General features: G+C 42.9%; 18 protein-coding genes and 2 long non-coding RNA genes across 41 annotated transcripts in view; 12 read left to right on the top strand and 8 right to left on the bottom strand.

Moving 5' to 3' along the window:
• plxna2 (plexin A2) overlaps window positions 1–133315 on the top strand; it is a 160339-nt gene extending 27024 nt beyond the window's left edge. Inside the window, exons 3-32 of one of the 2 annotated variants that reach the window (XM_046395614.1) lie at window positions 2190–2372; window positions 38390–38524; window positions 59064–59164; window positions 67995–68118; window positions 70478–70631; window positions 73161–73257; window positions 75180–75294; window positions 76378–76578; window positions 77206–77302; window positions 77616–77815; window positions 84604–84755; window positions 88783–88900; window positions 91217–91353; window positions 92930–93097; window positions 94322–94415; window positions 100667–100906; window positions 101362–101505; window positions 102045–102279; window positions 104185–104327; window positions 105655–105923; window positions 113906–113972; window positions 114263–114409; window positions 115171–115330; window positions 117089–117192; window positions 122489–122588; window positions 125196–125386; window positions 125526–125695; window positions 125821–126033; window positions 126327–126477; window positions 129374–133315. In XM_046395614.1, coding sequence (XP_046251570.1) covers window positions 2190–2372; window positions 38390–38524; window positions 59064–59164; window positions 67995–68118; window positions 70478–70631; window positions 73161–73257; window positions 75180–75294; window positions 76378–76578; window positions 77206–77302; window positions 77616–77815; window positions 84604–84755; window positions 88783–88900; window positions 91217–91353; window positions 92930–93097; window positions 94322–94415; window positions 100667–100906; window positions 101362–101505; window positions 102045–102279; window positions 104185–104327; window positions 105655–105923; window positions 113906–113972; window positions 114263–114409; window positions 115171–115330; window positions 117089–117192; window positions 122489–122588; window positions 125196–125386; window positions 125526–125695; window positions 125821–126033; window positions 126327–126477; window positions 129374–129469 — 4506 coding nt within the window. In that variant the 3' untranslated portion in view covers window positions 129470–133315. Of the gene's footprint in view, window positions 1–2189; window positions 2373–38389; window positions 38525–59063; window positions 59165–67994; window positions 68119–70477; window positions 70632–73160; window positions 73258–75179; window positions 75295–76377; window positions 76579–77205; window positions 77303–77615; window positions 77816–84603; window positions 84756–88782; window positions 88901–91216; window positions 91354–92929; window positions 93098–94321; window positions 94416–100666; window positions 100907–101361; window positions 101506–102044; window positions 102280–104184; window positions 104328–105654; window positions 105924–113905; window positions 113973–114262; window positions 114410–115170; window positions 115331–117088; window positions 117193–122488; window positions 122589–125195; window positions 125387–125525; window positions 125696–125820; window positions 126034–126326; window positions 126478–129373 lie in introns of those variants that run through there. The other variant, XM_046395615.1, reaches the window with a different exon arrangement.
• A 9639-nt stretch (window positions 133316–142954) lies between these two features.
• Window positions 142955–162289, top strand: si:dkey-261h17.1. Its single transcript, XM_046397255.1, has 8 exons — window positions 142955–143218; window positions 155078–155137; window positions 155257–155525; window positions 156255–156332; window positions 158143–158254; window positions 158421–158473; window positions 158711–158857; window positions 160453–162289. The coding sequence occupies exons 1-8, from the start codon at window positions 143137–143139 to the stop codon at window positions 160642–160644; spliced, it is 993 nt and encodes a 330-aa protein (XP_046253211.1). The 5' UTR covers window positions 142955–143136; the 3' UTR covers window positions 160645–162289.
• Window positions 162290–168342: 6053 nt separating this feature from the next.
• Window positions 168343–181909, top strand: LOC124062874. Of its 2 annotated transcripts, none has more exons than XR_006844018.1 (5): window positions 168343–169267; window positions 170770–170853; window positions 171646–172645; window positions 177255–177338; window positions 178390–181909. It is a non-coding gene; the product is annotated as an uncharacterized LOC124062874 (long non-coding RNA). The 2 variants fall into 2 exon arrangements; XR_006844017.1 differs by having other exon boundaries at window positions 176548–177338.
• Window positions 178977–188211, bottom strand: LOC124062872 (C4b-binding protein alpha chain-like). 6 transcript variants are annotated; one of them, XM_046395917.1, is made up of 14 exons: window positions 188054–188211; window positions 187089–187185; window positions 186773–186961; window positions 186518–186617; window positions 186288–186361; window positions 186015–186194; window positions 185701–185880; window positions 185174–185353; window positions 184889–185068; window positions 184415–184474; window positions 183424–183465; window positions 182733–182787; window positions 180742–180802; window positions 178977–180116 (listed from the first exon to the last, which is right to left on the bottom strand). In XM_046395917.1, exons 2-14 carry the CDS (start codon window positions 187144–187146, stop codon window positions 180114–180116), a joined length of 1362 nt encoding a protein of 453 aa, XP_046251873.1. In that variant the 5' UTR covers window positions 187147–187185; window positions 188054–188211; the 3' UTR covers window positions 178977–180113. The 6 variants fall into 6 exon arrangements, with proteins under 6 accessions (XP_046251873.1, XP_046251874.1, XP_046251875.1 ...); XM_046395918.1 differs by lacking the exon at window positions 180742–180802; XM_046395916.1 differs by lacking the exon at window positions 178977–180116 and having other exon boundaries at window positions 180241–180802.
• Window positions 188212–189387: 1176 nt separating this feature from the next.
• Window positions 189388–193055, bottom strand: LOC124062873 (polymeric immunoglobulin receptor-like). The gene is made up of 5 exons (XM_046395923.1): window positions 192904–193055; window positions 191304–191636; window positions 190843–191160; window positions 190177–190330; window positions 189388–190095 (listed from the first exon to the last, which is right to left on the bottom strand). The coding sequence occupies exons 1-5, from the start codon at window positions 192935–192937 to the stop codon at window positions 189918–189920; spliced, it is 1017 nt and encodes a 338-aa protein (XP_046251879.1). The 5' UTR covers window positions 192938–193055; the 3' UTR covers window positions 189388–189917.
• Window positions 193056–194197: 1142 nt separating this feature from the next.
• ptpn22 (protein tyrosine phosphatase non-receptor type 22) lies at window positions 194198–206077 on the top strand. 3 transcript variants are annotated; one of them, XR_006844085.1, is made up of 27 exons: window positions 194198–194537; window positions 195876–195984; window positions 196465–196541; window positions 196697–196792; window positions 196985–197023; window positions 197177–197248; window positions 197381–197440; window positions 197697–197839; window positions 199948–200014; window positions 200106–200183; window positions 200375–200464; window positions 200962–201523; window positions 201629–201694; window positions 201824–201901; window positions 202093–202164; window positions 202286–202413; window positions 202889–202916; window positions 203138–203236; window positions 203356–203424; window positions 203514–203650; window positions 203790–203817; window positions 204569–204631; window positions 204913–205004; window positions 205099–205129; window positions 205221–205301; window positions 205390–205560; window positions 205602–206077. XR_006844085.1 is itself a non-coding variant. In XM_046396814.1 (26 exons), exons 1-26 carry the CDS (start codon window positions 194436–194438, stop codon window positions 205449–205451), a joined length of 2529 nt encoding a protein of 842 aa, XP_046252770.1. In that variant the 5' UTR covers window positions 194198–194435; the 3' UTR covers window positions 205452–206077. The 3 variants fall into 3 exon arrangements, 2 of the variants coding, with proteins under 2 accessions (XP_046252770.1, XP_046252771.1); XM_046396814.1 differs by having other exon boundaries at window positions 205390–206077; XM_046396815.1 differs by having other exon boundaries at window positions 194200–194537; window positions 203517–203650; window positions 205390–206077.
• Window positions 206078–206743: 666 nt separating this feature from the next.
• Window positions 206744–212897, bottom strand: LOC124063303 (lysine-specific demethylase 9). The gene is made up of 7 exons (XM_046396816.1): window positions 212270–212897; window positions 211148–211815; window positions 210262–210399; window positions 209129–209271; window positions 208852–209019; window positions 208632–208740; window positions 206744–208527 (listed from the first exon to the last, which is right to left on the bottom strand). The coding sequence occupies exons 1-7, from the start codon at window positions 212835–212837 to the stop codon at window positions 207997–207999; spliced, it is 2325 nt and encodes a 774-aa protein (XP_046252772.1). The 5' UTR covers window positions 212838–212897; the 3' UTR covers window positions 206744–207996.
• Window positions 212898–213694: 797 nt separating this feature from the next.
• On the bottom strand, window positions 213695–310336 carry magi3a (membrane associated guanylate kinase, WW and PDZ domain containing 3a). Of its 3 annotated transcripts, none has more exons than XM_046396811.1 (21): window positions 309067–310336; window positions 251068–251184; window positions 245805–245924; window positions 237375–237581; window positions 235427–235589; window positions 234495–234574; window positions 233738–233795; window positions 231656–231762; window positions 227827–228024; window positions 225685–226317; window positions 223856–223887; window positions 222915–223158; window positions 222499–222593; window positions 222065–222257; window positions 220696–220911; window positions 220342–220527; window positions 220078–220171; window positions 219006–219081; window positions 218677–218814; window positions 218039–218177; window positions 213695–216785 (listed from the first exon to the last, which is right to left on the bottom strand). In XM_046396811.1, exons 1-21 carry the CDS (start codon window positions 309371–309373, stop codon window positions 215776–215778), a joined length of 4413 nt encoding a protein of 1470 aa, XP_046252767.1. In that variant the 5' UTR covers window positions 309374–310336; the 3' UTR covers window positions 213695–215775. The 3 variants fall into 3 exon arrangements, with proteins under 3 accessions (XP_046252767.1, XP_046252768.1, XP_046252769.1); XM_046396812.1 differs by lacking the exon at window positions 309067–310336 and adding an exon at window positions 261443–261917; XM_046396813.1 differs by lacking the exons at window positions 222065–222257; window positions 222499–222593 and adding an exon at window positions 221633–221636 and having other exon boundaries at window positions 220696–220879; window positions 223112–223158.
• Window positions 310337–310840: 504 nt separating this feature from the next.
• On the top strand, window positions 310841–314552 carry si:ch73-206d17.1 (tyrosine-protein kinase STYK1). 4 transcript variants are annotated; one of them, XM_046396819.1, is made up of 10 exons: window positions 310841–311264; window positions 311358–311476; window positions 311554–311697; window positions 311822–312022; window positions 312165–312346; window positions 312599–312682; window positions 312818–313035; window positions 313179–313219; window positions 313393–313489; window positions 313949–314552. In XM_046396819.1, exons 2-10 carry the CDS (start codon window positions 311425–311427, stop codon window positions 314118–314120), a joined length of 1191 nt encoding a protein of 396 aa, XP_046252775.1. In that variant the 5' UTR covers window positions 310841–311264; window positions 311358–311424; the 3' UTR covers window positions 314121–314552. The 4 variants fall into 4 exon arrangements, with proteins under 4 accessions (XP_046252775.1, XP_046252774.1, XP_046252773.1 ...); XM_046396817.1 differs by having other exon boundaries at window positions 310842–311264; window positions 311343–311476; XM_046396820.1 differs by having other exon boundaries at window positions 310846–311264; window positions 311343–311476; window positions 313393–313501; window positions 313949–314066.
• Window positions 314553–317752: 3200 nt separating this feature from the next.
• On the bottom strand, window positions 317753–327991 carry tmem269 (transmembrane protein 269). 3 transcript variants are annotated; one of them, XM_046396613.1, is made up of 8 exons: window positions 327638–327978; window positions 326555–326606; window positions 325494–325543; window positions 323605–323752; window positions 323107–323204; window positions 321812–321955; window positions 321513–321713; window positions 317753–321259 (listed from the first exon to the last, which is right to left on the bottom strand). In XM_046396613.1, exons 4-8 carry the CDS (start codon window positions 323643–323645, stop codon window positions 321150–321152), a joined length of 594 nt encoding a protein of 197 aa, XP_046252569.1. In that variant the 5' UTR covers window positions 323646–323752; window positions 325494–325543; window positions 326555–326606; window positions 327638–327978; the 3' UTR covers window positions 317753–321149. The 3 variants fall into 3 exon arrangements, with proteins under 3 accessions (XP_046252569.1, XP_046252567.1, XP_046252568.1); XM_046396611.1 differs by lacking the exon at window positions 325494–325543 and having other exon boundaries at window positions 327638–327991; XM_046396612.1 differs by having other exon boundaries at window positions 323605–325543.
• Window positions 327992–332266: 4275 nt separating this feature from the next.
• Window positions 332267–337439, top strand: pink1 (PTEN induced kinase 1). Its single transcript, XM_046396205.1, has 8 exons — window positions 332267–332750; window positions 333511–333780; window positions 333886–333989; window positions 334094–334276; window positions 334763–334926; window positions 335021–335148; window positions 335317–335547; window positions 335820–337439. The coding sequence occupies exons 1-8, from the start codon at window positions 332394–332396 to the stop codon at window positions 336135–336137; spliced, it is 1755 nt and encodes a 584-aa protein (XP_046252161.1). The 5' UTR covers window positions 332267–332393; the 3' UTR covers window positions 336138–337439.
• Window positions 337440–337809: 370 nt separating this feature from the next.
• LOC124063012 (tubulin alpha-1B chain) lies at window positions 337810–340554 on the bottom strand. Its single transcript, XM_046396206.1, has 4 exons — window positions 340444–340554; window positions 339297–339519; window positions 339042–339190; window positions 337810–338944 (listed from the first exon to the last, which is right to left on the bottom strand). Exons 1-4 carry the CDS (start codon window positions 340444–340446, stop codon window positions 337964–337966), a joined length of 1356 nt encoding a protein of 451 aa, XP_046252162.1. The 5' UTR covers window positions 340447–340554; the 3' UTR covers window positions 337810–337963.
• Window positions 340555–341343: 789 nt separating this feature from the next.
• On the top strand, window positions 341344–345767 carry agmat (agmatine ureohydrolase (agmatinase)). Its single transcript, XM_046396207.1, has 7 exons — window positions 341344–342171; window positions 343160–343362; window positions 343559–343607; window positions 344117–344312; window positions 344875–345054; window positions 345206–345290; window positions 345375–345767. Exons 1-7 carry the CDS (start codon window positions 341870–341872, stop codon window positions 345446–345448), a joined length of 1089 nt encoding a protein of 362 aa, XP_046252163.1. The 5' UTR covers window positions 341344–341869; the 3' UTR covers window positions 345449–345767.
• A 5595-nt stretch (window positions 345768–351362) lies between these two features.
• hspg2 (heparan sulfate proteoglycan 2) lies at window positions 351363–437184 on the top strand. Of its 4 annotated transcripts, XM_046398136.1 has the most exons (89): window positions 351363–352017; window positions 377873–378002; window positions 378302–378361; window positions 388689–388798; window positions 388976–389034; window positions 389308–389480; window positions 390371–390496; window positions 390634–390837; window positions 390918–391037; window positions 391127–391258; window positions 391628–391772; window positions 392889–393046; window positions 393169–393309; window positions 393445–393608; window positions 393694–393873; window positions 394084–394280; window positions 394414–394561; window positions 395039–395166; window positions 395388–395474; window positions 395748–395806; window positions 396084–396145; window positions 396280–396420; window positions 396625–396798; window positions 397086–397265; window positions 397369–397487; window positions 397607–397718; window positions 398191–398304; window positions 398482–398609; window positions 398800–398886; window positions 403850–403920; window positions 404114–404181; window positions 404263–404403; window positions 405074–405265; window positions 405571–405609; window positions 406055–406162; window positions 406653–406946; window positions 407051–407092; window positions 407922–408005; window positions 409160–409252; window positions 409341–409433; window positions 409644–409874; window positions 409997–410110; window positions 410209–410336; window positions 410795–410881; window positions 411092–411150; window positions 411744–411908; window positions 412016–412126; window positions 412547–412647; window positions 412824–413004; window positions 415428–415487; window positions 417864–417986; window positions 418172–418324; window positions 418459–418619; window positions 418861–418938; window positions 420594–420729; window positions 421061–421212; window positions 421574–421718; window positions 422256–422399; window positions 422807–422941; window positions 423093–423274; window positions 423384–423579; window positions 423734–423913; window positions 424095–424355; window positions 424480–424642; window positions 425283–425380; window positions 425476–425742; window positions 425876–425988; window positions 426139–426286; window positions 426394–426510; window positions 426708–426725; window positions 427949–428033; window positions 428113–428257; window positions 428362–428464; window positions 428562–428671; window positions 428760–428868; window positions 429026–429124; window positions 429219–429440; window positions 429653–429897; window positions 429993–430164; window positions 430255–430377; window positions 430768–430824; window positions 432124–432199; window positions 432298–432376; window positions 432755–432802; window positions 433150–433220; window positions 433320–433403; window positions 433891–433994; window positions 434548–434754; window positions 434788–437184. In XM_046398136.1, exons 1-88 carry the CDS (start codon window positions 351949–351951, stop codon window positions 434718–434720), a joined length of 11244 nt encoding a protein of 3747 aa, XP_046254092.1. In that variant the 5' UTR covers window positions 351363–351948; the 3' UTR covers window positions 434721–434754; window positions 434788–437184. The 4 variants fall into 4 exon arrangements, with proteins under 4 accessions (XP_046254092.1, XP_046254094.1, XP_046254095.1 ...); XM_046398138.1 differs by lacking the exon at window positions 432755–432802 and having other exon boundaries at window positions 434548–437184; XM_046398139.1 differs by lacking the exons at window positions 405571–405609; window positions 406055–406162; window positions 406653–406946; window positions 407051–407092; window positions 407922–408005 and having other exon boundaries at window positions 351366–352017; window positions 434548–437184.
• A 2809-nt stretch (window positions 437185–439993) lies between these two features.
• Window positions 439994–443035, top strand: si:dkey-205h13.2 (cell migration-inducing and hyaluronan-binding protein). The gene is made up of 6 exons (XM_046398169.1): window positions 439994–440293; window positions 440811–440914; window positions 441019–441190; window positions 441919–442022; window positions 442585–442765; window positions 442874–443035. The coding sequence occupies exons 1-6, from the start codon at window positions 440235–440237 to the stop codon at window positions 442995–442997; spliced, it is 744 nt and encodes a 247-aa protein (XP_046254125.1). The 5' UTR covers window positions 439994–440234; the 3' UTR covers window positions 442998–443035.
• Window positions 443036–444558: 1523 nt separating this feature from the next.
• On the top strand, window positions 444559–450517 carry LOC124063848. 2 transcript variants are annotated; one of them, XR_006844162.1, is made up of 4 exons: window positions 444559–444767; window positions 446849–447354; window positions 447752–447812; window positions 449750–450517. It is a non-coding gene; the product is annotated as an uncharacterized LOC124063848 (long non-coding RNA). The 2 variants fall into 2 exon arrangements; XR_006844161.1 differs by having other exon boundaries at window positions 449744–450517.
• Window positions 445330–449180, bottom strand: LOC124063847 (trypsin). Its single transcript, XM_046397921.1, has 5 exons — window positions 448919–449180; window positions 448495–448645; window positions 447650–447788; window positions 447303–447557; window positions 445330–445986 (listed from the first exon to the last, which is right to left on the bottom strand). The coding sequence occupies exons 1-5, from the start codon at window positions 449049–449051 to the stop codon at window positions 445831–445833; spliced, it is 834 nt and encodes a 277-aa protein (XP_046253877.1). The 5' UTR covers window positions 449052–449180; the 3' UTR covers window positions 445330–445830.
• Window positions 450518–451183: 666 nt separating the features above from the next.
• On the top strand, window positions 451184–457170 carry zmp:0000001088 (trypsin). The gene is made up of 5 exons (XM_046398111.1): window positions 451184–452299; window positions 454379–454538; window positions 455599–455740; window positions 455827–456093; window positions 456332–457170. The coding sequence occupies exons 1-5, from the start codon at window positions 452245–452247 to the stop codon at window positions 456500–456502; spliced, it is 795 nt and encodes a 264-aa protein (XP_046254067.1). The 5' UTR covers window positions 451184–452244; the 3' UTR covers window positions 456503–457170.
• Window positions 457171–493269: 36099 nt separating this feature from the next.
• Window positions 493270–495603, bottom strand: fam43b (family with sequence similarity 43 member B). Its single transcript, XM_046398243.1, has one exon. It carries the CDS (start codon window positions 495432–495434, stop codon window positions 494418–494420), a length of 1017 nt encoding a protein of 338 aa, XP_046254199.1. The 5' UTR covers window positions 495435–495603; the 3' UTR covers window positions 493270–494417.
• A 7925-nt stretch (window positions 495604–503528) lies between these two features.
• mul1b (mitochondrial E3 ubiquitin protein ligase 1b) lies at window positions 503529–507354 on the top strand. Of its 2 annotated transcripts, XM_046397624.1 has the most exons (6): window positions 503529–503655; window positions 503760–503847; window positions 504842–504984; window positions 505092–505179; window positions 505321–505441; window positions 505731–507354. In XM_046397624.1, the coding sequence occupies exons 1-6, from the start codon at window positions 503638–503640 to the stop codon at window positions 506458–506460; spliced, it is 1188 nt and encodes a 395-aa protein (XP_046253580.1). In that variant the 5' UTR covers window positions 503529–503637; the 3' UTR covers window positions 506461–507354. The 2 variants fall into 2 exon arrangements, with proteins under 2 accessions (XP_046253580.1, XP_046253581.1); XM_046397625.1 differs by lacking the exon at window positions 503529–503655 and having other exon boundaries at window positions 503760–503873.
• The last annotated feature ends 3879 nt before the right edge of the window (window positions 507355–511233 follow it).

Genomic DNA, 511233 nt, shown 5'->3' with positions numbered 1-511233 from the left:
TTCTTTTTGTATCAGGCTGTCTGTTTCTCTGTCTGACTAACACTATCATTCTGTCTTGCTTTTCGCTCATGCCCCACCAACTAATTAACCACTTGTGAGAGCAAAGCAGAGCTAGCATTGATAACGCAGATATACCATTGGGAGGGAAACTCTGAGAGCAGATATTTTGTCACATCTAATTCATTCTTCAAATCCCCTCACCAAATGGAACAATTTGTGTCATTGTGTATCAAGACAACAGGGTCCACTGTTGAAGAAGTGCAGGATAACGACTGTTTTTCAGCGTAGATTAAATATTATACTGTACTGTGAGTTATTCAATAAGGTTTAATACCAACGGCTTAGAGTCTATTTTTGTCTCTCGTTGGCTCTGCTGAAGATAACCAATATCATTTGTACTGCATGAAACAGACTGAGACATGGCAAATCTAAATTTTTTCATGAGATCTGCGATAAGGTGGGGAAAAAAAATTCAACCCCATAGAGTCCAGGGGGGATTTGGCTTGGCTGCCCAGTCTGCTGAGTGCACATCATCTGAACAATCTAGATGCAATCTGAACCAAGTGTTTTGGAGCCCAACAGACCGTATGCGGAATAGCTGCATGCATTTAAGGGAGGAGCAATTGATAAGCAAAAGTCTGGAACTTCTGGCTGTTTTTCAAAATAGCGAGTTTTCCCATCTGATTCCTTCTGGGCACCCGTCATGTCTATTCTGCGTATCTTTTAAACAAGCCTTTAAGTAGTTGCAAACGTCACTTTTGATGTTATAAGAGAAAAGAATAACGTAAGCTTAACTGATTTTTTTCTAGTTGTAGTAAATACTTCAGTGGAGCACCCCATAGCACTCTGTGCTATTTTGGGCAAATGAAATAAAAGGAAATGCCATAAGGGGGGGGGCATGACTGTAAGAGTGAGGCAATTATTAGCTGCCAGCGTTATTGCTTTTACTCTGTTCATGAAAATTTGCATAGTACTGAAATGTGTACAGCCACGGTGTGTTGTAAGAGGCTGAGCTGAGCTGAGCTGCCACCCAGAGTGAGAAATGTCACTCCACATAGTCTGCTTATACCATTCTGACAGGGACGAAGAATAGAGACAGAGGGGAGACAGGCGAGAGATAGATTTAGTGACAGAAAGAGAATTAATGAGTAAGGGTTGAAGAGAAGGGGGTACATATACAGAGGGATACTAAGATAGAGTTTGTGAGCAAGAGAACACAGTCCTATAGGATCTATATATGGGTGTCAGCCAGCCTGGCAATCTTACTTACTCCACATGGCACTTTGAGGCCACTGCCACTCAGGCTGTCTCAGCTGACCTGGTTCAACACCAGAAGGACCACCTTCACCACCTCTTCCTTTCTAATTCGAAACACACAGAGTTAGTTAACGATGGAGTTAAGTTTTTACTATAAGCAGTTCTTGTGAAATATTTAGAAAAACCCTGTCCAAAGAGCTGAAGTCAAACTTAATGTTATTATTTTCTCACAAATGGGTAAATACTGTTCATTGCAGCCTCTTCCCTTACTAGCATATTTCAGGGTGGCACTGTCATCATGCACTGTGTTTGCTGGTGCACATAGTTATCATGCACCATGTGTCTTCTTGCAGAGGCGTGATGATAGACCAGGGTAATGAGCCACTGTGAGAGCAAGGTGGAGCTCAGTCAGGCACAGCTGAAACATGTCTGCCCAGTGGAAAAGAAAGGAAAACGTTTGTCTGGCTGGAGACTCATCCGCACACCTCCACCTCACTCTGACCTCCCCCTCTCCCTCCCTCTCTCTCTCTGTCTCTCTCTCTCTCTCTCTCTCTCTCTCAGGCTCACATCTCTCACCCCCTCATTTCCGTTTGAGACACTCTCTGACCTTGCCACTATTTCTACAACTTTGACCATGGCTCTCTCCTTCTGTCACCTTCATCTTTCCTCCTTACTGAGCTGTCTTCTTATATAATGCTCTGCGTCTCAGCCTCTCCACCCTCCAAATGTCTTATTCTCCAGGTCTGTCTCTCCTCTGAGGTATTTTTGTCTCTTCCCCTTGTACAGTACAAGTCATGTCAAGGGTTTTTAAGCTGACAGATTTGTCTCATAGTCATGATCGCTTGTAGTTTTTTTAATTTTAATGCTGTTTCAGTTAGAGATTTTGCTTTCATATTTTATGCTATAACTTTAGTTTTCCTCTCTGTCTGTAGCCAGTGCCCATTGACGACTCTTTCTGTGGTCTGGACATCAACCAGCCACTTGGTGGCTCTCAGCTGGTGACTGGTCACACTCTCTACACCGAGACCCGGGACCGCATGACATCTGTCACCTCCTATGTCTACAATGGCTACTGTGTAGCCTTTGTGGGCACCAAGAGCGGGCGTCTAAAGAAGGTAAGAACCATTTCCTTTCTTCTTCCCATGCAGCAGTTAAAGGCATGTTGTTGGAGATTTCTGCTTACTTCATTGCTGCGAGGCATAAAGACTGAGGTTGTCCCTTAGTCCATGAAATTCAGACACTGTGAAGTGGTCCTTTTTCTATGCAGATGGATCACAGTCGCAGGGAAACGTATGTCCTTAATATTTAACGCCTGCTGTCAAAGCGTCGGAGAGAGGTAATGGCGACGGCTAGCTCACTGTAATGGTCATTACCAGTTCCTTGTTAAGTGAACTCCAGTGTTGCAGTGTTGAATAACCTGCTCTGGGCCATTAATTTTAATAGGCACCTTTCTGCCTGTGACCCACTGAGAGGCAAAAGAGAGCGCAGGCCCATGCACTAAACCTCCGGGTCTTGGTTAAAGAACACAAACGGCACAGAGGGTTAAGGCCTGCCCAGCCACAGGAAACAAGCTATTAGCTGAGATTTGTCTCTGACAGGATTGAATGGTGAAAAAAGTGAGTGCTGTGCTCTGGATGATATGAGGAGTAAGACTGTCAGTCAGAAGTGTCTGTGTTTTGCTGATTAATTTAGAACAGCTGTTGCTGACATCACCCCGAACAGCTGCTGCTTAGACCATACAGTATGTCGAATGTTAAAATGTTAATGACATGTCTGTATGTAGATAAAATGTGTTTGTGTGAGTTTATTGTGTCATAATAGTTTTTCTTTTCTTTTACTTGGTTCTTTTAAGACCACGTTTAGACAGCTGATTGAAGGATTCGTCAGTATTTGTTTGCTTCATGAGGGTTCCTGTTTGGGTCAGAGGGCCATAATTGGCTCATACAGTCATACAGTCATTCCCCTTCTAGCAGCTTCAGGAAGCTCATTGAAAGATACTGAAAAGAAAGAGTGTTACTAAAACCAATTTGATAACTAGGCAAGTTCTTTGTTACTTCAGGCCTGGCAAGGCAACACACAGTCTGTTGGCTTGGGTTATTTTGGTCTCCATCTATTCATAATTGAATCAATACACCAATCAAGCTGTGGTGGAGTGAATATTCATTTGATGTAATCCCCTGTTTGAGTTGTTTAATAACTGAGCACCTTTTTCCACTTGGCTAAATTACGTGAGACAGAAAAGATTTTTCCCCCCCTGCTTTGCTGTCTCATGCACATTGTGTTCATCTCCCTGCATCCTTTCACACTCTTGTCTGTAGCTGCAGCCTGCCTTCAATCCTTGCAAAATAGCCTTCCGTGCTGCTATGTGCTTGCTGCTCCACAGAGGGACATGACTGTAACCACAGCAACACTAACAAAGGGGAGGAATTACCCAGGATATGAGGAGGGCACCTAAGAGAATGGATACCACGGTCCGATGGCCACCGAAAAAAAAAAATGTAGAGTGTTCAGCCCCAGAGACTGATCCACATGACAACCAAATAAGGTTGCTGAATACTACTTGCTGCTGACAGATTAACTTTCCTGTAATGAGTACCATCTAATTTGTTGTCATCCTAATTAGCTATCATCCTCTCTTTCTGGGGCAGCCAAGGTGAGAAAATGCAAACATTTTAAAAGGACTCTGAATACCTTGATAATACCCAGCAAGTGATGGGATGGACATTAGCCTTCATGTATTTTGAAGGTATAGGAGAAAGCAACCATCAGCAGAGTCCCTCACAACTGAGCAGTAAACTAAAACTACAGGCTGCAAGATTTCACCCTGTTTTCTGAACTTTTTTTAATCTGATTTGTTTAAAATCACACAATTATACAAGGTGTTGCAACCACTGTGCAAAAAAAAAATGCAGGTTGGTAGCCTACACACTGTAGCACCCTGCACCAGTAGGAAAAAAGAAAGCTTTACTTTAAATAATAACTGATGAATAATCTGTGATGGTTTATGACATCATTGTAGGAAGGTAACTATTCTGCCTGCTGTTGTTGTTAAGGTGTCTGTCTGTGTTTCAGTATGTCTGAAATATGCATGTGTTTACAGTGAGTGTTATCCATTCACTCCCTAAGGTGTCACAGGGAGTGCAGACGGTGACCTGATGAGCCCTGGCTGCAGCTCCTCTGCAGAAGGCTGATAAGCTCCTGCAGTTGTGTGAGACATGTAAACGAGGGTGCTGCAGGCTTCCTTCAGATCTGAGCATGACACAGCTATAGGGTGACAAGATGCTTTGCCGGTGATACAGTTCTGTACCTTTACCTCTTTCATGCAACCAAGAGAGACAGATGGGGAAAGGCAGGGGTGTGGTGTGTTGGGATGCATGTTTAGGGGATGTGAGTGTGAGCCATGATGAGAAGAAATAAGGAAAGGAGTAGTGGAGTAGGCAGAGGTAGAGGAAGAAAGACGAAGGTACTGGTTGGGGGGGGGGAAATGTGAATTTAGTGCCGCCAAAGAAACCAGGGCTGCACCGTTGCCTGTAATTGGATTGGCTCCCTTCCCAAAGAATCCCCTCTCCCTTGCCCTCCATCTCCCGTTTCCCCGTTCAATCCACCTTCTCTTTCCCTCCCCCACCACTCTTCTCTCTCCCTCCCTGCAGACCGTATCCTGTATATGGTGCTGTTTCCTGGGCTTTGCTAGAGCATGGCAAAGCAGGGGGGATAGTGTTGGTGGATACAGCTGCCTGTGGCAGGCTTCTGCAGAGGATTGATTGAGCAAAAGGGGTGAAGAGGGTGGGAGAGTAAGCAGACACTAAGGTGGGGAGAATGCACATGTAGTGGAAACAATAGCACTACAGTGAGTGAGCCTTATACATTATTTTAGCACAGCCAGGCTGTGTACAGCGGAGTGCTGACATTTTAATGTGTAGTGTAGGATCAAACAAACAAATCTATAATTTGTGCAGTACTCTTATTCCCAACCTCGAGTGAAAGCTAGCACTATCAGACAAGAGTTTTGTGATAAATGTGTAGCCCGAGTGTCATGCGGCTTTCAGACTTTTAGCTTGTTGTGGACTTTTGGGTGGCACCCCTGGGGGCGGTGATTGATTGTGGAGGGCAGTAGGTGTTCACCTCAGCAGAAAGCGGTGAGAGGGCAATAGATATCGATATACGTTTTTCTAGGTGCAGTGAAACCATTTCCAGTCAGGACCAAATCTCAACATTTGGTCCTCTCTAAGCTAACATCGGAAGATGTGCCAGTGAACTTGTAGTCCCGCCCATGACTTATTGTTCTTTAAATTCTAGACTTAGATTTACAGCAATACTCGCCAGGTTGTGTATTTTACTCACCAGGCATCATCATCTACGTTATCACTATTATGTACCCGGGGACCAAAGCTCTGCGGGTCAGATTACAGAGATAGATAATCTGCTATGCGGTCTATTCTGGATACACATTACCAAAGAATTGCATCATCTAAATTGGAATTGGCTGTGTGTGGTTCACTTTGTGCTTAAGCGCAGACATTTCCCACATGGGGACTAGGATTGGTGGGAAGCAGCAATGGCATTAAGGAGGAGGGGAGCTGCGGGAGAGCACTGCCTTTGATATAGATGGAGATGGAGGGCATGGCTGCACATGTAAAATTGGATGTTGAGAGACATCCCAGCAATAGATGAATGGGGAGGTTAAAACCAGCTCAGTAGAGGCACATTCAGGATTCCCCTGTTAATCAGAGTCAATTCGCCAACAGTGAGAATGAACATCTTCCATTCCAGTTCTGCCATACAGAGCAGCAGGGGTTAAGAGCTGTTGAACCAGAGACCAAAGAGATATATTCCCAGACGGCATCCTCTCCTGCGTTCTACATTCAACAGAGTTACTTGGGTCTTTATGGGATAATTTGCGAATAATGAATTCAGGTGTGGTATGGGGCTGTTATTCAGGGGTTGAGCTCAGCCCCTGACTTCCAGTGAAGTGAAATCTTAATGCTTCAGCATACCAAGACATTTTGGACAATGCTATGCTTCCAACTTTGTGGCAACAGTTTGTTGAAGGCCCTTTTCTATTCCAGCATGACTGAGCCCCAGTGCACAAAGTACATGTAACTGAGTCATGAAACCTTGACATAAAAATATGCTTTTATTTTCTTTATTTAAACACCAGAAATTATGGTAGTGGATGTGAGTGTTGAATGGAAGTCAGGGGTTGATTAGAGGTGGGTTGTGTCAGCAGTAATCCATGGATGAAGAAAATGTCTTCTGTCTCTTGATCATGTGCTGCTTTCATCCTAAATAATTCTTCTCATCATGCCCTGATTAACAATCAGGAATTGGTTTGGATGATGCCCCTGGCAGCTGAAGGGGACAACTTGAAAGGGTGGTTCAGGTGTTTAACTGGACAAGTCCTGTTGAGCTGGTTAACGTAGCAGAGGGTGCACAGCCGACTCAGCTGGCTTCCAGTTTGGCCTGAATAGCAGCAAGTGTGCTGTGCAGACAGTACTGGAGTGTCGCTGAGGGTAGCAGCTGATCGTAGGGCATAAAGTGTCGGGTACATGAAAGGCTTGTAAATGCAGGCAGCTGCTCCTACAGGGCCCTGGTGCACAAGTGGTCAGCCCCCCTTCCTCCAGCCCCTTTCTCTGCCCTCTGTGTTGTGTTCACCCCCCATGAACCGCGGAGCGTTAGTCCTCGGATTGGTCGCCCTCAGAGGGAATGTGATCTGAGAGCCTTGCCTGTCAACACAGAGGCTGCTCACCCGCTCAACTTGTTCAGGTCCCACTTTGGTGCAACCTGGCTTAGCCTGGCCTGAAATTTTCTGTGGAAGTGAGGGATCAGCAAAGAAGATTTGTTGCCACTCTGGGCTACGTGTTTGCCGGGGCCCACCTGGATTTAACCTGGTAATGGAGGAGGAAATTGGCATGGAGAGGAGGGAGGAAGTGGAAGAGATTGGACAGGTAGACAGAGAGAGGAGGAGGGAGAGAAACTCTAACTCTAATCGAGGGTGATGTCCCTAGCAACAAATGAATGGAAGCCCCTCCTGTTTCCTCTGGGGTACAAATTACTCAGAGAACAGACCTGAGGGGTCCTTTCAATTCCTCTAGACCACACACAGACACACACACACACTCACTATCATGATATATGAATTATGTATATAAACATAAAGCATATTCACTTTATTAACAACTTTCTGTTGTTGGTTACAGTTGGTCATTAATGCTTCCTCACGGGATTGCAAAAAACAGCCATAAAGCAGAAACAATTAATCATTTTAATGGCTATATTAAACACCTCTATTGTTACTGCATGACTTGCATTAACCTTGAGCTGACATGAAAAGAAACACAATTACAAGTGAAAAGCATTGTCACAATTGCCACCAGGTGAAATTTGTTTCCCATCATCATACTCACAAATTGTTATTTCTCTCTGAATGTCTTCTATAATGACCATTGCATCACTTTGTTTCAAACTGAATTGTGTGGTCCAATTAATCCCACACATAAGAAATAATTGCATTCTTTTGTTAAACCATTGCATTTGCCTCATCTGTCTTGTTTATTTAAAATTAAATGAAAACTATACTCTGTACTCCTGTTTATTTAACTAACATTTGGAACTTAGCAAAGTGACAAATTAAAAGTGGCATAGGGATATATGGAGGTTTTTAGTTGAAATGACAGCTGCCGATATGTGTCTATTAGAGCCATCTACAGGACTCTCCCTGTTGGATAGCCTGCTATCTCTTTAATCATGTAAACTAATTAATACAGCATCAATTTGCCCACCGGCAGCAGCTGGGAGCCAAGCTTACCCTGCAGAAAGTGCTGATAAAAAAAAAAACAGTTTCCCTCCAAATACAACCTCCAGCACTTTCTCAAAGAAGCTGAATCAAATGTCCTATAGTAAAACCAGCACTATTTGGAGAGAAGTAAATTGTATTTTCTATCATTACCTTGAGCTCATGGCATCTGTGGATGCCAGCTCACAGAGAGACTGTCAGTCATCCTGACCTCAACAGGATGACCAATAAACGTTATTTTGCAGTTCTGTGAAGTGCTTTATAAAGACATTTTTCTGCTTTGTGGGGAATATCCACTGCTCAGCAGGTGGCCTGAACTCGAATGAGTATCCATGAACAACTTCAGTAGAGCCTGAAGCTTTAAGTCCTCCGTCCGTCTTATCTGTAAAAATGATTTAGAGTAAATTTTATGAAAATCAATTTGGAAGAATGACAGCGTTTCTTTCTTTGAGGCTTTGAGATCATTTGAATAGTATGTATGGGTATGAGTTATGGGTGTTTGGAAGTGGTTGCCATAGGTGTTTAATTACCCTAATCATCTGTAGTAAAGCTAATGACCAGCTTGTTCATTGAGTTGTGGACTGGTAGGATGTCTGTGCGACCTTTTGGAACCTGGCCCCCACTTGACCCCCTCCTGCTCAGTTCTTAACCCTGAGCCAGATGAAGAGGAGGCTAGCGGGCGGCGGCAGCCCCAGGCTTCAAGCGGCCGTCTGTGTCTTTCATGGCTGTCTTTAGAGTACAAGGTTCTCTATCTGCCAGACCCGGTCCATGCCTCTCCACACTCTTCACTGTTAAAAGGCCAGAGGAAGACTGAGAGCCCCTGCCGTTCCTTTCAGCCCAGCCTTATATCTTCTTTTTTTCCTCCCAGTCTCTCTGATTTACTCTCACTCTCTCTCTCTCTCTCTCGCTCTCTCTTTTCATAGCAGTGAGTTAAATGTAGCCTGGTCAGTCAATCGTTTATCCCCTCCCAATTCTTCTGTTTATTTCAGTCTTTCTTTCTGTCTCAGTCTTTTTCTCCTTCTCTTCCTTCCTCAGACTATTACAATGACACAGCCTACCCTGCAGTGATCTCATTAATCACATTCAAACAGCTCTCTGTTGCTTTCTCCCCTTCTATCGCTCTCTCTCTCCATTCTCTTCCTCTAATTGCTTGCTCTTTTCTCTGCCAGTGTCTCGAAGGAAGCGTTTTTCATTATCTAACAACAAGAGACAAACACTCATACAGTGCATACATTTTTACTACAGATGAGTTTTATACATGTAGACTTAATTTAGCTGGAAGATATGCAGTGGTATGCATCCATGTTGATGTAGCCAAATCCCCAAAGGCACAACGACAGAATCACATATGTCCATAAATATGTTCTTCACTACATATTCATTAAATTATCACCTCACAGTTTTTTTTCTTAGCAGGCAACTTGACTTTATTTATTAAATTTGTTTTTGGCAATTTCGCATTTTTTTGTTGGAAACATATTACCCTGTTGAATATGTCCCATAATTGGACTTAACTTCAAGAGTGAGATTAATTAACCCGTGATTAATGATCAGAGGCACTTTTCACCAGAGAGCACGTGTAGAAACACATTGCTGTAATCCAGTTTTATCAGCATATTATCTTGCTGATTGGGCTGCAAATCAAGTTGATGGCAGAATTCATTACTTTGCAGATGAAATTTTGTTCATGTTTGGAAGCACTTCGGGCTTTGAAGGGAAAATAAGAGATAGAACTTGGCTCTGCCTTTCCACTGTTGCTCACATACAGAGTCTGGGAGTCATATATCCCTGTGGCAGTGGATTGTGTGGTTTTTATCAATGTTGGGAGCAGAAGCGTCATTAGGAGTGGGAAGCCACATCAAACGCCCCTGAATACCCAAATCCATGTCTTCCTGGTTAGGCAGAAAGATTAAACAAGCGAAAATAAGGCTGGATTTTCCCAAATGTTTCTCTTAGTAAGAAGTGGCCTTTCCGTTTCTTATGAATGTTGTATTTCTAGCCCATGCCTCCTGGCAATTGAATGTTTAACATGCAATAAAAACACAAGAAGAAAATGTCCAAAACATTATGCAAGGGAGCTGTGTTGGGAGGCAGGGTCTCGCAGTCCATCAATATTCCTGTTTAGTCTGCAGCCAATGTAGGCACCACAGGGAGAACATTTGAAATTCATAGAAATTCTTATCAGTTGTTGCGTCGCTGTTATTGATCTGTTTCTGTGGAAACAGAATAGTACGGGTGTAGGCCTTGTTATTTTTTTTCTTGCCCGAGGTAGAAGTCTCAGAGCTCCAATGGCTTCCAACAGTTCCACCAATCAAAGACAAAATTCTTCTCTCCGTCAGATCAGCTTTAAGTACACAGTGCTTGACTTTTGTCCTCTGAGTTGCCAGCTGGCACGGTATATATTTTTTTCTTTCTCCACTGACCTTGCTGAAGCATGCAGAGAGAAAAGGGACGGACAGAGAACGAGTAAACATCTTTAGCACAGAAAAAAAACACAGAAATAGATTAGCGAGCAACGTCTGTCAAAGTGGATGGCTGGCTCAGAGCCAAGCTTTATTGATTTGCTTTACAAAGCACTTGAATGGGCCAGATAACTGTGATTAGTCAATTCATTAATGCTGGCTCTTAGAGTGGTCCAAAATTAGATAAAAGGGAGGGGGATAGGAAGGACAGAAAGGGAGTGAGAGCAAACTATTACTTTGTAAACTTGCTCAGAAACTCTAGCAGCGGCACACAACAGAGGGAATCTTTTTGAAGTTCCTGATGAGTTTTCCCTATTTTACATGCATCGGATAATGATCATCCTCATTAGAAGCAGTTACAAAATGGAAAAAAAAGAGAAACATGCATTGTTTATGTGTTGGATAGAACGCATAATGATTCTAAATTACTCAAGCAACCAAAACAGCATTTCTCTCATCTACTGTGCAAATGTGTGCTTCCATTTCAAGAGCCTTTTCAAGCGGTACAGTGCCAATAGATCTCTGAAATGAGAATTGTTTTGGCTTTGATGATATACTAAACTGTTGTCTGTGTGAAGGCAAACTGAGTGTGACAGCAACTAATGTTCCTGTCTGATAGGGTGACAGCTTTACTGCTCCTCTGTCTCCTACTTCATACAAGACAGCCGCAGTTATCAGGGCCCTTGGAGTTAAGCTTCTGTGGGTGACAGCGTTGTTTAACGTATTTCTACGATCACACAGCACTCACAGGACGCTTTTATGGGCAAATCATTTCTTTGATATATGCTTTTTGACATTGTACAGTCTTCTGTTATCCTTTATTTTGAATGTTATGAGAATAGGAATTTGGAATAATACTAATATGCCATGTTCCATCTTGTTGTGACATTAAATACCTCGTCTCTCCTGTTTCCCCCTGAGATACTCCTGTTTACCTCTGAAACCTGGATGTTGAATCTCTGACAGACAAGGATTGAGGCAAGCAGGCCCTTGACATTTTCCCTGATTTTCCTCTAGCTGCACGTTCCTTTCTACATTTGTCCATGCATACTCTCTGTCTCCTCTCGCCTTCTCTCATCTCCTCTCCATCTCTTGCACTCTTACCGCAGAGCTGTCAAATAACTCCAGCTAGCCATCAGCCTAATGAACAGTGATACAGTGCTAATAGCATGTGATAATATTTCGAGCCGCTGGTAATCTCCACTCACTCAGCCTTTACCTGCTCCTCATTTCTGCCCCTTTAACACACACACACGCACACACACAGGGCATCTCTTTCTCTTGACAGCTGTATGTCAGGTCTTGGCCTCATGCTGTCATGAAACAGAGCTGTCAGCCCAGACTCCCTCTTAATAGTCCAGCCGTCCGTCGAAGATGGCTGCAGTCTTAATGGGATTGGACATTTCCTTCTGCATTGCTTATAACAGTGTGTGCAATGTGTTGTGTTCACTGGTCAGAGTGTCCACTCAAGCCTCACCTTCTCTTTTAAAGACCTCACTGATGGGTTTTGATGGTATTCATGTAGCACCACTCATGTTTTCAGAAAGAAAAAAAAATCAGCATCCATCTATTTTCCCCTGAATGTCAGTGAGTAAAAGTATGTAGCTCACTTTCAGTATTTTCCTTCCAGAGATTGGGGCCACTATCACTATCTGACTCCCAGAGCAACCGCATAAAGCCCAGTGTCACGACCATGCAATGCCATTACACATCATATACTGACTGGTAACAATGTAAAAGTGACATACAGAGAAATATAGAGTGTGAATGACCACAGACTGCAGATATTGTTTTAGTAGTGATATAGAATAGAGAGAAAGTCCATGTGAAGCATGTGGTATGTCAGAATGTGTGGGGTGGATAGATTATTCTGTTTAATGGGAAAAGAGGAAGAGGGCTAAGTAAGTTACAAGTAAATAACTGAGGCAGAAGGAAAATAGCAAGGGCATGTGTGCGATTGTGAAAAGCACCTGCATCACCAAAAAGCCAATGCCAGGCCACCAAGAGGGCATTAACAAGGTCATGATATCAAAGAGCAGAGCAGGAGCCAGAGGCCTCCTCTAACCACAGGTCAGCTGAGCCACTGCTGTTATTCATTAAACCCTAATGGTTAGCGGTTGGGAAAACATTATCTGAGCCTCTGGTAATGCAACTAAAGGTAGGGGTCAAGGCTGGAGGCAGGGCTGAGGCATCCCCATGCATGGTGACATGGGCGTGCTGTGTCAGATTGGATTAGCAGTCGAGGCGGAGAGGTGATGATTTGGTGGAATCACAGCACAGCGGCAAACCATCAGCGTTTCTCCTTTTTACTCCGCTTAAAAAGGGAGTTAAACATTTCTGTGGGGAGTAACGTGTTATCGTCAGTCATAGTTAAGTGTTTGGGTGTATTTGGCAGCCACAGTTTGGTGCTGCTGGAAGCAGCTGTTGGCTCAGTGGGGTGTATGGATGGAGGAGGTGTGTTGTGTGTTTGTGTGTGCATGTTTGGCCTATATTAGCCGACTGTGATAATGAATTAGAAGGAAAAACAGACAAACTGGTTTTAGGTTAGTCCTGTGTCAGTTAAATTTGAAAAGATCTTGTCTGCATCATTTGCATGTTGCTTCCCTAAGGTATTGCACCGTTAGTGTATAATGAATCTCTCTAAATTTGACATGTGCACACAATGTATGCAGCTGAAGGTTCCCTAACTGTCGGCATGTGCACATGGGGATAACATTCTTTGGTGTGGTGCACATACGAGTTTTACTCCTTTATTTGTATGAGGGAGGTGTGCGAAGCTCCCTTGATCATACATTCAAAAGACAGTATGTGTTTCACAGTATTTCAAGAGTGTTTCATCACGCACAAATGCATGCACACACATGGACATGCACACACTGGGGAGGTGGGGGCGGAGGGGGGGGGGTTGCCTTCCAACTGATTAGGAAACGAGAAACACTTGTGTCATGAGTTTTCACTCTAATAAGCCCAGACTGTTGTGGTTGGGTGAACATTTGGGTATGTTGTGTTTAGACTGCGAACTGGATTGGAGGTGGGGGGGTGGTCGGATCGGAAGGTGTGGTAGATCAGATGACTGTGTCGGCTCGCCTAGATCCTTGGCTGAAAGGGGATAGGACGGTGTTTGGGTTATGCCATGCTGGGAGTGCTGTCCTCTTTAAATAAGACACACTTGAACAAAGTGCAGCTGATCAGATTAGCGTGGCTGATCAGGTTTCTCAGCAGGTTGTTGGCTCCCACTGTCTGAACATCTTGACGAGGAAATACCATTAGTACTAAACATGCTGCAGAGCAAAGGGAGTAGAATGAAGGGATATACCAACACGGTTGTTGTGAAGCTTTAGTTGGAAACGGATGATGATGGAACATGGACTTCACTGAATTCATTTGTGATCACTACAGTCAAAGCTTTTAAGGTGGTAAACTTCCAGCCTTTTGTTCGTTGAGTTTTTCCTTCTTTGCATCTGCAGTCTTTCTCAAGGGCAAAATTATTCTGGAAGCACAGAAAAAAAAATCCTACAATGAAGTAGACCTATGGGACTCATTCTGATACAATGGTAGCAGGATGAATTCGACCATCGAGTTGTGCTGGGTTCTATTGTTAAGTTTGCTATTGTTGGATGAGGAGGAAATTGTTTTTGTTCTTGGGCTCTGATGAATCCACCCATCAAAGACCAGAGATCATTGCAACAACATCAGAGCAGGAGAAAAGCAAGAATATCATCAGAAAAGCAGCATCTGGGTTTGGTTCTCCCTTTTCCTTCTCTTTTGCTGTTCGTCACATTCTCCGCTGCTGTCTACAACTATTCTCTGTATCTCTTCATCTTCTCTTCTTGTGTATCCACTTTTCATCATCTTTTTTCTCTGTTTGTCTCATGCAGTTTTTCTCAAATGCCCATTGCCCTTCTCTCTCTCTCTGTTTCTCATTCTCCGTGGACTTCTCACCCATGATCCATCCAGGCCAAGTCGCAATCCCTTATAAGGCCAGTGGAAGCCCCCATCTGGCCTCTTATTTCCATATCAGATCTGCAGTAACAGACAGGGTTTATACAGGATCAAGCCTGGAATGTGAGGCTGCCTCTCCGTCGGCTGTGCCACAAACCTTGCTTTGCTCTCTGCTCCCTGGCACAAGCCCGATTACACCTCTTCCGTTCTCTCCCCTTCTGCTCCTCTTGCAGCTTTATCTTCTCTCACCTCTATTACCTCACATTTCTCACAATTTCTCCCCGACTCATCCTCTTGTCCTTTTTCTTCATCGTTTGCCGCTTGCTTGTGTGTCTTTCCCTCCTTCCTCCTTTTGTCAGCTGCACCTCTCTTTTCTGTTTCTAACCACCTGAACACCAAACACACACAAATATACTCACACTTCTCTTGTCTTTTGGCAGCATCTTAGCAGAGCACGCACTCATGCTTGGGGACAGAAACACAGCACACTCAGATGGTTGCTCATGCTCTGTTCATAACATATACAGCGATGCAGCCGCAGACAGCCAAACAAAAGACTAAGCCACATCTGAGAGCATGACAAAAAGAGGAACGCAGTAAAGCCATATTGTACAACTCCACAACAAACACTCTTAAAGAGACTCAAAGGACATCTGCAGTTTGTGCTTACGTTACATTTAGACATTTTTTTACGTTACATCTCTCTTTCCTTCGTCATCATTAGATCTCTGTCTTTCTGTCTCTTCCTTTCTATGCCTCATGTCCTCTCTAAACCTGTTCCACATTACAATTTGATGTTTCCACGGGCTTTTTTCCTCCCTGCCAAGCTTTAATATGTAAAGTGTCGACTTTCCTGTGTGTGTGTGTGTGTGGTTTGGTTTGTTGTCGCAGAGAATCTGTTTCTGATTAGGTCCGATCTCACCGAGATTTCCCTTTACTGCAACATTTGGGGCCTTGCTTGGCAGTGGAAGCTTTAGAATGAGTCTCTTCCAAGCCTTAATTGTTTTAAAAGGCTGGCAGACCCGGCTTTCTTTTTGACTGCATTTATGTCTTTTATGTTCTTCTCTCTCTCTCTTTTCTCTCTCGTTCACCTCTACTTCATATCTTTGTTCCTCCTTTCTCTCCCAGGGTCTGACACAAATGGAGGGATGAAGGGATGAGAGGGGATCTCATATAGCCTATAATGCTTATCTCCTCTGGGGCCTGCATAGCTCATTAACCTACGTTAGACTCCACATGCCTCCATTAAAGAGGTACACCTGGCTCCCCAGGGCCCGACAGGGAAATGACAAGTCCAGTTTCCTTTTCCTTCATCAGCATCCTAGATATACACAGGGAGAGGGATCATTACACTGAAGAACTGAACATGCAAGGCTGCCTGGCCTTTGTAGCTACTCTTGCAGCACTTCCTTTATTGTGGCTACAGCGGTTATTGATGCTAATGTTTTGATTTTTCAGTCTTGTCAGCTGTGCTGTAATGTGACATGTATATTCCACACTGAAATAATGACATCCACATTATATACAAGTGGCTTTCCACGAATATCAAGAAGCCCTGCTTTTTTGCTTTAAAGAAAATCAGGGGAAAGAAGTCCTGTGTGAAAACAGCAGAAAGCAACAGCTCCAGCCCTTATACAGCAGCTCTATTCAGCTGGAAAGAGACTGTAAGCTTCTGGTACAGTGGCAAGTCTCAGATTAGTCAAAGGCCTTTTCAGAGCCAGGGCAGCATCAGCTGCATTCAGCGCCACACATTGAAATATATACTGTGAGTAATTGCCAGTGAAAAGCCTAAATCTTATTTGGGCGATGCATCCCAAATCTGTGTTCTGGTCCCCTGGCTGGCTCTGGTTAATCTGCTTGGTGGGGACTTAGCCTGTCTAATGTTCCTCCCATCCACTCTGCAATACAGAGGAATGCAGAGATAAGCGGAATTTTCCTGCCCCATGCCACCTGGCCACAAAACAAATAAATGGTCTCAACCGTTTTCATTATAATGGGAGACTAAAAGATACGCAGATTTCAGATCTTGCTTTCTATCTTTGTTAAATTTTCAGTGACTTCCTGTCCTTTTTTTATTTTTTCTCACCTTTTCCTCTTTCCTCTGTCTGTCATACTCTTTCAGTTTAGTTTTTTTTTTTTCACTCTTCTCCCTGTGTGTGTGTTGATCTCTCAACCATGCATTTCTGGCGCTAAAGCAAGTAAGTTGAACTGCATCACTTTAATGTCAGACTCCATGTTTTCCACTACACTGACCTCTTTGTCTTCTGCTGCCTGCAGTTTCTTCTATCCTCTGCTCTCCCCTTTTCTTTATTCTCCAGTACTCCCACCCAGCGTTATGTGTGTGTATGCGAGTGTGTCTGGCAGACAAGTGGATGTTAGGGAGTTACAGCGACCTGGAACAGTCTGTAGATTCTCTTTTCACCATTTACACATTTTTCTCTCACCCTCCTCTTCACTCAGTGTATTTCTCTTCTGTTGGGTCTGGCAGCTTCTCTCTCTTCAGTCCGTCCGTCTCTTGTGCTAAGAAATATTAGCATAACGTTGCCGTAAGGATCTTCAAACGTCACAATTAATGGGTTTTTAATGGTTCCCCAGGCCTCACCATTATGTGGCTAGCCTAATCCAGTGGGGACCATATGGGCAGCAGCCCGACTCCGTACGCTGGACCCAGAGGTGTATTGAAACCAGTGGGGATGCAGATCCAGAATGTATTTAAATCCAGAGGAGCTCGGGGCTTTATTTAAAACCAAAGAAAGTTTATTTGTTCGAGGCCCTCAGAGATTGGAGCGAGTGCAGGAGGGCTCTCCTTTTACAAAAGATGGATTAATGGTCCGCTTGGATTCAAGGTGTGAATTGTGCAAAATGTGTGCATCTGTGCGTAGACATTCGATGGTTGATTTTTGCCTTTGTTGAAATGCTGTCCTCTCTGTGACTTAGAATTCCAGCCAAGGTGAACATAAAACAAGCATCTAGTAGGCAGTCAAGAGACCACCAACAAGCCTGGCTATTTCATCCATGTGACGTGGTGCTATGGACTGAGTTAAATAAACTTGGCACTTGACAAACTGACAGTGTTGACAAATTTAAACCCTTGAGGATTTACTGTTACATTACTGTTGTGTTTATTGTTTCAAGCATGCAGCTTGCCTTGAAAAAGGTGTTTGTGTTCTAGGTTTATGAGCTGCAGTCTTTAGAGGGATTTACGGGTAGAAATGGACTATAATGTTCATCATCATGTGCTTATTAGTGTATAACCACCAGAAACTAATAATAATTATGTTATTGTTACCTTACAGCGAGTCTACTTTTATATGTGCAGAAGGAATGAGTTCTCTTTCATGGAGTCTGCCAAGTTGCATCTCCTTGATTCTACAGTAGCCCTGAACAAACAAGCCAAACCCTGGCTCTAGAGAGAGGGACACTTTACAAGGAGGATGAGACAAGGGGTATTCATCTGGTTGCAGTTGGTAACCACATTGCTAGATGCCACAAAATGTCACTAACCACTGAACCATTAAAGCAAGTAAATTGGCTTGATTGAGCAAATGCAAATATTTGTTTTACTGTCCATTCGTAGCAAAGCTTTGGACACCTTCAGACTTTGACCTTGTTCCCTCTTAAGAAAACTTGCAGTGATCCAGATTGGAAATCCAATTCTTACAGATGGGCTTGAGCATGAAATTCTAAAGGTTGAACTAAGTAACTGAGCAGCTAACAAGCCAGCAGACCACGGTCAACACCTGAGTGGAAAGCAGCCAGAAAAGCTCTTTACTCATTACACTTCCTGTCAATGGAAAGAAGATTAAAAACGAGTAAAGACTGTGTCTCCTCAGTTCACGCACTTTTTTCTCAACATGATCCACTTAGGCTTTTAATGTAATGCATGTTATATAGAGGGGTTGTGGTGTTACAATGCATATACAGTTCTCTCTCTCTCTCTCTCTCTCTCTCTCTCTCTCTCTCTCTCTCTCTCTCTCTTCCTTTCTTTTTCTCTCTAGCTTTCTCTGTGTGTGAATGCCAGGCTGTACAGTAAACTGCTGATGCAAGCTGTATGAATCCATGTCCAGGTTATGGCCTGTAGCAGTACTGGAGCCTGGGGCCTGCCAGAGGAGAAATGACATTTACTGCCACCTTAACTAGCTCATTAGCCTGCTTCACAGTCCTTCTCTCTATTCACTCCTCAGAGGGTAATGAGTATAGCACTGTTTTACACTTCCAGTTGTTATTCTGTTCATGCCTTTCAACGCTCTCAAGATGGAACCCTAAGATTGTTTTGGGAAATGGCTTCTTATTCTCTTGCTCTCTATGCTGTTTTAGCACAAGTGTTCTCTCAGCCTGTCTTTGAAGAAACAATTGATGAGAGTGTTGAATCTTTATATATACTGTGGTTCATTGTACTCTTGGTGAGATATCGTTGCTACATGCTCACCTACAGTGAGCTCATCTTTTAATCAGGCCTGATCCAAGAGACTGATTGGGCCTATTGTTCAGTGTACAGACTATTGAAATCTGCCTTTCATTCAAACAGACTAACACCCCCCCACGCACACACACACACACACACCTGCGTACACACACCTGGGCACACAGTTACACAAACTCGCATCTTCATTATGCCACTTCTTTGGTTGATTGGAGGGTTGTTGTTGTGCGATGTTGATGTGAGACAGACTCTGCGTAATCTTTCCTCTCCTCTCTAGCTGCCTGACATTTCTCAGTTCTTCATTAGAAAAGGAGGAACTGAAGGAGAGAAGCACAGAGGTAATGGTGGCGAAATGACATGCAGACAGCAAAAAATGTAATTAAAACATCAACATTCAACTTAGAAGCCAGACCTCCCTAACTGTGCTAGCTGCATTTCAGCTCTCTGCTGCTGTTGAATGACATTGGCACCAGCACGATGAGATGTGTTTGCTTAGGAGGCGTGTGAGCACAGTAGCTGTACAGTGTCTCACAGACACACACACACACACACACACATATGAAACAACAGCCAACATGCACAGTCTGTTCAGTCAGGTTAGTGTAATGCCCCAAGCCCAGGCACATCCAGAGCCCTTTGTTCTCACCATGTTTTCTTATTGATAAGGCCTGTGGAGACTTAGAGACAAACAGGAGCAGAGGGATGAGGCTGATCCAAAATAAAGCACACTAGAGGACATTACCAAACGCGACAAAAAGATTTGTAAAAATCTTTCATTGCGACGTCTTCACCTGCTTAATACAGTCAGTTTTCCAGTGGCTCTTGTGTTGGTCAGCACTCCCTGTCTGACTAAAAACTGCCCAAGGCCTGTTCTTACAGTCTGATCCCTCCCATTGTCGACCTTTCACTAATTGCCCATGTGCGAGTATGTGCATGGTTTTATGTGTGTGTGTGTGTGAGAGTGTATATGTGCATGTGTTGCTTCATCACAACCACCATATCCTGTGTTTATACCGCTAATATAGCGGTTTAGGCAGTAGACTGTCTGTGACTCATAATGAGTTATTGTACTGCTCCTAGAAGAACCATTCGGAGGCATGACCGCGGGCAAAGCGCAGAGGCCTCTGTGTGTCTGCACTCTTAACGGGTATCAGACAGCATTACAGGTTCCCACAAGAAGTGGATTAGACAGCACATACTCAGCACCTTAAAGTAAACACTCATTCCCCTCCTATGCGTGTCAACATCAGTCCAGTGTGCTCTGGTTCAGACTTTGTTGAGGATCGCTGGGAATACGGAACGCTCTGGATGGCTTTAAAATCTTATGTGCTGTCAGTTTTGCTTAAGAAGTATTTTAGTCAGTTCTGTTCTTTTGACCCTGCTGTGCAGTAAAGAGAAATGAATCATTGTTGACTCTGCTGTTTTCAATATTTACTGTTAAGAAAGTAATGGAGCGACACTAAAACCTGTTCAGAGACCAGTTGGATGAAGATGTTTCAGCTTCTCTTCTACTTGTGGCACAAGACTATGTTTAGAAAGAGTTGGTTTTGATGCCAAATGAGGTGCCCATTTAGCCAACACCTCACGCTTTACTCAGTTCACTACAAAGACCCACTAAAGAGGAAGTGTCCTCACCATGCAAATATGCCAGCTGTGACCTATCACAGAGTTCCCCTCGTCACCCTCTTCACTCACAGCTGCTGTATTCTACTTTAACTGGTCAAAATCATTGTAGAGTCTCTTTTATGAGCTCTCAAGTCAAAACAAAAACAAAATGACTGCACGCTGTGTCTTTTTTTTCTCACAGTCTTAGTTCATGGCCTCCCCTTCATTATATCAACTGCTTATTTCAGACAGCTTAAGTAAGCTGTCTTCCCCCCCCACACTGCTTTGTTAGCTCTGTGTCTGCTTGTATTTTCAGCCTACCAGTCTGCTTGCTTAATGACAGCCTTGCTTTGACTTTCACTGGGTGTAAGTGATTGCGGGTGTGTGTGTGTGTTTGCTAGCTAGCGTGCGTGCCTGTGTTTACACATTTTTGTGGCATTATGTGACGAAGAGGTCTATTTCAACTTTTGCAGACTTGTTTTGGGGCTCTCATGGGGTTTTGGGGTCCGTGTCGAACCGTACCAAGCTGTGTTAAGGCAGCTCAGTATGGGACTGTCCAAGTGTAGTTAACATGTATGAGAGTGGATTAACATGAAGGCCTCTCTCCTCAGGCACACTTTGTCACAGATCTGTCAGGCCTCTCGGAGACCCCTCACAGCACAGCTCTCATCTGTCAACAGGCGGTACCCTGCTGACACACACTGGAGCAAAGGCATGCATGCACATGCACGTACACAGACATGCAGACATTTTGCTGTAGATTTTGCAGACGTACCGTATAAGCACACATCCACCCACACAAAAAGGATGTAAAGTCAGTAGTACACCCACTGATGGGGCCTCAGGGACAGTTTCTAGAGTGTCTGGAGTTTCCTCATTTCCACAGACAACCAGTTAAGAGTTAACCATAGCATGAAAGTATTGTACTGAGCAGTATTGTAGAATGATCCTAACAAATAGCTTTTGACAAGGTTGGATGTTTGATTATTTAAATAACTTTTAATATGCTTTATCTATATGTCTGTGAGATTATCCAGCAAGAGAAACAGGACTGAATCCAAGACACTACTGAGTACTGAATGGTAACTGTCAGAATAAATTTAGCAGTAATTAGCATTTCCATTTGTTTCAGTTTCCAAAAGAAGGGAATTTTTAAACTGAAAAGTTACACATTTTCCAGTAATGATGTATGAAGTGCCACACACACTCTGTGCATGAACAAATTAGCTGCTTCTCATCTCAAAGATGTAACAGAGATGAGAAAGTCCCATGCTTTAATTAACGTTAATCAGTGCATTCTTATACCTTAGTTACTGTTTGTTGTCTGCTGTATAAAATCTCCAGGGCTTATGAAAGCATTAGAGACAATTTGGTCTCATCTAATCCACTTACTGGATTGTTTGTGTTGTCGTAGTTGAGTAACTCTAAAGAGCCTGCCCAGATACTGGTTGACCAAGCAACCAAATGGAGAGCTAAACAATACAGTGCATCCCATGAAGCAACACGATTCAAGTATAAACCAGGATAGGCTCTTAATGAATAATCACAATGCAGACAGACACAGAAAGGGAGATTAAACATACAGACATACACACATGCGTGCAAGCACTGATGCATTCCACTGTTTAACAATAATAACACATTTTGTGACCTTATAATAATTCTAAACAAGCTCTTTTTTCAATTCATAGTGAGTTCATCTCTTTAGGTTCTGCAGGACTGTGAGGGAGGGGAGGGTCGTGGATGTTTGGAACAAGACGGTCATAAATAATAATGTTATGGATTCCAGAGGTCAGTCAGCCGTCACGCCACATTAAAGGGCAGGTGATTGATTTGACCAAAACATGATCGATAGGTGACCCCTACTGAGACGCTTCACTATACCCGTCTCTGCCTAGGTGTCAATTGTCTGCGTGCGTATGTGTGATTTAGTGTGTCTGTGTGCTGGGTTGCAGGCCAAGCTAGCGGTCATGGCCGCCCAGTCATCCGGGGAACTATGGTAGGCAGCTGTACACCACTGATCTGTCTCCTGCTCAGCAGGGGTTGGATTGGGTTGAGGTAGGCTCAGGGGATCGACAGGAGGAAGGGTGGGTAGGTTAGAGTGGAGGGAGGGAGGGACAGACAGGATCGCTGTCTCTGTCTGTCTGCTGGCTGGAGGCGGCGTGTCAGCTGGGCCTGTTCCCCAGACCCCCACCCCACTACCCCATTTCACCATCCCAGCCTCTCTCCCCAATCAGTGATGGACGGATGGTTTGAGGAAGGAGGAGGCGCACGGCCAGTTAGTTCCGCCCCACAGCGGCCTGCTTTATTGGGCCTTCATTGGGGATTATTGTTATTGAATTATGGAGGCCTCCCTTCAGACCGATCTGTGGCAGGAAGTAGGGCCGGCAGGCCTTCACACAACTGCTCATGTGTGACCCTCTCTCCCGCCCTCCTCACCCGCTACACCCCATTCTCCAATTCTGCTCCAGCCTCATAGCTTCAGCCAGCCCCAGTTAGAATACATGGCGTTTGAATCCCTTACTTGTACAGACACGTGCTGGTCCACACACTCAGACACATTCAGATGGCAAAGAAATGCACCATTTATAGTCATTTGCCTTTCGGCTGGCATTACCCAAGCATTAAGAGTAAGGAAGAATAAATAAATGGAATGTGTGAGGCAGACAAATGAGGTGTATGAAGGGGACTGTATGGGGAGATCTCTGGGTGGGGGGTTTACCATCTTTCCATATCACTGCCTGTCTGTTCACCCCAGTCCATCCTCGTCATTGCCCTCAGGACTCTGCATTCCTCGCACCCATCCCTAAATCCCCCTACTGCTGTCTGGCCTCAACACCCCTCAGCCTGAACCCTCGCACATGTGTTCAGTGGAGAGGCACAGACCAAGACACACCCCAGAGACTGAAAACCATTTATGCATGTATGAACGTTTACACACAAAAGCCGTTGCGCACACACACACACACACTCACACACACACACACACACTCTCGTCATCTGCTCAGCACTAGCTCCATGCCTTTGTAAGGAATTGAGATTATGATTCCCTATTGTGCTGCACCCAGAGGATTACAGTAGGTGATCCTGGCTTTGCAGATGTCTGGAACCTACGTATATACTGTAGATTAGACACTGTCGTTTATATAGTATCACATGACTGGTTGATATCATGAAATTATTATGGCTAGACACCAAACTGAATTCTTTGCAGGGGTGTTTAGCCGATTGGTGTGAGGTAATCTGGTTAAAGACACACTGTCGGCTAAATCTGAAGGATTAACTTTATATCCACCAGGAAAGAGTTCATGACACCATGGCTGCCTCATTAATGTTTCCTCTTGACCCTGCAACACACTTCATTGCCTTTTCACTTGAGATAGCTTATGAAGGGATTTAGTGACCTTTGACCTCAAATGACGCCCCACCACCACCAGCACCATCCCTGAAAGCTTTGCACCTACATGAAAGAACATATGACATCTGCGTCTCTGCATTAACACGCAGGCCTCTCCAATCATGCACATGATCCACCATAGAATTCTAAAAATCCTATTAACAAACCTTTAACCTTTTTCTATTTGCTGTCTAAAGTACACAAACTGAAATGACACGTACTTTACCGTTTACATAGTGAACTGTAAACCCTAACAGAGTTTATTTACCTGGTGCTTAAACTTTTAACTGTTCAGATATCACAGAAACCAGCCTGTTTTGCTAACCCCTCTCAGGTACAGTGGGATATTCTGCACCCAGCCGAAACTGATCCCAACGCTGTTATTTCTGGCCTGTCTAATGTACCACAACTGAGTGTGATGAGTACACCATTCCTCTTGCCATCTGCAGTTTTTCTGTCTCTTTCTTTTCTCTCACACTCCGCACTCGATGGAACAGTGAATCAAGTGCATAACTCATTTTGAATGCCCTATGACCTTCCCTTTTTAACAATCCCTCAGGGAGGGTGTGTGTGCGTGTGTGTGTGTCTGTGCATGTCCCAAGGGGGTATCCTCTGTCTGCCCGCTCTATGACAGAGAAAATACCTCCCTGGGTCTGCCAGAAACCGTTAACAAACCAAACACCCCATTCCTCCTCCCTCCTCCATCCTACTCTTCATTCTCCTCATGGTTACTTCCCACATATGGACACAGTTATTTAGCCCGTTGTTGTAGGCGAACAAAGAGAGTGTAAACAGCGGTCATGAAGGTGGGGGCTGCACTGGAGATGCATTATATCAATGTGCTATGAATCCTTCCCCCAAAGGCCTTTGCTCTTCCCGTACCCTTCTGCCATTGCCTTCAAAGATGGAAAAACAAGCCGCTAGCTTTTGTGTTGACCCAAACATTCATGTGGTTTTTACAGTAAGAAGAACAAGGAGTGTAGACGGGGAGAGAAAGGGGGGAAAGAAAAGAGATGTATTTTTCCAGAAAAAGGCAGAAAGCCCAGTTGTGGGTTAACAGGAAGCCAGAGAGTTATGGGGGATCTGGCCCGAGGTACCCAAACATGGAGCCGTCTGGCCGGAGTCTGTGGTCAGCTAATGAAAAAGACAAAATGGCGAATGCGGGTATTGTTTGATGTGTGTGTAACAGCTTAGTTTCTTTACCTAATTGAACACAAAAAAGGACATTGTACCTGATGTGTCAGCTTAGCTCCTGTTTGCATGGTACATTCAAATCAAGGTATCAATTACACTCAACCTTGAAATTTTAATTTCGAACCGTGAATGTGTGAAAGTAGATGAATATTTTTCCTCTTTGGAGAATGATCTCATTTTAAATCTGGCCAAGTCACGATAGCAAGAGTAAGAGAAAATGGCAGTATACTGTAACATGCTCCCTTTTTTGATTTCACGGGTAGTCTTGTAGGCTTTTTGGCAGAAGATTTTTTGTGTAACAAAACCCTCTACAGCCCCCGCTGCTAATGCTAGACATTACCTCACAAAAGTGGATTTATGCAGAGGAAATAGCTAATCCCTCAGGTAACATGGGCATGAATCAGTCAGGCCAGACAGCAGAAAAGATCCTGCTCCCTCCTCTGGGCTCCAGACACAGCAGAGATAGCCCCTCAGTGCTGTAGCTGTACCGTATATGTGGAGGAGACGGGGAGGAAGAGCTGTCACAACCCTTTATACTTTCACTCTCGCTGTAGCTCAAGGCTAGAGCATATAGTGGTGTGTGAGTGTGGTAGCAATGCTGTTTGAGCTGGAAAGAACAATGGGTGGGAGGTTGTTAGTTTAATTCCTTGCGGTCATATTGGCCTTGCCAGAGAAAGGACAGACACCCATGTACACACACATGGCCATGCACATGTTCAGGCTAACTCACACCCACGTTAAAGTACTGCACGCAGGCTAATACACCGCAAGGTGCAGTAACTGGCAAGTCAGGGACACCTTGCTGCTTTCTGTCTCATTTTGAGATCTTTAGAATATGCACCAATCAAGCACAGCATCAGATTGTGTCTCCTCCCCCGGGGTGTTCTTGCACATCCCCAATTTCTTCACTGCACATACACATACTGGCTGGCTGCTGACCGGCACTAATGCCCTAATGGCGCTGTCCTACATACTTGGTGCGCTAGTGTCTGTTGGCAACCTCACTCACCCACCCTGAGCTGGAGGCGGATGAGGAGGAGAGTGGAACAAGATGGGAGGAGAGGGCTGTCTTTAGGTTGTCATACACACCTCAACTCATTTCCGGAGTTCCTGCTGTAGTTCTCCACAGGAGCAACTTTAAGGCTAGACCACCCATAGAAGAGGTTCTGTTGTCCCACTTTTTATTGCATTCGTCAGAATTTGCACTAGTTGTTGTTGTGTTTTGTCGACACTGTTTCTACAGAACGACTGCGTGCCTCGCATTTCCCAACAATGTGTGGAGTCTGGTGCTTCAAAGAATAGGTTTGAATGTGATATATATCACTGTAATCATTCCTCCTCTCTGCAGTAGCCATGACACTTCCGTAGAGCACCTCAGAAATGCGGAACAAGGAATTCGGTTGTTGTTAACATAGCTGTCAAAAATATGGTGCCCTAAAACACGACGTTACCCTGTTTACAGATTTCACAGAGTCAGAAGGCTTGTATCCATTACTGCTCTTCCTCAGTCCTTGCCCGACTGGCACACAGCACTGTGTGTCTGTCAGTGTTAGTGTCATAGACCGAGATGGTCTGACAGAGCTGGCTGGTCATTGCAGTCCGCACCCTGAGCAGGGGAAGTGCCACTGTCTGTGCTCCTGTTTATCCAGCCATCCCTGAACCCTCCACTGCTCCCCACTCCCTTTGCATATGGAAGAGGGAAGCAGAAGCTTTGCAGCGTGATGGAGGTGTGTATTGACCCAGTAAGGCGATGAGGATGGAATACTAATCGGGTTAATAGAATTAATGGTGCTGTCACCCTTGGCTGGGGAGGAGTGCCAGGCTTCTCTCTGGCTGTGTGCGAGCTGATTGCTTTCTGCTAGCTGTAGCTGTACTCTGGCTCTGATTTGAACTCTATCTCTGACGCTTATTGTTATCTTGTGTCTCGCTACGTTGTAGACTGCCTTCTTCTCTCCTTCCTCTCTGCCTTTCCTCATGCTGTTCTCCACTCATTCTCCAATCAAATAGATAAAAGCTGCTTCAGTAATGCACCTTTTGTCGCAAATGTCCTTTGTTCATTCAGTTATTGATTTTATAAAGTGGTTGTGATCTATAAGTCTTTATATTCCCTGTGTCCTTGCAGGGGCCTGATTTGTGTGTGTATGTATGTGCTTTCTGTGTTTGTGTGTGTGTGTTTACGACTGTGCTCTGGTCCTGAGGCAGGCAGAATGTGTGTAATAATGGAAGGTTGACATTTAAAGCAGTGTATTTAGTGCCACTGAATTAGCATACTTTAACTGGCTGGTCTATTCCTTCTGGATAGAAGCGGGCATTAAATCCTGACGCAAGATTGGTGGGCAATTTTAAAGAGCTTTAGTGAAGATTCATAGACTACAAAATGTGCTGGCATCACACACGCACACACACACACACACACACACACACAGTTCTCCCTACCTTCTCTGTCTCTGTCTCCTTCTTTTTTTCTTACCCTGACCTGAGTCTATTCTGCATACACAGCGTTTTCCTCCCCTGCCGCTCTGGAGCATGTGTATGAGTTATGAGGGGATGAAAGAGGATGAAGGAGTGTGCAAGTGGGTGTGTTCAGGGGGATAAACGAAGATACTCTGTCACCAACACGTCTCTACTGATGAGTATCTCTGATCTGCTGGTCTAAGACGTGGGCCTATTGCTGTCTCGCATGTATAACATGTAAACAGAGATACACACAGCATGCAGAGTATGGAGTCGTTACAGTCCCTGTGTACACAAGCATGGGCCTGTCTGATAATGTGTTTGAGTTGTCATAAATGTGCATAGAAATGTTGAGCCCATAAGTCATTCTTCACCGTGTTTTCTAATTAGCGGACTAATGAATCAAGGCCCGGTTTGCTGCTCTCACTCAGGAACGGATATGCCTGAAAGTCATTAGTTTGTTTTATATGAGCAGACAGCATTACACATGCCTGCTTGGACATACTTTACCAAGAGGAAGTATAAATGTCATCCAGACTATACAAGCCTGGCTGAATTATTTATGTACAGTAAATCTATTTTTTAATTCAGTAAGTGATTTGCTTTCCATGTCTATCACCTACGCAGACATAGAAACATACGAGTCATTGGTTGAATAATTTAGCCACACAGAGACACACACACACACACACCAGAATGTACACACACATCATCATTTATGTGTCTAGTTTTGAACCAATTATACAGTATTGGGGCAGTAAATCAGTGAAAGGCTTACTCGTCTGATTATTGCTTTTCAAACAATGTAAACTGTTGTGTTATGCAGGTAGGTAACCTGCATAACACAACAGTTTACATTAGAAGGCTTGTTCTGATGTAACTCTTCTTTTACAGAGTGGAATGTGAAATATGCAAACATGATGACACTGTATTTCTTTTTTAAGAATTTTCATGTTTTTTGGTGTATGGTCCCTTCCATTACTAACACAGCAGTATGTCAAATAAATTATGTAATTTCAAAATGGGAAATGTGAAGGAAATCCTTCATATAAACAAATTTGTGGGCCACAGTCACAGTGTTGGTGTTGTAACCACACCAAAAAGCTGTTGACCTAGGGAGATAAATTAGGTTTAACTAGAGTCATGACCTGATATATCCTGTTTGTTTCCTGACAAAGTGTTTGCACTGGAATGCTGGTGCTTCCTGGCAAGCTGATGTTATCACGTGTTCTAGCTAGGGAAAACCAACACTGAAACAACCAAAATACCCTTAAAGGACTGAGACTAAAAAACAATCAACACCAGTTCATCCTGAGCCAAACATGGCCTACGTGAGTGATCATCAACTGGCAGCCCATGGGTCTAATCAAGTCCGCCAAAGCCTCCTAACCGGCCCTCTCAATATAAATAAATTCAGAAAATTAAAGCCTTAGAGTTGTTTTTGAGTTTGATACTGATGTAGGCTAATAAAAATCATATTAATTTGTAAGTGGTTAATAATTTTTTTTTAAAGCCTGCCCCCCACACTGTGCGCTTAGAAAAAAATCTGGCCCTTGGACAAATGAAGTTGATGACCCTTGGCCTGAACAGCAGTAATGACATAACATTTTTTATATCTCCAAGTATACACACTGAAACACACACGTATATTCACACAGACACACACACTTTCAGTTGATTCCCTGCTGATCTCCTGCCCAAGGGGAGAGCGGTTACCATGGCAACCCTTGTCCAGCAGAGGGGTTTTGGCCTGCTTTTCTTGTGAGCATGTTGAATGGGGTCAGACAATCCACCCCCCCCCCCCATCACCCAACTCATCAGTAGCATCACTGTCTCCCTGCAAAGGACTGATTGAATAACCCCTGTCCCCCATAGTTCCTCCCACTTTCTTATCCCTCTTCCCCCTCCCATATCGTTTCTGTTGGCCCACAGAGGTTAAAGGTTCACAGCGTGGTGTCCATCTCACCCCTTGTCTCTTTGTGGAAACCTGCAAGTGAAGCTCCAATTATCCGATGGCTGCTGGGAAACTGGTAGCTTAGAAGTAATAGGAGGTGAAAGGTTGTGACATCTGTCCCTGGACCCATATGTATGGGGCTACATGAGGAATGGGTTGGTTTCATGGTATCGGTGTGATGTCATGCAAAGGAGAGATAGGCCTGATCACCTGACCACCTATAGGCCTACTGTTGGCATTAATAAATGTCAGCTTTGGTACTTGTTCTGATTGATTGAGCTCAGGATGTGTTTGTGCGATAAACACCTGGGAACACGAGAAAAGTCTTGTGGTACAAATCTCGTGTGTACGTGATGAGGAGCGGCAATGCGGATTTTATGGATTTAAGAATCCGAAGGAATGAGAAAAGCTTTTATGATAACTAAATTTATGTAAAATCTAAGGAGTAATATCTCAGAGTAGGCTGCTCATAAGCACAATGCAAAAAACTCAAAGGCAAAGGCTTATTGACTGATCAAAGACGGCACCAAAAACAAACAGAAATATGGATCTTGCTGATTGTCACTAAAACATTATCCTGCTCCAGGGTATAATAATATTTTTTCTTTTCTCTCTCTTCTCTCAATATATCAGTCTTTCTGTATTTTATATGCTTGCAGCTGTTTATCTCTCCTGATTCCACCTCAGCATTTCTCTCTTTCTTTATGTCCTTCGCTTCTCCCGAGACCCCTTCAGGGTCGCGTCTCATTACATGCCACATGCTTAAGCGTAATAGGTCCAACACATGTCATAGAGGACCCACATTAATGTGGTCTTGATGAAGACTTCATTGCGTGTCAAAGCCTCACAGCGATATAATGCATTCATCAATAGCCTGCTCACTCACCACTAGCAAATACATCTCAGTAATATCAAGAACAGCAGGAAACATATAGGGAGGTTATTAAAGCTCACACATTACTAGTGTAAAAAAGGTGGGCTTGATTGAAGTGCTTTTATATTCTCATTTGCTGTGCGAATCCCGCTGGCTATAATTTACCAGTATCTCACTTCTACCTGCCAATCTTGTCCCACATTTAAATCTCACAAATCCTGCGGGAGAAATCGAAACAATTTCAGCTAATTTGCCCCTCACCTGAACCTTTACTGAGCTACATTTTTGATTCACATATCTTAGTGATCTACTTTGAAGTGTGCCAAGAGAGAAAACAGCAGGTGTGATGTTTTTCTTCTGGTTCAGACTGTTTGACACTCCTGTAATAACTTTTTTCTAACCATCAGTGCATTGGCTCTGCGTACTGCTTGTGATAGTTGTGTGACTGCTTTGTCCCTTATTTACTCACATGAAATAAGTATCGCTTTTCTTTCTTCCTTCAACACATTAGTCTTCACGCTTTGAAACATAATTTTCCCTGGAGAGAAAGCTCCATTATTAGAAGTCAGGCTTTTTGTTAAGAAGTATTTGTTGCTGGTTACATTCAGTTGTTAAATATAACATCGAGAGCATGCATGCGAGCTTGTGGGCTTGTGTAATATTGTTTAAGCATGTGGTTTATCTTGGTATCATATTGTGCAGTGTGTGCATTAAACTCCCCTTTACAATTTTCATTCCTACTTTTCAACACAAATCTCCCCATCTCTCTCTCTGTTAGTGTTCCTCTCTCTGTCTGTTTATTCAGTTTGGTTAGTCAATAAGGAAAACTTACTGGAGTGTTAGCTGTTCAGTTTGTGTATACAAACCATCTTTCTGTCATTGTTCGAGTGCAGAAGCAGTGGCTTCTCTGCACTGGTGGCCAACCCCATTTTTGAGGGCTAAGCAGAAAATCCCTCCTACCACATCCCTCCGTTTTTGCTCTCTCTGAACCTTCTTGGCCTGCATCCATCACCAGCATGCTGGCCCCTGTTCAGTGTTTTAATGTGGAGCTAAATATAGGCTTCGCATTGTGCTGCTGTGCTTAATATGTGTGTTTGGGCTGATTAGAACTGAGGCCTGATCTCATCCTGCCGCAGACCCCTAATGCATGCCGCGGTCTCTGGCTTCTATTTGGACTCGGGGGCAAACACGGGAAAGTGCTGATATAATCATATTTAGGGTTGTGAGTTATGTGAACAAGAGATGGCAATATTACAGAGCTAAAATGGAATTGAATGAGTCTTGGATAGGGCTATTACAGGGACGGCTGTTGTAAGATTGGCCATTAAGACTCGCTGGGAATTGGTTTAATAGGATGTTTGCTTTCGATATTCACTGACAGTCAATACCGATTTAAAAAAAAATAAAATAAAAAAGGTCATTTGAATGGCTATCGTGTGATTTGTCAGGTACAGTATCTTGTGTGTCTGCCCATTCAGATGAGGAGAGATGTTTAGCAGGGGAGTGTTTGTACATAAAGGGGTAAGGCAAGTCGATAGGCTTTATTGTTACCTGCCCAAAAATATGAAGTAATTGCCCCCTTCTGTTCTTGTGACTAATTGCTATTTTAGGAGATATTGTGTCAGCAATTGAGCACGTTAGGGAGAGAGTTGAGTCTTTCTCATGCTCATCCATCCCCAGGTAGTCTGTTTCACCTCTTACTCGCTCACCTTTCCTCCAATCTCTCCATCTGTCCATTTTCTCTTCCCCTCCCTTCTTTGTCCTCTCCCTGTCTGTCCACGTGTTCCTCTCTTCCGTCTGTCTCCGCAGAGAGACTTCTCTGGCCTCAGTCTGCCCAATGGGAAGAGACACATAGAGCATATAGGCAAGCAGGCCAACATACGCCTGATGGGAGCTTATATTGTAAAAGAGAAAAAGGAACAAAAGAGACAGCGTTGCTGGGCTGCTGGGAGCCATCACACACACATTCACACAGCGCATTTCTATATGCCGCTCGCTCCTGACTCCAGAATTCTTCAGCCTGACACTGGTGATGGATTAGATGAGTTATCGAGGCGGAGAGCGGCTCCATGTTTTCTCCCAGTCTTCCGGGAAAGAGGGACAGAGACACACATACACACAGACAGCCGTATAGCCTACACCCTCTGCACCTGAAGTTAAGAAATACAATAGCAGTCTGCTACATTTCAAGCCAGGTTTTCAGGACAGATACGCGAATAGATGGAGATCGTGAGTCTGGTTTGTACACAGTGTTCTGCCAGTTGTTGAATACAGCTAGTTTATTTGTAGCTACATTCATGTGTGTGTGAGAGCTTGCTCATTTATGTTTCTGCATGAGCCATGCACTTGTGTGTATGGGTGTACATTCAAGTGCATGTGACTCTGTTCTCTTGTTAAAGCTGGATTTGTGAGTCTCACTGGTAACTGACTTCCAGTTTGCTGGTGATGAATCCCCTCCTTCCCAGGCTGACTCACACTACCAGTCCACTCACCATGATACGGCCTCAGCTCACACCCTGGGGGAACTGATTCATCCGAGGCTGGGCATTTTACATCCATCTTCTTGGGACTTGACAATGGATCTGTCAGTACACCTCATAGCCCAGTGTCATCATGTGTTGTGTAGCAATCACACTCACATGTACACAAACACTGTAACACACAGCAAGAAGATGTGTCGGAATCCAGCTGGGGCCTTAGTGTCTGGGTTTCCATGCTATTGTGTTTATATTGTTTTCCTCTGGGTGCACTGCTTTCTTCACTAAAAGACATGTCGCCTGCCTTTTCCCCTATCAGCTGCAGCTGAGTGGTAAACATAAGCGAATGTTTAGTGTGGAAGGGTTAAAAGCAAAGGACAAATTATAAGCATGTGGGAAAATGTCTTTTTCTTCCTCAAAGTTGTGTTTGCAATGGAAAACCGATGGGGTGAGAGCACCTTGCTGTCAAAAGAGCCTTTCAAATCACGGTTGCCTCCTGACAAGCTTCACTGGCTCTTAAAATGCTGTCAGCAGTCTGTCACCTGTCATCTGGGCCAAGGTAGCAACCATCAAATTCAAGGCCATTTACTGAGGCTAAGATTGGTCCCATTAGACATATTGGATTTGATCGGATGAGGTCTCTCATGCTCAAGTCAAGTCATCTTTTTTTTATATAGCACAAAATCAGAAAATCTCAGTGCCTCAGGGGAACGTCACAATCTGTACAGTATATGACACCACCACCCTTTCTTTGGATCCCGATTCAAGTAAGGAACCCTCGTCAGATCCCTCTGACCTGCGTCTTTTTCTGTCGACGTGACCTGACTTGACTGAAAGCTCTCCCTTTCCTCAGCATAGCCTCCTCGCCGCCGTTGTCTCTGTAAGGGGTCATTGCACCGAGACAGATCGAGAGCGTGTATGTGGTGGTGTAATCCAGTGTGTGGGATCAGCCAGATAAAGGTAATGCCTATCACTTCCGCATCCAAGACTGTTGAACTGGATTAGTGTAGATGCAGGAGATAGCTGCCGGATAGGTTACTTAGGAAGTTTACAACTTTTACTCTCCTCTCTCTCTCTCTCTCTTTCTCTTTCTCTCTCCCTCACTCCCTCACTCTCTCTCTCTCTGTCTCTCTTTGAGCACAATATCATTCTGTGTTTCTCCCAATATACTATTCTGGTACAGGGTGTAGGTGGAAGACCTACAATTTGGCTTAATCCTGCCCTGGTACAAGGTGTTAGTGTGGAGTGTGCTGTACGCCTTGGTTTGGTAAAGGTCCTCATGCGTGGGTTGCAATCTGCTCTGCCAGCTGAAATATGGTGGTGAAATAATGTACACCCTCACATGGATCTGTATTGGTGTTGGCAGCCACCTGTAAACATGTGCATCCTGTTTCAGAAATGCTAACCTCCCTCAAGGCAAAGGTTAGAAAATAGCTTTTTTTCCCCCTAAAATCTGAAAAGAAAGCAGCTTTCAGGTAATAGTTAGCAGCTGTGGCCATTAAACGAGAAACATTCTTTAAAAATTGAGTGGCGAATGTTGAACAAACACTGTAAAATAGGAGACCAAATGAGTAAATCATCCCTTACAGTGTTTTGTTTTTAAAATGTGTTTATATTAGGATACATTTCGCTTTAAAGCTAAATTTAAACAGTCTCATTTTATGTCTGAGCTTGTATACAGTGTAGGATTGTGTATTTTGGAAACAGGTCATTTTGGCATTTTGCATTTGTTGCATAACAGTGTCTATAAGAGGACCTGCAGTTTTGGCTTTTCCATTTTCTTCTGTCGCTAAGCAGCAGCATCCACAATGCACTGCAAAAACACATTTGATGCACTTTTACCCAGGATTTATTCAACACTTTTCACTCAGCAAATTGCTTCACACAGACTCACACGGTTGGCCATCCAGGGTCTGGCACTGTGTTCAAAACCAGTGAGACTGAGGCAGAGAAAGAGGGAGAAGGGCAATTTGAATTGGAGTTTGGTCAATCTTCAAACGTTTTTTCCAGGGTGCTTACATGGTCTGATCAAAAGCATCCCGCTGGCACAGGCCCTTGTAGCCACAAGGGGAGGCCTCTGATGCCGCTGCCATGGCTTCCCTGCTGGCCAAACCCCACACTTATCAGCCGTTTATGTCTGATCGGTGCTGTGACATAAAGTTTGCACGTACAAACAAAAGTTCCTTTTTTAATCCCCCCATGAGTGGTAAAATTTTAATATTCTGTACATTGTTTACAGGGAGGCTCCTGCAGTCGTGACTGTCACAAAACATTGACAGCAATTTGGTTTTCAGTACCAAAAAAACCCCAATAGTATCAAAAGTACCAATAAAAATGCTCCTCTCCTCCATTAGCTGGCTGATGTGCCCTTGAGCAAGGCAGTAAACTCGCAGTTTGCTCCCCGGGCACTTGATAGTGGCAGCCCACTGCTCCTGTGTGTTTCACTGCATGTTATTTTGCTGGGTGTTGAATGTGTGTTCAACTAAGGATGGGTTAAATGCAGAGGACACATTCAGTGTGTGTACGTAGATATACATACATATATATATATATATATATATATATAGTTACTGCCTTTAAAGCGATTCTTAATTCTTAAAAAATTTAATTCTAGCTTTTGAAATGTACATGTATTGAGAAATGAATAACAATAATTAAGGTGTCGTCTCACCGACTGTGTCACGGGGAGAATTTGAAACTACTGACTCGTTCATTACAGTACTACAGCTAGGGAAATGTAGCCCAAACTTATTTTTAAGTGGTTCAGATTTCGAAAACTAAAAATGGCAACTCTGCACGCGCTCCAGGATTCAGGATTTATAACTAGCTGATTAAGAAGTTCTCCTACTCAGTGATGTCTGGGGACCTTTATTTCTGTCCTTGCTTCTCTGGGCGCCTTTCACAATGGTTCTGTCTGTGTCTGTTTGAGTGTGTTTTATACTGTGTTTCATACTTCTGACAATTTTTCTCTGATATTCAAGACAGCGCTGTTTTCTGTTTTCACAAATATTAAACACACAGGCCAAGGTGCCCCTGGGGGTACATGGAGAATGTTTTTCACCACTCTCATCTGTCTTCACCTTTTTTTCTCCCTTCCTTGCTTTACTCAGTTGCAGCTCCCAGACACTGGTGATAGAGAGAGGCTAGTTAATGACTGTGGTGTTGAAATGGGGGACCATGCTAGACCAGGCCAAACCAAGGGCAGCTCTCTGGGGAACCAGAGGTTGTCTCTGTGGATGGGCAGGAATATTGTCAGAGGGGTTTGAGGGTATGAATCCAACCTGTTAGCAGCCTTCTCACCCAGCCTGATAAATAATGCAGGGCCAAATGGGGCAGAGAGGAGATAGTTTAAGCACCTGAGAGAGCAGGCGAAAGTAAAGTGATGCTCAGGAAATGAATGTTTTGGGCCTGAGAGTCGCTTACTCAGGTGGCACAATGGCAGTGTGGGAGTGTGTGGTAAACAGATGGAGTTTTTGACAGAATTATTTTTGGTCCAGTAGGCCCTGGTTTCCCCATTCACTTGCTCATTTTCCTCTGTTTCTCTGTTGACCACCCAGATGTGAGCCTGCCCTACAAAGTAGTTCACATTCAACTAACCACCCCCATACACACACACACACGCATAAAGTTGTGGGTGCATGTTTGTGTCTGCGTATGTGTGAATGTAACACAAGATACAAGATTTACAGCTACTAGAGAAAAGCCGCTCCTTAATGTGAAAAGCAACTGGATGTGGGTAGGTTGGTGTGTACATGGTGGGTGGTGTCGGTGCTTCTGGAGTGCTTGAGTGTGTGACCATAAGCCTAAGCTGTTGGAGAAAACAATGTACATACAAAACAAGCAGAGACTTAGAAACAGAAGGTATTTGTGACTGGGAAAAAGGAGGGTCATTCATTCTTTATCTCTCTGTAAACACCTCCTGGTTAAATGCATTTGCTCAGCAGGACGGTTGTCTGTTAAGTCATTTCCAGATCTGGTATGTTAGTGCTTTTGTTTTAGCGTGTAACAAAGTGTCATACCCCTGCCTAGAGAGTAGAGGTTTTGTTCTGGACACGCTCCAAGACAGCTGTGTGTCTGAGTATGTGTTTCTGGCTAAATGTGAGTTTAAAGGCCCCTGGACAGTGGTGAGAGACTGTGTGATAGCGATCTGATTCAGATGAACTGCAGGCGTGCAGGGGGAAGGTCGGGTTATCTTGCGATCCCTAGTGGCTGCCTGCTAGGACACATATCACAGCATGACAGACTGCTCTTACGGGTGCACGCACACACACACACACACACTCACACTGAGACAGTAGTGAACAGGACAGCGCTGCTCTGGCCATGCGCCGACATGCTTTATGGATGAGCATATTTGCTGAGGTCTCCCTCTGCACTGCCGTGTCAGTAACCAGATGAAGACTGGCACGGCCCCCACATCCTGCCTTTCTCCGCCTACATATGGTTTTCACATATGTCTTCTTTTCGATGTTTGGATTAGCCTGCCAAGGTCAGACGTAGGTCAGCCGTGGAAGGCTCAACCACTTTGAGCCTTGGCCCCGAACTGTGCCGCCTGCTGTCGTGTACTCGGCTAACCCTCAAGATTTGAAGGCAAAGCTCTGGGGGCTTTGTGTGAACTTACACCGCGTTGCTTTTCCTCTGCCATCCAGCAGTTTGACACACATTCATACAAACTTGCACATCCAAAAAAGCCTGCGTGAGTGCACACACATTTGCTCACACACCCTCCCACTTGATCTTCTTTTGACAGACATATGACCTTGACTTTCCCCTCTGTGGTGTTTTCTAGAGTCTGGCTGCTCTTTGGTGCTGTCACCATCTGAATAGATAGATGAATGTTTGGGTGGAGGAAAGCAGGCGGAGATGGACAGATGATAGAGCCATCAGCTTTCATGGGTGGAGGAGGGCCTGTTGACATGTGACATCACAGAAACATCTCTCACGCTCAGCATCAGGAACCCTCTAGATTTACTGCTCTGGTTTATATATTTGGCCAGCAGAATCTGATGCATAAAGGACAAACAGGGCTGGCAGTGGCCGACTTGGGTCAGAGAGGGTCACGTACCTCATATAACTCATTAAAATGCTGTTTTTGTAGTTAGGTGGTCTTGGCCTCAAGTTCAAAGCTTTACTGAGGGAATACATCATTCATCATGCGAACAAGGAAAAGGAAAACAGAGCTAAGGTTTCACAAAGGTCTCATAATATCAGCTAATAATTCTTAACAGTTGTTGTAACCCCACGCTACATGAAATCACAGGGCGCTGACATCAAGCTCATACCGTGAACTAATGCAACTGTCACACATTTATATGAAAGTATTTGAAAGTGAGTTTATCATCTCTCTGCTGTTTCAGTCTATCACAATCCGAGCAGCTCTCATCTCCACCTACCTGAATCTCCAAGTAGCTAAATGATAACGATGGATTGTTTTGCAAAATATTATTTGACCCGCGTCTGTCATCTCTGTCAATCACTCTTTGTCTGTTTTCCCACTCCTGCTGTCAGTCTGATATAAATAGCAAGCACTGACCTGTTTGTGTTTTGTGTTTCTCAGATTCGTGTCGATGGCCCTCCTCACGGCGGTGTCCAGTATGAGACAATATCGGTCATCAAGGACGGCAGCCCTATCCTGCGAGACATGGCCTTTTCTCTTGACCGCAACTACCTCTACGTCATGTCTGAGAGACAGGTGGGTGTTGGAAAGATTATACTAATTATACAAGAGCCCTCATGCCGGAGAATGGATGGTTTAAGTGTGCGTTTGTGTGTGTGCATACGCTTAAATGTCAGGAAAAGAGTGTGAATGCGTGTGTGATCCAGCAGGACCCAAGATGGCCCACCTCTCAAGATCACCAGCACCACCACCCTCTGTTAGCTATAAATAACCTGGGTGGCACAGCAGGGGACATTGTGACAGTGTTTGATAATGAAGGAGAACAATGAGGGCAGGGAGAAAAGGAAAGAAATAGAGAGACAAGATAAAGACAAAGTAGAATGAGAGAAAGAGAGAGAGAAAGATGAAGGGCACTTGCCAGCTGGCCGCCTGAGCAAAAGGATGTGCGGAAGAGTGATGAGGGAAAGAGGGACAGCTGGAGGAGCGTATGACTTAGAGTAAAGGGCGACACTGAGAGAAAAAGAGAGACAGAGTGCAAGGTCATCTTTTCACACGTCTAATGAAGTGACACAGCATTGTGGGGCGGCGAGGAAGCAGCCGATAGCCATCAGTGCAACTGATATACTAAGTAGGCAAAGGAGGCGAGGGAAGACAAGGGCAGAAGGGGACACAAGGACACACCAGAGGTGAGAGGAGAGGAAAGCATGGCAGGATGGAAAAGAGATGAAAAGAGGAGGAGAAGTGATGGGAGGAGAGGAGAAGAGAAGAGTGGCAGCACAGCAACCCAAGAGACAGACGACGTGCGAGGCTGTCAGTGTGAAGTGATAGATTGCCATCCTCTCTCCTTATCTCTGCTTTTAACACACTCAACAACTGGCTGGCCAGAGCTTACAGGTTAGAGACAGTGGATGTGGTGTTAAGGAGTTATTGAGACAATAGTGAGTATTGCTGGGGGGGGTTTATTGAAAAGATTTAGTTTACACTTGCCTACTGTGAGAATAAAAATACGCTATTACAATATTGCATATACAATAATAATATAAAATACACTATTACCGGTGATAGCTTATATACCTTAGATATCTGAACAAATGATAAATTAAATCTCATATTTCTCTTCTATTAATGTTTATACACTACATTCACCCAAATATTTCTATGGATATGAAATTCAGATCTGCTTCATTCATGCACAAGCACAATATATGCATATGTCTGACAACAAACAAGGCATGACATAGATTCTACAAGGAAAGTCAAGTTTGTACTGAGTCTAAATTCTGTTTCCCATATTTACTGAATCCTTTATTCCCACTTATTCTGCAGATGAAACAAGCTTTTGATGTTGAGTTCATAACTGCTAGTCATCTGAATGAGAAGTGATGTTGGTGAATATTATTAGTATTCAGCTTGTAGACTCTTCTGTTCCACTCTCCAGGGGTTGGGCAGGATCGAAGCAGCAAGACACACGCACACACATGCACACTGAAATGCTTTCAGCTGCTTTGGGGATGTTACCTCGCTTGTTCAAGGATACCACTCGATAGTCACACCTGACACAGTAACTGGATTGGGATTTAGTTTGCCACACACTCATTCAGCCTTTTCCATAAAGGGGCAAATTTAACAGAAGCCGCATGTATTTTATATGTGATTTGGGACAGTTAAACCAACATTTAATTGTTTTTACAACAACTCTCAAACAAAGCTGTAACCCAGAATGTCATTCATTTTACTGCCCAATGTCTCGTGTAAAACATACAGCATTCAGACCAGCCCTTTTGCACTCATTCAGTGGAAAAGATCTGTTTGACCTTTATTTCATCCATAGCCTAAATGCCACCTTGAGCTACACTTGAAGTCAGACATCCAGGACATCATGTGATCTGTCTTGTCTGAGCTCCACTTGTTCCCATGTGTCGGGCTGATGCCGTTTGAGGCCAAGCGCATGATGGGAGACCATAAGAACAAAGGCGGGATGATATCAAACAGAAACCAGGGCAGATTTGGCTCCAGTTGCTTTTCCTTCTCTGAATAACAAAGAGGCACTCTGTGTTTGGCACAGTGGGAAAGAGAGAATACAGAGAGAGAGAGACCAAGGGAGAGACAGACACTGAATGAGAGAGCAGGAGGGGAAGACAGAAATCAGGAGAGAGAGAGACAGAGTAATATTTGCTCAGCGAGGCCATGCTCCACAATCTGGGCTCTCGCTCTCTCCAGTCCTCACACCTGTCTGTGTGTGTTGTGGCGAAGCCGTGAATCGTGGGATGTGCGAGGCCTTTGTAAACACAAACATGCAGACAGGCACCCACAGGGACACACACTCACACACACACTCGCAAAGCACATGCTCCCTCAGTTTTCATTTGCATAGGTACCGACATAATGCACTGGCTCTTGCAATCACGTATACACTCATGCACAAAAAAACTATAATTACAGACACTTCCAAGCACCAGTCTCCCCATTCGGTATTCAAATGGAATCTCCATAAGGCTTTCGGAGGCTTTTCATCTAGCCTTTTTCTCTCACTCGCATATAGATTACACCTACTGCATATGTATAGAAATTCTTCAGCCTCAGACTCTTATACATTCACTGCCTACCACAAGTTATGTTTCAGTGTGTCAAAGAACTTTCCGCTCATTCTTTCTCTCACACTCTAATTTGTTTCTTTCTCACACTCCCACTCACCCCCAAACATATTTAATAGCTCCCTGTTTCATATTCGATCCATGGTGCTGCCACATTAAACTGTGCTTTTGTTTTGTTGATGTAATGACAATAGCATCCACCATATTAATGATGTGGTGAGATTGACCCAGTGCGAGGCAGCGCAGTGGAACTGATGAAAAAACCTGGCTCACTGACTTTCTCTTCTCCAGGAGCAGCGTGTGTGTGTGTGTGTGTGTCTGTCTGTCTGTGTCTGTGTGTGTGTGTGCCTAACTGTGGGGTGCTGCATCATTACTGACAGCTCTGAAATACATAGCAGGACGTTTTCATCTTAAGATTTATCTTCACACGTCCTCTGAAACATGCTTGTTGCATCATCTCTTGATTCTCTTGGGACACTTTGAGCTTTGTGTCTTCCAACTGTCCTTAAGTGTCCCGTGAATCTGCAGATCCATTGCGTGGATTTCTGCCAGGTCACATGCCTGAGTCATGTTGTGTGTGTGTATGTGTGTGTGACTGCTTCTATATTTAAACCAATAATCCAGCGATTTGGTACTTGGCTGGGTAGCAATGCCGGCGGCAAACGCAGTGATGGAGAGAAAAAGGTCATAGCTGTTTTGGGAGTTTCAGTCGAGCTGCCTCCTAGACACGTCCTCGACTTTTTCCTTCTTCTTTTTTTCCCTGTCGTTTCCTCTTCTGTCCGCATCTTATGAAATGCCCTCTGAAATGTCTTACGTTCCTGAAACACCTCACCGTATTTAATATTGCATCAAAAGCAGTAGGTTTCAAACTGAATACCTCATCTTCCTCTGCTGTAACCAAGCATTTGTGGTATGTAATAGAGAACATCTGCCTAAGTTGTAACGCACAGGGGCTTTAACCTTTATCTATAAGTCCTGCTTTGCATACAGTCAGATACAGTGTGGCTACAGTTTGACAATTGCAGAGGAGGCTCTAATGAAACAGGTAGAAAGAGTATTCATGTGTGAATGGCAGCTGGAGCAGAGCTTAACCACCGGTGCTTCTGCCAGCGCATGCAAATTCAGTGCACTGGATCTGCATGAGTGTTGGCCTCATCTCCACCGGCTGGAGCCTGTGTCGTCCTCTGCCTCTTTCTCTTGTTTCTTTTTTGTCTGGATGTGAATGCCTGAGAATGCAAAGGGGCCTCGCTTGTTTCTGTTAGCACTCTGACCAGTCCCATATGTGTGTACGTTTGTGTGTGCTGCACTGCGCTTCGGGAGTTGAAGCCAACAGGGGGACATACAGGCATGCCTGACACTCTGGCCCACATGAGGCCTTAAGCGGCATTCGTTCCCTTTGTTGCTAGTTTATCAACACAATGCAGCTCACTGGGATAAATGGCGACAACTACTCCAGTATCGAATGGGGTCTTTTGGGGCCTGGATTATCAACATTTTTATGAGGTCTTTTCATTCCCTTTGTGGTGTATTGTACTGTTATGGCCGCTGGCACCCAGCAGTAGCACTCATCACACACGGTTGAGATTCAGTGACTGCATTATGTCGGTTGCTTTGGTCAGCGGCCAGTACGCAGAGCCCAGGCTATAATGTATTATTCATGGGGAGCAATCAAGATTTAACATCTGAAAGGGTTTTGAAGTGATACCTGTGGCGTGGCCTTAGTTCAGCCTGAAAAGGTTTTTGAAAACACCTAAAAAAAAAAAAAAAAAAAGCTCAGAGAAACCACAAAAAATAAAAGTGTTACCTTTTTATCTTGCCTTAATTAAATCCCAAGAAAAGAGGCAGGTGTTGACTTTGTAACGGAGCTCAATGGTTTTTATAATGTTTTATGGCTGTGGTGCACAAGAGTACATAATAGACCTTAACAGACTTAATAATGTTCTCAGTGAAATAGTGGCCCTCTAATTGCCAGCTCTTTATAAGGATGAGTGTGAAATTCTTACTAGCATGACCAACTGAGGGATACTGAGCTGGCTTGTAAAACAGACTCGTCTTTCATGGACAGACACACACACATACATACACACAGTCCTCCCCCTATAGAGGCGTTCAGCCATGTGCTGCTGTCACTCTCCAATACACTCTTGGCTCTTTAGCAAACATTAAACCCCCTCAGCCTCCAAACCTCATACGCCGTCCTTCCTCCCTCACCCAGCTCCATGTATGGAACGGCAACATTACAGCTCACAGATTATCACAAAAGAAAAGAAGACTTCTTTTTTTTTTCAAGCCTAGCAATTTCTTCCAGGTGCTCAGCTGTGAAATTTGAAATGCATGCATGGATTCTTTCCTCTTTTTTTAAAAACCTTTTTTTTTTGGGATGAGGCCTCCTCTCAACCTGTTATCCCTCAAAGCACCCACAGCCTCCATCCCCCTAGAGTTTTCTGGTTATCCTCCCTTCTTATCCCCCAGAACCTTTGTTTGGCTGGTGTGGTTAGATTGGGAGGAAATGGGTTCAGTGGTTATCAAGACAGGAGGAAATAGGATTCATTCACACCTCGTCCAGGCTTAGATTAGCTGATGTGCTACTGGCTCATCATTATGCAGGACTGGTGTGTATGACACGCTGATTTTATGTGTTAATGGGCATGGAACACATTATGGATTAAAGCCAGGCCTTCCACTGCGCACTATAGGTGTCACAGCTTGTACAGACTCAAAAAAGCGACTAGCAGCAGTGTTTGTGGAAAGCCTTTTGTTTCCCGGTTTCGCTGTTTACACCCTCCACAACAAGCAGATTGGACTGGCTCATGTCCAGGCCACTCATTCAGACACTTATCATATGGCAACAAAAACGCATTTGAAGAGTATCGTGATAATGAAAGAAGCCTCAAGTTTCATTAGTTAAACTTTAGAATAACATAATAATAACAGACAATAGAATAACACAATGTAAATATTTAACTCTGCAAGCATGACTTGGTTTGGATCCAAACTTAACAAAGACATGTTAGGACTCAGACTATATTTTGTGATAAAAAAAGAAGACAAAAGAGTATCTAGACTAAATATATTTACACGCAATTTTGTAAAAGTGTTTTATCTGACTTCATGAAACAATAGTTGTTAGCTTGCCTTGAACTTCATTTTTCCTTACAGCCCAACCATCTATTTCAGACCCTATCTGAATATGCCTGCATCCTTTTCTCACTGAAGAGGAACAATACTGTGGTAAAGAGGAAAGAAGTCTAGCAAAGGTTCAGGCTAAAACGAATGGACACACACTAGGACAAACAAAGTCAAAAAGGCACAGGGACAAAAGATTAGCGCTTTGTGTCTCATTCTCCTGAGCCCCTCCTTGGTTTCCACTGTTTGTTAATCTGCTTTCAGGCCCAAGTAGTGAAGGGGTTTCCAGTGACTGCCACTACCTCACTACCTCAGGGTCCTCTGGCCCTGCATTAGCCCTATGGTAGTCTGGTTAGCCTGCAGCTGCTAGGGAATGAACAAGACCAGGGGTTTGACCGTTGACCCTGATCTCTGAGGTTTTTTTTTTTTTTTTTACCAATCTGTCCATCAGTGACACTCGGACAAAGAGTCCCAATAACTCGTCTACCCTCTGCTGCAGCGCAGAGGACAATCAAGAGGCAGCTTTCACATCAAGAGAGCAATCAGTGGAATGTGCAGAATTCTTTTAGCAAGTCTGTAAAGCCAGACAGTTTCCTCACTCTCTCTTAAGTTTTTTTTCCCCACAATCCATTTTTTACATACAACTTAGATTCAAAAAGCGTAATGCTGAATATTCTCTTCTCTTACCTCTGAATGCGAAATGCGAGGGGAAAAAAGAGATGTCTTTCTCTTCTAAGTTCCTGAATGTTCCCTAATTCCCCCGTTGTATTCATGATTGAGTTTTGTGCCATTTGAATGTGAGTTAAGAAAGATATATTGTATCTAACTCAGACCTTCGATTGAGGTCAAATTAGGTTTGTTGCAACTGACAACACAGGAAGTGCAGTATTTGTCAGGCAACCACAAAGTCTGCACCAGTGTTTATAGGAGAGAAGTGACCTGAACAAAGGTTCTCCATCATGCATGGGAAAACTGTAATGCTATGGCCCACACATCTGCATCCCATTCCATCCTCATCTGGGTTGATCAGTCATTGGCCACAGCTTGGTAGAATCTATCTATTTTTCGACAGACTGCCACAACAGACAAACATCTCAGGCACAGTCTGATATCAGTCAGACAACAGACACTGGCCTTGATAGATTGGCCGTCATGTTTTATCTGGGATGTAAGCACGACAGCAGGGTCAGTTTGGCTGCCATAGGGTTGAGGGCCAGCAAATCAATCGCACAGCCGCTTCCCTGCCTAGGTGTTCTGCAGATGGAAAGGAGGGGCTGGAGCTGCAGCTTGGAACCTTGGGCTTAGATTTTGTGCTGTTTGCTTGACAGCTTCACTTTATATTGACACCAGGACAAATTAGGATAAATTCTCCTGTCAATACACACATCCAATGTTATTGATGATGCCATTTAGCTTTTCATTCTGAAGACACCACTTTCATCCCTGACCCAGTTGTCAAGCTCCCTTAATCTTGAGCTTTGTGTGTGTGTATCTTGCAGTATCCTTGTGCAGTTTGAAGTTAATTATCTAGCCTAAGCACATGTTGCTATGCTTGATGGTGATTTCCTTAAATTTATAGTTTCAGTGTCTTTAGTAGTTTTTCTTGCATTTATTTATTTGTTGTTTTAACCCCCCTATTTTCTGTCCATTTCTTCATTTGTTGCTTCTCATATTTCTCACTCTGTTGTCATTCCAGTCCACCACATGTTTTATTTTTCAGTCCGTTTGTATCACGTCACTTTCGCTGCTTAATGAAAAGTTAGGTGGTTTGAGCTACTTTTTCAAAAACTGATACTTCTTTCCACAGTAGTTAATATCTCAATGTTGTGTGAGTCCTGCCTCAGTCAGACTGTTGGATGTTTTTTGTGGGATGTGTTACTTTCACTTTTCACTAACTTTTATCCAAAGTGACTTACAATAAAGGCTTAATGTGTTTGGTGTGATATATGGGAACTTTATAGGTTCCTGTGCTGTCTCCCAGCTTTGTGAGGTCAGGGGTTGTGGGACGTTCAAGAGGTGACTGAGTCTGTTCATCAACTCAGAAGGGGTCACTCAGCAGGTCATTCAGAGACACCCGTTCACTAAATCATGTTTTTATAGCACCCATCTGCTTGACCACTGCTCGTCAGCTATTTCTTTATCATGATGACCGATATGAGTATCCTTCCCCCTTTCGGCTATGTTCTAGCAATGTTTTACATGTCTGAATGCCAAGCTCTGTTTGCTCCCTCTGCGCTCGCCCACCTAACAAAGGCACCTCATTTGCATGAGTCCCTGAGCAGGCATTGTTAATTGACTTAAGCCAGGATTAGTGTTAATCAGGTTTTGTGCCCTGGAACCATTGGCCAATCCTAACCTCATTATTTGATAGCAGCACACGTCCTGTCAGCCTCCATCAAGCTGTTAATTAATAGAAGTCTGTGCACCCAGGTCCCAGCCCGAACCCTCCTAACTCCCATTTCCCAACCCATCCCCCCTTAGCCCTCTCCTACCTTCACACCCTTGTCCCTTGCTACCTCAACAGAGGTCACTACATAGTAGTGTGCCGTACAAGCTGTGAATTCAATGAATAGGCCAGCAGACTGTGTTAGCAGGCCATGCAGCTGTCAGTAAACGTGTGGTGTGTAGCCTAACGTTCGCTTCAGGTGAAATGGTCTCAAAATAGACTCAACAGTGTCAAGTCCAGTATGAACGGATTTCTAGACCCGCATGTTTGTGTCTCGCTTTAAGATCATGTGTGTGTCAGCACATCCCTCCACACCAGCTAAAAAAAATTCGCAACTGCCCCCCCACACACACAGGAGTCTCTCACTGGCCCCCTGACATAATGTGAGATAATGAGGAAAAGGATACCTGATCCTTAGACTGTGTGACACCTCTGTCTCTGTCTGTCTGCAGTCTCCCAGTGTATACCATTAGCCAGCTGACTGTTGCCCCCCCCCCCCCCCCCCCCCCAAAAGAAAAAATCCATTTATTTTGCTTGCCTTCTGCACTTTTGCCACGTTGTTGAACCGTGATTGATTCTTGGAAAATTGCATGTTTGAGTGGCAGAGTGTGTGTGGGGGACACGAAGCAGTGTTTTATGTAGACAGCTAATTATAAATATTATATTTAGAAGTAAACTTATAGATGTGGTCTAAGTACCTTGAGTAGCAAACCAGTACTTGAACTTCAGAGCCTTTTGTGATCTAGAAGCAGTGCTTTACATCTCTGACTAAGCTCCAGTTTCCTATTTGCTTTGATATTGTCTTCCTCTGTTTCTAATGGAGTTTTTCCTTCCTGTCTTCTATACAGGGGTGAATGTATGTGTGTTCTTTTGAGTGGGTGTGAGTGTGGGGTTTTTGGTTTTTTTGGGGTTTTTTTTTTTTTTTTCACACTCGTGTGTAGCATTTGCTTGTGTGCATGCACACTTTGCCACTTTGTGAATGTGAGCCAAAGGAACAGTCCAGGAGCCATCCTGCCAGAATAATCAGCTCTATAATTAAGAGCTGTGAGTATGTCAACTGCCTTCATATGACCCCCCCTTCTCTCTTTCTGTCTCTTTCGCTCTTACTGTCTGTCTGTCTCTATAATGGCACAGCATTTGTCTGTTTCTTCCCTGTGTCTATGCAGAATGCTCATGACATTTATTGTGAAACTAATGGCAGTGCTTCACTCCTCCTAATTGTAGGCTTTAATTGCAATAATTATTTACAAGCCTAATTAGAGCCTAGAGAGTGTCAGGGAGAAACAGAACTGCTGGTTGAAGGAATCACGACAGGGTTTGTCAGGAGCCAGGCGAAGAGTAAAGTGAATAGAGTGGCAGTGTTTCGTCTATAATTGGGGGAGGCCATGTCTGCACTTCTGAATGCCTCTCTCGCTTTTTTGCCGTCTCTTTTTTTGCATTTGTTGATTTCCTTCCTCCTTAGCACTGAGATGGGGCTGCAATCACCAAGTGAAGTAGTCTAGTCGTTTTTTAGCCCACACAACAGTGGATGGCAGCAGGATCAGTATCTGTGGCACCATGGCACTGTGGCAAAGGTGTTTATGTGGAGTTCTCGGGCTGACTCTGTCGACTGATCTTTCCTGTCTGAGAGGGGCTGACAGTTCACTTCACTCCTCCACCAGCTGCCTTTAATAGGAGTCAATAAGTGTGTCTGTGTGTGTACAGGTACACGAATACATGTACCTTATGTGTGTTTGTCACTGAGTACATTGTTGGCTCTGTGTGTTCTGACCAGGCCTTGGTTCATTTGCTGCAGTTTGGCAGACCCTCAGGAAGTCTTTTGTGTGTGTGTGTGTGTGTGTGTGTGTGTGTATTTTACTGAGTGTTGTGGTTGTGCTGCCAGGTCTGCAATATGCTTTTTGCTTTTTGTCTGTCCTTCATGAGACCAGCCTTGGTAAACAGGCTACAGCAGGAGAGCTGCTGCTTTTGATGGGCTACCCATGGCAGCTCAGTCCTGTCTTCCTCTCTCTCTCCAGTTCCTGGGGTTGTGCAACACATTCCCCGATTTCCCCCACTTCGTTCCCCCCTTTCTCTTCTTCCCTTTTCTTCTCTCCTGTCAGTGTAGCGTCCGATGGGAGGACTCAATCCCACAATGCCATTCTCCTCTCCCCTGCGGCTCACTTTGACAAAGCTGTCAGCCTGAGCCCCAGTGATGGATGTAGTATTGTACAGTGTGTGTGTGTGTCTGCATCTGTGTATGTGTGTGTTGATGTGTTCCTGCATATATGAATGCGTTTGTTGATTGTAAAATAAGTCCAGTATCCCATTGTGGACTCTTTCTGGGCAGAAGAATTATATTTATATACACAGACATCTTTAAATTGCACCGTACACAGTTTATCATTCACAGATCCGAGTAAAGATTTGAAGAGTTTATGTAGTCTGTGTTTTTAGTAAGGAGTAAATGATAACATTCACATAAGTCCACTTAAAATGATGAGCAAAGCAGTCCTCAATTGTGCAAGAACACACACACACACACACACTCTCACTCTCCTCACAGACAAACATTTATTCATGTCTGCTGGTACATATGCAGACACACATTTGGCTAAAGGAAGAAGATGAATGTGCAGGAATGGATAGCATATCTCTAATGCAATATTTGAGGAAAAATATTAGAACAAGCACAGGCTAGATAAGGCCAGTGGTTTAAACAGTGTGTCTACTGACAGCCTGTTGGAATATTACCCTTCTTACTGACTTGTAAATCGCATATTTGGAGCCAGAAGGATCACATGGTGGTAATAGATAGGGCCACGAAGTGAAGGGTGGAGCTACATTTGGGGATTTAGGATGGAAAAACCGCACAACAGATTTTGGTGGTGGACAAATGCTGTTACCTACACTGTGAATGGAGGCAGCATCCAGAGCTGTTTGAAGCTCGTACGTGCAACCAAAAAAAACCACAGTGTCCCTCAGAGGCAAAGCGCTTTATTTATTTCACATTCTTCCAAAAGCAACTGGGGAGCAGTTAATTTGGCTGCACACAAGCAGCTGTCTGGGAGTCGTGGGATGAGAGAAAGAAGGAGACAGAGGGTGGAGAGAGAAGAGAGACGAAGAGAGTGAGACACAAAGGCAGTTTGGGCTCATTATGTTGATTTTTTTCCTCTTCTGCCAAACAAAAACACCCAAGCACTTTTAGACACACCACTGGAGATCAGTCACTGCTTTCTTTCTCCCCCTCACCCCGCAGAGTTTCTTTATAAGCAAATCTAATATTTCCCTCTTCACTGCAGCGGTGTGTTTGCCCATAGCCTCTGTCACTATATATTGCTTTTGAGATCAAATTAGATTAAATCATAGGCACTATTACAGGGTCTGAGGAGTTCTTTCAGCCTCAGTCATACTTGTAGACTCTCATTAATGCATCATGACTAAAGCTCAGGTCAGGAGAATTTTGTATGTGATACACATACAAACATGCACAGCACACATGTGCATACATGCATGCATTCTTGCAAACATGTCCATCTCACACACAGACACACACACACATATATAGGCGCTAACACCCAGTTTGGGATTAGATGACGTGTCCCTCACCACCTGAGCCTGGTTATCAGTGCCCCTCCTCCCTGTCTGTCGCTCCTCATGCACACAGACTAACATTCATCTAGGCTCAAACACACATGCAAATAAACACACACACACGCACAAGCAACAGCCATGAGAGCAGTGGGGTGTAACCAAACCCTTCATTTGTATGTACATCATGTACACTGGGGGAGACGCTGAGACAAAGAGAACAAACATGCTCAGGCACACACTCTTACACACACATGCTCACAAAAAAAACCCTTACACACTCAGACATGCACTATGGTGTCCCTCTGTGATCAGAATTCATTTCTGTCCGCCTTCCCCTCCAAATCAATACCCTCATTGGTCGACAGACAGCTGTAAGTGTGCCAGGGAGGCTCCCCGAACACACGCACGCACACACACACTCATGCCTGTTGATGTGTGATGGCCTCTGCTGCTTCCTTATTAACTCCTCACATGCTGACTGAAGCATACACCTCATTACTGGCTGCATTGACAGTCTGGGATCCCGCTGAGAGACACACAGACACATCGGACTAAGACAGACAGGCTGGAGATACATGGAAAGACAAAGAGGTTACAGTGAGAGGACAGACAATAAGAAGGTGGGCAAAAACAAGTTAAGACAAGTAGATTGACAGACAAGAAAATCAGTCAAAAAAGGATCAGCTGAATGGACACAGAACAGCAAAGACCTAAATAAATACATACAGTAATGAGTGAGAAAGCTATGTAGACAGACTTCATGAGCTTTATGACACTGCCATAGACGTGGAGTGAGCTAGAGATGCACAGAGACTGCAAAAGACAAGAAGGCATTAACAATAACAGGTTGCTAATGTAGTCTGAAGGTATCACTCATATTAAAACACACTCACTTATGTGAATTCCATACATACATTCATGTCCCTCAAGTGATGGTGAAGCACACTCAACCTCCATCCTTTCACTACTTAAGCCTTTTGACCAGAAGTGACTAAATATCTTCCAATGTACTGCTAATGTTAATGAGTCCTATTAGGCTTTGAAGTATACCATTAGCATTAGTGCCCAGTTTGTTATGATGTCTGATTGTGGCTGAGGCAGGTCGTCAGGTATGAATTCATCTCCACAGAAAAATCCTTCATTAGACAACCCGTATAATACATGGCACATACGCGCAATACTAACATACGCAGGCATGCAAAAGGTTTTTATTTACAGTCTTAAGCATTGTCAGTTGAGATGTTGCTAAAATAATGTTAAAATTCACCACACTGTGTGTCATGGTGGTATGTCAGTGTGTCACTTCTTTTAGCTGTCTTATGCACTCACTCATGCGTGCACATTTACAGAACACTCTTAGTCACTTTCCCAGCTCTCCTTTTCCATCTCTTAAATGTCAGTGTGGGCCTTTAAACCAGCTGCCAGCGAGCAAGAAGGGTACAGGGGAGCTGAGAGTTCAAAGTGGTCAGGCAGCATGGATGTAATTTCTTCCTTTTAGCCTCCTGACTGAATTACTGAGCAAAGAGGCCACCGCAAAGGAGTGTGAACACGCAGAGGAGGGAGTTCAGGAGGGGGGGTAGGGGATGAGATGGGCCGATAAGTGAAAAAGAAAGGCGAGAAAGGTCCAGTGAAAGAGCCATGGACTCTCAGATCATATCACCAGTATCCATCTTAACATCTTTACCTTGTATAAGAGGGTGCACACGAGATCTGGAAGGGAGTGAAGGCTGCAGAGGTATCATTAGCTGTGCTTGTGCTATTAAGTCATGCATAAGAAAAGTATGAATGAATGAATGTTGTATTTTGCTGAGGTTTGTAGATGAATTAGAATTAATGTTGGTTAAAATGTAGTCATGGACTGACAAAGAGAAATACATCTGATAATCAAAAATCTTTTCATGCTTTTCTTTTTTTTATGAATGTCATTTTTTGATGTAAGTTATTGAATAGTTTTGGGAGCATTTTAAAGCTGTCAGCAGTAAGAGATTCAATGTTCCGCAGTATATACTAGAGCCCTGTCGAAGCACATACACATACAATCAAAACACGCACAAACACACCCGTTTTTTGGTCTAACCTATTCCCTTCCTATCCGTGCCCAAAAAGAGTATTGAAGCCATACATAATTGATACACTCCTAGCTGTATTGACTGGTTGGATTTTTCATCCTCCTCACTGGTCGATTCCTTCACTCCATTATTTCTATGCTTGCAGTCCCTCCGCTGCCTCACATCCCCCTGTGACTCCTCCCTCTAGTCCGTTACTCTGTAATACTTAAACACACACACAAACACAATTTATGAGACAGTCCCAACTCCCTCCTCCACCTTCCTTATTGCTCACTGCACCGCTTTGTCTTTAATCCCCACAGCTGGCCATCAGTCTGGGGGAAACATGCTGAAATTCAATCCCATGTTTGTATGCAGCATGTGTGTGTGTGTGTGTGGGTGTGTGTGTGTGTGTTCTGTGTCTAAATGCATGTCCAAGAGAGGAGGGATTTTAATCTGTTATCTGTGTTGGATCTTTTGTATGTGGCTTCCTGGTAAGTAGCACATCACTTGAAATCAGTAGAGGAAGAGCTTAGCCTGAGCAACGAAACAGACAAACATGAGTGTTAACCACAGACGCACGTGGAGACAGATAGTCCTTATGAGAGGCCATGTCTTTAGCACACGATTTCCGCCACAGACGCCACGACAATAGATGTCCTTCACAAGAAATGCCATAAAAAAAACATTAAACTGTATTATTACCACTTCAAATATATAGTTATAGTCACTGGGTCAGCATTGACACATAATGACCACTCAGCTCTGGAGTTGAAACTGCGGTCAGAAGGCACATGCTTGACCTGCTCCTCCCCTTCTCTCCTGCCTGGCGGTTTTTCTCCTACCAGTCTGTTACTTCTGATGAGCTGCCAGGGCTACCAGAGCTGCCCAGGACTGAGGGGGTATGGGCTGGGGTGTGGGTGGGACTTAAATCCCTGAAAAGGGGTGGAGGTGGTGTCGTTGGTGGGCGACCAATGCTTTTTGGCGTGGAGATTAGGAAGCAGCAGTTGTGCTTGATCAAACTGTGATAACTTGATATCCACCGTAGCCTCAATTGACTGAGCGTTAGTGTAGCTGTGGGTCTACACCCAACCAGCCCACCCACCCACCCTTTAGCCTTGTGGTGCTACAGTGTCTTGATGTTTTCTATTGACCCAAATCTAGCAGCTCAGGCCAAATCCAATAAATAAAATGTGCGTGTGTGCGCCCGTTCCTCTCTGTATTTTGTCTTTGAGTGGATGAATAGGCAGAGAGAAATAAGGAAAGGATGGGCTGAGAGAGCTGGCTGTGACAATAAAGGTTAAAAGCTCCCGTTTTTACACCAAATCATTTCTCCCTCCCAGGTTTTAGCCTCTTCAAATCAATGAGTAATATCTATTCTGAATGCTATCTCCTCTTCTTTAAAATCATTTATTTAGGAAACCACAGCCTGTAAAAGAATATGACCTTCAGAAAAAGCCCTAACACACATTGGTACTGTATTTCCTATTGAATTCTCCTGACTTCCATTTGTCCAGAACCTCCTCCTGTATTAGTACTGCAGACAGTTCTTTAATAAATGTACAGTAAATAGAGGAAAATCAATATTGTGCATTTCTACCCAAAACTTGTTTCTCTCAAACATCTTGTCAGTGAGCCCTCTGACATCTGTATCAAGAACAACAACAAAACAAGAATTTCAAAAACAGCTCCTCACGGCGTGGAACGCAGCAGCAGATAGCAGCAGTTCGTCTCCAGGGGATAAAGGTTGTAGTTTTTTTCTGTGCGCATGATGAGGAGGGTTTTTATGTGAAGCCATTATGTGCACATGGGGCTGTAATTAATTACTTTTACACATTTGCTCTTGGAATGTGGCTTTTAAGCCGCCACCAAAGGTTCCAGCTGTTGTGGTGTCTTTGCACTGTCAGCTCAAGGCCTCCGAGGGATCAACACCTGCACACCCCCAGCAGCCCCTGTTAGGTTCTTAATCAAGCAGGGTGTAATTGGTGTGAGTCCTGAGGCCTGATAATCCTCGGACCAGCCGCAACACTTCGACAGGACCCCGTCACCTCTCGTCCCAGGGCCAACCAGCCATAGGATGGACATTGATGACTGGGTTGAACCACTGACTGACCCCAGTCTTGTGGTAGTAGGCTCATAAAAATCTGGTTAAAAAACTGGTTAAATAGAGTCACAGGGGTAAGATAGTAATTGCTTTCAATGCAGAGTTCAGTGTTTTTGTTGCTGTGAAAGAATGCAATTCTCAGTGGGTGGATGTCAACAAGCTGGATGAGGTGACAGATTTGTTTGTCTCTGTTTGGAGGCTACAGTGGAGGGAGTTTGTGAGTTGAAGAAAAGAGGAGAGAGCAAGAAAGAGACAAGAAGCCTTTGGCCACTGTCCTTAGGAAGAGTCTCAGCGCGAATCCTAGAGTGGATGAAAGAGCGGCCGTCCAGGGAAACAACTCCGCCGTCCATGTGTAGTTAGCTTGGACACGAGAAACACTGGCTGCAGGGTCACTGTGGGACTCAGAGTCTCAGGGGCATGGAGATTTAATTGGTTTTTATTCATTCAGCAGCAAGTATTTGCTCTGCTTTTGTGCCTTTGTCATTAGACCTGCTCAAACACACACACACACACACTCACAGATCCCTTCCATGCTTTCCTCCTCCTCTCCCTCTCTCTCTCTCTCTCTTTCTGCTGGAATGGGTATTGTGTTCATGATCGATGTGCCTCGTTCCAGTGACGTGGTAGTCTGGCTAACTTTCATTAAAAATGGATACGGTGTCGGGGAGTCGCCTGTGTGTGTGTGTGCGTGTGTCTATACATGTTGAAATGGAGATATTGGTGGCAGGAAGTCCCAGAGGTGCCAGCTGTTTACCGTACAGTGCTGAAGGTTTGAATGGTTGGGGAAGGGGGGGCGGTGGTGCTTGGATGTGGGGGAGTTCCTAAGGTCAGAGTCAGGCCTGTTGCCTTAGCAACAGCTTGCAAAATCGCTTCCTCTGCATTACTGGTGATGGTGGGATTTTTCTCTTTTTGTTGCTTTTTCTCTCGCTCAGTGTGGCGAGGCACATCTGGCACCGCAGAGACTAGGTCTCATCAGAGCACAAAGCAATGGGCCATTTCCACCCTTCTCTGTCCTCCTTTGTCCCGTTTCTTTGCAGTCTTTCTTTTTCTTTTTTTCTTCTCTTGTCGTGCCACTGTGCCCCCATCCATCACAGACCGGGGCAGTAAGCACGGCTATGTGTTAATGCAGCAGGGCAGAGGAGCTGAAATGGAGTCACTGTTCACAGGTGGCCAGAAATAACGGTGTGAAATATGTACAGTGAAAATGTAATCCTCTGGCCTTTTATTCTTTATATGCTAGAAAGGCAGCAACACGTTATGTTATGCAATGCCCACACCTCTCGATCTCTGCGACAATACTGTCACCTCTCTGGTTTTTGATGTTGAAGCTGTTGTTCTCAGCTTCAACAAAAATAAGCTAAATGCATTATTTATAACAAATACACAATGAAAGCTCTCATGTTGTTGGCAGCAAGAGGTGTCCGTTTGAATTTAGAAGACTTCATTACACAAAAAAATCATGTTAGGTTACATGAAAAAAAGAAGGCTTTTTTCTCTCAGACAACACCTGTTGTTTAGTGGATAAGAATTGTGTCTTTTTTGCTTACAAATCTTGCCCGGTGATACATTAAGTCTGCGTTACTAGAGCCAGAATCCTTAGCTGTGGGTTTCAGTAACAGACTGCAGACCACATTAGTGGAGGTTTGGCAATAATAATGGAGGCTGAAACCTATTCAGCATGAGCCTTTGAAAGGGAGGAAACTGTTGTTTTAACCCGCGGCTGTCATTCACTCAGGTCGCTCCAGTATGCACTGCCACTGTAGCCCCTCTGGTTGAATAACCCCCCGCTAAGGTCATCTGAAGTGGGAATTTTATTAGCATTCATTTGCCGCAGCACCTCTCGCTGGCATCGCTCAGTCCAACTCAGGTCAGTTGTGGCTATGAATGTGTTCTTGGGAAACGGAGACAGAGAGCAGAGAAAGTTGGGGGCTCTATCAGATCGCATGCAGCGCTCCTTTGTCTTCCCTGAAAACACAGGAACAGCAATCTGCACATCCGTTACGGCGCTGTGCGTGTGTGTGTGCGCACACACGCACACACACACACACAGTGGGAGAAGGGGCTTCATTGTGCAGCCCTGCTGTGTTGAGTGACTGTAGCGTGTGCTGGGCAACAGCTGCTGTGATTCCCCCCCCACAACCCTCCCTCACCCCACACCCTCCCCTCACCTCCACTACTGGCCCATGCTGCTCTAAACATCAATACACACACACACACACACACAGTATATACAGCACAGAGATAAACACACTTTCTGTCCTACTCTGCGCTTTTTCAGTTTCTTCGTGTTTTTGCTCGCCTGTTTACCTCACCCTCCTTCTTCCATATTACCCCCCCCCCCCACACACACACACCTTTTTTGTGTTTCAGGCTGTATCAGCTGGCAGCGGGCTGTGTCTGCCTGTCTTCAGACACCGCTCCATAAGGGACACCCCAGCCTCCCTCCCCCACTACTCCCTGACTCCCCCCACCCCTTGCTGACAGCTGTCTCCACACTGTAACCCTTTCATGGAGCTGGGTCTCTGTGAAAGTTACACTATAAAGTTTCACCAGTCTTGCACATGTTTTGAGAAGGATCTGATGGGCTTTTTTGGGGTGAAGAGGGATTCTGAGATACATACACAGTCTAACTGCTTCCCCAGCCAAGTTTCGCTCCTGGTGGGCTTGTTTGTCATCGGTTGCAGCTTCTGCTGCTGATGTGACCCCGTCTGCAGCTCATTACAGCATGCCACCTGTTTGTCCCGAAGCTAAGCAAGACACACACACACACACACACACAAATAGAGTTTGTTGAGGTGACAGGGGGTTAATCTAACACGAGTGTCCATGGCGGAGCTGCCACACGGCTCAGAGACTGTCAACGTCCCACCGTGTCAATGGCTTTCTTTGTCCCCCTGGGCCCGTCTTTCTGTTGCCGCAGGGTTTGGGACGGAGCAGACAGGTGGAGGGTTATTGGGCTTTTTGAGGAGTGAAGACAAAACAAAGAAAAAAGATATATGGGCTGGAACTCATATAGCTCAGAGCTTTTCACAGCAGCTGACAGTTTCGGAGGCTCCAACTTGTTACACATTTCGCTGTCAGCCATTTTTTTTTTAATTTGATACACTGTAATAAGAGAAAAGCCTTTGATGGACACCCAGCTGTTATCTCTTCCTAGCTGACAGTTCATTCCAGACCACGGTGCTAACAGCAATTAATATCACCCAGTTGTGGGCGATTTGCACAGGGTTCGAAAAACACTTAAATGGTGTTATTTGCACCTTTCGTTCGCTCCCCCACATTTTGCAGAGGAGCCACTTATGAGGCATTGATCTGAGCCCGAGGTTTGGAGTCGAGCAGGGAACACACTGTCGGAGTCTGCTGTCATTATCCAACAAGGCAATTGCCAGGAAATTGAAAGACAGACAGGACTGAAAATTAATCTGTGCCAGACTCTGAAATGCACTTTTTCAGTGTGCCTCTGTTCATCTACCCAGCAGCAGTGTTGTTTGTGTTGTGTAATGTGGCAGTGTGTGTACGTTTACTCCTGCTGACACGGTGAGATGCAGGTGTGAGCGTGGCCACCTCGTGGGACACTTTAAGACACACACACACACACACGTTGACCTCCACACTGCACAGACCTCTAGGCTGCACAAACAGACTGAAGGCCATGTGGTCGTGCAGATCTTTGTCTGGCAGACAGACGGACAGACACAGACACGGTCTAACTGAGGACACATCCTCGATTCTTATGCTTCTCTAGTGTGTTCTGTTCACACATGTAAATTCTCAGCCCCCTATTTGTGTAAATTTAATGTCGATTACCTGAGCACAAAGATGCTTGTTCTTCATTCAAATGATTGCAGTCCAAGGACCCTGTGGGGATTAGTGTGGACTCGTGGGTGTGGAGTGTTTGCTTTGCGCTGAAAGTGCTTATTCAAATTCTTTGCTGTTGACACTTTCAACTTGTTTTCCTTCCTTTGAAATACCAATTTTACCACATTCGTTCACGTTTTCAAACTTACAGTACAACACTAGACTAAACACTAGATTAGTTTTGTGCTGCAATTATGCTGCAGTCGTCTATTTATTTAATGAAGTTGACACTGGAAAAAAAGACATCCCCAGTGTTAATATTTTTTGTCCTGCTGTTACACTTTTCCAATAAACTCTGCCCTGTCATTCTTCATAATTACTTTTTTATGACATATTTTACGTTTTTGTCATCAAGTTGAACTTGCACACACGCCTTTGAGAAAAGCGCCTGTCACTACTCCTCCATGAGTAGGTGTGTTTTCACAGACTCTACCTTGGTGGACAGATGTCCTGGTGCAGACAAGAGCCCATTGATGGCAGAGAAACAGCTTTCTCTGGCCAACTGATCCCACCTGCTCACTGCTGTTTCTTTGGCCTAAGCTTAAAGGCAACAGTTGCCTGAGCAGTTGTGCACCCAGACATATGCGGCCCATCATTCTGTACATCATGTCAACATAAAATGTAAATGTTGTTGGAGGAATCATATATAACATATTATCACATGGGATTATCATGTTTAAGTGTTTGTAAGGATTGTTTTGTGTAATACATGTGAAAAGACTTAATCGATCATCTCTTGGTGTATGACTGAATGAGCATTCTTTCAGGGCACACACACAAACACACACATACCCAGAGGCTTCTTTTTGAGCTCTTTGTAACGTTTATCATGCTGCACTGTGACCCTGACCTTTTCATGTGCTTTCAGGTTACCCAAGTTCCCATCGAGTCATGTGAACAGTACGGGACCTGTGGAGAGTGTCTGAGCTCTGGGGATCCACACTGTGGCTGGTGTGTGCTGCATAACATGTGAGTAAAGCTGACAGATTTTGTTAAACATCTCCCAAAATGGCCTCAGTTTCTGAAAGGCAAGCGGGTTTTGTCCTAGTGCTTATCTCAGATCAGTTTGAGTGTGGGGAGAGGAAACATTGTCTTTCTGTACCTCGGCGTTGCAGAGCTGGTTCGTAGCCATTTGCCTCAGCCAATGACTGCTGTTCTATTCTGACATGACTTCATATTAACAGGAAATGAGTCCAGTCAGTCTATATATGACTGGAATTTGAAAAGATAGACAGACAGCCTGAAAAGACTCATTATTTGACCAGTTCTCCTGCACAGACCTTTCATATGCACATTCTCGTTGTGCCTCCGCATACTAATGGACACTAAATCTGTTGAAGCCAAACTATATTTGTCATCCATGTTTTTAGCAAGTTAAGGGGCACTCACCTCCCGTTCTAACACCAACAGCTGGACGAATAAGCACAGAAGTCATGACTGACACCTACTGGTGCTGAAACATTACTGCAACAGAACAAACTTCTGGAAATCCACATAAAAGGAAAAAATCAGATAGAAAAAAAAACAGAACTTATTATGTGTATTGTTTATTTTTGTTTGTTTTTTTTTTTGTAGATGAAATGATTGAGATGTTATATCGTGGCCAGAAGATGAATACAACACACTCCTTTGTTTCTTAAGCATATGCATATTCTCATCAGCCTTCTTAGCTGCCATGTCTTGAAATCCCCACTTAAAGCCCCTCCTAAATGCAGCCCCTCTCTCTAAAGGTATAGCTGAATATTTGTGTGTGTCAGAGCCCAGCCGCAATCATCATTATCGTGATGGCAGCCCCTGCAAAGTGCACTTAAAGTAATTTACATCACTCCAAAGCTGGGACAGGACAAATAATTGCCTAGCGACAAGGTAATTCAGCATGTGCCTGCAGAGGTGCGGGAGGGGCTTGCTAAAGCTCTGTGTTCTCTGCAGTTTGCGTGCCTTCACACAGAGATCATTTACCACAACATTAGTCTCCGTGCTAGGCTGTTAATCATATGCTTTTGTGTGGGTGTGGTAGGGAATGGAATAATTCAGGTTAGCAGGGATTCGAATCCACAGCGTGTGAGAGGTGTTGATGCTAAAAGGTGAATGGGTTTTGGAGCTGTTATGGTGAAAGCAGCAGCGAGGAGGAGACAACTGTGTGGCGTGTAAATACCTTTTTCGAGCATGCATGTGAGGGCTCGCGTCTGAATGTGTGTGTGTGTGCACATGGGTTCGATTTTTGTGTACATGCGCTAACACTTGTGTGGACGGCTGTACTGTACCGTGGGGAGAAAAGGTCAGCCCTCCTGATTCTCGTCAGATCAGCCATCTGTTCTCTCAACACAGCAGACCCTCGTGCCACCTGTCTCTGGCCCTAATACCCTTTTCTCCGTCCTGACCCCGCAACGAGTGTGGCAGGACCCCTGTCAGCTCTGGCTGAGTTACCCGCAGAGAAGAAAAGAAGTTACATGAAGAATAGTTAGCCCTTTTCGCTGCTGCTGATGATGAACCAACAATCAAACAAAAAAATGAAACATTGCAAAAAAAACTTTCTACACTTCAGCAAGGTGGAAAAGAGAAAGACAAGATGCATTAAAAACAGAAGGAAACTTTTTTTCAATACACCTTGGCATTACGGTACCTGACTGAGTTTCTTTCAATGTAAACAAGCCATTTGTGGCATTCTGACACTTACAATTATATGCATCTCCCCCAGGAAAAAAATGCATAAAAGAAGCTGGGGTGTAAATAACATCCAGTGTCCCTGGATTAAATCCAGATGGGATCTGATAAAAACAATGAAGAAGAAAAGATGAACTGATTCACTTAATAAAAAGAAATCGCAGGTGCTCAATTAATATTGTAATCTTGTCAAGCCTTGTTGAACTACTTGTGAGATAGTTGATGTTCGTCAGCGCTTGTTTACCCTAAAGTTCAACAACTTGCACATGATTTTAATGGAAATGCAACTAATGACGGGCAAGCAAAGTGAAATTAGACTATAAATGTAAACCTGAAAGATTTTGCTGAATGGCTTCAGTTAGGATGAAGACAGCTTGAATGTACCACATAACCAAGAGTAGAAGGAAGAATCTGTTGAATACTGCTGGAGAAAACCAGCTGCACCCTTCTGGTGAAGAGCTCCCATCATCCCACACACCCAAAATTAAATTTCTTGCCAGCCGTGGTGCCATCCACAGCTGTGATCACTACCACTGCCCCCTTTTCCCTTCATTTCTCCAGTTCCTCATCCCTAAACCATTGTTGATTTTATAGAATCCCCTCCCCCCTCCTCACATTTGCACGTATGTCCCTCACTCCTCTTTGCAGCAGAGCTAGCATCTAAGCAATGCCGCTCATCTCTTCTCAGCGAGCCGCGCTGTCTCCCATTTAGACACTCTTTCCCCTGGAATAAGCTCTTCCACACTCCAGAGATGGTTGGCTTGCCACACATAAATACCCCTCGCTTTGATCACCCCCCCACCTTTTACAGCTGCCATCCACAATATCCATCCTCTTTTCTTCTCCTTCACCACAGTGTACCCCCTCCCCTTTTTCTTTATGTTTGTGCGCGTATGCACATTGAAGTGCTGCATCCTAAGGTGGCTAATTGGGAACATAGGAGGGTATTAGCTTGGTCTGCGATGATGAGGAGAAGGAGGGAAGGAGAGAATGCGAGGGAGGGAGAGTGAGGCAGTGAGCTGGCCAGGAGTGGCGTCTCTGTCTTCCTTGTCTTTCTGCTCTCTTTCTTCTTCCTCTGTGGTGTGAGATTCTAAAGTCCTTTAATTACCAGCAGCTGCTAGGCATCCACTGAATGCATGAAGAATTGTGGGGGGGTGAGAGAATGAGGGAAAGAGAATGAGTGAGGGAGAGGGTGTTTGATGTTGCACACTCATCGGCCCACAAAACCGAGCAGCATTTTGATTGCAGCTCAAAGGGAGCTCATCATCTCGAGCACTCTTCAGTCGCAGTCCTGTGAATGGGTAGTTCAGCCTTCGTCTGACCACAATCCAAAAACATGGAGCTATAGTGACGCTTCCTCTCTTGTCGCTTCGCTCCCTCCCTCTCCCTCAGCCTGCTCCTTGCCGCTGCTAGATTAGCTCTCTAATCATGCCCAGAAGAGGCTTTTCCATCTCGAAATGTCCCACGTCGCTCTGTTCTCCCTTCATCCTCTCAGCTCGCTCCAAAATTCCAGGAGAGGACGAGAGGTTCTGTTGCGATTTGTCAGGATTAGTCGCAATTCTGTCTTCTGTCCAAGGGCTCAGACTGGACAAATGGTCCAGAGCCAAGGTCAGCAGTTGTAGTAGCAGTTAATACTATTTATTGAGTGAGTGACGATTTTAGGTTTCAGTAGTAGTAAATGCAGAAGGGATTCTGTTCAGTATGTCAAAATCGGTGCTAGTTTGTTGTGTGGATGACAGCTTGGGGCTATTGGTGTAGCAGGCCCCAACAGAGAGTGAGTCAGCATTTGAGGGCTGCTCTGAGCAGAATAACATATCACTACTACGCTGTGATACTGTATTGTATTGTTCTGTCAGCATGCATGTGGCTGAACTGCTCAGATCTGTTTCAGTAACAACCCACACAGCAGCCTGAATGGCACAGCAGTCCACTTTTCTCAAATCTGTCTTTTACTAGCTTAAATGCTGTCAAACGATCCAGTTCTCTAACAGAGTAGTCTTATTTTGGGATGTGACCCCACGATTTAAGAACGAAGAAGTGGGAATTTGAGATAGGAAATAGCAGTTTATGCTGTTATACAGGGATGTGATGCTTTACCATTTACTTCCTCCAGACTCTCCAGGCCTATTTTTATAACTACAACTCGTTTCTTTAGAGAGTTTCTTTATGCTGCGTGTTCCTCACTGTGCTGCAAACGATCATAAAATCTCTTCTAATTTACCAATGACATCAACAATTAGCCCAGCAATGAAAATGGCTGCTTAGGCCTATTGCGAATGTCAGACTGTGTGTCTAATGGCCGTCTCATCAGCTACAGCCACAGTGAGCAGTCAGAGCGAAGCTGCATCCATCTTCCCAATTGCGCCTAATGAGATATCGATCACGAACATGCAGGCCTATCAATATTTCCATAGATTCCCAGCACATAGAGCTTGTACAGGTTGGCTACATGATGGCTGAAATATTGCACCAGTTTGAGTGGACAGGATTCATATAAATGTAGCTAATGGTTCTAAAAAGATAGTGTTTCGTTTTCTTTTTAAGATGCTTTCAACCCTGAACTGCTTCCTCTGCCTTTTGTTCCCTTTTTCTCTTTTCTGTTTGCTCACTTCACTCAAGCAAAGCTATAGGCTGAAGCAGAGCACTGAGCAATGGTCTCCTTGTAAATCCTTTTCTCTCTTTATCTCCCCACTCTTCCTCCTTTTTCTTGCCGTCCCTTAGTATCTTAAACAGAGACTGACACACTTCAGCTTCCATAAACCATATACATGTGTGTGCGCACGCGTGTCAGTTCGATAGCTTCTGGATCTATGAGAGGGTGAAGTGAATGGGTTGTGGCCATACTGCGCTCTGCGTCCTGTTGGTGTTGTCCTGCAGCGTCATTATCAGTCGCTACAGGAGACACGCTATGAGTTGCAGTGGCTGGTTTGAGCCCTGGCATGAGCTCTGGGTTTCAAAGTGCGACCTCATACATCAGCCCATGCCCACACAGCAACTTAAGCTTGTGAAGTTTACTATCTCTGTGGTGGTTTGAAATTGAAAACTCTTCCCTTTTTGCCTCCTTCTTTTTTATGCCTCCTTCACTTCACTTCATACCTCCTGTGGTCTGCATTTAAATGGATATTCTCACACTTTAGGGATGCAGCTGTAAGAAACAAATGCCCTGAATCACTCAGTATGAGGATAAAATACTGAAGAGAGAAGGTAGCGTGTGTGTGTGTGTGTGTGTGTGTGTGTCGGCAGCCGAGTGCAGCACAGCCCTGCACATCACTGCTCACCAAATGTTTCCTCCTTTCATGTTGGGAAGCTTAACTCCCAGTGCAGTCAGACTTCATACATGTTTACATTAACATGTCTTCATTGTCATGTCTTTCTTCAGTCCTCAGACGAGGCTACCATTCAACCAAATTAAATCATGCCAGTGATTCCCTAACATAATGTGTTACCACTAAAGACTAGTAAAGCTTTGTTAAGCACCATCAAATATTCAGTATACATCTAGCTTGTCCTCTCCATACCTACATCTTCCCACCCGGTTCCTTTTCACACCCCCACCCTGCCTCCAAAGCATCTTTGCTCTCCTCTGGCCTTCCTCTCTGTGTGGCATCTTGTGGTCTGTCTCTAGTGAGGGAAGGAATGTGATTTTAAAATGGCTCCCCCCACTGTTCTCTCCTCCTGTTTTTAAACACGACGCTCACAGCTAGAGCCGCAATCAGACAGGGCTTCACACTTTCACTGAAGTCCTTAGATCTGGTAAGGGCTGGGGAGGAGTGATAGAAGAACAGACTGTCTTTCCCTGTCGCCTGCCTCTGCTGCTCTGCTGTCAAGGCCATGATGTATGTGTGTGTGTGTGTGTGTGTGTGTTAAGGTGTACATAAATGCTTGAGGGATTTACTGCCATGTATGTGTCTGTGCATGTTCATGTGGATGCATGAATGTATACATTAACTCTCTGTGTCTACGTTGCCTATGTGGGCGTGGGGTGGGGGTGGGGGTTGTATCCATACATCTGGGTGTCTATCAAAGCTTGGCGCAGCTGAGACGACATTGTAATTGCCTGTCTATGCCTACAGAATAAGAAGCAGAGACCCTGAGGCCTCTGTCACCCTCACACTCCTGCAACGTAAAAAGTACTTTGCAGCCACACAACACAATATATTACACTGTGCATTAGGTAAAGGTTACTAAATAAGGTCACATATACCGTGTCAAGGCTTCATTTACACCTCCAGCTCCAAAGCCAACAGCCAAGCCCACACAAACTGCCACGAGAGAAAATAAAATGATGTCCTTTGCTTTTTTTATGTCTATGTTGTGTTTGTTTTCTCACTCGTCATATGTGACTGTGTGGAACATTGCTGCCACTCACATGCACACTCTGCAGTGGAGTTGTAGATGGCGTAATGATGAAATGCAAGCAGCCAATTCAGCACCATGGACAGGGCTGAGAGAGCGTCACACTCAGGTCGACTGCCTCCGGCAGTCGCTGGAGGACGGAGAGCTGTGGGCTGCTTATTACAGGAGACAAGCTGGATGAACTGTGTGCATTTGTGCAGTCAATCTGTGCGTGTGCATGGAGCCATGTATGTATGTGTCAGTGTTTGTGCATATTTGTGTGTGTGTGTGGCATTTTTGTGACAAAGAATTTCAATGTGTATCACTTCCTTTAACACCTTATGTGAGGCCCCACCCCTCAGGAATGTGAGTGATGGAACACAAAGCATCTGCTAAGCTACTGAGTGACAGGCCGGGGCCAGACAGGAGGGTTAGGGGAGGGGGGGTCCGGAGGGGGAATATGAGGAAGGGAAAATTCTAGTCAACACTCAGTGGCATGCACTTCAGCTAATGAGAGAGGCAAGGGGTCAGCTTCTAACTACACAGAGATAATGGCCATCTCCTGAAACCATGGCAACAGCAGCCATCTTCCACCCCCTTGCTGCGCTCTCATCTCACTTCACCCCACCAAAATGAATTTTATTTTTAAAAAAACACACACACTGAGGAAAATCAATGCCTGCCTTTTGTCAGTTAATGACCATCCAGGTTTTTGCATCTGTACCCATACAGCTCGGAGACGTGCATAAAACACTGTGCCTCGTCCCACACCTGAAAGCATATAAAATGTCATTTTCTGCTGGCATTGTGAATGTAAAAAAGGCACCAAATTGCAGACAGAATAACACCTTGCCTAAGAAAGGTGTACTTATTTCAACTTGTGAAAGACAGAAAAAGGAAAAGAACATGGACAGAGAGTGGAGAGAAAGAGAAAAGGGAAAGGGCCAAATGCAGCAGTAATGGAGTCACATGTGTAAAATGAAGAGGCAAGAGATTTCATATCAGGAATAACAATGAGAATGTCACATTTAAAATGTAGAAATGAGGCTGAGAGTTTCCAGAGTCATAAAGTGGGAAACAGGTAATCATTTTGGAAGAGAAATGTTAAATTATACCACTGTAAACCCCCCCCACCCACCCAGTGAGGGATTCACACTACTACACTAATTCTACACTTTCCTGCGCTCTAAAATCCCCGGGGTTTACTGTGCATATGAGTGTGTGTCTGTCTCTGTGTGTGTGTGAATCCTGGTGTGCTTGTGCCTTTTCATGTGAGTCCACTGGAAATGGCTTGAACTTCTGACAACATAATTACACACAGAGGCTGTGGATGAAGATGTAGCTTAGAGTCAGTATGGGTGAGAGTATGTGGTTAAGAAGCATGATATGGGCTCTAACACACACACACACACACACACACACACACACTCAGACAGCAGCCAGGGGAGAATGGACAGGGCTTGTAGTGGCACATCAGCACCACAGACAGCGGCTGACCCATCGGAGTCCAATTAAAGCTACTGTGACCAGACAGCCAGTTAGCCAGACACTTACTGCTGGGGTGGATGAGGACAGAGAGAGACTTTCGTGTAATGGACTGGTGGGAACACACAGTTTTAATAAGAAGAAGGAGGCGGCTGAGTTTTAATGAGGGATGTGGTGCATTGTGGGGGTGTCGTTCGGTGGTACTTGATACCCTGTCTGACCATTAAGATCTCTTATGAGTGAACACTTTGTAATTTGCACTAGTTATGTGTCCAAAGTTATGCAGTATTTGAAGGATATAATTTGGGTGTGTTGTACTTAGCACTGTGGTTTGGTAGTTTTTGTTAGTATGGTGGCAAAGCGGTGTAATTCATTACACTGGTTACTGTGGTTTATTGTCAATCCATCCTATTTTGTAAAAATTTTAAAGCTCCATGTCCTGGAAGCCAGCCATTATTGATGATAGGAGTGTTTTGTTTTTTTGAAACTTTAAAAGCAATTCAAAAAACAGCAAAACTGTTTCAAATTATGTCTCCACTATGCCATACGTTTAGCAAAATAAGAATGAAACAGCCTGGTAACAACAACATAACTTAGCCAGACACTAGAGCATGTCACATTTACAGCCGCAATCAACGCAGAACAAATAAATCTTAGCGACTAATAAAGACGGCACTAAAACTGAGAGAGATAGAGGGAGGAAGCCCAGAGTATCTGCTGTAGTTGCTGAGCAGTCCAGATGTCTCAGGACAAAGGGGGTGGATCAGGTACAGGTACAGCTGATTCATCATGCTATTCATACGGCCAGTCTTGTGAAATATATTTGGTTGTTCTTGCCACATATTCTGTAGACAAAAATGAGCGATTAACATCTTACAACATAACAACATAACATGTTGATTATGAGCGTTTGTGACATTTTTAATCATCATCTTTCCCTCTCCTTTCATCTGTTGTTTGGTTTTAAGTTCTGTCACACCGCTGGCAGTTTGTCTTTCTTAAATTTAAATTGTCACATTGTGTTTACAGTGTAGCATGTACTGTAAGACGAGTATTCATTTCTGTCACGATTCTTGTTATTGTTTTATTATTTCCTCCATGTTTCATTTTCTTTTCTTAATACAACTCTGGCAGCAGCTGCTTTTCATATAATTTATTCATTCGTGGTTTTACTTGTGCTTTAGTTTTAACTGTGGTAACAATCTAATCTAATGTATTTTTTCTCAGGGCTATAACAGCTGTGGTGGGCTTCTTGTTTTATTTGTGTATCAGTAACCTCTTTCTCTCGTTGTCCCTCCTTCTCCTCTCTGACCAGTTGTTCTCAGAGGAACCGCTGTGACCGTGCAGATGAGCCGTATCGTTTCGCCGCCTCTCTCAGCCAGTGTGTGAAGGCCACTGTGTACCCAGACAGCATTGCAGTGTCAGAGCCCAGCGTACCTGTAAGTTTACACACACAATGCACAAAGTACCAAAAACCTGCAATCTCAACCGCTACTTGCACACATTACAGTGAAAAATTATCGCCCATTTACATATCCACTACCCACGTACAGAGGCAGGAGATTTTAAATGATTCCCACATCGCAGTTTGCCTTGTCTTGATTGTGGTTGATGCATAAACATTAGATGGAAAGGTTCATAAGAGCTCCGCGTGGGCGTTTCAGCGTGCATATGCTCACTTGGTACAGAGCAATCAATATGTGTGCCAAGACATGTTTGTGTGGGTGGGTGCGTAGGTGTTAAAGTTGTCCGAGTGCAGCTGAGTACAGTGCAGCATTTCCACATGGACTGAGCGAAAACAGGCAGACGCGCAGAGCTGCAGTGAAAGCCTGTCCAAGTTCTGGTGAAGGCCGCACATGTACACGTGTGGAGGCACATTTTAAGTCTTTAAATACCCACACTGTTAAAGGGTCTTTAAAGTTTGTCTAAAACACATTTTTCAATCCATCCAGATTCGCTTGCATAGATTTGGACAACTATGTCAAATGTGTTAAACTGTTCACAAGAGGGTCTTTTTTGTGCACTTTGGTCTCACAATCCAAGTCCTGCTAATCTCTCTGATAAGGGAACGATAACAGCCATAACTGCTGCAGACTTCTTCAGACCTTTTCAAAATGTGACTCATTTGATTGGTAAACATTAAAAAACAAATTCTGATAAATATTCTCTCCCCTCCAGTCTACAAACAGCAGTTTATCAGACCGCTCACGAGCAGTTGTGCTTGTTTTCGCGTCAGCCATACCAGCAACAGGCTCGACCCATCGGACCTTCTCCAAAAATTCACACAGACTGAAAGGTCCACAGGGGCAGACAGTCACCTCCATGACAGCACAGCGTCTTCATGTGGGCACTGGGAGCGTTACAAACACTGAGAAAACAATAAAATTACCTTTATTAAGACTCTGCCACCAATTAGGCTGGTCTTTGCTGCCAAGCTGCACAAGCGCTCACCACCACCATCATCAGGGAGGACGGGAGTACAAAAAGAGCAAAGGCTCCGAGACAAGTTTACTCTCTGTAGCAGCTTTGTATGAGCGTGAGCGCTTGTGTGCATTTTGAGTGTTTATCTGTATATGTGAGTCTTGACAAAACGATGAGAGCTAATTAATGTGAGAGGTTACTCTGGGAATTCTACGTTGAACAAAAGACATTGATTGCTGTGATTGCTGTAATCAAGGTTCTCTCTGACACACCTCAGAGTGAAGCAACACAAACATAGTCAAAGTAAAAACAAGGGAAGATGAGAGGTCCTCAGCAGAAAAAAAAAAGAACAAATTCACCATCCTCTCAATGGGTACTACAGCAAGCCAGCTAACGAGGGAGGCAGTGTAGTCAGCTACTGAGACAGTCAGCATCTCTTGAAAGGCCTACAGTTAAGCTGCTCAGCTGCCTCGCCTGTCCCAGTAGCCCCGCGGTGTTTAGTGAGAGGCAGATAAAACAAAGAGAAACTTCAAACGGTATGGCCCAAAAATAACAGCTAATGGAACAAGGCTGTGAAATGCCATGGTGATAATTATCCAGGCTGCCTCTCTTGGCTGGAGAGCTGGTTCACACACCCTGTGCGCAAAATACATTTATTTATAGGCAGAGCAGCTGAACACTCCAACCCCAGTGTCACTGCTCTCCAGAGAATGACTTCAAACGCCTCTAAATGCATCTGCATGTGTACGTGTGTGTTATATTGCATATGTACTGCACATTGTGTGTGTGTGTGGGGTTCTCCTTTTTGTTTCATGTATATAGATATGCATCCTTGTATGGGACGGTGAAAGAAGAAGCAAAAACACAAGTGGCCATTTTTTCCCAACTTGCTTCACGCAGCTTGCGCTGACCACTTCTCGAGTCACAGTGTCCGTATCTGCTTCTGAAGTGATATCTTCTGCACTCAGATGGAAGATTAAGATCCAAGCAGAGCCTTATTTTCCTTATTGTGCTGTTGATAACATTTTAAGGCACAGCATCGTTTCTTGGCAAAGTGGGTGGATAGCTTTGCCAGCAGCAACAGTGTGTTCTTTTTACATTCTGTTTGGAGCTTATTACACTGCTGCATTTGAGCCACTACTCTGCTTTCATATCTCATCTTTACCAAAAATGCGAGCACAAATAACACTATGGATGTACGATCAAATTTTTTTTCCCTGGTTTGTTTGGTAATACCACATTTACTGAGGCATCACACATCAGGTTTTTGTATCACCATATATGCTTTTGGCCCCAAACTGTGTAGAAACATCAGACAACCACCACTTTGCTGCACCATATTAACATTGTTTTCACGTGCCCCCACCCCTCGTACAGCTGCTGGTGAAGGTGAGCCACGTTCCAGACCTTTCAGTGGGCATCACGTGCTCCTTTGGCAACCTGACGGAGGTTGAAGGGCAGGTCAATGGCAACCAGATACTCTGTGTGTCTCCTGCTGCCAAGGATGTCCCGCTCATCCCCACCGACCAAGGTACACACCAAACACGCACATACTACCATCCGCTGCACGCAGACTGATGAGTGAGTGCGCTTCCAAAACAAACCTGTTATGCTCACAGTTCACTGATCTGATCAGGGCAACTAGCTGAGAACTTTTTCACATTAAAACGAAGCCTCAGCAGGATTCCAATTGGTCCCTTTCTTTCCATTAATGCTGCGCTGATCTACTGAAATGTCTTTATTGATTCAATGCTCCTCGTTTAAGCAGGTGCTGTTTACAGGACGAGCTCCCACTGATTCAGGGTCAGTTGTCTGGCTGGGAAGTGTGCTACGCACAAGGCCAGGCCCCATTAGAGCTGGTGGAAGATCAGTCTGAGGTCGCCCGGCCTGTGGCTGAGCTGCAGCTCACCACATTACTGCCCTCAGATAGTGCTAATAGGCAATGGTCTAACATGCGGGTTCAGTCAGTCAGTGGAAGATGTGGTTGAAGGGACAAGGGGAAAGTTGATGTGGTGCATTAGTGTCTCAGCATAGCCCTGGTACCAGGAGCCTGTTGTTGTTTTGTTTCTCTGTGATCCTTGATAAACACACAAAAAACAAACATATAATAATAATAATGATTCATCATCATAACAAGCTGCATTTCAGCAGCGGTCAAAAGGTTTTTTTGCATCATCTCACGAAATCTGGAGTATAAATATTCTTGAGAATAAACACTGCCTAAGACATATTTTAGGTCCAAGAATAAGAATATGCTAATCACCTCTAATATACTATTCATAGAAATCTTATGACCTTTCAAACATTCCTTGAGCATAGGTCCATAAATTTACCACAACAGATTTGGCATTCATTTATTTGCAAACCTATATATCATTATGAATACTCGCACCTGTTGTTTGACAATAAATACCTGTTGTTTGCGAGCCAAGATGGCTGCAGGGTGAAAAAAGCAAACACCCTGAATAATATATTATGTGCAGTATGTGGAAATCTCTGTGTGTTTTGGGAGGATTGGTAATCCTCCTCCCTGTGAGTAAATGACAGTCCTGTTTGCCCAGAGCTCCCGTGGGGAGTGGTGCATCAGGCACTAATATGAATGTTCTCCCCTAGGTAAATGTCAACCAATCCCCCTTGTAAGCCCTCCCTCCATCCATCCTATCATTCCTCTCTTTCTACACCCCTCCATCCTCCCTTTTGACCACCTTCTCCATCCTTCCCTCCTCTTTTGTTCCCTCTCCCAGCTGTTAATACCTCCGTTTTTACTCCACATCAGTTCCCCTGAGGCCTCTTCCTCCTGACCTCCCCGCTATCCTCCTCCATCTCCTGTCCCTTAGCAAGCTTTTCTATCTGTTGCACATCAACATCGATCCTGCTGTGGCAATGACCTGAGGAGAGGAGAGGAGGAAATGCCATTAAATGTGGAGAAGAAGGGGAAATAAAGGAGAGAAATTAGAATGAGAGCAAAGGTGCAGTTAGGATAGAACTGTGAGGACACTGGACTCATGTTGAGCTTGAAATTAAAGAAAATAGCTGGCACCCTTTTGCACTAAGGAAAATAAAATCTTAGATGAGGTTTTATGTGGACGGGAGCCACTCGGTTTGCCAGATCCTGTGAGACAAATCTTGCAGTGAACCTAGCCTGCCTGCTATACAGACTGGTGTGAAACAGAGCCTGATTCCCAACAGGTGTTGCGGAGAGAACGGGGCTCGGAGGGTCATTCGAGCCTCCTACACACTGAATGTCATCTGAAATTCAGGCTGTTCTACACATACACATATGCACACACACACACACACACACACACACACATATTTATGGAGTGTGCATTCTCATGGGGAGAAATAAGTGGCCTTTTCATTTTATATAGAAAACAGAAGTACTGCCAGAACGCCAAAAGTGCAATGAAGGACAAAAATATTTGATCAGATTAAATGGCTCTGTATGTGATTAAGATTTGCTCATTTTAGGCATATATGTTTGTAAGAAGGGCGGTACAGTGGTGCAGTGGCACTGTCACGTTACAGCAAGAGAGTTCCAGGTTCGAATCCCCGTTCCAATCCCAGTCACACAGAATCCCAGTTCTGTGTGGAGTGTGCATGTTTTCCCTGTGCCTGCATGGGTTTTCTCCGGGTACTCCGGCCTCCTCCGACGGTCCCAAAAACATGCACATTAGGTTAATTGGCTACTCTACATTGCCCCTAGGTGTGCATGTGTGCGTGAGTGGTTGTCTGCCTTTGTGTGTTGGCCCTGCGATTGACTGCTGACCAGTCCAGGCTGAGCCCCGCCTCTTGCCTGTAGTCAGCTGGGATAGGCTCCAGCTCCCACCGTGACCCTGACGGATAAGCGGAATAGAAAATGGATGGATGGATGGATGGATGTTTGTGATGTTTCTTTTATTTTGCCACCAAATGCTACCTTTCTAGAGCACCAGCTTGCAGCACCTATCTAATTATCATAATATTTAACAATGTCTGCTGCTAACAACAATAACAACAAAATAAAGCAAAGATAAAGGAACCGTGCTGCAATATTGCCCAATAATCTCCTCTCTTTCAGACTGGTCAGGCGTGGAGCTGAGGCTCAATTCTAAGGAAACCGGTCAGATGCTTATCAGCACAGAGGTCAAGTTTTACAACTGCAGCGTCCACCAACTGTGAGTATCTCTGTCAGAGCTCATTCATTCTTTTTCCATCTACTAAATACAGTGGCCCAGAACTGCTGCCCAAAACCACAGGATCAATGCTTTGGGAATTAGTTACAATTTGTCCTCAACCTTAGCCAGCCCCAGTCCTCTAAAAATATCTCCTGTAAAGACTAATGCAATCTGATCGCTGGCTTGCTCCCTGAGCCTCCTAACAGGAAGTTTCAATGCTGTTTTGCTAATGAAGCATTCTTCTCAGACACGCTGAAGTACAAAACATGCAGTTTTCTGTCTAACAGGTCTTCAGTAGGGTTTTCATGCCCATTTTCATGCCACAGTTGTCCCTGATTGAGTGTTGCTGAACTGAATCCCCGGTTTGAAGATCTCAGTGTCGGTGATGCCTTTGCAATTGCTCGCTTCATACCAGTGTGGCAGCTTCTGCTTGTATTAGGTCCAAAGGCCTCGCTGACTTGAGAGTATCACTGAATGGAGAGCAGGAGACTAAGGATATCGCAGCAGTGACGCTAGCAGAGGTGTAGGAATAGTAGCATGTCATATTATCCTTTCACTATCCACTCAACATTTAAACGTTGTTCTGCATCTCTCCCTCATCTTTCTCTCTCTCTCTCTCACACACACAGCCCTATAGCTTCATATTCCTGCCTGCTGTCTGAGAACCTTGTCTGAGCAGCACAGAAAGCAATTACCAGCTCTCACATCAGCTCAGTTAATCGCCGATGACAAACATCCTTTTGCGCGCAGCTGCAGCCACACACACACACACACACACACTCAAGTGCGCAAAGAAAGATGCATACGCTTGTAAAGGGCATACGCTCTCCCTCACATGCTCTGATGCCAACTCCTGCTCTCTCTTTCCTCCCCTCTTACACACATACTGTACAATCTACTTGCCAGAAGGTGAATCAGCCCTATTCTTCTGAATTAGTGTACTTGCCCGAAATCCCTCCCACACTTTTGCACTGATGAATATTTTACAGTAAGTAAGTATGCATAACTCAACCTTATTTCAGAGAGAGAGAGTGGGGGGGGGGGGGGGGTAGCCAAACGCGACTACAAAGCACTCTCCATAAAACTGGTCATGAATACGCAGTGTAGTAAATGCCATCACAGGTAAAGGTGTATGCTGTCTTTGCTATGGCAACGTACAGAGATTATCAGGCCTCGTAGCTTCACGCTGTCGCTCCTTCCTGCTCTCTTGTCCATCCTTGCAGCAGGGCGTAATCTCTCCAGTCATTCATCCATGTAACCAGTCACGAGTCTTGGAAAGTGCATTTACTCAAATGCTGTGCTAAAGTAGAATTCTGATGTCATTTTCCTGTAATAATGAAGTATGAATGCAGAACTTTTATTTGTAATATATTATACTTTCATAAAGGATGTGATTATAACTGGCAGGGCAGTATGTACCATACAGTGACAAAAATGCATACACACTTACATATTGTGAATGCAAAAATCATCACACACAAACACACACCTAACAGCTGGTAATTATCGCGACACTCCAACAATACAGGGCTAATGGTAATTGCAGGATCAAGCTGTGCCAGTGTCTTATTTGTCCTCGTTACGCCACGTTCTTCTACTCTCTCACTCTCTGTCTCCCTTTCTCCGTCTGATTCTGGTTACGAGGGCTAATATGCAGCCTACCGTTCACACTTGACACACAGCCTTAATATATGGCAGTGGAAAACATATGCAGGGAGAACTTGGCCCAGTAGCTATTAGGTACTGTGCCAACCACAAGGGCACAACAACAGCAGGTGCCCACTTGGGATCTGAACTCATTTCCTCTGTGGCACTTCCCCCCACTTTGGCAAACTCGCTGCCTCTCCTTGACTGCGCTGCTTTTTCCTGACTCTCTCCCTGTGTGTGTGTGTGTGTGTGTGTGTGTGTGTGTGTCCATGCAGGTGTCTGTCATGTGTGAACAGTGCCTTCCGCTGCCACTGGTGCAAGTACCGCAACTTGTGTACCCATGACCCCTCCAGCTGTTCCTTCCAGGAGGGACGAGTCAATGCCTCTGAGGTTAGTGAAACACACACATGTACAAACACACACATGCATATCAGCAAGTATGCGAGCACAACCTTCTTTTCTCTTTCTTCCCTATCTTCTCCTCATGCTCCCTCCCTCTCTTCCTTTTGCCTGCACATTCCTCCCTCTCAGTTTCCTTCTGCCTGCATCCCGCTCCGTGTTCCAGCGCTGTGTCGGCCTCGGGGCATGTCTTCAGAAAGACAGCCATCTAAGCTCTTCTATTTTCGAATTGGCGTTTCTCGCTCAGAGCTCTTGTTCTCTGCAGTAGCAATTAACACTCCATTATCTCTGGCGTTATTGAGCTTATCGTGTCTTAACAATGACACGGGGTCGCCCTGACCCAGTCCGTCACGTGCGGTGGATACCAACTGCATTGGTTTACACTATTCTCTGACCATCCACACAGACAGTCTTTGGATATTTGCAACAGCATATGTGTTTTTTTTTTACATCCCTAAAATAATTTACTTGTGCTAAAGGACAACAAAGTATGTTAACTGCTGTTTTGAGTGTTAACTGCACATAGAGATCAACTACCATATTACTCCTGCAGCCTTTCAGATTGTAAATACATGGAACTTGTACAAAATTCATTAATTAGATCAGTATTTTGAATAAAGACTGGCCTCTCAACAGCAGCAGATTCCACAGGATGATTCCACCAGATTAGGCTGTGTTCAAGGTTTATAGATGTGAAACCAAAAGGACAAGGGGACCAAAGCCTCTGTGTGTTGCTGCTATGATAAGTTTTCTTGGTACAAATGTTGCTTTCAGATTATACCGCTAACAGAACTGACCTCAAAATTGTTGTGTTGTAAACCAAAGAGCACTTATTTAATTGTTCTCCTCTCCAATTGAGCAGTTTTACAATTCTACGCATGATAATGAGTTGTTAAATGTTCAGGCATCAGCTCAGAGCTTTCCAAGGTCATAGGAGTCACTTTCAGAATCTAACTTGATATGAATTTCCATTTCAGATGCACTCAGACTTGAATTTATACTTAATACCACTTATGTTTTTCTGTTTTGTTGCCACTGATGTGTGCTCCACTGTCATGTGCTTGTTTCCTGCAGGACTGTCCCCAGCTCGTGCGCTCTGAGGAGATTCTGATCCCAGCGGGGGAGGTGAAGCCTATCACCCTGAAGGCCAGGAACCTTCCCCAGCCCCAGTCGGGCCAGCGAGGCTATGAGTGTGTCCTCCACATCCAGGGGGTCAGCCACAGAGTAACTGCCCTCCGCTTCAACAGCTCCAGCGTGCAGTGCCAGAACAGCTCGGTAGGTTGGGTGACGCTTGCAGATGCTGTAATATGATATTACTCTTCTATAAAACAAGTGCAATACCACTGTGTGTGTAAGTGTGTGTGTGTGTGTGTGTGTGTGTACTCACACATGTATGTCATTTATTCAGGGGAGACACAGTAGATGCAGTCTAAGTAATTACACTGAAGACAATTGCAGCCTGACTGCCTTCCAGTCAAGCGCACACTGACTTCTGCAGTAGATTCCCAGAAGAACCACAGACATACACATCTTACTCTCTTTCCCTCTTTCTCTTACACACACACACACACACACACACACACACACACACACACACAATACACACATTTGTGTGGAATTAAGGGCATAGGATGCAGTTACAGCATTTCCAAAGGCCAACAGGGGAAGTTCATGCCTCTGCTCAGCTGTTCCATTTCTTGTGGTTTCTCACTTTGTCAACTCTCTGATGATGAGATGATGCAACTTTGGGGTAACTTTTGAAGAACATGTTAGTCCATCTACAGGGGATCATGGGAAAGGCAAAATTCTCAGACCACCCATTGAAATCCTCCTCTCTTTTTGTGTCTTTTCCCCCTTTACCCCATCTTTCCCTCTCTTCCCCTCATCATCCTTGGCCTCTAGTATCTGTATGAGGGAATGAAAATCAGTGCGCTGCCTGTGGATTTTTCGGTGGTGTGGAACGGAAACTTCATTATTGACAACCCGGAGAATATTCAAGGTAAGAATGTGAGACCTATCTGTTAACATGAACTGGATGAGGATGGATAGATCACTCTCATTTTCTCTCTCTGCTTTTAAATATTGTCTTTTTAAGCAGAGTTTAAGATTGTGCATGTGGTATATTAGTCAAATTGTATTTTAAAATATGTATTACTGGAGATTAAATATAAAAAGCAGGAACAGCCTGTTGGGATATTTCACTCAAAACAAACCTGGTGTCTGTTTTCCTTCAAAAATCTCCAAATTCTTTTGTAGGTTACTCAGTTGTTGTGTGTTCATTGCATATCCCTACTGCTTCCTGTATCCTGCAGTGCACCTGTACAAGTGCGCAGCCCAGCGAGACAGCTGCGGCATGTGTCTGAAGGCAGAGAGGAAGTTCCAGTGCGGCTGGTGCAGCGGAGAGGGAAGGTGTACCCTGCGGCACCACTGCCCTCCCATTAATCCTTACACCATCCGCTGGCTGAACCTGTCCAGTAAGAATGTCAAGTGCACCAACCCACGCATCACTGAGGTCAGTACCCATAATCCTCTGTCCGCCCCCCCCCCCCTGCCTGCCCAAACACATCTAGCTCCAATCAATGTGCAATAATTAGCTAACACGCTGCTACATCTCGTCCTGGCACACTCAGTTTTCTAAGCAGTTACACAGAACGTATGATCAGACAGGTACTATCATTGACAATGAAATGTCATTGAGAGGTATTGCATGACAAGCAGCTATGCTACTCTGTTCTGTTTTCCTTTGGACTCAAGTAGAACGGCAATAAGTGTTAAAGAAGCTCCCCAGGGTGCCACGCCCAACTAATGCCTGCAGATTAGTAGATGTTCTGGGTCTTCCTGTCTCCTATTTTTCTTTTTGTTTATCTTTCTCGTATTGAGAAAAGGTTTGTTGTTTGTTATTGCTTAAAAGCAAAAAAAGCATATGCTCTCCCTCCCCACGGATTATTTGTATGCTTGTGTATGTATCAGTACGACTGCATGTCTTATGCTCACAAGTGCATCTTCATCTTACCTTCAGGGTTTATCCGATGGAAGGTGCCCTGACACATGCTCAGTTTTAAGGGCCTTCCTCTTTGACTTCTGCCTTTTCTCTGTGCAGTATGCACAGATGGCTGCTCATAGATTTTAATGTCTTTTGTCTTCTCACAAGGTTATTTCAGCTCTTTGAGAATAACTGTGGCACCAACAGTTGGGTCTGTTTAATACTTTGTGATTCATGAAGACAAGTGTGCGTGGTTCTTTTTCTCCCACTCTCTGAGCCTTCTCAGGTTTTGTGATGTCCCTGCCAAATGGCTGGATGTCCTCCACTCAGCAACAGCAGTGTCATGACCTGGAAGTGTTTATTTGTTTTCCCACAAGTAGGCCTTTGCTCGCTCAGGCCACATTCTCACCCCGTTTGGTGGGTTTGCTGTCATAAGGGAGCCAGGCCGGGAGGACATACTATTTAATTAGGCTTGGTAACGCACCAGTGCATTGTGGTTAACCCGACAGACCCCTGTACCTCCACATAGATTCATTTGGCTTTTCATTCCCCCACCACCATACTCACATCTGACTCGAGCCAATTAAAAAGTGAAGTTAACAATTTGGTTAATTGATTTGCTATACTGTATGCAGATAAGGCAGAGAAAGAGAGGCAGTACAAAGAGGAACCTCTTTTTACCTCTACCTCTTTTTAATTCTGCCTCTCCATCACTCTCGCTATCTGTTTCTGTTTCCCTGTCTGTCATCTCTCCTTCCTTCGTGTGTCTCTGTTTATCACTATCTGTGACTCATCTTGGAGAATTAAATTACACTCTCATGGAACTCCATTATGCCTTCAGTTTGTCATTCTATGGCACATGCTCACAGCCATCCAGTGGGACATACCTCGTTCCCCTCCGTGTTTTCATTAGTGTTATGATCACGGTATGTGATTACACAAGGCCGTAGGACCTTCATCTGTCAAAGGACAAAATATGGGAGAGTTGATGTTATTCAAATTATTTTCACTGCGGTGAGAGTATATGAATGTGCTGTTGTTGTTTTTTTTGTTTTTTTGGACAGGAAAATTATGTATTTGTAAAATTAGTTAAATGCTCAGTGTTCTCTGAGACAAGTGCATTGACCCACTCGCATATCTGCATTGGTGTGGAAGAACCTGAATGGTCCACACAGAGTCCTGACCTCAACCCCATCCAACACCTTTGGGATGAACTGGAATGGAGACTGTGAGCCAGGCCTTTTGGTCCAACATCAGTGTGTGACCTCACAGATGCTCTACTGCATGAAGGTTGAAACACTCCAAACACTCTTCTTCCCAGAAGAGTGGAAGCTGTTATAGCTGCAAAGCTGTGTGATGTCATTTTCTGCTGGTCATATGTCCCAATACTTTTGTCCATATAGTGTTCATGCATTATATTATAACACATGGACAATGCAAAGAAAGTGCACTTAAACATGTAAGCAGCTTTAAGTGCAGTGTATGTTGAATTATTGGATCTGTCGTCCAGTGGTGTATGTTCATAACTCCTGGCCTGTTTAACTGACAGCATATAACCTGAGTATATTTCAAGAGTTCCAACAACATTTTGACCGTCCATATAAATATCTGCAGAGAACAGGCCAGGTTTGTGTGTCCGTTTGTCAGAATCACAGTAAAGGCTTACAGACTTGCCTTCGGTCAACAACCAGCCAAAAATTCATTACGCATCGAAAGGAAAAACACATCAATTTGTTCGCCTATAGCAGCTGCAAGGGCTTTTATTCTGAGCTACAGATGTAGAAAAAATATTGACAAAGCTCTTTCACCAAAATACAGTGTGTAAACCAAAGATCGATACAACAAGTTTAATGTCGCAGGGGAGACGTCAAAAAGCACTCTTATTTGCACATCAGTATAGTAAAATAATTATAAATATTTACTGACTGGCTCGTGATAGATTACAGTGTTGCAAGGTAAATCTTTCAACTAAGTTTGGGAGAATGATAATGCTAAAAGTGAATGAGAGCTAGGTGAGCACGGAGGACTTCGGCAGGGTGAAGCGAGGCGACAGAGAGAACAAAGGACAAAGCGGAGGAACTGAACTATGAAAAGGTGGAAAGAATGACGGGAGGGGAAAGAGGGGCCCCTGTGGGCTGTCTGAGCTCAGGTCTGTTTACGGCTGTAGGTGGCGAAACCAACTCTGCTTTAATTTACATGATTCACATGAGCACGTACTTCAGATACGCTCAGACGCACCAATATTTCTCCTCTTCATTGCCGGTGAAGTCGGGGCTCGTTCGTGCCGCGCCCTACCCCCTTCGTCTCTCCGTGATTACAGTTTCTTTAAGAAGCAGACATCCCCCCGGTGGGCTGAATTTATTAATAAATTTGGTTTTGATTGTATGCACCGAAGCCCCCATCATGAGCTGATTTGTATACATACTAGCACATTAGTAGATGTGCCTACCACAAGATAGGCCTTTTGAATAATTAATGTTTCTATTAAGTGCCATGGTGCCTCCCACCACGGGCCATTAATATTGAAGAGATGTAAGCCCCTGCTAACAGCAGAGGGAACGACATCAAATGAAGCTGGGAGTTGGATGGGCATATGAAAGGCATCTCCTCAATAGGCTTTGGCCGTAGCTTCTGTACGAGTTTACAGTAAAGAGAAGAGGCTTCCTTGACAGTAAATATAAACATGTAGCTGTTGCCTTAGGACAGAAAAAGTATAGGATTCCCCTCTTTCTTTCACTCTCACACAGTTTATGCAGGCTTATTGTTGATATTTTGAGCACCACAGGGATGGTGGGCCTGTCAGTCAGTATCATGGTACAACTGAACTCTCCTCGCTGCTGTAACCCTGAGAGAGTTGCTGTACAGTGTGTGTGTGTGCGTGCTTCCCTTCATTAAACCAGCCAAAGCAAGGATGAACAAAAAGTTGCAGTAAAGTAAGTCTTAAGCCTGGCAACAAGCAGTATAACATCAGTGTACCCATCTACTCCTTGTATGACATTAAAGTGGCCTGTTTGAGTACACTTACTGAGGAAAACACAGTCATCCACAAACCTGCCCCCCCTTTATCCCATCATTTTGTGTCTTGTTTTCTTCTCTTTACGCATTAAAAAAACTCCTTTTCATCACTGGTCGTATCTCTTAGCCGACTACAAGACATTTAGACCCCGTCAAGTATTTAGGACGCAGTTTGTTCGGGAACAAGTGATCAGCGGGGTTTTATCAAGCTCATTAAATGTTACCCACAATTAAATGTGACATGCTCGAATTAGTCTGAGCGGAGTCCAAAGACAAAGAGATTAGCTGCTAGCTCCCAAATTGTATCAAGGGCTATTTAATTTCAAAAGCAAAATATCCAGCTATGGCAAGAATAGAAATACAGCTTCTGTCATGTAGTCTAATTCTGGGAGAATCTGTGTAGAGCTTTAAGAAGATAAAATTCAGTTGGAAAAAATGTGTGTATTAAAGTTTGATAATAAAGAATATACCGTAAAAATGCTGACATTGTATATTCTAGGAATAGAATGAGGTGATTAAATATTATGAACCCTGAATTGTCTTGGAGAATGGCATTCGACTCTGTCAGCTACTGTAGTTACAGTGACATGCTGGGCTTGCATAGCCTGAAGGCAGCTGGGGCAGCGTATTGCCCTCTGTTCTATGTATTGAGTTTAGCCTTGGCTGCATCAGCAGAACTTTCCCCACCATTACTTCAGCTAAATAAGTCAACACTACACTGACAGACATCCCCGGGCTGTTCACATTTACAGCCATTTCTCTCTGTTGCCATAGTTTTTCTTTTGCTCTGACTAGCAGATTATCTCCCCGAAAGAGAGCCTTTCTTTTCTGGAAGTTTCATTCATGTGGATTAGAAGGCCTCTTTTTTCCCAATTTAGACCATCTCAACACCCTTTAGTCTTTCTGTGGTTGTTGCCAAATCCTGCAGAATGTCTAAGGAAATAGTGGTGGTAAGTGGCCAATGCTGTGATCCCCTAAGCTGGAGAAATAGATTATGCTACAGAAAGCGAAAGAGTGGGAGCGGGGAGTGTGATGCTCAAGCTGACTGGCTGTTTGCTGGGAATTACCCTCTATTGACAGTTTGACAATGCCAAGCGGGCAGCAGCACTGCTCCTAAAAGGATTACACCGAGAGCATGGCATGGCAGCACTGGGTGGGAACGGGAGGAGGAAGGACGGCAGTGCATGCACGTCCAATGAGGTTTCCTCCTCTTCTTCTTCTCCTTCTTCTCCTTCTTCTTCTTGTTCTTCTTCTTCTTCTTCTTCTTCTTCTTCTTCTTCTTCTTCTTCTTATGTTAAGACAAACAAGCAAGCTGGTGGTTGGAGAAGGAAGAAGAGAATGTGTCACTCAGCCTGAGGGAGATGAGATGATGCAGGGGATGCAAAGAAGAGGATGTTGCAATGAAATATAAAGACAAACGCCACCACTCTAAAAAGATTAACTACAATACGTGATTACAGCAGGTTCCCCCTGGTCTGCAGGGGTCATTATGATTTACAGGCAGTCAAACCACATGTATAAGGAGGGTCTTTAATGGATTCTGTTCTTTTGTTTGTGCAAGAAATATACAGATAAAGAGACAGAGAGCAGCACTTCGCTCTCACGCCTCCCAAGCCTGGAGACATCGGTGGCGTGAGCCTTTGAAGTGATGGTTTTGCTATGATCTGCTCGTGAATCAAGGCTCTCTATCTGCCAATGGGGAGCTCAGTCAAATGGGTTTCATGCATGGATTAGACTGTGCTTGGTCCATCGTGGGAAGGGCTCCATCTCAGCCTCAAGGGTAGAAGGAGGAGGTCTCCCAGGCTTTTAGCATGCCCATCTGTGGCTGTGAACACTGTTTTCCTGTCGCCATCCCTGCCTCACCTGTCATCCATCATGGCTGATGGGACCAAACTGAGTGGCATCCACATTCCCTCTGCCACTCTTACCACTTTGTGTACTCTCCTCTTTCTCTTGGTCCCCTTCTCTTTCCTGTGCTCTCTATTTTTTCACTCCTTTCTGGCTTTCTCTTAGAGTCTCCTATGGCCTGTCTTTCTCTGTCCCCTCCTCTCTATCTTGTTCCCTCTCAGGCCCTTACATTGCTTACGTAACATCACTAAGTCGACTCGAATAGCTGCTGCCATCGCCTGACATGGATATATTTAGCCATTATGTTTCCCCCCCTCTATACCCTGCATGCCCAAGCAGTGCTAAAAGATTCATGTATTCAGACCCCTCAGGCGGTGCAGTGACACACTTACTTTACATCCAGAGCAATTAATGTCCACTGAATCTAGATTACAACGCCGGTGTCCCACAGGGAAGCCGCAATGCCCTAGTGGCTGTCGGGGGTAGGGAGGGGAGGGTGTGCAGCACCACTGGAAGGGTCCCCATCACGTGGCACTTTGTGGCTCAGCAAGCGGGCACAACTTTTTTTTTTCCTCAGCTTGCATGGCCAGTAATAGCATATTGATTGTTTACATAGCACTTGCAGCTCCACACAGCCAAAGTGACAGTCATCTCCTCCCCTCTGCCCTCCTCTTTCCGAGTCTCCTCTGTCTTTTTTATACTTCCCTGTTCATCTACTCTGCCGGCCTTTCTTTATTTCCTCCCTCTTGTTCCTTTCTCTGTGCCCTCGATGCTTCTTCCTCCTCTCCGTCCTTCTCCTCCTCCTCCTCATTGTCTTCTCCTCTCATGTTTAAAAGCTTGGATGATGGCCAGGTCCGAGCCTCAACAGGGCTCTGCGGCACAGAAGGCAGCATGTTACCCTATGCCAAGGTCATGCTGGGTAGCCATATTGTGCTTTATGAGTAGGTGGTCTGCACTAAGCTTTAGTATGGCCCCTCGTTAGATCTATCATCCATGACAACAGCAAAAGGTTCTGACCAGGCGTCTCTCCAGGATGTTATTAATCCAAATCTGATTCTTCTTTTTATAGAAATATTTCTTTAATTGAATTTACCATTGCAATAGTTATAGGAAGTAGCTGTAAGAAGAAAACAAGTGTTAAAAGTGTGGTTTCATGTGTGTGGATGCGATGCCATATTTAGACAGGAAGGGCAACAAAACATTAGCCACTTTTGTGATGCTCTTGGCGCAGTGACTCATGGCATGTTCTGACATTCTGTGAATACAGGCGTGGGAGTGCTTTTAATTGCTTTTACAGCCACCTGCACCGTAAGAGCTTATTTATCCTTGAGCGTCCATGGAAACCTGTGCCAATTAATGATTTTGAGACAGGACCATAACTGAAGAGAAGAACATTTTTTAATGTCAGTCTTCATTAATTTTCTCCCTGACTTTGGCTTTTCATGGCTTTGTAGGTGACCCCAGTGGCTGGACCCCCAGAGGGAGGCACGCGGGTGACCATCCACGGCACAAACCTTGGCCTGGCCTTCTCGGACGTGGTGGGCAATGTGGAGGTGGCAGGGGTGAGGTGTGCCCCTGTAGAGGATGGCTACATCATTGCTGAACAGTAAGTCGCTTGGACAGAACAAGCACTATAATTATTACTTTAAAAATATTGTTATTAATCCTGTGATGATTAAAAACAATCAGATTGTATTAATATGATAAGATTTTTTTAATACTTTATTGTTCCTTATAAGTTATCCGATAAGGAAAATATTTGAAGTATGTTGTTCACAGTGGAACACGGAAATGTTTTAATTATGATTAATGATCCCAGTTTGTCAATAATATCTCAGAACAGCTTGCCAAATGTTATGATAGGAGGCAAAACACAAATAAGATAAGATAAGAAACACCCATTAAATCAGTTAATAACGTGTGTTCAGATGGGTGTTTTAATACATTACCGTATGTATGGAGTGTAACAGGCCACGAACTCTTTATCAGTATGTGTGCTGTGTGACAAAAAGCTTCTTTCCCATCCGTCTCTGCCTTAATGAAGACTGGAGTAGGTCCAGCCAGTCTGGCCTCGACACTGTTGTTCTCCCTCCTGCTGCACACTAACCCGTTTCCCTCTCTCTGTAGCTCATCTAGTCAGCAACAATCCCATAACAGCTGTGTGTGTGTTTACTTGTGTTTACCTCCCTAATTGTCCCATGCTGTGCATACATCACGTTAAAGTCTGTCCTGTTCACCCTGAACTAATGAAACGATGCCCATGCTTCACAACTTGCCCATCTCCCCTTTGGCTAAACGTGTGGAGGAAGAAACTCTGTGCCTTATGGCTTTCCAGCCTCCCCAGGTGATGCAGACCTTGCAGGGGAAAATGTATTTGCACACATACAAACATGCTAAGATCCTTTACTCTAAATGTATGTGAAAGTATTTGGATTAGGATAATGTTGTAGATTGGATTGCCTTTGTAGATCTTTGGTGGTCAGTGGAAAAAAGAAATCATTTCTTTTTGACAAAATCTGATCTGACAATAATTCTTCGTAGGAATCTGTAGAGCCAGCACAAAAACCATTATGCAGCTAATGTGGATTAAATATTAAACCATGGAAAATTCACTTCAGTTCAATTCCATTCTGTTCAGTTTATTTATATAGCACCAATTCACAACAAAAGTTTTCTCACGACACTTTCCAATTAGAGCAGGTCTAGACCAAATTCTTCAATTAAATTGTAATATAGAGAACCCATCATTCCCCCTTGAGCAAGCACTTGGCAACAGTGGTGAGGAAAAACTGCCTTTCAGAAGGCAGAAACCTCGGAGCAGACCCCGGCTCAAGATGGGCGGCCATCTGCCTTGACTGGTTGGGTTGAGAGAGAGAGAGAGAGAGAGAGAGAGAGAGAGAGCGAAGGACAGACAGACAGACAAAGGACCCCCGGCAGTCTAAGCCTATAGCAGCATAACTAGGGGCGGCCTAGGCCAGCACTAACTATAAGCTTTATCAAACTGGAAAGGTTTTAGTGTCCTTGTGTTTAGGGTGTCAGCCTCCCAGACCGAAACTGGAAGGTGGTTCCATAGTAGAGGAGCTTCATAACTAAAGGCTCTGGTTCCCGATCTACTTTTGAGGACTCTGGGAACCACAAGTAGCCCAACATTTTGAGAATGCAAAGCTCTGGTGGGATAATAGGGAACTATCAACTCTTTAAGATAGGATGGTGCCTGACCGTTCAGGGCTTTATATGTGAGGAAGAGAATTTTAAAATCTATCCTGAATTTTACAGGTAGCCAATGTAGAGAAGCCAGAACAGGAGAAATATGATCTCTCATGCTGATTCTTGTCAGTAGTCGTGCTGCAGCGTTCTGGATTAGCTTGAGAGTCTTTATAGATTTTTTGTTGCAGTCTGATAGAAGGGAGTTACAATAATCCAGCCTGGAGGTAATGAATGCATGGACTAATTTTTCTGCATCTTTCTGATTCAGGATGTGCCTAATTTTTGCAGTATTGCAGAGGTGAACGAATGCAGTCTTTGAAATATTCGATATGTGTGGGTTAAAGGACATGTCCTGGTCAAAGACTCATTAAATAACTAAATTCCTTACAGTGGAGCTTGAGGCCACGGCTAAGACATCTAGCATTGCTATATCACTGGAAAAATCAAGTCATTATGAGGAAAACATTTTTATATAAATACAGTATAGCCACTGTAAACTCATTACTGTCTTCCATATTCATAGCATATTCCTGCAGACATGCATTTCAATAAATTGAGAACATTTTTGTGGTGAAAAATGCTCAATAAGAATAATAATAATAAAATAATTACAATGAAATCTTTCAGCATGAAATTCCTCCTCCCTCTGCTGTAAGAGAGTAGTGTAAAGTTTTAAATATACAGCTCTGCACTGAGGCACAGCTGACACACATAAACTTAGGCACACGCGTATGCACACACACACACACACACAGGCTATCACAGTGATGGCTCTCAGAGGAGCCTTTAACCCTAATTCTTTCCTTGGCCTACTTCTGCCCCCAGAAAGAGAACAGCTCAGCACTGCACTGTAACTCACATTCTTTAAGTCTTATGGCGCTTTTACAATACATACTTTATGACACACGTGTATACATGTGCCACTAACTTATTATTTGATCATTTAATCTGGATGTTGGACACTTTAGTTTGTATGAAAAAGGGCAATGCAGGGTACGTCTGTGCTTCTGTAGCTTTTTACTGGCCAGTTGTAATTAAAATTCACTATGTGCCACTTGGCTGTAGGGGACAATTTGTCAGCAGTGCACTGATCTGACAGCACTTTAATCCAGCCCATGACAAGCTGGGGAATTTGTGTATTTGGCATGTAAAAATAAATAAATAAATAAAATTGACTGAGCAAAATTTAAAAAAAAAAAAAAAAAAAAAAACCAACCTATGACCCCTTTAGTCAAACTTTGGAGCAGCTTCAGCTTCATGAAGATGTTCTGGACTTTTATTTTAGAGCCTTTTGAGGTCGTATTGGCTCAGCTTTCATTATATACATGTCCTTTTGTTTTTGTTTTTTTTCTTATGTTTGCTTTGACTCTTAATTCAGTCACCAGGCTTCCTATGGTGGACTGGACTGTATCATTCAAAAAAGAAAAAGAAGCATACATATTTATATGTCTTTTATGTTCCTACTTCAGAGGAGTGTGTGAAAGCCACCCCAGCTTTGAAAAAATAAAAAGTCTCAACTTTTGTGTATTTCAGCAGTCAGAGTTGGCATTTTTCCAAAGATTGATGCTACTCTGCAGCTTTTTTGTTAAGTGGCTTAGTTCTCATGATCAAGAATTCAAGTAATCTGCGGGTTTTAGGGAAAGAGGAGGCCTCTCGGTGGAGACTGAGCCGTACAGCCGAATGTTCCGTAAATTTCCGTAAATGTTCAGCGTTTACAAAGGGCTGGTACACTAGGCCTTCAGGTGGAGACACAAACGGGTCTTCCTCTGAGTTCTCGTCTCCTCTGGTTCATCTGCTCAGCTCCGGCCTGCCCCTGCCAGCTGCCTCGCCACTTATTCTATCTTTCTTTCCACGCTGTGTGTGCCTCTTGTACTTTATTACTCCCTGGCACCACCGATCAATAGACGTCCTCGTTTTATTATGTCATTTGATCTAGTCACCTGCAGCGCTGGGTGACACCTGATCACATGGTATGATAAAGTGTATTGATCGTGCTGCGTGATTTACATTAGACGTACCACACTGGCATGGCGCCAACGTTGTCGGCGGGGGGGGGGGGGGGGGGGGGGGGGCTGCTTGTTGCTGGTAAATTTACATCACTCAGGTTGGGCGTGTTGAGTGCCAAGAGAGGAGGAGCACGATCATTTGAAGACTGTCATCCAAGGGGTCCTTGTTGATGTCTGGATGTGCCTTGTAATGAAATGAGTGAGACAACAAAAGAAGATTGCATTTAGAGTGGGGGATGAATCGATATCAAGCAGAGCAATGTTTCGATTACTTTCTCTGAACTTTCGCTCAAGCATTTAAACATGAAGGCAACTTCAGAGCTTTAAGCTATTTTGGAGTAAGACTGAATGGTTGTGTTTTTTTGCTTTTAACAGAACTTTGAAAAGTGATTTTCTTAATTTATTTTGTGTGTTTTGTAGGATCGTATGTGAGATGGATCCGTCTCCTCCTGACAGTAGACCTGGTCCAGTCCAGCTGTGTGTAGGAGAGTGCAAACCAGAACTCATGGCTCGCTCCTCGCAACTCTACTCCTTTGTGGTAAGTACAATTACACCACGTTGCTCTGCACACTCTTATAATATGATGCACATTAGTAAATCCTGCTGTACGCCAGAGATGTGTTAAGGTGATACAGAAACTACATGTAGTTCGATTAAAAGTGATTTGTATTTTTCTTGCAAAGTAATTGTTTATGTGCCACAGGCAAGTAATGATGTCTGAGTTGCCATGGCTACCGATATGTAATTAAGCAGCTCTGTGGTTGGTTACTTGTTATTTTGCAAATAACATACTTCCATTAACAGCAAAATGTTTTCAAGGGGCTTTCGTTAATGATCTCTGCAGCTCTCTGGTTCTAAATGCTGTTGGCCTTTATTGAGACAGGATCATCAGTATGTATTACAGTTTGCAAATCAGTGTGTTCTTTACAACTCGCTCACTAGCTGAGCCGCATTAAGTTAAACTTTGCTCAGTAGATGGAAAAAGTATTCATTTCTTTTCAGATTTCTTGCAGGTACTATTTGTGTTTTTGTATAATTGAGAGATCTTGCAGACTTTTAGGTTGTTTCCTTGTCCTTTACTTAAGTAAAAGTACTAATTCCAGACAGTAAAAATTCCAGAAATGTTACTGAAGTGAAATTGGTGCACCTTACACTAACACACGATTTTGCTGTGGGTTGGTTGAAGTTTAGCTACTTTGTAACTATTTTGCATCAATCTGCAGTTACTGATTATTTTCATCATGGATTAATCTGCTGAGATAATTAATTAATTAATTGTTTGGTTTGTACAAATTATGAAAATAGTGAGAAATGCGGTCACAATTACCCAGAAGCCAAAGTGACACTTTCAGAATCATTAATGTGTCCAACCAACAGTTCAAACCTCAAAATTATAACAAATAATTAAAAGACAAAGCAGAAAATCCATGAAATATTTTTGGATGAAAATTGGCTTAAACGTCTTTAAAAATAGTTGCTTATTACTTTTCAGTCAAGTGACTAGTTAATAAATCATTTAGCTTCATGTTCAATCATTTAGATTTTCATGTTCTGTATGAAAAATGTTAATTTAAAAACTAACAAGTAACTGAAGTCGTCAGACAATTGCGGTGAAGTGGAAAGTACAATATTTCCGTCTGAACTGTGGAGCAGTAGAAGTAGGAATTGCCATGGAAACAGTCATGTAAAGTACAACTACTGTGCTACAGTGCCTGAATGCACTGAATTACATCCCACCACTGAAATTCTGTAAGCAAATGCTCTTGCTAAAATGGAAAACGGTGCTGCGCTCGGCGGGTAAACATTGTCTACTCCTCATTGTCTCATACTGACGCACACATTTCCCCGTCTCGGTCATTCGCTGTCTGCCCAGCCTGCAGCTAACAGATAATCTGCTTTTCCATTTGCGCTCTATCACACCTTCACAATTAGCACTCCCTTAACAATTAACAGCAGCCAGTAATTACTACTGTTGTTTTCAGCGTACCTGCTTTAGCCTGCATCCTTGAAGTCGCACTTAGCTGACAGTTTTGAGTTTTGCCATTATGATGATCTTGGCTCCGTAGTAAATCCTCAGCTACTTTTTCTTACCAGCGTTACTGCTGTTGCTCTGGGCAGCAGCAGGAATTCCTTGAAGAATACTTCACAGAGCCTGGAATTAGCCTGCTTGCAATTCCCTTGTATTGCAGGACACTTAAGAAAAACATGCACCCTCACAGAAGCGTTCTTCAATTTCCCCGACAAGACATACTCCCTGTGTGACCGTCTCTTCCAGTCAGCAATACTTGAGCGCTTGGTAAAAGGGCAGAGTAAATAACAGAGCATGCTTTTAGTCGTTTTTACGTTGTTGTTTCATGATTGTGCACACAGAGATGTGTGCTTGTCTGTGTACAGTACAACAGTACAGTGTGTGCTGCAACATGTGTGTTTCTCTGTATGACGGGCCATCCGCTTTGATATTCCTCCGTCTGTCTGTGCGATGGCAGGCCAGCTGCCTGCAGCTGTAAACACTAGTTACTTTCAGACTGTCTTTAAAAAGCTTTGCTCAGACGAAACCCGGCAACGTGTGACACACAGGAGGAGGAGGATCTTTTAGGGACTCTGAGAGCTCCTGGTTTTATCCTCTTTTCAGCCACTAGCGCTGCACTCGACTGCCATCGGCCTGGCAATATGAATGACTGTGATTTGCAGGGGATCAGTGATAATACATGAAGGTTTTGAGAGTCACAGTAGAGATGCTGCCCTTTTTTCTGAGAAAATTTCCATCTTTTGGTCTCTTGCTTTGCCATTCCTGCTTCTTCCCTCTGCACAGCCTCTCTTAACCCCTCTTTCTCTGTGTCTCCGCGCTTTGTAGACCCCCACAGTCACAGGTCTGTCCCCTAGCCGAGGTCCAGAGTCTGGGGGCACGAAAGTGACCATAATGGGGGAAAACCTTGGCGCCGGCAGCAGTGTCAACGTTCAGTTTGGAAACCAGACCTGCGAGTTCTTTGGGTGAGATTTTCTTCTTTGCACCCATTCATCCCATAAAAGCGCTATTAGTAGCCCATAAAATTTAATTTGCTAAAACAGCCTACATGACTGGGCTTATGTTTAACACAGACTATTCACAGAGAAAGATTTATTTATTTATTTGTTTTTAACTGTTCTGGCACATTAAGATGAGGTGGAAACTTGACGTGTAAATGAAAGACACAAATGTTGATGTTAGGAAATGAAACCAATCCACTCACTATCAATGTGACAATGTTGTCAAATTAAATGATTAAAAAGGTGTAAAACTAAAAAAACGAAAAGCTCCAGGAACATTTCGTAGCTCATTTGTCTTTGTTTTGTCATGCTTGCACTTTTTCTTGATATCTTTGTGTGTTAAATTATTTTCTGCATTTGCATTTTGACACGCCTACAACATTTTAGCCTTTGGTATTTACAGATAGGAAAACATTGCTTTGGCTCTGTGTTTCTTCAGCTTTTTGTTGAGTTGCTGCATACATCACTGTCAGAAAATGCTGGATATATGGCATGCAGTGGGCAAATGGAAAAAAGAATTAAAACAAGAGATCTCACTCCTGACATGAGGTGGATTATTCCCATTAAATAAGCTGCTATATTTCATGGTTTTCTTGCACTTTATTTCTCTATGTATTACAGAGAAATTCCCCCAAGGGAAAGCCTTTCTCTCCCTCTGTCAGAAACTTATGTAAATCTTAATAAGGTTTTGATGACCTACTGCATCAAACACTGTAATAATAGCTTCTGGAAAATGTGGTGCTCCTATGGATCTTTCTTCTTTTTCAGCCAGCGCCCTCCTTCTCACTATATCTTTCTATCAGTTCCTTCATCTGTTCTCTCTGCACTGTTTTTCTTTTATTCTCTTGTCCCTCACTGTCACAGTTTCCTTCCATCTCTACCCATTCCTTCTCTTTGTGGCTGTAGGCATCTCAGCCCTGCCACGGCAGTCTGTCTGTAATGTTGTGAGGTTGAGAAGTCAAGCCAGCTTTAATGAGATACAGGGCTAATTACTGGTTTGTGTTTCTCCACTGTATTCCTGGCATGGGAGGGAGAGGAGGATGGGTGGCCGTTCTACTACACGCTTTCCTCTGCTAGTGATTTGGGACAAATTTAGGGGGTGGGCAAGCAGAACATGGAGAGGGAGGGGAAAGCACACAAGGACATACTGTCTGACAGTGGCGGAGGTGCTGCTTGCGTGTTAGTTTGTGTGCACACACTTCTATGTGCACTGGGTCATTTACACCTATGTGTACTTGTGGCCAGATCTTAAATGTTAGAAGAGCCTGAAAATCTCTGAAAAATGTTCAGTCTTCACAGGTTTGTATTACAAGAGAGCCATGCAGTAATCAGAGTTGTTGTAGGGTTTTTTTTTGACGCATCTAAATAAAAGTTGTGCATAAAGAAAATACTGTAAAATTAACAAATCGGGCATAAAGAGCATCTTTGGTTTGACTTTTCAAGACAGATACTTCATGTAGCCTGACTTTTCATATAATCTAGAAACCTATAACTCTTTTTCACACAAATTTAATTAATTCTTATTGTGCTTCACTTGCAGACGGACAATGACAGAGATCGTGTGCTACTCTGCCCCCTCCCTGTCCGGGGTCGGCCCCGTGCAGATCAGTGTGAGCGTGGACCACGCACAAATCAAGGAGAGCCTCACCTTCAACTACATAGAAGACCCTACTGTCCAGCGCATTGAGCCAGACTGGAGCATTGCAAGGTAAAGTTGTCTTACTGGATGCATACTGTACTTTTTACATTTTTGTTGGTTGTACATGTTGTTTTACTATCCACGTCCTCACCACCCAGACTAAGGACCCCCCCACCCATCCACAGCTTTAGAGCCAGCCAGTCTGAGCCAGTGGCAATAAGCAGACACAAGTCAATATTGCACTTTCAATTACTCTTCAGTTCTCTTCCAATTAGTCTAGATCTGATAGAAGTGCCACAGCTCACAGATTGGACAACGTGGACACTACTGACACTGAGATTCTCTCATCGAATTCAGTGTTGATCCATCTGTTGAGCGTCTTTGGCAGATAGACACACATGCTCTATACGCAGCTAATTAAAAGGAAGAGAGGGGCGAGGATGAAATAGAGGCTTTGTAGAACAACGTTCTATCAGAGGTGCAAGTCCACGGCAGATGGCCCAGGCTCACAGAACCAGAGTGCAGGGGACACTGCAGCACAAGAGCAATGGCACAGAGGGAAAAGAGAGGAGAAATCAAGGGAGACAGGGACTATGGGAGGACATCATGCTAGTCATGTTTCTTGACAGAGAGACAGACAGACAAACAGACAGATAGATAGATAGATAGATAGATAGATAGATAGATAGATAGATAGATAGATAGATGGATCTGTTATGTTAATGCAACCACTCCTGACTGGCATCTATATTCTGCACGCCACACTGACGAGTGCAACAACAAAAACAACAAACATCAACTACAACCCAAACAGCTGCAGGGAGAGCCGCACATCCAGCACTTTCCCTCCTGCTTTGTTTGTGTGTTTTATTTGCGCTGCTGCAATATGAAGCCCAGCACCACTGCTGTATCCTTATACGCTTGAGCTGCCTTTGTATTTCAAACCCAAATGTGCACCAGTTGATTGTAGCAAGTGAAGTCAGTTAAAAAGCGTCTCTAATCATCCTCCACTCCAAAGGCTATTATCTCCCAAAAGAAACTGAGGATGAAAGCTGGTTTGATGCGTTTATTCTCGACTGATGGTGAATATTAAACGGGCCTAGAAAGTTTAGTCTCGAACTGCATTTGAATTACTTTGTTTCTTTTCTCGCTTTATTTATCTTCCTCTTTCTGTCACTTTCCTTTTCTTTCTTCCTTTCAGTTTGAATTTTCAAACTAAAAGTTAGAAGGTGTTTGACAAAAATTATTATTTTAACATGTGGAATAATTTGTGCCTACTTGTGTTTTCCTCAGTGGCCACACCCCTCTGATGGTGACTGGGACCAATCTGGACGTAGTTCAGGAGCCCAGGATTCGAGTCAAATATGCTGGCCGAGAGTCTGTCAATGTAAGAACCCCTACGCTGCCTTAACCTTACAGCTAGTACAGAATACTCCCTGAATACATGTACTACGTACACATGCTGGAAAGTGTACATTAACGAGGTCCTGCTTGACTCACCAAATACTGCTGTACTAACAGACCCTCCAGCTTTCTGCGCTTCCCTAACTTCCACTTGAACCCAGTCGTCTCAGGCACTCCAGCGAGCATCTGAATAATGCAGTCGGCAGTGAGAGTGTGTGCGCGTGCAGTATTTAATTAAGAGTTTACACTGAATTTTCTTAAGGCTAAAAGTCCCAGATCCATCCCCCCACCTACTGAGCCCTGTTTTACGGTGTTTTACTGTCACACCAGTCATCCTGAACCAAATTTTTAACCTGTGTGAGAAAAAAAATAAGGTTTTCAAGCTGCAAGTATGGACAGATATTTTCCTGCAGTAATGGAGCCAACTGGAGGGCAGTAGAGTTTGACAAAAAGAGGGTGTGGGAGGGTCTGTCGGGGGACTCTTGGAGGTGTACATGATCGGGGGCAAGGAGACTCCTAATCGGTTTCAATGGAAGATTAACTGTGGTCAGAAGTCTTTGGTCAGCATAAAGAGCCCTTGTATAATCAAAGTCTCGGCTGCAGGAAATCGTTGCAAATTGCATTTGAGCCCCTGTCCTCAGGCTCTTTGTTTAATTAAGAGGATGGGATTTCCTCTCTGTGGTCTGGGGAAAGGTGGAGAGATCAGACAAATGGACTAAAGGATAGAGAGCGAGAGGGGATGGGGAGGAGAGAAGGTAAAAGTATAGTGCTCTGTGCGCAGTGCAATAACATGTTCTAACACAATATAGTTCCCATCTTTCAAAGCAACGGCCAAATGATATATGTTTGAAACTGCAAAAAATAAATAAGTGTAGCAGAATTCAGTTTTTCTGTATTCTGACAGTGGTAATCATCTCGTCATGCCTAATACTCTTTGGACAAGAGTACCCAGACACGCTTCTTTATGGGGCTGCTCCACTGCATGAAGGTTAAAAAATCCTCCAACATATTGTGGAAAGCCTTCCCAGAAGAGTGGAAGCTGTTATAGCTAAAAAGCTGTCTGTGTGTTTGGAATGGGATGTCATTTAATTGCCTGGTGGTTTAATGGTCATGTGTCCCAATACTTTTGTCTATATAGTGAGTTATCTCGTGTGGGTTTTAACCTCAGGCTGTGAACCACTGACTTACTGTGCGGTTTATGTTTTATTTTGCAAAGATAAACCAGACTGTCAAATACCCACCACACGTACACACACATATGCTACATTCAAAAACTCAAAAACACTCTTGTATATACTGTGACCTAGTAAATCTCTTGCTTCATTTATGGACTCTCATGTCAGGTTAGTGCGCATGCATGGATACACAAAAACATCCTCAATGCCATGTCTCACTTGCAGAACTCTACTTTAACTTTGTCGCAACATGCCTCCTCCGCCTCCACAATTCCAGCCTCCCATCCCTGACATTGGCAATCTGAAATTGCCCTTAAGTGTCTGACTTGCTCAGTGAATGTTGTTTGCTAAAAATCATAACTCTGCCCTGGGCTTTTTTGTGCTGCAGTGTTTCCTCAAGTAAGGACGCACGTTTCCCCAAGAGGCCTTTGTGAGTTATGAAACCCTGGTAATTACAAGTAAAAGTAGATGACAGATCTGTCCTGTTTCATGTTTAGAGAAGAGAAATAAAAAACAGAGTGAGAGACTCCTGGAGACCTGGCGAAATGGGATTTGATTCGTGTGTGGGTGCCGTGCCGTCTGGTTTGTCAGTTTCCAAGGCTTTGAAAGAGAGTTGTTCATCTCCACCCTGCCTTGTCTCTTTCAACTCCCCGCCTTTAGCGCCCGCAAAAGAAGCCTGTGTCGCTGCCTTGATTGGCCCCACAGCCCAAAGAGAATGAATTTCTATTAAATACTAAGGTTACAATGACCCATCCTTCATCCCATCTACCCCCCTTCTACTCCTTTCCCCTTTGTCACTGGAGGAAGGCCAACAGCACAGAAGCCTATAGCAATAAGAGCTGCTGTCTGTCAGCCAGCCTTCAAATGATCACCTATCTCCCACTAAATTGCTTCTCTTCTCTCCCTCCCTTGTGTCACCTGCAGAGATTCACAAAGAAACCTGCAAAGGAAAAAAGGACAATTTTCTTTGTGAAATGTTCTTTATCTGTCACCGAATTCACGGCTCAAACATTTATCATAATCTTGATTAAAGCTGAAAGGGTCATTTTCCAGCTCCAGAACATTTTCCTGCCGCCGTAAGATTTCGTGTAACGTATTTGCCACACTTAAGACGCCTCGACTCAGGCTCAGTGCATCAGGTGCATTTGCAGCTTCTGCTAATCAAAGAAAGTGTTCACTATGGGTGTGCCAGGCTCCTATCACATCGTGGCCAGTCAGGCTGATTGCCCGGTACAGTGAGCCCTACAGCTCCAACATCACTACGAGCGACGAATAGAAGCAGCGGACACTCAGAGCTTACAGTTTACATTTTCATAATGATATTGTATTTTAAGCTGTGTACTTGTGTCTTCCAATGCCAGACATCTCAGCAGTATCAGCATCGTGAGTGGCTCATTGAATCATCACGGTAGCTTGAGTGCCCACAATCTGGAGGGCTATTACCATTTCCTCCTTGACATCTCTTATGTAGCTTCGATGCTGACTTTAAAAGAAGAAAAGCCACTTATTAATGCATGCAGCAGTGCTTACAGAGGATGTTCAAAATTAGTCACACCCTCATCACAAGACATCCAGCAGATGATGTTTCACTTCAAGCTTGGCACACATCTCCAAGGAAAACTACTGGCTCTGGCTTTTCACATGCCTAAATGCCAAACACATCTTTTTTGCATGAATCTGAGCTGAAGTTAGAATTGATGCCAGTATTATCAGTTGGTTGTAATGGCAATCAGGCAGGAAAATAGGCAAAGTGTAGGAGTAATGGAGCACAGCAATAGCCAGTGACTAGCTATTGAATGTTAGCCTCCATATGACCTTTGACTTTGTGACCCTTCACATTTCTCCTACGCACATCTCCACAGCCAATGCATCCTATCTTTAATTCCTCTCTCACTCTCTCCCTACTATCCTTGGCCAGAGACCTTTGAACGGTTGAGTGGGCTGTAGCAGCACAGTAGATCATGGTAATGTATTCAGCCAGAGGGGTTGGAGTGTTACTGCCTTAAAACACCCTGGCTCTGTCCAACACTAGAGAAAGAAGACAGATGAGGCCAAGATTCCAATTATTTTCTCTATCTGTTGACCTCAGTTCACTTCATCAGTGCTGAACAATGTATGGCTTCTTTTCCCACATGGCCTGAGGGACTGGAAGTACGACTGTATACTGTATTTGATGTACTAGAAATAGAAAGTGAAAATACATAATGTTGTTTGGAACCAAAGCAGTGTAATGTCACGGCTGCATAGTGTTGCATATGGCTGGTTTGGAGTGGCAGAAAAAAAATGTCACGATTCACAGTGTAAACAATATGCAGGATACATTAGTAAAAAGAACTTTACTGATATCCATTTATTGAAATGGAAGCCAAATACCACATTCCCTTTATCAAACCCCACAATTCCCCAGTTTAGCCACCACTATTTACTCTCTCATTGCTTCGGATTTACACACGTCACTGCCACGCTGCCTGACAAACATCCAACATGACAGCAGCAGTTTTCTATCCTGACAGGATTCAGGGAAGGAAAGGATTTATTTATGAAAAAGAGAGAGAGAGAGAGAGAGAGAGGGGGGGGGTAAGGGAGAGAAAATAAGGACAGTGTAGAAAAAAGAAAAAGCACAGTATCCATCTCTGGCAGAGCAGATGGTAGTCAGAGCTGTAGTTGACTTGCAAATGCCTCGCTGCTCCAACGTGACAGTCACGAGGATGCTGCCGGAGCATCTGGGCCTGTCTGTATAACACGTCGCCATGCCAACGGTAAGACAGCAGCCCGTATCAAACTTAACTTGAACTCTTTTATCCATTAAACCCTTTAATTCCCATCTACTGATATTGAGAACAGACTGTGTGAGAGAGTAAAAATAAAACTTCATTGGATTTATTCGTACTGTTATTGCTGTGTGGGAAACAAAAACATTGTTCATTCATTAATTAACCATTCACTTTCATTTCTGCAAAGCACAGAGTCAGTGTTTACCGTGATAAACGTATTGTTTTACTAGTTATTTTTGCCAGGAATATGTGTGGTTCATATAGGAGTATTTCATTTTTAGAACAACCCGGTTCAAATTCTGTTAGTCACCACCGGCTTACAGTGAAGTGACGCTCACGTATATACAGAATGTAAACTAGGTGAAAGTATGTCAGGAGTCCTATCTTCTTTTGCTATCTATTTTTAAAAGGGTTTATCTTCTCGCTCTTGTCACGTGCTGCGTTTGTAGCTTGTTATGTGTGAATTTTAAAGAAAAATGTCACAACACCAGGGAACGCTACCGTAGAGCATTCAGGCCCCAGACTGGAAGGAGCCTTACTGCTGTGTATGTCGCTGTGACAGTTGTAATGTTCTAACCACGTTTCTTTCACCCACAAGTCTGAATTTCACTAAAAGAGCTGACTGCCAGGCAGCTGTTAAATCATAGACAGCTGAACAGATTATTCAATTAGTCATTTAGCTGAGCAACATAAAATTAACTACAATTTTGATTGAATCAAGCACTTGTTTATTCACGCAGCTTGTCAAAACGAGAGGATGTGCTGCTTTTCTCTGTTTTATATCATTGCAAACTGCATATTTTTAGATTTTGAAATGTTGGTCAGACTAAGCAAAACATTGCAAGATGTCACCTGTGCCTTTGGGAAATTATAACAACCATTTACAGTGTTTTCTGGAGATTTAAAGCTCTATTGTGTGGGATAATGGAATATATTATTGACATAAATGGAATATCTATAATTGTTAGTGTCTGACCACCTGAAAGCCTTAGAATGAGTCTCTTTTATATCTACAGAGGGAGCAGGTCTTTGTCCACAGCGTCCAACATGCTGCAACTCCATTTTTCTACAATAGCTCAGAAGGGACAAATCGAGCACTGGTGCTGCAGAGGGTCTTTCATGTTTTCAGCAGCCTCTGTAGATGTCATTAAATCCTACACACTGGACTCGTAATATGCCAAAAAATTAAGTGACTAATGTAGAAAATAATAATCAACAGATTCATTGATGATTTGTTAGACTAGTTACAGCCAGAGTTTTTGAATCAGAATTTCTTGTCACATTTAGAAACTGTGAAAACACACACAAACATCCTTCAGTCTATCTAAGAGAAAAGTAAATAAGAGAGCAGACCCTCGCGTCGCCTCTACAGCCACACCACCTCCGCCTACTGAGCACCATGCTGGCAAAATACAATTGGTGGAGCTGACACAGAATGAGTCTGCATCGATCTGCCTGGCCTGCTCCCGAGCAGCAGACAACAGGTAGGAGGCGTGGTAGTCACTAGCGTTCACCAGCTTTGATGATATTTACCTCTAATTAAGTTTCATCCCCAGAGAGAGCTGGGAGGGAGTGAAAGGAGATAAAAACCTCTCTGTGCAGAGTGCTGCGCAGCAATCAATCCTCGCGCCCCTTCCCTCTAGAGCTGAGCCGGGGAGGATGGATGGAAGACAGGTCTCTCATCTGGGAAAACTGGAGAGAAGTAATAAAAGAGCCATAGCTCAAGCTCTACCTGAGAAGATAGAGGAGCATTGCCTCCATCCTTTGTGGCTGTTGTCCTCCAGTGTTTTTCAGTGCAGCAGTAGCAGCAATTTATCTTCGATTTTATGGAAACTTCCCCTCCAATAAAGATGGGTTTAATGACAGACAATAAATCTTTTCTTGGGAAAGAATGAAAATTTTATATGCTAAATGTTAGATTACGAGCTCCCTGCAGGGTTTGAGTTAATTCCATTGTATTTCAGTTAGGATTACACTTTAGGTTATAACAAACAGATCAGCCTGAGCCTTTTGTGTGGTGTGTGTGTGTGTGTGTGTGTGCGTGCGTGTGTGTGTGTGTGTGTTTTATTTTTGAGAATAACAAAGGGAAAACCAAACATCTTAGCTCTGCTGAACTGTGTGTGTTTATCCTGGATGACTGAATCACATTTCATGTTTCATTTTATGGTTCTCATAGCATGATGTGTAGACTGTTTGAGTCCAGCATATCTCCAATAGCATCTCATAAAGTAGATTTTTCTCCCTCACACATTTTCTTTTCTGCTGCCTTTGTTCATCCTCTGCAGGTGTGTAAAGTATTGAACACCACCAGTATGAGTTGTTTCGCTCCCGCCCTGATGGCGGAGTACCATCCAGGTTTGGACACAGTAAAACACGCGGACGAGTTCGGGTTCATCTTCAACAACGTCCAGGCGCTGCTGGTCTACAACAACACCAACCTCCTCTACTACCCAAACCCTTACTTTGAACCCCTCAGCACCACTGGAGTCTTGGAGCAAAAGCCAGGCTCACCAATTATTCTCAAGGTACATTAAATACAGATTATGTATGCATTAAAACCTACAGAACATTTATTCGTGTATCCCACTGTTTCTTTGAGCAATACAATGTTGCCTTTTCTCCATCCTTCTCTGGGTATCAGCATCAGCTAAATATATCATTTCTGTGATTTTGTTTAAGTGGTCTTATAACTGGAAGAAATTGAGGGATGTATTTTATTTTATTGTCCTGTTTGCCAGCTGTTCCCACTCGCTGCCACTGTGAAGTATATCAGCTTTTTTTTGTTTTTTATAATCTCAGTATGGAGTCATATTTGGCCACAGCTGTGCCCAAACCTAGGGATCTAATTTACAGTGTATTTCGGGAATATATTGGCTTTGTGGGTTTGTAAAATTGTCTGATCTTCATCGAGCAGTGTGTTTGTGTGCCGGAGTTTTTATCCTAATTTCGCACCCTGCTGTCCGTGTCCACGTGCCCACAGGGCAGAAACCTGGTTCCCCCAGCGTCGGGAGGGGTGAGGCTTAACTACACTGTGCTAATAGGAGAGACTCCCTGCTCGGTCACCGTGTCCGAGAGCCAGCTGCTGTGTGAGCCGCCCAACCTCACCGGACAATATAAAGTCATGGTCAGTATGGGTAATGGTCTGTCCTTGTTTGTGTCTGTCTTCCTGTCTTTCTCTCCCACTCTGTTTCTGTCTGTCTCCGTATTTGCGATGTCTTCTTCATAATAGTTGGCCTTTAAACTCCATTATTCGTACTCTCGTCATTGTTCATTCAGCTGAAGGAAATGGGTCAAAGGGAGAGCAGCGTGAGTGTTCTCTAGCTGTCAAAAGGTTTTGCCAGAATCCTCTGCAATTATTTTTAGTTGCCTGCTCACTTATTGAGTGCAAACCCCCGACTATTTCCCCCCTGAACATCAGTGTGTAGGTGGTGGCCTGCATGTGTTTGCACTCAGTATCGGTTTCATCAGGCGATATTTCCCTTTGTTTTGGCAGGATTTCTGAGACTTGACGTAGTGATTGTTAGTGAGTTAGTGATTGGATGTTGTTGAAACTTTCAGAAATGATGTGTCCTCTGTGTGTGTGTGTTTAGGCTTAAGGATCATTCTAGAATTCCCTGATTCGGCTGTGTGTTTTTGTGACTCTGTCTCTTTGTGACTGTGCAGGTTCAGGTCGGTGGTCTCCACGTGTCTCCTGGTGCCGTCCACATCATGTCCGACAGCCTGCTAACCCTTCCAGCCATCGTCAGCATCGCCGCAGGTGGAGGCCTCCTCCTTATCATCGTCATCCTCGTGCTCATCGCCTACAAGCGAAAGTCACGTGAAAATGACCTCACCCTGAAGCGCTTGCAGATGCAAATGGACAACCTGGAGTCACGAGTTGCCCTAGAGTGCAAGGAAGGTTAGCATTAGAATAGTATGGTCAGCAGACCAAGAACTGTGTGGCAGCCTATTGTTAGACTTCAAATTGCACAGTTTACATTGCTTTGAATATCGCTTTTAGAGCCAGTAATTTTACAGGCTGGTCTATCACTCATGTAGTTGAATGGGGCTGGAGAATCCATTTCACTTGTGCAGACTGTAATCACATAATAGGCAGAACAGGCATAAATGTGTACTTGAGCATATGGTACCATAAGTAAATTGCTGGTGATCTGTGTGTTAAATAATGCAGAGAAAATTTCTCCAAATCTGGGTCAGTGAGTCATTCCGGTTGTACACTATATCACAGAACACAGATTAAGTCTGTTAGCCCTGCATGTGACCCGTCTCGTCACGTAGTGAGTCCTCGCAGTTCTTCCAGCTTTCTAGTTTCCGTGCTGGGTGCACTCTAGCAGACAAACTGACACATGAATATGGAGTTTCTCATTAGAGTAACCTCAACCTCCTCCCAGACATAAAGTGAGACATATTATGCATATTGCCTTTATTCTAGTCTTAACTGGAGGGGTAATTCCACACTTGGCTTTTTTTGGTATGTATGTGCGTGTGGAAACCTGCATCTAGTTGTCTATGCATTTGCGTGCATATGTTTCTGTACTGCTAAAAGCTAACAATGATTTCCATTAAGCACTTAATCTCAAATTGACAGTGGCACCACAACAGTATCAAACACACTCCTCCCTTGTGGCCCAGGGTTAACAGAGGGCACAATACTCCATTTGACCTTTGACCTTCCATCCAGCAGGAGGACCTCAGATAACCTCAGGATGACCTCCTAACGCTCCGAGCAGCAGATCACCAAGAGTGCTCTGTGTAACAACACTGGGCGTCTGTATGAATGCTTTCAAATGAACAGCTGATGAGCAGCTGCTGCTTGGACCCTGATGTCATCATCAGGGTCATTAGAGCCCATCACTGAGATGGTAAAAGTGAGGTTTGTTTTCGACAGTGTTCTGGGGATTTCATCAGCCAGAGAGAACCCTGTTATTATTTATCCCTTCCAGCCACCCCTGTGTTATTATGCAGTACAGCATCCTATTGCAACAAACTACCAGAATGGTAAAATGACAGACAGAGAGACAGGTAGATAGACAGGGCGGGCAAACAGGGGGAATCAGTCACACACAGACAGCCTTAGGTGAGGAGAAGATTAATATTTTAACCATTAGCAGTGGCCAGGAGTGTGCTGCCCCATGGGATGGATTTGGATGGGTACCTGGGTTCCTCCTTATGAGTATATACACTCCATGTGTGCCTGTGAGCCCATGTGTAGGTGTGTAAACCCAGGAGTCACAGGGGGCCAGGGGCTGGGAGGTGTGGGCTTAGACGGGTTGGAGAGACGGTGGAGGTTTGAGAAAGGTGTTAGGGGACTGCTGCTGCTACTGTGATAGGCTGGAGACAGGAAGCCTCCCCAAGGGCGGCGAAGCAGTTCAACAGAGCCGTGGGCCTGAACAGGAGTCAGTCAGGATGGAGCCAATTAACTGGTGCTCACCTGCAGCCCCACACAGAGATGACACACACTTTTTGGGGCCTTAGTTACAGCCAATTTACTGGCTGGTAGATAAAGATGAGTGAGAAAGGGAGGTGTGTATGTTTGTGTTTGTATTTGTGTGTGTGTGTGTGAGGTGAGAGAGAGAAAGAGAAGTTTTTTTAAGAAAGGGATGTGAAATATTGAGTTTCTCTGATATGAGGACTATCTTGGGCTTTAACTGTCAGCTTCATCAAGACAGTAGTAAACACTGTGAAAATGAGAAAAATTCACCTATGTGGTCCTTGGGGATTAAAAAAGGCTTTTACTCTTCTGCTGCATGTCTCAAGTATTCCCTCCAAATGGTCTCTCTTTCTTGTCCTCCTCTCCTCCCAGCATTTGCCGAGCTGCAGACCGACATCAATGAGCTGACCAGCGACCTGGACAGAGCTGGTATCCCCCATTTGGACTACAGGACATACGCCATGAGGGTCCTCTTCCCTGGCATAGAGGATCATCCCGTCCTCAGAGAACTGGAGGTAATGAGAGAAAGACAGAGAGATTTGGAAAGAAGATGACTGAGACATGTAAGCAGGAAATGCAGTAAGAAAGGGCAAGAGAAAGACAAACTGAGATAAAACGAGAGAGACACAGCGAGTAGTAAAGTGGGTTTGCCCTTGTCACTCTTCATGCAGGGTAACCTCCATACAGTAAGGGGGAAAGGATACCGGTGTTCTACTTATCCTTTGTACCCTCTGGTCTCACACTTATACAGATAGACATATAGCCAGTCATGCTGAGCATCATACACACATGTATGTACGCCTCACATGCAAGCTCCCTCATGGAAAACAGGGTCCCAGCACATGGCTATTTCATCCACCAGTGGCTTCAGTATGAGGGGTAATGAACTGAGTAATTCCCAATCCTCAGGCAGGACTGTGGGTTCCTCCACTGGGGGGAAAAACTGGCTGGTTAACACATTTTGCTTCTCTTCATGTGGCCAGAGTAGTGCTGGGAAATGAGTTTACTTTATGTGGAACCCACAGAGTCCAGAGGTCGAAACTATCAGGGATGAACAGATTCCACATGACTGAAGTCTACCACTTTGTTTGCAGATTGTGTGTGATGTGGCATGAGATCGGTTTACCTGGTCTGGTCCGGCAGAGGGGTCATGATTCAGATCAGACCTGCCCCGTGTGGCAGAGGTCAAAGGCATTGTCTGTTTACCTCTCAGTACTCTGATGTTCAGTAAGCTGCAGCTGTTTTGCTATCAAAACAACCCAAACTGCATATCCAAAGTTTTGAAGAACAGTGACATGTATTCAAACAAAGGCAAAGAAAGTGAGTCTTGTCACTTTGGGATTGTCTTACCCTGGCAAGTTATTTGACATTTGTCTTGAAAGTTAAGTGGCAGCTAACTCAGGGTATGATGCTTTTTAACAGACTGGGGTCAATAATTGATTAAGATCTTCTCAGTTACTCACCATGAGTGGGAACTCGTGTCTGCCTGTTGTGAAACATGAGTGAGGCTCTTGGTGCCTTCGGAAAAATCTTTACTTTGTGTGAGACAAGGTCAAGGTAGAAAGTTAAGAACAACTGTATCTATTTTCAAAATTCTTTCAGCTCATTGTTGTAACTGAGTGTGTTGGATTCATTTAACAGATGCAGGTTTAACCATGAAGTTTTTCTCTTTTAAAAAAGGAAGTCAGCGAACAATTCCCCCCAGGCATACGGCGGCTCAAATACAGAAACACAGAACGCATTTATTAGTTAATTAGCAAATTATTATTGTACATTTATTATTCAAATTAGTGCTGTAAAAGTGTTAGCACCAACACACATTGTTCTTCCTGTTCTGTCCAGGTGTCAGGGAATGGCCAGCAGAATGTGGAGAAGGCCCTAAAGCTGTTTGGCCAGCTCATCAACAACAAAGTGTTCCTGCTCACCTTCATCCGAACACTGGAAATGCAGCGCTCTTTCTCCATGAGGGACCGCGGCAACGTGGCCTCACTTATCATGACGGCCCTGCAGGGGCGACTGGAGTACGCCACCGACGTCCTCAAACACCTGCTGTCGGACCTCATTGACCGCAACCTGGAGAGCAAGAACCACCCTAAACTGCTGCTGCGCAGGTAACACAGCACACGTTAAGAGAAACATGGCCAAAAGGAGAAACATGTCGAAAAAGATGCTGTATTAATGTACACCTGTATATATATGAACCTGTGCCCAGAGCACACTTATAGAGATACTGAAAACAGTCCTCATTAAAAAACATGAAGAAATGCAAGGCTGTAAGAGGATGTTGGTACATATAGACAGATGAACGGGGATTGATCTAGAGCTGTATGTTCTTCCCTCTTGTGGATGGATGCAATCTGACTTTCCCCTGCGTTAACACGTGGACGCTTCACCGGAAAAGGCTTGTAATGAGTGCTACAGTGCGTCTACAGTATGCCAACATAAACGCTGTGCACTCTTCACATCATGAGAAACCTCTGAATTCTATGCATAATTCCGTATTCGCTCTCGCTCTCCTTCTCTCTCCATGCCAATGTCAGTCTCACTTATCCTCCGGGCTCGGGCTCCTTATAAAACATTCAGAAGCGGTTCAACTTAACAATTTTTTTTTCCTCTCTGTGTCCCCAGTGTACATTGTTTTCCGGGGGAGTTGGGGTGAAGTGCTAAAACTTTAAAGACCTGCTAGGTCCTTGCCCAAGTGTCCTCAGCTGCTTTGGTGGCTCTGTAGGTATAGAAAGAGGTTTAAGGACTGACAATACACAGCTGAAAAGCTACAGACTGCACAAAGCAGAGCACTGTGATTTCCGGAAGCCTGACTGCTCTCTGCACAATTTAGATTATGTTTGCATGACTAACAGGCAGATCCAGTAAGAGCAGGCAGCTGCTATACTTTCACACAACACCTTCAGTCTGATGTTAATGTACGCTTTGTGTCCATCCATTACCTATACCTGCTTATCCTCTGAAAGGCTGACGCTAGTGAGAGGACAACCCACTAACATCCAACATCTGGCTGCTGTGTTCAGTGGGAAAGGATACCATCAGCATTCATTCCCAGGTCGAATGACTCCGCAGTAGTCACAGACAATTTTCACTTCCAGCTCCGATCAGCTGTGATGGGAAATTGACACCCAGGTAGACATGCTAATTTTAACCCCTTTCCTGGTGTGAAGCTATGACACGTGTTAAAGTTCTCAACGTTGGCGCATCCATCTTTGATCGGCATTCGAACATCATTCAGCTGCCGTTGAGTTTGAACGGCATATTTTTGCAGGTGTAACAGCTTAAAAAATCTGCCTGTGGTTATAATTATAGTAAGAGACAGACAAGCAGTCATACACATTCACACCTAATTTAAAGTTATCAGTTAAGAGAAAAGCAGAGAAACATGCAAACTCTGCACAGAAAGGCCCTGGTTGACCAGCAGGTTTAAACCCACAACCTCCTTCCTAACCACAGCATCACGCTGACGCTCCCCCCCCTCAGTGTCTGTGTTTGAAAAACCCACATTAATAGTCAGAGTAAATAACTGCCAGACAGAAGAGACTGTGTGCAGGGGCAAACAGAGACAGAGAGGTGGACTAAAGTGACACGGCATCAAATGGATCTGGATTAAGCTGTTATTTTCACATGACAGCGGGGCCCCTCGTCACCTCAAAGTTTTCATCATCCTTTCTTATTAGGAACACAGTGGTGCGTAATCCTCGGGTCCTGCTGCTGCAGTCTGGAGGGCTAAATGTCCTATAGTTTTTACATTTCGCTCCCCATTTTTCTGAAGAATTTAAGGGATTATCAATTTGACATGGCTCTTTGCTAGCGTTGTCTTCTTCATCGCCTATTTAGAGAAAAGCCGACAGTCGAGCCAACCAGCTGACTCACACACACACACACACACACAAACGTCTGTGATGATGGCCAAATCAAGCACGTCCCTAAGCAGTAATTGTGTTTGTGCAGGGCACAGAGAGAGACTGCTGGGCTGTACTTTGTTGCCATTTTCACGTTGAGTCTTTTTTGTCGGCTGTCCTCAGTTCATTTTAACTTACAATGTGACAGTGAAAATCTTGCTATGTTGGCTGAGCACTCCTCTGTTTTCTGGTATTAATGAATTAGCAGCATGTAAGCAGGTCGTCGTGCCTTTTTGTGGTGTCCAAATGTATCTATTTACATGCGTTTGTGCGTTACAGTACACTATCCTGATGTACTGGTGCAATGAATAAAGCTGTGCTGGCTTTCGGGGGATTCTTCTCATTTATATTACAGATGGTTGAAAGTGCATCCCAAGACATGTTCAAGTCAGAACGAAGAGCTTTGCTTTTTTCACCTCAGTCAGTATTCAATGAATGTTTTATTTTTTTTCTAGAGGGGAATTTGTCCACAAGCTAGCATGCTTGACCTTTTAAGAGAAAACCATAATCACACAGGCATTACAGGCGAAGATACAGAAGTGGTTCCATCTGTCACGGCGTCTTAATATGTTGTCCTCACGTTCCCTCAGTGACCTGCAATAGTAACCAAAGTTTAACATGTGCAATAGATGCAAATGGTTGTTTCTTAAAGGATAAACCTGCTGATATTCTACACATCTGTTACTGTCAAGAAAAGCCATGAAAAGAGCAACACCAACTCTTGGGTTGACTCTACATATACTCATGTTTGTCAGTTAGTAAGAACATGTAAAGAACAGTGTGAGGTGGCTCATTAGTGCGGCTTCAATAGTAAGGCTTGTTAAAAAATTCATTGTTTGTTGTGTTTTTTAATGGAATTTTGTGAGAAGAAAAATATAGAACATTAGCAGACTGGTCCTTTAAAGACACAAGAAGAGAAAGGATTAAAACGTGCTGTCATTCTCAAGGAACAATTTAACCATGTTTGTTTACAATGAAAACTCAACAGCATTGCTTTAAACCTTGAAATTATGCGTGGTATATAATGCAAGTGCGTATAAGAGACTAAAGGCAGAGTATGTGCACATGGCACAGCAGCAGGATAATGTGGTCGCCCTTAATTATTGAGGTCCGTTCTCTGTGGTGAGCTCCAGTGATGGAGCACCATACCATCACTCATCACAGCACAGAGGGGAGGGAGGGGAGGGGGGGGGGGGGGGATGAGAGTGGTGGAAGAGTGGGATTCAGCGTTGGAAGCACAGTTAAACAGCTAATGAGCATGTTAATTCAACAAATTAAACTGAGTTTCTCAAAGATTTGCACAGATTTTCAAAGTTACGTGGAGCAGCACATCCAACATCTTGCATGTTAGCTGCTTCTCTGATTAACTTTACACAACATCTCTGCCTTCCTCTCGCCATCTCTGCATGCTTTCAACACACCTTTTTCTGTATTCCTCTCACACACACTCAGCCTCTCACATGGGCAGATTATCTCCAGATAGCATTTTTTTTCCCATATTTGAGTGTTTAATTGCTGATGTTCTATCTGTACTTTACTGGGAAAGATAATATTAGATTAACTTATATCAGTCTACCGTCACTACACTCTTAGCTTAATATAGTCCTAACTGTAGATATGGCTGTAATAATTTCAGATTTTAGATAATAAAAAGCAGTGAAGAATGTGCCTTTCTCAACCCGGTTGCAGTGCTAAAGGTAGACTGAATGGAAATGGTTGTCAAAAAGCATCTCTCCTCATCACTTACTGGACGTCAAGTGTCTGCCAATAGCCAATATTGGGAGGTTTTCTGACTTTGTAGTACCCAATAACACAATATAACACTGAAGTGGTATATTGTACAATGAAAACGAAGGTGAAAAGCCGCTTGGCAGACTAAGCAGGACGGAAAACAAATCATTGTCATGTACTACAAGAAGTAGTTAACTACATAATAGTTGCAGAGAATAGAACAAACGCAGCAGACGTCGGCTGAGTATAGTGTTGAGCTTTTGTTTGAATGCTGGAGGACAGGTTGTATATGTTATGCTAGTTGTTTTGTGGCACACATTATGCTCAGCTAAGTGCTAGATCCCTTTTCTCCATCCATCACACTGGTCCACTGAAAACAAATTACAGCATGTACAGTATCTTGCGTTTATGCAGCAGAGATATAATAGCCGCAGTCAGTTATGTTCCTGGAATCAAATTTAAATGGTGCACTTATGTTCTTCTGAGGCGTCCTTCTCAAAGAAACTCCAGTCTCTTTGGTATATAAAGATTTGAGATGCCTTCCGGTTTCTTTGTCTTGATAGGCAAAGATTGTAGCTTGCAGACACTCACATTTTCCTGAAAGCTTTTTGAAAGCAATATCTAAGCTCTGACAATGCGTTTGATTTCATCACTCTCCAGTGCGCTAAGTGGAACTGATGCTGCACCTTATGGTGTCTGGATTGTGTTTTGCTGCACTAGTGAAAAACGTTCTTGCTGTAGGTCGACCGATAGTGGATTTTCAAAGGCCAATAAAGCCACGATTGTTTGCAGCGGTTATCTAATTAATCGCCTGATTTCACCTCCCCGAAAGAGGAAAATTCTGCAGGCTCAGAAATGATCTGTTATAGACTTTTTTTTTTTAGAGACTACTGTCATCCTGAATATCTGGTCAAAGTTATTAAGGATTAAGAATGGATCTGATCAAACTAATCATAAAAAATCTAGGTGGGAACGAATTCTGTTATTTTCCCTGAAATTCAGCCGTTGTAAAACATCCTCGGCACCCCCTGTTTTTGATCTACTCCTCCTGTGCTCATCTCAACCTTCCCAACAGAGTCCTCGTGTCTGTTGTTATTTCACAGGGCATCCCTCTCCTTCTGCATGTCCACGATTACTTAAACTCCTCTGGTGTTTGTTGACCACCACCAGAACGTTCTTGTATGGCCGTCTTCTTCTTTTACACATTAAACTCTATTTTCTGTTCGTTCCATCTTCCTCTTAAGCTCCACACATGTTCTCTTCACCCACTTTCTTTCTCTTCTTTATAATGTTCTTTTAATGGAATCACAGAACATTGCTTCTATCACCTTGAGACTTTTCAATCTTGTATTATTTTTCTCCTCAGCATTTTTGTAATGAGATTTCCGCCCATGCAGAGCAATGGAGTACAGAGTTATTAAGAGAGCGAGTATTGTGTTTGGCATTAGTTTCATTGAAAGACGTTCAGCTGCCAGCTAATATAGCCGCCCCCACCCGGCACTCCCCTCCACCCTTGCTGCCATTAGGAGACCAGGGATGGAGGGATGTGAAGCCCCTCTTAAACACTATGTGGGATAATGAACTCCTGATGTTCATTAATGAAACTCAATTAATAGAAAGAAGGAATGGGAGGCAGATGAGGAGGAGGACAAGAAGGAAAGGAGAAGGAGGAGAACAAAGTGCCCCCCCTTCCCAACATTCAAAAGGAGAGATATTAAGGGGGAGTCAGCACAGCCCCCACAGAAAAGGCTTTATTTGACTTACTTCTTTGGGACTTGCTGAGCTTATTAAAATGCTTAATAGGTTCCATTAACTTCTAACACACTCAAGTCTCATACAAGCTGGGAGGGGCGCATGGTAAGCATGGGGGTGGGGGGCAAAGAGAGGTGAATTATAATAGAGGAAGGAGGGCAATTACAGGGGGATTTGGGGTATTGTCCAAAAAAATCCACAATATATTTAGATTTATTTAGCGTGAAAATACAGCCTGAGGCACTCATAGTGGCTCTTTATTATGTTTGGGAATGAGGATTTTTTGTTGTGCAGCATTGCACAAGGTGGAGCTTGTGAATACCGCATGTGTGTCTTTCTTTCTTGAAGTATGTTCGCCCTCACCTGCGTGTTTGTATATGTCAGAAAGACAAAGAGGTGAGACTCACAGACCACGAGTGTGTGCCACCAAAGGTAGACTCTTTGGTGGCACACACTCGTGTGTCGCATGACATTAGGACAAGAGCGTGTACTTCTTCAGCTTTCAGCTTTTCTGCAGGGTTTACTCTCTCACCCTGTAGCTGAAACTGTGCAAAATAATTTGCATCAAGACCACAATTGCACTTTAAATGGGCTGACACTCGGCTCTCATCTTCTACTAGCTGCCAATGCACTGGCCATCAGTCCTGTTTGCAGAGGAATAGCCTGCAGGCGTGGAGGGCAACATCACAACTCAGCCACGCGTCATTCAGAACAAAACCAAATATAACCTCTGCTCCACTGTCCTGTATTTCCAAGTCTCACTCCATCCCAGAATGACTGACACATTTTCTTGCTAACGTAACCTCACCTGGCTCAGGCAGTCCTTTTGTTACATTTTCTTCGGTCCCAGACTCTTCCTTGTGGCCTTCAAACACGACTTAACGCAATTATCTCCATAATAATCATAATCTCCCTTTAGGTCTATTCAGAGCCTGAATCGGTATAATCATCCCTAGCACTATTTAGCTCTGAGCAGTAGCCTTCTAGCCTGTTTTTAATACCTGGCTGCTTCGATTCCTGCTAATCCCCAGTTCAGCACGGTGCCACAGTAAGGCCCCTCCATCTTACACACCAGAGTAATCACAGTAATTTCCTGCAACATTAAGAAGGTCATTTTTTTTTCTCAGTACCATTTGAAGTGGGAATGCACATGTACAAGCTGATCACAAACTGTCACACTCTTGCAACAGTCATGGCATCTTAACTTGTGATTAGTGTCCGTAGCAGTTACGTTAGAAGTAATGACGCTAATGGCGATAACGGTGTAGACCAAAAGCTGGCTTTTAAGAAAAATCCGTTTCCAGTCCAATACAGTTTGACTTTGGTGTTTTTCCAGGCTGCATTTTTAATTATGTCTGCAGGCGGGCCTGTGCAGTATAGTCAAACGGACAAGGCAAGAAAGCAGGGTCGAAGTGTTTTTACAAGGTGAGATGGGAGCTTGTTGTTGTTATTCACCTCAGGTGCTTGTCCACATGAGCTGCACAGAACTAACCCTTTCATCTATGCTTCATGCTCGTTAACCATTCCCACCTGGCTGTTTGGTATGCTGTCTTTTTTTAAAGTCTAACTTCTGTTTCTCTAGTGTTCCATGATGGTGCTAATGAGGTGGGGGTGTGTGTGTGTGTTCGTCTGGCATTCAGAGAAAGATACAAGCAGGAATTATAAGAGAGGTGTACACAGTCCTTCCATGTGCTCTGTGGTAGGAATAGTGGAGAGGTCATTGCACACTCGCGTGTTTTTTCATGCCCAATCAAGCCCAGCAGCAAGCTGTACCTCCATGTGCGACTGCCTGGGAAGGCAGATGAGATAGGGGAGGAAGAAGAGAGGAAATGAGAGGAGAGGAGATCGTTTTGGCTATGATCAGGCGTTACCTGGCTGTGACAGCACTCGTCTCTGTCAACAGCTGAGGCTTGTCACAGCTGCTGATGCGAAGCTGTGCTCAGCCACACGTGAATACACACGCACACACATGCACACACAGCCCACACTCACACATACTCGATCGCACACTCTTTTTAAACGTGCACGCATGAAAACACATGCACGCTCAGATGGCCCCTCGCTGCCCCACTGTGGCGTGTAGGATGCCAAAATAACCTCGCTGGAGTCTTCAGGATTCAGAATTCACTCATTTATTGCCACATCGACTTGGCTGACTTACTTATAAACTTATAAAGCACATAATACATTAAACAAGTATAAGAAAAGATAATAACCAAGCCATGTAATAATTTTGATAAATAAAAGCATGAAACAAATGGGTAAAATAAAATCCAACCCTCAGGAACACCACAGATAAAACGTTAGCACCTTTAGGGAAATTAGCAGCAACATCAAAAGACCTGCTAGATAAAGAGCTTCAAGTGCTTTAAAAACATCTGCCCTGTTGCACAATTATCTAACCTGTCAAGAGGCCTGCAGTGCTATGTTAAGGAGTGTTAAGGAGGTGGACAGCTTCAGAGTTTGTGCTATTCTGGAACCTGGATGTTCTGGTCTTAATGCGTCTTGGTCTTCTGTGAGAAGGAAGGAAATTAAAAAAGGTTAGTTGACAGTTGACAGTTGACAGGGGTCCTTTTAACAATTATTAATTTTGACACCCCACTTTTGGAATCTAGTCTTGCACATAACCCCGTGAATTATGAGATTTGTATCATCTGAGGAGTTCAAATTTTGTTCTTTGCTGTTTTTTGATGTAATTTCAGAACAGAATCAGTTGCAGAAAAGATGCTTACCAACTGGTTCGCCTTCCTCCTTCACAAATTCCTAAAGGTTAGTACACAAAGCAACACATAAAAGCATTGTCGGTATCTGTGCATGTTTACTTCTACAAATATAAATATATATTTTGTATCTTATACATTGCATTTCTATATTAAAAGTGTGATTGCACATTTATCAGATATTTACAGAATGTGGACTTGTAGGTGTTTTCAGTCCAGTGGATTCTTGTGTTTATGCCGTGATGTTCTCTCCATGTGTGAATCTGTGGGTTTGTTTGTTTGTGTGTGTGTGTGTGTGTGTGTGTGTGTGTGTGTGTGTGTGTGTGTGTATGTTCATAGGACTGTGCAGGAGAGCCTCTGTTCATGCTGTACTGCGCCATCAAGCAGCAGATGGAAAAGGGGCCCATAGATGCCATCACTGGTGAGGCCCGCTACTCCCTGAGTGAAGACAAGCTCATCCGCCAGCAGATCGAATACAAAACCCTGGTACGTCACACTTCACCAGGAACACGAGAAGCTTGCACAGAGGCTCACTGAGAAACACATACACAGGTAGAACCATAACGAACATGCCCTGCAGTACAGGCTCAAAATTGCCTTGCTAAAGTTAAACTGCTGCCAAGATGAGATACAATCACAGACACAAAAGTGTTTTTCTGCTGTAAGAGAGGGTCAGGGAATATAAGAACATTCACAAATACAGTTTCTGTCTACAGTTTGTGTGTTTTCTTTTTCGCCACAAACTATTAAGATGACATAGCTGTGTCTGCTGTGTTGGGTGTCTTCTTCCTGTATGGCAGGAGAATTAACTAATGATTCCACAGGCTCCAGTGTTGGTCCAACATCAGGGTAGGTGTCTGTGGAGCAGCCCTCTCTCTCTCCACACACACACACACACCTACACACATGCACACACACAAAAACTACGCTCACACAGCCAGCATGTGACATGACAATGCTCTGATTGCTCCGACTGGGAATTTGGCTCATTACGTGCTAATACCCCGGCAGAGCTGGAAATTGGTGTCCCACCGAAGGTGTGAAATTAGATTTTGGGTTGCCAGCACGAGCGGAAATGGTTTCTCAAAGCTCCTGCCATGCTCCAAGGAGACTCTAATGAGGGTGAAGCCTCAAGCTGGACCCAAGTCTAGGCAGTAACAGAACACCTCCAGCCTCTTGCTCTGCTCCCTCATTTCCTTCTGTGATTTTTCTTACTCTTATTCTCTCCCCTGTTCTCTACAATCCAGATCCTAAACTGTGTGAACCCAGATAATGAAAACAGTCCAGAGATTCCAGTAAAGGTGCTGAACTGTGACACTATCACCCAAGTGAAGGAGAAGATACTAGACGCTGTTTACAAGAACATGCCATATTCTCAGCGGCCACGTGCTGTCGACATGGACCTCGGTATGGCACAAACATGCACTCGCACCCACACACACACACACACACACAAACTAGACACCCACAGATGCAGTTGGCAGGTGAAAGTCCTTCACACCCACAAATTAATGTATCAGTGAGAGAAAACCTAGCCATGTGTACAGATTATCAGTGCATTAGTGTGATAAAAGCTGTGTTCCGACAGCCCAGCCAGCCGCAGTGTGCTGCCGCCATGCCTTCTATCAAGCTGACTGACAGTGTGTAGTCCATCCCTCCGTCTGGCTGCTTTTGCTGCCTGGTAGTGCCAATAAGACACAGTAGATCAAGATAGAGAAGTGCATGTGTGTGTGTATGTGTGTTTGCGTCTGTGACGTGGCTGTCTGGCTGACCCAGGTAAGAGCTGACAGACGGGTTCGCCAGCCTCACGCCGGGCTCGACTCCCACGCAGTCTGCCACTTTCATCCTCTTCTGTCCATACCTTGCCTCCCATTTCTTGGTCCCTCTCATTTTCTTCCTCACTTCACACGAGCAGAGAGAACAAAAGCACTCCTCTATGTGCTGCAAATCAGCACGGCATCTATCGCTCCGCAATATCCGTCCATCCGTTGACCTCTCTACTGCATATCTGTATGTGTTACTACTTCACTATTTTGTGTTTTAGTTTTTTCTTTTTCTGTAGAGCATAGGTAAGGCAGGGATATCATGTGGTCACCTGGCAGCAGCACAAAGTAATAAAACCCGCTCAACAGAGGAGAAAATCAATGATTACTCCCGGCATGAGAACCACAATGGCTGCCCACTTCCCCGTCAACACCCTTATTATCATTTCATTACCCCACTATGAGCCGTCAGCCGCTGCCCTCCACCAGCACTGTTGATAGCCCCCACCTGTTTCCTCCTTCCTTTTTTTCTTTTTGAAAGGCGGTGATTTTCTCATAGTTCTCATTTTCATCTTTTTTTGTCTGCTCTACTCTTCTCTTCTTTCTGACCCTGACGGGCCAACTGCTGCGTATGCTAATGGCGCGCCATTTCCACCACACAAGTACCAATTAAAGCGTGCATATACAACTTGAAATTGTTCGTGTGTAATGTTTAATTAAGATGCGTGTCAATCCAAGTCTGTGAGTACACATGCAGAGAGTCGAAGAGGAACGTCGGCTGCTGATATCTGCTTATTTGGGTAATGTGTGAGGAGAGCTCTGTTTTGGGGTCGTGTAGGTTGGTGTTCCACTGACTGAAAGGCAAATGAGGTTTGAAAAGAGGTGGTTTTTTTTTTTTAAGTATTTGTTTTGTGTCATAAGGAAATCCTAGTTATTTTGGCACAGTTCACAATTCACCTCACAAGAAAACTGATCCTGAAGGCATTTCAGAAAGCCCAAGTATTACACTTTGCCCACATGTTAATTAAAAGCAGATGTGGACAAGCGGTGGTCTTCATATGTGTATATTAAACACGAGCATCAAACCTCAGCAGTGAAACCAAGACAAGCAACATTCTTTGTGGCATACTATGATATATAGTTTGTATAAATCAAAGCAGATGGCCGCTCACCTACAGCCCGGGGTCTGCTCCGAGGTTTCTACCTTCGAAAAGGAAGTTTTTCCTCATCACTGTCACCAAGTGCTTGCTTATGGAGGAATGTCAAGTCTCTCTGTATTAAAATACAAAATTTTGTTATTACCTTTGTTGTGATTTGGTGCTATATGAATGAATAGAATTGAACTGAATACAGTTTGCACAGGCAGTTGTGTATAATTCAGTGTGTGTGTTTGTGTCCGCAGAGTGGCGGCAAGGTCGGATGGCTCGTGTGGTGTTGCAGGATGAAGACATCACCACCAAGATAGAAAATGACTGGAAGAGACTCAACACACTTATGCACTATCAGGTAAATATCCACCAAAGCTTCAGTGTAAGTTTTCCTTGATTAACTCTCAAACTTCAGCTTTTTATTTATTATCAAGAAAGGGCTCATTTCAATTCAATTTCCGCCACAGCTTTTGTTGTAGAAATTGTACCACCTACCTTGCCAAACTTTGATGTTTCCTGCTCTTGACTTTTAGGCAGCCAATTTTCAGTTCCTCATTTGCATGCCTTTGCCTGGTATAATCCAAGTGACAGAATAGAGGACAATTACTGTACAGGTGGCAGGAGAGATGAACTCTCAGCATCTTAGATGACATTTCTCCCACCTCCCTGGAGAGATGAAGCTGCTCCAGTCAGGAGGACAGCATCTCTCACTTTCTCTCTCTGCCCTGTTGACTTCTACAATTAGTCCCGCTGTGATTGCCTGCTTCAGACTCTTCACGTGTAGAACCTTGATGATTCACACTCCACAACTCTAGTACTCATGCATCGTTATCTGTTGTCCCCCATTTAACGGAGAGGAAATTAGAGAGCTGAAGAGGAGCAAAAACTGGGAGAGGAGCTCTTCATTTTTCTGGAGAATTTATACCTGTTGAAGTTGTAATTGGAGCAAGAGAGAGTGAAAGAAAAACAGAGAGAAATAGTAAAGACAAAATAAAGGAATAAAGAAGGAACGAGCGAGGCCGAATGTGAAGGATCTCCCCGGGTCATGAATCTTCCGCAGCGCATCCTTAGCCAGCACTCATTAGTCAGCCAAGGGGGACCATCTGCTTATAGACTACGTGAAGCTCGGTTCTTGGCTACCTGGTCAAGAGCAGGGGCTGGGGCTGACATGCAGCTGTGGCTGGGGTTGGAGACCCGGACCATGGGGCCAGCAGATGCATCTCTAGCTCTAAGCAGAAAATGGGCAAAAAGTCCAGTGAGTCTCAACCCTGACGCTGGTGGGGGGGGACTCATTCTGAACTCTTGCCCCAGCAGAGCAAGCAGAATAATATAGCAGGTGTAGGAGCCATTAGAAGAAGGGACACATCATAGTGTCCTTCAGATAGGACTTGGCGCCATGCAGCTTGTTTCCCCTTTATCTTCCCTCTTCCCTCCATTGTCACTCTCCTTTCTGTCCTCACCTTCATGGTCTTCACGCACTTTTTCAGATTTCCCTTTACATTTTTGTGTTGTTTACACTTCATTTCCCATTTCTTTTTCATTCTCTCCCACTGATGGCCAGTGAGCTTTCAGTTTGCCTTCATTTCCTTTTCCCCTTTCTTCGTCTCGTGGTCTGAGTACCTCTTCCTAGCTGTTCTCTATGGTGCTTTAATCCTTGATGAAGCCGGACATTATGTTTGCTTCCACACCTTAAAGCTCCTCTGTTGTTTATTGCAGTCCTTTGCGTCGCAGTCTGTCCGCCATCGTTAGCCGAGGGAAACGCTGTGGGGTACACACTAACATGCGTGTGGCTGTTTCACTTATTCTTTCTCTCAATAGCAGATCTGAGGACTGCTATTGATCAATGATCCAAGAGTCCCTGCGCAGAATGTAAAGCTCGGCTCTGTGCACCTTCAAAGGTGGAGTCGGTGGGCTGCAGGGCATTGTAGGAAAGGGGGAGGAAGTAAAAGCGAGGGAGAAAGAGAAGAGGAGCATCAAGGAATAGGACAGTTGGTTGAAGAAGAGATGAGAGTAGACACTTGTGCATTGTTACTGTTTTGATGAGCTGGCAATGGCCCCTGTGTGTGAGCTTGTGTGTGTTTGCGTGACACACCGTGTCATCGAATTGGCTGTTGCAGCAGCACATCTGGCTGCCTCTCACAACAAGGGAATGCAGCTCATTAGGCCTTGGAGTGAGGGAAAAGTTTGAAAGAAAAAAATGGGAAGAGGTTAAGAGGAAACGTTGAAAGGGGGTGAAAGATTCAGAGCGAGGCTGAGCATCACCCTGAGTCTCAGCTAATTCTCCCATAGCAGAGACACAGGGACCAGACACAGGCATTAAAATTCATGGGGCTCACAGCCAACCCAAGAAACCCCATTGGCTATTTACCCTGCCACATGGGAAATAATGGTTTACATAACCTGGATATGGAAATCGCACACCTTCCCAGCTCCTTGCAGTGCCAAAATTAAAAACATTAATGCACACATGAGTTCAGGCTTTTTATTCACCACCTTGGCACTCACAGTCAGGGGACTAAGCTCCCATCTTCCCACTTCATATGTTTCTGCTTCTCTATTTTTTTACAATCTTTCTTGCATAGATTGAAGATAGACGCACGCTCAAATATGCACACAGTGCATGTGCATGCACACATACAGCACATAATCCACATCCTTACACACAGACAAACACACATGTTCAAATAAAAGATTTAAGAGATTGGAGTTTTTTGGCTGATTGCTGATTTGGATCTTTTTGTTATTAAATCTTAAACCTCGCCAAAGGAAAGCATCTCAGCGCACGTTCTTTTCGTCTCTGTCATCCTGAGGCATGGTAGCGTTTAACCTTGCTCCTGCTGGATAGTATCTAGGTAGTAAGCAGGGATCCTAAGGATTTATAGCCTCGTGAATCAGACATCTGACAGACTTTGGAGAGAGGGCAGCATTATTAATTACATAAACAGGACATTGCGGCAAGCTGAAGTCGTCAGACTGCTCAGTTTGTTTATGATTTAAATTGCAAACAGACGCACACCGTATTCACCGAAGCCCTGTGAAAGTAATTACACTGATGATGTTTGACAAAGTGTTGATTTATGAAAGGTGGACTGTGTTTTTTGCAGCATATCAGTATTTGTTTGCCACATCCATTTGTGGCGGCACATGGGCAGAGTCTGTGTTTGTCAGCAACATCATTCCTAATGTGCAGATAAGTGACAGAAAAGGGCAGACTGCTCTCTCTTTCACTTTGGATGAGACTACGTCAAAACACAAAGTCAGTTTGGAAACTTTCTCCCGCTGCTGCCAGGTGACCTCCGTCTGTCCTCTTCGCTGCGGCGAAGGAACAGAGAGAGCAGACACTGATGACCACACTGGGAGAGCCTGCCAGCTAGATCCTGTTACCCACCTTGCAGATATCACTTGGGGCATTTTGGGCTATTTTCAACAATCCCAGACAAAACGGATACTACTACATCGCTCTCTGTTCATTAATCTAATGCTGTGGCTGTCTTAGCTTGCTGGTCCCAGTTGTAAACATGAAAACTCATCTTGAACAGGTGGAAATGTGAAGGTTTTTTGTTTTCCATTGAAAAAAAGGAACACATTGGTACATCCTGAATCATATATATTGATTAATGCCCTGCTTAAATTATATTAAAATGACTGGTTTCCAAATTCCTGATGAGGAAAGCACATATTCACAGGTTGTGTGTTTTCAAGATAAAGGACAGAGTTGACAGGTATGATATGCATCATGATCTCAGTGCATGAGTTTGGGAGAGATGGGACAGACAGCCTGGGACCAGGACTGTGGGTTGTGTGGGGATGGCTGAAAAAAGAAAGATAGTGGCTGACCACACTCCGGTGTCTGGCCAGCTTTGCACTGTCTAATGGAAGGTCTTATCACAGGCCCGGGCCCACAGCCCTTATCACACCTGGCCACTATCAGCCCCACACTGGATTATCCCTGAAGGGCGAATCTGCACGCCTTCAATCATTTACTCTATCACAAGGACCCATCTCTCCTGTAGCCTCTCTGTCAACCATAAAAAGCAGAGAGAAAGAGAGAGAGATGGGGGGGTGTGCAAAGGAAAGAGGGGACTGAGAAGCTATTTCATGGTCGCCAGAGAAAATGTATCACAGGAACAGCAGTGGAAACTTCACGCAGGTCTGTGCTGTTGGTGCGTTAAAGTTGGTTTGTGTGTGTTGTCAGTGGAGAGGCCGTAGAACTTAAGTATAGGAAAGCGGAGACAAATGAAAAGGAGGTGAGAGGAGAGAGGAAAGGGTCAAAGATGTTGGTGTTGGTGGGGGGGATACCATTTGTCATTTCCTTCCAAGAAGCCAAAGCACCAGAGCTGCGTCTTTAAGAGGATTCCTCCAGATTTCAGCGGCAGTTCAAGTGTCTCTCTAGTTTGGCCAGTAGAGGCCAGATGGCAACTCCAGCTAATAGCACAGCAGAGATTAGTTTGGAAAGAGCGAGAGAAAGGGTTTAGGATGAGGCGGAGGGAGGAAGAGAGACTCTCAAGAACAAGGCAGAACTCAGTAAGTGTCCCTCCCAATATCCACTAGCTTATTTTACAGCGAGGGACGGGAAAGAGCCAGTTCCTGCTAAAGCAAAGCAAAAGAAGAATTTTCTGTTTTTCTATAGATTCTTTGAGGTTTTTTTTGTTTTGGAGCCTGGTCTTTGCCTTTTTGTTTATTTCTCCGCTGGATTGTCATCAGTTTTTCTTCAGTGGGTCTGAGGCAGAAATCCCTCCTCAGGGTGGGCTGTAAATGCCAGCCAACAATCTGTTTGCTGTTATGGCCTTCAGAAAAGAACCACAAATTTTGTTTGCTTTGTTTTGTGCTTTTGTACAATGCGATGTTTTGGTGTAGCAACCAAACCAGCATTATAAAGATTAATTTTAATTTAATCGCCATTTCATGATGAATTATTGACACTGTTAGACTGATAAAAGACCTCTGTTATGATCTGCTTTAAGAAGTGTTTCAAAAATAGACTTTAAAATCGTCTTTTCTTATGTTGTTTGCATCAGTTTTTCTCAGTGTATCTGAAGTGACTGGAGCACATCATACAGGGCCAAGAGCCCTTTGTAAATATAAACCACCAGAGGGAGGAAAAAGGATGAACCTTAGTGTCTGTCTGTCTCTTATTCATGACACACCATCTTTTATACAGCCTTCTCTCTTCATCTTCCTCTTTGACTCTGACTCCGTGCTGCTCTAATGCTATTATTATACCTGCCTACCCCATTTTCTTTAAGGGTGTGAAGTGTACATGAAATGAGAAATTCAGCATTCTGGTCTCTGTCTATCTCTTTATGACAGTCTCTCTTTCCTCTCTCTCTTTATCGCTCTCTCTTTCACCCACTCCCAGCATCTTATTCCAGTTGCAAAGCTTACATCATGTCTCTAATGTTTGTGAAGGGGATGACAATGACAGTCATGTTGACTACAGCCATCATGCAGCCACAGCACTCTGCTCTGCTGAAAAAAAGCCACAGGGCTGTGGTAGAGAACAGCAGGGAGCACCGATATGACAGGAAGGGATGGGTTGCATAGGGGTTTGGGATATGTTTGACTTAGGGCCTTGCATTCCTCATGTAGTCTTGCTCGACTCAAGCATAAACTGGGAAAAGCAGCAGATTCATGATATATGTGTTTCTTCACAGGTGTCAGATCGCTGTGTTGTGGCTTTGGTGCCCAAACAGACCTCATCATACAACATCCCTTCCTCAGCCAGCATATCTCGCACCTCCATCAGCAGATATGGTGAGTCAGTACACCACATTGCTGTTTTCATACCCCTGTTGTGGCTTTGACATGGACTGCATTTATTGCAAAATGCCAACAGCATATATATTAGGTAATTATGGATGTGTTTGCAGGCTTATTCAACAGTTAATTCCATGCAAATTTTAATCTTGTTGCCTCTCAGATACATCAAAATCTTTTTTATTATGTTAGTTTTGGTTTTTTTTGGATATGAACAAAGTCAGATCCTCTCTCCCTAAAGCAATGGCCAGCTCTGTTTGGAGTTGCTGCTTTTTGCTGTAAAGGGCTTTTTTTTTTTTTTTCAATCTTTTCCTCTCTCCAGTTATTTGCTTTATAGCTGAGGCCCAAACTCTGTTGGATGGTACAAGGATGGAAAGAACAGAGAGAAAAAGAGATGAAGAGGAGGGGAGAGTGAAAGATAAAGTCATTGTTTGATTTCAAAGCCATGATATTATTATAATGAAGATGCAGGACGTGATGGGCTGCTAGTCGCCTGTGCGCTTGGGTCCGTGCATGCATGCAGTATGCATGCAAGCACACACATGCTTCACATGTGCTTGCAGCTTGTGCTGCTGGGTGCCAAATTTGGTCCTGTGCCAAACACACACAGCAGCACCAGGCAACTTGTGATTGCTAATTATTCTGTGTGAATGATACTTCACACAAACAGCAAAAGATAAGCGAGCATGGCCAATTATCAGGATTGGGGATAGAAAGTGAACGCTGCCTTTAAACAGCCTGACGCAGAAGAGCTAACAGCATCCTTAGCCTTCCAAGCACTTAAAAGTCATGTTTATTTGGATACCTGTGGATACTTAGAATCAAAAAGACCTTTATCTTCAGTGAAAGTACTGTAAATCAATGTGGACTGACATTCACAACACAATTGAGGAAGATTATCTATAATGACCTTTAGAACATTACAGCCGACTCAGTTATTTCTTCTCTCTTAAACAGAAGATAGAGAACCACAAGACAAATGTTAACAAGTATAATCCAGTGTGAGCACAAAAAGGAATCTTGTCTGGATTATATTGTTATTTTGATATTGTAGCTTCATTTTAGCTTCCTGCTTCCCAAGTTTTAGACCAAGATTTTTGTTACATAGAAATCCTCTCAGATATCATAGTCACAAGGGATATAGAGAGATTCTCTTTTACATTCATCTCTTTACTAAGGCTTCGGAGTTGAACGTGCGTGGCATAGAAAGCAGAGCCTCTGCTGGCATGTGCCTGTCCCTCATCAATCATGGGTTGGCACAGCAGGCACAGCTGCACCTCAACACCTGCTGATGGATTCATACCAATTTAACATTGAACACTTAGCATCTTGACTCAATTTAGACCCCCAGAACCCCCCCCACTCTCAACCCCACCCCAGCATTAAAACTGACCAGAGTGGTACCGCCTGGCAATGCCCAGGGACTGGGCCCTGCAGCGGAAGAGAGCTGTGGGTAGCTGCTTTGTGTTAAGGGACTTGGGAAAAGGCAGAGTGGGCTGGGAGGATGTAAAAAACAGTATAACCCAGTGACTGCATTAAGATGGGATTTGGGGCCTCAATCCACCCTGCACACAGGCACATATACTGAATGCCCCCTGCTCAGGCCCCAGTCCCTAGTGGCCACTCCAGAGGCGCAGTTTGGTCTTATTTGAAAGGTGTAAGTGGCTATATTGGCAGCAAAAGGCTTTACTATTCACCTCAGCCTTTGAAGCCAGGTCAGAGAGATCCTCGTTGAGATCATCAGATCCTGAATCTCCTGAGACTCAGCTGCCAGGAGTAGATCGCTAATTAGGGAAACTGAAACCTGCATCATTCAGCCTGAGTGAAGAGCAAGCAGGCAGGAACACGAGAGCAAAGACGAGGAGGATGTATGGATGAAGGAGGGTGGCTTTGGTGCTTAACAAATTAGAGATCCTTTGATGCACTGATTAGAGTGTGACAGGGACATTTTCAACATGGCGTCAGTACAGTGTGGCAGGGAAGAGCCAATTATGAGTGCTTTTAAGAGGAGCCAGACACAAACATGTCTCAGTCAGTGAGGGAGGGATTATATAAAGAGGGAAAAAGAAGAGAACATGAATGAGAGTCAAAAAAGGAGAAAAACATGCAAACAATCATCAAATAATTCAGAACAAAAACAGAAGAAGGGACTAGACAATAAATATTTAGCATTTAGTAAACACCTCTGTCCTGCACTCTGTAATCAGACAAATGAGTGGCAGGGTCTTGTTTGCACCCATCCTTTGTGTTGTCAAGGATTCCAGTTTCAAGAGGGTTACTACTATTCACTGCCACAACAGAACCCACAACTCCACCTCCCTTTCATTACTTTGGTGTTCTGCAAAATAAACTGCAATTTCCTTTACAGCATAGCTTAGAGCAGGAGGCGAGCACTAAAGATTCGACTTTGTAACGAGCTCCAAAGGAGTGAGAAGCTGTATGTATGTGTGTCTGTGTGCTGTTGTAGGTGCGAGTGTCTTTTTAATTTCCATGATGCAGCCCCTAGGGGATGCCTTTGCAATCACAGTGATTTACGCTTGTGGATAATTCTGTTGCTCTTTTCCCTCCTTTTTTTGTGTGTGTGTGTGTGTATTTCCTGGAAAGACTCTTCATTCCGCTACACGGGCAGTCCTGATAGCCTCCGTTCACGTGCACCCATGATCACCCCTGATCTAGAAAGTGGTGTGAAGGTGTGGCACCTGGTGAAGAACCATGAACACGGAGACCAGAAGGAAGGCGACCGTGGTAGCAAGATGGTCTCTGAGATTTATCTGACCAGGCTGCTAGCTACCAAGGTACTACCGTTTCTATGTGTCAGCACAACTGACTCTGTATAAACATCTGCACAGGACATTGTTGCATTCAGTTTTAAAGTCCAGTGTTGTCTCTTGTTTCCTGTAAAATGATCCTTTCTGTCTGCTCTCCTTTTCCCAGGGTACGCTACAAAAATTTGTCGACGATCTCTTTGAGACGTTATTTAGTACGGTTCACCGAGGGAGCACTCTTCCCCTCGCCATCAAATACATGTTTGACTTCCTGGATGAGCAGGCAGATAAACATGGCATTCATGACACAGATGTACGTCACACGTGGAAAAGCAACTGGTGAGGGCCTTTCTTTAAAAATGTCAATATAGCTGCTCAGTGTCGTATCTATTTTTAAGACCGACTTGATTCGATCTCAGAGAGTTTGTCTCTTATTTATCAACTTTGTACTTATCATCTTCCAGCCTTCCATTGCGTTTCTGGGTGAACGTGATCAAGAACCCGCAGTTTGTGTTTGACATCCATAAGAGCAGCATCACGGATGCCTGTCTGTCTGTCGTGGCTCAGACCTTTATGGATTCTTGCTCCACTTCAGAGCACCGGCTGGGCAAAGACTCTCCATCCAATAAGCTGCTCTATGCTAAAGATATCCCCAATTACAAGAGCTGGGTAGAGAGGTAAGTGCTGATGCACTCACATTCTAATCCCGTTTGTCACATCCTTTTTATATCCTCTTTCAATGAAAACTGCGATCTTTGGGAAATTGATTCATAATTCTCTTTCTTCTTGCCTATACTTCTCAACAAAATTCTGTAAAAGCCTTTTGAGTGGGACTGTTACAGACATGCATTGTTAGTGATAGTGATATTATGGCTGAAAAAAACTGACTATATAAAGAATTTAGATCTCAGTTAAGCTTTCACATTGCCTGCAAGTGATGCCAAGTGTTGACCCTCGTCTGCGTCCTCAGGTACTACGCTGACATCAACCGGCTGCCAGCTATTAGCGACCAGGACATGAATGCCTATTTGGCAGAACAGGCCAGACTCCACTCCACAGAGTTCAACATGCTCAGCGCTCTCAATGAGATCTACTCCTACGTTAGCAAGTACAGTGAGGAGGTAAGTGACATTTGTATACATGCATGCGCGTGCACATACACACCAGAAGTGAGTGCAACTCTTTTCGATGCATTCTGCACCTGGCATTGTGTGTGTTATTTGTCAAAACAAGTTAACCTAATGTCTGAAGAGCACATGTGTATTTGCGGGAGAATCAGGCATGTAGAGGAAGGAGATACCATAAGGGTGGTTCCTTGTGCAGTTTGCTTTGTGCTATTTCCAAGGGTTAGTTTCTGTACATAAAACACTGTGGTGGGGAAAAGAAAAGGAATCATCAGTAACTCCAACAAAACAAATGAATCAAAGACATATGACTCACAGAATGAAAAATAAAATGACAAGTCAAGTCAAATTGTATTCATATAGCTCAAAATCGCCAATCAGAAATTGCCTCATGGGGCCTTACAACCCCCCCTACCCAAAAAATGAGAGCTGTTATTACAGATGAATGCAGCTTATGACCCCTCCTTTGCACATCTTTCCAATTTAATGTCTCCCGTTTCATTGATAGTATAAAATTCCTTCAAACAGATTATGTGTAACAGACAGCCTTTCTCAGTGTTTTGGAATGATCTTGCTTCTCCGACTATTTCTGTGCAGCATAATTTCTTTTCTGAGCTCAGCGATCTCCGATAAATCCCTTCTCTGAGCTACATACTGAGCTCCTTCACTTGCGGATTTTACCTGGAGGGCCGTCCCAGGCTCTGACTGTGTAATGAGCTGCTGCCTTTGTCAATCAGCCACTAATTATGGGGCAGATTGCAAGCGCAAACTGACCAAAAGGCGTGCCGCAAATATACCGCGCAGTATAATGTATGTATATCTTGGCCTCTGTGTTCCCCAACTGTTCATAGCTGGCAAAGGTTAGTGAGGTCAGCTCAGAGTCTTCAGTAGACTTCCCCCAGGCCCAGAGGTCTACTGAGACCTGGGCTTAACAAGGCAGTGTGTCTGATCTGTAGAGGAGAAAGTGAATGTCTACAAGCTCTCAGCATGTTGCCCTGTCCTTTCGCCGAGTTAGAGTGGGCTATCTGTTATATAGGGCTCTCATGAGCAGAATCATAGGCAACACACACACATACACACACGCACACACTGTCAGATCACAGGAAGCATGAAAACGGAGGGAGGAAGATAGGGAAGAAAGAGAGAGTGCATTTATGAAGACATTCTGCTTCTAATGTCAGCTCCTCCTCTGGGAAGCATTAGCCTGACCTTTATGTTGGACCACAGTATCTCTCTCTCCCTCTTTCCTGCACTCTATCTCTTATTTTCTTCCTCCCTCCTTCCTGTACATTCCTTCTCTTTTTACCCATTATCCAGTCAGCTTTCCCTTTGCTCTCCATGAATCTCAAACATTCACTTCCGCTGCCTCAGCAGTTGTAGCTGTCTGATGCACACATGCATAGAGACACATGCAAACACACACATGCACTCTACACATGTACCTCATCACTCCTGCCAGCCATATCTGCTGTCTCCCACAGCGCAGCGCCTAACTTCACCTGGCACTGCTAACGGTTGTTCATCAACTCTTACTCAGTCCTTCACAAAGGGCTGTATGTCAGGCTAACCAGGCCAGAACTGCAGCCTACTTAAATGGATTTGGGAGACGGCTGCGAGAGCTGCACCTGCATACAGTGCTACAGATTAATAATAGATTGCTATCGGGGCCCGATGAGGAGGAGGAAACGTTCTGCCTGTAGCTGCCAGCCTTTAAGAGCACTTAAGCAGATGAGTGGAAGATGGTAGGTGGGCAGACAGATACTGCGCTGTGGAACAGGACAGGAGACAAACAAAGGTTGCAAAAAAAAAAAAATAGCTCAAGCATGTTGCTGAAATTTTTTCCAGATGAAAAGCAGCCAGTCATATTTTACTGCATACTGCAAGATAGTAGAGCTACCAAGCAACCAAAACCAAACCCTTAAGAACTAGAAGTGTGGTTCTGATTGACTGAATGATGCAAAGACAAGACAAAATGTGCCAAAATGTGATTCCCATCAGGCCTGACTGGATTTTTGATGCATTACAAAATGTTTGAAAGCACAAAAACAAACATAGCACTGTGTTTTGGTTTTTTTTTTTACAACAGTCGACTTCTTCTACAAAAGTATTTTTGAATGTATTTTCCTGCCTTTGCCTCTGAGTGACCCTGAGGATGACTACACTACCAAAAACAAAGACAATACTTTTCCTTTAGTAATCTAAAATGTGACTCAGCGTGGGTAAATGGTGCACTGTGGGTAACATGTTCTCTTCCATATTAATTTATTATTCAAACTGTTATTTCAGAATGTTTTAAATTAGATATTCCATAAGAGGGGTCAGTTAATTATTTTGTTTTAATCATCAATCATTGAGCCAAACGCTGCTTTCTAGTCTAGCTCAGTGTCAACGTGAACTGGATCCACAGTCGTAAAGCAGCCATATGCTGGTGTAGTGATCATATCAAAGGTGATAACGTGGCACATATTGCAGTATCTTTCTCTGCTTTATATTCATATTAAGGCCTTTACCATGTGTGTTGATGTCACTCTGACATAGATTCATCCTGACAAGGCAGACATTAGATGAGAGAACGAAGAGGAGAGCCTGTCTGAATCCCTTTTGAACCCGACTTGACAAATGCCAAATTTACAAGAAATGGGCTCCCGAGATAAAACGGGAAAGGCTAATACACAAATATTTCTCTGTGTCGTCAAAGACAAAGGCGGTGATGTAATTCCCTTTCTTTTTCTTTTATGTGATGTCCATAATGAAATCCAAAAGAACAGGATGTAATCCATACAGACAGACATCATTCTTTGATATGATATGATATCAGATCTATAGTGGATACATTCACTCAGCGTGTTTGTCTGTTGCTGGCATTTTACCGCAGTCTTCTTCTTTTGTACAGATTACGGCGGCCCTGGACCAGGATGAACAGGCGAGGAAGCAGAGGTTGGCCTACAAGGTGGATCAGCTCATCTCTGCCATGTCTCTTGAGAGCTGAGGACGACCCACCTACTGAGAGAGAGAGAGAGAGAGAGAGAGAGAGAGAACGAGAGAGACGGGACCACCATCTCTACAGGACCTCCTAAAAAGGTCCCACATTAATTACCTCTCATCATGAGAGCTAGAACCATGGACCAGACCTGGGACCCGTCTGTACCCACAGCCGGACAGACACTCACCTGTTTTAGTTTTTAATTCTCCCACCTCCTTCCATGATGGCACCAGCGTATGGCCCACAGACTAATATAGAGGCCTTGCAGCTGGAGCTGATAATGGCATAAGGAAGGAACGTCACCAGAGAATGCAACAACATGGCTTGTATTTATTTTTTTCGTTTGTTTCTTTTTCTCAAAGGATATTTTCTCTCAGTTCAACAGGAAATTGTATGTTGTGTGTGTGTGTGTGTGTGTGTGAGTGCGTGTGTACATGAGTGTGTTTTTTGCGCCGTGCTGAAAAAGACTCCTGCAGGACCGTGAGAGCAAATGGAGAAACAGATTTATTCTCTATTCAGTCAGAAACTCACATCTGAGTGTGAAATGGAGATTTAAAAAAAAAAAGGCGAGAAACAGAAGAGCAGATCTCATGTTGGACAGCAGAGTTTGCGTTCAGATTTCTCAGATTTTATTTTTGTACTTGTACATTTGAATATTATCAGTTGCAGTTGAAATATCCACCACAGAGCCCCTCAAAGAAAGACACGAAGTTGACGCTACATCAGGGTCGTGTGGTAGTAAACAGGCCATGGTCCATGTTGTCTCTCACTCCTTCCCTCCTCACGTGACGAGGACAAAACCTCTGCTTTTTATCCACTCAAAAGTGTACAGGAAAACACAGAACTTGTGCTCATCACCAATGAGCGCCACTTGTGGTGGTCACGGTTCAGCCAGCATGCTTGCACCTAAACTGAGGATGAAGGCGATAAAGTCTATAGTGTATTTAGGAGATGACCTTTAATCAGCATCAGTCTTTTCAGCAGTTAGGTCATCTGTGTATGTACCGGTTGATACTTGCCAATCAGTGTATGTGAATGTACAAATGTTTTTCTTTATATATTTGTTTGTTTGTATGTCTATTTGAGTTTTGCAAACAGAAAGGGGCTCAGTTGAACTGAAGCTCCGTCCGTATTTGCAGTAGTTCGTCAAGTGAACAGCTCCATTTGTCCGTCCTGGTCCCGGTCCATCCGACTGCTTCCCAAACATTATTTACCCCAGATCACTTTTCTGGAAGAGGAGATTGTGTGTCATCTGCATTGTGGCTGTCAGTACTGTGACTGAGCTGCTCACACAGCACATTACAGCTAGCAGTCAGCAGAGACCAGACGAGCAACTGGTGTCTGTGGGCGAAAACTCTCCATCCTGTCACCACAGTTTGTATCTTTTTAGGAACTTGATCAGCTTTATGTGTATTGTCCATGCATGCTGTCACACATCAGTGTTTTAAGATTCCATCTTTGATTTTTATCAAAGTGCCAACGAGTCATGCCAGCTCCAGGCGGCCAGTTGGGATGTTAGCTGAAGGGAGATCTTGCCCGACCACCACCCATGTCCTCGCACAGACAGAAAGAAACCTGGCTGCGTGGGTCTAGTTTGACCAAGTGCCAAAAGATCCTGTTGTTTCGAATTGTTCACTGACGTGTCAAAAATCGGTTTATGCTTTACAGAGGGGGCAAAGCTCTCATATTGGAGTGTAGAGCCGGTTAAAGGTGAAGCTTACACAACGGGATTGGTGAGTTTTGAAAGGTACGAAAAGTAAAAGAGGAGAAAAGAGATCTGAGGAATGGGGAACAAAACAGAATAAAACGAGCATGCTTCGTGTGGATGCGTCTCCTGACTTAAACCAAAACGTCACAAGCCCAAAGGCTGATGTAACCTTCCAATCTTCTAGCTGGATGACAACAAACTGTAGATTCCGTTGTCTGGATAGGTGATTTCATTTTCATCTGAGATACACGTTTGCTTGTTGTTTACATCAAGTACTTGAAAATAGGTAGTATTTAAGGTTTGCACAGTATACTGCAGCTGTGTGCGCTGAGAGCATGACAAACACCAGTAGTGGGTGAAAGGTGCTTCTATTCTCCGTGGCCTTAGATACCCACCCGCTTAGCGTTCCTGATCTTATTAGTCCTCTATTCGGGCACAGTCCTTTCCCTGCTTTGGAGCCCAGTGTGTTCTCAGTCATACCTCTGCGCTGGCACTCTGCTGAGAACTGTCTTAGCGAGATAAAGTAAAAGGAAAGGTGAAGAGGGTACGGCCTGGCTCAGACAGACACTGCCTCGCTCAGCACTCGGCTCGACCGAGCTGTTTGAAGAGAAGTGTCGAGAAATGAGGAGCGAAGGAGAGGCAGAAAGAGAGAGAACCCCTTTAGCTCCAGTTTCCTGCTCCGGCTTTGAAGCTGCTCTTTGATCTGAGTCAGTTGTGTGCACAGTGTGATCAGGAGATGGAAAAGAGAGAGAGAGAAAAAAAACCATCAAACTAACAGCCAAGGAGAAACGTGGGATGAGGTGATGATTGACACGCTATTACTGTGTCTGGCCAGTGGGGGCAGAAGTGGGAAAGGGTAGCTGAAATTAGTTCCCATCATCTGAGAAAAAGCACCTTTTCACTGCCTAATACCCATCTATAGGTACACAATGGCGCACTTACACAGTACATACGCAAAACATAAAGCTTCTTCCTTTTGATTAAGGTGTCTTCCCAATTTCAGCAAATAGAATTGTATCCTCCTCATACCTCACATTGCTTGTATGGAGTAATGCTTTTGATCATTTTAACAGGACCTAAATGCCTTTTTCCTTTTTGCAAGGGATGAAATGTATGTTTATTAGAATCTTTCCAACCCTGAGATGAGCTCTCCTGTATTCAGAATTGTGACGAACGCAATCAGAGGCACATCAATTGGTTTAGAGTGGCTTTGATTTTTCTCTCAGAGATTGTTTATATCAGGATGTTTCCTTTTGTCTCGTCTGAGATTTTTGCATGCGTTTTAATTCACACTTTAGTTCTGCCTGGTATTCCATATCGACCCGCGCCATCATTAGACTAACTGCAATTCTTCCCAAAGCCCATTTGTACACGTCTTAAATCACAGCTGAATGCACCTTTTTTAAGAAAGAGATTTTGTTTTTTGTTACTAGATATAATTTGTTTCCATGCTGTACACTTATTTCTGGGACTATTTTAATTCAATTTTAACTGAGAAGACAACGGTTTGTTGACTCTTTCTGCAGCGCAGAATCCCATTTGACTGCCAGTTGTGTGAGATCCTGTGAAATGCTCACAAACACTTCCTCATTTCAGCTGATTGCTCACTGAAGATGCTTTGTGCACTTTTTTGCTCTCAGTGTAACGTGTTGCAGAAGAGATGGTGTTGTGGTTTTGATTGGCACGTGTCATTCCTTATACAAAACAAAGCATTTAATCAGCATCTTTTGTTTGCTTTATGGCATCAGCCAGAGGAACTAAAATCCTGATCGATGTATTACTCTCAAGTCAATATCACCAAGTATAAAATGAGTATCCATTTTAAACACATTGTAAACAAACCCTTTGTAGACACTGGAGTTCTGTAAAATAGTAATTACTGGCAATGATGATGATGACGATGATGATGATGATAATAATAATAATGGCTGTCTGTTCTTCTTGTTTTATAAAAGTGTTGTGAAAATTGTAAGAAACTTAAAGTATTTAAAAAAGGTTGTTCTCTTGTTTTTTATTTGCTTTGGTTTTGTTATGATAATATATTATTGTGTACCTATTGTAAATATGAAGCACACCTATTTTGCAAGCCAAGGATTCACTTTGTACTGTTGTTATATATAAATAAACTTTGCTGGTTAAAAATTGCATAGAGCCAAAATCTGCATTCATGTCCTTTTGTTCAGCGACCTCATGGTTTGGGAACAAAGGAAACAAAAAGGAAACAAACTCCAGTTCTGGTAGTTATGTGTCAGTGCTGCTTCTTCAGACTATGTTGATCAGTGGGCCAAACCACAATAACTCACCTGTTGTTTTCAGAATACCCACATGCAAATGTCACCTTTCCAAAAACTACTGCAAAGATCAACTTTCTCCGCCGCCACTTTGGGTCCATCCTGAGACCCTGCTTTTCCCACGTACTTCCTGGCCAGCAGCTAACAGAATTACCCACAGTTATCACATGCTGAATTGCGGTCGTTTGTCTTCATGCAAGTCTGTTAGCTCAGACTGGGCTCAGCTTCCGTATGCCACCACAGGGACTGCAATCGCATTAGATTGCTAATGGAGGTGTGGGTCAGTGTGTTTTGCTGGAATGAAATGGCCCTGGGGTCAGTGATTCCCACAGAGGACGGTGGTGGATGAGCATTGAGGCACAAGCATACTCATACTTTTCTATAAATGTTCACTTTTTGGAAACACCTCTCACTTATTAGAGAGTAAACACTGGGGGGAAAAAAAGAGATGAGTGGACAGAGAGAGAAGCGGGAACGAATTTCGGGTGCCCCATATCGGTTTCTACCAGCTTGTTCTGTAATATCCATACCAATGTCATTGTGATTGTTGGATGTTTTCATCATCCTCACTGTGAGAAAGAAATTCAGGCAACCATATCATCACTTTCCACACGAATACCTGAATGCAGATTACATCAAGGCAGACAGGGGAGGATCATTCATTCATCCCACATGACGGCACTGAAAAGGTGTAGCCAGATCAGACTTAGTCAGGTGGAATCATTGCGTAAACAATGCTTCTCTACTTCCTGGTGCAGTCAGTGTATCTAGCAATATATATTCTACATCTTGAGTCCCTCGGCCACTCCTGCTCCTGTATTTCCTCTGGGGAAGGTCTAATCCCCACTGCTTCTAATCCTGTACTGCTGAGACCAATTCAAATCCACGCGGGACTTAACGCCCTGTAATGCCTTTACAAGTAGTTGCATAAAGCTGACATCCCATTCGTTCTGGGTAGGATTCTCAGCCTGGATTACAAGGCAAATTCTGAAATAATTAATGTGAGTTGGCAAAAGAGGATGCCAGGGGTGATCTCAACCCCATTTGGGAAGAATGGTCGGGAATTAATTTCACAATGAAGCAATCCTCGACACCTTGTTGGATCTCAGTGCTTCTCGTTCTGATGTTGATTGTTGTTAAATGTCTTTGATTTCCCTTTGCCGTTGCTTGAGAAAATCTTGAGGCGAAGTGAGAAAACTCCTGCATCAGGCATTTTTAGCTCACACCTGTCACTTCGTAGCCCTGTGTTTGAGAAAGAGAGAGAAAGAGTTGTACCTCTTACATTGTAGGTTAGATTTATGGGCAACAATTCCAAGAGTCCTTGAGCAAACACCTCAAGCTGCTTCTTACGATCACATGAAACAATGGGGCATTGTAAGGTGCTTCACACCACTTGTATATGGCTGTATATGTGCACTTCATTTATCACTTAGATTTATGCATGCAAGTCACTGGTTTTATCTTAAAGACATATCCGCCTTTGCAAGGTTAAGTGCAAATCTATATTTTTGTTATTTTCAGCAAATTCCATGAAGACCAAAATCAACAGTGTATCAGTCTCTCTTCCAAGACCTCCCCATGTAAATATTTAAAACTGGCTGATGATATTATTATTTTTTTGTCAAGTCAATTTGTTTCCTAAAACATTTTTTATTTTTAGTAGTTTTTATCAAGTGTTACTCGAGCAGGAGTATATATTGTATTATTTCGGGACTATTTTTAGCCAATGATCAATAGAGAATAAAGAATATCACCAGATGTATATGATGCCTAATTTTGGCATTTCATGATTTTACAGGACATTCTCAAAGAGAGAAAACATAAAAAAATAACATACAGATATAATACTTAATCATAGGATAAACTAAAGTCCTAACAAATTTTGATTTGAAGTCTTTAAATTGAACTGATTGGATGTGAAGAAGGAAATCAGTGACCGGAAACGGGATCAGTCTGAGAGACATGGCAGGAGAAAGCGAAAGTAAAGAGAGAAGCAAAGAAGACCACTTTTGACAGAGAGAAGACATGAGAACCAGCACGGAGGCTGAACTGAACACAAAAAAGAGGTGCGGGTGGTGGTGGAAGTCGGACGGAGGGAAACGAATGTGAATCCAGGTGTCTTAGCTTGTCAGCACAGGCTCTATTTATAGTCTGCCTTCCTGCTGTTGGAGCTGTCATTCTCAGTGTGCTCTGCAGCCCGTCTCGCCCGCCACCCGCCAGCCTCTCTCTCTCATTAGAACTCAGTAACACAACACACGCCGACCACGTCAGTGGGCGCTCTGCATAATTCACAGGTCAGTCTCGTTCAGCTGCATGTGTTGGCCTCACACAAGTCACACATACAGTCAATAAGTATAATGTTCAAAAACAGCACACACAAACAAACAGCTGCATAATTCCTCGGAATTATGAGAAACACAACTGTTAATTAATAATACTTCTCTCATTCATAGGTGTATGGAAAGTTTCCCGCTGACATTTGCTGACAGCAAGTTCATCCACTTTTCTGAGCACCGCGAGTGTCCCCATCAGCAGACGAGGCTGACGATCAGTGGCTTTCTCTGGGCGCGGCTTGTTTCTTGCTCCCAGAGATGGTAATGAGGCTCTCCCAGCAGGCCTGCTGACAGCCTCCTGTTGTGTGGCCTCATCTCTTTTAGCACCGCACAGCAAAAACAAAGAGGTGGGCGGGTGGCGTCCATCCGACCCAGTGCCCCCTGGTCCACCCGTAGCAACTGCGCTTCCAAAAACTGCAGCCGTAAGTATTTTTCAACTATGCAAATGCGGGGGGACATTAAAATACACCCAAGTGCACCCAGGTACAGGGTTGTGTTATGAATATGAAGTCACAGAACACACAGAATTTGATTGTGTGTGTGTGTGTGTGTGTGTGTGTGTGTGTGTACGTGCACTCTGTGTTCCCACACACACTTACACGTACACACAGTGACACAAACTCAAATATCCTGCTGCTCTCAGGCGTAGGGTGCAGGTGAGAAACGCCTGCCAAATTTCCCTTGCTGGAGCACTCGTTTGCATATGCAGATGTTAATTACCACTGGAGCTTGTATGGGCCAATCAGCGGGCTGCTGGAACAGCTTGTGCATCTCTCTCTCTCTCTCCCCCCACAGGTCGCCGTTTCCACAGTTACTCCCCTGGCTGATAATAAAGATAATCACCTCCGATTTCCTTCATGGCTCATTTTCTCCTGCTCGCTTCTGAAAGGCCAGAGCGCCGCTGTCTGATTTTCCACGCTGAGCTCTTATCACTGCGCCAGGGCCGAGAACTGGATCTAGGGCCAAGTCGACACACCACCTGCCACACGCTCACCAGAGGGGACAGATTCGTTCAGTCAGGGTCTCAGATATGGAGAGGTAATGAGTGCGAGATTATCCATCCAGTGTGATGTAATTGTGGTTGGAATAAAGGCCTTGATGAGAGTAAGGTCAGATCAGATGAGATCAGGTTATGGTTGTTATCACACAGACCGACAGGGTTGAACCTGGCCTATGCAGCTTGAACGATCAACTGTTTAGCATTTTTATTGTAGTTTGATCATTTTGACTTGGCCATTTTAAAAATAACTAGCAAGTCAAAAAGTGTGGGCACCTCTGCCTTAAAATTAAGCCTTAGTCTACTCAGTCAACAGAAAATATCCATTAGGTACTTTCAGAATTTTTTAATCTAAACACTTCATGGTCATTAAGATGCCAAAAAGGTGATTAATCTGACTTGTCATTACAAAGCAACATTGTACTTTAATCTGCCAAATCTGTTGTCACTAAACATAGCCTGTTGCACAATGTATATGCAGTTGATGCTTCTTAAAGCGAACCATCTGTTACAATAGACCCGGTTCCCTTACTGTCTTTCTCTCTCTCTCTCTCTCTCTCTCTCTCTCTGCCCCCCCTCCCTTTCTTCTACCATCCTCATGCTCCCTCGAATCCATTGTCCAGATAGAAACGTGCCTGGGATAGCAAGGGCTCGCTTTCGGCACACTTCTTTGAGAATTATTTAAGGCTTAGGAGTTTCTGTGAAATGAATATTTGATGTGGAGGACCTGAGCGTCTCCCGACCAGCCCACAGCAACACTTCAGAGAACGACTGGGGTGAGGTGTATAGCTCACTGCTTCAAAACACACACACACCACCTCACCATACCCCAAAAACACTCCAGACGTTTTATGGAAGGTTATTGAATGAAAAGCTCTGCCCCATGAAGTCTGGATGTGATCTGCTCTTGGATGTATGTTGTCTGAGACTGTTTTATTTTATTTTCTGTCTTCCTTTACCCATTGGCTTCCCGCTGGCTCTCATCTTTAGCTCAATTTATGACACGTTGATGAGGGTTCATGAGATGGCATTAGTTAACTCCATATGGTTTTCATTGCAAGAATTGGGGAAATGTAACTCAAGAGGATATTTTTAGTTTTTTTCTTTTGCCACAAGAGTGCAGAGTTGAGTCATTCAGAAACCTCTTTTCCCTTTGTGACAGGCATGAGACGGTTTAAAAAGCCTGGTCCTGCAGTGCCATCTCATGGATCGAAACAGCTCTGTGATCAGATTTCAGGAACAGAATTAAAAGCATTTGAACACGGAGCTTTAAATTTTCAATTTCATGTTAACAGCTGGATTCAGCAGTCCAGAAGGGGTCATTGAATGAAGAAGTCTATTTCTTCAGATTATGGAAACACAGATAAATAATACAAATGCCTATTATCTGTTTGAGCAAAATCATATTTGTGTAACTTTGTGTAGATTTAAATGGGGACCCTAAAGACAATAATATCTTGAAACATCAAATTTTGGCAAAATGTTACAACTGGCTAGAATGACCAAGTTTTGTACAGAAAGACTTTTTTTATTGCTGACAGTTTGACTTATTGTGAAAGCACTCCAGAGATGAACTGAGCAGATACATGTAATGAGAGCCATCTGCGAAGCCAGCAGTCTAATGAATTAGCTCCACAGACCTTATCTGGCCGTGTGCTGCCAGAACACACACACACATACACACACACACACTTTATTATGTACTTAAAGGATTGCAATACTGTTGTGGGTGCTCTCATCGGGTGTCAGGCAAACATGCAAGCTTCCTATTTCCTGTGGTGCTTCTTTGTTGTTATGGATAAAATAAAAGTCCTGAAAGTTAAACATGTCATCAGCAGGATATTAATTTGATAAAACAAAAACTGTTTGCAAAACAAGAATAGTGCTGATGAAAATTATATGTTGCATTTCTTGTTATTCTCCCTCCTATTCTTTTTTACTGTTGCTGCAAATGAAAAATCTGAAAGTTATATAACTTGGACATTCAAGACTAATAAGTGATTGCTCAATATAACTGAAAAAAATGGAAAAATCAGAAATATCTGGCAGTCACATATGAGTGGGGAAATGCCTTTTGAAGTACTTAATGTTTTGGTCTCATTTTCTGCAAGTGCTTTCTTCTGCATCACTATGCATAGACCTTTAATAGATACACTGAGAGAAAATCTGGATGTGGGATTTAAAGCTCCTGGGGTCATGAATGAGAATCTCTGAGACCCGAAGCCCTCCCAACCTTCACAACCGTCTCAACCTTGAGCATAAATCACTTCAAGATGTCTACCAAGCCACCCAATCAGAGCCAATTAGGACTAGTTACAGGCCTGTAGAGTTTGCCCTTTTCAAAAAAAAAAAAAAAAACATGGAAAAGGACACGAGGGAACTGGGGACAAAGAGGAGACTCAGAAGGGGAGGCTGGGAGAAAGAGAGAAAAGGAGCATGCAAATGAGAGCTTTCGGTATTAACATGCTCATCTCTGAGCTTGAATTTTCCAAAAGTTTTGCTATGTTCAGCTACCCTTACTGTGCTGTGTATCAGATCATTTGTACAGCAGCAGTAGTAAATACATGTGTGATAACATGCATGGCTGTCTGCTCAGTGAACTGCTGCACAGAGTACGTGCACCCTGTGCAAATCGGGCTGGGAGCGTCAGGACCATGGGACTGATTTTATGAACAACAGGCGTAGGCTCCCTCCAGAGGCGAGTGCTATGGAAGAACATCTGTATGGCATCAAGGCAAAGGAGAGACTGAAGGAGAGTTTAAAGGTGGGAGGAGAAGGAAATGGAGCATTTTTGGCATAGAACTTACAGTGGTGTTTTGGAAAGTACAACAACGCAGACCTCTCAATCAATAAAACGTGCAGGCCATGCATATCAGAACTAAACGAATAAGAGAGGGAGCATCTCTCCAACTCCGCTTTAGATTAAAGAGATATCAAATATTCCATTTATCCTTCCTATAGGGCATATTCAACAGAGATGTGTGTGAAAACTGTTAATGCAGAGATATTCTTTGTGTTTCTCTGAACGTGATGTAATGACAGAAGAGGTTGAGGCGTCTCTCATGTTAACTGTTTCCTTTTGTCCTCTGGCAGGATTGTCAGTGATGTCGAGATAATGTTGTGGTGACATCATATCCTCAAAGTGGTCTTTGTGGCTTTAGATTTCGTTCCTCTGTTCGGCAGAGGTCTGGTTGTTGTGTTACAGTAAACTGTCACCTCCGTATTTGTCTTCCTGTGCCGCTCCTTCCACTGAGATCACTTGGTGACAAAGTGGACTCTGGTGCTGGTGCGGAAACATTAGGCAGAGTGTGTCCCGTTTCACACAGTCTTGTATAACAGGCGTCAAAGGAAGGGCACTGAGATACCATAAGCAACAAGGTTAAGGGTGAATATAAATATGTTTCCACGTTTGTCATCAACTGGTTTTGGGATCATCGCAGGGTCTGTCTGCACACTTCTGGACAAACAGGGCAGGGTGGATGCCTGGATGTTAGGATTCATCATGCACAAGGAGAATGACAGGAAACAGAAGATGAATTTAGATGCACGGCTGGTGATAGATGGGTAGGTCAACAGGATGATGAGGGAGGAGCCCGTCAGACTGAATGGAGAAGCACCGGCACTGTCATTACGCGCAGAGAGAGGATTTCTCATCGGTTTCCCTCACTGCTTTGGTCAAATCATTACTGATGAAGTCTTTAAACAAAGTCCCCGCATTCACCTTCCTTACCCACATTCCAGCTAATGAAAACGAAAGCAGGAAAACGTCTCAACTTCCAGGGATGTTTGGTTTTACTTTAACAAACTGATTAAATCATTGTGGGATACAGACATATACTCTCTGGGTTGTAAACAAGCATTAAGTTAAAAGGAGAGTGACTACGTCAATAAAGGTCAGGTTCACAAAATAGTTCCATTCACTTATTTTCAGGTTTTACTGCTGAAGAAAAACAATCTGTTAGTATTCAGCATATGATATTGTTGCATGTCAGAGTACTGGGCAGAGAGAGGGAGATGAGGGAAAATAAAACTATTACCTGGAACAGCAACAACTTAGCCACTGGATCTCCTGTAGTGTTCTCAAATTCATGCATTTTTAGAAAAATATATTTCAACATTACGCATATTTATTCCTGTTTGTCTGTACAGACATATGTCAGTCATGTTCTTATGATAGCTACATCCAGCCCACTCTAAGAATCGCAAACAACTCACACCAAAACCTCCTAAAAAACAAAAAAAAAGGGGAAGAAAACAGACCAAACAGGTCCCCGAGGGTCAGATTCTCTGGTGCCTTGTGCTGTTCCTCGTGATTTCCTGCCTGTGCCACCCCTCTCAGCACAGAGATTCTTTGTGCATTTCAAGCAAAAGAAGTCAAATGTTATGATAGGGAGGGGGACTAAAGGGAGGGAAAAAAGAGAAAAGAAACACAGATTACATCTGCCAGAAATACATGCCAACCAGCCTCAGCTAATCAGGATTTTTCAGGTGTAAACAGACACACACTTCACATTCAAATGACTATTCAAGGGAAAGTTCATCCGAAAATCTTTTTTTTTTCCCTCTTACCTGTAGTGCTATGTATTAATCTAGATTGTTGTGAATTGCAGAGTTTTGGAGATATTGTGCATATGTCTGCCTCTCATGAATCTTGTGAACCAGAAGAAGATTCTGTATAAATGATCCTGTGAATGACACAATTAGTTATACCTGTCCAGGGGTCCTCTGAGGTCGTATGTGACTTTCTTGATATAAACACCTGCTTCCAGTGTTAAGAGCTGCCTATGGTGGTCAGGAAGGATGAAATAGAGCTTGGTTTGTGTCGGAACTGCTAACAGAGTAAAAAATAATATGCAGAATAGCAGCGGACAAGGTGCGGATACGATCTTAAAGTGTTTATTGTAGTGCAGGATAAATCTTTGTTGTCCTATGTGGAGAAATGGAATGAGTTGAAAAGTTTGATAGCCGCAGGGAGGAAGGACTTCCTGTGGAGTTCTGTAGAGCACCTCGGTGGTCTCAGTCTACAACTGAAGGTGCTGCGGTAGGATTCCAGTGTGGCATGCAGGTGGCGCGACTTGTTGAGAATGTTGAGCAATCCTTCTACATTAGCTAGCAAGCCTCTCATCCACAAGTAGATGCAGATTTCTGGATTGAGCTGCTTTAGATAAAATAGTCTTACTGTTCCTTGCATAATAAACTGAAAAGCCCACGTGAATCACTGAAATGAAAATTATAATTAACATATAAAATGATGTAGTGCAGCCATTATGGTGGGGTGACCAGCGTGAACACCAGTTCCCAGATGTCAGCTTGATCCTGGCTTGATTCAGCCTCACGTGGTCACATTTTTGAGTAGCAAGTCTCCAGGTTGTCCTCAGAAACCGAGAACCGAGTGCAGTGCTTCCAGATGTGGCCTGTCGGATGGCTGGATCTCTTAATGAACATAAACAGTGAAAACCCAGCATCACACTCCTGCAACACACCAGTTTGTCACTTTCTGCTGATGTGGTGTGATTACAAAATGGCTCGTGTTTTGTCTATGATGTCAGTGTATGTGTGCTACAGCGTTTGCAGTCCATGGAAGCATGTGTGTGTGCTGGTGTGGTTCAATGGATGACTCACTATAGGCTGTTACTCATCTGCCCAGGGACACACAAAAACCAGAGTCAAGCATTAGGAGTGACGCCATGTGCTTTAACACGCCTCTTGGCCATGTACACGGTATGTAGGGAAAAGAGGGAAGAGTGCTTCCTGTTTACCAGGTGCATTTTTCAAAAAGATGACTAGGGACGCTCAACTTCTTTAACCTTGTAACAAATCCCATCTAAGTCAAACTAAGGCCTGTTGTATTGTTTCTCTTACATGGGAAATAGCTAGAGCATCACCTGAAGCTTTTCCTGAAGTGTCACCACAGCCCCCACGTTGCTGAAACAGTTAATGCACCAGAGCTCAGGGCTACAATAAGGTTAACCTCTACAGGATGTCAAGTTTCACTCAATAACACATCGTTCTGGTACTTGTTCTTCATGAGCACACACACACACACACAGGGACAAGGGAGGAGGCAAACATGGTTGCGTTGGGGGAAACGGGTTAACAGCAGGCAGTTTGAAAAGGGGTGTGGAAAGAGTGGAGAGAGCGAGGGGCCAAAGGAGTGGAGCCATATAAAGAGCAACAGAACACAAGCCAGGCTTTATCCTGCTTGTCTGTCCAGCTCACTTAGACCTCACAGGAAACTCCCAACTCCCCCAGCCCTCACACACTCACTCATTATCACTTTCCACACTTTTTTTGTTGCTCTCACACACACAGTCCCACCGGCTTGCTGAGTCTGACCTGAGAGGATGGCTGCATCCATGTGGAGAATGAATGGGCTCTGGAGGAGGATGGCTGGACTTCTGCTGCTCTGCGCTCTATTGCTCAGCAGTGAGTACTCTTACCGAATACAGTAGTAGTATAGTAGAACAGTATGATGGCATTTTCTTTTGTAGCTTTGAAAAACTCCATATATTGTTGTCTCTCTTCTTTTAAAGTTATCTGTCCCCACAGAACCATGTGTTATGTGTAGCACTGAACATTTTTGCCATTCCTTTGTTTATATCTCCACGAGTCTCTAACATTACAGTAGGCAAAATTTGTACATCAGTATGTTTACATGAACCGTGGCTGTTTACAAACTAGCTGGGGGGTTTGCTTACCATGAGGTCGCACACAGACGCAAAGCGGCATGGTTGGCGGTTGGGCGGCTGCAGACACAAAGGGTCTGCTCAGCTATGGAAAGCTGCAGTTGAGAATAATTATGTTCTACACCCTGCAGGGCTTCTAGTTGGAGCTAATGTGCGTTTGAATGTGTGTAGCATCTGTATGCCTGACTGTGACTGCAGTGAGTTATAAAGATATTTCATACACATATGAGTGTGCATGTGAGGGGCTTGTGTGACCACGTAACACATGCAGAGAGCAAAAATAGTTCGACTGTGTTCCCTGCAGATATGTAGGCAATAAGAGTGTGTGTGTGTGTGTGTGTGTGTGTGTGTGTGTGTGTGTGTGTGTGTGTGTGTGTGTGTGTGCATGGATGTGTGTGTGGACTAGATGGGCAGTCCACTCCAGATCAGTCTGAGGCCTGATGCTAATTGCAGGGTGATGTATGGCTTGGATGGTGTTGCTGCCTTGATGGTTGTAAAGCAGGACTAGTTCTACTTCAGCCCAATGTAACGACTTCTGCAGACCATCAGGCCCCATCTATGGGCACAGGGGCAGTGAATGTTTGGAGCGGCCTTGGGAAGCACTAGGAGGAGTATCCCAGACTGATGAAAATAACCAAGGGTTTACTTTAAAAGGGAAAAGATCATGAGATGGCGGAACATGTTCATCGTTTGCACAGTAAAAATGGCACACCACACACTGTGTGCATCAGCAGCTTAACAGATGGTAATTAGATTGACATGGAAATCTAATTACTGTGGGCACTCCCCACCAAGAAATTAAAGCCACAATACAGGAGCAGCATTTCAAGAGACAACTCATAATCCACTGTGTATTTTTTTTGTTTGTTTATTATTTCTGTTGAATGCCTTTTGCCATTTTATTGCCATTTTTGTATATTGCCAGCCACCCTTTGATGTTTTTGATTGATGTGTCTGAAAAACATCTTGTCTCTGTTTTAGGTTTTAGCAGACAACTTCTGATTTTAACTTTAATAATATCACAAGGGTGTTGTCTTCTGAGCCGTCCTCATTCTTTACCACATCCAACAGCAGTCCTCTGATCACACAGACCTGCTACTTGGTTGACGTTTGTGTCCGACTGACATTGTGGCGTGAATTTGCAAAGGCGTGGTCACATGTGGCTCCAAAAAATAAAGAAAGAAAGAAAAAGAAGAAGAAGAATGAAACGCCTCAGGTGCCCCTGTAGCTCAGTTGGTAGAGTGTGTGATCCACATCCTGAGGCTGTCTGTCCTCTGCAGTGGCCACAGGTTTGACTCCTGCCTGTGGCTCATTTGCTGTGTGTCATTCCCACTCTCTGCCCTCCTTTCCTGTCATATCTTCAGCTGTTCTATATGAGTAAAAGACCAAAAAGACTAATTTTTAAAAAAAGAGAGATTGATAAACCTCTCACTCAGATATATGCAATGGGTTATTGAGTTTACATCTTCCCAGTTCTGTTGTTCCGTATTAATGAGCTGCATGCTTGTGTGGCTATTTCTGTTTTTGTTTTAATGCATTTTACATCACAAGCCAAGTGACAAGAGACAATCTGCCTCCTTATTGATGCTTTTCAGAGTATAGGACCATGTGGCTGGAGTGATATATGAGATATATGAGGGCTCGGATGGTGTTGATATTCATTCAAAGACACAAACAATTTCAATGCTTCATGTTCCATTATGGCTGTCTGGTCTTCATAAAGAAGACTCTTTGTCAAGTCACTCTGTCCTTACAAAGCACTGCACTGCCCCTGTCTCACTGTGCCTTTTTCCCAGTGTGTAAACATTGTGAGTCAGGAGGTTTAATCAATGCTGTATCAGATTCTGTTGCAGATTCGATTGGCTATGATGTCAGTGTCTGAGGCAGCTGATCGTCGGTCTGCCTTAAAAAACATGCTTTCACAGTATTAGCTTGGCAGAACATATATTGACATACTATATAATATATAGATGGCATACTGTAGGATGCTATAGCTACAGTCAATGAAAAGAGCCAATGATCCGAAGCATGTATGTTGGAGATGCATGATAATATTGACATCTCATTGTTATTGGCTGACCATTGATGTAAAAAGTACCCAAAAGTCATACTTGAGTAAAAGTAAAGATACTGTGCTAAGATATTGCTTTGGTAAAAGTGAGTCACCCATGTGAATAGTACTTGATTGCAAGCCTTAAAGTATCTGATGTTAAAGGGTAAGCATCAAAAGAACAAGTAAAAGTACAGTAAAGATATACTTAAATGTGTACTAGGGTCTGAGTGAATATGCCCAATGACTGGATCAGATATTCAGTATTTTATTTTTCCAATCACTGGAAGTTGGGTTTTTGATTCTGACAAAATGTATTCATCTAAAAATGTGCTCATTTGGTTATGATGTAGGACATAATCTGTAAAGCAAGAGCTAGTGGCTGAAGCTATCAAATAAAAGTAGTGGAGAATCAGTGTACTTGAGTACAGCTGAAAAGTATTGCATGCCTCCATCTGCCAATATGATATCGTGACAAGAGTAGACATAATAATAAATTAGTTCCACTACAGGAGAAACTGGTCTGCAATTGGTTGGAAAAAAATCTGTGCACATATCGGCATTGGCAGTTGGCCAAAATGAGTTGAGATATAATGACATATCAGATATCCTCAAAAATCCAGCATCACGCATGCCTAGTGTTTATCTAAAACTCGGTTAATAACATTTGCAGCTGACAAGTTAGTTTAGATTTGTCGGTTAGAAAAAAGTGTTTCGCGCCAACACGAGTAGAAAAATGAGTGGATGGAGGGTGAGAGGAAAGAGAGACAAGATGAGAGCCTTTGATGCACTTGATTTAACTGTGTTTATAGGAGTAAACGTCCTTGTCATATATAAGCAGGCCAATCAGGCTGACTGCTTGGCAAACATACTTAGCTTCTGCTTCCACTTCCCATGGCTATCATTCAGTAGTTATGCAGGCTCGCAAATATGTAGCACTGAAATGGGCATGGACTGCAGAATTGGATGATGTCATTCGATGCCTCTCGGAGTGTGTTATAAGCTGTCTCTCTCTCAAGATTTCAGGGGGGAAAACCCAAGCTTTAAGCCTGCTCTGAAGGAGGGGAAAAACATCTCGTCCCGCTCGCTTCAGCTTGTCATATACAATGACTGTTTCTGTTGCTACGTCAGGACCTCAGGCAGAGCAAAATGAGCTGTGACAATTACTTCTAGAATACACCACATTAAACCGTTCACTCGTGGTTGGGAGATTCCAAATTTGATGTGCATGTGTTCGTGGATGCGCACATGATGTGAGGCATTCGATGATGGCATAAACTGACTGAAAACAAAGGAAGAAGAGACACAAGAATTTGCAAAGCATCCTTATGTCCCTGCACACAAACGTACAAAATTTTGTTTCTCATAAAGCAGCTTCTCCTTGCTTACGTAAACATGGGCAGAAGAGGGCCAGGTCTTTCTCATGGCCCTCGGCTATTGACCAGCGTTCTTCCAGTCCCAAGTTGTGATGGTGATGTTTTTGATTCACGTCATCTACTGGAGGGTGTGGGTCTTTTATATAAGTCTTGGCAGATAGGGGTCTTATGTCAGGCTAGGGTGTGTGTCCACTTGGGCCTAAAGTTATGGCTGAGGAGCCACGTGAGCTCACAATGTAATTAAACCCGGAGCCTGTGTTCTGTCACGCTGCCAGTTTTCTTCAGTGATTTCTTCATGTGAGAGAGCCAGGTCTGGCTGCAGCTGAAATCATTCAAACGCTCTAACAAGCACCGTCTGTCATCAGTGTCCGTTCTGCTACTTCCTCTGCTACCCCTCAATCACAGTAACAAGTGGAGGACATTTTACAATGGATTTTCTCTCTCTGAATTATCTTCATTTGAAGACAACTCTTTCCAAAGAAAACATATTAATGATAACAAAACAAAGCCAGTGTTGCCACTAGCTAAATGATCATCCGGGAAAAGGAGTAGACTTGGAGTAATAGATCGTCTAGCAACAATATTTACCCAGTGAAACAGTCTTAATGAAAAGCAGACGCTGTGTTAGCATTCAAATCTTCCTCTTCCAATTACTGCTGTTCTGGTGAGCGTATTGTTCCTTGTTCCCCTGGCACCCTGCTGCAATTTTACAGCTGTTGGGTTTTAACAGCATAAAGGAAGAAAAAAAAAAGGACCCCCCCCCCACACACACACACACACACACACACACAAAATTGGCGGTAAAAACACCACTGAGGCAGAGAAACTCCAGATATCACTGCTCACATCGAAATCACCCCCAGGTCTGGCTAATGAGCAGCCCCAAGATTATACTGTGAAATCCAAAGCAAGAACTTGGAAGCACTTCTCTGTTTCTTGTGTGATCCCTGACTTTTCACGCCGGCCTCAAAACTAAACTTCAGCAAGAGTTCAGTGATCAGAGGCTACAGTGAAGCCAAACAGCGGCAGAAAGCAACAGGCGCGTATAGCTTGGTTAACCAGGCGGGGCCAAGGTGTACTGTTTACCCCAGGGGAGTAAAAACACGTAATGAGCGTCGGCTGAGACCTTTTGACTGCCAGAATAATTGCTCCTGGTAATTAATGTTCAGTAAAAAGGCATGTCGTTGAACCTCCCTAATTGAAAACACGGGACGGTGCCCTTTTTGCTGTTCTGGAAGGTTTGAACACTTCAGCCGTTTGTACTGTACATATGAACAGTTTCTTCCTAAAGATGAACCTGCGGCATTTAGCCGTATCTGAAAGGCTATCGGATTATTGCTGTATATCTCAATATTGCTCTCCCACTTTGGCTCCTTTGTTTCAATCATATCAGAGCCAGATTTTTCAGGGCTATAGGTTTCAGTATCTTTTTACAACCTCTCCCCACACAGTTCATGTAAAAACAGCAGCTGGAATCAGTCCATGGACATCTGCTGGTGCAGCCCAGTGCGGGTCCCGACACAGTGAGGAGAGCAGCTAGCTGCTTTTAGCTATTTAAAGCAGCTGCTCTTTCCAGTTTCTAATCCACTAACAAAATGGATGGACTGTTTTGGAAACACAGGTTTAAAGTTTCACTGCACCGCTGAAACTATTTTAATGAGTAAAGTAGGAGTTGAATAAAAACAATAGTCAGTAGCTGCCTAGTGTTACCTTTTCATCCTCCTCAAGGGCTCGGTTTGGTCTCACTATCCTTGTATCACTGCACATGAAGAAAAGAAAGAATGTTTTTTAATTAGAGTATGTAACAAACGGCCACATCTAGCCACTGTAGTGCAGGGCACAGTCTCTGTGCAGTACAGCCATGATGACAGTTAGTGAGGATGTAATGTAAGGTACACGCTGTATTCCAGAGCCAAAGTGTGTTATCTGCAGTCCACAGCATGTTGACCCGAGCAGTTTGACGAGGTCACTGCGTGCAGCGTGCTGTGACAGCCGCATCCTGTCCTGGGACGTGCATTGATAACATTCCACAAACTGGTTGTTAATTCCTTTTAATTTTTTTCAAAACTATCTTGTGTTTTGTTTAACAACATCAGGGGTGTGGGCAGGACGGAAAAGTCGGCTTTCACCAACAGCCAGTGCAGAAACAAAAATAGTTCTCACGTTCGGGGGCTCGAGTGGTGTTATTTTCTTCCCAATTGTCACTGTAGCACGTAGTGGTAGTGTCGACTGTATGTGGTTTCCTCTGCTACACACAGTGGTGTACTCTTCTCATTTTTTCATAGGGCCTGAGGATTTGGATTTGGATCACCAGAAAATTAACCATCAGCAGTAATTTGTGTTTCACAAATAATAATTATAATAATAATTATTGCTAATGATTAATTTTCTGGTGATCCAAATCCAAATGAATCATCAGAAATAACTTGTGAAATACAAATGCCAAACATTAAGTGGCTCTGCACTTTCAAATGTGAGGATTTGCATCCTCTTCTTCAGTGTTAAACCTCCGGGTTTCAGACAAACCATGTTCAGACATTACCTCTCCTTTGGATAATTAATGGACTGTAATGTGAATTAAAAGAGCACTCAGGGATTAATCAACAATAAAAATAATCTGTCTAAGAGTTATTTCATCCTTTTGGTTTGCAGCCGAGTGAGTCCGACCTCCTTGTGCATTTCTAAGTCCCAGAATTTCCTTGACTGAATTCCTGTCTGAAACCGAAGTGGCATTTCTCCTAGTAAAGCATGAAAAGTACAGAGTGAGCGGGGACGTTAGGGTCTTCTGCGGACATCTGGAATCAGGGGACATCGATAAGTAATGGGAGGGTGTGACAAGTAAAGACAGCCAAAGGTGTTGTCTCTACGGTCTGGGTGGAGGTCGAATGCAAGTCCCAAGATTTAGAGCTGAGGCTTGTCCCCTTTATGCATGACGTCAGAGACTTCCCAGCTCTCTGACAGCACACCCCATATGCATGCAGGGAAGGAGCTCCCGAAAGAGACTGCAGCTGCTGTCCCCCTGCTCATACTCTAACTGTGCCTGTCCAATGTGTGACAGCGTGTCCTTCTACTGCAATTTCCTTGCTCTTCCCCACCCTAAATCAGAGCGCTGGACCAACGGGAAGGGTAAAAAAAATAAAAAATAAAATAATGGCACTCACGCTGGCTGATACATTCCAGAGAGGGAGTAGGAATGGCCGAGACAGATGAGGGACTGAGTATGTGTCCAGAAATACTGCACAAAATTTCTTGCCCTCTTTCTTCAGTGCACATACACTCGCACTCAGTCTGCGACGCAGGCCGGCTGAGCCCTGTGTGCAGTGAACTACCCACTCACATAGTGTGCTGGTGCTTCCAGCAGAAGGTGAGCCTACTGATCTGAAACTGGATAAGTGCAGAGACCAGTAAATAAACAGACTAGTAAGCTCAAACACCAGGCTAAACACCCTTGCAGAAAGGGAAATGGTGCCATACTGAAAACTATGATTTACAACCTTGGTTTTGTGGCTCTGGTCACAAGTACTGTTGGTTGAGATAATACAGTCTTCTCTGAGGTCCCAGAACACCACAGCATCTTTAAGAACGAGTCCAGGATGGTAAGAAACACGAGCAGTCGGACAATCGTAGAATCATAGATGTAAGAAGCTTTATTTTTGTGACCACTGGCCACGTCCCACACGGAAAGGAAATATATGAACATATATCCAAATATAGGCTGAATATATGTTGTATGTATGCCATATTTAGGGTCATATATATGCATGTATATAGGAAATATATGTATCATATATGACTTATATATATATACACATATATGCCACAGTCAGGTGCATATATGTCATACACAATGCCTTGTACTGTATATAGCTCATATGCGTCTGACTTTTTGCATATATGCCATACATAATGCCTATATGTCACTTTATTTGGAAATGATGTAATGTGCATATATGTTCTGACAAAACGTATTTATGATTGTACTTATTTTAATTCAATGCAGATTGAGGTTTGTAGAGGAAAATTCACTGTATAAGACAATAGCTTTTGACTGTTTGGTTGCATGCAGCAGTTCATCTATCATCAACTCGATCCATATTGACGGGCGAACTACCGACTCACAAAGCCGAACCGAGACACCCGGTTTAGAAGGCTATAGGGCTCGCAAGTGTGACGTACCGGAGTGGGAAAACCGCAATGCATTGTGGGCTTTGCGGACTGCATGCGTGACGCTGCTCTTGTGTTCTGTTGTTTTGTTTAAACAAGTTAAAACGCGGTGCAAACGTGCTGTGTCGTTAACTGACACAATCGTTCACGTGATCGCTTCGGTAAAAACCGAAGATTTTTCTCATTTCCGACGTGGAAGCAAAGCCAAGGAGCTCAGCTGATCCTGGTGTCTCCATGCCGCTGGCCGCTGTTTACCTTCAGAAAACGGCCTAACAAAATGAGTTCATTACAGTAAGTGGACTTTAGAATATTTTATGCAACCTAAGATCGTAGTGTTGTCATATGTTCCCACCAGTGTGTGATAAAGAACATTTTAAAAAATATCCTCATATGGTTGACAAAACAGAAGTATGTTGTTCAGTAAGGACGTTCATTCTAGACCTTGAAAACGCTATGCATAACACAACAGATTTAAAGGTACAATTACTGCATTTTTGGAGCTTTCAACTACATTTCATATCTGTAACAGGAAGTAAGATTAAATAATCGACCTAATGTCTGTATCTTATTCAGTCTCCTGAAAATGGAAGCTTACTCTTCCAGCTCATCAGACTCAATGGATGGATGTACATGATGCAACAGCAGAGCAGCATTATAGCATATATATGTACAGCATATGTGTACATATATAGCATATATATATACATATAGTTGAGAGACATATGTAGGGGGACAATTTCAAATATGTGCATATATGTTGGAAAATATATGTGGCGCAAACATGTAAAAACATATACGTTCATATATTTTCTTTCCGTGTGGAACCCCAAAACCTACAGTAGCTCTCTGGCTTTAAGAGACTTGAGACGAGAAAGCAGCTATTGAGGACTATAGAAACAAGTGTGGAACGCTGATGTTGCTTGCTCCTGGACTGGATCTGCACCTAGATTTCAAACTAACAAACACCCAAAGTTAAAGTCGCACGGTGTGTCTTTTCCCTCGTCTTGCCTCTGTATATTCACTCTGTATATTAAAAGTGTTTAAAGGGGAGTTTTTCCTTCAGTATATGAACTGATGGTGAGTCAGAGATTCACTACCTGACAGAGCTAAACCGTGGAACCCTCGAATGAGCAAACAAACAAATCTCATCACTGCCCCTCATGCGTGCATCCGTCCAAACAGGGGTCGAGCACCACGGAACATATTTATGCATTTCTGTTGATTTCAGGCCTGTAATTTGATTTATTTTCAGTGTGGATTACACCCTGGGATCCAAGCTGTAAGCGATGATGTTTAGTGCATGGTTGTCAGTTCAGCAGAGGCCTTTCTTAATCCATTTCTCCATATATAATCCACTACAGTCAGTTGTAAAATTCTCGACAATCCTCCAAGGGATTAAGATTGCTTTATTTATGCTACTGATGTTTTATATGTTTAGAGAGTAACTGACTTTAAGAGTCTCTTGGTGTATTCCCCTTGGTGTTTAAAGTGAAGTACAGTTGGGTCAGAAAACAGACCAACAACTCAGTCAAAACATTCCAATAGCATGTGAACACTAAAAGCCGTGATGGTGTAAATTTTTACGGACAGAGCAAAGCATTTACCAGAGGCTAATTTGTAAGCAGGCATGGTCCTTTAAGGCACTTGAAGCATCCGCCAAACCACCTTTCTCATTTGCTGATGAAATATTTACATCTGTCCTGCCTTTTAATTGCTCTTGAATTGTCTAACCACAATCAAAAAAAACCCCAAAACAAAACAAAAAACAAAATGCAGCATGCAAACTGTCACTCGTCGTCCATGTTGTATCTCCACTTAATCCCGTGATTTAGTTCTTTACATTTGGCATGGCTGCACACTACAGACCACATCAAAGACTGGAACACCCAGGCAGAAAGCACAGGAAAGAAACCCACTTGATGTTGTTCAGTAGTGAGGAGAGTAGCAAAGAGCAGGACTGAACCCAGAGGTTACATAGTCTTGAAACCTTGGCCTTGTGATCTTTCGAGCCCATTAAAAACTCTCTGGAGAGAGACCAAGGTTGTGTTTATGGAGTAGGAGTGTTATGTATGTTACTCCGTGTTTGTGTTGAGACTGGAGGTCCTGAGGCTTCATGCCGATGCTGAGGGCCCTGGTTGGAAACACGGCGTCTGAAGTGTCTGTGTCCAGACTGGTGGACCGTTAATGTATAAACTACTGAGACAATGAGTTTTAGCTTGAGACAGTTTAAAGTGAGCACATTTATGCTGATGTATGTGTCTTTCCATGTGAATCTGGATGTGTGTATGTACATAATTGTATATAATTGTGTGCCATGTCTGTGCATGTTGTGTGTGTTTAAACGAGAGAACGTATTAGTACAATGATTTACACTGAGGAAGCATATGCAAATTCTCATGCTTAATCCAGTCAACACTTGTTGCACCGTGAAGTGCTTTAAAAGCATTTCATAAATGATCTTTTGTCCTCATAAAATCTTTATACCTGTGAGGTATAAACTGATGTGTTAGCTTAAATCAACGGTGTGGAGGCTAAACATTTTTGTCCTGCATTATTGCTCTGTTAAACAGAGCGGCTCAACCTGAAGGCAATTAGCACTACACACTAATAGCACAGTTAAAACATTAGAATTTCTGCCCAGTTACACCAGTTAAAAAGCAGCACATGGCCAGTTTTGGACAATGTTCAGTGAGTTGATACCACGGTTGAGATAAACACACTGAAGGAGGGAAACACATATTTCAGAGCCTGGTCTACAATGTTGGACACATTAGATCCTGGAGACACTACCTTTTTCAAGGACTTTGGAACTTATTCCAGGGTGTTAAAGTCAGTTGTGTTTATAGGATTGCAAACACACACTAAACATCTAAATCCACCTCATTTATATAAATATATCTTGTGATAAACTAAATAATAGTAGTGGTGAACCAAACAAATCTCCCCATGATTGCAGCATAGTTTTGGTTAGATGTTAAACTGTTTACACGCTATATTGGTTTCTTTCCATGCAGAGAGGAGAGTTTAGACATGATGATGCAAGATGAATTGGATTAAACTGCTGTAGTGCTTGTCGACCTCTAATTCCTACATGGAAATGAGTTGTCTCTTTTTGGTAGGCCAGATCCCTGATTAGGCCTAAACACAATTCCAATGCTACTCAATTATTTCTTTTTATCTGTGGCTGTGGTGAAGGGGTGATGGGCTCAGCTGTGCTTGAAAGAGTTCTGTGTATCTGTGCATTGGTGTGAAAAGACAGGTCAAATTGCTTGCCTTGTAATTGAAATTGGCAGTCTAAAAACATTATCTAGTTGGCTAAATCAACACATATTTACCTGTCACAATATTTATTTGAAATTGGACTACGAAAAACTACGGAAGCCTTTAACTTCATTTGCCTAGAAAAACCGCACCTGGAAAGTCTATTACTTTTCTAAACCTTTGTCCATGTCATAAAGGTCCTAGCACCACCCAACTTAATCCCAAGATTTTTACAGAAACAGGATCTCTCCCAGAGGATGGATGTGTAGTCAGGAGGCCACGACCTTTTGCCTGAGCTGTTTATTTGCATAGGCTGCAGACAGTGAGAACTAGCCCACATGTGAATACTAATTAGAGAGAGGCCCTCAGAACACACGCCAAATAGGTTTGGCATTGTTGGGTTGGGCATGAGGTTCGATCACTAGGCCAAGCTGTTCAAACTAAACCTTGGCCCTGACCTCATTCACAAAAACATTCATGTGCTAGAGAGAGATTCCACAGCCATAAGCATCTTCTCTTTTTCCCCTTCAAATTATACTTCCTCCACTTGCACTGTTTGGGGGGTACCTTTGTTCTACTTTTGTCTGATGGTGGGCCCACAGGGTCAGAATTTTACTACAAGATGTAATATTTGGAGAAAAAGCTCTAGTTCCTGCAGGCATCAAAGTGGATCGATTCATCAGACTAAAGACAAAATGTTTAAGTTGCTGACTCTCAGTATGTCTCACATATTCTCCCTTCCTTGCAGATGATGTGAGGTGTCAAGATGAGGGGGCTACAACAGATGCACTCGCAGCTGATCCAGCTGGTAGGAGCCTTGATAAACGTGCAGTGAGACTTTCACGTCTGAGAAGTTCATCCACTTGTAAAGCAGGCGATCATGCTATAATGACAAACGTTGTCCTTGGATTGTGCTCTTGGTGACAGATGGTCCTGGCTCCACTAGAGTTCCAGATGTCTCTGCTGCCCCAAACGTAGATGCCAATCCCACGGCTGTCGGTGGTGAATCTGCTGCTTCTGCTACTCCTGGAGACGACTCGGTCCTGGCCACCATCATGACCACTGCAGTCAATCCTGATAACCAGGATGAAGCCACCTCAAATACAGCAGGGACCACTGCTGCCCCCGTTGTTGCACGTGGTGTGGATTTAACACCCGTGTTCACAGCTGACACTCACGTTGTTCAATTAGTGGTGGTGAGTACCTGCCTACTCTGTGTTCAGATGGTGTTTCCCTTATTTTTTTTACTTTTCATTATCTGAAGTTAGTTAGTTGCTTTCAGCGTCAAATCACTCAAACCAAATGAAGACTACACATGTCACTCTTCATTTTAACTGATATTTGACATGCTTCTCTATTACCCAAGGGAATCTTTTACTTTACAGTCTCCAAGTCACACTTTGACCAGCTGGATCACAAATAAAGACAAATTCACATGAAGTCTTGCCTTTTGAGTCCAATAAATTCAGTCTGCCTTGACTGTATTTTTGGTAAATTTAACTTGTACTCTGAGGAAACATCTCAGTTTCTCCGTTGCATATATTTTATATCTCTCCAATCCAAAATCAAGTAAGTTTTGGGATTTAACCACTTATAAGTTATGCCCTTTTTACATGCAAAATTTGGAGTTTGTCTTTTCCAGGGATACTTCAGAACAGTGAATATAAAAGCTGGTTCTAAATACCTCCTCTAAAATCTGATGGATATTCTACCCGTTAGAAGCCAGGAAAGGGCAAGACCAAAATATCTTAAACATTTACAGTATATATGTGATTTGTATTGCTGGCCTGACATTCTCTGCAACAATTTCAATTAAACTATACGACTGATATGTTGAAGGACGATATATTTGCAACAGATGATTGAGGTTGTATTTCTACTCATATGTGTATTTCTCTATCTGTCTTGGCTTCCTCTCTGCACAGCCTGAGGTGAAGTGTGTTGGAGCAAACGACATCTCAAAAAGTAATGCTGTTAAAGTTGAGGTGGCGACAGCTGATTGTGTGAGTATGAGTTAATCTCTCTTATATCTCACAATATGACTGTAAAAGTAGACTATTCTCATATCAGTCCACCACCACCACCAAAAGATGCATCCTGCCTCCACATTTGTGTCATTGAATTTTCAGCTCACTTCTCCATCCTGCCAACCACAGGCATTATCAGACTGCCAACACTTGACATTTTGGCATGCAGCATTTAAGACCACAGCGAAATGAGACAAGCAAACCGAGCACAGTTGCCTTCTGGTGACACAATCCTCTTACCAAGACCTGTATCTGGGCCCCTACACCTTGGCTCCAGAGGATGTGGCTTACTCAACATTAGAGGAGGAAGATCAATGTGTTTTAAAGACCTACAGTTGGAAATATGGCCCCGATAAAGGAAGATCTTTTCTCAGACATTCCTCAGGCATTGTAAATCTCCAGATTATCTTCCTGGAGAGAGACAAATGAAGAGGAGGGATGATGTTTCTTCTATTGCTCTGGGGTCCTTAAAACAAAAGGAGGAATACTAAGGGTGTGGCTTCATTTTCTGATTAATACACACAGAGGTGTTTTTCTCTTTTTTCCCCCCATCAGACGCCTCACAAAACACTCCAAAATTCAGAAACCGTTATACAAATAAAGTGTGACAGCACAGGAGGCATGTGATGTTCAAACAGAACTCGCTGTTACATCATACAGTATGCCAGTCAGGGTGGACAGAGCCAAAGCAGCAGGTCAGATCCCAGTTCACATAGCTCCTATTTGGGTCATTACTGTATCATCCACAGAGCCAAGACCATCTGCAGAATTCATCTGTCCGACTTAACCTGAAACTAAACATGGACTACAGTGCCAGAAGCCTTAGCCAAATGATGATTAGTTCAAAATGCATGTGGAAGAAAAAAGACACAAGGTTATTCTCTTCAGGCAAGTGTGAGTGAGTGGTATGAAAGACCTTGATAAAGGAGCAGCCTGAATCAAGGGGAAAAAAAATAATCAAGCAACAATGCTCAAAAGTGTAGTGGAAAACAAGACAGGTCTTTCTCACACCTCTGCAAATACCCACGTCATAAGTCTAAGAAGCACAGTCTAAAATGTGTTGACTCAACTGCAAACCTACAGCAGCTCATCTGAAGTCCAGAGGTCAATGTCTGAATATTATTAAGAATTAAAAATGTTGCTTTTTGAAAGGGTGCACTTGTCACAGATGGAGAGACAGATGGAGAAGAAAATATGTTCCACTGGAGTGATACTGTGATCAGCTTCGCAGATCTGGGTGTTACCACAAAGCACAGCTGTGGGCGCCCACTCCCAACTAACTGAGGATTCAGGGTTCTCTCACAGTGGCCTTCTGGGAACACTGAGAGCCGCCTGCATCACATTACAGAAAATGAAGAGTGCTCCCAAGTTGTAAAGCCTGAAGTTGTGCAATGAGGTGACATCATAGTTCAGGGTTAAGGTGGGAAAAGGAAGGTGTGGTCAGCGAGTTTTCCACCCCACTGCATTTTGTCTCCATTACACACACGCGGGCCTGCATGCACTGATGGTCAGTGGGGAACATTCAGGAACACACATCTGATTGTTGGCCTGAATGATCACCCAAAGGAGGAAAAATGTGTATGTAAGAAGCTGTACACTAAAATGCTAAATTCATTAAAGCTGTTTTGAGTCAAGTTCACGTTTGATTTCAAACAGAGAATTCATCATTTTTAAAATATGCCTGATGAAACTGTTATTGTGATGTCATGAAATGTGTAAACGTGTTACTTTCTCGAATTACAATGCAAGTATGCACTGTACTTTTGACATTCATCTTTTCTCACAGGAGGCAACTCGAGCCATTATTCAGGAAAATGCTGCAGGCTGGTGTGAGACGGAAAAGTGTGGTCTAAGAATCTTTCAGAATGGCAAGACAGCCCTGGTGGCCAGTGATGATGGTGGGTATTGACAACCTCCCCCAAATACCAACTTATATATGCACAGTTTTATTTATTTGTGACACTTAAGGTTATAATCCATTTTTGTGTAGTGTTTGTGGCACCAAAATATTAAATAGACATAATAAATGAAGTGCTGATATATTTCTCTTATTCCTTACTACAGCTAAGTTGAGTACCTTGGCTGAAACACTTCAGGGTGAACAATTGAAAGACAAGGTAGGAAAGCACTACATTCAACCTATTGTTTTGTCAGCTTGTATTTAAAAATCAAAGCTTATGTCCATACAGTCAACAAGATATATGCTATAAAATAAAAATTCATTTTTTTGATTGTCATGACAGACCTAGAGATGACTCAGCACAGACATCTCTTTTCTTTTAATGATCTTGTGTCAAATTCACTCACACATGTATTCTTATGACCACAACCATGTATCTTCAAATTGTTTGCAGCTGGGTGTGGCAAAGACTGAGACCCCATCATCATCAGGTTCTGCTGTATTTGTGGGAGTACTGGTCTCAGGTCTGATTGCTGCCCTTGGAATCACTGTAGCTTATTTCAAATGCCAGCGCAAGTCTGACACCAAGGGAGTGAGACTGGTAAGCACACGTTCACACTTTCTGTTAAGAGTGTACACTGTATAGACAAAAGTATTGGGACACACCTCTTTATTGTTGAATTCAGGTGTGGTATGGGGCTGTGTTTCAGAGTTTGGGCTCGACCCCTGACTTCTGGTGAAGGGAAGTCTTAATGCTTCAGCATACCAAGACATTTTGGACAATGCTATGCTTCCAACAGTTTGTTGAAGGCCCTTTTCTATTCCAGCATGACTGTGCCCCAGTGCACAAAGCAAAGCTCCATAAAGACATGGCTGGATGAGTTTGGTGTGGAAGAACTTGACTGGCCCACACAGAGTCCTGACCTCAACCCCATCCAACACCTTTGGGATGAACTGGAACGGAGATTGTGAGCCAGAGCTTTTGGTCCAACATCAGTTTCTGACCTCAAAAATGCTCTGCTGTATGAATGGGCAAAAATTCCCACAGAAAGCCTTCCCAGAAGAGTGGAGGCTGATATAAATGCAAAGCTGTCTATGTGTTAAGAATGCTTCGTCATGAAAGGCACTTTTGGTAAAATGTTCAGATGTCCCAATACTTATGTCATATTGTATGTTCAGTATTCTGTCTGTATGTTGCCCCTGCAGACCTCATTTACATGCTTTCTTGTTTCCATGGTCATGCTGGTGCTACGTGAGTTGCCTGTGATCATTCAGCAATTCATCAAGCAGATGTCCACTGCAGACAGTGCATAATGTTTAATCAGTGTTTGCAATTCTTTCAGTTGGCTCACTTGAAGTGGTTCCTATTATTTAGTTTTTAACAGCGGCCTTACCTGGAGGCTTTCTCATATCATTTTTTCTCAAAATGTTTGCTGGTTTTCTGCAAACACATCCCTCATTATAGATTCAGTAATGCTATGCTGAGACTTTCTAGGGCAAAGTTCATGTTTCACTTCATCTGAAATCCAAATGGTATGGTTTCTTCCTTCGGAATCAATTGCTGCCAGTGTTTTAATTAGGGAATGTTCCTGGCCAGCTATCACAGAGAAAACACAGGGAGAGCGTGTGTTATTCAAAGACCCACGCCCTGCTCTCTGCTGCCTCATTCATCTGCAGAGCTCACTGTTTCATCTACTAGCCAGACACAGCTGTATCACATGATAGAAACCACATCAGAGGGTGTGTTTGTGTGTTTATAGGCGATAGTGGAGGGGTTTTGCACTTCGTGGATGCATCTATGTACATATGTGTGTTTTTCCGCATGGCAGAACTGTGTCAAACCAAATCAAAATAACCAAATCAAAAGCTTCTTTTCAATCCTCTTCAGATTTGTTAATTTTATCCAACAACATATATGAGTACAATGAAGCTGTTCTACTTTTTGATATACTCAGTCGGGTATAATGGGGAAACAAGGGAAAGGCCATTATGACTGCTATGTTGTTGGTGTTAGAGCCTTTAACACACATTCACACACATAATGTACACATTCATGCAGTTTAAAAATGTGTGCAGATGTGCACATTTTCTCAAACTGCTTAACTTGCTTTCCATACGTAAAAATGAGGGGACACCTGCTCCACAGCTTCTCTCAGCTTTTCCATGATGTTGATTTGCTGATTGCTGTGTTTGCAGGCAGAGGAGGCCTATCCAGTAGACCAGGAGAACCAGGGGAACACTCTTGTATCTGTGGCCCCCCTCAACCCCCCTCCAGAAACCCAGGAGAAGCCTAGTGTAAATGGAGAGTCTCCCGAGGCTGCCAAGACCCAACCCCCTCCACCCACCAACGGCCACTCCACCACCAAGACAGCAGACACCGAGATGTGAAATAGTCTACAAATAATTGCAGCCCCAGGACCTACCCCCACAAACACAGACACACACACACACACACACGCACACACACATACACACACACACAAACATGCCTTTGCAAACTCCCTTTCTGATTCCACTTCTGCCCAACCACTGAAAGTCCACAGCAAAGTGGACATCAGGAACAGGAACAATGTCCAACGCTCCTCTTGTCACAGCCCTTTTGCCTCCTCCTTTGGCTGTGTGCCTCAATAAACAGAAAACTAGTCTGATGACGATGGTGGCGACGGTGACTGATGACAATGATGACGAAGACTCAGTCCATGGGGTGTTGTCGGCAGTTTGGCTGGGAATGAGAGACAGGAGACGGGCAGTTCTGGGTGGGAAGAGAGTGTATTTTAGCCTTAACCAGCACCGGTTCCCATGATGACTGCGGCCTCTGAAGTCACAGCCATGTGCTGTCAACACACACACAGCAGAGTCTCTGCATGTCATCAGGTTTAAAGCTCCCACCAAGCCACCAGCTGTAAATACAGCACAAGTCCATAATAAAAGTGTTTCTCGGTTTATTGTAAAGCCATGACAGACAAAGAGGAAATAAATCACACTGCCTTGAAACCTGTTTACAAACTTCTCAGAGAGAAACTCAACTGGGCTCTGATCTTGTTTGTCTGACTATTGATCAGTGGCTGTGTGAATGTGTCTATGTGACTGTCTCTTGCCAAATCCTGCATGCGTGTGTTAAGGTGTACCTGCACCTGTTCTTGTGCAGGGACTGTATGCATATCCATACATGCATCCAAGTTTGCTTACTGCATGTATGCGTGGTTGATGGCAGATTTTGATTTTGATGTGAGTATGAGTGTGCACGTGACTCTAGCCATGAAAAGTGTACAATTTTGTAAAATGAGATGACAAAGTGATGGCTCGCCGAGATGCAGCTGGTGAGGAGGAAGGAGTATTGAAGTTTTAATCACGCCATTTTCTGGCTGAGGTGCAGCCGCAGGGAATTCTACAATCTGTCACTGCAGACGGTGGTGAAATCAATCACAAAGCCAACAGGACTCTTTGCAGTGGCTTCATAGTCGCTGCTGAAAATGATGAGACCAACAGTGTGCCAACAGACTCATAAAGGCCTCAGACACAGAGCTTCTTACTGTCAGCTCTGGCCATCCAGTTGTCAGTGTTATTCTCTTTTCAATATACTGTATATGCTCTTTTTATTAACAGCATTCTATTGAACAGTATGTATAGTGTGGTGCCTTATTTTATTGTGTGTATCCCACACTTCTTACGTCCCTCTATGTGCCAAAGAATTTCATTTCATAGCTCATGTTGTACTAAATTGTGTTGTACAAATTGTGATTTGGGTCAGACATGGTAAAGAAATATGTTCAAGGACTTTGTTAGAAAAAAGCATCTAGTCGTTCAAAACATTTTTTTAACTAAAAAGCAGTAAAAGGAATTGCAATTTTTTTTATTTGAACTGGAAGAAAGAAACATTTTTGATATATAAATGGGATGTCTCGCACTGACCTCTCCTTTCACTCAATTTTCTTTTCATTTCATTGCTAACATTCCAATGTGACCGTTTCATATGCTTAAGACCTTGTGTTTAAATTGGATTTAACATGAAAAAATAAAATGTAAAAAGTCACATTTTCAGCCTGATTTTATTTAAAATGAAATCATGGGAGTGAGTGGTACACTATGTTGACAAAAGCATTCAGACTCTTCTTTATTGGGCATCTTGTTTAGTATGCAATGTCATTGAAGTCCCTCTTGGTGTAATGGTCATTTGTCCCAATTGTTTTGTCTATATAGTGTAGGGGACAAACAGTGTTTTTATCACAGAAACGTGCACATACAGTACATCTGGTGCTCCTACACAAACTGAATTTAAATCCCATGCAGCCCATAAGGTTGCACAGCTGGTTTGCATAAGCAGTAGTAATGACATCACACTGTTCTGTCTCGCACAGTTTGGGTGTGGCAGCGAAAACATCCAACAGCTGTCTTTAATCAGGACGTGTTCATGAGCACCGTGTCAGAGACAGCTCACGATCCATCATGTTCACATACAGATTTGAAGTTCATTTTCCGTCACCATCCGTTTTATGTGACTGTGTGACTGCTTAATTTCCCGCTCACATCCTCCTTTCGTCACAAGGTCAATCCCTGCGTGAATTCCGACCCTCCTCGTCCACTCCCTCACCCCAACAGGAAAATATTTCCTCAAGGCCACTGAGCAGTCCTGTAGAACAGTCCAGTTGCCATAATATGCCACAGCATCACAAAAAGCACACACCACATATATAAATACACGGGGTCAAATGTGGTCAGCTACAGAGGTGCCAACTGCTGTACGATGTTAATTTAAAAGGTGTAAATCCCAGAGGATGTGGACATTTCTGTATGTATATACACTCAGACATGTCTGTTATTTGCAGCACAGTTGACCTTTTACACACAGTGCTTAGATTACAGAAGCCAGCATACTTCAGGCTTTCCTTTCTTTAAAATTAAAGGCAAGGTTCACTAAAATGACATACATGCAAAACAAATCCATTTCCTCTCACTTACTGCTAACAGTATCTTTCTGTGCAGATAGTTTGATTTGCCTCTCTGGGGTTTCTGCCGCCAGCCCAGTACAATGGATATGAGTTGGACTGAGACTGTGTTGCTCACAGGTCTAACCGGGGTTTTATCTGAGTAATCAAATGGTTTTGAATGCATTTTGCATTTTATCAGTAATTTGGGCGAACAAACTCTTTGAATTTTCCATCCACTGGCCCCTGTATCCCTACAGTATATTGCACCACATGTTCTCTTCCGAAGCTTTTCTTCAATGTCACACAAGTCCCCCAGATCCAGCCTGCTCCCCTCCCATTCTTCATCCCATCCAGCTTTTAAATTTCTCCACCTCTTTACTCCTCCATCCAGCCAAGAGTAGTGTATGCGCTGTGGAATCTGGGATTACGAACAAAACTCAGCTGGTTGTTTTTATTGTGGGGTGTCTCCCCCCTCAACGTAGTCACAGCTGCCAAATACGTCATGTTTTCCTTCCCTGTGCCAAAGCACGCCCCTTCTAAACTCATTGATGGTAAGATAATATTGGGTGGAATGGAAAGGTGGGAGGTAAAGCACACAGGAGACAGACTGCAACCCTGGGGTCAGGAGGTGTGGTCTGCAGGGTGAGCCTGTGATGAAAATTAAAAACTGATAAACTTTCAGGTTCATGAAACGGTGACAGGAATGCCAGGAGGCAGTTTTAGGAAAAGAGTTCAGCAAAACCTTTTTGCTGCATTATAAAAGATTTGAAATGTTAGCCACAACTTTAAAAGTGGAAACCTGCAACAACAACAAATATATATATATATATATATATATATATATATATATATATATATATATATATATATATATATATATATATATATATATGCATGTAAGACATTATGGCTGCAACCTGCAATCTAATTGCACCAATTTATGCTCCCTATGTATGAGCACAAATTATTCTGGTCACAGATCATTGAAATGAATGGTTAACAGTCAATAGGTCTTTTGTAATGATGGATTAAAAAAGAAACATTATGTCCACTGAGTGGTCTGGTGTTTTCAAATCAAATAAAGATGGGAGTCCAATGACAGCTGTCTGACAAAGGAGATACAGCAGATCTCAAGGATGCTACATCATTGAATGCCACCAGAGGACTGTTGATGCTGACTGATGTCCAGGAGTCTTCAAAGTCTACAAAGGACTCAGTCCTTCATACAAATATACAAAGTATGCATGTGTATCCTCAGCACTGGGAAGGTGCCCACAGTCCAGTGTATGTAGTGCTTTCTGGACTTTTTAAAAAAAATGCTGAATGAGAGCAAAGGGAGGGCATTGCAGAGGGTACAAGATGTATTAAATTAAATGCATAAGGACTATAATATACACAAAAACCAAAACTGTATTATTGTGGTTATGATCATGTACAGCAACAGCAATTGAAGTTAGCCTACCGTAACATAATGTTGCTATCTAACATTACCTTAACATGTAGTGTGTAACTGAGTGTGTCTGTTAATATTCATGCAGTTCATTTAACTTCATTCAAAACTTATCTATCTGTCTAACTTATCTGTCCTATCTATGTTCGCTTGTTCAGTGTTTTCAGATGGAGATGAGTAAGTGGTTGCACACTCAGATCCGCACCGTGAAAGGAAGTTTCTGCACAAAACTGTTAATGTGCTGTTACTGTGGAGGAGAGCAAACAGAACAGTTGTCAGAGCTAATTTCACTGGACACTCGTGAAGTGCTCTGCGGAACAACAGAAGAAATGCATGACTTTACACGGGCTGAATCAGGCACAGCATCAAAGGGAACTGTGCTCAAAATGGATAACATGCCAATCATAACCAGGGGGCTTGAAATCCGTTCACACAACTCCAGTTGTTTCACCTCAGCTAATTAACCAACTAGTTTCAGGAGTGTACTCCACTTGAACTTGATGAAATGATTTATGTATTAACATCTCGGCAGCAGTGAAAGTTTTTGTTTATTATTTTTTCACAGAATATTCTTACATGAGCAGTCAACAAGAGTAAGTATTCACCCACACTTACATGAACTTTCTCTCAAAATTCAACACACATGACGACTTAACATACTTGCACATGCTTTGAAAAAAACAGGCATCAAGGGAAATGTACTATGCAGTTTCAAAGCTGGGATCCACATCAAGGGAGGAGCCCACCGTTAGACAAATACGGGGCCCCACTGACTAATGTGCTCACATGAGGGAGTGACCAGACACGTCCTACATGCAACTGTCCCATCAGACAGTCGTGTCAAAGGTCAGTCAGTTTTTTATCGGTTCTGGTGTAATGACGGTTTAAACTTTTAGCCCTAATAAAAAGCCACAATGAAACTATTTCATTGTTAAGAAACTGCAAGTTTTTTGTCATGAGTGGTCTGTCTCATATGTGTGGTATGACATTATACTTTATAATAACTCTTTTTAAACATGCTATCCATTGTTTTTGTGGAGTCATCAGCCACTTTCATCAACCTTAATATAAGTGTTAAAATCAATTTTATAATGAAGAGATTGTGTTTCATTGTAAAGGCAACAAACACACGAATGAAAAAAAGTGAAAATTGAAAAGCTCAGATCTCATATTTTGTCTCCATAGACACCTAAACAGCAAATAACACTGGGAACTTGAATTGATATCCCGTCTGTTTCCTGCACATTACTCCGTGCTGTCGTCTATTTCCAACATCTGCTGAGGAAAACAATCTGGAAGGCATTGTCTCTTTTTTTCCAGTGATGCAACTGTCCACAGAAGGCAGATCACACCCTGTAGTAAACTGTAGACCAGGCGGCTGATTCCACACTAATGATAATTTGCTAAAGCTGACTTAGTTACTCCAGACAAATTGCACAATAACACAAAATAATCTACAGACAGGTCTAATTTATCTGGCAGTTCAAGAAGTGTTATATTAGCTTCTACATACCTAAACTGAAGTGTTCATTTAAAATGCACAAACTTTGAGATAGGTAAATGCACAACATTCTGCAAAGAATTTACATCAGTACCTCAGTGCAATAATCCAAACTTCAGACAGAGTGAAGCATGCAGAGGTAGCTTGAAGCTTGAATGTGATTATTGTTGGGTTAGGATGCCCCCTGCTGTGGCCTTAAGGGCAAACTGGGGGCAAACTCGAAGCAGCAAAGTGATAAGAAACAAGTAAAAAGCAATCAGTTGGGTTTATTCTCATATGCATTATGAGAACTGTAATCTGAAGAGTAATATTAAAGCTGCTTGGAAAATGTGTTGAAGCTACTTCCATGGTATTTGGACCTGTTCAAGTTCATTTCTGCAGGGAGTATGAATGTATCTGCACAGAGGCATGGTCTCCAAGCAGAGACCCCATGGTTTAAGCCCTGTGTTGGCAAAAGTATCTCCTTCTGGAAAAAGTAGCATATAAATAAATATATAGTAGTAGTTGTTGTTGTCAAAATTGAATATACACAAACTACAATCTATCTAAATTTCAGTCAAAATGTGATTACATTTAAGGAATTGTTAGCGCATGTAGCTACATCCGGGCCACATTATACGTATATACGTATAGGTATAATTATATCCGGCCCGCGAGCTCATTTCAAATAGATCTATTATTATTGTTACTAATGGCCCGCCAATATGAAGCGCCGATAACACACAAACTACAGGTCCCATAATGCAGCGCAACTGCCGCCTTGCCTTACTATTGGCTACCTGGGAACATTCCCGCGTCAGTCAAATCGAGCTCTGTTGCCGTATACGACCGAGGCTGTTGATTTTGTCGGCCTAGCTTGCTCTTTTGTGATTATTTTCACCACAAAAACAACGCCTCTTCTTGAGCAATTAGCGCACTGCTCCCTCCTGTCGGAAAGCGGTCACGACACGTCCATCTGTGCCGCCCCGGGCTGGAAAGGGTGATGTCACGGAGTGGGAAAACCGCAGTGCATTGTGGTCTTTGCGGGCAACTGAAAAGTGTGTTTATGGCGACTGCGTGAGTGATGCTGCTCTTGTGTTCTGTTGTTTTGTTTCAACACGTTAAAACATGACGCAAACGTGCTGTGTCGTTAACTGACACAATCGTTCACATGATCGCTTCGGTAAAAACAAACGATGGGCTGAGTTTTTTTCCTCATTTCCTACGTGCACGCAAACCCGAGGACGTCGGATCTGTGAGCTAACGAGGAGACGCCGAATGGCCTGGAGAGCAGCCGTGAGACAACCTAACATCACTTTCAGCACAGTCACCCGGCACATGTTGGTGTGTTCACGGCATTTTCACACTGGTGTTGGTGGTGTTTTTCTGAAAATAAAATGAATGGCTGCTTATTTCTGTTTATCCTTAACATGTCATTGATATGTCAGGCACAGGAAAATCTCCTCGTCTGCTACTTGCTCATATGGCGACAAACACCAGGCCTGCACTTTACAAAGAAAGTTAATAAAACTATGCCTGGTGGTGATAATAAATGTTGTAGTTCACTAGCAATATTTGAAACTATATTACAACTACTTTAATTGGGCCATAAGAAGTCCTCTGTGCGATCATGCCATTTATTTTCTCAAGCAATAATTTTTAATTATATATATATATGTATTTATTTTATTTGTTTTGGAATGATATTCCTGTCTGTTTTTTATTCTGTATGTTTAAAAATGTGATCAAAGTGTTCACTTTAGATCGGCCCCCTGTGCAACTGAGTTTGATATCGCTGATCTAAATTAAGCTATCTGATAATTTAAACAAAAAAGGAAACCTCCTTCATTTTTAAGCCTTTTTAAGCCCTTCATTTTATAGCTTTTCATCGTATGGTCATATTATCAGGAAGAGCAATGCAGGTGAATGTAGGGCGTTAAATATGGGAAAACCTTTGGTTTAGAAAATTTGAAAACTGCAACATCAGAGGGACTTCACCGTGGTGAACTTCCGCATCAAGATGGTGCTCAGTCCGGTTTTACTTTCCCGTCAGGACAAGAAAATTAACTGCTGCGAATTTCTCGTTGATTTTAGAGTCGACTGAATGGTTAAAATAACCTGGCAGAGCAGGGCCTTTTTAAGGCAAGATCAACAACAGATCGGTTAATCAGAATTTTTCTATAATCCATCGAGCTGAAATCAGCTTCTGTTAGACTAGTTCCCTTATAAAAACACGCCGCACTTGCCTCTTAATTTTAATAATAAATATCTGTATTAACAGATTGTGTTTTACTTACGCGTTCAAAACTACAGTTTCTCGCCATCTGAGAGAGAAGAACCGAAACAGAATTTAAGGTAAAACCGGAAGTTTGGAGAAGTGAACACTCTCACTTCGAACCGATCTCCGTTCTTCTCTCCGCCTGTTTGTAAACATGCGTCAAAACCACGTGATCCTGTTGACGCCTTTAGGAGCGATGTCCAATCGGGAAACGGGGGTGTGTGGGGGTGGGCGTGGCTCATTTGTGTTGCTGTGAAAATGTCGATGGTCAAGCTTTATAATCAGTGCAGGGGGGGACCCACTCTGGCTTTGGTAATAACTGGTTAATAGGAGCTAACAGCAGGTTATGAAGTAGCAATAGTAAAAAGACCGGACGTGTTGCGAAAGAGGCGCTGCTGGTAAGTCATTTCCCCCTCAGAGAGCAGCTGTTTATTTACTTCCAGTGGCTGCTCCGGTGAATCATATACATGGATATAGGTTACAGTGTGCGGCAGGCCGGTTTGGTAACGCTTAGTAACGTGTTACATTATATTTTCTTGTTTGACGTTTCTATGATGTTGCAGTTTTGGATGCTTTAATTTGATTAAAATATTTCACTGTTATAAACTTGTTAAAAGGTATGCTCTTATGACCGGCCAATAAGAATTAGCACACGCCCGTGGTTTGATTGTTACGATGTAGTGCGCAATGACCAGCGTTACCCGGAAATAAGCAAGGTATTTGCTCTCAGCTGTTTCCTTATAAAAGATGTCTGTGCGTGTCTGGTGCTCATTCTCATCTCCGGAGCCAGTGAGGGGCAGGGTGGATGGAGGGATGTGCTGGATGCTTGCTGCAGGAGGATGTTGCGCACTTCCATTTACCTCAGAAGTGCAGAAGTGAGTGGTCCGTGCATCCATGCGGTGCTGCGTAATGAATTCATTTGTGAGGCAGATGCTGTAATTGTATGAGTATGTTGAAGAATTTTGTTTATTATAACAAATGCAGACATGAATATAACTGATTTAGCTCGTGATGTCCCTTAATGTCAAAATTATAAGTGACAGGAGACCACGTTTAATTTAAAGTTACAGAGAAGAAGGAATTACTTTCTTATACTTTCCACATTCTTAAGGAAAAATACGTGATTCTGTAACTTTTCAAGAGATTTATGTTATAGGCTGCTATCTTTGAATGGTGTTACCTGTACACCTGTCACAGTGTGTAATACTGTGTGTAGTAGTATTTCCATTTAAGCATATGATATTTAAATTATAACACGTTGAAAGTAAAATGTAAAAATAAGTTAGCACTTCATTTAAAAGTCTGATGTATACAGGCCTTAAATTAAAATTATGTAAGGTTGTTTTTCCCATTATCCAGTTGCAGAAATAGACTTACTTTAACGAGCTCATTTAAATACAAATTGTTTATTTCTTCTTTAGGCTCGTTTTTGTTGTTTGTAAACGTGTGGTGCGTTCGCTTGCTGTGCCAGTGCCTTGACTCAGCTTCACGATCCAGAGGTTTCTATGTCATACGCACTTTTTATTCCTGATGTAAACAAACCTCAAAAAACAGTACTCTCACTCGACAGTAGATGGCGTATTTCTGCAGGTTTCGGGCTTGTACTGAACCACAAGTTAACAAGAATCAAGCAGTGAGTCAGATATTATTATATCGTAGTATTGATGCAAGGAAACAGAGTGAGGGTAAAACAGCAGTTTGCACATCTAAATGAAAGCTGCTCATTGTGTGCGTTTATTTATTTTATGCCTCTGAATTGCCGGCACATCCATTTGTTGTGCTTTGGCATCTCCCGACGTCAGATCTCCACTGACTACAGTCAGGTGACTAATTGATTTGCTGACTGTGTCAGCGGCACAGTAAGAGAAAATGTTCTTCAAAGGTGTCATAGCATGGGCTCTGAGGAAATAAATAGCCAACGCAGGAGGCTAAACAACAAAATAAACTTTCAAAATTGAAACTGTTTGTATTCCAGATGAATATTGCTATTCCTCTTTTTGCAGAGGAGAATTAGGTATCACCTTCAACTCTTTGCAAAAGGTAAGAGCCTGTGCATTCAACAGCAAACACGGGCAGCAACATCTAGGACGGATGTCACAACAGTGCAGCAGCTCACTATTTATATCCATTACTGTCGAAAAGTCATATGTGATTGACAGATGGCCAGCTGAATATATTTACATAATTTAAGTGCAGGGTGTGTCCAGTGGTCAGCAGTCATAATCAAAATTATAGAAGTTTACAGTTGCATAGCATTAAAATCGATGACTTTGTCCAACACCGTGAGTCCAGAAGCTGCTGAGCTGGGGAGTTAACGTTTAAATTCACTCTCTTGTATGTTTGACGTGTCTCAAAATAACGCCTGGAATTTTCTCAGGACGTGCCGAGGATAATGGTGCCCAGAATACCAGCCTGATGTCCCGAGGGAGAGCCTTTTCTTCTCAGTGGTACCGCAAGCCAGGTAATACAATAAAAAAGATTACACTAATTAATTTCCATAAAACAGATGCCTGAATGCCTAAATGTATGCGTGGGTGCATTCGGGAGCTATGCCTATTGTTCCCAATGCAGTCAAAAACAATATCAATGGAGCTGACTGGGCACATTTCCAAGGAAGGGATTAAGGTTTAGGAAGTGGAACAGGCACGGCTGATAGATGACATGGCTAAAATTAACACACTGCCCACTGGATGAAGAACATAAATAGCAGACAGGAAGGCCCAGCACTTGGATGTATCTTTAAAGCGATAGCTTGTCTATGTCAGCATAAACACAAACCATTCACAGTCACAGGAAAACCTCCTCTTCTCATCAGAAAAAATAGACTGCAGTGTGTTGGGAAAAGGAAAAAGTTAAGATGGAATATCTGTAATAACTGGGTATGGATATGACATAACCCCAATGTGCATATCAGCCAATCAGCAGCATTCATTATAAGAGACACAGTAAAGGCAATGCAAGAAGTACGTTTTAAAATTTAAATCTTTTATTCAGTGTTTTTAACAGGAAATGCACCAAGCAAAGTCCTGTTCCTGTGAGTTATTGTTATCTCGCATAGGATGCACATGGAGACTGAGGACGTCTTTATCCTGAAAGAGCAGATAGACCTGAATGCTCCAATCAATACCCTCAGCATCTAGCAGTCTGCTCAGAGCAAACATGCTTTGATCCCTCAGATCCCTTACATTTCCCATATAGCTTGAGGGTGAAAGCTGATTCTTTTACCAATGCTCTCCCTTCTTGCTCCTGTAAGGTGAAGCTGTGGGCTCCGTATCCCGTGGAGTTCCCGTGGGGAATTAGGACATCACGAACTACAAGTGCTTTAGGCAAGAAAATTTACAGCCACATGAAATTCCAGATGAAAATCTAGCCTTGTAGTTGGAGGATAATGGAAAATAGACAACATCAGAATACAGGTTTGAGCTTTAATAGCTCAATCAAGCTTTTGAAATACCTGATGTAAAACTACGGAGTGTGTGAGGTCAGTGAGGACTCTGCACTGCAGCACAGAAAATATTCTCCGAGTGCGGTTTAGGCAGCTGCAGTTCCAACACTTCACTTCTAGCTAACGGTTGTGATTTTTGGAATAAACATTGTCCCGCATAGATGTGCTCTTTCAAGTTTTTAAAAACAATGAATCATTTATGAAGGCATTTGTTCAATGTGCACATTGTTATACGTCTTTATAATAAAAAGGCGTAGCGGTTAGTTGAGAAAGACACAAACTTTGCTAACCTTTTGTTAACCGAGACAAAGCTTTTATTTTAGCTTAGCAAATAAAGGGGACTTTATGCATCACAAATGCAGACAGACCTAATAGGCACAGCCTTGTTGAGAACAGACGAGCTCATAAAAGAGACAGAACCGAGTTTGTTCCTCTTGCTGTGCTGATGAACACGGTTTGCAGCGTCGTAGCCAGAGATACACAAACACGAGTAGGCTAATTTGACATATTTAAGACCTTCGACTCAAAGATTTTCAGAAAGTATCTTCCATTGGACCTGCCCTTCCCCAGATGGATGCTAGTAGTGAAAATTCATTCATGTTATTATTCCTCATTTTAAATTCATTCATCCTAGGTTGTACTCAGTAATGATTGCATATGACAAATAAAGAGTCTTTTTCAAATGAGATTGTTTCAGTGACAGGATTATTTTTGAGGTTTTGCACTCTAAAAAAAATGTTTTCTGCCTTTATCTTCCCACAGCTCCATCGGCTCATTTACACGACAAACGAAGACTCATCTGATCAAGGTAAGTGAACTCTATCAGATTAAACTACAAAGACCCAAATTCTTAAAATAAACTCTGCTAATGTTTGACTGAACCACAACAGACTTTTGATAAGAAGGGAACACGGTCCTTTTAAAGGAACAGCTACATCCCTACATCAACATGATACTCTCATGTATTAGTTTTTTAATCTTTTAATTTTACAGGATTCATGCTTGATTTAACGGTCTTATTTTAAATGGAAACAGTCGACGAAAGGGCTCTGCATTTCCTTCAGGGCAGAGCTGTGATAATAAACATTTAGAACTGAAAGAGGAAGTACGTGGGGTAGACTATTCATGGCAAAGTGCAAGAGTGTGGCTGCAATGGTCAGTCATATTACACAATATTCTTTTACGTAAAGTCAAAACGAGAGAAAATACAGTAAATATTCCCTTTGATGCGGATTCAGATTCCCACATTAGACTGTATTTAAAAAGCCAAAAGACCATCCGAGTGCTTATGCAACTGATGCGTAAGCCGGTGATGTGCCTTTAAAACCAGTGGGTTGTCAGGTGATCGAGGAGCCTCAGTCAGCTCAGCCTCACAGCCAGGGGAGCCAGAGTGCGTCTCTCGCCGAGAGCAGAGAGGAGAGCGCCAGAGAGGAGGGCAGCGGAGAGGGAGAGAGACCCAATTATAAGGGGACGTGGGGGGAAATGGGGACACAGCAGCGTCACAGAGTGGGGCACAGGGAGCCATGGTGGTAGGGTCCCTTTAACTGCAGTCTGCTCATGCTCACTTGCCTTGTGTGGCAGCTAGCAAGTGTGTTTGTGGCTCAGCTTGATCAAGAAGTTGCGTCGTATAGCCACAACAGTGGTCTAAAAGCACAGAGAATTAAGTGCTGCGTCACACCCGGGCAGGGGAATAGCGTGATGGTGCGCGCATGTGCACAGCTGTGCGTGTGTGTGCATGCGGGTCTGCTCTCTTTCTGTGTATATGTGTCAGTTTGAAGTAGCAGTCTAATGGCAGTTTATGCTGCTGCAACAAGATGAAAATAAAAAAGAGAGCGTGTGTTTGAGAGGCAAGCAGAAAGGCAGAGCGAGGGAGATTCAGAGAGGGAGGGAGAGCAAGTCAGAGAGTGAGAGAGAGAGGTTTTGGATTAGTTGCTACGTCACTTTTTCATGTCAGGAGAAACAGAAGCTGAGATAACAGAAGCCCAGAGTCATCGAGTTTTCCACCTGAAGTCGACACAATGGTTTCGGACAACCTCGGCTTTCTCCTCCTCTTCCTCTTCCTCCTTGGTAGTTTTGATCTGATCTGCCTGTCGCTACTATATATATATGTGTGTATGTGTGTGTGTGTGTGTCTGTGCGTGCTGTGTAGTTCCTGTGAGCTGATATCGGGAGTTTCAACATGGATGCTGAAGATGTGACACAGTTTCAGGAGGTCTTGTTTTGATAGCATGGCAAGGTGTGTGTGTGTGTCGAGTGGCCAGAGATACGACAAAGGGGTTAACGAAAATAATATTCTGGAAGGTTCTTAACATCACAGCGAAGCTCAGACGGGAATGTTTTGCCGAGAATTATCGAGGTACTCGAACATCGCTTTTTTGCCACCACCACCTTAAGGAATATGGATGATTTCAATTGTGCAAAAGGGTGAATACAATCACGCGTGGTGCTATCCGAGCTGTTATAAAACAGCATTATACCTGTAATACACCATTATACGGCAGTGTGTACAGATGCAGCCAGGTGGACATTACCTCAAGCCTTCAAAGATTAGAGGATAAGTGTGTTGTTGAATTCAGCCAAGGGAGTGATCATGTTGTGTCACTACATATGGACATCTGTGTTTCTGTGTACGAACTCTTGACTGCTGGCCTACTTGCTGTGGTTAACTCTTGATGGAGTTGAAGGAAAGAGTGAGCATCGGGGTGGAGGGGATGGGAGGCAGACATGTATGAAAGCGCAGACGGGTTGGGATCCAGCTGTACGTTGGCATCAGACAACAGATCAGCTCGGTGTCTGCAGCTAGTGGCACTTTTGTCATGTGATTTGTTTTCACCCTCCAGGGCCGCTGGGATTGGGCCAAACCCTTCCCAAGACACGTTTGTTTCTGCGTAGTTAGGAGAGACAGAGATGGTGACGCAGTCATTTCTGGGCTGGACTTCTCTTCAACCCTCTCTCTATCTATCTGTTAATCTCTCACCCTCTCTCTTGGAGAAAGGGAATAACAGAAGGGGCTAAATGTCATGGCTCAGGATCAGAGAGAGAGAGACAGAAAAGGAAGACAGAGAGAGAAAGAGAAGGAGATGGAGAAAGAGAGGGGGCAAAAAGCGAGGCAAGTTGTTTACCTTGCTCTCTTGGTGACTCTGCTTTGGCTTCTCTCCAGTTCACATGCACTGGACTTCCTAAAGCTGCTGCATCACAGACCATCGTGCCAAAGCTGGGTTCTCATTGGATGGGAGGAGCTCCCTTGGCTCCGCAAGCTGTACAGCAGTGCTTTATTGGCTCAGAATAAGCAAGTAGCTGGAGTTTAGCGTATGATTGGCTAAGAGGCACCATACTCTAATACAAAGGTCTTGCAGTTACAGAAACATTTTTTCATGGGTACATGAATATTGTGTATAATTATATGGGTTGAGCTGTTAATCTGTTGTTAATTAGAAAAAGGTTAGCTGGGGATTTTTGCAAAGATGGTCAACAGTTTTTTCCTGTGTGGGTTTAGAAAGCTTGAAGGTGACAGATTTGTACAGGAACGCTGCTGTCTGTGTTTCTATTGTGAAGTGATTAATGTATGTTTACTGTCTTACTGATGCTGACATTTTCATCCATACCTGTCTCTCAAAGCAGTGGGGGAGCCTCGGGCCTCGGTAACTCATTGTTTTCCAGGTACCATTATACAGTTTCCTTTGAGGTTTCCTGAAAAGAGCTATAAAATGTGCACCAATGACAGTGCATGAGTGTAGTTCAGTGTGTTACGTTTATAAGCAGGTGTTGTTTTCTGAATGAATTTCCATGGAGGAAAAACATTTTAAACCAATTTATTTTGTTTATCTTATGGAGAATTTGACAAATTTGACTTGTTTTTTTCTTTCTTTGGATGTAATCTGCTGTGCACTCTGAATTAATTAGCTGGAATCAAAGGCTGTCTCATTTTTTCCAAGAATTCAAACCAAATTGCGCAGTCCTTTCCAGGAAACTTCCTACAAATCTACATTAATACAGAAGTTTCCTTCTAGAAAATCATAGGAAACTGTAGGACCTGTGAACGTTGCCCAGGCTTTCCCTTCACTCTGAGCTGCTGCTCAGCATCTTCTCCGTGCATGACACACTCAGATACCTGCGATGAGGGAGGGGTTTCAATCTCGGGACAAGAGAGGCCTTCTTATTCTCCTGGCTGGAAGTCCAACGTCCAAAAGATGCCATATTTCTGAGATAACGCAAGGGCGTGTGTGGCTGCCCATGGTCTGCATTGCAGCTCTTGCTTTTTCCGTCAGCGTCATTCTCGCTTTCTCTCTCCTGCTCACTCTCTTCTAAATGTGCTGATGGCTTAATGTGGTAGTAATATAAAGTATACACTCACTGCCTGTTTATTTTTCCTGAGTAGAGATGATTGTAAAGAAGAAGACAGTTCTTAGCATCAGTACTCTGCCAGTCAGCTGCTGTAGGGGGGTCATTCCTTATGAATGAGTTAACACCACAGTTTGTGTAGAAAACACACGAGCACAAGGCGAAATCGTGACACACAGTCTGAGATCAAAGTACGTTATTCCAGCTTTATGTGGATTTTTTTAAACAGCTGTGTTTTGAGTATTAGTATTTTGTAAAGTACAACTGTAAGCTACCAAATCGCATATCAGGCATGTTTTGATGCAGTTTACCCACACAATGATATTCCTGTTTCTCTCTAAATAAGGACCATTGTGAACATATTCGCAGGTTTCCCCAGGGTGCTTCGCGGTTCCTTCCTGATCCTGTCGTTGACCGCTCTCCGAAGGCCTCCTGTCCCTTTAAATCTTTTATAGGCATTACACAACAGGTCCAGTGGCACACAAGCAACAAACAACCCGAAAAAGAAAACTGACAGGGTTGGGTTGAGCCAGCCAGGAGAAGGAACCAGACACCTACGGACAGACAGGCCCTCTGATCAGAGTCGTCACTGTGGCTTCAGTGTCAACACACACACACACACAAAAACAGCCCCAGCAAAGAAAAAAAAAAATACCTAAGATAATAAAAAAATACTTAAATCTGGCCCATCTGAGGCCTGATAAGGACTTGTAAAGGCTGTGGGGATTACTGTGAAAATCAGAGTGAATTGCGTCTGATGTTTGATGTTGAGACATGAAGACATTACAGCAGACTGTGTGTGGGTGTGTGTTGTTGAGGGACAGGGGAGTTTGAGGCTAGACAGTGAATTAGCAGTAGTGCTTTCACCTGCCTGCAAAGACTAAAACCAGCAGGGCGGGGGGGGGTTATTGCCACGATTGGTTAGTTTTGTACTTTGTTGAAGCACTTGGCAACAAGTTAGTGAACTGGCCACTACCTGTCCTCGCCCCACCCTCTCAGTGTATTGTGCCTGTGTGTCTGCGCCATGGCTCTCATTGCCAGCGATTGACTGCCACTTCCTTGCTTTTTCCCCATAGTAACTGGAGAGCAACGGGCTACCGTCCTCGCAATTCTGCCGAGTAACAGAGGAATCACCGAGGTGCGTGCGCATAGAGGTGCAGGTGAGCCTGAATGTGATAGACGTACAGTGGCAGCGTTTTGTGTGTCCGTTCTTGTTTGGGCCTTCACACATCCGCGAAGCTTGGATCAAGTATCAGATCAGTGGTGTGGGCGTGTTCGAGAGAAACAGACTGAGAGAGATGTTCTGGTGCTTTCTCTGTGGTTTTCTATCACGTCTCTCTCCCGTATTCTGCTTTTCTCCTGGCCGCTTTCTGGCATGTAACACGGCAGTGAATCAAACTTCTTCAGGGCACGAGCGTGAACCTAAACCATCCCACGGTGCATTTCCTTTGAGGTTTAAGAGAGTCTTCAGGATGCTTCTGTGGAATGTCATCTTGGCCCAGTCAGAAACGAGGTGCCTTTTCCTAATTCATCGACAAACATCGGTGTAATGGAGCCCAATGAGCCATTGCATAATACAACTTTCCCAACTGAAAGAAGGAACCACTGTAACAGTCTTATGTGATTAAATGCCTTGCATATTTGTGTCATAGTATTGTGGGTGTTTAGTTGATGCATAATTCATATCTGTAGACAGAACAAGTGATGGATGAATTCTACATTTCTTACATTTAGTTACGTTAAACACTTTTCTACAAGAGATGTCTTTGTCTCTGTTTTGCCAAGCAAATGGTGAGAAACTGTTAATAATTAACAGTAATTAGTTCAGCGTTGACACTTGATGTGCATATAACATTAGAGAATATTCTGTGTGGGTCTAGATTAAAGAGATCCTAAGACGTTTCAGCCGCTGCATCCATAACTAACTTTTCCCCCTTGAAAATATTGATTCGTCTGTAATTATCGGTGACTGTTTGACATCTACAGTATCTTTCTTTGGCTCTGAATTGATTACAGTACATGCAGAGAGCAAGTTAGGTGTGTGTCGTTTGCTGCTTCTGAACCACTTAAATATCTTTCTGAAATGTTTCCTGTTGAAACCACATCCATTGTAAATGTCTTTTTTCCTGTTTCAAACTAGCAACTAACATGACTATATACTCTGCATCAATTTATGTTATTATTAATGCTGTTGTTCTTTTTTTTTTTTAGATTTGTACAGTGTTACACCACCAAAGCGTGCCTTTTACCTGAAGTGTCCCCCCTTGGAAGCTGGTTTCAGATGGTGGCTTAGAGTATTGTCATCTATCTAGCACCATTTGAAATCAGTGTTCTTGGGGCGGGAAGTTTCTTCCATTGACCAGCAACAAGCAGCTAGGAGGTGTCACGAGCTGTCCAGAGAGAGCATCACTCCCTCTCCCTCGCTGAGCAGAACCCACCAGTCTACAGCGATGTTTTGACAGCTCAAGCTCTTTGTCCTCAATCCAAGGTTGACCGATTTCTTTTGGTGTTCAGAGTCTGCTTTTGTTTCTAGCACCATTTGAAATCGGTTACAATGAAGGACAGATCTCATCTTACCTTGAAGAGGATTTGCAACTAAGCTGTGCTCTTTATTTTACTGGCTGTGGATCAACTGTCATGAAATTTTGTCTTATCTCCAACCCAGATCTCTCATTGGTATCTGGATTGATGTTTGTTTATGCCCAGACACACCATTACGGTTGCAGTTTAGATACACTATAGATACTTTATTGATCCCAAGGGAAATTCAAGATATAAGATACATAAGCACTCAGGTCTACATTGTCTGTTTTTATTTCATCAATTGATTACAAAAGGGTAGTGCCAGTGTAGAAGCAGTTTTAACTGACCTCCAAACAATGTAAATATTTTAATGAGATGTTTTGATACAAATTTTAGATCAATAAATAAAGAAAAAAAAAAACAACCAAGTACAAAATCTTCAGAGATCACAGTCTATACACCTTTATGTAACAACAGACACAGTAGTACTGTAACACTTGAAGTGTTCCTCCTCCTCCTCTGGTGTAAAACTAAAAGTGACACTCTGGGAAAGAAACATTAGAAAGCAAATAATTTGCAGGAAGAAAAAAAAAAACAAACCTTTCTTTGATAAGAAAGAAAAACAATGTGTCATCGTTGAACACTTTAAGCTAATGATATAGCATGAACACATAGCTAAGGTGGGCCCGCAATCAAGCTTCCATTAACTAACCCCAACAAACGGGGTTAAATAGTATGCAATTCACAGGCAAACACATATGTGACACACACAACAAGCCAACATATTTGGCTTTCTGCATTAAGGCATATGGAACAAGCCTTTTTCTCAGGCACTGTGCAGAAGACCTGACAGTCAATCTTTAGAATGGAGGACTGGTTTACTGGTTGCAGGAGCCAGTTGTATTTAAGGTGAACTATGAAAACATTCTTTATTTGATTCTTGATTCTGATTATTTTAAGCTATCTGTGTAATTAAGTTACATTGGTCAAGTTGAGCGGTGCTCTGAACTCTAGTGCAAGTTTAAAATCAATGTAAAGCCTCTCTGATGAACATGAACTCTCATTCCTCCTTAATTACTGTATAGACAGTGTTGCATTATTGTAAAGGAAACACATCCCAAATACTGCTGATTTAACTGAATTGTGCAGAATGTAATGAGTGGCTTGTCAAAGGTGGAAATTATCGTCATCCAATTGGAGGGACCACTTACTGCATAAGCTAAGGAATGAGCTCAATCTTCTGAGGTTTTGGAATCCCACATTGATGTTAAGAAACGTTTTCAGGAGGCTTCCCGAGTCCGTGCTGTTCGCATGCGTGGCACATTTACATTCGTCGACCAGGGCAGCGGCATCCCTCTTCTCATCCAGACGTTTTCACACGAAGTAAAGTTGCGCCAATGTGACTGCCACACTTACTACAGAGACAATAAAAGCAGCAAAGGAAAATAATTAAACATTTTTAGACAATACAAAAATCTGTACTGCGCTGTGGAAGAGAAAAAAAAAAAGGATAAGGATATTAAAGGTCCAGTGTGTAGGATTTAGAGGATCTATTGGCAGATATTCAATATAAAATTCCTAATTATCTATTCATATAATCACCTGAGACAAAGAACTGTTGTGTTTTCACCATTTTGAACCACCACTTTTCAACGGTAGCCCAGAATGGGGAAATCAAACTTTAGCTCTTAGGAGGGCACTTTGTGACTTTTTCTTCTTTTTTGCAATTCTTATGGTCACTGTTGTATCGTCTACACTCATGGAAAAGAAAAGCAAGGCGAGGGGTATTCAGATGGCTGCAATCCGCAACTAAATCCTACACACTGGACCTTTGAGAGCCGAGTAGCAGTTGTCCGACAGGTTATTTAGTAGCCTGGAATAATATGGAAGAAGGAAGAAAATCCATCTTGAACATTAATACATCATGCAGATTCTGTATGAAATGATAATGGATGGGTGGAGAGATGGAGGGATTCTTGCATGTTATCTCTTTATCTGGCATAACTGATTTCAAGTGTGCTTAGTGGTCCATCTTCTTACCGCAAGAGCTACTTCCTCTTCAGGTTTTGTAGCCTTTAAGTCAGGTTGGTCTTTTCCAGAGCTGTAATCCAATATTTACTGGTGAACATTACGGTTTATGTATGACCAGGTAGCCAAAGAGCAAGGAGAGCTTAAGGAAGACCACACATACACCACCTTTACCCATAAATCTACACACCACCCATCAACCAAGACTGACTTATACACACACACACCAGGCCTGTCTTCATCTGTTTCAAACAGCCAAATTACCCTAATGTGTGTGTGTGTATTTGTCACTTTGATTTGCAAAATACTACCGGTTCATTTCTTTAGAACAGGAATCAACAGGTCACTACAGCATCAACAAAGACACGCAGGGCTGTCACTGCACGTGGAGCTTCTTGTTACACTGCTGTTTTGCACTAATGTTACGAGGCCTGGTGTTTCAAAATTTTAAATAATATTGTGAAAAACAACAAACAACAACCACATGGTGAGTGCTCTTCACATTTTCAGGTATAATTAAAATGTGATGAACACACACCCCTTAAGCAGAAAGAAATACACAACTATACCACCAAATGCTCTGTTGTCATATTTAATTTTGCTTCACTTATCCATTTATAATCATAAGGATGACCAGCTGTTCACGGCAGACATTACGGGGCTTAAAGGCAAATTCAGTTGCCTTTAAGGACCCAAGTGGTGAAAATTTGACACGCATTTAAGTTTAATTTTATATAAGAGGTGATGTGACTGCGTTTTTAAGACACTCTCCTATACAGTCAGTTATGCATTACACGCAACTCTACCCCAAGAGGAAACAAAAGATGTTTCCTGATAAACATTTCCAAAAAAATGGACCACAGAAGCAACCACAACTTCCTATTTTGCAGAAGGGGGGAAAAAATGATGTAAAAATCTAAAAATGTAATCAACCACAATTTCAAGCTGACTGAACTGAGCACTGTTTAGATTGGCTGTAAAATCATTTCAAAGACATCATCTACCAAACCTGAACATTTCTAGTCACTAATCTAAATGTTATTTGCAATAATGAGAATGTTGCCAGTAGGTCTCAACCTTTTGTCTCTCCCTTGAGACTATATGTATCACAAGCGTGAATGAATACAGCATGTGACATCTACAACAACAGAATAGCAGATGATAAACACAGCCAAATCTTTAAAAAAACTGCATGGTTCATCTACAACCCTGATTCCAAAAAAGTTGGCTCACTGTGTAAAACAGTGCAGGTCAAGTGCTTTACTTTGTGCTGCACAAAGTAAACCTCGCCCTATGCTTCCTTGGAAATCAAAAACAACCTTTTCATGCCCAGTCATGATACTCTAACCAGTAAACATGTTCACCTGTGGAATGATCCAAACAGGTGTTCAGGCATTCCACAACTCCTGCCCCAACTAACAAATTCAAATTCAAAATGTACACACATTTACAAAAACCAATGAAGTTGATGAGGTAAAACATTAAATATTTTTACCTCAAATAATATTGTTTTTGTACCGTTTTCTGTTTAGTATATGTCAAAAAGGATTTGCAAATTATCACATGCTGTTTTAGTTGAGATTTACACCATGTCCAAGCTTTTTTTGGAGTCTGGGTTACATGTTGTATTTTGCTGACCTCCATATCTGAATGTGTCGGTCAACAAGCCACCATTGACACTTGGGGCAGAAGCTTTTCTACTGAGCGACCTACAGCTCTGTGCAGGAGAGTGCTTTGAGGGCTTATTACACCACCTTATGACAACGTTGACATCGTGGTAGGGAAAAAGCCTTACAAAAGCACACAAGAACACAACTTCAACATGCAAACACTTAGTGACATTTGACAGATAAAAAGCTCGAACGGTTTGGACATACTGGCTAAATGCACAACAGTGAGACACAAAGAAAAGGTTGAAAAAGACATGACAAGCATCAAGCAATGCCATTAACATTTAAAGCCATTTCAAGGGTTAGTCAGCATAGTCAAATAAAACATTTTACCCTTGTTTTTTCTTCTTGCATATGCAGAGTCCACATAATATCACCAACAATACAGCTTTGATGAGAATGGGATGGGAGAGGTTTGAAAGTGTTATTACAAAAAAAAAGATGAATGGCCACAAGTCCATCAAATGGAGTGCCACGTATATGTCTGACACCATCCTGATATGAAAACTGATAAACCCCTCCAAAACATTTTTACTTTTATGAAATTACTGCATCAAAACTGCTCTAGTTGTCAGAATAGCAATTCATGCACTAAATGACACACGGACATACATTTCCCCATATAAATGTATAGGTAATGTAAATATCTTATATTTTTTGTATTTTATTTTATATTTGATCTTAATTTATATTTTGTTTTTTATATTTTTATATTTTCTATTGGTCGGGAAATTGCAATGCCTGCAAGTAAAAAGAATTCCCCCAGTATTAATAATATTATTTATTATATATAATATAATATTATTAATATTATTATAATATTAATATTCTGATTCTGAAGCACAAAGGACACATCACAGCAAAGTGACATGAACACATGAACGTGTCTCTGATGGCTGAATGTGTCAGTTCAATCAGAGCGACGGAGCCATGCTGCCCTTCTGAGCTCATCGTGATCTCATTTGGTTCAGAATAACCTCTTTACATTCCTGATCAAGTATTCAAGGATGAAGTTCAAGCTTACCTAGAATAACGCCCAAGCATATTCCTATGATAGTGCCATTCCCTGAAAAATAATAAGTAAGGACAAGGAATTGTGTCAAACGGTGCCTTTGATTTGATGAACCACACTGCCCTGTTAAACACATTGTCTCAGTGGAAATGAAAACACAGTGGATACAACTATCTACCATTTTCTGCACAGTCTACTGGAAAACTATTTAGGAAGGTACAAATACAAAGATGGAAATATCATTATACAGTACTTCATCACATTCATTCATCAGTCCCGGTAATTGATTTGAACAGATAACACATATCACCGGCCGTAATATCTTACTCCACAGGTTTCAACGTCAAGGTATTGTTTATTGTGCACTTACCCAGTTGGACACGTGGATTTAAATCTACTTCCAGGAAGTCATTTTTTAATTTGCCCTAAATACAACTGTTATATTTTTAGTCCTTATCAAATAACAACAATACTAAAATTCACCATCATATTGTATCCGCTTTGCCCTCAAATTGCGCACGTGCAAATCTCAGCATTGTGGTGAAAAAAGCAAGATGGCTGACTCCTTAGGTACTTCAATTATCAGCTTCATATATGATGATGTATTACATTCATGATCGGACAAGTGAGCGGCCAGATCTACTTGCATGAGGTAGCATTTTACTTGCCCCAGGAAATCGGACAATCCTAATGGTTGAGTGCTGCCTTACAGAATCCAGCGTGAGCAAAAAATAAAATCGATCGATATGTTTATACTTCCAAAATATGCCATCACAAGATTTTGGAAGTATAAACATATCGATAGATTTTATTTTTTGCTCACGCTGGATTCTGTAAGGCAGCACTCAACAATTCATTCATTCAACTGTAATTCCTCAACACAAACATAATGAGAGCGGTAAAACCAGACTATTCATTAGCTTGGATGCAGCAGAACGGTTTAAGCGTTTGGTATAAATCAGTCAAAGAAACTGTCCCATATCATTGAGTGCAGAGCTGTTACCTGTTGGTGTCACTGTGGTAGTGGTAGTGGTGGTGGTGGTGGTAGTGGTAGTTGGTGTTTCTGCAAAAACATAAAAGGGAGTAATGAAGATAGTCTTATGGACATCAGGGATATACCGAGGTCACATGTATACCAACACAACACTCATTCACTTTAATTAATGGTGCTATTGATTCATAATTAAAACTAGTTCAAATACAGTTTTTAGAATTTTAGAGAAGTGATTTTAGATAAGTTACATAAAATAAGATTTTCAGGATAAATCCATAAAAGTATTGGTCATTATATAATCAATTTCATAACATAATTCATATCTGTGAGGGGATTGGAAGCCCTAAATCAAGTCAGACTTTTCAACAGAAGGATGCTGAACCACTGCATCAATTTAATACAACTGACCAAAACAGCTGAGATTACACTGGGAGGATATCAAGAAACGCTGGAAAGAAAAACAAAAAACTAAAAAATACTTACTGGTACACTGTGTATCAGTGGACTGAAACTTTCCATTGCTCAAACATAATGCTGATTTGGATCCGATGAGTTCAAAACCTTCGTTACAGCTGTACTCTACAGCCTCATTATATTTATAAGATACTTTTTTTGGACTGAATGTACCATCCACCACTGAAGGTGGTGGACCACACGTCACCACTGTAAAATAAAAATGACATCTATTAGAACGAACAGCTAAGGGAATTTCTTTTGATGTGTGCAAGATGACTTTGAATTAATCAATTTAAGTGTAAAAACACTTACTGGTACACTGTGTATCGGTGGCCTGAAATGCTCCACTGGCCAAACACGATGTTGATTTCGAGCCGATGAGTTTAAAACCTTCGTTACAGCTGTACTCTACAACCTCGCTATAATTATAGGATGGTTTGTTTGGACTGAACGACCCATCTGCCACTGAACGTGGTGGACCACAAGTCACCACTGTAAAATATAAATGACATCTATCAGATTTTTTTTTGATGTGTGCCAGAAAGCTTAGGATCAACTTTATGGATTTATCCTGAAATTCTGAAGCTGAAGCTAATTTCACAACATAACTAAAAGATTGTTTGAGACAGCAAATAATAGCAAACTATTTTAAAATAGAGGTGCTAGAGAAACTTCCCGCCTTTGAAAGCTTAATTCAACTACCTAGCAAAAGAAAGAAAAGCTTCTACCTTTGTATACATAATATTGTGACTAAGCCAATCACATGTAAGAATTCGACATGACATCTGGATTCGTATAAAAGATTGACTTTCACTGACAGTAATTTTCATAAGACTTACTTTCACATTCTGGAATTCCAGGTGACCACTGACCATTTATGTCACATGTCAGGGTACCCGGCACCTTCATCTCATATCCAGATTTACACCGAAATGTTACTGTAGCCTTGTATCCATAAGGGGGTCGAGAACCTCCAACCCAGTCAGCATACGGAATATCAATATCTTCACACTGAACCACTGCAAGAAAAGAACATTTAAAATAGAAATTAATACATCTGTCCAAAATAACCTTTTGCAGATTATGTGAACGTATCAGACAGATTACATAAGAAAGATGTTTTGAGCATTTGGAGAAAAATTAAAATACTTACTGATACAGCTTGGAGGAGCAGGTGTAAATGTTCCATCACTTGAACATGTTAGTGACTTTGATCCACTGACTGTTAACCCTGCATCACAGCTGTACTGTACAACTTCTCCATACTCATAGAAATCAGCTGCTGGACTGAAACTACCTTTTGCAATCTGAGCTGGTGGATCACAAGTCACCACTACAAAATAAAAATGACATCTATTAAAATGGAAATACACAAAGAGTATTTATTCACTCGTGTACCTTGCATTAACATACAGAGATTACCAACCTTCACATACAGGCAACCTATCCATCCAGCCCTTGTCTCCACAAAGGATTTCACTTCTACCAACCAGCCGGTAACTAGTTAGGCAATTAAAAACATAATTTAAAAAGTCTGATTAGATTAAGATGTCTTTGATAGGGAAGCATAGGTGCTGAGATTTTTGTGATAAAATAAATTACAAATTCAAATCAAATTTTCTGAACATGAACCATCAGAGTTATCAGTTTACTAACCCAGTGTTGCAACTGATCACAATTGTATCACCAAACTCTGTCCCACGGGAGTAATCAATAGTGCCATGATCCACTTCTCCAGCAGACCCGCAGTTCTTTTCTGGGAAAAATAAATAATTTCATACAGCTTAAATTCCTCCCTTAAAAACTACTGAATAATGCACAAATGATTCACTATACATTAGCAGTTTTTTTCATGTTTCTAAGTTTCACTAGAGGGCTCCAAAATACAAAACAGAAAGTGCTAATATTCACTCTCGCATCTCAGCCTCACAGGACTCCAAGTGCCGGCAGTACATGTAATGAGTGAAGATCCTCCTGCAGAGGTGTAACCAATACTACAGGCAAAGGAAACCTGGCTCCCATCTGGGAATGTCTGTAAAAGAATGTCATTGCCCTTCAAATCCATGTTGGGTCCTGGGATAGGTTTGGAACAGTCTTGAGCTGTAATTAAAAATAAACAAAAAAGATATACACTACAAGTGAGGACAAGATAACATGAGACCAAAACACCAGCTGGTGTATAATCAAACAATGAGAAGGTCACAAGCTTATTCGTTCTGCCACTCACCTCGAACAGTTACGGCGACGCCAAGGCAGCTCAGTAGCAGGAAGTTAACGACGCCCATGACGGGATCTCGAAGGTCTGGCTAAAGTCAGTAAGATCCCTGGCAGAGACAAACCGAAATGGAAGTACAGTATGGCAATCGCGTTACTAATCTGGTTAAGACTGTTATGGCAATGTCCCACTCAAGCTAGGCCGTCTGTACCAAACACAATAAATTACAGTTTTGGTTTTAACAGAGAGCGAGTCATTCCTACACTGAACTAAAACACCAACTATTAACTAACTAGAGTTCAGATCAGGTTAAATATCCAATAAAAGAAAAACAATGACACATATTTATGCGTACTGGTCGCTGGCTGATCTTTAATATAATATGCTCCCAGGCGTGTCCGCTGCCCCCGGATAAAGAAAACATCACACCAAACTCTATTTAAAATTTGTCATTGTTTGCTACCAAACACGACAGTGCTTATGTAGCTAATCTTGCAGAGCTACTTAACAACTTGTCTGAGACAACAATTCTGACTGACAATTTCCACATGGGTTTAAAATGGAGAAATACAAAAATACCAATGTAGCAGGAAATTTTCTGTCTTTAAAGCTAGTGGGTTACGCATGTGTCACCCTCCATTTTCTTTCATCACAACACAATCTATCGTAATGCGTCAATCGCGTATACACACATTATATCTAGTTTTGGATTAAAATGATCTATGCCGGATTATCAGTAGATCCCCAGTATGGATAAATCAATTAACCTATGTTGGGCTGGTGTTGGATTTAGCTCCTATCACATACATTATTCAATCCATGAAATCGCAACAGATATGTCTGGCATGGCTGCGTTAGCTAGGTTTCGGTTAGCTAACGTAACACCATCAAAAGATAACGTAACTCTAAGCTAGTCGCGTCGTCGTTTAGTTTTGGCAGCACAGTTTGATAAAGCAACGGATCCGTTTTAAACTCACCAAGCTAACCGTGAAGGCTCACAATGGTGGCTGCTGTCTCAACAGTGGTGAACTCGGCCAGTGTGTACTCGGCCTTCTCCGTCACCTCCCTCTTGACGGCTGCGGCCTACCCGGAAATGGGTGTGGTCCTGTCGGAAACAGCGACGCCGATCTTGTCCTGAGCTGAACTTAATCTATTGTAAACCCTACCCATGAAACATGAATATAGATTACAATCATCATGAGTCATTTGACACATTTCCTAACACCACAAACACATAAGCCTACGTGTTTGACGTTTATAAATACAACATCAAGAAAAGCCGTGCGTGGCCATATTACTAATACATGGATACTACTGTGGCTACTGGGCACAGACGTTTACAAGGACTCCGCAGTCAGTGTTTTAGCAGGACCTCCGTGGAGCTGTGGGTCCATGTGCTGTCAATACAGGACACTGGACATCCTGTAGGAAACTTGATTCCTGAAACTTTCCAGAAAAATAAACCCTAATCTATCATGGCTGGCACATCTTCTGATGGCCAATCACATTTCGTCATCACATCAACGGTAACAGTTTAGCCCATCAGACCAGACGTTCATACAGTGTGAGGTAAGGGGCCAGGCCCTGTAAAGTCAATGTGAGGAAGTGATGTATTTCCCACCAAATACAAAGTTTTGGTCTGTTGAAGTAATGTTCCTCTTTTCTATTTTCTCCCCTCCCTTCCTCAAAATGACAAAGGAAACAATGAAACAAACACTAAACTGTCTCAAGAGATTTATGTGGTTTTGAACTTTTGGAATGGAAAATATTTTGACATCAGCTATTTTGACATTTAAATTCATATTTCATGTATTTTGTAACATTCCCACTCAGTCAAGCCCTAGAATGGTAGACAGTTTCTTCAATACAGTAGAACTGAATCACAGGTCCAAGTTCAAGTGTAATATCTCTGATGGGTGTGCCAGCGTTCTGTGTTCAGCACTGATATTCTCCATTAATGCTTGGAATTTTCATCACAGCAATTTAGACAATAAATTTCCATGCCATAAAACGTCTCGCTGCTGATTCACAGTTTGTGCAAAGGATACGTTTCCAAATATGTGGGTGAGATGTTTTCTTTTCTTGAAGTTGTGAGGGAACATTGTTCTACAGCACAAATCATAAAAGCTCCAGACTTCGGAGCTGTAATTATTCACTGACTCACAAACACATACAACAGCAACAGCTTTATTTACATTTCTATCTACACACACACACACACACATTCCTCATTGGCTTGTCTCTCAGATATCACACTCATGTATATATTAAAATCAACTGCGTGGACTTCAATCGGACCTAGTTGATCTGAAAATGTTTTTTTTGGGGGGGGGGGTTGGGGTCTGCCCCTTGTTTCATAATGTTCCACTGTATGACGTGTTTATCTGGAAGAATAGAATGGAAATAAAGCCTCGGGCTGATGATGAAAGTAAGTTCACATTCTAACAAATTAGGAAACATTCACAGAGTATCATGGAGCAACACCTAGTTTATACTTTCCTCATTAGTCATCATCATTCCCAGCTGGCACTGGAAAAGTTATTGTTGTTGCTTCATTATTTGAGTAAATGTGGTGACATTCATTCCTCTCTTTTAATAACTTTAATAGAAAGCCTGGCAGAACAGGCAAAGGCTTGAGATGACATGTGCGTGTTGGTACTGGCACTGGAAAACTATCATTTGAAATAAATTACAACAGCAAGACTCTCTGATAAACATGCTTATGTACATTATGACTCAGGCTCTTCACAAAACTCACATTATCAGAGAACCTTGGAATCAACAAACCAATGTCACACGACCGGATACGACTTCCACAGAACAACCACTGTAGAGTGAAGTTCACTTAACCACGTGGGGGATTTGCTTGAAGCGAGAATCCCTCTTCTTCCTTACACGTCTCTTGACCCTTTGGTTTTTTGGTTTTGTGCATATGATTACTATCCACAGAAATATCAGTATGGACACAAAAGAACCCCAGCGCAGCAATAAATACCAGAATGTCTCCCCTGTCCATGCCCTGAAAAAAACAAAAACAAATATTTATTCATGACTGGCTTTCAACAAACTATGTCTCAACTCAGTGAGTGTGAGTAATGACCTGCTGAAGAACAGATCTCGTTCTGTGCGATTGATTTGTAAAGACTGGTTCATTGTGTCAGTGGGGATTTTCACGGTTGCCTGGCAGGTAGTCAAAGGTGGTGGTTTGGCAGTGGTGGTGCTCATTCTGTCCGCACAGTCATAAATGGGTTGGCCTGATGATTAAAAGGAAAGACATTAAATGTTATAGCTTTTCTTTTGTGAAATCTATATTGCACAAGATACGACACTTTGTGCAATGAAAATTTCAGAACTGCCTCCAAATGGTGAAAACAGGTTCAGTGTATGCAGTTGGCTGAATCCACAATTAATACGTACATAAATACAAATATAAACATAATATTAAGATCATACACTTTTACTTTAGTTCAAATTTCATAATAATAGTAAAAGGAAATTGTAGGATAATCTTTCTTGTGAAGTATTATGATCATTTTAATGTCTATGGTCCTTTTGTTTAATTAGTACTTAATGTATAATGATACATAGTTCTTCTGTAAAACACCAATGTCTCTATTCTAGAATTTATTATAATTGTGCTTGTGTTATGAAGCATTTGGAAGTTATCCATAAAACATGACTTCATGAAACACAGGCTTCACAGGACTTTTTACCATTATCACACTGATAATTACTGGGGCGAATACAAGATCCCATGTGTTCGTACCCTGCATACTGATGACATAAATGCAGCCGCTGTCTGCAGGCATCAGAACCTGCACAGAGAGGACGTCACTCCTGTGGCTGCTTACGTCATTTTGGGCAACGCAGTAGTAGTTGCTGTCTTTATCCACTGCGTCACAGTGTAGGCATAAGTCTGATGAGTGGTGAAGCAGGACGTCCTTGTGGTGAGTGTTTTGATACCAGGCGTACTGAATGGCAGTTCCCTTTGTACAACCACAGCGCACTGTCACTTGCTGCCCCCAGCATGTTGACCTTTCCACCAGAGAGCTCAAGGGCCAAAGTCCAGGTTTAGATACTGGAACTGGCACAAGTAATATATTTGAATTATTTTGGCTTGACAGTATAGAGTAATAATTGGCAAAAGGTCTTAAATGTTGAAATTATATTGTGGTATTAATGTTCATTTTACAAGCTAAGTATTAAAAGCTTCTGTTTGATCCTTACCTTGAGTCACAACCACATTAACTGAAGTCATGATGTCAGCATATATTTTGTCAATCCCAACCCAGTAGGTTCCAGCGTCATCAAACTGGAGACCTGTGACTTTCACAAACAACCCTCTTCTTCCTGCATCTACAATGTGAGACCTGTGTGTGTTTTTACTTTTAGTACGGCCTTCTGAATCCACCACAATCTGACAGGTGTCTCCGGAGTCCCCTCGACACCAGTACTTCTTACTGTACCGGAATGGGTTTGTGTCATAAGTGCAGATAAGAATGAATTCACCTCCAATATGTGCTGTGATTTTTCTTTTATCACACCGGAGTTGAAGACTTGCTGAGGAAACAAAAAGAAAAAGAAAAACAAAATGACAAAACAGCTCACACACATTTCACATATTGAATAATTACATGATATGAGAACATAACATGAAAAGATGGTTCAACTATAAACATATCTAAAAAAAAAAAAGTACTTAAATTAAAACATTAAAATGTATTTGCTGTGTGCCTGTGTTCAAATGCCACAATAGTTACTCCAGTGTGAGTGTGTCACACCGCGGTGAGGTCATTTCCTGCATTTGAGTAATTTCCTGTTTTATTTTGAAGAGTAACTCTCCTCTACTTGCCCTTCCTCATGTGTCACCAGTCCGATTATCTTCCCTGATTACCTGGTTGTGTTTACCTGTTTCCCATTACCCTCATGTGTTTAAATAGTCAGCGTTTCCCTTGTCTTGTGCCAGTGTGTTTTGTCCCTTGTGAGATCATGGCAGCTTCTCCTTGTTCACAGCCATAGTTTTGAGCCTGAGTAAGCACTTTGCCTTTGCCTCTTCTGAGAGTGATTTTTTGTTGTAGATTTTATATCTCAGTTTAGTTACCTTAATTTTTTGTCTAGTCTTTAGTCTTTGTCTGCTTAGAGTGATTTTTTGTTCTCGTCTTGTAGTTGTTTCAGTTTTTGTTTCCTCCGGCTGGAGAGTTTTTTGTTCTTAGGATTATATTATTAAATAGTTGCTTATTTCTTCCCTTGGGAGAGATTTTTGTTCATTAATTTTTATAGCCTTTTGCTTTAGTCTTTCCTAAGAGATAAACTTTTCATAGTCCTGCATACTCTGGCAGAGAGGACGTACATCAGGTGTTTTTCATAGCTGTGTTTATTTTCACTCTGTCAAGAGGTTTTCTCTCGCTGCCTACACTTAATAAAGTCTGTTAAATTTCACTCGTGTCTCTGCGTCTGAGTCCTGCCTTGAGTCTGATCCTGACAGAGTGAAGAAAATGATGCACACGTATGTTTGTATCCATTCCTTGAACTGTTACTAATTAAATATAGATTACTAGTAAAACTAGTCACCATTAAACCATATGTCATTGAAACGTGTACAAGTTTATGTGTATATATATATATATGTATGTATATTTATGTGTATATATATATATATATATATATTAACTTGTACACTTATACATTATCATTATAATATCACTATACATTATACCCTTGTACATTATCATTTTCTTTTTTTCATTTTCCTAAAGAAATAAAAATTGTTTTCCTTTTCAGAAATTTTATATTAAATCAAAAAAGAATTATATAAGTTATAACTCACCTTGAAAAAGCATAATCAGACAAAGTATCTTCATTTTGATGTTGACTGAAAGAGTATGAATTCTCGATACCTGCTGTCAACACTCAGGAAGCTGTAGAGATGGACTGTGGTGATCTTGGCTTCCTGTACTGCACTGCAGGTGACAGAAATGATTTCACAAAAGGCATTTTAACATTTCATCAGTAGCAGTGGCAGCAGTTACAGATATCAACAAATCAGTAGCATTTATTTTTGGTTGTGTCATTGTGAAAACCACACGCCACATGCACAGCTTTTGCACGTGCAATATGGAAACACACCACAATTTGATTGTTTGCACTAAAACCACATTTAAATAACTGTGCATTTATCGTACTTGACCACTTCAATTTTTTGGATGTGTTTTACTGTGGGATATCGGACTTTATTCTCTCCGATGATGATGGATCTGACACTAAAAGTCCCACAAGCCACTGAGTAAAGTGAGCCTACATGTCAGAATGGCTCTTCACAACAAAGCCACCAGATGTCACTGTGCTACTGATACTGATATCCAACATCTGCAAAGTCGTTGTCACTTCCCGTCTGACAAGAGGCCTTCTTATTTCACATGTGACTGCGGAAGAGCAGGCTGCCTCCTCTCACATGATCTGAACCTGCTTTTTCCATCCTCATATAGAAGTTATATAAGATATTTGTATACACTTTTATTATTTTTATTTGTACTCTTACTAATATCCACCTTGCTATACAATAAAGGGAATGGGTTGCATGTTTTAACTAATACAAGACTTCTGCATTCACTCACTTGAACAAGGCATTGCTTGAAGCAGAGTTCCTCCCACTGCTCCTTAAACTAATTGGTAAAATTGGAAACCAAACAGCTAAGCAACTAAACAAAAAGTTACAAAAAGTTAAGGCATTTGACCTTTACAAGTAGTGGCAGAGTTACTACTGAGAGGTGGTTTTCACAGAAACAAATGGCAAGTGTAGACATACAGTAGGCATAACTGCAGACAGGGTTCCCAGACACGCTCTCACTTCACCACCCCTTTTGTCTCTTCCTTCACCCATGCCCACATCCCTCCTCCACTCCTCTCGTGTGTCCTGAATGCTGCCTGACAGGCTAGACTGCCTGCATTGCATTCTGAATTTGGGAACAGCTGTTTGCGCTTGTTCATATTCATAAATGTGTGTCCCTCTCTATTTGTGGGTGTTTCCCTTCCATTCCCTCTGCGACATTGTCATGCAATCAACCACTCGTGTAACTTTAGGACCCAGTGAGAGACACTCAGGGGGCGCGGCAATATTTTTAATCTGACCACAGAACCTGTTCGCTTACTTTTGCTTCCTCTAAGACAGTTCACACGCTCTCTCACAATAGTTCCTTCATGTGAGAGTTGCAATAGAGAAGCGCTCCTTGCAGCAGCAACAGAAGTGCCACCGCCCTGAATCCAAGCCCTGGCGTTCCTAATCCATGACCTGTGGACCTTTGTGTCCTGACATGCCTGTGAAAGGTGCCCAATCCCAGGCAGTGTACTGTACAGCCAGCCATGGAGCATCAAGCCTGGGTACTGAGGAGTTTCCTGGTCCAGCTGGAGAGACAGGAGGCTGCAGACGAGGAGGCACCGAATGGCATTTCTGGGGAGTTTGCTGTGAGTCAAGTGTTTTGTTCCTTTGTTTTTGAAACACCGTTGTAAGTTGTATTGTAGATGAAGCCTCCACAATCTAGACTTATTTCTCCCTTGGCTTTCATTATTTCATCATCGGAAAACGTGTCATAACTGACATGTTTGCTAACGCTGAATGAACTGAAAGTAAGCACAATAAGAGGGAAGGTTCATCGTTTTCCAGGCTTTCCAGTCAAATTATCACAAAAGGCATTGTGTTCAGGACAATAACATTCACACACTTTTGCGATAATGGCTCCAACGCCACTTTTGTGCTTCCTCTTCGCACTGTGCTTGTCACTGAAGGCGCATGAACGAGGAAGACCCATAACCAAATGCACGATAACAACTAACAAAGGTTATTCAACAAGTTGATCACTTGATCATTTAACATTTCTCTGTCTTGTATACACATAACAGTGTGTGTACATGAACATCCAGGTGCATGTATGTGCTCAAAAAACTCTCGGTCAGAAGTCTTGAGCCACAGATTGACATCATGTGTGGGTTGCTGTCATGGTGATGAGTGACATGCCGGAGCCCGAGAACAGCACTCTGTGCTTCACATGCTGTCCCTCTGCCATTCTGTTACCACCCAGACCACTACAGAGGAAGGGGTCTATTGCATCACTTCCTTTGTGAACAAAAACCACTCTGTGATGTGAGCATTGCAGATGGTCTGCAGGGCCTTCAGCAGGCTGTTTAGAACCGCGAGAACCGGCCTCTGAACAAAAAGACTAGTGTCTTAACAAATCCTGAAAGCATGGATGTGTCATGACTTAAATTTGAGTGTCAGTCCTTCCACACAGCGAATTCCGGATGGAAATCCTCTCCGTTTGTAAGACATTGTGTCAGTTTCTAGTAAAGTGAGTCATAGATTCCGGTCATCTGTGGCTGAATCACATAAAAACTGACCACGTGTGATCGCTGTGCTGCAATTAGCCACGTGGAGTTTACCTGGCATTTGACCCTCTGTTTTCTCTGACTCTACTGTTTGACGGAAAAACTTTGAGAATACTGCAAACAATTTCAAAAAAGAAAATTTAACAACATGAAATTGCCATAGCTATAATTGATTTGGGTCACAGCAGTAAGGCGATGATAAATACACTTGAGTCATCCATGACCAGAAAGCATCAATAACCATCAAAATAATATTACTGCTTTTTTATTTATAAAAAAAATCACAATCTTAATTAATGTGCCTTTGATTGTTTATAAAATCCTTCCTGAATATGATGTAGATAAACTCATATTACTTTGTTTAAGTTCCATGCAGGTATAGGTTAATCCTAATGCACAAATTTCTTTTGTGTTTTTCAGAGACTGAAAAGCCAGTCAACTAAGTACCGCACTGACAGGACCTTCCCCTCCAAAACAGCGGAAAGACAAGAAAACATCAAGAAGAACCGATACAAGGACATCGTTCCCTGTAAGCTTTGCAGAAATGAGAAAATTTAGGTTTGCCATTCATACTTGCACATACAATCAAAAACATGACTTTGCCCCACAGTTAAGATAGTGTCAGATAAAATATGACTAAAAAACTGTGCCTTTTTGACTTCAGTATTCACACCCCAGTATATTAAGAGTAAAAGTAAACAGAGAGGCAAATACATTAAAAACTATGACGCAAATAATGTCTGGTAATTAATTTTTATCTGTGTTATGATCTGAAATTATGCAAAGTGATATGTAGGACTTTAAAATTCTGTCTTAGTCAAGAATTCTTGTCATTTGACAATATGAAGTATTTTCACATATCAGGAAATGCTACCATTTTATTCTGCCTCCCTTTTATGCCGTTGTCTGTAATGTTATAAAATGTTAATGTAAAGATGCAGCACAGTCAATGACTGCTGAGCTGTGCCACTTTCACACACACGATAACCACCTTTCACCCTCCTTTCAGTTGACCACACCAGAGTAAAGCTCACTCTTATGACATCTAAAAATGACACAGACTACATCAATGCCAGTTTCATCAAGGTAAATGAATGCTGTCCTTGCACAGAGATTGTTTCTATCATTTTGTTCCTATAAATTGCACTTGTAGCATATGTACATTTATGTAATGTTGTTTGTGCAAATGCTCAACATTAACATCCTCTGACTTTTGACAATGAGCTGTGTTTTGTCAACAGGGAGTATCAGAATCCAGGGCCTACATTGCCACTCAGGGTCCTCTGCCTCACACTGTACTCGACTTCTTGAGGATGCTTTGGGAGTACAACGTAAAGGTATGAGCCACATGCCATGTGTGAACACAGTAAGGTGTTGCAAAGCATGATGTTGCCCTTAAAACAACTATTAGCATGCTTTAGATCTTTGGCCACATAAACCAACCTTTTGACTTTTCCTACCCCTGCATGAGAATGTGATCAAGTCATATTTAGGTCCACTGTAATTTGTGCCATCTTGTTCGGTCTTAGGTTGTTGTGATGGCCTGTCGAGAGTTTGAAATGGGAAAGGTAACACCAGTTTACTTCTGCATTTTGGGTGTCGTGTCTCTTCAGCGTGTCTTTGCAAGTGTTGGTTTGATGCGTAGAATGAACTCATTATCACTGCGTTTATAAAGATGGTTTGCTGTGCGAAATAATGTGCTTTCCCTGCTGATGCTGTAGAAAAAGTGTGAGCGCTACTGGCCACAGGAACAGGAGCAGTCATTTGTGTGTGAGCCTTTTACAGTTTATTGTGTGAGTATTACTACTTCCTACTTCCACTTGTGTCATACAAAAGAAATTCACATTATCTTTATTACCTTTGTTAAAAATCAAAATCAAGAATAAGTGCTCGGCTTAAAGATGCAATGCTGGCTTTTTATACAGGATTCTGAAGAAAATAAAGGCGATTTTCTTTCAAGGAAGTTACGGGTGACTTATCACAATGTAAGTAGTGTTTATACTCTGACTGTGAGAACAGCTTTCGGTGTAATTCTCTTGAGACAGGCCAGAGATTATCATCTGACATGTTGTTAGCTGCTACAGGGTGAGACAGGATCTACTAACGTCTGCTAAAATCATTTCAATAATGTAAATATTCAGCTCTCACAAGTTCACTGTCTTGAACTACTGTATGACCTTGTGAGCAAATGTGCTCTGAAAAGGAACTTGATTTCCAATTATCTGCTTTTATGTTTTCCAGTGTAGCCGAACGTTGACACAGCTGCACTACGTCACATGGCCAGATCACGGTGTGCCAGACTCCATCCCTCCCATTCTGGAAATGTTGGATGAGATGCGTTCCGATCAACCCCACGATGACGTCCCCATTTGCATCCACTGCAGGTCAGATTTTGCAGCAGTGGAACTTAATTTTTTTTTTTTTTTTTTGAGAAAAACAATCAGATCTGATTCTTCTGTTATGACGCTGTTATGCTATATTTCAGCCTATTTACAGTACATTAACAATTGCATAGCTTGCTTTGTGATAATAAAATCCATAAATCTCGAATTACCTCAGAGCAAGTGCATGCGAGGCTAATATTTCTCTTTTGGTCGTCCTTGATTTAACACACTGACCAAACTCTGCCGATTGATTGAACTGATTGATGAATGCATCAATCAGTGTAGGTGGAATTTCTGGAAAGGTTCTTGGCTGGTTCTACGCTCATCAGACTGGGAGAACTTTTTTGCCAGTGCTGAAACAAATGTTGTTTCAAATGTATTTTTACTTGGAGAATGAACAGCTATTTGAAATTCAATTAGGACAGAAGCGAGATTTTAATTCTGAATCAAGGAATTACAGAATGTTAAGTAGCTTTAAAACTCAAGAAATCTCTCTGTGTCTATAAGATAACATTTTTGAACTAAATTAAATTACTATCTTACAAGGTTCTGAATAGTTAGCACCTCTGAGTTGACTGTCTCTGCCTCAGACGTCCCTTAAAAACTATTTTTAAATCTTTTAATTTCTATTTTCTACTCAGTTCCACTGAACGTTTAGCTTAAATTGTTTGCGCTTTTAATCAGTTGTTTTTTTGTTTGTTGTTGTTTTAAAAGATTTATGCAGTTTTATGTAGAGCGTTTTGAGCTGCATGGTATGTACTGAATGAAAGGTGCTATACAAGCTTAGAATGATTATTGTGATTATAGTTTGTGGACAGGCGGTTGTGTCTTTGTTACAGTAGGAGGAGATGAGTTGTGTCAATGCATTGCACTTCCTTTTAGTTCTAATGTGTGAAAACTTCAAGGTAGCAATCACACTAAAGAATTACGCTTTTTTTTTGTTTGTGCTGTTATTATAAGAACATACTGCCTGCGGACAGCATGTATGTGTCCCCTACTCTGGGCCTTATAGGTCTGCTGCCCCCCCCCCCCCCCCCCCCCTTCTTTAAGACAGGAAGTGCGTGTAGGTGGGGAGCCAGCGACCCACTAGATTTTAAAATGTTCGTGTGGGCATTTCCGCACAGTTTTTCCAGCGCTTGCACTCTGGCTCATTTAAAACCCACGTCTACTGTTTTATTGAAACGTATTCATGTGTATACTTGTGCCATGTCAGCGATAAAGAAAACGACTTTCATTTTATTTCACTTGTTGTTACTGGGAACTGCACAAGATAAAACCTGGACGATTGGATGATGATATAAAAAGAAAGTTGGCCATTCACATATAAAACACTTACAAATTAGTCCATTGCTTGAAATGTTTTCACATAAATATGTTGTTTGAAAGATTTTGATTTTGTAAGTATTAGCCGACAATGCATGGTTTTTGTTAAATGTGACAGATTAACTACATTTTATACACTAAGTGACTATGAAAATACTTTGGAAAATGCAGCATGAAAGCAATGCCACGCCATGAAATGCCCACACCTTTTTGCGTATGACGTGTTAAAAATGGAATGTTGAGTCAGTGGCAGATCCAACCCACACGGCAGGCAATCACTCTGCCTCTGAGTAATATTACCACTAGACAGCTGTCAAAAACTTTTCACCACAAAATATGATTCTTTTCACCCAACACACGCAGGAAAAGGACATAATTTCACCTCTCTATTCTAGGATCCACCCCCATCACTAAGCTTGAATAGCTTAGTGTTTTATGCCGTACTTTACATTAGACAGCACACACGGTCATGTTATTGTGTCCATCCCTTGTGGCTTCTTGATGGGACTATATGCTACTGTACTCCTAGGGGTTCTGTGACAATCATCTGCGGTGTTATGAATGAGCAAATTCATTAAAACCCATACAGAATATGTTCAGGTCTTGCGTCAAAGCTTTGAACTTCTATAAACTTATTTATTCATTTAGCCCACTGTAATATCAGCTTATAGTGCTGGATGTGTATTACAGTTGTTTGTAAATGCCATCAGGCTGATGCCATCATCTCTGATCATAACTAATAATTAACTGATTAGTCATATTGTGTGTCCCTGCTGTAACTGTAGTGCTGGCTGTGGTAGAACAGGAGCCCTGTGTGTCATTGATTATACTTGGAACCTCCTGAAGAAACAGGTGAGACATTGGAGCTCCAGTGCTTTCTTCGCTCATCTAAATTTAACAGAGATCCAAGCTGTATTGTGCTAACACGTGCACTTGTTTTCAGATGATCACTCCAGATTTCAGTGTCTTCGACTTAGTTCAAAACATGAGAACTCAGAGGCCCTCGCTGGTTCAAACCAAGGTAGTCGCTGTTTCTATTTTTTAACAAGGCGTCACACGTAATAAATCTTCCAGCAAGCAGAATCCTGTTTCAGACAGCTCTTCATGTCAGACGCTTCCCTCTATCAAAAAACATTTGATGAATTGTGTTTTAAGTTTTATGTGCCAAGACTGCGCCTTCTCACAGAGTGGGTTTTTGTTGTTTCACTGCAGGAACAATATGAGCTGGTGTACAGAACTATCAAGTTACTTTTTGAGAGATATCTGCAGGATATCTGTGATGTGCAGACCCACAGGAATGAGGTGAGCAACCACGAACAACCCTTTAGAAGTAGAAATACATAGAAATGTCTTGCTCTGTCAACTGACAAGTGTACCTCCCACAACCAGTAATGCATTAACAACAGCTGTGGCAGGTTTGCTTGTGGTTTCAGTCACCATGACACAGAGTGTAGTCATATGATCTGAGTGGAAAATAATCAAATTGCAGGCTACGTGATTCAAAAATGAACAATGATGCTTGTATCAGTAAGGCTGCTGTACTGCTTATCAAGAAGTTAGTGATTTGTTCGGCTGTAATGCGAGGCAAGCACATTTCAAAAGCAGAGGAAAATTAGTTGCTTCACATAAGCAAAGAAAAGCAATTGATTTCTTTAGGCCTGTACAACACTTAGAATGTAGCTCACAGCATGATGCTAAATGCGATATGTAAAGTTCATATTGGCCATGCATTTTCCCATTTGCATGCTAATTTTGTTCATTTATGGTTTGCTGTCATGACTAACGCTCTCCTGTTAAAGGTGTCAATGGCTCCGTCTGCTATCACGCCTGAAACTGACAGCGAGCTCTCTGACCTGAGTGAGGATTCGGATTTGGTGCCACAGTTGCAGCACCTGCTTGATGAGGACAGGTACACTTTACCACAGTACAACATTCCCTTGCCTTCCACTTCAGAAAATCTCATTACCTTGAGATCCGAGGACACACAGAGGGACCAGCAACAATGGTACCTACACCGGAGTCTTCCTGAGGCGGTGGCTCCCGTGCAGGACTTGCAAGAGGGACCCGGTACTTCACCCAAACTGGTGCATACCAGCCAGAGAGCCCCTGCAGTAGAGGAGAGGATACAAGAGAGCAATGACATACCATCACTGAACCCTCCAGCTTCACCAGCTGTGGCAGCAGCCATTTGTCTGATGGTGGAAGATCCCTACTTTGACACCCCAGTGAACTCCCCTTCCTCAGAGGAGGCACAAGTGGACTCTAATATAGGAGCAAAAGAATGGACAGTGAGCCCTGTCTTCAGTGCGCCGACAGTGTGTCTGAATGACCAGACTGTGGAGTTAAACTCTCCTCCCTCAGGTAACCGGTCAAAGCTTTAAACAACAAAGACAACAGGGTGGTAGGACTTCATTTTGTAGATTTTTATATCAAATGACGTGCATTTTCTACATAATGTTGATACAGATGAAGAGGTACCTCCTCCCCTACCTCAACGAACCCCTGAATCATATGAGCTGGCTGTGGGTGCAGGTTGGTGGTCTCAGTTTAGTTTCTGATCATCCAATTACACTGTTGGGGTGAGCACACGTCATGCGCTCACATATCCTGGACATTAGAGGACATATATGTTGTCTAATATATTATGATTTTGTTGCTCAGAGCAATCGGATCCCTGTGAGAGGCTAATGGTTATCATTCCACCCAATGCTGCTGCTGAGGCTGTCAGGGATTTGAGAGGTACTGAAATACCTGTTGCAGCATGCTCAGTTATGCTTTTCTTTTAGCACCACGTGTCTTAAGATGATTAATACTATTATTTTTTAACTGTACTTTAATGAATGCAATTATTTTTATAAAAGCAGGAGTGACTCTTTGATGTCTTAATGGAAACACTTAGTATAATCCGTACCAAAATGATGATTTTGCAGGCAGCCCACCCTCACCGGTGCCCCCGCTTCCAGAGAGAACCCCAGAGTCATTTGAGTTGGCTGCCGATCAAGGTGATCTCATAATACTGTGAATCACAATCCGTAAAAAAATAATAAATAAATGAATAACTGATTGTGAATAGTAGGTTTTACTGAAAAATACAGAAATTGATTGTTCTTGTTTGCTTTTCAGTTCCTATGGAGTCAAATATCACGCCGGCAGTCACCCTGAACAGAATAGGAAGGTCTGCAGAATGGTCCGGTAACTCAGTGCAAGCAGCCACATCTCAGAATGAGTCAAAACCTTGGGCGAGGAGTAAGGTAAAAATAAAGTCTCTTTAAATGGAATTATCTATGTTCTCATCATCTGTGAAGTCAACATCTGTGTGACAAACACATCCGGTCGAGTGAGAATGTAGACATTACATGCTATGGTGGAAAGTACATTTACTCAGTTATTACTCAGTTACTTTACTTGAGTATTTCCATTTTATGCTATACTACTTAAACTTAAAGTCCACTGCATTTCAGAGGCAAATGTTGTACTTTGCAATCAACTACATTCATCTGCTAACTTTAGTTTTATTACGTTTTCCGAGTGATACTACTTAAGTAAGGTTTTTTAACAAAAGAATTTTACTCAAGTGAAGTAATTTTACTCTGAGGTATTGCTACATCTCTCTAACTAAGCTGAAATGCACACTTGAACTAATGAGGATCGTTATAAACACAGTGTGCGGTCTGAGCCAGATATCCCAACTGTTGTGTGACAGCTACATGCTTCTCTTTCTCATAGAGCCTCAAAGCAAAAATGACCTTCACAGGTAGGATATTTATAACAACACCTTGTTCAGTTCAGTGTAATAAATTATTCCATGTAATTATGTGGCAGTGAGTTAAAATTTACTGTTGTATCATTTATGTGACTATTAAAACCTATTTAGAGAGGCTTATGGCATCACATTATTACATTTACCAGTTCTGACTAAATGTGTGATCGTTTCCGTAGCATATAATAGCATATTTCTTATTGTGATATCTTTAGCACCTGTACCACATCCTGCTCTTGCATCAAATACAACTTCATACCTTCACTCCTACTGCCCACCACTGGATTCACTGACTCCTCCACTGCTTCCTCAAAGTAAGCTCACCAGACTGAATGATGGACTGAATTACTTTGTTCTTTACTTTGAGATTATCAACGGCTATCAAAAACAATTTTTAAAATTAAGTTGCTGTTGAATATCTTCGGTTGCACAGGTGAGGAGAGCCTGACTCCTCCCCTTCCTGACAGAACCCCAGAGTCCTTCATCCTCACCACAGAAGAGAGTGTGTATCACTGCCTCCTTACAAAAGAGACATCCAATTTAGCCAATCCAGCAGTACTTGTTGTCTAAGTGCAGTGTGCTCTTTTCCAGCAGCCCACAAGGCAACCGTCCTCTGTCCGCAGCCCTTAGAAACCACCTGTCCCTCACCAAGGGAAGGCCTGTCCTCTAAGAGTGAGAGCACCAGTCAGCCCAAGAAATTCCTAGATGTTGTTATGAATAGAAGCAAGGTAATGAATCACGTCAGGTCAAAACCTGAGGGGTCGCAGCCACACCCAAAACAGTGACTCTTTTTACATTCAGTGTTTAACATGCCGAGTTTCCATTTGTAAAAACATTAACATTTTTTATCTCACTTGTTCCCTCTAGAGTGTGCGAGCTAAAAGTTCAAGACAAGGTAAGCTCTTCTGCTTTCATTTGACTTTACCAGGCAGTTAAAGGATTAATGCTTGCAATGTCCCATGAAAAGATCTGAACCAACAACATGCTAGTCCAACTCTTAATACCTCTGACTTCTCTGTGTGAGTCCAAGCCTGTTTGCTCCTACTGAGGGTATAATTATTTAAAAAAAGGGACAAATGATTTCCCAAAATAGCAGGTCTTTGTAGTTTTTATCAAAGGTTACTCAAAGTTGCATTTGTTGGGGACTACAGGTTTGATGTAATACTTGCCAGAAGTATCAGGGCATCAGGACACTCATTTTAAACCACAGTGGTCATGTTTATCGTAATGAAGGATAATATCAGATGCTGTGTCTTGGTTGTGTGTTCGCAATAGCTTTCACAGAAATTAGTCCCATCAGACTTCATCCACACAGAAAATAGGATCAATTCTTTAAAAGCATATCCTTAGATTTTTGGACAATCTTTTAATGTACAAATTTAGGTCAGTGACCAAATGATTTTTTGACTGTAATCCACCCTGTCTATTGCATTTTGTAAAGTTATTGCTATGTGCAGACAACAGCATGCAGGTTACAATGAGTATTCTGCAGTACTTATTTTCACCACTGAGAGGCATCCTTTACCAAAACAAAACTTGAAATGCTTGATTGGTGAAAAGTCAGATATGTTGTTGTCTTATTTATGATTAATCTAACAGATTTGTGCCTATATCGGTGGTAGTTCATCCTTGTGTTTCTACTGCAGACCCCCTCACTGCAGCTCGGGAACTCGATACACCTCCTGTGGTCGTGGCTGAAGGAGGAAGTGGTGAATAAATTCAGACATTAAACGGCTGCACACTACACAGTAGCCACTTTCACATGAATACAAAATCCTGTTGTGCAAAAAATGTTCCAACACATCTAAGACTGTGGTTCTTTCTGATAATAATAATAGTAATAACATATAATACATGCAATCATTGTTTCAGCAATTATTATTTTCTAAGGCTCAATGTAGCAAACAGAGTTTAGAAAAAGGGGTCTTCATCAGCATAAGTTCAAAAGCAACAAATTCATTTCATTTCCTATCGTTTGTGCGTTCATCAGCTCAAGTCAATGTGAACCACATGCCCTCGCTGAACACAGAGACATCAGGAAACAAATCAGATAAAGGCATCCAAAAGGGCCCATCTAGAAGGGTAAGACCACAGCTACGCACAACTAGTGAACTATTCAAAGGAAAACTGTGAAAGTGAAGCCAACTAAATCTATGGTTTTGTTTCCTTTGCCCAGAGTTTGAAGTTTTTCAGACACAAACAAAAGCGTAAGTAATGTCAATTTAAATTTAAGCTCAGAAAATGCACTGATGTCCATAGGAACAGTGTGATTAACGCATCCAAAAACTATATTCTCAGCTAAAATTACTCCCCCACCACCTCCTACTCAACCTGGAACACCACCTCCATATGGTGCCTCATCTTCAGTGTTCAAATTCGGTAGGTCTGCATCCATTTCAGTGTGACATTAACATATCATACAACGTTACATCCAACTGTATGACACCATCTTCATCATCATCTGCAGGATTTGGCAACCGTTTTTCAAAGCCGAAAGGCCCCAGGAGTTACCCAGAGACCTGGGTTTGAGACCGTCAGCCCCCATGAAGATACTGTGGAAGGTCAAATACAGTGGACCTGAAAAGGACGGAAGGCTGTTTCTCTTTGTCTCACACAGCACAGTGGCGCCCCCAGCAGAGTACATGAAGGGTCTTCTTATCATCCCCGTTGAACGGGGGCCAGTCCCTCGGACCAGTGACTTGAATGTTGAAGTAAAACCTTAACCTTTAGAGGAATTTAAATGAGGAAGTGAGCATTCAGCAGTGAGAAGTATTACCCTTCCTGTTTAAATGCTCAAGGCAAAGTTGTAAAACTCTGTGCATGAGGAGTATATTTAGTTATGTCTCTGAGTGTTTGTGCTTTTGGCATGAAATGAAAAAAAAAAACAACAGGTATAGCATTGCCTCTGGTTCATCAGCACATCACTATTTCTGCCACAAAGACACCTTCACATCATTCAGTGTACCAGTGTCAGTTATGTTTCTATGTCATAATTCCGTCTGTAGTTTCTTTTAAACGATCTTAAAAGCATCCTGAAAAGCGTATCTTAAAAGTACAGAGAATGTGATGCATATTAACTGTGCATCTGAAGCAGTTAAACTGTGTTACGTACACTGGTTACACACAAAATTATTTATTAAAAAATATAGAAAGTCTATGCATTCTCATTGTTTCTTTTCTACTTCTACTCACAAGAGTGAATATCATTAATAACAGATCCCTACATTCTCTAACCCATCATGCAGGAAACTAGTATCTCGGTACAAACATAAACAACAGCAGTTATTGGTTCTAAAACAGCGCGTCACGACAAGTATGAAAAAAGGCTGATTTGACAGTATTGTAACTGTCAATTTATTTCTACATAGCGCTAGTAAATCAAGACCCTATGACAGTCATATTTCTGACAAATAAAAATAACCATCCAGCTTCCTGTATAGGATCTAGTATGTGTGAAAGGCAGATTTTCCAATAACACCATCATGTAGTAGTTGTTTCTCTTCAGGTGACATGCAGATTCAGAAGTCAAAAAGCATCATGTGAGCAACATTTTTGTTTTATAAATTAAAAAAAACAAACAAACAAACAACAAGATACACTATGGCTGCTTGGCCAGTCCCCATTTTATCATCCTACTAATCAGCAAGTAAACCTCACAGTTTTAAGTGAGGCTTACTGAAAACAGTACAAGGCACTAAGACGTAGTCAGTGGCAGAGCAAAGGCAGCAGCACTTCATCACTTCCTTCACAGAAGGCCGCTTGTACAAGACCACAGAACGAAAGCCTCTGTGAGGTTCAGGGGAACTGTAAATCTCGTACTCTGATCGGAAACTTTGGGTGATCACGGTTGAGATATTTTTGGACAGATTGTTTTGAAAGAACTGTGAAATTCACCTCCGTTGCAAACCTCTGCAATGGTGCCTTAATCAACCCAGTGACACTACCAGCTGAAACTGAACGTGAGAATGAACTTAGATCAAATGAGATTTGACTTGAGTGCACGGACAGCATTCACGTATTCCCAGCTACAACAACAACATAATATTTACAATTATTGGTAAATGCTGTAATGTCTTCATCATTTAGAGGTGCTCCCATAATTAGATAATAATCTTAAATATTCATTACAGGTTATAAATTTGTGTTCAGATGTTAAGCTGAGTCTTGAGAAAATAAATAAAATATCAAAAACAGTATCAACAGTAAGAAAAAGAGTGCTGTATAAAATGACAATTAAATAAAGAACAGCACAAACTGCAACATACAAAGCTGACATAAAGTTTTAAGTGCTTGTGGTTTGATTAGACAATTACACACCCCTACGTCTGAAACCTGAAAGTAAAATGTATTTTCTTCAGTTTAAAACAAACCATTTTCTCCCAAAACAAAAGCTTTCTAAATTTCACTGTCAAATGTTTACTGGCTCTGACCAATCCAGGAAATATGTGCCGTATGTCCAATAAGTGTCGAGCTTTTCATTCCAACAGTAAAGGCTCAGTTTTGCAGACAGCTGACCAAGTCCTCAATTTAAATGGAGCTGACTGCATCTTATGAATAAAGTTAATTTAAATGCCTCAGTCACTGAAATAACAGTCAGTCTAATGTCAGTATGATGCTTCCAGAACAATCATATATTATGCACGTGAACATTCCTTCCATCAGCACTGCTGAAGCTGCTATCTTCCATCAAATTATTCTGCCAAAAAATGAAACAGCTGAGCCTTGAGCGTTAATTTAAAATTTCCTATGGCAAGGAAGCAACTTAAATAATACATTTTCTAGTGAGGGTTGCTTTTCTTGACACACACCTTTTGAATCGGTAGAGTTCCAGTATGGGTGCAGTTTAAATAAAAATATAAAATGTGTTATATTATCTTACTAAACAGCACACTTTGGCTGAACAAAAAAAGAAACACCAGGGAACTTTTTAAGCAATAATTAAAGATTTTTTAAAAAGTGTGAGAGAATAATTTAGTTTAAAAGGCTTCCTGATTGACATACATGTCATTTTTAGACAAATCCTTCAGATATGCTCCTCCCACAGCAGACAGAAAGAGAGACTGTTGGGGGGGGGTCATTTAGGGAACTCTGCAGTGTTGCAGAGACCCTTTGAAAGGGTGGGCTCTGAAGGTGTACATCCAGAGGGGACTGCTTCCAAGGAAAGGTGGGGATCCTGGTTCGTTGGGGGTAAGTGAGCAGATTTGGCGGGCTGTGGTGGGGCTGGCTGAGGCTCCTTGGGAGGTGTTGCTGGCCTCTGGAACTCTGGTTCCTCAGTCTTGGCCACCCCACCTTTGGTGTTATCTCCCAGGGGCCTTACACAGGGGGTTACTGTGGCATCAGGCCTTGTATGGGAGGAAAAAGAGACTCGACCGGAGGTGGGGCGATGCTCCTTTTCCTCCTCCTCCTCCTCATCCTTCTCGTCTGGATGGTACTGTTTGAGGCGGATATGCCAGGCCAGGCTGCAGACTGCAGACACCGTCTTAAACTGGTGGATGACGTTCCTTGGGATGAAGTAAATGTCGTCATCACAGAGCTGGACACGGACATAGCGGATGCCTTCCCTCCTCAGTTGGTTAAGCTTGGCATCATCCACCCACTGGACACACTGCAGGAGGAAACACAGTGGTTTCATGTTTAATAATGAAAGAGAAAGATCAGTGATGTCATGCACTTCCTAATGCATTATGGGATTAAGGGTCCAGTTCTCACCTGAGACACTGGGGGCTCATACAGATCCAGCTGTAGACTCTGGACAACTTCATTGAAGTCCCCAGCTTGGAAACACACCACATCTTTGGTTATCCGAGGTCGGCTATTCCTGTGACAGATTACAAAACAGCAGAAAACATTACAACATTATCAACAAACATCACCGACATTAATGATGATATACCAACATTTTCATCAAAGCACATCAAAAGGGAGTCACCATTCTCCGAAGTGCACTGCCTTCAGTACGCCCACAGCGGCAGTGCTCTGCCAGTCAAAGCTCTGGCCTACGTGGTCAGCATGAGCCTTAGTCCGGTCCTCAAACAGAACCTCTCTGGGTTCACTGGCCCTCGGCAGGTAGTGTAGATTTTTAATCTCATTCATGGACCTGCGCAAAAGGACAGGAGGAGATGGGGAAAGCAGGGAGATTTTCAGTTTTTTCAGAATTATTTCCCTGTCGCATGAATTTGTGCTTTCCCAAGGCAGCTGGAGTTTACCTGCGCCTTTTAAAAGGCGACTTGGGCATGTCAGCGGTGGGAACCATTTGTTCTCCAGGTCGCACCCACATGATGGGCCCGTCGTCACTCTGAGAGCGACAGTCCAGCTTTAAACTGGAGAGGCTTCCCCATGGCAGGGTCATCTGTGGTGACACACACACAGACACACACACACACACACACACACACAGCTGTGAGTTTTAGCTTCACGGTTTTCAGGAAATTTTCCACATCCATGCTGAGAGCGGCATCCCGCTTCACCTTATAGGAGTCATTTTATTACAAGCAGTAAAACAAGTATGCTGTGTTGCTAGCTGATGATGCAAGTGATGAAAAAATGTAATTACAAGCCACCACATAATGACAAAATACCATATGTGATTTAGTTTGTGTTTACATACTTTTAATGAAAACTACAAGAGACTGAACAGATGTTACAGCAATAACAAGGCAGCAGCAATGCAGTTATTATTGAGTGCGGCGCTTGTGCTTCTTAATGAGCTTCCAGAGAGAAACAGATTTCATTTTGCATATTAAGTGATTATTGCCTGAGCTGTAGAGCAGGGGTGAACAAGTTATGGATGCACTAAGGCAGACGGAACAAAACTAAAACTGTCCCTGCTGAGACTGCCATGGCACAGGTCAGTACACAAGGCTTTATCAAGCCTTAAGTAACAAAACTTTATTTACAGGGTACAGGCCAACCCCTGAAAAACAAGGTTTGGGCTCGGCCCCTTACTTCCAGTGAAAGAAAATCTTAACACTTCAGCACACCAAGACATGGTTGGATGAGTTTGGTGTGGAAGAACTTGACTGGCCCACACAGAGCCCTGACCTCAACCCCATCCAACACCTTTGGGATGAACTGGAACGGAGATTGTGAGCCAGGCCTTTTGGTCCAACATCAGTGTGTGACCTCACAAATGCTCTACTGCATGAATGGGCACAAATTCCCACAGAAACACTCCAACATGTTGTGGAAAGCCTTCACAGAAGAGTGGAAGCTGTTAGAGCTGCAAAGCTGTCTGTGTATTTAGAATGTGACGTCATTTAAGTCGCTGTCAGGCGCCCCAATACTTTTGCCTATATAGTCTTGTACTTAGAATGGTGATAAAAGCATATCGTTCTCTGACCTTGAGAAACGGCGACTCCTCCAGCATGTCAAGGAACTCTGGGAAATAATCTCCAACTTCCTCATCCACGGCTCCAACCAAGCTGATCTGCCTCATGGGTCCGGACCGGTATGTTCCTGAACAGTAAGTCCTGCTCACCTACGACACAGCAAACAGCTTATGTCAGTCAGAGTTTCCCATTCAATACAAAACACTTATTACATTCATTGCATACTACATACTACTTGTGTGTGCATATTTCTTTTCTGGTTAGTAGTTTAGCATGAATAGTGAATGTTTAGTACAACACTCACACGAAACCTGCACAGATTAAGCAGCATGTACATTTAACTGCCAATGTTATGTCGAAATTTCCTCATGAGTCATTACTGTGGCCTTTGAGCAATAACCACAGGATCAGTATATGACTCACAATATTAATTTTGTTTGCCATAATCCTTTAAACTGCAGGCAGGGTCTGCCTTCTCATCTCACAGGTTAACAGCAATGAGAAGGCTGCAGCAGCACTTCACACCTGTCTGATGTTTCTACTCTGTGAGCAGAGACCCTCTCACCTGGCAGTAAGCGTGGCCACACCTCAACATTCAAATGAATGGGAAAAACCGCACCTTTTAGACTTCTCTGATGTCCAATTAAATGTTTTTGGTTTCTGACTGTTGGTTGGACAGAAGCATGATTACATTAACTTGGACATTTTTCACTATTTTCCCACATTGTATAGACTTAACAATCAACTAATAGATTACATAAGTGAGAGATAAACTGATGCTAGATTTAATTGTTAGTTGCAGCCCCATTTTCTTCAAAAAGCAGGTGATGAGCTTGCAAAGTGAAGGATCTCGTTGAGTGCCAAAAACCCTTGAAGTCCATGTGCCGTTTTACATACCTGAGAGTGAAAGTTGGCAATAGTGGTGGTCTCAATGTCTTTCTTGCCCATTATCTCCATTTTGACTGGCGTGTTGGGGAAGTTGAAGGCAAAGTAGTCCAGGAAGTCGGGCAGGTAGGAGGCTGCTCTGTGCACCACTGCCAGGGCATAGGAGGCCGCACCTCTGGGCTGCTCAGCGAAGGCCAACTCCAGAAACTCCTGGGCAAAGCACTCCATCTCAGCCGGGCTGAGACAAGATAACTCATCGGCATAGGCATGCAGAACTGCTCCCCCACCATTGGCTTGCCGTTCCTCATGCATGAAGCGTCCATACCAGGTGCCCGTCTGCAGGCAGGAGCTGCGGATGTAGTGATCTTGGTGGGACAGGAAGGGGACGTGTCCCAGTTTGAGAGCATGGAGGTAGGGTTGGCGGTCGTCCATAGCGTCTCTGCCAGGCTGCTGACTGCTTTCGTGCTTCACCGTGCCAGGCAGAGACGAATCAGGGCAAATGGGCAGAGTAAGATCTGCTCCGAGCCCTGAACACACAGTCTGAACCGCTTTGTTGTGCATGTATCGGACCTTCTTGGAAGTGTGCTCATCCTCGCGGTGCTTCTTCTTCTTCTTTTTCTTCTTCAGGAGATATTCCTCCAGTGTTAGAGACTTGACATTCTCATTGTGGGGCCTCGGCTCTACGGGGACAAGAATAAGCAAAAATAAAAGGGTAAGTAAAGTGAGAATGGAGAGGAAAATCTTAGGTGATCCTAGTGAATATGAAGCCTGATCATATTTTTAAGTAAGGCATCATTCATTGAGTTAGCTATGGTGATTCATGAAATACAACCCACATTCCCAATATGTTCGCACAGGAGCTACCAAACTTAAACTTAAGTGTCTGCGCACAGCAGGCTGTACATTCATTTAATTCTTCATATTGGCATTTTGTAGAAAGCGTCTCCACTGCAAGATGGGAGGTCAACGTTACAGAAGAGTTTCAAGTCTATTACACCAAAATATACTGCAAAGTAAGCGAAAATAAAAAAAATTCTAAGGCTCATGCTGGTCTCTGGCACGACTTTGGAAATCCATTGAAAGAAATAGTTGTTTTTGAACAAGATTGAATATGCACACCATCATGAAACTCACCCTTCTTTTTCGTCAGTTCAGAGTGTTTCACATTCGCCTCGGCATTTTCCTTCTTTTGCTTCAGTTTCAGGCCTTTGTCCCTGTGCTTTTCTTTAAAATCCTGGGGCTTGGCCTTGACCATTTTGAGAGGCGTGAAAGTGAAGAGCGCAGGTGGCTCGGGAGGCACCGCTCGCTTCTTCTGCAGCTGCTCCGGTACCTTCCGCGGAGGAGGCAAAGTCGGCTGCAGGTTCTTCTTCGTGCCGTTGGTGAGACTGTGATTGTGTTGGTGTTGGTGGTGGTGGTGGTGGTGGCTGTGTTTGTGGCTGTGCAGGACATGTTTGCCTGCGCTGAAGTTGTGTGGTTTAGGATTTTGCTGCAGCTGATGCGGCTGGTGGGTCCGACGCTCAGCGTGTTGGTGATGATGGAGCTTCCCTCTCTTCACCTCTTTCTCAGACCTCTCCCGCTTCTCAGCTGACGGCGACAGGTTCCTCTTCTTCTTCTTTTTCCTCTCTTTAATGAACCTGTCCAGACTGTTCCTTAGCCTTTCCTCTTCTACTTTTGCACGGAGCAAGTCGACTTGAGCTGCCATCTTTGCACGTACAGTCCATTTAAAGGACTCGGGCTTCCTACTGCGCAGGTCCCCCAAAATTTGTAGTCCTTACGGCGTTAATTTGTAGTTTATTTCAGCGTGCTTTGCCTAGTGCGCACGCGTAAAAATAGGCAGCTCTGGGTTATGTAGTTTGTTGATGTCGCAAAGCCTCGCGGGAGTTGGAGTTCAGACTGAGCTGGATGCGTGCTGCTTCGCACGCACTCACTTCTGCTCGGCTGACGTCATGGTTAATTTAGTCACGGCCACGAGAGGCCGTGCGTTCACTTCCTGCAGCTGTGAGGCGTGTTGGCTCCGAGAAGACGAATAGGAACCCGAGGCTGATGTCTGTTGAAGATATGATGCGTATATCGTCAAGTTTTTCTTTCTTAAAATATTATTTAGCTCCTCCTTGTATGCGCAAAAATATATCCGAAAGTTTATCTGAAGTTGCAATGAAAGAATAAAAAATTCTGCTTGACGTTACCGTGCCTCCACTTCAGTGGAACTGAGTGATAAAGCCTGAACCTGAATGAGGACTGTGGATTTCGCTCCTCATACCAAACACTGGAAGTCTATTGTGAAGGGAAATCTTTTAACGGCCACCATGAGTGGGCAAAAAATATTTTAATGTGCACATGGGAAGCTGAAAATTGTGAACCCACCCTTTAAGAGAACCTGTGGTGCCAGTTAAAATTTCCCTGGCGCACAGACTGCATACATGAGGCAGGAATTTGACAATATTCTAACACGTCTCCTATAGTTGTTTCACCAAAAATAAGTACAGGATTCGTAGGATCCACTTTATCAGCTGCCTCTCTAAATCCACAATAAATAAATAAATAAAAGTACTTCAAGTCATGTTTATTCAGTAAACCTTTATTTATCAGTGCATGAACAGAATGCCATGACCAGATTATTTCTTTACACCCATTTTATATCATTTTCTCTCATTTCCCTTAAAAAAATAATGAAACGATTTACAGAGGATTTTTTTTCTGCATGTATTTATACAGGTGCTGTACAATTTATAAACATTTACAACAACCATGATGGCAAAACTAATAGACTTTTTTATATGTTGGAGCAATGCAAGGCCACAGTATCAGACATGGTAATGGCATGGACAGTAAATGATACAGTAGCCCATCATGTCAACAATAAATTAGTAGGTGGTCTCACAGACCGATAGATGCATGTGTTATTTCTGTACATCCTTAAACATGTTGACGAGGGTTTCAAGCAATGACTAGTTTGTGAATAGCAGTTTGTGAGCCACTAGATGTCTCTGTACTCCACAGTAGCAACACTGAAACAACATTAAATTCTGTCTTCAGAGCAGAGCAAAACCGGTCCCAAATAAATTAAGAAAAATATATGTATATACTTTCAGCTGGGACTTAAATCCCTGTTAGGGTCATTTCAAACAAGACTCGCGGAGAAGCAGTCAAGCCGTTTTCACATCATGCACTGTGTGCAGCCACCAGAGGGCAGCATACCGCACTGACTGTCCCTCATTGGCGGGAAAAATAACTGCATTCTTGGGGGGGTCTGGCTTTATTTATCACGCAGACGTGACAGCGAGGACCTTGGTAATGATTAACAATTTAGCAGGAATTTACATACTATTTTTTTTTCTCACATTAAGAATCACTCACAAAAAATATTCAAAATAGATCTGGAGGTTACAGTGAGGATAAACTATATGTTTTTTTGCCTACATTTCTGATGATAAAAATACAAGCATCTCTTAAAGTTGTAATAAGTTGAAGGCAGAGGTCTCACTTCTTACAATCAAGCTCTGTGAATTCAACTCATCTAAATTATGTGTAAATATATGTGTAATACACTTGTTATATGTTTTGGATTAAGTAGAGTCGATGCTACAGCGATATCTAAAATACACAGGCCTACCAGTCTGCTTGTATACATACACACATAGCCAGAGGACCTAAAATACAGAGCTGCTCACAGTAGACAACGTTATGAATCAGGCTTGCATGGCTGTTTACAGACCAAGAAATCCTAGAAACAGAATGTATAGATTTTTTGTAGCTTTAGTGTTTTCAGATCGTGATCCTCATCTACACATTCTATTTCTATCATTCACATCAAAAGTGAAATGACTCAGAATGGATATGTGTACTAACAGTTTTGTTTACATATAATTTTAATAAATTACATTATGCTTCATCATGAACACACGTGTGACAGACATTAGAACTATAACCACAAGTGTCTGGTCTGCTGAGTGATGCATATAAAGCCGCAGGGCAGTCCGTCCTCCTTGGATAAGCTAATGGAGTAAGAGTGTCTCAGATTCTTCTTGGGCACATGAAGACAGTCACGCATCAAGTTCATAACCCAAGTTGAGCACTCAAAAAAAACAAAAACAAAAAAAACCCCAAAAAAACCAGCCTCACTTTTGTAGTATGTCCGTCTGTGATGGCCACAGTGAAACAATCTCCCCGGCGAGAAAAGCTGACTGATTGCACAAATACGTCCTAAACCTTCAAAGTGACAATAAAAAAAGGAAGAAAAGAATCCTTCATCGAGACGGGGAGAGCAAGCACTTCATCTCATTACCCATAACCAGTCTCACAGTGAGTGCTACAAGGAGCAGCTTCTTTATAACCGGAGTCCCTGATTGGCACAAAATAGACTTCAGTGTCACATCCACAAATCACACTCAATCACAAGTCCACACATCATCGACCCACAGTACAAATACTCATGTAGGTCCAAGCACGCGTGTCAGATCAGACATCAGCAGCTTGATGTAAACTGACCGAGGCAAACTGGGTGAAAAAAGAAATCAGAAGCAATGGGAAGCTATGCTGGTTACACAGTGATCTGATTTGTCCGAGACTTGTAAAAAATAAAAATCTTTCCAGTTTGAACGTCCATCTTTCAGAGGCTCGCAGAGAGTCCTGGGAGGATATCAGACATCCGCGTATGATGCGTCCACCTGGGACTGGATCTTGGCAGAGCTGGGAACTTTCCATGGTCCGGGGGTGATGGGAGCCTTCTTGCTGGTGGTGGTCCCGTTGCAGCTGGGGTCCTGGATACTGCTGCTCGAACCTCTGGGGTCCTTTCTGTTCACTTCTTCGGGTGGCCCATGGTACTTGCTTTCCTGGTATTCTTTATCCCCCCTCTCTCTTCCACTCCTCCGGCTCAAGGTGCCATCATCGGCATCCAATCCTGTCCTCTCCCTGTGCGTTTGGGAGTGGGATTTTTGTCCAACTGCTTCTTGCTCAGCTCTTTTGCTCTTCTTGTGGCGTTCGCTGGTCCCCATGCTTTTGTCTCCACTCTGTGCAGAGCCCCTCTCCTGCCAGTAGGCTGCATCCTCTTCCTTGTATCTCCTGTCCTTCCCTTCTCCATAGGCAACGGTGGGCTGTTGGCCAGCTGGACGCCTGGGGCTCTGGGGCTCCACCAGGTTCTGCAAAGGCACAGCAGGGTCATGTTCCCTCTTAGAGCTCTTCCTGGGACTAGAGGAGCGGTGATCTCTCTGCCCCTGGGCTCTTTTCTCTTTGCTCATATCCTCCAGGGATCTGCTGTGGCCTCGCTCTGTTTTTCTTGGGCTCGGTGAGCGCTCTACACGATCTGCCCGGCCTTCAGTGGCTCTCATGGGACTAGCAGGCTTGGAGTCACTCCTGCTCGTTTTTCGGGTCTGGGTGCTGGGACTGGTGGTGCGTTTAGTGTTGTGGTGAGAGAGCTGCTGTCCTCTTGATCTGGTTGCCTGCTTGCTGTGCTCGTGGCCAGCACCAGGGGACCCAGATTCCCTGGTATCCCCTCTGTAGAAGTCATCGGGGACGGTCATTTTGGGTGAGGATGGGGACAGTTCCGAGGTAGAGAGGGAGGCTGAGGATGGAGAGGCTGGAGATGACTGCCTGTCAGATGCAGAAAGTCTGGGAAAGCTCGAGGTTGAAATTGTTACTTTGTCCTTTGAACCTGAGAAATAAGAAGTGAAGAGTAAGAAAAGGCTCCCGCCAAGCAAAAATCTATGTACTCTAGGGAACTGGAGAAGCTAAAATATCCCTAGCATGGGATATTTTACACATTCAGCACAAAAATTAATAAAAACTATACAGATCATGCAAGAGAAGCAGAATACTCCCATACTGTGAATAAAAGAATGTTTTTCACTTCGATTGGTTTCTTTAATATCCCTATAATTATTTGCCTCGCTTGAGATATCTATCAGCTGACGACACAGCCGTCAATGGAAAAGGTGCTGGTGTTCACCCAGCACTGACGTTTCAATTTCCCCCCCAAGCTGATAAGAACTGCACAGCTGTGATTGAGAGCAGATATATGGAGCAGAAAACCAGAGAGAGACAAAGAAGAGTGATGGACTTAGTGGTGCTGAAACGAGCTTTTGGATTTCTAGGAGCAACAACTCATAGAAATTCATTCTAATATGTTCTTCGGATTGAAAGGTTGATGCCAGTGAATGCACACAGATCCTTTAACCGCCTGTCACTCAGTGATCAATATCTAGTTAAGGACTTCTCTCTACCCTCATTCATGCTCAGGATGACGTGTGTGTTCAGTGGCATCTCAGGTTTTGTAATACCCTTAAAAAATAAGTTGCGGGGCTCTGAAGCCTCCCGGCGCTCCTGCAGGTCTGTTTGTTCTTCTAGGACTCACTGCTTTGGTTCAGCCCTCCAGGGGAAAAGCAACTCTTACTGAGTCACAGATAACTTAGCTGTTTGAGACTGATCATGGGGATGAAGGAAGGGACAGAGGACAACATTTAAATCTGGGAGATGAATCATTTTAAAAGGAGAGATCAGAGGCAAAAGTAGGAGTACAAGGTTTACCAAGGTCATTAGGGACAGACCAAGAAAAGCAGTGAGGCCTTTAGTGATGCTCTGGTTTCATGTAGAAGCACAGGGTGGAAGAAGAGTTCAGACCTATAGGAGGAAAAGATAAATAGGTAGAAACAGACAGCCGTGCCGGTGCAGAAAACCAGAGCAGATAAAAAGCACAAGAGGTAGATCAAGATAGAAGTAGAATGAGATTAGAAAAAGGTCAAGAGAGAAGCTCACAACACATGCATGAGAATAAAGAAACCCAGCCCCTGCTATCAAGCATATGCATACAAAAGCTTCTATATATGTATGGTTAATATGCTAATGCGTGTATACATATATAAATATATGCAGCGGTGTACATGCACGCAGCTCTCAGCAGTCACTCACTGTGATCAGGGACCAAACCCTGGCCAGGTCGAAGCAGTAGATGAACTTTACTGCCTCCTGCTTGGATCAGCTCAATTGCCCGAGTGTGCGTGATGCCCTGGGTGGCCTCGCCGTTGATCTCCACTATCTGATCTCCAACCTGCGAGGCAGATACAGACACAGAATAAACAAGGTGGCTTTCAGAATTCAGAAAACAATGTGCAGTTACTGTTCCTTTGAGTGAGGCGCTCCTTACAGCTCCAAAACTGTCAGTTTTCTTCAGCATTAAAGTAATCCAGTGTTCCAGTGTTGATTGTTTGTACTTCCATGAGTACACTGCAAACAGGAATGGCTAATCCCTATTTTGGCACACTTTTAATGGTGCCTTTGCAATATTACACTTCCAGTTTGCATCCAGAAAGTCCCCAAATTATAGGAAATGAGAACATGATTATAAACCAACTAGAATTAAGACAAAGAATAATAATAGCAGTGGCAAACAGCTCTAAAAATGTTAACTTTTTTGTTTTGGGGTGCTGGTGGGTGCGCTTGTCTTTAATTTATCTGATGGGGGCCAACAGTGTCAGAGTTTGAATACTGCTGAATAAGACCCATAAACGTAATTCAAAGTTCAAAGACAGACATGCAGAAGAACCCACGTGTATCCTGCCGTCTTTAAGAGCGGGTCCGTCCTCAGCCAGTCGCAGGATAAACAGGCCCATGTTATACTCTTTCCCTCCTCTCAGACTGAAGCCGAAGCCCCGCTGGCTGCGCTCCAGTTCCACCACAAAACAGCCCTGGAGGTTCACAGGCAGCATATTGAACATCTGAGACTGTCAGTCACACGACAATCGCTGTTACATTTGCTGATTCGTATGTGAATCCACTGGCCTTAAAGGACAGCCTTCAGATTAATAATCAACTGGCGCCAGATCAGAATGAGTAAATAAAAAACATCATATAATGTAAATTGAGTCTTTGGTCTCACCTGCTTGGATCCTGACATGTTGAGTGTTCCCGTGTCTCTTGGCAGGACAGAGTTCTTCATCTCAGTGTCACCATTCCTACCCCAGAAAAGACCACAAACACACATTACGATGTCGTGTTTTATTACAATATCGCACAATATTTCTTCTTGAGATGAGAAGTGAATGTCAGCTCATAAACAGCATATGGGTATTTGCTGTGTGGATTCCTCCACCTGATTCTGTGTGTGATGTGGGCAGTGACGCCCGTATGTGAGTTACAGCAGATGAAAACTAAAGATGCTCGCCGTGCATACCGTGAAGGAAAGAATTAGAGAATTAGTCTCATTTGCTCCCACACACGCTGCCACGCCTTCATTACAGCAGCCTGAGCCTCTTTCTGTTGGCTTCATTATACGATGCACAGAGACCAACGTAAATCCTTCAAAGAGCCAAGTTGCTTTCACAGTTCGGTGGCAGAAAAGGGGGCATACTTTAACGCTTCGCAGGGCTCATTACAATGCCTTTGCGGGAATTTAGCTGTGCTGATACACTATCTAAACAGTCTAGGCTTTCTTAGCAGCTCTGGCAACACTTCGTGCAGCCAAGCTGACAGCCACAGCTCATATCTAGCGAGGCCTGACCCAAGGCATGTGTTGGAGATTAGACAAGAGGAGGGAGGGTGCTGCCAAGGAATGGACAGAGGGCAAAGTGAGGAGACGGACAGCGATACGCAGGGAGTGAGTGCGAGAAATGAAGGTGGAGACTTGCTGCTGCTGCACTGGATTATAAAGTCTGACAGGTAATTTTGTTTAAAAAGAAAGATCAAAGAGCAAGCGAGACTCCTTATTAATTTGTCCCTTTTTCTTCGCTTCGCCATTTAAACAGAGACCATGGGGGGATTTTCTGTCTTTCTGGATAACTAGCAGAGTGTGGGCCACAGGAGATGGTAATGGACCACACTGCAGCACAAACCCAAAGCCTGCTTCACAAGGATTGAGGCTAATTTGTAACTGAAGTGGCAGAACCTGAATCAGACTGTCTCCAGCGGACTCAGAAAGCTGGTGTGACCGCTTGTGAGTGTATTGGTGTTACCTGTCAGGATAGCTGGGAGGCTGTTGGCCCATAGCTCTGTGCTGTGCCGAAGGGCTCTGCTTGGCTGAATTTGCTCCAGATGGAGGAGCGCTGTCTGTAAAAACACAGTTTATACGACACACCCATTTAGTATCACAAACAGATCTTGTGATCTGTTATTAGTAGCCACAAAACGATCACTAGACCTCTTTTTTAACTACTCTTATGTTAAATGTGCAACAACATTCCCAGAAACCACTCTTGAATTTCTCTGTGCCAACCTACCGTCTTCTGGCACAACGGTGAGGGTGACCGAATTGCCGGCATCCTTGATGAGCTGGACGATATCGTTGTGCGACAGCTCCATGATGGACCGGCCGTTGACAGCAGAGATACGGTCTCCCACCTTCATCTGACCCATGCGGTCGGTCGGACTGCCCTCAATAATACGGCCAATCTTGTGAGGTATAACTGAAACAAGCAAACATCCAATAGCTGTTGAGATATTTGCTGGGATGACTGAAAACCAATAAACAGCAACAGCTACTGTAGGAAACAATGTAGTGATGTAGTGTGTTCACTTCAATACTTTTTAGATCTTTATTGTACAGTTGTGTTTAGCATATCTGCATGTCTGACCTCCAGGCGGGGGCTTGGTCTTTGACGTCAGGATAACAAAGCCAAAGCCCTCGTTGTCTTTGCGCTGCAGAGTGACATCAAAGCACTCTGGCCGAGAGGGCTGAAGGGGCTGGACGGTGTTCGGCAAATCCGCACGAGGCATCTTGGGAGAGCTGTTGACCAGGGCGGACGCCATCTGCTGGGGCTGCTGACTGCTCTCCTCCTGCCCTTCACCATCTGACAAATGTTGACAGTCATGCATTTGGAACAGCTCTTCTCAAATTCTGACGAATTTTTTATCAGTTTGGTAATGATACTGTAGGTGTGCTCGTCGTGTTTGAAAGGACAGGATCAACTCGGGTAGCAAAGGACATCACAATTCATCACTTTCACTCACAAGTGTTTACTCTGGGTGAGGAGCACTCCGATTTAGCTGACATCCACATTAATCTGTGAACAATCACTCATCAAAATGTTTGCGATCCTCCGATAATCCAAAAACACAGTGGCTTTATTGAAGGCAGCCTTATCGCTGTGTTTATTGCACATGTGAAATAAAAGCCTGTCAACTCTACACGTGAAAGGAAGTCCCTGTACAATTTGTTATTCATAAGACAGGCTGATCTACCTCAGTCTCTTTTCATTCTGTTTGTTTGGCTGAGTCCCTGTTTTGTCAGCCAGCATCAGGGAATCTCTTTCTAAACCCCTGCTTTAGAAGCATAAACCCCAACATGATTGATGCTTAATTTCTGCAATGTGATCGAGGCTGTTGTTGCAATGCATCAAATCCAAAGTAATTTCAAAAAGTGCATGTACTATTCACGGAGTGGTTATTTGTGTGGGTAAACAAGCCCGAATGCAGCAGGGGTTTGTGCTGTTGAAAAAGAAAACTCAGCAGGTTTCTTTTTTTCCATCCTTTGAGAAGTAAATCAACGCTACCAGCTGATCTAATCTTCACTGCCCTTCACACAACTCCAATCAGCCTCGACAGATAAACACAGAGCAAACAATCTTCAACTGTTTATTGCGAGACAATTTTGCTGTTTTCATTTCTTTCCATTTTTGGTGGGTGAAATTTCTTTATTCACTTTGCTGTGATTAAAATAAATACAGAATCTTCATATCCCAAAACTTTTCTTTTCAGGAAAACGTCTGCGTAGAATAACTTCTGTAAAAAGTTCATTTTGGTTGAACTTCATTTATTCAGATTTATCCGGGAGCATGTCATCCAGAACAAATTTAAAGGATTAGAGAGAAGAAAAAAAATCCCAGATCAAAGCTTTTGCTCAGAGGTCCTCCTCCAGCATACTGATCTAAACAAGAAACTGTGCTTATAAGCTGCAAGTGCTCTCAAAGAAATGTAGAGCTGAATATTTGGAAGCAGACCCACCTGACATTGCCAGTTTCCTGCGGACTGTGAGCATGACTTGGCCGTTTCGGGCAGCATTGGTCATCAGCTCCAGCACTTGTTTGTGGGATTTGCCCTTGACTGGCACTCCGTCTATACACAGCAGCTCATCCCCGGCCCGCAGGCGCCCGTCCTTCTCAGCGGCACCGAGTGGCACGATTGCACCAATGTACACCTGCGAAAGCGAGAGGACACGAGGGAAACAGCTTGATGCACTGATGATCTGAGTGAGCACCAAGACTGACTGCCATTGTGGTAACGAATCAGCTGAAATTCTCGCGCTAATTACGAAACTGAATGCAGCTCAAATTTGCTTGGTGTCTGAGTGACGTTCTGTAGCATCTGAGGGTCTGGGATTTTAGCAGCACATCAGGCCTGGTTGTAAACGGCCTGGAAAGTGCTGGGCTGCTACCCACCGGCTGATCCGGACCCTCTCCTCCGAGGACCCTGAAGCCAAAGCCTGACTCCTGGTTCCTTTTGATGTACACATCTAGGTCCTTGGTATTAGGGGCTGCAGAGAGAAGGGGGAGAGAGGTTCATTCAAAGACAAAACGCATTAAACTTTTTAAGCTGATTGTGTGTTAAGTGTTGTTGAGCATGTGGATATGTGTAATGCAGTCTGCAGTCAACGTCAGTGATATCTGAAATGATTAAATCAGCCAAGGCAAGAATTGATTCAAATAGATAAAGGACTATAATATCGGATTATTGTAGATCTTTAACTTTCCTATGTCAGATAAATTTGCAAGTAGAGCCATTAAACAATATGAAATTAAGCTGATCACTGGAGCCGTGTGGGGCCGAGGACCAGTCATTCATCATGTGCACTTACGCCTGCTGTCCAACATGGCCTTGGACTTGAGGTAGAGCTCAGATGCGTCCGGTTTGGGCGAAGAGGATCGCAGCGTGTTGGCGGGGAAAGACAGAGGATTGGGCGGCACCTCGCAGGCCTGACCGAGTGCCTCTGTGCTGCTGATCATCTCCTGTCTCTGCGGCTGTGAGACAGGCTGGGGGCAGGAATGGGGCAGCTGCTGAGGGGGAGGCTGGGTTATGGTTTGGGACATGGGAGCTGTGCACTGCAACACAGAAACAAGAGCTGTGATGTAATGAAATAGAAAATTTGACTGCATGATTGTAACTGTAAAGCAGAAAATCCACAAAAGATGACTTGTAAGAACACTGTAAAAGTATTTCTATCCTTGCATAATGTATCTTATTTAATAATACATACATAGAATAATATATTCTATAATTTTATGCCACTTACTGTCAAGAATGGCTATTCCAAACTACTGCACAAGTCTTAATTTCTTTAAAAATAGTGCAGCCACACATTGTGTTTCTGTGTTGAACCAATAAAACAGTATGAGTAAGCCTGTTGCTGCCTCAGCTCCTCTCTATTTTAAGAGTGCAGCATGGAGGAGCAGCACAGGAACAAGCTGTTGAACATGGCATATCATCTTAAACACCCATACACAGAGGGATGTTAAGTTGCTGTTTGCCAGGAGCCAGCATATTTACCCACATGCAGCTCCAGAAATAACAGCCTGGCTAATGTGGGCTCAATGAATAATGTAGTCAACACACGCACACACACACAGACACACACACACACACACACACACACACACACACACACACAGAGTGGTTCTTGCGGGTAAGCAAGACAAAGTTAAAACCTTTTCTGTTCAATAATTCAGGAGTAGTTTTATCATCAGGTTATATTTTGTTTCATGCAAAATGGAGGCAACATCACAAAGATCTTCAACTTACTGGTTTTAGTGATTTCACAGGAGATGTCTGTCCTGTAAGCAGAGAGGCAGAAATAGATTATTAAAATCTAAATGTATTGCAAAAAGAAAACAGCATCTATTCAAGCAAGCGGCTTAAAGGGTGAGCTGGACGTCGTGTTAGTGTTCACTCCACTGACCTGCTGGCCTTCAGCTGCAGAACCTCCGACTCCACCTCTCACCTCTCATAACTCCACATACACACAGCTAACGTATTGTCAGGTGGTTTTGGCTGTTTTACTTCACGCCTGCTTTACTCTCTGTCAGCGAGTCACAGTGTAATTCAGCCAGTAGGGGGCAGTATATGTCAGTAGCAAAAAAATGGTTTACACATCAGTGCAGGGTGGGAGACACAGAGGTGACCCGAAGCCATGGGAAACATGCACTTCTGTGGGTTAAACCTGCCAGCTGTTTAGTGCAGCAAACAGAGCGAAACACTGTAAGGGCTCATGTTGTTTGCAGAATAGCATCACAAGAATTCAATAAATGAAATCTATGAATATTTACTGTGGTAGATTTAGGAGAATTTCTATTAATTAGTTTTTTCAAATATTACCAACACAAAATTACTGACTGTATCTCCTTAGTCATGTATTAGGCGCCGAATGCAATAAATATTCCACGGGGAAGGGTGGAATTTGTCTCATTTCCAGATGTAAATCCAGAAGAGGGATCAGGGCCAAATAATTTCCTGTTTCATTTCTCTCTGCTGTTGTCATCGGAAGGAAGCTCTAGCCCCTGGTTGGGAGTAAAGCCTAACCTAATCCTGGTATATGGGTGACCTGAGGGATGCCCTGCAGCACTGCTCCTTTTAGTCCTGAAAAGCTGTGATCTCAGGCTCTTTTTTAAGCAGTAACACACACACACACACTGCATATGCACATGCACCATCAAAAATGGTTATATGGCTGGCATAAATGAGTAAAAAGTTAATAACAGCAGCACACACAGACACACAGACACACACACACACAGGACAAGACCCTGGAGCTCAGAGCTGAGCCCAGCTGAGTACATCTGATATGTTGGTGCAACACTGGTCTCTCAAATCTAGGCTACTGCACTGCAGTGCAGGCAAAAAGGAACAAGCCCTTCAAATCAGTGAAAGCCTCAAGTAAGAATAAGGGCAATGATTACCCGTCATGCTCTGTCTTTCCGCCCTTCTTTCTCTCTAAGCAGCAAGTGAATCACCGAAACAGCCATCTCTCTTTGCCTCCCCAGCACAGCTCACCTTGTGACTAAGCAAGACTTCCTCCCTGTTTGGGAAGGTGCACGGTGGATGATGCAGAGTTGGTGTGGACCAGAGCATGAAATTGCTTTACTTAACATTGGGGGAATCTGTGTGTCCAAGCATTGCCTTCAGAACAAACTTCAATATTGTACATATTACGTTAAATCACCCAAGTAGACCTTTGTCACAGCTGCTCAAACTGCTCAAGCTTTATCCCTTAAGAAATTAATTTCAAACGCAAGCAGGTGAGTATCTCACTTCTGCTTATTCACTCATTGCCTTCTCTTGTGAAAAGAGAAGGTGAGACAGACAACAGGCAACACAAAGCTGTGCAGAGATTAAAATCATTCCAGAAGGGTGGGACTAAACCACTAGAATATCTCCAGGCACTAACACCTGTCTGTTGTCTGAACAGTAATCTGGGTAGATTGATACAGACAGCAGTGACTGAACAACAGAGATGTCACACCATAACCCTGCCAGGTGCAACATACTTTTAAGGATTAGTTCAGTGTTGCAGGCTGACCTGCGGCTGCTGTGTACACTTCCAGCAATGTGAACTTGCATTTCTGCCAACTCACCTCCTCTAAGCACCAGCACGTTGACCTCACTGCCCACGGGAAGGTCTTTGAGGATGTCCACCACCTGAGAGTGGCTCAATGTCTGGACATTCTGTCTGTTGATCTCCTTGATAACATCGCCCTTCAACAAGCCACGGCACCACTGGGCATCCAGGATCATCTTCACCTTTTGTCCCAGGGGACAATCTGCGATGGCGAAGCCAAAACCTCCAGGGCCCTTCACTAAGGGCACGCTAACCAGCTCCGGCTGCAGCAGAGTGGGGTCAGGGCCTTCTTGGTTTGCGACGGGAGGGAGGTGGTGGTGGTGCTGGTGAGGATGAGGATGGTGGTGGTGGCGTCCTCCGTTAGTCATGGGTGGTACTGCAGCAGTCTGCCTCGAGAGAGTTCCTCCGTCTGGTACTGTGTAGTGGGGGTCCTGTGGCGTGGAGCTTGAGGGGGAAGGGGAAGTGTCCTTGGAGGTGCAGAGGACTCCTGGGGTCTCCTCACTATTGCTGGAGTCCTCAGGCAGGGAGTAGCCCCGGCACAAGACCATGTCGACATACTGATTGATTGGGATGGACTGGAACATCTGCACCACATCAGCGTGTGTCTTCCCCAGCACACATGTGCCATTGATGTCCACGATCACGTCACCTAAAAGAAGAAAGGGCGTTTACACATTCGTGAAATGTATTAATTTCACAGTGGGGACTGGGATCACTACATCAGCACTCAAACACAAATTTAAAGAAGTACTGTGAGTCAAATGACTGTATAATTCAATTCTGTATCTGCCTCCGATTCAAAGATGTTAACGGACAGAAGCAGCAAGAGCATAAAATAGAACAAGATCACTGACATGCTGTCCTCCTCTTCCTCCTTCCATCTTCCTGTCAGGGTGTTATGGGGTGGGGGGGGGGGGACTCTCATCACCCCTAGCCTGGATGGGCAGCTGAACTGCTGACTGGCTAGCTGGCTTAAAGCCCAATGGAGGATTCAGTCCACCTACACAATCAATAGCCTTTCCTAACAAACACAGCTACGGTTTCACTCCTGAAATGAGCTCTGTATCCTAATGTCGTTCTGCTTCAGATCCACAACACATCCCTCTAATGACCTCTATTAAAATTAAGCATACACAAAATAACAGATGCATTGCAAGTGAGTCTCAGCAACTACTATACACAAAACCAAAAGGAAGCTCCATGATGTTGTTACAGTTCAGAGCTTCAGCTATTACAACCAAATTAAATTAATTACATTCATTTTTTGGATTAATCAATTACCCTTCCTCTCAAGGGAAATGAAACATTGAAAATAATTATCTGTTAGACTTTCACGGTGATTCTCAGCGGCAGCATGGCTGTAGCTGTAAGAGCATTCAGTATTACTGTAAAGTGAATCCAGGGGCACTTCGCTAAGAGTACTCCCAATTACTACAATCACCTGCATGTGATTACAGTATTTATAACATAAAGGGAATACGAGGAGGGAATTTACCAAGCTGCTAAGATGTGGGTGCTAACACAGTGGTGCTAGTGAGTAGCAGGCAAACTGGCAGGGCCGTATGTAGCATCCATGACTGTATTCCAGGTTACTGTATAGCACATTGTTCAGATAAGCAGGTTGTCATCAGCCAGCCATGAAAAGACAACCGCTCTGCAGGCCTATTAAACCTGTAATATATGGCTGCATATAAAACTTGGTTGTCAGCCATAAACTGAACATGTGCCTTACTAATGTGAGTTTCCTGTATATTTCCTGAGCTGCTCCTCTGAACGCCGTCTGCACACTTTCCGCCTAAACAACGTGACATTCACGGTACGCTGCCCACACCGTGTTGTTTGTCTACATGTGTTTGTTTGCGTGCATGCAGGGTACATAAAACTATATTATGCACAGTATGCATTGTGATGCCAAGCCGAGTCTCACTGTATGCATGGGCACACAATGCAAACAGTATGCATGTGAATGTGACACTGGATTGGGTTTTGTTTAGACAAGTAATCCTATTTGTCTCTCCTTAACTCTTCTGTCTAGCAATTTTTCCTTGTATGGCTGGCTGTCAGGGACATGCAGGATTGTGTTTTACTGCTAAGCCAAAGTGTAATCCTGATACCAGAGGGCATTTTCATAAACACTAGGCCTGTGGGGGAAGATTACCTGAGGCGATCTTGTTGTCATGGGCAGCGGGCCCATCCGGAAGGACATTTTTGACCTGAAGGAACTCGTCAGGTCGGTCTCCTCCAATGATGGTGAACCCAAAGCCCTGGGGGCTTTTTCTAAGAGCCGTCTGCAGGATGGTGCCCTGCAGTTGAGATGGATCTCGAGTGAAGCCACGCACTCCCTTACTTGATTCCTCTGTTGCAGGGATGATGGTGGAAAAAGCAGAGAGAGAGAGACTGACGTGTTAATGAACAGGGATATGGAGAAAAATATCTTTAATGGCCTAATTACTCTAATTACTATGTGTTAATTTGTGCTATGTTCTAATTTGCTTTTGTTCACCCACTTCAGCATATTGCACAGACTAACAATAAGATCGAGATATAAAATTCAACTTTTATATTAAATTTGAAAGGATGAGAGCAGCCCATCTTCAAAGTTCACAGGGTTACATGCTGTGACCGTCCATGTGCTACGTAAGCATGCGCTGTATGTGACAATGAGCCTGGCATGCGAAGAGAAACTGAAGAGCTTGCTCATAAACTGCCATCTGTCTCCATCACTACAACATTCGCACAGTGACAACTTGTCTGACAGCATGTCACTCACTGGTAGCAGTTACACTCTCAGAACCTCGTAATTTACATGCAGTCTCAAACAGCTCACAAATACACACACACACACACACAACAGAAAACTCACGAGTCTACTGCTCTGTTTGCAAAGCCAGTAAACATCCAGCTATCGCAAAATGTCTTTATTTTGCCCCAGTCTCACCACAAACAACCAATTCCTTTCACTGCAGTGATAAATCCGTCCTGAAATGCGCCTGACATTTTCCAGGTAAACTTTTCATTGCAGATTCCCTTTGTGGTGCCTGCAGGATGTGTAAATGGGGCAACTTTTCAGAAGACAGCAAAGGATTTATATTAGACAGTGTGTGCGTGAATGTGTGTGCATGTGTGGGACTGAGATAAGCGCGATGAGATGGAAAAAGACAGAGAGAAACAGAGTTAGCCTTGACAGAAAGAGGAAAATTTCGAAATAAATCCGAGCTCGCCCTTCCCGGTGGTGTGAGTTATGTGCTGTGCTCCTGCATGCTGGGCTTCTTCCCCACACTGATAGATGGTGGGACATCAATCTCATTAGGGAGGGTAGATAGAAGTCCCCTCCCCCACCCCTAACTTCCCCCTGCCTTCAACACAACTCTAAATGTGTCATGGGATTGTGATTTGCATAATTACACCGCAATTGACTGATAAACGTGACCACGCTTCTGAAGATTAAAAATATATATATCACGCCATGTGCGATTAACATGTCATTCCCATATTAGGACTGTGTCAGAGAGATATTTTCAAGATTGAACATGAAAACTCATTTTGCACGTGCAATAACATGAATTTACTCATGGCTATTTAAAGGTGTGAGCATGTGTGTTATATGTATGTTTGACAGGTTTCAGACTGCCCAGGCATTCCATGTTCACACAGTCAAGAGACTGTCAACACCGTTTCTTACATGACTGCCATGAAAGCAACACTGACAGAGTAAAGAGAAAGGCGGGCGGTGGTGGGGTTGAGGATAGGGCTACGCACCAAAGCTATGTTTACATGGTCTTGATTAAGCTGTGGGCCACAAAGGGACAGTCTGTATTCTCCGGGGTGAAGTGATTATATGAAATGTCAGGCAGGATTGTCAGCGCTGTAATTATGGCTGAGCAAAGTGCTGCGATTTGCTACTGCTCTGCGGCACTGTCTGGGAGGTCAGGCTAGCCATCCTTGTCAAAACAGTGTTTAGATGCCACCTCACGCACGTCCACACACTTGCACAACCGCAAGCAACCGCTAGCCATTAATTCTCATTAACAAGGGTGGGAAGGTGCAGAATGGACACAGGGAGGCTGCGGTACACAGAGGCAATATCATCCACAGGCTGCAGAGAGACTCAGCTGTGGGAGGTGGGGTCTGCGTGCAGAGTGAAGCAGACAGTTCTGTCCAAGGGGTGTCTGAAATACAGAGGCTAGTTTGAATATTAATCTGGTCATGTCTTGTGTTTGCACGCACACAATAATTCTTATTCATTTTACAATGACATGGGGCTTTGGCTTCTCAGACGTTTACATTGACTGAGGAGAGGCTGATTAGACCAGCCAAGAGGCAGCATTCACCACAGGTGGCAAATGATGAACAGATGACCCAGTAGAAATGCAATTTATAATCATGAGTCACTTTCATCCACAGTCACCTCTGTCTCCTTCTCTGTCTCTGTCCTCTGCCTCTGTTCCAAAGACATCTTTGAACTGCGGTGAATGACTGGGGCAAAAAAAGCATTTTCAAAGAGACCTCAGAGTCCTCCCTGTTTCATAATCTGCTTGTCAAAATGAATTCTGCCGCCCAGTCAACCACTGCTCCATTATTCAAATTGAATATCATTGCTTCAGAGGCTAGGGGCTGTTTATCAGCAGCCCGTCAACCATTAGAACATCTTGCAGACAGACATCTCAGCATGAAGGAGACGATAAAAGTGCACAACTGTTTGGAGAACACATCTAATATACCTTGTTACAGAATACAAAGCTAAAAGCAGAGCACTGACAACTGTACTGCAACTCGTGGGCAGAAAAGAAGGAAAAAACACAGCCAGATGTAAAGATGTTACTGACCTAAAGCACATCCTGTTGGTGCTGCTCATGGGGAAAAAGGGAACAAATGTCTGAACCAAACATTCATGGTCATCCAGCCAACAGCTGTGGAGATATTTCACCAATAACTACAAAATTCAACCTCATGGCGGAATTAAAGGAAACGTCAGGAAATCTTCAAAGACAGTCGTGTTCACGCTCTCGGGACCACGAATGTTCATCTGCTGATGACATATTTTGCTTTGGAAGTGCTGGAACAAGAGGCCAAATGGCAGGCAGACATGGCAACCGGTCAAGCTAGTAACTGCAGGAAGAACATCAATTTCTCTTCAAGCAAAGAGTGTAAATATGCACTCATCATACACTAAATAAACACAACTACTGGCACACCTGACCAATACACCAGCAGCAATGTGAGGTCAAGCATTGATGTTGAACCTAAAGGTCTGGCTCACAATCTCCATTCTAGTTAATTCCAAAGGTGTTGGATGGGGTTGAGGTCAGGACTCTGTGTGGGCCAGTCAAGTTCTTCCACACCAAACTCATCCAACCATGTCTTTATGGAGCTTTGCTTTGTGCACTGGGGCACAGTCATGCTGGAATAGAAAAGGGCCTTCAACAAACTGTTGCCACAAAGTTGGAAGCATAGCATTGTCCAAAATGTCTTGGTGTGCTGAAGCATTAAGGTTTCCCTTCACTGGAAGTCAGGGGCCGAGCCCAAACCCTGAAAAACAGCACCATAAACAAGTCTGTCTGGATACTTTTGTCTATATAGTTTGTTACTTCATGTTCTCTCTCTCTCTCTCTCTCTCTTTCTCTCTCTTGATGGAATTTAGAGCAAATGATCTCACTTCCTCTCTATTTCCCAGATGACCACCTAGAGGAAAAACTTCCTGGCTGTCAGTCTAAACGATGACCTTTAATGTGAACATTGCAGAACTGGCTAAATATCTGCGTCAGCCCACAAGGCTAATGTTTGTTAGGTTGCACTCCTCCTAAACAAATAAACCGACACATCTCAGTGGTGGTGGCGATTTTCTGAATTTCCCGAGCTGACATTTTCTCCCCACTACTCTCTGCAAATTGTCACTTGGCATTGCTTGTAGTAAAATTTTAAGAATGAAATGAAATGACAGCAATGATCTCACTCGCCACTCGTCTGTGCTTGATGGGTGTGGTTACCTGAGGGCGTGGCTGCTGGCGGCAGTACTGTGGTGGGCATGTCACCGCTCAACTTCCTCTTAGCTTCCATTACTGGATTCTCAAACTGGGTCTTCTGGTTGATGTGGCTGCAGAAGGGAGACAAAGAAATGATATGAACACAAACGAGTTAAAAAAACGTTAAGCTTTAGGTGATATGTTTCCATCCTGTTTCTGTTGGCATACGACTCATCGCACAGCCGACTATTTTTATTCATTCAGTTACCCACATAAGCAAAGTCTGAGTGCCAGCTAATCTTTCTGCTTTTGAATCCATCTGTGGTTTTACCTTTTGGCTTCACGGAGCACAGTTTATAAACACGTCCCATACTGTTCTTTCCCTGTCATGCAAGCCTGTGATTTGACAATGAGGGTTGGGTGTCACATAACATGTTGAATAGACAGCATGAGGTATGCAGCATGCAGAGTCCTCTAGTACGGCATGAAAACCACAACCCGTCTGTGCTTAAAGTGCAATGCAGTGCATACAGATGGATTGAGAGAAAGAAAAAAAGTGAACGTCCACTTTTGAATTAATTCAAAGAAAATTGGATAAAGAGGATCCGTAGCAATCTTGACTGTGATAGCCCACACTGCCATGATGGGATCAACCACTCAACACACTGTAATCCCAGGAGCAAAGGATTCAATAAGCTGCAGATAGATGTAGACAGCAATGTGCCCCTATTTATGATTACATGCCCACGGGTGGTTTCTGAACATACACAGCCTTGCTAAACCAGGACCAGCAGCTCTGCTTTGGGGCATTCACACCAGAAACAAAACATCAAAAAACAACTACTGGTTTTCAGGTCACACATGTGCGCTGACACATTTCCTGCTACCCAGAGAAATGTCCCCCCGCAGTTAGATGGTAATGGAGAGAGGTAGCTCATCTGCGTAATAAGCTTTAACGGCTGTAAATCCCCGTCATGATGGCACCTTGGGAAGACAAAATGCATTGATGCAGCACAGTGGATCAGACACATGCTGAGACACTGATGATATATACTGTATGTGTGTGTGTGTGTGTGTGTGCCTTCAACAAAAAGTACTCTGCGGTGTGGCTGCGTCTGAGTCATGCACACAGATACCCTCCCCATTACGTCTGCAGATATAAACATTTCCCCACTCTTTCATTTCCTCTGCTGCTCTCTGTCTCACTTTCTCTCTCCTTGATTGCCACACCTCATGTTTTGTTTGGCCGTTGAGGAAATAATGAGTCTTTGTGTCACGTCGTTGCATTTGTTCGCTCGCTCGCAGCTAAATTTGCCAGACAAAAAGACAGAGCAGAGGCAGCCCCTCGATGACCCTCTTGCATAAACAAACACACTGATGTCCCCCCTGCCTGCAGGTCTGTCCCTCTTTGTCCACAGTGATGGGACTAAAATGAAACATTGTGCTCTTGTTTACACTCTCGATCAGGATGGAATCTCACCCTCGTTTCCCTCTCAGGGACCCTAAACCTTCATTGCCTGTTGTCTTCACTGTCTTTTCTCTTCCACAAACACACACACACACACCAAGCTGTAACCCACCAGTAGTATCTGTACTGACAACTGTATGGACCATAGAACATGGAAACATTGCAGTCCACAGGCCTCTTGAGATTCAAAAAGCCCATTTGATACTCTCTGGAATTCAACAGTAAGATAATGTAAGATTCTTTATTGTGTATGTACAGAACATACAATGAAATTCAGATCCACTCAAGAATCAGGCTCAGTATAAAAAAAATAAAAAAGCGCTATAAAACAAATAAATAAATAAATAAATGCTCTAAATCCATTCACACAAAAACCCGCATTCATACTTCACACAACCCACGTTCATTTTCCATACACTATTGTCATCATATGCAGAAAAGAAGTGAGGTTAAAAGCCAAGTATTTAAGTACTGCACGTAGATGTTACACAGGTATAGACTGAAGTCCTGGGTTGATCCTTTTAACTGTCACTTCAGCAAAGACACAAAGAGCCTGAATATGAGCAGCCACAACCTCCTCCACAATTCACAGCCACAGCCCTGTGGGTACCTTCAGGCACACAGAAAAGTTTACTCACTCTACGTAGTATGTGCCAAACTGGGGGTCCTCAATCTTCTCCCAGCCGTAGGGCAACTCTGAGAGGGGGGGACAGACAGAGAAAAGGCAGACTCAAATCACTTCAAGTACTGCTGAGGCACGACATGGACAATTGGACACACGCAATGAGGCACAGTGCTTTGACTGGCAGCTTCACAGCATGCTTACCTACACATGGAGATCAACAGGCCTGCTTTTATTTGTCACTGTGTGTGTGTGTGTGTTTATGCCTGAATACACGCTGTAAAGGAGGCAGGGAGAGGAGGAGGAAACGCTGATTTGTTATACAGCCTCCCCCAAAAGTAATAGTCTTTTCTCTCCAGCAGTGTGTGTGTGCAACATCTTGAATTTCTGCTGCTGTGCGACAAACACATGCGGCGCAGAGGAGATCTTTACGCAAGAGGGGCCATAGAAAATTGCCTTTTGAGAGATGCTGCACTGATGAGCTCCCTGCGTGTGTCCCAGAAGCCATTAGGAAGAGAGGGGCAGGCTGGAGATCGGAGACTTGTGCTGTGTCACCGGCATGACTGTGACCAGGCCCGCTCAGCTGTTCAATCACCGTCTGTTAGCCAGCGCCCTCTTCACAGAGGCAGGGATGTGGCGCATGCACACACTGTGCTATGCAGCAGGGAATTGGGATCAAGTGTAAGAGTGCATGTGGGTAGGAAGGAGACTACATAAATGGGATTGTGCAAAGATTGCTGCCACACCACAACTACCTTCAGATATTGTCTCACCTCCTTCCTCGCATTTCTCAGGAGGCTTAGCCTTCTTGGCAAGGCGGGGGTCCAGCCAGGTAGTGGTCTTGCTGTTGTGACTTAAGTAAAAAGAGAAGAGAGGGCTTTAGGCGCAGAAAAAATATTTAAGATACTGTGAAAATTCAGCAATTAGCACTGAAAACACTCTCAGGAGCCACGTTACCCAGAAGCTATTCCACTAGTTTTAACAAACAAACAGAGCTACAAGCTCCCCAAAAAACAGAAAGTGTGGCCAACTTCTAATCTTATGGGATCAAATGGCTTATTAAAGAAGTCTTTAAAATATTAGCAAAATTTTATCAAAGCTCAGAGGACCCTTTGAGGGAAACGGAAGAGAGGATGGAATGGGAGGAAGTAAAGAGGGAGGAAAAGGAGCAACACATTAACCAGAGAAAGAAAAGAGTGAGCAGCTGCAGAGATCATAAAGAGGAGAACTGAGAGTGCAGGTCAGCGGTGGCGGGCTCCATTTAGCCTGTTGTTTCTCTGGCTGGCAGAATGAGCTATTGATTTAGCAGTGAGCAGCAGCACCTGGCTATGTCAGGAGCTCAGCATTGACTGCTTGCCACGCTAACGGGCCAGGTAAACAATGTGGGCCTGCTGCTTTTAGCACCGGCCAACAAACCTGACATCAAACACAAGGGAAATAAAAGAAAAAAAGCAAATCAAGAACAACACACTGCCACGGCTGAGCCTACAGAAATCTTCAGTGTCCAACACCTGGTTTGACACAGCACAGAGGATGGGGAGTTGAGGGGACTCACTGCCAGATCCCAGATCACATTCAGTCCACTACGGCAATAATAGAGACGATATGGGAGAGTTCTGGGAGTGGGATTAGCATAATGCCAATATAACGGGAGAGTAACAGGATCAAAACAATGCAAGCAAGTAATAGCAGTGAGGCTACTTACTCTATGAAATAGACCATGCCGGTCTCTGTGTAGGCCATCTCCCAGTTTTTAGGCAGGGGCTCCTGACTTTCATCCTGAGGGTTCCACGCACGCAAGTCCATAGCCCCAGCCGACTGGTTGTAGCTGGGCACAGTTTTCCTCCACTCCGCCTTGTCCTTGTGCTCTGTGGCCCGACATGGTGAGAGGGACACGGGCATGGAGACAGAAAGAGGAATGGGTTGGGAGTAGGGGTATGGGAGATGGTAGAAGGAGAAGGAGACAGGAGGTGAGAGTGTGGCGCCATTGGAGCTCCTCTGGGCTCCTTGCATCTCTCCCTGCTGCTGTTGCCGTCGCTCAAGATGATCTTCCTCTAGTCTGTACACTGGGTGGATGGTTACATCCACAAGAGAGGAAGGGGTAGAGAGACAGAGGGAGAGAGAGAGAGAGAGAGAGAGAGAGAGAGAGAGAGAGGATACACAGAGAGAGGACGGAAGTGCAGCAATTGCCATAGGATTTGCATGTCAGCAGTGATGTACTGGGAACTGCCTCCCAGGCAAGGACAGAGCTGACCAATGCTTCAGCCCAGCCACGAGTGCCACATCACAACTCTATTAGTAACACACAGGCTGCTGCGTGGGTCTGTATTTGCCTAATCTTGATATGTGTGTGTGTGTGTGTGTATGTTTGAAGCTCTTATCTGCAGGTTTTCGTCTGGCTGTGAATGACCTAGCTTCATCATGGCACTGAATGCTCAGCCTGTTTCACTGGGGTAATTGAATGGCAGGGATGGAAAGTGACAGCTGTTGACTGGGAGAAGCCAAGAGCTTTTTCGTGCTGAAATTGGGGCCTCTTCTTCCTGATGGAACCAGGAGGGGGATTCTGCACTTCTGAAATCAGAATAAATGACTCCATACAGACACTTTCTCCAGGCTACAGCAGCTTTCAGCCCTTGGAGAGAAATATAAACTGGGCTGTTGCAGATGCGGGCATGTTGGCTTCACAAACTGACGAGAATGCTGCATGGATGCATAGAAAAATGGCTGCTAACAGTAGTCTTCTGCTGACTGTTCTGTTGTACCTGCTCAATACTTTAACAATCAAATCCATCCACATGCTGACAAAGATATAATAAACTGCATTTGAGATTAGACGACTCATGAACTACAGAATTAGAAATGACATCCACTGACAATGAGCAGCTTTTCTTGGCTGGGCTCTACACTGCAATCATTACTGTCCAAGGCCACAGAGATGTTGTGTCTCAGACAATGTTTTTCTCTGTTGGTTACATATTTGCTAGGGACTACAGTTTGTTCACGCTTCCTTGACATACCTGAACTTGGTGCAATCAGTACATGTACTGCATGTGTGAGTGTAAGTTCTAACTTACTTTTCTCACAATTCAGAAACATCTCAATTATCTTGACACAAGTTTAGGCTAATTATTTTGTGCAGAGAGGTTGATTTGGCTGACAATCTTGAGGCTAGGAGGACTGCTTCTACAATTTTATTTAAGTTTTACAGTGTAACTTTGGACATTAACAGCTGTTAGATGTTTTCTAACTACTTCACCATTAGCTGAAGCATATTCTGATTTTGCTTGTGCCCTGAGCCAAGTGAGGACATCCTGTGGGTGGAGGGGAATCAAACCAGGACAAAGTCTGTCCCTCTAACTGAGGTTTTATTTCTATTGATCTCAAACAGTCTTTGGCTTCGCCTTGTGATTTAGCACTGACCTTGCAACAGCTAATCCCGAGAATGTTTGTTAGGAGAAAAGAATGAAAAGGAGGAAAGAAAAAAAGCAGCCTGCTGTTTTGCATTCTGAGAACAATATAATGAACTGCTGATCAAACAAAAAAAAAATAATTGAGCAAACAAAAATCTGCTGGGATTTGAATTTGGAATGAAGCGGTAAGGAGCACAGCTGCATCATAACATGGTGTAAGAAGCAGACAGTGGGGTCTCTCACCGGCCAGACCGTTGACCATAGGAGGCCTCTCTTCTTCTTCTTCCTCTTCTGGTGCAGCGCTGTCCTTTCTATCCATCTTACTGACAGAAGTTGTGCGTTTTCGCTGGACCTCCGTGTCAAATTCCTCATCAAACAGAACCTGGTCCACCAAGTCCGGCTGCACAGGGCTGGGCTCTGCAGGGGGTTTAGGGGTGCCGTAGTAGTTGCCTGGAATCAGAAGATGTGAATATACTTTTTCCTCAACATGCAGAGGCTTTCTTTGACAACATTCATTTTATAATCCTTACATCCATACAGTCCTCCATTTCTTCATACTTGATCTTAACCCTCTCATTTAGTTAACCCAAAATCTCCTTCCAATCTTAACCCTAAACCAGTGTTCTGACCCCACAGCAGCTCCTTGTGGAAGTGAGGACTGGGAAAGTGTTGAACAACCCTGCCTGGAGGATTTTTCTGCCTTTGTGAACCCTTTTGGTCCTAATGACAACAGGAATACCAGAGTGCAAATGCACACAGAAGTAAAGGTTACACTCTGTAGGAAAGAATGGCAGGTCTCTTCTTGGCTTTGCAGTACACGAGAGAACAGGAAGAGAAAACTAAGCACCAGTGCAGCAGCAAAACCATTTTGCTGATACCAGATCAAGGACAGACCATCTCATCTCAACTGTAGCAACTGTTTAAGCTTCTTCAAAGGCACAGGAGAGTCTGATTGTCAGCTACAAATCACAACCAAACTGTATCTGTTGGAAAAAGAAGCTACGTATTTAGAGCAATTTCATCAGATAAGGGGAAGTGGTTTTCCCCTCAGTTTGTCTTTGGTTACTGCTATCACTATCACTGTTGATCTACTTCACCTGCAGGGTTGAGTAGTAACAGATTATATGTTACTGGGATTATGTAATCTGATAACAAAAAAAGTAACTATAATCAGCCCAGATTACATTTGAGAAATGTGTAATTTAGCATATATTTATATTATATTATATGAATAGTACAATGTCAAGGACTACTCAATTACATTTGATTATTTTTATTAGTATTTAGCATAAATATGTCAGATATGTCCTGTTAAAGTATGTTACGCCTCTCAGATTGCCGGTTTTGTTAACGTTGACTTCGTTGGTTTTATTTTTGATGATTATGAAAATCGTTTTAACATTCAGAATGCATGTGTTTCTCCACTACCACATAGCAGAACTTTGCAAAGGGACATAAATATAAACTGGCTTTTAGAGTTAAATTAATACATTTATTTTTATGTTCTATTTTATTCTTAACGTCCTATTAAATGTTTTCAATCATGTGCTGCTTTTACTGTATTTCTGTGGATTTTAAAATGTATGTTTTATGTATCTTACCATGATTACCTTTTTTTTTAGCATCATGACTCATTAGTTCCAGCCCACACACCAAAGTCAAAAATCCTGGACTGTTGTGTTTTCATATTTACTGCTTCATTCAACAGGGAACTGAGGCTACAGCATTTATGCCAAGGTAAGTTCTCAAGCACTCGATCGCCCCTTTGAGTCCATCAGCTTGCCTTTGCTGTCATGTTGGTGCCTAAGGCTGCAAACAGCCTTACTCCACTGAGCCAGTCTTCCTCTTTCCTGCACTATGGGATAGGGATGACCCACTTTACCACTCACTAACTCCTCTGTCCATGCAAAAGGACAAGGAATAACAGAAAGGACGAAAACTTAACCAAGCGAGAAGAAGTGAGACAACAGTTGGTACAAATATTAATTCACTGTTTGCTCTTGATATGTGAGAAGCCACAGCCCTCCAGGAGTGCAGTGTGGCTAAGACTGAGCTATGTCCAAGTGGCTGAACATTTTATTGTAGCAGTTAAACTGCACATCAGGGAGTGTGACCAAGGAAACGGCTGAGAGGAGGAGAGCGAAGCGAGAACAGGAACAAAGGAGGAAGGACGGGAGGCAGCGCAGAGGGAAAGAAAATTTCCTCCTGACACAAATTTTGTGACAAGAGAATTAAGGATCCACACAAAGCAAAAAGAGGAAGAATCTTGCTTTCTTTATATATAACTTAAAGATATATATGTAAAAGCGCACTGGGCTATTATTTGCCCTATTTCAAGTAAGACAAACAGGATACAGATTGATTTGCATGCAAATCCAAAGTAATACATCATAACTGATTAAGGTAATTACATTAAAACGTGTTTTAATTTATGAAGCAGTAATATCAGTACCTTGCTGAAAACCATCAGATCCTTTACTAGGTTTGTAATTAATAGGATGCTTATGGATGGAATGCAAATTGAGGGATTTAAATTAGGAGTGGTAATTTGCTCGGTGCTCTCCTCAGTTTACGAAGCTTACACAAAGGTACACGCAGCCTCTGTAAGCACCTATTAGCAAGGAGCTGGGAGACACTGGCCACAATAAGGAAGTGCACTGAGATGGATCATGTTGTAATTATACTGTACTAATGAGCCACAGCATGAAAAGCAGTCATTGATGAGAATTTATAACTTCATTCAGTGTGGATGTGAAACCAACACAACCTGAAGAAAAAAGAGCTCAACAGACTGAGGAGTCGGGTCGTTTGAATCTCACGCGGCTCCTCTTTTAGTTTTACTTCACATTATTTCAACAAAATGCAATTTAATTTAACATTAATATCTTGTGACCGTCGAGCACAGATATACAATATGATGAGAATGTGAAGTAGATGATAAATCAGGGTATCATAAATCAGGTCCCTACCACAGCGTGTCCTTGGGTTCTCAGTCCAACCAGCATGTAACTGTAACTTCAACAAGTTTTGGTAAACAGCTAAAATAACCAAAAAAAACAGTGTCTATATGCAGTCATACTGTATTTATGGGCTTTACCATATAATCTTATAGCAATCAACAAAAGTAATTAATAATAATTCACATTTCCATTTAACAGAGTCAAAATGCTTGATCCTACTGATATTCAATGCAACAAAAAAGTCCCCCGTCTCCCTTTTGATGTCACAACTGTATACAGTGTGTTTTATCAAAGATTTCAAGCGGCTCTAGAAATAACAATTAAGATTTAATTATTAAAGACGCGAGCACCAAAAATAGGCTAGATCAAACAAATGGATATTTGTGATTCTAATGGATAAATTCTACAAAATGAATGTGCATATCAGATTAAATGATACTGAATATGCGATGGGCTCAGCATTAAAATTAAAAAGATAAGAGAATAAAAGCAGACTTTACAGACGCTGTACTTGATTTATGAATTAAAAGAAAAGAAATGCTTGTTTGATAAAGTACTAAGAAAGTGTCAGAGTCAAGGCTGATTTTGGCTGAGGTGCAAACTATACTGGTAGCTCTGAAGACTCTTACTTGAGCCTACATGTTTAAAGAGTTGCAATTGTAAATTAGTACTTTTGTACTTTGCTGCTGTTGTCTGGTTAGCAAGAGGATAAGGAGGAGCCAAACTCAGCAGAAGCAGAGGGAAGGCTGTTTGCCCAGCATGACCTCGAAATCTGGCGACATTATAGCTGCTTATCAGCCATTGCAATAGCTCATCTGGTGATGTGGAGGAGGCTGCTGCTATGCCTTCCCTCTCGGCTGAAGAGAGGGAGAGAAAACACTGACCTAACCTGTCTGTGATCCTGACACATAACTCTGCCTCATTAAAAGATGTCCAAAGTCTCATTATCAGGACAAAGACCTTCTGAGATGCCAGGAACAAAAGTCGGTCCTGATTTCAACAGTATGTCTGGTCACCCTTTGGCAACCCCAATGATGTCGTGGTGGCCACCTCAAATATTCCACATTAATTACAGCCTTGGACTAATGAGTTGTTCATTCTTGAAAAAAGCCTGGGAACCACGATGCAAACGGCTCCCCATGCCTGTGTGTTTGTGACAAAAATAGACACCTGTTGATATGGGCACTGGATCAACACGTTAACATGCTGTGTCCTATGTAAGAATGAGAAGAAATGAAGTACAAAGCTAAAGTAAGGATTACCGTTCCCCAATGAAAGATCAAATTTCTGATCCTGGGATTCTACAATATGTTGTTCTGATGGTCGCCCACTCACAGACATGTCAGGTCCTGAGCGTTTCCAGCATTTATAAAGCATACAACACACATGACTGTGAACTAAAAGGATAAGCGGATCATGAGGCTCATACACATCTCAGTTTGGTTGCTATGTTTAACCTCTGATGGAGTCATGTGCGTCTGAAACACAAATGGACAACAGATAAAAATAATACGGCTCAACATTTTCAGCTTAGGCAATTTAAAACTTGCTTCCCTTTTGTCAAGCGGTTGTAAAATGACAAGTACTGGTCGTGTTAAAGGTAACAGCAGCGTAAACTGTGCAAGGACTACCAATAACTCAGCACAGTATTATTATATTGAAGCTCTCTTTGCAGCTTTGTGAGTGGCGGCGGCGGCGGCAGTGTAAAGCAAAGCCATTTTCATTTTAATAGGCTAGGCCAACACTTGCTTGGCACCGTCACACAGCCATTCACTCATGTTACACATGCAGAGTTGTGTTTGCTGCCATTAGGAAGTACTTCTTTCATGTCAAAGAGGACATTGTTTCCTGTTAAAGAGCTGTTACAACCAGAGAGACCAGGCTCCACTCAGGCCATGTGTGTGTATGGGCGAGAGAGACCGTGGATGAACGTGTGTGTAGATGTGACGTGATCCGTTTTAGTCAGCCTATCTCATCTCCAGCTTCTGAGAATTTGAGTAAAATGTGAGTTTGATAAGAGTCATATCTGCCGTAAGACATAACATCTCTAAATCTCAACATATCCTTCAGAAAAACTTTCACTGAAAGCTGCGATGGAAACGCTTGAGAGCAATGAGTCATGCGGTCATGGTCATTTAGCGATGTGAAATGCCTGCAAATGGATTTGGGGCAATGTTTTTAAATACAAATGGAAATTGGAGACATCCCTTATGCTGTGGAAGTTTGGGAAAACCTCTCTAGGGTTTACAGTCTGGCTCAGCCTTCACCAGCTGCCCCCATTCCTCCTCCTCTTCGCATTTATCCCTCTGCCTCTTTGAACCTGCCAGCCACAGTCACAGACCCTCATTAATCATTGAGGATGGGCTCCCAGTCTCTTGGGCAGTGCCCAGTTTGCCCAGGCCTCATCAGTGACTGCCAAGGCCCCAGGCGGGTGAAGCCCATCTTGTGCTCCAGCCTTGGCACGGGGCTCAGGCCCTGCTTGGCATGGATGCCCACACTTTACAAGCCAACCTTGTCAGCCCTGCATTCCTCTACTACTGTGCTTGTGTGTGTGTGTGTGTTTTGCACAGCTTCACACTCCACTGTTAGATGGGCTGCCGATAACGAATAAACGTCAGGTTTATGTTCATCTCAGTCTGTGCAGTGACACCCAGTATAAATTACACGCCCTTCCTATCTTCACTTTCATCCTCATTTTTCTTACTGAGCTGCTCTCATCCATCCAAATCCCCTTCTCTGTATCACTTTCTGTCTCAGCTTTATTTTTTTTTCTTATGTTATTGTGTGCAGTAACCACACTAATCCAACTCCTATGTTATCAGCAGTGTGGCCCTAAGAACTGAGGTTCTTCTTAATCTTTCCAGCCTCCGTTATGCCAGTTCCTGGGAGTGGGCAGCTGTTGCTAGCGCAGCACCTTTGCACCCTCCCTCCTCTGTGACTTCTGGCCCGCTGCCCTGTTTCTATCTAATCCACAGCTATGCAGCTTTGCCTCGGAACTTTCTCAAAGCCTCTAATACCGAAGAAAAGACCCCACTATAAAGTGGTTGCAGGCAATGTGGTCCAAAACAAGGGGATGGTAAATGGTCATTTCTTTTCCAGTAAAGTCCACGATTGTCAAAGGGAAGGCATTTTGTATTACACAAAGGGGATTTCATCATCTTCTTCCCCTGTCAAACTGGCCCCTAGCAGTCTCCAACTGCAGACCATAACTGTCAGCTGGAATGAAAGAACCACAGCACTGTATGGTCTTACATGTCCCTGTTTCATTCGTGGTGTGCAATTCTGTGCTACTATTGCCATTTTTTCCACTGCCAACCTTGCAGGAGCCACTTTTGCACTGAGTCGTGATAATACTGATAATACCTTAAATCTCCCACATGTAATCACAGTAAAGTTTCACTGTATAGGCTGTGCAATGATGATCTTATCTTATCACTCCAGTCAGATGAAAACACAGACTGTGCAGGTATCCCGCCTACTGTATCACCACGATTATAAGCACTGTGGTAAAAGTCTGCAGATTTGTGAGCACTTTTATGGAATACAGAGTGAATACATGTGAGCAAAACATGGGGAATAATAAGGAAGTTAGCACAAGGCTGCGTTTTCAGCTGAGATGCTGATGTCAACGTTTGCACCAACCCTGCAGCTGCTAACTTTGTGTTTCAACCGAGAGACACCTGCGGCTCTTGAATTTTGCTTGTCCACTTTAGCTCCCTCTCTGTCATGAATGATTCATGCTACTGGCTTTTCTGCACAGTCCACAGTGAGAGGGTAGAAAATTGGATATGCCCTAATTCACATACATGCACACACTCTTGCACACATGCAAAATCTACTTCCTGCGACAATCAGCAGAGCCAAGGCAACAAGTCTCACTCACACACCGAAGCTCCCATCATTCTGTAAAACTAAAACTTGGCAAACTTTGTTTTTGTGCAGTTTAGACTTTCCCAGGGACTTTACCAATGGCTGAGTCAACATTGCTGCTAAGACCGGCTTGGTATGCACAGACTGAGACTGATGGGAACTGAAAATGAAATTAACTAATGGTGAAGAGAAATCACAAACAAACACAATATCCCTCTTTTACACTCGATTAAGTATTTTTTTCTAACATCGGCCTTCTAAAATAACTTGAAAATATGACGACCAATCTGTGAAGGACTCATTGTCTCACATTTGGACTCCAGCAGAGCAGTGGGAGTGAGCGTCACTCTTAGCTACAGATTAACCATGAATACATCCAGCCCCTGTTGTTCACAGGTTTTCTGGGGGATTAGTCACAGCTGCGAAAGTGGACGCCCAGGTCGACGTAGAAGATACAGTAAGGCCTCGTTCCCACACAGAAAAAAGGTAAAGTGCACTGAAAAAAACCTGGCATGTCGAGGACAGAGAAATGAATAATGACTGACTGCAGTGAAAAAGTAGGTTGGAAGCGAGTGGGGTTTTCCCTGAGCCCTTGACACTCAAAGTTCAGCTCAGTTCTGCTTTGGTCCCACAAGAGGAAGAAATGTTTTTGTAAAACGGCTGCATGGAAACAATCAAACACAACAAAACTATAGAGGGCATAAAAGATATGAATACTAAAGCCACAACACAAAATGCATGTTTTTCCCAAGTAATGCATTTCTGCATGAATAGGCCCTTACGGCTAATTTTACAATCTATAGGATATGGGTCGGTAGCAAACTTGTAACAGATCTGTGGTGAATGACTACCTCATTGCAGGGAAATCATTTATTATGTGGTAAAAATCTCTCCCTCATTCAAGTACCTGACTGTCTGTAGTTCCATGTTTGTGCTTGAGAAATCTGCTGAGACTCAGAGGTCAAAAGTCCAGGCAATAATGATTAACTTTCTGAGGGCTCCTGATTCTGTGCCTTCAGTACATATATGGTTGTGTTACATTAAGCAGGTAAGGGCAGAACAGATCCATTATTCATCCTGTGGACCGGCTCACAGGTCCAGGGATGAAGAGCCCGTCTCCCAGGGGTGGATGCAGGACAGAGGGCAGACGAGAGAGCTCTTACACAGGCTACACATTTCTGAAATTGTGCGTGAAAGACCGGGATGAAGTTGCTTTTTGTCAGCAAACTCCCCTGAGGACATATTATGTCTGGTTCTTTTGCATTTAATGATGACACGTGCCATGTGTTGACTTCCCCTGATGACCGTCGGGTCATCAGGGGAAGTCAACAGTTCAGAGAACTAATAGCCAGGGCATCACGAGGGGATTCAGCCTCCACTGCAGCTGAGTCCCCTGGGCGGACTGGGACCACGTACTGTGCTGTATGATGTTTCTCTAAATGTTTTTTTTCTTATCTTTATTCTGTTTTTCCTTGTTTAATTTTCATTTGTAGCTGCTTTGAAAGGTGTCCACTAAATTCTGACGCAGTCCAAGCAAGCAGACTGAGACCACCTGCGTGGCTGTGTGCTGAAAGTGAACTCTGGTGCAGCTTGTGGTGTGACAGCAAAACTGACAAATTGATGATTTGGAGGTGAATATATGACCTTTTTATCAAAGAGAAAGCAGGCAAAAATCGAGCAACTTTCACTGCGGACATCTTTAAATGCTTGATAGATGTTGGTACTCAAAAAGCATCAAGGTTTGGTTTTTCAAGTCAGTCTTTCCCCCCCCCTTAAAATAAACTGTCTACATATCCGGCATCTGTAAGGTTGCTGTTGATGTTTGTGTTGTGTTGAGACATACCATCATAGGTGCCACTCTCCAGCAACAGTCCACTTTCTTCCAGCTCGCGAAATTCCCCCACACTGATGAAATTGTAGTCCACTCCAGGAACTTCCCCCTCTCTGGGCTGCCGAGTGGTGCCTGCCAACAGTGACACAGAGGGAACATCTAAATGAACGGAATGTGCCATTCACTAACGTGGGGGTGGGTGGGGAAGCTGGAAGTGACGCTGTCTCCAACATGCCCACAGGGATGTGATTCAAGTCCAAATACAGCACTCAGGGGTGCATCTGTGTCTACATCATGAATAGTCAACAGAGCTGGGACCACTGAGCTATGAATTCATTATTAAAATGCGAAAACACAGCAGCACAGCTGTCAGAACGCAGAGCAAGTGTAACTGATGATAATGATAATCAACAGGATTTTAATCACACATTTTTACTTTGACTTCTGTGTACAACAACACCTTTATTCTTTAAGGGCGCAATTAAACACAATCAGAATGCAGTAAACACATGAGGAGAATTGGAGAACACAAACATAAACGAATGAAATCTTCACTGTAGACCTAAAATATAGCATATATAGCATATCTGTTAAATAATTACATTACTTTTATACCTGCCACGCACTCACAAAGCAACTTCTCCTCAAAATATCTGGTTTCCATGGCAACATAATGGTATAGTGGTGACTTTATAGCACGACTTAAGTAAAAATCTTGTTTTTGCCAGGCCTTTTCAGAGTCATCCTTATGTGCAGTGAACCAAAGAATGAATCTGTGAACTCATACAATTAACTCAACACATTCATGCTCCCAGATCTTCACTGTAAGATTCCTCTCCAGTAAGACCAAAGATCAGAGCCTTACACCGGAGGAGGAAGTATTCAGAATGTGTAAATTAAGTAAAAGTACCAATACCACACTGTAAAAGAGAAAGTAAAGGTGGTACTACTGAAAGCATTGTTTCAGGTTAAACAACTGAAACCGTGTAACACTTAGGAAGTTTAATTTATCACAAGCTATCAGATTTTATCGGCCCTTAGTAAGTTTTGCATGCCAAATCTGAATGTGTACAAAACACAAAGGTGTCAAATAAATGCAGTGGAGTAAAAAGTACAAAATCTCCTTACAAACCATAGTGGAGTATAAATAAAGCTTGTAAGTCTCGAAATACATGTAAGGTCAGGGAAGTAAAAATGAGCGACATGTTTTACAGTGCATTGTCTCCTTCAGGCCAGATATGATGGTCAAGGTCGGTTGCTTTATGTCAGAGACGACCTTGAAGCAGCAGTTGCAATATGAGCGCCAACTTTTTATTTTCTGCCCTTTTTCACCTTCTTTTTAAAAATATTTAATGAGGTTTGTCACCAAAAATACTCCAAAAGTAAAGCTCCTCACTCTGTTCTAGCTCATGCAAATTTCTAGTCATTAAATCACAATCTGCTGTGAGTGATGCATCTGGTTACGAAGGGTCATGTTCTTCCTTGTTGACACTCTCATAACTGTTAAAGAAAATGATTTCTCGCTCCCTGACATGCCCACTCTGCTGACCGTCTTTTTAGATGCAATCAGGGCTTTTACAGTACCTCGGCTGAACTGCTCTGCTATCTGACTGCACTGCAGGCACAAGGGATTTTAACTCACACTTTAATGGGAACCTGTCCCCATTCTTCATTTTCTTTCTGTGTCAACATCCATCCTGACTGCAGTGTGAGCCATCACATCTGAAACAGTTTAGTCTGTTGCAAAGACAATCCTTTATTATGTCAAACAGAGCAATCAGACGAGACTGGCAAAGCCACAAAAGGAAGATATACACTATATAGACAAAAGTATTGGGATGGTGCTGTTTTTCAGAGGTTGGGCTGACTTCCAGTGAAGGGAAATCTTAATGCTCCAGCACACCAAGACATTTTGGACAATGCTATGCTTCCAACTTTATGACAACAGTTTGTTGAAGGCCCTTTTCTGTTCCAGCATGACTGTGCCCCAGTGCACAAAGCAAAGCTCCATAAAGACATGGTTGGATGAGTTTGGTGTGGAAGAACTTGACTGGCCCACACAGAGTCCTGACCTCAACCCCATCCAACACCTTTGGGATAAACTGGAATGGAGATTGTGAGCCAGGCCTTTTGGTCCAACATCAATGTGTGACCTCACAAATGCTCTACTGCATGAATGGTCAAAAATTCCCACCGAAACACTCCAACATGTTGTGTAAAGCCTTCCCAGAAGAGTAGAAGCTGTTAGAGCTGCAAGGGGGGGGACGGGGGACTCCATATTAATGTCTTTATTTAGAGTGTGATGTCGAGAAAGTTCCTGTTGGTGTAATGGCAGGTGTCCCAATATTTTGGCTATATATTGTATGAGTCAGTTTTTGGAAGAGGGGGATTATTTAGCAAGTGTACCTATCCATCCATCCATTTTCTATACCGCTTATCCGTCAGGGTCGTGGGGGAGCTGGAGCCTATCCCAGCTGACTACGGGCGAGAGGCGGGGTTCACCCTGGACTGGTCGCCAGTTAATCACAGGGCCAACACACAACGACAGACAACCACACACTCTCACACCCAGGGGCAATGTAGAGTAGCCAATTAACCTAATGTGCATGTTTTTGGTATAGTGGGAGGAAGACGGAGTACCTGGAGAAAACCCACGCAGGAACAGGGAGAACATGCAAACTCATAGAAGGGCCCAGACCTTTGTACTTCTCGCTACGAGGCCACAGTGGTAACCACTGTACCACCGTGCCACCCGCAAGTATATCTAAAGACTCTTAAATAAGCTCAATCGGTTTTACCACCTTCACAGTTTCACAATTCTCATATCACCACAATGTGCCTTTATAATTATACTTTTATCATATGATGTCTTTAAGAGGTGATGTGATATTAAAAAAGGGTTACTACTTAGAAATGTAAATGGGGAAACACAGGCTGCGGATGCTGTCTGCACTGATCTAGATGAATTCACAAAGCACAAACCATCTCATTAGTCTCCACACCTGGACAGCTGTGAGGGCCGAGTAAGATTCACAGCCCAGCCATGCGAGGAGAGAGTGCTAAGAAGCTAAAACAGTTATCTGAGAAGGAGGAGCAGTGAGATAAGGAGCTCTGAAGAAAAGACAAGAGAAGATTTGCTGCCATTTCTCACTGGAGAAGAGAGCACCATTTTAACTCCCATCTCGTGTGTGTAGAGATGAAACGACCACATGAAAACAGCATAACAAAAAGCGTCACACTAAAGCAATGAAAAAAATAATCTGCGTTAGTAAGTCTACATGGGTTGTCGCAGCTTAACAAAATCCAGCTCTCGAGCATTACGTGTCAACCTGTTGAACACCCATTCTGTGGGGCCACCAGAAGCCAGGTGACAAACGTTTACCAGCAAGGCTCGCAGATGCTAATTGCAGATGGGCAATGAAAAAGAAAACAAAGAGTAAAAAACATAACTGTAGCGTCAACTTATATGTTGGACTCGGGCTATAACATAATATAATATACTATAATAAATCATGACAAATTCATAATAAATCATGAATACAATATTCATCTCACATGATCTGTCCATTTCCACTTCTGTCCTGTTAATTTATTAACATCATTTGCATTTGTTACAGCATCATATTGTTATTTACTGTGTGTTTGAAAGGCTGAGATGGAAGAAAGTCTTTTTGTTATATAGTAAAATCTGTCACAACACAAGTAGCTGAAGATCCTGCACAAAGTGACGCCGGCACATTTTGCTGTTCTGACTGAATTCTGACTGAATAATACTCAGGAACGGGCTGCGTTTTAATCTCACGTGGATAAATGCAAAATGACATGCATAAGGACAACATTTTGTTGATACTGAAGGCCGTTTTTATGACTTACTTTTAACTTTTCATTCCTCTGCAGCAGGACAAAGATTCCACGCTGATCCACATGAATGCAAAGCTGGATTCTCTCTCTTTTGTCTCAGTGACTTAAAAACTTAAAAGGATCCTTCTTTAATCCTCTCAAAGAAAAAAAAATTGCACTGATTGAAAACCTGGGGCTTTTTATTTTACATTTCAATATCTTTTCTTACTTTCTTTTTTATCTGACAATGAGACTCGTGGAGCTGATTGCCGTGCCGTGCCGGATATTAACACCCAGCGATTTACAGGAAAAGAGTTGGCGGTAGAGCTGGGGTGGGGATTTTAGCCAAGCTTTGAGGATTCGTGGGGGCCGGGACCCTTGGCACTGTTTTCATCTCCTGTCATCTTCTGTGGGAGGCCAGTGTGACACTTAGAAGTCGTGCTTCTCTCACTCGGCTGCTGTAATGAGCACATAGGCATCGTGCTGTAGCGGCCACTTAGGCTCCTTGCACGGTCATTGCAGCTCAGTGTGCTGTGATAAGCCACGAGCTGGCGTGAGCAGAGCCGACTGGGAACATACGCTGAGCCGCTGATGCCACGCTGAATGGTCAACTTTTCATATAATGCGTTATGACTCTCTAACGTAGACTCCAGGTGTGCAGAACTGGGTAAACCCAGAACAGGATGAGTACTGTCAGTGCTTAAATAACATCTTCAAGATGAGAGAGAAATGCAAAAACCTACAGATGAGATGGACGAGACTGAGATGTTCCTGCTTCTACATGTACTGTAAATAAATAGTTTAGAAGCACTGAAGATGTTTGAATTCTAAACTGTTTCATACATTACCATACCAAACCGGTGCTTAATCATTATTGCTTTATTCCAGAGTAAATGCAACTTCAAAACATGCCTTTTAAAATGACATTCCCTCCATGCAAAATGCCATAAATGAGAGCCTCCGAAATGCTAAGCGAGACAGATAATAAACAATGTCTGGAGCAGTGATAAATGGCAAAAATGTTTTATTTCTTAACTCAGCTGTGCAGCCCAGAGAATTGCAGCTGCTCTTTCATTTACGCCTCTTGGCCTTGTTGTCCATTTTTAAATCAGTCGGGTATAAAATTTGAATGTTCTGTCCTGGTTATTTATTCTTGTATTTTGGAAGAGGTAGTGGAGCAGCGCCATGAGTAAAAAAAAAAAAAAAAAAAGAAAAAGAAATAAAAAAATGACTGGCTACTTTTTCTTGTTTTTTTACTACTTTTATAAAGACGCAGGAGATGCAGCCAAGAAAGCTGCAGGTTTTGCTACAGATGAGACCAACCGGGTTTCATCTGGAGGGGTCAGAGGCCAACAAGTAGAGCCCAGACAGACAGGGAGACAGAGAGAGAGAGAGAGGAGACTGAGGGGCCCGAAGGCTGTGTGAAGCTACTCACAGGGAATGGTGCGCAGGTACAGGTTGTCCCTGATCACCTGCTGGAGCTTGTGGTCCAGGGAGCCCTTCTGAAACTGCAGGCTGAGGTAGTGACGCAGATCAGTATTCAACACCTTACCTAGAAAAAGAGAAAGAGAAATGTGGGTCAGTCCAACAATTAAACACTCATTTCCAAAACACCCACTCTGATGATTTGATGTTGAGGCAATTAAAAACACATTCTGAAATCTAAAGTCACAACAGGCTGGATCACAGTCCTCCAATGGACAACAACTCGTGCTACAAGCCTCAAGTCAAAAGGCTCCTTATCCAGAGAGCAACATGTTTAGGAGGTATGAAGATATACTGAAGAAACAGGTGCACGCATTACAAAAAGTTGTTACACAACACTGGCACTGTTGCATCTTGGGAACAGCAGCATTTTGAATAACGACTGAGGAAGTGGAGGCTGCACTGTCACCACCAAGGGGAGGAAAATTCACCATCCTCCTCTGAGCGCCAGAATGTCAAAGAGAGGAAACAAAGAGCTGAAGACAGAGGGAAGAAACAGAGCGAGAACTCCCTTGTGTTTGCTGTGGAAGCTCTCTTCCTCAGTGTAGACTCCAGCTGTGGGGCAGGAGCTCCTTCCTCAGGAAGGGTCGCGCATGGATGTGTTTTGAATACGGCTTCAGTTACACTCTCTCCACTTCGTCCTCAAAGGTCTAGCAGGGGTTACAATTAACCCGACCACTAGTGTCTGTGTTCTGCATGAAACATCATGCAGCAGGTATTCTGGCAGTTCTCACAGCTGCAGCGATACCTGTCAGAAGCCTGGCTCGTGTTCTACATCTGCTTTTGCTCGTTTCTGCGGTCTCAAACGCAGCTCTGCAAGACCAGAACATGGTAACGTTTGTGTCTGCCATATTCTCTGACGCAAGTGTTAAGATCACGTAGAGCTTCTCCACATCAGAAAATGTTGACAAATCAAATTAGAGCAGAAGCCAGGGAGAAGAAGAACCGGGAAGAACATCAGTCAGCAAGTGAAGTACACCTACAGACACTGTTTCCCATTCTGAGAATAATTCTGCTATGGGAGCATCTTCTGATATTTTATCATGGTGAGTCATATACTTCATCTTCACCACTTCACTGCACAATCTATAACCATTGTAGACTTGGTTTGTTTTCAATTTAAAAACAATTTTTGAGTCCATTCATATGTACTCATCAATATTTACAAAAACATGGATAAGATTCCCTCTTTCCAACAAGTGCTGGGGTTGAAACAAGTTGAAATTGGCAGAAGAAACTGAATAAAAAAATCTGACTGTGTAGTAACAAAGAGAAGTACTCCCACAGTAAAATACATGAAAAATTTAAAGTGAGGCTCATCCTACGCGTCTCACACTCCACAAGAGTTCAACTCTGAAACTTGAACAGCCTTTTTTTATGATGCCCATTTTCAGCAGGAAGTGTTGAAGAATACATTTGGCTGCTGGGAACTACAAAGCCATCACCAATAAAAATTCAAAAGTACTGTAAATGAAATGAATTTCTTGTTCATCCCCGAAGAAGATAAAACAACTACAACTGGGACTGCAGATCAACAGCGCTGTATCACCCCTGAACATCTGTCAGAAAAGTGGTGTTGATTACTGGGTGTCAACACAACTCAATACTTTTTCTGTGCAAGCACACACACACACACACACTCACCCACATTCACAAGCTAATAATTCAAGTGATCTTGGCATTCTGAGGCTTTCCAGTGTGCCTGCTGCTTTACTTAAGTTGAAACAGTCCAGTAACTACAGCATGCCAGAGTTACAAGTGAGGGCCAGGGCCAAGACAAGCATGGGTCTCCATTATGTAACTCTATAGACTTTTTACTGGCACAATGAATGTGAGGAATTCAGGTCAAGGAAACAAAAGCTGGGTCTGGCTATGCTATTGCAACCGGAAAGCCACAAGCCTGCGGTCCAGGTTCCCAGAAGCTATGAGACATGAAAAACCCCAAAAACACACGCAAACAATGTACATCCCATTCTGTCCCCTGCCGCGTCCGGCCTCTTCCCATGTTAGAGGGGGTGGGAGTGATTGTGCCCTCATGCTTTGGGAATGCCACCCTGGACCTATTTTCACACAGTGCCCCGTAAGATCAGAGGGTTTCGGTATGGACAGTGGATGGAGCTAATTGTTACCACAGGATTCCTGCAGTCGAGGACAGATGCCTCACCGAGTCCACAAAATCAATTGCTCCCTTTCTCTTTCTCTCTCTCACACACACACACAAACACATGCAAATCACCTCCCCTGCCCAAAGCAAACTCCCACTCCAGTGCTTCTAACAGGGTAGTCTTTGTGGCCCGCTTGTCAGGTTGCGTTAACGTGCTGCATCATATCTCGAGAGACGCGGAGCGAAAGAGAGGAAGGGAGGGAGCGGCAACTCTCAGCCTCGCACTCGCTCACAAGGCAGCGCATCCCTGGCCTGCCAGGCTGGTTGTATGAGGCATGCGGGACACAATGGAAGCCTTTGTGCCTTGTCATCTGGCTATTAGACGCTCTCTCATACACAGGGGAGTGTGGGAGAGTTGGGGGGGGCAGTTCGAGGATGGCGAATCATTAAAAACATAGGGAGTGTGGGAGAGCAGGGTGGAGGGAGAGGGGGATGTTAGCAGAGAGGAGTAATGATGATGCATGGGAACACACGTGCAAACTCGCTTGTCTCTCTCCTCCTGCCCTTTCATCATTTTGCTATCGCTTCGTCTCTGAGGAGATTCATCAGCTCTGGCAGATCCCCACAGAGCTCCTCACACCTGTGTTTGAGATCACTTTCCGAATAGCTATCAGCCTTTCTTGCATCTCCCCTTTCTTTCTTTCATCCACTGCTAGCCACTTAACCTTTGGTTTTCTCTCATATCACAAGCTTTTGCTTTCAAGTGAAGTGTGCATCTACCTGTTGCTGCCTCTGTCACGGCCCCTCTCTGCTTGACTTTCTACTTTGATGAGTCTGGATAAAGCAAAATAAAAACCAAGCCCCTTTCACTGGAGCCCCATTTCGCTGAAAACTAATAGCAAATTTATGTAGAGCCCTACATAAATTTGCTATTAGTTTTCAGCGATCACAAACATGAGTTGGTTGGAAGAGGTGAAGATGAGAGGACATGAGAGAGGACAAGAGGAGAGGTTTGACCAGGACCTAAGAGTGAAAACTTACTGTATACTGGAAGTATTAACAAACCCCACTTTCTGCCTGTCCCTCCCTCTATCACACACACATCCATGGAGATGAAAACAAAGCACATGCTGCTGCCAATCATCCTTTCCCCAGTCCCCTAAGACTCTTATATTTTGCTATCTGCCATGGGAAACAGCTACTCTCAGCTCACCTCACCATCTGTCATTTTCTGTAACTGATGTCAAAGCTATTGAAGTGGTTTGCAGAAAGTCTTTCATTCAGACACAAGTTGTTTTTCTGCCAAAAGACTGGACAAAAGACAGTCCCTCTACTATTATAAAGCAGGTTTAGCAGCAGGACCATTTTTGACTTTTGCTGTAAGGCACCCAGTCAAAGCCTTTAAAATGCTGACAAGCTTTTGGAAAATGAGCTTTGGATTTCTTTCCCCTTCAATTTCAGCAAAATGAGTAATAACAAAACCAAAGGATCCTCAGCCATGTTGTAAGGTTGTAGATTGCCATCTACAAAGCCACGCTTGCTTATGCTCATGATGTACAATCTTAATGGAATAAACAAAATATTTGGCAACATGAGAAATACTGAAAGACAGCAACAGTTTTTTGCAAATAACCTTGCAAACCGGTTACTCAACGCTCAGGTGAAACTATCAGTCTGAGTGATGCATAAAAGTAGCACAAGAACCATTCAGCCAAAAGCAGAAAGACCTTTCTTCTGCCAAATCCCTGCACCTTGGCTCACTTCTTGGCACACCAGCACGCCCTCGCTTCACCGGGGCTGAAATAATCGACCAACAGTAAAGATATTTACCCAGGCAGCTGGTAAACAGGTGGTTAAGTGACAATGGGCTTGCATAGACACAATACTTTTCCTAAATGAGAGCGGAAGCAATGCAGAGATGTCACCAGCAGGGGTGTCAGTGGGCGTCTAATGAGGCAATTCTCTGACAGTAGTGCAGCTCCGAAAAGAGCGAGAAAGCCCCCACCATGCGCTAATTACCACCTTGTTAGGTTCATTTGGCAACAATTTGGAAACAGAACGTCCTGTCTCATTCTGTGCGACAGGCAGAGAGACAATTATTGGCATGTAAGGGACACCCAGATTCTTCACTTTCTCATTAAAATGGCAGTGAAACAAATGAGATTACAATGCTTGTATGTCTTGTTTTCTCTCCAAAGAGCAGTACGTGCAGACAGACAAGCATTTGGACTCCACAGCCAATGGCTTCATCCCCCAAACTCATGTTCACTGAAAGCAATAGTGGTTGAACTACAATCACTCCCCTTGAAATGGGATAAGTGGTACTTTTTCCTATCTGAGACAAGCTCTGCTGCTCTCATGGCCACTGCGTAAGGTGAGAGCTAATTGGCCTGCGAAAAGTCAGTGTGAACTCAATTACTGGCTACAGAGCCCGAGAGATTAATTGTGGATGGAGGTAGGCTTTGGGATGAAAAATGTTACATGAAGGAAATCAATGTCCCCAATCTGCCTTTTCTCCCCCTCAGGTTAGACACATCCCTCTTAAAATCCAATTAGCAGGACTGTATCTCAGTATAAGGTCAGTCTGCACAAGCTTGGTGTTGTTGGTATAAAATGGCTAATGAACATCCATTTTTCTAATTGTGTCTTTTTTAAAAAAAAACTTTTATCCTTAGCAATTTAAAAGCAGACGATTTCAACACGTTTGCTATTCAGAATTCAAACTCCTATCAATAACACAAACTGGAAGGGAAGGAGGTGCAAGAGGGGATGTGATTCTTGATTCTGTTTTGAGCTTGTTGTGCCACGAGGATAATGGCGAAATCCTTACACCCTTGGCAGAATAGCACAATCAACTCTTCAGGCAGATAATTGAAAGGAATGGTCTTGCTACACATCGCGTGCAGGCCTAACGTTGCAGGCTTATTATAGTCAATGTGATAATCATCAGCGCACTTGGCACCAGACACAGATGGTATCCCAAAGCACTCAGCATTCAGAAATATATTCTTGGCTCCGGATGGCTTGCCTGCTTTTGTTGGCTGACTTTACTAAATATCCATTAGTTACATGTTTGAGATGAAACTGGCTCAGTGCTTTCTTGGCCCATTTTAAGAGTACCTATTCTGTTGTTACATGAAGTATGAGTGTCTACACTCTCACAGAGCAGCCAGCTAAAGTGTGGAGGTGGGCGTAATGAATTACTGCTGAAAGAGGTGAGTTCACATTAATTCAAGCTACCATGTCCTCCCCAGTCACTGTGTGTCAGCATGTGACAAAAGTGTCAAGCTTGACAGTGAGAAATGACCTTGAAATTGTCCTTTCTAATCCTGCTGCGGCTTAGTGGAAGACATTTAACAAAAAGCTGAATCAACGCTGAGGTCGGGCCAGACTTGTCTTGTCTGTCCCTTCAGGGAGGTGAAAGCACAGTCATGTCCACCCTGCGGTCATCCTGAGCGGGCGGGGCCTCTCCTGTCCACTTCCTGTGATGTGCAGCAGACTGACAGATCATGACATTAACCTCTCCTTCGTCTAGTGTCCGTGTCCAACCGCTTCTTCCCTGAGCGATGCTATCTGCCCTGCAGTCTTTCAGGTCCAGGACGGCTCAGTGGACACTCCCTCCACCACAACAGTGGTCTGTGGTTTGCTGATCATTGGTGTCATGAAAAGATGACCTTCCAGAGCGACTTTGTAGTTTCGTTTGACTTTGATGCCAATATCGTTCTGTCTGTTGGTCCAGTACAGTGACACAAGATAACAGCAACGAGGTGGATTATCACAAATTTGTGCAGACATTCATGGTCCTCAGGGAATGAATTTTAACAACTGCGGTGACCCCGTGACTTTTCTTTTTTATTTAACAGTGGAAAAATGGGGTCAAATTTTATTTTCCTTGTTTTATGAGACGTAACATGTTATAAAATGTCTTGTTACAGTCACTGATGGCATCACCTGCTCATCAATAAGTGATAACTTTTCTGAACACTTTAAATTATAAGAGAGTATGAATATCTTTAGTCTTCAGCGATGATTCTAAGTGATTTAAGTCTTAAATCTCGAGTCTGAAACCGCGTCTTTCACTTCGGAACAAAACTCGCCCCGTATAAGCCCTGTTTACAAGGTTCATTGCTCAATGTATTGTTTGATTATTTCGGTAGTTTTGCTTGTCTTTCGGTATAGAGCGAGTCGCAGTGACGTTGCAGTAACAACAACTTTCAACAACCTCCCTCACAGTTCAGCACAGAGCCATCACTGAGACTAACGCACTGGTCAAAGGTCTCATGGTGTAGGGGCTGCTATTCAGTGACGCTTTGCGAAAGAAGAAACAAACAGCAAGACAGGATAGGATAGCATGCACTTCCTGTATTAAGACCAGGGGGGCCAATAGGAACAGGCGAGGGAGAAAGGATGATAGTGAGTTAAGACTTTTTTACATCTCTGTGTGTGCACATTTCCTCTTTGCCCTGTTGTTCATTTGATGCTCTGTTGTGTGGAGGCTGTCTGGATGTGATGCAGAGAAGAAGAAGCTGCCTTCTGCGCAGTGTATCATCAAAAGCCTGCTGCTGTTTGCCATCGCTGCGGTCTGAAACCTCCGTCTGTCTATGAGCAAACAGACACACACTCACCTGCTGCACAGAAGCAAGCACAAACCTGCGGACAAACAAATTAAACACCCTCTCACAATGCACGTGAGCATACATGTGCACGCTCTCTCTCTCTTCAGAACAACAGATCAAAGGGTGGAACAATCTTTTTCATGTCATCTCCATGACAGAGAGTGATCTTTACCTCCCATAGTATGGAGAGGGGGTTTCATTGTCATCAGTAGATCAGGGAGAATGAAATAAGCGACACAGGGAAAGATCAATCAGTTTATTACTGAAGGATCTGAGAGTGAGGAAACGTGGAGAAAGATGGAGCAGCAGCAGCTGCTGCTGTTTCTGCAGCTCTGTGGATTATGGTTCTGCAGAGCAAGTAAAGCGATGTGCTCTTAGCCTCAATAACTCGGGCAGTCACTGACAATATGCCGCCCGATGCATCAGAGAGGACCCCAGGGGACACAAAAGTCTCTCTGTCTTCTTCTGTTCTTCTCTCTCTCTCATACACACACATGCACACACAAACACAGCTAACATTTCTACCCCGAAAAGGATGCTGTCAGGCCTGAAAACACACCAGGCACATATCAGAGATCTTTTGCGATGATGACAATGTGGTACAACAGAGAGATTTACATGGGACAGGTACCTGCCGAGGCATTTTCTCTGATGGATTGCATGTGTATGTGTGAGTAAAGCTCGGTTCAAAGACCTCGGGTAGTCAGCAGAGCAGAATTGTATTGGAAAGCTCAGCCCGAGGAGCTGCAGTAGCGAGTTGACGTGTGAATCCCTTGTTGTCTGGCTAACCCAGATGCTGCCTCGATGCTCAGCTCACACACACCTCCAAATGGCTTCCTGCTCACACTGGCACACACCAGGGCTACATTTTCATACAACAGTGCTGAAACAATTAGTTGATTAATCTGTTAGTTAATTAATTATCATATCTATTTATCAAGCAAGAACACCAGCCAGTTTTATAAAGCAAACATTTGCTTGAATTTCCCTGATTTGCAAAAGCCTGATCTAATAACCACTAAGGATTTGAACCATGGGCCAGATTGAGCAAGCAAATAAAGTACCTCAGACAGTAAAAGTACCTCATCATTACCTTTGCAACTCTTAACATATGGGCCAAAGGAACAGAGGACAGTGGCATCAGCATTTAACAGTAAGTTCAGGCTTGTGGTTTCAGAGGAACAAAAAATACCATCAGCAGTTTTACAAAGAATTAGCTCCCCTGTTTTTTTTCTGCAATGGCTTTCACTATAACACCAGATACAGTCAGATATTTCATGTTATGGGCCTTCTTTTGTACTTGTTTTTATCTGTTAGCTCAAGATGCTCAAGAGTTAGTTACTTTTTATATCATTAGTCATTTTCTCCTCATTTGTCTATCTGAGAAATGTCATTTTAATGTCAAAATGTTCAGAGGATAGACTCAGGATGACCCAATCACAAGAAATTACTCTTCAGCCAGCCAGTAGGGGTCCTCATAAAGTCTACAGAACAGCCACTAAATGGACTTTCAAGCCTACGTGGGTGAGAAGTCACCGAAGTGTTGGAACACAATTCCACTGGGCAATCTCCTCAAGCACTCCTTCAAAATGGACCTCATGTTGGGACTGTTTTGACAAAGGAAATAATATTTGCATAAGAGGACACTTCGACGACAACAACAGATCATGTTTCCCACAGCTGTATACTGTAACCACTACAGGTCCTGTAACATTTCATCAGAATACCTCACTGCTGAGGTCCTTGGCCAGTCCTTCACCTTACTCCTGCAGCTGAAAAAAAATTCAACAATAATACCAGGGAATGGTGTGTCCACTTTTTCTCACACACACTCCTGTCGTCCATCTCTTCAGGTGGGGATGGTGTGCATGAAGAGAAACCACTCTCCTACATTACATCCATCCATCACGTGCCAAACAGGAAACTCGCTTATCACTGAAATGAGTCGGCTGCCTGGACTTCAGTCATTGCAGCCTGAGAGATGTGCACAGAATGCTTACAGTTATGGTGGAGGGGTTACTTAGCAAAAGGGTGAGTATGAGACTTTAGCTCAGTGAAGCCCGTGCACATCACACAGCCACTGGATACTGACATTTAGCCCATGATTTATCAGTATCTCTTTGAAGACAGACACAAGGGGCTGCTCAATAAGCTGGGCAGATGCCCAGGGAGGAGAGGGCAGCCACATCATTCGCTCACAGCAGATGAAAAGGCTTTAGCAGCCAGATGCCAGAGAGCAGATATGAAGAGAATCAGAGGCAAAACCTCCCTACAACTGCTGAATGTCAACTGACTATTTACCTCATGCTGTTTTCGAAGGTCCCTCTGATGACTGAAATTTGTATTCTTCCACTTGCACACAGCAGACGTTAGTTATGTTTAATAAATAATTCTTCCACATGAGCAGTGGACTCACAGATGGGGAGGGGATGAAGTGGAGTGAATCAAAATGAACAGCTGTGCGCTTGCTGCTGTTATGAGACAGAAAAGGGGTCTGGCTGAGGCAGCCAACACCCTATCTAAAAACACATCGTGTGTGTGTTTGTACTGTAAGTGTCAGACAGGAGTAATGCGCATACATAACAGACGCTCTGCAAATGCGCATTCAAACCGCTCCCTATATGCTGCAAGCCTGTGGTGCATAAAGATGCTGTGACCGTATGTCGGTAGGAAAAAATACACATTTCTTGATCCACAGCCAAATGTCACAACAATCCAGCGAAGTCTGGAGCTGCTTTTTTGTTTTTGCTTTCTGAAAATACAGGAGGGCTTTCTGTCAGGAATAAACAGTGCGGATGGAGAGCGTGGCAGTAATGACACCCAGCCTGAGTGGGTGAGTGATGGTGCTGTGTTGCTCAGGGACCGATCCAGTCAGAACTGGTTTATTAAAGCACAGTCCTCTCCCTGTTGATCCATGGGTCTTCGTTACTGGTATGATGTCACGGAGATAGCCCACCGGAACTTTCCGCTGAGGGGGGGTTTGGGATTTTGTTGGACTGATTCGTTCCATGTGTGATATGTTCTGCTGGCTCACTGAGATCATTCACTCCGGGCATGCAGTCACTCACATGCAAACAAAAGGTCACCCCGTTGAGAGGTTAGCCTTAAAGAAGTGCAGGGTGGTTTTAATCATGACAAAAGAATGGGACCGAGGGCTGAGCCAGATCTATGAGTAGGCCTCATAAAAATGCAACTGATTCAGTGCACCAGCATCAACCAAAACATAACCCCAACCTCCCAAACACCACCTCTCCCGACAAACTGCACATGGCAGCACAAAGTCGCAGAGATCTTATTTCAGAGACATATTGAAATGTCAATAAATGCTTGAGGACATGGTCACCCCCTGACCACAAACACGCTGACTCACTCTCACTCAGTCACTCACTCAATTACAATTATCGGCAAAACAAAGAAAAACTAGGAATTTATGATGCTAAATGATACAGTGAACAAAACACATGGGTGAATAAAAAGTCAAGAATGTGGGAGAGAGGAAGAGGGGAAAACAGAGAGGGAGGTAAGGACAAGGTATGAGTGAAAATGTTTATTTATGTGTGCACTGATGGAGACTCAAGACGGCTTCATATTCAGTAGGTGCCCACCTTGAATGGCCCTTTGGACAGCTCGGGTTGGAGGTGCACCGCCATGCATTCGAAGACATACGTTCCTCGCCTCTCTTGCGCTCTCCTCACACGCTCTTCGAGGTTTCTTTTGACAGCTGAAAGCTGCGCTATCTTTTAGCGTGGAGAAGTGTGTCTTGCTCTGCATCAAAACAACCCTGCTCTTATGTGTCGAGTGCTATGAAAAACAAGTTTGGTGCTGGCACCTCTTGAAAGGGAAGTGAGGGGAACAGCGTGACAGCGCAGAGCGACGGCTGAACACACAAAACAGAGTTATTAAAGTGGATACTGTGGGTCTTACTTGTTCTTGGTTTACTTTCAAGGATGTTTTCTTTCACTGACAATCTTCAGTCCTCAGTGTTTGGATATACAGCATGTGTTTAGGCAACTTATTATGGTGCTGACTAAGGGCTTCTTCTCAGGAGCCCCCTCAGATGAAAATGGTAGTTATTACACAGAGGCATAAAAGATGGGGGAAAAAAGATTATGGTGGTCAAAGGTTTGAGTCCATCTTAGGGGATAACTATACCAACAGTTGGTTTGTCACATGAGAGCAGTTTCTTGTTGGCATTTCAATTAACACTGAAAAATAAGCACTTAACGAACGCCTGTCTGAAAAAAGGAGGGATGTCATTCATGAAAAAGAGCTTTTTGTGCATGAACGTTTATATGAGGGTTGGAGTACTGAACTCTTTCTCCCTCTATGTGTGTGTGTGTGTTTGTGTGTGTGTGTGTGTGTGTGAGTGAGTTTGTCCAAGTACTTTTTTAACAGGAACAAGGGGTTACTGCCCTGTGTCCTTTTGAGCAATAACATGCAAAAAAAACTGCTAAAAGACAAACGCACAAACACAGATGCACCAACCAACCATGAATTACAGACAGACACACACACACACACACACAGATTAAGGACATGAGTCCCCAGGTGAGGGGAATCCATTAGGCTTAATTACTCAAACAGGACATCCCTTTATTAGAGCACACGTCCCAGCGAGAGTGAAGAGAATGAGGATGCCAATGATAAATTTAATTAACTGTGAGATACAACTGTAGGGGAATTCATACCACTCCCTGCTTTCTCTGGGAATATTTCTGAACATGATTATCAGTGGGAGAAGGAGCAAAGAGCTGGCAGCAGGATGAGGACTGGGCTCTGGTGTTTCACGTCAGTGGGCAACTCACAGACGGGGTCCTGCCTGCTAAAGGCTGGTTTGGCTCCTGAGGGGACTTGCCTGAGATGGTGGATCAGGTGAATCTTTTACAAAAACTGCAGTGGGGTGTGATGGGTCACAATACAGTCAGTGTCACCTTGGAGGAAGGCTGGAATACAAATGTGTTTGACAAGAAAATGTTAATCTCCATTTAGCAAGGACCGATAAAAACACTGCACTTGGCACCTGCCACAAAACCCTCACCTTATTTTAACTATCAATTCATTAACAAATACTCTTGTAGAGTTTCCAACGCTACACCACACCTGCCCCAGCCTGCCTGTAAAAACTGCATGGTGCATTTACACTGCTGTACCAACTGCAAAATGGTCAAAGGGATTAAACAGCAGCACTGTAACAACAGATAACCAACATTACCATTATGTAAGTATTTTCAGAGCTTTGCACCTCATGGCTCGGTGCTGTATTACTGCTATCAGTGTGAATGACACGTCTGTCAGGAAGCAGGCACAAGGAATCTATTAGTGCCAATGGAGAGACAGCATGCTTTTGCGGTGCAACCGCTAATTTTCAATTACAATCGTGGATTAATAGCAATCAGCATACCCAGGTGGCGCCTGTGATTAGCTAATCTACAGAGGCATACATAATGACATCTGTTCCACTTCACACCTCATGCTAGCTTGCCCGGATTAACATACTGTAGGAAGTATGCAAAGTAGAAGGAGGGAGAAGAAGATGGAGGGACATCAGTACTTCCAGGAAAAAAAAAATTGTTTATCATGAAAAATGTCATAAATTGCAAGACACACAAGGTCACGCAATGATGTGTGTAACTTCACCGTTCCCCTATTTGAATGAGTATCAACAGTGGAGAGGGAAGAACAGAGAGAAGCAATTATAAACTAAATTTGCTCTGCTGAAATGGTCTGACATCATACAACATCATGGCCTGCTTTGGCCCAGTAAAACCCCTCCGGGGAAACGCCGGCTCATGTGCAGAAATCAAACTTTGGCACTTCAAAGACATTCTGCCACCTAATCAAGTCCACACAAACCCGTGGCGTTGATGATTAGTCTTTTTCAAACCATTTCCCTCCTAAGTGGACGGACAAAGTAAAACGCTCACAGCCAATCTTCTTAACAAGGAGGGAGGGAAAGCTGAGAGCAGGCGTTATTTCAGTGGAATAAATACATTTTCAATTAGCCAGCAGAGGCGGTGAAGGAAACGCCATTACACAACCGTCCAGTTTTCGTCCCACAGCCTGACTCGGACTGAGGCATCGCTCATTGTTGTGTTAACGGCTTTTACCTAATTGTCTCTGAACCCCAGGCCTGCTTTGACTTTGCTCTCCATCTTTAGATCAAACACACAGATAATGAAACCGTGCTGTACGTGGGCTGCCAGAGTGTAAAGCGGTGTAATTATCTCAGCATGAAATTTAGCAGACGTGCTGGAGACAACTGGAGCTCTGTGTAATGTATGGTTTGTGCCTCATTATCATTACATCCAAATGAGGTTACTGACCCCTTGACCTTTTCTATTCTAGAGAAGAGAGGCGTCAAACAGGAAGGAAGAAAAGTTGCAGATGATGAACTTTCTCATTCCTGAACTCAGCCAACCCAAAACTAAACCATATTTTTACACTTTTCTGTCCAAAGCAGCTAATAATTTGTTGACGCTGTACTCATGAGGTCACAAAATACACATCAGTAAACACGCCCCTGAGGCAGGTGCTCTCAAAAACCAACAGGATGTTTATAACTGACACCGTGTGCTGTGTGTAAAGCCTTTGGAATTACCTACATCACTGCACGAGTTCATATTTATTGGTCAGAACGAACTGGCCTTAATCGAAACAACAGATAAATACAACGTGAAACAAGGAAAACAAGGAAATAAGCAAGAAAATAACTGGATGGCAATAAATTGTCCAGCAACCTCGGAGCTCAGAAAAACCTGTTTGCCGGAGTAAAGCAACATTGTTACACTGGCCTGACGTTAGCTGAAACTTTGCCTGGACCTCAGAGGAAGAGTGTGTGAAAAAGCTGGTGAGGTTAGCAAAAGCACATCTCAAGACCTGGGCCTCCGCCAGTCAACGGTCAAGACAGGAAATTCAGCTTAAAGACTTAGTGGATTTTCATATTGTTGCTAAGATGGTTTTCTATTAACAGATGAGCAGAATATCATGTTCAGAGAGAAAAACACTGTGTAGATGCTAATGCAAGACATTGTCAGATTCACACACACAGAAGACTAAGATCTTTAAAGTCACACGCTGAAATAAAGCTGTCTCATTGTCACCCGGGATAGCAGTTTTCTTTTATTTTTCAGATGAGGAACCAGCAAAGAGAAAGGACCCTCAGACTGATAAAGCAGAAGCAGATAAAGGAGATAAAAAAAGCCTGCTTTAAAAGAAAAGCAGACACTGGTTGTAAACACTAAGAACTCAGGGAGCGACAGCATGGCACTCCTTTAAACGTCGTGTCCGAGGGGCAAGCCAAGTGATGAACCAGCCTGTGATGGATCACTGATATCTGTTCTCCCCTCCTGCCTCTGGCACAATCACACTGAACATGGTGTGAAAGGAACGTAAGCTCAGATTTATGATATTGGGACATTGTTATGAAAAATGATAACAACGGTTTCAAGGTTTTGGATGAATGAGACAGAGGAAGGAAGACAAAAAGCGAAAAACCGTAATTGAATTCTGCAAGGATAAATGTTTGAACGCCAGCCCTTATTGGATGCAGCTTGCTGTAGGGCCTTCTTGAACGAGATTAATAATGATGAATAACAGAAAACAGACCGATGTAGGGAGGCCAGAAGCATGAAAGATTTGCATCCTCTGTGTTATCACTGTGTGTCAAATCCAGCCTGTCAACGCTGTATATATTCAATCAAGACCCAACTGGCTTTTCACATGCATTTGGCTGCTTAGCATGCCATCCACCTTCATACTCCATATAAATATTAGATGCAGAGCACACAGAGCAAGAGGCTGACTATGCTGCAAAGCTGTCTGACGGAACACAGACAGAGTCAGACAATGGATAAGGAAGAGTCAAAATAAAAGCGTCAAAGCCATCTGGTGTAGTCTTCAGTCATTTGCCAGAAAAAGCCTTCGAGCAGCACAGAGCTGTGACGTCAGATTTGTGTCAGAGCGGTTTTGACGTGATGTGTTTTCATTACTCGGCTGCCTTCAGCCCTAAGACTTGCTTGGGGGAGAAAAAAGAGTAACGCAATCAGGAGAGAGAAGCATCAATCATCCTGACGCCTTCTGGGGATTTCAGTACGGGTGACTCTGCAGGTACACTTTGCAGGTTGTTTTGTCAAGAGGTGAAAGCAAGTGTCACACGTCTTCATTCTGTTGGGAACATTGAGAGCTGCTGCAGACATGATCACACAGGACAGCCTTTGACTTGGCTTTATATTTGATCATTTATTTAATTATTTAATTCATATTTTCTAATCTTCTTTCAACCTTCTTCTTTTTCGTCTTCTTTTTTGCATATATTTTCATATAATTTGTATATATAGTTTTTGTTTTTTTTTCCAAAAATGGGTAGAATTCATTTTCAGGTTGTGACCTTCAAGTCAAAGTGAGAAGTCACAGCGAGTCCTGTTATAGTGAGAGGAAAAGATTACAAAGTGGTGGAAAATAAAATATAATATAAAATATTGCATTAACAGATAGCAAAATGATAGTGGCATTTCCAACTTCCTGCTGAAAATTGATATAAGAATGCAGAGCATATGCACAGCCTGTAGGAGTGTGTCTACTGAGGCTGGTCCTCAGAGTTTGATCCCTCTTTCCATCCTTCCACTTTTCCTTCACCACAAAGACGGAGGCAACAAGACTTCTTCACAGCAGACATTTTCATTCGCCATAGTAACAAAAAATGACAGTGTGACATCGATCTAGCGGGCACAATACCCGGCCCCTGAAAACCGAAGCAGCTGAATGGAATTCAGCCATGATTAATTTTATTATTTACACCTTTTCCTGCTGTGACACAACAAAAAGCCTATTGATGCAGTTCAGCAGTGAACACGGAGGGCGCAGGAATAAGAAACTTTCCAAATGTGGGGAAAAGAATTTGCAGAGCACCTTGAGCTTGGCTCATTTACCCCACCTGCCCAACCACCGCAGAAAGAAGGTGTGGCTGTCAGCTTCAGAAAAAACCCCACACCCAGATCAAGGGGCTTTTTGCCACTTTCAGAACAGCACTTCTTTGGGAGTGTTCAAAAGCCTTTAGTGGATTACATTGACTCTTCATGCTGACAAAGTCATTCTGCAACCTGCTCATTTCAGTCATTAACAACAACTTGACACAGAAAACACAAGGACACTGTCACACAGCGCATATAAAATACAAAGTCCTGCCGTATATACATATGATTACCAAGGACTCAATATAATATATAACCATATGGCCTAATTTCCCTGGCCATGTATGGCAGAATGATTGATGCTGGAATGGCTACACTTAATACACAGTAGAGAGGCTGTAGTTGGTGCACTTGAGGCCAATCAAAAAGCCTGTCTGCATGCAGAGAGGCCAAGTTACCTTTTGACTGTCCTTGAAAGCGGGCACCGCGTTACCCCGCAGTGCCGTAATAGCTGGCTGGATGAGAGCAGCTGCAAAAGGCCTTAATTCACAGGCTATAAGGTATCATCATGTCTCTGGGGTTTGCAGTCTGTTGAACTCTGTATGTGATTGGTTGCGGGCAGGTTATAAAACAGGCAGAGATCACACCCTGCTACCAGTCTCCTGGGCAATGGGTCAAGGTGGTCCAGGGAAGAGATTGTCGTTAAATTTCCCTCTTAAGGCAAAAGAATGGCTTTCACAGGTCACCAATGCTCCAGATACAACACCTAACAGGACATTAGTCGATAGGGAAAAAAACATTTCCAGCACGATACTGCAGCTCAAAGAGGTGAACATGCTGAGTTAACCTACTTCACACAAGCATCCACTGGCTTTTAAGGGGCAAGGAGGCAGTGAGTGAAGAAAACAGACTAAGCCATGCAAAAAAGGAGCATGAAACCACTATTACTGATGAGATGCAGTTCATCTTTGGGTGCTTTGATCAAGGATTTAAGAGGAATGCAAGAAGTAATCAATTGTGCAAAGACAACACCTGTTTGGATTCAAACATGACTCCATTCTCACTGTGCAAGCACAAACAAGGCCTCGGCAGACGACAAGTACAAACATATGTTCTGCAGGTGATACTGCTCTTACCTGATATGGTCACAGTCGGTTTTGAATTGATGGAAGGAGGATCCACATGGAAAAAAAGAGGAAAAAGAACAGTCAATCATCAGTCACATTGGAGGCGTGTAAGACAGCTTCATATTGAACGCAATTTGAGACATGTGAGACTACTAATGATGTAAGATAAGAGGAAGCGGTTTTCCATTCCGTTTCCTTTTCCAAAACAGAGCAGCACCCAATCTTGTAAACCTCAATAAGGACATGAGATCCGTCATGTGTACATAAACCACGAAGAGAACTGAGTGGGCTGTCGCCCTAGCTCAGTCCACAATGACTTGGTAATCAAGGGGTGACTAGTTCCTGTCCAGCACTGACACATCGACAAAGAGGTGTACTGAGAGCTGGATTAGTTTCAGCGAGCTGTGGCGCAGTGACTTCTATACCTGACGCCCAGGTTTAATAATACTAAGAGCAGTGACAACACATCCACAAGATACCTGCATGTTCTTACAGTGTGCCTGGTACAGTTCAGAGCTGAAAGTTCTTTTGGAGGAGGTAATATTAACCTCCAGTATAAAATCCGTCTGTGTGCCACAAGCTGCATGCCCAACGAGAGGTCAGATAACTCAACTCATTTCCTCAGGACAAGTTTCAAAAACTCATCACAAGAAATCACCACAATGAAATGATATGAGTGCAGCTGGGGTGGGACAGCAGAGCAGAGAGGTAAGGACCTGCCATCATTTACAGTGGTTACATTGTTCTCAGTCCCCGGTGCTGTAAGAGACATGAGACCAGGGATCAGGAGTATTCACACAAAATCAGGGACAATACACACAAGTTACCACTTCTGACTTGGACGGCCCTCGTGTGGTGACCCCCGCCTGTATCACACGGGTCTTAATCCTAATATCCGTCACATTTCATTATGCTGTATGGTTTTCTTAGGTCCCACTAGTGAGACAGATATTAGATGCCAACTTTCTCAGAGCCCTATAGACTTCTCGGAGGGGGGACAGCTCAGAACAATCAGTCAGCCTGCAGACAGCCTCTCCTTGTCATTACTCAGTGTGACTGAGTCGGGAGGGAGTGAATTTTCTTCTAACCAGCAGGCTTTCTCCGCACACTCCTAGCGGGGCCCTTGGTCCCCCATCCATCTGCTGGCCGTCCCTCACACTCATTAATTCTGCCCATCCCCAGGTGGCTACTAGTTGGTGCTATGTGATTAAGCTCATATGAACCACCAGGAATAAATAGAAGCTTTCGTCCCTCAGAGGAGACTGTGGGGAGACAGTTACGAAAAAAATGCTGACAGATCTTTCTGATCACAAGGTGTGAGGTGCTGTTTGTCTCTGTGGGCTCCAAACCAATGATAAACTGTTTTGACTGCAATGAGACATGAGGTTTGGTAACAGAAGTGGCTGATGGCAACTGCTTAAAATATGATTAAACTCAAGAATATGCATGAAGGTGTTAATATGAATAGGTGTGCTCCCTCTCCAAACTAAAAAAAGGCTGAGATGCAAGTTTGAGATGCATCAGTCACACAGCCTCTTCAGATCACAAGAACATTTGGAGGCTAACGCTAATCTTAAGAGAAGTGGGTTCCCCTGGTGGAGGTGGATCTGTGTGTGACTCCAATCTCTTTCTACAAACACTCATCTCTATCTTAAGTTCTCATATACACTACATAGATAAGTATTGAGACACACCTCTTCAGGTGTTGAGCTCGGCCCCTGACCTCCAGTGAAGGGAAATCTTAATGCTTCAGCATACCAAGACATTTTGGACAATGCTATGCTTCCAACTTTGTGGCAACAGTTTGTTGAAGGCCCTTTTCTGTTCCAGCATGACTGTGCCCCAGTGCACAAAGCAAAGCTCCATAAAGACATGGTTGGATGAGTTTGGTGTGGAAGAACTTGACTGGCCCACACAGAGTCCTGACCTCAACCCCATCCAACACCTTTGTGATGAACTGGAATGCAGATTGTGAGCCAGGCCTTTTGGTCCAACATCAGTGTGTGACCTCACAAGTGCTCTACTGCATGAATGGACAAAAATTAATTCCAAAATATTGTGGAAAGCCTTCTCAGAATAGTAGAAGCTGTTATAGTTGCAAAGTTGTCTATGTCAGGTGATCCAATACTATATATACTTACTATACTTCTATATAGTATATGTATGTTTGGAATGGTCAAGTCCCTGACCTCTATGGGCCCTTTGGATCTAAAACCTGTGTTTAAAAAAAAAAAAAGACTAGAAAGACAAAGACAAAAACAGATCCAAAGAAATCAGAATGACTAAAGAGAAGTGATTAGAAATGATTACCACAAATCCCAAAGAGACGCCTATGAATAACAAAGAACTCAAACAACTACATTGTCATTTTGTGTCTTTTTTGGTCCGTCTCTGGAGCCGAGTGTTGTCCAAATGTTCCCCAAGTGCACAGTTGTCACTTGCAGTCCACAGCAGCAAGCTAAGCAAACAGTAACATCTATTAACACGAGTATGATCTGTCATTATAAACAATCTTGTAGCTAGTGATACTCGGACATTGACTGGCCAAAGTCTGTCATACCTTTCTTTTGCCACCCATGTTCCTCTGACCTATCCCACATTTCTCTATGAGAACTATTATTGCGTGGCTCTCCAACCTCTGTCCTCTTCTCTCCAGAGGCTGCTTTGCTCTGGGCTCTCTCAAAGACCTGTCAACCTTGATCTTTCCAGTGACTCAGCATATTGACAAGCTGTCTGCAGAGAGGCTGAGCTATATGAGCCGGGTGTCTCAGCCCAAAGGTGTCTGACTGTGCAGATACAACACTGACCAATTTGAAATAAATGTGATGGAAATGCTATCAAGGCTGGTCCATCTGTCCTGCAACCTATTGTGTTACATGGGTCTACACAGCTGAACAAAAGGGATGACGAGCAGGCTGTTTGATAGCTCTGCTCTACGTTGTTATTGCTGAGTTTAGAGGGAGGGTAGAGAGGAGAGATCACGTGTGTGTGTGTGTGTGTGTGTGTGTGTGTGTGTGTGTGTCTGTGCCTCACCAAGCATTTCTAAATTTCTCAATGATGTGACAAAACAAAACCAGGGTTAAAAGGATGGAGGGTACCCAACACAAACCCATAAGATCTCCTCCCACGGTCTTCAGTTAATTACATTTCATTGTTGTGGCTCACTTCAATGCTATCTCCTCACAGAAGAGGGAGTGTGCAGCAGCGCTCTGATAGCTATAAAAAACATCTTTCAAACTCAGAGGAACCTGTGATCAGAACGTCTGCTAGGAAAGATAATGAGAGGTGTGAATATCTTTGACTTTAACAACCTGTTCCTGAAACCCTGTGACACACAATACCACATGCCCAGCCCATCTTTCTTTCTTCTTTGCTCTCCACAGCAGTATTCAAGCCTCTGCACATTAGAACAGGCTGACCTCCTTCTCCTCCTCCCCCTCCGTACTCCTCCAAGACTTTTGATCATGCCTTTGGCCTTCATTTCATAGATCCAGTCCTCCTAATCACAGCCATCTGGGACTGTTTTGCCTCTGGACTATGTTGCTGCATTTATGAAGAGGTTTCATCCCAGATCAGAGTATAAAATCCCTATTAAGGCTTGGCAGGTAGATTGGAGTCAGCAGTTTTACTAAAAATGGATGAAAGGTCTAAAATAAAGTTTGTAAAGATTAGCTAAAACATTTTGCATCTAATGTTCCTAATACTTAAGCAGTACAAAATCTAGGACATAATAACATTATATAACTAGGAAATATTTAAGCTTCCGTATGCAACCAAGCTGTGAGTTTTGAGAGTGAAACATAATTTGCAGTCATCTCTGCAAGGTACTGTGAAGTCATACTACTGAAAACTCAGGAGAACAACAAGACATCCATCTGCTGATTCTGAGCTTAGGATCTGTTGTGGTTATGAGAGCTGAAGAGACCCATTTCAAATTCTGTAGCAGCTCGTGTGGAAGAAGATTTGCAGAATTACAGTGAAACGCCACAAAAATCTTTTCAGTATCAAATCACTTTCAGTAGGTAGCTTGTGCTACCAGTGATTATCTGTTTAGGGTTGTGAAAGCATTTGTTAAGCAACTGTGAGCAAGCAGAGCACTTACCCTTGGAACAGAATAAGCAAAGGTACAGACACCAGAGCACGGGATTGCTGCAGGACTGGTTTGAGAAGTTTCCGCCATAATGTAAACTTGTCACCTTTGTAATCCACCGCAAGTGACAAGTCCACCTGACAGCTGACTGACACTGTTCTCTTTGCAAGACTAGAGAATCTTCATTTAGCTTACAGAGATCAAAGTTTGAGTGATCACTTCTTATGCTTAAGGAAGTAAATCAGTGCTGGAAAAGAGAAAAAAAAGAAGAACTGCACAAAAGTTTAGAGACCAGGGGAATGCAGTAGGGGGCAGGCAGGCAGTGTACTGCCCAGCTGCGATGATGCCTACTGATCTCCTTGTAAGATCACTGAGTATTAGTAATACATACAATTTTATTTATTGTATACTAGATGAGCGTTAATGTCTTTGATGAACAAAATGAAATTGTGTCCTGATTTTCAACTTACTTCGACATACTATTCAAATGTATGTCATGGATGCCCATGACAGCACTGCTTTCCAGTTTCCAGAGTTGAGCCATTAGGTGCTTTCTTGTGGTACATGGATACACTGAAAAGTGGGCTACTGAAGGCATGTGTGAACAGCTACAAGCTATTGAGGAATTCTCCTGATGCAATGTATCATAGTACTGTCATGCTGTCTCAGGCCTTTTAATTGACAGCACTGGCCAGCAGCTCGCTGGACTTCCCAGCTGCAATCTGAGCTGCCACATTTCATTATTATACTTTTGCACAAATCCTTGACCTCTCTTACCAGGCTGTCCTCGTCAATAAAAACCCAAGCATGTGAGGTATGCGCTCCTGTGCCTCTCTCCAGTTTAACACGAGCGAGATACGCAAGGTACTGCAGTCAGCTTCTCCACATTCTGAAATTCTCCACATGTTCCAAATATTTAAGCTGGAAATGAATATCAGTCCCCGCATAACAAAAAAGGAATCAGATCAGAGTCTTCATTTTTGCACACACAGCTGCATTAGCGATATCTTGTATGTGGAAGCCATGGTTTTTTGGACTGTTCGTGTATCGAGACGAAGGATGAGTTCCCGCAAAGACCCTCATTCCCATGGAAGAAAAATGGCCATTGCCAGTGAAAGAGAACATACCTGAGCCTGCCTAAGTCAGTTCAAGACATGTCCCTGCAATAAATCATCCAGTGAGAGTTCATAATCACGTTTTACACCCCTTATAAGTGATTGCCTGTATGTTTTGAGGGGCTCTAGGAGTGTAGCATGTAGTGCTCAATGCTCAAGTATTCATGTGTTTGTGTGTGGGGGTTTTGTAAATGTGAGATGCAATTATACTACTTAGAAGCCAGGGGTCTAACAGCTCCATCACCTTCGTGTTGGGTTTTTGCTGCCCTCATATCACACCTTTACTTAACGACAGTATGCTGAATAGATGCTGATGAATTCTAGTCATCACCTCAAATCACATTGCACCTCATCTTCTGGGCTGATGGGACAAGACCAGGCTAATTTGGACTTCATTAGCCTTCTGTGGCTACTGACATAAGTCCGAATCTGCCCGAGAACAGCTTATGAAGAACTGCGAAAGAATTATTCCATTCAGTCACAGTATAAGATAGAACAACATCCCAGTTGCTAAGCTTCTTGTGACAAGCTCAAGAGAGTCTTTTGGGTATGCAGTACTTTTTGTAGTGCCAAACAAAAGGCACTGTCTTTGCAACACATCCTCCACAAACATCTCACAACACTCGTCATGTGGGTGAGACATTTGGTCCGACATTCCTGAACGCTTCCAACACCTGCCTGAAACCATCCGTCCCAGAGGAGGAGTGTTATTATTGTGAGTTATTGTATGCGCACTGTTTGCTGTTGTTGCAAATCAGTTATCTTCTGAAGCTGACAGCTCGTAAAGGGCCTCAGAATGCACATGAGAGACACTGACGAGGTTTCGGAGAAAAGGGCTGTGGGTGATGCCTTAGTAATGCAGTCATATTTCAGCCCTGTACAGCAGGGTGCAGCGGTAGTGAGCAGCATCCTGGGGGACCCCTACTGCTTCGCCTGAGCTGCCTTGTCTAATTATACTACAGGAAAAATAGCACAAATGACTTCATTTTAATGCAACAGGGACTGGTGGAAAATTTACTCTGGTTTATTAACTGAGAGGAGGGAAGAATCATTCATCCCCACACACAGAGGATGTTTTTCAATCCAAAGTACCCGACTGCGTCAGCCAGGTGCTGCATTGCAATGTTCAAATGCTGAATAAAGAAACAGGAGCACTGTTTTGAAGTCGATGCACGAGTGGAGAGGCCTTTGAGATGAGATGTTTCCACAGACAAAAGGTTTAAAGGCCATATACTGCATGTCAGGAGCTAAGTGGACCTCAGAGGTGGCCACAAGCTGAATCTCCAAGGGGGAGGCATGAAAGGACAAGGGAAAGAGGAGTAAAGAGAGAGAGAGGGAGACAGAGAGGCAAGGCGAGGGAAGGCTGAGAGATGTGGACAGAGAGCCAATAAGCACACAAGAAACAGAATAAGAGAGCACAGACAAACAAGAAAAAGACAGTGACTGTGACGTGGAGGCAGGAGCCCAATTCCCTCCAATTCAGTTCAAAGTTCCTCAAACTTTACTTACTGTAGGCACAGCGGAGCTTTAACCAAAATGCTAATGCTAGCATCATGGTCACAAAGACAATGCCAACATGCTGAGGTTTTGCATGCATAAAGCTCACCATGACCCATCGATGCCGCCTCCTGAGTGGGGCACAAATGTCTGCGCGAAATTTTACTGCAATGAATCCAGTAGTTGATGAAAAATCTGAAACATGAACGGCCCAGAAGCACCAGAGTAACAGTCAAGGATCACCAAATGTGGTTAGCATACACAATTTGGGAACAATGAATGTCAACAAAATTTTAGAGCAACCCTGGATCAAAGAGGTGGACTGACTGACCAAATAAAAACAAAATATACTGCTCTAGATGTGCGTAAGGCAGGTTACAGCAGCACCCTCAATAGGCCAATCACCCCGTTTAGCCAACCATTGACGACAACAGGGAGAGTGAGTGGGAGCTGGTTTGAGGTAAGTGCATTAGTTAACTAATGCAAGACTGACAGAAATCGGCTCCCTATTTATCAGTCCATTTGGTTAATTAAATAGAAGGCATTGTGAAAGAATTTGGGCTGGCTGTATTATCAACAGCTAGAACTAATTAGTGTCAAGACGCTATTTAATTACGGAAACCATTTTGGAATTATACACATCATTAGACTGCTTTCTCAGCCCTGTCAATAGCATATCAGGAGGTTGGGGTAGAGAGAAAGCAGATGAGCAGGGCATGAGAACCAGTGGACAAAGACGTAGTAAGAGAGAATGAGCTAAAGAAGGGGAAACATTTATTCACTGCAGTGCTGACAGGCAAACAAGCTTTCAAATTCCGTGTGCAATCGTTGCTTGTGTTGCGGTGCTGTGTGTGAGTTGCAGGAAATAACGTGTTCCCCTTGACGCCCAAAGCCAGTGATTGCAATAAAGCAATTTGGTAATGAGGTAATTGCAGTGATATAAGCCTGTCACTGTGTACAACTATGTTAGTGTTTTTATATACCATGATATTAAACGCGAAGCCTACAGAGCGCGGCGCGTATGTACAGAAATGTAGGCCTTGCATTCGTATGCACATGCAACAGCATCTTATACAACTCTCCCGTCAAGGCTGTGACAGGTCCGGCAGAAAAGTTCAGCAAGGGCGCCACGATTCGGCTGCTATCTGATATGCTGTCATTCAGCTCGCACTGTGGCTGCACTGAGAGCTCTCACCACCTCAATGATGTGCCTTTCTTCCTTTTACCCTTCTGTGTCCCCAGCTTTTTCATTCCACAGTTATCTTGTTCCTGTCCACTGCACTGAAAGAGGATTTTTTTTCCCAACCTTTTTTGCCCTTTTGTCTCGCCTGCTTCTCTTCCAAACATCAATCAAAGTCTTTATCTGCATTCAAAAAAAAAAAAAAAAAGAAAACTCATTACTTGTATCTCAAGATGTCATAACACTGCAGAATCACTGAACTTCTTCCCGCTTTCACACATGCTACACTGAAATTTTCCAGACATTAACCAGAGGAACTGTATCTATGAGCGCAAATGTCCCAAATTAAAAGGACTTGTAGCCTGCCAGTCCCCTAGGACCAAGTCTGCGTTGTGTGTGACTGAGCCCCCGTGTGAATTGAGCTTGTTGATGAAGTTCATGAGGTTGCACGGTGTTTGTATCTGCTTCATGCTCTCTTCTGCTAACCTGTCTATTGCTTTCCACTCTTTTGCTGGCATCATTACAGATGAGTTCTCCTCCTGCATGTCCGTCCCAGCCCCCCCCTGTTGAAACCAAACTGAATACCTTAGATGAGAACACGTCTGTTGTGTGCTCACTGTGTGAGAGGCCAGGAAGACCAGATCCAGACACTGGCCAGAATTCATATGTGAAAACAGCGTTTGTGAGTTGGTGCATTAGTCACATCAGTGGAGCAACTCCAAGTTCATCAAATGAGTAATCGCATCAGTACTACTGGTACTATGGTATTCGTACTCTGCTATTTAAAATGACTTCTGATGAATGAGGCCATATCATGAACGGTGAGAAAAAAATGCATTTTGCAGGATTACAGTAATATGACTAGGAGGGTCAAAAGTACATTTGCCTATAAAATTTTTAAGTGGGTTTTAATTCCTGGTCTGATAACTATCATTAGCTAACGAGTGACTACTGACCCATCATTATGCAAGGGAAGCGACTGCTCAGCCCAGCCAAAGAGCTGCTTTGCCTTTTTTTCCCCTCTTCTCCTAATTGAGGCCCCCCTGATGGTTTAAGCCTTAGGATTTTGCCCTGATATAGCAGCAAAGAACTAAAAATAATCACACATGAGGAATAACCCAAAGGCTCTGACGCCTTCTGCCCTGCACACACACACTGACCAGCGGTGTCCTCAAAGTCAGTCAGAGTAGTCAATGTCCTTGAGAGAGTGGCATGTTGGCTCACTTGGCAGCTCCTTTTCCCTCTCTCACTCTCTCTCTCTCTCTCTCTCTCACTCTCCCTCCCTCGCATCCTCCTCTTCGTTCTTTTGCTTTCCCCACAGCAGGCGGAGTAGATCGTTAATAACAAAATGCTGTTGGAGAGGGCAAAGCAGAGATTGGACATGGACGCCTCTTCTATGCCAGCTGATCCGCTTTATCTGGGTGCCAGCATAGGAATGGCGCTCGTCCCACAGTAGGGGGACTTTCTGATAAAATAAGAAATAGAATGAGGGATTTTTTTTATTATTTTTCTTTATCTTGCCTGGTTGAATTTTTTTTTTCTTTGGAGCTGCTTTATGAAATAGTTGCTCACTCAGAGATTAAGCAATGGTTTGCCTTGGAAGGAATTTGGGATATTCTAGACGCAGAGCTGCTGAGGGTGTTTGACTAAACATATAATCTAAAGCAAGGTTCAGAGGAGCAGCCACACCGCAGTGGTCTACAAAAATGTCATTCAAAATATCCCCCTCCTCAGCTCACATAACCACACGCACGTACACACTCACAAACACGCACATATACATAAACGCTGCCACCAGGACTCATCAGCTTATGAAATGTAGTGATGAAGTCCTGTCTTCTGGCTCACGCAGCTAGTTCAGCAAAGGCACTTCCTTTGGTCAGAACATCTAAATGCCTCACACGCCAGTCCTGATTTCAGATGATGATCAACATGCATTATGAACAAGCACGTTGGTTTGCAGCACTGTCGCTTCACAACAAGAAGGCTCTGGGTCGGAAACTGCCTTTCTGTGTGGGGTTTTCATGTTCTCCCTGTGGCTGCTTGAACAGCAAAACATTGGTGAGGGGTTAAGCAACTGGCAAGGGCAAGCAGCAAACAAATGCAAAAACATTCCCACACTTTCATTGATTAGTGGCACGAGGTGGTCTGGTTTATGTGCCTCACTGGATGAAATGTTACATCAGTCTCAGTCAGTGCTGAAAGTAAAACAGCCTTCAGTAAAAGCGCCACTGATGCACATTCGAAGGTTTCACCGAGAACATGCATTAACACTCAATCTCAGAGTAAAGCACGATCGATCAAGCTTTGTCTCGAATCAGTGCTTCCCAAAGCACTGTGTGAGTTGGGTCATGAAAAGGTTTACAAGCACACATGTAACAGCTGCATTTAACTGTTTCTGCATGCATCCGTAAAGCAGCGAAGCAAACAAGTAAGAACTGGTGTTTTGTGACAAGGCTTCAGTCTGAAACTCAACTCATGTAAAACTCATCACATTCAAAAACAGATTTCCCTTTAAGCACAGCACACGATGAAAAGTTATTTTATTAACAGTGAGATATTGAAAACTGGTGGCAAAGTTCATATTCTTGAATGTTTCATGCTCTTGTTTCTGCTGTTGGCCTCAATGAGAAAGCTGTGCTTCAGTGCGCGTTTGTCCTTGGGCACTGGGTGGAAATAAGAGAATAAAACAAAGGTGCCGCGCAGTCCAATCATCTGCACGACAAACCACACTCAATCAAACTTTATTTATTAATTCATTTGTTGATGTCTGACAAAAAATAGATGAGAAGCCTTGAAGAACGGAGGCTCTGACAGACAGAAGAGCAATAACTTTATACAAGGGCAGATGCTATTGTGGGCAAAAAAGGCAGCTTAGAAGAAGTGTCCTTTTTTCCCCAGTTGTTCTAACTGAAAGTAGACAGCTGTCAGAAAAAAAAGGAAGTTAATTTGTTTTATTTCAACATTCTGTTGTTGAAAAGATCCAATCTTCTGTTATTCTTCGTTTGTATTTCAATTTCAGTTCCATTACTAAAATATCACTAATGTTTAAGGAGGATTAGGAAAGGAGATGCCTTCTGCATGTTTAAAATCTGAGCTAACTGTGCTCATATTGCTGTGATAATATTAGATAAAGACTGTTTGCTCAACACCACCAAACTGAGCTCCTTGGAACAGGCCTGAGACTACAGATATTAGCGCAAATATGAAGGCTGGTTCTATTAACACGAAGGTTTTCCAGCTGCACTTATCCTGCAGAGAATCTTTTAGTCATTAGAATCTCAGTATTTGTCCATGACCCACAGGGATAGCATTTCTCAACCAAAATGTGGCTTGCCACTGCCATGTTAATTGCGGCTCTGACACATACTTTGAGGGGAAACTGCAGCGTATGCTGATTGTTGAGGTGAAGCGGGGCCTCAATCAGCCCTCGTACATCACTTCTTGGAGCCAGCGGGATGTTTGTTTTTACCCATTCAGAAAGAGGAGATCAGCTCAGCACGATTCATATTTAAAATCAAACCTTCACAAAAGAGAACAACGCCACCCACGCATTCCGGACTCTCGCTACATGACAGAATGAGATCCTTGCCTCTTCTCCACAGCACACCAACACCGCAGTGCTGTTGTTGTTTCTTGTTGCGTATGGCGTCGACAGCTTGCCCCACACAAACCTCTTGGGCAGCCTCATTTCGCCTCATCTGAATATTTATGAATGTTGTTAGGCGGCCACATTCCATTATCAGGGAGATTGCCTGGCATGGGGCTCCCAATCCTTTCACCCTGCTCACGTTTGTCTGGGAACGTTGCACTTCATCCATTTGCGGTCTGTATTTTGTCGTGCCTGGCTGACACCAGTGTAGCTGGTGTTATGAAGAAAAATGAAAGGCAAAAAACAGTATGGGTGAAGAGAGGTAAGTAAAGAAAACAAATCTGCGCAGGAAAAAGATGAATGATGTTTTCAAGGTTGCAAAGTCTAAATTAAATCGACTAATTCTCTGAGGTGGAAACGCACGCTGACAGGGCGCTGAGTGTGAGTCAGACTTTCAGGGCAAAGGTAAAACAACAACCCACCAATGAGAGGAGACGTGGCTGCAGGCCATTGCATTTACTCTTGGCTTCTCCTTCTTTATCTGTACTTCCTGTAACAAGGCCCTCACTACAAGATTTATTAGCAACCTCGGCCGTGTCCGAGTCCAAACAAACAAGAGGCAGTCAAGGAGCTACAGCAACTCCACTACTTCACAATGTTCTCATTGTTCCCCACCTGGTTTAGAAGTGGGTGTATTTGACTAACATCCTCCATTCACCCTGCTGAAAACAAACACTGGCAAACACGAGAGGAAAAGCTCACCCAAAACCGCTTGATAAAGATCAGGTCTGCACCAAGGTCTTTTACCTTCTTTGATAGTAAAGGCGGACGTTTCCGGAGCAGATATCAGATACACAAAGGTGGAAAGATTGAGAAGGTTCCTCGAAGTTTTTATATAAAATAGTTACACTCCAATGGTATTTGGTTACTTGAATCTTGATCCTCTGCAGTTTCAATTCAGTATTCACTTGATCGAGGGCCTTATTCACAGTAATATAAAGCCAACATGTGATACGTTTGACTTCAGAGGAGGAACTGTGATGTCACCCAACACTTTTTTCTATGAAACACTCAATGAAAGGAAAAGGCAACGAAATGTGATCATTGTCACATGCACAACATGGAATAATTCTCCCTCCAAGACCACTGCTTTGCTCTTTTTTTGGACACCGTTTTAGAATAAAAATGACAAATATAATAAATGTTCCTGTCATCCTACTCACATAACCCAAAGGAAATGCTGATGAATAAATTCACAGAGGGAAAAAAAAAAAAAAAAGTGGTGGGATGTTTTGAGTAAAGAGAGAAGACAGAATAAGAGCCAAAAATAAACATGAGCGATTTTTAAAGTGAGAGGCGTGATTTGGTCGAAGTCTGCCGTAACAAGAGCTACTGCTGCGCTGCGAGCACAAACACACACCTGATTTCGCAGTGTGCCAGTTGTCCGCCTGTGTCGGTTTGTGATCTCTTTTCAAGGCAAAGGCTGGAGATGTGAGAGCCAGTAGGGGCATGAGGGCAATTTGAAAACAATCCCAGGCCACGGGGTGAATTCGGAGCCGTGGGTAAATGAAGACTGAGGATGGATGACTGCGGAAGAGGATGACGGACGGCACATAAGAACCTGGATATTTTGCTGCACTTGCTGCTTGCACGATTACTCATTGGTACACATTCAAGGTCTGCATTTGAATAGCTCTCTCCTGCATAACAACTTCCACTTTAAAACCAAAACTATTCTCCCACGAACTAATCTGAAGCTCCTTCATGTCCACACATTTGTAAATAAATGTATCCTCACAGGCTGCCCACAAACCGCAGACACACACTCAATCTAATAAACCTGTCAGCATCTAGTCAGCCTGCTCGCACACATCGTTTTGACGTAAAAGCACATTTAAGGGCTGATATGTGTCAAGTGAAGGGTGCGTTCACGATAGGCGTCTGTGCTCTGCTCGCTCGCTCCGACGCGTATCGACAGTCGGAGTCAAGGTCGACCACATAGAGCCACGCTGCCTCTGTGTGCTCTGCATAAGATCACCTGAAAGCAGCTTCACACAAAGCTCCGAAGAGCTGCGTGTAATTGGGACACAATGACTTCTGTTTAAGTGTTGGCTGCAGATCTCATGTTATATCGTGGCCTTTCACACGGTGTCACTCTTATTTTGCTTGTGCTCTTTGAGAAATGACCTTCCCAAAAATGTCACGACTGTCTGATGAGTCCTTTTGCCAGCACGCGATAAGGCAGAACAATGTGCCCTCAACTGGTAATTAGCCGCTTTGGCTGAGCCGTCCACTACAATGGACAAGAGTGGTTAGCAGGGAAGGTGGCAGCAGGACAGCACTGGCAAACAACACCGTCTAACAAGTCCAATTATGTTAAAACGGCTGCAAAAATGAGGCAAGGATGAGAATGTGCAATGTGGGAGACGTGAGCCATCGTAACAGAGGCTGATAAGACAGTTTTGCCCAAATGGTCTGACTTTGGAAGCCATGCACACATGCCTTTTGCTTATGTTTTCTCCTGCAAGGTTTTGGACAGTGGTGGGGGATTCAGTACGACATTAAGAAAGTAGAGAGAAGACTCTTAAGTCTTCTCATTTTCAGTGAACCACATCTATGACAGTAAATACAGTTACTGTGGGGAATATGGAAGTTCCCTGGGGAGTTTTCAACCTCTTTATCTATGAGTGGGCCCCTGTTTTGTTTGCCATAAGTCCTTGTGCATGCAGCGACATAGCAAACACGCCTGCAAACGGTTTCACACTATTCCAATGACATGCATCAGTGCGCCGTCAAAGTGCGAGAGCACACTTGCCTTGACAAATACGAGCAAGTGCACATACCTCAAAGAGTCCTTTGATTCTACCGTTAATCTCATTATCATCACGACAGAAGACAAAATCAGAGCTGTGAAAACGTGTGCAGTGTTTACGCATATTAATGACAATTGGTTTCCTGATTCATCTTTAAACATGCACACACACTTATGTCGCCACCTTTTTTAAAAAAAAACGCATGATTTTCGGTCTGCACACCATCATAAAAGAACCCTTTAGACGAGAGGTTCCACAGAGTACAGATGTTTACTACGTGACACTGGATGGCATTGAAGAATTCCCTTTGCTGCTGTGGTGAGAGAGCCTGCCCGGCCCCTCGATCTGAGTCTTCAGATGAGCAGCTCTAAAGTGATTAGATCTGTGCGCACTGGCCTGCAGAAAGCAGAGCAAACTAGGGGAGACAGGCAGCAGAATGAGGCTCCATTGTGTGAGCCTCGATGGCCTTACTTACACTCCACACTGTCAGACCACATTGTTGGCTCTGACCGGTTTCATTTTATTGTTACATGCATTTATTTCAGGACGTTATGTAATCAATTACCCTGCTGGGAGGGGCTTCTGCTTTCATGGGCCTCCTGATGGGTGGAGGAGTCAGTCTCAGCGACATCCACTGATTTACTCCTGACCATTTAAGTAATTGCAGAACTGTTTTGTCCACATATCTTTTCTATATATCTTTTTTCCACACATCTGCACTTTGAGAGGATGACACAATACATTTTGTTTTGTATGTGCAGCTACGCCAGTCGAGGTAGAAACAACTGAAAGTCAAATGAGACAATGGAGGGACCTTGGATTGTCAGCACTCTTTAGCTAAAAATCACAGCTCAGTCAGTGGATAGAGTGAATCAGTCTGACAGCCAAGTTGCTTATTATTATTACTCCATTGTTGAGTCAAAGTAATGCATGTGTGCGTGTCTCAGCAAGAGAAAGCAGGTGTTTCAAATCCACCGTCAACAGTGGTGTAAGGCCCTGAAATTTCCACAAAGGAACATCTTTTTCTGACATTCCTTAAGCTGTTCACAAAAGTTGTTCATGAGCTACAACCAGTGAGGCGGCAGGAGGACATCCGGCCCATCCTTACCCTGAAAAAGTCCTGTTCCTGAGAGTGAAGTCGCACTGCATGAAAACGGTTCTTTACAAAGCCAGGAAGGAAAAGACTGAAAGGGGAATGGCTACGAGGCACCTGGATCGAGGGCCTGTGAGTAATTGAAAACAATAGCCGTGCACTAATGAAATTACATCACCTTTCCCTGGGAAATCTGCCCTGAGGTGATGAGGGTGATTACTGGATAGAAAGTACCCAGAGATTTAATCAGTTCATATAAAACATGCAGAACTGAGTGTCTGCACAGTTCTTGAAGCCTTAAGTTTGTCAGTGTCTCTGATCTGTGCATCTTACAATAAAATAATATTATTACACATGATAAACATGTTGGTCAGAAGTACCACATGTACATCCTGATGATCCGGACCTTGTTACAACTATTTACAATTAAAGCTTGAGTGAAAAGGCCCCAATATGCAGTGTTTTCTCTTCCAAACTTGGATGAAAACTGGATCCCTAAAGAACAATACAAATCTACACTGTGCTCATATTCAGGTCAGTCTGCTCAAGTCAATTTTATTTATAAAGTCCAAAATCACAAGTTTGTCTCTAAGGGCTTTTCTTTCTCTACAGCAACAACACCCGCTATCCTAATTTGGACCCATCCCACAGCCTGAAATCCACTGAGACTCCACTGACGTGTTCTCAGCATCTGCTGGCTAAAAAGGAAGAATTACTTCAAGTCTGAATGGCATTTCGAAAACCTTAAGCTAAAACCTGAATATGATCAACAAGATGGGAAAATTTAATCACACATTTCTCACTGACACAATGATACCGAGATGACACAAGGGGCACACATTCCCTGTTTTATTTTGGGGTTTTACCTCTAGAAAAATATCTTAAAAATACCTAATCCTTTCTTTATTTTAATTATTTGGTGTACCTATCAATATATTAACTAAACTGTCTAAACCATGCATACAAACACTTTAACTGAAGCACTGAACAGACCAAACACTGCAATAAAATGACCTCAGAGAATAATAATAATATCCAATATAATGAGATATTGATTTGACCGACACATATCCACAATAAAATGCAGCAGAGGAAAATCATGATGTTTGCCCTTTGGGGAAACATCGGACGTGGCAAGAATGAAACGGAGGTTCTCTGGGGAACAATCTGAAGTTTGATTCAATATTGGTGGTGCCTGGATGGAGCGGTTGTAGGAGTAAGAGCTACAGATGATTGTTCAATGCATTAAAAATGTTAGTAACGATTTTCCAACAACAACAGGTTGGTTCATGCAGGCTCAAATTCACCCGTCACACAACACTGCACAAGCACCCATGAGACATACACACACACACACACACTTGGGTCAATACTACCTCATCAGATCTTAAATTAATGAGGGTGGGCCAGACACCACGCTAGTAATGAGACAATTAACTCCTCATTTGGCATTTTTATCCAACCACTCTTGAACAACAGAACAGCTGGCAGCCATGAGCACAAGAGTCAGAGAGGAGGCGGCAGTGTGTGTTTGTGTGTGTGCGTGTGTGTGTGTGAGTGGGGGCGCGAAAACAGGTAAACAGGGTAATTCAAGCAATGTCAGAGATGAGGACAGCTGATGGAGAAGGCGGAGGGGGAGTCAAAGGCCAAAGAGGAGAAGGAACAGAGAGCGAGAGAAGAAAGCAGAAATGAGAGAGAGATTGATCGAGAAGACGAGAGAAAGGGGAGAAGGAGCAAGCCTCAAAATGAAAGCAATTACCCGGCGTACCGTGTTTCTGTCCTTTTGTCTCTCTGCAGGACTCATGGGAAAGTGCTGAAGGTGTGAGAGAACCGTGAGCTGTCAGCAAAGTGGACCTGTGTCTCCTCTGACCTTATCATCAACAGGATAGTCCCTCAGCTACAGGACAATTAAAGTGTGCAAAGACTGTCTGTACAGAAATCCAACGCATATTAAGTCTGATGCACTAACTGCACGTTCAGCCCTAAATCTACATTTGTAAAAGCTTTTGGCTTAAAACAGAGAATTGAGCTGTTTGGCCTCTTCTATGTTCTCATTTGCCATTAATTATTCCAACAAATCAGTCTATTCATTCTTCTGCAGGAGGGGAACTGTAGCTGAACTGCTGCTAACACACCATCACTCCGATGTGCTCCTATGCAGCACAGCATTTCTACATGACAGTTTCCTAATGCATGTCCAAATAGTCCGTTATGGACAGCCCCATTTAGCATATAATCACGTCTCAATAAGTAACACCATTTCTACACCGCCTGGATCAATGCTCGCCAGCATTGCTCAACGCTCGCCAGCGTGGCTCAGGAGAAATCGATGCACCCTTTGTCAGACGGGACCCGTTCCTGCGCTGCTGCTGTTTGCTGCAAAATGCAGAAGCCTGAGGACGGAGATGTATGACAGAGGTGTTGCAGCTGCGTCAGGGAGACAGAGGAAGAAAAGGGGGAGGATTGTGATGACGTAGAATCGATCCAAGTTGGAAAACAAGCCCAGGATGCAGGAAGCTTCAGGGAAATGGACGCTCAATTGATCCGATCCCTGTTGCCAGACAAAGCACAGGATTATGGATGTTTGCATGGAGAAAAGAGCAAAGCACGGATGGTTAGACAGGCGGACTGAGAGATAAAGATGGATAGGACAGATAAATCTGGGGGAGCCGGCAAGAGACAAATGCGAATTGGCTTGCATGAGAAAGAAAGAAGGATACAGAAAAGAAGCCTTACCCATGCTGCAGAATTCACGTCATAGAGATGTCAACCTTAATACTACGGATGTGATGTTACTGTATGCTAAACCAACTTTACAAATGGTATCATATAACAGTCAATTGCAATTAGCATGAAACAGAATGCTTGGAGCCAAGCCCAGTAATAATCTGGCCAATATGTGGACTGAGAGCATTACAAGGCCTGGTCACTTAATCCCTCTTCCCCTCATACTCACTTCTAAGAGCAACAGGGAAATTTGATGATAATACACCTGGTATATACAAATATATGTCAAGGTATATTGGTTTTAAATAGAAGCACAGGAGCAAGCAGGTTGTATCTGTGCTAAATTTGCCAAGCTTGGGTCTACCCTTGCTGGCAGCTTGTGCAGCGTGTTGGAGCAGACCACTGATGGTGCAGAGCCACAGATGGGGAATGATGTTGACCAGATTGTGTCTGCGCAGCCTTGGAAAGACTTAAAACCTGCGTCCTCCAGGGATTACTGACGTCTTGAAGGAAATTGGCCTAATCCAAAACAAGTCCGGCGGGATATTTTTTCGTAATTCATCGCTTGTGGTGACTGTCCTTTTAACCACTCACAGACACGTTTGACAGATTTCTTGTTCTCATGCTTCAGTGGCTGCGGCCTCGAGACATCACTCTAGCAGACGGTATTAGCCAGCCGGGACTCGACTTGATTCCACAAGGACTGCATTACAGATGCAAGAGAAGTAATCCTTTGCAGATTAATGATAAAATGCTTAAAATGTGTATTCGGCTGGACAGATGCTCAGTTAAATACGAGTTATTCTAAAAGAGACATTTTAAAGGCATCATCCATACCCATGATTAAGTGTAATTTCAGACTAAATGGTTTTACTCCAAAAAGGACTTTCATACTTCTATCTTTAACCTTGTTATTATGGTTTATTTTTATAGTGTTGTACTGACAGTATCTTACTCATTATTCTTACACTGATCCAAACAAAGCAACAGGCTGGTGGCGTTATCTACCACAGTGTCATGGCAGCCTTTGTTTACTACACTCAGCATCTGTGCCTTCCTCTCCTCCCCCAGCCTCCCCAACTCCCTTCTACCCACTACTTTCATCCCCAACTCCTCCTCCTCCTCTGAAAGGGGAATGAACAGGACCAGCTCTAGTCATGCCATGTTTTTTCGTTAGCACGAACCCTGCCCTCCTCACCTCTCTTATTATCCCCACGGGGTCCTGGTTGCCTGCTGCCAATTAGCCCAGGCTTATGAACCAACACGAACCAAGCGCTTCCCCCCTTCCAAAAACACCCTACATAAAGGGATCAGGCGCAGGACCTATGCCCCCCTGCATCTCCTGACGCTGCTGCAGACTCCATGCCCTTGCAGCCAAAGCCAGTGGATGACAGATGATGCAGAGAAAAGGCAACAAGGACTAGAGTTGACATGATTAGTCAGCTTAAAGAACATTAACTGCAAACTGTTATATTGAAAGCAAGTGTTAGCTGCAGTCCTGGAGGAGAAACAACTCATACAAAAGCAACAGAAAAAATAAAAGAACAAAAAAGTACGGGGAAGTGAATCATTATTGATCATTTCATAAGTGAAAGATTTCAGCTTGAGATTTACAGTGGCCCACACCCAAGGCAGACAAACAACTGACCCAGCCATTTGTCCGTCACACAAGGCAGAGGGGAGTGGGAGGACCATGGATGTTGCCATGGATGGGGCTGTGCATAGATAACACGGCCGTAGGGGAAGAAACAGAGAAGGGAGAGGGTTTGCCGCTGACATATAAACACTGAGCCTCTCTGATCCTTCCCATCTGAGTTATGAGCAGAGCTCTGATTCCACCTGAATATTCTTTGCTGAGATGCGGTCGAAATCTCCAGTGCTTTATCCCTGCGTTGTGTTATTTGAATTTACTGGCTTCCCAGCTTCCGTCTGTTGTTTGAAAGTGCAAGAGAATAGAGAAAGAAAAAAACATAGAGAAGAGAAGAGCCAAAACATGAACTGGATGAGACCAGACCTAATGCCACCATGGAGGGACGAGAACCCTTCTCACTCATGCATAGCACCAAATCCACATCTGTTCCCACTTATATTTTTACTCTCCTCTCTACTGTCTCCTTCAGTACATCTTGTTCTCTTTCTGGTACCTTCTCCTCCCCTGGCATGCCTGCCCCCAGTCATCCTCCATTGTTTCCCATCCCAATCTCTGCACATGCAGCAAGCCAGCTGCAGTAATAAAAGCTGCCTCTGAGCCACATTGCAAGGTGGGGGGAGAGAGAGAACCGAGCACTGACTGAGCCACAGACTGCTGTTTGTGACCTGACACCTTGAGGTCCAGGGCTTGGAGCACTGTGACCTTCATGTGGTGAAGATGGCAGACTGATATGTTACCTTCATCTCAGGCAGGGCGATGGTGCTGATGGATGTCACCCTAATGGGTCTTATGCTTCTCTCGTGATTAACTCTATTAGAGAACACTGCTGTTGATTTAACAGTGCTTTATCAGGTTCCTAAAAAAAGGATTGAAGCCTCATTGTTTTCTTAAATATTCCTGCATCTTGAATTTCCCTCGGGATCAATAAAGTATCTATCTATCTGTCTATCTATCTGCGCATCAATTATTCTCCACCCTTGAGCATGAAATGTGAAAATGTAAACACTGCAACTGAGTTCAAGATCAAGCCAAGAGCAGAGAGAGGTTTGGTTTTTCTTGATTACATTTATTTCAAATTTCAAATTTATAGGCGATGGATAGTAGGTTTAATATCTGCACATGGCCACAGAAATCCCAGATGACATTTATCAGGTAGTCAAGGTCACTGTTCTCATGGTCGCGAACACGTGTGGTTAAACCCATGGGGGTAACGCAGTGATACCAGACTGGCTGACTGGGAGTGCTGGTGGGGCATGAAGTGGTGGTGATGGGGGCAGCGTGGGAAAGGCAGATTCAAGTGAATAAGAGACCTGAAGAGGTTCTGTCACCACAGGTTGAGATACACCATACAGACAAAAGTATTTGGACATGTGACCTTTACACCAACAGGGACTTTAATGACATTGCATTCTCTATACACAAACAGCTTTGCAGCTGTAACAGCTTCCACTATTCTGAGAAGGCTTTCCACAATATTTTGGAATTCATTTTTGTCCATTCATGCAGCAGAGCATTTGTGAGGTCAGACACTGATGTTGGACCAAAAGGCCTGGCTCACAATCTCCGTTCCAGTTCATCCCAAAGGTGTTGGATGGGGTTGAGGTCAGGACTCTGTGTGGGCCAGTCAAGTTCTTCCACACCAAACTCATCCAACCATGTCTTTATGGAGCTTTGCTTTGTGCACTGGGGCACAGTCATGCTGGAACAGAAAAGGGCCTTCAATAAACTGTTGTCACAAAGTTGGAAGCATAGCATTGTCCAAAATGTCTTGGTATGCTGAAGCATTAAGATTTCCGTTCACTGGAAGTCAGGGGCCGAGCCCAAACCCTGAAAAACCCCATACCACACCTGAATCCAATAATAAACAAGTGTGTCCAAATACTTCTGTCTATAAGCGAGCTGAAGCTGAGGATTTGAGGGTTACAGTTTTGTCTGGTTACCCTTAAGAGAGAAGAGAGTTTTATCTCACACAGAAAACCCATTCTTGCTGTTTTTGTTTTTATTACATTGCGTTACATTTAAGCACAGAGGCGTGTATACCACATACAGCAGACAAGATAGCGAAGTACTGAAACCTATTTCCCTCTCTTTATCTTGCACAATCACCTTTAAACAATCGATACGACCCATGTAGCTCCTCTTTGAGCACTGTAAACTGCATTTCCACCTCGCACCAAGCCAGGCAGGAAAAACTGAAACAAAGCAAGCTCCCGATGGCGGCTTTTATCGACTTGGTCTGATCACTACGCCTGGGGACCAATTTAGCTCAGCGAGTTTCAGGCCTCCTCCGACACACTGTCTGACCAGCGAGTTTTCAATCAGGCAATATTTGCCTGAAAATCATCAATTCGCTGACATCAAAGTGCAGCTAGCAAATGAGTTTTTGCTCATTAGAATAAAGTTGAAAAAAAACTAAAAATCAATATGCCTTTGTTACATTCTGAATGTGTAAACGAGTCTTTTCAAGTCCATACTTCATTGTGTAGAATGCAAATGCAACCTCAAATGCAAAGGGCATTAATATTGTGTTCCCTCAGTACAATCTTTATGCTATCACCACAGCATACTTTTTTCTCCACTTTAAATCAATTGACTTCAGCACCAGACAATAAATAAACTCTGTTCCACAAAATCTAGGGTAAAATGAGTTTAGTTCTGCTGCCACATTTGCATGCGTTACAACAAATCAGCACCTCTCATCAATAAAATGTTGTTGTGCTTTCTGTTTGGTGCTTGCATATATTTTGCAGCTCAGTGTAAGCAGTAATAGAAGAGAAATGTTTAAATTTTCAACTATGGGCTGTGCCTCAAACAGCCTTTCAGTAACTACCGGAGAATTGACCGGTGCAAAACATCTGGACAAAAAACAAGAGGCTCTCTAGCAGCATGCCTTGTTTTTCTGTTGACACTTGGACCACACAATGAGTTCAGACAAACATAAAGTACCATTGTTCACAGGCATGTACTTGGAGGAACACTAAGTGCCTCTCCCATCGATTGTTTGCCTCAGTGCTTGGACTCCACAAAGCAAAACGTGTCGTAAAATTAGTATCCAAACTGTTCGAAAGAAGTTCGAAAAGAAAAGGAGTTCAAGTGAAGGCTTCAGATTTGATTTCTAATCGTGCTGTGCAGTAGGAGCACAAAGAGGAGAGGCTGTCGGCTGGACCGAGCTGAGGGCTGACAGCTCTGGGAAGCTCTGTGTAGAGGTAGATAAAGATATCACAGAGGGTGCATTCACACTGACAGAAGTTGGATGGCAGAGTGAAGGTTTTTGTGACTAAATATTTTTAAATTTCTGTAGTAAAAGGTGAGGGAGGATGAGGAGCCACTAAAGAGAAGAAGAGCAGAAGAAAAACTAACAAAATGACGGCCACAGTGTTTGTCTTTGTACACATCATGGTTGTACAGAGGTCACTGCTGGGTCATGTGTTTTGTGTCAAGTAGTTTTAAAGTGCAAGAGAGGACTGCAGCTACAAATCTGCCCTTCAGCAGAACTGCACCACTAGGGATTCTGGAGGCTAAAACGTGATGGAGCACCGACCAGAGGGACAGCAACTGCAACACTGCACAGTACTTAAGAGCACCACCACTGATCAATACTGCTCTGTGCAGTGAGCAGTACACACAGTACTCTCTATACATGCACACAGGCAAAGCTGCTGGGCATACCCCACCCACAGACACAATTATTTACACAAGAATTGACACAAAGCAATATCCAGCATTTTCCTAGACAACTTTCAGGCATTAGAAATAAAGCACCTCGAGAATACCATTTCAAAATTCACAGCTCGACATCCACTTCCTTCCACGACATCCACAGAGACGCTGTGTGTGTGTGTGTGTGTGTGTGTGTGTGAGTGTGAGACCGCAGTGAGCCATGCGTGGAAAAAGGTCTTGAAATCGGCAAGTCTTGAAGCGGGAATGGGGTTGGAGATCTGTCTCTATAGAGATTCAAAAACACTGAATATTCTTTTATGTTGTCCACAAATAATCTCAATCAATCAGTTAGGAAAAACAGAAGATCTGGAGGGAGGAAATCAGACTGGAGACGTTATTTCGCCTGCAGCTGTCAGACTGAGCACACACAAGAGAATCTAATCAACGCACCTGCACACCTGCACACACCTGTTACAGCATAATTATAATGAAAATGCAGCGGGATGTTTGATTATGTCGTTCCACATCAGAAGACTTAATGGAGTTAAATCCAGGGTTAACCGGGGTGGGGGGTGGGGTGGGACAGAGAGCTGAGATAATGCACGCAACATTAATGCTTCAGTTCCCACGTGGTTCATACTTAAAAACAGGCGGACGCGGCTGCTCACAGAAGCGTCCATTTCCAACAAACAGACACAACTAACCCTTTCCTCCAGTTCACACACACACACACACACACTAATCCATAGTTCACTTAACAATGACTTGGCACTGTGCTCACTGAACTACAACAAAGTGTGTGTCAGTGTGTGTGTGTGTGGGGGAGGTTAAGTAATGCCCCAGCTGGGTTCCAACAGAGTGCAGCACAACACACTCCTGCTGTTCTTCCTGACCCCCAAGACAAGGCTCGGCCAGGCACGCACAGCACCTCACACAACCCTACACTCCTCCGGACTGCTCCAGTCGTCCACACACACACGCACACACACACACACACACACTCTACTCTACTCCAAAGTGCTTCCTCCCTCCCTGAGTTCTGAACTTTGGATCAGGAAAACAATGGGCTCCATTAGCCCACCCTCAGTTCCCTCCCTTTTTCAGGAGAGATGTTTCCTTTAGTGGTGTAATTACTATGAATGAATAATAACACCCCTGAGCAGCAGAAACTGTGTAAACTTGTCTGAGGGAGCTCTTGGCCCGAAGGCAGCGAAAGTGACTCCTTGGCTGCCACTGCGTGTGAGCCACACCTCTTGTCTGGCACAGCGCACAGAGCAGAAGAGTGAAAAGTAAACAAAAACTGCAAGACTCTCATTTCACGTTGCTGTTTGCACATTTCGATGAGTCATGCACTTGAACCGGGAAAAAATTAACATGTTGTCAAGTCAGTACAAATTACAATTTTAGAGAAGATAAAAGACAAAAGGGCCAACAAACATATTGCCACAGCACGTAAACACACACACACACACACACAGCCATGCAGGGCAAAATGATTATTCATCAAGGCCGGTCCTCTCCGACTGTCTCTCTGTGTGTCAAGCCACGCCAGCCAGATAAGCGGGACTCACAAGAAACACCATCAAAAAAGTTCCACTTCCTTTCAGTCTGTCACCTCAGCATTTCTGACAGAAACGGCTCTTGAATGAAGCCTTCTTGAAGCATTTCAAAGCGGATCCACTTCAAACAAACAGGTTCATTGCACCAGTGGGATTTTGTATAACTTGGGTGGTTTTCAAAGGGAATGAGGTCCTAATATGGCCACAATGCAGTGAAGTTTGAGAATATTGCCACTGTTTTTTGCACCACGTGGGCAGCAGCTCAAAGCCAATGCCCAGCATGTGACCCGCAGACCAACACACAGCGCCCGACTTAAAGCGTCACATGCTTAACTTGCGCCCGACCGGTCAGAGGTAATCTGTCATGATTGGCAGACACATTAAATATGGGATGTGCTCTACGATCACATGCCGGCCACATGCTGAGCTGGTGTAGGCTAATCTGAAATCATTGATGTTCATATCAGACATGAGGCTGGCTGGCTGTCAAACAGGGCAAAGTCCCAACTCCGGGTCAAACTCTGAATCAATGCGGAGAATTTCCTCCAAGAAAGTTTTGATTCATTTGAACTTACATGGGAGCACGATATATAAAGAGAGGTGTTGTAAAGGATTGAAATGACATAACAGATGTCTTCTGTAGTTGAAAAGCAAGTTGCAAAGAGTCATCAGCGTAGTCCTTAAACAAAAGAGTTAAATGAGGCCAGAAGGGTTGACATGTTGAAAGAGGGCTGCATTCTGTCGCCAGTAAGCAAACAACTGAAGCTTGGTTTCACTGGAATATTTACACAGAACATGTTATCTTGCCAGGTCAGCACGGTGGTACAGTGGTTAGCACTGTCGCCTCATAGCATGGAGTTTGCATGTTGTCCCTGTGCCTGTGTGGGTTTTCTCCAGGTACTCCGGCTTCCTCCCACAATACCAAAAAAAATGTACATTAGGTTAATTAGCTACTCTACATTGCCCCGAGGTGTGAGTGTGTGTGTGAGTGGTTGTCTGTCTTTGTGTGTCAGCCCTGCGATTGACTGGCGACCAGTCCAGGCTGTACCCCGCCTCAGCTGGGATAGGCTCCAGCCTCCCCGCGGCCGTGACGGATAATCGGTATAGAAAATAGATGGATTTATGTTATCTTGCTCTGAAAGACTACTTTGAGTATTCTGACGGTAAACACATGTCAACCACTCGACTGCTGCAGGCAGCAATTTCCTGCCGAAGCAATTAAGTTTATAATTTAATATCATGCAGCAATCGTGTTCAATAATAAAACACATCGGGCTGTGAACTGCATAGAAGAAGAGGAGGGGGTCAGAGCACAGTAACAAAAGCTGTGCACTGACTGGATTTAAGGCAACACTTGGACCGATAAGCGATAGAAACGCAAACACTGGAAAGCACCAGCCCACAAACACACAGAAACTCCCATTTAGACATTCACACACACACGCGCATACACACATAAGAAATACACAATTTTAAGACAAACACATCACTCCAGGAAAGTGATTTTCAATCGTAATGCACACAATACACAGCTGAAGATCAGAGGCCAGTGACGACTGCTCTCCAGCTTAATGACCGAGCATCAGACAGATCCTGCTGAGCGACTGGAGTGGCGCCAATCAACACATGATTGTTGTGACATTTCCGACCGGCCATTATCTGCAATGAGGCGTAATTCGGCGTTGCTGCTGATGACTTAATTTAGCCCTCCCCAAAGCTAACGGACAGCGTGGCTCATCTCCTCCCAGATGGGGCGTAAGGCTTAGCTCAGACCTCTTCCCCTCATAATCCTCCTCTTTTTCTCTATTGTAGTCTTTCCACCCTCTCTCTTTCTTTCTCTCTCTCTGACTGTCCTCCACATGGTTTTTCTCTTCTCTCTCTTTCTCTCTCTCTCCATTATTCTACTTATGCACTGAATTGAAGCAGGCTGCGACAGAGAATGTCAAATGCCTTCTCGTCCTCATTACAGGGCTTCCTGAGGCGCCCCTTCCCACCAAAAGGCATTCATTTCTCATGCCTTTCCAGCGCCGCTCAACCCTGCTACCTACCAAACACAAAGGCAAACATTATTGTCTTCGAGCTATTATTGTCTTCGAGTTATTATTATCATCATCTCATATTTATGCACTGTTTTTTTTTCCTTTTTCACATAAACTCATTTCTCTCCCAGTTTTGTTTATGAGTGATTTGCTGTTGCAAACGATTCATCATAAATCACATACAGCAACTAACAGTGCGATTACAAAGGAAATATATAATTAATGCATCACAAAATGGCCTTTGATTCAGCAGGATTGGCAGGCAAGGCTCAAAATAGGCTATGCAAGGCACCTTGGAGCAGGGTTAATCAAGAAAAAAATATGAGAGAATACTGGATGTGCAGCAGATCAAAGACATGCAGGAAGAAAACACTCGCAAGCTTGACAACTAATCACAAAGGGAAAACGCCACAAAGCGGGAGCTTTAGGGTTGTATGCCTTGACGGGAATAATATTTCATCCTGCAGCAAGCGTGTCCCTGTGCACACGCGTGTGCACATGCATGTGTGCGACCGCAGACCTCAGAGATCCACATGTACTGCTGGGATCAAGAACAACCTAATTGGTCTCACTGCACGGTCTTCCTCCTGCTCTTCTTATTCTTAAACACAAATGTGCACACACACACGTGTCCACTGCAGACATTCACACACACCCAACAAGCACTCATATCTGTTCTGAGCTCAGCCCAACTTTCTTTCGAAGAATCGCACTCTAACACGTAGAGGACTGAGTCTGAGAGGATTCAGTTTGCCTGTCCTCAGGTGAGTGGGGTTAAAGTGGATGTTACTGTCTGTCACTTTAAACCCTGCGCTTCAAGCCTTTCTCTTTAAATTATTAAAGGGAGAAAGAAAATACGCTATATCTCCATTTCCCTGGGCTTGGATGTCAGCAGGAGTAACTGAAACTGTTCAGCGGCTCAGCACCGCGACTCGAAACTTGGATCCCCGATACTGTCACCGGCCACACTGGTCGTCAAGGACAGTAACAGATGGAATGCACTCTCGTCAGTTAAGTTTCAGGAAAAAAAAAAACAAAAAACAAAACACAGGCTTTCAGAGATGCAGACTGGAATGATTACCTCCACATTCAATCTGCCAGAGCAGCAACGTCAAGTCTGGAAAAACAGGCTCCAGGTGGAAACACAATACCGCTTAGAAACTCCCCCGAAACCAACAAACAAGTGCGGCTAGTTTTACATACAGGTTAACAGACAAGCCTGCCTCTGGAGACAAAGGGCAGGCGCTGAGGACTTTTACATGACACTGAGGAGGTAAACTGATTTGTAGCAAGCTGCTTTATGTGCACCTGCTCCCTTTGAGCAAAAGGATGTCCTGAACTGCGCTGGTGCTCTGTGTTGTTGCTACCAACTTGGAGGAAAGTCGCTGGTTCATTTCACATCAAAAACAACACTTGAGTCACTGCTGTAGGTTCACTGAGCATGACATCTTTTGATGATGTTTACGTGCACCCCATTAGGGGCATTGTTCACCTTTCCATCAAAGGAGCCTCCTTCCTTTGAGGCAAGAGCTACAAGGCTGTAAAACGAAGAGCATAAAGCCTGCTCTACTTTAGCCGCTCACCAACATAAACCAGAGGGAAAAAAAAGAGGAAAAAAAGGGAGGAGGGTGGAGGTGGCTGTGACGGAGGGCTGTGAGGAGGGAAGTGTGGGGCCACTTACGCGCCCTGCCACCCTGCATCACCAAACAGCCAATGATGAATGAATAGGAGCACATCCCAAAAACAGAAACGACTTGGACGCCGAGCGGGATCATTAGCCGAGTAACAACAGGCTTCTGGGAAATCATGAGGGCATATGTGTGCCTCTAAGAATATTTATATGTGAATATGTTCAATTCTATCCAGTTCAGGATGGCTTCATTTGTCTAACTGCTCGGCAGCAAACCTACGGGGGACGAGCACCAAATGTGATTCTGTTTCAAGTATCAAGACCTGAGAAAAAACAGCAAGTAAATAACAATCCGTAAACCATGGATTCAAACCTTTAACATTGTGTTTCATCCAGTCAAATCAAGACTCTCTGACTGCTCTTCTCTGGACTCCTGATCATCAGTTACTCATACAAACTTGGTATCACGCTGTTATTTGCCGGAGACAAAGCCGGCCATATATTTGCATATCGCATTGGCGGTGCGCGCTGTAGCATGGAGATAAAAACGGGCAATAAATCAGGGTAAACAAACAGATGGCTGGAACAAACGGAGCACCGAGAGAACAGAAGGGTTGAGATGGCAGAGAAAACACAGGTATGGAGGACCTGCACCGACGGAAGCTCGCACTGTTCTCTCATCTGCATACACTGTTTAAGGACTATGCTGATGACTCTGTGTTTTAGATCAGTAATTCCAACAATCCTGCATACATTTTACATTTCTGACAGCTATTTGCAAAACAAGCATGTTCAATCAGCGTACTTTTAGGCAGCCATTGGTTCGTATTTTATGCATTTCACTAAAATCACACAAAACAACGATTTTGAAGCATACTTGATAACTCCAAAAACGTTATTATATTTTTTTAATGTGGCATCATTGAGTTGAGAGCAAAACAACCAACTCAACGTGAAAAAAATAAACAAAATCTTCATTTTCAACATCCTGGATTGCTGGATGCTTTTCAATTTTGAATTTGATTCTTTCACAACATATTGTAGCTTGTCAGTGCACTTTGGTTGCTGAATCTCAGATGCTGGAGAGTCTCTGAATGCATCCACAAGGAGCTTTCAGTCAAAAAGTGAACTGAAATGAAAACCAAAGATTTCCTGAGATGTAAAAAACTAAAAAATTACTAACATGTACAAGATTAAAAAAACACAACTGCATGTCACTTAACTGTGTTTGTGCGTTTGCTTTCTGCTGGAGTTTCAAGGTTGTGGTTTGGGACCCACTGAAAGATCATCAACTTTAAGCAGCAACATGAGGGCATCACTGATGTAAAACTCCTGTTAGTCAGTGTGGTCTCGTGGTCACAAAGGAATCCGTGTCATCCACAAGCTGCCATTCAGTGGACGTGTGACTCACAGCGGAGGTAAGCAAGTCATCAACTACATCACTGCAAAACGACAGCAGCTTTTAAGTAACTAACAGACCCTCTGAGAGTGTGAGTGTGTGTGTGTGTGTGTGTGTGTGTGACCGTCACTGTCTCAGACCTTTTCTGGCATTCAGGTGGCAGGAAGAGAAAAAATAACACTATGGTACCACATGTTGCCATGAATTTGCTTTGCTCGATTTTGACAATTCCACTGTGCAAACCTGGTTACAGTTGCATTTAAAGTCAGATGGTTAGTTTGGCTCTTTTGCTGTAGTACAGAGGGCATACTGTCTTCAGGTGTGAAGACTAGCATGACAAATCGACAACACTGCCACACTGAAATCTTACAGACGCCACACCTTCATTTCAAAGACACATTACATTACGTTAACATGAAACACATGTCACACGTGACCTGGCACATTACAGTGGCAGCCCTGAAGACAAGACAGTCTGCATGTTTCATGACCTGAGAATGTGTTTCTTCTCACTCCCATGCGTCCAGTCCGGAGCCGTCTCGTGCTAAACTGCTGTCAGGGGTCGCGCAGGTCAACAGACGACTGGGTGGGCTGTCAAGAAGAATGTGAACTTTATCCATCATTTGTGCATGTGTGTGTATTTTCAGCACCCGTGCCTGCGCCTGAATGTGTGTTTACTTCTCAACCTGCCAGCGCATTCTGTCATCAGAAGTGTTGAATCGGTGTGAGCTGTGCTACTCTGCCAGCTTCGAAGGAGCCCCCTGACATGAGGGCTCTTAAGCAGCCTGGGCGCACAGACAGCAGCAGTGCCATCCCAGAACAGCTCAGCTAAGCCTTGGACCAGTCTGATATCACGAGAGCAGAGTGAGCCTGCCCACTAGCCTTCACTGGACTAGCTCAAGGCAACTCCTTTATCCGAAGCCAAATTTTAGACTTTTCAAGTCCACAGATTTGAGCCAGTGCTTTTCCTCAAGTTTTCAATTTTTCCTAAGCCAAGGCAACTCTCTGAGGGACTGAGATTCATCAGTCAGCTCTAAAATTAACCTAATTAGCCTAATAATTACTGTGGAGTAAAGACACTTTTGACTGACTCCAAAAGGCTGATTTGTCATCTGGTCATTCATGGCAGTTTAAGATGCTTCAAAACTCGTTTTTACAGACGAGAAGGAGAAAACAGGTTGTGTGTCTACGTTACAATAACACCAGTTGAACCGCATTTCTCTTCGGTGACTGAATCACTCGCGAGTTCTTTTCTTGCGAGATGTTTCGCTGTGATAGCTTCACTGGAATGATAATTATTTAAAAGACCTGAAGGCCACACCACCTTGGAACCACTTCTTGTTAACAGAACATGTGAAAGAGATGAAATGAGGGTCTGTCATAAAAATGATGAGACTTTAATGGTGCTTGATGCAATTTTGGAGAATATATGAGAAAGGGGAACTAAAAACAGAAGACTTTCAAAATTTTTCTAATTGCTGAGATTTAAATGGATAAAGAAGCAACTGTCTTCGTGAAGAATACGTTTTCACCGCCATCCTGAAACAGGCAGAGAAACAATGTGAAATATCTACCAGAACAAGCACCTGTTGGTAACAAAACACTGGTGCAACCTCATAGCTGTCAATCCAAAATAACTGCATTCCACAGATTCAATCCCAGATGAACGCTCAAGCGGGACCTGCACCGACAACAATGAAGTCAGTTGTCAAAGCAGCATAACAGATATCAAGGAATGTCTCAGAACGCACCGCCATTAATGTCTTCGGCTCATTACGTAACAAAACTGTAATAGCACGTCACACATTGACGCTTTAGAAACATTATCTGCTGGAGTGTTTTCCAGTGTTTGGATGTCACGACTGAACAAATTATCCTTACCGGAACTGTCGTTTGAATGAACCCTGGAAAAATGACAGACAGCATCTGATCGAGCCAAAACCTGTGACAATCTTTATTCAGCAAACATCACGTTGACACGAACAAGCTGCAGCTACTGTTGAAGGTGATCATGAGGACAGGAAAGACAAACACTGGCCACCGCGGAGAGGAGTGCGCGGCTTGTTGATCAATGGCAGCTCAAATTTTGAACAACTGAGTGCATTTGGGTCAAAGGTGGTGGAGGCAACGTGCAGGAAGTGTAGTCCTACATAAATAACAACATGACCTGATCATCACCCCCTGGAGCAGGTGAGCGTAACTCCACTGCCAGATCTCACTGATGGGGGTGGCGTTCAAGTTCTGAGTGGAAGAAATCAACTTCAGTCCTGTGCTGATACTTCATTCATTTTATAATCAAATACATCTAGTTTAGGAGTAACAGTTTTATATGCATTTGATTCCAGTAAAGTGGTATTAAATTTAGAAAGTAAATATATTTTATAAATCACAAACCCCAGGATAGACAGAAAACATCAGAGATATTCTTTACAGCCTCTCTGCAAGGGCTGAACGTATTCACGGCAAAGCATTGTATCTGAAAGAAAATATTCTGCTTTGTTATTGTATTGCAGACTTGAATGACGGGTAGTACTAGTGGATGTTCTGGCGATTGCATCACTGCGAAGTCAGGATTGCAGCAAGACAGGTCCATCAGCTTACTTTAAACAGTGAGCAATGTGCATGTGATCTCTTGAGTCAATTTGCTTGAAGACCACAGAGAGTTGGCGACGGCTAGGCTGCTGCCAAAGCCCGAGGGCAAATTTGTCACTACCGCAATCCTGACAAGGCAAAAAACACACACACTCGCAAGTGCAGAGAGTACAGGTCCTCTTCTCATTTCAGGGCGCAGAAAGATTCTGCAATTTATGCCCTGGGATTGGCTTGTTACCAGAGAATAAGAAAAAGGTTTCATGAGCAGAATACTGAGAAGGCAGGCTGTCAAACTAGATACAATCACTGGTCACTGTGAGCTCACTAGCACCCTCTGCAAAGGCTAAACGTCATGAATAAGGGCTGTGAGCCAAACAGTCCGTAAGCAAGACGTCCTCCTCGTGTCCTCGACTTCTCAGAAAGATTAGGCCCTTGAGCGCACGCAGCAGCCCCGGATGCATTGGCTGCCTTAACAGAGATGATATTGTACCCAATCAATAAGCTGTTAGAGAAGCTAAGGAGCAAAGCAAGCTAAATTGGCTGGGCTGAGATACTGACACCCATGAATTCTAATGAGGACACTCAAGGAACCCCATCTCCAGAGCATGACATCTCACCGTGGGGGGAGAAAGGAGTACACACACGATGCATCAATAACATAGTGAGAAAATGGCTGTCTGCATTGGGACGAATGCATCTTCACATGGACTTTGTGTCAATCTGCAGCCATTTGTCTTCAGGTGAATTCGCCTGTTGCTTACATCCAGTTATACGAATGATGCAAACTCAAATTAGCAATGACGACAACAGCTTAACCTGATCATAAATCAGAAATATGGCAGCAGAATTTTCATTCACATTTTGACCGTTCTCATGCGGCGCTGCAGCTGTGAGAGCAGAAGGGGCGACTGCAGCAGCTGGCTGGGTGGCGGGTTACTGTGACGGTGTGCTGGGAGGGCGGTGGGCTTTGTATCCGTTTTGACATGGCATCTCTTCATGCGCACGAGAAGAATGGGCCGAAATTGATTCTTTGAGGTGGCGTACCACAAATAAACAGCTGAGTGGGCTGCACTAGCAGAATGAGTATTGACGAAGGCCCATCAGCACGGGCACGCGGCCAAGCACGAAGTACCACAGCCAAGCAGGAGATTGAACTCTGAGATTGAGTCTTCTCAACTGATTTATTACCCAGAGTGTAAAGAAAGGTCCCAACTGAAGGAACAGCTCGTCTTACTCTTATCACTGCACTCAAAATAAACTCCTATGGGAGAATGCATCCAAGGAAGTCAAAACAGCACGACCCCCGCATACTCCTTCAGTGTCAAAGAAAGAAAATGCAGCAAAGAACATGAGCAAAAGTTCAGAGAAGATACTCTGTTAGCATGTGAACGCCTGGTGAAAGAAGCATGTTGTCCTCCTCGGCCTTCGCCTGCCTCAAAAGGCGACCAAAGGTGGACACCAATTCAAAAGTGCCTTCATTTCTCACAGAAATGCAAGCAGGCAGCTCACACAGACTGGCTGTGCAGTAAGTGTTGGTTTGATGAACAGTGGGCAAAATCATTTCAGACAGTCACAACAGAGAATCAATACTATCATCATGATTAATGGGAACAAAATCATTCATTCCGTCTTGATATTAATACTGCTCTGTTTCATTTTCTTTGTCCTGTTCCTACCGGCACAATCCTCTTTTTCCTTCTCACTCCTCCCTCTTTGACCCCATTTTCTTTTCTCTAAACCTGTTCATTATTTCTTTTTTCCCTTCCCAGCTTAAATCCAGTACATTCTTCAAAAGAGAATCCTTCTCAGGATGTGCCAGCTGCCTCCTCTCTCTGTTGCTGTTATTGCTTCCGCCTCAACACCATGGGTGTTTCAAACAGAAAACAGACAGAAACAAAGTCTCCAAATAGGTTCTCAGTGACGGTGCATCTGGTTCAATCAAATATCAGATAATCTATCCATCCTGTATCCCTTTGTCCACATCTGCAACTGCACATCGATTTATTTCCGTCTCTAACTCCCTTTAGACACCAAGTCTGCTGCCCACAGCTATACATTTTCCGGGTTAATTGGCCTGTGGCCAATCTGTCTTCAAACACATCAGGGTCAGGTGGTGGCGCATTTCTGCTAAAAGTAAAATGTCTTCATAACCACTGGTTGTGTGATAGCAGGTCACTCAAGCCCAGCGGCTGTTCGGCTCAGGCAGAAGGCACAAATACTCCTTAACAGGAAGTTGGTGGTAGAAGCAGACGAGAGAGTGAATATGGGCAACAGTTACCAAAACATCTGTGCCAATTTACACTCAGCCAGATTTAACATAATTTAATGCAACTGCAAAAGCACTGATTCTGCCTTGGTTTCATAGATAAAGAGATAAAAATCGTCATTTTCTATATATTTTTGAGAAGAAAAATGTCTCAGTCCAAAAGAAATCATATTTTTGAGTTGAAGGATGAAAGCTGTCTGGTGCACAGACTGCAACTCTTTTCATTTTCTCTTGACCATCTTCCATTATCAGAAGCAAGATCACAGACATATCAGTGTCCTTTTGCAACAAAAACATAATTTTTCTGCCCATGGCAACAAAAATAATCAGAAAATCAGTTTAAATAATGACAGTGAAAATGGGTGAAAAACAAAAAGGATGAGCTGCATCTGTGCAGCGCAGCAGTGGAGGTTATCGTTCCTCATGATACAGGAGCTGCCCGGATCTCTGTTAAGCATACGCACTGTTAAGCAGCTGACCTAAACTTATCTCCAAAGGTATAAACAGCTGCAGGGAAGGCTCACTGCTGGAGAGAGACCAATTAGGAGTCAAGCTGAGGAAAGGAGGGCAGGAGTCTTGGAGGAAAAGCTTGTGTTTGTGCATGTGTGTGAGTGTGTGTGCGTGTATCTAAACTACGCTGTCCATTTCCACCAGCAGCAACCTGGAGCCACTGCTGCTGCTGCTGCTGCTGCTGCTGCTCACAACGCACCACCACCATTCAGCGAGCAGAAAGGGGCAGACTTGGTGAATCAGCGCACGCTCATCCCCACTGCCTTTAAACAAGCCTGCCAAGTCATGGTGCCTGCCAGCGAGAGCCATGGCGCATTTCAAAATGCTATCTTTGTTGCTGGCCTGTTCATTACCGCAGTGCGGCTCTATGGAAAGTATTAGCAGGGTAGAGTGAAAAGGAATGCCCATGTCGCTAAACGTCTGGGGCAGATCTGAGGAGCTCGGCCATTCGCCGGTGGTGCCAACACTGTAAGAATGAGGCATGAATCACCAAACGAGGAATCATATTCTTCACTCTACTTCTTCCATCATTCATTTCTTCCATCATGCAGGAGAGGGAGGACAGAAATGCAGGACGGGAGGAGGCAGAGGTGTAAACCGTTGTTAGTCAGGGGGGAGTGGACAAGGACATTGTGAGGCGGTGCAGGCCTGTGAGTTGCAGAAGGAAAGGGCTGCTCCTGGGAGGAACGAAAGCGAGTGGAAGAGGCGTGCTTTGGTATTCAGAGCAGCCGCCGCCGGCTGGGGGCTTCAGTATGCTCATCCGCTCACACTGTCGTCCCTCACGGCTGGCGGGCTGGCAGGGCGGAGGGCGGAGGAGTGTGACAGGTTTGGGGAATGAGGCGGGAGAGCAACCAGTGGGAGGGGATGATGGGTGGATGTCACATCAGGTGTTCAGCTGAGACATATACTTAAACACACTCTCGCGCACGCACACACACACACACACACACAGAGCACTTAGGTTGGAGGTTAGGCAGGGAGACGAAGGGTGCCAGCAAAGCTCCTTGTGCGCTTGGAATATTGAATACTGCAAGAGGAGAAACGGGACTTGAGATTATTCTGCAACCCAGGACCTCTGAACGTAGCAAAGCTGAAGTGATATTGCATTAAAAACAAGTCCGACTGTCTGTTCTGTGCTGCTCATGGACCTTGTGGGATTTTTCTGGGTAAAGTGCTTCACTCCGGTGGCTAAGTCGTTTGGTTGCAGTGAAATTTTTTACCTTTTCCAGGTAAATTCTGAGACAAATCTGGGCTTCAGTGTAGGCGCAGATACGACAAAGGCAGTGACTGGAACAGAAGTTCCATTTGCCGTGATGAGGAGCAGACAGAGAACCTGAGAGATGCTGACAGCTCCTCTCAGCTGGTTCAGAGCAGCTTAGTCATAGAAGCCCTGACTGCACTGTGGGGAGGAACCACACGAACGCAGGCTGAGCGCTTACTGCTCTGCTGTGCTGCTGATGGTGAACATATGAAGCATTCACCTCAACGTGACAACAGCAGTGACACGAAAAGAAAGGAAACTGAGGTTGTCTCTTCTCAGAAAACAAGCGCAAATCCCCCCACGATGTCAAACAAACCTCTGTCGTAGTGGAATTAAAAATGGTTGGGCATAAGGCAGCATGAGACTGCCAGTAGAGCTGCAATGATTAGATGATTCATCAGTCGGTCAGACAACGGAAAATTAATCAGCAGCAATTTTGATCGTTTGATTGTCGTCATTTTTTAAACAAAAAGACCAAACTAAATTTGCTGGCTCCAGCTGAGCATTTGATGGTTTTCTTTGTCATACATTATAGTGAATATCCATATCTAATATTTACAACAGCATATGTTTTCCTCTTAACTGCAGTGCTTGGGTTTGGGAGATGTCAGCCGTACAGACGTCTGCCTTCCCTTCACTCGTCTGGAACTTGATGGCACTTTGCTTGCGGTGCTCAAAGTGTGAAAACAAAATACAAAACTCAACAGCGAGATCAAGAATTCCAGACATCATGACCGGATCAGTTTCATGTGGGACCTACATTACTTTCTTTCAGTTAAACTACACAGTATCGCTGTGCAGCTCAAGACAAACGTCATTTAGTTATTTTATACTCGAGAGAAGGCAGACAATCTCTACTGCTGACATCTCAAAAACTCAGCAGCTCACACCAGAACGATCTAGATGGATAAACAGCACTACGGGTGTGAGGAAAAATATGTATTTCTGAGTTTGGGGTGAACTGTCCCTTTAAATTGCTGGCCTTGCTTGATCGGCACCACAATTACATTACATACTGACATGCCTTATAAATAACATAAGTTTTTTCGTACGTTCATGTTTGACCAGTAGTCTGAGTTTAAACATCAGCTGACAGCTAACCTCAGCTGTCAGTCGATGCTCACTTTCCTCAACTACCCGGCTAAGCCACACTCGTAAACCACCAGACAACAAGTTCAGGCACATTCCCAGGTGCTAAATGCAAAAGGAACAGACAAAGCAGGTACCTCCAGAATGTAAATGAAAACCCTTCATCACTAAGTAACTCCTGGGGCACATCGGACATCACAGGTCGCTGATGTATAACAGTGTGAAAGGATGCACAGACAACAGGAGGGTCCTTTTAGTTTGTTTTCAAAGTCTAACAATTCGAATAAAACAACCCCACTGCAATTATCTTACACTCAGTTATTCAAGCTTATTGTTACCCGGATTCCTCACGGCATCGTTTGTCCTTTTACAGACTGTTTGGATTTTAAAAAACAAAGAAAGAAAGATAAAAAAAACTTCTTTCCTACGTGAAAATAGTAAACAAAAAACTGAGGGAGGCTCATTTTCATCGTCTCTCCTTGGGCTTTAAGTGCAGTATGATTGTGCGAAATTACACATTTTTTATGTTCATTTGTCCTGCAGGTAAAGCTACTAAGGGCTGTGTTCTTGATATACACTGGAAATAAAAACGCTTCTCTTTAGCTAGGAGGCGTCTGGGGATTTTCATGACTTAACTGAAGCACATTCATCTTTTGAATACCAAACATCATCTCAGTGAAAATAAAAACATCTGTTAACATTTCACTTTCATCAAGATGTTAAACAGCTCTGAAGGCTCATCACTACACTAAGGAATGCTGGCGTCATTTAACATTAGTAGTAATGATGATTTATTGTGTCTCATGCTGACATGAATAGGACTTTTACATTAAGGCAGTGAGGTACGTAATGCCACTATAGCTCACACTGGCGAGCATTAGAGTGCATTTATTCATTAAAGTTACCATAAGAATTTTTGACTTTTTTTTTTTTTTGCTGTTAAATAATTTTGTATCTATTTCTTCACAGGGACGAACACTTGACACCGCAGTAAAAACCCGACCTGCGATAAGAGTTTCTCAACGTGGCCCTCAGAAATGCATTCATACACTGCATTCAGATGAATTCTCTGGCATAACTCTGTATAACTATCCCATGCCATCATTATCTGCCAGAGAATGAAAAAGCTTTTGAAAACTCCTTTCTCACTTTCCGTTTTTGACCTGATTTGTGAATCAAGGTCGCTCCAGGGACCTGTGAGCTAAATGGTGCATCCATTAAGCTCCATGAAGGAAAAAACAAGCAGATCCAAGTGTGTTTACAGCATTAATCAATGAGCTGCCCTCTCAGGAGTCTCGAAGCAGCTAAAGGTATCTGTGATCACTTTGCCTCCACCCTCAGTGGCCCCCTCAAGGTTACTGCCTATTGCCTCCATCCTGTCTCAGGACGGGGGCTGCATACTGAGCACAGCGGCTGCTCTGGGACCAGGGGACCACGTCAGACAACGAGACAAACGTCTGCTTTCTGTCCTGACTGCACAGGCGAAGAGTCGAGAAGTCTCAGCGAAGGCGCAAAGTCATGTTCGATTTAGAAGCTCCAAGTTTGGTCGGTGGGTTTCGCCGTGGGGTTGGAAGATTCTGATGAAAGGATGTGCAATTTTTTAAAGATTTGTTAGACTTAAAAGATGAAGTGGCTGGTGAAAAAACGGAAAAAAAAAGTGCAGTACACTGATGATAGAATAGGATTAGGATGAAGAGCATCACGGCAAAAGTAAGAATCAAGGTCAAATCCAGAAAAATCTAGCAAAGGAAAAAAGAAACCAGACATGAAGGTGGAAGATAAGGTATCATCGACTCAGGGAAGAAGATAAAGAAAAGACAAACTAGGCAGGAAGGAGAGAGAGGGAAAAATCCAACAGGGAGTCAGGGGCTTTTTTTGTTTTTTGCTGTGTTGTGCACAAACACAGAGCGAGTCTACACAACTGTTTTATTTGGAAACAAACATAAACATCAACTCACATTAACTGCACAACCGCATGACTCAGTCGTTTCTCCTCAATTCCAACATCTCATGAGGATACAAGTTTATATCCACACCGACCGGCTGACATCTGATCTGCCCATCAGCCACCTCCTGACACAGAGCAGCCATCAATGATGGATGACGCATGAATTAATCATGAGGAAAGGGGCCGCGAAACACACGGCGAGAGGCCCCGAGCGCAGGCTGCATACGCCGAGTGCAGCTCGAGCATCGTTTAACACAAACTCACGCAAAAAAAGTGAAAGAACTCGGCTCATCAGACTGAACGTCAGCACCGCAAAAAAATAAACAAAAACTTAATACTGTGACAGCCATGGAGCCAAACCGTGTCGCCAGGCTCGAGCAGCACCGCCGGGATTTAAGGATACGGCCATAATTGATTCAATTGGACTTGGACTCACCTCAACGCTGCAAGAGGGACCAACAATGTCTAAGCTGGCAAGGCGACTATTAACAAATCCCTTCTAAGTGATGTGTAAAGTGCCACGCTCAGCAGTGCCTCTATCAAAGCCACCCAAACACACACACACACACACACACACACACACACACACACCCTCTGTGCCACATGACTGACAGTCTCTGGCACCTTTAACACATTCATCATGTCTGTGAGCTTTAAAGAAATACAATCTAACAGATACAAATCCAATCAATAAGCTTTTAGCTAAGCTTAGAGATTGAGAATAAAGCATTGTGTGTGTGTGTGTGTGTGTGTGTGTGTGTCTGTTTGTGTGTGTGTGTGTGTGTGTGTGTGACAGGCATCACTTGGATGCATGGATGCAAAGGAGATTACAGGCAGAGTTCAGACGAAGGCCCGCGAAGCTTAAAAGACCATCCGAGGCTCATGTTATAGTGCACGCAGACCTGGACACGATGGACAGGAGTGCTCAAACACAGCATGTCCCTCAGGATGGACAGGAGTGCTCCAACACAGCATGTCCCTCAGGATGGACAGGAGTGCTCAAACACAGCATGTCCCTCAGGATGGACAGGAGTGCTCCAACACAGCATGTCCCTCACTGCTGCCGTTTGGCAGGACTGTACTCTACTGGAGTAAATGTTACGTCTCGGCACTAATCACTAGGAAGCATGCAGACAGACGATTTAGATATGCTTGAGCAAGCGGAAAGGACAAAATTGACCTGTGGAATAGCTCCCAGAGAAACATAACTCCCCACACACACATACACACAAACACACACCTGATCCTTCAAACGCATTGCCGTATAGGCTACCATGGGCGCATCTGTGAGGCTGTACCCCCAAGTCCCTCTTATTTATTCATGACTGGCTACTAGTCAGACCTGCTCTAAGCTCCTCAGTGTTCAGGTTACAGGGCTGTAACAAAGCATTCTAATGCACTTTACATGCGGCCGGTGTGTGTGTGTGGGTGTGTTGGGGGGGTTCAGGTTGTCAACATGAACATGACAAAATGGACACACACCTGGTTTCACAGTCTTCATGCGGATGGGCTCCCGAAAGTGGCGGATGACAGCCAGAGTGTCTCGGTTAGTGAGTCCGCTCACTGGAGTCCCGTTCACCTCCAGCAGCACGTCCCCGCCGCTGGGGAACCTCCCGGCGTGACAAACCAACGCCTCCGAAACTATGTGTCCGAGGTAGGGGAACTCTCCCAGCTCAGCGCCGCCTCGCACCTCGGCCACGCTGACCAGCTCCCCGGAACCCCCCCACGACACGGTGCACTCCTGCACTTTAGTGGACCAGTGCTTCTTCTTCTTCAGTGTCTTGGACATTGTTGGTTGCTCTTGTAAGCCTGGAGGGAAGTCCAAGAACGATTGTCCTCAAACGCAAAAGCGGCTAGTGATCATAAAACACGATGACACACGGAGAAATCATTGCAGATTAGAGAAGTTCAGGGCGCTTTCTTGTGTTGTATTCCATTCCAGGGAAATGAAGTCTTTTGCAGAACAAACTCCCTCAGCTGATGGTCGATGCTTCCATTGAATTACCCGAGCATCACCTGTCTGCGACTGGGATGCGAGACCGGCTGCGTCAGTGTCGCATTGAAGCGGAAAGTGCTGGTTCTGACGCTGCGGCGTCTCGATCCCACACCCCAGCTCACAGCAGTGTGAACTTAAGACAACAATAGCAGCCTCCTTGACGCCTTTAAGGCCCGATATTCTCAGAGCAGAACCCGGCGCAGTTTGTGCGCACCACAGAGCCCATCAGTGCCAAAAGCGCGGAGAATGGCTGGTTTCCGCTTCAGGTAATTCCAGCTAAATCGACCGAAACAACGTCCAGAGAGAGTTCTGGCAAACACGGAGGAACTTCAAAAACTGCTTTCCAGAGTGGTGAATCAGAGAAATCCTCCGGGCAGTGAGAACTCTTGGTCCAAGACCACCGGAGAGACAACTTTACTGTGCGCACCTGTCCTCCGCTCCTGTCCTCCTCCTCCTCCGCGGTGACATCAGCAAAGCAGTCCTTGGAAACGGAAAAACATACCTGACCCTCCTCTGAACCGGGCGGTTATCTGGTCGTTACCACAACTGAAGCCCTGGTTTTGGTTCTCCGTTACGCGCTCTTCGCTCTTCCCTGCTTCTCCAGAGGCGCTCAGAGGATTTTTTCCCAGCTATAAACTACGCAGCAGCACGAGACAGACGTGATCCGATTAAGCTTCACTCCATAACTTTTTTTTTTTTTTTGTCTTTTTTTTTCTTGTTGCTTTCCTGAATGCAGGCGCTTCTGTCAAATCAGAGGCCGGGGGTCGGTCTTAAAGCCTCATCAGCGAACCAATAGTGACTAGCAGGGGGCGGGTCCTCTGGGGCTGGGAAGCGCTGGATTTTGTTTCCATGGTGCGTTTAGCAAAGGCGGAGTTCCGGTACAGAGACTCATATTTTCACGTGGGAAATGTTTATTATAAGTTCCCGGAAAGTGGGCCTACAGTTTGCGCCCAGTTCCCCTGATGTTTGTGGTGTTTGTCCTGATGTGCTGTTTATGCGGTGGGCTGCGAGCTCCCTGTGATTCTTCGGCTTTATTTTGTGTAGTTTTGACTACATGAAACGCGTTCGGGGAATTACAGCTCATCCTGCTCACAGGGCTGAGCAGTCGGCTGCTTGATGGAGCAATTTCTTGCACAATTCTGCCCCCTTGTGGTTGTAGTGGTTAGAGCATCGCATGCATCATCAGCAGCAGTAGTGCCACTGGAAAGCTGCTGTAAAATTAAATTTCCACTTGCACACTTTCAGATGTTTTGTTTCCTTGTTTTTTCTGCTTGTACCTACTTTTATTATCTACTGTGGGTTCCTGTTTCTTCCACAGCTGCTTTGCAGTTTTAGTCATTGTCTAATGAGTCAGTCAAATTTCCGACGTGGGACCTGAAACACTTTTGTATGCAAACATAAGCCTCAGTTTGATCAGTTAACCGTTAACGCAGTAATATATGTGAGCACATCACCTGTTAATCTCACCACTTCTGGTGATTTGTTAATGATTAACTTTCAGTAAACTTCCCAGCTCACCTCTTTGGGTCAGCGCCCTTGCAGGCACACTGGCAAAACTGAGCCTGTTTTCTAAAAGCAGCTGATAACAACCGTGTGATTTTTCAGCTTCTGTGCTGCTGTTAATCTTTACATTATAAGGTCTGGAAACATGTCCTCACTTAAAAATTGTGGCATCAGGTGTCAGGTAGGAGAATTTCACAGTAATTTGTAGCTGTTTGATTTCATGTGTTGCTTAATATATCAGTTTGAAGTCTCTCCATAGTCTTACTCCACACAGGGATAAACCTTTCTGGTGCTGAATTTCGTCACTTTATCCGACCTTGCGTTTCTCTCATGTGTGAGAAATGCCAGCTACTCCTCATGAATGTGCTAACGATACTTCACTCCCCACATGCTGTAAGTTGTACACATGACACTTAATGTTTTCCCCTCTTCTCGTTCTGAAACTGCTTCTCCTTTCACTTATTGTTTAGATGAGGAGTCATCAGGCCCGCTTGCCATAATTATCATCCCTTGTCTGTTGGGTCTGAGCACAGTTGTGGTGGTGGCTCTAATTTTCTACAGTCTCCACAAGAACAAAGAAAGAGTACAGAGCACCACAAGTCAGTGTACAAATGGTATGAATTGTGCTAACTGTTTATCCTTTGCATGAAAAACATCATATCATTTAAAAGTTCTTTTTTAATCGGCATATGAGAGCAGCACCAGGTGCTAATTTATCTCTGGTTGTGTTTTGTTCAGGCCAGCAGAGTGCATCCTTGACTGCAGCTTCTGTTAGCACTCCAAAGGTCCAGGCAACTTTGCATCCCTGGGAAATACCTGAAGAGTGCGCTCTTGAGGGACTTGAGTTTTGGCACAAAGGGTGCTATGGCCCCATCTGTAAAGCTCTGCTGAAGACGAGAGACGGAGCCTCCTCTTCCGTGGTGGTTAAGTCCCTACGAGGTACAGCGTTGATCTGACATAAAGGCACAATGATGAGAGTCTTTTATGTGGAAAAACAGTGAACAGCATATTACAATTAGGAATAAAACAGATAATATTGTTTGTCACTTTGTGTGTTTGTTATTAATGTAAAAACATACAGATGGTACGAACCAACCTGAGGCCAAGGAGTTTGTGCAGTGGATCCTCTTCCATGCCACACTGTGTAAACATGAGAACGTGGTGCGGATGCTGTACTGTCAGACCAAGCGTCTGCCCATGTATCTGGTCTTAGATGCCTGCAGCCCAGGGAACCTCCTTCACTTCCTGTGGACACTCAGAAACGTAATGGTGGTGCACAGCTTTGGTTTAAACTCGAGCTTATATTTTATGATACAAGTAATCTTCAAAGATTTATCTGCTGATCACTTTTGAGTTTTGTTTCATTTGTGAAGACTAGTCAAAAAAGGCCTCTATTGTTGTTTTTATCCCCTTCCAAATCTTTCATAGATGAAAAAAAAATTCTGACAATTGAAAATGGGCCTTTATACAAGTCCTAAATTGAGTGCATTGACAGGGAATTTTTCTGCTTTCAAGGGGAAGTTGAACACGGTTGATCCATTGCAGAACTTCTCTGAGAAGTCAGTGTTTCTTGTGGCGAAGCGTGTTGCAGCTGGGCTGGTAAGTCACTTTTTGCACACCAAATATCCAATTATGCCTGACAAACACAAGTTCGTTTTGGACTGCATGCCATTCTGCAGTGCAGCAGCTCATGTTTTATGAATATTTTATCCAAAGATTGATATGTTCTGACAGGACTACCTGATGTCAGAGCACAGGCTGGTCCACGGTGATGTTGCTGCCAGGAACATCTTAATTGGCCCAAACCTGTCAGCCCGGGTGTCAGGGTTGGGTGTGGCATTTGCAGGACGCAAAACAGATTCAGGAATGAGGCAGAGAGCTGCACAGGTGCCTCTCAAATGGCAGGCTCCAGAGAGGATTATGATGCAACTCAGTATCGACAGGAGCGACGTGTAAGGGCAGAGCGATGGCCAAGAAAACAAAACACACACGGAACAAGTAGAATATATTGTATTCTCTTCCTGCTCTTGCATGTCTGTTACATTTCACCAAAATTTTTATTTGAAATTGATTTCCAACATTTTCTTTTCCCCAGGTGGTCATTTGGAATCTTACTGTATGAACTCATTACTTTAGGTAAAGCTGCACGCTCTCTTGTATGTAATCAGTCAGAATTTGTGCCTTTTCAGGTTAGCTTTGATCAATTCTACAAGGTCTGTAAAGTTGGATCGTTACACACCAACGTCAGCATTGCATGTTCCAATAAATGTCACATTTATTCATTCGATAATTCCTTGTTTTTACCTCAGGTTCTGCTCCATACCCTGAGCTGGAGCCTCAGTCTGTGCTTCCAAAGCTACAGGGGTCTTATCGAATGAAGAGACCAGAGAACTGTGGGGGGCCTTTGTAAGTCAACTTGTAAGAAATGGAGCCACACAACATGGAGCAACGTGCTGTCACGAGTGTTAGCAACGCAGTCAACTGTCAACATGTGTCTGAACTCTTATTTCAAAAAGTCTCTGCTTATGATTAGTGGAAGAAACAGACTCCACATTTGTTTTTGACTGCCTCAAGAAGATTCAGAAATCAATTCTCTCTCAGTTCTGTCTGTCTGTTCAACATGAAGCTACAGCTTAGCTCAGAACATGAAGTTGGTCTGTCACCTCATAGCACCTCTGAAGATCACTAATAATTAAGACACCCTGTCTGACAGGTTAGGGAAAACAACAGACTCAGGCAGCTGTTGAGCCTTGCTTTCGGTTTTTGTGCCAACCTAAATGCCTACAGGCTGTAGATCCCACACCCCAACTCACAGCACTGTGAATCAAGAAAGTGTTTCATTTGTTTTGCATGTTTTTTTTTTAGGTATGACCTGATGAGGTACTGCTGGATGTGGAGTTTCAAAGACCGACCTGCGTTCTCAGCCATCATAAAGCTGTTGGAGTCATCGCTGCATCGAGCAGCTACGACGCCCATTTGTGTTCCTGAGGTCGTAGACTTAGAGGACTATAACAGAAAGGCAGGACTGCTCTCATGAGCTCGACTTTTGTGGCCTTACTGTACTTAATGATCTTTAGATTTGAATAATAATAATAATAATAATTAATAATTGTCTATCGTTGATTTCAGTGAAAGATTGTTTTATTCCTTTGGCAGATGTGATGATTTCCGTCTGTATGCATAAAAAACTTGTATCATCCCTACATTGTAAGAGGAAAATTTTAATAACAAAATACAAAAAAGTTCTCTTAGTCACACTCGGCAGCATTTTTGGTGCTTTGAAGAATCTTTTTAAGTTTAAACTACATATGACCTTAGTAAATAGCTGCTGTCCTGACTTTTAACCCACCTGGTATCTTGTGGTTATGTGTAGATATTATTGTTATGATTCAAGATTCAAGAGTCTTCATTGTTATTATGCAAGCATAACAAAATTTTGTACAGGTTCTTGGCTCAAATGCACACATATAAATAGCAGCAAAAATTTAAAATTAACTCTTCTTCAAGTGGTGAAAACACAACAAAACAAAACAACAACAAACACGAATACAAACACAAAAAGCCTCCAGCCTCGAGCCACTGGGTGCACCCCGCGCCGCCATCTTGGAACTAATGGGTTATATGGCCTGTAAAATAATCCTCAATGAATAACTTCAGTCATTGGGGAAAAGCCTAACGAAAGAGAGAGAAGAAGATCAGACAGCTCATGACAGCCATTCGAGTCATTTTGAATTTTGATCAGGCTTACCTTCTTTGACATTTACAGAACATGCTGAGATGCACCACAGTTTGTGGAATGCTGTCCCACTTGTTTCAAAGATGGCATCAACTAGCAGCCACCCACTTCTGCTTCTGTTGCAGGTGGAGATCTGACCAAGGTCCTGAGGGTGGGATGTGTGCACTGTTATTGAACCCATTACTTTAGGTAAAGCTGCATGCTCTGTTGTATATGATCTATCAGTGTTTGGGCCGTTTCAGATTAGCTTTGGGGTCTTATGGGGGCAGCCGTGGCCTAGAGGTCGGAGAAGCGACTTGTGGCCGGTGGGTCACTTGTTTGATTGCCCCTGGACAGGCAGGAAAAATTTGGGTGTGGTGGAGTAATTAGCCAGCTGATGTGCCCTTAAGCAAGGCACTTAAGCCCCAATTTGCTCCCTGGGCGCCTGACAGTTGCAGCCCACTGCTCCTGTGTGTTTCACTGCATGTTGCATGTGTGTGTTTCAATCAGTGAGGGGTTAAATGAAGAGAAGTAATTTCCCAGCTTGTGATTAATAAAGCAAATTAAATTAATGTTTTTTAAAAAAAGACCAGAGAACTGTGGGGGGGTTGTTGTAAGAACTTGTAAGAAATGGAGCCACACAACATGGAGCAACATGCCGTCACGAGTGTTAGCAACGCAATCAACTGTCAACATGTGTCTGAACTCTTATTTCAAAAAGTTTCTGCTTATGGATAGTGGAAGAAAGAGACATTTTTAGAAAAAGGCTGCACATTTTTTTTCACTGTCTTGAGAAGATTCAGAAATCCATTCTCTCATGTCTGTTCGTTACAGCTTAGCTCAGAACATGAAGTCGGCCTGTCACCTCACAGCACCTCTGCAGATCCCTAATGATTAAGACGCCGTATCTGGCTCATCACCAAAACCAAAGAACAAATCTGATCTTGAAGACAGTGTTTTGTTATCTGAACAGACTGCGACTAGCTGTCTGTCCCTGACTACCGACTACAGGCTGTAAGCTTATGACCTGATGAGGTACTGCTGTATGTCCAGTTTCAAAGAACCAACCTGCTTCTGTTAGTCACACCTCGCAGCACTTTTGTGCTTTGAAGAACCTTTTTAAGTTTAAAGTACACATGACCTTAATTTTAGTAGCAGTGACATTACCCATTGTCAAAAATCCTCTAAAATGATAATAATGAAGTGGCTGAAGGACAGAAGAAAAAAAAAACATCACAGAGTAACATTACGAAGAAGAAGAATCAGCTTTGTTGACATACACACACTGAATTTGTCTTCTGCATTTGAACCATCCTTAGTTGAACACACACATGCAACACCCGGCAAATTACATGCAGTGAAACACACACAGGAGCAGTGGGCAGCATCAAGCGCCCGGGGAGCATATTGGGGGGTTAAGTGCACCCGGGTACAAGGGCACATCAGCTGGCTAATGGAGGGGGGGACAGTTTTTTCACATTAATCACACGCAAGTTTTTCCTGCCTGTCCGGTGGGGGAATCGAACCAGCGACCCTCCGATCACAAGCCACTTCACCTACCTCTAGGCCATCGGCTGCCCCCCGAAAATAAGATGGCAACAGAAGAATACGCCGGGCGTGTTATTCAGAGCCAAGGTGATGATAACCCACGTGACGTGGCTTACGTGTCAGGGTATCGTTTTAGGGTCATGAGTTTGTCACAATCAGGTCATGATAGATTTCGCTCCTTCTTTTTCCTTCTCTCCTCTAAGCTCGAGATTGTCTTATAGAGTGTACACGACACAGTGCTGTACAGTGCTGTGCTGTGCTGTATGCCCACTCATTCACACCTGGAGTCATTTGACGAATGCTGTCCCACTGGTTTCAAAATTGGCATCAACAAGCAGCTGTCCTCTGGAGATCCTGATGAAGACCTGGCCAAGGTCCAGGGGGAGGGATGTGTGCATGTTGAGCAACGCCACTGCTGCTGAGGCCTGGGCGTTATTCTGATGTACACTAAGCGCGCCTTTGTTCACTGGTATGTGGGTGAGGGTATGGAGGAGGGAGAGTTCTCCGAAGCCAGAGAGGACATGGCAGTTCTGGAGAAGGATTATGATTATGAGCCAGCTCCTTTGAGGAGGAGGAGGGGCGGACGAAGGAGAGTATTAAATGTTTTGTTTTATTTGTCTGGTCTGGTTCTGTGTAATCTGTTTTTCCGTGTTATTCATTCATCCATGGAAATTTGTATTAACCATTTTATGTGTGATTGTTACATTTCTGTTCCATTTGTTGTTCAAGTTCAGTTTGTCTTTTGTCTTTTTAAATAAAATTCCAGTTCCACTTATACATTCATTCACATTTCACTAATTTACTTCAAGCCGGAAGCATTTAATCTTTTATTATATTTCATATATTTCATATTACATATACGTATATACATATGTATACATATTTTGTATATTTTCATTCTATGTAATTTCTTTTCTTGTTTGTTTCTTTTAAATGTTTTGCTATAGTTGACTGTTCCCTTTTGATCCCATTTATTGTTCTAGTTCAATTTTTTTTATTCATTCACGTTTCTTGAATTCACTGCAAAAAAACTTGATTATAATGTGGTGCAACTTAAAAAAGTGCAGTTACAAGTTGCACAGCTTTTTTGCTTATCCATCTTTTAGAACAAATATCACCAAAGTCTAATATTTCACATTACTATTTACTAAAGTGAATATTAAATTATCTCAACCCTGGGCCTGCTCATTGTTTTAATCTGAAAGCAAGTTGATCAAATGACTGCATGTCGCCTGTATCTCAGAAGATGTCTGATAGTATTCCACTGTTATTCATTTATTTCTTTGTGCACTCAATGAGGTGTGTGCAGCGGCTACTTTTGGAGCGTACATACAGTAAAAAAGGTCCAAAGTCCACAATTCTGAAAAACCTGAAAAAACAAAAACAAAAAACAAAAACAATTTAAACTTGTTTTTGGTTTTCCGTTTTATTTGATTATCCACTTCAACATGAAAATGGGAAAACAGTTATTTTCCTTCTGATGCCAACAGAAATTAAATTCTGGTCCGTGTTTTGATTGCCAGGCTAAATGGAACAATTGAATGACCGGACGACGCACAGACCAAACACACTGGTCTACAATGACCCAGTCAAATCACACATAAACCATTTCAAGGATCGAGTCACAACTTGGTAAACTAAAAACCTTAAACGTCAAATATAACAAAGTCCCGATTTCTCAGAAGCGAAAATTGGGGTGCGTTGACTTTCAATTCAACTTAATTAAAATGTACATTCAAACAGCAAATAAAACAGCAAATCAAATGATTAGAATGGCATCATGTCCAAAAATTTCCTGATGCCACTGGTGGAATTTGAGAACATTACAAAATAGAAAAAGTCAATTTGTGGAAATCTATGAAAGTAGAGTGACCCCAGCCCCAACACAAACTTGTAACAGTCACTAAGCACAATACTGGTCATAGTGCTGTGTGGATACCCATTAGTGTGTGTCAGGACAACATAGAAGTCCGAATCTTAAAAATGCTGCTGAGAAATCACGTTGCAGATTCATAGAAAGGCCTTACCAATACACTCTAGCAATCCCACAGCTACTCACTGAGCAACGCTCAACACTGCAGACATCATATTGAGTTATGATGTCCTGACACTCAATTTGGATTCGGTCTTAGAGTCCTAAAGGTGTCACATCACGATAAAGGTTAAATAGAGTGTCATTTTTATATTAAGTAAAAATGTTTACATTCTGATACAGTTGTAACAGAGGTATGCCAAGCAGCAAACTTAAAATCATCAGGCCTTGATGGCTTCCCAATAGAAAGCATTCCTAAATAAAATAGTTTTGACTCTTATAAACATGAGCATTCAAGCACTCACACAGAGGAACACTACCATGTGATGCTCCCAACATAAGGTAAAGTTAAAAGTGTACTCTTAAATGTCATTAAGTTTATTAAATGCAGACTGTATAAAATAAACTAATTGCAAGCAGATGTAACTATTCCAAAAAACATTTCATGTAGACCAAAGAGTTTATTAGAGACAGACAAGGTTCTGATAATATGTAACTATATCACATAATCAATGGAGTTCAGAAACAAGAAGTTCCTATGATAATAATCTCAACGGAAATTTTCAAAGTCTCTGACAGAATGCAGAACCAACATTTTTCTTTCAAACCCAAGAAGCAATGAACACTGGAAATAACTTATATCAATTTTCAGTGCTCTAAAAACAGGAATTTTGACCGACAAACTTTTTGCCCAATCTCATCTTTCTGTAAAGGGGCTGTAGGCACGAATCCAGCTTCACTGCTGCTTTACAACCTTACCACCTTAGCCTGTGCCATTAGATCTAACCCTGATATTCGAGGGACTAAATTTGGCTGTGCTGAACTTGAGGTATCGCTATGCTGATGACCTCCTATTGTTGTTCATTAAGGACACCACTCATTTTCACCACTACTATGTTGACAAAAAGCAGTGCATCAGTGGGCTGCAGACTAAACTTTACTAAAAGTGAAAATCAGCCATTTAATGTTCACAATACCTCAATCTGGCAAATCTGGGAATGTCGTTTGGAAAATCATTTGATAAAATTATTGGATCAACCAAACCTGACCTTCAATGATGGATGGACTTACCTGTGTCCTTAATCAGAAGAATAAACACTGTAAAAATGAATATCTAAGCTAAATTCTTATCATTCTCCCACTGTATTCCTGCAAGTCCATGTAAATGTTTAAATAAATCTAAACAAGCTAAGAACATTTATTTTTTGTGGCATAGAAAACCTCTAAGAGCCAAACTTACTAAATCAGAGAGCCTACATGCAAAAGGTGGTTTACATCGCCCCAGTCACCTAAATATTAGGTTGCATCATAGTTTAGACCAATATGGATGTTGTTACATTCCGAAAACAATCAAAGCAGATGGATAGAAAAAAAAAAAACAAGAATTGCAAACAACTTTGCATTTCCCTTTTTTAGGGTACCGGTAATAAAATCAAACTGGGTACAATTACCAAGAACCCAATAACACAAAACACTTTCGTTTCATGGCAGGAGGCCCATTTCATTCTTGAATCTAAAGGGTCACTCTTTAAAAACACTCCAATATGGAACAGGCCTGATATTCCAAATCCCATAACAGACAGCACACTCAAATGCTGGGTGAATAAAGGCATTAAAATAGTTTTTTTAAAATAGACTTTTACACAGAAGGAATATCGTCTAGTTTCCAGCAGCTATCCTTAAAATACAACCTGCCTCAGTACAACCTACTTGTAGATCAAGCACTGCGTCAAAGCAAACTCACCTCATAGATTACCAAACATACCGTTTTGAAAAACAGTTTCTCAACATCTCAGATCATACATTTACCAGGTCTGGAGTCAGCTAAATCTCAACAATGACTATCCTGAATGTGAAGGAAATCTTGCATCGTTTGGAGCAAGCGCAAATGTTCTTCATCTCGACTAGGCACTGACTTCAGTTCAATATCTTGCACAGACCATACACCTGGTAAGCTACACAGATTTAACAATTAACATTTCATCTGTGTGTCACAAATGTAAAGTTGCAAAAGCAGATCTTTTACATGTGATCTGGGATTGCTAAATGATTGCAGAGTTTTGGAAATATATCACTAAAACTGCCCCAGAAATGATAGAAAATAATATCTCATAGTGTCTTTAAGTGTGGATCACAGGAGACCAGAGTCCATTGAAAACAATTAAATATTAACTGTTTTGTACTTCATTTTACTTGCCAACAACAGTTGGAAAAATGGCATTTTAGTGAACTGGAAATCTGACCTCCCATTCTCACAAAGACGCAAATCATTGAATAAACAGTACAGAGAAGTCATCTATAGTGTAAAGACCCACACTGTTTACGAAGATCCTTGGACTCCCCTTGGGCATTGACAGATTCCTCACCTCCACTCAGATGTGGTGGATACTAAAATGATGTTTTACTTTTATCTTTATTTCACATCCTAACATACCTTCAACCCAATTTTTATATATATTTTTTTATGAATGGGCAGTTTAACACAAAGAACCAAACCAAACACAGGGGTGGGGTATTGCTTTTGCTTCGGGTGTGCGTTGTGTGATTTATCTGAACATTACTGTTTTCTTTTTTGTTATATTTTGTTGTATATACTTTGTTTTGTGCTCTGCCTGTATTAAAAAAAAATCACTACACAAATGGAGTGAATGTTGGCCTGTGGTGCACAAGCATTTTCAGCTTGAATCCTCCATGGCAGGAAGCCTCAGTTCACCCGGATGGGCCAGAGAATAAACCTATTTGGGAGTTTTCAGCAAAGCCAGAAATTCTTTTTACACTTTACTGCTCCAAAGGGATGTTGGGAACAAAATGTAGGAGACAGACCACAGCAGGTAGTACACACATGCGGGGGGGAACGAAGAGCAGAACACCATGACGACTCCTGGAGAAGAGCAAACAGAAAGTAAAACGATTTTAATTTGAACAACAGCATGCATTGCCAAAAGTGAATGTCAAAACATCAGCTCCTAAAACTAAAACTATATACATGGTTTAGTACTGCTAAGATACACAGATGATGGATGTTGCATCTGAAATCTAATTTGAATATGAATCAGTCATCAGTTCTGGCCATTACTCTTGACAGCTATGCTCCCGTTAAAGAAAGATCATATTATTTGTTTCAACAGCTTTACCTCCAGCATAAACTACTTTTTTCCAGGCTTGGGACTCCAGCACTCTGTCATGGGGATAGAAGTTTTGACTAATCATAAAAAGGATCATTGCCATTGCGATCACCCGAAGCATAGCCATGTTTCCCCCTGACAGCAGGGAGGCACTGGCCAGGATGGCTGAGGAGTAGATGCAGGGCAGACCACGGTACATGAACGGTATTCCTTCGGACCAAAGAAGAAGACAAAATCTCCCGTTAGTCCTTTAAATAACAAAGTGACAGTGAAGCGACAAAAGTCAAAACAACAACACAAGAACTTACCGCTTGAGAAGAAACAGAGGCGTACAAACACAGACAGGACATAACACATGCAAAGAATGTTGTCCAGCAGGTTAGATGTCCTTAAGAGCAACGAAGTGGCGATCCCGAATGTCGTGAAGTCAGCGAAGTCATCCAGCTTAGCGCCTGATCAAGAAAAAGAAAATTGTGAATGACATGGCCCATTCACAAGAATATGTGAACCGCACTGGTGTTAGGACTTGCCGACAGGCACAGCCCGCCCTAAAAATAAGTATTCTGAATCATCTCCTCCCAGAAAGGCTACGGCAAGCGCCAGCCGGCCTGTTGCCACACTTAAATAACGTTAATCGTTAGAAACGCAAAAGAAACGTTATCATCTCTCCAGTATGATTACATGACAGTGGGATGTGTGTGCGCACAAATCTCAAAGTGGAAATTTTAGTGCCAGCCCGACAGGCGGCCATTCTATAAACAACACCGTTCACTGCCTTGTCCCTTCATCAGTCAGGAGCACTGAGCGTGTTTTCAGCAGACGAGGACGAGGTGATTCAGGCCACCGCTCAAATGAACGAGGTGGAATTCCACAGGCCAGGGTCAACAATTTTAGCAATTTCAGATATGCAGAGAACCCAAAGCAACAGGATAAAATAGACAATTGGAGCGTGATCCTGTGGAATTAGGCTGCTTAATCAGAACGTGATTGTTCATTTCACAAAACACGTGGGGGGCACAACAACATCCACCTGCAAAGTCATGCAGAAAAACCCCGTCGGGGACACAAAGCCCCCTGAAATGTGCAGCCAACAAAGTATTATGATGCACCTGGGAGCTATTTTGGGCTTCGGAGAAAATGTGAACATTCACAATAGAAGCAAAGTTGAAAAGCTATTTGTGGCTCTTGATTTACTATATATGGTACTGTGCTGTGATCTTTTGAAAACAAGCCATAGTGGCACCATTTATATGCTGTGCATTTGGTGCCTGTTATTTAGAGGTCTGTGTGTTTGTGTGTGTGTGTGTGGGGGGGGTTGTAACACCATTCAAAGTCAACCCCTGAAACATCCTTAGAAATATAAAAAAATATGTTTTAAGAAACAGCTAATTTGATAAAACTCACATTAGGTTACATAAAATACGTATGATTCTTCTCTTTGAGACTTTTCGTATTTCAGTTTCATTTTACTGGCTCCCTTTGTTCATGACTTTATGCAGCCAAAATACTAAGTCCAAACAAAGAACTGTGCAGCAAGCCCTGCCAACTACCCCAGTTGAAGTTTATCTTTGGTAAGAGCTATTGACCACAGCACTCCACTTACCCAGTGCAGAGCAGGCATCGAGTCGCCTGGCAACTGCTCCATCTGCCAAATCCAGCAGGTAGCCAATCAGAACCAGCCAACATGCAGCATGATGATGCCTGAACAAAGCGACAGAGTGTCAGGTCCAGCTATTTGGTGACAGCAACCCATTTCACAGGGTCAGATACCTGCAGATGTCTGGTTCGATTTCAACAGTGTTTCAAATCAAGTTAAACATACTGTCTCTCTCTTAAAGAGAACAATCATCTCATAGTCTGGTTTCCTGACAACGCAATACACTTAGTACAGTTAGGTAAATTGCATTATAAACATTGTTGACTGCATGGAAAGCCTGAGGGGGGAAAATAAGACGCCATGATGAAAAAGGATGAAAACAAAAACAAAAATATTTCACAATAAAACATCAACAAAGTTGTTGTAGTTGTCTCTTGTCCTTCCTGGAATCGAGCCTGACTGATGTTTCAGATAATAACAGCCAACAACGCTGTGTTCACTCACCCATTAAGACTGCTGAGAATGGAGGCCATGCCCATGACCATGTTGGCAACTGACAGAGCATTAGCTGCATTTTTACGTGCAAACTCCTTAATCTGCAGTCCTGTGGCCTGATCACTCAGAAAGAGCTTGTTGGTACACTGGAAGAGACCTGGGACCACAAAACATCAGCAGTTAGCATCTGTCTGTGTTGGCTAATGAACCTCTGCTGAGGTTTAACAAGCTAAAGCTAGAAGCTAAGTCCCTAACATGATCAGGTGACCAAACGAGCTAGAAATGTTCCGATACCAACTTTTCCTTCCCCGACTCCCATATAGCTATATAATGTGTGTGTGTGTGTGTGTTTTAATAGCTAAATACTGCCAATCCTTTATGGTTGTGATGTTGTGGATGTGCTTGAAGTCAAACAAGCAGTAAAAAAAATCTGTTAACTTTCATATATGTGTACTGGGAAGTGGCAGGGTCTCCTTTTAATAAATGAATCAAGTGGTATCAGATCAATGGATAACCTTCTGTACTCATTGATACCCAATCCAGTATTTTAAGCAGTATTGAAGATATTTTTGATACTTTCATTGGTATCGGAACAACCCTAATACTAGATGAATATTTGAATGGGAAGAGTTTATTATATCCAAGATTCAGTCAAACAGTTGGACGGAGAGGAAAAATGAGGGGAAAAAATTTTAATTTAGTGCTTTCCCAGTCATAACTGGGTCATAATACTTATTTCAATGCCGTCTAGTGGGAATCCATATTGTAGGATACCGTAGCAAATGTTTGCATATGTGATTCTTTTTCCGTTCGTTCTCTTTCTTTCTTTTTTCAATTTACTTAAAGCAAAAAATTACTTTGAAATTGATTCCCCCGTCTTATGTAAAAGAAGTATCACTTACCAAGACGTATGTTTATTGGATGGAGACGGACCTTACGATACATTCATCCATTTTCAGATCACTAAAATCCATTTGTACATTCATTCATTCATTTGCAGCCTACAGCATGCAACATTGAAGAGTGCCTCATTAACTACTCATTACATTATCAGTTATATTTATACACTAAATATATCAAACATATTTTAACTGTTACAAATCAAAAAACAAATTGGTCACAGTGGCATGCAGTGAACTTCAATATCAATAGATAAAATCTGGGAAGGGAAAACGTCAAAAGGATACGGCGTCTGAAGAGGATGCACGTGAAGTGTAAGCACTCACCTGTGAACTTATCGGGGGGGGGGGGGTAAATACACACAAATACTGGTGTAGGGAACAGTATGAATATAGGGGACTACTACATACACCATTGGCTATAGTGAGAGTGAGCTGGACCTACTGCATTGACACATACCAGACGTGAGATCAATTAGCCTGCTAACTCTGATAAAGCGTAGCGACCTGACAGGGACGTGGCAGCAGCACACGCGTAGCCAACTGTTCAAATCTATTAATACCACCGTGGCCTGGGCTACGACAGAGACTGAGTCATAAACATAAACATAACTACCTCTCCTGCTTTCCTTGTTTTTAGAACATGCAGTTTTAGGCACAAAAACTAAACTGCATGTGGATTTATCACCAATAGATACAGCATATGTTTGCTTAAAGTGCAGTTAGTAAACAATAACTTGTTAAGTTAAGTTTTGAAGACAAAACTCGCAGCGTGAACGAGCTGCATCTTAGTCAGCAAGATGGAAAGACTGCTGAAAGCGCCTCGCTCCAGCCAAAAACTGTTTATCAGTGAAAACAAACAAAGAAATCTCTGTCTCTTGTGAGTTTATCGCTTTCTCTCAAGTCATAGTACTGGCCAAGACAGAATGCACAGACAATGACCTGCAAAATTTAAGTATTTTTAAATGTTGCAGTAGCAACCCTTCAAGTGTTTTTCACCCTGAACTTCCTGTGATTCCAAAGCCAGGCGAGTTCAAGAGACTCTTCATCTGAAAGAAAACAGCGTATGAGAGACAGCAAAAAGCCAACAATAACTTACACTTTTACTTGACAGCATGCTTTTTACAGCTCACTTTGGACTTTGACACAAGTTAAAACCTCTGAAAACTTTTCATGGTTAAACATGTCAGAAGGTGCAGAAAACATTCTGCGTTTTTGTTTGTTTGTTTGTTTGTTTTTCATTTAATTGCCAAGGTTGCCAGATAAGCAATCGGGTTCATTGGCTTTTGTCGCAGAACATATAATTAGAGAGCCGCATGTGCAGCTCCACGCGAACAAAAGTCTGTGGGGTTGCAGTTCCTGCGCTCAGGTTTAACTCTAACCACTTAATACACTGTCTTGGTCACTAATTACAAGAGAATAAAGCCAGAGCCAGACACATTGTCAATTTCAAGCAAGTGGTTATTTCTGGATTGCTGCCTAATGAGTGCAAAGCATGATGGGAAGACCCTTGTTATGTAATACCCAGCTAGGTTACCTGGTAACGACTAAAAAGACTAAACGAAAACAAGGAAAACAATTCATAACAGGGATAATCTGAAGCGAACTAACTGAATAATTTAGATTTTAAACGTGTTAACCATATTCTGTGAAAATGAGATTTAGTAAAAAAAAACAAATGAATTATAAATAATACACATAACCCATGCAACATTTATTCTTACAGATCCTATTAGGTGTGGTTTATTAATGGCAAATGTGATTTCACAGTATGCTGTGAACAGTGTACATTAACTGAAGTGTGTTGTAATACTGAACACGATGTAAGATATGACAATTTCATATTAGAACTCCATTATGTGTGCTACATGCTATATATCTCTATGTACTCTGTGGGTTATTTTTCAAAATGAATTGTTCATTTAATCTTAAACCTCTCCCGGTATTTCAGAAGCTGTTCCCCTGCCTGATTTGATTTAAACCTGACTGTCTGGCAGCCATACCCATGTAGGTGGGCAGTAATCCAGATTATGTGATGGGATTGAGACACAAGTACCTACCAGAGGAGGGAGTCAGGAGGATCATGATTGTCTCTGGTTCAAAGCACAACAGCTGTTAAGATAAAAATGAGAAGTGCTTACTTATACATGCATTACATACATGACACTGAGCAGTAGATTAAAAACACGTTTAGTGGGTAATATTCACTATAATTCTAATGGAAATATTGTTCTTTTTACTTCACTACATTTATCTATACTTTAATTACAAGTTGCTTCTGAACTTCATATTAATATAAAACCAAATATAGTTAAGAATATGCAGAAAGATGTATTTATAAGTTAAGGTAAGGGGGGGGTAATTAAAACCATCTGCAAAATTAAAGTCATTTGCACTTGAATAGATCAATAGTTTCAATGCACCAACATATGTTATTCTCATACTTTTGGTACTTTAAGGATGTTTCGATGTGAATACTTTGGTACTGTTACTCGAGTAACAGTGCGGTTGCAGTGCTTTTACTTGTATTTACGAGTATTTCTACATTGTGGTAACGTTACCTTAATTAAGTATAAGATCTGAGCACCGCTGCTGCTGTTGCCTACAGATCGTGTTTGTGTTACACCTGTTGCGTTTAATAGCTGCACAGTCTCGCTGTGGCTCAGTAGTTCATGTTTTCGTGTGGCGGTGCGGGTCGCGGATTTAACGGCACTTCTGTCTGTTTTGTTGATCTTTTCTATAAGCATGCAGATAAAATCTCCAAAAAAAAGGCCAGATAATTTAACAATGGGTGTTCTTGAACGCATCTCAAATCTTCCTTGATTCTGATCCGTGATTTTGCTTCCGACGCCACTTCACAGCCGCTCTCATGGGCCCTTAATGCGCAACGCTCCATCCTCAGGACCAGTCGGTAACGTTACATCCCGCTGTGGCGTGAACATACCCAAAAACGGGTCTTAACCGGTGAATGTGTGGAGCTGTCTGACATGCCAACATTTTAATGGCAAGAAAGGAGAAAGTGGCGCAACTGCGTCACAACCAAATGATCACAGGAATGCAAATCAGATCTGCATGTCGTACCAAAAACACGCATCCCTTATTGATGTGGTGCACCGCACATACATGAAGTGCGTCTCACTTACCTGACAGGACCTCCAAAGAGCGCAAAATCTGGATAAATCCACCGATGGAGACGCACACGCCCACGCCGGACCTTGTTTAATGTCTGTCTCACACGGACACTTTTGTCTGTTAACTGACCGGAGAGCTTAAAGTTGATAACACGTCGGTGCTGAACACCAGCCCGTTCACCTGTCAACTTCACCGCCGCTCTTTCAGCGCGTCCTTTTAAAGACCAAGGATAAATCCACTGGAATATTCCACCGGAAATGACGCTCCCGTTCTTGTGGTTTCTTCCCCATAATATTGTGGGGCCCTCTTTGATGTCAACCGCTTTATTGGAGGTAATATTGATACAAAAAGTACAAGAATGTGTGTGTAGACTGAAAGAATAAGAAAATATTAAGATTTTTTATGCATAAAAACAAAAGCTTCACACCCGCTGAAGGAATACAACAATCCTTCAGGCTCCTATTTCCTATCATTATTATTATTATTATTATTATTATTGACTCTTGAGACCATTAAGTACATTAAGGGAACAACAAACACCCTAATATCATACCATAATATCAGCCTATACAATATTTTCAACATTACCTATTTCAACAGCCTATAAGGTGTGAGTGATAATGTCCTCACCCCCGATTAGCTGGCTCATGTACCCTTGAGCAAGGCATTTAACCCCCAGTTTGCCCCCTGGGTGCTTGATAGTTGCAGTCTATTACTCCTGTGTGTTTCGCTGCATGTTGCATGTGTGTGTGTGTTTCAATCAGTGAGGGGTTAAATGCAGAGAAGTAATTTCCCAGTTTGGGATTAATAAAGTAAATAAAATTTATAAAGAAAAATTAAAAGTTATATAGGTTGTTCTCCAGATCCATAATGGACCAGTACCCACATGGGTTTCAAGCAGGAAAACACTGAGTGCATGTGGGGTCTCAACTGGGCAACATATGCAAGACCCGTCTTGACCCCAGCTTTTAGTTTTGTGTGGGTTCTACATGGGGGCAACGTGGGCTGAAATCTATCTGGTGAGTGTGTTTCATGTTGGCCTATGGAAATTGCCCATGTCGGTATCATAGGATTACACTGGGTGTTAGGAACAGCCAAATGGGAAAACATACATAGGATCCATCTCAGTCCCCAGGCAGAGGTCTTCTGTCTGCTCCAGCGGCTGAAAACTTCATGGAACAGGGTCCAAGGAGATCAGGTAGTCTGCGTCAGTGAGCTCATTTAAATCCCCTCATAAAACATATTTTCATGGGAGAGTCATTCCTGATTTCACTTTAGTTCTATGTTTTTATTTGTTTACTTATGTTTTCTGTCCTTTATCTGTCATAACCTGATTTTATGACTTATCTGTTTTAACAATAACTGAGCAACACTGTAATGGAAGCCAAACCTGCTCACCTTCAACCTGCCCTTCAGTTCTATCGCATCACTTTGGACTGACTCATCCCTCCTCATACACCCAATTTCCCCAAGGATCAATAACGTATTTCTCATTCTGATACTAATTCTGTATAAATAAGCCTCTTTCGATTACCATTGTAGTGTAATTGGAGATGCAATGGGGGGAGGGGGACTTTTAATCTTATATAGCATAAGGTTTTAAATTTCAACTGCAATATCAACATTATAAGCGAGGTCACATTAATAATGTTGCAGCTGAATGTCTCGTCCAGCAGAGCAGATGCAGGCAGACGCTTTCCAGCTTCAGTCTCAATAAAACTTTGAAGGAGTCGTGTCCTCCTCAGTAGTCTTGTCATTGTGTATCTGGATGGAGCTCATGTTCCACGCAAATAAGTGTTGCCAAAGAAGCCACAGAAGCCTAAACCGAGTGTGCATGGCTATCGTACACTTAACCCACTCATCTTCATCCTGTTCCCAGTCATTCAAAGAAACTCCATTCAGACTGTGAAGTTTGCTGACGTCTCATAAAATTTAGATTTTGAACTTTGAAAAATAAAACATTGTACTCAAACTGAAAATAAGTGTAGGGGAAGGTTTTTTTCAGTATAAATATAATTTTTTTTTATTCAGTTCTGAAATAATTTTGAATAAATTATCTATTTTCAGTTTCATTTTCAGATATATTTCAATCTATGGGATCTTATTTTTTTTCAGTTACGGATTTCGTGTTTTATTTTTTATAGTTTTAAATCTTTTGTTCACTTTCGGGTGTCATCTTTTCAGTTTCAAACTTGTGGCCCGGATGTGGCGCGGCATCAGCTTAGACAGCATCACGGACAGCATAACAAAGAAGGCCGAGGACCTTTGGCTATCACGTTGCCTTCAGGGAACATGGGTACTGTGAGAGGTACTTTCTGTACACCGTGTTCACATCATGGGCAGTGAAAGAACTGACGCCATTGATAAAATTCTGTTTAGCAAGTCGCTTTAAACCGGACTTGGCACCAATCTGAGTTTAAAAGCAATAAACTCTGCCTGACTGTGCATTTCAACTGCCACACGTTAGCGTCGGATGTTTCCCACTTTCCACATGCAACAGAGAACGCCGCGAAGTGTTGCACACGCGCAGCATTATGTGGGCACGCGTAAGTCTCACCAGTGGTGATAATAAAGTGTAAAGGGAGCCAAACCTTATGAGGGGCCCTAGAAGTCACGTTTCATTCTGGTCCTCTACGCTAATTTTTAGTTCGAGTACAATATACAGAGTTTAAAATCGAAATTGCAACTTTAAAGTTCAAATTATTTATTTATTTATTTATTTTTCAAATTGATGGCTCTTCTGGCCCTGATTTGGCTCCATAGAGATCTTCTGTCTGCTCTGGAGGCTCGGCTGAAAAGGGAGGACAGCGTTTGCATTCGGGGACGGAGGAGATCAAGTGAATCTGTGATCTTCTTAAAACACACCCGTATCAGAGAGCCTTTCCTTATTTCCCTTTAGTTTTATCAGTTCATTATGTTTTCTGTCATTTAATCTGTTATACCCAAATTTTACGACTCAGCTGTTATATTTTACTGCCTCCGTGAAGCACTAACGTGGATTTTGAAAAGTGCGACTTGAATGCAGATTATTCCACGCACACGCACAGGCGGTGACATCTGCTCGTTCATTTTTATATTGTGGTATTGATGTGGAAAGTGAAAAATCTTTGCTTGGGCTCGACAGCTCAGATCCTCTTCCACATTATGATCTTCAGTGCAGTTCAATAAATTAAATAATTAGGTTAGATTAGCAAAAAGAAAGAAAAGAAAAACACAACAAAACTGAAAATGTGTCCAGACAGCATATGAATTCATTCTACAAATGTTGGTTCTTTCTTTGTCTCAAACTCTCACTGTTCCAGCCGCTGCTCCTCCCGTTTTCTTTTCTAACCAGAATATTTGTCAGTCTCAGTCATATTCTGTTAAAGTTGAAATGAACCTCTGGGATACGTTTTTGGTACGTAGTTTATGTTTAATCTAACAATGCATTAAATATCGAGAAGCCTTTTTGTTTGTTTGTTTGTTTGTTTGTTGTAGCGCATTTAATGAAGTCAAATAGCATTGCAGAATGTGAAGAGATGCATTTTTGTGGCCACGAGCCAAACTCGATCAAAATATGAAACTCAATAATAAAAGAAACTGTGTAGTGTTTTGTTACCCAGTCGGGGTAAAATCATTCTGTGATTTTATTTTAGTATCATTCATGATCCAGTGTAGGACCAGCAGAACTGAGGATTTTTAAACACCACCTGTACCCAACCCAACCATCTCTGCCTCGTGTCAAGGTGGTTAGTCCTCGCTTCTTCACAGGAATTTCTCAAGAAAATCACAGATCACACCTTTAATATGCAAATGTGACATCTGGTCTCTGGTGTCCTGAAAACTCACGTTGCTGTAAAAGTCATTTTGGACTTACGCCATCGTCCACCTGCAACAATGAGAAGTTGTTGGCCAACTCACCATGATAAGCATGATAAGCAGTTCCAACATTTGTTGAACACCACTGCCCCCAAGTGGCTACAATGAGTGGAGTAGCCGAAGATCTTATTTTCTGTGTCCCTGGGGGATTTGGCTGATTTCAAACACGTTAGAGTCAAAAGGAAAACCTTAATCTAAATTCAGAAGAAAGAGGTCAAAGCAGCTGGTCGTCAGAAGCTGGTTTTTGCGTATAGGGAGGTGACTACTGTGTGTTTGTTGTTTATAAGGTATTGTTCTTCATTCATGTAGTTGAAATACATGAATGCATATCAGTCTGTGAGTTGTAAGCAAAGTTTCACTAATACAGTAAAAACAGATCTAGTGATGTGAAAGTGTGCAAGTGGCACAGCTGACTTAAAGCAACAGCTGTATACTCATACATGTATACTCATGTATACTCATCACAGGGATGAAGTGGAGTGAGTTTGTGGCGTGTGCAGATGAAGATGCACAGATTCAACTCCTATGCAGAGAAAGCCATGTGATCAGAGAGATGAAAGAGAACAGACACAGTTTTCATTTACCTTAATTGTGCCAATTAATGTCAATAAACACTTCTAAGTAGTTTTTATTAATGTTTTAAATCATACGTCTCAAATTTGTTCGTTGTGATGGACACTTTACCTAATAATGATGAGAATGACTTTCACAGTTAATTATCATGCATGTTTATAAATATATCGGTATTGGGAACGGAAATGACGCCCATTCAGCGGAATTGCCCTTCGCGCATGCTCAGAAGCAAGTGATTTGTTTACATAACACTGTCCTTGCCAGGGATAGTTTATTTGGGCCTGGTGGATACAGGCGGACTTAGTGAACAGCTGAAGTTACCTTTCCGGGTAAATTATGTCTGTGAAACACGCTATTAGCCGTGGACTCGAGTTGGGCCGGTCGGTCTTTCAACTGGGTCTCCTCAAATCGGGTGGCCGAGTCGTAGCAAAGCTCCGAGGCGACCGTTTCCGTGTGCACCCGTCGGTCCGCACCGTTCAGCCTCAGGCTTTCCTGCCGTCTCGGTACCGCTATTACCGCACCTCTTTGAAGGGCCTGGCCGCTCAGCTTCAGTCCGCCGGCTTCAGGAGGAGGTTTGGTGGTGGCTCCCCGCGAAACAGGGCCGTGTTTTTGGCTTTCGGACTCGGTGTGGGGCTTATCGAACAACAGCTTGACGATGACAGAAGGAGTGCTGCCACATGCCAGGAGATCCAGGTGAGGTATCACCAGATAAACAGCTGTACTAAAGTAGTTTTGGGCTACTTGTACTTTACTTGACTATTTCCATTTTATACTGCCTGATAATTATACTCTGCTATATTTAACTCATTTAACTCGGTTAGATGTGCAGACAAAACACGTGATGGCTTGTAAATCAGACATTTTTTAGTTAGTTTAAACGTCTCAGTAAAGGTGTATCGTGTACCAACCTCAGCACATACACGCCTGCACGTGTGTATGTTTTCAGTTATCAATAGTACACTATACAGTACATGCAAATATAGCTTAACATGAAATGCTTTTACACTGTGGTATAGCTAGACTCTAGCTATACCACAGTGTAAAAGGAGAAGGATGCTGGTTTTTATGGTTTTGTTGTGGTTAACATAATTATAAATGTCAGATGTCAGACAGATAAGTAGCTTGGGTTGTTCACCTGACTTATCTAAAACTATGTAATCATTTACCTATTACCTACAACTTGTTATTATGTGTTAAGAAATATTTATGGATTAAAGCTTCCAAAATTTATTCTGTTTAAAAAAAGGAAATGGTTTGACATTACTGGGTCTTTTGGCAGAATAATAATAATAAAAAAAGCTTTGTTTTCTGTCAATAAAGTTTTGGGAGCTTTAATCCTGTGTATGGATACCATGTTTTTCCATTTGTGAAACCTTTATTCTTTTCCTGGTCTAAGAATGGGATGTGCACACTGCTTTCCTGCATCTTAAAAAATATTTCTCACAATCTGTAGGCTGTGTTCAGGAAAAAAAGATTCCAGAGCCCCCTCAAGCCTTTCCCCTCTGGATATAAACTGGAGGATTACATTATTGGGAATCAGATTGGGAAAGGCTCCAACGCTGCTGTGTACGAGGCTGCGGCGTCTTTTTACCCACCCAAGGAGAGTAAGAGCTCCCTGGTGCAGCTGAGGGAAGATGAAGAAGAAATTAATGCCACTCGATCTCTGACATGCTGCTCACTGAAAAACTTCCCTTTGGCTATCAAGATGATGTGGAACTTTGGGGTAGGTGTTCTACAGTATTCCACACACACTCGGGTATTAGTCCTGTGTGGGAAACGCATCAATACTTCACAGTATTACACATCAATTTATGCCATTTCTTTGCAGGCTGGATCATCAAGTGAAGCCATATTAAAATCCATGTCACAGGAGCTGATGCCTACAGATCCTCTGGCCTTAAAGCAGGAAAAAGAACAAGCCACTCTCGATGGGTACATAAGTATCATTCCCTAAATGCCTTTCTAGTTTATTACTAGTCCTGCAGGACTGAACAGGGCGTAGGCAGGATGGTTATGAATGACTGCTTTCTCTTCAGGCATTTTGGAGTCCTGTCCAAAAGAGTGTCAGCACACCCTAATGTTATCAGAGTGTACCGGGCTTTCACAGCTGACGTCCCATTGCTACCGGGTGCCCAGGAAGAGTATCCAGATGTGCTGCCAGCCAGGCTCAACCCTGTCGGTCTGGGCAACAACCGCACCCTTTTCCTGGTCATGAAAAAGTAAGACCTGCCATCTTTCATCCTCTTGATCACTTCAAGTAATGGTGATCAATAGTGTGCAACAAATGTCACCAGCTCCATCTTAGATTTATAACCCATAAGTCCTGGTTGATTTGGTCACACCTATTGATAATGGTGATAGCAGAAGGCATAGTTTAATACTTCAGCAAACATTCCTTGAGCAGCTATTTTGTAAGAAATATCTTCTGTACCTGTTTAAAGCACAACCAAACAAACATGCTTATTTTTTTTTTCAACAGTGAAGTCATCATATGCCATGAGCACTCATATAGTTTCAGTAGTTTTCCACAGAAAAGCGGAGCACAGTAAAGTTTCTGAGAAGTTGTTTGAGCATCTCATGAGTTGCTTACGTGATTAAAACTGAGGCATTGTCAAATACGTCTGAAAATATGACACTTTTCTTGCTTTGAAGAGCAAAGTCACTCTCAGTGCCTCACTAGCATCTCATCTTCTTTTGTGCTGTAGCTACCCCTGCACACTGCGACAGTACCTGGAAATGTCCACACCAAGCCGCAGGCAGGGCTCTCTGATGGTGCTGCAGCTCCTCGAGGGGGTCGACCATCTGTGCAGACAGGGGGTCGCTCACAGGGATCTCAAATCTGACAACGTGCTGTTGGAGTTTGACTCTGGTCAGAGAAGTATTCTCAGTCAGTCAGTAAGAGAAAAAAACTGAAGATTTGGTTTTATCAGTTTAATCAAAATTTGATTTTTGGTTTTATGCAGATGGTTGCCCTCGTTTAGTGATTACTGACTTTGGCTGCTGCCTGGCCCAGAGTGACTCTAGTCTACAGCTGCCCTTCAGCAGCATGTGGGTCAGCAGAGGAGGAAACGCCTCCCTTATGGCCCCTGAGGTAGGCTTCAGGAGCTCTTAATTGTTGTTAAAGTAAAAACATCCATCCATCTCTTATACCTCTTTAACTTGTTCAAATATTAATAAAGAAGCAGAGCATTATAATTTGTAGACAGTGAAAGAAGACTGCGTTTAATCACTGTGATGTTCATAATGTGTCTGCCCCAAGGTGACCACTGCAGTTCCGGGGTGTGGTGTGGTGATTGACTACAGCAGGGCGGATGCCTGGGCTGTGGGCGCAATCTCCTATGAGATCTTTGGCCAGCAAAATCCCTTTTACAGGGCAGTGGGGCTGGAAAGCAGGAGTTACCAGGAGAAGCAGCTTCCTCATCTTCCTTCCAGTGTTCCAGCAGATGTGCAGTTAGTGATCCAGCTGCTCCTCAGGAGGAACCCGGAAAAGGTATATCTTAAATAACCCACATTATATACTAATTTGTAGTGTTACGAATGATTTTGCTGAAAGCTGATGAAAGATCATGGAGGGAAACTTGAAGAGTAATAAGTCAGTACCAGTGACTCCCTTCACATTACACAATAGTAGTCATTATGTCCCTCATATATCATAATTGCTGAAGTGTTCTCTCTGTATATGCCATATTTTATATGGTTAGATTGACAGCTGTTCAAATCTCACATGCTGCAGTACTCATGGTTGTTCTTGTTGCTCTGCAGCGGCCCAGTGCTCGTGTGGCAGCTAACATGCTACATCTTAGCCTCTGGGGACGGAAGGCCCTGGCCAATCAGGACAGCGTTGGCATGAGGAAGCTAGTTGACTGGCTGTTGTGCCAGTCTGCTGTGGTTCTGCTAAAGGGCTGCAGTGGACCCAGTGGGAACACGGTGGAGGCGGAGCTTCAGAGGAGCTTCCTGTCTAACCTGGACCTGGAGGATCTGCGCACTGCTGTGGGTTTCCTCCTGTATGGGTGGGAGCACCGTCAGGCTTCTATACTCCCTGCATCCAACCACTCTGACTCATTCAGTCACATGGTTTAGGAATCGTTTATATGGATAGCCTGGCAGTTTAGAGTTAAAACTTGCTCTTATATTCAGTAAGACACCTATATTTTTAATTTTTAGAGTCTTCGCCTTGACATCTAATGGCTATTAAGGCAACCTCCACTTAGCCTAAGCTCTTCCACTATTCTGCACCATCTGTGACTGTGACTGTCAGTGTATTCCAGCAGCCAGTTTGAAATATCAAATGGTGTAATTCACCTTGTTGGATTGCCTGATCCCACCTAAACCAGTGTTGTCTATTGCTGCTGAAATCGATGATTTGAATTTCCTAGATTAGCTTGTGCTCCAACAAAATTAGCATCACTATGGCATCGGCAGGAGTTCATGCTACATGCAACAGGTGCTGCAAGTGCATTGCATCACGGACTTCTGAGGCTACTGTTGGCAGAGAAAAAATATCTTAATGATTAATTTCTCTTTAAATGAGTGTTGTTCGTCAGCACCATACAACCAGATTGTACCAGTGGGTGATGTTTCTAAGAGTGAATGTTTTCTTTTACAAGCTCTGATGAACTTTGGAGATAGGGAAGACATTACTGTCATACAGTTGTTAACCTGTGTGTTTGATTAAAATTGGTCTGTGTAGAAATTTTACACTAAAAGGTGAAGGCCAATAATGGATATTTTACATTAGAGTAAATGGTACTATACTGTGAAAACCTACTGTGTAGAGTGACAGTATACTTTTCACAGATAACATGCAACCTTTAAACACGTGGTGCGTCCATCAAACAGACAGCAGAAAACAGCTTGCCAGTGGGTGTGTAATGTTGTGAGCCAAACACTTACTCGCCCATTCTGTACTGCATGTAAAATCCTCCCCACCATGTTACTACTCAGTTTGCACAGTGATGATTGTTGATAGCATGGATGTGATTTTGTTTTTTTGTTGCTATGTTTGCACTATGAAAGACACGGAAGGTGTCATGCTGTTAATATAAAACTAGGAGAAGGTGTTCCTATTGCACCTCTGCAGAGCTTTCTTGCCGACTGTGTGAGCCCTTTGCAGAGGCTTGAATACATTTAGAAAGACAAACTCAATTTTGTGATCTGTATGTTAGATTTCCACCACCAGTGACATAACCCTTCACCGTAATCTGTTATCAAAACAAGTCATGTTAAGCCTACAATTTTGGCACCTTGAATAAATATAATAATGTGGTGAGTTAGTGATCCAAGATTTTGAGTGTGTATGTTTTCATATTAAAGATGATGAGAAATAGTTTGGATATATGTAGATTTTTCTGCTGTGTTTCAGAATAAAAGTAACTGTCTGAAGGGATTGTGTAAATCGCTCATTTGTTTAAACTCTTGTTTCTAAGTTAACATTTATTCCAGTTAAATGAATCTAGTCACATTTTTGGTGACATACACAATAGGTAATTTTAGAAACACTAGAGACAAGTAAAATGTTTAAGACAAATTTACTTGGAAAGTTCTAAAATTGCTGCAGGTTAATTTGTAGGGTTATTTAATACCCATTAGACTCTAACATCATTTAAATTCTCCCTACAAACCTACAGCCGCGTCCTCTGCTGCTATGTCAGGACTACATGTCAACGCAGTACATAAGGGATTTAATGTTTAAAGAGTAAGATTCACATATCTTTCTATAGTTGATCTGTAGAAAGAAGGCTCAACCCATAGCTTCATGTTCCAGGAATTTTATTTAAGACAGAGCAAAACAGCTATTTTGGCTATGTTTACTCTGAACACCAAAAGAGATAATTAACATTTCTATTCAATATGTAGGACAAGTAAAATCATATGTTTCCAGTTTAACTTGTGTCTTAATATACTTTTTAGTATTCCTCTCCTTCCTCCTCTCCCTCACCCTCAATGGAGTCAACACCAACCTCCTCATAATCCTTCTCCAGAGCTGCCATGTCCTCTCTGGCCTCAGAGAACTCTCCCTCCTCCATACCCTCACCCACATACCAGTGAACAAAGGCGCGCTTGGCGTACATCAGGTCAAACTTGTGGTCAAGCCGAGCCCAGGCCTCTGCGATAGCAGTGGTGTTGCTCAGCATGCACACAGCCCTCTGGACCTTGGCCAGGTCTCCACCAGGAACTACAGTGGGTGGCTGGTAGTTGATGCCAACCTTGAAACCAGTGGGACACCAGTCCACAAACTGGATGGAGCGCTTTGTCTTGATGGTGGCGATGGCAGCATTTACATCTTTGGGTACCACATCACCACGATACAAAAGGCAACAAGCCATGTACTTGCCGTGGCGAGGGTCGCATTTCACCATCTGATTGGCTGGCTCAAAGCAGGCATTTGTGATCTCAGCCACAGAGAGCTGCTCATGGTAAGCCTTCTCAGCAGAGATGACAGGGGCGTAAGTGGCCAGAGGGAAGTGGATACGAGGATATGGCACCAAGTTGGTCTGGAACTCTGTCAGATCAACATTGAGGGCACCATCGAAACGAAGGGAAGCAGTGATGGAGGACACAATCTGACTGATCAACCTGTTCAGGTTGGTGTAAGTGGGACGCTCGATATCGAGGTTCCTACGGCAGATATCGTAGATGGCCTCGTTGTCCACCATGAAGGCACAGTCAGAGTGCTCCAGGGTGGTGTGGGTGGTCAGGATGGAGTTGTAGGGCTCCACCACAGCGGTGGACACCTGGGGAGCTGGGTAGATGGAGAACTCCAGCTTGGACTTCTTGCCGTAGTCGACAGACAGACGCTCCATCAGCAGGGAGGTGAAACCGGAGCCGGTGCCACCTCCGAAGCTGTGGAAAACCAGGAAGCCCTGAAGACCAGTGCACTGGTCAGCCTGAGGACAGAGAGGGATACACAATGATCACATACAAGATACAGTTATGTCATTTCATTTGATGTTATCAAGCTAAATTTTCACTGAATTTACCCACCAGTTTGCGGATCCTGTCCAGAACCAGGTCGATGATCTCTTTGCCGATGGTGTAGTGTCCACGGGCGTAGTTGTTGGCTGCATCCTCCTTGCCGGTGATCAGCTGCTCGGGGTGGAACAGCTGGCGGTAGGTCCCAGTGCGCACCTCATCTAAGTAGAATCACCATTAAAAGTAGGAAGATTTTAACAGCTGGAGGAGTGAGAGCCCATGCATGGCAACTATAATATTTCTATAATTCATTTAGTTCCGGTTTACCGATGACAGTGGGCTCCAGGTCCACGAAAACAGCTCTGGGGACATGCTTTCCAGCTCCAGTCTCACTGAAGAAGGTGTTGAAGGAATCGTCCCCTCCGCCGATGGCTTTATCACTGGGCATCTGTCCGTCTGGCTGGATCCCATGTTCCAGGCAGTAAAGCTCCCAGCAGGCATTGCCAATCTGGACACCAGCCTGACCCACGTGGATGGAAATACACTCACGCTGTGGTGCAGACAAAGAAGATTTGGATTACAGGCTGAACCCAGGGAAAGAAACAGGACCGGGACAGGCCCATTGTTAATACAGTTGGACCTTTGAAACCCAGATGCCAATTTCTCCATAATAAGCATTTATGAGATGACCTTTAAATGAACTGAAAGATGCTGCACATCAGCACAGACTGCTTCATATGACCCACCCCGGTGAAAATCTTTCTAACTGAGGTTCAGTCTGCCTTTAATTAACCGGGAGGCCATGCATTTTCTGCTGCGACATAACACTGTGTCTGTTGCACATAGGATTACTGTAGGGAGAGAGGCTTATGTAGGTCAGACATTTTGCAGTGTGCTGTCTCTCTGAAAAGCCACATTCACACTCCCACTGACATTATTCGCTCATTTCTGCTTTGTTTCATTTTATTTTATTCTATTCTATATAAGCTTTTAAATAGAGATATCAACGTAGTTTCTGAAGCACATGAATCCAGGCTAGTCGGGGGGATTCATCATTTCACATTAAATTATCTTTAGGACAGGTAACAGTGAACTGATAAGAAATATATTTATAAAAGAGCCAGAAAACCAAGTCGACAAACAGGTAAATGAGTGTGAAACTTCTGTTCAAGCGATATTTAAGCTGATTTTAAAAGATTTACGTGGTGAACAGGATTAGGCGTTTGCCGTGCAGGAATGCAGATTCAACACCTACTCATTTTTTTTCTGACAGGAATACTAATAATAAAACAAATACAGTCTGGACAGGTTGCAGAATATAGCAAGATGAAATTAATGTTGGAGAAATCTAAGCCCGAGCCGATTTCCATACCTTTTCATACTCTTTTCATTTTACATTTCATATTAGGCCAGGCCCACAAAGCAGGACATATCAAAATACAATTCTAGAAATTACATTTAAAATGCTACTTACCATGATGGCTTGTCGATATTATGTAATGTAATAAGACAAGACTGAGGAGTGCTCCTGTCTGAAGTGCGCGGATGTCTGGATGTCTGTGCTGATGCGCTCCACTCTGCCCCTGGTGGACAACAGGTGAACTGCGCACATTTAAAGAAGCTTCCACCGCCTGTCGGTAACTGTTTCACCCCCAGGACCTCAACAGCCAAGACGCTGTAGTTCAAACCGGACGCCAAATCTGCTGTGGAGGATGTGTTCATGATATCTGCACGGGCGGCAGTGCGGAATGGGAACATTACATATATATTTAAAAAATAATAATTTCACATTTAGGTTGAATAACATTACACACACGGGATACACACGGGACTTCTAATGCTTGCAAGAAAGTTTTCATCCCCCTGAATTTTGATGCATCCATGAATCATTCAATGCAATTTCACGATACGCTTGTTTGCACAGATGTATTGAACAAATGCCAGCCTTTTGCCTTTCCAGTCTGAATTTCCTGGCTGAAACAATACAGGATTTACAGCAACAGACCTGAGAGAGAAAACTTGCCTGAGTCCAGACCTTTGAATCCACCCACTGCATTATTTACATGCATCAGTAAAATGCAATGATGAACAAATAGTGATGACGTTCATGATTTGTTAATTTCTTTGACTTTGTGTTTGTGTTTGGTATAACATACACTTTGTTTCAGTCAGTTCTATCAACACATTTAGCCAGTATTGTGTAATGATATACCACTCAAAAAAGAGTATACAAAGTGTATACAAGTGCAATTTCTCATAATTTGCTGAACTATCCAGCTAAAATACAATTATGGTGAAGCGCAGGAGGTTGTGCTGATGTCATCTTTTAATTTTGATTTTATTAAAAACAATTAAGACACTTGGTTGGTCATATTTTTGACTTGCTGTGAGTTTTATTATTTTCACCAGTCAGGTATTGTGGTGAATCTTTTCAGGTATTGTGGTGTAATCAAGGCACCGTAGTAAGGTAATTTAAGAATGAATTTCTTTTTATATCTGATCAGATGCCTTCTCGGTTTTGTCTCGGCAATAAAACTCTGAAAACAGTTATCTGTTGAACTGCACCATAATGTTGAAGAAGATCTGAGCTGTCTGGCCCAAACAAAGTTTTCACCTTCCACATTATAAGAAGCAGGTGTAAGTAAAGCTTCGATTTACCGCCCTGTCCCTCCCAACTATCTGGTTACTGATTTGTGAACTCGTGTCCGACTGCTGCCTTCACGCTCACAAACAGGTCGGAACTTTGAATATTCACAAGCACGATCCGATGTGACAAGTATCAAATGTAGCCTGCTGCAATATCTCGCGATATGATGGGGAAGATTGAGGCAGCAGCAAAAGTCTGACTTGAGCAGAAGTCACTCAGTTGCATATGAAAACACTTAAAACTCGCAGGGAGTATGTTTTCGCTTTGGAGAAACCTCAACAGGCCTTTCGCTCGCAGAGTTATCTCTCAGTCTTGCAGGGGAGATGACGCAGACTTCGCTCTGCGGCCACGACGGCTGCTGGATCTGTGCATAAATCCTACGAGGAACGCCTCGGGCAAAGGCTACAATGTACCACCGAGCGCCGAGTTTGTTGCGAGGGTCTCCGGGATCCCCACCATGGCCAAGTTACCCTACCAGGAGACCGCGGACGGGCTCGACGCGGCGTTTGTCGGCGTCCCAATTGACACAGGAACCTCCAACCGCCCTGGAGCCAGGTGCTGGTTTTCTCTACAAACTGCTCTTTTAAAAATGTGCGCCTGTTGCTGCTTAAGTGCAAGAAGGCCTCTTTGTTACAGAGCCCAAAGTGACTGCTAAAATAGAGAAATTATAAAAACTAATCCAGAACAAGTAGTCCTGCATTCACTTTTCATGTTTAAACTCATCATAGTTTGTATGTTTGCACCTGAAAGAAAAGATAAGATAAGATAAGATAAGATAATGGATAACTAAGACAGTGCTGGAAAGCAACTCAGCTGGCCTACATTTATTCAAGGCCTGCGTTTAGGGCAGTGTTGAGGTACTTTACTAGAGTGTTTCCACTTTCTGCTACTTTAAACTGCTGCTCCGCATACCATTCAGTGGCCAACATTGTATTTTTTTATTTTTTATTTTTACTACGCCACGGTTATTTATTAGTGAGTCACTAGTTGCTTTAACAATACAAAGTTAAATCAACAAAGGGGAAATCCACAAGCTATCCTGTAGAGATAAAACCACATAAAGTAGTTAAACCACATTAAAGCAATCAACACTTGAGTGCATCAATAATTAGAATTCAATTATATAATAAATATTCTTCTGAAATATGTCATTCTGAATAATGAGCACTTATATATTTGGTACTTTAAGTGTATTATGATACTCATGCTTAGTCACATAACTAAAATTATTTAAATACATGACTTCAACTTAACAGACTATTTCTAGACTGTAGTGTTGCTACTTTTACTTCCACCTCTGCTGTCAGATTAATGTGATGGAGTAGTGGAATAAGAACTACAATATTTTACCCCCAAATGTAGGGCAGTAGAAGTGTAAAGTGGCATAATACAGAAATACCGAAGTAGCCTGAAGTACAAGTACCTCAACACTGTACCTAAGTAGTGTACCTGACTGAATGTACTTTGTTCTGCTTTACTTCATAGCTTCAGACTCAAATCACTGCAAACACTGAAATGAAACATTTCCCCTCGTCCACCACAGGTTTGGTCCCCGGCATATCAGAGTGGAATCTGCCCTGCTGAGAACTTACAACAGCGGCACCAGGGCAGCTCCTTTTGAGTCCCTCATGGTGGCCGATATTGGGGACGTCAACGTGAACCTGTACGACCTGAAGGACACCTGCAAACGCATCAGGGAGGCCTACAGAAAGATCCTGGCTAATGGCTGTATTCCCCTGACCATGGGTGAGAATGACTAGGGAAAGAGAAGGATGTGTTTACGTTATCTTTTAGACCTTCCAGATGGATTGTCAAAATAGCTCGGTAGTAACAATCAAAGCATGCACTTTCCATTCTGTATTGTTATCTGTAGCCGTTAGCCATTAACTGTAGATCATATTCGATCAAAGGTCAGACGTCGAGGAGTTTTTGTTGTCTGCAGGTGGTGATCACACAATCGCATATCCAATCCTGCAAGCTGTTGCTGAGAAGTAAGTAATGTTTCTGATTTAATAGTTTTGTACTGACTAGGCCTATGAGACACATCTGCAGTGTGTTCAGTATTTGCAAAGGTGACATGACTTATGGTGAATAAATACAGAAGTTTCCATATTAGCTACACAGGGCTCGAGGATGATGTTTCACCTTTTTTTAATAGCATCAAATAAATAATAAAAACCAAATGTATCAGAAAAATGAACACTTAAGCATACATCAGCATGATAAGAATTACTTAAAATGACAGAAGCCATCTTTGGAGAAAAATGTATTTATTTGATGTGTACTTTTTTAGTTGGGCCAATGTCCCATCCGCTAACATGCAGGCGGAGGGGTTTATGAGCTGTACTGCAGCCAGCCACCAGGGGGCGATCCAGATGTTTGGCTTCACTTTGGGGGAGCTCTCATGTCACCTTCATTTATGTACAGTTAATGGTCAGAAGTAGTAATAATACTTAAGCATTTCTTGTCTCATTCACTGTGTTCTGTAATGATTTGTCAGGCATGGCCCCGTGGGTCTGGTCCATGTGGATGCTCATGCTGACACAAGTGATGTGATCTTGGGGGAGAAGATTGGACACGGGACTCCATTCAGACGTTGTGTAGAGGAGGGGCTACTGGACTGCAAGAGAGTGGTCCAGATTGGCCTGCGTGGCACAGGCTACTCTGCAGATTCCTATGAATGGAGCCGGAAGCAGGTACCCCTGCTAGAATACTGGAGGTCTTGTAGATGACATGAGACCTTTTGGTCTTTGGTAAAACACTCTAGTTTTACTTCACAGCGAAACCGTAAGTGGTTCAATAATGGTGTTACATCTGATGGGATATGAATGTATTTGAACGTCATGGTAGCAGAAGAAGAAACTCATAATGTCTCTATAGGGTCTGTCTGGTGAGTAGGACTGAATGTGATCTGAATGTGTCTAATGTAGGGCTGCAACAAATGGTTATTTTCACTGTCAATCAATCTGCCAGTTATTTTCCCAGTCGATTAATCGATTACGTGTTGTACCTGAGGTTATGTGCCAGATAACTTCCTGTCAGTTACCTGAACCCATGTTTCCACTCCCTGCGCTAAGCTAAGCTAACCTACTGCTGGCTACAGCTTCATATTTACATTATAGAGAGAGTGATATCAGAGTGATGGGTGGTATCAATATTAAACCAAATCTGCATCTTTTGCCAAATGTATCACGCTGTTCCTTTTAGACAAAAATTATGATTTTCTTTGAAGACAACACTAATTTGTACATTGTGTAGGGTTTCCGTGTGGTGCAAGTGGAAGAGTGTTGGTTCAAGTCTCTTGCACCTCTGATGGCTGAGGTCAGGGCTCAGATGGGCAGCGGTCCAGTATATCTCAGTTTCGACATCGATGCTCTTGACCCTGGTTTTGCCCCTGGAACTGGCACACCAGAGATAGCAGGGCTCACTCCCATACAGGTAAACACGGTGAAAGGGACTTTAATCCTTCTGACCTATCTTCTGTGACTTTATGATTTCACACCACTTGATGCACACATGTTCTACCACTCTGAACCTATTTATCTTGCATGAATACTAATATACTTTTGTCATCTTGGTTGGATTTTAGGGGGTTGAGATTATCCGGGGCTGCCGCGGTCTCAACCTTGTTGGGTGTGATTTAGTGGAGGTGTCTCCACCCTATGACACCACAGGTACTTATTTTACATGTCAGTTTTTTTTGTGTTTATTTTTGTGTTGTTAATACAGCCATTTATTTATATGCTTTTCCTCAACAGGGAACACTGCACTGACTGGTGCCAACCTGCTGTTTGAAATGTTGTGTGTCCTTCCTAAAATGAAATACTTCTGAATAAATACCAGACAGAACAGAACATAAAGTTTGTCAGCAATGACTACAGATAGTCAAGAGACAAATTAGTGCCAAATAAGCAGGATGTCCTGCTGAATAAAGCAGTGAGGAAGGCAAAGTCTCTGTCAACCACAACTTAATGTTTCAATCAACAAACTTCTTGTATTTCATTTCATTCTTCTTCTCTTTCAAGCTACTCTCAGTTCCTCTGGAAGACCTGGTTATGTATAATAATACAACTCTTATTGCCTACAAAGTAATGTGGTTTTTGCAGTTCATGTTGACTAAACAAATGAATAAACCAAACATGTTAAGTTCATTTGCTTTCATGTGTTTGTAATGTCACATAATTCTTACCAGTTGGAAAATATTCAGAAGTTGAAAAGGAGGCCTGTTCGTGTTTTCTGTTTGGACTGTTTTAAGCATATACACAAAAGCATAAAAACATAAAAACCACTGATCATTGGTCATTATCTTGTTACAGTGCATTGTTCAAGTGGCAATTCATGGAGACGGAGCTGGGAGGTCTCTATGATTTGGGTGGCCCAATATGCAACACAGTGTGATTGAGTGTCGCCTTGGGCATCCTTCCATTGGATAAAATGCAGTGCAGTAATGTATATCCTGCCCTACATGCTAGAAAATTGGTTGGCCTCTATGTGTGGCCTCTAAATAGTCTGTAGTTCCCTGTGTGTTTTTATGAGAGGTTCAGTGGTGGTAATGTCCAAGTCACATAAAACAATTTTAACATTAACCAGGGTTTTGTAATGGTTTCACCATAAATGCACCACAACCTTCTGCAAACTAGTGACCCACCACATAACAGCTGGTGCCCTTTTTATATACCTATTTATATTTGCCCCTCAGATAGCCTCAGTCCACCACTGCCAACACACCTAAACACAGCTTCAGCAGCATTCCATGAGGGTTGTGGCCCGCTGTAGGTATCCATCACGCCACTAAAAGAAATGGCTTGAGAAACCTCACAAAGCGCTCAGCGTGGACATCGCTGCCAAACTCCCCTGGTTTCAGCTGAATGAGCATCCACAGGATGCACTGGAACAGGTCTGGTCCAATCCACTGAGCCACAATGTCACCGACACCAATCTGGGTCCTGTGAGCTGCGAGCTGCCGCCTCCGTGGATCGAACTTGTTGCAGTGCATTTCACTCATTTGAGTGAGGGTCTTGTTTTCATGTTTGCAGACACACACACTCACACGGTTGCATCACATTTAAAAAATGTGTGTGGGATTTAGACCCATCAAACCTCTCAAGACATGAGGTGAGAAAGGCAGGATGGCTGTGTTGTTCACTGTATTGCTGAATGTCTGTGTTCCTGTTGTTCTTCAAAGTGTGTGTAACTTTGAGAGCACCTTAAAACTGGAGTCAGATTCCTTGTACAATAAAGTTGTTTATGATTTTGTCAGCAATTTGGCATCAGAGACTAACTTAACAAACTGCTGGCAAATGCTTGTAGTACTGTGTTTGAGAAGCACTTTAGGGCATCCTTTTTATTCAAGCAACAATCTTAACTGAAGAGAACATTTGGCTTGTGGCCCCAACAACAAGACCCATACAGAAACACACTCATTTTATAATATGGACATTGACTGTGGTGTTTTTGTGTTAGTCTTTGGACCTTCCTGCCTCCAGTAGAGGGCGCTTAACAACCATTGTGTTAAGCTACAGAAGTTACTTTTAATGAAGGTCACAACAGTAGTTCTACTCCAAAATAAAAACAAAATCTCAATCTTTTAATAACCAGGAACTAAAAGAAAAAAAAAGTTTAACTGCCATTAATGTATTGAGTAAAACACTGAGTGGATTGTGTCTACCCTTCAGAAATTCCAGTAAAGCAGTTTAAAAGAGGGTTGAAAAGGGCATGTTTCACTGCCTGATCAAAGTAAAACGACAAACATCTGAGGATTAGATCTGGTCTTCATTGTTTAACTCTGCTGCAGTAGTGATTTGGACTATAGGGAGGACAATCCTGAAGGGGTCCAAAATGAACTTTTTTTTGAGAGACTGTGACTCCAAGAGACTGATTATTAATGTCTTCTGGTTTCAGAGGGAACATCTGCTGCTAAATTTGTCTTTGTCCATTTTGAAGTGTCGTCTCATGAGGATTTGCTCCACTGCCAGAGCTGATGGCACACTGACATCATCCAGCAGCAACTGCCTGAGGATGTCTGATGAACCGGACGCCTGAGACATGTTCTGCCCCCTGAGACACACTCGGGTGTCCTGGTCAACTTTTTCGGGTGCGCTGGTGTGCAGTGTATTCACGCATGTGCGCCTTCTTTGGTTAATGATAGCACAACCTTTAAAATGTAAGTCACATCTGTTGATAGACTTGACTTGCTATGTAGTCTTCCAAATGCCTCTTTGACCATGTGACAAACAGACTACGTGCCTCAGAGAGAGACCCAGTGAGGCTATTGATGCAACAGACACTGGAATACCTCCTTGAGGTAAAACTTTGTTTTAAGCACAGACAAATGTGATAACTTACTGTGCTCAACTCCAAGTCAATCATGAATTTTCACAAAACTCTGCAAAAGGGATTGGCAAACAATTCCCTGGATCCTTTAACTTCCTCTGCAAAGTTTCAAACCAAAAGGCAAGCTCAAAGATGAACTTGACATTACTCAGTTTCCATTTAAGGGAAGGAGTCAGCTTCACTCCATATAATCAGAGTAATTTCCTTGGATTACGTACAAAAGAGCTGAAAATGTATGAACTCACTTAATTGTGACCGTACATTTACTGTCCAATTAATAATCATAATTTTCTGATGTCAGACATGTAGTGGCTGTCAGTTTTGAAAAGACACATGCCTTAATGAACTGCTCTTCTTAACAAAATCTGATTTTGTCAAGTTACATGGTGAAGGATAATAAATATGAGAGAAGTGAATTAAAAAGAGACGGGAGGAAAAAAAACCCCTGCATGTCCTCCTACACCTTCATGTGCCTCAGAGCCGAAGGGCGTTGACCCCACTGAGAGCGGAAGCATTTCAGATTCTTTGGCTGATCCGTCCTTCATTGTCACAGCTGTTTTCTACAGCTGCACAGTCCAGGTCCAGTTGGCAACACACACTGTGCTACATGTATTCTAATGCAACACACAGAGCTGGAGTGAGTCATCTGAACTGTGCACCACCGTACCTCAAGGCCGAATCGAATGATGTGTACAGACTGCAAACACAGCAACTAAACTGGGAGTCGATAACATTTGGCTTGTGCGAACCCCCTGGATAAAGTTGTCTCTCAGTAGTCCCATAAAGCTTTTAAATAAGCCTGATTTTAGTGTCTGGATTTGGTTTATTTGCTTCTATAGATTGGTCATCCCTCTACCCACCATCTATCTCATCTCAGCAGCTGTGTTAAGCTTCTCTGAAAGCCACATGGGTACCAGTAAAGCTTTGGTGCTGCATTAGGTCATTCCTGACAATTAATATTCTTTGGGCAATGCATACTGTTAAACAGTAGTGAACTTTTAGACTCTAAGCTCCAAACACCAATAGGTTTTGCTTGTGAGTCACAGAAGTCAGTGTCTGCAGGAGTCGAGGATGTCACGGTATCCAGTGGTATGCTGGTTTTGGGATGTATAATAATGGGCTGAGACAGTTTATTCTAAACATATTTGACAAATTTTTTCCAGTACTTTTCTGCTGACAGGAGGCAAGGGAGGAGTCCCTAAATCACACTACTGTGGTCAGGGAGATGCTTCTAGTGAGTATTCACAGTCAAAGAGCAGAAATGATTTGTTCAAGAGGAGTCTAAAAAGCAGAGGCACAAACTTCTGCTCAGAGTCCAGCAGTTTACCTCTGATTCAGTCTCTGGGATAAGACATGCTATTCAAATATATGGTGGGCTTGAATATTGCACCATATGCATAAAAAATTAATGTTGCAAATCAGCTGCTCCTTTAGCTTAGCATAAAAATGTTGGTGATTTAACTTTGAAATTTTTTAAACTTTTAAACTCCCCACGCTGGGGACCACCTTCTGCCTTCTCTGCTATGGCTTCTCCTCCCCATGTTTTGACCCAGGCTGGATTTCACACACACCTCCCTCATTTGTCCATCATGTTACTGTACCCTCCCATCTGGCTCATGACACTTTCTTGCACGGTGAAAGGCTGAATTTGAAGTCTCCTTCTGCTCCAAAATGTGTTATCGTCATCTCACTTGGATGTTGTATAGAAGAAGACTGTTTTCACAGCATCATCTTCTGAGGGGGGAAATTTCTCAGCCTCCACCTTAAACGATCATGTGTGGCATGACTGCGTAATGTCACAGCTAGTTTGGAGCCAGTCGTGGTCCAGTGTGCATCCTCAGAGAGAGCACATACTGAGTGTGGACAAAACATAACATGCAGCATATTCATACATTCTGAGAGAGAAGGGAAGTCATTTTACAAACTTTAACTTGGTAAATTAACACACAATTTTTATAACCTAGCTTGTGTAATCTAATTAAATTTTAATAATGTAAGTCTCACAAGTGCTACATGCATGACATACCAGCCAACCTGATAAGCCCTTTCTGTTCGTATCACTTTTAGCCTATTTTGGTGAGCCAATGACAACAGCCTCCTTAGCATTTCTATTCAGGGTTCAGCTTTTAATTAGCAACAGCTGTCCTCTCAGATCTCTGACTGTTACAGTATGCTCTTTACACAAGTTACATGAATGGACACAATCATACAAGCCTCCACACAGCCTCTGGCTTCATTCCTGACAAGAAGTTTACCACATAGTTTTGAGTGGGGCTTATGTGTAGGACATGTCTCTGATGGGACAGCAAAACAGGACAGTTAATCGTGTTTCTATTTTTATTTGACGCTCGAGCTGGTCCTTTGTACTGCATGGACAAGTCATTGTAGTCTTGGGTGTAATGCCCCTTCTCACTCAGCGGAGGGCACTTAATGCTCACTGTGTTTCACTGGAGAGAACTCTTTTAATGAAGTCGGCAACAGCAGGTCCATTTTCGAGCAAAGATAAGGAGATCATGGTCTCATGAGGATTAGCAGGTTTCCACCAAAACATTAGTTTATTAAGTAAAACACAGAGTGGCGTGACCCCACCTTTCGGGGATGGCAAGGATAGCAAGGATTTTTTTTTAAAATATGTGTCTTGAGGGCATGAAAAGTACACTGCAGGCATGGAGCAGGTTTATTTCCCAGTCAATATCAAAGGACAAATGAGGATTAGATTTAGTCATCCTTGTTTAACTTTAGTTGAATATTAAAAGTCTGTTGACAAGTCCTTGGTTAGGACACTGAGATATAAGCCATGACCTTAATCTTCACAGACATGGTTACTTTGCACATGAACAACATAATGCACTATAAAATCAACTCCACCGTGACAACATTAAAATACAGCTTAGTTAAGACATTAAGAACAATGCTGCACTAAGGGCCTACAGCTTTAGCACCTTTGGTCAGATGCCAACTGCATTTCACTGGCTTTGTGCCTGTACTCTGCACACTGACAAGAATCAAGAGTCTTTATTGTCATTATGCAAGCACAACGAAATGTTGTAAAGATTCTCGGCTCAAATGCACACATATAAATAGCAGCAAAATTTAAAATGAACACTCAAAAATATAAAACACAAAGTAAAGTGAAGTGAATAAAATGCACTTAGAGCCAGTCTAATCCAATAAATTTGCATCTAGTCTAAAAGTACTCGAGTATTTGTACTTAAGTAACTTCCCACCACTGTATTCATAAAGCAAACAGAAAACCAGGATGGTCTACTTTTACTTTGGGTGGTTTAAGTAAGTTTTGCTGCTAATGCTGCTCCTTCCGTGCCCTTGTTCTGAAATTAAGAATGCGGGACTTGTAGTGGAGTATTTCAACAACGTGGTATTACTACTTTTACCGGAGTACAGGGCCTCAGTACTTCCACCTGGGATTCAACACATGTAAGCAGCGTGTGGTCGTGTAAAGATCCACTGTGGGGTCTGCTGGGTGGCGTCTCCCCACACTGGGATTAGCTGTCTTCTCTTTCAGCGCTCCCTGAATTCCATTCCGCCTTTTACTTTTCGGCGGCGCTCTCTCTTTTCTGTCTCTCTCTCTCTTTTCTGTCTCCCTCTCCCTCCCTCCCTCCCTCCCTCTCTGTCGCTCTCTCGCTCTCTCTCAGCACAGGACTTCCCAGTGACTTTGCAAGACTGCATTTAGCCCACAACAAGTCCCAAGTTTCGGAGCGCACAGGGGGAAAGAAGAAGAAAAGGAAGGAGGAAAAGCAAGTTTGGAGTCTCTCCGACTCGACATTTCAGAGGACGAGAAAAACACGCGCAACAAAGGATCCGTTTTACCTGTTGATGAAGTCCCACCGGGTGCGGGACGCAGAGGAGCAGTCGGCTTCCTTCACAGAGAAGAAAAGTCCGTGTGTGCACTCATCGCGCCACTCCATTGGCCAGGAGGAGTGAAGGACTTGGGTTTTTCCTTTTCCCCAGCACTTGCAGCCTGCGCTGGGTTGGTGGAAAATGGGCACTCCGACCACTTCAGTGTGTGGACTTACCCTCTGTGTGATACTCACATGCCAGCTGGTTACTGTAAGTGAGCTGAGACTTTCTCTTCACTGTTTTCTGTTCTTCTAAACTCTCCTTCATGTGTCATTCAACCACATAATTGACCTATAAAAGCATTTATTCCCCCAGAGGTCAAGTCGGAGTTACTAATCAGTGCTTTTTATGTCCTATTAAAGGCAAAAGGAAGAGGCGTGTGTTTATGTTGCTATTTGTGTTCAGTAAATACTGTGGTCTGCTAGTGCAGGGCTGCTCACATGCAAAGTGGTCTGTGTAACAGATTCCAGCCCGCGGAGTCGTATCGGCACGTAGTGAAAAGATGCTTTTAAAAGGAAGATGACAAGCTAGAACCTGCTGTTGAGTGAAGCTAAGTTTGTCCATAGAAACAAGCTATTCATAGTCTCTCTGGGGTCCTCGACTGCTAAACCTTCTCAGACTTACTCAGGGTGCACTTTGCAAAAAATAGATGAAAACATGCATATGTATTCTTTTACTTACTATGTCTTCCCATGTCTTCTTTTTCTTCCTCCTTATTAAAGAATCAGCCCTGAAAAGTTGGGAAATTCTTACTAAGTTGCATCCAGTGGCTGTCACCATTGTGCAGTATATCGTAGGGATGCGATGTGATTTTCATTACTCATTGTTTAAATTTTAAATTTAAAATTTAATCTATAAAACGCCAACATCATGTCTTCAAGTCATCCATCCAACAGCCTAAAACCCAATAAGTTACGATAGACAACATAGAGAACAGTCAAGATTGTTGTGATTAATTTTAAATCAATCAACTAATTGATAAATTGTCTGAGCCGCTGTGTGCTGTTCGTGCACTGTTTGACATTTACTCAGGTGTATTGAATGATATTTCAGTCTGAAGTATTTTCACTCTGCAGTAACTGCTATATGAATCATGTAGAGGATGAGGGCTGCCTTGCTGCTGAGAATAGCACCTCTAGAAATCCCGTCTGGTCTCTCACCTCTGTGGCCTCCAATAAACAGAGCTGTCATGGTTGAGGTATCTGTGACTCCTCTGTGTTGATTTGATCCGAAGCAAAGCCTTTTTGAATGATGGGACATAGTTGCGGTGGTCGGGAGATATAAATCTTTCCCCTGCTGGATACAGAGCATTTGAGCCATAATATCCCAGGCGTTTGGAAAGCTACAGTGTCGAAGACTTCAAGGTGTTTTCGACATCCAGTGGTGACATGATATTGAGCGCTGAGCCTTTTTTCTGTGGATGAAATGATCTATCAAGTAATGCGTCTTCAATACCATCGGTCTGGAAAAGCTACCCAGCCCGCAGAGGGCTGTCTCGATCTGTCGTGTACTGTAACCACAGCTTTGATTGACTGCTAGGCCAACAATACCAATTTAATTGAATTATCTGGAACCACAAGCATCTGTTTCTTGCATTATGACTTTGAACTACAACAGGCTGACTGTCTCTTGATTCAATTAAGCACACGTCCTGGTGTTACTATGGACCCTCCTTTTCTTCCCACTGGAATGTCAGGGCCAGGCGCATCAACTCAAACAATCAAAGTCAATAAAAACTCACGGTGGGTGAGCGCTCCCCGTCACAAATGTGACCCCATAACCTGCTGTAAACCGCCAGAGGCCACCAGTGTGAGAAATTATACAAGTCACAGATTTTTACAGCTTAATATTCAATAAAACCTGCAAAAATGGGCGCGCACAGATTTGTTTTGACTTGCTTCTGGTTGTACTTAATCATTTGTGAGAGAGTGGGGCCTCTTTGTTTTCTAATGTATGACATCAGACCAACTGTGAGCACCACTGATGACTATTTTGGCACAGAGATCTCTCCCAGTATAGACTGCCGTAAGTGTCCCTTGACTTCACGGGGGGTTGGACTGGGGATGGGGGGAAGGGCCGCCTGGATTCCTATGACTGTATAGTCTGCGGAACGTGTGTCGTTGCTGTCATTTGTTCTCTTTCTCTTCTTTCTGTGTGTACCTCCACCTCTTTAGTGGCTGCTAAATGTTATGCAGCGACAGTTTAATCTGATTATTTATTTAGTCTACGCCGGGCGATGCATCGACGAGGCGAGGCGGTTGGTCTCTCTGTGTTGTTGTCTCAGCCCCAGCTACCTGGTGTTTAATTCCCCATTCAGAGTCGATGAGGACTCTGTGGGGTTGCAAAGCACAGCAGTGCAAACACCAGCTCCACTCCTCAGTTTGAACAGTAGGGAAGGTCTGCCCCCACCAGACCCATTCACATAATTGCTCGAAGACTGGGTTCAGTAAACATTGCATTGTTGAATTATAGCCCCAGGAGAGAGGCCATCTTGGCTGATGGGACAATGGTGCACTGAAGTGCCCCCCTCCTCTCCAAAGCACATTGGCACATATGGATTGCAGGCCGATCTGCTGGCATTTGTTGACTCTGCAGTGAGGTGTGACATGGACGGGTATAGAGGTCAGGGAGGTGAGGACTCTGAACCTGACTCTGTTTCTCAGTTCAGCAGGGGTTCCTCATGGTTTATTCACAGCCTAGATTCGCTTCCACTGTACGGTTTCCTGAAGTTTTCACTTTTAATTTGCATATGCAGTCGCACATGCTATACTTTTCTTTTTTGAGTGTTTTTGACATTTGGTTTCACATAGTGAAGGTTTTCATGTCCTGAATATAATGCAGTCATTTCAAAAAGTTTGAAGTGACCAGAATGGGTTCACGTTTTGCTGATCACTTTCTTTATTTTTTTTGTGGGTGTTCCTCTACTGTGACACTAAAAACATTTACTTTCAGATTGAGTTTCGTTGTTCCCCTACAGTGAAATGAGCCTAAGTTGGTTTTAATTCAACCTGTAGCTCAGTAGAGGAAGCACATGTGCCTAATATAAAGCAGCACAGCCTAGTTTTAGTTTTATTACTAATGATGCTGGAGTGTTTCATATTTTTACTACCTTCTAGTCAACCACAGGCTTCTATTCATTTAAATAAAGCATGAATCAACATGTCTGCATTCACAACATGTCTGCATTCACTGGTTTGAAGTTACTGTACCATACTGATGCTCTGCAGGCTTCTCAAATCGATTTTCATTCACATTTACTTTACGACACGACGCTGATTTTTCTTGTTCTCCATCTTCTTCTCTTTGCAGTTTGCAGCCAACTTGTATCATTGTGTTATTAGAATATTCAGTGCAGTCACCAATGCGGACATTTTCTCTTCACCTCAGAGGTCAGAGTGATACACGTGTAGGAAATTAGACTGCAGAGATGCATCAAAACCTTAAAGATGGACAAAATATACGAGTTTTTCACCCCACCCCTGCCCAGGACACACCCTCACACACTCACACAAACTAATGTCTTCTCACAATAGCTCTGCGGCTGCAGTAGCATTGCTCTTTCATGCCCGGCGTCTCGTCCGTGTCGGACAGAACAGCCAACTCCAAACACAGCTGCACCTCAGCTGGTACAGCAAGCAACGCTGTGCATGTGCAGACATGAGCACACATACTGACTACTGCCTGTTGTAACTAGAGTCCCTCTCTTTCCATTCCCGCCTCTTGCACATATACCTGTCTTTTATTTTCACTTTGATAACACGGTGGTTTCATTCTTTTCCCTTCAACGGTGCTTGTTAAAAAGATCAGTGTGGTGTGGAAGCAGTGCGGCCTAGTGATCAAAGCGGTCACTTTATGAAACAGGCCCAGCATGGGCCAATAACTGACTCACTGAAGGAAGATATTGAATGACTACCAAGCCGACCCCCTCTTTGCAGTGCAGCAAATACTGAAAGGATGTCCTGGCTTAACATTTTCACTGTCCACGTGGTATGATATGTAGCTGTTATTATTCAGAAGTTTAAAAGTATTTACAGCCGACAAACAGTTGCTCGTTGACCCTTTTGGGGGAAAAACGTGGTTAAAGTTTTCTTCTCTTCATTCCTGTGTTATGGAGCTACAGGTGCAATAAAGCAGACTGAGTTCATATTGAGGTCACAGGATGTCTTGAGGACACGAGACAGTCTACCCAAATAATAAAAAACAGCTAATCATCAGAAACTATTTGTGGTAGCACAAATCACTAACGTTTCTTCTCCCTCACTGTGTTCAGTCAGTGCCTGTAGAGAAAGAAACATACAGTGTCTGTTTGGTTTGGAAAATGTTAATACCAAAGTTTTTTTTCTTTTCTCCCTGTCTGGAAGTCACTTATTTTTGGTAAATGAGCGCCAAGCCGGCCTTTCATTAGATGTACTTTAACACCAGCCGCTCCTCTGGATGCAGTGAGTTTAACTCTGACGTGAGTCCCTCAGCCCGATAAGAAGAACAAAAGAGTGTAATAGACTGGTACAGACTGACTGATTTCCTCTTCTTTAACAGCCTTCTTCAACCATTTCACATTGTCTTACCAGGCTTTTTCCCAGGCTGTAGCCCAGCTAGCGCTCATTAGAGATTCATTGAAATGCTAAGTTAACTGTATTACACGTTCCTTTTGAAAGCGCTCTATAGGTGTCTGTGGCCCATTGAATCTGCCTATTGTCTTTGCTGGTGGCATTGATGACGAGTCACTTATGCATTCTGCCTTTTGCTGAAGGGAGCTGCTGCATTGTCTTGTATGGTTCCTCCCACCTGAAACAGCTACATCTGAGGGGGTTGCTGCCCTTTTCACCAAAGACGTTTTTGTGCGTTGTGAGCCAAGTAGATTTGTTTTCCAGGGTACTTAACGTTAGCTAAAGGAATGCCATCATTCTCTTTTCCTCTATTGTCTTTTTAAAACCAGGTCTGACCCTGACATCCCATTAAAAATCCCACCCTGGTGTTTTATCAGAGCAGATGATTCCAACTCCCTCCTCTGCTTCCGCTCACTGTACAACAAGTCTCTGCCTGTGAAACGGAAAGGGCTTCTATCTCGGCAAGACTGTATCGTAACCTTAAGAAGATGCAAATTCACATAAGCTGTTGTTAAACCCTTAATGTTCACAGAGGGAGGTCGGCAAGTGGAATTTTGCAGGCTTGAGGGTGTAATGGCTCAGTGAAAAGTAAATACTGGCTTCCCCTTTCTGCTGGCTTTTATTTAATTCAGGAGGTTGTTTGTAGGCAGCCATACGAGATTGCTGCTCTTCAGGAGTCTAATTAGATGACTCCAAAATTGAAAGGTTTCATACGTTTTAAACACTGGTGCTGAGGAGCTAGAGCTGACTCTTTTTTATAATGGGAAACAGCAAATGTGAAGACTTAAAACTAAAAATCACCTTTGCTAAAAATCAATTCAGTTGTTTTCTTGTCTAACATAACAATAATGATAATATAAGCATTTGAAGTGAATCTTTTCCCAATATTATCTCATTAGCCGAAAACATGTGGTTTACACAAGTTTACACCATCTAAAATTGTTAACCCAAAATAGCATTGCGTTTGTCGAACTCTTTATCCTAAAAGTCCTCTGAAAAGAATGGATGTAAGCTATGCAGTTATTCTCGAAGGAAATAAGAATGATCATACATTTTTCCTCAGCACAGGACTGGCCTACATGGCAGTACTCAAACAATGCCGTTTCTATATTTCCATTTCTTTAAGATGGAAAAAGAATTGGTGATCTGGGATCTGTTAGGTCTCCTAGTGCAGTAACATGTATGTAGCCACCACGTGCATATTTAGGAGCCGGTTACATTTGAAAAGAAACAATAAAAGGTCAAAGACTGACTGACAGACTCACTGAGTTAGCATTAGCTTAATTAGCTAGCTACCTAAGAACTGTTAAAATCTGTCATCGTTTCAGCTGGCATGTTCCATGGTCACTAATGAGGGCAGTACGAAGGCTTCTTGAGACCTTTTTTTACCTGATACCATTACTGACATAGCACAGAGCATTGCAACAGGTGAAGTGCTGCAACATATCTGCCCTGGAAGCCACTGTCCAAATATGCGTCATGTTGCTACTGGCTTATGGACGAGTTCAGCTTTCAGGTGCTGGGCCTTTGCTTTGCCGCTCGCTGAGGCTGCAGAGGCCCTCAGGAGAGACCGGGGGAGGGCTGCACCAGTCTGGTCTGTGTTATCATGTCAGCTGCCATCCCACGAGACATAACAACTCTTTTACATTGTTATGCACACATCCGCACGCACACACTTTGGTACTTGGTGGAATTTTCTCTTTGTCGTTTTCACTCCATCTTTTCCTCTGTCTGCTTACTGTTGATCAAATCTCCGAATCCTTGCACATCGTAAACAAGTGGTAAACCAGTATTTGCTAGTTGTTCTTTCCTACCAACCTCACTTTCCATTTCTCCCACAACAAGGTAGGCGGTTTGGACAAGTGACTGGCTCCGTGATGGGATATATTTAGACCCGAAAAGCAGACGAGTTGGTGCTTAAAAGGTTGCAGGCAGTCCATTGTTTTGGTGCAGTGGCTTGTGATGGTCTAAAATTTGTGTCACTTGCTGAGTCACCATCCTGTTGGGGAAATGAAACCTGGAATTATCTACAGGACAAGAGGACCCCGCTTCCCCTGAAGCAAAGTTTATTCAGGCTTTCCTGTGTGCATTGTACATGTCCTGCTCTATATATGCTGAAAGAAATAGCCAAGTGTACTTGTTGTTTTTCCAACCCCCATGCTCATTTTTTCCCTACTTAAATGTTTTTTCTCTTTGAAGTATGTGTATATCTGAAAACCCCCATAATCTGTAGTCATTCTAGTTTTCTCTGCATTCATATCTCAACAAGCAAGTCTTATTTAAACATCTCCCCTGCAGGCTTTTTTCACTCAGTGAAAATACAGAGGCATTTATTGCAGGACTTTTATGTCTTGCACAGAGAGATCTGCTTCGTTTGGACTGTCTGTCAGCTGGTCACAGAGTGCACTTGCAAAGCTGTACAGAAGTTTTCATAACTTGGCAAGTAGCAAACTGGAACTAAGGATTAATGAATTCCCCTGGACTTAATTATGCCAAAGCACAAGCCCTTATTTTTATTTTCCTCCCTCAGCCAGAATGTGATATTAGAATTTCGGTCACAGTTTGTTTCAACTGAGCAGAAGTGCTCGGTTGGAAATATTTTCCATCCAGGTTTGCCGCTTTTGAAGATGCATGTTTCATGCCAAGAGCCCAGGCGTGTTGTCATGGAAAAAGCCTTTGATTAAGACACACATCAACACTCAACACTGAAAAGTAAAGTTTACTCATGACAAATTACACAAACTTTGACCTGATTAGTATAAATGAAGGAGAAAATGTCAAAGTTCTGCAAATCTGCATCAGAACTGACACAGTAATACATCCCCATTGCTTATTGTGATAAATCAGATTACATAATTTGATATCTAATGTTACATTTAGTAAGAAAACATACTGTTGCAACTTGGTAATTGAATGTTTGCTAAGCCACTCCGCACTTACTATTGCTATGACCGTCAGCTATTCCACTGAACAACTGCATGTGACTTACAGCTGATGTGGTCTTCAAGAGAACAACAGTTTGGAAGGTGCAACCGCAGCACACCAGACAGGCACTTCAGCCTGAGAAGTCGTAGGACTGAAAAACACACTATTGATAAGAGTGGAATGTGAACTCTGTTGGATAGTCTGAGTTTCACTAGATTAAATGATCGATCACAGCTTCTTGTATGCTGCTGGAAACCATCACCATTGAGCCGTTCATCATTTGTTCATCATTTGTTATCATTTTCAAATGCACTTCTCTCGAAGCTGATCTGTATTGCAGTCAGGGAGAAGCTGAGTGAAGGATTTCAGATTTTATCTTTATTCTTACAGAGTGCTGCCAGCTAAACACAAAGAAGTACAAAGACCTCTTAAACACCACACTGATTAAAGTAGCTTAGCATCCATCATGTGCCCACAGGCTTGACATTATGCGAGACTACCCAGTACCTGGCAGGCCCATTGAAGCTGAAGGTTAGCCTTGTAAAACAGTTGGTAAGGCAAGGGGAATTTCTGTGGTTTTAGACTAAAGTGGCTGTGTATAATTTTCTCTCCACCCAATCCGTCTGGTTATCCCATGGAATGAGGAGTCATCTAAATACTCAGCTGTTTGTGATGGAGGGGCTGCTTGCCACTAACCATAACCCCGAGTAACACCAGGCGAATAGATAAAATCAAGTACAACTAAAAGTAATCATTGAAACATGTGACCATTACACCAACACAAATTTTAATGACATTACATTCTTAATACACAGACAACTTTGCAGCTATAACAGCTTCCACCGTTCTGGGAAGGCTTTACACAAGATTTTTGCATCTTTCTGTGGGAATTTCTGTCCATTCATGCAGTAGAGCATTTGTGAGGTCAGCCACTGATGTTGGACCAAAGGGCCTGGTTCACAATCTCCATTGCAGTTCATCCCAAAGGTGCTGGATGGGGTTGAGGTCAGGGCTCTTTCATACAAGGTACATACGCCAGACTCATCCAACCATGTCTTTATGGAGCTTTGCTTTGTGCACTGGGGCACAGTCATGCTGGAATAGAAAAGGGCCTTCAACAAACTGTTGCCACAAAGTTGGAAGCATAGCATTGTCCAAAATGTCTTGGTATGCTGAAGCATTAAGATTTCCCTTCACTGGAAGTCAGGGGCCGAGCCCAAACACTGAGAAACAGCACCATACCACACCTGAATTCAATAATTCAATAATAAAAGATGTGTCCAAATACTTTTCCATAAAGTGTATTTTTACTAAAAAAAATACTTGAGTAGTGAGTGAGATCACTGTTTTTTCCCCCAAGGTTTTTATTAGAAGTGTGTATGAGATTTCCACAGGTGAAAAAGTGACCATTATACCATAACACCTGTATTTACTTCGGATGAAATAGCTAGTCACTGTCTCCTGATTAGATAACCTGCCAGATACACACCAGAACCATATTATCTCTATCTCAACAGTATCTCTCAAGTGTGATCACCAAATCTTACACCAAAAAGTCAGCAGACTTACGGACAGATTAGACAACAAGTTTAGACAACGGACAAAATCAGTCTCCCAACTTTCTGAAAGCAATGCTGCTGTCTAACAAATGCGTGTTCACTTTTACTTAAGAAGGCCCCCTGTGTTTGAAATGTCAGTCGTGTGCACATGAAATGAAACTTAAACTTTTTTAAATATGTGTGTGCGTGCTTTGCGTACTTTACGCTGCTTTTCACCAGCCCAGTGTGTGTGAGCGTTGAGTCCACGCAGCTGACACACTTCACACTTCAGCTTGAATATTTACATCACGGCAGAAAGCAAGAGCAGCATTATGAAGCGGGATATATTCTGAGCAGGCTCTGTTATGTGTTATTAAACTTACTGCAGACGGGACGGATAGACACCAACCAATGAGAAGAACTAGCAGAAAAAATACTACTTTGAAACCGAATCCACTGTGCATGTGTCACAAGACTTCTGTGGAAGCATGAGTCAGCCTGTATTCTTAGTTAAGATGTGCAGTTTACAGTAAATAGTCCGTGACCACCAACAATGCCTTTGCAACACCACATCACTCGTGACTGAGGTAAGGGAAAAGCAGCTGTTGAGCAGATTGGTTAAGCTTTGTCATTCACAAGTCAATTTCAGATTTCCTTCCTTGATCTCTTTTTATATCCATCAGTGGTACATATATGGGTCTTGCTAAACGACAGATCTTGTTCAACCTTGATGTTCTTCCATAATCATCAGAAAACCCTGAAGGCATTACTTTTCTGTTCGTCTTCATGCAGGCAGCACCTCCAGCCAAGTCAGGCAATTATTGCTTTAAAAGGAGTAATTAAATAGTTCTTCCCCTGACCTGAGGGCCTGTGTGATTTATGTGGACTGTGAGCACATAGAGGAGGCTCTTTCAGCTGTGCCAGGATGAAGAGGCCCTGTCTTCCCCACCAGGCTCCACCTGCTGAGGCTCTGTTATGACCCTGTCATGGGTACAAGTGGTGTAGATGGGGGCACACCGGGGCTGAAATTTGGCACAAACACTAGACTGCAGAGTGCAGTCAGATTCTCTGGCACAGACATCAGTCTTGCCTTTCTGGCTCATGGCTAACTTCAGTCTGTTGTTTTATCAGGGCTTTTCTGGTGCAGGGATAATAGAAAACAAGATTTGAGGGAGATAATAGAACAATGAGGGCAGAGTTGTTTTTTTATGCCTATTTGTTATTTAGAACAGGCCGACCAGACAGGCAGAGATTAAGGTCTGATCAGCCCTGGGTGCTCTGTCTCAGCACTATTGCTGCAGCCCAGAGGTGGAGCTTGTCCTTCTGATGTCATATACCCTCCCATAACATAGGCCCAGTTTACATAAAAATTAAAACCAAAACCATGTGAGCATCCTGCCTCAGATCTGTTGCTGACAGCTGTCAACAGGTCCTGTGAATATGCTTAAAAAAAGGAAAGTCAGTCCTTTGCCATAACACTCTCCAATATCACAACTTCAGTCTACAGTTCATATGCTCAATGTCAAATATGCATATGGAAGTCGGCGCTTTAAAATGTGATAGATCAGCTGGAACAGATTTTCTGTGGAATGGCAAGAATGAGCTATTGTGTTTTCTCTAAAACACCATGTAGAACAATGAAAAGTAGTCAATAGCAGTAATCATAACTGTAATCATAAAAAAATGGTCTACGGGATAGCAGTCATCATCAGTCACGGCTCAAGCTGCTCGTCTCCAACCTCGCAGGCAGGAATACTTGGAATTAAGTTGAGGGATGAGTGTTCGCTGACGTAAATGAATTGAAGTTCAACTGGAAAAAATGCAAGCAAAAGAATTCGTAACGTTTTTGACTGCAACATTTTTATTCACGTAAAAATGCAGTTTTGTTACTTCTTGTTTTCTGAGATGTTTTACCGTGAAGAGCTGTGAGGAGGTCAGACAGTGATACAACCTCACTGACGAAAGCTGAGTCTGAAATGATCCTCTTTCTGCTTTTTTTTTGCCTTGAAAGGTCATGAACTGGCTTGTGCTGGCTTGTCCATTAGCACAGTGCTGAGTTACACATAAGGGTGACTCGAGTCCGTTTCGCTGCCTTCTCTGGTATACCTGTTTCACTTTGCTGATTAACCACTGGAACTCGGTGTATTTTCACACGAGCACACAGGGCCCCTTGCCTATAATTACCTCTTATTATAGTAGGAAATGGATCCCTCACATCTGCTTCCAATGAATGGCCAGGTTAACCCTCCTGCTTTCTTGTATTATTGCATAAACTCCTGGCAAACAGATGTCTTTGTAGGTGTGAGCACACCTTCAAATTAAGGCCTGTTGCTGAATTATGAGGACAGGTGAAATTTGTCTGTCAACTGTTCAGAGGAAGATACTCCCAGACTTTGTTTATGGTTGTCAGATGTCGGCCCTCGGGTTTGTTTAGCAGTTGGTACAAAGCATTCACTTAAGCCTCTATGTGACTAGAACACAGAGTGTTATTAAAGTTAAGTGTCTGGTAAAGTTGTGTTCCCCCTGCAGCATTTAGTTTAAAACTGTCACTCTAGAAAAACCAAATCACAAAAATTCATGGTCCCAATTACAGTTGGAGCCCATTTAAAAGAATGAGTCATTTGATAACAGTTAAATGAATGGAACAAGGGCTCCCGTTCAATTGATGCACCTTTTTTAGTTTAACTGCTGACTTTTATGTCCGGCTCCTGGCTAATGGGAGCCTTTCACAAAGCACAGGAGCAGGATCGTTAAAAAGCCTCTGGTTAAATGTAGAGGTAATGTCTGCAAGAGAGGCCTGAATAAAGCTTTGCAGTTGTGATTAGCTACCCAGTTTAAGAGATTATTACTCATTAGTTTAGACACAAATATGACAGAATATTTTGAGGTGTTTCCACTTCAGTTACTTTGAGAGACACTAATTTATTTGCAACCTGGATCTTTTTTGTACTTTTTCCACTTTTTTGTGTTTTTTCTACCAATTAAAATAAGAGTTATGGAAATATGAGGGCACAGTGTCTCTTCTAGAGGCATGTGATGTTGGGACTGCTCACAGGACCAGGCGGTGAACTGCTGTAGCTAGATGCTAACACGACAGCAAGCCGGGAAGATGTTAGTGAGTCACACAAGCCCTGTGGCATTTTGTTCTCAGCTCATATCCACAGTGCCATTTTGCAGTTTGCATTCCAACAAAAGAGGTTAAATAAAAGCGAATGGTGCGATGCAGCTAATAAACAATGATATCTTATTCATATTTGGACTTTGTGGTTCTCTCAAAAGCTCCCTCAAAAGTTTCTGCTCAAGCAGAAAGGTAGCTTGCTATGAGTCAAAGTTCACCACAGGCTGAACTCGACACATATTTGACATACATTGTATGTGTTTCTTGGCCTTTCTGTGGCGATTCTGCTGAAAAGAACTCACTTGCTTTTCTCTCACCATTTGATTGCGAGAATGTGTAAACGAATTTCCAAATAAACCATCTTATCCAAACCAAAGTCTTTTAGTGTAGTGGACTTGTAGTCAATTTAAGGTTTTCACTTTCAAATAATACATTTTTACGAGTGTAAAATGTGTCTGACGCCTTCCTGTGCATCTTCTTGTACGTCAAAATCTGTAAATATTATCCAGCTTGTGAAAAGTCCATTCATATTCCTGTAGAGTATGAATATTTAGTATTAAGTATCCATTTTCTTTCAGGTTGTGTACCCTTATTTTTATACCAGAGTGACATTCACTAACTTATAAGTAGGAGGTAGAGATGTGTCACATTTGTGATCCAGTCTGTGTTTCTGTGGTTGCGTTAAGGTATTGTTCTGCTCTCAACATCAGGTAGTTTAGTTTTGACTGTATCTGGTAGAGGAAGGCTACTTGCAAAGGAAGCGTTTAATTTAGCTTAGGGATTTTATTTGGCTCTCAAAGGGACCAGGCGTGGTCTGGTCTGGTCTGGTCTGGTCTGGGGGAATTCCTTCCACCAAGTTCATTAAGGGAAATGGGTTAGCTGTCACGCTTACTGAGGTGCTCTTTCATCATGTCACACTTTCTGTCCAGATACACATGCTGGTGGATGTCTGGAGAGCATTTAAATCATATGAGCCCATATGAGCCTGAGATTTTGATATTTATTCACTCTTTTAATGAATCCGTTTGTTTCAAAGGGGATCATTTGCTTTTTAAAATCAGCCTGTGAATCATAAGAGCTGAAACCACATCACAACCTGCTGTTCAGGCTGTGATAGACTGGTGAATGATCCCTGCAGGGACACAGTCTAGACAGGAAGATTCCCAGTCCAGGTGAGTTAATATACTGCAGGTTATTTTGTGGATACAGTCAGTAAATACAGAATGTCATAGCTTTTAAAGTATGAGTCATGCTGAATTTTTTAATCTAATTTAAACAGGATAGGCAGTCATTATTAGTGGAAAATCCATTAGCAGTAACATGGACTAAAGCCATCGCGTCTGATGGGAATATAGGGATGTAGTTGTAAAATTAATAATACCTGTGAATTTGCTGATCTCTTTGAATGTTTTAGCATATTTTTCTCACATATGGGAAGACACCGTGCCAGACATCAGGTCAGCAAAGTTGTAAATGATGCAGGAAAATTCAGAGATGTCTCAAGAGACTCTTGTTAAGCCTCTTGTTGACCTTGGAGAAAAATAATGACGGGAATACCCTTTATCTCCCATCCAACAGCTTTTCCCATGGCCCTCATTCATGACCATATCTTCATCCTGCACTCTCTCAGTTTGCTTATCCAAAGTCTGCTCTGAGACTTTGGTTTTGGCTGGCTTGAATTTCTATACTTGTTTCTAAAGTTGGAGGCATTGTAGCAGTGTGAGGAACTTCTTGTGCAAGTGTTCAACTGTTATAAGACCAGCTGCGAAAGTTATTTTTCTCATAAATCCTTGCTTCTGTTCCGACAAATTTACATAAAGATGCAGAAGTTGTAAAATATAGAAAAGATGAAAATCAAACATGAGCCTAATGGAATGGCCAGTGCTTACCCTGAGTAATACAGGTACACTAATCTAATTTATAGGGTTGGGGTTTTCTGACTGGGCAAAACAAAAGCACTTTACACACTTTACACCTGGAGAAATCCAACCTTCGCATTGTTTGGATTCCCCAGATCCTCCTCCTTAAACCAGCCTCCAGAACATAATCCGGTTCTTTGCATGTGTCCTGCCTCCTTGATCCTTTGTCAGTGGGTGACAGAGGGTGTTTGAATCAAGGGTTTAAAACTGAACGGAGAAGGTGAGAGCCAATTGGAATGAAGGCGTTTTATGCCGACAAAGTGGGCACCTGATCCGCTCTCACATGCCGGACACAATAATTGACTTCAGGAATGTTCTCATTTCTGTGCTTTAGGGTATCGTTAAAGAAGTAAAGCTCACTGGCTTTTTGGAGGGTGGTGAAGATTTTGCCTTTATCCTTGGATTGGAGGCAAATGAATGACTTCCTTCACCAAACACAGAAGACAACCTACAGGAAAGTCCCTTGTTGGGCTGAAGCTTCAGGTCACTTCTGTGCTCGCCAGAGTGCAGGAGGCTTCGCTTCAAAACATTCCTGTCTATTTTTGGTCATTAAACATTGGACTTGTCAAAACAAAAATGCTGAATCACTGTTCAGGAAGGCGAAAAAGTAAAGTATAAACAGAAAGTCGTGTTCTTTGTGTATGATCTTCTAACTGAAACACATTCTCATGGGTTCTGAAGTGCTTGTTCTTACCCGGTTTGAGGAGATCTCGGGTCGTGTGCGGCGCAGATGTGGGTGTGCCAGTGTGCTGAGCAACAGTTGGCTGTTCCTGCCACCACTCAGAGCACTTTCTGAAACATGCCTTTCTTCAGTGTTTATTGGTTCTTGTCCAGGCCTAACCTCAGATGGGGAGGTGAGGGGGGCTGCCAACCACAGCAGCAGACGGCCTACTGTGCTGAACCCCTCTGACGATAGATCTGGAAAATGAATGTGTAGAGTTTTATGGCGTGGAGAACTTTGCACAAAAGCATCTTTGAACATATTGGACAAATTTAATTCAAGCTACTACGCACAAACCTCAAACACTTGGCTCTTACTGTAATAGCCGGAGGCTCTGGAGAATGCAGTGACTTGCAAGTCGAAATGTCTTTTAAATACTGTTTGCAGGTAACAAGTTACCACAGTTTTCTTTGAGTACTTTCATGCAACTTAAATGGAAAAGCATTAGTTAACATGACTTTTCTGAAATGACACAGAGGTCGGGAGACATCTCCTAACTGGACCTTACCCCCACGGTCTGTCGTACACCCACAAGGGCTGCAGGGCCCCCGGGGGAGGGTGTAATAATACCTGCAGCTACGCAGCCCCTGAGGTATTTTTATCTCCCACTGGAATTCCACCTCTGTTCTCCTCCCAGATCTCAAATCTGAATGCATGGTAACTCGGTGGGTGGTGGTTTTTGTCATAGATTTTCACATATCATTTCCTTCATTCTCGGTGACAGTTGTGTCAACAAACATACTCACAACTTTCCATGATTGAAATGAGAGCAGCATTTTGTATCAGGATGATGTAAGCCAGCAGCAGCTGTTGAACTGCTGAGGTAAACATGCCTCTGGGTTTGAATTTTCAGTTTTCACCAGCTCTCCCAGAAGGCATGGGCTTTTCCCAGCCTCATTCAAATCTGAAAAAGAAAAAAAAAAAAAAAACAGGCGTGGATGACTTGGAAAAAATGCTGGCATTTGGAGAAGAGATGGCAAACACCCATTTGTGTTGCTGTTGAATTGGCATTGTTCTTCCATGCTCTGTGTAATGTGGCGACAGCTGGGGATATTCGGCGTAGAGTTATTTGTAATGACCCATAACTGTGACTACTTTAAATGGGGGTTCAGCGCTGGTGTTTTCACACGTCTGTTGTGAATAAGTTTTCTCGGGGGGCTCATTCCCTCCTGTTGTACTACAGAGCTTTGTAGTTAATAAAGTGTTCATATTTTCCCTTTGAGTTCCTCCCTTCAGAGGAAGTGGCTTTGTTGTCTATCTGTGCATCCTGTAAAGTGTTTATTGTAGGATTCAGTTAATAAAACTCAAAGAATAATTTACTCCACTCTTTTTGATCTCGCAGGTCAGGTTGACAGAGTTAGTGACTTCATCCATAGTCAGAAAGCAGGAGAAAATTCAACTACAGCAACAGTATCCTGTTGTTTATGCCTGAGGACAAAGAGGGAGTCCATCATCTTTTTCTCCCAGTCGTATCAGATGACTCTGGTGCCCATTGTAAACGACTCTACACATCGTAAATATGTTTCACATTTCTTCTTGATCGGTGTGGCTCATGATACTCACATGGATTTTTTTTTTTTATCTGGTAATTTGAGATTGAATTTACGGATCAGAGAAGCTTTTTTATGCCTGTCTGTGTGGGCTGTGATGAAAGTTGATCCTGTTCTTGTTTCCTGTGGATATTTTGTGACTGTTGTGCTAGTGAGGCCAGGCAGGATTTCTCCCACTCTGTTCACTTGCATACTGCCACTTTTGACTTTCCCAAGCTGCACAAGTTAGCAAAAACAGCTGTCAGGTAGTTTTCAATGAGGAGGATGGAGAGGGCTGGACGGAGGATGACCTCCAAAAGCCTTCTCTCCTTCCTCCCTTTGATGATTTTGTCAACATCAGACTACATTGTCTTGTTTGCTTTGCAGCACAGAACATCTGGAGAGGAGCATAGCCATCTTTTCTGTTGGACCCCTATTATGTTTATATTAATGGAATAAACAGCTGAGGGAGAATATTTTTGTTCTCACATCCCATCACTTCTGTGTGTGTGGTTTTTTTTAGTCTTGGCAGAGCTAACAGAACATTATTGAAAAAGTTGTGGGAAGAAAGGAGAAAGACTTTGATGTGCAGATGGCTCCCAACAAAGAGTTCTGTTCAGTTAACAGCAGGTTTTGTTGTGATGTTATAAACTCAGAGTGCATCTTGGGTTACCACACAAAGACCACTCAAAACTCATGGTTTGAGATGCTCAACATGTTGGAACTGCTTTGCGTTCCAAAAGCTTCTCCATGGTACCCTGCCAAATCCCACTTAATTATGAGCTCGCCATCCCAAAGAGCATGACCTTGGGAACTGGTGAAAAGTGGCTTTACCAACATGAAATTATTCTCAGCGGCCAGGACACCTGGAGGGTTTGCTCTCATTGACTAAAGAGTCTTGATTCTATTCTGTTCTCACAAACTCAGCTGGTGAACAATACTGTAAAGATAAAAATTATTTCATTTCCACACCTCAGTGGAAAGCTTCACATATATCGCTACTCCAAGGATCCAATTAGTTCCAGAAATGGTTGCATAAGCTGTGTACTTAGAAAGATTTTGTCCACTTAGCCTACTTTTCCCACACAGAGGAACCGTGAACTAATCGAGTATGATCCTCGGGGGTGAGAAGTGAGTTGACAGACTGAGCTAGTTCTGGCTGGTGATTATGTGGGACATTGTGAGTGTGGCCAAGTCAACAGGTGGTGTCAGATTAGTTGGTCCTGCGGCGAGAATCACAGAGAGAGGAAGAGAGAGGGTAAATCTAACGCTGCCGCTGCCATCAGTGTGAGGAACCAGAGCTTAATTGCAGAGCCATCAAACAGCTGCTGTGACTTCCTGTCTAAAGCTGAATTGCCAGCAAACCTTTAAATCAACTCATTACGCTCTGTTTTTATATTTCAGAAGAGATTGTTGACCAAAATACCAGCAAAACTGATGGGATTCCCATCAGGCATAGCTAAACCTTGTGTTAAGTCCTAATTAGCAAGGTAGCTAGCCTATGATGATGGACATGCTAAACAATACCTGTCAATTCCTTATTTGTATAGTTGGGCACGTTAGCATGTTAGCTGAGATTAGCATTTAGCTTAAAAGGCTGTGCCACTAACCTGCCTGTAGACTCTTTTTTACAACATGGATAAAATGCACATGTATTTTTGATAATATTCCTTTTAGATATAAAACTTTATAACACTAGTATTGTATGCTTTATTTTTAAGTATTTTTAAGTAATGTAAATAAAAACTAAGTGGCACAGACATGCACAGTTCTTATGCATTAATTTTCTGCAGCGAAATCGTCTTTTTCAAGGTTTTTCTGTACTGCATTGCCAGCTTAACATCAGGTCACCTCAGATTCCTGATCCCTCTCACTTCTCCAGTGGGAGGAAAAGCAGATATCTTAAGTGATACAGCAACGCTTTCAAAGGGTCTCTTCCTGTTATAAATAAACGTGCCAGGGCTGCTCATCCTGGAGCTGCTCTTCCCCTCCGAGCCGCCACCCGTCTCCACACCTCGCCTGACAGCTGTCGTCTGGGGGAACTGGAGCTGGACCCTCGGTCCCCTCCACCCGGCAGGTCACTCTCTCAGAAATGTTACCGGAAATGCGCTCACTATTAATAGACCCCATGAATGACTCTCGGAGTGTTTATGTTTAATGTGACATACAGATCAGGTGAGAGAGAATTTGGTTGAATTTTCCAGCTACATTTTCTAATCATTCGTTTTTGCACTGAATTAAAAATCTTAGCTCTGCATTTTCCCTGTTTGACCATAAACATTAATTGGGATATTTTTCTCCCAGTGAGAGCAACAGTAGTTTTAAAAGCTAACCCTCCAATCCAGTAAATTGGCCTTTCCCACAAACCACAGAGCCCTATTAAAACACAATAGGTTTGTTCCTGGCTGAAACAGTCGGCTGATAACTGTGTGCCTGCTAACAAGGTGTGTTTTCAGTGTTTGTGTTCATGTGTACAACCATTTGTGTATGTGTGTGAATTTCTTAATACCTGGGTGTGTAAATGATGGGGGTAGTTTCAGGGCTTTTGTTCATTGATGGTGGACGAGCTGTGGCCGTGGTTCTAGGTGGTCTGTTGATGCAGGGTCCCGTTGGGGCCCCTGCTGGGGTGATAATTGAAAAGACGGGGTTTCAGAGGGTGTCAGCTGGGCCTTCACGCCTTGGGATGTTTGGGTGGAATGTGTTCACGCTCTATTATCCCACCCACAGTGAAAATGTAATACAGTGTAGCTTTTAAAAACACTTTGAGCAACTTGTAAAATAGCCTGAAGAATATTAGTTTTCGAGTGTCCACACGATATATACTTTCAGCAATACTACTGTGAGATGAACTCATCCCCTTTCTTTAAAACTTTTAAAATTAAGACATATAAATGAGGATGAAAAAAGGCCATCAGGGGGAGCATTTCAGTTAGTGTTAGGCAGGGGTGTCTCCTTTCACAGCCTGCTTACGATCTGTAATGCCTGTCTGGTCGTGGTGTCGCCAGGCTGTGACCTTTGGCCTGAAATACAAATATCATGACTCACCTCTAGTTTGCAAATTGTGCGACAGTTCCTCAAACTAACCCCAAGGCTTTGTTTTAATAATCCGGGGTATCTGACAAAGGTTGATTTGGTGCATCTGGAGATTCAGTCAGTGACAGAAATACGCACTAAAATCTTTCTTTGACGACTTGTGGAATAGCAAAAACAACTGATGCACCAAGCACGCAAAAGTAAAAGCTAGGACTTGTTTCAGTCAGGTGTGGTATTAACTCTTATTTGCAAGCATGTACAGCCGTGCACATGTGCACATGGTAGCGACGACGTAGTTCAGCCTCCGGTTTCACTGATCCCAGCAGCAGAGTGAGAAAGAAAAAGCTCACAAACCAACTGCATGTTTTTTTTTTTTAAAATTGTGGCTCTGTAGACATCTTTTCTTGCACTTTGTTGATGCACCACAAACGCAAGTCCACACAGGCTGGATGCTTATTTTGACATGCCTGTGTTGGTATAAAAGGACAGGAGTGTGTGAGGTTGTGTGGAAGACATGTAGCTGGAGGCACTGCTTTCTGTCCACTCTGTTTGAATCTGGATGTACGTCACAGACACAACAGATTATCTTAGAGCTTTTTGTTGAATTTGTGTGATCACGTCGAGGTGTGGTAGCGTGCACCATTTCCCCTGCTTATATAGCGACAGCAGTGATTTTAATCTCTCACAGTTTTAGCAGCTGAAGGGGAACTCCGCTCAGTCTGCACATCAAAGTTTGTTTACAGATCTAGAGGAACAGAGAAGTGAGAAGAAGTTATATAAAGAATTTGGTCTTTTTTTACTTGGAAAGCTGCACAAAATTGCCCTGACTGATGAAACTTGAGTCAAAATCTGATGTCGTTGAGTTAGAATGAAGCGATCTAAACATACCTCCGCAGCCTGGTCCCCATCTCTGCTTGAGACTAGCAGCTCAAGGCTACATTAGCATAACACATCAGAATCTCTGTCTGAACTGTTGGCAGTCAAGTTGCATTGACAATAAAGAAGAAAGTGTGGAGTTAAAAGGATGATATCTGTCGCTCCATGAGCCTGAAAATGTTGCAGAAGAGCAATGCTAAATCAGTGGAGTACTCCTTTAATACCTTATTGACTCCTAAGAACATGCGCCACAGAGCACATGATAAATGTATTTAATGGTATAATGCCAGAACATGTGTGGACAGACATCATGTGTGTCAGTAAAGTGCAGGTTCCAGCGCCCGTGTTTAGTGGGAGACCAGTCGTACTGTAAAATGCATGGCATGACCGTTGTGTGGGAGAGGGAATGAATGACCTGGGGGAAGATGGCTGGGCTGGCACTCCAAGCATGTGCTCAGAAATGTGGACTTATCCTTCAGTTTTTACTCCCTGGCCCCCTTCCCTCCTCTCTGCAAGTCTTTTTTTCTGAGAAAATCCAACATGTTTGCTGCAATCACAACATTAGTCATGGAACACTTTGAGAAGACAATCAGTGCACGTTGTCAAAGAACGTTTGTCTGCTGAATGAAGAGCCTTCTTCCACTTCCTCCCCGTCCAATCACTTTGGATTAAAGCCTGTGGAAATGTCAGAGAGCAGAAAGGTCTCACTCACCGGGCCCTTTATGCTGCAGGGGCCCCGGCAGAGGTTTAGTGTCAGAAGTGGCTGCCCATCAATTCACCCACAACTCCAAGCAAGGTTTAAACACACAGGAAACTTCTTTCTTTCAAAAATACACAAAGCTGCCACAGTTTTGTTTTCAAAAATCTCTAGACGTCTGTGTCTTGTGTGCCTGAAAGTGTGGGGAAAAGGAACATTTTTACTGGACTTGTCCTTCTTCCTCCTTCTCTTTCATCACCTTTTCACAACAACCACCTTATGCCGCTCAGAGCTGTAAATCTTGTTATGGTATCAGTTGGAAGCAACACTTGTGCAGTGGGATTCATTATTTTATTCTCTCAGAAATGAGAGATGACCTCTTAGACCTTCATCCTGGGCCATCCAAATCTCTGTGTGTACACATAATTTAATTTTGTGTTATCAAAGTGTTGTAATGGACCTGATTTATTGCAGCCCTGCTAATAGTCCTGCACCAACTCTGTAGACAGGAATGGGTCAAGTAAAGGGAGTGCTGGGGTTCTGCTGTTCAGCCCTTGCTGGTGCCTGGTAGTGCACGGCGAGCTCCTTCTTTTCAGCCTTCTCCACCTGAAGAAAAGAGTGTAAGTGTCAAGCTTTCATCCCCTTAATGCTCTCTGCAGTTTACATTCCATTCCTGTTTAGTACATGCTGCTACTTCAAGTCCAAGCAGACATTGTTAACCTTTAAGAGGGAGCGAGTAAAAGCGAGTAAAGGGTGGTTAAGGAGGAACGGAGGGTCAAGGAGGTTGGGGATTCATCTCTTGAAGGTTTTTCTGCGAGTGTCTGTGCACTGCTTGCCTGAAAGGTCACAACTCTGTGCTTGAATCAATGGATTGGAATGAGCAGTACGGCGTGATGCCTTTTTCAGCTTTCATCTTTTTTACGTTTGATGATCGCACTCTGGTGGGGACAAAAGCACATGAATCAGCTCAAGAGATGCTTTAAATGTAAAACCTTCGCTGCTGTCATCCGAAAAGAGCATTATTTTGATGGGAGAACATCAGTCCTGTGAGACTCTTGTCTAATCTGAGCTTGGTCCAGCTTGTTATTTTCTGTAGCACATTGACTATGCCTGTAAGATGTTTCTCACAGATCATCCTGCAGCTGCATCAGTGGTTTATTAACAGAGTGGGCGAATTGTGTCCCCTGAAGAATTCTTCTCACAGTGCATCTGACAGGCTTTGGTTGTCACAGAGATGAAACCAGGATGAGAATGCTGGAGTGTGGGTGTATGATAATCTGTTGGTGCATGAGAGTGTGGGTGTGTATTTGCATGTGCCACCTCATGTTAGTATGTGTGTGTGTGTGTTTGTGGACACTAAAGGATCGTTCCAGTGGTTTTGGATATGTTGATAAATCATTTGTAAATCACGTGTGCTTTTTAGTGCTGCTGGCTATTTTTCAAAGTATCCTACACTCTTTCAAGTTAGTTTAAGTCCCCTGGTTTTTATCAGCTTCTGCTAATGTGCTTCAGTCACAACAGGTGTATGGTGGCAAACATTCAGACAGTGTTATGTTTTGCCAAGGTTACTCTGTCATTCATACGGTAACGTAGATACGAGAAACACCTGCCTGGAAAATCTTCTTTGTTGGTGCATCACAGGAAATTCCAACTTTTGAGGTTGTGGTATTTTGAGATTTTCTAATATCTGAGATGTTGTTGATAGAAAAGCAAGAAGCTATTGAAGTCACCGTATCCCTCATATCCTTCACGAAGCCCATGCACGCTTGTTTCATGTCTTCTGGGTTTGATTTCCTGAAGAAGTTGCCTGCTGGTTGCTGTGTAGCAGCTAAATCTGAACTTTCTGACGTGAGGGCTAAACAGATTAGTGATTTTCAGTATTTTTTTTGTTATTATCAAATAAATCCTACTAAAAGACTAAACCTAGGAATGATGGAAAAAGTGTTGCCTGATAAAACTTATTCTTCTGTACCACTAGGATCCAGTAACCATTAAAACACATGAGCCACTGTGTTGGACTGGGAGTTGCCTTTGCTCATCCCTATAAACAAAAAGTTTAGTTTATATCGAATCAGTTTCACACACACTCTTCTGTTCACCAGGCCATCAAATCTGTGCGAAAGAATTAAGGGAGTATTTAACAAAATGTTTCCCGTTAAGTCAGATACCGCAAAAAGAGATAATGGACACACTTATGAGACATTTGTACTTGTGGCTTTACAAGTAAAAACTGTGAAGAATTGGAAGGCTTTGAATGACTGTAATCAGTTTCTTACCCTTTTAAGAATCAAAGAAGCATGCAAATCTGCTTGGCTGTTAAAGACCAGTGACTGTGAAATGCAGTAAGTGGGCTTGCAGTATAAATGTGCATCTCGAGGAGCCAGCATTTGTTCGGATGTGGAGATGACGGCACATCTTCAGCTGTGGGATTTATGGACAGCTGAATGTGGTAGGCTGCCCCCCTGAAGGTAGTTATTCAGTGCGCCCAATTTTTCCAAAATGTACTGCCTCTTTCCTGCTGGTTATTAATTAGTCACGGATCAAAATGCAGTTGTTTCTCTTGGTCCCACCAAGCAACAGCTGGACAAACTTAAGGCCCATTCACAGACTCAACAGAATCAATGGATAATGAGGGTCGCATGTCACTAATTATCCATTTTTTTTTAAAGCTGCTACTACTTTCATCACGCAAGGTAAACACTGTGCATTGTGAGCAGACTAATTCTTAAGTAAACTGTGGAATTCCTTTTGACTGGAATGTGTCTGCTCTTCTCTTGGTCACATGTGTGTACAATATTTATGTGTATGTGCATGTACATGTCCGTGCTGTCTTTCTTCAAGCGTGTACCTGGTTTCCATATGTCTCAATGGAAATTGCAAGAAGTCACTAGAGCGAGGAGAGCTCCTCAGGCCGGTTTCCTCTGGGTGGGGTGGAGTTCAAAGAATTACAGCGTTGGTCAAGACCTTTATCTCAAGGGAGAGATAACTCAAATACAACAGACATGCCTCAACTCCCAGACTGAGGGTAAAGGTCGTGGTAGCTTTTTGAACTAGAATGCAGTAGCATAGTGAGAAAGCACATTCATATGTAGTTCCCAAGTCTCCCAAAGATGAGGCCATGTTGACATTGTCAAACAAGTGTAGTTTCACACGTTAGCTTGAAAGTCAGGTGCAAATAAGGACTCGTCCACCAACGGCTATTCTGTAAGTTTGTGGTAGATTTTGGTCAGATGGCATCCAGCGTGTCCAGATGATACCCTGTCCCAAGGGAGTGGGACGCAGGAGATGATCACACCAATGGTTGGCTGGTCGGCACCACTGAAAAGAGTTTGGTTAGTCAGCAGTTTCCTTTTGAAAATGGCCCGGGATTGTTGTTGTAAGGGTGTCCAGTCAGGGGAGAGAGGATTTGGGGGGATAGATCTCGTTATTTATTAGCTGGAACCATTTAAATGGGAAAACTACCACGACAGAGTTGGGTGGAAATACGAACTGGCAGGCCCTGCCAACTGGAAATGCCAGGAGTGGCGTCCTGCCAGAGTCGCATCTAGACTTATAGCCAGAGTCTGGTCAGTCTGGATGCTGAGATGGTGAGAGCAGAGAGAATAAAGCTGCGATGCGCTCCAGCCGGGCTGGCACAGTGAACTTTATCAAGATGATCAGATATGAGAGCGGCTGGCTGAGCTTTGTGTCTCCTCATTGAGAGGGCGTGTGTGTGTGTGTGTGTATGAGGTGTGCTGAGAGAGGAAGCACTTCTGTCGTTTTATTCATGTAACTTTGCTGTGATTGAAACTGCACTCATGATTTGGATATCTTTTGGATTTTCAGAAATTGTTACTCCACACAGAGGCTATCTTTGGTACTCTCTTAATTCAAAGGACGTTTCTGTAGTGCTGTGATGTATTGTGCATGTATTCTGTAATGTGTTTTCAGTCACTGAAATAGGTAGGCCACATGTGCCGTTTTTGTTTTTTCACTACAGCATTTTTAATGATTGGAGGCCAAAATCATAACAATATCTCATTTATTTCTATAAAGGCATGTCTAAAAAAATTCTACAAAACGTTAAATCAAATTGTTATGAGCAAACTCTGCAGTATTCTTATACAACAGATGCTCATGTACCTCCTTGGTAATCAAGTTGTTTTACTGCAGTATTATTAAATACTGAAGTCATTACCAATATGCCTGCATTTTTACCAGTAAAAAATATGCTTGGTTGGTGGATTTTTTTCAAAGTTCAATTCAGGCACTACTTGGTGCTGTGGATGCTCTTAGATTTTTACATTTCAAGCTCAGGTGTCGCATATGCTTCAAGTTTTAAGCTGATTGAAATTTTACCTCACTGTGGCCCAGGGACAAGCACTGCATTTTTACTTTCACTCCAATCCTTCGGTTACTCCCTTATCTGTGTTTCCATTCATACAAAATGCTGAATGACACGACGATCAGAGATTTTGAAGTAACTTGTCCTCATACATGTTGTATATATTTGAGTTTTGTTTTTTGTGGGGTTTTTTTTACTGCTGCTGGTGACATCATGTTTCTATGACACACTCTTTCCTAACTCCAGAGTGAAAAGCTGGTCGTAAAGGACTAGTCGTGGTATGCTGGATATTTCTTTTTTACCCGGGGGATATGAAGTTTAAAGCATCCTTAGACAGATCTGTGACATCCAGTCATTGTGATCTCCACTTCCCTCTGGCTTTCACGGTTTTGTGGAGTGTGCATGTGTTTACTTGCACTTGTGTCTGTATTTATAATTGGGTCGTTGCAGTCAGCTGTGGATGTGTGTCGTCACCATGAAAATGAAAAATAGAAATACGTACAATAGCAAATAGGTTTTTTGGTCATTAGCGTAGCAACAAACATAAAGCCCTGACCGCGATGTGGCCATACTGGTGTCATGAACTTTTATTTGCATGCAGACACTTGAGAAGCCCTCTAAGAGATAATAAATGGCAAGAGTAAACACACCACAATGCCCCGTTTCCCGTCTCAGCTTTTGTTTTTTTTTCACCCTTCCGTGGTCCATGTATAGCACTGGGTGTAACCTTTCTTCACAGGGACTTCAACCCCTATAAATCTCTTTGTGTTTGCTGCAGGTGACTCAGGCCTCCAAGGTGTGGGGAGAGGTCCCTCTGCCAGAAGACTTAGAGGCGGAGAAAGACGTCCGTGCGTCTCAGAGCTTACTGGATGACGATGAGGACTTTGCTGCTGATGAAGCCTCAGGAGGTGGGCTCAGTAGAGGCCAGATGACCACAAACCACAGCAACAGCTGCCCTTAATTCATGGGACATGTTTTTCATTATAGATTAACCCAGGAAGAAATATTCCTCAGAGATGCGTAGTGAAAAACCCATTCAGATGTTTTCATCCTACATATGAACACCAACTTTAAGTTTTCAAGAGTATTTTAGTGCTTCTGCAGATTGTACCAAGTTATACTAAGCATGTGATTTTTGTCTGGCTTCAAACTTCAGATGGCTTCAAACACTGACCATATCCCTGTAATTCTGTTTTTGTCTCCAAAGACCTGCCCAGTGGAGAGGATGATGGAAGCACACCATGGCCTCCAGTCTCTGAGAGCACAAGTAAGGGACCAGAAAATCCAGTGAATCTAACGGTTCTCTATGACAGGTTTTGTTTATGTGTCACTCAGCCCTCTAAAGCTCCCCCATCTGTGACTCTGACTTCATTGGCTCCGTGCAGCAAGAGTGTGTGTGTGTGTGTGTGTGTGTGTGTGTGCCTGAATGATGATGCCTTCACATCCTGCTACACCCTCTCCGCCCTCCTCGCCAGCTTGCCAGTCTGGTCATAACACACGGCTTCAGATTTGTCTTTGAGACATAAACATCTCATCTCCTCTTTCATCTTTTTTACCGGCGGCAGAGGTGACACCACAATAAGACACATGAAAGCTCGATGAACAATAAAAGCTGCAGCAGAGCGATGCTCTGTTTTGAGTTCCATCCACTGAAGTTCTTTTCCCAGCCCCCTTTATTTTCTCTAGACTTGAACAGTTTTTATGTGCAGGCAGCCCACTCTATCACATCGAACAGTAGCAGGGGGAGAAATATTTAAATAGCATATTAAACTTTGCAGGAAGGGTCTCACTCTTTAATCATGCTTTCATTCTGTCACCAGATTTCTTTTTATTGCAGACAGCAAAACAACTGAGAGTTACTGTCATCTAACTTTTTCACTTAATATGTCTGGATGCCTTAAAGGTCTACTGTGTAGGATTTAGTGGCATCAGGCAGTGAAGTTGTAGATGTAGTGGTAGACAAAAGTGTAATTCTAAGATGATGGAAATACTTAGTTTTGGGTGACTATACACTAATTAAAATATGAATGCAATATTCCATTTCTCCCACCTAATTGTACACACTGGACCTTTAAGAGTATCAGCGGGTTTATTCGAACAGCCCAGAGTCTGGCTGGATTTATGCTTGACTCAAGAGGTCACCGGGAGTCCTGGCGAAGATACCCACACAGCCTACATTTTCATTTATATTTTAGGGTGGGATTTCAGTTCAGAAATTGCCCCATGTGGTATCTTGGTAGTCGCTGTAGTCCCAACCTGTAGTTATTTTTCAAAGAAGCCAAAAGATGAACTTAGCCTATGCCCAGCTGTAAGTGCAGCTTATCACTTGACTGCATGTTCAACAAAGTCCCCTTTCTATGTGGTTTCATGTCTCCAGACTACAGACTAATCTCATGATAGGTCGCATCGTTTCCCCTCCTTTTCAAGACAAACGTCGGCTAAAAGCTGCTGCTTCTTATTTTGTCCTTGGTTCCAGACACTGGCACTCAGGTTAGTGGAGCTGATTACATCATGGCAGAATAATTGTTTTGGTAACCGCAAGCTGACATCAGACCTGTGGCATATAGCATCATGTGCCTCGCTCACAGAAATAGCACTACTGTGAGGCCTCGCTGAATTCGGATAGTTGAAGGGTGTGGTGTTGACAGCGTGTGATTGTGACAGATTACCGGTAATAAGGATTAACTGAAGGTTGAGGTGGTTTTTAACAGTGCATTAATTAAAAAAATATTTAGTTAATATTGACAAAGACTGAGCGATTAACACATAGCTGTAAGAAAGCGTATGTTATCCCGTAAACACGACTTTGCAGATCATCTAAGTTGCTGAAAGTTTTATGTCAGCCTCCTGCAGCAAAGTTGAGGTTGTTTTGAAGTGTGCATATCATCTGGTGGGAACTTTGATACCACTTTGATTCTGCTGGCACCCTCAGGTCAGCTTGGGACACACAAATGTACAAGAAGAATTTCAAAGTCAAAAGAATACAAAACCAGCTTGACAGCGCATGGTGGGAAAATATTTTCTGTTAATGTCCTCATATTTTGCGGTGTGACATGAGCCCACAAACATTCCCCATTACTTTGCTTTATTGCTTCTGTTTCCATAAACTTCCCAGCTTTTGGAACCACATAAAGGTCAGTGTTGCTTTAATGTGGCATTGAAATAGGAGGCTGAGATTATGAAGTACTTTCTTTAATCTATTACCGTATCTCAGAGGTGGCTGGACATTTGCATTCTGCTCCGTGTGGTCAAGGTGCTATGATTGGAGCAGGCAGTCAGGCCGTTTCCATATATAGATCTGAGCGCGACAGCAATGGGAAGGAAATTTGGTTTCCTGCGCTGAATGCTGAATACTTCTCTGAGTGTCTTTGTCCTGTTGTGCTGTCCAGTCTGTTCACCCAAACCTCTGCCTTCCTTCCATCTCCTCCACTTTAAAGTGGGAGACGTAGGTGGCACCGTGGTCTCCATTATGCCTCATATCCTGTTGTGTTACAGTTTGCCGCGGGTTAAGGAATTCCCATTTCCTGATGTCTCAGCATTGAAGCTGTGAAAAAACATCTTCAGCCTTAACTGTTGTTGAGATGAGGCTATTTTGAACCTCTTTTGTCTGTTGTCGTCCTTTGTCCCTCTCTAATCACAGTCTGCAATCTTCTCTGTAGATACGGAACTTGTGTCCCATGTCCTCTGAACCTCTCGTTTTGACCTACACACTCAGATCCCTGAAGAGATTTGTGAGAGACGAAATCCAGCTTATCTCTGTGAGAGCCTTTCCTTGTTCCACAGGCTCCATTACAAATGTCCCCATTGCACCGAGGATATTAGCCACTTTGTTTGGAAGCAAATGTTACCAGGTCCACTTAGTAATAGCCTGGTGGTCAGTGAGGGTCTGCTGGGGTTAAATTCTTCCCAGTGCTAATTTTGGACAAAAAGCTTGAGAATTAATATCTCTAGATGAGTTCCCAAAGCCTTGCCTTGAGGACTGCTGAGACAGGATTTGTCCGCCTGATCATTTATTTACTGTACATTTTTACAAAAAGAAAACCACATTTATGACAGTTGAGGAGCAGATGAGGAGCTTGTGCCAAGCAAGAACTTTCCTTGATCCAGTATTGTGTTTTAATGGTGCAAATGGGGAAATTCAAAGCCTATTTTAAGTCCGGTTTTAGTCTGCAGGGGATTTTTAAAAGTGAGGAAAAAGATTGTGGATCGTGATTGTGATTAAATTGACTTAGCTTGTTAGTTTTTGCAGGTGCACAGCCTGATGAACGTGAAATGAAATAACAACTGTCGGAGCAAACGATGGAAAGATTTGTCACTGTAAATAAGCCTCAAAGAAATGATACTTCATCAGGAACCTGCTGGTCAGAGATCTGCTGCTTTATAATGAACAGAAATCATGGAGATATTAAACACTGCATATTTGGCCAGAACTCAAACTAGACTAAATGTTTAAATTATGACCATATACAGCAGAGAGAAGAATATTAAGTGTATTTCTTGTCAAATTAATATTTCATAGAGCACCGTTGATTTACTTACTCTGTGATATGTTGGTTTGTGATTAAACTTGTAGATTTCTCAGATGATCTAAGGGCAGGATGAGCAGAGAGATGCGTTCTGTTTAATCTGCAGAGACATTTCACTTCGGTCTGAAGGTCAGACTGTCCTTGGTCCGATGGGGCTCGAGTAAAGGCTGACTCACAGACACGTTGCTGCGTTCTTCTGTAGCCTCAGCTGGTTCAGTCACAACAATTTCTAGAGGGTGCCTGCTGAAAAAACACAATCCAGGTTGATATTCTTCTGTTATCTGTCAAGGAGAACAGATGTTGTAGCACAATACATCAGGGTAATGCTAACTGTCTGTCACTTTGCCCTGGGCAGTGCACGGGCTGGGCCACTGGGCCACCCACTCAGTGTTTTTCATGGACAGTTTGTGAGTTGTGTGCTTCAATGGCACTGCCTCTTTGTGTGTGTGTGTGTGTGTGTGTCTGTCTGTCACAGACTCTTGGTCAGTTACATGGGGGGACAAGAGCTGGCAGCTGCAGTTATTTTGGTGAGGTCTTTGTTGTTGCACTGCTGGGGGCCCTCAAGGTGGTCACACGTTGATCATCGAGTACAGCAGAAACTTACCTCACATTATAATCAGGTGGCTCACTGCCTTTTGTAGACCAGGTGGACCAAACACCAGGGCTGTTTGTTAGCCGCTGGTAAAAGTCAGTGTGACTGTGCACAGTGCACTGAGGATGGGCTTTGTTCTGATTGGCCTTAGTCACCGACTTGAGCCTTATTGCTGCAGTGAGCCCCATGATGCTACACTCTGTTGTAGCAATAACACGTGTGTTGCCTTGGAGAACTGGCTTATGCCGCCCCTCTTTAGGAAGGAGATGTGTTGGGATCTGTTGAAAGAGGGCGTCTGAATGAAGTGTTTTTCCTCATGCTGGCGTCAGGGACAGACTTGTAGCTAATGCATCTGTTTACTTTGATGACTTTCTAGATAATCTATGCTACAGCAGATACGAGAATACCTTAAAATGAGGAAATGGAAAATGGTTTGTTGTGTTAAAAAATAAATAAGGAATTAGAGCTTGTGGTTGTTGGCAGGGTATTCAGCTATCCCGTGGTTCTGCGTGGCTCAGCTCTGAGAGTTTATTTGACTTAACTAGTGGCTTCCTGGTTGAACACTAGAGGGTATACTTATCAAATAATACCTCTCCTGGGATTTGTTCAACTCTTAACTCTTTTTCCTCTGGACAATAATAAATTCAGTAAATGTATACTTTCCCACTATTTCAACCTCATCGTGGGCTGATCGACACATAAAAGAGTAAATAACGAAGTTGTCTCCCCATCTCTGTGGCTCTCACTCTCATTCTGACTCTGACAAGGATCACAACGTATCTGCAGCCTTTGAAGCAGCGGATATTTCTTTAGCTTCAATTAGTCTGGTTCGGTATTCTTGAGGGAGGCTTCAGATGGCTTGGGTTGGTTTTGTGTCAGCTGTTTCCTGGCTGGACTTTTGAGGGAATGGTAGACTCTGTGGATCTGCAAACTGATGTTACTTGGTTTACCTGCTCTTAACTTGACTGTAGTGACAGGCAGCAGCAGCCGGCCGGTACAGCCAGTCTAAAAGCAAGTCTATACGCCAGGGCTTGCCAAAGTGGGGCCAGGGGGCCAAAGTTGGCCCACCATAAGGTTTGACTTGGCCTGCAAGATGTTTGTTGTGAAAAAATACAATTGCTTATTGCTTGCGAATTAAAACTGCTCTTTAAAGATGTATGATGTGCAGTTATTGATTATTTTTCATAATCGAAGCACAGTGTACAGAGTGACACTTTGCACAGCTACAGTACATTTGAACCATATTGTGTTGCTAAAACACAACATGGTGAAAATGTACTGTAGGTGCAGGTGTTTGCTTTTGGCCCACAGTGAAGTTTGAGTTTTGACCTTTCAAAATTTGGGCACCGTTGCTCTACAACAGGCTTTTCTTAATATCTTCTCTTCTACAACACATGCCACAGCTACAGTAATGATGTGTCAGAAGCCAGATGTTTCCACATATGTGCAGCTGTAAAACAGCTGGATTCAGCACACTCACTTGATTATGAAGGAGATATTGTTTGCTGCTGTCTGTAGAAGCCCATGGAGTGGATCCTATTGAATCTGGATCGGAGTATGAAATTCTGTCTCGCTCGCCCAGTGTTAGTGAAGGATAAAAATAAGAATTTAACATTGTATTTATCTACAAGATGACATAGTCCCTATTTTATTGAAAGATAGTCAATAGATATTTTGAAAAAAATCAAACAGGGGTCCCTCTTTTGAAAAGCACCCATGTTTCAGAGTGACCAAGAAGCCTCCATGGTTGACATTTCAGAGTGTGTCTCATGGTGTGACTGCGTCTCAAACAGTGGAAGAATGAGTGAGTCACCGCGAAATAGAATATGGTCATTGTTGCCTGTGCCAGTGCGGAGGGCTTAGCTTTTGGTAAAAGAAAAATGGTCATAATGGTGCTCAGTTTTTTCCATTTGGGAGAGAAAACAGGAAGCAGCTCCTCCCTGCGTTGCTGTAAAGCCCCAGGGTGGATGTGAAGAAATGTGAAGAGCAGCGAGTGGAAGTGTGTGTCTGGTTCGCAGGATGCCCTCTTTGTTCTGCTGGACCCAAGGAGGAGTCATTTCCAACAAGATGACCTTTTCTCCTTGATCCTGTCGTGCAAGCAGACTTTCATGTGTTTTGTCAGGCAGACACTGCTTTGACCCATGACTAAACAAACTGCCCACAGCGTGTGGGTGGTAGTGATTAATGGGACAGTTGCTAAAACAACTGATGTTGACATGTTTAGCTTCTCATTAACTTGCGATGACAAGCGAACTTTTCTTTCTCACTGTTGCCGTGGCAGTTACCTCATGTTTATTTCACTGATAAGTAATTCTGACCATCTCAGTTACTTTTCCTGATTTCCTGTATCTGTGACAACTCTTTTGGCAGTCCTCTTTCTGATTGTCACTTTCTATTTTCTCTCCTCGCTTCCAATCATTTCCTTCCTAACTTTCCTGAAACCTTAACCTCTCTGCAACTGCCTGGCTAACTTGGTCCTTCAACCCTGGTCCTTGTGTCGCTTCTCTTATTTCATCTTTGGCCTTTTGCTCCTGTTTGTGCCCCGCCGACCTCTGCGCCACGTCTTTTCCCCGTGTCTCTTGCTCCTTGCTCCTGGCCCCTTCATTGCCTGCCTTAGCACACTGGTTGGACTCGTCATATCTGAGGAACATACAGAGCCCAGTTGAACCAGACTACAGTAAGTCCTCAAGCACTTCTTTCTTTTCTACACTGCAAGTTTCTCTCCCCCTTGTCTTTGGCACGCTGTCCCGTCACCTGCTCCGCTCAGTTATGCACTCTCATTTCCAAACACACTCACAGATAACATTCCAAGGTAGACTCAATGTGGGCATCCAGCATTTGAGTCCAGCGAGTCTGTTTTTCCAAGTGTCTTGCAGGCGTCTCCCAGCGTTTCCTGATGCCAGTGGAAAATGATGGGGTTGTTCCATCGAGTAATACTGTAACTCATTGCACTCCAGTGACGACACTTGCATTTCCAGCTGAAAACATCTTCGTAAAGATATGTTGGAATTGCACACAGTGTTCATCTTTATGGACAGCCAGCACTTGCACAAATGTGTTCCGCAATTTAATTGGAAAAGTGTTTTTTGTAATTTCAACCTCATGCAGATGGCTCATCCCAATGATATGAACCAGCTGTTTCACAGAGCCACTACAACATGAGTAAAAGTGCTTTTTTTATACTCAATAGTGGTTATTGATGCTTACATTGCAAGCTGTGGGAGAACACAGCAGGTCAGGCTTAATAGTGAAGCCAGAAGTTATTCTGAAAAGTTCCCCAGAGGGTAATGAGTGAACTTGGAGACAGAGTTGTTTGGCTGGCCACCAGCAAAAGGGTTAAGAAGCAGGGGTTCCGTCTATATGAGTTAAGCTGAGAAAGAGACAGCTGGCATATGAATATAGTACACTAAGCGAGTGAGAAAAAACTGGAGAGAAAGAGAAGGAAAGAGGAAAACCCACACACAGGAAAGACATGTATTATGAAAGATTTTTGATGGGATAGCTGAGGTTATGTGGTTTGGGCCTTGTCCTTATAGATTCTGGCTCTGCCTCGCTCCCACTTTAAATGGCTCTGGTGATGCTGGGCCGATGTCGTGGGCACTGCCTTGGAGGTTGAAGGTCAAACCCAATGCGGCTAGGCTTTAAAGGCCAGGCTGGACTCGCTGCTCAATCAAGCCTTTGTCTTCAGCATAGGCCTCTATGAGTTCAGAGGGGGCCCGTTGCACAAAGCTGCCATAGTTCTGCTGAACAGCTTTAATAGCTAAATAAGTTTGTGAATTAAAAGTGTGGAATGCTCCTTTTCTTCCCATCCCACCCGTCATGTCTGCACTTTGACACGTTCATCAGTCTTGATGGTAGCAGTGCTGGAGAAGGGGAATCCCCCCCCCCCCTCCATGCTGGATGCACAGGAGAATGGGTCTCAAAGAGCCGCTCGTTAGCAGCAGGGCACAACATGGCAGTCTAATCAAAGGCGGCAGCCCCACACTCGCCAGGCTATAACGTCAAAGCAACAAGCTCAGAGAGAGTTGGGGCTACGAGCTGCTGTTGACCCGGCGGCGAGTACCCACTCAAGTGATTAGATTATGTGCGGGTCAAGTGAGGCTCTTTGATGACTAACTTTGATGTTGCCTGTCTTCTGGTTGCACATTCAGGCCTAACAATCACTCCTATAAGTCTGACAGTAACAGTTTGCAAAGCAAGCACTCAGGCACCCTGCCAGGCAGTGCTAAACCCTGCAGTTATGTTGTTACATGTTCTCTTCACTGTGTGTTTTCATAGGCAGCACTCAGTTTACTTTGCCATAAATGAGGCCTTTCCTCACCAGGAATGGGATTTCTTGTAGTGCCAATGCTGTGAGTAAGAAGACAGAGAATTTAGCTGTGTTTAGAGAGGACAACTGTTTACCAGCCAAAACACAGGCATTGGAGCTTTAGGCATCAAAGTTCCCCACAGGCCTTTAACACAGAGAGCACATAGCCTGAGTGTGAGACACAAAATCTTTAGCTTTCAATTAAGTAGCGCCTGGTACACAGTGTTCACATGTCTAGTGATATATAATTATCAAAGGAGAAAGGAAAGGGAGGAAACGACAAGACACCAAGAGTGTTGGTGTTTTCTCTGCCGGCTGTATGTGTGTGCAGATTTATTATTTTGCACATATTTGGACATACATGTTTGCAACCAGAGGCTCAGCAGAAGCCTGCTCAGAACATGACTGTGCCTTGGGCTTGGCAACTAGCGTCTGACTGCAAGGAACAGTGCAAATATTGACTTCCTCCCTAAACTCACACTGCCAGTCTGAAATCAGAAGCTGGCAGGCCCGTCCTAACAAAGTGTTGGCAGGCGTGTGAGAACGGGGCACCCTGCGGGCCTGGGCTATTTTAAGTTTCATGGTCTAAGCCTTTGACATTGGAAATACAATAATGCAGCTGACATTTTTGTTGATAATGAGTTACTTATATAGGTCATCGAGATGTTTAAATAGGTGGTTATGTATAGAATTGTCGATGTTTCAAAGATCTATAACTGGAGTATATACATTGATAAGACTGGGATGAGAGAACCATAAAGCTTAAAATTCAACACACTTAGGCACAGCTGATCCTGTGCACTGCAAAACTTTTCAGATGTGGATTTGACATGCAAGAAGTTTGTGTCACTGTTTGCTTACCGATGCATTTAAATAAATCATCGTGACATCCCGACAGCTGTCTTGTCCTAACGCGCATATTTGACAGGTGGGTGGAGTGTTTTGTCTGCAGGGCAATGTGAGGGCTGGATGAGAAGGGAAGAAGAAGAGAATTACAAAAAGAAATTGAACTTTGTCTTGTTTCACTTGCTACATTTCCTCAGTGCCGGGGTCAGACACAGTTTTGAAACTCTTAGGGCTCAGTTCCACTGTCAATGGCAGTTTAGCAGAGTGGAATTGACACAATAGATGTAAAAGCTACGGGAGTTTCAGGCTACGGGAGTTTCAGTTTACCTGGAGACAAATCAGAATCATGTTGAATCAGCCCATTTCCCCATGCACTCCAAGCAAGTTTAAACAAACTGTTTGTGCCAAAGCACGGCGTGCCTTACATTCAACCAGTTGACCTATATATATATATATATATATATATATATCAGAGTCGATCCAGTTATTGTAGGCTCTGTGTAGAATATTAATATAACCCCTGCTGCAGCCCCCTTCACTGCGCTCCTGCCTGCCTGATGTGTTTAACTTGGTGCATGTAGAGGGAATGTTGAGGCCCCCTTCCAGAGTCGTCCCCAGAGGATTTTCTTTTTCCTCCTCTGCAGCCGCCAGTGATGCTGACTCAAAGTCCCACTCACCTTCCAACTCTGTGATATCATCAGCTCTCAATCAGGATGTCTGGTGCAAACTCCCGACCCTGCTACGTTGGCTGATTTCCACATACTGTGAATTTGAATGTTCGCATTGATTAGTTTTCAGACAGCGAGCTCAGTTCTGTCTGCACAACAAAGGGGCTTTATCAGCATCTGTCTGCCACTATTTGTGAGTTTGTCTCCATGTCCATGACACATGCAGAGAGGAAGACGAGCCCTGATACTGTAATTTTATGGTTATATTTGAGAGCGCCTGTGTCAGCGTGTGCGTCTTGTTAGGGCCTATGTGTGGTGCAGCGCTACAGTGGTCGGTTTTAGCACAGACCCGACCACAACTGAGAGGTGGAAATAGATGCCATAATTTGTATGTGGCTCTCCTTTAGGCCACAGTCATGCTCTCCAGATTTTACTTTCTGAAAGCTTTAACCAAAGGTTTTCTGAAGGGAAATCATTTCTTTACAATATCTCATATTATATATATCACGTTGTCTTTAATAAACTTAACAGCTTGAACCTGGCTGGTAATATCTAAACCCTGCAGCAGATGGACGTTAATGCTGAGCCTGTGGTCGTTGTCAGTTTTCGTGTGGTTAAGCTGACAGATTTTTCTTCCCTCTCTGTGTTTCTAGTTTATTACAGAGCTCTCGTCAACTTCACTGACTCCCTGGTCTACAGCCCCGAGCTTGAAGACATCTTCTCACCAGCCTTTATTGAGATCTCTGAAGCAGTGGTGGACACGGTATGTCCTGTTCTTGCTGGATAAACTCTGCTTAACAGTAGACATAGCAAAGGCTACCTTATAAGGCTTAGGCCTGCTATTTACGACTGCTTATTTAAGAGTGGGTGACCTTTTATCTGAAAATAAAGCCCAGGCTTGTTTATTTCAACTTAACCGAGTCTGGTTTTCCCTGCACAGCTGGAGTCGGACTACAACAGGATTCCAGGTGCCCAGACAGTCAGCGTGGTCCTCATTAAGTAAGAGCACAAAATCCTTTAAATCAAGCATTTTGACACCCAAAGTAGACACTCTGCAGCTGTGCGCGCCTGTTGCTGCTGGTGCTGCCTGGGTGTATTAGTCTGGCCAGACTAAGACTTTTTTCCTTTTTATCTAAACTCCTTAAGGCCAACATTGTAGGTCTGCAGTCATCCAAACAGTAACCTAACCTCTGAAGAGCTTTCCTGTTGATCCATCTGCGCTGCACGCCGCACAGCTCGTAGCCTCATCAGGCCTTCTTTTGTTCTTCGCAGGAAGGTGATTAGAGAGGGTGGTGTGGACGTATTTGTGGAGTTGGACGTAGGGTCTGACTACAACAGCAATGACGAACAGATCCGCAGCGTGCTGTACAACGTGGTGAAGGAGGGAGCCATCGCCTCCTATGTCACATCGGTCCAGGGCTTTCAGTTCAGACGGCTCGGTGAAGGTAAGGTCTCAGCAAGGAGGAAGCACCACTTCACACAGCTGCTACGTGACTGACTCTAATGTTACACAAGAGTTTGCTGTATGTTTACAGCAAATTAAAGTCCACCAGAGCGGGAGGCAGTGTCCTTAACATTTCCCTCTGGTTTCTAGTTGAACCTCTGCCTCCAGTGGAGCCTATAGCAGTTCCAGGTTTGTGCCATGTCTGCTGCATGGTGACTGAGCCGACTCTACTGTAGAAACTGTAGGGTGACTGTAGTGCCTTCAGAAAGAACAGTCGAGCATTTCTCTCTTTATGATGTCGAGTTTTATCATCACCTTTACTTTGACATGCACAAGCAATGGTCATGTGGTCTGAAGAATGTTTTGCATGGAAGCATCAGTGTTAAATAGACTATCTATGGTCCCTAAAGTCCAGTAGCACACAGTGATTTAAAAGAACCTTTGCATGGCATGAGTTTGATTAGGAATGCTGCGGGTCACTGTGATCTCAAACGGTTTCAGAATCGTTGCACCCCTGTAGGATTGGATAATGGTAATGCCATTATTCAGATGACACGGTTCCCATGTATCTATCTGTCTGTCAATCTGTGTCTGTCTTGTGTTATAGTGGGTTAGTTTTAGCACAGAATGGACTTTACGCCCAACAGGAAACAAGCATTTACCGAATGACAGTCGTTACAACATGCCTGAGTGACACCCGCTCTAGTAACCTGATGGCTGAGGGGCCCAGGATGCTGTTGTTTCTCACCTCATTTTAATTTGTTTAATTTGTGCTGTGGTTTGACATTAGTGTAGTGTACTGTAGTGTACTGGCCATACTGTAGTCTTGGCTTGCATGTCTTTGATCCTCCAACACGCCTCCCCCCTCCTCTTTCCCTCTGCATCTCTTAGTAACCCCCAGCATCAGACCCTGCATGCCCGATGAGCACAGGTGTGGTGATGGGACATGTATCCTCATGGAATACCTGTGTGACAACAGACCAGACTGCAGAGACATGAGTGATGAGACCAATTGTGGTGAGTGGCTTCAGCTTGACCAGCAAGCTGTAACACGGTCGGCTGTAGCATGGAATGCTGACTGAATGTGAGATTCATTAACAGCTCTAAGTGATCACTTTGCGCATGTGTTGAGTTTAATCAGAGGTTTGTTTTAGACATAAAACGGCCGCAGCCTCCTCCGATCTTCACCACGCCTCCTACCACAACCACCACCGTAAAGAAGCCCCCGCGGCCCCCCAGCCCACCTGGACCCTGCAGAGCAGATCAAGCCACGTGCCAGAGCGGAGAGTGCATCCCAAGAGACTACATCTGTGACGGAGAGAGAGACTGCTCGGACGGAAGCGATGAGTTCAGATGTGGTAGGCAGCTCAGCCTCGTGTACGTGCAAACTTTGTCACACAGCAACATGCGCTTCAATTATCCTCCCGTTTATTCACAGGTACTCCTTCTCCCTGTGAACCCAATGAGTTCAAGTGTAAAAATGGCCGCTGTGCCCTCAAGCTTTGGCGTTGTGATGGAGACAACGACTGTGAGGATAACTCAGATGAGACAGACTGCCGTAAGCCTCATTTTATGTGTTTTTGAGACTCCTTTGTAGAAATAAGGTAAACTGTTTGGGAAATGAGCTCATTTGCTTTCCTGCTGCAGCCACCAAGGGTCCTGATGACAGGTGTGCTCCTGAGCAGTTTGAATGCCTGAGTGATCGCACCTGCATCCCGGCAAGTTACCAGTGCGATGAAGAGCCAGACTGCCCTGATCGCTCTGATGAGTACGGCTGCAGTAAGTCTCACACAGACAGCTGTCTACAGCTCTACACTCTCTCTCTCACACACATTTCACTCTTTTTTCCTCTCTGTGCCTTTCTGACTCTCCTCTATGGTCACCCTCTGAGTTCATTTCTACGCTGTGACTAATTTGCTGTGAACCGGTCTCTTTTCACACATGTGCTGACTGAGACACAGAGCTTTTTGTTAACCATCCATTCCTGAGAACTGAAAGAGAATTGTCCATCCATAGCAGGGAATTATGTTTCCTGTGACTTTCAGCTATTCATGAGCTTCACTGGATCGCCAAATTCCAGTCACATGCCAGCCTTTTTGTACATGTGCATTTTTTATGTGGTTAAAACAGTTCTCATTGTCTTTGTAGCCCCTCCCTCTGTGACAAGCCCGCCAGAAGAGTCCATTCAGGCGGCGCGGGGGTCCACGGTCACGTTCACCTGTCAGGCTGTTGGAGTGCCGACACCCATCATCACCTGGAGACTCAACTGGGGACACATTCCTGTCAGCGGCAGGTGGGTTTGATGAGAAAATCTCCAGCCTGCTGACTTTTTATTATGTGCACTGCAATTAAAACTCATTTTGACGGTCTGGAACTGATGCTCTGAATGCTAAAAATTGATTTGTTTTGTTGACGGTACTTTTGGATAAACATGTGTTGCTCTATTTGGGCAAGCTGTCTCCAATTAAACATCTGCATCTGGTGAAAGCCAGTCTTCCCTAACTTATCAGCAGCAGACCACAACGATTTGTGAATGGCTATAAATTTATCTTCTTTTCACTTTTCTCAACTGACATGTGGTGAGTGTTCTGTAAGTCAGCAGCTCTGTAAGATCAATGTTGTCATACTGAGTCATAATTGTAGTTAGACCAGTGATTTTAGTGACTGAGATATTTGTGGTCTGCTTCAACTCCAGAAGTTGCTGTTCGTTGTGGGTCTGCTGTGCGGGTGTTCAGGGAATCACAGTTCGATTACATGGATTTTTGTTCAACAATATTTCTGCAGCCTCCTACAGTGAGAGTCAGAAACAGAAAGGCTATTGTGGTCCATGACATAGAGCCTGTTTACACCTGGTATCAACATCTGTCCTGGGTGATCCGACATGATGTGTGGACAACTGCAGGTGCAGAGAGCAGGTGTGAATGCACCCAAGTGGTGGAGGTGTTCTGGGCCTGATATTGTCATATTCTTTTAGCATTGTGTACGTAAATATGGGCCACACTGAAGGATACCCTACTCAGCTGTCCTCTGCAAATGATGGGAAACCATGACAACAAGCAAAATGGATGGCTGTATAGACAAGACAAACTGTCTGATTTCCATTTGGTTCACTGCATAAGCAGCAGATGTTTGTGAACACACTGTTACTCACATCATCGCTGCACCAGCTTGTCTCCTACTTAATGTGTAAGGTACATCCCACCTGCCAACATTTAGCAGCTGTTTCAGCACACTCTTTAAACTGATTTCATCTTTTACACTAACTTTAAGAAGGACGACAGCATTTTAGAAAGTGAGATTCGATCACAAGTGGTCACCCGAGGCGCATGTCAAGATGCATTGCAATGCCACGTGTGAACAGCTTTACAGACTTTAGTTTGTCATATGTGATCCTTTTCTGTGTCTCCAGGATCTCCATGACCAATGAGAATGGCCGAGGCACCCTGACCATACGTGATGTGAAGGAGTCGGATCAGGGGGCATACACCTGTGAGGCCATCAATGCTAAAGGCCTGGTGTTTGGTATCCCCGACGGAGTGCTAACTCTCACATCAAATCCAAATCCAGGTACTGATGCCTCACTTTCACTGTGTATTCAGCACCAGAAAGCCTACAACAAAGAAACTGAATGTTCTTAACCGTAAAAGTATAATCAATTTCTGTTCCATTTTTTGCCTTGTTCTCTGTAGGCAACTGTCCCGATGGTCACTTCAGTGTGGAAGGCCGTTGTGTGTCCTGCTTCTGTGCTGGAATCACCAAGAATTGCAAGGCCACTGGTCACTACCGCAACCAAATCGGCCTGCGATTCACTGATGAGGAAGACTTCAAAGGCACTGAACCCATTGATGCTTATGAGACTGAACTTGCAGAACTAATTTGTTGTCAGCTTAAATATGTTTAAAAGTTTGTGTAGTTCTAATATCTAGAGCATAAATCAGACTGAGTGAATCTGTTTTGATTTCCAGGAGTGAATGTCACCTACCCCTCCAGACCAGGTACTCCTCCTCTCTCCTCCACCCAGCTCCTCATTAACACTGAGATGAAAGAGTTCCAGCTCGTCGACCTGTCGCGGCGTTTCCTCAACCTCGACTCGTTTTGGACTTTGCCCCGCCAGTTCCTGGGCAACAAGGTGAAGTGTAAAATCAATTCCAAACTTAATTTTAAACTTAGCTAATTATCACACTTAAGCATTAAAGTCATTCCTTTTTTTTAAGATTGGCTCCTATGGAGGATCCCTGAAGTACAAGGTGCGGTACACACTGGCCCGCGGTCTGTCTGAGGTTGTGGAGAAGCCGGATGTGATCCTGGTTGGAAATGGACGCAGGCTTGTGTACCGCAGAGGCAGCGCCACCCCCGCCCAAGTGGTCAACCAGAAGGAGATCAAATTCACTGAAGTAGGTCTTCGAAACGGTCTTCTAGCAAAAACAAGTGAAGAATCTGCACAATCCTGTGGTGACTTTGTGTTGATGATATGCAGTTCTTTCATTCACTCTTTCATTCTTGTTATAAAGTAAAAAACAACTACTATGTCCCCTATCAAAAATAATGAAATAAATTTCAAGTGAACGTGCACACATCAGTAAAGCTGCTTGTTATTCTTTCAGGACAACTGGCAGCAATCCAACGGTCGCTCGGTGAGCCGGGAGGAGCTGATGATGACGCTGGCCAACCTGGACAGCATCAGCATCCGTACCATCTACGACAACCACATGGTCAGCGTGGCGCTCAGTGACATTGTCATGGATATTACCAGCGTAGAGTTCAGCATTTTGGGTCGTGCTAAGGATGTCGAAGAGTGCAGGTAAGAAAAAAAACCCCTGAAGTTATGATTCTGTCCTGATACTATGAGGTGAAGCGAGAAGGGAGATTCTTTTAAGCCTTGTATCAGTATTCTACAGTTGAAGCTTGATGGTGCCCATCTTTGTCCCTTCCAGATGTCCTCCTGGATATTCAGGCCTGTCCTGTGAGATGTGTTCTGCTGGCTTCGAGCGCGTTCCCGGCGGCTCCTATCTTGGCACCTGTGCTGGTTGTAACTGTAATGGACATGCGAGCGCCTGTGATTCAGTCAGCGGACACTGTCTGGTAATAACTAATTCCTTTTTCCTATGAACGGCTGTCAGTCACCTGTTGTGTCACTTCCGTACTGTTGAAGAGGTCAGTTTGTAGATGATGTAGACGTTCATTTGCTTGAAGGATATACCTTTATTTACTGTCTTGTCAGCATATATTCGAGAAAATTAATTTGACTCAAGTGTGTATGCTGATCTGCAAAACTAGAGAGGGTGGGAGATTAGTTCACCTTACAATACGGACAAGAGACATGGGAAAGCAGCTAGTCTGATTCCCTCCAAAGATAGAAAAGCCTCACAGCTTTGTTTTTCACCTGTTTGTTTACAGATTAAACAAAGATATAATGCATGAGACGCTAATTCAATTCAATTCAGTTTAGTGCCAAATCACGACAGAAGTTGTCTCTGCAAGAAAGTGGACTTCAAATGTCAAACTACTCCTTTTAAACTCTTCTGAGTGAGAATGACCAGTGTGTTCTCCACGCCACAGAGCTGCCAGCACAACACAGAGGGCCCTCAGTGTGACAAGTGTCGCTCGGGCTACTTTGGCGACCCGAGCCGAGGTCGACCCGATGACTGCAAGCCCTGCCCCTGCCCGTACTCTGAGACCTCACGTCGGTAAGGTCGCAGACCCACCCAGACCGCACACACACACACACACACATCTACAGTCCAGACAGAGGTGGATGCATACACACCCACTCACCACACACAGGCACCAGTGGGATGAACAAGCAGTTTCACTCTACATTTTGTTTTTATTATTTCAGCGTGTCACTCACCGAAACACTGTTTTGTTTTGTTGTAACTTTTTGTTGGCTTTTTGTTGGGCTGTGTAGGTTTTCTGACACCTGCTTCGTGGATGTTGACCAACAGCCAACATGTGATGCCTGCAGGCCTGGCTATACAGGAAGACGCTGTGAAAAGTGAGGAATCGGATATCATCAACTGTGCTTTTAAGTTACAGTTTAAATAGCTTGGAAATGGTAGTAATATGGTTTCTAAGAAATGGTAGCGAAAGGATTTCAAGCACAAGACCCCAGCAACACTTGAAGTGTAGAAAGCAACTTAGAACTACAGAGAAACAAACAACACACCAAACGGTCTGGTTGTGAGGAATTAAGGTTGACTGCCTTTAACAGGCAGTGTGGTAAACAGGTCAATCATACAGTATCCCTCGCATTTTTGTTTTATTTTAGATGTGCAGCTGGTTACGAGGGTAACCCTCTCCTGCCTAATGGAAAATGTGTTCCTAACCGTGAGTATACCTTCAACAAATGCACCAACATTTTTCAAGTTCTCATTTCCAGACATGAAACAGACAGACGCTGCACCTGCAGTCATCCAGGAGTATGACTACAAGGGGGCCTTAACCTTGTGTAATGATTGCCATAGTTTTTCCCCCCTGGTTATGCAGTACACTGCAGTATGTGGTCATGGCTCAGGTATGCAGAGTAGCTGGAACACTCCCAGGTGCACTTTCCTCTAACCTTTCACCATTCGTCATCTTCTTTTCCACTGCTCTCTCCCTGCAGAAAGCTCAAGGTGTGATAACAGAGGAATTATCAGCTCCAGCAGCAGACCATGCAGCTGCAAGGTATGCAGTATGGAACACTGCTAAATGGATTATTAGGATTATATTCTAACTGTTTAATTCATTTTTTTCTTCCATGAGAGAAATGACCGGCATATTGCATATGCATATGTGTTTGTTCCTGTGTGTATGTGCAGAACAACGTGGCAGGCGCTCTGTGTGACGAGTGCAAGCCCGGGTTCTTCCACCTGTCAGAGGCCAACCCTGAAGGCTGTCTACGCTGTTTCTGCATGGGTGTGACAAAGCAGTGCGCCAGCTCCACTTGGAGTAGAGATCAGGCAGGTTGCCAGGATACTAATGGCAAGGGGGGGTTGGGGGGGCTATCAAGGTTTGACTTGGTATTTGTGCATTCGTGCTCTATCAGCAAATGCCTTTAAATACTAAATTGTGAGAAGCAGTGTGCAAACAGTGATTGTGCTCAAGTGGGATCACATGTGAATCTCAGTTCACATCTCATTCAGACAATTGTTTGTGTCTCTCAGGTGAGAGGAGGGGTGAACGGGCAGCTCTTCTCCCTCTCCAATGGTGCCAACACTAGGACTATCTCTGAAGGCATCTCCCAGAGGGGCCCCTCTGAAGTTGTCTACCGCTCCTTCGCCAGTGTCCCCAACGACATCTACTACTGGGTCCTGCCTGAGAGCTTCAGAGGAGATAAGGTGAGAGAAGAACAACAAAGTAGAGAGCAGGCTTGGGGAAAAGAGAGGAAAAAACCATGAAGTGTTAGTTGAGCCAGATATCTCTGCCCTTTCCATCCCACTCGTGCCTCGACATGTCGTCAAGTGAAAAGGCAGCACTCATCCACACAGCGAGAATCCTTTGAACCTTTGGCTTCAATTCACAGTCAAGCCCAACATGGGTGTCTTGTGACTTGCTCCCACAGTATCATAGGGGTGAAATACCTTTCCACTATGCACTTTTGTTAAGATGAGCTTCTCTTTACCAGGTGACGGCCTATGGCGGGGAGCTTCGCTACACAGTGCGCTTTGAACCGTTTCAGCGCTCACTGGTGATTGACGGCCAGCCAGATGTGGTTCTCCAAGGCAATGGTATCTTCCTGGAGCACTACTCTCAGACCAAGCCTCTCCCGCGTGTTCCGCAAACCATCACTGTGACTTTCAGAGAGGTGTGTTTCACTGTTCATAGGGGAGTAGTTTTCAGCTAAATCTGAATGCCCACTCAGTGTTAGTAGACTGACTTCTCTATCCTCCACCCCCTCTGGCCAATAGTCTGCATGGCGTCGCGCTGATGGGCAGCCGTGTACTCGGGAGCACCTGCTGATGGCTCTGGCTGATGTTGCCGTCTTCATGATCAGGGCCACCTATGCGGACAACATGGCTGAGAGCAGGTATGGTCACAGTTTCCTGTGGCACTGCACATCTCATTCATATACCTTAAATTGACTCAAGTGTACCACACTTAAATATAAAATTTATTGGTAATTGTTGTCTTTTTTGTGTTTAATAGTATCTCAGACATCAAGATGGACATTGCTGTTCCTCAGCCTACTGGTAATGAACGTGCTCTGGAGGTGGAAGAGTGTGCCTGCCCACAAGGATACAGAGGACCTTCTTGCCAGGTAGCTTAACGTCTAGCTTTTTTAGAGCTTTCATCCACATCTCATTATGTTCATTAGCTGATGGAGTCAGTGGTTGTGGAGATGGCTTATATGTTATCACATGACCTAAGTGTGGTGAAAGTACAGCTGAGCCATGACTTCTGAGCAAACACCATTTGCTGATGAAGATAATGAGAAAAAAAACCCTGACTGTGTTAAGATGTGTTAAGATTTTTTCTTTCAAACTGCTTCTCCAAGGTCAAGGCTGAACTTTAATGCTCATAACTAGTCAGTTTAATCTAGTTTTACTTTGACAGAAGAAAGGCAGAGATATGCCTAAGCTTGTTAAGAATAGCACACTGAAGTCTTTAACTTTTCCATTACAGCCCTTGATGATAATTGCAGTCTGTCTCCCTGCTGCAGTGGAACAAAGACATATTCCTCTGTGCCATCACTTGTCTCTCACCTGAGGTGTTTTTCCATGTCTTTGCAGGAGTGCGATGAAGGTTACACTCGGACCAGCTCAGGCCTTTACCTGGGCACTTGTGAGAGGTGTGACTGCAATGGTCACGCCAGCAGCTGTGACCCAGAGACCGGCAGCTGTGTGGTAGGTTTGATGCTTTCAGTTCTTTGTCAACGTCGAACCTGCTTTGATCCCTGCAGCGGAATGCACTAATGGTTTCTTGGCAAATCTTGACATGTGGAAACAAACTGTCACTCGCGAGTACTGTATGATCAACTGTACCCTCACCTCTTCTTTATTTGTGTATGTCTTGACCAAAAGCAATGTCTCCATAACACCGCCGGGCCACGGTGTGAGCGCTGTAAGACTGGTTTCTATGGAAACCCTGTAACGGGCGGTTCTCAGGCCTGCCAACCCTGCCCCTGTCCTGGAACAGCTTCCAGCAACCAGTGAGTTCATGTCTTTAAGTCTTTTCAGCTTTTGTCAGTTTTATTCAGTGGAGATTAACTGTTCTGTTTAGAGCTATTTCAGTCAAATTAAAATGTGTGTAGTGCTGCAGCTCAAACCCCACTTTACTCAACTACCCCAAAGTAATCAAAAACGAGACAAATGAGCGTCCTGATGACTCTGTTGGCACAGATTCTCCTCAACGTGCTATCTGGACTCTGATGGTCAGCCGACCTGTGACAACTGTCCCCCTGGATACACTGGCCGGCGATGTGAAAGGTACGCCCCCTCCTTCTCTTTATGCTTTTCCTTTTCCTCTCTTCCTCTCAGGGTCCTCTGGACGCTGCTTAGTGTTTGGGGTTACTGGGTGGGCCGGCAGCAAGGTTAGCAGGGGCTGGCAGCAGCACCATCTGGTTTAATCCACAGGAAAAGGATACAAGCATGTCTGTGGTTTGCATCTCTTGTTTTTTTTTTTTCCGGCATTTGTGATACAGTGGTGTTAGTCCAGGGATGGGAGACACAAATCTGTGCCACCCATTCAAAAATGCCAGGAAGTTTAGTACTGTCTGTTTTTCCAGATCTGCTGATGGGAAATTGTTTTCTTGGATTTACTGATTTGCAAAACTTAAGGTCATTTCTGCGGTGGTAGAACAATGTGTCTTTGTTTTAGGATATAGGGTCTTTTGTGGTACTGAGAATGTCATCACCCAGATTTTTAGTGTTTGTGGAAAATAAATTTACCAGTGGAGACAAAACAGTGCTGTACGCCCTGAGGAAACTTTCAGTTTAGTTGGCTTTACGTCTTACTTTTGCTTTCTTATGTCCTTTCCTTCATATCCAAAAGCCTTCTCAGAAGTTGCTTTCTGCTTCAGCTTTGCGCTTTGCTTGTAGCAAAATTTTAAGGTGTTGGTTCATGTGATTTCTGTCTGTGCACAGACCAAATGTGTTTTCTGGGTCTCTATGACATAAATGTAGATGTGGCATTTATGAGGACTCCTGTCTGGCTACTCAATCTTTGCCGCTCCGAGGGCAAAGATGATGAGGTGACCTTGGTGTTACACACAACATACAAGCAATTTATTGTTTGAACGTCTGTGCCTGCATCATGCCTGATTCTGCTGTTTTGACGTTAAGAGAAGAGATGCCTTCTGCGGACAGTTGTGGGGATCCCTTCCTGGAGAAGCCGATTGAAGGCCTCCTACCTGTGGGATGTGGAGCTGAAGCAGTATTCAATTTCAGCTGGGAAAAAGAAGTTTCACAGTATGGCAGTGGAGATGATGATGATGATGATGGTGATGATGACAATAACCACAAAATGCCTATCACCTTAGGAACAACCGTCATCCCTACTAGGTTTTTACTGTCCACCGCAGCTCACCGTCTCACTACCCGTTCCACTACAGCAGTTGGGGTGAGCATTGTCTCAGTCACCCCCAACAGGTCAGCAACCAGAATCCCACCACGCTTCACACCAAGCCCAGAGAGCAGGCACTCCAGCTTCCACCACCTGCTCAGGATTCACCTAAACACCTTTAACCAGCGTCTGAGCATGCTGGAAAGAAACACACTTGATATGAAGGAAAGCATTCACAGTATGGAGGACCAGCAGAGTCATCTCAACTCTCAGCTGAATGAGCTTATTGCTGTCCAGTCAGCTGGGGAGAAGAATAAGAAGGTTAGTGAGCTGGAGAAGAGCTACACAGACATGGAGGCCCGCCTGAACAGACTGGAGGGAAGGCTGGAGATCCTGATTGATGGCTTCACTGCCCTGGCTCAGGAAATGAACAAGATGAAACGTGCTAGACACGCTTCTCGTTCGCCCCAAGAAAAGAGGGCTCTGCCTTCACTTGCCACGGTCCTCCCACGCCCGTTGTACTCAACACCTCAGCCTCCAGTCAGAATTATCACTCCTGGAACACCATTCACAAGTAGAGCCACAGTGCCCAAAAGCATACCCACCCCAGGCCTCCCCAGGAACAAAACTACTTCTGCCCCACAGAGACAGAGAAAACGCAAACCAGCAGCCACCACAAAGTCATTAAAAAACATTACACAGCTTCGGTTGGTCACTAGTTCACCAAAAAGTCAAGTTTCAACAAAGTCAGTGATCCAGTTAAAGACCACCCCAAATAAACCCAGGACTACTTCAAAATCTGCATCTCCAGCTACGGTGAAGCCTGAAACAAAAAGGCCAGAAGGTAGGAGGTCCACTGTGACAAATAAACGTGTTTCACAGCCAAGAAACGCAGTACCAAAACAAACTGAAAAAGAAGAAACAATCACCAAATTTCAACTGGAGCCGCCATCTCATAAATCAAATGCTGCAAAGCCAGATCGTGCCAATAAAAAAGATTCTGCAGTACCTGTCAAAAACACTGGACGTAACAAGGCATTTAGATCAGATGCACCGGTTCCAAAAAAGGTTGAGGATGGTGGGAAGTTTTCAGAAGGCAATTCTAAGAAGTCGTCAGAGCCCCACAAGGAACACTCCAACAACCAAAATGTGAAAAACTCACACAAAATCTCTCACAAAACAAAGAATTCAACAAAGAACATAGTCACCACCACAAAACCTACCAAAACTACTGCTGCAAAGAAGTCTAACACTACAGTGCAAAAGAAATCAACCACCACTAAAGCCAAGACTTCTACAGCAAAGAAAGTTCCTAAAAAACCCCAGCAGAAACAGAAGACAAAACCTCATACACGTGTTTTGGATCTACTGCAGCTCTTAAGCGGAGGTCGCAAATCTGCAAAGCAGAAAAAGAATCAAGACAGTTCTCTTCATGTTGTCTTGGGAAGGCTGGCCATTCCTATCAAAATTATCCCTGATTACTAAGGAATGATGTGTTTGATAGTTTTTTCCCACTGTTATCTATACCAAGGCTCTGGTCCTGATATTTATGTCTGTTACTGCAACCAATGGAACTTTATGAAGGGACTGATTTTATGACACTGTGTTGTCTCAGAGGGACTTCCCAGATGTTTGATGCCATCCTGATTTGGTGTTATGACGTTGATACTAATGGCTTTTAAGGTGTATTTTATTATAATTAGAACTATTGCACAAAATGCTGCTATGAAGAGATACCTTAGCATCAGTACCTCTTGTGTGTATATATTGTCTTATGGCCAGACTACCTCACGTCACGCCCAACCATTTCAGTTCCAGTCTTCCTGCATTCACATGAGTATGTCTGTACCAGTGTTCCTGCTGGTGTGTGTTACACCTCCACACGCCTGTGATTTTAAGAAAATGTGACGTTTGCAGTGTCTGCTTTCTTTGCTGAATTCTATATGCTCTACATTTTGGTTTTTATTTTTAAGATTGTCTCTAGTCTAAATTTCTTCTTCACTGGATGAAGAACAAGTATGTTACAGACAAGTTGAACAATCTAGCACCCCACTAGTGGCCATACATGCTGCAGTGACAATTATAAGCATCAATATGAAAAAGTTGAAAGAGAGACCACCATGTCTATTCAGACTGCTGCCATGAAATTTGTTAGAGACATTTATGGTCCCCAGAGGATGAAGCTCAATATTTGTCCAATAACCAAATACTTGGAAAACTAACGATATTCCCATCAGTATTAGTTGAATTTTTGTGTTAAGTGCTAACTTGGGTTGGTATGTCAGCTAAGCTAATATGGTAAAAATTATACCTGATAATCATCAGTAATAGCATTTAGGTTAGCTGCTAGCAGGGCTGTAGTCTCCCTCTGTTGGATTAGGGAACATCAACATGTTAAGCAAATTTTATGGTATTCTGACAGTTAAGTTATAAGGTGTCCTAATGACAAAATTCCAGTATGTCCTTTGTATTACATCATTTTACATGTGGGCTTATACCACCAGGAAGCTCATGGTGATTGGAAGGGGATCATCCTCTGTGAAGCATGATATGTTACTGCAAATGATACATTTTAAAATCACTTTTGTTGCTAATATTTTGGTACTATACATATAAAAGATCAGATGCTCCTGAAAACAACTGCATTTATGTTCTGGAGACCATGCCTGTCCATCGTCAGTTTCATGAAAGGTGGACAGCAGTTTAAAGTCCAAGGCAGTGGGTATTTACCTTACAGAATTTCCACTAGTGGGGGCCATGTTTTGGCGTGTCACTGAAGAACTGTAATATGTATATTCATTAGCACTTGGAAAAAAAATAGGAATGTATAGACACAGTTTTCCATGTCATATCTGTATCATTTTTTGTTTATCAGATTTTTAAGTGTAATTGTGTGATATGAGACCACATCGTTGTGTTGTGTTCATCATGAGCTGTATGTCTTTTCTGATAGCCTTTAGTTATGAACATTTTTAGCATTTTTCATGACCATATCTATTTTGATGTATTTTCTATTCACCTGTGTAACAAGAATCATCCTTATCTTTAAATCTAAAAAACAACACTGAATGGAATGACTGAGTTAACCACACGTAAAAGAGTACTGTACATATCAGGAGTTAGTTTCAATAGGGTTTCCCAACGTATATTCATAGCATGGAAGTCCTCTTGTTGGCTGTTGACCTGCGGACCTGCCTGAGGACAGGTGAGGTAAGACTGACAGCAGTTGCCCTCAGGGCGACCTGCACAGACCTGTGGTTGGATTAGCCTTTGCTCTGGTGGCAGTGGCATTGTTTGCTTGGGTTGAAGGCATTTTGCTTTGCTGTGCCACAGTATCACAAATAACCTTCCTCTTTAGTAGCTTAGCAGCTTCTTCTACAGCTCATTCTATCTGTTTTTTTCTCATAACTGTTATGTTTTTGTGAAACTTTTATTTTGTGGTAATGTGTCTGTTTCTGTGTAAAGGTGTTCCTCAGTTTCAGCTGTATCAGGCTCGTATGAGAGATGGAATCAACATCTGAGACATGTTGAATGTTTTGGCAGCAACGCTTCATCCATCTCCAGTGCAGCCAGTGTTTCATGATCTATTTTCTCTGGGAAAACCTTTTGTGTTCAGTGCAAGAGCTGGGTGTCTGTTAGGTCGTGTGGATGTAAGACTATTTGGAATAACAGAAACATACGTATGTTCTTTGTCTGAATGACTCAGTCCTTTGTTCTATGTTTGACATCTGCCTTGGGTCAAGCAGACTCCCAGAGGGACAATATTCATCAAATGTATCACCTCTTGCAGATTTCCCAGCTTCCTGCCTCTTTGTGCATTGGGTAAAGACTTGTATCCTCCTTGACTGGAAATATTTACTTAAAACGCGTTGTCTGTTTTTATTTCAGATGTGCCGTAGGATACACTGGCAACCCACTGCTTGGACAGAGATGTACTGTTGGCAGTAATGAAGTCAATGGTACATATAGTATATTGATTCATGAGTATGGCAGATATGGTTGCATCTTCTGGCTTGTTCTGTATCTGATTATGTTTATTGAAGTTGCAAAGACTCAAAGCTGCAAAGACTGTTCATGTCATCAATATGAATTTAATTTCATATTAAAAAGCTGGTGCATACTGTAATGATCTTTTTGATTGCCCCATTACAGGTAATTGCTATAACTGCGACCAAAGAGGAAGTGAAGGGTGCAATGGTGGTGGTGTGTGCCGCTGCAAGGTGATCAAACAAAGACATGTATTTGAAAGACCAGAATGGACTGGTTGTCTTGTATCTAATTATCTTGATGCTGTGTGGCAGATGAACGTCGAAGGCCCATCTTGCTCCAGCTGTAAGTCTGGAACCTTCCATCTCAGCTCGGGAAACAAAGATGGCTGCCTGTCCTGTTTCTGTATGGGCGTCACTCAGCAGTGCTCCAGCTCCACATACTACAGAGACCTGGTAAGGCCTTAGAGTGGTACCTGACACAATGAGTGACAGTGCAATGGTTAATACTTCAGGAAAAGGTCTTTTAAACCTCTGAACAACCAACCAAATGTTGATTTGCGTCAGATAAAGCCAACCACTTTTGACTAGTCTCCTATATGAAGACTGCAAGATCACATATTAACTTTACTTTTGAGTAAGTCTCTAAAGAGTATCGAGGGATAGTGTCAGTTATAAGTTTTTAAACCACTGAATAGTTGCTTTCTACATGCCTGGCAACACTAGCGCTCCCCACCCCTGGTTTCTGTAGTATTACCTTTTTTATTATTTTTCCCGAAGTTTAGAACTGGTTTAGAACTTTTTCTTCTTAGATTTATGACTAAGAAAATTATCAGCAACCAGTGGAAGTGATGAGTCAGTTGTTTGATGTCAGCACAAGAAATGCAAATATACGTTGATGCGTCATCTGTCTCGAACCACAATCAGCCCAGTTTTTGAGTCTTGAACTTAATTTATCTCTGAGGGTCAAAACAAGTTTAAAAACTTAAGTCTGGTTTATTTTTCTTTTTAGATAGCTGCTGATAGCTTTCACAAAAAGTGTTCATGCATTCAGCAAAGTGAAGCAATCACATAATGAAAATTCTCCTGCTGGAGCTTGATTGCGATTTAAAATGTGCTCCTGCAGGTGTCCTCAGTCTTTGCTCCAGGGAACTTCCAGGGATTCGCTCTGGTGAACCGACAACGCACCAACCGCATCTCCACAGGATTCACTGTGGAGGTTTCCACTGAAGGCACTCAGCTGTCTTACAGCAACTTTGACTACGTAGGACAGGAGCCTCATTACTGGCAGCTTCCAGGGGTCTACCAGGGAGACAAGGTCAGTGTCAAAGAACACATACTGCGGCTAAGTCAGTGGAAGTAGCCCAAGCAAAACCCTGAACCCCTTAATGATGCAAGGGCTGAGCAGCACTCATCAGAAACTTGTAGACCACTCTTTTTCTATTGCTGCTTTTCATTTTGCTGCTTCATCTTACTTCAAGCCTCCGCCAATCTTTCTTTTCAATCTCTGTGCCTCATCCCTCCGGCTTTCGTTTCATCTGCTTAAATCTGTGTGTTCATAAGGTTAAAGTAATATAACATAGCTGTCCATCTTTTGTGTTTCCCCCCTTCCACTTTCTGCAGAAAGATTCTTACTTTGCTCGCATGAAACGAGCAGAGCAGGTAAAGTGATGCCAGTCAGTGGTGGTCATGTTATGACAGCAGCTTGAAGTACAGTGTTGTCTGGCATGTTTGAAGTAACTGGTGTTGTGGCAATGTGTGATACTCTGAATGCCGTTGTAATTTTTTATCTGGTGCATAGTCGTACATTATGGATACATGTTTTATGGTTTCACTTGTTCCTGTAGCATGGTATTTTAAAGTCATGTATGCAGTCTGCAGCTGAAGGTGGATGTTAATTGTCTGGATTTGACCACTTACATCGCAGTGCTTTGTGCATGCAGAAACTGCTTTCTGCTCCACATCACATGAGCCATGTAAACGGATTGATCATTAATGGTCCATTAAAGAGCTTCATACAGTTTAACTTTGCTCGAATAACGCTGCCATACCATCAGCTCAGTGATAAGGAAAATGATCAAAGAGCTTGCTTTCTCCACGTCATTAGAGTGACTTGCACTTGCCAGAGGAGCAGCTAAAGAAGGATGCTTCCATTTGGAACCTAATGGCCTCTGAACGTAAAGACACCCACAGATCCAAAAGAGCTAGCCAAAAGGTATTTGGTTTGAACGGACTGTCGTAGTGAAGGCAACATTCACACATCTAATGAGAGCACTCAATGCACGGTGAGAGTTTGTGGACATCTATGGAGATAAGTTCCCTCACAGATGTAACAGCATGTCGAATCACCTCGTTCTGATGAGCAGTAGCATGTTGTCAGATTCTGCGTTTGCATGTGTGTGAATTCAAAGAAGTCGGAGTCGGTATGAAAAGCCTCTGGAGAGTTCCTGAAGTGCAATAACTTGTTGATATATGTTGTTCCCTGAGTGATCCCACTGTTGGGAGTGACAGCAGTTCACCAGAGTTTTCTTGCACAGCGCATCCAAGCATCATAAGCAAAAAAGCATGACTGAGCATGTTCACCTGCAGTGATGTACATCACGTCGTGGAAGAGCTAAATTCTAAACCTGGTATCCGTTATTTTGACTGTTACCATCATTATGTAACTTGTATATCTCCGGTGCCCTACTTTTCCGCCTCCTCAGACTGATGTCAGACAGCTGGACGATGAGGTCTGGGCGCTCCTCTCTAACTTCTCCAATGGACGAGCTGGTTCTCCTCCCTTCTTTCCCTCTTACTCTAAATCCTCCTCCTCTTTCTCTTCCTCTTCTTCCTCTGCTTCTTCTTCTTCTTCTTCTTCTCGGGTCCCAACGTCATCTTCCTCCTCTCGATGGTCTTTGCGTAACCTGAGTCCCCCTTCTCCTCCGTCTGGTATCTCCTCTTCAGTTAGACCAACTAGACCCCAACCCTATTCCCCAGGCCATGCGCCTCGTCTGCAGGTACACTCAGTCGGAGAACTCACAAGGTTTACAAGCCTTTTTTGTTTCTTGATAATATTGATAACTGCTTGTATTTCTGTTTGCGGTCTGGCCACGATCAACAGACCAAGAACACAGTGAGGAAGACTTCTAGTACTTCTGGCAGGGTTTGTGCAAACTCTTGAAAATTTGGAAAGTGCTTATTTTTGATCATTATGTTTTCAAGGTTTGGAATGTGCTTGAATTCAAATAGGATTCTTGAAGAGTGCTTGATTCTTTACAAAATCTGGTGTTTCATCTACACAATCACTTCTGTAAAAAATAGCAAGGCAGACAGTAGCACAGAGACTGGCCGAAAGGCAGCAAACTGAAGTGTGAGGCTGTCTTTGAAAGTAAAGCTTAAAAAATTAATTAACAACCAGCTGTCCTCCATTTGTCCAGGGCAGTTAATGTGTAGTTGACAAACTCGAAACAGCACCTAACAGATTAAAATTATGATCTACTGATGTAATGCAGAATATACTTAGTTTAAAGTTACCAAAGCTTGGATGATTCACATGATTGCAGTGCTTGACTGGGTGGTTTCCATTGTTAAACAAGTAGCACCCACTCAGCGCTGTCACTGTAATTGTCCACTTGAGAGAAACTTTGGTTTTACAGTAGTCTGTCATTATACTTCTGTCTCTTAAGATGTGCCTCATTGAGAGGCTGTCATTTTTTTCATTATTGACAGTGGAAGTTGTTGTTTTAGTTGTCAAACAAGGCACAGTGCGACTTCTGTGTTGCTATCAAACTGTCAGTGGAGCCTTTAGTAACACTCCTACTAGAGAACATGTAGTTTATCTGGATGTCACACGTTTGTGCGTTGTTTCTTCACCCTTCGGCATGCGTGCCTGCTTGTGCTGCTTCTCTGCCTGCTTATGATTCAGTCTCGCTGCCTCTCTCTCCATCTGTGGCTTATTTTCTTATGCCTCTCCTTCCTCCCCTGCCTCTCAGTACGCTTTGGTCTACAAAGGTTTCACCTTGCACCAGGATGATCTGCTCTACTGGCAGCTCCCAGCGAAGTTCACAGGGGACAAGGTAACTGTGAAAACTTTGGTGTGACGTCCCCTCCTGACCTTTGGTTGTCCCATTGGGAGCACAGAAAATACAACACTTTTAGTATCCTCCAGTCTCCCCTTGATCCCTCAGCCCTCGATGTCCCTTCTACACAGCCCCTCACGTCCACACTCCCTATTGCCTTTTAAGTTTGTCCAAATCCTTCCTCCAAGTGTCCTCTTGACTTTGTGTTCTGCATTCCTCCTCTGTAGAAAGAGAGGCTTGCTCCATGTTGCCATGAGAAATTTTTGTGTTTTGGCTCATAGTTCACACACACTCCATTTTTACATACAATTAGAAATAGAAACAAGAAGTTATACTTATATACTACTCATATGTAGAACAGTTAGTTGATTAATCAGTTAGGCTAAACAAAGTATATTAATAGCCAGCTATTTTGATAGTCAATTTGAATTGAATTGCTTAATAATTGTCCAACATTTGCTGGCTGCAGCTTCTTAAAAGTAAAGATTTGCTGCTTTTCTTTGTCAATTATGATGGTAAACCCACTTGTCTTTTGGACCGTTGGTTGGCTGGAGCAATGTGAAGACGTCACTTCTACATTGTTCATCACAAGTATTCTTCTCTAAGGATTTAGCATTACGCTTCCATAAAATTAGGGAACCTGCAAGGTGACAACAAAGAAAAAAGAATAGTCAAATCAAACGAAGGAGCAGCAACAGCCAATCGAAGCAGAGCCCGAGATATCCTGACTTTAGCCTGGGTCGAGCTCTTACATTTCCCATAAATCCCCTGTGTGGCAGATTTAGTGAGTAGTCCTTTGCGTTGTATATGCCCACTTCTGTCAAAACACTTGCCTCAAGTTTTAGGCTTCAACTCAGACTCAGGTCATGCTGATGACCTCCCTATGACATCATCTGGGTTTCTTTCTCCACCCAAAACCCCAGAAGACATTAACCAACTGTTTTCACAGGCTGAGTAGCGCTCCCCATGACAGGTAAATCCTGTTTACATGGTTACTGTAACATGTTTTAAAATAAGTGTGCTCTTTCACAGACTTCTAGTACATTGGATTCGACACACTGGGCCGCTATAGGAAGCCATTTGACATTGATGCTAGTCGTGTTTGACCTGGCATAATATGTAAAGCCTCTTCCTTACTAAACGTGTTTTAGGTGGGTTCATACGGTGGCAAGCTTAAGTACACCATCTCTTACGTGGCTGGTCCAAGAGGAACAGTACTTGATGATGGCGACGTTCAGATTATTGTGAGTATGGTCTCATGCTGCTTCACTGTTTCACTCGCGGTTACATGCATTTGTAGCTTCTACTGACCTGTCAGTGTTGTCCCCGTAGGGTAACGACATCACGCTGGTCGCTCGTCAGCCCTGGCAGAGGAGGCAGCAGGGCAGCAGGGAGACTCAGCAGTTTGAGGTTGTCTTCAAAGAGGTGAGCAGTTTGTAACAACACTGCGGTTAGCGTGGTGAACAGAAGGTGTGACAGCAAGCGTCTGGTCTGTGGAAGTGACCAGTGAGACAAGATCAGGGCAAGCAAAACAACGGGTTTCCTCCAGGAATAAATTAATTATTGATTTTTTTTTTATCAATGATGAATTAAAATACACTTAATTCAACAATTAGCTTTCTTTTTGTCTCTCAGGAAAACTGGCGTCGTCCTGACGGCATGCCCGCCACCCGAGAGCACCTGATGATGGTTTTGGCCGATCTGGATGACATCCTTATTCGAGCATCCTACTCCAATGAGATGCGATCCTCCAGCATATTTGATATCAGCATGGAAGTTGCAGTGCCTAACTACAGTGGCTTGGCACAGGCGCTGGAGGTGGAGCAGTGCCGCTGCCCACCTGGATACCAGGGACTCTCTTGCCAGGTACTCATTCATTCTGGATGAATGAATAATTGTTGACTTCGCTGGAAGCAATGCAGGCTCATTGTGCTTCATTAAAATGATATTTGGTGATTCATGATTCTAACTCACAATGTCTGTTAAAGGACTGTGCACCTGGATATACTCGCACGGGCGGAGGTTTGTACCTGGGACACTGTGAGCTCTGTGAATGTAACGGCCACTCTGACTCCTGCCACCCTGAGACTGGCATCTGCACGGTATGAAGCAGCAGGCTGACGCTGGCCCGTTTGTGGCTACATTATCCCACCCTGATGAGATGAACAGATCTCTAAGCACGATGTTTTTCGCCTTCCAGAGCTGCCTGCATAACACCCAGGGGGAGCTCTGTGAGCAGTGTGCTCCTGGCTTCTTTGGTGACCCCACTGTTGGCACTCCAGAGGACTGCCAACCCTGCGCCTGTCCTCACACTGACCCAGACAACCAGTGAGTCATGGCACAGACACCAAGACCTCACATTCCACATCCATTTATAGCTCAAGACTCCTTCCTCTTGTTTACAGCAAATTCTGCTGTCTTGAAAATTTGGGATTCATTGCTGTTATTAACACATTTCTCGCCAACTAATATGTAAGATTGTGAATCTGCTTTTCTGCTGAAATCATCACATTTTATATCCTCACTCATTGCATTTAAATGAGTGAGGAATTTTGTGTGGGTAAAAAAGCTACAGCATACTGAAGACATTCTGGCGTGTCAAAAAAAATGAAACTGTTCCAGTAAGAACAACGGAACAGTTCTTGAGACACTTGAAATTTACTTTAGAAATATATTTTTCCAGTCAATTCAGAACAAAAGATGAATGTGACACTAACATGCTTGTTAGGTTTGGTTGATATCAAACCTTGTTTCTGCTCTAAAACGTTTCTTGTCTCTGGTTACAGGTTCTCCCCCACCTGTGAGAGCCTTGGAAATGGAGGCTACCAGTGCACCGCCTGTCAGCCCGGGTACACTGGCCAGTACTGCGAACGGTTAGTTAACCCAGTGTGTTCTCTTGACGTGGGTCGAAATACTTTCCAAAATTATTTCAAGTACTTTTATTCAATAAATTGGACTTAATATTGCAATTTTCACCAGTTCACGAGTGACATGACAAGAATTTCGATCTAAACTTGAGCTGGATGAAACACTTAACTGAGTAGTTGAGTCTTGTTTCTATGTCTGTTTTTTGCCATCATCAGTTGTGCTCCTGGATATGTTGGCAACCCTCAGGAGAGAGAGAAGTGTCGTCCATACGATGGTAAGCTGGATGTTAATTAACAACCAGATGGATTTAGATGTCTGACTAAACAGTCGTGATGTTCATGATAGAATGTGCTGTGCGTGTGCTCAGTGTTAATATTTACTGTAACACAAAGCTGCCGAAAATGTTTATATCAGGTGCACTATATGGACAAGAGTATCGGAACAGACCTCTTCATTGTTGGATTCAGGTGTGGTATGGGGCTGTTTCTCAGGGTTTGGGTCGGCCCCTGACTTCCAGTGAGGGGAAATCTTAATGCTTCAGCATACCAAGACATTTTGGACAATGCTATGCTTCCAACTTTGTGGCAGCAGTTTGTTGAAGGCCCTTTTCTCTTCCAGCATGACTGTGCCCCAGTGCAGGACAAGACAAGACAAGACAACTTTATTTGTATAGCACATTTTTACAAGCAGTTTGTCTCAAAGGGCTTTACATAACGTCGTAGCAACAGGTTTGAGGTGCTAATAGTTGAATTTTGGATTCTGAGGAAGAAAGTGAATAAGCATGTTTCTCAAAATGTCTACTTACTCCTTTAAACACAACCCTGACCAAGTTTGCTGATGATTTTGTTATGACTTTGCACTTTGCAGCTGCAGCCTCCTTGGTGGTGAAGGTTTATCCAGAGAGAGTCTTGGCATCCAAAGGCGGCCCTGTCACTCTCCGATGTCAGGTGTCTGGCAATCCTCCACACTATTTCTTCTGGTCCAGAGAGGATGGACGATCCATCTCTGGCAGTGCTGACAGACGCAGACAAGGTACATGACGTGGTTTTGATTTAACTGTTCTGCATATGCAAACTGCATATAATTGATCCGCAACAACATGTTACGTGTGAACACATGTTGCTCATCTGTGTGTGCAGGAGCAGAGCTGTACTTCCCCAGTGTCCAGCCAAGTGATGCCGGCATCTACATTTGTACCTGCCGGGACCAGCACAGTACCAACAGGAGCCGTGCTGAAATTGTTGTCACAGGTGCGTATGATTTCACCGCCATCTTGGCAAATAGTGTTTTTCCCAGCTAATGCAGCTTATTGCAGCACTCCAAACAGATACCATCCCCGGTTTCACACATGGGTTTGTTTATGCACAGATTATGGAAGACCTTGTTCTTCAGTTTAGCTGACTGTGGTGTGGTTCATTCTCGGTATTTGGAGTATTGAGGGTGTTGGCACAAGATATGCATAACTTAAGCTTCAGTTAAAACATTTCTCAGCTGTTTATCAACTTCAAATTTACATTCCACGTCTGGCTTCATCAATGAAAAAAGAATGAAAGGTGTTTTACTGGTGTTAACACATACAAAACTTCACAAAAATTTTAGATTTTTTCTAGCATGTACTAGCAAGTTTAATTTAGTTTATAATTATAATAAACTAAACTCTGTTTCACCAGATGTCCAAACCAAACCCATTGAGGTGACAGTTGAGGAGCCCAAATCCCAGACTGTCAGGGTGGGATCTACCATCAGCTTCATCTGCACGGCAAAGAGCAAGGTAGGTGATCATTGTTATGTTACTTAATTATTTTTTATTAATAAATATCCGTACGTTTCTGAGAAGAGTTTGACATGTTCAGCACAACATTTATATTTGGTCTGCAGCCCAGCGTTAAGAGGGTTGTTCTCCCATGTGATACTGCATGTGTTTACCTGCTCCTCCACCTTCCACAGTCACCAGCCTACACTCTGGTGTGGACCCGGATGGGTAACGGGAAGCTGCCCAACCGGGCCATGGACTTCAATGGCATCCTGACAATTCAGAACGTCCAGCCCGAGGATGCAGGCGTCTACGTTTGCACGGGCTCCAACATGTTTGGCATGGACGAAGGCAATGCCATCCTCTACGTGCCAGGTTCGTGATCCTCGGCACCACGTTCCATTACCCATCACCCCCTGCTACCATCCCAGCTCTGGTCTCCGTAGTCGCACCCCCCCACCCCCCCACCCCTGCTTGCGGTGTTGCATGTTTCTCTGTTTTATTGCATTTCGCACTGTAAACAGCGCTCGGTTAACAGCATAATACGCTTGCAGCTCTAACTCCCAATGCTTTTGCCCTCTGCTTTCAGATGCCAACATATAAGCCATGTCTCACTATCACACTGCCAGCCCAGCTCTTCTTACTGTCTTTGTTAAACCTCTATCTTAAATGTCTCTGATCAGTGTTTCCTTCTGGACTTTAAATGAAAAAATACAGCTTGTGGGTTTGGTTAAAACTAAAACTGTAGGGTACAAATTTTCCATATTACATATGGGTCAAGTATGCAGTTCTGGATTTAACTCGTAGTTATGACATCTAGTAGTTATCTACACTTCGGCCAGATGAGCTCTCTTTTGGATCAGTGATTTATGGGTTATGCTTTTGCCAACACTCTTCTGAAGCTACTGCAGATTATTTTTTTCTTTCCTCTTGTTTATTGTTTTTGTTTTCACATGGGTTGAATCAGTCGGTGGTGGTTTGTTTGCTGCTCGATGCACTGGTGGAGGCGCTGGGTTCTGCTGTTAGGGGGCGCTGGGTTCTGTCTTTAATTTTTGGCTCCTGGGGCCCCTTCCTGCCTGAGCTGTAGTGTATAATGATGAGGAGGAATTTGGATGCCACGATTGGTGCTTAGTGACTCTGCGACTCACATTCAAAGAGGACTTCAGTGTGTCTGGAAGAGAGGAGGAGTGGGAAGAACCGCAGTGCTCCCGATGTTCTTGTGTTCTTCCGCTCCATAGAGTTTCCCTTCTTGAAGTTATCTCCTGCTGTGTGATTCTCCTGATGATGCTGATGATGAATGTCATTGAACAGAACGGTGCTATCAGCCATGCAGTTGGTTAAACCTGTAGTTGAATTCACTTTGGAAACTTGCCGTTACACTGTTGTTATCACTCCTTCAATCTGCTAGCAGCAAGGGGCAAGTCGCTCCCATCTCTTATTGATTGTCACCCGTCACATTTAGATGGTAAAATGTGCAAGATCTGATTTGAAAAGCAAAAGAAAAAGGGGATTTTTTTTTTTTAATCATAATTTTGTCAATAATCATCAACATTTGTATATTATGGTCTTTTTATTTACACCCTATCAAAGTTGTCGGCGCATTTTGTTTTCTAATTGACCGAAATATGTTATGCTGAAATGTTTCCATGAAATTAAATATATCAGAAATGTTAGAATTTCTTTTCTTTTTTGTTTATACTTGTCAAGAGGATTGGCCGTGAAAATGCAATTACTTTACATGATGTGTGTTTACATTCAGGCGATTTAAAGTGTTCTTATAAGAAAATATTTTTATGTATCTCTGAGAACATTTTACACCTCAACAATCACAGGTCACACTTTAAACCTTTTTAAACTCTTTTGGTCAGAATCATTTTACAACAGCTGCTTTTTTTTGTTTTGTTTGTTCATCTTTGACTTAAAGGCTATATACCCAAAGGTGCTTCTGTAAAGATTTTACTCATTTTTTAAACATTTCTTTAAACTCATGTTAATGTACACATGTCACATTGTAATGTATTTATCTTAACTGTGAAATATTTTGTGAAAAAGAGAAAAATGATTAAAATAACGACAATTGATCAAAGCGATTTGCTAATTCATGGCTGGAGCTCACTTACATACTTATATATTATCTTGATCAGCTCAGCATAACCACAAGCTGTATGTCAGCTGAAATGAAAGGAGTATTTCAATGTTTAAAACTGCTTCTTGCTACTAACCTGCATGTCTCATATGTAGCTCCTCTGCATCATGTCTTCATCTCTGCTCGTGTTGCTGCACAGTTCACATGATCTGTGAGTGTGTGTGTGTGTTTGTGTGATTTCGATTTCACAGCATGAGAAGCATTTTGTGTGTTGTTCTGTTTTTGTTTTGAGTTGGTGTGGAATGTGAGACAAACTGTTGCAAAGATTAGAACCAACGGGCTTCAGTTCACGATGTTCCTCAATTTCTCGATAAATATGTACGAGGTAAGTATAATAACTGAATGCACATAACAATGAATTAGTTGGCATCAGCCATAAGGATTAAAAACAAAGAAAAGGAAAGTAGGAAACTGAATCATGAGCCAAAATGGAAAAATGCAAGTTAAAAGTTCATGATTTTGTCTTGTAACGGATGTGCTGCTCTTTGGAATCAATTGGACAAAACCCTGGTGGCCCACATTTGGTGACGGATAAATGTCTCCGGGAAGATGGGAGGTAAACTGTTCTTACCCTGAAACCTGACCTGTCAGTTTGCCTGTCCCCTCCCCTTCCCTCCCTCCTTCCCTCCCTCCTTCCCTCCCACAACTCCAGAGGCCTCACAGACTCAGATGTTTTACACAGCCTATGAAATGTTTGAAGGACACAGAAAGCGTAAGTCCGCATGGGCATGGTTTCCTCTCTGCCGGGCTCAATGGCCGGCCCTCCTTCCCTCGCTGTGTCATGCATGCACTCATTCTCCGCAGAATGGATGCATTGGAGGTCTGGTAGCGTTCATGTACAATCAACCAAGCAGCACCTGCAGAAACTCTCTACACTCACTCTCACACATGACAGTCCAGAGCATCTGTGCTGCCTTATATTGTGTCAATAAGCAAGTAATTTGAACCTAAAGATGGGGATTTGTTTTCAGTGTATCATTTGCTGTCCTTGTTCAGAGTCAATGCTTGGATTGTACATGAGCATTACTGGCTCCTACCATCACTGCAGGAAAAAGTGCATATTCTTTGTCAAGGGCAACTCCTCATGAATGTTGAGTCAAGAGCAGTAACAACAGGCCTTTCTGCAAAACCAGAAAATGTTTTTATTCTTTCTACACAAAAGTGGCATTATGGATGACAAACCTGGTAGATAAGTCAAGAGAACTGATGGGAGAATGTTGTAAAATGCCCCTAGAAACTGGACAAAATCAAAATAATTTATTTCATGATTTTGAGCTGAATTGTTCCGAAAAAATAACTTTAAATTAATGGACACACATTATCCAACAACTTGCTGTATTACATAAGTAAGTTTAGTCGCTCTTTAACCCTTGAAAAGAGACTTTTATAACAATTTATTGAATGGTTTAGTGAGTTGTTAATTATTACATTATTAAGAGCTACATGCTTGTTGTTTGGGGGAGGGTTGACAGCCTCCACATTCAGAGACAAGAGATGCCCATGCATTTCTTCTTCTTCTTCTTCTTCTTCTTCTTCTTCTTCTTCTTCTGCGTCTTTGCGCTTTGCTCTTCTCTGTCTCTCTTCAGGAAACATACTGTACTGAGAAATAGCTGCCATCTGGGCTTCAAACATCATACTGTGCTTAATACATCCCATCACAACCTCGTCACATCACGGCTGAATGTGGGTAGCAGACTTGTGTCCAGTGTGAGAGCCCTATTTTCAGTGCGTCAAACAGTTGGAAGTGTATTCTAAAAAACACATCTAATGTGACATTAAAGATAGAAATCAAACTTGATTTTTGATATCATTAAGAAGTTAAAGATTCCATACATTGAAAATAAAAAAATATTTTCCTTACTTACCACTAGTGGTATCCAGTCATGAAGCTAGTTTTAGTTTTATCTGTAGCTTGTCTTTACTTGCTGATGTCCATGTGCTCAGAGGATGAATCCAGTGACTTTTGTGATCCCCAGACTCGATTTTTCACCAAAACCAATTCAAAATTTTCACTTAAGCTGTGGAACATCACAAACTCAACTAAATGAACTGGCACAAAATTATGACGTTCACGGTGCACAGAGAATGGATCCTTATTACTTATTGACAGATGTCAGATTACCATGAAATTTGGTACAGACATTCATGTCCCAGTCAGGATGAATTATCATAACATTAGTGATCTCTGAACTTTTTGCCCAGCTTCATCATCAAGCACAACTTCTAATTTGGCCAGTACTTTGGACATTCCCATCAGCCTCCTCTTTGCTTTGTCTAATGCTAATTAACGGATGTTAACATGCTGAACCAAAGTGGTGGATGTGATCGACACATCAGCATCCTGGCACTTTCATTAGCATCATTCATCCTCCTTTATTGTATTGAGATGAAGGAAACCCAATTATCTAAGACCGAATCTGTCCTCTTGGTTAGATACCACCAGTGGTAGCGAGGTGACAGTTTAATCAATCCTTTAAGTTTCATCTCATGATTCCCTGATTCTGCCATAGATTTTTATAAAACCCATGGCAGAGACTCTATGAAACACCTGGATACTCACAGCTGGATCAAACTTTTCTCTGCTGCTCTGCAGCGTTGGTGTCACTGAGGTCAGAGAGGCAAAGCTCAGCCTGGCCTACAACGATCCCAGGGGTTTTCTGCCTGCTTAGGTAGCCTCATACTCCTCCCTCCCCTCTGAAAGAGGTCTTCCTATCGCTCTGTCACCCTGGAATCATACGGCATTGATCCAAACTGGCTCAGACAGCATGCCAAGATCTGCCTGCCACATCTCATCTGTTTTGTCTGCTCTGAGGATCTAGACTGCCAAGGGTGGGGGTGGGGGGGGGCACAGGCAGGGGCCCATCACACACTCTCTCTGTCAGTCTGGTCACTTTATTGTAATCAAAAGCATTCCCACAGCTTACAACGGTGCCCAAGCTGTTGTTGTAGACTCCTGACAAGGTTTCATATTCCACTTCACCACCACACATATAGACCAGTCTGCATCACGCTTCGTTTCTCCACCTGCCTCTGGGAGGTCTCACTCTCACTTCTGAACTGTGCTTGACTCATGTGTATCCTTCTGTAGCTGCAGAGGGGGCCCAGCCTGTGGCCACCGTCACTCCCTCAGTGCTGAACGTGCAGCCGGGCCAGCGGGCAGAGTTTCGCTGCACGGTGACTGGGAACCCGACTCCTGCCATCGAATGGATTGGTACGACCAGATCCAACTCCAGTTTTGTAGTGTTTGGTTCAGATCTTCTTAAGATATGTTCATTGGAAATTGATCGGAAATGTCTGTGTATTTCTGTCATATGATTCAGAGAAATTCCATCAAGCACAAAGTCATGGGTGCAAAATTCAGTCCTCGATGACAGGCTATCACTGTGATTGTTACAGGAGGTCCAGGGAACAGAATGAGTCCCAGAGCTGTGATACGAGGTGGCGCACTGACCTTGACAGCAGTGGACCCAGCTGATGAGGGAGACTACACCTGCAAGGCCCTGAACACTCATGGAGAGCACACAGCGCGGGTTTCCCTCGTTGTTCAAAGTATGTTCACCTGTGTGGGAACACAAATCTGAGGACACAGTCGCTTTTTGGGGACTGTGAATGAACTGTCAAGCTGTAGATGTTGGGGTGGTTGGTATGTTTTCTGTTTTAATGACCACACTTTTCTTGGTCAGAATCTAAACCAAGCAGTCAAGGCACTCAGCCTCAAGTGCAAGTCAGTCCCCAAAACATTGGAGTCCATGAAGGCGACACCTTGAGGTTGTACTGCCGAGCGTCAGGATCGCCCACTCCGAAGCTCACCTGGCTAAAAAACGGAGGACAAATCCCTCCACAGGTGAGACGCACCTGATGATTTACTTAAACATGTATCAATTCAAGCTGTTTTACATTCTGCTGTGCTGTATCTCTATCTTGCACTTCAAGGTGTGTCCGGCGCCAGTGGTATTTCATCATACTGTGTCAGTTTACTGGACTGTTTCAGCATTTTGACGATTTGCTTTCATTTTTCCCTCCCTTCTGTTTGTCTCCTTCCCCCCCCTTTTTTTTGATCCCATCCTGTTCTGACGTTTGCTCAGGCCATTCCCTCTCACGGTTTCCATCAGTTTAAAAGCAACAGTCTCGATGTGTTACAGAGACGTATTGAGGAGCTGCAGGTCTGTCCATCTGTCCGCTGTCTGTCTGTCCTGTCTGGTAGTTCACATCAGCTGTCCTCTACTGACCTCGTCTTCACCCATTGTCGACTAAGTGCATGATCAGACATGTCTTTCAGTCACACCTTGCAAATCCTGTTATTTTACCACAGCTGCTCACTGAGTCCCTTTAGAGCTGATGGCAAATACATTAAAATCTCTGGTTCACTTCTTAGTGTACTTGCATGCAGTACGCGTTTTTATGTTGCGTTTTATTAACTGAGGTGTTCCATAGTCTTTTGTTTTGTACTGTCCTCTTCATACCACCCCTGACACGTTTGGGCTCTCAGCACCCAGTTGACCCTCATCATTCCATTGAGTGTATTAACAGGACTAAGAATACAGTAGGTACTGTAGGTATTTCAGACATATTTTGCTCCGTGCCAGCCGCAGCCCCCTGCCCCCCTCCTACCGAAAGGGGTATTGTGTTAGCATGGTTTCTGCACAGCCCTCCGCCGCTCGATGAGGGCTCCGGGGCCTGTTTAGTTCTGCCTCAGAGAGCCACTGCGTTGTGTCAGCCTTTCCCAGGGGGAGCTGGGCTCTGCCGTGCGACCACGCAGAAATTCTGTATGCTCTAGCAAACGGCTTGCTTTGAAAACTCGTCAATGGGTTCAGACACACATTGAGCCAGGGCCCGCCTCAGCCACTGCTCGGTTTAGCCTCCCTCATGGTTGAATGGGCCGGAGCTAAGCAGCTTTGTCCATGGATGCCCCAACACCCCCCGGATACAGTAATCCCCTCCAGACCCTCCCCTCCTGATTCTCCTCCCCTCTGAGGTGTTTCCAAACTTTATGAAAGCTCATTTTCAGCCTTGCTGGGCCTCTGGCTGCCGTGAGGAGTAGCACACAAACAAGTCAAGTTGCTGACTGCTCGTGAGCCAGAAAGTCATGAGAGTTCTGATATATGAGTGCTGAAAGTGATGCAGGGTTTTGGGTGTTACTCAGTTTTAGCTCTGAGGTTATTATATTTAGATTTTGAGGCCACTGCTGAGTGATTAGTCCTCGATTTTTCAGTTACCGTAAGTACTGCTTCATAACGCACAATCCAATCCAATTCAATCCAATCAATGTGTCACATACTGTTAATTCTAACTTTCCTAATTTTTTTTCATCATTTTAAAAATCATCAGTCATTAATCCTTGTTTAGAATGAAAATGATAGTGTAGTAGGTGTAATCACATGATCACAGCTCATGGTATCTTAACAAATTATAACCCTTACAGTCATTATATAAATGTTGGCACCACTTTGTACACTCTTTCGTGTGCAAAGTACAGTGTCACAGAAATAATCAAAATCCATTTAGAGAAAGACTGAACTGTAGCAATAACAACTCGTGTCTTGTCTTAAAGCTCTACGCTGTAGTGCTTTTGTGTCGCTGTTAGCTAGTGATGTCATAACGTCAGCACTGTCATATCTGTGTTGTTTCAGTGCACATGAGACGGGTAAGTGATGGGCTTTGCCCTCAGTATACTGTACGAGTTATGTGTGTTTTATGGTGTAAATACAAAATCATATCTCTGAAACAGAATTCACAGTGCTGTATATCATGGCCGTCTGAAGGCGCCGTACTTGAGAAAGATATTTAATCTCGTCTCTTATTGGTGTGTCTTCTCCAGGCCCGCATGGATCGCACTGACATCGGCACCCTGCTCATCCCCAACGTCAAGATGTCCGACGCGGGAACGTACATGTGCGTCGGTAGCAACAGCATTGGCTCAAACAGTGCTCCCATTAAGGTCACTGTGTTCAAAGGTGAGATGTCATTTCTATTGGTGAAAATCCCCCCTCTTCATAAAGAAAACCCCACGAACTATCCCTTTAAAGTAAAGCTTGCCTTTTTTCACCCCTCCAAAACGCTAAGTAATCATGTCGGTCAATGGAATTTTGAACTGCACAAAATAAAAAGCATCAATGTTGATGAAATGAAAACAGGTATCTCATCTTCTGAACCTTGCTTGACATCAATGACTCTATAACACGTAATAAAAAAGAAAAAAACAATCAGTACATCCTGTAATATCATAAAGTTGTGAATATTTTGCAGGAAAGTCTTTATGTGGCGCATCTGTTTGTGTTTGTGCAGCGGATCACAGCTCCTCGGTGGTCACCATCCAGCCGTCTATAGCTGATGTCCAGGAGGGCCAGAGTCTGGAGCTCAACTGTTTTGCCCCAGGAAATCCTCCTCCCCAAGTCACATGGACGAGAGCCAGTGGACGCCTCTCCTCCAACCACCAGGTAATCACTCATACGGGCCAGAATGGCGCCCCCATTTCATTAGGTATGTCTTGCATGCGGGTAAAGGTAATGAATTTCTAGATTTTTGAAGGTGATGTGGGAGAATTTTCCAAACCCCTCAAAATTATGGTCGGCTGTTTAGAGCAAACAAGTGAGCACATGGGTGCAGATGTACAGTCTAATGTGTAGATTGACTTCTATCACGTACAGCACGTGCTGATAAAGGCAAACTAATGCAATGTGCCAATATTGCCAATATTGGGAATATTAGGTAGTCGTATCAGAGGTAGATGTATCAGAAATTAAATGCCGAGTTTTTGTGTGGGGTGAAATGAAGTGACTCCTGGTCTGCTGCGTGCAGGTTCTTGGCAATCAGCTGCGGATCCTGTCAGCCACCCCAGAGGACTCAGGGGAGTATGTCTGTCGGGTGCAGGGCAACCCTGGAAACCCAGGACCTCATGTCCAGCAGGCCTCTGTCTCTGTGTCTGTCACTTCATCGTCTTCACGTAAGTCAGCGCTCACAGGACTCGTGCGGGTGGTTCAGTAACTGTTGTTTCAGACATATAAACGAAAGACTTTGTTCATATCAATTATTTTGACATTTGTTGTTTATTTTTAATGTTCCCGCTGTATTTTACTGAGCTTGAAGTAAGTGTGATTAGACTTCACAGTCAATATTTTCTCACCAAGGAAATAACAGCTGATGGCAGCATCAGTCACAGGCATTACATGGCCGGGTGTTGTTCTCAGACTAACACCGTCTCACTTCATGAATGAACTTTCCAGTCGTACTTTCCAGTGGAGCTCAGCGTGACCTCAGATTGAATGATTTTCCTTGTTATTGTCCCATGATCTCATCCTCATTCAGTCCTTCCTGGACCTCAGTGTTGTTTGAGCTTTTAAACTGCTGCCAGTGAAGCCCGTAGCCACACTGAACTGTAATTTGTTACTTCAGGGTTCTGTGAATAATATGTCAGCTAAATGAAGTGAAATCATGTTGAGTAATGTTCAAATAGAGTCCAAACCGCTGGTTTCTGCTGCAGGTCTTCAGAGCCCAATCATTGCCATCGAGCCCCACAGTGCTGCAGTGCGTGTGGGCGAGACGGCCAGCTTCAGGTGCAGGGTGTACAGCGGAGCCCAGCCTATCAGACTGGAGTGGAAAATGGCAAGCAACCAGCCACTGCCAGGTAATAACCACACACTGACGTGCACACTGAGGAATAAACCTGCTTAATGAGTTCTGGTTTTATGATGTCATTATTTACAAGCAATTACGACTGCAACCCACTCATGAATTACTTCTCTGCTACTTCAATTAATGACTAAGTTAGACTTTCTAGACCCGCAATGACATATCAGTGCTTTGAAGTGTGTTTTAGAGTAAATAAATCCAATGTGTTTGTGTGTTGTATCCACTTATATCTCTGGATCATACACTTCCCATAATTTGCCCTCTCCTGCCTTCTAAATGCCCCCTTCCTTCCAAATCCACTCTTTTGTAAGACTCCTCTTATTATGACTATCGTGGTGGATTGCCCCTTTAATTTGCAGCGTCTGCAGCAGATCACATGTCTCTTTTGCCCTGCTTCTGCAGACAATGTTAAAGTTGGCCCCGATGGTTCTGTTATTACCATCACCAACGCCCGCCCTCTGAACCACGGCGCCTACCGTTGTGTGGCCAGCAACCCGTTCGGCATCACCCACACCATTGTGTCTTTGATTGTCAGAGGTAAGTTACGTGCATATCAGCGTGTGCACATGGATACGTTCATTCTGCTAAAAAGGGACTTGACGCATTCCAGTCATCACAACCTCCAAGTGAAGGGTTCCCTCTAGTGGCTGATCAGAGTCATTCCAGTATTTTGTATCCGTGCCCTCAGAGCCTCCGCTGGCCACCGTCACCCCTGCTGGACCCGTGCGTGTCAGGGTGGGTGAACCCATTAACCTGGAATGCCAGGCGGCAGGAGAGCCCCGTCCCTCAGTCTCATGGCACAGGCTGGACAGCAACCGCAAGACTATGCTGAGCAGCCCCGTGCCCATGGAGTCCAATGCAGTCATGCAGGTACAGACAGACAGATCTGATAACACCATCAACATCATGTTAATTGCGATCCTTTTTGCTCTTGCCCATATTGAGATGCTGTGATATATCCGTTTTTCCTCTTGTGCAGATACTAGTGGCACGTCCTGAAGACAGTGGCACTTACGTATGCACAGCTCGCAACAACGAGGGCACGACTGAGACCAGGGTGGAAGTCACGGTTGAGGGAGGCTCCCAGCTGCCCACAGTGCCCAGGGTCTCTGTTCCTGAGCCATTGATGGTTATGGTGGAGGGCCAGACTGCAACGCTGCGCTGCGAGGCTCACGGTAATGATGACTAAACATCTCAGTTATTCAGCTGGAATTCGCTTGATGCTTGTAATGCCGAGCTAAAAACAACTGTCTTTGAACACTGTTTTTACTTTTGCTTTTAAAACTGTCATATATGACTTGTGTTTTGTTCTCCTATTTGCCTTTCCAGGTTTCCCGTCCCCGACAGTCACCTGGTCCAAGCTGCGCTCTCCGATGCCTTGGAGACACAAGATAGTGAACAACAGCCTGGTGTTGCCCAGCGTGGGCCGCCAAGACTCTGGAGAATACATCTGCAGTGCCACCAACAACATGGGCACCACCGAAGTCACCATCATGCTGGATGTAGAAAGTGAGTTCTGTGGTTTAGTGTTTGCCGCCATTTGATTTCAATGTACGCATGTTCCCCTGCTTTGAAAGAATCATAGACTGAGTAGAAATTCTTCCTTCACGTGTCTTATTTATATGTCTTGAGAAGACACGTAAACCTTGTAAACCTTGCAAACCTTGCAAACCTTTTCACTCCTCTCCAGCTCCTCCTTATGCCACGTCTGTACCTGATGATGTGGCTGTGCGGGTCGGGGAGGTGATCAGACTGCAGTGCCTGGCCCATGGCACCCCTCCTCTGACCTACACTTGGACCAAGCTGGATGGAGTCCTGCCGCCGAGGGCCGAGGTGAACGGAGGGGATCTTCAGATCAACCTGGCCACTGCCGAGGATGCTGGGAGCTACAAATGCGTCGCCAACAACAAAGTGGGCAACAGTGAAGTAGTCGCTAAAGTGTCAGTCAGATGTAAGTTTTCTGATCGTGATGGAACTTAAAGACTCTGAAGTGCTGAAATGAACTTGTGAAGAGTGCGTAATATTCTTTTACCTCAGCGAGAGCCAAATCATGTCCCTATCCTGCCCCTCTGTAGCCCCGCTGGCAGTGCGCGTGTCACCCCAGGTTGAAGTCAAGGCTCAGGGCAGTGCAGTGGAGTTCACCTGCTCAGCAGCAGGTGGTACAGAAACCAAAATTGAGTGGCTGAAGGAAGGAGGAGCCCTGCCACCGAACCACCACGTTAAGGATGGGGTGCTCAGGTGACTCACACATACTTCATGTTGGTTTGTTAAAAACTGACAACCAAACAAAATTAAAATTCAGCTTTTAATGTTTGAAAATTTGTGATGTTAAAGAAGTGCCAGTTTTGATGAGCCTATTCCAACAGGATTCAGCACACATATTTACTTAAATGAGCTGTGTTTATATTACTGTCCACTTCCCCATCTGAGAACTGAACCCACAGGTTCTCTCTGATGATGGAAATCTAAAATTCCCGAGATAGTTGGCCACTGTGAATTTAGGCAGACATTACTCAAACAGCAGTAAATCTACTATTTTCTGCCGTGTATTTGATGCTGAAGCTCAAGCAGCAGGAATGTGCACAGCACACAGTGTGGGATCGACTCAGAATAAGCCACAGTGTGTACAGACGGTGTACAGATAAAGAAATTATATCTGGTTTTGGCTGTGCAGATTTGTTAGTTGGATGAATTCATTTCTGATTTTGGTCTTTTCATGGGAATTTTTGACAACAACAGAGTACAGAATCACCAGCCTTATCGTTTCACCAGTCAAAACACTAAAATCTACTCATATGGTTCCTTAAATATTGTGTGATATGTAAAGTAAAAACTGTGCACTGTTCTTATGTGTGTGTGATTTCATGTTTCTCTGCAGGATTGAGAACCTTGAGCAAAGCAATGAAGGTGTTTATATCTGCAGAGCCAGCAGTGTGTATGGTCAGGCTCAGGACACTGCCAGGTTGACCATCCAAGGTTTGTTACGTTGCTGAAAATACGTTAATATTTACAAAGCTTAATGAGGGCAAAATATAATGTCTGTTTTCTTTTCTCTCTTTTCTTTTCTACAGCCTTGCCAAAGGTGATGATCAACGTGCGCACCTCAGTGCAGACTGTGATGATCGGAAACTCTGTGGAGTTTGAGTGCCAGGCGGTTGGTGACCCGGAGCCCACGGTTCAGTGGAGTAAAGTCGGTGGGTCTCTGCCCGCTCATATCATGGTTAAAGGTGGCATGCTGAGGATCGAGCAGGTGACGGAGGCCGATGCCGGGCAGTATCGCTGCACGGCCACCAACGACGTGGGCTCAGTGCAGTCCCAAGTGGTCCTTAACGTCCAGTGTGAGTGCACAGGAGAGAATGAAAAACCTCAAACATGTAGTTTTCTTTCCATCACACACAGAGGAACACATGCGTTTACACCCATATTATCAGTCCTTCCACCTTCGTTTAAATCCTTTGCATGTTTGCACAGCACTTCCTCAAATTGCTGCACTGCCTGAGACGAAGGAAGTGACCGTTGGGTCTGATGCGGTCTTGCCTTGTGTGGCTTCCGGATACCCTGTACCTGAGATCAAATGGTCCAAGGTAATCGAGAAGCTTATCTTTTCCAGAAGGAGTGCTCAGCAACTCTTTCTCATAGTCCCCGGCTGTCAAACTGTTAACCAACCAGAGAGGTTTTTTTTATTTTGTTGACTGTTCATTATACTGATTTTGTTGCTGTTTCTTTGTATCTAGTTGGAAGGAGAGCTTCCTCCCAAGTGTTTCCAGGAAGTCAACGTTCTGACAGTTCCTCGGGTCTCCCATGAGGATTCTGGCACATACGTCTGCACTGCCTCTAACAAACAGGGAAAAGTGGAAGCCTTCACCAGACTTCAAGTTCACGGTGGGTCTGTTGGTCTGCAGAGTTGGGTGTACTGTGTGTATTTGAAGTGAGGTGAACTGCAGTATCTGTACCTAAGTATGAGATTACTTGTTTGTTTTTTTTTCCAGAGAGAGTGATGCCATACTTTGCTCAGGAACCTTTGTCCTACCTCACCCTGCCAACCATCAAAAATGCCTACAAGTCTTTCAGCATTAAGATCAACTTTAGACCCGATAGTGTTGATGGTAAGAAGTACATCCTCGCATTAGCTTGACAGTTAAATTGTGTCTTACTTGACATCTGTGTCTTGTTGGACCCTGCAGCGTGGTCGTGTGTTTTGTACTATGTTGTGTGTATCATATTTCCTCACGTATAATTTCACTGCGTCTTCTGTCCCCTCCCTCTCTCCCTCACCTCTTCCTCTCACCCGCGTGGTGGGAAGGTCTCATTTTGTACGCTGGTGAGTCTCAGTGCTTGAGAAGCACAAGAACTGAAGAGTGATGCTGGCAGTGCTGCTTTTTGGCTCCATCAGGCGTTCACATAATGCATCCAGCTGAGAGGCGACTCAGGGGCTGTGAAGGAGATGGTGCATGTTGTCATACAGGCTTTATGGTCATGAACACAAGAGCGCTTTTATCAGCATTACAGTCATCAGCATAATAATAGCTTGGTTGCAAATCCGTGTTTACATGCCAGGCTACTTTAGCAGCTTCTACATTGTCCACACAGCAGCACAGTCCTTGTATGCTTGAACTGTATGCTTGAACTGTGTAAAAGCATCAAGCATGCTCACATGTCTCTATAGGTGTTTATTTAAACATCACTAGTGCAGTGAGTTTCTTTTAACCTACCCACATTTGATGCAGGATGCTTGGCAACGCTACAGTTCAATTCATTACAGCATTAATGTTCAGAGAACCAAAAGAAAATATTTGACTCTTATTCTTAATATTAACTATGGCGACAGATAAACTACAAATTAATCACCAAAGCTATCAGAACACGCTCGACTCCGTCTGTTTAAATGTGCGATACAAACATCTAAAGCATATCAGAAGTTCACTTAACGGTTAATCAACTTTGTGTTGCACATTTATGCAATCTGCTGCCTCTTGATGGCTCCTTCACGTCACTGTCAGCGATGATATGGACAGATGTGTGAGACGTGGCATGTTCCCACTTTTCCTGTGAGCGTCTGTGGCATGTGCTCCCGGCATGCGGAGACAGAAACACGAGGACAGGTGATGTGGTGTGACGCCCACACAGGATGGCAGGTTATAGCCTGGCTTTGGTTGGCTTTAAACATGCCTCACCATAGCATGCTGCTCGACCATCCAGCTGCATTGCTGCATTGCAAGTAATGTCCATCCTAACAAGTCACTTAAATCACATGTTTAGTCTGAAATCTTGACTTTTATGATCTAAAGCATTTGGCCAGTGGGATCAGACAGTTATTTCAGGAGAAACTTGCAGAAATAAGTGCTGATATAAAAAACAATTACAAAAAATTATATTGTTCCACCTCTGACTCAAAGATCTTCTTGAAAGAACTTGACATGCATATGAAGATTACCCTTGTTTAAATAAAATTACTTGATTTACTGACTTATTAAGATGGATATTATTGGAGAGTATGCATTTAGTTTTCAGGAGGTTTGTACTCACCTTGTTCTCATGGTGTAGGCATGATCCTCTACAATGGCCAAAGAAGAACCACAGGAGCAGACTTCATCTCTCTGGGACTTGTGGGAGGCCGCGTAGAGTTCAGGTCAGTTTATACAGATGTTTTTATTGACTGAAACACAGTGCAACGATCTTGTTGCCAGTCATCAGTTGTGTTGTCTTAGGTTTGACGTGGGATCTGGCATGGCCACCATACGTGACCCCAACCCCATCAAACTGGGAGAGTTTCACACGGTTGAGCTGTATCGCAACCACACCTTGGGCTACATCATTGTAGATGGAGGCGAGCCCATCAATGGCAGCTCACAGGTACTTCTGTCAATGTAAATGTCACTCTCACTGTCACACAATGTGCATTTTAATTAAGTTATGACTGTTAACCTGTTCCACAAATGTATATTTCCTCTCCTCAGGGCAAGTTCCAGGGCCTGGATCTGAATGAGGAGCTGCATGTGGGTGGATACCCCAACTACACAGTCCTCGCCAAAACTGCTGGGATTAAGACGGGTTTTGTTGGTGAGCTATCACTCTGTTCACACCATGACAGGACATATGGGATGGAGAAAGTGTCTCCTTGGTGTAAAGTCCTTATCTGACATTGCTTTCCTTGCAGGTTGTATCCGTCAGCTGGTCATACAAGGTGAGGAAGTCATCTTCAAAGACCTTGACCGCAGTTCTACTGGTGTCACAAACTGTCCCACCTGCAGAGACCACCCATGCCAGGTCAGTTACGTCCATCTACTTGGCATACTTGTAATTTCTGGCCTATGTGTGATTCCATAATATCTTATTCTTCCATGTAATTATTCAGAATGGAGGGGCCTGTGAGGACTCAGAGACCAGCTTGTACAAGTGCAGCTGCCCCCGAGGATTCACAGGCAGCAACTGCCAGCACCACTCATCCCTGCGCTGTCACTCAGGTACACTCTCCTCCTGACCACGCAAATAATCAAAGTACCTTTTATACTGCTGTGCACTCTGTCCGTACGCACCATTGACAGGGCCCTGTTTACTAAATAACAACAATGACACAACTTGTATTTTTCGTGTTTCTGTTTGTGACCTGAACCTCCACAGAGGCCTGCGGACCAGACGCCACTTGCATCAACCGACAAAAGGCCCTGGGCTATGACTGTCGCTGCCATCTTGGCAAGTTTGGAAACAAATGCATGGATGGTAGGACAATGTTGATATCGATATTTTTCATGGGAAATGAAATATCACTTTTTCTAAATTTAAATACATTTTCCTCCTGATTCACTTTCACTAGGGGAACTGGTGACCACTCCGCTGTTTGATGGTGAGGAATCATACATAGCCTATCCTCCCCTGAACAACATCCATGATGACCTGCGTGTTGAGCTGGAGTTCAAGCCCCTGGAAAGAGATGGCTTGATGTTCTTCTGTGGAGGGAAGAAAATGAAGGTGGAAGACTTTGTAGCCATCTCCATGGTGGAGGGACATGTAGAGTTCAGATATGAACTGGGCACAGGTAAAGTATCAACACAAGTCTCTTATTAATCAATAAAAAATCTACACGAACACAATTGTTAGTGCAGTTAGAATTAGACTCAGATTGAGAGTAAGAGAGTTGCAGAAAACTGTTTCTATTTCCCGGATTATTAGCCAGATTAGAGTGCTTGATCTCTATATGTGAATTTCCAGAGACAGTAAAATCTCTGTTGGCCGAATCTTGATTTTCAGGCCAGGCGATCCTTCGCAGTCCAGAGGCAGTCTCTTTGGGCCAGTGGCACAGAGTTGTGGCGGAGCGAAACAAGAGGGCCGGCCACCTGAGGGTGGACCAAGGCCCCGTGGAGAGGAAGATGTCTCCAGGAAAAGCCCAGGGCCTCAATATCCACACCGACATGTACCTGGGAGGTGTCCCCAGCATGGACATCCTGCCCAAGCCCGCCAATGTCAGCGAAATGTTTGATGGATGCATAGGAGAGGTGAGATCTCTCTGTGATGAAAAAGGAAATGATAAAAACAGTTCTTCAGTTTCCTGTGTGTGGGGGGGCTAAACCTGTTTGCACCATCTGCTTAGGTTTCCATCAACAACAAGAAGGTGGATCTGTCCTACAGCTTCACAGAAAGCAAATCAATCCGCAAGTGTGTGGACAACAGCCCCTGTGACCGCCGGCCCTGTCTGAACGGTGGTCACTGCATGTCGAGTGCTGAATACGAGTACCAGTGCCTCTGTAAGGATGGATTTGAAGGTTAGTGCACAGGACACAAAATCCATCCTGTCTTTTGTTTGACCTTGAGCATCGACCTTTCACCCCTGACCCTGGTATGTGACCCTGCAGGTGAGCGTTGTGAGGTGGTGAAAGACGTGTGCCAGAGCAACCTTCAGTGCCAGAATGGCGGCAGCTGTGTTGACGGTCAGTGTGTGTGCACACCTGGACACACAGGCCTGAACTGTGAAGAAAGTAAGTATTGACCAGATACAACAAAATACATCAAAAGTTAGAGCCAGCATGTGCAAAATGTGTCGGTAAAAGTCTTTCATTGTATTTAAGCTCATGCAATTTCAGTAGCAGTCAATTCGTCCAAAAGCGGCTCTAAAAACAAATAACCGAGTTTTATCCCCCTACAGCACATGTCACTTACTGCATACAAGTGCATCCCGTAGACAAAGATATTTGTCATCAAAGCAGAAAGACTAGACACACAGTCAAAAATGAGTCCATATGACTCACATTCTCCACCGTGTGGGTCTCGTCTTAATAACAGACAGTTAACTCCCTGCATGCTGGGAGGGTTAAGCGAATACGTTTGTCTCAACCCTGCACTCTCATGGCTATATCCTGCACACACAGGCCAGGTCACCAGCTTCCCCGAGGCCCAGTGGAATTTGGAAGCTAGCGAGGCGAATGGTACAGTATCTCAATATTCAGCCTGCCTGACACGACTGTGACTAACAGGGGCCCGTCTGCGCTCAAGGGACCCCGCATCCCTTACGAAGCTCAACCCAAACTGTTCATTACCTAACATGTGTTTGCCCATAAACACAAACCAAACATTCGTCTGTACTCAACTGGCAACCGTGGCTCTTGTCCCCATGGGAAAGTTGGGAGAGGGGAATTCTGCATCTATATTAAAAGGTCAAGGGATGGTACATCAGCTGATTTGTGCTCCTTGTTTTGGGACTTATGAAATGTGGAATTCCCCTTGTTTTTGTTTTCCCTATTGTCATGTCAATGGCTGTAAGATGGCTACTCACAACATAAAATCTTGTTTCCGTCTACCTCAAGAATGCCTGTCTATACAACGAGAAACACCCCAAAATACTTGTTTTTCTGTCTGAAGCTGTCAAAACTTTAAATCTGCTCCACACATTATGCCTTTACTAACCGTCTTCAACTTCAACTTCAACCGTCCGTTGAATGAAAAGTGTGATCATGTTTGGGTGAGTTGGGCGAGTGCATGGAGCCATGGTAAGTTCAGTTTGGCCTCTGTGGAAGGTCGGAGACGGCGTAACAAATGACTTGCTCTTGTGTTGCTGAGGACTGTCAGATGCATCATGGGGCCTGGTTTAGTCACACTCGAGATTTTTGTTTTCTTTGAAACTGCCATATTCGTATGTTAGGCTCATGATGAAATTTAGGATTATGATATGTCGTTTCAGATGTATTTTAAGTGAGATTATGCAGCTTCTGAGAGAAGAAAGAACTTTATCTTCCGCTTAGAAGTGAAAAGCTGAATTTATAAGCAATGAAACACACCCACTTTATCATTTATATGCACTTAGATGTTTTACTGGTAGGCTACAGACTTGTAATTTGTAGTAAGTGGCTAACGTTATCTTGCAGATATTGTGTAACGTTACTGAATAAGTTTGCTAACTTGATAATCTTTCTTCGCTTTTGCTATTGCTACTTAGCATATCACAAATTCTTGTTTTAAGTGAAACAAAAAATAAACACACCGCGTTTATTCAATTTATTTAAAATCCCTGAATGTGTTCAAGTGAGCCGTTTTATTGTTTAATAATTAAACTTTTCCATCAATAAGAGGACGAATTTATTGGATGCAGGAACAGTTACATCTTAACAAGCTTGTCTTGTCAGGGTTTCTTCCATTCTTTGGCCACCAGAGGGCACTATATCAGTGAGGATGAACAGCAGCCTTTCTGTTGTTCCAATTTTGATTTGTGTTTACTGTATTTTTTGTAGATTCACCCTATCAGTACGCAGCTCATTTCAACAGTGATGGATACATAGCCCTTCCTAAATCCATTTTCCCAAGAAGGTAACTGTAGTTTGCTTTTCTATACCATTTTACTCTGACAAATGGTGATGTAATGGTACAAATGGTACATAAAATTATTCCTATTTTTTCTGTCTTAGTGCGCATGATTCACCAGAGACCATCGAACTGGAGATCAACACTGACTCCTCTGAGGGCCTGATCTTGTGGCAGGGAGTGGTGAGTCCTGGTTATTCATCTTTTATGGACTGAGCCGTGCTTTAATCCAAATCTTGAACCTGATACTCACGTCATTCCCTTCTACCTTTTCATCCTCACCCTAACTTTGATAATGCGCCTCATCACTCGTGATCATCACCGCCGCCGCCTCTGTAAAGAAGTGACTCTCATTAATGTTTGCCTAGTATTAAAAGAGTTTAACTTAGGCCTGTGAACCATCACACATCACTGACACAATGCTGCATTTTGTTCCATCACAGCTTTCACCACACGCTTATTCTTTAACATCGTTGGGCTTGTTGACTGTGAGCCTGGCTCCATCTGACACCACTAAATATACGCATGTTGCTTGTCTAACTCACCCTCCATTTTCTTCAGGAGACCAATGGCGCACGCAATTTGCGAAAGGTGCATGCTAGTAAAAAGGTATCCACTCAAAACACAAGACACTTTTTATTTATTTGGCATGTTTTATTGAATATGTTTTCCTTACAAATATGCACAGTAGAACAATTTCAAGACGTTTCTCGGGAACCACCTGATTTGAAATGAAACATTTGTGTTTGTATTGCACAGTGCGCATGATGGCTTCTGTTTGTCACAGTTATTTTGCATGGAAGATTTTATGCCACACAAATTCTGTATGTACTGCCTCGAGTTTGCTGTTATAACACCAGGTGTAGAGAATTACTGCAGGGCAGCTGGTCAGTGCTTCACGATATTCAGTCACAAGACATCTTCTTCCTCCGCGGACTGAACACGTTTGTTTCCAGGAACCTGGAGAGCACGGCAAAGGCAAGGACTTCATTAGCCTCGGCCTACAGAATGGACACCTTGTTTTCAGGTGACTAAGCCCTGCCCTTCTGTTGACATCTGGTTGAGTGTTGTTATTTTCGGTTCATATTAATGTTGCACTTATGCTGATGATTTGTATGGTATCCAGTTACCAGCTGGGCAGCGGAGAGGCAGAAATCTTGTCCCGGAAGCCCATCAACGATGGGAGATGGCATAAGATCACAGCAGTCAGGTATGATTGCATGTTATATCCTGTAGCCTCTTGGTTTCGCACTGCGTCTACAAACTAACCATTAGAAGTTCCTGCACACCATAAAGTCATAAACTGAGAGGAAGCCACAGTGTTGGTGACTTAATGTACAGTAATGTCAGGAAAGATTCCAGATGCTGATGGTCTCCCGACTAAACCAGACATTGTGCAGGATTTCTGGTGCCATCTTAAGTGGCTTCTGTGTTTCTTCTTTTCAGATCAGCTGTGTTATGCTGCAGTGCAAATGAGCCTTAACAGCAACAAAAACAGTCAGAGTTATTATGGTTATTGTTTTATGTATAGTATGAGTTCTCTTGCCATGTAACTGGCCTGTTATCTTTGGATCCCACTAATGGTGCATATTGTGTACCACCTCATCAACATCTCACCTGTAGTTTGGCTTGTCTGTGCAGGTTCAGTGCTTGATTTTGATTTGAGTTCATATCCTCATGTTCTTCTTTTCTCGCAGAACTGGAAAAGATGGACACATCCAGATTGATGGAGGTGCTGCACTACACGGACAGTCTAAGGGCAGAAGCCTCATGGTCAACACCAAAGGCAGTATATACCTGGGTGAGTGAACTGACAGTATGGAGCCCAGAAAGTGACAAAATGAAGTGAAAGGTTATCAGGCTGTGTTGATGCTACAGTTATAACTAGTTAGAGTTGATAAAAATGGATGTAAACTTAATTGACTTTTTAGCCTTTTACTTTATTATTCTTTTTTGTTTATTCGTTCTTTTTGTCCTTCTGTCTCCTAGTTTTCTCCCCACATTCCCAGTTTATGTTTTTATGATAATTTGACGGGTGTGTTCATGCTCAGGTTTGTGACCGTGTTTCAGGGCCACAACATGTTACTCCACTAATTTATTTATTTATACTTATGCAAAAGACTGAAATGTGATCGGTTGAATGTGTGGTGTAATCACATTCCTCTGTTTTCTTTGGTTAAAAGAGCTCGTCTCCACACTGGTATCGAGCTCTAACCTAAGAACCCAGACAAGTCAGTAGTTCTTCCAAATTAATGAAGTTATCTGGCTCATTTATCTAAACAAATTTATCCCCAGTGGTTTTGTGCTTCCAGATGTCTAAAGAGGAAGTTCATGTGTGTGTTGTCACGTGACAGGCGGTGCCCCGGACATGGCTGCCATGACAGGGGGGAAGTTTTCGGCGGGAATGAGGGGCTGCGTGAGGAACCTGACACTGATGAACGCTCGGCCGGGACAGCAGCCAGCGCAGGCCATCGATCTGCAAGCCCACGCAGCCCGTGGCACCAACGTGCAGCCGTGCTCCTCCTAGATGGCAGCACGGACACACATACACACGCACACACATTACACATGCAGAGACTATGGAGTGATGTCACACACACACACACACACACAGCAGACTCACACAGAGAGACTTACACACAAAGAGGCTGACACAAACTTGGTGCTTTGCTGCTGCCAAAAAGAAAAGAAAAAGAAAACACAACACGACACAACAGGATTTGTTTCTCTGTGTGCAGTAAAACCAAAAAAGAGAAAAAAATGAAACAATATTAACAAGTCTTCTCTTCCTCAGTGTTGTATTCTCAATGAAGGACTATTAACACAGGAGAACCAGTACAGTTTACATACTTCCAGCAGTAGTTTTTAGCCATGAGAAGAGTAAAACATATTAGGCCTTCTGAGATGGGTCAGATCCTATGGAGTTGGAGATGTTTTTGCAGCACTGAATTTTTATTTATATACATATGAATATATATATATTATATTTGTGGGGGAAACATGCAAACTAACCATAACTGCTCTTCAACTTTTTCCTAGAGTTTATTCTGGGTTCTAATACTGTGTGTCCAGGGCTTTTTACAGGCCTAACTGTATTAATACTTGAAGATGTTTAGGCCTTCTTTCTTCACTTCTGTAGAGGAACCTTTTTCTTTTTTCTTTTTGCCCGAGCATGCTTCCAGTCTTTTCGTAAACTGTTGGGAGAGGAGCGCACACGGTCACGGTCACATGCAGCTTCAGTACACAACTCAGGTCGTCGAATACAAATTAGTTACCGCGAAACGCTACCAAGCGCAGCTGACTTTTGCTTTGCAGGTCGTTCGCAGCGCTGTTGTGTCTCCTGTGTCTGTATTTGTTCTTTTTTTATGAACAAGAAAGAAACCTTGGTGCTATAATGTTAGACATGAAGATACAGCACACAGTCATATGGTTTTCTGTCTGTCACATGTAGAGGTGTGTGGGGGGTTTTTTTGTAGTCATTTGGATCCTTAGATTAATCAGAAACAGTCGAGTGTATCATTTGTTGATGTGCATGGCATTTAAAGTTGATTTTTATAAGAATATGGCTTGATTTGTTGCCTCCACAGCCTTAATGGATTGAGTAGATCTCATAACACAAAAAAGACAGCAAACTGAAAAAGGTGAACTTTTTTTATGTGTGGTGGTTGAAGACATTGTTTTATGTGTGCTACTATCTGCCAGTCAGGTAGATATCTGTGTCGAACGAGAATGAGTGCGTAGGCTAGTAAATTTGCTAGTTGTGTTTGTCTCAGCCCCCGTTTCTCATAGTTCACTCTACGTTAAGCCCCAGTATGAATCAGGTGTGTGTGTTTGTGTGTGTGTGTGTCATTATCCATTATCCTCAGGAGGGTCAACCCAGAACTGCCTCAAGATGTTACTTAAGTTTCAGGTTTGGTAGCTTTAGCGACCGATCAGTAAGCTATAAAACTCTGAAGGCTCTGTGGGTTGTTTTCTCTGCAGAGGGGGATTCATCAGACTGCAGCAGGACACAGCTGCCATAGTTTTTGGTCATGTGGGAATGCAGTGGAAGCCTCCTGCAGGTGCTGCGACCAGTGGTGTAGCTCTAATAAAGCATGCTCGCCCCACCTTTAGTCAGCCTCGCCGCAAAACCGCGACGGCTCCTTCACTTTTGACTTCGCAAACCTTTTGTTTTTTCTTTTCCTCCTTTTTTTTGTAAGCTTAAAATATTTGTATTAATATCCTGAAAATGAGCACTATCTATCTTACTTTCTCTTAGAGTTGCTTCATTTTTATTTATTTTATGTTTCTTGTTTCTTTTCCTTTTTTTTCAAAGCTCGATTCTGCTGTTCACAGAGGCTTGCTATTTTCTTTGCTCTGGTTATTGTGTATTGCCCCCCCCCCCCCCTTTTTTTGTTTTTCCCCCCATGTTTGAGTTTGAACACGGCCCCTCGCTAAGTTCCTCAGAAACCCTCAGAGATGTTCCTGGAAGGGTTAACATGTACCTGACTGGAACTGACTGGTCAAATGGTTAGAAACTGGTCTTATTATTCACTCGATGAAAAAAAAAGTCTTAGACTCCAAATCCAAATAAATTATTTCTCTACACAGGAAGGTGTCATCATGCTTGTTCCAATATGAACACGTGGAGCCACTGCTGTGGTCCACGTTTAGGACACTGAAGCAGAGAAAGACGGGGTGTGCGCCCCTCGTTGGGTTGTTTTTTCTTGTGTATCTGCTTTTAAACTGGATTTTCACACTGTACTCTCACGCCCAATGCAAAGTCTGGTTGTTTTTAGCAAAACATGAAAGGTGCACTTTCAGTGATGATGGACATTTTTATTTTCACTGTTTTTCTTACTGGCAGAAAGAGCGGATAACTCGGCTAAATGAATGAAATTGTGCCAGATGAATTATTGTCCAAGTCAGGAGGACCTGACATGAATTTCCAGTGTTGAAAGGATGCTCCTGTTGCCCCTGGTGTTTCTTAATTAAAAGCTAAATTCATGTGCTGTTTGTAATCTTGTGAGTTTTCTTCTTTCACGTCTGTTTGACTTGTGCTCTGCTCTACACTGGAAGGTTTCTCTAGATGGAGTATTTTTTTGCACCAAATCACTTCATTGTTCCCAGATAATCCATTGTACAGGTGAGCCTTAAACCCGCTCTGATTACATGCTAATAGGAAAGTTAAGACCCAGTGTTCCCTTGTGGAGGTTACACCCAAATCAGGTTTCTAAAATCAACCTGGCCCATGGGTCCAGCACTCTCATCTTACAGAGTCTCCTGGATTTATTTGTTAAGTTAAAACATACATGATACATCGTGTAGTGAATTTGCTGGCAAAATGTGGATAAGCAAAAAGGTCAAGTACGTGGACCATACACTATATAGACAAAAGTATTGGTACATCTGACCATTACACCAACAGGGACTTTAACGACATTCAAATACAGTCATGCTGGAATAGAAAAGAGCCTTCAACAAACTGTTGCCACAAAGTTGGAAGCATAGCATTGTCCAAAATGTCTTGGTGTGCTGAAGCATTAAGATTTCCCTTCAGGTGGGCCAAGCCCACCACCTGGAACACAGCCCCATAAAGAGGTCTGTCTGGATACTTTTGTCAATAGATTGTGTAACTAAACTGTTTATGAAATACTCTTGACGTTCATCCTGAAGCAAATTGAAAAATGTTGACAACAGGATGCAGTTATGTAACTTGGTTAGAAAGACCCCTTCAGAGCCTGGGGGGTGGGGGTGGGGGGTTAACTGTAATCTTCTGTCAGTCCGTCATTGTTCACTCTCACATTATTATGTTGCTTCACTACGATCTGGGCTCCATCGTTTATCCTCAGTTTTACACAACTCGACTTCATAGATCTGCTGTCATTCAAACACGAGAGGCCTTCTTAGTTTTATTTTTGGATAACACTTAACAACAACTACAAATCATCACTCTCACACATTATGTACATTTAGATCACCAATTTTGCTCGTCAGTTTACTGGATATGAATACGGAGAGTATCACTCACCCCGTGGAAATGTTTAAGATTCTGAAACATCAGTCCATGATGATGATGTTATTAAGGTTATCTGAGTAAGGCTGCTTCACAAAAAGTCTGTGATGAGTGGGACGTTTGAAAATACTTGGGCAAATTGCATTACTGGAAACGTGGTGCCCAGTGTTTGTATGGCTTGACCCACAAAACGTGGACAAAACATCAAACTTTATCATCCTCAAAGCAAAGTGCTCTAAATCCCTGGTGTATCCCTTACATCCAAAATGCATTGTAGGGTGGCTCAGTGTAAGACTGGCTTTTCATTCATTTCATTCACATTCGCTCACACCCGACATGTGGCCAACATTTGGTACGTAACTGAAAATAAACACAATCTGCACATGATGCCGAGGCAGCACTTGAATCCTTCTCTTTTTAAGGAACTCAGTTATGCTGCCTGATATCATATCTCAGTCACAGTGAAGCCCTGCGGGCTCTTCTTGTCAGAAATGCTTCACTGTCCTCCTTCTGCGTGTGTTTGTGACACCCAGTCATGCAGACAGCAGTTATTCTACACCAGTCCTGGTTGGTTTATACCTTTCTTTCAGTGACATTTAACAGCTGGGCCTGGGGACATGCTGTTTGGTCAGCACCTCAGTTGTTATCTATAGAAACTTAATAGTCGTTTTAAACAACTGACAGTACAACTGTACAGTATGTCCCTGCCAGGGCATAATAAAGGCTGACTCTGGGCTTTGACACTCTGACCTTCTCAAATGGATGGATATGAGACACAAGACAGCAAAAAATGTTACACAACCTATTAATGATAAGTTTATATATTTACTGAAATTACTTTTAGTTCATTTTGTATTTATTCTGTCAGCACACGCAAGACTGAATCGATTAATTAGCCTCAAAAAGTATCCATCAATCCATTATCAGTCTCCTATTGGCCAGTGCAGGGTCACGGGGTCAAGCTCACACAGGAAGTGTGTCATCACGTTTGCTCCCTCTTTGTGATTAAATCCTCCTGCCCTGATGAAGTCTTGGCTTACTGAAATGTGAATCGCATATTCATTTAACACGACACACTACTGAATATTACAACAACTGGCAGCCTATCACAAGCATGAGAGGTGTTTGGTGCTGAGAAGATAATGGAACCATTTCTATATGTGGAAAAGGAACATTATTCACTTCTAACAATACACTGACAAACCGCAGTGGGAGGTTTGAGGGCGTATAACTAACCTACAATTATCTGTTTTGGTACTAAGAAGGAAACATGAACTTCCTGATCGGAGCAGCGGGTTTGTGGTGCTAATTACTGCTCCATCACGTGTTACTGATTACTGAAGAACACTGTGGGGCTCGAGCTCAGTGGGAGGAGCAGCAGTCCAGAGATGCACCACAATACGTCCAAACCTACTGGGTGGATGTTAAATCTCCATGTCACACATCAGTGGACACTTATGAAGTAACATCCAGAGGACATTTTATTTCCCCTTTGACTTCAGTACACCTGGACTTTATTGTTATTTTTTTCTCTTCTCAAGATTACAGGATAGAAAATCATGTTGGTCTTTCAGGTACTTTGATTTTGATTTTTCCACTGATTAAAGTATTTCATCATGGTACATATTGGTGATTCCTTTGTTTTCTCTTGAAATTTGCTGTTTTAGAACTTTGCAGTTTGGTGTCTTCTAGTGTCAGGTAATATTATTAATAACTGTTTTATCTCTTCTTATTTCATACATGCATTTTTTTAAAACAAAAAACTAAATTTATTACTGATCAAAGACTTCCTCTTCCTCCAGCCCTGCAGTTCTTTACCACAGCGCTGGACAGTAAGCCCTGCTTCAGTGTTTGATTTTTTGGGAGGGTTTGCCTCAGTCTATTGGGAAATCAAACATAAATGCTCCACCCTTCTGAACTTCTCCTTCCACAGCCTGTGAGACAGCCTGGTTTGATGAGGGGGATGTTACCAGACACGGGGACTCAGAGTTCTTGCGTGACCTGAGAAGGAAGCACTGGACGAGGATCTGCTCCAACCCGGTGGACATGGAGGCTCAGACGGTTTCTGGGGTCAAGTCGCAGCACACCGGGAACACCTTCCACGTGTAATGTCTTACACTTTTGCCTTGCACCCGGAAGATTTACGATTCATGATGCGGCACAAAAAGTCTGAGTCAAAAACTCACATTTCTGATCATCATCATCTGAAACAAATAACAATTACGGAGCTCTGAGAAATGTCCACAGTCCTCCACAGTGAAATACCCAGTTTGTCTTTCAGACATTAACACTTTCATATTAATACACAACGTATTAATATGCAAGTTATTAGTCCTACCAACTAATAATAGAAAGATAAAACAAGTGCAAACATTTAGCCAGAAATGCTTTCATCAGACATTGAGCCTGTAGTGTGTGGAGGTGTGTGGTGGTGGAAATACACTGCACAGGTGTCAGGCAGGTAGATGATCAGCACACACTAACTGACATGACGCACCACATTTAAAAGTGAGGAAACAGCAGATGACTCGGACTCAGACTTTTGGGTGTCTTTGATTTTTTATTCTCGGTGGTGAAGTCAAGACAACATTAGAATCAGGAGTGGGTTGTTGTATTTTGCAGTCACAGCGCGTCAGAAGGCCTTTTGTGCCTTAACTCCGAACAGAAATGGAAACAGTGTGAAGATTACAAGGTCAAGTTCACCTGCACGGGGCAGTTCTGCTCAGGTATGTGGTTCAGCACAAAGTCATAGGACTTTCATTTATTTCATGGAAAAAGAAAACATCTGGAGTCTTAAATGTGGGTTTCTGTGATTCTTTATTTTTCACAGAGTGTAGGACGCGCTGGTTTGATCACGATGACCCGACCGGAAATGGAGACTATGAGGTCCTTACTGACCTCTTAAACATATATCCAAGAGAAATCTGCCCTCACCCAATAGCCATCGAGGTGGAGAGCATTTCCGGGGAACCTGCCTCCAACACCTCCGATACTTTACTAAGGTGAGCTTAACGACACGAGTCAAAACAGATGAACCACCGGTGCGTCGTGGCCGGAGGACGCACGGAGATTGCCGAGCACCCACGTGTGCCAGCCTACACTTCACTGATTTGCTAATGACCGCTCCCCGCTACCTATCAACGTATTGCATTGTGATAAAGCAGTGGTTGATTTAGCCAACAAAATGGACAAATTTGTCATAAAAAAGCCAAAAATCCGACCCCACACCGTCTTCCAGTACCTTGTCAACGGCCGAGGACAGCTGCAGGAGCAGTATAGGTGATGTTAAGCAGAAAAGAGGTCTGACTTTCAAAGCTGGCTGGAAAGGCACCCATGGATGCTGCAAAAACAAGGTATTCTGCGAGGGTTGCACTGCAGCCAAAAACACGCGCGCCCCCTCCCATCCACAGCGCATGACCAAGAGTCTCTGAGAGCGTTTGTGCGGGATGGTTTTTCCAGCTGGGCCAAAGCACTGGAGAGATTTCAGATCTGCACAGAGCTGCAGTTAGCCCTGTTGGTGATACTAATGCCAAACATCAATTGCCACATCAATTCTGCCAGTCGAATTGTGGATTTTGTTTTTCCTTTTTCTTCATCGGAGTTGTTAGGTTGCATTGACATTAAACTCCTCGTATGCAACACCAGTGTGTAGACCGTGTGTGTGTGTGTGTGTGTGTGTGTTCGTGTCAAAATAGCAACGAGTCATACGATACGATCCTCTTTGTTGCAGTTATGATGCCACCTATGGGTTCGCCTGTGTAAATGCAGACCAGGGGAGCAGGAGCTGTGAAGATTACCGGGTCAGATTTACGTGTCCAGAAGAGTTCTGTCAAGGTTCGGTTCTTCTTTTCCTGAACTGACTGAATATGCTAAATGTGGTAGTAGTTGCTTTTCATTTCTGCATTTTTGCAAATTAGCTTAATTTAGATGCTTTAATTAATTTATTTCTTTGTCATGTGTAACAGTGTTTAGACACCTGCCAAGTGCAAGTGTTTATTGCTGTTTAAATAACAAATGAATGAATAAATCAATAAATATCTGTGATGGAAAGCAGCTATCATCACATTCACTCAAGTAGCCTACAGCCCTGAAGTGCAATTCTAGTGATGCTTGAATATTTTCTTCTGCTACTTCATTCTTCTACACCAGTAGAGTTTATGAGGAAATATTGTAGTTTATTCTCAGTTACATGTATTTGATAACTTTATAGTTGCTGGTTACTTTGAATATTCACATTATTAATTTAGAAAAATAATCAACAAATAAATTAGGATGTATTATTACCCTACCCTGCGCTTCCTAAAAAAGTTAGGCAAAATCCCGAATAAAACACTCACTTGTTTTCGGTGAAATACAGTTTCATTAAGACACTCATCCACTTGTAATTTCCACCCAGTGTCAGAGCAGTGTCGAACACAGTGGATGAGCGGCGATAACCCGTCAGAGGAGGGTGATGTCGAGTCCCTGGTTCAGCTGCTGAAAACTTTCCCCGGTCAAGTCTGTAGAAACCCGATCAGCATTGAGGCCAAGACAGCGAGTGGAATATCTGCCACGCAGACCGGAGACACCTACCTGTCGTAAGCATGTCGTTTGGTTTTCTAACAGGCTTCATGTTGCGTTAATCCAGTCAAACGGCCTTTCATAACGAGTGCTCTGCTCTGCTCTGCTCTTCAACTCAATTGCAGCTATGACGTAGCGTTTGGGTTTGCATGCATCAATGAGAAGCAGAGGGATAAACAATGTGAGGACTATCAAGTCATACTGACGTGTCCCTCAGATTTCTGTCAGGGTAAGTTTTCATGCAGGTAAGATTTATTTTGGACTTTAATACATGTGATGTTTAAAATGCTGACAGACAAAAACCACAACCTGTAAAAATTATATTAAAATCTCTGAGTCTGATGTCTCCCATGGGCCTGTAACGATTTGATGTTTTCACTGTTTGGCAGGTTGCAGGACAAGCTGGTTTGACTTGGACAATCCCACAGGGTTGGGGGACTATGAGACCCTCCTGCGACTGCAGATGCTTTATCCCAGTCAGGTCTGCTCCCAGCCTGTGGCCATTGAGGCCATGACAGTGTCCGGCGTCCCTGCGCACAAGACTGCTGATGTCTTTCAAGTGTGAGTTGGAGCCCAGACAGCAACAACACTCATCAACAGCTGACTGAGAAAACATAAGAGCTTGCATCGCTGTGTGTGTGCAGAGGCACATGATAATGAGATCAAAGGCAAAATTAAAATGACAGATCTAGCCATTCTGTAGATCTTAACTGCATTAATACATCACTTTGAGTTTTAAAAGATTAGTTTTGGAGAATACACAACCCACTTGTTTGTAAATATTGATATCATTCTCTCATATATGTACAGTCAATTTGAAGCTACTGCCTCAGACCAGTTAGCTGAGCTTAGCATAAAGACTGGAAACGGGTATCCTGGCTTTGTCTGACTATTTCTTCTCACTTCTTTGTGGAGTCTTTGTTGGTTTCCTGGCATCCTGACAACAGAAAGTGACTGCATATATATAACATATAACATATCAAATAACATATCGAAGTAATCTGACCCAACGCTGGAGCTTTAGAGAGGCTGAGCAGATTTTGGTACCTTTGGATAGAGCCAGGCTAGCTATTTACAGTCTTAATGCTAAGCTAAGCTAAGCAGCTTCACATTTAGTCAACCCTACAGACGTGAAAGTGGTGTTTCAAATGTCAAACTATTCCTCTCAATGGTACTGCAGTGATTTAATATTGCAGTAACACTCGACTTTTCACAGGCTGAGTAGTTCTCCTCATAACGAGTAAACTGAGAGCCCCTTTACAGGTGTGTTTCTTCTGTGTTTCACAGATACGACGCTGCTCGTGGCTTTGCCTGCGTCAATGCTGAGCAGCCTGGTGGAAATCGCTGTCAAGACTACAAGGTCCGGTTTACGTGCCCGCTGAGTTTCTGCTCAGTGTGAACTATTGGTGGTCAACATTTTTTTTTAGGGGATTTACTGCTGGTGTGAGACAACAAACATTAAATCATGAGCCTTTGGGTGTTCTTAGTGCAGTGCGTTGCAATCCCTCTTTTATTGAGACAGTTAAGTCTCATTCCAAACAAGCTTCAGTGTCTCAGAGCTTGGAGAAGGGAGCAAACACACACATTTTCTTGCAGCTGGGTATTCTTCTGCACTTTGGTTCAGGTTATGGAAAGGTTGTGATTTCAGTTATAGGCTAATAAAAAAAAAAAGAAACAGGGTTATGTTTTGTCTTTTGATTTTTGAGTCCATGTTTCATGTGTGTATTGTGTTTCCATGTGTTATGTTCAAGGTTTTTGTCATGTCCTGTTTTATTTTGAAAGCGTTACTTCCCACTGTGTCCTCTTTTCATGTAGCTTTGCTTTTGTTTATCCTGATTGCTTTCTCCCTCCTAATGTGTGTCACCTGTGTCTCATTGTCTTGCCTATTTAGTCCTTGTCTTCCCAGTCACATGTGTCAGTGTGTTGTATTGTCTTGTGGTTTCATGCCAGGAATGATTTTGTCACATCTTGCCTTGCCATGAATTTTCCCTCAGTTTTTTCCGTTGATCCCATGCCACAGTAAGTGTGTGCTTTTTTTGAGTTTTGCTTAAATAAATTAAGGCTATTGTTTGGACCTCTGCCTCGCCTGCCTGCCCATTTTTGACTCTACATCGGGGTTCAGCTCTCTCTGCGCCAGCGATGCCGTAACCTTTGTGACAAGGATTCATGTACACTGACACAGATTTTCAATCTTTAAATTTAATTGGACAATTCAGGCACATGTACTCAAATCCTATTGAATTAAATTACATTTTGTCACTGCTGTGATACTAACTGATGTTGGTCACTTCGATGAGGGTCACTTTCTTAAAAACAGGATGTCTGTGGGTTTATTGAGTGTTGTTTTATGCATATTAATGATGTGAACATGGAAACCAAATGGAAGTAAATTTCCCGTTAAGACTTCAGAGAGCAGAATTGTTATTATATATATCACATACACCTGAGTTTCAACAGTTAAAAGTTAACATCCAACACAAGAAAAACAAGGATTAATGCAGTTACTGCAAGGACAGTGGAGAATTAAAGCACAAACCAAGCTCCTTCAGATGCTTTGTACTTTGCTATGATGTCCCTAAAGCTGTGCTGTAATATTCAGTCAGTATTTTCATGTTCCCATTATATTAGATGACTAAATGTAATGTGAAAGGCACAGTGTCATAGTGACAAACAACAGTCTGTGGAGCTGAAGGGAACTGGTGGTAGGCTGGTTTGTCAGGTTGGTCTCTGAGCTAAATACAGTTACGTAAAAACACGTGCTACTAATAATAATCAAAATACTAAGAATGGATTTATTGCTGTATCTCATTTCAGAACAATGAATGAATGAAAATCAATGAATTTTGAGCAAATTAACACATTTCCAGGAAACCTTACATCTAGAAATGACAGATAACCGTCATAATTTTGGAGTACTCTATATACTCTATATACCCCACCGTTATGAACTGCAATAAGCTTAGTGTGTAAAGTTGACATATATTACTATAAAATATACAAAGAAAGTTGTGAGTAATTATTAAAAAAGGCCACTGAAAATAATGTAGTGAATTGGCTGGTGATCGAGGAATGTGGCGACTGTTCATGGTGCGTTATTGTTGATAATCCAGTTGATCCAGCTGACGTAGCTCCTCACTCTGGTGTAGACTCCAGGGAAGTATGGGCTTGCGCAGCTGATGCCCCAGGAGACGATGCCCTCGAGGTAGTTATTGCAGATAAGTGGACCACCAGAATCACCCTGTGGGTCAACAACACAAAATAGAGATGAGGAGCAAAATACTTCAGTAGCCTTATTATTTATTTATATTACATGATATGTGTAGCCAAATGGCTGCCATGCTTGCAGTCTGTTTTAAGGATGTCACAGTTCGTGTGTCCGTCGGTCAGTCCGCCACTTTGGTCTAGACAGAAATATCTCATGAGCTAAACTTGTCAGGAAATTTTATTCAGGGCAATTAAAGAATAAATTAATCAGGTTTTTAACTCTATAATTCAGACATTCATATAAATTCTATTGTCTTTGGTGAAGCCAGGATTTTTTATGTTGCACCACAAGTCTGACATTTTTGTTCTTAGGTGAAAGTGGTGGATTGATAACCCTGAAATATAGAACAGACATTCACATCCCTCTCAGGTTAAATTGTGATCACTTTTACTAATCTGGTAAAAATGTGTGTTTATTCAATAATTTAATGACTAAACACAACCCCACAAATTATCACCAGTCTTACTTGTAATTTATTTTTGCTTTATTTTGCATTGTAATTGCATTTTGCATGCTAATCTAACATTAAGCTCATAGCAGCGCTGTGCCTGCAGGCTTCGGAGCTGTAGACTCTCTTATTCGGCTACACATGCAGAGCAATAATGAAAAAGCTGACGTTAACATTAGTAGTGATGGCATGCATTACTCAGGAGACTTTATGCTACATTTTCAGTTATTAAAACACGCAATTCAGAATCATAAAGTACACATCATACGGAGCGCTGGGCTACAAAGCGAAATAATATCCATCCACCCATTTTCCACCAGTATGTTACAGTCATAATAGCATCAGAAACAAGGAGCAACCCCCACTGAAAATGTGCTTTACTTTCAGCTAAGTATGCAGATGGCTCGATAAGGACCGGATGGTTCGCAGCAGCTGCTCTGGTACCCCATACTCCCACAGTCACCCCCCCAGAGGACTCCACAAGGGACACAGTTGGAGCCTTGTTCAAGTCCACAAAACACATGTAAAATGGATCAGTAAACTCACATAATCAGCCAGCTATTCCACCATAAGAACCAAAGAGTTTCTGGATGGAACCCTTTCAAGGAGTCAGCACATACAAGCCCCTGCCTTTACCTGCCACCTGGCACAGAGCGCACCTGGCCCCAAAGCCTATCCCCAAAGAATCACCACCTTAACGCAGTGGAGGTGTTTGTGTGCTCCTTCCTGTGGTCCTGGCAGCTGTGTTGTCAGGGGCAGGCCACACTAGGAGCAAAGTCCCCGAATGAACAGGCCACAAAAGAGCTGCAGCACTTCGCCCCAAATAGAAAAGAATCAGTACCTGGCAGGAATCTTTGCCACCCATCGGAGATCCAGCACACAGCATGTTTGAGGTGATCATCCCCCAGTAGTAATAACTGCAGTAAGGGATTATTTTCACATCCACAGCACGTAGCACAGGGGACAGGTAGGAACTGTAAATCTGTGTCACACCCCAGCCGCTCACTGTGCAGGTGTCATAAAAAAGTGGAGGCGTGCTGTCATCGGGCAGAGCGGCCGGCTGGACGTTGGCGTTCAGCAGCGCCGGCTCGCTCAGCTGGAACACAAAACAAAAGTTAAGACTGATCCACCAGTACAGGAAGGGTTTGCGCACGTGTAAGGCTTTCAGACTGATAGTGTTCCTTCTACCTTGATGAGCATGATGTCATTGTTGAATGTCTTGTAGTTAAAGTTGTGGACAAATATCTTTGAGACGTTAAAGACCTGTTCATAGCCTTCTTCTTTCTCCAGGTTGTGCTCACTTAACACCACCTTCATTATGCTGCTCCTGAGGGCCACAAATACACATCAGGTACCTCAGTTTCACATCTTCGCTGTCACAAAAAGACGTTCTGTCACAGTAACACGCAGTAACAGCTGTCTTTAAACCTTCACTGGAATGAAGTGAATTACATTTACCCAACTACTGTACTTCATGAAAATGATGAGTATCAGTATACATGAGTATTTTCTTCTCACTTTATACTCCACTGAAATTGTTACAGATTAAGATTTATGCAATTAGTTATTTAATTGATCAGCAGTTATTTTCAGGTTTGGTCTCTGGTTTCGTGTCGGGTTCTGCATAATTGACTGAACATTTTCTGACTATATCCTTACGTTTTACCAAACAATCAAAAATAATCAGCAAATTAATCCAAGATAAAATAATCAGTTAGTTGCAGTTCTGTACAAAATAGTTCAAAATGAGCTCCACTTCAGCCAGCAGGGAAACTTTTATGTTAATGCATGACTAAAAATGATTATGTATTAATCATCTATAATATAATGATACAATATGTAAAAAATACATCAAGGCTGGGTTTTTGATATTTAGGTACATTTTTGTCTGATTATACATACTTTTTGTTAAATACACTTTTTTTCAATGTTTCCTTGTAATTGTGTATTTTTGCAGTGTGGTATTTGTACTTTTACTTAAGTAAAAGATCATACACTTCTGCTCAAATCATCACTTGAGTGTCAGTACTCACGGTATCCAGCAGTGGGCAGCAGACACCACCCACTGAGGGTGCACTAATGTTCCTCCACAGTAGTGATCCTTGCCGGACTGCAGAGACGCCTGATACTTGATCGAGAAAGGCAGGACCTCCTGACCCCCGATGATCCTGGTTGTGGATGTCTCTGTAGACAGTGAGAGCAGGCGCCCTGTGATTCCTCTGGTTTACGAGAAAGTCAAATTTATCTCACATTTACACTATTTCTAATCTTATTACACCACAGAAGAGAGGTTGACCACAGTTTTAAGGCCACTTCACCGTCCAACTGTTAGATCAATAATACTAATAATAATAATGATTGTTTTATAACCATATAAGATTGGTTCTACATCTACAAGACTAGGATTTCTTGTAGTTTTTTGGGACCGAGGTGTTAAAACGTGATTGAGGAACTCACCTGATACTGAAACAGCCAAAAGCAACAGTACAGTAACCATTTGCAGTGGAGCCATGTTTACACTTCTTATCTGTAATGCACAAACAACAACACTTAGCAGCTTCCAGACACAGTATGTCACGTCCCAGTCCATTTAATTACTCTGGCAATCCATACAAAACATAAGCCCTAATTATGGTCTTGTACCTTTTGTCAGCGGGATGTATTGTACAACTTTGCAGGCTAATCTGTATCTGTCCAACGTTAACCTTTACTGTGGCTAATTCACGACAAAAATTTTGCAAACTTCTTCTTTTTTACTAGCCAATATCAGTGACTAAATCTTAATTTTAATTAATTTTATCTTAATTTTATCTTAAATTTAATGATTGTTAACAGTCAGCTATTGAAAAATAATTCATTATGCGTAACCAGACCAGGTTGAGTCGCCATTATTTCATTTTGAGACTACCGAAGGAACATTCTAATACAATTTAGCGTATATTAAGCAAAAGAAACTGGCAGTAGTTTTTTGTTGTCACTAATTAAAGCACCATCTAATTTTGACATCCAGGCAGAGCCACATTAATCATTACCTTTGAACAAAAGGGTTAGAATCGCCTTCTGCTTACCTGCATGTCCAAACACAGCAGCCTTCAGAGTATCTCCAACTGGTGGGACCAATGCTGTCCTTTTTTATAGTGTAACTGTATCCCCATCCAAATCTTTTGTCAAAATGATCTTTTTGTCTGGTTTTATGCCGTGAACATCTCACGCTGTAACAAAGAAAATGACCTACTACCTGACAAAGCTTATGTGTTCTCTTGTATTATGTTGGATTCTGAGCTCCAGTTCTCAGCTTGAACCTTGGGACATGAGGGCATCTGGGATGGGAACACCTTTGCACGGTCATCATCAACGTCCCCCACATTATGGACAGAAGAAATGTTCCTAACCTTGTTGATGGGATAAAATTCACTTAAACTAATTTGCCGTCATGCGAATTTTCTTGCTTGTTTATTAGTGGATATAATCAGAAAAAAAAATCACAGCTTCAGTTTGATTTACCTGTTTCCCTTTTGTTTGAACAAAGAACGCAGATTAAAACCAGGTGAATGACGTTATCATTTTACTCATTAATTGTTTTTTAAATCCATATGGATTAAGCGATAAGTGAAATCTTGTTTTTCTCTCTGGCTGTACTTTCTGTGCTCCTCTTTACGACGGGCTGCCAGCAGTTCACAGGCTACGAACCCACTGAACACGTTTTTACACTGTAAAAAATGTAGCATGGGAATGGATTATTCAGTGATTTACACATAGACCTGAACTAGTAGCTATCAATAAATCAGTTACTTCATAATAGTAAAACGTGATCTTGATAGAGCTACTATTACCACATCTACGATCCATAAGCTCTTGTTTGGAAAGCCCCTCAAAACAAGTAGTTCACATTTAGTTTATGAAATCGCTCAGAGCTAAAACCCAAAGGGGCAGCAAATCACATTTGAGAGGATGGGGTGAAATTAATCGTTTGACAAAATTAATTTTTTGTCAGTTTACTTCTTTGTCAATGGATTTAGATGGGTGAAAAACTACATTAAGGCACTGATCAGATTTGTCTCATCTGAGGAAGGTGAGTAAGAGATAATGATTTAATTATCTATTTTATGTTCTGTTTATCATTTAATTTTGTTATTTTGAAATTGAAACAAAGGTTTTTAATATTCAAAGTATTTTAATAATCTCAACTATACATTTTCCAGTTAAATGCGATGTATAAATATACATTTCTAAGTGCTATATATTCATTTAAAAGCCCATAAATCCTTTATAGCCTATGTGAAAATAACAACTGGTGTAACTCCTTTAAGCTGCGTGGTATTACTGTACTGTACTGTAATACTGTATGATTATCTGCTTATGCAAAACAGGAATTCCCTTTGACTGCATGAACATATTTGTAACCGAGGAGAAACTGCACAAAGTTGTGATCAGGAAACCAGTGCTGAGTCATCGCTGTCATCAGAGAAGTGATGCTGACACTCGCGTTGGACAAACGACTTGGAAAGTGTCGTGAGCTCAGCTGTGCACTGGGGCACAGTCATGCTGGAATAACAAAGGGCCTTCAACAAACTGTTGCCACAAAGTTGGAAGCATAGCATTGTCCAAAATGTCTTGGTGTGCTGAAGCATTAAGATTTCCCTTCACAGGAAGTCAGGGGCCGAGCCCAAACCCCTGAGAAGCAGCCCCATCCCAGTACTTTTGTCTATAAAGTATAAAACATGACAGAGAGGTGCTCTTCCTGTGGAGAAGATGTGACGCAGCACCTCATAGGCTGCCCCACGTGCCAGAAAATTAGTTGGCTTCTCTAAATGGTTAAATTGGTAATAGTTTCCTGAGTAGTTTTATTGCATCTGCATGCTGGAGATTCACTGCAGACGCACTACTGCCCTTTTTAGTTTTTTTCGCCCTGCCCTTCAGACAGCCTGAGTCTGCCACTGGCGTCTGATATATGAATGTGGGAGCTGGCAGGCACGTGCAGTACTGACAGCTTTTGGACTGAGGACTTGGTCAGGCGGAAAAAGTGGAGTGGTCAGCACTCAGGGGATGTGAGGGATACCAAGAGCATGGCTGTAGCTATCACCAGCAGGGGAAGGCAACTGAGAGGGCTGTTAGCCAGCCCAGGTCAGGAACTCCACAGAGGGATGGTAGCAGTGATGAGACCCATCTGAGCTGTGCTCCATTTTTAATGACACCCGGCCTCAGAATAGATGTGGAGCAGCAGTGCTGGTCTGACCTGGTCACACACTAAGAAGCACCCTCATTAATCCTTCCTGGGGAAATCAGTGAGAGGAGACCGTACAATGATGAAGAGACTGTATCTTCTTTGATTTAGGATGACGGCAGCCCTATTGATCTACTTGAAAGGTGTCAAATATTGAACACAGCTGACAGGCCTACAATGTCAGAGTAACTGTACAGTATCATGATAAAACTCTGAAGGAGGGCCTGAAGGGCAGAATGAAGACAGCAGGATAAACACAGTAAAGCTTCAGCTTTTATGTGACAGTAACGGGGCCTTCAGTAAACTGGGTGATTATCCGAACAATGACAGAGGAATAGGCTCCAGCAGGTCAACGAAGAGGTGAGTAAAGGGGCTGTGCTGTGGAAACTTCAATTATATATCAGTCCAGGACAAGGAGGTGACCATGGAAACGGAAATAGGAACTATAAGAAACCCGAGCAGGTGTGATGCCTTCTCGTTAACATAAGACGAGCAGCACACAGGTACAGCACAATCCGTCTTCTCTGTGTGGACCGACTGCTCTTCCCATTGTCTCGCCATGGACTTGCCATCTTTATTGCTTTGCATACTTTTGGTAGTCCTCGCTGTAAACTGTAAGTACGCCGCCTTACGTTGAATTTACAGTTTATTTATGTGTGCATAAGAGAACTTTCAGTGAAGTTAAGTCTGTGGGTTACAGTGACAGGAATGTGCTTTAAGACCCTGAAATCAACATCCTCATAATGTTGGTTTTATTAATAGAATGTGTATTTAAATGGATGTGAATGTGCCTCATATGTTTTCAACATCCCTTATATCAGTGGTTTAAAAGATCCCTTTTAGCTGGGGCACTTTCAATATATACCCCATCGAGATGGTCTTTTGGTAAAGAAATAAAGAAGGTGTGACTCAGGGCCATTTTGATCTCTAAAAAGATGAGAATCTAGCATCATTTCCTTTTGTAATATTTGTAAGATCTAGTTAGACTCTTTTGTAATGACACCTCTATATCACTGCAAATACACCTGATTGCAGTTTGTTGGATTTACTGATCTTCCTGTTTATATTGTTTTTAAACTTTATTAAGATCTGTAACTTTAAAGCCCTGTAACATTTTTACTTAGTACAGCAAAGATGTCTTTCTGAGATAAGGCACTTTTGAAATGAAAGGGTCAGTAAAAGTGTGCTTATTCACCAAAAAGAATTTGAAACCTCAGCAGCAGCAGCTGAGGGCTAACAACAAAATAACAATAAGTGATTGTGGCCAACACCTCCTTTTGTGCCAGCCAATTATGTTGCACAGATAAGATGTGAAAGGAGACCCTGATAAGCATCTTTAACAGGTCTAGGATCAGCAGAGACAATGCTGGAAAACTGCTTAAACTTTCACTATTTTTTTGGCAGTTTAGAATAGAAATAAAGAAAAGAAAAAACGTGAACTGGTCTGCATTAATGGCAGCTAACCACGTTAGCAGGCAGCAGTCGTGTACAGTTTAGCACTGAGTACAACCACCACATGACAAACAACAGGAGACCCATTGTTCAGAGTTTAGTTCCAGGGTCATTACATAACGCTCTCTAATGCGTGTCTGTGTGTGTGTTTATCTGACACACACACTATCCACACAGGGTATACGCTATACTGTATAGAGTTACCATTTTGCTCTTGACACGCATCACTGCTGCTAATTATTGCTTGGGATCAATATCTCGGGCAGTAATGGCAGGGTATTGTTTCAACTCTGAAGGCATTTCAGCAGTTGGGTCTCAGTTGCTGTGATGATGATGATGATGATGACTCTTTCAGGCTGGGAGTTTCAAATGTTTGTAATGTGAATACTCTTACGGTCACGGCAGGATTTTTCGAAAGTCCAAGTCACCCAAAGTCCTCCCTTAAGTCTCTGAAGTGTGTTTGTGTGTCTCATGATTTATTTATCCAGTTAACTGTTTAAAGGTGTGTTGGCTGAACTGTTCTGGTTAGGGGCTGATCTACTTTTATGTTCAGTCTTTCTCAGTCAAGGTTAAACTGAACTGACTAAGAATAAGAATCTCCATTTAGCAGGTGGCAGAGAAAGCATTCGTATCCTTTACTTAAAAAAGTAGAAAAAATCAGAAGAATGAATGTTAGACTTTTACATTTGTATTGCTCTATTATTAGTATGGATGTATGAATGTGTAAGTAGCAGTTTACTGATGTTTTAAAAGTACAATATTCCCCCTCTGATTAGCTGTAGAGAAGTATTCTTTAAAGTACCAAAAAGAAGGAAATACTTGAGTAAACGTACTTGGTTACCTCCCAGCACTGATATTTCCAGTAGGCCTGACACACTACATCAAATGAAGCCAGTGTGGTTCCTCCACACTGTGCGTTAGCATCAGATGGGTAGTGATGGTCAGACTGGTCCTGACTGTGAATCAGTGCGGAGATGAGGTTGCCTTTTATTGATCTGCTAAGCCAGAAGCGTCTGACTGTTGAAGTCAGCTGTTGTTTTTCTTTATGACTTCTCTAGTTCTTGCTGATACTGCAGCTGCAGTAATAAAAATACAATTGTGTTAGCTCAGGGTGGGTTTTTCATAAAAAACATATGGACTGTTTTATGCATTTCTCTCATCTAATTCAGGCTTTATTTCCCTGTGTGTGTGTGTGTGTGTGTGTGTGTGTGTGTGTGTGTGTGTGTGTGTGTGTGTCGCAGGTCAAGACAGAGGACAGGAACGCATAGTGGGAGGATATGCACCCGTTCCACATTCAATCAAGTACATTGTGTCGATACAGACAACAGAGCGCCGGCACTTCTGCGGGGGCTCCTTGATAAATAAATACTGGGTGGTCACAGCAGCGCACTGTAACGTTGGGTGAGCAAATTTTTACTTTCAGGAAAGCTTAACCCCTGAAGCTGAAGTTCAAACCTCCTCAAGTGGTAAAACAAAGCCCAGGTCACAGTTTGCTGCACAGCTTTGTGTCCTGATTTAGCAGCAGTAAAAGGCCTATTGAGGTACGATCGACTCAATTTGACGTCGATCGATGCCTGTAAATGTGTGAATACACGAATACATAAGCAGATCCAGGAGTTTCAAGCCACTTCGCATGGTCACTTCTGCAAGCTATCACGAATCAGAGAAAGCACATGGAAGTGATACTGACACAAGGACATGATGCTCTCAAACAGTTTGGCTTGAAAAGAAGTAATAATTTCAGACAATGTTTGGTGTTAAGTCCAGAATGAAGGGTTACAACAAACTGATGTTGGCCTTCTGCTGAGCACACCTGCACTAATCAGTTTTTATGATACTAATACTGATCAGTAATGAGTATTAGTATCAGCATTACCAGTGGGTGAAACTGAATGCCGTAGTCGTCCCTGACGAACCCACAGAGATTTATTTCCCAGCTCTGTAGTTTCCATGAACCCTATGGAGCATTTCAATGTCTTTCATCTCATTGTTTCAGCCACTTCATGAGGTGATAACGGGTCAAAGTAAGACTATATTTACTGCTTTTTTTCTTCACCCCAGGGGACTTTTATCAGCCATTTTGATGTCATAGCAGGAAAATCAGGTGTATTTAATTACCTTAATAAAGGCTGCATTCCAGTTAAGTTCTCCAGTTCCTTGAACTTGATAATTTATTTTTTCATCCTGGTTCCCTGTCACACCTTACTGGAACCAAATGGAACATTAATGATATTACTTACTCCTGCTTTACCTGACAGAAAACCTGAACGGCAAAAAAATCAGAAATAGTCTTCAGTTGGGATTATATCTAATTCAGAGAAAAAAAGCTGAAAAGATGTTGTTGAAATTTTTTTAAAACTAAACAGCTGGACTTGGACACCACTGTACTGTGGTGTCACGACTGAGCCAGCCAACATACCGCCTCTGCGTAACAAGAAGATGACTCTAGTTTTCTCTGCAGGGTAAACAGAATGATGGTAGTGGCAGGGGACTACTCTCTGACCATCTATGAGGGCACAGAACAAGAAATCCTGCCCCAGCTTTTGGTTCCCCACCCCAAGTACAACAGCTCCACCAACGACAATGACATCATGCTCATAAAGGTACAGTTCGGAAACTACTGAACTTGCCCATGTCTGAATTCTGGTCACTCTGTGTTTTCTGCTCACACTGTCCACCATCTCTTCAGCTGAAGGCCCCGGTTGATCTGAACAACTACGTGTCCATTGCTCTGCTGCCCCGGCAGGACGCCTCCATAGCGGAGGGCAGAGTGTGCCGAGTATCAGGTTGGGGATACACCAGCCCCAATGGAGGCCAGATCCCCTCCACCCTCCGGACCGTCAAGCTTCCCATCATCTCCACAGAAAGATGCAACAACAGTGAGTCCTTTGACGGCAATATCACAGAGAACATGCTCTGTGCCGGTTACCATGCCGGTGGAAAGGATGCCTGTCAGGTAAGAGGACCTCAGTATTGTTACTCACTGCATGGACATGTTAGTAGTTTTTAAAATAAACTGTGGAGTACACAGCAATGGAGGTCTATGGTACAGAGGAATTAGATGGTTCAGGTTGTGGCTTTGGACTTTTCATAAGATGTGTTGAAAATGAGAAGAATGTAAAATATCACCACTCACAGGAAGTGTGGCAGAATACTAAGTCATACCTTTCATTGCTTCTTTCCCGCTCTTTCAGGGGGACTCTGGAGGTCCACTTGTATGTGAGGGCCGTGTTTATGGTGTGGTGTCATGGGGAAGAGGATGTGCTGAAGCCCAGTTTCCTGGAGTTTACACTGCTGTGTCAAAGTACCGCAGGTGGATAGACAACACCATATTTAGTTACTACAGCAAGTGTAACAAGGATTAGAACCCAGTGTTATTGAAATTTAAGATAAAAAAAAAACACTCAGTGGAAACTATTGTTAAATTTCCATTCTTTGATGTAATATATGTTATTTTTACTATTTGTGAACTTGCTTTCTTGTCGGGAGTAAGAAGACACTGTCATGGATGCCATTGGATTATCTCAGCATAAAGACTGCAAACAGGAGGAAACAGCTGGCTTTGCTCTCTCTTATGGATAACACAAAAAAACAAACAAACAAAAAAACAAAACACCTTACATCAATGCTAATTATATTTTCTAGTATTAAAGAAAAATTATTTGGTTGGTACAAAGCTAAGCTAATCATTTCCAGCAGTATTGATCTTCTCATCTAACTCTCAGCAAGAATGTGAGGAAGTGAATTTCCAAAAATTACAAACTATTTCTTTGAGTTTTTAAACTTGAATATTTATCATGTCTGTTTTTGATCCTTTAAAAGCATAAAAAAAAGAGTTATGGCAACCGCACCAACACCCCTCTGGTAAAAACAACAAAAAAAGGACATACAACCACATTTTCACACCATCAGTGAGGTGCCATATCACAGCTTATTGCTCATGTTAACAGTAAAGTGGGTCTAACCGGTGCTGCAACTATGACATCAAATATCACATGAGTATTCAGTGCACACAGGAAACAAAACATTTCAACTGAAATTTTTGATAATTGTAGTCATAGGAACCAGTATGTATTTTTCCTTGTCTTATAAAATGAATATGTTTGGCTTTGGCACCACTGGTCAAACAAACAAATAAACAAACAAAAAAACAATTTGTTATCCAGGAAGCAGAGAAATTGTGGTGGTCATTTTTCCATATTTTTTTGATGCAACAATTAATCAAACACGAAAGATTAATTAATTGAGATCAAATAGAAATAATCCTTAGTCAGAGAGCAGGAAATTGTTAACTGAACTGCAGGCATAAATAATACACAACTGCATTTATTTATTCCCTAATGCATACAGAATTTCTCTCACTCTGAGTGTGAACTATTTCAGTTACAATGAGCAACAATCTATACATCTTCTGTGTGTGTGTGTGTGTGTGTGTGTGTGTGTGTGTGTGTTACAAAAATCTGTTTACACAGTCAGATTGTGAGGGCCCACCTTACTTATGGGGACAAAATGCAAGTCCCCACAACGTAAATCATTAAATATCAGGGTGAAGACTTGCTTTAAGATTAGGCTGAGGTTAGGTTTAGGTTAAGGTAAGGGTTAGGATTAGGCAAGTAATGTGTGTATGTGTGTGTGTGTGTGTGTGTGCATGCACGTGTGTGTGTGTTGTGGAGGAAGACAAAGCAGCTGTCTTCTGAGCAGACCCTCAGTTTAATTAGGAAGTTAATGATTGGTGCCAATTTTATGCAGTTTAATGACAGACTTGTGGTGTTATAAACCAGGTACTGTGCATAAAGCACCTTTAAGAGTGAGAGTTGTGCAAATGCATGGAATTAGGTAACAGACAGAGAGAGAGGAAGATTGAAATTGCAATAGAATGACATGAACTGAAGTGTTTTCCTGTTTTATACACTTTAATAAAGTACTGAGCATCTCAGTCTCTGGTTGACATCTTTATTTGCAATTACGGGCTTTTCTTTGCTCCTGCGGGAGACTTTTAATAATGGATTACACAAGCTGTTTGGAGAGATAACTCGCAAAGTCCTCTTCATGCTGTGTCATTTGTACAACAAGTCGATGAAGCCCTTAAAGGGGGACAATTAATAAGTGAGCACCATGATTAATTTTTAAAAGCTACAGGGATCCGTTTTTGAGCATATCTCCTGGTTGGTTGTCATTATTCTTTCTGGAACGGCTGGTGAATTATCCCAAAACAGAAACGCTTTCATGAAATATGCACGGAGCCAGTCGTGCCTCTGAGCGATCTGTGTAATGGCTCTGAGGCGTGCAGTGATTCCTGCAATCGGCACAGACTGCGTCACACCTGATAGGTGTAGGTGTATCACAACAGAATGAATAGTTGATGGCCTACTTTAGAGGCGTCTCCGGTTTCCCCGCTCAGCCCTGTTTGCTCTGTGATGATGGGTGTGTCAGAGCCCCCATGTGATTGATGGATTTCAGGGCTTTTATTCCTCTGATTTTACAGGTTTGGTTACATGAAGGCTGATTCCTTTTGTTCAGGAATGAGAAGGCCTCTCCGGGGAGTGTTAGAGTATATCAGCTGACATGGTTTATCCAATGTTCCCTATATGCTCACTGGCTCACCAAAGGAAATGTCGCTCACTGGGTTTGTGTGTTTCATGTCTAAAAGTATTGATCGAGGCGTACATATTGTGACCGTTCCCCTAACAGCTTTTCCCAGCAGACTCAGCTTTTGTGGCAGCTGAGAAGATAAAACACTCATAATGGCTTTCCACCCCCTGCAAAACTAGGCCAGCAGAATCCATTATTTTCCAATATGTGTTATTCTTTCGAAAAAAACAAGGTTTACTTTGATGCCTCGGGCCGATCCTTCAGGTGTCAGGGGTGGTGGGCGGCGTGGCGCTGTATGTAGACATTTAGGGAGCAGTGGAGGAGTATCAATACAGCAGTGCAGAAATACTCCACTGCAAGAATATTTAAAGTCCAGCTTAAGCAAAGGGTCCCATCCCTCCAAGGGGTTACAGGCTAAATTGTGGTTGTGAGATGGTTAATTCCATACACAAAAGAGAAAAACTTTTCTGAAACCTTGGCTTTTTGTGAAATGGGCCTCAAAGGATTATTTAAGTGAAACCATCCATAAGGTTTAGAGGGGAGTTGCCTCTTTGGTGGAGATATTGGAAACTTGACAAAGGACCTGCTTCTTTGTAAGCAGTCAAAGCAAAGAGATCGGAAACTATTGGTTTAAAATTGAACAATTCACTGTATTTTAGGAGCTCATCTGTTTTTAACATATAAACATTTTATCTGAAAAGCAACTTTGGTTGGGAGATACAATATAATGAAGTATAATGTACAATATTTAAATGTGGTGGGGTAACAGTGTGAAGCAGAATATGATTGAAATATTCAAACAACACACAAATACCCCAAAAACTACTAGAATACTTGGAAAAAAAAGAAAATGTACAAGTTACTGTGCAGTACTGCTTTCAGGCATGTGCTTGTGGCTGGACTGAATCCCCTGTTGCTGACAAAATATGTTTTGATATTCAGGCACCTTTTTGAGGATGAAAGCTTTGTTAATATATAAGAAAAAAAAAGGTCACGCATTCAAGAGAGTTGCAACAAAAAGATAAGGCTGTTAAAAGAAGATGAAAATGCACATGACTTATGTGAACCACCAGGGGGCATTTGATGATTAAAGCATGTGGAGCAGAAAAACAACAGATGAGGTGCTGGCCTGCTGGGCACTTCCTCCTCTTTGATTATAATAAGCCCTTCCTCTGAAGTGTTGTGTCTGCTCATACTTTGGAATTGAAATGATGTACAAAAATACAACACAGTCATGAATGTGTTTTTTTTCTCTCCCTCTCTCTGCTGGAGAGGCTTCATTAGGGGAAGTATGAAAAGAGGGAGGGAAATGGACAGAGAGGAGGGCGTTTGTTAAAAAGCCTGAATGTCCCTGCATGGTGCTGAGACTTGGAGGCCGGACAAATGTTCGAGAGACGCCAGGAAGCTCCAAGGCATGACAGAAGCTGAGATGGAAATGTGAGCAGATTATTATGCATCCCTCTCTTCAAACTCAAGTAGCCATTCAACTTCACAGACAGTCGCTTTTTTCCTCCTCCCCCGCCCACTTCTTCCTTTCTTTATCTTCTGACCCTGCAGAGATTCATGCACTTTATTTCTTTTTTTTTTTAACAATTTTTCTCCTCAATTTTTGGACATGGCTTTAGCCAGGAGGGTTTTTTCATGAATCTGGGACGACACACATGTGTAAAATATGCAGAAGATGGAATAATTGGCTCAGAGGCAAAGGCTGACTTAGGATTTAATAAAAAGAAAATAGAAAGGATATTCACTGCAATGACATTTTTTTGAGAAATGAGCAGAAATGGCAGAAAATAGTCCCTCTGTGATTCTTTGTCAAATGTTTCATTGTTACTGTGCAGTCAAACTATTTTTTTAGTCGCTTCTCATAGTAAAAGCATTCTCGATGGCTGCATTAAACACCAAAAATAGATGCAAGAGGACAAATTCACAGCATGAGAAGGCTAAGCGACCAAATCTGCCACTCGAGCTCAGACTGCTTCCACACCACAAAATACAGCACTCAGTCTCAGTTGTCTTGGGAAGCTTCAAACCTGAGACAAAGTGATCCGTCAGCTAATACAGCAAGTATGTTTCAGATTGTTGTTGCAGAAGACAGAAGCATCAATTTAGCAGTTTTCTTATCTCATAATTCGGCCGACACTCTGTGAGGTTTTACAGCCAGTCACCACTAAAATCCATTATGTCTAAAATGGAGCCATTTGTTTCCTCTGTCCATCCAGAAGCGTTTGTGGCTAAATGGAGACGAACAACTCGAGTGTTACGTACTGACAGTTTTGGCAGTGCACACCTGGGAGAGCACGGCTGAATGTTAAAAACCAGGATGAGGAATGTGGCACTGCATGACAAGAGCAGGAAGCAGTTGAACTGACATATACAAATAGTGCATTATACCCATTCTGCATGTATTCGGGCCTGCCACTGCCTGGTTTTTCCCCTGAATAATAAATGTGGTGTTTTACGTGAGCCATTGTGTTGTTGGGTGTGTGAGTGTCTTAGATCACTACAGCACAGGGCCCTGGTGGTTTGGGGTGTGTCTCATCAAGTTGCTGGTCACCCAGATGTGGGAGATTATGTTCGTTCAAAAGTGGGCATTAACTTGTGTGCTGTACTCCACTACATTGGAAAGACAATTATTCTGCTATATTGACTCCACTGCATTTCATTTTCTTCATTTTCACTTTTGGCCATAACTGAAGTCCATGTTTGAGGTTTGTGAGATGAAGAAAGATTCACACTGGGTCCAGGTCCTGCATGAATCCACCGCTGACGCACACTCAAAGTTAGCTGGCAAAACTGCAGAGCACCAGCTTTTCATAAATTTCTTTTGGTCCTGTCAAGTTAACACATTAGTAGGGACATGTACTGAAAGCTGATATTGTCTGGGCAGACATTAAATTGTTTAAATGCATCGTGGCATCAACTATGGAATTAATGGAATACTGTAGTATTTTTAAAAGTGAGTACTTTCTCTTGGCATAATATTTGACCAGGAGTCAAGTAAAGTAAAGACTAAAATAATGGAGTTGTGTAACTACTTTGTCAGTCACTGTCTCTGTTACATAACATGCAAATCCTGAGACAAAAGACGCCTCCTGTGCTACAACACAAGTGTTAAGTGGTAAACACTCACAAAAAGCAGTTTGAGGCGTAAGTAGAATGTAAAATGTCAGACTGAGAGACGCTGAAATGGCTTGAGGTGAAGGCAAATGGAGAATGAATAGTACTGAGAAGCAGGATGGGGATGATAATTGCGAGTAACAGCGCTTCCGTTTCCATGAAAGATATTTACTAGGGAGGATGAGAGACATGTGAAGTGTGTCATCTCTCTTTTCATCCCCCCACACAGTGAAAGGAGACGGTCTCGGGGGAGATTCTTTCTGTGCACAGCTGAAAACATTTCACTGAGCTTATTTGTTCATTAATTACTAAATGCCGGCAATGAAAAGGCATCTTTGGTTTTGGTGTTAAACATGCAGAGACCGAACGACAGGATACATTTTGAGATGCTGCTTCCACCCCTCCCCTCTTTTTGCCTTTGCTCTGTTCCATGTCCTTTTTGCTGCTCAGTGGTTTTATCAAGTTTCCCCTCAGAGGATTAGCAGAAAGTAGAGCACTTTAATCATGTTTCCTAACTTAGGGCTGCCATCAAAGGGAGGCAGTGCTTTGTTCTGTTGAAAAGATATTGCTGATAACCTCCCCGAAGCCTCAGATCGGAGCCCGCTGACATTATTCCCCCACCTCTTTACCAACCAATAACAAGACAGACTCACTTGAGTAGTGTCATGGCTGATTTGATTGTTAGCTTTGTCTAATGTACCTTTGGTGGAGAAAAGAAATTCATGCTATACACTGTGATTGACAACAGTTTTGCGGTACTTGGCTCAAGTATTTTTATGCAGTTTCTAAAGCTTCAAATACAATTACAGATCAAAGATAATCAAAGATATTGCAGACATTTGAAACACATCTAGCATTAGTCTACGCTCGTAAGTAGCTACTTGACAGACTAAAATTTTATGCACAAAACCTGGAGGCTAATCAGTTTTAAAACTACAATGACAGTATGAAACAGTTCAAATTAACAACCATCTGTGAAATTTTGCTTACATGTTAATGCCAAAAAATATCAGTAAACACTCTTTTGCACAATGAATACTTTTATCCTGGCAACATAAGAACATTTTGCTGATAATACTGATTTTGAATGCATGAACTTTACTTGTATCAGACTACTTTACATTGTGGTGTTAATACATTTACATTAGTGAAAGACCTGAGCACTTCTTTACTTCATACATCTGTTGAAACCAATAGTAATATGCACTGACTGTCAGTCCGACAGACAGTGGAAGATAATTATAAGCAACGGTGCTAATTTAAAACTTGATGAAGCAGAAGTGGCACTCATGTCTTGTGTATCACAGTCAGATGGTGGGAAAAGAGAACATTTGGGGTGCAAATGGAGGATGTGTGAAGAAGAATAAGGGAGTTGGTGACCGAGGGCGTCATGTAAGGGGTTTAAACGGGATATCTGATGCCATCAGTGCTGACAGAATATTTCAAACAAGAGATGAGGCTTGTTGTTGGATGTGAATAACTGTCACCCCTTTTACTTTTATAATACTCATTCAGTACCTCCTGTCCAATCTCGTAATAAGATGTAGTTTTACATGACAATAAACTACCGAGGCGTCATCATTGTTACATCTCCCTGTTGGCACGTACTCTGCATGCCTCGAGTTTACATGCTGCGTTGCAAAGCAGAAGAGGACACGCGTCCACACTGAATAATGCATGACAGTTATGTGTTCAGACAGCTTCTGAAATGTTTTGATCAGACTATAGTGATTAAACCAGCAGCAACATTGTGCAAAGTAATGCTGGCAATGCACTTACTTATTGGACAACCAGCTGCATCCTGAATGGAATTGTTCACTTACTTTTCTGTGTAACTTGCATGTTTCTGGAGGACTTCACTAGAGGACACACCAAATAAGTAAGGTCACATATACAGATTTGCATGACATAAAAACAAACAAAAAAAACAAAACAAGTAGGACATGTTTCCTGGGTCAGGTGCTGCTCCCATACGTCTTTCAAAAATTCCTTTGTGCATCTTCAAATATACACTCAGTTTTCTAAATCACAGTCAGTAACAAAATCCTTAACTCCATGTCTTTAGGTAATTAACATTAAATCTTCACGGTTTAGTGCCCACCTAGAGCTGTAGCAAGATTCAGGGGTTAGCAACTTAGCTTGCTAACTTGAAAGGCAATGCTAACAAGCTTGCTGATGAACTAGAATACTGTTTATTAATTTCGCATTGATTAGCAGGCCACATCCACATACTGCTTCTACACTGCACTTACCTTTCAAGTATGCTTTGCTTTTTGCAGGCGCATAGCATTCATTTCTGAGAATGTGCACAACCAGTGCTAAACAAACGCAGGATACATGAGGCAGCAAGTATATCTCGGGCTTAAGAGAGAAAAGCCCTGCGTTGACGTTGCCAAGACACTTGTGCTGATATCTATGAAACTAGGCAAAGTTGAAATTGCATAAGGGAAAGGTAGCAAGAGGGCAGAGTGGAGCAATTAATCTTCCTGTGCTGTGTAAAATTGATGCTGCCACTCAGAGGAGACCATAATCACACTTAAATCCAAATGTACGAGGGAGACAGACAAGAGATCTACAAAGCTGTCGTGCAAGGAGAAGCAAGAGAGGCTTTGACAGTGTTTGGTGGGTGACTGTGGATTGGCTCTGAATTTCTTTTTGAAGTTGAACCACTCAGACAGAATCTTCAATGTACTTGGCAAACATTTGGGAACTTCAATGGATGCCCCCGCAGAAAAGCTACTTTAACGAGCTACTTAGGTCTCAGTGGAAACAAATGTGCTCAATCCCGTGTCACAGAGCACACACGATGTCATGTCTGAGTCTGAGCTGCTTTATCATGCAACTCTCTGCAGATTACCAACCTGACAGAAGGTGCCTCTCTGCAGGACTGAAATGTCAGGGGTGATCCTGCAACTGAAGCTTTAAAAGAATTATTTCTGCTGCTGAGAAAATAAAGGAGGGCCAGAGATGGACATCAAGAGGTCAGTGGTTGCAGAGACTGTCGTCTTGAAAGTGGATGCTGCTCACCAAAGGGACAGGCTCCCCCTTGTATGTGTGTGTGAAAGCAAAATCTTTTAGCTCTCAGCTATGTCCAAGAGACCCATTTCCAGAGAGAACAATGACCGAACGGAACAGAGTCATTTCTGCTCCTGTGCCGCCAGATAGCACTTCCAGCTGAAGATGGCAGACAGATTACATCTCATCCGTATGCAGAATGCAAGAACTGCTGTCATCCTCTCTGCGCTGCCAGCCAGTGATTACTTGCAGAGGAGAAGGAGGGGAGACGATCAATATGGAGATAGAGAGACTGATGGGATATTGGAGTACACAGACCTGATCTGAAGAGATCCATGTTACTGCCTGGCCAATTCCAAACAGAGACAGGTGTTACGAAGCTGCAGTTCCCCCAGGCAATACACAAGCTCTTACTTAATGGAGTTTCTTTGAGCACCAGGGCAAGAAGAGAGCAATCTCTGTGGAAGACAGCAACTGAAATCATGAAGTTTCTTGTGAGACCTGAGCATCAAAATAGTTGAGAGGAACTGTCAAACTGTATATGGTGTTCTGGTTTGGTTTATACAAAGAAAAAAAAAAAAAAAAAGAAGAAGAAGATTGAAAGGTTTCTTACAGTGGCTCTGATACAGAAAATACAAGCAAAAACAAGAGAGACAAGTAAATAGAGAAACTCAACCAAAACATGAAAAACCAATTTGTTATAACTCATGATGTCACAGAGTTGATTACCCATCAGTGCTGTTGGAAAATAAGCTAATGTTACAAGCTCATTTTAGTGCTCTGATTGCATGTTTCAGATATTATTGTATCTCAAATCTTATATTCATAAGTTCTTCCACTCTTCTGGGAAGGCTTTTTTAGAGTTTTTCTGTGGGAATTTTGGCCCATTCATGCAGTAGAACATTTGTGAGGTCAGACACTGATGTTGGACCAAAAGGCCTGGCTCATAATCTCCATTCCAGTGCACTGGGCCACAGTCATGCTGGAATAGAAAAGGGCCTTCAACAAACTGTTGCCACAAAGTTGGAAGCATAGCATTGTCCAAAATGTCTTGGTGTGCTGAGGCATTAAGATTTCCCTTCACTGGAAGTCAGGGGCCGAGCCCAATCCCTGAAAATACAGCCCCATACCAGTACTCCATAGTGTATTTTCTATACTCTTTATTTAAGAGCAGTGAGAACATCATAATTGACTTGCTTACACAAACATTATTTAATAATTTCCAGATTTATTATTTGACTTTGTGTTGTGAAGTCTGTTTGAAGTAGCAGTACTCCCTGCAACTTCATGATGATGCTTGATTACCAAATAATTCATTCAGTAACTTTCCAGCAGCATGCAGTATAGGCAAATTCACTGCCAAGATAGTCTTATATTCATTAGCATTTTGGTTTCCCCACAGATTAATAAGTATTCAGCCTTCAGGTTGACTCTCCACCTCCTCCTCAGAAGTACAGACAAACATCCCTGCAAACCACAGCTACAAAAGCTGCTACTCAGAGGGATCACCTAATACAAGAATCAGTTTGTGGCTTTGGGGATGCAGTTTTAAAAGGATGCACAAACTGCATTTTGTGCTATCAGTTGAAGTGTTGTGTTGCAATGAGGCTCAACCCTTTTGAAACTTAATGTACATATAAACAGTTGTTTATAACAAGTCTTATTTGCCAAATTGTTGAAGTGGATGGAACTGAGATTTATTGTCTATTAGAGACCACCTGTGAAGGTGAAACAGAACAAGATGAAAACAAGTCCATCTGTAGCAGCAGCAACAGCACGGCCGTCATGCCTCTGGCTATACAACAGGGGCTAATGGCTTCATTAGTGAAGGGAACTAATTAGGATTAACGAGCCTTTGCCACAACAGGTCCAACATCCCAGCACTTAAACCTCCATCTGTATCAGCTTTCAGTGTTGACTTCACATGGTAACGAGGGCTGGGCCATATGACGAAAGTAAATTGATTAATTAAATGAAACGTGCTGCATAAAGAACATTTAAGGAGCCGTGCAGTGGATGAAGCTAAATTAAAACAGAATTTAGTTAATTTAATTTAATTTTATTTTATTTAAGCTTGACATTTTGAGAAATATTTTCTTTCTTGTAGAATTACATGAGAAGACACACATCAACATTCAGTCAGCAGCTAATTAGCTTAGCATATCATAAAGACTGGAAGCAAACTGTGAAACTCACAAATTAAACCACCAGGTCTCATTTGTTTAATCCGAGTAAAAACGTAGATGTTTGAACATGTGCTGAAACCATTTCCCGGCTGAGTGTAGGGACTTCCTGTCCAGCTTGTCGTCACAGAGACGCTGTGAGACAACCTGTGTAGATACAGCAGTACATGCAATGCTGATTGCTCTGCTGCTAGCTAGTCTGTTTCTGGTCTTTACGCTAATCTAAGCTATGCTAACGGACTGTATTTTCATATTTAATGTGTAAATTTGGTGTTTTTATTAAAATGTTGGATTATTTTTTGAATAACATAATACAAATGCATAAAACAACTTGATGACAATCAAATTAAATTATTAGCTTGGGATACAAAAGAATTTTGTTTACGCTTAAATAAAACCCCCAAACAATGTGATAATGTTTCAGTACTTTTCGACTCTGAATGGACTGGACACATTTATCTGCTGTGGATACTGTAATTCATGCCAAGGCTTTACCATCAGCTGCTATAATACCATCATTAACTGGGAAAACCATGTCCCCCCTGGGGAGCATCCATGAATCCATCACATCCTTTCATCATGCTCTGTTGTAGCTCTGAAAACTCTGTGTTTACTATAACACAAAGACTATAGTACATACTACATGTCGTGTTTCGTGAGAGTCCTGAAAGAGAAGCAGCTTCCGTTACCACAAACAAACGACCTTTAAACCTATGAATCACACGGAGTTGCCCCTGACAAGTTAATTTATCCAAGGCACAAACAACCAGCTCATGCTGGTCGTAGTCTTTTCAATTTGAAATGCTGTCTGATAGGCCAGTCTTTCTAAATGCTGCACACTGTGCCAATGAAGTTTGTGGAATACACTGGTTCAGCTTAAAATCCCCAGTGAATACGTTTGAAAACCTCAATACTCTCTTAATCTCCTGCAGGATGAATGTGCTGAAAAAGAGCAAATGAATGGATTGCGTGTAAATTAAATAAAAGGCTTACAGTTTCAGAAAATATCTTCTTTATTGAGGCAGCTAGTGATTCCTTTTGGCAGCTGATTTCACCAACAAACATGTTTTCTGAATTCTCGATATCCTGCCTGGACATTTACACTGATTCTATTCATGAAAAAATACCCACTTTTGGTCCAGCTTGAAATGAGTCTGTGTCTCTTGTCCAAATCTGCCAGATCGATGCGTTTCATTTCATCAAATGGATGTTTTCTGGGAGCAGCAACACTTCATGTCCTCAGTACTGAATGAATCTGGTCTTCCACTCTATCACTGTTCAAAGTAACCGTTTCTTTCTCTCCTTCATTCTTTTCAGGGTTTCTTTTTGTCCACATTTTAGATGAATCTGCAGAAATATTACACACAGAAAGAAGAAGTGGTCTCCTCTGGCTGTGTTTCCGTTCCCTTCTTTTTATCTGAATCAGAATCTTTGATCATCTGGGCCATACAGACTGCAGATCATCACTGTGTCCAGTAGTCCAGTAGAAAGGCACAATATAAACCTGTTTTTTTTGTTTTGTTTTTTTTAATCTCATCCAACTGTAGTTACGAAGAACGTTCAGAAACAGGATGAGGATGATGTAAGTTGTGCCCCAGTTTTACATATTGACTGTATGTAGTATATACTCTTCTTCACTGTACTGTTTTAGAGCTGGTGCACAAGAAATCAACACACTATGATAAATTTACAATAACAGTGAAAGTTGACTTCCGAGAGAAATCATTTTTTTGCCTCTCACGTTCCTTTGTTGAGCGGATTCTGAATCTGTCCCACATAATCAAAACCAACTGCATGATGCCCGACTTGAGTCTTAGGTGGGGAAGAAAATTGCATTTCTCTTTCCCACCCTTTACATTAATGTCTCACTTGGGCTCCCTCGCTCAGATTGCTCATTTTCCAGCCGCTGCTTCTTAATTGGAAGTGCATCCTGTGAAACTGGACAGTTGGTGGAGACCCACAGAGGGTCATTTAACAAAAGGATCAGTGCTCCATCTAGGCTTGTACATCATGAAAGTGAAAGAATGTGACATACAGTACGTGAAGTACCTTTTTGTACTCTATGTGTGGCTGCACTCTTTCACCTCATTAAATAATCTATTGTGTGTTTTACGCATGTAACTGTCAGGTTTGGGTAAATGTAGTCACTGAATTTAAACTACAGGCTCCATGTTTTTGGTTGTGTCTTGTCTTTTGATTTCCAGTCTACATGTCATGTTTCTTGTTTGTCTTGTCATGTGTTTCCATGTATTATGTTCCAGGTTTTTGTCATGTTCTGTTTTATTTTGAAAGTGTCACTTCCCCAGTGTGTCTCTGTTTCATGTAGATTTGCTTTTGGTTATCCTGATTGCTCCCTTCTCCCTAATGTGTTTCACCTGCGTCTTGTTATGTTGTCTATTTAGTCCACGTCTTCCCTGCCACTGTTGGCAGTGTGTTCTTGTTGTTATTATGTCAGGATTTGCTTTTGCCATGTTAGGTTTTCATGCTGGGTTTTTTTTTTCCTTGTCTTGTCTTGCCATGTTTTTGTTGCCACATTTCTTGATCCTGTGCCTGTTTTGAGTTTTTTGATTTATTAAAAGAATATTATTTTTGGACCCCTGCCTCTCTGAGTCTCTGCGTCTTCGTCACCGCACCTTTTTGACAAATTTTTGAAATGAATAATGTAATCGATTGGATTACAAAAATTGGAAGCTAATCTGAATACTTTGGATTACTTTAAAATCAGAAAACTGAAAATAGTGTAGCTCACACTAAAAACTGGATGCAGACACATTTCTCCCATTTTTTCCCTAAACATCAAGAGATTTATTATGCAAATAATTTGTATTTTACATGTTCTGCATTTGGGCGGCACTGTGGTTAGCACTGTCGCCTCACAACAAGAGAGTGTCATGTTCGAATCCCGGTCTGGGCCCTTCTGTGTGGAGTTTGCATGTTCTCCCTGTGCCTGCGTGGGTTTTCTCCAGGTACTCCAGCTTCCTCCCACAATCCCAAAAACATGCACATCAGGCTAATGTAGGCTACTCTACATTGCCCCCAGCTGTGAGTGTGTGGTTGTCTGTCTTTGTGTGTTGGCCCTGTGATTGACTGGCGACCAGTCCAGGGTGAACCCTGCCTCTCGCCCGTAGTCAGCTGGGATAGGCTCCAGCTTCCCTGCGACCCTGACGGATAAGCGGTATAGAAAATGGATGGATGTTCCGCATTTATAGCTGATCAGATTAAATGACTCCTAAAATAATAGTGTTGGCACAAACTCCTGTGTGTGTACTACAATGTGTCAAATGCTATTTCTTTTCGGTACATTTTTATTGCTGCTCCTTTTAAATCAAAGGCCACATGCAGGACTTTGGAATAAAAGCTCCTGAATACTCGCGGGTAAGAATATGCAGAATTCAGCAAAGTTATCAAAGTTTTTTTTATTATTTTATTTTGTAGATCAGTCATAAGGTAAACAGCAGCGTAAATGCAGTGTTCAGCCATGTTCTGCTTCAGTTTGCCAGATGACTGTGCATGTTTTGCCAGAGGTCTCTCTGTCAGCATCTCCACTCCAGTAAATGAGGATGCGTATTTTTATCCACGGAAGGCTGAACACAGCATTAGGCTCAGTGGTGCTTTAAACCAAATGATGAATCAGAATGCCAAAATGTCCAAAATGGCAGTCCTAACATGCAGATGTTTAGCACATATAACGTTTACCATGCAATCCACTGTGTTTGCTGGCATGCTAATATTTGCTAATTAGCACTAAACACAAAGTGCATCTCAGGCTAAAGGGAATATCATTAGCTCTGCAGGCATTTGGTCATAAACCAAAACATTAGACACAGTGGAATTTAAAACTGTGACCGCTCTAAGGGGCTAAGTTAAGGCCCTAATGGCTAAATGGACTGTACTTACATCATGCTCTTCTAATCTGACTGAGCAGCATTCACACACATATTCATACGCTGGTGGCAGAGGATGCACTACCTGCTCATCAGGAGTGACAGCCCTCCACACAAACACTCGCACATCCACATGTCATTAAAAACCAGAGATGTAAACCTGCTGTTGGTGAGGAGAAGTCCTGGGATTACCAACATCACTGGACTTCATTCCCTGGGGACGATGAATGTCTGTATGCAATTTTATGGTGATTCATCCAAAAGTTGTTGAGATATGTCTGTTTGGACTGTGCACTCGCTGTTTACAGTCTACATTTATCTGTCGCTTGCTGCTCTTCCTCAGGTTTCTTCCATTTCTTGAAGGGTTTTTTGTTGGCGAGTGGAGACTTTTTCCTTATCCAAATCAAGGGTCTAAAGATGGTGTCGTATGCCATGCAGATTTAAAAAGCTCCATGAAGAAACACAAGATGCATACACACATGCATGCAGAAAATTTCTCATTCAGCACATTCACTGACACCATAGCACTGGTGTTTCATCAGGATGTAGTGATATGAAAGCAGACAGAAAACAGACTAGACTGTTTAATGACATTTCACACTGTGTTTAGAAGAGCATGATTATGAAAATGAGTTCATGAGCCACGTAAAGAAATAAATAAAACTACCATCAACCAGCACGAAGCACAGTGTTCATTAAGAAAAGTGATTGGATGAACAGGATTCATTACAGACACAAACTGCTAATTTCTCCAACTTGATTTCACTTCTGGGGTGCAGCCTACTGAACAAGAAAAAAAGCACCAGAAGGAGGATGATGCTTTCTGAACAACAGCACTACCGTTAATATTTAAGCGTCAACTATTCCCCTCTTTTGGAGGAGTTTTGCAATCCATTAATGCGAGCGCTTTTATTTTTAATCTACAATTAACTTGAGTCAGACTTTATGGAGGAGCTTTGCTGTGTAGCTTAATTACCAGCTGCTAAATTGAAATGTAAATTTGCTCGTTCTTCTCCTACTGAGGCAGAGCACTTCAACAGTTTGCAAGACAAACAACCTTCAAGGGTGTAATGTCGCATTCAGAGCACATCCACATGGGTGCACCATACAAAGCATAAATCATAGCAAAGTAACAAATAGCTAAGTTTTTGCTTTATTTCTCAGACTTAAAATATCTTCTTATAGTATCTTGAAAGACTGAGAAATAAGGCAAAAACTTGCCTTAGATGTATTAGCATGTAATGTCCAGTGAAAACAGCCAAGTGGGTCATCTGAGACTGTTATTTTCTGTTTGGTTCAAGAAAGTTGATGTGACTACATCTGAATATTTAATGTAATTAAAGACCTGCTCTGTGCTTCTGGCTGTGTTCTTAATGCACACAGCTATTGGCTGTGATCGTGGTGTCAGTTAGAAGCAGAATATTTCAGTCAGTCGCCCTGCGCTGCTTCGTCAAAACAACCATGAGGTTCATAAATTCATAATTCTGCTTTGGAAATCTTCCTTTTGATATTTCTGTATGCATGCTCTGAGAGATTCCCACCACACTCCACTTTTTCCGACCTATTTCCTCTTTATGTAACACCGTGGCTGTTTAAGCCCCTTTCCAAAACTGCTCTTGCTGTTGATTTCTCCCTGTCCTTTTCACCGTTTCCATTATTCTGCAGATGAGTGCTATTATTGTTTCCTTCATACCATCAGTGAGATTTAGACCCCATTCAGTCAAAATCTGGAGGAAAGGAAGCCTATCCCCAAATGCTTTTCTGCTCTTTCATTATTCTCTCTTCCATTGGGAGAGCCTCTCTGCAGAGATCTCTGATTCATGCATCTTGGTACTCGTATAAATATTTGGTGGCCGGAAATTTAATAAAGAAGTCAAGTCAGTTGAGTTTTCCTCAGGGGTCTGTATTTAGTTAACTCTGGACTGTTACTGCACCACAACGATGAAACATTCACCTCCTTAAATAAAAAAGAATGAAAGACTTCAGTCTTTTTAGTGGGCATAGTGATGGGGGAAATTACAGTGTATTCAGCTTTGAACCACATCGGGATAATTGCATTATTTTGTGATATTTATGTTAAATATCAAAAACGCGATAGTATTAATAATGAAATGCTCAAATGGGTGTGTTACATTGAGAGCAAAAATACCCAAATTTAAATCAATATATTCTTATACAAAAGAAAGGGTGAATTCAGTTAAATGCAGTAGTTTGCTGACTTTATTCTTTGCTTGTGCCACTTTGACACTAAATTTTGCATATTGCAGATTAATGTGGTGTGTTTAATTCATATGTCATTCAAGCCTGAACCACAATCTTTCCCCCACACCTAACCAAGACATTGTTGTCTCTAAACCTTTATAATGCAATTCTAATAGACCACTTAGGATCATTAGCTAGCTAGCAAGAAGATTTTTTTATACATTTAAATATACAACAATATACACCAATCAGCCACAAAATTAACACCACTGAAGGGTGAAGTGAATAACATTTGTCATCTGTTTACAATGCAGTGTTTTATGGAGAAACCTTTAGGTTCTGGCTGTATTGTGCACCTTTGACACACACCACCCACCTAAATATTGTAGACCAAATACACCCCCCTCCAAGGGCAACGGCTCCTCCTGCCAGCAGCAGCCTCCCCCCAGCTGGACAATGTACCCCCTCGAAAACAGCCCAGGACTGCCTCAAGGACCACAACAACTGCCTGCAGACTCCCCAGATCCCAACCTGATGGAGAATCTGCAGGATCCACTGGAATAGGCCTAATCCACTATCCCACCTGGAGGCCCCAAGGGCCTACAAACTATCAAGCAGGTGGTTTTAATGTTTCGGCCTATCCATGTGTATTGTTGTGGATTTGTACATATATATGTGTATATATATATATATATATATATATATATATATACATACATATGTATATATATATGTCCCAAAATACATTCATGATTCCTTCTGTGCACAATAATGAACACCAAAACCCATCTGATTGCTCAGAAATCTCCCAAAAAATGTTATTCCTTGCTCTAAGAAGCTGCCTGAGAAACTAGGTTTTCAGGGCCTTTAAGTACTGCAGGGGTTGTATGTAAATCTTAAGGTTTAGTATACAAAGTCCATCCATCCATCCATCCATTTTCTATACCGCTTATCCGTGAGGGTCGCGGGGGAGCTGGAGCCTATCCCAGCTGACTACGGGCGAGAGGCGGGGTACACCCTGGACTGGTCGCCAGTCAATCGCAGGGCCAACACACAAAGACAAACAACCACACACGCTCACACTCACACCTAGGGGCAATTTAGAGTAGCCAATTAACCTAATGTGCATGTTTTTGGTATTGTGGGAGGAAGCCGGAGTACCCGGAGAAAACCCACGCAGGCACAGGGAGAACATGCAAACTCCACATAGAAGGGCCCAGACCGGGATTCGAACCTGGAACCCTCTTGCTATGAGGCGACAGTGCTAACCACTGCACCACCGTGCCGCCCTATACAAAGTCTTATTATAATATATGTAGTCAAGAAACATTCTGCCATATATTATTCAAAGCCTCGGTGCTCTCAGTGGATGAGAAACCCGGCATGCATGCCTGGACTGAAGCCATGTGTCTGATCTCGACTTCGAAAGAGCTTTAAGATGCAGTTTTTAGAGGTAGATTTTTAATGAACGGCACACATTGGGATTTCAGTGGCTCTAAGGTAGAGGAGGTTCATAAAGCCTGACTCCATATGAAACAATTAGAGCTTTGCTTGCTTATTATTTTCCAGTCCAGATTTCCCTATGAGGACTCCTCTGAGGAGAGTTTTCTTTCTGAGCTCTGACAGACAATATCTAATTGACATTTGCACAGCCACTCTCCGTTCTCTCTGTGATTACCGCGCCTAAGCTCTGAAATGTGAATCTCATAAACACCCAGTGGAAACTGACTGACCTTATATCATGACTAATGACAGATTAATTAATTCTGAAATCAATGACAGCATGTTTCCCAGACAAAGGTGAAACATGGAGGTCTTGGCTGCAGGAAACGACGCTGCTTTCAGATCATTTTGCATCACAATTGTTCCTGTCTGTTAAATCTGTTTGTGAAGATGAAAGCAGCGATGACACAACAAACGTAAATGACTGTCTGTGGAATATGTGAATGTGTGTGAATGTGAGAACATTAGAGCTTGTTGCATAATTCTTCTCCAGGACATCATGTGTTGAGTCATCAGAGGTTTAAGGCTGTCTTGTCTTCATCACGGTGGTATGTGAGGTTGTTTCTGGCTCCTAAATGGTCAGTTGACCAGTCATGTGACTAACAGATCACCATATATAGTACTGTAAATATACAACAATATTATCATCTTTTAAGCAAAATAATGAAGGTGATCTTTGAGAGTGAGTGAAAATGTATTTAAAAGAGTACCCCACTTTAGCATTTTATTCCTAAAACTCAGTCACAATCAACAGATTAAGACAAAAAGGATAAAAATCAGCAGAACCAGAATTATTTTATTTTGTTATTTTTTTATCTATCGTTTTTCATTCCCCATATTTCTCCTCCACATCAAAAGTGAAACCTACATTACCCATAATTCAACTGCTAGTAGCAGTTAATTTAGCCTGAAGAGATGAGAGAGTTTTAAAATCAAGGCTGAAACCTTTAATTGCAAACATTGTAGATTCAATCTTTCATCAATTAACAGTTTTAAAAGAAAGATTTACTAAAGTAGCTTGACAAGTTCAAGTATTTATAATGCTGTGATGTCTGTAGGAGTAAAAAATAGGATTTTAAAGAGTGACAGTAATATTATATTCTATACTCAGTGGTGATGAAGGCTGAAAACATCTGGTGAACTTGGTGAACAGTTGGGTGACATATTTTCATTTTGACTGACCTTCCTTTGAAACTTAAACAAGTCTTCACCTTGATGCAAGCTCCTTCACATAGTTTGAATTTTTTTTTTTATATATACCAATATGTTGTTGTGATCTCAATCAGCTTCAAATATTCTCCTTCACCAGTCTGTCTAAAGAATTATGCTACCTTGGCCTAATTTTCCTCCCATTTGTCAGTTTGGATTTGCTTCACAAAAGCTCACAATGTGACGCAGTCCTCTTCAACAGCATTCATAAATAGCACGAGTGTAATGGCTTCGGTGAAGTAGACTTGGCCAGTTTAGGGCCTCAGAGTGTGGACATAACAACTCCTAGAGTCACAGTAGTGTCATCCACGCGTCTCATGCAGAACGCAGAGGCGGTGTGGACTGACTAATGTGAGGCTATTTGTGGACGTCAGTAAGAGCTTCATGATTAACTGTGTCAAGTGTGGGAGGCAGTGCTTTCACACACTGGGAAATTTACACCATACCCTTCCTCTACGCTGATTCTGCCCATTTGATTTATCTAATGGCTTTGGTTTCTCATCTGCAGCCTGTGCCCCTCACTCTGTTAATATAACACATGAAGAAGGAGGAGGAAAAGCATATGCTTCACACCCAAGGAGGACAACACAGATTACAATGCGGCCTGATAAACACATGTTTACATTTGCTAACAGGATTAAGGGCCTTGACTGCTCCTGTGTCCTCGTGTCCTTGTGAAACGTCGTCTTTTGTACTTTCCCGTTTCGCAAAGAACGATAAAAATTAAGAGTTGAGTGTTCTTCACACGCCCATTTCAACAACAATGCATCATTTGGCAACTTGATAAGACAAATATCACAGTGTTCAATTGAGCATTCAATTGAGGAAGTTCATTTAATAATTTCTGTATGCCATAACTTTATTTCAACACTCAATTCACTTCGGAATATTTTTGACTGTGCAGATTTCAAATATCGACAACTTTGATAGAACTGATGGTGAATCAAAAATGCATTCCAATGTTTTTGGAGTTGAGAAGCTCCACAAGCTCCTCTGATAAAAGGCAGCTAGCCAGCTGGCCGCTCATGCTCACCATCTCCTCTTGAATGTACCGCTGAAGGGAAGAACTTGTATCTAATGTAAGCACTTATGTGTATTGCATGTGGGAGTATTCTGATGTGGACCAGCGGCGACAAAGCTGTCAACCACCTCCTTCATCTCCTCTGGCTTGGGGAAATGTACAGTCCTGTGAAGGATGGCCGTTATCTCTTCACTGTGCTGTGGTGTATTCTTCCATCTGTGCTCTTAGCATAATGAAGATGTCTGTTGTCACTGTGTGTGTGAGGGGCTACATGCAAGCCATTAGACACAAACAGTCACCTCTGTTTCACGGGTTCATTCATGTGGCTTTTGCCAAGTCAACATCTGGATCAGCGTGTTGATGATGTCCTTGGAGGACCCAAAGGCTGGTTTCAGGACAGCCAGAGGACAGGCACCTCTGAGAAGGAGTTTGACGCTAATGAAATGTGTACATAATTAATATTTGCTCCACTCATCATCGATTGTCGTGCTAACAGTATGCATTTGTCAATTTCATATTAGGTATTAACTGTTTACTGCGTGCATTCCTAAATATTTCACCAAATAAAATGTACTGTAAATTGTATTATTTATTATTCTTTTCTCAGGCTCACATTACACATTATTTATCATTTATTCCATTATTCCTTCTATTGTCTCTGTCATGAAAATCTGTTCCATTTGTATTACGTTCGTTCTACTCTACATTTAGATTTGATAAAGAAAAATAACGTCCAGATGTACAGAGACAAATATTTATTCAGTCCAGGCACATTTGCAGATACAGTGATTCTGTAGGCGTGCTTTGACTCTTCTTGCATACTTGATGGATATTACTGTTTCCCCATTAGCTCCATATTTTATGCTGCTTAGTCATTCTACCAGCTTATACTTCTCCATGTGTTATGCTAATCATCAGCTGCCCCTCTCAGCGTCGCTTGCAGTCCCGGCCACTCGTCAAAAAAATAAATAAATGAATAAACAATAGGAGTGAGGGAACTATTGTTGCTTTTTTATCAAAAGACATTACAGTGTTAGTGCACAGTTGTTGACCAATCAACAAATCTTAGGGTAGGCTATTGCATTCATGTGGTGCTTTGAGCTAAATGCTAACATCACTATGTTAACAAGCTCACAGATTTGATGCTAAGTGGTGGTATAATGTTTACCATATTTACCATAGTTTAATGCAGTGCTTCTCAAATAGTGGGGCGCGCCCCCCTGGGGGGGCGCGGTGCGATGCCAGGGGGGGCGCGTGTGACCCTGGGGAACATGCTTTTTTTTGCCGTACTAGAATAAAGTGTAATTGCACATCCACTACAGTAGTTGGCAGTGGCGCTCTCATTGTCAGAGTGTGCGCAGGGAGTATTAGCTCTATGGTGTAGCGGCTTTTTTGCACCGAGCAGGCGATATGAAGTGCAGTAAGCGAACCCTTAAGAGACAACATGAAGAAATTTTTAACAGGGATGAGAAGAAAGGCGGAGAGAGACGAAGATAATGAGACAAAAGTAACTCACCCGAAAGCTAAGACGAGGAAATATGACGAAGCATATGTAGCGCTTGGCTTCACTGTGACTACAGTGGGAGACGACAGACCGGTGTGTTTACTGTCTAAAAATGTTGGCAGCGGACAGCATGAAGCCAAATAAATTAAGGCCCCACTTGAAGACATTACATCCCAATCATGCTGATAAGCCGCTGGAGTTTTTTCAGCCAAAACGTGCCGAATATTGCCAACAATTATCCCGCTTTGTGAATGCTACTTCAGTAAACCAGCGAGAATTGTTAGCATCCTATTATTACATATTATTAAATATTATTACATATTATTATTACTATTATTTATAGTCGCGGGGGGGGGGGGGGGGCGAATTGTTTTCTACTTGCTGGGGGGGGGGCGCAACAGAAAATAATTGAGAAGCACTGGTTTAATGTGTGATCATGCTAACATTTGCTAATTAGCACATAAGTACAAAATACTGCTGGACTCATAAGGACTCATTCTCTGGGGACCAGGAATCCCTGAACAAAATGTCTTGGCAATGACTTCAGTACTTCTTCAGTTGGGAGCAAAGTGGGACTGACCGACTTTGCAATCTCTAAAGCCACACAGCTAGTGTGGCTAAAAGATGAAGGTCCCTTTGTAGTAGCTAACATGCCTCAACCACTCGTATGGATTTTTGTACACTTCTGCACTGCACATCTGGCTGCAGCACAGCAGAGGAGAGAAGACGAGTGTTGCTGGGGATCATTCGCCACTCTGAGACCCGGCTTAGCTGAGGGGCTTGACAGGCACGGTCACATTGTTTAAAGCTTCAGGAGATTAGCTGAGCCACAGCCGCTGCCAGGCACTGATATGACTGCTGCTGAATTTACAGCATTCCTGCTGAATGGAAGTTGGGCCTGACTCTCTGGTGGTTGTGACAAGCAGGTGTGCTTATTCCAGCTGACGAGTGGCGGCAGGAGGCCTTGAGTGGGGGGGGGGGGGTTGGGGGCAGAGGTTGGATTCCTCCAGCAATGCCCCCACCTAAAGGCAATCTCATCTTAAAAGGTTCTCATTACCCTCAAGCTGCTGCAATCAGGTGTGCCGTAAATCCTACGGATCCAATTTATTCTGGAGTGGGCTGACACGGAGGCTCCATACCAACTGATAGCTACGTAGGACTTCCGACCTCAGATCACCACACACAGGGTAATCCACTGATTACAATAGCTGACACAGAAACAGTATTGCTAATAAAATTTAAAAGTATTAATTGCGTGCCATATTCATTATCCTGACAGTAGATTTCTCACATATCCGTTAAAGCGCCATATCACATCCTTTGGTGTATTTTATAACCATCAATATTCCGTGAAGTGTTATTGTCTGTAAAATTATAGTAGACTCCTCTCTCTTTTTCGTATGTATTTCTTTTTAAACATCTGTTTTTGGGTGTTTCCATCTACAGTATTCAAGTGTTCGGCGCTCTCTGTTGCAGTGTCTTTTCACTCAACTGACACTAGTGTTGGGCGTAATGGAGAAGCTGAGAAAGTTTCCTTCCAGCTTCTCTTTGCATATTTTACAGCATCGAGTTCAAGGAAGGACTTCCTTTGCTGCAGTTCTCTTATGGGGCAGGGGGGACCTTCTTAATCAGATTAGAAGTTACTCTCACAAACTATAGCTAAAGTTTCACTGCCTTTTCTCAGAAACCTCAGCATATGGTGTGGAGGCTCAGAGCCACATCGCCGTCACGATGAGTAAGATTTGGGTTTTTCCTTGGTAGGGATAGAAGCAAAATTACAATACTGATGCCAGATGCACATTCAGTTTACAATAGAATCAAAACCAAAGTCATGCAAAATATCAACAATAAAATATAAAGTATGTTATGCCTGATTATTGTTTATGGATTTATTCAGTTTCTTCCACATTAAGAGGGGAGTTCAGACAGCCTTGATGATAGGACAAGTCCTACAGCTGCCTCACTGACAACGAAGAAACGAAGAAAATCTCACAGAGATAATAGTTTTTTTTCTGTCTTTTTCCTCTTGAATTACAGTTATAAAAAGTCTGAAATAAAAGCTAATTATGATGTAAGAAACTAAACTCTCACTCCCCCCAGAAACCCTCCTTGCCATTAATTAGCAGTGGAACAGCTCCACATTTCTTCTCTTGATGATTTCACAGACAGACGTTGGGTATTTTGGTTTCCAGCTTTAGCGTTTTTAGATTCAAATAGTATTTAAGAAAATAGTGCACCTGTCTCCAAGGCAAAATGTATAAATGCCAATTTACAGTATGTGTCTCAGAGTGTAGCTTGGACTTATCCACATGAGTTATTACAGATCATTACAGAGGATGTTCCATACGGAGCTGTTCTTTCCATTTTTTGACAAATGGTGAACATGGATGAGTAATGAAGACTTGAGGTGACTTGCTGTGTGCACTGCAGCATTCATTTTTCTGCTGTTAAATGCCTTGTTAGTGGCACGTCCTGCTCCTCTCTCCCTAGCGTGATTGGAGGTAATTGTTTTCAGTACACATCATTGAAATACTGCCAGAAAGCAATAAACTGCCAGAAAAACACAGCAGCAACACAGTGGAGACAACAGCATCTCAGCCTATCTCTCTCTGTCAGATTTGTTATTCCTGACAATTAGTGGGGTTGCTATTGCCATTTTTTTTCTCTATGCATTGTGATACAATGTGGGAGTTTTCACGCACTGCATGGAGAGTGACTGAGGCCGTGTTTGTTATCAGTGGAACAGGGATGAAGTGTGATTTGAGCATGATAGTTGTCTACACACATTCCTGTGGCAGCACCCTGCAGTTGACCCAGTCCTTAAGCCTGCTAAATGTCAGCATGTTAGCTCTGTCACTGTCAACACGATGGTACGCTGATAATAGCATCATCTCAAAGCACCACTGTGCCTGAGGACGGCCTCACAGAACTGCTATTGTGGCTGTAGACCTCATGGGTAAGTCGTGTAGTCAGTGGAACAGCTTGTTTTTTCCCTCCTATAAAAGCTAACTTTCCCTTTAAATTAGACTGTAAATGTGGGATTAGATGGTGATATTTCTGCTTGGTATGGGCAGTGAGCTCTGCTGTGATGCTGGTGGTCGGCAGCTGCCTCTGCCTGAAAGGACACTGCACAGCCTGTCCTGGTTCTCATGGCTAAATGGAGATGATCCTTGGCCAAAGACAGTCCCCACAAACCTGCCTGGCCTGCAGGGTTTCCTGCTCGTCTCACATCAACAGATGGTATTTCATCCATGTCCACTGGGAAACTGAGCAAAAAGGACAGAGCCAGATCGAGGGAAGCAGACTCAAGATGGGGAGTTATGTGGGAAATCACACATTAATTATAATGTCTCATTTCTTCTGTTTGCTGACAACCTCACCATATAAACTCAAAATCATCATAATAAGTGTTGTGTTCACAACTTGTTTCTGCTGCTCCCAAGTGACTCAAATAATCTGTTATTGCAGGTTTAGCTCAAGCAACACACAACACACCACATTTCTCACCAGGCTTTATTCACTACCTGTGTTTGGATTTCTTGCCTTCATCAGCTTGGCACAATATGGAGCCAAACCTGGAGGTTAGAAAACCTTTTTGGCTTATGTGTCCTGCAGTGTTCATTTAAGTGAATTGGAGGCTGGTATTCAGCTCTTTTAGTACACCCACAGAACAGCTGCGTTACTATTGTTCTCTTTTTAGGAGATGCTGAAACTTACTGAGCACAGAACTTGTTTGCTTGCTCAAATTAAAATATTCTTTATGTAATAAACCAAACATATACAATGTTTACTGTATTTGCTTTTACTGCTTGATTCTGCTGGAGCTGATCGTGGCCACTCGTGGCGACGCTTGTGATTTCTGCTATGCACCTAATCTATTTTTGAAATAAAACATCAAAACAGACAAACAAAGAACACCATTCAACTACACTGAGTACTTCTCCTCTGTGCAAGGACAAAAATCTGTGGAAAATGTGACAAATTCAACAAAACTGGGCAGGCTAAACACTCCGCCATGACGCCATAGAGAACAAAACAAAACCGCGTCACAGCCAGAAGGCAGCTCAGCCACATCCGGTGAAATCAAGGTATCAAGTGTCCTCAGTGTACATGCATTCAGACAGTACAATCCGTTGCCACTGTTACATAAGCAACCTATTTCTTTTGATTTGATTAGCCGTGATAAATCACCATGAAATCCTCTTCATCAGTCTGTTGCCTACACAGCCAGTGTGCAGAGCCACATAACACTGTGCATACACTGTACATCAGCACTTGTAGATCAAAGGCCAGAGCCAGTCTGTAAGAGAGAAAACATAACCTGAGGACAGACTCTCGGTCTGGGGAGAGAACTGTGTGGGCTTCTAATTAAAGAGAAATGTGATAAGACTACTAACGTTTGCTTGAATGAAAAAGCTGCGTCTCCCATCATTGTCTTCTCGGTCATCCTCACATTCTCGCCTTCTCTATTCACACAGAAAAAATGCAGACTGCTTTCCGTCTTGTAAGGCAGAATATTAAGCAGTCATAGTTCTCCAATATGAACTCATCTCAGTGCTGCAGTTCCTGTCCAACTCATTTGTCTTACATCTGCAAAGCTGATAAAAGTGACATTCACGAGGGTGCAGGAACTGTAGCCCGGCGAAATTAAACTGGCACAGAAACATCTTCTGGATTCTTTATTCGGAGCAAGAAAATTTGTTGTTCAGCTGAAATAAAAGAAAAAGTTGAAGCTTTAAGATCAAAAGAATTGAGTTAGTTTTGTCCATAAATGAAAAGGTAAGTGGGGCAGCAAACCATTCATCAAGAAAACCCCAACTCCAAAATACGACACAGAGGAACAATCTGACATTGAAATGCATTTGCTCTGCATCTAAAATCACAGCTTCAGGGTGTCTTTTGATTTGCTTTTCTTATTGTTCAGACTGGAGCGTTGCACCATACACCAACTGCAACAGGTTTCCAAGAAGACCAGGACATGCAGTTCATGAAATAGCCATGGAATAAAATCTATAAGATTCAAGTATGATTCCTCAACTGAATGAAACACAACATGTATAATCTGTGCTGGAGTCACAGCGAGGTGGTCTGGGGGGGGTGGTGGGTGTTCAAAGTCCTGACACCGGGGAGTCCAGGTTTTGAATTTGGTCTGCAGTTTAGGCAACAAAAGCATTTTGGTTAAAGTTGGAGAAAAGATCATTTCATTTTGTGAAACACTCACTAGTGTAGGAAGAGATCATGGTTTTGAAATCATGTGTTTGTAATATATCATTTTTACATGTTGATCATACATTTTTACCTTCAGAAAACAGTGGAAACAACACTGCAGCGCTGCAGTAGACCAGTTTTTACATAACTAGAGTAACTTATTTCAAAAAGCTCAGTGTTATCTCATACTGGTAATGAGAATTGTACTGTTTTCCCTCTCCGGCTGCATAAGCTGCATAAGATATAAATTTGACCCTTTAGCTGTGATTGAAATGTGAGGAGCAGCTCTGAATTATCAAGAGGACATATGCACTCCTCTCATTTCTTATTTTTCAAAGCAAACCTGGAGCCTGGCCCCTTAAGGTCTTATTTTGATGCACCCCCCTTAACCTGTAGAGAAGACGAAACTTCTTTGCAGAGGTTGTTTGGAGGTTTTCAGGCTCCACTTTGGCAGTTGTCTCACAAAATGGCAGCTCCATTAATACATTCAGACATCTCTGGATTACAGCTTGTTTCAGCCTTTGAGCGTCTTCCTGTCATACTGTTGCTGTCTAACTTGCATTAAAATCATTGCTGCTGAGAAATCAGTGTACTCTGTTTTTTTTAATTACCAAAAAGAATAAACAAATCTGTGGCAACACCTATCTATGTAAACTAGTTAATTTATTATTTGTCCCATCTGCAGTTTGATTACTCTCATATCAAACTGATCAAACGGTCAAAGTAGGCAGTGCTGATCAAATGTGAATCACAAATCTGTTGCTGCTTTGTCTATTTCTCACCTCAAACGTTTTCAGAGATAAAGTTTAGTCTACTGTTATATTAGAAAGTTTTGACCAGGCCACAATGGGAAATGGACAAGCTAAAACCAAACACAGCCCCCACTTTGACATGACATAATCAGCAATCAGCCAGCAGGTGCATTTCATGGTCCAGTGCATCCAGATGTGTCCTCATGGGAGGTGATCTGTTTCCCACATTACATGCATTAACAAGTACAGCTTCCCAGCACCAATGTGGCGGTCAAATTGACACAATCCTCCAGTGACCCGCAGCAGCCAGTGTGGTATCTATGTGGGCTCCATATGGGCAGCTATCGACTGTACAGTACGACTGTATCAACCATGTGCCATTGAGTGTATTTGTGTGGCAGCTCAGAGCTCACCAGAAACCCTAACCCTTCAGTTCCTTTCCTCTTTCCTGACATCTTTGCACATTTATGCATCCATTAAGCCCCAGGACATTTTTCACACACTAACTGAAACATCTGAAATTCACACAGATGCCTCCTCACATCAATTTGCATCTAATCGCCTCTTTCTGCTGAATTTTAAGGAGCTCAAGTACCCACAGAGAGGAAATATATATATATATATATATATATATATATATATATATATATATATATATATATATATATATATATATATCTCAAGGCCACATTTTACTACACAGAGTGCTCAAAATGGAACCGCATGTGCACAAGATAAACATCTACACAGAGAGCCACCACAACAGACCAGTCATGTTAATCAGAGTGTTGAGAAGGCTAATGGTTAATGTCAATTCTGAAGGACTAATACTATTTAACAGTCGAACATGTTTGAACGTCAGCTCAATTTTAAGTAAGCTATTTACCAAGGTAACAGCTAGAGCCAATGACACACTTCCAATCTCTACCTGTGAAAGGTAATAAAGATCCTTGATGAAAGAAATCATGCACAGCATGTGCAGGAGGATATACAGGGAGCATTGTTTGATTGATCTGTGGCTGTCAGTTTTCCTAACTCACATGCAAGAGATGATGAGTTTTAAAATTAATTAGCTTTAGAGTATGTGTGTGTGTGTGTGTGCTTTTGTGGGACCACATCAGTATTCCCCTCCAGCTCTTGTCAACATTTTCAGAGCTGGTGTGTCATGCAGTGGTGAGAGAGCTGACAAAATGGATACAAGGACACACACCTCAGCTGAAATGATGAAGAAAACTTGGGTGAGCGCCTAAACGCAGACACGGTAAATTTATAGAAGTCTGAATGCTCAAGTGGTTACGTGTCATATGCTTCTGTTAAAAATAAACAAAGCTAATGTAAATGACGTAAATCCTTAAATCCTGACGTAAATCTTTCTGTGACGTAACACGTTGCATCTTTAATCTGTCTTATGGTTTATTGAAGCCTCTGATGATTATGCCCCCCCTTTAACCTCAGCTTCAAGGTTGCACCCTGTGGAGACTGGCAGGTTTTATAATGACTCCCCGCTGAGATGAACGTGGGCACAATCTGAGAGAGCAAGACGGATTTGTCATGCATGTAAATCACCAAATGGGGTAATTCAAGTGGAACGACATACCTCTGTTTAGGGAAATATTACACTGATGAAACAGCTCATGAAAAATAGAAAAATCCTAAATACCCTCATGATTGGATGTTATTAAATATCAGTGTTATTTTGGAGGGGTTTAATTTAATTTAGCCCTGCCACAAAGTGAATTGCACAGGTTTTTTAGAATGTACCACTACCACTCAAAATTATCTGAAGGTTTAGTCTTACTTGGTCTTTCATACCTTATGTCAAGGATGTAGCCATGGATCAGCTGACTGATCCCCCTCTTCCTGTAGCGTCACCATAAAGTTTATGGTTTTCAGTCAAAAGTCTGAACAACCACTGCATCCACTGCAGTAACGTTGGGGAACCATTAACTTTTCATTTAGTTTATTTATTTATTTATATATAAACATGAGGTTATATGGTCATTTATTTTTCAACAAAGAAATTTTCCAGCAGAGCCAAATATTACAAATGCATGGGAACAAGACCCTGGTATGACTATCCCTGACACCGACTGGGTTCTCATTATTGACTCAATTCACTCTCTCTAGCTGTTACCTGATTTATTCCAATTGTGATAGCAGCTTTTCTCGATGCCAAAGGTTGTGATCATGTATTTCTTTAAACAAATTTTGGACCACAGTATTTAAAGTGTTCTCATATGTCCCAACTGCTAGAGGTGTGGGCTCTGTACTTCCTGTTATACAGTGGATTACAATGACCATATGTACGAAGACTCTGTGGATATTCTAATATTATCCTTTCCAGCAACTTGATTGCTAATGTCATTCATTGACAGAACCTCTTTCTACTGTGTATGTCAACAATTTACACATTTATGCATTGTCTTGATGCCTGAATCGATGCAACAGACGCCTACACCCTGAATAGAGCACCCACTGCAAAATGATGGGCTTGTTGTGGTGCTGAAATGCATGACTAGGCTTTATTTTACAGCTATACTCTGAAAATGAAGAGTGTGTGATTACACAACCTCAAAATATTTTTTACTGTCTCATTGCTGTTGTTATCTGCACTGATTTGTTTAAAAGAACAATTCTCTTGAAGGAAGGTAAACCAACCGTAAATTACAGATAAAGGGTGGTCAGCTGTGCATATAGTGAAATAAAGCTGTCTTAGCTAGAATTGTACCCTGGCATGTCGCATTAAATATGCTGCAGTCCAGCCTGTTTGTTTTGTGCATCCTTGTTTATTCAGGTACTGTGGCCATGGCCCATGTCCACGTACAGCCTCCTCTGGCATGTGCCAACCCACCCACATGCCGGCCAAGTCCACCCACTCCTACTGCCCTCTTTATCCACCTGCCATTCTCTGTAGCTCATCAAAGGCAGAAAATAAACCTTATCTTATCTTCAGACAATGTCTACCTAAATGACGTGCCCCCAGCCTTTTGCATTTGTGTGTGTGTGTGTGTGTGTGTGTTGTGGCCCAGTTTCCTTTATGATTGTCTGTTTGTGTGCCTGCCTAAGTGATTGCTCTCTGCTCCCCTTGTTTCACTGTTCCCCAGGTAATAGGAAACTTGGAAACAAACGGATGCTGAACTGATTGCTTCTTTGCTGTCCAGCAGAATGCTTCGGGGGTAAATAGGGACATTGCTGTTTTCCTTTTGGATGGAGCCTTGTTTTGTTCTACTTCACAAAAAGTTTCTCCAAAGTGCTTCTGCTTCGTCACATTAGTCATACCTTTTCACCAAGAGATCAGGCAGCTAAAATCGATGCATCAGGCTGAACCCAGAAACCCACAGGTATAATGACAAGTACACCTCCACTGTTACTGCAAATAGCGGTAAATGTGATGATAATTGCAGCCCATTACTTTCCTGTTGCCCCCTGGTGTTTTGAAAGAGCTAAATATACAGAGACTTAGCAAGGAGGCAAATGATGTGACTGCAGTGTTATTCATCTCCCCATTTGCAGGAGTGGTCTAAAACAAAGACAAAAGCAGACACCTGAAGGGTACATTATCTTTTTTTGCAACCACAAAGTTATTAATCCAATATAGCTGTGTTACAAGACAGGAAGAAGGTGAAAGGAAAGGCATGAGAAATGCAACACCACCTCATCACATGTAAAAGTCTTGACCCAATCTGGCACTGATCTCATTGCACTCGTATTGCTCTTAGATATTTTTGGAAACACTCTTATTCACTTTCTCGCCAAGAGATGGATGATTCCTTTTTTTATTATTCATACAAAAGCAGAAGATAAAAATTGCAATCCACTGTAATGCAGTGGATTTTAATATAAAATAGTGTTACAAGTGTTCGAAAAGGTGAAAGGAAAAGCAAATGAGGAAAGCACACGAGACTTATTGCAACAGTGGACAACACCGGCTGTCATGAACTTTTAATTGGAGTCCATTAACTAAAACTATCATTACTTAAGTGCATGTGAAATATACCTAACATTAACAGATTCATGTGGCAAAACTAAATTGCTGCAAGCTGGCTAACATTAGCTGGCTTTCTCATCAACGATGAGGGCTAATTCATTTACTTATTGCAATCTACAACATCAACGCTACATGTCACTACATCCTTTGCACTGGACCTTTAATTATTATGACACAGCCAACAATAAGAAATGGTACAAAACAAATCTACTAGCTAACAGTGACTGCAAGTCAAGGGCAGCCAGCTAGCTGTCTGTAAGGTTAGCCAACTAGCGGTGTCTTAGCTCTGCGTCATGAATCTGACACTGGTTGCTTCATAATGTTAGCTGATAAAGTAATTTGCAAACGGCAGGCTTTGAGCCAGTGAGCCAAATAAAAATACAGGAGCAATGAAGGCCTGTAAGTAGTAATGTTATTCTAAATATTAATATTTATTTTCCAACATTCTGTGCTCATTTCAGTGTTTATTCTCATGTATATCAATCAATAGGGTGATGAGTGCAGTTCATTTAACAACCACCAGTGTCATCAGTAAGAAGGATTTTATAAAAATTCAGGAAACAGGAAATCTGACTCTGTCTAAAGATTAAAAACATACCCGCACTTCCAAAGCTCACAAAAACTCATGTAAGATCTTGTTTGTTTGATTCCGTACGAAAACCTTGTGAGTTTTAGTGAGCTTTTTAAGTTTTCTCTTAAAATTTGTGTTACATTTGGATGGGGACTTGACTTCAGTCAGCACCTGATCTCCATCTGCCCCTCATTCCCCTAATCAGTCTGTTAACATAGCCTGCCTGCTCACTTCCCGTACTCCTCTGCCCCGTCATCTGTGCAGAGCGGTCCAGACATTTTCCCTGCCTATTAATCTGTCTGCCAGTCTACTTCTTGACCACAGTTTGTTCTGGACCTTTGACTCTGCTTGTTTGCCTGATTTGGAGGGACTGTGTGTTGCCTTCTGTGAGCCTGCCCACTCGCCTGAATCTCCTTGTGCTGTTGAGCTTGTTACCCGTATTGATTCTCTCATCTAATTCTCAGCAGGAAAGCAAATGAGCATATTTCTCAAAATATCAAACTATTTCTTCAAAATCAAAATGTAATTACCTCTTCGTATCATATCTCTTCATGTGCAGAATGAAAAGCATCTCAGCATCAGAAGCAGCTCACACATAAGCACAACAGTAGAAAAAACATATATATAGAAATATATTTCAGCAGACCCCCACAAGGACATCAGCTGCACTGTGTCCAATTGAGCACCACAGAGGAGCCTATGGAAACACAAAGCTGTGCTCTAAGGTTATTGATTGCATAATTAGTCTGTGTAATGGCTCTCTGGTGACGTCAGGAGACAAGAGATACGTGCAGCCTTCCTGCAGTCCTCCCCATCATCAGCTGGTGTGCAACACAGTTATTAAATTTCCCCATGTAGGTTTTATAAAATTACCTGTTCTCATCTGTGTAACATTATTACCAGTATAATTTTTCGTCCAATTTAACAATGGCATAATGGTGGAAAGTGCTGAGAATCTCTTCTGCTCTTCTGCTCATTTTCAATAAGCTCAAGAGAAAGAAAGGAGTGCAGGGATTAGCTGTGAAGCTGACTGAAACTGACTATTCAAGACTGTAGGATTCTTGTGTTTCACAAGCATAAATTTATCTGCAACCTTTTCCCTGCTACATAAAACAGGCAACGTTCCAGGGAGAAAACCAACGACGAGATATTATTCAGGCTTCAGAATATCATTATTAAACAAAAAGCACGCACGCATTTCCTGAGGCGCGATTTTTCATCAAACTTCATCCTCGACAATTTTGGCATTACTTATTACATTTTTATGGGATAAAACCATAAATGTTTTATGGCAGTAACTAATCTCTTATTCTCATGAATTAGTTAACTGTATAGTTATGCACTGGAGTTTTTTTTTTTTTTTTTTTGTTGGAGTCTGGACTGCAGTTTACTCTCAACAGAAATAATTATGGCCCCAGGAGATTATTTGAAAACTTAGTCTAATGAGTTCTCACTCATTTTATTCTCCTACGTGGAGAGACTGTGTTGCATAATTTATAAGTGTTGCAGTCAAACCCAAAAAATAAATAACTAAAATTCATGAATGTGCACCTTCCAGTTAGAGTTGCAAGTTGCAGTTTTGTCGAGCCTCCTCTTTGTGTGTGACTTGCTGAGCAGCAAAACGTGGCCCAGCTCTTCTCAGAGTACGCTTATAAGCTGCATGGATGAGACGAGACTGAAAATGATCCTTGTTAGCTTTGATAGTCTGATTGTTTGAACTTGTGACTGTAACTCAGCTTTACTCTTTAGACTGTGAAATGACAGGAGCATCAAATCTTGCAAGAAAAGACCAGCCTGTCCTTCCAAAGGAAACAACAACATCAGTGGTCTCATAAATCATGACGAAGCAACGTCCTCGTGATGAAAACCTCTACTGGAAGAACAAAGCAGGATATTCAGGTGAGGGTATCTGTTCGAGACGGTCTCGTTTACTGTGTGGGAGACAGTCTTTTGAGGTCTCTTGTAAAAGCTCAGGGAAGTGACTGCACCGCAACAGCAGCACAGTGAGACAGATGTACATTTGCCAAGCCAATCACTCAGTCTCCATACTTATCTCTTGCAAAACCAAAACAAACTGTTTGAAAACACAAAAGCATAAATTTCACCAGTGGTTGACAACTGTGTGTCGAGTCGACTTTCCCATCTCCACTAAAGAGCAGCACACAGCTGCTTCCCTGAACTTTTCTGTGTCTCATCCGCCATGTGGGAAACAGTCGCCAACCAGTCAAGGTATTACAGAGCGACTCAGTCCACGTTTCCCTTCCCTTAACCAAGGGCAAATTATTGTAACCATAACGACGGAGGTCCCTAACCCTAAACAAAGCAGTCCCTAACCACAGTGTTTCCCTAACCAAAAAATATGTTGTGCCTAAACCTAAATATATCTCAGCCACAGTGTTGTCACGTCATAAAGACATTTATCTCTGCAGCGATTTTACAGGGTTCTGATTAACTATGTCCCTTCCTGATGGGGCGGACAAAGACCTATTTTGTTGTTTAATTTGACTTTTTGGAAGAAATATGGTAAACAATATATGGACTACAATTTCTGTACAGTCAGCAACACACACACAACCATTTTTCTTCCTGTTTATCTCTCTGTTACTGAGGCTCATTGATCCACGGTGTCCTTCCTTCCCCTGTGTGGACTGTTCTTCTCCTCCACTATCCCCACACAGAAGCTATTAAACACTTTCTTTGCACTGTTCTCACTGGAACGAGACAGACTGCGACCTGCTGCCAGCTGCTCCGGGACATAACATTTTGCTCGTCCGGTCCGCCTCGCCTCGGGCCTGCGGTGCCGTCACTTATCTGACAGTGTTTGCTTCACAGACGCTGCACTGACATCAGAGTATCGGAACATGTGTGCAGGCAGAAGCTGCTTTTTGGGTATCAAAAGATGCCCCTCCTGCAAAAGAAAAAATGGCACAGTACAGTAATATGTGATAGTTGACAGTCCAGTGTCTGTCATGTTTTCTTAGATGTCTTTAAGAGCATCCCCCGGGGCTGACAACGTGACAAAACACCACAATCTTTGGATCTGGGCTTGAGCCCTTGTTATTCTGGAAGATGACTGCGATAAAGCCCAGCAGGCACCTTGCTGCTGCCATCTGCTCCCTCTCTTCTGCTTGCCCGACGAGAGTTATGCTTACATTAAAGCACAGTGGCTCCCGTGCTAACCAATCCATGTTAACATAGCGCTGGCAGGCACGATGCATTTCTGCATGAATGTCAGTGAGCAAACAGTCTGACTTTATCACCCTGTGCACTGTGTGTGTGTGTGTGTGTGTGTGTGTACGAGTGTTTGCAGAACAGGAGTGTGTCGAACTGGCTGCAGATTAAAATGCATGCAGGTAAAATATAATAGAGCGATAGAACATGAAATGGTGTCTCTTGGTATTCAGATTATGCTGTTATCCTTGACATGAGTGGGCTTGTGGCAAGGGCACAGGAATCCTTTATTATCTGTCTTCTGACATTAGAGCCTGTTCTTTTTCAGACTTCCAGGAAAAGAAAAATTGCTCTTTAAGGTTCCAGCTGAAAGTCTTGTTTTCATCAACAGAGCAGCAGCACCTGTTCCTCTTCAAAAGCAGAATTCTTAATGAGGATGCTCGGCTGTCAAATCAAACAGCTTTTGATGTCGTTACGTAAGACAAACTGAATTTATGAACAGTTCTAGCATCAATAATTTCAAATTACATTCATACTGCAATGTTATGTCGCAAAGGTATAATATGGAATATAAATGAATTGTTGTTCAAAGACAGTGGCAAACACTGGAAGCTTCCCGAAATACCACAACAGCTTTGTTGTTGTGACTTACTGATGTTTGTGTGATTCAAGCAAAACATTTCAAAGACTCTGTCATCACTAAAATGGCTGATGCTTGCTGTAAAATGGTTGATGACGGAGTCAACTTCCTGGTCTCAGTGTTGGATCACACGTTCCTGTCAGAGCCTGACAGCCATCCTGCCAAGGCAGGTGCTTTATGTTCTTTTTCTCAACAATTCAATCTGCTGATTAATTGCTCCCCTCAGAGTAAAAGGTAAAAGCCTGCAGAAATTTATCAAACCACATTAACATCTAATGAAACTGAGTGACAGGCGGCTTTTTTGTTTTTTTGTGTGTGTGTGTGTGTGTGTGTGTTAAAAATCTTTTTATAACTCATGAAGTAAATTTTTAGCTTGTGTAAATATGTTGTATGGGTGTTTTTTGTTTTTTTTCTGTCTTTGAAGTTTAAGTTACACATAATTTTACATCAGAAACATGCAAATGCACACCAATGGAATGCAGACTTGCTGGATTCATTTGAATAATCTCTTTGAAAACATCTAGAAATACCCTCCCTCCGAGATTCAAGAAGGAAACCCAAGTGAGGGCAATTTTTATTCATCGTATTTGGAAAATAAATAGCTTCATCTCATAATAATCACAATGCATCTCTTGACAGTAGCACAGATATCATCAGCAGGAAATTAGCTAAAGTCATACTCAAAAACAGTTTGTGTTAATTTGTAAGGGTCTGTCTGCATTTTTGCAAGGGCTCGAGTGGAAAAACTGCATGAACAACATTTGGATAAAAAAAAAAGAGCACAGCAATTACAAATTAAGATCTGATTTTTGTTGTTCTTACTGATTTGGACCAGGTGACACAGGGATAGGTATGTAAGAAAAACACAAAATTACACAAATTAGATGTTGCTGCATTAACAGTTGTGTGTTTTGTCCCTGGTCACACGTTTATCACAGTGTTCATTCCTAAAGCCGAAGGACCAAAGGAGTCACATGAAAAAAGTCAAAAAGCTCAGCATGAAAAAGGTTACTGCTGACATGTCATGCATAAATGATAAGGATGGGAACAAATGACAGCAATAAACGTGTCGACTGAATGGCTTGCTTCCTAAATTACAGCCTAATATTCATTAGTCGGCTGTGATCATTAGTAAAACCGTAATAAACTCCATCTCGCGATTGTAAGCACTCAAAAAGGTCAGTCAATTTCAGTGAGGATTGCCATGTTAGAAAAATTACACAAATTTACAAAGAGCCTCCCTGAAAAAAATATTACAAGTCGATCCAAAAAATGTCCCTGCTGGCAAACATGGCATCGATTATACTCACAAAAAACAAGAGACAGAGGACTGATAAACACATCCTGCTTGGTGCTCTGATCAATATGTGACCCGCGTGTCAGTGATCTCAGCGTCAGCGCTCTCTTGTTTTCTGGAACCATTGTCATCGTTCGTCATTGTGCTATCGTTAGTCTGTGCATCACCAGCCCTCTTTGTAAACACGCAGTTTCCCAAACTGCTACAGTCAAACCAGCCATCTGGCCAGAACAGAAATTACTCCCACAGAACAATCTTCGGCCTTTCCGCCACCACTCGGTAGTAGGAGAAGTTTCTGGTAAACACTTCACATTACATGGACGGGGCAGGAGGGAGCCTGAGTGGGGTACCAGTGAAGGACAAAGAGAGGAATGTGTTACTGTTGCGCTGCAGAATCGCCTTCTTTAAACTGCCTTCTTGTCACACCAGAGAGGTTATAAATGTAAATGTGTTGTTGTTGCTGTCACTGACAAAGTTGATTTGGCACTGCTCCAACCGGGCAATATCCCCAATGTCCAACTCTGATAGTAACTGAGTTGGGTCTGTGTTTGTTGTTAAAACCCTCTGTTTCTCCTGCTGCTCCTCTACATCCTTGTGTAGTGCTTCTACCTCCTGCTTCTCATCTTTCCTGCCCTCCTCCTCCTCCTCCTCCTCCTCCTCCTCCTCGTCTTCCTCTGTGATGGAGCAGAGGCGGGTGGCAGTCCCGGGGTTGTCGGCAGGCGGTCTGTAGTGGCACTGACCGTTCAGCAGCCTCCTCAGTGGCATCAGGGGCACCGCCTCCTCACCCAGCAGCTGCTGCTGGCAGTGCCGGAAATCACTTTGACGCTTCAGCCGCTTGAACTCGCTGAAGGCGGAGGTGGCGTTCTGGTAAAGGCTGTGGGCGATGGCCTGGGCCTTCTCCACCTTGCTAACAAGCACAGCGTGACACCGGAGCACCACGGCCATGTTCTTGACCTGGTGCCTGTAGATCCAAGCCAGGATCTTGGGCCGGCACGGGTCGGCGTTGCAGTAGGTGATTCTGTTCAGAGAGTAAAGATGGATGGGTTTCTTTTTCCCAGATTTGTCAGCACTCATCCGGATGCCTTGCGGCCCCACTGTTAACCTCATTTTGACACTCTGCTCCCCATAGTTACTCCTCGCCCATATCTTGGCCACCGCCTCCTGGGTGCAGCCGTCTCCCTTTGCCGTGATGGTGACCACACTCCCCAGGTAACGCACATTGTAAACAGGTTCCTCTTTGTTCAGTTCCACCTTTTGCCGTTTGGTATGGAAGATACTGCCCACCCAGTCGAAGGGGCAGTCGGGCAGCAAGTCAGGACAAGAGCGCAGGAGAGAGGAGAGGATGGACTGGTAGGTCAGCCCGGTCCCCAGGCTCTTGGGTTTACTCTTGGCCTCATCCTCCACCAGAACAAATTTATTCCTTCTCCAGGGGAGCATGGTGTGGTTGGAGCTGGAGCGAGTGAGCCCCTCAGCCGCTGCGTTTGCTCTTCCCAGCTCAGGCAAAAGAGTAGGAAATCCGGTGTGTGTGAGGGAGGGAGGAAAAGCAGAGAGAAGCTGCTTCTCGAAGCACAGAGGAGAGACTGAGAGCTGTGAGCATCAGCCAGTCTGTTCCCCCGCTCGCTCCTCCTTCCTCTCCTCCTCTTCCTCCTTCTCCTCTGTTCTCTGCATCATGCAGCGCTGATCAGCACAGGAGCCTGAGCTCAGTGTTCAGGCACCGTCAACCCCCTCCCTGCGTCGTTGTTTTTGCTTCCAAATGGCTCGCAACCAAAGCATTATTTATCCCTACAGCTTTGCACTGAGGTATCACTGTATTTTATTTTCTTGTGAACCTGAGAAAGAAGCCTCATCGCCCAATCGCTCTCCCTCTCTCTCTCTCTCTCTCTCTCTCTCTCTCTCTCTCTCCGGGGGACTTTTGGGAACTTGGTGTAAAAGTCATTCAAGTCCATAGAATGTAATTAATTCTCCATGTTTAGTGTGATGTTCAAATGAGGATATTAGCAGAACGATCTCGTTGTATTGTTAGCATGAGGATAAAAGATGTTTGGATCCAAAACACAAAATTGCAACCTGGCATTACAGTGTGTTGAGTGGATGGAGGTCTAAAACATTAGACCAAACTGAAAATGAATTAAACCAGCATTCTATCAAATGCTCAGTAGGAGACAAACAAAGAAACAATGCTTAATTATGAGAAAATGAAGTTGAAGTTTGTACAGTTTTCCATTGAAAACGGGCTGGCAAATGGCTGGCAATCATCAAATTCTGCTTTACACGGCACAACAGATTTTTCTTTTAAATCTGGGTTATGTATATAATATAAAGACAAAAGTTGGAGTGATATTCCTAAATAATTCAAGAGATAAAAATAGTTTGTAAGCACTTGCATGTAAGATTCAGAGGATGAGACACAAATAATTCATCTGAAATAAGCACTCCAATTATATTTGTAACTGATGATGTAGTTTATAGTCTACAAAACACAATGTATCACTAAGAGCACGTCAGGTCTTCAAATGAAGCAGACGAGTAAGATAATACATAACCTGTCCACCCTGTTTCTGTCAAATTGTGTCAATACTAATTTGTTTTGTCAGTAACATTGTGAAGGGAACATAACTGCTGCCTGGATTTTATTTTGTTTTTCTCCAGTACAGGAAGTGCTGCTTTTCAGTGCACAGTTCATAGAAAGTGAATGGTTAAAGAGCAGGACTTCGACTCTGCAGGTTTAGGCAACAAAAGCGCTTTGGGTTGAGGTTAGGGAAAACTAGTGGTTGCAAGACATCTTGTCTTGTGCTTCAGGTCCTGCCTGACTTTTTAGGGATGACAATGTCCATCTGACAGGTTGTCCCTCAGTCCAACACTTCAGTCCTGCCAACGTTTTGTAAAAACAGTCAATACACATTCCTTAATTAAAAATGTTTCCTTATGATTCCCCTGAAAATGTACCTTCTGTTGCAAGTATAAATATATAATTGTTAGTACATAATTGCCTGACCAATGTACATGAATTAGGGTACATGGCTGAAAAACTGTAGTACATTACTGCTTCATCTGTCTGGCCAGCAGACACAATATAAAAAGGGCAGATAAAAGGCTGCTGCTCTTTCAGTGCAGAATCCTGATGCAATAAATCAAAATAAGTATCATCTGTGTCTGCAACTGAGCTCTGCCGGGCAGCATGGACTGAACTGTCATGTGTATGTGGTGGATGAAGTTCTCTGCTGAGAGGTTAGTTACTGTGGCAACACCAGAAAATAGAAAATCTCTTTTCCTACCCCTGGTGTGTGTGCATGAATAGAAAAATAAAATGCTTTGGAGGGACTATCTCAGACATTAATCTGACTAATTCCAGTTATTTAAAAGAGAGCAAATTTTAGTCCTTTGAATTCATTTTCTGTTCTTATCTGTTCACTTCTCCATAAAACTCCTGTCTTTGTCAGTGCTGAGGTTGCATGCTGAAAAGGGTTTCTTTCTCAGTAAGCCGAACACATAGCCAGAGGGCATTTGGCCAAACTTAAGACTGTCTGGAGATGGTGGAAACTGATTTAATGTTTTGGGAATAGCCTGAGCAGTCACCATAAAGCAGACGCTTCCCTGTAGGGATGATTAAGAGACTTTTGCTCTATAGGTGGATGTTCAGTGAGTAAGAGTAGGACAGTGATCTGATCCAGGATGAGCTGGCACAGTATCTTCTTGAGCCTCCAAAAAACAGTGAGACTGAGAGGCCTTATACAAACATGTGTGGCCCCATAAATCACCTCTGCTGTGAGATAGCTCATCTCTAACCACAGAAGATTAACATAAAGCCTGTTAAATTGAACAAATCCATCATAGAATGGCCTTCACACAAATGGATGCATGTATTCAGTATTGACTCATCTGCCACATGAGCATCCTGTTGAAAAGGGTCGTTCAATGGGATTAGGAAATGTCTCGACTCTCCGCTGTGTGACATGTCCAGTCGTTTCAACTCCTGGCAGGTAATTTACACTCAAGTAATTTACTACACAAAAAGTGTGAAACAATTTGTTTGTAAGAAATATTATCACTGTAGTGAAAAAGCAAGATAATATAATGAACAGTGAGGACTTAGCAAAAATAACTTGTGTGAATTTGTTCTCTCAGAGTCAGGTGGATTTAAATGGAACAAATTATCATGAACGAGTATCATCAACATGTATAATCCTGTTGGAAGACTAGCAGTTCCTTTGGCATAGTGGAAAGTACTCATTATACAGTTCATAGTTCATAGTAAAGCATTTTTGGTTTGGGTTCATTAGCCTTTTCCATTGGAGCTAATTTAAAACAATCAGAAAAGTATCAGCACTTCACCATGAACTCATCTCTTATGAAAGAAGTTGCAGAGTCTGTCTGAAAGAAGGCCTGTGCGAGGCTCACACTCTTAGTTTAGCATGTTAGCATGCTAACATTAGCTAATTAGCACTAAACAAAAAATACAGATGAGCCTGATGGGAATGTTATTATTTTTACAGGTATTTTACTGGAAAAATTGCAATTATAACCCGATTATGATGCCAGACACAGAAAGTTAATGGATTGATGAGAAAAATGTCAAGCCCTAGGCCGTGCTGGAGGACAAATCGATGGCTCACAAGATTCAATAGGCTTCATCCTCTGGGGACAGTGAATGTCTGTTTGAAATGTCATGGCAATCCATCCAGTAGTTGTTTGGATATTTCATTCCGTACCTTCAGTGCCTTCATTCTCTCCTTCAGTTGAACACACACATCCTTTGTCAAGTCACACAAGCATGAAATCCAATTACTTTTATATGACTGACACACCTCCTTCACCCCCAAAATTCTCCTTTCTTAAGCTTTAGTTTTTCTTGCCGTTGCTCTTGAAGACGTCCTTTTATCTGGGACAGTGTATGTATTACAAATCTAGCTACATATTTCTGTCTAGCAGGTCAGCCTAATTGAATTGGGCTCTCTCCTCATCACGCTACACTTACCGAGCACAGTGTAATCAATGAGACGGGCCTTGCAGAGAAGGTCCCGGCTCTGAGATGGCTGATTTATGGCTGTACGTGAGGGTGGAAGTGAGGCAGTTCAGCACACAGTAAAGAACGATGACAGGAGGGCTTACTGTGCTCTTCATATATCAGACTGCTGTGATACATATATAAAAAGACAGTAGATAGAAGTTTCACTGAAATTATAAGGAAATGCCATGAACATCAAAGCTGAAATAATTTCTATGTTTGCAACAAAAGGAAGCCTCAGGGGACGGAAATCAATATCATTTCATTCCACGCTATGGATTCCCAGAAGCTCGGCTGAATACGTAATGCAGTTTAAGTGAGTCATGGTTTAATGAATAGTGAGAGTGCAGGACATAAGCTACAGGAGGCTCATTCCCTCCTTTAATCAGGAGTATCGTACGGTTACATGAGACCTGCAGGTCAAATCCCCACTCACTTATTCCTGTACTGTACCACATGGAGTCCTGCGCTACGGGAGGTGATTTGTTACATTTCATGTAAGGTCAAAGAAAACACAAGAGCCAATTAACCAGGAGAATTTAGAAGTGAGAGCCAATTAGTTCATACTGAGCAGAATAATACGTAGCTTCAGTTTTGATTGGGATCTGGAGTCGAAGCATTTAAAGGAATAGTACAACATTTTGGAATATAGGCTATGTTCATTTGCTTTCTAGCCGAGAGTTACAGGAAGAAAAATGTTGACTTTGAGGGAAATAATCTTTCTTTATCAGTGTTAGATGACAAGTTTGGTACGACTCTCATATTTTCCTTATCAAGCTTAGCTTAGCTTAGCATAAAGTCTGACTGCTAGCTCTCAGCAAAAAAAAAAGATTATTTCTGAAAATGTTACTGTATTCCTTTCAAACACTCTGTAAAACCCATTTTTGCTGTTGAAAGGCTCATTTCCATGAAATCTACACTTTCACAAAACCACAGCTCTTTCTCTCATCCTTAATCCACACTGTGATAACGACACATGACTGATAGCAATATATTCAGTATCATTAGCATCATTAGTGTTTGATCACGTGTTGCGGGTAAACATGTGTCACGCCTTGTGTTCTGTCTTTTGATTTCTGGTCCATGTGTTGTTTCATGTGTGTCTTGTCATGTGTTTCCATGTATTATGTTCCAGGTTTTTGTCATGTCCTGTTTTATTTTGAAAGTGTCACTTCCCCTGTGTTTCTCTTTTTCATGTAGCTTTGCTTTTTGGTTATCCTGATTGCTTTGTCTTCCCTTAATGTGTTTCACCTGGCTCTTGTTATGTTGTCTATTTAGTCCTCGTCTTCCCCGTCACTCTTTGTCAGGTTGTTGTTGTGTCTCCATGTCAATGTCAGGAAATTCTTGTCTTGTCACGCCAAGTTTTTGCCACAGCTTTTTGTACCTTTTTGTTGATTCTTGAGTAAGTTTGAGCTAGTTTTGAGATTCAGCATCAGGGTTCAGCCCCCTGTGCCAGCAACGCCGTGCCTCTTGACAACATGCTGCACTTTTAAAGCACTGAAGGAGAGACTATGAGGTGCAATAAAGAGTGTGCCAAATAGCATAATTAAACATCCATTGCTCTTGCTGAGTATTCCTCAGAGGCAGCCCTCAACACACAGAAAACCAGCAGACTTCAACGTCTCGAGGAACTGACACTTTTCCAAATAATATGCTTGTCAGTGGGAAAATAAGCAGATCGTGGGCGACGATAGAGCTGTGTGATACAGTGAGAGATCAAAAAAAAATCTTCTAATGATTCCAAATGGGCTTTAGAGAAGAAACTCTTTGGTAGTGAATCCATTAAAGGCACCTGAATGAAGTCAAAAAAGACTGTCATAGATGCAGAATCCTCTTTATATGCTTAACAATATTTGTCAAGTCAGATTGACATTAAAAGCTTGCTGAAACTTTGAGGCAGTGGCAACTTATTCATTAAAATCTGACATTTCAAAAGTTCAAAACTTAGTTCTTTATTCTTTTGCGTAACAATAACCATATTTTGGGGGGGGGGGGTTATCGTTATTACTCTACCCATAATTGCTTTGGCATTTTAATAAATCATGACTTATTTTGTGACGTCAGCAAGTGAGCTGTAATGCAAGACATTTTCATATGAAACGTTCGACTTGGGTTCTTAGTTTGTGCTTGGATGGACTCTGCAGGGAAGGGAGTTTGTCTTACATGAGGAAGGAGAAGGCGCCCAGCTTATCTGAACCATCATCCTTTCAACACTGCAGCGTCAAGACGACACATATGATGTTCTTCTCAACTCTCGTACTCCTCCCATAAAGCTGTTGCCTCCATCTGTCGTTGCTATTTCTGTCCGTCTGAAATCCACGTGAATGTGTGTCAGGCCGGCGTTTGATCAGAAACCTTTATGTGGCAGAAACGGGGAAAGAGAGGAAGTGGGAGGTTTACATGTGCAGAAGGGGCCACTCGTTCTGCAAGGTAGACTCTGTTCACCAAACAAGGTGACTAATGTTGAATAGCTGCCCCGAGGACATCTGTGTTCCTTTGCTGCTTGGGGTTGAAAACAAGGTTGCACCTTTCACCGCAAACGCTCGTAGGCTAATCACTCACATGTCAGGTTGATTATGTCAAACTGATTCAGCCGGAGGAGTTTTCTGAGGCAGCCGCTCCTGTTACACTCCTGAACCCTCAAAGTTCAGAAAGGATAAAAAAATAACTCATAATGAGTGCAATCAGGCTTTGGATTGGCTGACACAGATCATCCACTAGTTTTTATCCGTAAGCAATTTTCTGATTCATCATTTTGCACACCTTGCTTTTGTGAGTTGCTATTTTGCTCGATTGCTCCCTTTATATTTATTTATCTTACCATCTGAATTCGGGACAAGTCAACATCAGCTGTGTGCCTACTGAAGTACTCTTTTCTATTTATCTTTTTTTAGGTTGACATGAAACAGAAAACTCATCTGTTATTTTCTACCTTTTCATGACCTTATTTGATCATCACATAATTAGTTTGACATATGCTAACTGTACACTGGCTAAAACAATGAACAGGTTCAAAACTTTATAAAGTTGCTAGCAATTAATTCATAGTCTAACCAATAGAAAGCATGTAATAACAAGATTAAATCTATTGCTCTCCACTCAGCAGTAGCAGTTCAGTGCAGCTCACCTGCAAAATACCACTTGTACAGAGAAAATATTTCTCTTAGTCCAAAGCAGCTTCACTCTCTACAAGCTATCAATAAAACTAGCTGCTGGTTATTTGCTCCACAGTTCACTTTCAAGTTCACTTTCACTCTGGACATGTGAACTACTAGTGTTTTCATTGACTGAATACATAAATTAATATTAACTCAAACTCCAAAAATCTGTCAAACACACCTGAATTAAGGTTTTCTTTGTCTGGAAATGCTTTCATCGTAAAAGAACATCTTTGGTCAGAGCCACATTTGCCTGCAGAGAGCTGAGAAATGCAGCGTGATGCAATGAGAATGTGCAAAAAGGCAATATGCAAAAAAGGCAAATTCAGTTATTCCAGTGAAATACGCCTCCTGTCAGAGAAGAGGTGTAATCCGTCAAAACAAAAGGCTTACGCATTCAGCCGAACTCATCACTGAGAATCGAATCTACTGCCTCGTACTGTGCCTCATGTTGTCTGAGAACATTGTTGTTCTTTTCCTTTTTTACAGGAATCTAACTTTGTACATGTTTGTACGCTGATGGGAATTACGAGTAGGCCTAAAGTCACGGTTAGTGTTGGAGTCTGCCTTTAATGACAGTGAAGAAAGCACAATTTGTATGCAGCCTGGGATGAACCGCAGGCTGAGAGGGTCAACTCAGGGCAAGAAAGTCTTCGTCCCCGCGTGGCCTCTGGGTGCCCCTCAACATTTTTACTGGGGAAATCTATATTAATTTCACTACAGCCCTGACTTTATGTCCTCTGCAGTGTCACAAGAAGAATACCAATGGTGCAAGAGACAAATCTATGGAAATGAGTGGGAAAAGCACCAACAAAGTTTAAGGCCCAATTTATTGTTTAGACACAATAACCACACGTAATTATTGAAATGATGGACATTTCATTGATTAACTGTTTTGTGAGTGACAGTAATCTAATAATTAATAAAAATAACTGAAATATCTAATTAATAATACAGATAATAGATATATAAGCAATAAGTGCATGGCTGAATGACCCTCCTAAAGACAACAGAGACACCACTGATAGTTGTTGTTACTCATGTATTTTCTTTGCATGCAGATTATACAAATTGTCAGACAACTGTTTTTACCATTAGTATACAGTTTTGTAGAAACAAGAAAGTAATAACACAATCAGTTTACATTCGCAAAGACAAAGCACAACGATTCTCTTAAGATTTCATACTTTGGTCTCCTAGAGCTTTCTGTAGTAAACTTCCAGCGGAAACACCTGAATACTCCCTAAACAAACGGGTCATGGTTGGATCATCAGTGTTGACTTTGTGAAACCCGCATGGTTTTAAAATCTGCAGACCGATCGAGGATCATATCGATGTGTGCTCAGTAACAGCTGGGTAAAGCCAGAGCCAGTCAGTAGTTATTCGGTCAGTCACAGTGTATGAGCTCCAGGGTTACAGTTTTACTTTTTATACTCTGCACCTGAGGTCTTTTCCGCAGTAGAAATGTATACATGTCATGGTAAGAAAAATTCAGGTAATAAGATTAATGATGCCCCTGTTTTGTTCGTGCTAAAGTAAGCTATCATAAACTGTTTTCCGCCTTATCTTATATGGTTCCACGGCGACATCTGCTGGTAGAGAGGGAAACTGCATCATCAGAAGCTCCAGTGGTGTCTAATATTGAAGTGTGGCGACCCTGCTAACAGCGGGACGATCGTAAGCACAGGTCTGTGAAAAGCCCTTTTGACAACGGTCAGAATGCGCTATTATTGATTATAATGCTTTGTGTCGTAACAGCTACAATGTCTTTTAAGCAAGTCGTTAAATCATGCTGAAGCGAAGCTAGCTAGCAGACTGCTAATTCAGCTAGCTAGGAAGCTAAGGAAGTGTGTTACGGTACAAGTTTGGTTAGTTTTCCAGCCAGTTATCGAAAGATTTTAACCTAAATGCTACATAAAAAGCATGACATAAGAAAGAACGATGTCCTCATCAAGGTTGCGATTTAATTGGCGTTAGTATTCAGTTATCTTGGGGTAACTTTGGCTATTTGAGTCCAGTCGTGTTTCTTGACTACTGGACCGGTCAATACAGAATCATAGGAAGGTCGAGACTGACACTGAGGAAGCCATAGCCAGCAAATGATGGATATCTTAGCCCAGTGTGCTCCAGCTCTAAAGTCAGTCTTTTTGGACTATGATCAGGGCAGTTCAGTTATTCATCTCATCCAGCTTCAGCCCTCCTGGGCTCATTAACCGTCTGTGTGCAGTTTGTGTTGTCATGAATGTGTTCAGAAAGAAGAAATACTCATAAGTATTCAAAAAAGAGAAATATTAGCAATACTTAAAGCAAATGTGGAAGTACTTATCCCGCAGAATCCCCTCATTATATGTAGACTGTTAATATTGTTATTTCTAACAGTATTTTATATGATCAGTATTGGATGGGTTTTAATAGTGCATCATATTTTATAAACTAAACTCATATAAAGTCTTACAAATTTACAAAGCTAACTGTCAAATTGATTTATCAGAGTAAAAGGTAAATTATTTGCCTCTGAACACAATCTTTTCAGTCAGTTTTTAATTTCACCTTTTCTTTCTCATCAAAAATGTTATCGGCAGATGAATCTGTAAAAAAATAGAGTTTAGTAGAAAGCGCAGAAAATGGCAATAATCATGTGACGTAGCTACAAATCATTACAATCATCTCTATCACAGCAGCACTGAATGCTGTGAATAACAGGATGGACTCCGGTGGGAAACCCTCAACTGCACAGATCGTGGTGTTAGCCACCAGCTCAGCCCTGACTGCAGTCTTCTACTCCATTTACAAGAACAGAGCTACAACAGTCGCCAGATTAAAGGTCAGCACACTCTTCTCTTTGTCCCGTCAATGTTGGTAGTGTGTGAATTTTCTGCCTGTTATGTTCCACTTGTTAATCTGAAATATGTTGTTTTTTTTTTCCCACAGGAGGCCAGCAGAGTCTCCATTGACCAGGATTTGAAAAGCATACTGTCTGAAACCCCTGGACGATGTGTCCCATATGCTGTCATAGAAGGTTTGTTGGGCTACCGGGAAGAACTAAATGGAGCTGCTGTGTGGCAGATTATGTGTAGTGATGTGTTCATGTTGACTGAAATTTACTGTGCTTAATTGTAAGAATAGTTTTACACTGCATTTCATTTATTTCGCACTGCAGGTGTAGTGAGATCTGTGAAGGAAACGCTGAACAGCCAGTTTGTTGACAACTGCAAAGGCGTGATCGAAAGACTGACCCTGAAGGAGGAAAAGATGGTGTGGAATCGCACTACTCATCTCTGGTAGGTCACTGATGGAGTTGGAGTATTATTGAAGTATCATAACAGTTTTACTTCTGTAGCACCTTTAAGAACAGAGTTTGGACAGACAAAACAATTGCAAAATGTAAAACACAAAATATCATTTTTGGCCGGTTGTTAAGACAAAACAAAGACATCAAGATGTTATCTTGGACTCTGGGAAATTGGCATTTTGTACTCAAAGTCACTCATAGAACCAGAAAATAAGATTTTTCGCTGATGGAAGAAAAGCCACGAGAAAAACCTGAATAACGATCTGCGATATTTACAGGAACAACACAGAGAAGGTCATCCACCAGCGCACCAACACCGTTCCATTTGCCCTCGGGTCTCACGATGAGGATATCGCTGCCACAGTACGGGTCATGCGTCCGCTAGACGCTGCAGAGTTGGACCTGGAGACCACCTACGAGAACTTCCACCCCACAGTCCAGTCCCTGTCCAGCGTTATTGGCCACTTCATCAGCGGTGAACGACCCAAGGGCATCCACGAAACTGAGGAGATGCTGCGGCTGGGAGACAGCGTCACAGGTGTAGGAGAGCTGGTCCTGGATAACAATCTGATCAAGCTCCAGCCTCCCAAACAGGGCCTCTGTTACTTCCTTACTCGGCTGGACTACGAGTCTCTTCTCAGGAAGCAGGGGAACAGTGTGAGACTCTGGCGGATTCTGACTGTTGTCTTTGGTGTCGCCGCTTGTTCCACACTCCTCTTCATTCTGTGGAAGAGATACGTCCACCACAGACAGAGTAAGAGGGAGAAGAGCATGCTTGAGGAGTTCAAGGAGCAGCAGAAGAGACGTATGCGTGAACTGAACCTGGAGGAAAGCAGCGTGTCGCCCACCAGCTGCACTGTCTGCCTGAGCCGGGAGCGCTCCTGTGTGTTTCTAGAGTGTGGTCACGTGTGTGCCTGCGCCCAGTGCTACGACACCCTGCCCGAGCCAAAGAAATGCCCCATCTGCAGGGCGACTATAGACAGGGTGGTGCCTCTTTACAACAGCTAGTGTGGAAATACAAAGAACATTACATAATAAATAATGATAATACGGACGTTTACTGAGCATTTTAATGTCCCGCTGACAATATACATGTTATTTTGTTGCTCTGTTTTGCTTTTACTCAAACTTACAAAGAGTGGGTATCTGCTGAATCATGCTGAAATTAAACTTGATGACTTTGACACTGACAGATGTTGGCCCTGTATCCCACCAATGATCAGCCTTGATGTCTTGTTTCTCCCCATTTCTAGACTGTAGCGCCAAAACAATGCATTTTAAAAAGTCAACAGCAGAGTGTCTTGAGAAATCACGGCTCAGTTAATCAAGATCATCAAGATCACAGGAACTGCTTTCTTTCTCCCCAGCTACACTGTGTGAGCGCACAGAAGGATGCGTGTACCTCCTGGACGAGAGACTGGTGACGGGGCAGGATGTAAACCTCAGTCCTCGGCTGAGCTGTACTGTTAGCTACCTTAGCTAAGCTGGCTTCTTATTCAGGAGCAGATGCACACCTCCTTCTGCCTGGTGATACAGAAAGAAATGATGATTTGTGCCTTTGTTCACTGGCATGAGAAGCTATGGAAGAGGGAGAGTTGTCCGGGGCTAGAGAGGACATGGCAGCTCTGGAGGAGGATTATATGGACATAGGGGAAGAGGAAGGGGAGGATTCATTTTTTTTTGTTATTGATTTTCATTGTTCTGGTGCTGTATGATTTTTTTTTTATTTATTCTGCAGTACATCAATTACTGTACAAAGCCTCATTCAGAATAAACATGAAGCTTAATGTGCACAGCTTTTGTTGCCCTGGTGTGGGTGTGTAGGGATTTTTTAAATGTTTTTTCTGCTGCTTGAATCTGTCACTCTGATGTCCATAATAAACCTCAAATCAGGCTGTGACAGTTTCTGTCATTTTTCAGTAATGTCATTCTATAGAAAAGTGTGTGGCAAACAACACTATAATTCTAAACAAAGGAGATGTCTAACTAAAAACATAACATCAGGAAATTTCGTCTGAAAGAGGTACAACAGGCGACAACAGGAAGGAGGACTGAATACAGAAACTGTCAGTCAAATTAAATGTTCAGTACATTTTTTTTACATTAGTTTTCAATGTAAACATTACTCATTGCACATCAAATGTCACTTCACAGAACGCATCAGTGAGCTTGGTTTAGTTTATTGCATGTATGTTTCAGGGATCATTTATGAAAACCGTTAATCATACAAAGAGACCAGATTTATCTACGACTCTTGGTGGACACAGCAGCAATATGGACTTAACAAAGTTTGTTAAGAGGCTTCTGGCAAATGGGGCTCGTCTTGTTCTCAGTCTTTACACTGGACGTCTGTACTGTTCAGCCTGTCCCATTTCTTAAAATGGAATTCAGCTCTGGTAAAAGCTTGCAGTTGATTTAAGGTTGTGTTTGAGGTGCAGCACAGATGGGACAGACAGGCGAAGGGTCACTCTAAAAACGTCTGTCTGAGAGTTTGAAAAGCGGGTGTGGGGTGGTGGAGGGTGTAATTGTACAAGCTTCCATCATGCTGTTTTGGACTAAGGGAACAGGCTGACCTTGTTTTGCTCCTTTTTGATCTGATAACAAGCAAAAATGCTCAGACAGTCAGCCAAAGTACACACAGCAAGCATGAGGACATGGAAAGCATCTTCTGTGCCATCACAGACACCAACTGTTGCCCCTTGAACCTGCTTCACCTAAATAAATAAATGAATAATGTAACTGAAACCTCATTAAAGACAAATGCAAAAAAACTGAATTACTTTAACAATGTCCCAGTCACTGTGTAAAATTAAGAGACAAGAAGAAAGAAGAAGGAGATTTCTGCCAGGAGAGGGAGATGTCTGCATGTGAGGACAATGTGGCTGGAAATCAAGCAATGTTAGCTAAAAGATCTAATTTGTGAAAAGATCACTTGTTCAAGCACGAGTCATGCATCAGCAAACTGCCCTTTCTCAGTGTGCTACAAACATGAAAGCAGCAGCTCTGGTCCAACACCATGGAAACCCCTCAATATAGTCCTGCAGTGCTTTTATCAGCAGGAGCTGTCACTGTACTGACAGTGAGTGAACCATCAAAGACATTCTCTCTATTATTCACCACTTAAGAGTTTTGAATTTCAATGCCACACGAGGACGGAGCAAGAACTGCGTGATAAGAGCCATACGCGGGCTTAATGAAGGAGCTGAGATGTTTACCGTACGGGATTTACTCTTGGATGAACGCTATTTGCAATTTAAAAGAGATCACATTTTCCTGCACATGCTCCAATGGGCCTTGATTCAGAATTCAAGCAGCAGTCTGGTCTGACACTCAAAACAACTAATAGATACGTTTTCTCAAACAAAGACAATCTCAGACAAGAAGGTTAATCAGGCAAATAACACTTGAAACGAGAGGGGATTATTGCGTAATCTGCTCCGACAACCCATGGAGACTGGCTGCTAAATCCTCTAATTAATAATAAAATGATTTCAAATGTAGAAAAATCTACTCAGTGTTGGTTTCACTTGGGTGTGAATACTCTAACTGCAGAAAAAGTGGCATCAAAGGCATCTTATACGGATTGAAGTCTTAATCCTGACTAATTTGTTCATATTGTGTTCCACATTCCACTGCATCCAAAGCTCATACAGGTTATGTTCTACTGCAGGATAAGTGGAATTAGTACCCCCGTCTATTAAGGCAATAGAAAGGCTGCCTTGCTGGGGAGCGGAGCCCTTCAAAGATTCAGTTCTTCTCTTCTTTTATCTCAAAAGTGTTTTTACCTGTCAAGGCAGCGGATTGATTTTTCACTTCAATTAGGTGCCAGTCATGATAGCACCCCGTTCAAACAAAATATTTTCAGCGCCTCTCAGTAGATGAATGCAATTCTGATCCATGCTCTCAGTACACAGCTGTGCTGCAATAGAGAGTGCGACTATACAAAGTTCATAACTGGACTTCCACAACAAAGGGATTTTATTAAAAAACGAGCAAACTAAGACTCCTTGGCAAAGTATTTGTGTGAAGTCCTATCATTATTTTGTATTGAATGCTTCCTGTTTCATAGATTTCAAGGTTTCAGTTTTGGTTGATCTTGGAAAAAAATTGCAGTACCTCAATATAGAAATACTTTGTTAATAGTAAAAAAAAAACTGCTCTGAGATCTTTCTTAAATTACACACCCTTGTGACACAACCGATGGCGCGTTTGTCTTGAGTCGATGGTATCTAGAAGCAGGGCTCTCTTTATGGTTGTTTTCCGTTGTGCTGTGCAGCTGTTTTTTGGTAGCCAAGTACTTCTCATCATGGTTTTTCAGGGTGTTTTAAAGTTTTTGTGTTGGAGGAAGGGTATGTTGCTGCCATGATGACTAAGCCCACGTGGCGTCTCTGCAACCAGCTTGGAGGCGGTCAGACATGTTTTAATCTGACTCAGGAGGTGGCCCATCTAAGGTGTGACTTGGCTCAACTTGGCCTCCTTAAATTGGTAACGGAACCACAAATCAACTCAGCATTGTTTGACTTGGGGTGGCCAAAAGTGGCAATGGAAAGGCCCTAACAGACTTTACATTTATATTCAAGTGCCTCATAACATTGGAAAAAATACCAAGAGTTTCTATGGGAACCGCTAATCATGAGACACCCGATAGCTGAGACAGGATTCATTTATTGTAGCCCACGACCTTCCTCCAGACCGATTTTCTTCCAGACAGTGCAATTACTTATGTTTGTTCTACGCTCTGTTTATGTGCACATTAAACTGCTGTGATATAGTGGCCTGGATTAAATGAGACATCAGCCGCCATTCTGCAGCCAGAGGAGTTTAAGTAGCTGTAATGTTTGAGAATTACTGCCACTTAAGCTTCACCGTCTGCAGATCTGTGTGGGGGGAAAAAAGATGATTATTAAGTGAGTGGAGCAGGTAAGTGAGAGGTTTGATGTTTTTCAACCTAAATCTAAATTAAAATACAGCTTCACACAAACTATATATTGTACTTTACTAAACATGGCACATGTGGGGAATATACTATTTTTGAATTTCCAAAAATACGTTTAGTCTTGACTTATTCCATACTCAGTAGCTTAGCAACAGAATTTACTTCTGAAATCATATAAGGTAGTTTTGCTTAGTCTGTGTTTGCTGTGACCACATGCAACATCACAATGCACCTGATTAAATGGCCAGATAATATAATTTATCTCTGTATGTGTGTGTGCTCGTCAAAGCACTGTATACTGTCAGGAACGATTTGAGTCTTGTTTGATGTATGAAGCACAGGTGAACACGGTTATTATCACCACACTAATAAGCTGATGATCTTCTTCTTTTACGCACTATGTTTTCTGTCACTTTCTACCTCCTTTCCTCCTTCATTCATCCTTTTCAAATCTTTATCTCACACTGTGCATGTTTTACCGTGTAAAAGGCCGGGTGGTATAAATGATGTCTTGTCACCCTAATTACTAGACTCTCTTTGATTTCAAGAAGCCATGTTATGTCAGCTTTTGTTGTTAATGAGGTATGTGCCCTAACACTCTGGGAAGAAATACAACCAATGCAGCTGATGTCGCGTTGACATTACATTACCTGCTGAGCCATGTGGAATTAATACAGTATTCCTTTAACGAGGGCACCTACCAGAGTAGACAATGTTCATTTTAAATTCAATAAGAAGCTAGGGGAGAACCAAGGATATGCACAAGGCTGAGCTTAAGTTGCCTGAGCAATGGCACATTTGCTCTGGCTGAGCCGTCACTCTAGAAGAAAAATTTATTGTAATTA

Source organism: Scatophagus argus, chromosome 8 (assembly GCF_020382885.2).
Source record: "Scatophagus argus isolate fScaArg1 chromosome 8, fScaArg1.pri, whole genome shotgun sequence".
In the NCBI taxonomy this organism is placed as follows: Eukaryota; Metazoa; Chordata; class Actinopteri; family Scatophagidae; genus Scatophagus; species Scatophagus argus.
Note: the sequence above shows the minus strand (reverse complement) of the source record. Positions and strands in the feature narration are given on the sequence as shown.

Excerpts from the sequence above, each read along its gene's own strand:
- hspg2 (XM_046398136.1), top strand. The coding sequence starts at position 351,949 with ATGGGCACTCCGACCACTTCAGTGTGTGGACTTACCCTCTGTGTGATA. Across the intron at positions 396,799-397,085 it reads AGAGCTTCAGAGGAGATAAG|GTGACGGCCTATGGCGGGGA; the intron begins GTGAGAGAAGAA and ends TCTCTTTACCAG. Across the intron at positions 423,275-423,383 it reads AGTCCAATGCAGTCATGCAG|ATACTAGTGGCACGTCCTGA; the intron begins GTACAGACAGAC and ends CCTCTTGTGCAG.
- pink1 (XM_046396205.1), top strand. The coding sequence starts at position 332,394 with ATGTCTGTGAAACACGCTATTAGCCGTGGACTCGAGTTGGGCCGGTCG. Across the intron at positions 332,751-333,510 it reads CCACATGCCAGGAGATCCAG|GCTGTGTTCAGGAAAAAAAG; the intron begins GTGAGGTATCAC and ends CACAATCTGTAG. Across the intron at positions 334,277-334,762 it reads CTTTTCCTGGTCATGAAAAA|CTACCCCTGCACACTGCGAC; the intron begins GTAAGACCTGCC and ends TTTGTGCTGTAG.
- si:dkey-261h17.1 (XM_046397255.1), top strand. The coding sequence starts at position 143,137 with ATGGCTGCATCCATGTGGAGAATGAATGGGCTCTGGAGGAGGATGGCT. Across the intron at positions 155,138-155,256 it reads ACTCGCAGCTGATCCAGCTG|ATGGTCCTGGCTCCACTAGA; the intron begins GTAGGAGCCTTG and ends TCTTGGTGACAG. Across the intron at positions 158,474-158,710 it reads GTGAACAATTGAAAGACAAG|CTGGGTGTGGCAAAGACTGA; the intron begins GTAGGAAAGCAC and ends AATTGTTTGCAG.
- fam43b (XM_046398243.1), bottom strand. The coding sequence starts at position 495,434 with ATGCTCCCCTGGAGAAGGAATAAATTTGTTCTGGTGGAGGATGAGGCC.
- LOC124063012 (XM_046396206.1), bottom strand. Across the intron at positions 339,191-339,296 it reads CCTGGAGCCCACTGTCATCG|ATGAGGTGCGCACTGGGACC; the intron begins GTAAACCGGAAC and ends GATTCTACTTAG. Across the intron at positions 338,945-339,041 it reads TGGACAGGATCCGCAAACTG|GCTGACCAGTGCACTGGTCT; the intron begins GTGGGTAAATTC and ends CTCTGTCCTCAG.
- zmp:0000001088 (XM_046398111.1), top strand. The coding sequence starts at position 452,245 with ATGGACTTGCCATCTTTATTGCTTTGCATACTTTTGGTAGTCCTCGCT. Across the intron at positions 452,300-454,378 it reads GGTAGTCCTCGCTGTAAACT|GTCAAGACAGAGGACAGGAA; the intron begins GTAAGTACGCCG and ends TGTGTGTCGCAG. Across the intron at positions 454,539-455,598 it reads GCAGCGCACTGTAACGTTGG|GGTAAACAGAATGATGGTAG; the intron begins GTGAGCAAATTT and ends TTTTCTCTGCAG.
- magi3a (XM_046396811.1), bottom strand. The coding sequence starts at position 309,373 with ATGTCCAAGACACTGAAGAAGAAGAAGCACTGGTCCACTAAAGTGCAG. Across the intron at positions 233,796-234,494 it reads TGAGAAATGCGAGGAAGGAG|AGTTGCCCTACGGCTGGGAG; the intron begins GTGAGACAATAT and ends CCCCCCTCTCAG. Across the intron at positions 220,172-220,341 it reads CACCGTTGTGCCAGAAGACG|ACAGCGCTCCTCCATCTGGA; the intron begins GTAGGTTGGCAC and ends GTGTTTTTACAG.
- si:dkey-205h13.2 (XM_046398169.1), top strand. The coding sequence starts at position 440,235 with ATGGAGGCTCAGACGGTTTCTGGGGTCAAGTCGCAGCACACCGGGAAC. Across the intron at positions 441,191-441,918 it reads ACCTCCGATACTTTACTAAG|TTATGATGCCACCTATGGGT; the intron begins GTGAGCTTAACG and ends TCTTTGTTGCAG. Across the intron at positions 442,766-442,873 it reads ACCGGAGACACCTACCTGTC|CTATGACGTAGCGTTTGGGT; the intron begins GTAAGCATGTCG and ends ACTCAATTGCAG.
- LOC124062873 (XM_046395923.1), bottom strand. The coding sequence starts at position 192,937 with ATGAAGATACTTTGTCTGATTATGCTTTTTCAAG. Across the intron at positions 191,161-191,303 it reads TAATGTGGTTGTGACTCAAG|TTCCAGTATCTAAACCTGGA; the intron begins GTAAGGATCAAA and ends TACTTGTGCCAG. Across the intron at positions 190,331-190,842 it reads TTATGTCATCAGTATGCAGG|GCCAACCCATTTATGACTGT; the intron begins GTACGAACACAT and ends TTTAATCATCAG.
- agmat (XM_046396207.1), top strand. The coding sequence starts at position 341,870 with ATGTTTTCGCTTTGGAGAAACCTCAACAGGCCTTTCGCTCGCAGAGTT. Across the intron at positions 343,363-343,558 it reads CTGTATTCCCCTGACCATGG|GTGGTGATCACACAATCGCA; the intron begins GTGAGAATGACT and ends TGTTGTCTGCAG. Across the intron at positions 343,608-344,116 it reads CTGCAAGCTGTTGCTGAGAA|GCATGGCCCCGTGGGTCTGG; the intron begins GTAAGTAATGTT and ends ATGATTTGTCAG.
- ptpn22 (XM_046396814.1), top strand. The coding sequence starts at position 194,436 with ATGGAGCATCAAGCCTGGGTACTGAGGAGTTTCCTGGTCCAGCTGGAG. Across the intron at positions 197,249-197,380 it reads AGCCTTTTACAGTTTATTGT|GATTCTGAAGAAAATAAAGG; the intron begins GTGAGTATTACT and ends CTTTTTATACAG. Across the intron at positions 200,184-200,374 it reads CCTCGCTGGTTCAAACCAAG|GAACAATATGAGCTGGTGTA; the intron begins GTAGTCGCTGTT and ends GTTTCACTGCAG.
- LOC124063303 (XM_046396816.1), bottom strand. The coding sequence starts at position 212,837 with ATGGCAGCTCAAGTCGACTTGCTCCGTGCAAAAGTAGAAGAGGAAAGG. Across the intron at positions 210,400-211,147 it reads TTGCCAACTTTCACTCTCAG|GTGAGCAGGACTTACTGTTC; the intron begins GTATGTAAAACG and ends GCTGTGTCGTAG. Across the intron at positions 209,020-209,128 it reads TCGCCTTTTAAAAGGCGCAG|GTCCATGAATGAGATTAAAA; the intron begins GTAAACTCCAGC and ends CCTTTTGCGCAG.
- tmem269 (XM_046396611.1), bottom strand. The coding sequence starts at position 326,579 with ATGATCCTCCTGACTCCCTCCTCTG. Across the intron at positions 323,753-326,554 it reads CCTCCTGACTCCCTCCTCTG|GTCTCTTCCAGTGTACCAAC; the intron begins GTAGGTACTTGT and ends TTGTGGTCCCAG. Across the intron at positions 323,205-323,604 it reads ATTCTCAGCAGTCTTAATGG|GCATCATCATGCTGCATGTT; the intron begins GTGAGTGAACAC and ends CGCTTTGTTCAG.
- mul1b (XM_046397624.1), top strand. Across the intron at positions 505,180-505,320 it reads CCCATATGCTGTCATAGAAG|GTGTAGTGAGATCTGTGAAG; the intron begins GTTTGTTGGGCT and ends TTCGCACTGCAG. Across the intron at positions 505,442-505,730 it reads AATCGCACTACTCATCTCTG|GAACAACACAGAGAAGGTCA; the intron begins GTAGGTCACTGA and ends CGATATTTACAG.
- si:ch73-206d17.1 (XM_046396819.1), top strand. The coding sequence starts at position 311,425 with ATGCCAGCTACTCCTCATGAATGTGCTAACGATACTTCACTCCCCACA. Across the intron at positions 311,477-311,553 it reads TACTTCACTCCCCACATGCT|ATGAGGAGTCATCAGGCCCG; the intron begins GTAAGTTGTACA and ends CTTATTGTTTAG. Across the intron at positions 312,347-312,598 it reads TCCTGTGGACACTCAGAAAC|GGGAAGTTGAACACGGTTGA; the intron begins GTAATGGTGGTG and ends TCTGCTTTCAAG.
- LOC124063847 (XM_046397921.1), bottom strand. The coding sequence starts at position 449,051 with ATGGACTGGGACGTGACATACTGTGTCTGGAAGCTGCTAAGTGTTGTT. Across the intron at positions 447,558-447,649 it reads ATGACATCATGCTCATCAAG|CTGAGCGAGCCGGCGCTGCT; the intron begins GTAGAAGGAACA and ends TTTGTGTTCCAG. Across the intron at positions 445,987-447,302 it reads GTGGCAAAGATTCCTGCCAG|GGTGATTCTGGTGGTCCACT; the intron begins GTACTGATTCTT and ends GTTGACCCACAG.
- LOC124062872 (XM_046395916.1), bottom strand. The coding sequence starts at position 187,146 with ATGGGCGTCGTTAACTTCCTGCTACTGAGCTGCCTTGGCGTCGCCGTA. Across the intron at positions 184,475-184,888 it reads CACTGATACACAGTGTACCA|AAACACCAACTACCACTACC; the intron begins GTAAGTATTTTT and ends ATGTTTTTGCAG. Across the intron at positions 182,788-183,423 it reads ATGCTTGGGCGTTATTCTAG|CTGTATTGTTGGTGATATTA; the intron begins GTAAGCTTGAAC and ends TTCTCATCAAAG.